The sequence below is a fragment of the Balaenoptera borealis genome (assembly GCF_965194805.1).
Source record: "Balaenoptera borealis genome assembly, chromosome: 8".
NCBI lineage: Eukaryota > Metazoa > Chordata > Mammalia > Artiodactyla > Balaenopteridae > Balaenoptera > Balaenoptera borealis.
Window position 1 is genome coordinate 10,957,245 of NC_138865.1, and position 576,716 is coordinate 11,533,960.

General features: G+C 45.7%; 11 protein-coding genes and 2 pseudogenes across 42 annotated transcripts in view; 7 read left to right on the forward strand and 6 right to left on the reverse strand.

Moving 5' to 3' along the window:
- Positions 1 to 19,368: 19,368 nt before the first annotated feature.
- PBK (PDZ binding kinase) lies at positions 19,369 to 50,229 on the forward strand. The gene is made up of 8 exons (XM_082402884.1): positions 19,369 to 19,571; positions 24,967 to 25,044; positions 29,758 to 29,851; positions 34,305 to 34,447; positions 35,133 to 35,302; positions 37,658 to 37,787; positions 48,393 to 48,569; positions 49,207 to 50,229. Exons 2-8 carry the CDS (start codon positions 24,987 to 24,989, stop codon positions 49,404 to 49,406), a joined length of 972 nt encoding a protein of 323 aa, XP_082259010.1. The 5' UTR covers positions 19,369 to 19,571; positions 24,967 to 24,986; the 3' UTR covers positions 49,407 to 50,229.
- On the reverse strand, positions 27,668 to 29,750 carry LOC309633693 (double homeobox protein A-like; annotated as a pseudogene). Its single transcript has one exon. The product of its transcript is annotated as a double homeobox protein A-like (transcript).
- A 3,604-nt stretch (positions 50,230 to 53,833) lies between the features above and the next one.
- ESCO2 (establishment of sister chromatid cohesion N-acetyltransferase 2) lies at positions 53,834 to 90,440 on the reverse strand. Its single transcript, XM_082402788.1, has 11 exons — positions 89,001 to 90,440; positions 87,789 to 87,857; positions 86,183 to 87,014; positions 82,927 to 83,020; positions 77,285 to 77,342; positions 74,412 to 74,538; positions 73,179 to 73,310; positions 72,087 to 72,176; positions 71,246 to 71,389; positions 66,758 to 66,933; positions 53,834 to 63,670 (listed from the first exon to the last, which is right to left on the reverse strand). Exons 2-11 carry the CDS (start codon positions 87,839 to 87,841, stop codon positions 63,538 to 63,540), a joined length of 1,839 nt encoding a protein of 612 aa, XP_082258914.1. The 5' UTR covers positions 87,842 to 87,857; positions 89,001 to 90,440; the 3' UTR covers positions 53,834 to 63,537.
- Positions 90,441 to 90,501: 61 nt separating this feature from the next.
- CCDC25 (coiled-coil domain containing 25) lies at positions 90,502 to 172,431 on the forward strand. Of its 10 annotated transcripts, none has more exons than XM_082402895.1 (9): positions 90,503 to 90,639; positions 93,600 to 93,647; positions 99,142 to 99,181; positions 103,889 to 103,940; positions 109,765 to 109,840; positions 113,858 to 113,961; positions 114,162 to 114,364; positions 123,323 to 123,368; positions 172,315 to 172,431. In XM_082402895.1, exons 1-9 carry the CDS (start codon positions 90,612 to 90,614, stop codon positions 172,414 to 172,416), a joined length of 699 nt encoding a protein of 232 aa, XP_082259021.1. In that variant the 5' UTR covers positions 90,503 to 90,611; the 3' UTR covers positions 172,417 to 172,431. The 10 variants fall into 10 exon arrangements, 9 of the variants coding, with proteins under 9 accessions (XP_082259026.1, XP_082259028.1, XP_082259021.1 ...); XM_082402896.1 differs by lacking the exon at positions 172,315 to 172,431 and adding an exon at positions 145,786 to 145,866; XM_082402894.1 differs by lacking the exon at positions 172,315 to 172,431 and adding an exon at positions 126,419 to 127,385.
- Positions 172,432 to 184,864: 12,433 nt separating this feature from the next.
- SCARA3 (scavenger receptor class A member 3) lies at positions 184,865 to 224,402 on the reverse strand. 5 transcript variants are annotated; one of them, XM_082402789.1, is made up of 7 exons: positions 223,977 to 224,395; positions 214,094 to 214,157; positions 205,773 to 205,874; positions 204,434 to 204,553; positions 203,016 to 203,114; positions 200,986 to 202,029; positions 184,865 to 186,563 (listed from the first exon to the last, which is right to left on the reverse strand). In XM_082402789.1, the coding sequence occupies exons 2-7, from the start codon at positions 214,110 to 214,112 to the stop codon at positions 186,112 to 186,114; spliced, it is 1,836 nt and encodes a 611-aa protein (XP_082258915.1). In that variant the 5' UTR covers positions 214,113 to 214,157; positions 223,977 to 224,395; the 3' UTR covers positions 184,865 to 186,111. The 5 variants fall into 5 exon arrangements, with proteins under 5 accessions (XP_082258915.1, XP_082258916.1, XP_082258917.1 ...); XM_082402790.1 differs by lacking the exon at positions 223,977 to 224,395 and adding an exon at positions 215,056 to 215,070; XM_082402793.1 differs by lacking the exon at positions 184,865 to 186,563 and adding an exon at positions 192,192 to 197,848 and having other exon boundaries at positions 223,977 to 224,402.
- Positions 224,403 to 240,756: 16,354 nt separating this feature from the next.
- On the forward strand, positions 240,757 to 255,647 carry CLU (clusterin). Its single transcript, XM_082402845.1, has 9 exons — positions 240,757 to 240,891; positions 244,402 to 244,518; positions 245,839 to 245,987; positions 248,074 to 248,244; positions 249,745 to 250,156; positions 251,232 to 251,336; positions 254,032 to 254,261; positions 254,980 to 255,149; positions 255,401 to 255,647. Exons 2-9 carry the CDS (start codon positions 244,440 to 244,442, stop codon positions 255,408 to 255,410), a joined length of 1,326 nt encoding a protein of 441 aa, XP_082258971.1. The 5' UTR covers positions 240,757 to 240,891; positions 244,402 to 244,439; the 3' UTR covers positions 255,411 to 255,647.
- A 6,542-nt stretch (positions 255,648 to 262,189) lies between these two features.
- On the reverse strand, positions 262,190 to 301,005 carry LOC309633671 (L-gulonolactone oxidase). Of its 3 annotated transcripts, none has more exons than XM_082402846.1 (12): positions 293,030 to 294,730; positions 292,168 to 292,269; positions 289,385 to 289,513; positions 288,035 to 288,129; positions 284,053 to 284,143; positions 280,745 to 280,930; positions 273,164 to 273,271; positions 272,245 to 272,321; positions 267,858 to 268,007; positions 266,811 to 266,975; positions 265,216 to 265,306; positions 262,190 to 264,562 (listed from the first exon to the last, which is right to left on the reverse strand). In XM_082402846.1, exons 1-12 carry the CDS (start codon positions 293,030 to 293,032, stop codon positions 264,434 to 264,436), a joined length of 1,326 nt encoding a protein of 441 aa, XP_082258972.1. In that variant the 5' UTR covers positions 293,033 to 294,730; the 3' UTR covers positions 262,190 to 264,433. The 3 variants fall into 3 exon arrangements, with proteins under 3 accessions (XP_082258972.1, XP_082258973.1, XP_082258974.1); XM_082402847.1 differs by having other exon boundaries at positions 289,385 to 289,510; positions 293,030 to 294,702; XM_082402848.1 differs by lacking the exon at positions 266,811 to 266,975 and having other exon boundaries at positions 293,030 to 301,005.
- Positions 301,006 to 301,103: 98 nt separating this feature from the next.
- Positions 301,104 to 366,646, reverse strand: EPHX2 (epoxide hydrolase 2). 7 transcript variants are annotated; one of them, XM_082402796.1, is made up of 19 exons: positions 366,384 to 366,642; positions 355,586 to 355,670; positions 352,330 to 352,489; positions 350,280 to 350,470; positions 348,507 to 348,629; positions 345,019 to 345,093; positions 341,986 to 342,081; positions 341,377 to 341,455; positions 338,689 to 338,723; positions 330,931 to 330,957; positions 328,213 to 328,298; positions 324,579 to 324,690; positions 311,494 to 311,565; positions 309,700 to 309,733; positions 308,508 to 308,610; positions 306,630 to 306,699; positions 303,843 to 303,923; positions 301,717 to 301,775; positions 301,104 to 301,574 (listed from the first exon to the last, which is right to left on the reverse strand). In XM_082402796.1, the coding sequence occupies exons 1-19, from the start codon at positions 366,482 to 366,484 to the stop codon at positions 301,496 to 301,498; spliced, it is 1,668 nt and encodes a 555-aa protein (XP_082258922.1). In that variant the 5' UTR covers positions 366,485 to 366,642; the 3' UTR covers positions 301,104 to 301,495. The 7 variants fall into 7 exon arrangements, 4 of the variants coding, with proteins under 4 accessions (XP_082258922.1, XP_082258923.1, XP_082258925.1 ...); XM_082402797.1 differs by lacking the exon at positions 328,213 to 328,298 and having other exon boundaries at positions 338,672 to 338,723; XR_014247658.1 differs by lacking the exons at positions 301,104 to 301,574; positions 301,717 to 301,775; positions 303,843 to 303,923; positions 309,700 to 309,733 and having other exon boundaries at positions 366,384 to 366,643.
- LOC309633699 (10 kDa heat shock protein, mitochondrial pseudogene) lies at positions 330,965 to 337,366 on the forward strand (annotated as a pseudogene). The gene has a single exon. The product of its transcript is annotated as a 10 kDa heat shock protein, mitochondrial pseudogene (transcript).
- A 10,311-nt stretch (positions 366,647 to 376,957) lies between the features above and the next one.
- Positions 376,958 to 388,861, forward strand: CHRNA2 (cholinergic receptor nicotinic alpha 2 subunit). Its single transcript, XM_082402931.1, has 6 exons — positions 376,958 to 377,069; positions 377,990 to 378,207; positions 378,645 to 378,689; positions 381,633 to 381,742; positions 384,787 to 385,795; positions 386,986 to 388,861. Exons 1-6 carry the CDS (start codon positions 376,997 to 376,999, stop codon positions 387,109 to 387,111), a joined length of 1,581 nt encoding a protein of 526 aa, XP_082259057.1. The 5' UTR covers positions 376,958 to 376,996; the 3' UTR covers positions 387,112 to 388,861.
- An 84-nt stretch (positions 388,862 to 388,945) lies between these two features.
- Positions 388,946 to 528,574, reverse strand: PTK2B (protein tyrosine kinase 2 beta). Of its 7 annotated transcripts, XM_082402767.1 has the most exons (33): positions 528,479 to 528,574; positions 519,223 to 519,430; positions 519,000 to 519,092; positions 451,444 to 451,684; positions 425,243 to 425,421; positions 424,622 to 424,709; positions 423,353 to 423,432; positions 414,897 to 414,959; positions 414,638 to 414,692; positions 414,052 to 414,192; positions 413,546 to 413,620; positions 412,839 to 412,940; positions 411,959 to 412,094; positions 411,391 to 411,430; positions 410,915 to 410,961; positions 409,957 to 410,007; positions 409,307 to 409,404; positions 408,477 to 408,561; positions 408,148 to 408,248; positions 407,790 to 407,905; positions 406,038 to 406,138; positions 405,769 to 405,858; positions 404,436 to 404,640; positions 401,456 to 401,564; positions 400,145 to 400,210; positions 399,381 to 399,506; positions 394,902 to 395,048; positions 394,649 to 394,684; positions 394,259 to 394,283; positions 392,734 to 392,780; positions 392,019 to 392,156; positions 391,680 to 391,760; positions 388,946 to 390,013 (listed from the first exon to the last, which is right to left on the reverse strand). In XM_082402767.1, exons 4-33 carry the CDS (start codon positions 451,645 to 451,647, stop codon positions 389,798 to 389,800), a joined length of 3,048 nt encoding a protein of 1,015 aa, XP_082258893.1. In that variant the 5' UTR covers positions 451,648 to 451,684; positions 519,000 to 519,092; positions 519,223 to 519,430; positions 528,479 to 528,574; the 3' UTR covers positions 388,946 to 389,797. The 7 variants fall into 7 exon arrangements, with proteins under 7 accessions (XP_082258893.1, XP_082258895.1, XP_082258892.1 ...); XM_082402769.1 differs by lacking the exons at positions 519,000 to 519,092; positions 519,223 to 519,430; positions 528,479 to 528,574 and adding an exon at positions 517,916 to 518,056; XM_082402766.1 differs by lacking the exons at positions 519,000 to 519,092; positions 519,223 to 519,430; positions 528,479 to 528,574 and adding an exon at positions 517,404 to 517,618.
- A 1,203-nt stretch (positions 528,575 to 529,777) lies between these two features.
- Positions 529,778 to 553,906, forward strand: TRIM35 (tripartite motif containing 35). The gene is made up of 6 exons (XM_082402809.1): positions 529,778 to 530,217; positions 542,312 to 542,407; positions 544,636 to 544,866; positions 546,410 to 546,432; positions 547,188 to 547,306; positions 548,725 to 553,906. The coding sequence occupies exons 1-6, from the start codon at positions 529,783 to 529,785 to the stop codon at positions 549,300 to 549,302; spliced, it is 1,482 nt and encodes a 493-aa protein (XP_082258935.1). The 5' UTR covers positions 529,778 to 529,782; the 3' UTR covers positions 549,303 to 553,906.
- Positions 553,907 to 576,610: 22,704 nt separating this feature from the next.
- Positions 576,611 to 576,716, forward strand: part of STMN4 (stathmin 4) — a 19,894-nt gene continuing 19,788 nt past the window's right edge. The window contains exon 1 of one of the 3 annotated variants that reach the window (XM_082402921.1): positions 576,611 to 576,716. This exon is cut by the window's right edge and continues 23 nt beyond it. The gene's annotated coding sequence lies outside the window, so the exon portion shown is untranslated. The other 2 variants (XM_082402920.1, XM_082402919.1) reach the window with 2 other exon arrangements.

The following is a 576,716-nucleotide window of genomic DNA, read 5'->3' on the forward strand; positions in this document are numbered from 1 at the left end:
CCACCTGAAGGACTCCTTTTGGTATTTCTTGAAGAGCATGTTGGCTCTCTTACTTTGTTTTATTCTTTTTTATATTTTCTTTTCTTTTATTATTGTAGTTGATTTACAATGTTGTGGTCATTCTTTTTTATATTTTCTATCTTTTTATTAACGTTTACTATTTGGTAAGACATTGTTCTCATACTCTCCTTTAGTTCTTTAAACATAGTTGCCTTTAGTTCTCTAAAAATATTTGTAATAGCTTTTAAGTTCTTTGTCCAATAATTCCAACATTTGGTATTTCTCAGGGATAGTTGCTGTTGACTGCTATTTTTTTCCTCGTGTATGCGTCATACTTTCCTGTTTCTTTGCATGTCTCACAATTTTTTGTGGACACTTGGATATTTAAATTGTGTAATACAGTGACTCTGAAAATTGGATCCCCCTCCCCTGGGCTTTTTTGCTGTTGCTGTTTGTTATTGTTATTTTTACTGTTTGTTTAGTGACTTTCCTAAATGAATTCTGTAAAGTCTATACTCAATGTGTTGCCATTGAAGTCTCTGCTAGATTAGTTTAGGGGTCATCAAATAATCAAATAAAGATTTCCTAAAATACCTTGAAGTCTCCCAGCCTCTGTCTAGAGGCTCTGTGTGTGTTGGAAAATGCCTTCAGTGCTCTGACGGGCAGTCTGTAACACTGCCTTGGCCTTCACTTCCTGCTTGCATGGAGCTTCAAGGTCAGCCAGAGGTGAAAGATTATAGCCTTCTCAGGACTTTCCTGGGAAAGTGCACAGCCCTGCCCATGTATGTGGCCTTCTAGATTCCCAGGAATGTGTCAGAGGTTTTCAAAGCCCCCTATGGATATTTTATTCCCCAGCTTTTCCTCTTATGTTTTTGGGCAGCTTCTTCGTTGCTCCAACTGTTAGTGCTGCTTTAGGCAGCTGTGATGTTAAACCATTGCCACTAATTATTTTCAACAAATGCCCCAGGGAAAAGGCTGTTGACACTGAGAAAACTCTGAGTCAGATCAGATAAAGACAAGCCCTGCAAGTGGGTGTTTCCAAGGAACTGCCAGTCAGGTCAAATAGTGACAGTTCTCTGGGGATGGGGCTTTTTAGGGGACCTCAAACATGTTTCCCCCCTGCCAATTCATGCCTACCATCGTTGTTGTTGGCTACCATGGAGCTGAGGAGGGGGAGATGGGATAGGACAAGTTAAAACACCACAAATTAATTCTTCTTGCTGAGGTTCAGTTGCTTATTCTCTCCTCCTTCTCCTCCTCCTTTTAATAAACATTCATTGGATCGTTGCAAACTTTTAATTTCCAGAGTTATAAAAATGTTGCTTTGGATAATTTTTGCTGGTGTTCTCATTGCTTTTTGGAGGAGCAGATTTTTTCTTTACTACATCATTCTAGAAGTTAGAGCCTCCAAACTTTTTTTTAAAACCATAGAACTCTTTCTTTATGCCACATCTGTTACCGTCCTGTGCTTATTAATAGTGTACCAGCTATGATTTGTTGACTGATATGAGGAGCCAGGCATATTATTTGATCTTTACAACAACCATGGTAAGCAGCTACTATTATTATTGTTACTGTTGTTGTTGTTACCAGGTTCAAATGAAGAAGGTGGAACATAGGTTAACTCATTTATTCAAAATCACCAAAGCTTGTAAATGGCATCGAAGAAGCGAACTGCCATGTTGTGGAGAGGGCCATGTGTGAGAATGGTAGGTAGCCTGTAGGAGCTGTGGACCTCAGTCCTACAATGGCAAGGACATGAATGCAGCCAACAACCAGTTAACTTAGTTGGGGATCCCAACCTCAGATATGATCACAGCCCTGCCCACCACCTTCATTGTAGCTTCGTGAGATCCTAAGCAAACTACCCAGTTAAGCCATGCCTAGACTCCTGATCCACAGAAAACGTGAGCTAATAAATGTTGGGCCAAGTAGATTTTTTCTGTTTACACTTTTATTCACATGCAATACAATTTGCCCACTTAAAGCATACAATTCGATGGTTTTTATTCTCTTCACAGCATTGTGAAACCATCACCATAATCAGTTTTATAATATTTTCAGTATTCCCAAAAGCAAGCCCATATTTTTTAGCAGTCACCCACCATTCTTCTATTCCCTCAGCCCTAGGCTACCGCTAACCTCCTTTCTGTCTCTATAAATTTGTCTGTTCTAGACAGTTCATATAAATGGAGTCATACAATATGTGGTCTCTTGTGACTGGCTTCTTTCACTTAGCACAATGTTTTCAAGGTTTATCCATGTTGTGGCATGTATGAGTATTTCACTTTTTAAAAATTGCTGAATAATATGCCATTGGGTGGATATACCACATTTGGCTGTCAATTGATGAGTGTTTTTTCTACCTCTTGGCTCTTATGAATAATGCTGCTACGAATGTTTGTGTGCAAGTTTTTTGGTAGGCATATGTTTTCATTTCTCCTGGGTATATGTACAGGAGTGGAATTGCTGGGTCATATGGTAACTCTATGATTAAACTTTTGAGGAACTGCCAAACTGTTTTCCAAGGCAGTATTTCTACCAGCCGTGTATGAGGTTTCCGATTTCTCAGCCTCCTTACCAACGCGTAGCTGGGGCTGATGAGAACTTCCAATGGCCTGCCTCTGCCAGGAAGATACCATATCCCGTAAGTGAGAGATGGGAGAAGAGGGAGCCCTGTGTTCTTGGCGTCACCTGCCTGGAATAGAGTTTTTGTCCCATTGAGCTGGGAGGAGGGAGGGAGGGGATGAGTTATGGTTCAAATGCTACAGACTCTCGCTGTTCTCACCAAGTTTTACTAGGTTTTCTTGAATAAGTATTTCTTCATTTGCTCTATACCCTAAGGATGATTTCCAGAGACTTAAAATATTAGGATTTAAGAAATAATTTTCACTAGTTATGCTTGTTTTGCTGGAGACTGCAGAGCTCTCGACACTGTCATCCTAGAGGTGGAAATCTAAATGTTTGTTGTTTAAAGCTGCTAAGATTGTGGTAATTTGTCATGCAGCATGGAAAACTGTTACACAGGGAACTAGTGCTCTTACAATATTTACTTTGAGAAGCACTGTTGTTGGCTAATCAAGCACTGGAATAAATGGAAAATTAGATTAATTTGAAAAGGATGATATTTAATGATTAATGGAAAATACATTGATGGCACCCATTTCAACAGTGGAATCTTTTTATTTTTAATTTCAAAAGGAAGAGCATATTTGTCTCCTTCCATAAATTATGCATAGCCAAAGCACTCCCAGTACCTCATGCCAGTATATATTAATTACAGGCAAATACATTTTAGAAGGTTAAGTAAACCAGCACATTCCATACTTCTGAGTTTCACTGATCAGTTAATTTCCAAAAAATATTGGGAGGCTGTTGTAGGGTTGCCCCCTTTTAATATTTGCCATATAAGGACATCTTTGAAAAACCATCTATACAAACCATCACCATTTCAGATCTGAGAGGGCATTTGAGCATCAATAAGAAAGGAGGTCATAATCTCAGGATTATGAAGGATAATCTTTGAAACTGTGCATTTAGCCTTCTAAAATGTCATTTATTCCCCCTTTTTACTCTTTTAATGGTAGTCCTGTGGAAGCTTTGTTACAGACTGATTGGAAAATTGGCATTTGGGAACCATCAAAATTTGCAAGCTAAACAAATAAAAATGGCAAACTTAGTGGGCTCCCTTGTTTTTGCAAGGCACCCCTTCCCTAGTCATACATTTTGGATAAAGCCTAGACTTAATTCCTATCAATATGTAAAAATCAAAATATACTGAGCGAATATTCACTTTACCAAAACACTTAATAAACACCTCCTAAATACATAGCTATCAGAGTATATTTACATTTTTTATATTCAAGTACTTGTCAAAGAAACTTGGAGAAGTAGAGGAATTGAAAGATAACAGTATGTACATTGACATTCAGCCATAAATGGAGATTAAGCATTCTGGAAATTACAATGTATTGAAAGGGGAAGTAAGAGTAGGTATGAGATGTGAGATTTACACAATTTTCAGGAATACAGCTGTTTTGTAAAACGAGGAACACTTATGTTCATTGTTAACATAATTTAAGGGTTAAATCCCAGGATACTTTTCTGTTAGCATAATGTATCTCTGAGAAATTCTCCTGCACTTGAAGAGCAGTACAGCTGCTCTGGGCTTCATCCAACTTAGGCTAATATCTCTATAATTCTTTATACAGCTAATAAAGTCTCTGGAACCTTCTTACTGTGATTAAACACTAGCAAAGGACTTGCCAAAGACGCTTAGCAAAGAACTGGCATTGTAGGTTTCCAGTAACTGAGTGACCAGGGGCAGTCATAGCAAAGATCAGAATTAAATTCTGCAGAAAATATGTCACATTTGAGAAAAGGAGTCAGCATTCATTTCTGGCATTGTGGATTCTGTGGTCAACGTGTCCTCTACACAGTGTTTACTGCAGGTAAATGGAACGTGTCACTGGTGCCTCCTTTTCCCATTTTAATTCCATGTTGCTTCCCCAGAGAATTATGAGAGTTTTTCTCCTCTTCCTTTTTTCCTTTTCACATGAGATATCAGATAATCCCCTCATCCCACAAATTATTTGGAAGATGAGGAATAACTCGGGCAAAGCAAAATAACTTCCAAACCAAATAATGTAAGTGTCTTTTTTTCTCTTCCTCAGAATATAAAATGTTTTGAAATAAATAATAATTCTGGCAAAAAGTCTCCTCCCTGGGCTTTCGGGTGGGGAGCAGAGCTCAACTTTCTTTAAGCCAAAGGAGCTCTGGGTTGATGACATTCCGTGTTTTATAGACGGATGAGAATGGTTCTTTCCTAAAGCTTTCTTCCTGTGTGAGCAGACCTACCTGCCTTAAAAGTCAGCATGTTCAGGTCTTCCTCAGCTAAAGGGTTTCTGTTGCAGCTAATGTTGACCAGTAGCACCACCCGGGAATCTGAGCTCCGGATTAAGCTTTGGTGACCAGTCAGTCAATAGCAAGGTTAATAAGCAAGGAGGGGCTCTAAGCATGACAGAATCAGAAAGTCCAGATCAACCAGATGTGTGTTGAAATTCAGGGGAACGCAAGTTCAGGATCTAAAACTTAAATAACGAGGCGATTGCCAGGGAATATGCAAGGCCAAGTCCGGGAATGAGGAGAAATGGAAAGTGTCTAGGAACAACTCATCCAGCATGTCCTGGACTGACCCATCGTGTCACAAAGCGAGCCCAAGAGAAGACAGTTTTCTTCCACAAATGTTTACTAAGTAGTAATGAAGGCTGTACTTGAACAACGAATACAAAGGTCAAGGAGAGTTTCAGAGCTAAAAATGAGAAAGTCCTTTCACATGTCCTTTCTTTCACTTCCTCCTAATGCCCTTATGAAATAAGAATAAAGCAACTTTGTCTATTGCAGGCATAAGCCTACAAGAATGGGTTAACAGGAGGGGAGACAAAAGCAATAACAAACTGGGAAGCTGATGGACAAGAAGTGAATGACTTAACAGACATGAAAAGGCTGAATGATAACCATGATTGGAGAAGGCTACGGAATTCCCAAAAAGCTTAGGACTCAGTGGCAGTAATGACTTTTGAAAGTGGGGGTGAATGTGTGGCTAAAGTTAGAAAATTGGTTGCAACTTTGTTTAAGAAACAGTTAGACCTAGAAACAGTGACCAAACCAAAAGTAAGATTCATCCCTAGCACCCAGATTGTGGTATTGAAATATCCCACTTTAAAAAGAAAAATATGGGGGCTTCTTGAAGAAATGGCTGATACCAAGTCTGGGGTGAGAAATGTACAAGATGGGTCTGAAACGTCTTGTCATATCAATTGAAAATGAAACTATCAAAAACTATTAAAGTCATGTAAACAAGAATCAGGAGCCAACTGGAAAAGTCTTCCACTGGCAAAAGATGTTACAGTGTGTCAGTAAGGACTATAGTTGAAATGAATTAAAATCCATCAAATCTGTTCAAATCCATGTATTTATAAAGGTATTTTTTAAAAACCGTAAGTGGTCACCTTAGAAAGATGATTGGCAACCAATTCATTATTTTGAAAACTGGTGTATAAATGGAAAGAATGAGCAGTTATATAAATAGTATAACTGATTAACGAAATAGTAGTTTGAGAAGCAACTACTAAATGAAAAAGAACTGAATTAAACTATCACCATTTTGTAAACTTCAATAAATTAATGGATCAAAGGATTAACCATCAGTAACTACTAACATCCTAAAAAGAGAGACAACCAGACATATGTGCCTCCTGATGAAAAAAAAGTGCCACCACTTATGGTTTAATACACGTGAAGCAAAAACTAACAGAACTAAAAAAAAAGAGATAGATCTACAATCATAATTCAAGATTTTAGCACTCTTCTCTAAATAATTGATAGAACAAGGAGAGAGAAAATCAATAAGAATAGACACTATATACATAGAATATATGCTGTGCTATATGTAGGACAACTCTATCAACCAACTTGATCTAATGGACATTTATAGGGTAATCCACTCCAAACCATAGAATATACCATTTCTATACATGCACATGGAAATTTCTCTAATGTATACCAAGTTATGGGTCATTAAAAACAAGTATTAATAAATTTCAAAAAAAAATCTTACAGAGTATGTTCTCTGACCAAATGGAATTAAATTATTAATCAATAATACTGAGATATATAAAAAAAACCTTGAAATGTTTGGAAATTAAAAGTCAAACTTCTAAATAACCCTGCATTAAAGAATAAATTACTAGGGAGATTAGAAAGTATTTTGAACCAAAATACAATGAAAATGCAATGTGTCAAAATCTAGGTAATGCAGCTAAAACAATGCTTAGAGGAAATGTATAACTTTAAATACATTACAGAAGAAAAAAATATTTAAAATCAATTATCTAAATCTCTACCTTAAGAAGCTAGGGGAAAAAATAAAATTAAAAAAAAAGAAAATTAAATCTAAATCAACTAGAAGGAAAGAAATAAAAAAGGTAAGAGTGGTAATTAATGAAACAAGATAGACAAACAACAGAGAAAACAAACAAAGCCAAAAGTTTATTCTTTGGAAAACATTAATAAAATTTATTATCTCTTAGCAAAACTGATCAAAAAAAAGGAGGGAAAACAAAGACTATTAAAGTCAGGAAAGAGGGACATCACTATAGAGCCTACAGATGATAAAATGATAGTAAGGAAGTATTATGAACAACTTTGTACCAATTAATTTGAGGACTTAGATGAAATAGACAAATTCCTTGAAGGATGCCCTTACCAATCTTAACTCAGAAAGAAATAGAAAATCTGAATAGCTCATATCTGTTCAAGTAGTTAAATTTTTAATTTGTAAATTAGAAATTTGATGAATTCTATCGAATATTTAAGTAAGAAATAAATACTAATCTTGAACTCTTTCAGAAAATAGAGAAGGAGGAATAGCTTCCCAGTATTTTACAAAGTCATCATAACCTGGATATCAAAACCTAACAGGGATGTTATGAGAAAAGAAAATTACAGGCTAATATTTTTCATGAATATAGATAGAAAAATCCTTAATAAAATATTGGAAAATTAAATTAAGAAAATATATATGCACGATTATGTATATTTTAAAAACCTCAAAAAATCTACTAAAACTAGTAAATAAGTTAAGTTAATAGCAGGATATAAGCTCAACATACAAAAATTGTATGTTTGTATTATTGTTTATACTAGCAACAAAAAATGGAAATTAAAGTGGAAAACAAGGTCATTTACGATAGCATCAAAAAAAATAGACTACTGCAGAATACGTTTAACAAAAGACATGCAAAACCTCTACACACAAAAACCATAAAACATTGCTAAGAAGACCTAAAAAAATGAGAGGTGCACTTTGTTCATGTACATGAACACTCAATATTACTCAGAGGTCAAATTGCTCTATGGATTCAATGCAATCCTATCAAAATATCAACAGAGTTTTTTGTCTAAACTGATAATTCTGAAATTTATGTGGAAAATCAAAGAACTTAGAAGAGTCAAAACAATAATAAAAACACAGTTGGAAGACTTCTACTACCTGATTTGAAGACTTGTGGTAATATTATGTTAATCAAGCCAAAATGATTTTGGCATAAGGACAAACAACTAGATCAAAAGAACATATTAGAAAATTCAGAAATATACCTACATATATACTATCAATTGATTTTCGACAAAGTCACTAAGGGGAAAGTCTTTCCAATAAACAGTGCTGGAAGAATGGGACATGTATGCAGGAAAAATGAACTTTGACCCCTATCTCCTGCCATACACAAAAGTTGAGATGACCATAAACCCAAATTAAAAGCGAAAACTATAGGGATTTCCCTGGCGGTCCAGTGGTTGAGACTTTGCCCTTCCACTGCAGAGGACGCAGGTTCAATCCCTGGTCAGGGAACTAAGATCCCACATGCCATACAGTGTGACCACACACAAAAAAAAGCTAAAACTATAAAGCTTCTAGAAGAAAACTTAGGAGAATATCTTTGCAAACTTGGATGAGGCAAAGTCTTCTTAGAAAGGACATAAAAAGCACTAACCATGAAAAATTGTTAAATTGGATTTCATAAAAGATTTTAAAATCTGTTCATTGAAAGATGTCTAGAAAATCAAAAGACAAGTCAAAGACTGGGAGAAAATATTTGCATTACATACAGCCAATGAAAGGTTTGTGTTCAGAGTATATAAATAACGTGTACAACTCAATAATAAAAAGACAACCAACCCAATGGAAAAATGGGCTAAACACTTCAACAGAGAGTTTAAAAAAGAAGCAATATGATCAACAGGCATGTGAAAGGATGGTCAACATTATTAGTCTTCAGGGAAATATAAATTAAAAAGCACAATAGAATACCACTTTGCACTAGAAATAAAAGCATACATTGTTAGTGGGAGTGTAAAATGGTACAATTTTGGAAAAATGGTTTGGCAGTTCCTTATAAAGTTAAATATACCCATGCCCCATGACCTAGAAATTCCACTTTTAATATTTACTCAAGACTAATGAAAACATATATCTACAAAAAGACTTGTACAATAATATTTATATCATTTATAGTCACAATAGCCCCCAATTAGAAACAGCTCTAATATCCATCAACAGAAGATGGGAGAAAGAAATTGTGAGATATCCATTCAGCTAAGAAAAAGTACATACTGTCTGACTTATTTTATATGAACTTCAAGGACAAGTAAAACTAATTAGATGATGGAAATCAGAACAATTGTTATCTACGGGTGGTAGAGATTATCAGGAAGGGGGCAAGAGAGAACTTTTTGGGTGACAGAAATAATGTATTATTTTGACTGCAGTGTTTATTACCCAGATGTATACATTTGTGTATTGTGTGTGAAATAAGTGAAATTTATCAATAGTGTACATAAAAACCTATGCATTTCACTGTATGTGAATTTTGATTCAACACACATTAAACTAAATACATTTTTCAAAGTAGTCTTTTTTTTAAAAAGGAACTTGCAGAAGATGCAAAGAAACAAATAAACAAAAACAAAACAAAAAATGTCTTCAGTCTTGATCTGGCCTGGAATTTTTAACTATATTCTATTGGATTTTTAGGCCTAAACAACAATGTGAACTCAAGGTGATGTCAGTTCAGCTTAGTGGATACCTCTGCTAGCTTCCTTTCCTCCCAGCTCCCTTCCTGTCCCCCCATCACAGAGGAGTAATTTTTCCTATGAGTTGATTCTACTCCATACACTGGCCTGATTAATTTTGTCCCTTCCAGCCCACTGCCACCAGCCGGTTTAACACTTCTTAATTTCTCATCTGGACTTTGACAACAATCTCCCATTGTCTGCCCCTCTCCAATATGTACCAAGGAGATTTCTCCATCTAACATCTGACCATATAACTCTCCTGTTTCAAATCCTTGTATGGCTCTCTAATACCTACAAAACAAAATCCTACCATCAGAAAAGCCCATGATGTGGCCTCTACCTATTTTTCCTAGTCACTTTTCCTTGCTATTTATTGCCCTAAGACTATGCATCCTTTCTTATGCCTCCACGTAGTCTGTCCTCTGCCTGGAGATCCCAGACACTCCCCTTCTGCCCACCAATCAGGATGGTCATGCAAACTTCTTATTTTTCAAGACCCACATCAGTGAAATCTTCCCACACCTTAAGTAGAGTCAGACTCCCATTATGTACTTATCACAATTCTACTGTATCTGTTTGTTCGCTAGTCTATATGCTCCCTGCGGGCAGGGTGGGTTTTTATTTTTTTTCAATTTTTTAACCTCCAGCACCTGGCTCAGGATCATTTGTTCGATGAGTAAGTGAATGAAGGAGTTGACCCACTTCTGGAATTTTTCATGAGCAGTTCTTAAAGCAAAATCCGTCTGACCACTTCCAGGGAAGAGCCTCATCAAAGTCCACTTAGTTCAAGCTTACAGTCTAAATAAATAAACAAACAAATAAGTAAGTAAATAAATAAAAGCTGGCTCCCTCCCTCCCTCCATCCTGTTCACTACAGCAGCCATTTTAATAAGCTATATACCTAGCTTAGGACTGTTCTCTGATTCAGGATTGCTGAATTTGTGCTGAGAATATTAATAGGTATACACGAAGGCCTATAGGTGTTGAGGTCTTGGGGGGCCCTTCCCTTCTGATATCCACCCAGCTCTTCACCTGAGGAGCAACCATTTTTTAAAAAATGAGTGTATCATGTTGCTGGAAAAGTGATTTCTGGTTAAGGGCAGCCCAGCTCCAGGCTTGTTTTTATGGCTCTGCTTCATGGGTTTTAATATGTGGTACGTGTGTACAGCCCGACCAGCTTCTCCATTTAACTCCATCCCCAGAGGAAAGGGCCTGAACCTATCATTTTCTTATGTCTTGAGTACATCTGGTTTATTTCTCTTCACTCAATCTGTTTAGTATATGCTGTTGCCTTACTGGCAGGATAATTTCCAACAGCATGCAGTAAGCAGAAGGACTTCCATTCCCTCTAAACTCTCTATGCATTCCAGGTAGGTATTGAGTAGTTGAAATGTAAACCACCAAAACCTCTTTCCTGTTATTCACTGTATTGATTCACCCTAAGAAGTTGAAAATCAAGAAAATGTTTTCTGGCTGAATTAGAAAGCAAAGAACATCTTAGAGCAAAAACAAAGTCAGGGTGCCGAAACTGTGGCCAGATGTCAGAACCAGCCCAGAAGTCTTACACAATCACAGAGGATGGAATACTGATCTTCGTTAGGCATTAAGTAGGCGTCTTCCCTGAGGGAAGGTTAGAATTCCCTGTTACATCTTCCCGGTTTGCTGGACCACAGTGGAGGAAGGAACTCATCAGTTATAGGCCACTCAGATCCCAGCACATTTTCCAAAGCACTTCTTGTTTTTCAAGCCCCATATTCCCAGAACAAGCAAAGTTTCATTTCTTGTTGGGCGGTAGGAAAAGTCAGAGCTGAAAGTGGAAATCTTTAGCCATTGAGGATGAGCAAAAGCTAGAGGAGTCCAGTCTTCCTAACAGGCAGCTGTGTGGAGGGCTTCCAGCTCTTTTCTCTGCTCCAAGCTTGCAGCTGCACCGCTGTCTCAGATCTCGTGTTAGGAAGATGCTCCAGACGAGCAGATTACCTTTTAAGAGTTCACCGATATTCCCATTCCTGTTTTCTCTTTTCTATCCTTAAGCGTTTCCATCTTGCCATCACCATCCATCTGAACTGACACACCCTTTTACTGTCCTTTGGGGGAAGGGAGCAGAGTATGAAGCTAAAAGTAATTAAACTATAATAAGATGTCATATTCGCCCAGTGTTTTACCACTTCCCTACTTCCACAGGTGGATTCATGAAGCAGATGACAACAATTAAACCAAAAGTGGTTTCTCCTTGAGATTAAGTGGAAAGGGAAAACGTGATAGTTAGAAACATCATCTAAGAGGCAGCCGCAGGCTTTAGCAGGTGTTCAGATCCTTGTGGAATGAAGCGTATGAGTGAGGTGACTAGGGGATCATCCGTCCTTTGCCTCTTCCAGCTTCTGGTGACTGTCGGCATTACTTGGTTCGTGGCCACAAGGCCACATCTTTAAGATCAACATCCTCAAATCTCCCTCTGCTCCATCTTCACGCTGCCTTCTCTTTTGTGTGTCTGTGTCAATCTCCTCTGCTTCCTCTTATAAGGACACATGTGATTGCATTTAGGTCCCACCAGATAATCCAGGATAATCTCCTCATGCCAACATCCTTTAACTTAATCACATCTGCAAAGACTCTATTTCCAAATGAGCTAACATTTACAGGTTCCAGAGATTAGAAACCCATGTCTTTGGGGGCCACCATTCAGCCTATTACAATGTCTTTTGCCCATTTTCAGTCTGGACTGTTTGTTTTCTCTACTGTTGAATTTTGGGAGTTCTTTATACAAGAGCTGAGATACAAATCCTTTGCAGACATGTGGTTCACAAATATTTTCTCCAATTCTGTAGCTTGTTTTTGTTTGTTTGTTTTGTTTTTGTTTTTTAGCCCTCTTCATGGGGTCTTTTGCAGAACTGAAGTTTTTCATTGTGATGAGGTTCAATTTATCAATTTTTCTTTTTATAAACCATGCCTTTAGGGTCAAGTCTATAAACTCTTCACCTAGCCCTTTGTTCTGAAATTTTTCTTCAAGTATCACCAGTGTATTTCTAAATTTTTATAATTTTATGTTTTATGCTTTTTTCTAAAAGTTTTATAGTTATATATTTTACATTTTTATGTTTTATAGTTTTGTGTTTTACAGTTTTTTCTAAAAGTTTTATAGTTTTATGTTTTGTATTTTACATTTGAGTCCATGTTTTCCCAGCTCTTTGCCATGATGGACTTTATTACACAGTTATGAAGATTTCTAGGATACTGTGGTGGACTGTATTACTGTTTGTGTTATTCACTCTCCCTCTTCCCTTTATGAGGATTATATATCTGTGCCTATTTCCAGGCAGGAAGCTGAGGCTGGGAATGTCATGTTCAAGGATATTCACCATAGCTGTGATCCAGGGGTCAAGAGACCACCACTGCCACTGCAGTTGTCTTTCAATGCCCACAGAGTAAGTGACCAGGCACTAGAACATACCTACTGAAACCCCAAGCCTCACAACTCTGCTTGCCAGGGGACATAGGTGAAAGGGCAGGAAAGGGGTTCTGGCTCACTTCTGTCTTCCAAATTGCACAGAGTACATCTCACTGGCAATTTCAAATTTACCACCAGAGCCCACTTACTATGTCCAATGTACAGCCAAACTTCCCAGGCTCATCTTCCATCATGCACTTTCTTCTCCTTTCTTTCCTTTCTTTTTTTTTTTTTAAAGCTCCTTTGTTGTAAAATATAACAAAAATACAGAAAGCACTCAAAACAAAGCATTCAGCTCAATGATTTATCAAAGCAAACCCTCCTGTAGCATCACCCAGATTGAGAGCTAGAATGTTAGCACTCCTGGAGTACTTCCTGTTCTCCTCCCAATCACTTTTCACCCCCTTCCTTCTAAGTGACAACAAACCTGATTTTTATGGTCATCACTTTGGTGGTTTAAAAAAAATTTTTTTTTGCCAGTTTAAACTTGTAAATAGTATGGTTTCATAGTGCCTGTTTTTGAGCATTCTATAAATGGAATTACAAAGTATTATATTTTTGTATCTAGCTTCTTTGCTCAACACTGTGAGGTTAATCCCAGTTGGCGCAGACAGTGACATTGCTGTATATGGTGTTCCACTGCATGAATATACTATCATTTACTTAGCCTTTCTTCTCCTGATGGACATTTAGGTGGTTTCCCAGTTTGGCTATTACAGATAATGCTGCTATACACAATTATGTACATGTCTTTGGGTGCACATGTGTGCATTTCAGTTGTATATATATCTAGGTGTGGATAATGTTGTTTTCAGTTAATTTTTTTATAAGGTGAGGTTTAGGTAATGATTCTTCTTTTTTCCTTTTCCCTTTTTTTTTTTTTTTTTGCCTATGGATGTCCAATTTCTCCAGCATCATTTTTAAAAAATGCTCCAGCCAGAGTGATCCTCCTAAACTAAAAATCAGACCATGTCATTCTCCTGTTTAAATGCTTCAATAGCTTATTCTTGCACTAAGAGGACACCTACCTCTCCAGCTTCATCCTGGGTCACTTTCACCCACCTCCCACGAGGTCCCAGCCACCCTACCTTCTTCTTGGTCCCCCAAACACTCCAATGTCTTTGCACTTGCCCTTCCCTCTGTTTGGAAGGTTCTTCCCCTGGCTCCTCATGCGACTGGCTCCTTCTGATCCCTGAAGTCTCAGTTTAAAGTCAGCTGCTCAGATAAAGCTTCTCTGACTACGCTGTGAGAGTAGACTCCTCTACATTACCACCCATCATTCTCTATCACGGCAGCCCACGTACACCCTCCACAGTCTTGACCACCATCTGCAAGTGCTTTATTCACTCATTTATTGTCTACCTTCTCCAGTAGATGGTAAGCTCTATGAAGAAAAGGGCCGAGTTGTTGATCTTGCCCAATGTTGGTTCCCCAGCGTGTAGCCCAGTGTCTGGCATACAGTAGTTGCGTCCAAAATATTGGTTAAATGTTGTCATTAAGCTAGAGTTTGTGGTGATATGCCTAGCTTTGTTCCAATATTAGGAGGAGTTTCCTGAAAGCTAGGGCTGTGTGAAAAGCAGTGGGCTGCGTGGCATGTCTGAAGTCCTCTCCCTGGAATGGGATGACACAGAGGCATTTCCACATCTTGAAAAACCCAACAAAGCAATGTCGACGGTTCCTCTCAACTCTGAGACTCTGGTGCTGGAAGTGATGGGGAGGAGAAGCAGGGTGGTTCCATTATGAACACGTTCAGATTTTAGACAAGTCCACTGAACAATGAAGGGTTTGGAATCCAATTTGGAGAGTCATCTGTTTTTAGCAATCAAAAGAGAAGCTATTGAGGGACTTCCCTGGTGGTCCAGGGGTAAAAAATCCACCTTCCAATGCAGAGGACGCGGGTTCGATCCCTGGTCAGGGAACTAAGACACCACATGCCGCGGGGGAGCTAAGGTACCACATGCTGAGGGGCAACTAGACCGGGTGCCACAACTGCTGAGCTCGTGCACCTCAACTAGAGCCTGCGTGCTGCAAACTACAGCGCCCACGCGCCCTAGAGCCTGCGTACCACAACTAGAGAGAAGCCCACGCACCACAACGAAGATCCCACCTGCCTCAACGAAGATCCTGCGTGCCACAACTAAGACCCAACGCAGCCAAAAATAAATAAATAATAAATTAAAAAATAATAATAAAAAAGAGAAGCTATTGGGAAAACTGGTAAATATAAGAATGAGAAGATACATGGGAGCAAACACTCTTCAATTTCCTTCTGATTCTTTTCTTTCCCTTCCTCTGTGCTGGAGTTAACCACTTCCAAATCTGATCAGTGTCTTAGTCTGCTCAAGCTGCCATAATAAAATATAATAGACTAGATGGCTTAAACAACAGACATCTATTTCTCACAGTTCTGGAGGCTAGAAGCCTGAGATCAGGCTGCTGACATGGTTGGGTTCTGGCAAGGGCTCTCTTCCTTGCTTGCAGACAGCCACCTTCTCACTGGGTCCTCATATGACAGAGAAAGAGAACGAGAGAGCTCTCTCTCGTGTCTCTTCTTCTTCTTTTTTTTTCTTAATAAATTTATTTATTAAATTTATTTATTTTTGGCTGCGTTGGGTCTTTGTTGCTGCATACAGGCTTTCTCTAGTTGCAGCGAGTGGGGCTACTCTTCGTTGTGGTGAGTGGGCTTCTCACTGCGTTGGCTTCTCTTGTTGCAGAGCATGGGCTCTAGGCACACGGGCTTCAGTAGTTGTGGCACATGGGCTCAGTAGTTGTGGCTCACAGGCTCTAGAGCGCAGGTTCAGCAGTTGTGGCACACGGGCTTAGTTGCTCTGCGGCATGTGGGATCTTCCTGGACCAGGGCTCAAACCCGTGTCCCCTGCACTGGCAGGCGGATTCTTAACCACTGCGCCACCAGGGAAGTCCCTGGTGTCTCTTCTTATAAGAACACTAATCCCATTGGACCAGGGCCCCACCCTCATGATCTCATCTAAACCTAATTATCTCCCAAAAGGCCCACCTCCAAATATCATCACAGTAGGGGGTTAAGGCTTCAGCATATGAATTTTAGGGGGACACAGACATTCAGTCCATAACAGTCAGCAAACATTGATTCAGGGACCATTGCTAAGACATTTAAGTTATCAGTTTGGACTGAGACAGGCTGGGACCTGGGACCTGGGACACTTTTCTGCTCTGCTTGCACCTGGACAAACGTCTCCTCAGGCAACAAAATACAAAGAAACTGTCTGGGACTAAAAATAGCTGTGTGCATGCACAGTTGGGGCAAATTATGGACAACAAGATACAAAAAGACCAAAAACCCAACTGCCACTTCTGAGGAGCTGGGAGCAAAAGCCCGGTGCCAGGAGCACAAGCTGGGTACTGAGCATGCACCCTGCACGCAACTCCACCAAAGGGGTGGTGAGACCACCTAAGCCACCTCTCCCGGCCGACCCCTGTACCTGTATCTACCCTCGTCCCACCCGAACCAGCTCGGTCCCCGCTCCAGGAGCAAGCAAGGGAATCTGTTACTTGTTTTTGCTCCCTCCTGCTGCAGCAGGAGGCCCCAGTAAAGCCTTGCCTGAATTTCCTGTCTGGCCTCTTATCAATTTCTATTGAGTAAGGAAGGTCAAGAACCCAGGTCAGTAACAGGACCAGCTTCCAGACAAACTGGCATATTCTGTGTCACTGAAGGACAGATAAATTCTATATGCACCAATGTTTATCCATCTTGTCATTCACTCATGTATTCACCAAACATTTCTGTGCACTCACCTAGGCAGGCAGGGGCGGGATATAGAACTGATACTCTAGTGGGGGAAGACAGAAGTAGAGAGAAAATTCCAATGCACTGGGTTATGTGCTGGGACAGGGAAAGTCGGAAGGCATTCTGAGAGCTTGGAGGAGGAATCACGTAGACTGGGACAGGCAGCTCCTGAGCTAAGAGCTGAAGGATGAGGAGATACTGATCCAGCCAGGAAGAGGGGAAGGGCTTTCCTGGCAGAGAGGAATTCATGGGCTTGTGCTGGAGACACGAGAAAACATGCATGTTCCGGGAACTACCTTAACTCAGTATAACTGGAGACCAGATTCAGAGCTGGAGGAACCCAGGCTAGAGACATTCAGAGCCAGATGCTAAGAGGAGTTGTTTTTCACCCTGAAGTTAATGAGGAGCCCTGAAGGATTTCCAAATCTACATTTCAGGAAGATTAACCAGGAAGCAATGTGGAAATCAACTGGAGGAAAGGAGTGACCGGACTCAGGGGGCGCAAATTAGGAGGCTGTTGGGGTCATCAGTGGAGAGAAATGAGAATTTATAGTCCAAGGCGGAGGAAGGTGGAATGGGGAGGAGGAAAGAGATTTAAGAGATGCACAAGGAAGAGTTGTCAGAACTTGGATGGGTTAAGGGAAAGGGAAGCTCTTGGCTCAGGATGTGGGGATAGATGGAGGAGCCATTCACCAAAACTGGGACCCAGAAGGGACGCACCATGGTTGGGGGGGGCCACTCAGGTGGCCTCAGCTGTGGACCCAGTGGCTTCAGGATCCCAGAGCAGCACCCTAGGCACACGTTGACTTGTTGGACAGACAGAGGTAACAAGATGAAATTTTGAAATTTTCACTTTTTTCTTCCTCTTCCCTAAACGTTCCCACCATTCTAACCAATCACCAGCATCCATATGGCCTCAAAGAGAATTGAAATGTATCAGCAGTAGAAAAGAGGGAAAAAAAGTTAATATCCTTTTTTTTTCTCCTTTAAACTAGGCTCAAAAGGGGAGGCCCTGAATGGAGCAGAAGTTGGAGTTTATGCCATAAAAAGGTGAGGATGCAGATGTTCCTTTGAGCATAACCAGCCAAGAGTCAAATACAGAGTTTGGGTCTCTTTTGCCTAAGCCAAGGAATCCAGGCTATTTACTCACTGGGAGAAATAAGCCGTTCAGGTTGGAAGCTGTTTCCCATGACAACTGACTGGTGTGCAAGATTTTGAGATTAGTGGTTGCATTTCATAGGCAATAACATTAAGCTTGTGAAGTTCAGATGTTTCTTCAGATAATCTCTGGAGGTACTTTTGTAGTTACAAGATGGAGAACAGGATGGTTATAAGCCTTTACCCAAGGGCCTTCATTCCTGTGAATATTTTCTGCCTCATCTTACACCTGTGTCAATATCCTCATCTCCCTAGAGTTACTTTGCACAGGCAGCGGTTAATTAAGAAGCTCTAAGCCTCTGGCTTTAGGCAGGACTTTATTAGCCGTAAGAATAGAAAACAGAGGGCTTGTAAAAATGTAGAACTTAATAAAAAGCATAAAAAATTATAGGTATTTTTTAAAAAAAGACGATGAGGTCTATACTATGCCTCCGCAAAAAAAAAATTAGAATGAGAATAGAGGGAAGGTGCAATGAGACCATCTCTGCTTAGGAGAGGGGGCCAAAAATGGGAAGGCCCTGGAGGTGGAGGGATGTGTATGTGTGTGTAAGACGGAAGACATTTTGAACACATTTGTTAAAGAGGAAGTCCAAGTTTAACATGGGTTCAAGTCCTGGCTCAACCATTCATTAGCTATGTGACTTTAGGCAAATTACTTAACCTCTCTGTGCCATAGTTTCCTCATTTGAAATAAAAATGTGGTTTACGATCATAGTAACCTACATCATAGTCTGTTTTGTATTGTGTTGTGTTGTGTGTGTGTTTCTTTCTTAGGGTACTTACCCACCCTTCCCCCATTCCCCCACCGCATAGATTCTAAGCTCCTCCTGAGCAGGAGGGGTTTCTGTGACTTAATCGTCTTGTGTGTCTCTTTTAGTGACTACTATAGTATATCCTCTACAGTGGGCATTCAATACACACCTGGCATATAGTAGGTGCTCTCTAAATATTTGTTGTGAAATGAATGTGATTATAAGAGTTAGCAAAATTTCTGAATATCTATTTTTCGTCTCAGCCAAAAATGATTGCTACTCGAGGCTAATCAGTTTTTAGGTACAGTGTTTAGAGGCCAAATAAATCTGTAATAAAAATGCATGTAATAACCATTACACATTCTGGGCGCAGTGTTCGTAACTGGGGAAGAAGTTCATCCTAAATACAGGCATATGTTTTCTTTTTAACTAGAGTTGTCCGTCTGAAGGGCTGACAGTGACTGTAAAAATCAGTTTGTCCTTTGCTCCGCTTCTCTTCCTTTAATTTGGCTTCAGATCATCCCAATTAGGTAGTAAAAGGGATCGCTAAGCAAAATGCAAAGAGCAAAAAAAAAAGTAACGGCGAATGCGGCTTGGTGTGTCCTTCGCGCCACCCCGTAGTTCTCGGCAGACGTAAGGGCGGTGCGCGCGCTTTTGAAAGCCGGGCGGGTTCCCATCGCAACGACAGTTGCTGACTGTTTGTGTTGGCAGGTGGGACGTGCAGGCGGTCGCGGCTTGTTGTCGGGGGCCACTCGGGACCAATTTTCAAGACAGCCTTGGCCTGGACATCTCGTCGTCCCACCGCGCGGCTCCGGTAAGGGGAGCTTTTGCGGGTCCTTTCCGCGCGTGGGCCTGGCCGGGGGTCGCCCCACCCCGAGCCGAGGCCTCTGCGTTTGCTTTCCTGACAGCTGGGGGCCTGGAAGGCAGGTGGAAGACGTTGGGAATATGGCGTTGAACTGGGAATTATCTTAGGAATCATTTTGGCGACCCGAGTGCGCATCTGCATCATGGGGTTAGGTGGGGATTTCAAGAAAGAAATTGCCCTTTTCTCGAATCAGAGCTTGACAGTTGTACTTCGTATGGAAACTCCGTAGGAAAAGACGGTGGTTAGACAGATATGGGAAGCCCTGCTCTAGCAAGCTGCCATTGTTTTACAAAGGGATACCGTGAGCCCCGGAGCGGGTGGAAGAAGGATTTTAACAGCCTGCGTCTGTAAGCTCCTGGGTCCGGTGATGAACAGTGGGTGTCTTTACCTCCGGGAATCCTGCTGAGGGTGTCAGGTGTAAAGGACCTTAGAAATAATGTGATCAGAACTTCCTCGTTCTTTTTCATTCTACTTTTTTCGTCTATTTTGTTTCTCTTTTCTCAGTTATCTTTACTTTTTCTCCCGTTCTTTATTTTTCCCCCCTCCTTTTTCTGCTGCCTAGCTATACTTTAGCTTTGCCAGTAGTATCCAGTATTTGTTTAGTCCTAGGTCCAAAAGTTACTGACATCTGATCCAGTAGACCTGTTGATTAGCTTGCTGTCCACTTTTTTTTAAATTATATATTTATTTATGTATTTATTTATGGCTGCATTGGGTCTTCGTTGCTGCACGTGGGCTTTCTCTAGTTGCGGCGAGCGGGGGCTACTCTTTGTTGTGGTGCGGGGGCTTCTCATTGGGTGGCTTCTCTTGTTGTGGATCACGGGCTCTAGGTGCGCGGGCTTCAGTAGTTGTGGCACGTGGGCTCAGTGGTTGTGGCTCGCGGCTCTAGAGCCCAGGCTCACTAGTTGTGGTGCACAGGCTTAATTGCTCAGCAGCATGTGGGATCTTCCTGGACCAGGGCTCGAACCCGTGTCCCCTGCATTGGCAGGCGGATTCTTAACCACTGCGCCACCAGGGAAGTCCCAGCTTGCTGTCCACTTTTTAGTATTGCTTCTCAAACAGTACCTGACTTTTTAAAAATACCCTAGGTGTTCGACAAACTATGAAATTCTGCTAACAGTTGTATTACTCTCATTTCTAATGTATCATCTAAAATGTTTATAATTTTATGCTTCCTAAGAACTTTTTGATTTAGATTAGTATGGTAATTTAGCAGTTAATGTATATATATATATATAATGTGTACATACAATATATACAGAATCTGAAACAGAGTTAGGGCCAGTGGCCAGAAGCCATTTATCAGTAGAGTAAGGCCTAAACTGTGTAGTAGTGAAGAAAGTTGCCTCAGACATCTGTGGAATGGATAGGATATATTTAGGTGCAAGTAGGTTGGAGTGGAAGGTGGGACTGAGTCCTAGAGTGTCCTAGAATGTAATGAAATGTTAAAAGGCTTCTGTTTAAACTTAGGTTTTTAAAATTTTTTTTAATTATTTATTTATTTTATTTTTGGCTGCGTTGGGTCTTCATTCCAGCGTGCAGGCTCTCTCTAGTTGCGGCGAGCGGGGACTACTCTTGCGGTGGCTTCGCTTGTTGCGGAGCATGGGCTCTAGGCGCACAGGCTTCAGTAGTTGCGGCACACGGGCTTCAGTAGTTGTGTCTCGCGGGCTCTAGAGCGCAGGCTCAGTAGTTGTGGCTCACGAGCTTAGTTGCTCTGCAGCATGTGGGATCTTCCCAGACCAGGGCTCGAACCCGTGTCCCCTGCCTTGGCAGGCGGATTCTTAACCACTGCACCACCAGGGAAGTCCAACTTAGGTGTTTTTAATTGAAGGGAGGTTTTATTTTTAACACTCATGCTGCTTCTAACTATTGTTACCAACTCGGGTCCTTGAACTCTTTTATCAATAGAAATTGATAAGAGGCCAGATAAGGAATTCAGACAAGGCTTTATTGGGACTCATGGTGTAGCATGAGGGAGCAAAAACAAGTAACAGGTGCCCTTGCTTGCTCCCTGAGGAGGGTGGGCTGGGTCCTTAAATAGGGTGAGGGAAGGGGTGGATTGGTGGGTCAAGCCCGAGTAGTGGCTTAGGTGGTCTGCCCACCACCTTGGCGGTGCTGTGTGCAGGGATCATGCACAGTACCCCGCTTTTGCTCTTGGCACCTCAGAAGTGGCCGTTGGTTTGTGGCCTTTTGGTATCTTATTGGTCATAATTGCCCCAGGTGCAAGTGCAAGCACTCCGGTAAAAGATCCGAGGTCCCAGTCTATCTCAATATCAAATCTGCCTTATGCTGAGGGGGGAAAGGCAATGAGACATAGAAGGCAGTAAGATTTCCAGGATACCATTCTTTTTTTTTTTTTAATTATTTTTTAACTCTTTTTTTTTTTAGAAATTCACGTTCTTTTTAATTAATTAATTAATTAATGACTGTGTTGGGTCTTCGTTTCTGTGCGAGGGCTTTCTCTAGTTGTGGCAAGCGGGGACCACTCTTCATCGCGGTGCGCGGGCCTCTCACCATCGTGGCCTCTCTTGTTGCGGAGCACAGGCTCCAGACGCGCAGGCTCAGTAATTGTGGCTCACGGGCCCAGTCGCTCCGTGGCATGTGGGATCTTCCCAGACCAGGGCTCGAACCCATGTCCCCTGCATTGGCAGGCAGATTCTCAACCACTGCGCCACCAGGGAAGCCCCTAGGATACCATTCTTGCCGGCCTTATTTGCATCCTGCTTTTCTGGCCCCTTCTCAGGCTACTTTGTTTGTTTTTCATTTCTCAAGTTGAGATTCCTCAGAGCTCTCAGTTTTCTATCTATACGTACTTCCTAGGTGATTTTATCCAGTCTCTTGGCTTTAATACCATATACATGCTGATATCCCACAAATACACATCTTCAGCTTGGATTCCAGACTGATATCCAGCTGTGTGTTTCACATTTCTACTTGGACGTCAGACTCAGGCATTCAGAATTGGTTTTCTGATCTCAGTAGTGGCACCTCTGTTCTTTCAGTTGCTCAGTCTGAAAACCTGGAGCTATCTTTGACTTTTCTCTCATTCCTAACAACAAACCAAACATTAGGAAATCCTACTGGTTCCAGATTCAGAACAGCCAGAACCCAACTGTTTCTCACCATCTCTACTGCTAACTATCGTGATCCAAGACACCATTATCTCTCCTGATTATTGAAATAGCCATCTTATTGGTCCGATTGCCTCTGCCCTTGTTCTCTTCAGTTAATAAACACAAGCCATAGTGATCCTGGTGAAACATAAGATGGAATATATCACTTCACCTCCTCTGCTCAAAACCCTCTAATAGCTTCCCGTTTCTCACTAAAAGCTGAAATCCTTATTGTGACTAAAGCTCTCTAAATAAAAGCCAGAGATGTTATGGCCACGATGCTGTACTTGATCTGCCATCCTCCATTCCCAAACTTTGACTTCATTTCCTTCTCCCTCTTGCCAGCTCTGCCCACTTAGCTTTTCCTTGAACATTTCTGCCTCAGGACCTTTGGGTTCATTACTTCCTCTGTCCGGCAGACTTCCCCTAGGTATTTGCTTGGGCTAGCTCCCTCACTTCCTTCAAATGACACCTCCTCAAAGAGACCTCCCTTGACTACCCTAACACAGATTTCAAGCCCTTTTGTCTTCCTTCACTTGGTGTATGTTTCCCCTGACTATATATCATCATCTTATATATTTATCTTACTGTTTGTTTGAGTCATGTTCTCTGCTGTGTCTCCAGTATCTAGAACAGTACCTGGTGCATGGTACATGCTACATAAGTATAAGTTGACTGAATGAATGAAGATTAGCTTCCCACAGGTAGAGAGAAGTCTTAGAAACTCATTGAGATGCTCCCTCACAACTTCCTGTGAGGAAAGATGGAGATGCAAAAAGGGGAATCAGAATCTCACGGGGGAAATTATTTCCAAGGTAGAAATACCTCCTGAACCCACTCTGTTAAAAATAGTTTATCCTTTCCCAAAGATGTGAAACTTGTTCCAGAAAAACTTGTTCCTTCCTTTTAGTTGGACGTCACTTGATTAAATTAGTATATTTGGCATGAAAAGGGGATTGTTGGTGTTCTAAATTCAGGCAAATCTGAAGACAGTGGTGATTGTAGCTACATTTTAAAAAATGAATAGGCTTCATATTAATAGACAAAGCAGGGCCTTTGTGCGATTTTTTTTTTTTATTAGCACAGAGTTTTTAAAGATGCTATCTATTAAGGGATATTAAGGGCTCTGTGCAACATTTAAGCAAATGTTCTCTCTGCCTCCCAGTTTTTTACAGACAATCCAAACAAGCTTATAGACATGTAGGAACAGTTTGCTTTATAGTAAATCTAATATGGAACCTAACTTTTTTTAAAAAGAAAAATGAATTTAAATTTTTTAATAAAAAAGATTTTTTTAAGAAATATGTTACAGAAGAAATAAAAAGCTTGGATTAACTTGCTTGTGTATGCAGTATGTACACTTTATTTTCAAAAACAATTTTAAAATAATAGCTTATTAAGATACAATTCACATATCATAAAATTCACTCTTTGAAAGTATACAGTTCAGTGGTTTTTGGAATAGAATTGAATATATTAAACCACTACCTAATTTTAGAACATTTTCGTCACCCCAAAAAAGAAAGCACACATCTACTAGCAGTCACTCCACATTCTCTCTTCCCCTCAGCCCATAGCAACTACTAATTTATCTTCTGTCTATGGAGTTGCCTTTTCTGGACATTTTGTATAACAGCAATCATATATGTGGCCTCTTGTGTCTGGCTTCTTTCACTTAGCATAATGTTTTCAAGTTTCTTTCATGTTGTAGTGTATATTAGTACTACATCCCTTTTTATGACTGAATAATATTCCATATTAGACTATGTACTCTGTTGAATAATATTCTGTTGTGTGTATTGTATACCACATTTTGTTTATCCGTTCATCATCTGATAGCTGTTTCTGTCTCCTCTTTTTGGCTATTATGAATAATGCGGCTTACATAGACAATCTCTTAAAAGGATATAAAAGACCTGTTAATAACTACCCCCGGGAAGTGTGGGAGGGTACTAGGTGATTTTTTTTTTTTAACCGTGTGCATATATTATTTTTTTAACTAAAACAAAAAACTCACTATCAGTAATAGCATGACCTTGGGTATGTAATTGTACTTCTCTGGGTTTCAGTTTTCTCATTGTAAATAAAATCAGACTAAATATTTGTCATGGTCTTTTTCAGTTCTCAAATTTTATGTAAATGAGTGATAGTATTACAGGAATTTTTTCTTCATGAATGAAAGATGTATTCTTTATAACTGCAGTGTAACTTTCTCTTTATTTTCATCATAGGACCTTGAGTGATTATTACAATGGAAGAAACCAGTAATTTCAAGACACCAAGCAGATTATCTGAAAAAAAGAAATCTGGTAAGACATAAACCTTTCTTCTTTGTTATTGCTATCAGAAATGTCTTGGTATTATTATAGTTTGATCCTTTAATTACTATCTATCACACATGAACAATTTTAGCATAAGTCGTCTTTATAATGTTGATCTTAAGAAATAAGACTTCTTTTATAGGCCAGAGTTTGGTCATCTATGAGTTAATTTTATTGACATTCTAACAGATTTGTAGGTTCTCCCTGGTGAAGAACCAACTTAACTTGGACCATTAAGGAACTACTTTACCTTTCTGCCTCTCATACATGGAAAGGTATTTTCCAAGGCAATTCAATGGACAAAGGGTAATCTTTTCAATAAATAAAAACAATTGGATATCCATATGCAAATCAACCCTTAGCTCACATCATATGCAAAAATGGCCAAAATTATAAAATTTCTAGAAGATAACATAGGAGAAAATGTTTTGTGCTCTAAGTATATAGATTTTTGTATATTGACTTTGTGTCCTGCAACCATACTAAACTCACTTATTCTATTAGCTTTTTTGTAGATTGCTTAGGATATTGTACATAGTTGTTAATGTAGATGAATAAAGGCAGTTTTACTTTTTTTTCCTGGTCTGTGTTACTTTATTTCTCTTTTCTTTCCTTAACGGCACTGGCTCCAGTATATTTTTGAATAAAGAGGTATGAGAAGACATACTTGCCTTGTTCCTAATGAAGTATCATGTTAGATGTAGGTTTCTCCCAGATGCCCTTAATCAGGTTGAGGAATTTTCCTTTTATTCCTGGTTATTATCATGAATGGGTATTGAACTTTGTCAAGTGCTTTTTCAGTATCTGTTAAGATAAAGTTTTCCTTTTTAAACTGTTCATGTGGTAAATTATGTTAATTTTTAAATCTCAAACCAACCTTTCATTCCTGAGGTAAAGCCAATTTGGCCATAATGTATTTTATGTATTGCTTGATTCAATTTGCTAATATTTTCTATGTTCATGAGAGATATTGACTGTATGGAGTGTCTGTCTAGTTTTGGTATCAGGGTATTTTATATTCATAACGTAAGATGGGAAGTGTTTCCTTCTTTTTCTTGAAGAGTATTTGTAGAAACGACAGTATTTCTTAACTGGTAGAATTTACCAGGAAAAACATGTGGGCCTGGAGTTTTCTTAGTTGAAAGATTTTAACTGTGACTTCACAGTTAATAGATGTAGGGCTATACAGGTTATCTATTTCTTCCTATGTAAGCTTTGTTAGTGTTTTTTCAAGGAGTTTGTCTATTCTAAGTTGTCAAAGTTATTGGCATTAAGTTATTTGTGATATACTCTTATTACCCTTCTAATGTTGGTAGGATTTGTAGTGCTATCTCTTTTTTCATTTCTGGTACTGGTATTTTACATTTTCTTTCTTGATCAGTCTGACTAGAGGTTTATCTATCTTGGTGAACGTTTCATGCCCTTGAAAAGATATTTTCTGCTGTTGTTGGGTGCAGTGTTCCATAAGTGTCAATTAGGTCAAGCCGGTTGACTTGTTTATGTTGTTTTGTTCAAATCTTCTGTACCCTTACTGATTTTTCTGTTTACATATTCTATTACTGAGAGAGGAGTGTCTCCAACTACAATTGTGGATTTGTCTTTTTTTCAATCCTATCAGTTGTTGCTTTACGTATTTTGAAACTTGTTATTAGGTACCATATACATTTAGGATGGTTATTGTTGTACTCTCTGTTCATAGTCCACTTTATGTGGTATCAATAGAGCCACCCAGTTTTATTTTGATTAGTGTTTTGATGGTATATGTTTTCCAACCTTTTACTTTTAACATATTTATATCTTTATATTTAAAGTGAGTTTATTATAGACAGCATGTAGTTATGTGTTGTTTTGTTTTTATCCATTCTGACAACTTCTGTCTTTAATTGGAATGTTTAGGCACTAGCAACATGTGGCAATTTAAATTTAGGTTCAAATGAAATAAAATTAAATTACAAATTTAGTTCCTCAGTTTTACTAGCCACATTTCAAGTGCTCAGTAACCACATGTGACTAGTGGCTCCCTTCCTGGACAACACAGATATAGAACATTTTCATCAAGACAGAAAGTTCTATTGGACAACACTGTTCAGACCATTTACATTTAATGTAATTCTGTATGGTTGGATTTAAACCTACTATTTTGCTCTTGTCCCATAGCTCACAGATGATTTTTAAATTTTTTTCCTAATCTTTTTCTCAGTGCTTCATTTTTGGTAGTTTCTGTTGCTTCGTCTTAAAATTTAGTTACTTTTTCTAATGCTTCTCTAAGGTGGTGTTCTTATTCATTGTATTTTTCATTCCTTGAAGTTCCATTTGGATCTTATTTTACATCTTTTTCTTTCCTTGTTATGCTCACATTTTCCTTTACATTATTGAGCATATTTTGGAGATTATATCTTAAGGTTCTTATCTGCTAATTCTACATCACTGCCATTTTGTGGTATGTTTCTATTGGTTTATTTTTCTCCTGGGATGGGCCATATTTTCTTGCTTCTTTCATGCCTGGTAATTTTTTATGGCTGCTGGACATTTAATATTGTTGAGTGCTGGATTTTGTTATTCCTTTGAGGGGTGTGTGGTTTTGTTATGGTCCAGTTAGGTTACCTGCACATTAGCTTGTTTCTTTTGAGGCTTGCTTGTAAGCTTTGTTCTAAACTTTTTCCATGGGCTAAAATGTAGCTGTACCAGTAAGTGTGACTCTTTAGAGGACTTTACTCAATACTCTGTGAGAGTTACCATGCTCTGGCTGATGGTAATTGAACTATTCCTAGACCTGTGTAATCTCTGGTAATTGTTTAACCTATTGTTTGCGTTTGGTGCTTTCCTCAGCTTTTGGGGGTTCTGTCCATTGTATGTGCAGGTAAGTACTTAGCCAAACGCTCAAAGAGAGACCTCTTTTCAGATCTCTGGAGCTTTTTCTCCCACTTTTTGGCTCCCTCTTTAGTTCTCTATTCCACAAATTCTAGCTACTTAAATCTTGTTGACCTCTAATCTCCATCTCCTCAATTTGACAAGGCCTCCGCTGTGTTTCTTTGCACTACAGCCTGGAAACTGCCTTTAAGCAGTAAGTTAGGTCAATGATAGGACTCACCTCATTTGTTTCTCTTCTCTCAGAGTTTATAGTCCTGCTCTGCCAATTGTCAAGTATCTGAAAACTATTATATCTTGTCAAACTTTCTAGTTGTTCATGGCAAGATGGCAATTCCAGGAGCAGTTAATTGTTCATTAGCAAAAGTAGGACTCCTCTATCTCATCTTTTTTAATGACTGTATAATACTCTGTAATATAGATATACTATAATTATGACTCTAATGATGAATACTTAGGCTTTTTTGTCTTTTTGCAACCACAAAAGCACATCCCGATATTCACATGTATATGCATGCATATATGATAGTAAATAGTTTAGGCTTTGTGGGCCACATAGGAACCCTGTTGTTATATTCTTCTTTTTTTTTATGATTTTTGCCTGAATCAATCATTACTATGATGGCTGAAAAATGATATTAAAAAGTTTATTTTATTGTCCTCGAAATCTGCTGAACTCTGGATCCAGGCTAAGTCAGTAGGGCTGCGTGGTGCCTTATATCTGTCGCTGCTTCCTGAAGTCCTGTTTACCGTCTCCGAAAGGCTCAGCTCCTGGAGAAGCTGGAGGTGTGTTTAGAAGGGTATGTTCCCAGGAAGAGAGAGAGATTTGGAGTCCAGACTGATGACAATCAAGTACACTGAATCTGTCTCTGTTTCCCCTGTTCTGGCTTCAGAGAAATAAGACAGTCACTAGTGAGATTGGTGCCATTCTGTGTAGTTACTTTCTATACTTTGAATTTTCTCAACTCAGAGATCTTGTCCCTGGTTTTGTCTTTGTTCTAAGGCCTCCTCAATTTCTCTTTTTTTCTGGACATGGAATCTAGATCTTCGATTTTGAAACCAGAATTGAACTCTTGACTCTAGAACCCTGGTTTCTTTAGCAAGTTGCTCTCTGGAATCAATCCCACGATAACGGTTGTCCATAAATGCCTTGATGAGGGTGTGTAATTGAGAGGAGTGTAGCTGATATGACACTGTCTGTCTTTTCTACTTTGCATCTTCTTTCAGGGTGATCTTGGTCTTGGCTTGATTCTAAGTCCTACTCAGGTTCTGATCTTTTCTGGAATCAGTTCCTAGCTCTTCGATTCTGAAACCAAATCTGTATTCTAGACTCTTCAGTGTTATTAAAGGCAAGTCTTCGTTTGGTAGCATAACCTGGATAAGTTTTTTGGTTGAAAGCATTGATGAGGATTTTCAGTTGATCTGTGAATTTGGTGCAGCTGTGTCTACACTTCGTTGCCATGGTGTTGTTTGGAGAGTTGTCTTGGGCCATGTTGGAAGAGAGTCATGAAGTCTAAGGATTTGGCCAAGAGACCTTCTTTATCTATTTTTAAACAACGCTTTTAAAATGTAAAAATCGATTCTTAGCTTGTGGGCCATACAAAAACAGGCCGTTTACTGACCGCTGCTTTAGTGTTACTGTCAGTTCAAGCTCTAAAAGTAGACTTGGTCAAAGGGTATCCATTTAGAATTAGGATAGATAGTGTCAAATTGCTTTCCAAGACTTTGCCAGTTAATACTCTTTAAGAATAATATATTGAGAATGTTAGGATGCATTTGTAGAGGTCTTTTCAAATACTAATTTTATCTTTTATTTCTCTTTCTGACGTTTAGCATCGTGTTTAACTCCATGCATAAATATTCCTGCCTCTCCGTTTATGCAGAAGCTTGGCTTTGGTACTGGGGTAAATGTCTACCTCATGAAAAGGTGAGTATAAGATTTCAGATGAATGTTTTTACATGGAACCATAGTTCCACTGTACTTGGAGACAAAAAGGAATATGAAAATTCAAATATTTAGATTTGGGGTATGTTCATAACTTTGCCAGAGCTCTGCCTGGTATACTTTTCTCCTAGCTTCCTCCTGATGGATTATTAAAGGAGAAGTAATTTACTTTGTAATTTTTCCTTGGCTTGTTTAAGAAGGGAAGAGGACAGAGGAGAGGGGTTCCTGTGTGATACCAGTGTTGGGGGATATCAGTGATTATTAATCCCTTCTATCTGGAGAGTTGCCTTGTCAAGATATTCTCTTCTAAAGAAGTAAAAGTTTTTTTATTTCTTATGTCATCATTGTTAAGTAAGAAGGACAGATATGTGATTTGAAAGTAGGAAAATCGTATTAAAAGAAAAATGAAATAAAAAAAAAAAAAAGAAAAATGAAATAGAATAAGGGCTAATAGCTAATAATATTACACATGACAACAAACACATTTTATTAAAAGTTGTTTGTTTTATTCATTACTCTGTACCTAGTTTCATGTTTAAGTGGCAAACAATTAAGCCATTATGTATTGCTTAATGTGTTCTCGGAATCAGCCTGACTAGTCCAACCCAGCACGTCATTAGCTTCTCTAGGTTTATATTGTTTCCGAATAGAAATACTGTAATAAAAAGCTAATGAATTGAGAATAGCATAGCAGTTATATATTAGTGGGTATTCTTGAAGCATTTTTGCAGTTTAAACACCCCCTTTGTGTGTTTGTATGCTATAAGTTTTGTGAACTTTCATTTTTTAATGTCTAAAACTCTTGTCTAAGTTATTTTGAAAGAAAAAATTTCTCACAGGTTCATGGCTAGTCTCATTTTTCTCCCTTTTAAAAAATATTTTAAAAAAGTGAAGTGTGTTGTTAACAAAGTTATACTGTATGTGACTTAATTAGGAAGCTTCAGGTGACTGAAAATAGCAGTTCCTGCCTGAGCCTCCGAGTCTTCAGGGTGGCCCTGTTAGCTTGGGATTTTCCTTTACCGGTAGGTAGCCTAGAGACTTCCTTTGCTTCTCTGGTGAACTGAATCCTCTGTTTTTCTGTATCTCATGTCTTAGTATTTCTTGGTTTACATCTCATTTTGGTTGAGGACATTTGGTAGCGCCCCATGAAAAGATGCACAGAAGATACGTTTTTGAGAATTTGCATTTCTAAAAACGTTCTCATTTTACCCTCATACTTGAATGGCCTTTTTTGATTTTCTGGGTTATAATTCTCATTCAGAAGTACTTTTCCTCCAGAATTTTGAGGACATTGTTCAAGTGTTGCTGTTGAGAATTCTGAAGCCCTTCTGACTACTGATTCTTTTTATGTACCTGTTCTATGTTATCTGTTCCTCCCACTGTAATTTCACAATGACATGCATGGGTGTGGGCCTCTTGGAAACTGAAAATTCCTGTTCTTAAATTTTTGAGAAATTATTTTTTTAAATTACTTTGCTGATCATTTTACCCGTTTTTCTTTTTTTTTTAATTAATTAATTAATGGCTGCATTGGGTCTTCTTTGCTGCGTGCAGGCTTTCTCTAGTTGCGGCAAGCGGGGGCTACTCTTCGTTGCGGTGCGCGGGCCTCTCATTGCGGTGGCTTCTCGTTGTGGAGCATGGGCTCTAGGCTCGCGGGCTTCAGTAGTTGTGGCATGTGGGCTCAGTATGTGGTGCGCAGGCTCAGTAGTTGTGGCTCACAGGCTCTAAAGTGCAGGCTCAGTAGTTGTGGCCACGGGATCAGTTGCTCCACAGCATGTGGGGTCTTCCCAGACCAGGGCTCGAACCTGCATCCCCTGCACCGGCAGGCGGATTCTTAACCACTGCACCACCAGGGAAGTCCCATCACCCCTGTTTTTCTGTTCTCTGTCTTGGAACTCCTATTATTTGGATGTTGGATTTACTGGACTGATCTCTGATCTACCTTTATTTTATTTATTTTTTTCGTCTGTTTTTCTATTTTCTCTTTCTCTTTTTGTTCTATTTTCTGGGAGATTTCCCCAACTTCATCTTCTGATACTTCCATTGAGTTTTTCATTTTTGTCTATCTTGTTTTTAACTAATTATCTGAAAATTTTCCTTTTTAAGATGGCATCCTTAGTCTTGTGGGGATGCTAGACATGTTGTATATCTTGATCTGGATGTTGATAACACAGGTATATACACGTGTGAAAACTCACTGAGCATTTAGGGTGCATGTGGTCGTGAATTACTCTGTTCCTGTATGGTTCACAGATTCTCAACTATGTCAGTCAACCTTAGGCTAAAGACCCTCTGCTTTTTCCCCTTTCAAAGCCAGTCTTCCATCTTCAGAAGCTGGGGGATAGAGGATGGGCAACTGCCTGCTGATACAGAATCGAGGATCATATCTAGGAATGCACCTGCTTTTAAAACAACTTTCAAGAAGTTCATTGGGCCTGTTAAGTCAGTAACTTTCAACTGCTTTTCAGGCTTCTGAGACTTTGTTGCTGTTGTCTCCTCTTCATTATTTCCATCCATTGTCAGTCGGTGTATGTCTTAAAATATTCTTTTGTTTTTATTTTAGAGGTGCCTGAGAGGGATCAAAATTATATGTTTATGTTCAGGCTATCATTTTAATTCAGAAGTCTACATTTTTTACTGTCAAATTTGCATTGCTAGATAAAACCCAACATAGTTGTGATGTATTATTATCTTTTAATAAATGGATGGATTCATTTTAGTATTTGTTTAGAATATTTGCATCTCTGATACAAGTGAAATTAGCTTGTGATTTTTCCTTTTCCTTTCCTTTTTCCTTGTGATTTTCCTTGTCCCTGTTTGATTTTTTTATTAAGGTTATATTCGACTCATAGTCCCTTTTCATTCTATTCCCTGGAACAGTTTGTATGGGATTGAATAATGTGTTCCTTTAAAATTTAGTAAACTCACCTATAAAATTATCTAGGTTTTGTGTTTCTTGAGGGAAAATTTTAAACTCTTGATTACATTTCTTCTTTTATCAATTTTCTTAGATTTTTTAAACAAATTTGTCCATTTTGTCTTTTAAATATATTGGCCTTAAAAGTTTTAGTATTTATTCACTTATATATTTTTAAATCTCTGCTGAATATGTCCCCATTTTTGTTTGCAATATTATTTGTGTCTCCTTTTGTTGTTTTCCTTGTGCAGTCTCAACAGAAATTTGCTTGTTTTATTAGTATTTTAGTGAACCAACTTTTAACTTGGCGAATTTGTATTCAGATTTTGTAAATACTTTCTTGTCATTCTGTAGGTTAGGATATGTTATGGAAAAGGTGAAGATGGACTTGCTCACTGAATTCTAAATAATTGAGAGCTATGGGGTACCCCTTGAAACTTGAAAAATATATTTTTCATATTAAAATGAGATGGAAGAGGTATCCCGAAATGCTATTGTTATCTAAAACTGGAGGTTTAAGAATAATTTAGATAAACTTATGCATGATAGATATATATGAATTAAGAAATCTAGTGATCCTTTGAATACACGTTTTTTGATTCTAAACAGAGGTCCTGCAATCATAGAGCTGTGCTCATGAGGTAGTACAGAGCTAAATGGGCTCTTGGTTCAATCTATTGTTTTACCTTCTTATGGTTGAACTTTTAATCTTTAACTTTTGACTCTTTGACTAGCTATTGTGCCCATATGCTGCATACACTTTGTCCTTTGTAATTTGCCATACTCATAAACGCCTACCTTACCAGGTGAACAAACCTTTCCCTGACTTCGTTTTACCTGTTTGTTTATTTAGGCCTCAAAACATTTATACCTTAAATATTCTTAAAACAGCTGAATCTGCCTAGAAAATAGAAATTTACATTTTTTTCTTATTTTTATGTTTATTATTATCTCCCTAAACACATGTATATGGTGAGAGGTATATAAGATGAACTGCTAAGTCTGTTAGAGGCACAATATTTGTTGGTGAAGAACAGTCTGTTATTCTTTGCACGGTTATATATGAGCCAAATGTATATCTTCTTTAGATTGTTTCTTAGACATTAGTGTTTATTACTTTAACATTCTGTAACTCATATTTAGTACATATAGTTAAATGCTTTTTGAGTAGTTGGTAGTTTGACATGCTTGAATGAAAAAATTAGAAAATACTATAGTAATTTTGAAGTTTAAAATTTATAACATTTCATCTTTTTCCTTTTAGTTTTCTCTTTTTAACCCTTCCCTTCCAGTAATAGATATCAGACTTCTCTCGTAATCAATAAATTTATCAGATATAAGTACCCAATTAAAGAGGATGTATAACAGAAGTGTTGATAGTCTAAAATATTTTAACTATTTTTTTTAAAAAAAACAACAAATTATTATTAAGTCCTTTTCAAAATTTGGAAGTTCTTATTAGTCATTTGAAAGTATTATATAATCTTTCTGTACATTTTTGATTAATTATTTTTTAAGATCTCCAAGAGGTTTGTCTCATTCTCCTTGGGCTGTGAAAAAGATTAATCCTAGATGTAATGATGATTATCAGAGTGTGTATCAAAAGAGACTAACTGATGAAGCTAAGATTTTGAAAAGCCTTAATCATCCAAACATTATAGGTAAGTTTAGATTTATTTGGTAACAGTATCTGGTATAGTATTCTGTTTATCCAGAAATGGTTTATATAATATCTTAACTGGTTTCACTAATAAAAATGAAGAGGGTAGTGATGGAGTTTGGCAAGAATCAAATTAATGTGAACATTCTAAAATAAAAATTAGTGGGAATTCCCTGGTGATCCAGTGGTTAGGACCCTGTGCTTCCACTGCAGGGGGCACCGGTTCAATCCCTGGTCGGGGAACTAAAATCCTGCAAGCCGCGCGGCTTGGCCAAAAAAAAAAAAATTAGTATGTATTTTTAGATGCTTAAGTATATATTTAAAACTTCATGGGAGTACATATAGTCATTTATGGTGCTGCTACTATGGAGAATTCAGGAATGTAATATGATATTCATTTACATAATTTCCTTATTTTCATTTTTAATGTAAGTAGGGCTGGTGAAACCATTATATTTAGGAAGGCATTGAGTATTAAAAAATACCTCAATTTGCGATACTACTGGCAAACACTGAAGGCATTTTAAATTAGATCTACTGAATGAGATGAGTTTTGTAAATAATAGCTATTTCATTTTATATTTGACAGTGTTAATCCGGATCTGTATTCGGTCACATTACTGTAAAAAACTTAAATACTGTTGTTCTTCCCTATTCCAGTAAGAAAATGTCGTGTTTTCTTTAAGGTTACCGTGCTTTCACTAAAGCTAGCGATGGTAGTCTCTGTCTTGCTATGGAATACGGAGGTGAAAAGTCTCTGAATGACTTAATAGAAGAACGAAATAGAGATAGCCGAGATCCTTTTCCAGCAGCCATAATCTTAAAAGTTGCTTTGAATATGGCAAGAGGGTTAAAGGTAACTATGCTATTATATCTATATATTTTTTTTAAGATTTATTTATTATCTATTTATTTAATTTTGGCTGCGTCGGGTCTTAGTTGTGGCACACGAAATCTTTGTTGAGGCATGTGGGATCTTTCATTGCAGCGGGTGGCCTTCTCTCTAGTTGTGGCATGCGGGTTTTCTCTTCTCTAGTTGTGGCATGTGGGCTCCAGGGCACGTGGGCTCTGTAGGTTGTGGCACGCAGGCTCTCTAGTTGAGGCGTGAGCTCAGTAGTTGTGGCGTGCTGACCTAGTTTCCCTGCAGCATGTGAGATCTTAGTTCCCTGACCAGGGATTGAACCTGCGTCCCCTGCATTGTAAGGCGGATTCTTCACCACTGGACGACCAGGGGAATCCCATGCTATTATATTTTAAATGAATTTTGTGGGACCTGAAGAAATGAAATACTTTATTTATTATTTAAAATGTTGTGTTTAATTTCTGCTGTACATCAAAGTGACTCAGTTATACTTATATATTCTTTTTCATATTCTTTTTCATTATGGTTTATCATAGGATATTGAATATAGTTCCCTGTGCTATACAGTAGAACCTTGTTATTTATCCATCCTATATATAATAGTTTGCAGCTGCTAATCCCAAACTCCCAATCCTTCCCTCCCCTACCCAGCCTGCCCCTTGGCAACCACAAGTCTGCTCTCTATATTTGTGAGTCTGTGTCTGCTTTGTAAATAAGTTCATTTGTGTAATATTTTAGATTCCACATATAAGTGATAATTGTATGGTATTTGTCTTTCTCTTTCTGACTTACCTAGTATGATAATCTCTAGGTCCATCCATGTTGCTACAAATGGCATTATTTCATTCTTTTTAATGGCTGAGTAATATTCCACTGTGTGTGTGTGTGTGTGTGTGTGTGTGTGTGTACACATCTTCTTTATCCATTCATCTGTTGATGAACAGATATTAATATACCTAATTACAAGGTGGAATGTTTTTCCCAAAGAGGGAGTTGCTTTAAGTTAAAGTCTTTATAGAATCTTTCACATTGAAGAGTGCACTGTTTATTTATTTTGATCAGCAAAATATTGTTAGAGGCCTTCACACCTTCACATAGCCTTAAATAACCCAAGTCAGGAAGTCTTGCTTATAGAGATTGCGTGTTAGATTTAGTTAAATGGACTAATATATTTAAAACAAATTTAGTCATTATTCCTGGGGGTGTACTCTAACCCTCTGTTGCTATAAACAAGCCTTTCAAAGATTTTTTTGTGGGATACTAAGTTTTGGACATGGTGAATATACATCTATAGGTCAAGTGAAAAAAGTGCTCTCAATGTTATGCAAACAAATTATTGTGCCTTTGAGTAGACATACTGTAAGAAATAAGTAAGAGATAAAAAGAATTCTGTATCCTAAATAACTTAAGTAATTATGGCTCCAGAAAATTGTTGGGTGACTCAAAAAACAGATTATGTAATGATACTGATGTCAGAGTTGTATGTTAAGAATTCAAATAAAGTTGTTTCATGAAATGTGAAACTGGAAAAAGGCAGTATTTCTAAATATATATTTTAATATGTGTATAGAAAAACTGATTTTAAATAGGTAGGATGAACTAAATTAATAATTTGAATTATTTAATAAATAATTATTTTAAATGTGCATAATGGAATTAATAAATTACATTATAAATATATTTGAGCATATTCAATTTATGGTCAGCAACATTTAAATTCAGCACAGTAAGTGTTCCAAGTTAAATACCAAGAATTGTTTCTGCATCATTTTCAGGCCCAGCTCACAGTAGATGCCCAAATGCTGATGAATGAAAAAATAACAGTTTTGCAGGACGTTTTTGATTATGGATGAATATCATCACTTGTCAATTCTAAGAAAGAGTTAATGTGTAAAACAAAATATAGTCTTAGATTACATTACTCCTTCATCTTCTGCTTGTGAATTATTTGTAGCATTATCTCAACAATTTGAGGAAACCCTGTGTCATTGTGAAGATTACAAAATTATTTCTAAAAATTACTAGCCTCAAGTAAAATTGTAGTATATTTTGAAATCTGCAGTAGCATTTTTGATGTAAAAGTATGTGAGGTGGGTTTGAAAATTAAAAGTTAGCTTATCTATAAATAGACATCAGTTTCCAAAGAATCTTTCAGATTTCTGGTCAGTATAGCAGACCAAGATAGCTTGGGATGGTCCCTTCTCTAGCTTCGAATAATTTGAAATGATGGACAGATATAAGCCTGTAGGTTAGGAAGGGCATTCAAGTTGTTATTTTTGTTTGAGAGTTATATTTTTTTAATTAGTTTGTATTTTTTGCTCAGATGTGTTAAATTTTCCACTATTTTAGTATTTGCACCAAGACAAGAAACTGCTTCATGGAGATATAAAGTCTTCAAATGTTGTTATTAAAGGTGATTTTGAAACAATTAAAATTTGTGATGTAGGAGTCTCTCTACCATTGGATGAAAATATGACCGGTAAGTAGAATTCTAATTTTTTTTTAAAATAAATTTATTTATTTATTTATTTATTATTTTTTTTAAACATCTTTATTGGAGTATAATTGCTTTACAATGGTGTGTTAGTTTCTGCTTTATAACAAAGTGAATAATTTATACATATACATATGTTCCCATATCTCTTCCCTCTTGCATCTCCCTCCCTCCCACCAACCCACCCTCCCTATCTCACCCCTCTAGGTGGTCACAAAGCACCGAGCTGATCTCCCTGTGCTATGCGGCTGCTTCCCACTAGCTATCTATTTTATTTTGGCTGCGTTCGGTCTTTGTTGCTGCATGTGGGCTTTCTCTAGTTGTGGCGAGCAGGGGCTACTCTTCGTTGCTGTGTGCAGGCTTCTCATTGCGATGGCTTCTCTTGTTGCGGAGCACAGGCTCTAGGCGCGGGGGCTTCAGTAGTTGTGGCACAGGGGCTCAGTTGCTCTGCGGCATGTGGGATCTTCCCGGAGCAGGGTTTGAACCCATGTCCCCTGTGTTGGCAGGCGGATTCCTAACCACTGCGCCACCAGGGAAGTCCCAAGAATTCTAATTTTTAAAATTGCTTTTATACAGTATTTAAATTTCTAATTTTTACATATTTAAAAAGGTAATAAGTTCACATTCTTCAAAATTCAAAAACTATGAATAAAAAGCGTACAGTAAAAAAAAAATCCCTTCTTTTATGTCTCTCTTCTACTCAGCCTCTAGCCCCCTTTCTTGCCACACACACAATATAAATTATTGGTTTCTCATTAGTATATATTTTAATTGAAGAAATGTGGGGAACTATTTCTAACCTGGATTAGGATTTTTAAGTGGTAAAAGATCTGGGAATAGAAAACAAAATTTTTATAAGGTTTTGTAAAGGAATTCATTTAGCATCAGCATAGTGACAAGATTTGGGAAACTGCTAGAAGAAACTGGAGTGGGAGTAGGAAAGAAGGGTGCTAATTAATGCCTGTCTTCTGCTTTTTGCCCCTTGGCCCACCGCACCTCATTCTTCTCTCTTTATTGTGAATACTGACCATTATCTTCTCAGGGAATTTAAGATATGTTCTTTCTTTCTTTTTTTTTAAATACCTTCTTTGAATATTGTTTTCCATTATGGTTTATCAGAGGATATTGAATATAGTTCCCTGTGCTATACAGCAGGACCTTGTTGTTTATCCATCCTCTATATAAAAGCTTACATCTGCTAACCCCAACCTCCCACTCCATCCCTCCCCCAAGCCCCTCCCCCTTGGCAACCACCAGTCTGTTCTCTATGTCCATGATTCTGTTTCATAGATAGGTTCATTTGTCTCATTTTAGATTCCACATATAAGTGATATCATATGGTATTTGTCTTTCTCTTTCTGACTTACTTAGTATGATAATCTCTAGTTGCATCCATGTTGCTGCAAATGACATTATTTCATTCTTTTTCATGGCTGAGTAGTATTCCACTGTATATATGTACCACATCTTCTTTTTCCATTCATCTGTTGATGGACATTTAGGTTGTTTCCATGTCTTGGCTATTGTGAATAGTGCTGCTCTGAACATAGGGGTGCATGTATCTTTTTGAATTATAGTTTTGTCTGGATATATGCCCAGAAGTGGGATTGCTGGATCTTAATGGTAATTCTATTTTTAGTTTCCTGAGGAACCACCATACTGTTTTCCACAGTGGCTGCACCAACTTACATTCCCACCAACAGTGTAGGAGGATTCCATTTTCTCCACACCCTCTCCAGCATTTATTTGTACACTTTTTAATGATGGCCATTCTGACCAGCGTGAGGTGGTACCTCATTGCAGTTTTGATTTGCACTTCTCTAATAATTACCAATGTTGAGCATCTTTTCATGTACCTATTGGCCATCTGTATTTCTTCTTTGGAGTAATGTCTATTTAGGTCCTCTGCCCATTTTTCTATTGAGTTGTTTGTTTTATTGTTGTTGAGTTGTATGAGCTGTTTGTATATTTTGGAATCCCTTGTCATTCACATCGTTTGCAAATATTTTCTCCCATTCTGTAGGTTGTCTTTTTGTTTTGTTTATGGTTTCCTTTGCTGTACAAAAGCTTGTACATTTGATTAGGTCCCATTTATTTTTGTTTTTATTTCTGTTGCCTTGGGAGACTGACCTAAGAAAACATTGCTACGATTTATGTCATAGAATGTCTTGCCTATGATCTCTTTTAGGAGTTTTATGGTGTCTTGTCTTATGTTTAAGTCTTTAAGCCATTTTGAGTTTATTTTTGTGAATGGTGAGCGGGTGTGACAAGGTGCAGCTGTACAGCTTCCCCAGTACCACTTGCTGAAGAGACTGTAGGGAATTTAAGATATGTTCTTGATGAGAAACAAAAACAAAAAGGCAAAAGCCTTAAAGAGAAAGCCTCTGCTTTCAACATATTATTTAATAAGTAATATTTAAATTTACCTCTTTATATAAATATAAGGTAGAGGGAAGGCTAATGATACTGTTTCGAACTTATGTACATCTTAATTTCTAGTTAAAGTCTACAAGTTGAATTGAAGGAAAAAGCCAAGATAAATAGATTGACTTTATAATGATGTCTGTAATCATTAATAAAGACAGAACTGGCATGAACCCTTAGGCTAAATAACTGGTACAAGGTTGAAACTTCAGCAAATAAAAGGAGAAATTGTCAAAAAGAATAAAAATAAGATTTTTTAGCATAATTTTCTCAATCCTTAATAGATCTAATAGACAAAACTAAGATGTAGAAGATCTGAGTAAATAATACGTTCAATCTCTATGCATTAGAATATTTATCAAAATTGACCATATACTAGTTAGGTTACAAAAGAAAATCTCAGATTACAAAAAGTAGAACTAGACTAAAGGTTAACATTCATTATCCTCAGTGCTATAAATATAGAAATTGGTAGTACAGTTGGAAACAAAAATTCAGGAATTTAATATAATTGTATATAGTTCTTGGCCAAAAGAAGTGAAATTCCAGTTACACGCTATTTAGAAAATAATGAGAATGTAAGAACGAATCAAAACCTATTTTATATGGTCAAAAATACTCAAAGGAAAACATTTTCATTATTTAACCTTTATGAAATTGAGTATTCAACTGAAATCAGAAAAAAAAATGAAGCCCTAAAAGAACGGAGAAATTAATGAATGAGAAAATCTATAAATTCTATAATATCCCAATATGATCTATGTTATTTTAGAACATTTCAAAGAGATGTAAAGTTTATCCTTGAGGATACATGTTCAAACACAGCCAGGAAAATTCTGTGAAAGAGTGTTGAGTAGGAATTTTCCTGACCAGATGTGAAGTATTATAAAGCTATAGTAATTAAAGCCGTGATACTCATGCCAAACTAGGCAGAAAATTTTAACATGAGAGTCAAGAGATAGTTCCCAAATATATAAAATTTGTTACATGATAAAGGTGACATTTTTGTATTAGTGAGAAAGAGGTAGTTGAGTCAGTAAATGATGGTGTCTGGTCATTTTAGAGAAAGTTGTTTTCTATCCTCACACTCTAATCCCTGTAGATCAAAGATAAAAAAAAAAAAAGTAGCAGAAAAAAATTGTTGGTAAATATTTCCTTAACGTTGGGCTTAAGAAGGACACCAGAGGTAGAAACCATTTTTTTTTTTTAATAATTTTTTTTTGAAATTCACGGTCTTTATTTATTTATTTGTTTGTTTGTTTATTTATTTATTTATTTATGGCTGTGTTGGGTCTTCGTTTCTGTGCGAGGGCTTTCTCTAGTTGTGGCAAGTGGGGGCCACTCTTCATCGCGGTGCGTGGGCCTTTCACCATCACGGCCTCTCTTGTTGCGGAGCACAGGCTCCAGACGCGCAGGCTCAGTAACTGTGGCTCACGGGCCCAGTTGCTCCGTGGCATGTGGGATCTTCCCAGACCAGGGCTCGAACCCGTGTCCCCTGCATTGGCAGGCAGATTCTCAACCACTGCGCCACCAGGGAAGCCCCAGAAACCATTTTTTAAAAAAAAGTCATGACTACTGAAAATTCTTTGAAAAATTTCTGTATGTTAGTATGAGCAACAGTATAGATTAATATACTCTCATACACTACATGGAAGTTGCAATTGGTGTATCATTCAGGTTAAGATAAGTTTTGCTGTGGCAACATAGACCCTCAAAAACCTCAGTGCCTTAAACCAAGGCTTATTATTCAAGCTACATGTCCATTAGGGCTGTGTTCCATGTCATTCTCACATTAGGACCTAAGCTGCTAGGACATCCACTATATGGAATACTGCCATCATTGTGTGGAAGGTAAAAAAAAACTCTAGAGCTGCAGTGTCCACTACAGTAGCCACTAGCTATGTATGGCTGTTTAAATTAATTAATATTTAAAGTTTTTAAAAATTCATTTTCTCAGCCACTTTAGGCACATTTCAAGTACTCAGTAGCTACGTGTGGTTAGTGGCTACCATATTGGATGATGCAGATACAGAACATTTTTATCATCACAGAAAGTTCTGTTGGACAGTGCCACCCTAGAAAGTCTTACACTAACAATTAAATGCTCCAGCTTAGAAATGACACAGGTCACTTCTTTCACAAGTCACTGATTAGAACTAGTCAAATGGCTTCACCCAGCCATGACAGGCCAGAAAGTGTGGTCCTTCTGTGTGTCGAGAAGGTGGTCCTTCTGTGTGTGTAGAAAGTGGAGAGAAGAACTGCTTGATGTACAGCACTAGTAACTATCACAGTGGTGTAGCCTTTTCAGATGGCAGTTGGAAATACGTATTTTTCTAAAAAACAAAACCCTTAAAAATGTTTATGCCCTTCGATCCTGTAATTTCATTTCCAAGAACACATTCCAAAGAAATAATTGGGCAGTGCAGGTATTTTTTTACAATAACCTGGTATATTAATTTCTGGAAAAGTCAAAAGCTAGAACTAGGCTTATAGAAGAAATAGAGTTGGAACAGAAGAATCAAAACCCATGCAACCTTGAAAACAAAGCAATACCCAAAACAGTAACAATCCTAGTAAAAATACTAACACCTTAGATCTTCACTGGCACCCAGTATCATTCAGTGTTGTGTAGCCACGAACCCTGGGTTTGTGCTTCCTTGAAGGTAAATATGAGGGTGTTTATTTTCAATAGATACTTTTCATTAAAATTAAAAATTTGATCTGGCTTTTTCAATAAAAAAGTATCATATCACTTACATGTGGAATCTAAACAATAAACTAGTGAATATCACAAAAGAAGAAACAGACTCACAGATATAGAGAACAAACTAGTGGTTACCAGTGGTGAGAAGGAAGGGAGGAGAGGCAAGATAAGGGTAGGGGATTAAGAGGTACAGACTACTGTGTATAAAATAAATAAGCTACAAGGATATGTTGTACACACAGGAAGTATAGCCAATATTTTATAGTAACTATAAATGGAATATAACCTTTAAATATTGTGAATCACTATGTTGTGTACCTGAAATTTATATAATATTGTACATCAACTATACCTCAATAAAAAATTATAATAATAACAAAAAAGTATTTTTAAGCTTGGGGGAAATGTCTTGGCAGCTCTTTCACCTGCACTCTCAGCTTCACCAGATAGTTTAGTGTTATAGTCAGCACAGCAGTTCTTAAAGCAGTGCTCTGAGGGAAGGCGTTTCTGCGGGCTAAGGCTTTTTCTTTGTGAGGAAGTTTACTCCTAATCACTTAAAAGATAACATTAACATACTGGGGAAAAAAAATCACATAATTAATCTTTTTTACTAGTTGTGTATGAGCTAATTTGTGTTAGAAAAGTACACATTGTACCAGAACAGATTTTGCAAGAATGTCCATCAATAAGGAAGGGATGGTGTTATTTATTGTACCACCACACAATAGAATACCATATATCCATTAAAATTATATAGGTTTACATTTGTTGACATGGAAATATATCTAAATATGTTAAGTGAGATGAACAGATGATAAAATAGCACCTAAAATATGTATTTACATACACATTAAGAGAAGTTTAAAAAATACTAAATTTTTTTAAAGTTTTGTGTTTTAGTAGGTAACATAGTCACATATTTCACAACTATAATATACACAGGGTGTTTTGTTAAAAAGCCCAAATCTTAACAGTGGTAAATTCCAGGATGATTATTTATTTAGCAAATATTTTTAATACTAAGTACAGTCAGGCATTGTGCTAGGAACTATAAATGTAGAGGAAAAAAGGATAGACACAGTCCTTGCCCTTTTAGGGCTCATAATCTAGATGGAAAGCAGTTCTTGAATAACTAATACTAAAGTATAATGACCGTTATGATGTAAGGAATTTTGTAAACATGACAGTGACACTTAACTCAGCCTAGATGTTGAGAAAGGCCTCCCTAAATAATTAATGTTTAAGCTGAGAGTTGAAGGATGAGTAGAACCTCCAGTTTCATCAGTTTTCAATTTGTGTCCATGAGAACTGAAAAAGGTAATGTCCGCTTAAACTCTCTGAAAGCAGTAAAGGGCAATAAAATATTTAAGTTGTTTCTGTGTTGACAAGAAGGAATGACTGAACCATTGACTTATGATCTCATCAAACTTTTGTCAGAAAAATTTATCTTCACAGAGAAGTAAACTTAATTAGTAACATATGTGGGGGAACCACTTCTATTATGTTTAAAGTCTAAGCACAGACTTGGAGAAATGTAGTAAGTGGACATATAGGAAGTACACTTGTGGTTGGCTAGAGTCTCCAATTGGAACTGATATATTAGACCCAGACTTCTAGAAAGCTACTCTTCAGCATGGCGGATCCCTGTAGGAATTTGACCTGTTTAGAATGGGGTATGGATCCTTCCTTATTGCCACAGAGTCACCGCCCATGGGGACCATGTCTGTAGACTCTTTACCCGGTCATGCATTCCATTAGGGCCTCTTAGATGTGAGGTGATACGGGGGAAAACTTCAAGCAGCTTATACTGGACATGACTGCCTTCCAAACTTTATCTCCTAAAGCTGGGTTAAGTAAAAAGGCTGTCACATATTTTGTTCTGGCCACCCAATGCTGGGTACTGTTCTAGTCTGGCATCATTGTTTTCACTTCATCTTCAGATAGAGCCCGCTTACTTCTTAGGCAGATTTCCTCAAAATGCTGAATGAATGAATGAGTGCTTGTTGACTGGAATCTTCAATTTCCTGACTTCTGTATCTTTATGTCTTCCTTCTTGGTCTGCCCCTTTAGTTCTCTAAATGTTAGTTTCCTTCTTCCTCCCCTTTCTTTGTAAATTTCTTGAGACCCTCAAGGCAGACTTTCCTTTAGTTCTGAAGAGAAGCTTCTTTCATTAAACAGGCTTCCTGTGTTTTTTTCCTACTTCCTGTATGAAAGTGAGTTATATTAATTCAGTTTGTTTTCACTCTAACCTTATTTGTGAGGAAATGGAGATTATAGCAATCAAGTACTGAAAAATTCCATTTTTAGTACAATATACTCTGAAGTGAATGTTCTGTTTGTAAGTATTTGAGTTTATCCTAGTCATAGCAGAAGTAAAGATTTTTAAATATGAAAAGGAACATGTATAAAATTATGGAAGAAATTATAGAGTATCTTTGTTGACTACAATGGAATTAAGTTAGAAACCAGTAACAATAAGATGTCTAGAAAAACCCCAAGTATTTGGAAATTCAAATAACCTGTGTCAAAGAAAATGACAAGGGAAATTAGAAAATATTTTGAATTGAATAAAAAGGAAAGCAGTACATATCAAAATGTGTGAGATATAGCTAAAGCAGGGCTTAGAGGGGAATTTGTAGCTGTGTACGTGATTATAGTAGAAAAAAGAAGGGATCTGAATGAATAATTTATGTTCCATCTTAAGCTAGAAAAAGAAGAGCAAAACAGGTCCAAAGTAAGTCAAAGGAAAGAAATAATAAATATATGAGCAGAAATCAATGAAATAAAAAATAAACACAAGAAAATATTAATAAAGCCAAAAGCTGGTTCTCTGAAAGATAATAAAATTGACAGATCCTTAGCTGGATTGATCAAGAAAAAACACAAATCTCCAACATCAGGAATGAAAGAAAGGTTATCACTACAGATCCTGCACACATTTAAAGATTAATAGGCCATTACAGACAACTTTATGCTAACAAATTTGACAACTTAAATGAAGAGAACAATTTCCTTGAGAAATACAATTTACCAAAATTGGTATAGGAAGTAATAGGAAGTCCAAGTAGCCCTATATCTATTAAACATTCCCCCAGAGAAAGCCCAACACCCAGATGTTTTCACTGCTGATTTCTGTCAAACATTCAAGGAAGAAATGACACTGATTTTACATAAATTTTTCAGAAAATAGAGGAGTAGGGACCACTGACCAATTTGTTCTGAGGCCAGCATAACTCTGATATCAAAACCTGACAAATACTCATGAAAAAAGAAAATCACCGACTCACAAACATAGGTGCAAAAATCCTTTACAAAATATTAGCAAATTGAATCTAACAGTATATAAAAAGGATAGTACATCTGACCAACAAGAGTTTATCCCAGGAAAGAAAAGTTATTTTAATATTCAGAAGTTTATGCTAGCCACCATATTAACAAATTTGAAAACTGTTTTGAGATTTGAAAACATCTCAATTGAAGCAGAAAAAGCATTTAACAAAATCCAACTTCCGTTCATGATAAAAATTGCTAAGTAGACATAGAAGGGAACTTAGCCTCAGAAAGGGTACCTAACAGAAAAACCTACGGGCAGCATCGTACTTACAGAACAAGGCTTATGTGCCTGCTCTCACCAGGGTTAAACACTGTCTTATAGTCCTACCGTTAAAATAAGGCAAGAAAAAAGTAAAAGCCATCAAGATTGAGGAGGAAATGAAATTGTTCATATTTTGTTTAGGTAGAAAAACTCAAGGAATCTACAGAATAACTACTACAACCAATAAATGAAGTTAGCTATTATACTTCTATATATTCAAAATAAATAATGAAAAAAAGAAAAATTTAAGATTTCTATTTACAAATAGAGCTGTCCTCCAGTATCCACAGGTTTGCTTTCCAGTTTCAGTTACCTGCAGTTCGAAAATATTAAATAGAAAATTCCAGAAATAAATAATTCATAGGTTTTAAATTGCTCGCTGTTCTGAGTAACATGATGAAATCCTGCCATCCCACCTGGGAAGTGAATCATCCCTTTGTCCGGCATATCCTGCCTGTTAGTCACTCTGTAGCCATCTCGGTTATCAGATGACTGTTGCCAGTGTGGCAGTGCTCGAGTTCAAGTGAACCTTATTTTACTTAATAATGGCCCCAAAGTGAGAGAGTAGTGATGCTGGGAATTCAGATGCGCCGAAGAGAGGCCATAAAGCGCTTCTTTTAAGTGAAAAGGTGACAGTTCTGCACTTAATAAAGAAAGAAAAAAAATCATATGCCGAGGTTGCTGAGATCTACAGTAAGGACGAATCTTCTGTCCATGTAATTGTGAAGAAGGAAAAAGAAGTTTATCCTAGTTTTGCTGTTACGCCTCAGACTGCAAAAGTTATGGCCATAGTGTGTGATAAGTGCATAGTTAAGAAGAAAAAGGCATCAAATTTGTACAATAAGATAATTTTGAGACAGAAGGAGAGACCACATTCACATAACTTTTATGACAGTTTATTGTTATAATTGTTGTATTTTATTATGTTGTTGTTAATCTCTTGTAGTGCCTAATTTATGAATTAAACTTTATCATAGGTGTGTATGTATAGGAAAAAAATAGTATAGATATGGTTCGGTACTACCCATAGTTTTCAGGCCCCCACGGGGTCTTAGAATGTATCCCCCGGGTATAAGGGGGGACTGCTATACCAAAAAGCATAAAATATTCAAGAATAAATTTAGCAAAAAGTCCAATACCTCTTTATTGAACACCATAAAGCTTCACTGAGAGAATTAAATAAGATGTTAAGTAAATGGAGAGATCATGATTGTGGATTGACAGACACAATACTGTTTAGATGTTAATTCTTCCCAAACTGATCTAGAGATTCAGTCCAATCCCAATCAAAATTCTAGTTGGCCTTTTCATTGAAACTGACAAGTTGACTCTTAACATTTAAATGGAAATGTGAGTGGACCTATGTCATTCCTGGGCAGAGAAGCTTTAAGAGCCACTATGTGATTCCACTCTCCCTTTTCCCTGATTTAGCAATCATAAAAGCAAAGAAGTGGTAATTCTCTCAGCTGAAAGACAGCATAGTTTGAAAAATAAAGAAACTGAGGCACAGAGATTGTGATCTGCTCAAGGTCACACAGCTTGCACATGTCTTTGAACCCGGGCAAGGCAGTCTGGCTCCAGAGTCTGTACTCCAGACATCCGCAATCTATGTTCCTACCCCTTTCTAAGAGAAGTGCTGTTTCTCTACACCCTTGCCAACTGACTAGCTTTTTGAATATTTAGCAATCTGAGAGGGAAAGACTCTTTTTACAAGGCTAAGTGTATTTTTCATGTTTACTGGCTATATTTATTAACCTTTAAAAACCTGTTAACTAACTTGCTCGTTGTTCTTTGGGTTGTTTGCCTTTCTTAGTGGTTTCTGGTGCTTGCCCTTATGACCATCTTGCCTGTATTTTACTTGTTTCAGTGACTGACCCTGAGGCCTGTTATATTGGCACTGAGCCCTGGAAACCTAAGGAGGCTCTGGAGGAGAATGGTATTATTACTGACAAGGCAGACATATTTGCCTTTGGCCTTACTCTGTGGGAAATGATGACTTTATCTATTCCACACATTAGTCTTCCAGATGATGATGATGATGAAGGTATAACTGCATATTTTTAACATAAATCCCAATCTCTTCAGTTTGAACTAAAGAATAGCTTATAAAATTATATTTTCTCTATTAAGTTAAAATTTAAAAGAGCTATTAGTTTGATTTAGTGGCACAAGATGTAGGTTATATTAATACTGATGATTAATTTGGTACCATCCTGGTTTAATCTCATACAAATGAGATGGAGAGTAAATGAGAATAGGGAGGTAAATTGAGAAAATCCAGAGGAGCGAAAAGCTACCTTAAAAACTCCCCTTGCCTGAGAAAATGATTGGAAAGTTACAACAGTAAGAGGGTTGGGGTCAATAACCTTTAAATCCTTGACAGGGACCTCCCTGGCGGTCCAGTGGTTAAGACTCCGCGCTTCCACTGCAGGGGGCGCAGGTTAGATTCCTGGTCGGGGAACTAAGACCCCACATGCCACGTGTGCGGCCAAAAAAAAAAAAAAATTCCCTGACAGTAGCTAATCTACACCATGGCAGGTCAATTGAAGAGACTGCCTGTGTACAATGAAAAGCACATTGGATGATGAATTCTTATTTCAGGAGAGTGAATTTGAGCAGTCGCTAAGCTTTTCCATGATTTAAAGTGATTTTGTTTCAATCTCCAACTCCTTCACGAGCAGATAGAACTTTTGATGAAAGTGACTTTGATGATGAAGCGTACTATGCAGCCTTGGGAACGAGGCCTCCTGTTAACATGGAAGAACTGGACGCGTCGTACCAGACAGCAATCGAGCTCTTCTCTGTGTGCACTCATGAAGACCCGAAAGATCGCCCTTCTGCTGCGCACGTCGTTGACGCTTTGGAAATGGATGTCCTGTGATCACCTCATGCTCATGACTGCCGGAGCTTCAAGTGTAGCTTGTGTGTATAGCTGTTCTGTTTACCATAATACATTTATATAGTTATTATGATGGCCCATAATTATTAGACTTTTCAGAAGTGGCCATTTTAGGACCGTAGATAGCACCTTTTTAACATTTGAACGACTATTTCTATTATAAAGGTATTTCGTGTATGCTTATGCTAATAAGCATTTGAGATTGTAGGTTTTCTATAAAGTTTAAGAAACTAGCTACTCAAGTATTTGAACTTGTTTATACAGATTTAAAATAAATTGCTGTAAACTCTAACATTAATTTGGATTGAGTGACTGTTACTTTTCTTAATGATCTTTCTCAGATATTCTCTATTTTAATGGATCTATTGAAATTAGCACTTTGTGTATTACAAAATAGGTCTACATTTGCTTATCTTTTAAAACATTAAACCTTTTGCTGGCCTTTCTTGGCTGATGTGCTTATTAAATAAGGTCACTGAGACCAGAGACCTGGGATATGGCTCAAAAGAGTAGCTCCTTGGATATTTCTAAACATTTTTGGTTGAGGCTTTTCTTGCTCTCTTGGCTCCAGCCATATCTTTGGGTTTTGCTTTAATTTATTAAATGTATTTTCTGTACTGATATCTTTAAAATTTTTTTTATTTACTAGTCTGTACTTAAGCATATCACAGTATTGGTGTAAAAATAATAAAACTCTAATAGAACAATATAGAGTAAAGGACACTTTAGTTACCAGAAGGTTTATTATCTTATTTGGTACTCCATTGATTTGAATGTTGTCATTAAACTTACTGAGTGAAAGTGAGGAGGCTTCTTTCTCTTTCTTGGCCTTATTTTGTTAATCTGTAAAATGAGGGTGATTTGAATCGTTAGTTTCTATCTGTGAGCCACAGCTCCCTGAGATTTTTCAGTTATTGAATTGTGCTTGTGAATCTAGGTGGTATGCGTAGACTAAAAATTACTGTCACATGGGGGATCTTAGATTAAGAACCACTGCTCTCTGAGATTTAAACAATTCTGGAATTCAATGGAGGGTTCCTTTTAGCATGAGATTGTACCAAGCAGTACTATACAGATCATTAATGGCTTATCTTCTATCAAAATAACATTAAAGTGCCAAGAAAGTAAATGGAAAACCGACTGATTTATGGAAAAATTTTACTTATGTACACTTTTGCATCCTGACATCAGTTATCCTGACTAACTTATATGTTGTGTTGCTTCTCACTAGGTCTGCCAAGCTGACAAAGGAGTTGCTCTCTCTTAGCCTGTTCTCATGAACTGCAACGTTCTTTTTAATACATAAACAAATACTTTTCCTTGAATAATTGTTTCCAGTTCCTATAGTTGGAATATCTAAATGGAAACAAACTAACATCCAAGGACTGGGGGTGCAAATCCATAGCACTTGTCTGTGGCAGACGTTACCAAGTGATCCCAGCCTGCTTTTCCCTCTGAGTCTGGATAGGGCCTTGAGACCCTCAGCACAAGGTTGCAGAGATTTTACTACCAATGGCAAGAAAACTTTTACAATTCTTGTTCTGGAACTTGCTCTTGAAGTCTCTTCTTAAGTTACCTTCTTTTTTTGGTCATTTGCTTCATTCTCAGGAAAAATTTACGTGTGACTGGGTTGAGGATATAGCAGTACTAATCTTTTTGCTGAATTAATTATAATTGGCAAATCAAAACAGACTTCTCTGAAGTAGCTTTCTCACCTCCCAGACGAAGGCCTCCAGGAACCTGTTTGTACCTCTATAAAACGGAGATAATAAGCACTTGCTTAAGAAATGTAGAGGACTGTTCTTTCATGCCTCATGGTACCTACTTAATCTACAATTTGTTGATTAAAATAAAATTAGAGCTGACTTTTAAATAACAAAAATACTATATATAAAAACTTGTGGCATGCAGCTGAAGTTGTCCTTAGAGAGATTTATAGTCTTAAATGCTATATTAGGAAAGAAAGGCTGAAAAATCAGCTAAGAATCTAGGAAAAACAAAGTAAGGCTCCCTTCCAATGGAAAGAAATGAGCAAAAATTTTAAAACAAAACCTATCATAGAAAATAGAAAACAAACATATAGTAGGATCAACAATGCCAAAAGTTGGGTCTTTGAAAATATAAATAAAATTGATAAGCCCTAGCAAGACTTATACAGAGAGCAAAAAAGACATGTCGTAAATTAAAAAGGAAACATCACTGCAGATCCTGTAGATATCCAGCCTCATTCATGAACACATGAAAATTCGCAAACAAAATATTAGTAAACCAAAACCAGTAACATAAAAAGGAAAAACTTCATCAAGACCAAGCTGGGTCTATTTCAGGAAGGCTAGGTTGATTTAACATTTAAAGAACAATGTAATCCCCATATTAACACAAGAAAAATCAAAAGATGGAATAAAAATGTTGATAGAATCCAATATCTCTTCAAGATGTTTAAAAGCATCTTAGAAAACTGGGACTAGAGAGGAACTTCCTTAATGTAAGAAAGGGTGTCCATATCTAGCAAGGAAGCTATAGTAAACATCATTTTATAGTAGCTATGGATTGAAAGTTTGTGTTCCACTGAAAGTCATATATTGAAGCCTAATCCCCACTCTGATGGTATCTGGAAGTGGGGCCTTTGGAAGGTGATTAGGCCATGAGGGTGACCCTCATGAATGGGAATCGTGCCCTTAGAGATGTGAAATAAAATTCATATTTTATGGCAAGACAAAAATTTAAACATAAAAAAATGTCCTCTGCCCTTTGGCCTCCTCTGTCCCCTCCACTGCGCACTGTGTACCTGCATTATGCATCGACCGAACCTCCCCCATCAGCAGAAATACCTGCTCAACCATAAAGAGCAATATTCTCCCAGCATCAACAAGACAACTCCTTAAAAGATAACATTCCTTCCTGATGTTGTAAGGGGCCACGAGGACACTTAGATCTGGATTTTGTAAACTGTCAATAATATTTAATGTAGAGACCTCTGTCTGAAAAAACTTTTATAACTGTGTTTTGACTTGTAACAGATGGTACAGTTCTTGGAGCTTTCTGAGATGCTGTTCCCGGGGTTATAATCCTCAATTTGGGTCCAGTAAAGTTTTCCATTTCTTTCTTAGATCGGCTGATTAACTTTGTCTTCATGCCTGGCATAGCTGGCAGGATATCAGAGATACCCATCAGAGGGCAACTGGAGTCTACCCAGTACCAGTGTTCGGTACCAGCATGGGCCCATTGAGCCCCACAGACTTCTCGGTACTCCTCAGGTGTTCCAGTGAGTTCTCCTGATATCTGCATTTTATTGTTTGAGTGAGGATCCTGAAAATTTTATTTGAGCTGTTTCACTTAAGCCTTGGGCCTTACGGGGCACCAGTGCATTTCCTAGGCAGGACACAGAGGCTCTGGGCAAGAGGCCCAGGGAAACATAGGTGGCTGGGTTTTTGTTAAATTTGACTTAAATCGAAAAAAATGAGTTGATATATGGTCTGAACAAAACTTTTGCTAGTGAAATGAGAGACTGAATTAGTCAAATCTGAAGAATAAGGAAGACCCACTACAACCATTAAATACTGCTCATCCGGGGGACGTGACAGAGGATGACAATCTAGTGCTCTGAGCACACATGGCGGTTTTAGACTGTCACAGGGAGAAACCAAGCCACATAAAAGAAGTCAAACTGACCCAAGGGTAACTCCCTGGGGTGCTAGACTCAGAAGCACAGTGTCCTCAGAAAGTTGTTCAAATTATATCTCGTATCTCATATCTGAATTAGGCTACCAAATTAATAGTGGGAATTGTGCCTCAATGGCCAAACAGGTCCCATGCAAACAGCCACCTATGGGAATACCAGCTGGGTTTATGTATGCTTGCAAGTGCTCAAATGGGAGCTAAAGGAAATTGGGCCCTGAAATGGCCAAGTTGGGGTTCTGCTGGCACTCCAAAACAATTTTGAGTGCACAGTTAAAGCCAGCAATCTTCTGGATCTGTGCCTGCAGGGTCTACTGGAAACAACAGTGGTAAGTGTTTTTCTCTTTTCTAAAATTAGATTAGCAGGGAAAAATTTGTTAGGCTAGCTCCTTGGATCTTTTGAATTGGAGAAACTTCTAAATTGTTAAAATTTTAGAGAGCTCTCATCTTAAACGATTTCAATTATTTTAAACTATTTTAATTGGTATGTGGAAGTCCCCAAAGGCTTCAAAATTCCAAAATGTCCTCATTGAAAGATTCGTTGTATAAGGCTGATGAAAGATTAATGATATAAAAGGTACCTAAGGGACTTCCCTGGTGGCGCAGTGGTTGAGAATCTGCCTGCCAATGCAGGGGACACGGGTTCGAGCCCTGGTCCGGGAAGATCCCACATGCCGCGGAGCAACTAGGCCCGTGAGCCACAACTACTGAGCCTGCACTCTAGAGCCCGTGAGACAACTACTGAGGCCCGTGTGCCACAACTCCTGAAGCCCACACGCCTAGAGCCCATGCTCTGCAACAAGAGAAGCCACCGCAATGAGAAGCCTGCGCACCGCAACGAAGAGTAGCCCCCATTCACTGCAACTAGAGAAAGCCCGCGTGCAGCAATGAAGACCCAACGCAGCCAAAACTAAATAATAAATTTATTTTTAAAAGAAGACTCCATGCTTCCACTGCAGGGGCACAGGTTCGATTCCTGGTCTGGGAACTAAGATCCCACATGCTGCGCAGTGCGGTCGGGGGGGGAAAAAAAGGTACGTAAAACTTTATTGCTCCTCTCTATCCTTCTTTGAGTACTCATTCTAGAAATCTGTCTGAATTGCCTTTCCACTCTGAAGACAGTATTAAATGGTTACCTTTAGAAATGGGACCACCTGGTAAACCCTAATGGAAAAGAATAGGAAAAAGAATGTATATGTAAAAAAAAAAAAAAATCGGACCACCTAAGGCTGTAGGCAGTCTCTTCAGATAGAAAGCTGAACTGAGGGCCATAGTTAAAGAATTTCTTAAACCCAGGGAGGATCCTCAACTGTTTGTAAATGGATTACCAAAATAGGAGGCCACAGGTCTGACTAAACTGACCATAGCTGATGTTCAGAGCCTGACAGGAATTTTATTTTGGGGGGTGCAGGTGCTTCTCCCCTAAGCTAAATGAGGGAAAGTAAAACATCCCAACATAGGTGAATGGGTATGTCAGTCCTTTGCTATCACTGAGGTGGCCACTCAGTTCTTTGAGGAATTAAAAGCAACTGTACTTGTTTTACAAATCTAGTCTTTACAGGACCAGAGGTGTGGCTCCAGAAATAATCTAAAAGTGGTAAATCTTTTTACCACTCCCCAAATCTCCCCTATTTATCTTAAGAGGCTTGTAAGTATTGAAAAAAAAATTTTTTTTTCTGGCCTTAAGGGAACAAAGTCATCCAAGGAGGAACTTGCCTTTCTCCTCCTATATCTTTGAGATGCAAATATTCTACCTGGTTTTCTCCAGGAACCCTTATGTCCGCCATCTTTTCAAAATGCAAAGTTCAGGAAAGAGGGATAGGTAACTTGGGACTTGAATAGTCAAGGACAAATAGAAATCTTGTATCGTCTCCATAAATATTAGTAAAAGTGTTTAGCCATCTAGACAGGTGACCTTGGTTTGTTCCATCAGCCAGAAACCCACCAATTTGAAACCTGCCTCTTTTGTAACTGATGGGTTTTATATTGTTGCACCTGACTCCTGGCTGAAATTTTGGAATGGCAACTATGAGGTCTGTGTGTTTGTGCATATCTGTATATGTGTGTTGTAGATGTGTGGTATTGCCAAAATTAATTTGTAAAAGAACTCTATTTAATTGGCTTAAAGGAAATTAAGCACTTATATACTCAGAAATATAAAAGAAACTGGCCAGAATGAATTTCAGGGTCACGTGATCTGGGAAATAGTACTGAATCGATATCTGGTATTGAAGCTAGCTTAAGCTTGTTGGTTTTGTTGCCCAACTCAGTTTGGCTGTTTGCGCTCAAAAACCAATACTCGAGAGACAAGGGTTGGTTGGAAAAGAAAGGTTGCTTTATTCAGGAGGCAGCAACCTGGGGAGAAGGTGGACTCCTGTCCAAAAACCAACTTCTAAGACTGCTCCACCATGAAAGTTTTTAAAGGGGGAATCATTTGGGGAAGGGGTCAGAATCTTCATTATCATCCACTGTGTGCAGACTCTTCTGATTGGTTGGTGGTGAGGTAACAGGGCAGTGTTCCAGGAATCTTGTGTTCAGCCTGAAGTTACCATCCTCTACCTGGGTGGTGCCTTAGTTCTTACAGAAGAACTCAAAGGTATATTATTACGTATATTCCTTGAGTAGAAGCCAGGACCCTGCACTATTGTTTCTTGACTGCTCCTCCTTTGTTTCTGCATTCCCTCCCTTTTCTCATAAGCAACTATTTGAATCTGCCCTTTGGAACTCAAGGAAGGTCACAGAGGCTGAATGAAGCCTATTTCCTACAAACAAGAAACAGGGGTCATGGAAAGGATTTGTACCTGGGAAGGCCCCACAGGATCCTGCTGGGTTTCAGTTTCATTAATATAGACATGTCTTTCAAGTCATCAACATTAAGTATAACACTTTTATTTGTACCTAGGTTGACTAGAAATCAAGACCGTATTCCTGTTACAAAGTTTGTCAACAAGAAAAATAACAATATGATGAATTTTTTTTAAACGTATTTATTTTATTTATTTATGTTTGGCTGCATTGGGTCTTCGCCACTGCATGTGGGCTTTCTCTAGTTGCGGCAAGCAGGGACCACTCTTCACTGCGGTGTGCGAGCTTCTCATTCTGGTGGCTTTATCTTGTTGCAGAGCACGGACTCTAGGCATGTGGGCTCGGTAGTTGTGGCTCGCGGGCTCTAGAGCGCAGGCTCAGTAATTGTGGCTCAAGGGCCCAGTTGCTCCATGGCATGTGGGATCCTCCCGGACCAGGGCTCGAACTCGTGTCCCCTGCATTGGCAGGCGGATTCTTAACCACTGCGGCCACCAGGGAAATCCCAATGATGAAATTTTTAAGTAAATAAAATAAGGTAAATGAGATAAGAGCTTTTAGGTAAACTCTTTAGGAATAATTGTGTTTTGGGAATATCTCCTTTAAGGATAAGTATATCCAGATTTTGGTTATTTGAAACTAAACTAAGTTAAACTATGAGAATTCATTCACTCTCTGGGTCATTTCAAATAGGATAAAATACTGGAACATTAACTGCTGGGCAGGTCTAAGATTACCTACTTTTGTCTTCTTATGAGAGGGAAACTAAAGATGTTTGGGTTTTTTTAACACATATCTTGCATAAGTTTTCCAATCAGGAAGTGCTGGTATGACAAACAGTTCACAATTACTTACTTCTTGGTTTTCGCTATAGATTAAGGTTTTAAGGTTACGATTTATAAGGGAAATATTTCAGTATGCAAGGAAGATGGGAAGCATGTTTTCAGTAAAAGAAGGTATGAGGAATGGAGATGCATTTTGTTAAAGGAAAAAAGGATGGTTTTGGTCCTAGAGCTGGCTGTTTCTGAATGAAAAAGAAAGTGAAGGACAGAGTAATATGGATGCAGAAAGTTATGGAAGTGAAACAGGAGGGAAGAGGGCAGGGCACAACCTTTAAAAGAATGACATAGCTTGAGGACACGACATAAACTGATTATAACCACATAGGTCCAAGATGGCAGAGTCGACTTCCACTAGACCTTGAGCCTCAGTATATGCTCATTGTAACACATCAGCAAGCTAAATGATACACCCACAGGTGCCATGACAGTTCCAAGGCTGACCATAAAGGTCAAGAAGTGAGCCGTGGTCCAATTCCTGGAAATTCCCACCCCTTCCCCCAAATAGCTGAAATACTCCTCCCACTCATTAGCCTATGAAATTACCCACCCCTATAAAAACTGACAACCCCATACCCTGGGGTTGCTCTCGCCTTCTGAGATGGCCCACACTCTGTCTGTGGAGTGTTTCTCTCTAAATAAATCCACTTCTTACCTATCACTGTGTCTCTCACTGAATTCTTTCTGCGATGAGACATCAAGAACCTGAGCTTTGGGGCTTCCCTGGTGGCGCAGTGGTTGAGAATCTGCCTGCCAATGCAGGGGACACGGGTTCGAGCCCTGGTCTGGGAGGATCCCACATGCCGCGGAGCAAATGGGCCCGTGAGCCACAATTACTGAGCCTGCGCGTCTGGAGCCTGTGCTCCGCAACAAGAGGGGCCACGATAGTGAGAGGCCCGCGCACCGCGATGAAGAGTGGCCCCCGCTTGCCACAACTAGAGAAAGTCCTCGCACAGAAACGAAGATCCAACACAGCCATAAATAAATAAATAAATAAATAAAAATTAAAAAAAAGAAAATGCGCTAAAAAAAAAAAAAAAAAAAGAACCTGAGCTTCATTAAGTCCTGAGACCAGGTGTGCGATCTCAGTTAAAAGACCGTGGGTTCAAATCCCAATCTGGGTTTTGGCTGTGAATGGGTATTGTTTTACAGTGATGTATGATCCTATTTGGCCAGGTGTTTTGAAGCTTTTTGGTATTTTTGACAAAATTCCCAAAGATAAATTCTAAATGAAGTTCGTTTGAACTCTAGCTAACTTTGAGGTTTTCCAAAGGGTCCCTGGAACACCTAAAAGTATTTTTCTCTCCATCTCAGGGAGAGGAATAAACAAATTAGGCTTATTTGGTATGTTACATTAAGTGTTGTCAAATGAGTGGTGATAAAACTTCTTAGGTTGTATTGTATGGGTAAATGTTATTAATACAGATATTCTAGAAATTAATATGGTACTCCTAAACTTCTGGTATGTCCTGGTAAGTGATATCAGTCATAATTCTAGTTATTATCTTAAATTGTTGTATGTCACAGAGGTACCCCAGTTTATTTGTCAGCTGCATTGTGATCAGGTCTTTAACCTTGACTTTTCAATGAAAGTTTTTTGTCATTTATAGACAGTTATTTTACTCCAGTGTTTTTGCAAAAATGCTTCATCTTCAAGAAGATTCATAGAAAGGACTTTTTGACAAGTACAGGTTTCTGATAACTTTCAGATCATACTGCTGAACTGGGTAAGAAATTAAAGAATTCTACTGGAAAACCTGATGGCTTCATAAAACTGTTAACAGAAGATTAAGATCAAGGAAGTCACATAGGACTGAGTGAACTTATGAGTATGGTTATAATTTTTGGTTTTTATCTGAAATATTACTGGTTTTTAATCTGTGTTTTCCAGATATACGGAAGCCTTTAAATTACACTTCTGTTGGTAGATATGGAATTTTTACCTTTTCTCTCTACCTGATCCCTTCAGAATTTGGAAACTGTTAGGTTTCCAGCAGCTTTATCTGGTAAATAAGGAAGACCACCTCCTAATGGATGCAGGAATCTCGAGAAATTTGGGGGGATCTCGAGAAGAGAGAAATTTGCTCAAATCTCTATCGCCCAAATCTATAGATCTCACAGACAGAATCTATGACACACCCTTGGTGTGGCTTTGTTGGCCTTGAGAACTTTTTTAAAAAGTTCAATCTGAGATTCCTTGTGAAAAATTTCTTATCTGGGTAGTAGTTATGAAGGTGTTTGTGATAACTCATTGAACTGTACATTTTTAAAAATAAACTTTTAAAGAAGTCTTAGACTTACAGAAAAGTTGCAAAGACAATTCCTATAAACCCCACACCTAGTTTCCCCTATTGTCAAAATCTTAACATTGGTATATTTGTCACAATTACTAAACAATATTGATACATTACTATTAACAAGTCCATACTTTATTCAGATTTATTTTTTACAAATATTGATTATAGTTCCCTGTGCTATACAGTAGGTCCTTGGTTATCTATTCTATATATAGTAGTGTGTATATGCTAATCCCAACGCCTCATTTATCCCCATCCCCACCCCTTTCCCCTTTGGTAACCGTAAGTTTGTTTTCTATGTCTGTGAGTCTATTTCTGTTTTGTAAATAAGTTCATTTGTATCATATTTTAGATTCCACATGTAAGTGATATCATATGGTACTTGTCTTCCTCTGTCTGACTTACTTGTTTTCCTCTGACTTACTTCACTTAGTACGATAATCACTAGGTCCATCCATGTTGCTGAAAATGACATTATTTCTTTCTTTTATGGCTGAGTAATATTCCATTGTATATATACACACCACATCTTTATCCATTCATCTGTCGATGGACATTAAGTTGCTTCCATCTCTTGGCTATTGTAGAGAGTGCTGCAATGAATATTGGGGTGCATGTGTCTTTTTGAATTAGTTTTCTCCGGATATATGCCCAGGAATGGGATTGCAGGATTATTTGGTACCTCTGTTTTTAGTTTTTTAAGGAACCTCCATACAGCTTTCCAGAGTGGCTGTACTAACTTACATTCCCGCCAGCAGTGTAGGAGGGTTCCCCTTTCTCCACACCCTCTCCAGCATTTATTGTTTGTACTCTTTGATGATGGCCACAGACCAGTTGGTGAGGCTTATCTAGCGGCTTGTACAGGCTTCCTGGTGGGAGGGGCCGGTGCCTGCCCGCCAGTGCCTGCAGCTGGGTGTTGTTCCCCTGGTGAGCTGGGACCTGTCTCGGGGGAGCTGCCTGCAGGAGGCTGTGTGCTCGTTAGTCTTTAGGCAGCCTGTGCGCCGACGCTGGGGCTGTGTGTCTGGGGGGGGAGCTGCCTGCGGGAGGCTGTGTGCTCGTTAGTCCTCAGGCAGCCTGTGTGCCGACGCTGGGTCTGTGACTCCCCCCAGTTAGTTTGGCCTGAGGCTCCCAGCACTGGAGCCCGCCGGCCGTTGTGCGGGGTCAGGTCTTGTTGCTAGTGAGTCAATATGGCCGCCACCACGTGTGTCCCCAAGGTTGGCTGTTCCCCCATATGTCTGCCACCAGTGTCTATGTCCCCAGCATGAGCTGCAGCCGCCTCCGCCCCCACCCAGGAGACTCTCCGAGACCAGCAGGTAGGTCCGGCCCAGGCTCCTATCAAATTACTGCTTTTACCCCGGTCCCGGTGTGCCTGAGATTTTGTTTGCACCCTTTAAGCGTGAAGCCTCTATTTCCCCCAGTCCCATAGGGCTCCTGCAGTTAAGCCCTGCTGGCCTTCAAAGCCACCTGCTCTGGAGGCTTGTCTTCCCAGTGCCGGATCCCTGGGCTGGGGAGCTTGACGTGGGGCTCAAAACTGCCACGTCTGTGGGAAGACCTTGCTATATTATTCTTCTCCATCTTGTGCGTCGCCCACCCACGGGGTATGCGGTTTGATTGTACTGTGAGTCTGCCCCTCCTACCCAACTTGTTGTGGTTCCTTCTTTATGTCTTTAGTTTTAGATCTTTTCTGGTAGGTTCCAGTTTTTTTCATTGATGGTTTCTTCACTGATGGCCAACAGGCACGTGAAAAGATGCTCAACATTGCTGATTATCAGAGAAATGCAAATCAGAACTACAATGAGATATTACCTCACCGTTCAGAGCGGCCATCATCAAAAAGTCTACGAATAATAAATGCTGGAGAGGCTGTGGAGGAAAGGGAACCCTCCTGCACTGTAGGTGGGGATGTAAATTGATACAGCCACTATGGAGAACAGTGTGGAGGTTCCTTAAAAAACTGAAAGTAGATTTACCACATGATCCAGCAGTCGCATGCCTGGGCATATATCCGGAAAAGACAAAAACTCTAATTCAAAAAGATGCATGCACCCTAATGTTCATTGCAGTACTACTTACAATAGCCAAGACATGGAAGCAACCTAAATGTCCATCAGCAGATGAATGGATAAAGAAGATGTGGTACATCTCAGCCATAAAAAAAAGAATGAAGTAATCCCATTTGCAGCAACATGGATGGACCTAGAGATTATCATACTAAGTGAAGTAAGTCAGACAATGACAAATATCATATCATTTATATGTGGAATCTAAAAAATGATACAAATGAACAAATGTTACAAAACAGAAACAGACTTACATAGAATACAAATTTATAGTTACCAAAGGGGAAAGGTGGGGGGATAAATTAGAAATGTGGGATTAACAGATACATATTCCTATATATAAAATAAACAAGGACCTAATGTATAGCACAGGGAACTATATTCAATATCTTGTAATAGTCTATAATGGAAAAAAACCTGAAAAAGAATATGTGACTGAATATATATATATATATATATGTATAAACTGAATCACTTTGCTATATACCTGAAACACTGTAAATCAACTATACTTAAGTAAAATAAATAAAATGGAAAAAAAAAGGTTTAAAAAAAAGTAATGAGAAATGGTCAACATGTAGATTATTTTAGAATTTTTTTCATATTGCAGAGACCAGCGATACTTTTGTGTGGCAAAAATAAATAGAAATTATATTTTAGAAACAGACCTCTAATCAAAATAAAATTATAAAAAAATAAAGTTGGGAGGCCAGAAGGGGGAGCTCTTGCCCTATGAAGATAGCAGAGCACAAGAGGAAGCCGACCTTTTCTTGCCTGGCTAGAGCTCAGCCAATGATAAGTGCTGGACTCTTGGTTTACTATTGCCCTCTCAACTTCCTCTTCCTCTCTGTAAAAGAGTTCCCGCCATTTTTTGTTGAGGACTTGAACATGGTCAACTTGGTTACAGACCCTGAATTGTAATTCTTTGCTAATCTCGAATAAACCCATTTTTGATGGAGAAATAACTGGCAGTCTATTTGTTTTATGTCAACAGCTGCTATAAATATCCGTGTGCAGGTTTTTGTGTGGATATAGTTTTCAATGATTGTTTTTCATAAAGAGCATGTACTATTTTTATAACCACAAACTGTAATTTAAAATGAAAATCAGTACATTCAACTGAATAAGAGAATATTGAAAAGAACTTTAATTGATTCATCATAAAGGCATTGAGCAAAATAATGTTAATAAAATTTTTTAAAATAAACTATTTAAGACAATTTTTAAACACAGCAGTGCAGAAAATAGCATTAAAATGTTTGTAAAATTACACACATTTTAACACTTCCACAGTCTTTGTGGAACCCAGGCTTTTAAATTTTTGAACCATTAAAGGCAAATAAAAGAATGTAGAGGAACAGATTCTACATAGAGTTACAACCTGGACACTACTTCCCTAGAGTCTTATTGCCAGAGAGAAGTTATGACATGAGTTTTTTAGAATAAAAAAAAAAAAAACCTGAATAATTCTTTGCTTTTCTAAGTAAGTATCCAAGAATTATACCAGAAAAATGTGTGCCTATTTAGGTGTATTTACATAATGTCATCATGTTCTGTGGCCCATCAGCCTAGATATATTTATTTACTAACCTTGGTTCTGTTAGTATACATTTAAAATGTAATCATATGAATCATCTAATCCAACTGGGTATCCATTTTGTTAGACATCAATCACCAGCAGTAAGTTCACTAAAGAAAAGTAACACAATTAGCATTTTCAAACACCAAAAATTAATGAAATGACAATAGTGCAATTACTAAGTTTAATTAAATCTGATGACAAGTGTGTTTTGATTAATGATTTTTAAAAAGATAAAAATATTAAGCTCTAGAATTCTGTTCTATACAAAAGGATATGGAAATCTTATGCTTTATCATCTTTCCCTGGTACAAATTAGAAACTCAAAATACTTTAAATATACTCAAACTGAGTTGCTACAGCCAAGTGCCTATAAAGTGAGAATTTTGTGTACGAATTCAGGAATTACCTTTTAAAAAATGGGGATGGAAATTATTTGCTTGTCTTTAAATTTTCCTCTTTGCTTCTGATCAGGCACGAGATAATTCTGGCCCCAAAGTGTGCTTTATAAATGATAAGTGGTCACATTTCTGTGGAAAACCACCTTGCTTTGTCAATGTTCTTACATAGAAGGCAAGTATTTTCCAGCTATAGCTACTAAGTTTCATAATTAAGGATTCAGAGTGCTAGTCAGTATACATCATCCAAAGACTTTTCCTTTCTTTGTATCCCTAGATAATTTTCAATGAATTTACCCCTGACTTTTCAATTCATAAGGAACAAAACTGAGGCAGGTTTCTGCATATGTGTGTGTATCTTAGTATTTTTATTTTGATATTTGTTAAATAGTTTGTATTTTATGATAATGGGCTGTCTGAACTCATCCATATAGTAACTGTTCTATAGTTGAAATTGGCTTTAAGTATTAAAATTGTATACAAGGAAATTAGGGGTGTTGCAGTACTTGGTTGCAAATAACTTGCCATCTGGTGTTGGGTCAGAAAATGCTATTTCATTCGTGCTGAGAAAACAGCCAAACATGAAGCAATTCCTAAAAAAGAGAAAAAGGTAATTTAACAATGGAAACAACTTAAAATTTTGATTAAACGTAAGCACAATTATATCAATATTTTAAAGCAATCCAATTAAAAAATTTCAATCTCTTTACGTATTCTTGATTAAAACCAACATTATTTTATTAAGTGGTAAAATGACTCCATGCCTTGTATTTTACAGGTGGAAGTCTAATGATATCATTTCACAGATGAGAACACTAAGGCCCAGAAAAAGTTCTGCTGAGGCAAAGGGAGCCACACAAACCATCCGGTTGACTCTAGGTGATCCGTGATAGTAAGCAACGAATACGAGATACTATTGCTAATTAAAAGCCACAGATAGTTATAACAACAAAAAAATAATTATTTTAACCAATAACTATATTCTTTTCAACTACATCACGCACTCAGAGCTTTAAGAAGACAAAAACTAATCTACATTTTGACTACAACTCTCCTTGATCCAGCTCAACTATGATTAAAAGAAAATGAAATAGCTGAAAGAATTCAACAAAACTGAGGGATAGTCTATGAAATAACTGGCCTGTACTCTTCAAATTCTTCAGTCATGAAATACAAAGAAAGGCTAAGAAACTGTTCCAGGTTAAGGAAGATGAATACTAAAGAGATATTATGACTAAATGCAATATGTAATCCCGAACAGGAAAAAAAATGCTATGAAGGGCATTTGAGACAAATGACAAAATTGAAATATCGACTATACATTAGATAGCATAGCATTATATTGGGATATTAAATACTCCAAATTTGATATCTGATCTGTCCTTATATAAGAGAATATCCTTGTTATTAAGAAATACATACCAGGTTATATACTGGTATTCTCCATACCAAATTTATGTATCTCAACATAAAATATAGAAAATAGAGGCATTTCACAATTCACTATGAAATAAAATCTTTACAGACACCAACTTCTCTCACTGCTCCCCTTTGTAAGGTATGCTGGGGGACTAGGATTGAGGCCTAGGGCTGCAGCCCTGCTGTGGTCTTGGTGTTCTTTCTTAAAAAGTGTATGGAACCCAAAGGCTAGAATAGTGCTACTCAAAGTGTGGTCCTTGGTTTTGTCAAAGTGGAATCATTGGTTTGTAATCTGTTATCTTAAAGACAGAAGTTGAGAGAGTAAGTGTTGTGAAACTCATCTATCTAACCTAGATTAGGTAATTAACAAGCAAGAAAGAAGCAAACTCATTTGTCCCATTATTAACTGAGTACCAACATACAGTGTTAGTACAGAGTGTGCATACTGTAGTTTTAAAATGGAGAATTCATATACCAAAGACTCACCATTTAGAAATACACAGTTCAGTGGTTTTAGTATATTCAAAAATGGCACAAAATTCAAGAACATTTCATCACCCAAAGAAACCCCGTAGCCATTAGAAGTCACTCTCCATTCACCCTTCCCTCAGTCCCTGGAAACTGCTAGTCTACTTTCTATCCATGGATCTGCCTATTCTGGATGTTTTCTATAAACAGAATCATATGATAATATGGGGTATTTTGTGGGTGGTTTTTTTTAGTTAGCATAATATTTTCAAGGTTCATCCATGTTGTAGCATGTATCAGAACTTCATTCCTTTTCGTGGCTGAATATCCTATTGTAGTATTGTGTGGATATACCACATTGTGTTTATCCATTAGTCATGAATTTGGTTGTTTACATTTTTTTTGGCTATTATGAATAATGCTGCTATGAACCTTCATGTATAAGTTTTTGCGTGGACAGATGCTTCCATTTCTCTTGAGTATACTTGTAGGAGCAGAATTGCTGGGTCATATGGTAACAGTTTAATTTCTTGACAAACTGCCAGACTAGATTCCACAGCAGCTGTAGCATTTTACATTCCTACCAGCAGCATACAAGGATTAGTTTCCTCCACATCCTCACCAACACTTGTTATTTTCCCTTTGTTTTCGTTTAGTCATCCAAGTGGCTGTGAAGTGGTATCTCATGATGGTTTTGATTTGTGATTTCCTTTATAGCTAAGGATGTTGAGCATAGCTTCACATGCTTATCAGCCATTTGTATTTCTGCTTTGGAAGAAAATAGAATACGTTGAAATCCTTTGCCTGTTTTTAAATTGGGTTGTCTTTTTGTGTGTTGTAAGGGTTCTTTTATATATGTTGGATATACTAGACTCTTATTAGATAAATGATTTGCAAATATTTTCTCTCATTCTGTGGGCTGTCTTGCTAATTTACTTTTACATTTAGTTACACTTGTGAGTTACAGCAAGTCTTTATTAATCACCTAGTCACACACGGTCAATAAACATGTACAATTTCTAAAATTCTTTTTTTAAAAAATATTTATTTTTTATGTACAATTTCTAAAATTCTTTTTTTAAAAAATATTTATTTATTTATTTATTTATTTATTTAGGCTGCCATTGGGTCTTAGTTGCAGCATGTGGGCTCTTCATTGAGGTGCGTGGGTTTTCTCTCTCTAGTTGTAGTGTGCAGGCTTTCTCTCTCTAGTTGTGGCGCGCGGGCTCCAGAGCACGCGGGCTCTCTAGTTGAGGCGCGTGAGCTCAGTAGTTGTGGTGCACAGGCTTAGTTGCCCCATGGCATGTGGGATCTTAGTTCCCTGACCAGGGATCAAACCCACGTCCCCTGCATTGGAAGGCAGATTCTTTACCACTGGACCACCAGGGAAGTCCCTAAAATTCTTTTTTTTAAACTTATGTTTTTATAGATTTATTTAAATGTAATTTTACATCTGTTGAATCTAATAAAAATTTGGGCTTCCATTTTTCCATTTGTTTGTTTCCTAGCAATTTATCTTTATTTTGTTAATGTGTTGGTCTGTAACAAAATCCAGTCTTTGACCACAGGTAGTTTGAAAAGCACTGGGCTAGAATGTTTCAGACTTGGAATGTTGTGCCCAAAACTGAGTATATCTAGTTCTTTTTTTTTTTTCAGTGCCAGCATTGCCTTAGCCTGACTTTGGTAGTATTTATATAGGAGTGTCTTACCAACATCATTCCCTTTGGCTCATGAGCCGGGAAAGGTTCTGGGAAAGCTAATCTGGGTCTAATCCATTTTATTTGATTTCTTACCTGAGAGTATCTACCAGTCGTCTTGCAATGCGCTTTCTTCTCTTCAGTCTGAAGACCCAGATTCTACTTATCCCACAGATTGCAGGTTCTGGTACATCTGAACATTGCCAAGCCCTATGACATTCTTTAGAGCTTGGGGATTCTGGACCAGTTGGTTCAGACAGGACACGGAAGGCCTGCAATGATACACGGAAGCATCTAGAGCTAACAATACAGCTGAGTTCACATTTCTTTTTAAAAACCATTCTTTAAACAAAATTTAAGTATCTAAAATTAATCTTATCCTACCTTCACAAAAATGTTAAAATTCTTTGCTCTTTCTTGAATTCTTGCCCATTTATAGTAACACAACACTTAAAAATTACTAGTGGTGTTGAGATAGTCCCACATCCTAGTGTATTATACCATTGTGAAACTTAGTGTTGATTTAAAAAAATTATAAAAGCCTCTTACTTCCAATAAAGTACATAATCTTCTCCCATTCTCTCCATCCTAAAATGTACATTTGATATTCTAAAAAACTAATAACACTAAAGAAGGTTTTTGCATATAAACTATGAAATTTGGTATTTAAATTTTTCTTTAAACTTCTTATTTTGAATAATTATAGATTCAGAGGAAGTTGACAAATAGTACAAAGAGGACATGTATCCTTCACCTAATTTCCCCCAATAGTTACATCTTCCATAACTATAGTACAACACCAAAAGCAAGAAATTAACATGGGTACAATGTGTGTGTATAGTTCCATGACAATTCAACATAACTGAACACTGATTTAACCATCACCACAATCAAAATACAGAGCTACTGCATCATCACGAAGCTCTTCCTCTTGTTACCTCCTTATAATCACACCCATTTCCCTGCCCCCCACCATCCCTAAACCCTGGCAACCACAATCTGTTCTCTATCTCTAAAACTCTGATATTCTGAGGATATCATACAAATGGACTCATACGGAATGTGACCCTTTGAGAATGGCTTTTTTTTTGAATTTTATTTATTTTTTTATACAGCAGGTTCTTATTAGTTATCTATTTTATACATATTAGTGTATATATGTCAATCCCAATCTCCCAATTCATCCTACCCGCCACTTTCCCCACTTGGTGTCCATACGTTTGTTCTCTACGTCTGTGTCTCTATTTCTGGAGAATGGCTCTTTTTCACTCAGCACAATGCCCTTGACACCTGTCCAAGTTGTTGCACATATCCACAGTTTGTTCCTTTTTATCGCTAAGTAATATTCCATTGTATGGATGTACCAGTTTCTCTAATCACTCACCTACTGAAGGACACTTTGCTTGTTTCCAGGTTTTGGCTATTACAAATAAAGCTGCTATAAACACTCAGGTGTGGGTTTTTGTGTAGACATAAGTTTTCATTTCCAGGATAAATGCCCAAGAGTATGATTGCTGGGTCATATGGTAAATGTATGATTAGTTTTTTACGAAACTGCCAACCTTTTTCCGGAGTGGCTGTAACATTTTACCTTCCCTCCAACAATGTACGAGAAATCTAGTTTCCCTGCATGCACACCAGCATTTGCTATTGTCACTATTTTCTATTGTAGCTGTTCTGATAGGTGGATATTAAGTTTTAACTCCCACTGAGAAAACTCTGCTTCTGAAATGAGAATGAATAGAAGAGTATATGTATGAGTTAGCTGGCTATACAGATCTTCCTCAACTTATGATGGGATTACATCCCGGTAAATGTAGATTGTGGGCTTCCCTGGTGGCGCAGTGGTTAAGAATCCGCCTGCCAATGCAGGGGACACGGGTTCGAGCCCTGGTCCGGGAAGATCCCACATGCTGCGGGGCAACTACGCCCGTGCGCCACAACTACTGAGCCTGCGCTCTAGAGCCCGCGAGCCACAACTACTGAAGCCTGTGCGTCTAGAGCCCGTGCTCTGCAACAAGATAAGCCAACACAATGAGAAGCCTGCACACCGCAACGAAGAGTAGTCCCCGCTCGCCGCAACCAGAGAAAAGCCCACACACAGCAATGAAGACCTAACACAGCCAAAAATAATTAAATAAATAAATTTATTTAAAAAAAAGAAAAAGATCAAAGAAAGAAAAGGCCAAGTTGATCACTTTTACAGCCCATAGTACAAACCAACTGCTCTTCTCTCTCTACTGTCTGATAAACACACAAGAGACTATATATGTATATGTGTGGGTGTGTGGGTGTGTGCATATATATATATATGAGATGAAAAGCAGAAAAAAGGAAAATAAGAAAGATGGTAGAAATGAGGGGAAAAAAGGGAAGGCATGTATAAAAAGGAGTAAGATACAAAGCTACAGTAATGAAGACAATATGGTACTGGCACAAAAACAGAAATATAGATCAATGAAACAGGATAGAAAGCCCAGAGATAAACCCACGCACCTGTGGTCAACTAATCTTTGACCAGGAGGAGAGGCAAGCATATACAGTGGAGAAAAGACAGCCTCTTCAATAAGTGGTGCTGGAAAAACTGGACAGCTACATGTAAAAGAATGAAACTAGAACACTCCCTGACACCATACACAAAAAGAAACTCAAAATGGATTAAAGACCTAAAGGTAAGGCCAGACACTATAAAACTCTTACAGGAAAACATAGGAAGAACACTCTTTGACATAAATCACAGCAAGATCTTTTTTGACCCACCTCCTAGAGTAATGGAAGTAAAAACAAAAATAAACAAATGGGGCCTAATGAAACTTCAAAGCTTTTGCACAGCAAAGGAAACCATAAACAAGATGAAAAGACAACCCTCAGAATGGGAGAAAATATTTGCAAACGAATCAACAGACAATGGATTAATCTCCAAAATATATAAACAGCTCATTCAGCTCAATATTAAAGAAACAAACAACCCAATTAAAAAATGGGCAGAAGACCTAAATAGACATTTCTCCAAAGAAGACATACAGATGGCCAAGAAGCACATGAAAAGCTGCTCAACATCACTAATTATTAGAGAAATGCAAATCAAAACTACAATGAGGTACCACCTCATACCAGTTAGAATGGGCATCATCAGAAAATGTACAAACAACAAATGCTGGAAAGGGTGTGGAGAAAAGGGAACCCTCTTGCACTGTTGGTGGGAATGTAAATTGATACAGCCACTATGGAGAACAGTATTGGACGTTCCTTAGAAAACTAAAAATAGAACTACCACATGACCCAGCAATCCCACTACTGGGCATATACCCAGAGAAAACCATAATTCAAAAAGACACATGCACCCCAATGTCCATTGCAGCACTATTTACAACAGCCAGGTCATGGAAGCAACCTAAATGCCCATCGACAGATGAATGGATAAAGAAGATGTGGTACATATATACAATGGAACATTACTCAGCCATAAAAGGGAACGAAATTGGGTCATTTGTAGAGACGTGGATGGACCTAGAGGCTGTCATACAGAGTGAAGTAACTCAGAAAGAGAAAAACAAATATCGTATATTAACGCATATATGTGAAATCTAGAAAAATGGTACAGAGGAACCGGTTTGCAAGGCAGAAATAGAGACACAGATGTAGAGAACAAATGTATGGACACCAAGGAGGGAAAGCGGGGGTGGGGGGAGGTTGGTGGTGTGATGAATTGGGAGATTGGGATTGACGTATACACACTAATATGTATAAAATAGATAACTAATAAGAACCTGCTGTATAAAAAAAATAAATAAAATTCAAATAATAAAATAAAATAAAAAGGACTAAGAGCATCGTTTCAAGATGTACTGAGACAGATAAGTATTTTTAAAAGGAAGGAGACATAAGTGTGGGACATTATAAAGTCAGGTTTAAAGAACACATTTGAACTATAAGTCTTCTTAGCTAAAGATTACCCTGTAAGCTCCTTGAAAGGCAAAAACTATATATCTCTATTGTAGAACAAGGGTTGGTAACCTTTTTCTGTATGGGTTCAAATTTTAAATACTTTAGGCTCTTTGGGCCACGTGGTCTCTTTTGCACTGACTCAACCCTGCCTTTGTAGCACAAAAGCAACCACAGATTAATATGGAAATGAATGAGCATGGTTGTGTGTCAATAAAACTTTACAAAAACAGGTGGAGGGCCACACTTGGCCCATGGGCTATTGTTTGCTCCTCTGCCAGAACACTGCCAATTAGTATCCAAAGTAGATTCTAATTAAGGCACAAGTAAGGACTATGTTGCCAAATATATTTACCTGCACTAAGCCACATGTGTTCAATAACTGAGCTTATTTAAAATACTATACTTTATAGTCCAGGTATATAAAAGACAACATGAACTTAAGACTGACTTATCCTGCTTATATAAGGCAAAATACCAGATATAATAGAAAAACATGACTTCAATTATCTATATGGTCAAGGATATTTTAGAAGGAAAAATTCATTAATGGTAGCATTCTTAAATGCTTGAGACTTCTCCCAACTACTTTATTTTGCTCACAAATTATACCAGCAATTTATTAGACATATATGATACCTGTTTGATGGGCTCTGCAATTAAACATCCAACTACTTTCTTTTCATCAGAAATAAAGAGAAAAGTTTTGGTTTTGTTTGGACATCTGGGAACAACTTGCTGGAAGCCCAATTCATAATCGACAAGTTCTTGGACATCTTCGACCTAATGATGTTAAAAACCAAAAGATGTGAATTTGTTTTAAAAAGTATAATAGAAAATATACATATTTATATACACAAAAAGTATGATTACCATGTTTTGCCTCTTTTATCTCTACTTCCTAAATTTACACAATCCCAAAATTATTTCACTATTGATGCGTGTCTCTACCACTTTGGAAACAGGGTTTTAAGAAACTATTTTAAAGATTGCTTACAGCAGACAGAAATTCAGACCCTTGGGAGGGATAAGGAGTAGGACAATTTTATTTCAGCTTTATTCATTGTTCACTGGGGCTAAACATCCAGCCCAAGAAACAAACGCAACACCAACATAAGAATTAGACTCTGGAGCCATTAATTTCTCATTATTAAAAAGTTTAGTTTCTCTCTCACAAATTGAAGATGTAGGTAAAAGATAAGCTATAGAGCCTTATCTGTCTTCTTTAATCTCTCCACCTGACGCTCCTTTGTCTTGTAACTGTAAGTTTAATTTTGTATGATGTACTATGAAAGTCTTCCTTATAACTGTACCAAAGTACAGCGGATTATCTATTAGCAAAGGTATTTTACAGTTCAACATAGGTTGATTTCTTGGTAGAGAATGGGGAGAGTAGGAGGAAAACGAAGATTGAGAAAGTAACACTATAAATCAACTACATTTCAATTAAAAAAAGAAAAGAAAAACTAATGTGCCACACCTTTCTGATAGCATAACTCGGATCATGTGACAGGACCAACACAATTTTCCCATCCCAAAATTCTGCTACGACACGTTCTTTTTTCCAGCCCTGCCAAAGGAAAAAAAAAGTCACAGTTTAATCTGAAGAGGAAAAAAAATTAAATAATATGGTCTGGAGAGAACAAAAAGATGGACAATGAATGATACAAAAAAGATAAAACCCAACTACAGGAATGTGGTAAGGGAAATAAAAGATGCCTAAAACAAAGTGTCTGCCCTCCAGGGGTTGACACCCTATCAGGAGACATGTAAACAATCTATTATAAAATAAGTTGAAGTCAAATAAGAGCCCTTCATAGGAATATAGAGAAAAAAACAATGAATTATCAGGGGTGTGAAGGTGGGGGAGGGGTGGGATAAGCAGAGGGGTTTTTTTTTGGGTCGCACCAGCAGCAAGTAGGGTCTTAGTTCCCTGACCAGGGATCGAACCTGCACCCCCTGCACTGGCAGCGCAGAGTCTTAACCGCTCGACTGCCAGGGAAGTCACCAAGCAGAGTTTTAATAAATAAGGCTAAAAATATTATGAAGGCATGAACTACAGCAATAAAAATAGGGAGAAAAGGGAGTGCATTTGAGTAGCAGGTGTAGTCATAAAGATAAGGCCAACAATAGGATGTATCTGGAGTAGGAGGGTGCTTGATGAAGAGGTGGGACCTCTCTTCTCAGTAAAGAAAAAGTCTGGAGAAGTCGTAGAAAAGCCGTTTTTCTAAGGTTATCTATAAAGAAGAAACTAAAGTGAGGAAAGGAGAAACTCCTCAAGTCTTTGAGTTTTGTATCTTGACTGCTCAGCTCTGAAAGCTAGAGGTAAGGATGCAGGGTGTTCACTCAACCTAGAACAATAGCTTCTCTTATATTAGGACAGGAGGTTTGAAGTGGCACTTTTATTAAAACTTAACTTTTAAATACCAACAGTCTCAAATATTAAGGACAACAAAATTGCAGATGATGAAATATTTTTGGACACATAGATCTTTCCATATTTGGGCAAAAGAGATGTAAAAGCAGCTTCACTCTTTAGAACAAATGGAAACGACTATATTTTTTTACTTACTGCGTATTTGATTCCCTCCAGAAATCTGTGGTGGTGCTGAACATGCTGCAGTTCATCCTCGGGGCTGGAAGCAGTGTAGATCATGCCACAGGACCTACACATGGTGGCTCCAAAATGTTTCTGACCAGCGTCCTACAATTGGAAGAGAAAAAAAAATCCTATCTAAACACATCACAGTTAGCTCTACATTTAGTTCATGTAAATTTGTCCATTCATTCAAATTTGTCCTCATTTTTTTTTTTATGCTGGCACAGGTGAAATACTAAATGAAAGTCTGGTTACTCTATCTTCTTCTCTCTCCACATAAACAAAATGGAATAAGAAGAGCCCTAAACGTGCAATAGTGATGAAAGAAGTGAAACTGCCTCTTTGGACAGTGAGAAAAAAATCAAGATTCTTTAGCTGGACCCATAGTTCTAGGAAGCAATAAGATTAAATCATAAATATTATAGCTAAGATGAACAATGGAACTTCCTTATTAAGCTCTTATACGAGAGGCCTAAAAAAGCCTCATTTCAAAGAGGTAGAGCAAAAATTTCAGGACTTATACATTCATTATATAGTATTTTTTCCTTAAGTGGTTAGGAGTCTAAAAAGTCTTTTCCCCAAGAGTTGATAAAAAATAAGTATAATACATAGTAAAAGTTCAGGAAAAGCGCAGATAAATTAGTGAATATAGAGAATTCAGGGATATTCAATGTCAAGGCTTATTAATTCCCATTCTATCTCATAAGGCATTGCTTAATGCTACCGAAAAATACCAAATTTTGAATTGTCTATATAGGCGTTTGCAAACTTTCTACCAAGGGCCAGAAAATAAACATTTTAGGCTTTGCAGGACACACATATTCTTTTTTTCCAACCCTTTAAAAATGTAAAAGCCATTTTTAGCTCACAGGCCATGGTCCAGATTTGGCCCACAGCCATAGTCTGCCAAACCCAGGTCTAATGCAATGTTGCTATTCTCATTAAGTCTTTTATAGATGAACAATAATTTTCCTTATCCAGAGGCAACTCATTCATCAGCATTCTACTAAGTTGCTAGGACTGCCCAACACCATCAGTTCAAAAATGTACTTGACTAGCTTTAAATGCTGCCACTACAGCAAAGGTAGCATTTACAAACTCAGAATATCTACAACCCCTGGTAACTATGCTTAGACAACATGTCAGACTTCAGGTTCTATATGTGAGAGCCACGTACAGGAGGAGCTTTGTTTTAAATTTACTCACAATGACGAGCTGGTCTTTTGTTTCTTTATTTGCATCTCTGGTATTAGTATTTTTCTGTATATTGATTTGTTTCAAGAAGTTAGTAGATGTGACAGATCCCACAGAAGACTGTTCTTCAACTAGAGATCTTGAAGTAGAAAGTTGGTAAGTATTATTTAATAATTTAAAAATATTTGACAAATTATAATGAAAAGAAAAGAAATGTATATAACATTTGCAGAGGACTTTGCAATTTTTAGGGCTTTCTATTGACATAACTTGATGAAGTAATAGGGCTAGAAACAATGAGAAACCTGAGGCCCACTCAGACAGGATCGGTAAACTACTCAAGGTAAAGTAACTAGTGAAGAATGGCAGAAAGACTCAAATCCCTGTCTTCTAACTCCACATCCAAGGGATTTCATCTACAGTATCAGCTGCATATATGCAGGATTTCTCTGTAAGTCGACGTCACCCTTAAAATTTAATCTTTTCTTGCTTTATCAAACCTTAGGACAATATTTACGCATGTAGGCATAAAGAAACTCCTGGAATACCACAGCAGATAAGTAGACTCTAATACTGAATCTCACAGACCCACAGGAAGTCAGTCATCAGCACATTATGATCCAACAACTTTTTACTGGGGCAGTGAGTGAGGCTAATACACTCGCTAGTCCGCATGCCTAAAGCAGCACCCTACTATTCTCAAATTCTTAGAGAAAAAAAAAAATTGGCTGGATAGATGTTGTTGAGGCAACCTTTTCACATTAGGAGAGAACGCTGGGACTGGCTTATAGAGATTGCAAACAGGAGCCCTTCGGCCAAAACCAGCTAGCAAATGTTTTGATCAACTCGCACAGAGTTTAAAACTTTGGATTAGCTACCAATATTTTAAAATCTAGAGATTCCACTTAAAAATGTGTCTTTCCAACATTGCAAAAACACTGTAAGATCATTAGACCTCTGTTTCATCGAAGAATCTACTAGTTGGAGCTACACAGCACATGCTCTTTTAGGTGGGGCATGCTTCTCCAGTTGGCTCCAGTCTCTGCCCAGCCTGGCTGGCTCTGTAGGCACTGAGTTTGTAACCCTTGCCTTATAATGAAATGACCTTTTTCCAAGGATCAAAGAAATAGAAATCTCTAGAGAGTAGAGGCAAGGGAAAAAACCAAGTACCCAAAGCAAGGGGTTCAAACAGAAACTGATACTGACAAATGAAAAAACACTGGAAAAAAACCCTGTCTAACGCTTTATGCTAACCCAAGGTGTCTTGCTAGCAACTGACTAGAAAATGGCTTTCAAACTGACTTGACAAACCTATGGTGAGAAATATATTTCACATCATGACCAATACAGATACATATATATAACTGAAAAAAAAAGGATTCACTAAATACACTTACTACGTGAGAGATGCATTATTCCATTCAAAAAAAATGCTAGATGTGATGCCCTTAAACTGATTTGATAAACTACTAATGCCTGTAACATAAAAAACACTTGTCTAGGTCGCTGACCCCCTCCACCCCTTATACAACGTTTGCTAAGTACCACAGCTCTTGCCATCTCTGCATGCGTGACCGCAATCTCTTTATTTCTATCCTAGCAATTTTAACAGTTTATTATACGTATTTGTTTAAATGCCTGTCCTCTTCTAACCATAACTTCCTTGATAGCAGGACCATGTGTTATTTACCTTCACATCTCTAAAACTCGGTGTACTTCAGTACCACATGGTACTCTATAAATGTTTGCCAAACGTGAGACTACAAATCCAAAGAATCTGTAAACTACCTAAAGTAAAACTCACAGATTAAACCACAAGAAATTGATGATATCTGATTTTTTAGGTCCTACATAATGAGCAAATTTCAAATGATTCAACCGACAGTCTCCTAATATCTCCTTATGCTAGGTTAAATTAGTTTATATGCTGTTATTAGCTAATTGTGGTAGGTTTCAATCCTCAATAAATAGTCATGAAAGAAGACGGATGAGAAAAGGGAAGGGTGAAAAAAACTAGGAATATGGCCTTTGAAGGGGAAAAGTTGCCCAACCAACCCAATCTCCAAGGCAATTTAGGGTAAGATGCCCTAAGAGTAGGAGAACTTACCTAGGAAGTACCTTGCTCAATACCTTTAGTTGTTTATCATCAAACAGGGAGAAAAGAACCAAAGCTGCTTAGCGAGATGAGACGTTCAGACTATAAGAAACTTCTTTTTCAGAGCTTTTCCACTTATGCTCACATGTACCCATGCCTCCCGCACTTCCAGTTTTAGTTTTGACCAGGATAGTGGTAGCTTCAGCTGGGATTTGTAACAGCATTAAGCTGCTGCAAGTTACTTACTCCTCTGGCCAGAGTCTCCTCATCTATAAGATGGGGTAACGATGGTATCCACACCATGAGGTTGTAAACGCCCATTAAACATGAACTATTATCCATATGTTGTCACACAGGGGAGGCAATACAGCCTAATGGGCTTTGGTTAAAATATGGATTCTAGTCCTGGCCCTGCCAACTATAATAGCTGTGCAACCGTGGCTGAATTACAAACAGTTTTCTCAGCTGAAAATGGTAATAATAGCATCAACCTTCTAGGTTGTTGTGGGGATAAGTGAAATAATGGATATAAACTACTTATTATGGGTCAGGTACTATATAAAAACGTAGCAATTATTGCTATTCAAGTCCACAAAGGTCTTTTCCTTCTCTCAACTCTTCAAGTTTTTATGAAGTTTCTATGAGAGGATCTGATTTCATCTCCAATTCTCAATATCTCTTTAATGGGGAAGAAAAACAATGTTCTCCAAATTAAATAGTGTAAGAAAGAAAAAGAGACCCAGTGGTCTCACAGTTAAACCTTGAACATTAAAATAAGAGTGACACTTACCTTTTTGTGTTGACTGAAGACACGGTGAAGATGGGATAGACAAGGGTCTCAGGAGAAACTTGTAGGCAAAAAGGTGACAATAATTTGTATCACAGAATAAACTTAAAGCTTTAAAGCATAAGAGTATAAAGGTTAATAAGACCAAAATACTCACATTACTTGATTTCAAGACTTAACAGTAATCAGGACAGTATGGTATTGACAAAGGGATAGACAAATAGATCAATGGAACAAAATAGAGAGCCCGGAAACACCCATGCAGATACAGTCAAGTGATTTTTGACAAAGAGACATAAGTTAATGCAATGGAGAAAAGACAGTCATCAAATGGTGCTGGAACAATTTGACATCTACATGCAAAAAAATGACAACACTCACATAAAAATTAACTCAAAATGGATCACAGATCTAAATGCAAAATGTAGAACTATAAAACTTCTAGAAGAAACATCCACATGAACTTGGGTTTGGTAATATTTTTTTACATACAACACCAAAAGAACAATACATGAAAGAAAAATTAAATGAGTCAGACTTTATCAAATTTAAGTGTTTTGCTCTGCAAAAACTGTTAAGAGAATAAAAAGACAAGCCACAGACTAGGGAGTAGATACTTTCAATCATATTTCTGATCAAAGATTTGTATCCAGAATATAAAAAGAAGTCTTAAAACTCAATAATAATAAGAAAAGTCCAATTAAGAATGGGCAAAAGATCTGAACAGACCCTTCTCCAAAGACATACAGATGGCAAATAAACACATGAAAAGATGTTCTGCATAATTTGTCATTAGGGAAATGCAGATTAAAAGCACAATGAGCTATTACTACACACCTATTAGAATGGCTAACATCCAAAAAACTGACAATAACAAATGCTGGAGGGAATGGGGAGTAACAGGAACTCCCATTCATTGCCGGTGGGGATGCAAAATGGCACAGTTGCTATGGAACATTTTGGCAGTTTTTTTATAATGTTTAACATAGATTTGCCACATAACCCAGCAATCATGCTTGTAGGTATTAACCCAAGTGTTATGAAATCTTATGTCCACAGAATAACATGTACACAAATGTTTATAGCAGCTTTATTCATAATTGCTTAAAACTGAAAGCAACCAAGATGTCCTTTAATGGAGGAATGGATAAAGAGACTATGTATGGTAATTCCATAGTTCAGCAGAAAAAAGGGAATGAACTATTAATATATGCAACAACACACATGAATCTTAAACGCATTTTACTAAGTGAAAGAAGTCAGACCCAAAAGTCTACGTCTACCTATTGCATGACTGCATTTGTGTGACATTTTTACCGGAAAAGGTAAAACCATGGGGACAGAAAACAGATTAACGGTTGCCAGGGGGATGAAGAAGGGTAGAATAGGTGACTACGAAGGATACACACAAGGGAAATTTTAGGATGAGAGATCTGTTGTTCTGCAGGGTACTGGAGGGGTTGATTCATGGCTCTATGCACTTGCAAAATCCATAGAATTATATATAACAGAGAGTAAAATTGAATGTATGTATAAAAAAAAAAAAATCAACCATGATGTTGAGGGACCCCAAGATGGAATGCAGACTGTGACAAATGAATCTAACTGCATTAGAACTGCACGGAGAACTGCACTGAAGGAGACCGTGGAAGAAAGGAAAGATGACCTAAGTAACTTTACAAAACAACATTTTGACTAGAAATTGGAAGGCTAAAGACAAAAGGACTGTACTTAAATGGTACACGCTGGTAAATGTGTTTCCCACAGGAGTATGAATTAATTCTGAAACTGTGTTGCAGGTATATTGGGACTGTACTTAATTACGTAGGCGCCCAGTGGCTGGGAGGAGCCAGGTTCTCACTATCTGAGAGAAGTTACAGATAAGCACAAAAGGAAGGGACGGATAAACCCTGTGGGACTGGATTAGTCGGAGACATCAAGTTTGAACTTAGTTTCTTTAGCATATGTACAGATGGAGAGATGCACAAACAATTATAGATGTGTGCATATACATGGATTAGGATACATACATATATTGATATTTTCTAGCTCTGTCTGCTGAGAGGGCCTAGGAGCCACGACACTCCAGTAGCAACAAGCACACCAAGTCCAGAACTTGGTTTCTAAATTATATTCCCCAGCAGAAGGAACTAGGGTTCCTTGGAGAAGTGGCCGAGTCTAGGACTGCGTCAAAGCAAACGCAAGGATGAGCCGGGAGCATCTTGTAGTGACAGAAAGTAAGAAGGAAGTGCTCAAAAAGCAAAAGAAGGGGACAGGTCAAAGAGAACTGACCTGAAAATATCTCCCAATGGTCAAAGCTGGAACAATATGAGCAACAGAATATATAAATAATGTAGTATTAAATTTTAACCCAAAATATAAAATATTCATGAGTGCATACTGATGAATATCCAGGAGTCCATTTATTTATTTAAAGATTGAATAAATAGGGACTCCCCTGGTAGTCCAATGGTAAAGAATCCATCTTCCAATGCAGGGGATAAGGGTTCAATCCCTGGTCAAGGAGCTAAGATCCCACATGCCACGGGGCAACTAAGCCTGCACGCCGCAACTACTGAGCCTGTGCGCCTCAACTAGAGAGCCCGCATGCCAGAAACTACAGAGCCCACACACTCTGGAGCCTGTGCGCCACAACTAGAGAGACAAAACCCACACACCACAACTAGAGAGAAGCCCGCACACCACAACAAAGAGCCCGTGCACTGCAACAAAAGATTCTACATGCCGCGATGAAGATCCCGCGTGCCATAACTAAGACCCGACGCAGACAAAAAAATAAAATAAAGACAACTCTTCTTTACAGAAGGAATCCAAATTGGGCTTCCCTGGTGGTGCAGTGGTTAAGAATCCGCCTGCCAATGCAGGGGGACACGGGTTCGAGCCCTGGTCCAGGAAGATCCCACATGCTGCAGAGCAACTAAGCCTGTGCACCACAATTACTGAGCCTGCGCACTAGAGCCCGCGAGCCACAACTACTGAGCCTGCGTGCCACAACTACTGAAGCCCACGCGCCTAGAGCCCATGCTCTGCAACAAGAGAAGCCCCGCAATGAGGAGCCCGTGCACCGCGATGAAGAGCAGCCCCTGCTCGCCGCAGCTAGAGAAAGCCCGCGCGCAGCAACGAAGACCCAATGCAGCCATAAATAAATAAATAAATAAATAAAACTAAATCTAGAAAAAAATAAAAAATAAAGGATTATTTTTAAAAATAAAATAAGGGAACATTGTTTAAAAAAAAAAAAAGAAGGAATCCAAATAATATATGAAAAATCTTCCTCTCTAGGAAATGAAACTTAATCCCCACCCCTCCCTGAAAGGGCAGGCCAGACTTAGTGACTTACTTCCAAAGAACAGAGTTTGGGAAAGGAAAAAGGGTAACTTTTACAGTGGAGAAATAGGGCAAACCTGACCTTCACCAAGTGACAGAGGTTAACATCATCTGTAATATCATGTGGACATCAGCACCCAATACGATGTGGTGAGAAGGGCAGTTCACCCCAGTGGCATTCTTCCCCCAAACCCATAACCCCAGTCTAATGATGAGGAAAACATCAGATAAACCCAGGTTCAGGAACATCCAGATAAGATATCTGGCCAGGACTCCTTAAGAATGTCAAGGTCATGAAAAACATGGAAACAAAGAAAAGACTGAGAAAATATCACAGACCAGAGGAGACTAGGGAGACATGACAGCTAAATGCAATATGATCCCCAGGGTGGATCCTAGAACAGAAAGGGGACATTAATGGAAAAATTGATCAAATCCAAATACAGTCTAGAGCTTAGTTAATAGGAACATACCAATGATCTAAGTTTCTTAGTTCTGACAAAGGTACCACAGTAATTTAAGATGCTAACAAAGGGGGAAAGAGGGTAATACAGGAACTCTCTGTATTATCTTTACAACTTTTCTGTAAATCTAAAATTACTACAAAATAAAAAGCTTATTAAAAAAAAGAAAAAAGGTGTGAGTTCCCTGGTGGTTAGGACTCGGAGCTTTCACTGACCAGGTGTAACCCCTGGTCCAGGAACTGAGATCCCACAAGTCGCATGGCATGGCCAAAAAAAAAAAAAAAAGTAAAAGAAAGAAAAAAGTTAAATAGTAGTTGATTAGAGAAAAATAGTACATTGAAAGTATGCTATTTAGTAAAAGAGCAAACTTTTAACTTTGCACTGAAAAATAATTAGAACTCATTCTCTAGAAACAAGGCCAAGACAGTTGAGAATCTGACCTGCTATGGATAAGTTGCTTAACCTTAAGTCTGTTTCCTCATCTGTAAAATGGGCATACAAACTTATTTCCTAGGGTTGTTGTAAGAATTAAATGATAAATTAGTTATTAAGTAATAAGGTTTTATCATTTGTTTACTACCTTTATGAATTTTGCCATATGCTTGTACCATCTGTTCTTTTGTTTGTTTGTTTGGTCATGCAGAGTGGCATGCAGAATCTTAGTTCCCCAACCAGAGATCGAACCTGTGCCGCCTGCAGTGGAAGCACGGAGTCTTAACCACTGGACCGCCAGGGAAGTCCCTTGTACCATCTGTATTATATTTTATTTATTAAATATTTTTCCTTAAATGGACTTAGACAGTGTACTAAAATAAATTTATTTTTAAAGAAAATTTTATAACTATTGTAAATGAAAAGCCGTTATTATTTTTCTGCTCCAGGTTCTGTCATAGCAGGGATAGCACAACCCATGGAAAACACAAAGCGTACTAAACATTTAGCACTGCCTGGTACATAGTCAGCAGCTAATAAGTACTCGTTATTAACAGTGTATCTCAGAATAACCATTATGAATCATCATTCTGTATATCCTTATGTCATTAGATCCTCTTAAGGGCTATTTTGCTTTTAGTTTTATCTTTGTTTTCTTCCTGTGAGCTACAGTTTCTCACTATAGTCTGCATATCTACTTCTAGAATTTTAATTTATTTCCAAATTTATAGATATAATGAACAAGTTAAAGTTACAAAGAATCTGGCTGGTAAGTAGAATGTTAATCAACCTCTTTATATATTCATAGTTTAGTAAATACTGTTTAAGTGAACAGTGACACCGTAAGTTAACAATAGGATTTCAGGACTAAGAGAAATTTAAAAATTAAGACTAACCCCTTACTTTAGAGATCTCTTCCCTAGATCACACAGTTAATTAGTGGCAGACCTAGACAAAACCCCAAGGTTCCTGTTGCCCAATTCAGTGCCCTTTAATGGTCTTTTAAATTCTGCTTACAACTGGGCTTTGATCATAGATATATAACAAATTGTTTTCACTCCCTCCTACTATTTGGGGTAAAAGGTAGGTAGGGTATGTATGATAAGAACACCTGGCCCTAGAGAGCTTAAGTAACTTGGCCACATCTCACAGACCAATTAATCATCAGTATTTTGTCTTAAGTTCCAGCCTAAGGTCTCTTTGTCTCCTCCATAAAATGCACTGCACTGCTTATCATAGAAAACAGTGTTACCAAGATAAACACAAAGATACAGGTCACAGCTACTGAATATTTAAAAAACCCAAAATATTACTGTATATAATTTCATATTGACACATGTAATGAAGCATTATTACAAGCAAATAAACTCATTTTGAGAAGAAAACTTTTCTCTTACTTACCAGCCTTGTTCTCACTGAAAGACTCCTCTGAAGAAAAACTCTTATTTTCATCGGTTTTACATTCCCTTGAAGAAATGACTCTATCTGATGCATCCTGAAAATAATGAATAAGTAAAATTAAGGAAACCTATAATTCTTAATCATTTTCTATTTAGTGAATGAATCCCAATAGATCTGCTTCTAAAACAGAGTATGTAGTTTATTATGAATTATATTTCATAATGACCTTAAATTCTCAATTTGCAGTCAGTTTTAAGGAAAATTCCCTTTATATCTACTAAATGTAATATTTTAAAAGACAGAGTGTGCATATTTAAGTCTATAATTTGTCATCCTGTCAAAAATGTATTATTTCCTGACAAAGATGACAGAATGAAGATTATAGAACATCCCTTCTACAAAAATGAATTGAACAACAACAAAAAAATTAGTGAAAACAGCAAAAATTTCCCCAGCAGCTGCCAAGCTGAAAAGGAACAACTTTTTGTCACACGCTTTAAAATCAGGGAGCCAAGGAAAGAAAAAGAACATTCTGGAGTAGTTGGAGAGGCTTCTAAACTCCCACTTTTTGGGCAGTAGCAGGGACTAACACTACTTGTTTGGTGAGACTCAGAATATATAGCTTGGGGGAAAAGGAAAAAACTTTTGATTAAAGAGGAACTCATTCAACATCATAACATCTCAGAAGAGGTGAGACAACCCATCAGTGTGCCACTTCTCAGGGGTCCATAAGGAGTTGGGGAAAGGTTATGCACCCTCTAATGAAAATAGGATTCACCCTCATCTAGCAGAGATGAATACTAGTAGTGGGTATTTAACAAAACTTTAGGTAGAGAACAGAGCCCAGTTCCACAAATTTAAGATGCACAAAAGCCCAGCTTCTCAAACTACTAAAAACTAGGCAGAACCCAAAACCTAACCCCTTAAAATGAAGCTCAGAAAAAAAAGTCAGAAGAGTATTGCAGAGAAATCACCATGTCACTGTAACAAGACTGTCTCTTCATTATCAAATGGATGTGGAGAATACTAATCAGGACCCCTCCCCTACACGCACTTTGCTTCATTGGATTGAGAATTAATTTTAGCTTGAGTTATGCCCTAGATTTTTAAAAACTGAGTTATATTTATATACAGTGACATGCACAGATACAAAGTAGAGTTTGATGAATTTTTCATAAACTTATGTATCATGTAACTCAAACCCAAAACCCCTATCAAGATATAGGGTTATTTTTTTTTTTTTTTGGGTCAGAAATAAGATGAAGAATTAGTAGAGTTGCTGTTATGGCTTAGGCAAGCAAGAACATGCTCCATTTAACAATATACTTGGCAATACTTGATAGAAATGCTTACAAGGGCAGCAGGTAAATGAAATTAGCAGCAAAACTGGACTGATCTAGATATGTATCCATACGTTGATTTAGTGGAAGGAAATGAAGAGCCCATACCTGTCAAATGGTAGCCTGATACTCTGTTCTGGGAGATTACTGCCATGCAGGAATGTGGGCTTAGCTTTGCCAGAGTTCAATTTTTCATGAAACACCAGAAATCTGTTACCTTACATTTAAAAAAAAATGCTGGCTCTAAACATTATGTAGGCCAAGCAAACATCCATGGGCTGGACTTGGTCCACTGGCCACCAATTATAATCTTTGCCATTGAGATCTGAAATGTAGGAGACTACAAGAGGTAGGAACTGGGGTTGAATTTGGGAGGAGGCAATGAGAACAATAAGAGGAGGTGAGGAGGGAAATGACTGCAGAGAGAGTTTGAATTGCTCAGCAGTGTATGAGCCTCAGAGTGTATGTGAAAGCCTACAGCTGCAAGGGTTGTGATGAACATAAACAAGTCACCACAGACATGGAAGTCACCAAACTGGGAGCCCTTCTTAAGGCCTGTTGCCTGAACTACTTTCTGCACTTGGCTACATGGAAAAAAACCACCTTTCTCTCCCTACTGACAAGAGGTCAACAATAGAAGGTATAGACCTGCACTGTTTATTATGGTAGCCACCAGCCACAAGCAGCTAATGAGAACTTGCTACATGGCTAGTCCCAATTGATACATGCTGCCAGTGGAAATAAACATGGATTTCAAGGACTTGGTACAAAAAAAAAGAATGTAAAATATCTCATTAATAACTTTTTATATTGATGACATAGAAATAGTAACATTTAAAATATATTGGGTTAAACTTTTTAGATACTATCTTAATGTGGCCACTATAAGATTTTAAATTACGTGTATTGGTATTCTATCAGACAGCACTAGTCTAGGCCGGCTGTGACAAATAGGAGCACAATCAAAAAAGCACAGAACGGCACCCATGAAAACATACTATGTAAAATAAACAAAAATCCAACTATACATTCACAGTGATCATCTCCAAGTAGTGGGATTACAGAAGATACATTTTTTTTAAATTAATTAATTAATTAATTTTTGGCTGTGTCGGGTCTTCGTTTCTGCACAAGGGCAATACATATTTTTTATATTCTCTGTATTCTCTAAATTTTCTAGAATAAGCTAGCACTTTAAATAACGAGCTGAAACAAACAAACAAAAATATGCTCATTCTCTGGAAATCTACTACATGAATTTTATTATTTCTACTTTCTAAAAACACTGACTACCAAGTAAAAGTTACGTTTCTCTGGACCACAGTCATGAGGGAACTTAATGAGATGTAAACCTTAATGCCAAGAAGATGTTGCTGGGCTTCCGTAAGCCAAAAAAGGGAGGAAAAGCCCATCTTTCTACCCTGTCTCTAAATTCTTTATAGTGATGATACTATTTGGCTTCATAAAAGCAGTCCTACAGACTGTAAAGAAAACAAAATTTTGGGCTTCCCTGGTGGCACAGTGGTTAAGAATCTGCCTGCCAACGCAAGCAACACGGGTTTGAGCCCTGGTCCGGGAAGACCCCACATGCCGCAGAGCAACTAAGCCCGTGCACAACTACTGTGCTCTAGAACCCGCGAGCCACAACTACTGAAGCCCACGCACCCAGAGCCCATGCTCCACAAGAGAAGCCACCGCAATGAGAAGCCCGCACACCGCAACGAAGAGTAGCCCCTGCTCGCCACAACTAGAGAAAGGCCGCGTGCAGCAAGGAAGGCCCAACGCAGCCAAAAATAAAATAAATTTATAAAAAAAAAAAAGAAAACAAATTTTGTTCAAAGTTACATATATACAATGTATACTGAAGCTCTGTTATATAACCAGCTTAGTTTTAAAAGTGATACATTTACATTTACCTTTATTAATTTCTCTTCATTTTTACTTCTTTCACTCAGCAGCTCAGTGTTCAGTTTTTTTTCTACTAATAAACACTTTGGCACTTGCCTTGTCTCAAAACTTCTTTCATTGACAGTTTCCACATCAGACTCTTCAATAACTTCTGATTTATTCTTTTGGGTGAGTCCCAGTAATGGCTTATCTTCCAGGGGCAATTTTCTCAGAGAGGGTTTTTTCCTACTAACAAAAAAAGCCGCTCCTCCCTGGAGGGTAACTTGTGGTTTGACCTTTTGGCTTAGAACGCGAGGAGCCTTCAGATTATTTTCAGCTGAGTAACAATTATTCTCTTTCTCCACAATTGGCTTATAGGCCACTCGATTTGGCTTGGAATTTTTAGAATTCTTTGACACAGGCTTGATGCACTTATATCCTGGTTGACACTTAGCAGTTAAACTCTTCTGTGGTTTTTTGTTCATCTTCTTGGAGCAGGCTGGTTTTCCCTGCATTTTTTCTGTCACACTGGGATATGATCTATCTTCATTATTAGTTTTTAGACAAATGGATCTACTCTCTTTTATCAGCTTTCTCTCCAGTGGATTGAGGTACCACTTATCTTTGTTGTAAAAGGATATAGTAGACACAGCAGATTTAAATGGTGAACCTTGATTTGCAGATGGCAATCTATTTTTAGTCGTTTTGAGTGGACTTGAAATGAAATGGCCTTGTTGAGAGCAATGAATCTTTTCTTCATTTTTATCACTGCTTTGGCAAATGTGCTTTTTATTAGGTGATGGAAATATATTTTCAGTAAAGTCCGAAATTAATTTCTTTGATGGAATTTCTGATAATAGGCTATGAAAAGAAACACAGTCCATTGATAAATATTGTTATTTTGCTTCCATTTCTATGTCAATCTACTGCTAAGCAATAAACAGCTCTACCTGTAAGGCATATTAAAAATGCATCTTCTCCACCAAACATCCATCCATATACATTAGTAGTTTAACAGCAGAATTCTCAAATTCTGTCTTTACCAAACAAAGCATTTGAATATTTTTCAAAACTAAGATTCCAATGTTTGTAAAAATAAACACTGTTTACAAAGAAGCTTTGAGATGCATGTATATGTATATGTGTGTGTGTGTGTGTTTTAAAACCTATTTCTAAGTTTTGGCCATATACCTGCTATAATTTACCTAAAATGATTAATTTTATGTAATAAACTGACCACTTAGGGCTGTTCTATAATATATATCTCTGGTACGACATACATAGAGTATAGAGCTTTATAGGATTGCTTACGGATGAGTATCTACTATATGCAAAACAGTATGTTAAATATTACATAAGAGAGCAGTAAGGAGCAAGGTAATAAAAGATCTGACCCACATTTCCAAGCCATAGGAAACAGCCCTTTCTCTGATTCCCTCCAAAGGCCTTAAAGAATTAATTATGAAAGCTTACAGTATTTCCAGACTAGAATTAGAATATAAAGTATTACTGTAGCCACAAGGAGTAGGTGAATGGAAGAATGGAAATATTTAGAGACAGAAGAGAGGAGATAAAAAATGCAAGATGGTGGATTTTTCTTTTTTTAACAGTTTCTACTCATAGGATGAGACTCACTTATCACAGTTCAAAGAATGCTGCTTCCTTTTCCTTGGAGTTAAAGTTGACATCTTCTTAACTGAACTCCTAAAAGCAACAGAACAATATAATAACCAAATTAATCCAATGTGTATAGAAATCACTAAATCAAAATTATACTTTATAGGTCTGAAAGAGTTCTCAGATGGGTGACGGTCCATAAAGATCCAAAAAGGGGGCGGTGGGTTTAAAAAGCAAATCATTTTAATAAAGGTTTAAACCATGAAGGTAAAAAAAAAAAAAAAAAAAGGAAAAGGAAAAACACTACATCACAGTAGCAACTAATTCAGCAGGGACAGTACAATTTAATTAACTAATTAAGCAGGAATAGTACATGTTTCAAGCCGGAAAATGATCCTACCAAGGAGGAAGGATTTTACCCCATTTCAGGACACACCTTCCCCTCAATTAGCCTGATGAATCCATACCAAGTTTAATCACTTTATATTCTGGGCAGCTGTCCTTGCCACTGCCCTCACCCCTACCCCTCCCGCTGTTAGGTGCTCTTGCCCTAGGCTTCCATTCCATCCTGCACCTCCTTGGTATCCGTTTAGCACATTTTCTTGTTGTTAGTTTGACTATTTTTCTCAACAGCCTGCATGTTCAAAGAAGGCAGAGACCGTCTCTAGCTTTTTCATCAGAAGCAAGAAAACGGGGAGGCATAATCCTCTCTCATTTTTCTAGTCGAGGAGCCGCTTGTTTCCTTATTTACAAAATACTCTGACCTCCTAAGGCTGCGGGTAAACACAATCACACATGTTAACTCTCGGGCACATGGTATGTTGCTCAATAAGGGTTTTCCCTTCCCCTTCCTTCGGATCAAGTATATTTAAAAAAAAAAACCACAAGCGTGACTTCAAACAAACGGAAAAACCTGGGTGTCTGGGAATTAGTGTCGAGCTGCGGCTTAAGGGAAGACCCTTCTGGGGCTGAATGAGGAAAGGTAGGAGAGAAAAGCGCCTCTGTCCCCAAACGCTGTCAGGGCAAAAAGACGAGAAAACTCTGCGTCAGAAAGATGGAAACCCGGTGACCTGAAGTGCGGACACCCGCTCGCTGGCTTCGGTCTCCAGCCGCGAACGCGCCAAGCACCGAGCACAAGCTCTTTTTCCTTGACATTCACCTCCACGTTCCACAGAACCTCCCGGTCTCCTGGCTCTTCCACCCCACGCCTCGACCCTCCGCAGGACTTACCTGCTCCTCGGACAGGCAACCTCTCCTCAGCAGAGCCACGGATCCCCACTGTATTCAAATTCTCGCGCGCCAGTCCAAGCGGAAGTAGGTGAGTTCCGATTGGCCGCTTCCCAGCGCGTCCAGGGGCTGGCTCGGTGATTGGTTGTGCACTAGCGTTTGCCCCGCCCACCCGAAAGGCGGTCTCCAAGATTCTCCCGCCCTTGCAAGGCTAAAAGCTCTCTTCTCACCGAAATCAAGTCTTCCACAATCCCTTGAGGCGCGCCGGGCTCCATTCCGCTGGCCCTATCTAAGATGCATTCTGGGAATTGTAGTTTTTGGCAGAATAAAGGCGCCCTCTGGAACTCCAGGCACATTCTAAGGTCACTTAGTGTAAGATGTTTTTGTAAAGTAGCCTAAGATTTCGAGGCTGTTATTTTTCACATTTGAAGCTTTACTGTGAGTTTACTTTTTTTTTTGACTAGTAATACGTTAGGTTTCCAGCTCATTTTTTCATTTTTCAAGTTAAATTAAAAATTCATGACAGTAACATCTATGCGCCAGGCATTCTTGCACGTTTGATGTGTTTTATTTCATTTACTCTTCACCACAGTCTATGAGATATGAATCATCATTCCCATTTTACAGAGAATAAAACTGAGGGCCTGAAAACAATGACTATTTATAAGACAGAGCTAGGTTCTTCTTTTGCAAAGTCCAAAGATTCCTAAAGCACTCACTGATTATTAGCTACTGTTGTTATCTTTGTGTACCAGCTCCTGGTACAGTCTCTGGCACTTTCTTAGCTCTAAATAAATTTAGTTAAAGTGATGCGCTTAACTTCATAGAATGAAGTCGGTCAGATGAAGTTAAGAGAAATAGGTCAAAACTAAGTGCTGTGGGAACTTTCCTTGAGTCAGATCATTCCCACTTTACATCTGGAAGATATCTGAGGTTCAGAGGTTTGCCCAGTCTCACAGGTAATAATAGATGGCAGATCTTACGCAGAGAGGCATATTGCCTCCGGGGAATATCACAATTTACTCACTATATTCTAAACATTTTATGCCCATTAACTTATTTAACCCTGGCAAAATAGCCTGTGAATTAGCAGCTCTATTCATCTTCATTTTACACCTAAGGTTAAGTCAAAATTTAATGAGCTCCTACTAAGTGCCAAGTACCGTAACTGGCTCAGTGAACGCCTAGCTGTGAAGAAGGCAAAAGGTTTCTACTCAGGCAGGCCAGATGCGGGTAAAAGGAGGCAGATAAGACCAAGAGCTAAGCCTCAAGATTTGACCGCTCACGGGGTGGAGGTTCTGAAAATAAAGTCAGTGAATGACATTTTTCTCTTAGGAAGACGGAGTTTCCCCGCAGTTTTCCAATCACCTATCATCCTGACTCCATCCTCTTTCCCCTCAACCCCCTAGTAAACTGAGCTCCCAGCGCGCCGACGGGGGGAGCCCGCCAGGATTGAAGACGGCGCCGGCAGCCGGCGTTATGACGCTGCCCGACGTCCGCCGGAAGTGCACGGAGGAGTTCCGGGGGACGCGGCCTCCGCGCTTCCGGTATCTTGAGCTTCCGGAGCTGAGTGCCGCTGCTCGGCGCTGGAGTCGCCGTGCCGCCGCCGGGATCATGGTGTTCTACTTCACCAGTAGCAGCGGTGAGTGGGCGCCGAGACCTCCCGGGTCCCTGCTCGACCGCGGGGCTCCGAAGCCGAGACCCCCAGGTCGCCGCTGAGCCTGGTCCTTGAGCGCCTCCTCGGCAGTGGGTGCCTCTTCCCGCGTTCTCATGGTCCCCCCACCGTGTCTGTCCCAGTTCCCGCCGTGCGCCCCCTCGTCAGGGCCTGCGGGCGCGTAGAGGCACCATCCCCCTTGCTGTCTTTGCCTCCGGGAGTTGTTCTTTTCCCTCAATCAGAAAGACCTGTCGCTACCTGGAATTGGACAGTTTGTGGACTTTTTCGCACCCCTATCCTAAGTCTTCCCTTCCCCACCTACCCCCGTAACCTTTAATCTTGCTAAGCCCTGGTAATTACCCGCATAGAGAAAGAAAGGAGACATCTGCCAACAACTCTGCCTTATAGGAAGTGCGCCTTAGCCTTCTAGGAAAGGGTTATAGGGCCTGGATGTTACAGAAAGCCATAAAAAGACTCTGGAATGGCGATAAAGCCACTCACTGGGCAGAGTTGATGTCCCAGATCTTGAAAAGTGACATGATAATGTTTCTGATTTGTCTTTGGCAGGCAAGGAAAGGGTGTGTTTAGTTCCCAGGAAATACTGTGTCTTCATTTCTCTGCTTATGTTGTTCCCTTTGCCTATAATCAGCCCCCCAGTTAGCTGCTTCTCCCCTGAGACAGCCCTCGCCCATCTTTTCCAGATGCCTTTCCCACCTTGTCGCCACCCCAGGATTGCTTAGATATAACTCTTCGGGGATCCCCTTAACACCCATGTATGCCTTTGGCATTGCACTTGTCATATGATATTAAACTCTGTCTGCTTGAGATAGAGTGTAAGCCCCTTGAGGGCAGGGAGGGGATCTCCTGGTTTCTCTAGTGTAGTGCCTGGCTCGTAATAGTTACTCAATAAATACTTATTGAATAAATGAATGGTATTTTTTGACTTCTAGCACACTCTATTCTGTTGCTACTGTCTCTGCCTACTTGTTAAAGGTGAGATTTAAGTGAAACTAGCTGCGCAGTTTTGTGTGGGTTTGAATAGAGTGGTACTTGCTTTTTAGAGATGAGAATGCTGAAGCCCAGGGAAGTTGTAACTCACAGACCCCCTCCCCTGCTACTCCATCATACTATCACATCTCATATTTCTCAGTAGTTTAGGCTTCCACGGTGTACCATAAGCTATTTCTCTGTCTCTATAGGCTTAGTTTAAAATTACTAGAAACAAAATTCAAACTAGCCTGAAAAATCATTATAGGCCCCTAATAGCATTTTCATCCTCCCTCTGTCCTGTCCTGCCCCTCCAGATAACTGGAGTGTCTCTTTGTAGCTTCTCATGAGAGTCCCTGACAACATAGTTACCTGTACAAGTCCAGCAATGGAATGAAAACTACAGGCAGGCCATATAGGTACTAAATGTATTTTATGCTGGCTGCTTTATTCTCCTTAAAGTGATTCTAAATTCCTTGAGCGCTAGTCATACACACGCAGGTGCCCTTAATAGAACAGAGTGCTTCAGTTGATTTGTGGATCATATTTTTCTCATTGGCTTCCATTATAACATCAGAATTGCTTCCTGTCAGAAAAACATTTGGTCTCTAAGTCTAATAAATCTGCACTTGTGCAGCTTTTAAAATTGCAAAGTTAATGGAAAAATTATAACTTCCAGTAAGATAGTAGTAAAACTTTATATATCCTAGTACAGAAAACAACTTGAACATACAGAATCTGCAGGAAATGACTTCGTATAGATAGCTAAGCTTTTCAAGCAACTGATGGTTTACTGCAAAAAAACTTTTTTAAAAAATGGGTTGAAAATCTCAATAGGAAGTTTTTGCCTTCCCTTTTAAAATTAGTATCTCTAAAATCTGCTTAGTTTTATTCTTTCATGTTCTCATAATAGAATAATGAAACATTAGCCTTGCTATATTTCCAGTGTCAAACTTAAGCCCCTCTGATTTATGGACCCACAAATTACCTGTGCATGGCTCATTAACTTCACTTGTACTTTTAGTACCTTTTACTAGCATCTGTCTCAAGATAGGTTGTTCTATAAATTATGAGATTATCACAGTGCCTCTAAAGTTGGTCTGGTTGCTACACCTGTATCAGGTATCTTCAAGATAACTAGTTCCCATACTAATCAACCTTAATATTTGGGTGAGAGTAACAAAAATACTAGAATAATTCAGTATAATGATGATCAAATGTCATTTCTAAGGTAAACCATACCTAGAATATTCTTTTTGATTTAGGGTAGTGGTTCCTAATGCTGACTTCACGTTAGAATCACTGTAAAAAGAGATCTTTTGCAAAACCCCAATCCCCAGAGATTTGGATTTGGTTGGTCTTAGGTGGAGCTGGGGCAAAATTAGGTGATTCTAATGTGTAAACAGGGTTCAGAGCCACTGATTAGAAGAAGCTTGAGAGCCAGTGTTTCCCCTGAATGTGATAGGGAGCTTCTTATAATTTGCAGCACACCTAGGACATAACTAAATCAAATTATGAAAAATAAAACTTGCCTAAGTATAGGAACCTATTTTTAAATGGTTGAGGTGAAGAGTTTCGGTCGTTGTTTTTTTAAAACTATTTTGAAGAAGGCAAAAGTATAGGACTGAACTGGAATTGCGTTGAACTAAATCCTGAGAAAGTAGGAAAGTAGCCATTTTTAATGAGGGTTGGTAAACCTTCTCCAGATGGTCAGTATTTTAGAGTTTGTAAGCCACGTACGGTCTCTCTAGCTTATTCTTCTTCATTTTGCTTTTTTCAACCCTTTAAAAATGTAAAAATCATTCTTAGCTCAAGGGCTGTCCAAAAACAGGGCTGGATTTGGCCTACCGGCCATGAATGTTTTGCCAACCCCTAATAAGCACTTGTCACTTGTTTTTCCCATCAGACAGTTGTGTCGGTGTTGAAGTTATCTAACTATTCTTATTTTTGTTTTGTCTTAGTTAACTCATCTGCTTACACTATTTACATGGGAAAGGATAAATATGAAAGTAAGTTTTCAAAAGCATTTGATTTTGAAATTTCCAGCAGGTAAGTGTTAATTGCCTTTTCTCCCAATGGTTTGTTGGATATGAGTTTTCAAGTGACTACTAACTAACCAGTTATAAGGAATTCCAAAGGATTAACTTCCTTAGAATTTCATTATATCAGATAATAGTTGAGCTAATTGGACCACCTGTGGCTGATTAGAATCTTTACAAAGAGTTTTGTGGTATCGTTTGATTTAGGGGTGACAGGAATTAGAGGTTAACTTGTGCCGGTTTTCATTAAATAAAAATAATCTGTGGCTTGGACTTTGAAAAGATCATTTTCTGTACATTTTTACCTTGTTTAAGAAACATATCTTGGTTGTTTTGAGGCAGAAGATGGTTCTTTTTGAGTTGAAATGTTAACAGTGCTTTCTTGACCACTCTCAGAATGAAACACGTTATCTCATACTGTGCACATTCCTATGACTAAATGATATAAACATTCACCTAACTAAAACAAAAATTTACCAAAAAATACCCATACTATTTTCTGTGCCCTCTATTTTCTGTTTTATCTCATTTTTAAAAAGCTAGTCTTAACCTGCTAAATTAATTTTATGACTCACTAATGAATTTGATATAAAGTTTACAAGAAAAACACTGATTTAGGGATCACCTTTTTGACTGCACGAGTGGCGGGGGGCGCCAAAAGGGAACTGTAGTTTTCTTGATCAAGAGAGCAGGGAGGAGGACTTCCCTGGTGGCACAGTGGTTAAGAATCTGCCAGCCAGTGCAGGGGACACGGGTTCGAGCCCTGGTCCAGGAAGATCCCACATGCCGCGGAGCAACTAAGCCCGTTTGCCACAACTACTGAGCCTGCGCTCTAGATCCCGCGAGCCACAACTACTGAGCTTGCACGCCTAGAGTCCATGCTCTGCAACAAGAGAAGCCACCACAATGAGAAGCCCGTGCACTGCAATGAAGAGTAGCCCCCGCTCTCTGCAACTAGAGAAAGCCTGTGCGCAGCGATGAAGACACGACACAGCCAAAAATAAAAATAAATTTATTTTAAAAAAAGAGAGAGAGAGCAGGGAGGTGACAGCACTGACCCTCACGGTGTGGGACACTGAGGTGAGGGAGGAAAGAACTGCAACAAGGGAGCTTGGAGAAAGTGACAGAATTCCTCTTCTTCAAGCTTGAAAAGCACAGCTACTCTTCTCTTGAGGGTAGCATCATGTTCTGGAAAAGACAGCTCTGAAGTCCGGCCAGTCTGGGTTAAAATCCCACCTCTTCAGCAAACTAGCCATAGTTACTTAACCCCTTTGAACCTCAGGGTTCTTAGATGTAAGAAGAGGATCCTGGGACGGTATCGGCCTTGCAGGGCTGTGAAGGTTAAATGAAAGAGTCTGGGGAGAGTGCCTGGCCCACGGTGGGTGCTCAGTAACTGATGGTTCTCTCTGGAGCTCTGGAGCTCCCCGAAGCCGCCTCCTTTCTGCCGTGGGAATACTCCAGACCTGGGTGACTCTGCCTCAGTAGTCTGAGAGCTGCCTGATTCACTTCAGTTACTTTTCTTTAACCCTCAGGTATTGCTTTTTTTTTTCCTTTTCTAGAACCATCGGTGTCTGTTCTAGGTGCAGTTTGTAACTGACAGTTTAAACTTGATCCTTTAAAAGAGACAGGTATAACATTCTTCAGTATGAGACACTTGCTTAATGAAATAAGGCCCCAGATTAAAAGATGTCAAAGAACAGTGATAAGTTATATATAACTTAGATATAACTATGTGTATAGTTTTATAAAAACATATATAGTTGTATGTATATGTATAGTTACACATGCTAAGTATATGTAGTTGGTGTATATACACATACATTACATAAAACATATATAATGTTATAAATATAATAATGTGATATAGTTATATAACTATATAACTATAAATCAGATCTATATAACAGTTTCAAACCCTGCTATAACCATAAGCAGAATCAGTATAAGCAAGACTGTCACATCCTAGCCAAGAGAAAAAACCAATAGCATAAAATAACTAATTTTTAAATGGTTTTTTCCTTATAATGAATTTATGCCATTGACTCTGGTTGTGACTTAATGGAGAAGCTGTCTGCAGTATATTAATACTTGAGTTTTATATTTCTCCTAGTAACCGGTGAATTGTCATGGATAACTTTTCTCATAGCGTCCTCCTGATGAACATAGCGGGGGAGGGGATACTGTCTCCCTATATTACATTGAACTGTAAGGCACAGTTATAGGAGTCCTAGTTATCTACAGTAGATATGGATCCAAACCTGACCAAATCTACTTTCCCTTCTACCACACGAAGGGTGTGAACCCAAGACTCAGGTTCCTGAGAGGCACCTAAAGCCGAGGTCGTGCGGGTTTTGCACTGTGCAGCCCTGGCGGGGCGGGGACGGCTTTGTGTATGTCTTACAGCGAAGGGCCGCTTTGATTCCGGTGCACACTGATGGGCTACCCGTGCCGCTGACGCAGGCAGCTGTGCCGGGGACATTCCCACCGTGTCTCTTTTCCCTTCCCTTGTAGTTTCCTGTTCTCTGGGGCTGGTCTGTGTGAGGCCATGTGCCAGCCTCTGAGTATCCAAAGAGGAAGACTGAGTCTGTGTTTTCACAGTGTTCATTTAGGTGGAGGCACATACAAAAACCAAATAGCGGTCAGTTTTGCTGTGAATATAAAACTGCTCTAAAAAATAAAGTCTATTAAACAAAAGTATGGGCAAAATGAAGTAATATTAATAGCAAACACTGTAGAAGTAGAGGGGGCAGAGAGTAAATGTGGTTAGGGAGAGCTGAGAAGCTTCGTGGAAGAGTGGGTTAGGATGGGCTAGAATGAATCCTTTAAACCTCCGTTGTAGGGATTTCTCTCTACAGATACAAATCTAGATACAGAGTTTATGTCTGCAGATGTAAATTTAGATTCTGTCTAGAGCCCACTGGAGTGGTGGTTTGCTGTCACTAAAGTATATGCAGGAAAAAAAATCTGTATGTAGAATACTTTTCCCCAGGCACTCTTAAGAGTCATCCAACTCTCTTAGTCTGCTTTGTAAGAACGGTATTACACTTTTAAGTTGCCTGTTCTCTAGCGCTCCTAGCACATCACGTTTACTTCCAATAGCCTTGATGACTTCAGGCTAAGGGCTGGATGGAACATAAATGAATTTTAAGTTGAATGAGTCCTTTCTCTAAAAAGCTTTCAGGTGTGTTCTTTTTATTAGCCAGCAGGTGTCACCAGGGAGCCAAACATTGCCCAAATGAGGAAAAGAGGTTTTTATAATTCCCTTTTTCTGATTTTTCTGATTACTTGTCGGCTATTTGCTCAGCTTCTTACTTAAGCTAGTAGAAAACCCTTCAGAAAACTCAGGGTGTCTGCAGTTGCTTAGAGTACCCTCATCCAAGAGGGTACTCTATCATCTTTTTGCTTTTCTGGAAAATAAATACCTCATTCAAGTTAGATAGATTATACTTGAGTACATTTTAAATCATCATATGTGACTCACTTTACCTTACAATTTTTAACTTTAGGTTTAATAATTTAAGTAATGCTTGTGTATTACTAATTATTAATATGGCTATTAGAGGTATATATTGAGATAACCTTTCTGTAGAGATATATATTATTAGCCTTAAAAATATACATACATAGGAGTTCCCTGGTGGTCTAGTGGTTAGGATTTGGTGCTTTCACTGCCATGGCCCAGGTTCAGTCCCTGGTCGGGGAACTGAGATCTTGCAAGCCATGTGGTGTAGCCAAAAACAAAAAAAAAAACAAAACAAAAAAACATATATATGCATATGTTTTGAATGAATACTTCACCTTTTAGAAATACACCTTAAGGAAATAATCAGGAGTATGGACATTTTTATTTAAAAAGTATTTACTGAAGCATTTATAATTAGAAGCAATCCAAATGTCAACAACAGAAAAGTTTATCCATATGATAGAATCAAGTAGTCATTTTTTCCAAAGAACTTCTAAAATTTTTATTTTTATCTAACAAATATATAGTTCAAAAGTTCAAGTAATAACAGAATGCTTATAGTAAAAAAACATCAGTTCACTACCCCATCCTTTTCAATACCCACGTTCTACCCTCAGAGACAGTTACTTTGACTTTTACCTATTTCTTCTATTTTTATTTTCATATGTGACAGAATTTTAGGTGTTTTTATTTTCTTTATATTTCTGGTGTTTGTTTTGTTCCCTAATTTTCTACAATTTTATAATTGAGAAGCTTTTTTTTTTTAAGATGTAAAATGCAGTCCACTGGTTTTAAAGTTGTAGCAAAACCATTTTAACATGTAAGTATTGTTATAGTGAATCAGTTTTCTAAGACATTATCTAACATCTCAGTTGCTCTGATTTGCCAGTGTTAGTTTTATCTTCAAATAGAAATATCTTTGAACTTTAGATTATAAGTGTTACACAAAATTATAATGATTATAATTGTCCAATTGTAAAAACTATTAAAAAAAATGTTCTGGTATTTTCAAGCATCAAAGCCTCTTTGAATTACTCTTTATTAAGGGAGAGAAAAAGTTTTGTGGAAAAGATTGGTTTTTTTTTTTCCCTTCCCAACTTACGATAAACTTTGGCATATTTCATTTAACCTTCTCTTTATTTTTTTATTTTTTATTTTTTTATCAGAAAATAATCCTACCACTCTCTGAAAAAGTTGCCATCATGTTTTTTTTTTAGCAGTTTCTTTTTTTTAATTTATTTATTTATTTTTGGCTGTGTTGGGTCTTCGTTTCTGTGCGACTGCTTTCTCTAGTTGCGGCAAGTGGGGGCCGCTCTTCATCGTGGTGCGTGGGCCTCTCACTATCGTGGCCTCTTGTTGCGGAGCACAGGCTCCAGACACGCAGGCTCAGTAATTTGTGGCTCACGGGCTTAGTTACTCCGTGGCATGTGGGATCTTCCCAGACCAGGGCTCGAACCCGTGTCCCCTGCATTGGCAGGCAGATTCTCAACCACTGCACCACCAGGGAAGCCCCTAACCTTCTCTTTAAAACATGTTTTTAGTTTTGTTTTATTTAAAAATTTAAAAATTATTTTTATTGAAGTATAGTTGATTTAAAATATTACATTAGGGAATTCCCTGGCGGTCCAGTGGTTAGGACCTAGCGCTTTCACTGCCAGGGCCCAGGTTCGATCCCTGGTCGGGGAACTAAGATCCCTCAAGCTGTGCAGCACGGCCAAAAAATAAATAAAAGAACCAAAGAATACTTTTAAAACTGACTTAAAATTTAAAAAATATATAAATAAAATATTGTATTAGTTTCAGTGTACAACATACTGATTCAGTATTTTTATAGATTGTACTGTACTCCATTTAAAGTTATTACAAAATAATGGCTGTACTTCTCTGTGCTGTACAATGTATCCTTGTTGCTTATTTATTTTATACATAGTAGTTTGTATCCCTTCAGACCTTCATTTCTCTTTTCTTTCCTTTTCTTTGTTCTCTTCTGTCTCTCTGCAGATGAAGATCTGATAAAGTATGGCTGGCCTGAAGATATTTGGTAAGTAGCAATTTTGGTTCTGCTTTTTATGGATCATTATTTACTTTCTTAGACTTGACCAACCACCTGACTCCTATGATTAAAACTAGAACTCATGCTTTGCGTTTTGTCTATGAATGTTCAGTGGTAAATAGCTGCCAGCCAGCTCCCTTCGTTTATAATTACCACGTTAACTGGGAATGAGGTCTTAGGGCTAGATCTCGGGCCTCACTGCAAAGGTCTCAGGAACATAGGCTTGCTTTTACCTCCTGTGTGTCTCCTCGTAGTAGGTTACTGAGACCACTGCACTTAACACACTCAGAGCACTCTTTTTGAGTGGATGGATGCAGGCTTCACAAGAAGCAGTGAAGAAAATAGACACAAGCTTCCATGTCGTTGGAATAGGTAGAGCATCTGACCAGATCCAGCTTTAAAGAAAACACAGACTGGCTTCCCATTGTCTTCTCAACAAAGAGTTTAACCCTGGCTTGATCCAGCCCCTATCCCTTCTTTCTAAAAGAATTTATGGAAATTTCAAAAATTATAATATATTCTTTCTTAGCCTCCTTCCAAGATAATTTTATTTTGCTGCTTGCCAAACCCATTCTAAAAAAACAACAAAACAAATGCAGAAAAAAAACCCTTCATTTTAGTTGAATTCTTTTCTTTTTCTAACTGCCTTGGGATGCCGTATGGGCTTTTCTACAACTCAAACCCAAAACCTGTGAGGAGTTCATGGATTCCTGCTACTTTCTTTTTCTTTCATGTAATGCTCTCATACTCAGTTTGCTTTCTTTTTCTAGCTGCAGCTTCCACCACTCCCTCTGACCCTTGTGATGTCTCTCTCCTGGAGCCTAATTCTACCTACTATAGAGCGGGATATGGTCTCTACAACTCCTAACACCCCCCTACCAAATGCCGTCCCTGAGGAGAAGCACTTGGATCCCGTTGGCTTTAATGATAGTAGTAATGGACATTCACCAAACACATAACTGTAGGCCAGATCCTGTGGAGTGTTTACCTCCACTAATACATTTCACTTCACTACAACCCTGTGAAGTAGTTACCAATATCATGCCCATTTTTCAGATGAGGAAACTCAGGCTAAGGGAAACTGAACAGATCCACTCGGGTCGTTGCTGGCCCCCAGCCAGCTCGAGTTCTAGATCCTTGTTTCTGTCTTCCCTCAGGCTATTTGGGCCCAGATCCTTCACTTAATTTCCTATAGTGACAGAGCTTAGGCTGCCACTTTTTAGAAGAGTTGACTGATTTTCAGTAAGATGTGCAGCATTGGGCATCTGGTAGGAAGGATATTGCCCGGAGACTAACTTAAGCTACTCCCTAGATGTAGCCATTCTCGGAACCCCCGGGCCTACCTGCAGGAGCCCACTGAAGGGCGCCTCTCTGGCTCCAGCCTACCTCATTGTGAAAGAGCCGCTTCCTGACCCCGTGGAAGTACTTCCCTGTCTGTTTACCCTCTCTGAAGTCCACACTCCAGGAACCAAGAGGCACTAGAAACCTGAGGAAGTTTAAAGGTTTTTTTTATCAGCCCCCTGTTCCAGCACAGCGGCCCATCTTCTGAACTCAAATATGTCATCAAGGTAGACACTGCTTGGTGCCCCCATACCTCAGGTGGGCAGGTTGCACTGCTCAGGGCTTCTGCACTGGGTGCTGCTTACCTTCCTAGGACCCTTGACTATAAGCTCTACTCCCCTGCCTCCCCCGCCCACCCCAGGACAGTGATCCATCGGGTTTGTTTACTACTCTGTCCAACTACCTAGCGTAGGACCTGGCACATAGTAATGTTCAATAGATGTGGACTTTCTAATTGACTAGCTCTCTGCCTGTCTGGAAATGATCTCTGCTGGACATTTCTTCACAGTAACTGCATTCTGGTCATCTCCATTTTGAGTACCTGTCACCCTTGGCTGGATTATTTCAGTTGTCCTTATGGCCCCAAAGATCTCCAGATCTGTCACACAAGAGATAAGGATGATCACACCTGTTATGCAGTTACCTGCTGTAAGGTTTGGGGCAGAAATACCTGCATAGGAAAGGTTACATACTCAGATGCACCATGAAAGTCAGTTCACTACAGCCTTTTACTTGACATTTAAAAAAAAATTAAGTGGAAGAGAAATTTCCAATTTACAACCTACACCTCATGTATTATGACTTGGGTTTTTCGTTTCGTTAAGGTAGACTTCTGGAAGGCACTTACCAGACTGGTGTCTATAGCTGCCCGATAGCCATTTCGACACTCTTTAATCTTGAGATTTAATGTCTGTTGTCGGAAGTGATTGACTTTTACTTCCAGAAGCTATTCTAGGTCAGATGTGAGCTGGCATAGCCCTAAATTTCAAGACCTGTTACAGTTAATAAACTGTCAATCCTGGAAACATTCCTGGGTGTGCAAAGAATGAGTCAGTTGATCTACATTCCAGGGCAGATTTTCAACCTGGAACTTAACCTCTGGGAATGCCAACATCTAAGTTTATACCAGGAAACCTCCTAAGGTGCTTTTAAGCAAAGAATTTTTCTAGGCTTAAATGAGAATGGAACTAAATTCATTTTAAACAAAGGAAAATACAGAGTGTGCGTTCACTGCTTCCATACCCCTAATGAGTAGTATTTCTAGAGACCCCACTTTAAGGAGTTAAACGACCCAGCTTGGGGTCCCGTGCATCTCTACATTCTCAGGTCAGGGATGCTCATGTTTCTAGTCTCTGCATTCAATAAAGAGTAATAGTGATTAAGCAGGGAGAGGAAGGTAACAAGGAAGAGAGGTAACTAGGGAACTAGTGGGCATAATTTAAACTTGGAGTGAGCATTTTGGGAGGTTTGGAAGGTTTTTTAAGGAAACTCACTCAAAATAGTTTGTTTACAGAACTGACTTTCTTGTTCGTTTTACATTTGAACCAAAGCGCCGTTGGGACATGCATTCCCTTTGCACTTTGTAGAGGTGTACCTACAAGCCTGAAGTTGGTGTAGATCAGCAGTGATATTCCTGGGTGTGTTTTAGTACTTTGACTGCCTATGTATGAACCCAGTGTTTATAGACATGGAATTACTTGTGTATGTCTTTTGATAAAATTCCACATCAGAGACCTTTAAGGAAAATCAGAATACAATCAAGCTACTATGGGTATGTAGGAAAGAGTTGTTGTAAATAGAGAACTTAAAACAAATTGGAATGGGAGAAGTTTTCTCAATTGAGCCTGCTTACTAATGGGGTATTTTCCTAAGATTCTGAAACAGAGTAGTGAGGTATAATTTCCAGATTTTCAAAAAACACATTTTCTGGCTGGAAAATGCCAAGCTGAAGATGATAATCAGTAGGAATCTCTTACGTGGGAATGCAAATAAGTAAATGAACCAGCAGAAGAAAAATAAATCAAACTAAGATGTTATATTCATTTCTGGCTATCACTAATGGTTAGGAATAAAACCTAGAGTCATCATAGACTGCCAAAAATGTGTAAAAATTTTCTTTATCCAAAGTGACTAGCAAGATGCTTGACCTTTTTAAAGAGGGCATGAGAAACAGCAAACCTTGACCTTTATATAGAATCACACTGCCTACATCTTGGACCAGGTATGAGTGTGTAACCATTTGCAGCTCTAAAAAATCCATTAATGCTAAGAAAATGTCTAAAGAAATATGTAATGGGACGTGACGTTGCCTCCTTAGGATTTTACTGAACATTCCTCAGTCTGGAAAGGAAAGGACTAAGGAAGAGATGAGTAAAGTTAACAGAAATCACAAAGTGACAGTCATGTGTTACCATTGTTTGCTAGCATTCTGGAGGCCTCTCTGGGTGTTGGAAAGAGCGGTCAACTTCATTTGGTGAATTGTAAATATGAAAAACTTAAAATCCCCAAATGTTGGACTAGGTGAAAAAAGAAGTAAGTTTTAAAAGATTTAATTAAATTGGTGAATGATAGAGCCTTAATGAAAGGTAAATTTAGGATACTGGGGTGAGAGGGTATTCTGAATATTTTTAGGACAGCGTCATAAAGGGCAATCACCATGCTTTCCCAGGAGACGCGTATTAGTGTCATTGTCAGAGGTAAGGCTGGATGAATTGTTGGTCTGACCCATTTGGTGATGTGGTCTGCTTACTGCTTCAGTCCTCACCTGACTCTTCCATCTCTGTGATTGACATTCTCTTTGGATTGTTTTGCCATCGCTTGAAACTCAGGATTTCCCAAACCAAACCTGTCATCTTTTTGCCAAACTGGCTCCCTCTCCAACTGTAAGATGTTACTGTCAGTGGTCCTGTGAGTCTCCCAGGCTTGCAACCCTGGAGTCTTGCTGACTTCTTTCATTCCCTTCTCTTCTCACCTAAAATTCCTTCCCCGTGTTTGCTCTGAGTCCCGTGGTTCAGCTTGGGACCCACCAAGTCTCAGTTCATCAATGAAGCCTTGGGTCACTGATAGCTCTTTCTCGCTTCAAAAATCACCCTTCCCTGGGCTTTTAACATTCATTGCCTCCTGTACTCATCTTGATACTTAGTCTCACACAGCTGCAGAGCTTTCCGTGTTCTTCTCACGTCTCCCAGTGGATAGTGAGCTCTCTGGAGGCGGTGACTGTTTTCTGCCCCCATAGTGCTCAGTGTGCAGTCGGCACTGAATTAATATTTTTGGATTGGAATGCTTTAAATGCAGGTGGCCTGAGGAGATGGTTATCTTGTACCTCTTGCTAAAAGTGGTTTTCATTCTTTGTAGGTTTCATGTGGACAAACTCTCTTCGGCTCATGTATACCTTCGATTACATAAGGTAACTGGATTTAAACATGGATTTGTGACTTTTTCTGTAGTGATGAGCATCCTATCTTGTCCTCTATCCTTTTTTTTTGGCAAATAAATTGTTTAGAGTAATAAATATGTACAAAAGTCTACAAATTAGCAAATGAAGAGATGTCTTCCCCCAACCCAGGAAACCACTAAGGGCAATTCTGGTGATTTTTGAGGCTTGGAAGGGGACACAGCACATATTTCCCAGATAGAAGCACTGCCTTGTCCTGCCAGCTGAGGTGTGCTGTGTGTCACCTCTCTCTCTCCCTGTCATTTCAGTTGACACTACTGGACTTTGTCTTCTTCTAGGAAGATCATGTTGTAGTTCCTTTTTCTCAGACTCATGTGATTCTCCTGCCTCACCAAGGGCATATGTTCCTAGTTATCAGGGGTTGCTTTGGGAGGTTTAAAACAGCATTATCCTAGTAAAGGGAAAAGATTTAATGTTCCCTAGTCACATAAAACCACTGTTTTTCCAATCTGTCTTTATATCCATCTATTGTATTTTGTGTAGTTGAATTATAGGGTATGGATAATTGTTATGTGTATTTTTTAAAATATTTATTTTGGAATGATTTTAGATTTACAGAAAAGTTGCAAAGGTAGTACAAGTTCCTATATACCCCATGTCCAGTTTTCCCCATTGTTAACATCTTAACATTACCATGGTAAATTTGTCTGAACTGAGAAGCCAGAACTGATGCATCACTATTAACTAACCTCTGGACTCTATTTGGATTTCTCCAGTTTTTCCATTAATGTCCTTTTTCTGTTCCAGGATCTGGTCCAGCGTCACACATTGCATTTTAGTTGTCATGTCTGCCTAGTCTCTGGTCTGTGACAGTTTGTCACTCTTTCCCTGTTTGTCATGACCTTGACAGTTTGAGAAGTACTGATCAGGTCATGACTAGACTGGAGTTACGGGTTTGGGGGAACAATAGCACAGAGGTGAAGTGCTCTTATCCCATCATGTCAGGGGTATATGCATTAATAGGACTTCGCACTGATGGTGTTAACCTTGATCTCCTGGCCAGGGTAATGTTTGTCAGGGTTTTTCACTAGAGAGTTGCTCTTCTCCCCACATACTTTATTATTTGGAAGCAAGTCACTAAGTCCAGCCTGTACTCAAGGGGGAGAGCTCCACGTCCTGGCGCGGGGAGTACCTGCATATATTGTTTGGAATTCTTCTGTAAGGAATTCATCTCTTCTCTCCCATGTATTTAATTCAGTCATTTACTTATATCAGTATGGACTCACACATTTACTTTTTACTTTGGGTTGTAATCCAGTACTGTGTCATTTTGTTGCTAAAATTGTCCCTGCTTTGACTCTTCCAGCTTGGCTCTTGTGTTCCTTTGACGTGCTCCTGTCATTTTACTTTCTGAGCACTTCCTTACTTTCTGACACTCAAGATGCTCCAGGCTCATCTTGTGTTTTCCCTGCTCCAGCTCTAGGATCAGCCGTTTCTCTGAGGAACTTTGGTTTCTTTTATTGGGAAATGGTATTTAGAAATCAAGACCTGGACTCTGGGTGTGGTCATTGCTGCTACAGTATCATTGCTTCTAGGCCCTCTCATGTGACAGAGCTAGGAAATAGGTGTATGTATACTAACCCATGTGAGTAATTCGTATGCATAATTTTTTCTGTATCTGCAGTAAGCTAAACATGACTGGTGTCTCTGATGAACCCGTTACTACAGGGGCCTTTCTCACATTCCTTCCTTGCTTAGCTATTACTTCCTTCTCAGACAGTGGGAAGCCTGGCTCCCACCATCCACCATCATTTGCTTATTTGAATCCAGTATATATGGAAGTGGTTTCAGATTTGTTAGCCTGTATCCCCATAAGAAACAACTTTATCAACTAAAGTACAGTGCAGTTACAGTTTCCATTCAAAATGCTGTTTTTCAAAGTTACTTGTCAGCTGCTCCCCGCCCTCCCCACCTCATGCCTTTCAGTGATGTCTGTCACACACTTAGGTTCTTTTGTCTCAGTCTGCATTCCACCTTGGCTTCCCCTGGTTGATTGTATTACTTTTTTTTTTTTTTAACACATTTTTATTGGAGTATAATTGCTTCACAATGCTGTGTTAGTTTCTGTTGTACAACAAAATGTATCAGCCATATGCGTACACATATCCCCATATCCCCTCATCCCCTCCCTCTTGAGCCTCCCTCCCGCCCTCCCTATCCCACCCCTCTAGGTGGTCACAAAGCACCGAGCTGATCTCCCTGTGCTATGTGGCTGCTTCCCACTAGCTATCTGTTTTACATTTGGTAGTGTATATATGTCCATGCCACTCTCTCACTTCATCCCAGCTTACCCTTCCCCCTCCCCGTATCCTCAAGTCCATTTTCTACATCTGCGTCTTTATTCCTGTCCTGCCCCTAGCTTCTTCAGAACCTTTTTTTTTTTTTTAGAGTCCATATATATGTGTTAGCATATGGTATTTGTTTTTCTCTTTCTGACTTATTTCACTCTGTATGACAGACTCTAGGTCCATCCACCTTTACTGCAAATAAGTCAATTTCGTTTCTTTTTATGGCTGAGTAATATTCCATTCTATATATGTGCCACATCTTCTTTATCCATTCATCTGTCGATGGACATTTAGGTTTCTTCCATGTCCTGGCTATTGTAAATAGTGCTGCATTTACACTGGTACATGTCTCTTTTTGAATTATGGTTTTCTCAAAATGGATTAAAGACCTAAATGTAAGACCAGACACTGTAAAACTCTTAGAGGAAAACATAGGAAAAACACTCTTTGACATAAACCACAACAAGATCTTTTTTGACCCACCTCCTAGAGTAATGAAAATAAAAACAAAAATAGACAAATGGGACCTAATTAAACTTAAAAGCTTTTGCTTTTAAGCAAAGGAAACCATAAACAAGACAAAAAGACAACCCTCAGAATGGGAGAAAATATTTGCAAATGAAACAACGGACAAAGGATTAATCTCCAAAATATATAAACAGCTCATGGAGCTCGATATCAAAAAGATTGTATTACTTTTAAAGTGACAGTTTACAGACTTTTTCACGTTACTGCATTATTTTCATATTTATTGTTTTGACTGGCTGCTTTGAGTTGATAATATGCCACAGTTAATTTGAAAGCTCCCTTGTCAGAATATAAGTTGTTTACAGTTTTCAGCATTATGAATCCCCAACAAGAAATATTTTCTTAATGAACTACTTTCTATTTTTCTTTTCTTTTCTTTTTTTTTTTTTTAGAGTAGTTCTCAGAAATGAAATTACTGGGTCAAAAGATATAAACATTTTGATAACTCCTTTTATGCCAGATTGCCCTTTGAAAATATTATGCTGGTTTAAAATGCTACCTGATATATATATATAGGTTTTCCAAAAACTTTTTGGGGTTTTATAACTTCAGAAAAATAGCAACCTTTTGACCATTTTAATAAATACAAGATACTACTTCATTATGCTTATAATATTTACTCCTTAATTTACTAACAAGGTAAAACGTTCTACCACATCTTTACTTATTCTATTTATATTTTTGAGAACTGTGTTGTAAAAAAAAAAGAAGATTGTGAACTCTTTGCTGGAACAAAATTCTGAATTTTCCTAGGCAACTTCTTGCCATTTTGGAACTATTTTAAGTCTAGAGAAAATAAAGTATGGTGTTCCCAACTTTCCTTTTGGTTCAGATTAAATTTTTTCCTTTGGGTTCTGCTGCATCAGAAAATGGAAATAACGGTGGGTAGTCCCAAGTTCACATTGCCACCAGTTAGAACTTGTTTGAACAGGAGTTTGATTTCATTTTCTTTTGGAAGCACATAATGTGCTAGATAAAAATATGTGCTCCTTGCGGAACTTTTACCTGGTTGATCTCCTGCAGTAAACGACATAGCCCTTTGTACTTAGTAGGTACCAAGTAAGTGTTGGAGATGCAGTGAGACTAAGTAAAAGTAGTTCAGAACCCAAACTCTGGAGCCAGACTGCCAGCTTTGTATCCTGACCTTGCTGCTTACCAGCTGTGCGACTTTGAGCAAGTTATTCAGCTGTGCCCGTTTCCTCATCTGTAAAAGGGAGCTAACAGCCCCTGTCTTACTGGGTTGTGAGAATTAAATGAGCTAGCATAACTGAAGCATTTAGAATAATGCTTGGCACATGCTAAGCGCTATGTGTGTTCATTCTTTCTTTGTCAAGTTCAGGTGAATTCAGCCCAAGCCTTGAAGATCATGGATATTCAACAAGTGTGTTTTCCTAGGCTTATTTGATTTTTGAAAACCTATAGAAAAATCTCACTTATCAAGAGGTCGCTTATCTCATTAACACAGATGGCACAAAGCCCACAGTCAAAATTCTGGCCTTTACATATGGGAGTACCTTACACTCTCCATGCAGAATTTGTTTACTCTGACTTTATGCATAATGCTAAGCTGAATTCTTTTATTTGGTATGCTCATATTATATTAGAAGTAGCAAAACAAGAAGAGGCTGTTGCTTCAGGAATAGCAAGAAGGGATGTTGCGACATAGCCTGATATAGCAAGGACCAAGAAGCTGTACGTTTCCACAGAAACTCCATAAGCACCACACTCTGGGGCCAGTTGTTAGAGCGTGGCTTTAGTTAGTCCTGGGTTCATCTCTCAGCTCTGTCACTTACTAGATATTGGGGAGCTTGGCCTAGTTGCTTAACCTCTCCAAGCTTCATTTTCTTCATTGGCAAAGTGAACGTAGTACTATCCATTTCATATGGCCATTTATTTAGTGTACCTAGCACTCAGAAAGCAGATATTCACAAAGTGGTAGCTATTGTTCTGTTTTTTAATTTTTTCTGTGATTTACTTAGTATAGGGTCAGTCAGCTTCTGTGTATTTTAGATGCCCCTGAAGGCATCACTATCACTATATTATAGCCTAGTGTAATGGTTGATATTCATGATGATGACATTGTGTTATCAAGATGGTAAATTCAGAATCCTCTATTTAAGTGGTCAGGGAATCTCACAGGATGAGATGTGGCGTTAAAGTAGTGACAAACTTAAATCACGTATTTTTTGGTCAAAATTTAGGTAATTGAGATTCCCATTTTGAAACATTTAAAATAAGGAAAAAAACAGAAACATAATGGAATAAACTTAATTTATCTCAAATATTTAGGTAGATAAAACATTTCATTCCCAGACAGAAGTGCTTCAGTAATCCCATGCCTAATAGCCAAGTGCTGAGTTGATTTCCACTAGCTCTTGCCTCAGATATTTTTGTTCTTTTGGAATGGCTTTGCTTATTCAGCTTTGACTTTGATACGGTATCTGTAAAGAGAATGAATCAGTATTTTTTCTCTTTTATGGTAGAAGGTTATATCTAACACACCAGGAGCTTGGTTCCTGACTAATTCTGAGGGTAGATGACCTACCAGATCATGGAGACCCAAAACTATAAGATGTCTCTTGAGAGGGAGTTTGTAGGGACCTCAGCTAAGAAGACTTCCCATTGCCAAAAATAGGCACCATTTCTCCACAAGGTTTCTAAAAGTAAGAAAGGGAAGAGGGAAAAATTACTCAGACATAAATACAGTTAATATTTTAGTGGTTTTCTTTCATACCCTGTTTTTTTCCCCACTTAATTAAGTCAGGATTTTCCATATTACTGCCTTCTCTTAAAGTAAACATTTCCACAATGGACTTCATTTTTCAGTGTTTTGAAATACAGTTGAAGAGCCCCTGCTTTTAATAAAATTGTGCCTAGTAAGGTAGCAAAGCCCTATAAAAGTGCTGCAGTATTGATCAGTAACAAGGTAGTGGACCATTTGGTTTATTCTTGTGTTTCAGGGGGAGAAAATAGAAGACATTCCAAAGGAAGTACTAATGGACTGTGCCCATCTTGTGAAGGCCAATAGCATTCAAGGTCAGTTTTCCTAGAGGTGTTTTCAGAATTAGCACTGCTTTCTCTGTGTCTGAAATGGATTACATCTTAGAGAACATATTACTGACTTTGGCTTGAGTCAAGGGAATGACATGTAATATGCCTTTCCCCTGTTTTGTTCCTTAAGGTGGCAGTTGCACTACCTGTCAGAGAACTGAAAGCCAACCTCCCTGCCCCTCTAATTTTCATGGCCCCATCTCAAGTCTTTTTTACCCTGTTTTCTTTACCTTGAATAGAAAATTGTCTAGGGCTTCCCTGGTGGCGCAGTGGTTAAGAACCCGCCTGCCAATGCAGGGAACACGGGTTTGAGCCCTGGTCTGGGAAGATCCCACATGCCGTGGAGCAACTAAGCCCGTGCGCCACAGCTACAGAGGCTGCGCTCTAGAGTCCACGTGCCACAACTACTGAAGCCCGTGCACCTAGAGCCCATGCTCCACAACAAGAGAAGCCACTGCAGTGAGAAGCCTGCGCACCGCAACTAGAGAAAGCCCGCACACAGCAACAGACCCAATGCAACCAAAAATAAATAATTTTAAAAAAGAAAAGAAAATTGTCTAGACCTGCCTACCCCTAAGGTTACTTGTAGAAAGACTTTTGGAAATTGCATTATGTTAATTGCCAAGCAAGAGATGTGTCTCATGGCTTTATTTGTAATGTTTGATGTGTTTGTTTCCATTATTTGTTACTAGAGTCTAGAACCCAAGTCTCCCAATTACTCTTTCCTACTGTTTCTTTCTTTCCTTCTCTCCTTCCATACTTTCTTCTCCCTGTAAATTGTGAAGGTATCAAGTCTGTTGATCTTGTTATCTCCCAGAGAACCTTAAATAATATGTCTAGGGTGATGCATTAGAATCAGTATTTTTACAGTGCTCTCCAGGTGATTCTAATGTGCAAAGAGTGTTGAGACAGTTGGCCTCCATGTTTTAAGTAGGACCTGTAGTATTGGCCTTGGTGCTGGTTTAGTTCTACTGTACAAGATTTAATTTGTCAAGTCAGTATAGGTCAAGAAGGACAGTTAATGGAGTGGAGGTGGCAGTTATAAAGGGGAGCTGGGTGATGGTATTCTGCTAGGAATGAGCTAGTAGACTGGATTTTAGTGGTAGGACATGGACCTAGATAAGGTAGAGGTAAGTTTGGTGTGATATAAAGTTGAGGGGTGATCCAGAGGGTTCGGAAAAAATATGGTTTGCATAGAAGATAAGCATGGGGCAGACACAGAGCTGACAGCAGGTACCGGGAGCTGGTGATTATAGGAGAAGAGCTGGGCAGTGTGCTCCCTCCCCCATCACTTAGTCCGCGTTTTCCTGCATCTCACTCGGCAGCTTTACTGAATCAGGTGCTTAGTCAAAGAAACTGGAAGTCTTGTCTTACAGAGCCATTCATTTTCAACTCCACAAATCATTAAATTGCAGTTAGTTTTAGGACGTTCCATTTTTATGAGTAGAAGAAGAACTCCTCAGATTTCCAGTTAAAATCTTTGGTTATGGAAAGAAAAATAATGAAAATTGAAACTACGTCATTATCCTCCTTCCTTGTGTGTTGCAACCTCTTTAATGTGTTTTCGTGCCCCTGGCTAGCAGATGTGAATTTATTAAAAGAGCTTTGGACTCATTATTCTTGGCCGGGCCTCTTTCTTCTTAATCCCTTTATAGTTTACCAGTTCTAAAGAAAACAGAAAAGAGGAAGAGTCATTGAATCACTGAATCACTCTTCTCTCCTCTTCAGCCTTCCACAGGGATAGCTCACTCATAAGGAGCTAAGCCCAAGCGTCTCACTCTCAGGAGTCAATAGCAGAGGATGCTGAGGAGTGAAGAAGATTGTCTTTGCTGTGAGATTTGCTAAGTACACTACATTTGCGTCACTGTGTTATTAAAATATTTCCGTCCCTGGCTGACCACCTTCAGCGCTGTTTGTCATCAGAGAATCTGGTCAGCCTCCTCTTTATTCATTTTATAATCTCTTGCCAGATTAAACTTTCTAAAAACTTAGACACTTTCTGTGACACCCTTCACCTTGTCTCTACAGTTAAACCCAAACTTCCTAAGCTGGCATTTAAGCATCTCTGATCTGAACACAGACTTTGTTTCCCTTCATGTATTTCATACTCCAGCCAAAGTAAATATTTGCTGTTTTCCTACTTTGTGCCTTTGCTTGTATTGTTCCCTCTGCCCTCAATGTTACACTCCTGCTCAGTCATCACATGTCTAGATTCGAGCTAAGGTTCAAGGGCTACGCTGTAGTTACAGTAATAGTAATAACAGCTGGCATTGAATGTTAATTACATGCCTGGCACTGTGCCAAGAACATTACAGATTGTTCATTTATCAACTCTACTGAATTAAGATATTACTTTCATTTTATAGATGAGGAGGCTGAATTTAAGAAATTAAGAATTAAGGAACTTAACCTCTCCCACGGAGCCTTTTCCTTCCTCCAGCTTTGAGTGACCACTGCCCTCTCTGAACTCCCTTAACTCTACCTGTATCTTTCCAACATCACTTGATGACTTCTAATTTTCATTGAAATTACTTATGTACTTATCTGCCTTCCTTTAATCTTCAAAGGCAGGATCCATTATCTGATCCATGTTTGTACCTCCCACAGTGCCTTGCACGTGGAGATTTTTTTTTTTTGACTTAATTTTGAAAAAAATTTCAAACCTACAGAAAAGTTGCAAGAAAATTTAGAATCAACAGTTTTTCCATATTTGTTTGCCTTCTCCCTGTAATTCACTCAATGGTTTTTTAGCTGAACCATTTGAAAGAAAATCACAGGCATCGTGACCATTCAGCATGTCCTAAGAAGTACATTGTCTTAAGTAACTGCATTACAGTGATCAAATTCAGGAAATTTCACATGGGTAGAATACTGTTATACAGAGTGCATGTGTAAGTTTTGTCAGTTGTCCCACTACCGTCACTTTATAGCATTTTTTTTTTTTTTGATCCAGGATCATACATTCTATTCACTTGTCATGTATCGCTGGTCTCCTTTAATCTGGACACTTCTTTGTCTTTCAAGACGTTGACACTTTTAGAGTGGAGACCACTTTGGGTTGGTCCGATGCTTCCTGTTCAGTAGGACCACATTACGCATTTTGCGGCAGGAATACTGCGTTAGTGCAGTCTTGTGCATTACGGTCAGGAGGCACATGCTGCCAGTTTGCCTCATTTTTGGCGATGTTAACTGATCGCTTAGGTAAGGTCGTGTTCACCAGATTTCCCCAGTGTACGTGGTCATTTAATAAACATTGAAATGTATTGCCATCTAATTTGGAAGGGCCTTTGAGAGCACTGGACCAGTGATTAGACTGTGATTCTCAGAGCCGCCTGGGGGGCTGTCAGGGGTGGAGGGGAAACGCGAAGTGGGGGTGGTGGGGGGGGAGGAGTGAGCAGGACAGCTGGCACCCCTTTCCTCCGGAGCATCTCTGCTTTGATTACTTTGTTACGTTTTCTTTGGTAAAAGAGGTTCCACGGCTAAAGAAACAAAAACCAAAAAGCTCTACTAAACTGGCCCAGTTTCCTCATGTTTCAGATGAGATGCCAGGAGCCATGGGGATTTTCCCAAAGCGACACAGCTGGTTTGTGGTAGTGCAGGGTAGAATCCGGTGTCTCGAATCACTTTATCTTGCTGCTTAACCTTTATTAGATCAAGGGCTCCTTTGAGGATCTGAGGAAACCTGTTTGGTCCTTTTCTCTTTAAAAACACATACAATAAAATTTGCATTCAATTTTAGAGAGTCTCAAAGATCCCTGAAGCTGATCTCTTGACCCTGCTTTTCATCAGAATACTTTAGCTTGAATTGTTTGTCGGCTTTCCCATTTGCCTTTGTGGGTGGCTTCTTTTTAAAAAAAAAAGTATTTTGTGGTTTGAAACACTTGGTGGCTTGTTCATTCTCAGCCTTTTCCTTTGTTGGATTATGGTGACTTCATTGTGGGTGAGGGGACGCATTGCTCAGCGTCCTCCTGCCCGCATGTTGAGGACAGTCTCTCTTGGCAGGCTGCAAGATGAACAACGTCAACGTGGTCTATACCCCGTGGTCTAACCTGAAGAAAACGGCCGACATGGATGTGGGACAGATAGGCTTTCACAGGCAGAAGGACGTAAGTGTGAGCATCACAGGGTGGCAGAGCCCTGGCGCTGAGTGGGTGTCTGTCTCTGCTGTTGAGGGCTCAGCATGATGTCTCTTTCCTAAAGGGAATCAAGCTGGGTTGCTAAGCTGCTGGAAAGCCCTGCCCTGTCCTGGGGGGGGGGGAAAAAAACATAAAGATGCAGTATTTTTTTTCCCTCCATCTCCCTCAAGGTGAAAATTGTGACAGTAGAGAAGAAAGTGAATGAGATCCTGAACCGATTGGAAAAGACCAAAATGGAGCGGTTCCCAGACCTAGAGGCAGAGAAAGAATGCAGAGACCGCGAAGAGAGGAATGAGAAGAAAGCCCAGATTCAGGAAATGAAAAGGAAAGAAAAAGAAGAGATGAAAAAGAAGAGGGAGATGGACGAACTTAGGTATGTTGGAGCTAAGGCACTGACGTTGACCTTGGAGAGTCTTCACTGCTGATTTAATTAGGGATTAACCCTTAAGAATGGTACAGTTGGCCCTGTGTATCCACGGATCCAGTCAACCATGGATCAAAAATGTTTGGGGGTGGAAGAAATTCCAGAAAGGTCCAAAAAGCAACACTTGAATTTCCCTTGTGCTGACAACTATTGACATAGCATTTACCTTTATGACTATTTACATAGCATTTACAGTGTGTCAGATAAGTAATCTACAGATGATTTAAAGTATATGGGAGGATGTGTGTAGGTTATATGCAAATACTATGCCATTTTTATAAGGACTTGAGCATCTGCAGGTTTTGGTATCTGAGGGGGGTCCTGGAACCAATCCCCCATGGATTCCGAGGGACAAGAGTATTCTGGTATTCTGGTAGATGAAGGGACATATAACAAGCTCCAAGCCTTAAATGAGTTAGAATAAGGCATTTATGCTAATGTGTTGGTCAGATGAATTGCCCTTTTATAGGGGCAGGATATGAGAGTGTAGGAAATGAAATAGCTAATTTTAATCTTAGATAAACCATTACAGGTTATCTTTAGAGTTTGCTTTGTAAACATCTTCAGGGAAAGAAGAGATACTATATTGAGTGTTTTACATTAGCTATGGTATTTGAATGAAATTGTCTCAGCTCTAAAGGCCAGTGCTAGTAACTCTTAAAAGCTGTTTTTAAAACCTCTTTTTTATAGATTTCGAAAGTTTAAAGTAATTAATGTGGAGAGGCCTGCTCCAAAACACAGCATTTTTAAACAGTAAATAGTAGTTAAAACACGTCTTGGATCCTGAAATTCTAGTGTATGAGGCCATGAAAGTACTGATTATATTAGTTTTCTATTGTTACTATAACAAATTACCACAAATTTAGTGGCTTAAAATGACATAGATTTATCATCTTACAGTTCTTCATGTTAGAAGTTCAAAATAGTTCTCACTGGGCTAGAATCAAGGTGTCTGCGGGGCTGTGTTTCTTTCTGGAGCTCTAGGAGAGAATCTGTTTACCTTCCAGCTCCTAGAGGCCGCCCACACTCCTGGGCTTGTGACTCCTTGCTCATCTTCAAGGCCAGCAACAGTGCATCTCTCTGCCCCTTCATAGTCACAGCCCCCTCTCTGACCGCAGCCTTCTCTGCTTCTAAGGACTGATGTGATGACATTGGGCCCACCCAGATACCGCGTGATAATCTCCCCATCTAAGATCTTTTTTTTTTTTAATTCTCATTTTATTTTAAAATGATAAAAATGTATTCAGTTTTGTAAATTGAACATCAAACCTCTTTTAAATTAAATTTAAATAAGTGAATCGGACACAAATGGAGAGAAATCACAGGAACTCCGTTAACAGAAAGGGAATGAATTCTGGAATCTATTGATTTTTAGAAAAATAGTGCCGAGTAGTAGCTGGACAGCATCCCGGGCACTTTCATTTCAGCATCTTCCCAGAAGTCCTTGCAAATGTCATTTGTCTCAGTGCTCGCAGGCTCACAAGAACTTCTAGAGATGAACTACTTTTCTCTTCCTGCCTGTATTACACAATGAACCATTGTACTTTCATCATCTTACCTTATCCACTCTCTTTTTCCATTCCTCATTATTATTCACCAAGTCAGATTCCATGCCTTTTCAGAGACTGCCAAGTTATCAGCTCCATTCTCACTGTGTCAAGCAGTCTTCATGACAATTTATAGTCTTCTCCTCTTTATTACAGCTCTAAATTTACATAGGGTGAAGTCTAAAGAAGATATGAGCTTTGTTTTTTGTATAGTTTTATGTTTTTTGGGTTTTTTTAACCTCTTTATTGGAGTATAATTGCTTTACAATGGTGTGTTAGTTTCTGCTGTATAACAAAGTGAATCAGCTGTACGTATACATATACCCCCATATCTCCTCCCTCTTGCGTCTCGCTCCCTCGCACCCTCCCTATCCCACCCCTCCCCATCTAAGATCTTTAATTAAAGTCCCTTCTGCCATGTGAGGGAGCATATTCGCAGGTTCTGGAGATTAGGACGTAGGCATTTGGGTAAGACCATCATTCTGCCTACTATACTGACTCTCTATAGATGCATGGTACTATACCTGAAGGGGCCTCAGCTTTTCTTCGAGAAAGAAGGAAATTAATCCTGCCACTTCCAGTCACAGAAGTCCTAGATTTTTTTCCGCTATTTTCCATAGATTTCATTTGTGATAAGTATACCAAAAAACAAAAAGTTATTGATTCCTCTGGGAAGGGTATAGGATCAATGTGAGCTGTCTTGCCCTGTCCTGACCTAGTTTCCTTGGAATACCCTGGATTATTAGAAAGATCATTGGGCCAGAATGGAGGCTTTATGATCAAGCACTGGTATTTATTTGTTATCCATATGCACGCGTCCCTGTTGGGGGTTCTGCTAAAACAGGGTGAGTGACTTCATTTACAATACAGTATTCAAATGGAGAACTCCGGAAGTGTTACCCCAAGTTATAAGCTGCCAGCATGAGACAGACTGATGCAGAGATTTAAACGTTCAATTTGATGTAGAATTGTGAGTCCATTTTGTGTTGTGAGTGAAAGACAAATTACCAACACCATTACTTTTGAGAAATGTGTGGAATTTTGAGTGATACAGGATTTAGACTAGTTTATTCTTTTTGTTTTTAGTGTGGAGTGGAGAAAAAATTGAAAACATGCCTTTTTGTGCCTCTTAAAACTCTGCCGTAATGTTGTTTAGAGACATAATATTATATGCTAGAAATATAATGTCACTTAATTTACTTACAACATGTTTTTTTAGACTTGTAGGCTCTTTATTTTTTTATTTTTATTTTTTTAATATTTATTTATTTCGCTGCGTCGGATCTTAGTTGTGGCCCTCGGGATCTTTGTTGCAGCATGTGCGCTCTTAGCTGTGGCATGCATGTGGGATCTAGTTCCCCGACCAGGGATCCAACCCAGGCCCCCTGCACTGGGAGCGCAGCATCTTACCCACTGGACCGCCAGGGAAGTCCCTTACTCATAACATTCAATAAGAAAGATTAGCTAACATTTTTGGACACTTGTCATCTGCCCAACACTGTATTGTGCTTTACTGCATTATCTCATTTAATCCTAACAATAGCCATGTGAGGCAAATGTTTTTATCATCTGCATTTTGTAGAAGAGGAAACTGAGACTGAGGAGCAGTTAAGCAACTCGCTCAAAGGCACGTAGCTCGTCTCAGTCTGATTCTCAAGCTCACTCACACTGTTACCACTCTCTTCTGCCCTCTGTCCAGTCTATTCCGCAGCTTCTGTGAAACTCCAGCAAAAAGCTCTAAGCTTCGGACTTGTTCTATAACCTGTTTTTATACATTTGCAGTGCTAGCATCACTTTAATGTCTGTCTTTGACTCTTCCACCCGAGGGATCAAATGCTATGCCTACAAAATCTTCTCATTCTGAAGTCTTTCACTTGCCTTTCTGAAAAGGAAAATACCATTAAGTTTCACCAACAGTTGATTCTTTTGTTTGGACCATCTGGTAAGGAATGTCCAATTTAATTGCTGTGATAGCTGAAGGAAATTGACTTTCGAGTCTTCAGGGGATTCTACAGATAAACTGAGAAGATAGTCTCATCCTGGACACTATCCCCGGTGCTTCCAGATGATTTCAGGGAAGAAATCCTTAACAGCCTCACACCCAGAAGATATCCAGCTTCTTTCCAATTCTAAAGCCATTATTTAGACTCTAGACTCCTTTCTTCAACTTTCTGAACAGGAATGGCAGTAAGCTTTTCATTTCTAATTTCTACCAGGAGAAAAAAAATGGATGGAATTGTCATTGTATAGTCCAGGTTCTTTGAGCTCTAGTCAGGAGTATATCCATTAGCCTCGGGATCAGAACAGAACAAAGCCCACAACACAGAAGGCACCAACTTCCTTCTCAGATGAAAAGAGCAGGAAGCAGCCCCTGGAGACAGAACTCCATCTTGTTCTTGCAAATGAGTGCTTTACCCTTGTCCTCGGTGTGCAGAAATTCCAGTGATCTGATAATGTAGATAGGTCTACATAAAGATCATCCTTTTAGGTAGTTTTTTAAAGAAATATTTAGGTTGTTTGGGAGGACGCCAAAGTGTGGAGGCTAAATGGTAGCAGTATATTAACATCTTTTATTAACCATTTTATTCATTCACACAATAATGAAAAGTTCCCCTTATTTAGGCTTCACATATTAATTCTCACTTACCCATCTTGTTCGTTAGCTCTTTAGACAGCTTTTTAGCTCACACTTGCCCTGTCAGCCTAGGATCTCATGGGATTTTAGTTTAGAGAATCTTTGTGTAGGGTTAGGTGTAGGGAGGAAGCCTCACATGGCATGTTCTTTCCGTACCTGCTACGCTGTAAGCCATACATAGAGTAAGAGGATGTAGCAGAAGAGAGTCTACATAGGTTTTGAAAGTACAGGTGCTGTGGAAGAGTGTCCGTGTCTCCCTGCAGTGTGTCGTAGTTAGTTTCATCTCGGCAGTTGGATTCATGGTTACAGCCTGCTTACCTGCTGTGTTTATTTATTTTTTTAATACATCTTTATTGGAGTAAATTTGCTTCACAATGCTGTGCTAGTTTCTGTTGTACAGCAAAGTGAATCAGCTATATGTATACATATATCCCCATATCCCCTCCCGCTTGCGCCTCCCTCCCACCCTCCCTATCCCACCCCTCTAAGTCGTTGCAGAGCACCAAGCTGATCTCCCTGTGCTATGCATCTGCTTCCCACTAGCTATCTATTTTACATTTGGTAGTGTATATATGTCACTGCTACTCTCTCACTTCCTCCCAGCTTCCCCTTCCCTCCTGCGCCCTGCCCCCATATCCTCAAGTCCATTCTCTATGTCTGCATCTTTATTCCTGCCCTGCCACTAGGTTCATCAGTACCATTTTTTTTTTTTTAGATTCCATATATATGCGCTAGCATACGGTATTTGTTTTTCTTTTTCTGACTTAATTCACTCTACATGACCGACTCTGGGTCTGTCCACCTCACTACAAATAACTCAATTTCGTTTCTTTTTATGGCTGAGTAATATTCCATTGTATATATGTGCCACATCTTTATCCATTCATCTGTCGATGGACATTTAGGTTGCTTCCATGTCCTGGCTATTGTAAATAGTGCTGCAATGAATATTGTGGTATATGTCTCTTTTCGAATTATGGTTTTCTCAGGGTATAATCTTGTATTCACTTACTTGACTTTTGTCATACTGTAACAAACATTTATTAACATCAAAATCAAGCTCACCATGTGAACGTTGAAACCGGAAGAAATAAGCAAGTCAATAACAGATCAGAAAAGACCAAGGGTAGGGCCAAAGTTTACCTGAGATGGGGATATTTAAAAGTTGGGAGTCTCAGAGATCAGAATTGGAACCTGACGTTCAGGTGATTGAAGTCAGGAAAGTACAAGACCCAGGTAAGATGGCAAGTCACAGGTACGCATGTCGTACGTCTGAGAATTGGCATGAACTTGATTTGGGGGCAGAGATTACTTTAGCAAGGAGGTTAATGTGTGAAAGGTTATAGCTGATCAGTGGCAAAGCAGGAAATTCAAACTCAAGTCTGTAATTCTGAAGTCCACACTTCTACTGTTAGCTTGCTGCCTGTGAGGCAAAGAATGCCCAGGTTGGCAAGACCTGAGTCAAGGTGATTCAAAGGCAAATAAAAGAATGAAAAATTAGGTACATTAGAGAGTGACTTAAAAGGTTTTGTTTAGTCCAGAATTTCACGCTGTAAGTGCTAAGGAACCACTGTAGGTTTCCTGGGATATTAGGAAGAAGAAAACTTGTCGGAAGGGTTTATTGGCGACGTGTCAAGGAGGTAATGGTGAGACCAGTGATTGAAAGGATGGTATGGTCAGGTGTAGAAGTGGCTGCTTTCACTGTACCTCCTGTTGTTTCTCTCTCACGCACTACTGCTGCTGCCTTCCATAAATAATGCTGTGTTGTGCCATAGGTCTTTGTTTTAATGATAAACTCCTTCAAAGAGGCACTTCTGCATTCCTGTATCTCCTTGATTGTGACCCTGTGCTTTGCACATGCAGTGAGTGACTCGTCAGTACATTATGGATGAATAAGTAACTGAGATTAGCTTCCCTTGATACAGTGATGCTTGAGCTAAGATCCAAACTATTTGCTAGTTAAAAGGGCAGGGGCGGTGGAAAGAGTACCGGAAGCAGAAGGAACTGTCTGTGCAAAGACCACATCACAGGACTAAAAGCCGACCCAAACGTCTGGAGCAGCAGGGGTGAGGGAGCCCGGGGATCAAGGGCTAGTCCAGCAGGGCCTTGTTGGTCACGTGTGTCTTCAGGCTGAGGGTTTCGTGAGGTCACTGGAGAGTGTTAAGCCAGGGGTAGTGTGAAAAGGTTTGTGTTTTGGAAAGGTCCTGTGACTGACCTGATTGGAAAGGGCGCCAGGTAGGGGTGTGGCTAGGCCAGTAGCTGTCCACATGACAGAGTTAGTCGCTTGGGCTGTGGTGGTGATGTGGAGGTGGAGAGAACTGGACCAGTGAGAAATAGTTCCCTGGATAAAATTACAGGATTTGAAAATAGATTGGATTCAGAGGAGGGGCAGGGAAAAGAATGACTGCGGGGATTCTGGCTTGTGAAATGGAATGGATAGCGATGCTGTTCTTTGAGCTAGGAAATGCTGGAAAGGAACCAAACTGTTTTTGGTTGGGGGGAAGACCACGAGTTGTGTATGGACCTAGGAATCTGAAAGTATCTTTGAGGCATCCCCCGAAAAAGTCAGACAGGCAGTTGGATTAATGGGATGGAGCTCAGAGGAGGCGTGTGGCCTAAAGAAGGGTAATTTGTGTGTTGCTTTCATATGAGTGGGAATTCGGACCCTGTGGTTCCTGAACCTGGCTCGTAGATGCCCGCAGCTGGGCGCTTGAAGATATTTTAATCTTCACAGGTGATTTTAAGATACAGCTGGAAGTGAGGTTCTCTGCTCTTAACTACTTCTTTATCAGCATGGCTTTCTCTTTCTGCTCATGCAGCTTATTGATCCTATCTGTCCATTTATACCTTATCGATGCCACTGACTCTTACAAGCATGATTGCTGTCTCTCTCTGCGTGTCTCTCAGCTCATTGTCTCTGTCTGTGACAAGTCTCCTTCCCTCTGGTCCTCATTTTCCAGTTTCTACAGTTCATATTTACTTGTTTGTCCCGCCATCGCTTCAAGTGTGACATTGTCCTAAACCAAGTACATCTTCTTTGCAACATTTTCCCATTTCTCTCAGTTGTAACATTATTTCCTTCAGATCACCCATGCTAGAAACCTTGGTGCCATTGTTGATTCCTCTCAGATTTATCCCTTCTTATCAGCACAGCCGTTAACCCCTTGCGTTCATGCCCTCGAGGTGGGATATTGCGGTGGACTGGAGCACGATGGCCTGAGTATAAGCTTGGGAGTCAGATCTGGGTTCAAAACCTCTCTCCCCACTTCTTCGCTGTGACACCTTGGACAGCTTCTGTAACTCCTGTGTGTACAGTGGGCCTGCTGCTATCCCTTGCCTTATGAGGTGGTTGTGGGGATGAGCAGTAATTTATGAAGCACATAGTACAGGTCCTAGCAAGTAAAGGGTCCTTGGTAAATGGTAAGTACCGTTGTCATTAACTGGTCTCCTTGCCTTAATTGCCCTTCTCCCTCTCTTCTCTCTGCTACAGATTACTCTATTTTTTTAAATTTATGTTTTAAAAATATATTTATTTATTTATTTGGTTGCACCGGGTCTTAGTTGTGGCAGGCAGACTACTTAGTTGCGGCAGGTGGGCTCCTTAGTTGCGGCACACGAGCTCCTTAGTTGCGGCTCACGGGCTCCTTAGTTGTGGCTCTCCGGCTCCTTAGTTGTGGCTTGCCGGCTCCTCAGTGGTAGCTCGCCGGCTCCTTAGTTGTGGCATGCAAACTCTTAGCTGCGGCATGCATGTGGGATCTAGTTCCCTGACCAGGGGTCGAACCCGGGCCCCCTGCATTGGGGGTGCGGAGTCTTAACCACTGCACCACCAGGGAAGTCCCCGGATTACACTTTTTAAAACACTGGTATTACGTGGTCTTAACTTTCCTTTGTCTCTTTATGTATTTTTACTAGAACTTTTTATGTAGCCACTACTGAATAGGTCTTATTTCCTTTCCTGATAAGCTTTTTGGGGTTAGGCTTTGTCTTATTCATCATTTTCTCGTTTCTTCCCATTCCGTTTTCTCCCCAGGCTTAGCGCAGGGTCTTATACATCATGGATATTTAATAAATACTTGTCGAGTCTCATCTCTTCACTCCACCGTGTACTGCGGCTTCCTGCTGGTCACACTGCTGTGACTCACAGGGTTAGGACAAGGTAACTTAGCCCCACACATCCGGCCTGATTTCCCACTACTTTGCTTTCAGACTCCACTTGAGTTGGTTTGAAATGTCATTGTAAGTACCATCTCTTTGCCTTTGCTCATGCCGATCTCTGCATCTGCCCTCCTCAGTCATCCTCCCTACTTGTCAGGCTCAGTTTGGGTTACACGTCACCTGAGAAGAGTACGCCGACAGTCCTTTCCATACTAATGTGTTTCTTCTTTTGAATTCCTGTAGATCTATAGTCTGAACAGTGTACTTCAGCTCTGAATCATGTCTGCTCTTGACTATAAATGAAGTTCCTCATCTGAATAATGCCACCACCTCACTGTTATTGTGGAAGTGACATGATATGAGTGAGCAAGCGTGTTTGTAAACTATAAAGTGTAGTGCACATGTTATTTATTGTAAGAGATATTTATCCTTTATATGTTGCAATCTCCTTGAGCTCAGCAGGGATTATGTTTTCTTCGAAAGGCCCTCAGCATTGCTAGATACCTGGTAAAGGTTCATGAGATACTTGGCAGCCAAATAACCTTACTTTAAATGTGTCTTTTCTTCTAGGAGCTACTCGTCACTAATGAAAGTTGAGAATATGTCTTCAAATCAGGTATGTTCAAGTTCTTTGCTCTAATGTTGTGCCTTGAAATTATTCACTAAGTTTTTAATGACTGAGTTTCTGGCCAGTGTTGGTTCACATGTCGCAGATGGCTTGACGTGGTTTGGCAACAGTCCTACACTCAGGTGGATTGTATTAGACATTGACCCACCCCCCCTTCCCTGCGGACTTTGTCTTGTGTTTGTTTTTAAGTAGGTCACCTCGTGGAAAGAGATTGTTACACCTTGTCTGTTGTGAAGTGCAGGTCTGTTAGTATTTATAGGACTTTCCGATTCCCCATTCCCCTCTTTTCCAGTTGCAGGCATGCAAAAGTGCCTTTATCTATTACTGTTCTATGTTAATGTGACCGTAGATTCTATATTGTAATTGAGCGAGGACAAAATTATCACCTTCAGTTAAATGAAACAAAAGATCTTATTTGTAGACTAAACAGCAGCATTGGTTGTCTTCATGTTCCTCAGGACCTACGGTAAAGGGGAACGGTGATCCACGTTATAGCGCGGAAAGGATCGTCTTAGCATCAGCACTTGGTTATTTGATTGGAACTGTGGCAGGGACTTAGTGTCCACAAGTGCTGTCTTTCCCAAAATTTATTTTGAAGTGTCTGGAGATAGTACAATTTAGCTATTATTAAACAGTCTTTGCGGAAAATTGAAATTAGGTGGATATATTTGCTATGTTGAATGTTTATAGTATAGTGTATGATGCTTTAGATCTGTGTTGTCCAGTGCACTGGGCACTCATTGCTTGTGGCTATTTAAATTACATTTAATTTGATTTAATTTAAAAATTCAGTTTCTCAGTCACACTAGCCATGTGTGGCTAGTGGCTATGATATTGGACAGTGTAGAAATAGAACATTTCCGTCACAGCAAAAAATACTATTAAACAAAACTGCTCTAGATGCTTGGAAATAACAGAATTTAAGGTCCCTTAAGGGTCACCTAGCCAAACCCCATATTCAGTGCATGAATTATAATTGTTAATAGGATTTTACACCTTGTTCATATCTATATGTCCTTCTAAAAATGGATAAGAACAATATTTTTACTCCTGTCTCTTTGAAAAACTAAATTTATGAGGCTCCTTTATGAGTCAGAAACGTATCTTCATAATTTATTCCTGAAAAATTCCAGAGTAGCATTATGTAATTAAATAGAACCTTGAATTTGAAGTTTAGACACTTAAATTGTCGTTTACTGATTGGATAAGACTAATAAAGTTATTTAACCTCTCAGAAGGAGTATTTATCAGCAATAAAAGGAGACATATTACTTCCTGAGGCTGTTCTGAAATTTAAACAAGGTCATGTGTGTGAAAGTTCTTCTTTGACTTAGACACTCAGTATAAACGGTCATTACTATTTCTTATCCTTCTAGTCCTTAGTTGTTATTTACACACAGAGTATCAGTGTCAAAAGAGGAGATGTATTTAATCCCTTCTGGAAACTATTCTTAGAAAACAGTTTTAACAGTTGAGCAGAAGTCTTTAACATAACCCAAATCTAATGTCTTTGTTGTGATTGTTGTTGCTATTGAAGTTTCCTGTTATTTAGAGACAACTTTTCAGCAGAAATCTGGCATGTATATTATGTTATGACCTTAGGCATTTTCATCATAGATTTTCAAATTTTGAATGTTGTTTTGGAATTAAGAAATAAACGCGCGCGCGCGCACACACACACACAAACACACACACACACACACACACACGAATATACATATGTATACAAACACCAGCATATAGCTACGGATGTTAAAAGTTCCAGGATTAGGAAGTCAGATTTGTAGACCAAAGGATTATTAACCCTTCTGCCTTTCCTCTCTCCCCCATTGCTGCAACCTCTGTTCCTGAGGCCCAGGTTGGAATCGGGTTCAAATTTCTGAGGAAGTTTTGCATTAGGTGTTTCCATTCTCTCTCACACAGTGGTAGGACTCACACAGCTTTTCCCCATACATCGAAAGAATGGGCTTTCATTCTCCTTGTAACCGTCTTCTGTTAAGGGGACGCAGACCTTTTTTTGATCCACTTTGGCAGCATGATCAGTTGATTTTCAGTCAAAGGCTGGTGTTTACATAAGATATGACTTAATTTTTAATTTAGCTTATATAAGCTCATCAGGAAAAATATTAGTCTTCCGCTCTGAGGTTGGTTTTAATTTTGAGTTTTTGCTCTCCTGTGTAGAATAATTCTCTTCAATCTATAATTTCTTTCTAATCTTTCTAAATTAGGCATCAGGAACCATCAGCAGTTACTTTTGACATTTTATTTGCTTATCACTTTTTAAGTGGATGACAAGAAACCTATTTTGCTACGCTGAAAAACATATTGGCTCTTTTTTTTTTTTAAAGATGAGTGTTTTATTTATTTTTTTTAAAATAAATAAATTTATTTATTTATTTATTTATTTATTTTTGGCTGTGTTGGGTCTTCATTTCTGTGCAAGGGCTTTCTCCAGTTGCGGCGAGCGGGGGCCATTCTTCATCACGGTGCGCGGCCTCTCACTGTCGCGGCCTCTCTTGTTGCGGAGCACAGGCTCCAGACGCACAGGCTCAGCAGTTGTGGCTCACAGGCTTAGTTGCTCCGCGGCATGTGGGATCTTCCCAGACCAGGGCTCGAACCCGTGTCCCCTGCATTGGCAGGCGGGTTCTTAACCACTGCGCCACCAGGGAAGCCCAACATATTGACTCTTAAAGGGAATCTAAAATACAAAAATTGTCCAAATCAAGTCTTGGATCACAGCTATATATTTCAAAGTTACTTTAATCCCAAAACACAGATCCCCAGACACATGGGAGCTCTGCAGATCTAACGCACAGCCTTTATAGGGAGTAATTCACTTGGATTGGCCCTGAGCCACATTATCTTAGTGAGTTTTGGGGACACAAACACCCTCAGTGTTTGGCATCTAAAGCTGACCTTCAGAGTTGCAGGCTGACTCTTTCAACATCCCTAATGCTGTTATTTCAGTTTAGAACTTGCGGGCAGTCAGAGTTCTGGTGCGTGGATAGACTACAAACATTAGTTTTCTTTTTGTACAGTTATCCAAGGCATTTTTACTGTGGCCTCAGTTTGTTGTGCTAATTGAAGAGAAGCACAGAGACGCCTGCTGAATGAAACTAGAGATCAAACCAGACTTCACAGAAATCACTGTTTTCTACCTGTTCCTCCTATTTCCCTGCCCATCTTTAATACGAGTTATTAAGGAGAAAAGCATATAGCATACCTATAAGCGTAAGTCCTCTCCCTCTCTAACAAGTCAGGTACATAAGCAGCGGGAAAGAGAGAGAAGTCAAAACAGTGTTGTGTTCAAGTTATGACATTTTCAAGCAGATGTCCCAGAACTCACATTATTAGTGAATGTTGGCATCCAGAGCAGTTTTCTTAGGATGTGCAGTAGCTCAGAAAGGAGTTTGGGGCTCTACTTTTGTACTTGATCTTCAGGACTTGTTTACACTGTATACCACCATCATGTAAGATTTTTTTCACCAAAAGCTTGGCAAGCCAGCTAACTTGATAACTAGCCTGTAGTTTCCTGGTGACTTTTTCAGTTAAAAAAAAAAAAAAGAAAAGAAGCCATCTTGTGAAGTAACAAATACGTGATAACCCTGAGGCTCAAAGTAATGGAATTTAGGTCAAAAATATTTTTGCATATTTGCAGCTTTGTTGGCATTAAAACATTGAGGCAGTATTTATTTGGTTTCATTTTATGGTATATTTGTTGAAGGAAGAGTTACACTTTCTTTCGGTCACTCTTGCTACATCCTATACTAAGTCACTGGGCCTTACTTCATAATTTGGGAATCATTGGTCTCTTATTGCTGGGCAATCCAGGCCATGTAATGACACCTTAGAGAATATAGCCGCTAATCTAGCTATTCTAAACAACTAGCAATTAAAGACAGAGAAGAAATCAGTGAATTTAATTATTTTACTTTTTACTCTGAATTCTGCAGTTCGGCATAAGGAGGCTTGTTACTTAATACTAACTGTAAATTTTTTAAATCAAGTTATTTATTTCGAAGGCTTTTATGGTTTCACTGTTTTGTTTCCTACAGGACGGCAATGATTCAGATGAATTCATGTGAATGGAGAAAAAGACCTTTTAAAGATGTGAATTTAGGGACAGTTGCAGAAGTTTTGATTTCATCTGTGTTCTGAGTCATAAACAACAACCAACCAAAATAATATTCTACAAATATTACCAACTTTGGAGTTAAAAAAAATTGTTCCCTTTTCTGCTCTCAGAAAAGGAGCAGATAAATACACACCACACACACACACACACACACACACACACACACACACACACACACACACACACACACACACAATATAGTTGGACTTGAAGACAGCATATAACTTTAGGAAAGTGAAAATGTTTTTGCCAGAGCATGTCCTGGTACCTCATGAAGGTTGGCTGCCCTTGTTCTTGGAATGTTCCCCTCACCCTTGATTTCCTGATTAGGAAAAAAAAAAAGCATGGGTTTTGAAGGTGATAGTGATATTTTCAGAAGGTTGCTGGCTTCAATGGTCATGTCCCATTGTGCCATCTGAGTCTGTTAGCAGAGCTGCCCTCAGCTCTCAGCTTGTCCAAGCTTCCATGTGCTACATCCTTCCTTTTCCCATTGAGAGCCTCCATCCAGGTACCATCAGACTTAAATAAATAGTCGGTGTTAATCAAGGTTGGGCCTTATGGCGGTTTTTACCTGAGCACCAAGTAACCCCAGCTGCGTATATTAAACTCCAGGCTCCAGAGTCATTTCTCAGCACTGAGGGGAGAAATAGGAAGGGATGCTCTGTGAATCATTTTGAAGATGTAGCATAAAGCACAAGTCTACTTGGCAGTTATGGTTTTAGAAAGAATTAAGCATTTCACTAACCAGCCAAGTAGTTTATTTACCTTGAAATAATATTTATTTTGAGTTAGAACCCCAGAGTTGAGATTTCTCAATTGTAGACTCAGTAACTTAATATGTAGCAGTCCTACCCATCTGCACCACCTACCCTCCAGGATAATTCTGAATAGAAGATATATTGTTATTACAGCCTGCAAGGCAACCCGTGTGGCAAGAGACAAGACAAGACAATGAAAGGGGAAGGCACAAAGCCTGCAGATCAGAAGGCATGCAGATGCACATTTTAACCACACGCAGAGTCTGCAGCTGTATTCTAACCCAGCAAAAATATGTCCTCCAACAGATATTCCACCTGTAACAGCACTTTGGAGTGGCGGGTAAAACCACAAGACTTCAGGGTTTCTGTTTATCCCAAGTTGGTGTATGGGGTTGAACTGGAAGATTTCCTGAGACATAACTCGGCCAAATTGTGAGAAGGGGTGTGGGAGATGACTCCAGAAATTTGTGATTGTGTGTGTATATATGTCCAGTCATTTTCAGCCTGGAGTTGTGAGTTGGAAATGTAATAATAAAGACTCATTTTTTTATTTGGGAGGACACTGATATATAAATTCTTAGAATTAGCTTGTTATTTCCTTCCCCAAACTAGTTTTGAGGGTGATCGGGCTGTGAAAACCTCATCTATTATATAGGCTTAAACTGGCAGGTTCTATGGGGTAATCTTCCCGCCTCACTGATAAATGTGTCTCTCCCCCAGATGCCCACTGGGTCAGAGTGGATGACCTTTCTCAGACACACTCTGGATTGAGTGTAAATTAGTAACCGTGCTTCTTCAATCAGGTGGCCCTCCTGCCTGGTTACTGTAGGCAAACTGCTGCGAATGTCTAAAATGGGGAGACTTTGCTTCTAACATCGCCTTTGTCACCTCAGCTCTCTGCTGCTTAAGAAGGACTCCTCTCTACCGCACATTATAACATATACAATACAGGGAGAGCTTTTGAAGAATACATCTATTTTTACTTTAGTGTGGGAGATCCTGGGGTCCACATCGTACACACGTCCTCTCAGCTGACACTGGTTTCAAATGTCAAGGCCTCTCTTCTGAATCCCCGGCGCTCAAACCTTTCTAGCCGCTCTGTGGTGGTCTCCTCCTACCTCTGCCTGTGCGATGGGTAGGTTTTTTTCCCCAGCTCCCGCGGTCCCAGAGGAAGCATCGTCCTTTTCTTTTGAGGACATTGGTTCAGTGCCAACAGGTCAAACTGTCGGCACTGAAGTCATCTCATTTCTTGCTATTGGCATGTTTCCTCAGCTTTCTGTAGGAAAATTCCAAATTGTTGGCAGTTTTATGAGCTGTGTCCTTGATCAAATCATGCATAAAGAGGATTTCTCTTTCCAGCTCTGCCTTCGGTTTCCCCACTCTGATCTGCATGCAGGTGAGGTTCACATTATCATTTAATTTACTTCACAAACTCTGTTGTATTCCTGTAGCTTGAGAATTTATTTCTTATCCACCTTTGTTGACGTAGGGTCATGATCTTTGGGCAAGGGAAGTTTGTCACAGTGCTTGTGGTGGAACAGACTAGGATGTTTACCAAAATACGGATGGTTTTGACCTTAGCAAAGTAGGCACTAAGCTGTAGTTGAACCCCTTCAGTATCTCTTTGTTGTGCTGTTTTTAACATTTTCTGAAGCCCAGATTTTGGTGAACCTTTTAACTCTTCAGTGCCAGTGGTTTCCCCCACTTGGGAAGGAAGGTATGAGCCACACATACAGCAAGATTAGAGAAGGAGAGTTCAGCTCTAGCCTCTTGTTTAAGAGCGAAGCTCCTCTTCCCACATTTGCATCCGTCAGAGACGGGAAGCTCTTGTCTTCCAAGCTGGAACAGGTTATGGGAAAAACTGAGCAGGATGGAGAAATGGAACACTTTCCAGTTTTTCCCGAGCTGTGGTATTGAAGCCGCTTTTCTCTGATTTGAAGTACAGCATTGTGAATAATGAATCCCACACTCAGAATGATCATAGTAGAGTGGGCAACCTTTGGATTTTAAAGTAGACTGTGAAAATATCCAGCTGTACTCAAAAGTGTAAAATTAGAAACTTAAATTCCAAGCTAAATGTCCGTCTTGACCCATCTGACTCCAGCAAGTATGTGACAGCTGGGAAATGAGGACAGCACGGCTGGTGCTTCAGCAGGCTCACGTTCAAGTTGGACTTCGTGAGAGCTCTTCTCTGCCAGGGGCACGTGGGCCCAGCACAGGGCAAGAGACTCGGGTGCGTTATATCATTTCACAGACGACATGGATGGTGCCAGCCACGTATTCATCATGTTCTGGATGAATGATACGTAAAGTAGAATAAAAGCGGATAGTTTGAGAGGAACCAAGTGTGTGTGTGCGATTTCACTTTTACTTTTCTCCTCCATGACACAGTCTCACTGATGGGATGTGTAGTTATTTTAGGCAAGTAGGAAGAAGGAGGTTCTTGGCTACCTGAGATGATGCCCTTCGAACAGTCAGTTTTGCCCTTTAGCAGGAAGAAGAGAGCAAATTAAAGGGAAGATGCCCCAAGAATTCCAGGAAGAGAACTGAAGAACTCGGAGCCTGAGGGCCGTGATCTTTGAGCCCTAGAATTTGATGTCTACAACTCATTCCCCGCCCCCCTAGAGTTCCTAGGGGTCTGCCTGAGACCCTGACCCTGGAATGAGGTGCAAAACATGCAGACTTGCTGGAATGGTATCACTGATGAATGTCGTATCTCTGGGCCAGTGTTCTGTTTATACAGTCACCCCTTCTGTGGCAGTGCTTATTCTAACGTTACCCAGTGTGTTGGCAGGAGGTATCAGGATAGAAGGAACCACAGAAACAGTCAGGCTTCGCTCCCAGCTATAAAAAGCATGTTTGACTTCTTAAATGTTTATTAGAGGATGCTGGGTTCTGTTTGTCACTAGTCAAGGCAATACCTGCGCCCTTTTGATTTTAACTGCCTTAGCTACTTGACTCCTGGGGTTTAAGGTTTTGAGTAAATCAACCTATCTGGGGAATGTAGGTTGAAACCAGACTTTTCATATAGAAAAATGTAGAGATCCGTGTATATTCTTGGTGGACTCAGGAGTACACTGAAAATACAAATAGCTATCTAACGCCATGTGTTAACCATGGCTTACCATTAGAATATACGTACCTTCATTTTCTCACAATTGATTGCTTTGTTTTGTCTTGCTGATTTCATGGTGTCAATTATTGGAGGAACTCCAAGCTCTCCACCTTAGTGGTTATGACTGCAGTTCTGTACTGTGCCAGATGAAATAAGAAACAGGTCTCTGTGTTGGCATGCGCCAGTGGGCTCTGACTAGGCATTTTCTGCTTCTGTTGACAGCCAAGGAACAGAGGCCAGGGGAAATGAACGCTCACCCTAGAATCCATGTAGCTTTTGCTAGTTCCCAGCCCTGGTGAGTGGGAGTCAGTGTTAAAGGCTAAAATAAAAAGGAATTCTCCAAAGTCAGTATTGTTTTTCAATCCCACATCAACCCCATCCTGTAACCACTGCATTAAAGATATAAGATTAATGGCCTGACATTTCACATCCTGCCTAGATGGAGGCTTAGCTGCCTGCGTTCTTGCTGGTATTTTGGTTTCTGCCTCAGCAGTTTGCCTTGTAGAGAGAAGGTCAACATTTGCTTATGATTTCTGGGATATGCTTATGAGAACGGGATCTTCCAGGTGTTGAGGGCTATTCTGTGGCTCTTGAACTGTTTTAGCTCTTAGTCAGATTCAGGGTCAACAGGTTAAAATTGCAGATTGAGAAATGTAAAGAGAAAAATACAGTTCGAGGCAATGGCCTTTTATCCGTCTCAGCCTTGCCAGAATTATCTTCAGTTGTGAAGCCCCTCGCTTCGTTATAATAATCCCTTCAAAACTCTGAAATTTTTGTTCTTTGGTTAATGTACTCTGCACCCAATGAGGCTTACATAACTTATTTCCAAACTAGAATTGCTTTAAGAAGAGTCTTAGGAAAAGGATGGAAGGTCTGAAATAGTCAAGGCTTAAATTTAGTCACAGGAAAAGCTGTACTGGTGCCTATGGTTGGAAAATGTTTACTTTTTCAATAAGAAGGGAGAGGGCAACCTGTGTTCCTGCCCGCCTCCCGCCCCTCGGCGATGCCCCTCGAGGTCCTGCTCCTGCCGTGGCGGAAAGCGTTCCGCTGCCATGTTTAAGTCCAGTGATCGATTAGGGCTTTATTGTCGTTAAGACCTTGGTGAACAGGACAATACACTGATTACCAGGACTTTTTTTCTCCCTCACATCTGTCCAGACAACTGCTCGTATATCAGGGATTAAAGAGGATAAAGGAAACACACAAACCTTCCCTCACTCCAGCATGTCGACTCCTCCCTCCAAGCACCAGTGAACTCCGCTGGATCTCCGGGGATTCTGAGTTGGGAAGAATGTTTAAAATATTTCCCTTTATATGATTAGAAATTCAGCGTTTAAAAGGTAGAAAAGGGCACAGGTATTTTAGGGCAGTGAAACTACTCTGGATGATACTCTGATGGTGGATACATGTCATTATACGTTTGTCCAAACTCATAGAATGTCCAACACCTAGTGAACCCAACTGCAAACTGTGGACTCTGGGTGATAATGACGCGTCATGTAGGTTCATCAGCTGTAATGGACGTACCATTCGTGAGGGATGTTGATGGTGGGGAGGCTGTGTGCATGTGAGGGGGACAGGGGGTACGTGGGAACTCTCTGTACCTTCCACTCAATTTTGCAGTGAACCTAACAGTGTTCTAAAAAATCTACTTAAAAGAAAATAGGGGTAGAGTGATAAATGTTCCCAGTTCCCCTTCTTGGAGGCTACCAGTAGTACCAGTTTTTTATTAAAGGCAGAATGTCTAGATCTGGACTCAGCTGAGCTCGGGGATTCGGCCTGCTTCTCAGCCCGGATGTACCAGCGGCTCAGCGAAGGGGGAGTATGGGGGGACTGCTCTATGCTTTTGCCTCCTGGGGCATTGAATCCAAGAGAAAATGCCCAGCCCCTTCCCAGAGTCACCCCTCGCTGGGGCTTAGGGGAAGGTCAGGAGTTCAGAAATGGAGAGGAACGAGAGGATGAGTGGTGTCTTGGTGTCCCCATCCACGAAACAACCTCTGCCTGGACACGGAGGTACAGGGCGGGTTCTCTCTCAGTAAACTCCCGAGTTCCAATTAAAATCTGAGCGCAGTGGAGAACGAACAAAGGAAAGGAAGAAAACTGCCTACTTTCATCTCAGTTTGTGCTTGGGGGTGGGGAGGGGGTGGGAGCAGGACTGGCCTCAGGCAACTCGGGATGTCAGCACCCCCGCCCCCCTTGGGTTCTATCTCCCGCCCCCAGCTTGCTACCTTAGCTACCCTGCATCCCATCGCCTCTTCTTACTATGGCGGAAAGGACGGGAGAGAAGATGCAGTGTGGGTGAGGATATGCCCGGTATCGTGAAGGAGAGGGAGCCATACACCATTTTCACCCTAGAGTTTACCTTTAGGAGTGTGCATTTTAGGATGTAACTCAGCTCCTTTACTATGTGACTTAACGACAAGTCAGTTGTCCCCTCTGGGCCTCCGGTTGCCCACTGGAGAGAGGAATAGGACTAGAGGAAGGGTTATAAATCCCAGTGCTACGGGGGGCAGGCCGGTGACGGGAATGAGGGCCGGTGAGGCGAGGTGGGCAAGCGTGTGCGCACCACGTGTGCGTAGCTCTTCTAAAGGGGGCAGCTGCCGCTGAGCTCCAGCTGCGAATTGCTCCAGGGAAATCAAGTTCCATAAGACAAGCCAATGCATAACATTCATTGAAGGAGCTGAACTTGACAGGACAGGGGAAAAAGAAGAGCGTTTTAATTTCACCTTCCACAATGGTCTGCTTTCCCTACCCTTGGATGACATCTTGGATGAATAGGTCAGATTCCATGACTTTCTGGCCGCTTCCCAGGATAGGAACAGTTACATTTTTAAATTACAGTTTCCTTTTATGTATTAAAAATTCCAGTCTTATATAGAATGGATAAACAACAAGGTCCTACTGTATAGCACAGGGAACTATGTTCGATATCCTGTGATAAACCATAATGGAAAAGAATAGGAAAAAGAAAATATGTGTGTATAACTGAGTCACTTTGCTGAACAGCAGTAATTAACACAACGTTGTAATTCAACTATATTTCAATAAAAAATAAATTAAAAAAAAATTCCAGTATCATTTAAATCCAAACTTTAACCACAAATAGGATTCCAAACTTCAACCCACCTTCTAGTTCAGGTCTGATTCTTCACTCTGCCTCTTCCAGCTCTCCCTGGGCTCCCCTTGCCCCCCAGCAGCTGGCTCCTCTAGGGGCGGGGCACAGGCTAGAAAGGTAGGTTTAAGGAGGGTTACCACTTGGTCCTCCTTTACAAGAGCCAATGGGAGGGGTCCTTTGGGATAAACACTATTGTAATCTGGCTATTGTTGTGTCTTGCAGGTAGAATGTGGATATACTCAACTACTTACTGCTCTCAGTTTTGAGACTTCACGAATATCCAATAGCAAATTACATTACAAATCTGGTTTTTAAGTCAAATTTCCAAATGTGTATATGGTAGCTCAAAATTATTCAGCGCTGCTAGATCCAATCAGACCTGTCCATGGGCTGCCTGTCACCCACGGGCTATCAGTTTGAGGGCTCTGGGTTAGAAGAGTTCTGAGGTCTCTTGCAGTCCTCATCATCTGTGAATTTATGCTTTTCCTAGATTTAGTAAGAACCACTGGAAGTCCTCCAAGCTTTTCCCCTTATAGGAAGGGTCCCTCCCCCCTAGGAATTCTGGGTGGCAGAGGCCTCCTGGAAATGTTTTATCCTGAGTAGACACCTCCAGCATTCTGAAGAAGCAGGAGATGAAGGGAAGGGCCAGAAGGTGGCAGGAGAGAACAGCATGAGTCAGCTTCCGTCCGGTTGTAGTTCCGGGTGTCCCTCTGAGCCCGTATTGCATTCTTGCAGTTGGATGGGAGGTTGACACGGGACCTCAGGGACCCCTCCAGCACCGAGAATCTTGAAGCACATCAGGAAAAGAGATGCTTCTGTTGGTGGGGGTGGGGTCTCAAAGCTCTTGGCCATTGAAATCTCAGAAATGTGGGGTAGAAGGTGCCCGGACCTTCTAAACCAATGCCATGTATCGATCTAAAAAGAAGCTGGGGGAATTCCCTGGTGGTCCAATAGTTAAGACTCCACACTTCCACTGCAGGGGACGCGGGTTCGATCCCTGTTTGAGATGCCGCGTGCCACGTGGTGCAGCCAAAAAAAAAAAAAAAAAGTTGTCAAAACATAAGGCTTATATTTGAGAACAAATCTCTCTTGTTTCAGAATCAGCCTCTCGCTTTCCTTCCCAGGCATAATGCACAAGTTGCACTGAATCATGGAATTTCATAGAACCGTAGCCTGTGGAGGTTGGAAGGGACCTGAAAGATTATTTAAACCAATCGTACTCTTCTGTGTCCTTTCCAACCACCCGTAACAGAGCTCCTCCACTCTTGGCGTGAATGCATCCAGAGACGGGAAGCTCATGAATTTTTAAAGCCATTTGACTATTAGAAAGTTACTTGATTGAGCCAAAGTCAGCCTCACAGTAACATACCCATCGTTCTGTCTTCTGCAGCTACCCTGGGCAAGTTGAATTCCTCTTCCATGTAACAGCCTTGAAAGGTTTGATGACAGCTGTCAACTGCCAACTGTGATTCCTCCTAAACTCCCATTAGCAGGAAAAGCAGGCATCTGAGGACAGATGATGGTGCCTCATATCACCTGAGTCAAGTCCCCTCCTCCCAGGGAAAGAGCAGCTCCCCAACTGTGCACGGTCTCTGGCCATGCCCCCAGTGGCTCGTACAGAGCAGGGTAAAGACCATTCTCCACGCCTAGCCTAGATCACCTGACTCTTTGACTTACATTATCAGCTAAGTCCCCTAAGTCTTTTCCACACATCATGTTGATTAGACTGTTGGAACTTTGGGGGAGTTTTTTGGACCAGAGAGCTTCAGATTTATTCCTTTCAAATTTTTTTTTTTTTTTTTTTTTTTTTTTTTACTGTAAAATGTAACAAACACTCAAAAGAATGCATGGAAAGATATATTCATTTTCAAGGATAATAATAATATAAATACTGTGTTCCATTGCCCAAGCTAAGAAATTAGAACAGTAGCCCCCCACAGACCCTTAGTTCCTGTCCCTAGTCACATCCCTTCCTTCCCTCTCAACTCTCCTGGCTTCTGTGGTTATCATTCCCTTGCTTTTCTTCGTGGCTTTTATCCCCTACACGCGTTTCCCAAAACAATACACTGTTAAGTTCTGCCTATTTTGAACTTTATATAAAGGGAATCTTATTGTGATTTTTTTCTATGACTTGCTTCTTTCACTCAATATTATGTGTTTAATTAATTTTCCCTATTAAAGATATCTTGTTAGAGTTGAGTTAATTCTGGTTTTAATGATCTCCTCTAACCCTTTATAAATATTATCTACATATTTGTAAGTATTCCTTCTATATTATCATCCAAAAAATGTTGGGCAATGTTGAATGGGTAAGTCTCAGGGTAGTACCTTCAGCAAACTTCTAGAAACATCCCTTCTGACTGAGATTAATGGATTATTTAGCACTCTTTGGGCACAGTCACCCAGTAACTAATTCTCCTAGTTTTACTTTAATTCAGACGATATTTTCCTACTTGCTCACATGATTATCAAAAAACACCTTGCTACTATATATAAAATAGATAAACAACAAGGACCTACTATATAGCACAGGGAACTATATTCTGGAAAAGACTCTGAAAAAGAATATATATATGTATAGCTGAATCACTTTGCTGTACACCTGAAACTAACACAACATTGTAAATCAACTATATTTTAATATTAAACCCCCCCACACACAAAACCTTGCTTGAAATCCAGATAAACTATATTTATGGCATTTTCCTGATCTACCTGTCCAGCAGACTTGTCAAAATGAGGCTTAGAGAACGTGTATTGGCTCCAAGTAATTGCTCTACTGTTTTTTAAAGAGCATAAAGCAGCCTTTTGGTTTCCATGATTTTGTCGGAGATTGAGGGCAAGCTCACCAAGCCTATAGTTGTGGGAAATCGCCTTCGACCTTTGAAAAATCAGACCTATGTTTTCTGACCTGTTGCTTTCCATGATTTCTCAAAGTTCTCAAACAGCATTGAGAGACCCCCCCTTCACAAGTTTTCGCTACCTGGAGTGTCCTTGATCTGGACCAGGAAGTTAGGACTTGGAGAGAATCAGAGGCAACTAATCCCCTAAGACAAGGAAGGCATTTTACTGCAGAGATGGGAAGAGGACAAAGCTCTTAAAGATTGGCTTCCAGAAAGTGGTAGGCGAAGTAATTTTAAGAAATTGGCAATAGGCGCGGTATTAAGAATTTGAGAGCAAAAGGCCAAGGTTGAGATAGTCCCTGGAGTAATGAAAAGCGTGCTATTATGGGAAAAGGGATCAGATTGCCGAAGAAGTGGCAGAGTTAGAATGATTTTGTAGTCGGTCCATTTAGCATGGAATGATAACTTTCTCCACCAGCCAACTCCCAGCCAAGGAACAGGAGAGGAGAGAGAAGACAGGACAGTCCGGGGCAGAGGGGTAAACTGAGAAGAGTTGAGGCCATTGGCAAGGGCAGCATCCAAAGGGCTGAGGGGCTCCAGCCCTCAGGGGAAGGAAATCAGATGGCATGAGAGTGGAGTGCGTGGGGGAGACGGGACAGGTGATGTGACTGGGGGTCTGCGGAGAGGTGAGTGGGTTATGGTTATGGTAGGAAAGGGAAGCCACCGAGCGTGAGGCCGGGAGGATGGACACAGAGTAGGGTGACGACGTGGCCTGGGGAAGGGGTGCTGCGTGCTGCTGAAGATGGACCCGGGGGTGATGTCAGGGTGGGAGCAGGCTCATGGGGGGCATCCCCAGGCAGGCGAGCACCACGGACCAGGTCAGGGCGCCAGGCCCATGTTAGGTGCCAGAGCCACTGGAGTTGAAGAGGAAAGTGCCAGAAACAGATGAACTTCAAAGGAGGAGCAGGGGATGGTGATGGGTTCGTGGCCTGGAGTTCTCAGCAGGGAACGAGGGAGAGCTCCCTATATGGCCACAGAGTGTGATGGCAGTGGGAGATGACCCCATGGGACAGGGGAGAGCCACTTTGGCTAAGGAGGAGGGTGAAGGAGGGAAAGGGTTTGAGAGTGAATGAAAATTCGCGGTGACAAAGCTGGAAGGTCGGGGCTTTGTGACAGCAGTTCCAGGAGTCAGCCTTTCAGGAGGGGGGTGGAGGCCGGTTGGTGAGTTGCAGGATGTAGCAGGGGAGCTAGTGAATGGTTTTTCAAAGAGAGCTCTGTGGATAATAGGGATGAAGGCACCAATAGTTGGGAGGCCTGGGACTTCCCTGGTGGTCCAGTGGTTAACACTTCGCCTTCCAATACAGGGTGTGCGTGTTCGATCCCTGGTCGGGGAGCTAAGATCCCTCATGGCCAAAAAACCAAAACATAAAACAGAAACAATATTGTAATAAATTCAATAAAGACTTTAAAAATGGTCCACATCAAAAAAAAAATCTTTAAAAAAGAGTTGGCAGGCCTCTGTGAGGGCCAGGAGTGACCTTGCTGAAGCCTCAAACTACCCCATGGGGTAGTTCATGAATACGAGCTCCCTTTTAGAGATGTGAAGCCCAGGGTAGATGTGAACAAAAACAATGGGTGCCCTGCACCCAGGGCCTGCCTGTGTCTTTATTCAATTTCACTACCAAAGAGCACCTGCCCCAATGGGAGGAGGTCATCACCAGGGCAGGTCACCCATTCAGCACAGTTCCTGCCACCTTTCCCAGGGCAGACGAAATGTCTAAGACTTTTAAAAGCATGGATGGGCTACCAAATTTAAATAGAAACCAGCACACAAATACGTGTTCAACTACTGTCTACAAATGTAATAGTAGTCTGCCATCCTTATGCTTAGATTTAGCATAGAAACATTTCATTTCAAACTTCTAAGTTAGCAATGCGCATTGATTATTGAGAAATTGTACTCACTTGTAAACTATTTGAATTAATCAAAGCCAAAGAACCGCTGACTCATCCCTGAATTAAGGTTGAGCTCCAGAGTCCTGAGTATTCCTGGCAAGACACCCAGTCTCACTGACTTTTGTCTCATCAGAGGCCACAACTAATCCCAATTGTCTTTCATCAGTCATTGCCAAAGGTCAGAACTGACCACCAAACTCCAGGGCCTTTATGAGCAATGAGCCAGCCCTATCCCCATCCTTGCTTTATTTTTTAATTTATTTTTTGCTTTTTTTTTTTTTTAATCTCTTGCTTTATTTTTCTCCACAGCACTTATCACCATCTGCCACACTATCTATTTTTTGTATCTGTTTCTTGGGCCCCAGCCCACATAGGCTCCATAAGGGCAGGGGTTTTTGTTAACTCTGTACCCCAATATCTAGAACAGTGCCTGACTCAGAGTGGGCATGCAATGCATATTTGCTGAATGAATGACACTTCCCAAAGTGAAGTTTAAAAACAGCTTCCAAATTTTACAGCAAATCCAAATATATATTTAATGGGTTTATGTTTAATTAAATACATTTTACTGCATTTAGGAAATTTCCTGGATGTCCAGTGGTTAGGGCTCTGCGCTTCCACTGCAGGGGGCATGGGTTCAATCCTTGGTTGGGGAACTAAGATCCCATAAGCCACGTGGCATGGCCAAAAAAAAAATTTATTGCATTTAATGTAAGATGGGCTGGAGCTTCCAAAAACGGTAACAGGGACTTGGATAGTTTTTAAATGGCCTTGTTCATGAAGCTGGGAAGTACCTTAGAGATCAGCCAGAACAGAGATATGCCCTGATTTGATTATCCAGGGCAGAGGCTGGACTGAATCAGGGTCCTAGGCCTGTACTCTTTCTGCAGCCCACCCCCACTCCCAAGGTGGGTGGAGCATGTGGTGAGTGTCTTAGCGGGCTTGCCATGAAACCAATGATGCTTAATGTGTAGGGTCACCTCACTTGCACAGACCCCCTTCCAAGGTCTGCGTCTAATTTTGCATTTGTAATGTTACGCACCTTTTCCTAAAGAGGGCCTCCTGGCAAATGGTATCAGCTTCAGGCTGCCCCAAACTGGGAGCTACCCAGTCGTAGGCACAAACAGAATGGCCTACCCTCACCCTCCCTGCCACCCCACACACACATCCATACATGACTGACCTGCCTCCCAGGCCCAGCAGGCCCCAAACTTGGAGAACAAGACAAGATTCCCAACCAGGGCTTAGGAAGGACCTGCAACGACCTGATTGGAGAGGTTGAAAATGGGCCTGTTTTGGGGGAGAAATCCCTCCTCTTCCCAGAATGGTGGGGGGCGGGGGGGGGGGGTGTGTGTGATGATCTTTGGCCTTGCTGGAGAGATCCAGGAAGGGGCAGAACCTGACTAGGGCTGGGATTGAGACAGGAGGGAAGTGGGCAGGGCACAACCTTTGAAAGAATGACATATGAATAAACTGTTGAGAACCGAATAGGCTCAAGGTGGCGGGAGATTCGACTTCCAGTAGACCTTGAGCCTCATTATACGCTATCGTAATACATTAGCATATGCTAAGTGACACACCCAAGGGCGCCCGTGACAATTCCAAGGCCTACCATAAAAGGCCAAAAAGTGGGCGGTGGCCCAATTCCTGGAAATTCCTATCCCTTCTTCAAGGTAGTTGGAATAATCCTCCCACTTGTTAGCCTATGAAATTACCCAGCCCATAAAAACTAACCACCCCATATTTCAGGGCCACTCTCACCTTCTAAGATGACCCACACTCTGCCTATGGAGCGTATATACCTCTCTCGATAGATCTACTTCTTATCACTTTACCTCTCCCTGAATTCCTTCTGCGACAAGACGTAAAGAACCTGAGCTTCATTAAGTCCTGAGACCAGGTGTGCAATTTCAGCTGGGAGATTGTGAGTTTGAGTCCCAATCTGGGGTGTGCAGTTTCAGGATGGTGGGGGAGAGAACAGGGTCCTGCCCAGGGTGCCTATTCCCTCCATACACACCCCAGAAAAGGGTCTGGGAAGACCTGAGCCTAAAGCTCCCATGAAGGACAAAGGGGAAACCTGGGCCCGGAGAGCGTGTGCACGGCTCTGGCTCCACCCAGCTCCTGCTACTTCTCATCCTTCAGCCTCACTGGACTCTTCTGCTGCCTTGGGCAAGGCTGGAGACTGGGCCTCCAGCATCAGGACCGTCTGGCCCTTCTTGATTCTCAATTGACAGAGAGGGTTAGGGGTCCTTCCTTACCCAGCTGAAGCTCAGCCTTTGAGCCCCAAGTGTCTCCTGTCAGCTCCATAACCTCCCCAGCTGCTGCTCTCTCCTGGGGAAGAGCCCTGTCCCCCCCCTTCCTTGACCTGGCCAACTCCTGCTTATCCTTGAGGACTTAGCTCAAATATCTCCAGGAAGCCAACTTTATGCTGAGTCACCTGCTTTTTCTCTCTATTCCCTGGTTCTTTGCAGTGACCTGTATGTTTCCACTTCTCAAAGTAAATCGTAAGTAATTACTCGTTCCCAGAGAGTAAGGACTGTGTCCTTTATCTCTTTCCTCCCAAGACGTTTTGATGGCAGAAATCCTAAATAAGTGAGGAGGGTTGGCTATTTAAAGGCAACTGGGAATGGAGACAATTAGCTTGTAATTGACTACATTTGCTTCTCCAATTGCAAAGAGAAGCTATATCACCTGCAAGAAGAAATGCACATTGTTCCATTCTGGGAGATTTTTAGGACATGGAGTTTTTGAAGACAGAAACAGGGGAATAAACAACAGACATTTACTAAGCACCTCCTATATATAGTGCCAGATGTAGTGTTGTTTAATCCTTAAGACCCCTTCGCTATTATGCACATTAAACAGATGAGGAAACTGAGACCTTCAGAAGTAAAGTGCTTTGCTCAGCATCACCCAGCCTAGGCCTCATCTCCATTCTGAGAAGTATCATCATTACCCCTCCCGTCTCTCCCTGTGTGGATAGGATCAAGCTTGCTGCTGTCTCTGTCTTCAAAAACTCCACGTCCTGAAAATCTCCCAGAATGGAACAACCTGCATTTCTTCTTGCAGGTGAAGTAGCTTTTCTTCGCATTAAGACACTTTCTAAGGTATGACATTCCAAACATAACGATCTTCTATTATCTTCTATTTATGTCCTGACACTGTTGGATGTCTGAGCTTAGCTGATTTAGAGGGAGGGAAAGTGATTATACTTTCACTTTCCAAAGAAGAACATAGGAATTTTTTTCTGTTTCTGAAGTTAGTTATAAGACTACGGACACGTTACTTCAAAGAAGGGGAGAGAAGATAAGGGCATAAGATTTTTGCTTTTATACAGTCATCTAGGTGTTTTGAAATTCTAATTAGTCCTGAAGGAGAGTAGAGAGACGTGGAGTATCCAGCCGGCACCCCCAGTCTTTCTGTCTTCAGCTGGTGAAAAGCTGAAGCTTACATATCTGGTATTGCATCTTTTGTGGCGTAAATGAATCATTCCACTGTTCTCTATACTTTTCCCAAGAAATACTCCCCCACTCCCCTGGGGGTCTAGAGTTTTACCATTGATCCAACTTAAGTTTTGAAAACAGTAGAGCTGGAATGGGAGTTCCTGAAACTTCTGGTCTCTAGGTCTCTGTTAGGAGTCACAGGACTCCCAAATTCATTTGAAATCCATTCTTTGCCCAGGAAAGGTCTTTAGTGCTGGTCTAACGTTTGGGGGAACGTTTTTCTCAGTCCAAATGAATTCAATAAATGTTCGTGGGACATCTGACCTTCCCAGGCACCGCCTAAGGATTTGGGAAGTAGATGACTTTTCCCAAAGACACTCCTGAAGTTGACAAGTGACTAGATGAAAAAGCGCCCTGAGAGCCCAGAGGAGGGGGCCATTTAGTAGCCTGGGGCAGGGAAGTTTCCACAAGAAGGCGGCATTTGATCTGGGATTCAAAGGATCGCTTCAAACATACCAGGTTGTGGAGGAGTATTCTGGGCAGAGGGTCTGCCGTAGAAACAAGGCCATAGAGGCGGAGGACCTTGCAATCAGATAATACATGAGTCAAGGGCTTGGCCCCGCATTGAGTACTTGGTGCCCATCAATGTCTGTGGTCATAATAGAACCTGAGGGAGGGTCTGGGGAGGCAGGACTGAGGGGTGTGACTGGTGAGGAGAATAACAAGGAAGACTTGAGACAGACAGACAGACAGACAGGCAGACGCAACCAAGTGCCACGATAAGGTTCAGGCAGTGGAGGGACATGGTCAGAGCTGTGTTTTATACTTCTTAAATTTGGTTTATTTCTCGAGTAGTTAATACTATCGCATGGTTTGAAATAAAAATTATGTTAAAAGATCTACACTGAAAAGTCTTATCCTCTTGCCTGACTGCATCTATTCTTTCACCCATGCCCAGCTGCCCTAGGTTACCCCTTTTATTAGTTGTTTATTTATGGGGGGGTATCATTCTAGTGTTTATCTATATATCCATCTACATCCCTATACCTGTATCTGTGTCTACATCTCTATGGAGCTCTGTAATTTTATCTTGGACCACTTTCAACCTTGCAGAAAGGTTGCAACAGTATTACGGAGAACGCACATGTATGTACCTCTTCATCTCCGTTTATTTTTTTATCTATTTATCTTCTATCTATCTATCTATCTACCTATCTATCTGTCTTTCTACCTACCTACCTACCTACCTATCTATCTATCAAACCGTGAATTCACACTGATACTTCCATTTCAATCCATACTACAGGATTTATTCTTGCATTCCGCATTTTCACATTTACACCTACTTTCTCTGTCAGTGAGAAGCCTGACTCCCATTACCATCGATTTATTTACTTATTTGCTCAATCTTATGCATATAGGCAGCCACTGGGTTTTCCCTGCCGTCTGCTCTAAATACCATTTTAGTGTGACTCACCATTACTGGCCATCTCAGCCAGTGTACACAAACACACACGTAAATATTTTTATATTTCTTTTTAAGGAATTGGCTCATACAATTGTGAGGGTTGGTTGGCCAGTTTGAAGTCTGCAGCGCAGTCTGTCAGGCTGGAGATCCAGGCAAGAGTTGAAGTTGCGATCTGGAGTCAGAAGGAGACAAGTTGGTAGAGGGGGTGGGGTGAGGGAGACGTGAGACTAACTGGCCGGATGGTGTTGCTAGGAATGTAATACGTTTCCTATTGTTTGTGAGGTTTGGGCTAATTTGGGGAGAGTGTGTGTATGGAGTGGGGGTGAGGGAGCAGGACCCTAGATTGGAATTGGTTGGGAAGCTGCTTTACTTACCATTCACCTTATCGTGCCTGTCTACTATTATCTTTTGAACCATTAGAACCAAATTATGTCATAAAGTAAATAAGACGGGCTTATCTTGTTCCCAAAGGCGGTATGGAGCTCCCCCAAATCAGGATGTCAAGAAGGACATTAAGGGGACAGAAAACAAAAAATACAAGTGACCGTTAAACATATAAAGAGCTGATCAACTTTACTCATAATAGAAGAAATGCACATTTAAGCTGCACAGAGGAATCATTTCTATTCTACAGAAAAAAAACCAGAAGTTTGACCACATTTTTAAATTCTAATAATTCTAGAAGACAAAGGGTAGAATGTACAAAAAGGCAGATCTTATCTCAACCCCTGAGTTAGATTTTGGATCCCAGGAGACTTTGCATCAAGCACACTAGAACGTGGTGGGCTGGCTGGGAGGGGAAACGCTGCTCACTTAGTGTCCTTTCTGTGCCCTGCATGGGTGTCTGTTCCTGCGTCTCTCTGTCAGTGCTACTCTTTCTCCCCCACCTTGCTACCTTATTCATTTATCAATATATTGATAAATATTTATTGATCACCTACTGTGTGCCAAGCACCATTTTAAGTGTTGGAGATACTCCAGCGACTAAAACTGAGAACGATTCCTGCCTGGCCTCGTGGAGCTTCTAGTCAAATTGATTCTTCTCTCCTCTCTCTCTCTCTTTCTCCCTCGTAAATGCTGTTTCCTCATGGTTTCTGCTTCCTCAAACTTTGGTTTATCAGGCCCCTTCACGGCCCTATGTCCTCATGAGTCTCTCAACATCCTAATGGATGTTAGTGTTATCCCTAATCTTCTACTATTGCAAATAGTGCTGCATTGAACAGCCTTGAACACGTTATCTTTTCATATTTATGCCAGTGTGTCTTTGGGATAGATCCCTAGAAATGGGGTTTGCTGAGTCAAATGTTTTTACTTATAGACTTACATGCTAACCCTACAGTAAGTGATAAATATTACAGGGTAGTAAAGTATCAAATGTATGTTGGTAGATATTGCCAAGCTCCTCTCCAAAGAGGTTATGTGGTTTTTGTGGCTTTTCAGTCCTTTTCTATGACCCTCTCCTAACTTTCTGGACCTCTCCCCTCTATCCTCCACCTGTCCTGAACTAGTCTCCTTCAGAGTGTTCTTTCTGCCAAAAATTATTACCAACTCATATCTCTTTTCTCCCTCTAGTTATCCCGAAAATACAAAAGCAAAATGAAACATAATACACAACTGCATTTTGAGTTGGAGGCTTAACCACACTGAGAGTAATTATTTTAAATGACCTAAACATAGTAATTTGACTGTACACCCTTAGTGGGGAATACCTTAGGATAAAAAGAACTCTAAAAGATCTTAAACTCTTTTCACCAATCATATTGTTCGCAATAGTGTTGGTTTTGTTAGTCTGAAACTATTAAACATATAGTAAGGTAGAGTAAATAATCATCTTGATGTGGTTAGGAATCAAGATCTTTGGCTTAAGAGAAAAAAGATAAAAATATGAAATCGAAGAAATTAAGTAAAATTATATACTCCTAAATTTGGATTGGAAATATATATACTCCAGAAGTTTTTCCTCTCTGTTAAAAACAAACAAACAAAAAAATGTAGCTATTCTTTCTTTCTCATCCTCTACCTCTTTCCTTTATTTGTCTTCTTTTCTCTTGTTCAACAATTCATCGCTAAAGCCATGAGGTGCAGCTGAGGAAGAGGTGCACGCTTGGGGGGGGTCAGGATAGGGGAGCCCTGGGGTGCAGAGGGTGTCCCTGAGGAAGGGTGGGCTGCCAGCGTGTGGTCAGAGCCAACTGGACGAGGATGGTGCCCGTGTGGAGGAGCAGCCTGACGCTGGGTGTTGGAGCGTGGGCGGATGAGGAGGGTGCCCATGGGGACAGTCAGTGGCTGCAGCCTGGAGCGGGTGTCAGAGCCCCAGTAGGGTGGGGAGAGGGCTTGTCATAGGAGAGGAAGTGGCAGCAGCTATGGGACGCTGTGGGGAATTGGCCAAATGAGTAAACATGTTATAGATAATTGGAGTGATTGCCTAACCCCCTGGAGAAAGATGTTACAAATACAGAAGGAGAGAAAGCAGAATGGACCCTGTAGTGTTGGATTGGAATTGAACTCATTACTTCCCACAAATAGATATAGATATAGAGACAAATATAGATGTGTGTGTATGTGTACAAATTTAATCTCCCCGAGCTATGTCCACTGATAGAAGTCCTGAGGATGAAGATGCCCCATAAAGCAATAAGCCCATTTAGCATCGTGATCTTGGTTTCTAAGTATTATTCTACAATAAAGGAAACTGTGTTCTTTGGAGAAATGACTTATTTCACAGCTGGGACAGGCAAAGTACAAGATGAGCCTGGAATACAATGGGTACAAGTCAGAGAGACACAGAAACTAGTCTGAAGGGGCATCTACTGGCCATATCTGGGACAATTTGTGCATCAAAGTCAACAGTGATCACAATAGATAATAACCCATGGAATAAAATAGGGAATCTAGAGTCCATATTGATATAAATATGTAAATGAAAGAATTGAAAGTTTGGCAAAGAATAGGGTATTTACATAGTTTCAAAGTACTTTTCCAAGAAATACTTAGTAATTACAAAGACGAAAAGAATTATTTTACAATGGAGAAGCCTAGCAGCTACCACCTTAATCAAGCGATCAAAATGAACATCATTTGTAATCCAACAAACTGAAATTGTGTGTCACCTAATAAGATGCAATGAGAACCCAGCCTCACTTCCATGCTGTTTTTGCTCTGGATGCACAACCTGAATCTAATCATGAGGAAACATTAGACGGACACAAACTGTAGGACATTCCACAAAACAGCTGCCCTATAATTTTCAAAAATTCCAAAGGCATGAATTTGGGGGAAAGACGGGGAACTGTTCTAGACTGAAGGAGACTAAAGAAACACGACAGCTAAATGCAATGAGTAATTCTAAACTGGATCTTTTTGTTGTAAAGGACATTACTGTAACCATGGTAAAACAACTTGAATGTTGTATGAACACGGCATGGTAGTAAAGTATCAACGTGCATTTCCTCATTTTGATGGTTGTACTGTGCATATGGAGGAAAATGTTTTTGTTGTTGGAAATACCAACAAAAAGTATTTGAGGGTTATGGGACATTCGTGGTAACAATTTACTCTCAAAAGGTTTTTGCTGGCGGGCGGGGAGTTCTTTGTACTTCACTTGCAACTTTTTCATAAGTTTGATTTGTTTTCAAAAAACTAAAACAAGATAGCACATATATAATAAATGCATATATATGTATATGTGTGTGTGTATATATATATATATATATATTTCCTAGTTCTACCCATTAAAGAGACTCAGAAGCCATGATCCACCAGTAGCAGTGAGTGCCTCCTGTGTGCAGATTATGAATTCTAAATACCATTTTCCACCAACACGAATCAGAGTTCCTAAAAGAGTGTTGGATTACAGATCCAAGACAGGAAATATACAAGATAAGCCAAGAACATTTTATCATTCCTGAAAGCAAGGAAACTATCAAAGATTACTGAAGTTGGGGCAGAAGGATTCAGGAACTAAGCTGGGGAGGCCCAAAATGGGACCATTTGAACACAAGTAAGAGTAAAAAGTGCAATAGATTGAAACACATCAAAATTGTTAAAACCCATGAGTTCATGATAATAATAGGAATAATAAAAAGAACTCACAGATCATTTTTGGGTGATATAGTGGGGGAACCAATTCATTCTGAAAACATAAAAGGAAGGGGATCAAGAATTCCATCTAGGGCTTCCCTGGTGGTGCAGTGGTTAAGAATCCGCCTGCCAATGCAGGGGACACGGGTTCGAGCCCTGGTCTGGGAAGATCCCACATGCCGCGGAGCAAGTGGGCCCATGAGCCACATTTACTGAGCCTGCGCTTCTGGAGCCTGTGCTCCGCAACAAGAGAGGCCGCGATAGTGAGAGGCCCGCGCACCGCGATGAAGAGTGGCCCCCTCTTGCCACAACTAGAGAAAGCCCTCGCACAGAAACGAAGACCCAACACAGCCATAAATAAATAAATAAATAAATAAATAAAAGTAAAAAAAAAAAAAAGAATTCCATCTGCCCTCCTTATAGGAACTATACCTCCAGGTAATCATTATTTGAGGAGAAAAAAATTCTCTCTGAAAGAATCCAGCTGGTAAGTGAAGATGCAGTATTAGAATCACCGCTCTGCAAAGCCCTCATGAGCTGATGGACCTAGATAATGCTCATCAGTGTCCGCTCACGTCACAGCAAGAGAGGCCAGGAGACATTACGTACCTCCTAACGGCACAACATCACCTCCGAAGTATTCTTGCTTAAAAATCACACCTTGCATCTATAGATCTATCGGTTTATGAGAAATAACTGGAGCAGAGGAATGATTTTTAAAAATATGACCAGCATAGCCCATAATGTGAGAAACCCTATAGGAAGAATGACCTGGCTTCTTCAACAAATAAAGTTTACAAGGAAAAAGAAGGAGAAGGAACCTATAGATTCAAGGAGACTTAGGAGACATGTCAGTCAAACGCTACAGGCACATTTGGGGGAAATTTGAACACTGACTGAATATTTGATGATATTATGGATTTGCTTCAAAACAATCCATTTGTGGGGATGAAAGAAGTGTGGCCATGAGTCAAGTTTTTTAAAAGGTCTGGATGATCAGATCTGAGTAGTAGTTCATTGCTCTCTACTTTTGTTATGCTTTAAATTTCCACTATAAATATTTCTAAATGTCACTAAAGTCCATGTACCTATTGGTTTCTGCCTAGGTTGTTCTGGCTCTGGTCCCTCCCCTAGCCTGCCTCCTACCACATCCAAGAAGAGCAGGAGGTCCTCTGTGTCAATAGTGTCTCCTTTAACAGAAAACCTTCCTCTCCCTCCGTCCAATGATAAGTGAGCAGAAACAAGAGAAGAGGTTGATGAGGTGGATAGTGTAGGGTTTTGAACTTAGAGCCTCCAATAACAAACGTAAGGGGGGGAGGGATAAATTGGTAATTTGGGATTAACAGATACATGCTACTATATATAAGATAGATAAACAACAAGGACCTACTGTATAGCACAGGAAACTATATTCAGTACCTTGTAATAACCTATAATGGAAAAGAATCTGAAAAAGAATATATATATGTAACTGAATATATATATATATATATATATATATATATATATATATATGTATAACGGAATCACTTTGCTGTATACCTGAAACACTGTAAATCAACTATACTTCAATAAAAACAATTAAAAATAAATAAATAAATAAATATAGCATTAACTGCCCCCCGCCCCCGCCAAAAAAAATGTAAAGAGTGCTTGTGAGGCTCAAATCTCTGAAAAATTACATATGAAAGAGCCTGTATGTAGAAAATGATATGCAAATGTAAGGCGAGATTGTTTTTATTTTCAATTCCTTCTCCTAAACAGAATTTTTCTTGGCCCCATGCTATAGAAATATAGGAACAGGAGGATGGGAGCATTGTTCAGGCCTAAGAGAAGGCTCTCTTCGATTTTCTGCAACCACACACCACTGAATTTGCTGACCTGGGGATCCTGGCATCTGTGTCCTAGGGTGGTGCTGCCTGGACCAGCCCATCAACCACCGGCAGGGAGAGAGACCTGGAGGGAGGAGAGGAAGGAGGGCCGGGGGGTGGGATCTTGTCCCAGTGATGAAGTACGTGAATCCGAGTTGGCTGGAGCCAGGCATCGGCGCTAGGTTGGCCGTGCCGTTGACGCAGCTGGACTGTGTGGCTCTAGCCCCGCGCCGACATCCCACCCCTCGAGGCGCACTTTGGAGGGCATCTTGGGAAGCCGAGCAGCTGCCCACCTGACAGAAGGGCTCCACTGCTCCTCTGGGTCTGGGGGAATCCGAGGGTGGGCAGGTGAGTCTGAGCTGGCCTCTGTGGGACTCGAAGCACCCCCTGCCCCAGCACTGAATCTCAGCACTGTCCAAAGAGGTACATGGTTGGAGCTTCTTGGACCCAATGGGGTACCTTGAAGAGAAAACCAGGGTGGCATGGCTGCCCAAGTGGGTGTGTGGAGGCCACAGCATGTGGGCAGGAGGCCAGGCCCTTGTCCAGTCCTGCTCCGTCCTGGCCTGGCCACCTATTCCGCTTCCCTGGGCCCCAGTCACTCTAGGTCTTGAATAGGGTCCAGAAACCTTTTGTAAAATCTTCTCAGGTGACTCTGATGATCACACAGGTTAGAAACCATGAACTCATCCAAATGGTCAATAATCTTCTGACTTTGGTTTTTGGAGTCTGTTCCTGCCTGATCTTCTGCTTTTCTCTGAACTGTGTTCATTTAATTAAAAAAAAATGTGTGTATATATATGTGTGTGTGTGTGTGTATATATATATACACACACACACACATATATATACATATATACACACACTCACATATATATATACACACACACACACACATATATATACATATATACACACATTCACAAACATATATATATACACACACACACATATATTTACATATATACATACACACATATATATACACACATTCACAAACATATATATACACACATTCACAAACATATATATATATACACACACACACATATATATATATATACACACACACACACACACACACACACACACATATATATATATATATATATATATATATATGTGGATGGATAGGAAGTGTTCATTCAAGGGGGGAAGAAAGGAAAACTGACATTTCTTGAGGAGAGAGTCTGTTCTGTGCTGGGTACTTTACCAACGTCATCTCTGTGTTGCCTGCACAGAAGACAACTGTAGACTATAGACGTACTTTCAGGCAACTTGCCTTTCTCCCTTTTCCTGACTCTGAAATGCAAGGGCTACTCTGCTAGGGATCTCCTCACAGTCTAAGAGGGGGAAATGAGAATGGGAACTAACATCTATTTTTTAGTCTTTTATTAACATTTAATTTTTTAAGCTAAAACAATGTATAAAAGGAATATCTGTATGTGTTTTTTTAAGTCCATAATGAAAAATAGTGAGAGTTTACCTCTCGCCACATTCCAAACATTGTCCGCCTACCCATCGCCCAGACAACCACTTTCACCCACTTCTTTTGGTAGTTATCCCTATAATATAAAAATTATATGCTAACACTGCATTTTTCTCAATGTATCAGTTTTAGGCATAGTGTATTTACTGACTTTTCTGTTATGATAATATGTGAAGTATTAGCTTTCTCATTACCACCTCCACCTGTTGTCTCCCCATCTTCTCCATATGGCTGAATCACTATTTTTTCTTAATTTTTAAAAATTAATTAATTAATTTTATTTTTGGCTGTGTTGGGTCTTCATTGCTGCGTGCAGGTTTCTTATTGTGGTGGCTTCTCTTGTTGTGGAGCACGGGCTCTAGGCACTCGGGCTTCAGTAGTTGTGACACACGGCTTATTTGCTCAGCGGCATGTGGGATCTTCCCAGACCAGGGCTCAAACCCGTGTCCCCTGCATTGACAGGCGGATTCTTAACCACTGCGCCACCAGGAAAGCCCTGCCATTTTAAAATTTTATATCTGTAATCAGGGTTTACATCATTAAGACTTATATAAATGTTGTTTATGACAAAAGTCAAGTGGCACACTATGAATGCATTCTCTTTCCTGTATAGTTTTTCATTTTTCCTGGAGTTATTAATTGCTCTTCTTTTTATTTGCATAATTTTCTGTACTTCTTTTGAGGAGCTTCATCATGAAATCTACAATAATATTTTTGTTATCAAGTCTATGTTTTTTCTAGAGAGCTCCTTTTAAGAGTCCTTCATTCTTCTCCTAAGTCTGCTCTAGAGTATCCTCTCAGAATTCTCACCACTTCTCTGAGTTGCAACCCCATTTCTGGGAATCTGTGACTGTTTCTATTTGAGTTTATTTTTTTGTTTTTTTGGTACCTATTCTCCCATAGTTTCCCAAGACACTGTGGATGGAACTGAATTTTCTGAATCTCTGCATGTTTGGAAAACATTTCTCTTCTGCTCTCACACTTGGCTGATCGATTAACTGGGTACAGAAACATACACTGAAAATAATTTTATGTCATAATTTTAAGATACATTTGCTCAGGAGAAGTCTAATGCTATTCTTATCCCTTTGTGTGTAATTTTTTCTTTGTTCTGTCTCTAGAAGCTTTTAAGTTCTTGGCTTTATGCTTGGTGTCCTGGAATTTTAGGATCAAAGACCTAGGTATAGGTCTTTCAGAATTCTTTGTTTTAGGCTTTTGGCAGGTTCTTTTAATCCTGTGTCATGTACTCTTTAATTATTGGAACATTTATTATATTATTTATTTGATAATTACTTCTTCATTTTCTCTCTCTTTCTGGAACTTGTTAGTCGTTGAACCTCTTGGACTGATCTCCTGATTTTCTTATCTTTTCTCTCTTATTTCTTAGTCCTGTGTTCTACTTTTTGGGAAATGTCCTCAGTCTTATCTTCTAACCCTTCAACTGTATGTTTTATTTTATCTGTTAATTTCCAAGAACTCTTTCTTGTTAAATGATTGTTCCTTTTTCATAGCACCTTGCTCTTGTTCCATGGCCTCTCATATTTCTGTGAACATATGAGATTGGTTGCCTGTTCATATTTAAGAATGAGGAACTACAAAAGTTGATTGGAAGCTCTGTGTTGCTTATCACTTTAAAGTGACTGGGATGAGACTTTGCCATTTCTTTGGAAGACCACTCCCCCTGAATATTAGTATCTGGAAGTTTTTTCCTTGGGAACTATTCAGTTTCTCTGAAGAATCCTATTTTCCTGCCTGGAGAAAAGATGTGCATCAGCAGGTAAGGCAAGAGGAAGGGGCTTCCTGCCTGCTCCATAGTCAGACTTTCGACTGATACTTCCTTTTTAGCCCTGAATCTCACCCCCACTATTTGGTGCCTGGAGCCCCCAAGTCCAGAACCTCTTCTGTTCTCTTTCTCCCAAGAATAAACCCTGCCTCCTGCCTAAGGAGTAAGAATCTGGCTGCTAGTATTCTGAAGGTAGATAGGTTTCCTACTTATGTCCTCATTTTCCTCCCATGCCTCACCCTACCCTCCTCCCTTCCTGGTGCCTTCACATTCTGAGCCTCTTCAGGGTCTACAGCATGGATTGGCTCTTTTCTCATAGATACCATTCTCAACTCGCACATTTCTCCTCCTTGGTGCTAAATAGTTACCACTCCTCCCAGCATCGAAGCCTCCTCTTCTCCTGCGAGATCCATTCAGTCTCCAAGTTCCACTGCTTCTTCCTCTCATCACCTCTCACACTCACCTGCTCTCCCTTCTCTGCCTTCACTTCACCTCCACAGTCAGACCCCTGTTGTCTCGTGCCTGGTTCATGCCAACATCCTTCATCTCACAGTCTCCTTAAGCGCTTGTGTATTTCTCTCCTTCAATCAATTCTGCATCCCGTGGCCACACAAAGCTGATCATCTCACTCCCCTCCATTAAAGTGCAGACTTAGGATAAAATCTCAACTTGAGCATGAATACTCAGCCTCCACTGCTCTCTTCAACCTCTCCCTCCCGGATCTTCTTCCCACTGCACACGCCCTCTCCAGCCATACTGAATTACTTCTGTTCCTCTGCTAAGCCATGCTCCTGCTTAATGCCAAGCCCATGCCCATGTTGCTTTTTTGCTTTCCTTTTTCTTTTCAAGAACTCCTACTTACCCTGCCAGTCTTAGCTTAGATGTCATTTCCTCTGGATAGGTTTTCCTGGCCCCAAGACTAGTAGCTGCTCCTCTACACATCCTTAGGGTAACGCCACTTGTCTTCATTAAGCTATCAGCTCCTCCTCCTGAGCAGGGACCATAGTTTGATGACTATTGCTTCCCCAGTGCCTAGCACAGTGCCTGACACATAGTAGATACTCAATAAATATTTGTCAAACAAATGAATATATGAATAAATGATTGGATTCCCACGTTCAGATGCAGAAAGTGAGGTGGGAGAGGCCAAACGAATTATTCAAGATCATCCAGCAGGGATCTGCACAGAGGTCCCTCTCACTTCAAAGCCTATTGAATGATGGGCACCTCGTCTTTCAAGTGCACTTGCTTTCCTAGTCCCAGGCCTCTGACTCAGAGATGTCAGCCTTGGCGCCCCTGGGGATTAAATTTCCAGGGCCCCCTGGGGTGGTTTACCGTCGGCACTGATCTCCAGCATCTCCTGCCTGGGTCTACCAAGGTCCTGCAGAGGTCCCTGCCAGCCAAGTGCCTGTGATAAAAGACAGCAGCCCCAGAGGGAGGCAGGTGGGGACCTCCGATTCAGTTCCAGGCTTCTTAGACCCACCCCTCTTCCCCCTCCCCTCCTCATCCCCCTCAACGCTCATTTTCTCCGGCCCCGGTACCTGGAGAAACTCAGACTGTGAGGATTTTCATGGGGGATACAGTGGCGCCCTCACAAACTGCTCCCTTAACGAGCAGAGGAATGAGTTCCATTTTGGCCCAATTCAGAGGACACTGCCCTCTGGGGACCAGTCTGGGCTGAAAGTTCAGATTATTTTGCAGCTTTTGAAGCAAACATCCACTCCAAAAACATGATGTCACCAAAGAAGGCTTGATTACCCTGTGGGGTGCTGGCAGCAAAGACACCCCTCTCCCATCTCCAGCACGTCCTCCCTCAGGGGAGAGACAAGAACACTCATTTCAAAGCAGGAATGGTGCTTCTGAGGGGAGTTGGCCAGGTGTCTTTGTGTGTGTGTGTGTGTGTGTGTGTGTGTGTGTGTGTGTGTGTGTGTGAGAGAGAGAGAGAGAGAGAGAGAGAGAGACAGAGAGAGAGAGAGAGACCCAGAAACCAGAGATGGGAAACAAAGCCTATGCAGGAGTTCTGAAAGGCTTTGATGAGCTATCTCTGCAGCTCTAGGCACAGCTAGTTCAGGAAGCTTCCCTCTAGCCCAGCTCAGCCTAGGGTCTTTACTATTGACCTGGAAAGTGAAGGGGGCTCCGGCTAATATTTATTCTGCTCCCCTAATGCCTTCCTCTTTGAGAGGCCAGCACTGAGCCCCGGGAATCTGCAAGGTGAACATGAACCCCTCATGTCCACACGTTTTCCCTTCCTCCCTTCCTTCGTTCACTCCTTTTCTTTTTGCTTCTATTCTTTCCTCATTCTGCATGTTCCTCTTTTTCCTTTTTCCTTTCCTCTGCTTCCTCTTCTCATCTCCTTTTCACGTTAAGCTAATAACATCTAACCTTTATTTATCCATGATGAGAGGCCAGCCCCTCATTTATCTAAACACCTTATGGGTAGTGTGTCATTTCATAAAAATTTTTTCCTTGAAGTGTTTTACAAGAGTAATCTTGCTTGTTGTAAAAAGAAAAAAAAAATTAGAAAGTACAGGTGAGCTGAAACCAAACAAAAAACAACAACAAAAAGTTAAAGTCCCCCCATAATCACATCTTTGACATTGTGATGTACGTTCTCCGAGATTTCGCTCTAAGAATGGACCCTTCCAAATCTACTAGGAGATTCTTTAGAAGTCAGGAGTCCTGGGTCTGCAGTTGAAGCTCGGCCTTGAGCAAATCACAGCCCCTCGACCTCCCGTCTGGGGCTCGGTGTCCCCGGGCTGCACCTGCATCGCAGGAAGAGGCCTGCCCCTGCCAGCTGGTAGCACGCCCAGGTCAAGAGACCAGATTTTTTTGCTCTCAAGAAAGCCCCAGCCCGTTGCCTTTTGCCACCATCCCGAGAATCAGACCCCGATTCCGGGCATGGCTACACACCTCCTCACATCCCCTTGGGCCCACCCTGCCTTCTCAGCTTTCACGGTTTCTGCCAATGCGTTGGAAACGGCGGGGCTCCTGTGTTCCCTCCACCTGCACTGACAGAGGGAAAGTGCTGCCCCAGCACTCCTTCCATGTCCTCAGCATCCTCTGCCGGGCCCAGGTGCCCCACGGATGCGGGTGCCCCCGGGAGGCTCCTCTCCTGGATGGCTTGGGGCTGTTTCTTCCCTGGAGCGTCATGGCCAAGTTTCCATGGCCCTGCATGCGGGGACCCTGGGCCAGGGCTGTGGGTGTGGGCAGCTTTGGGTTCCATGTGGGTTCTGAACAGGAAGGGCTTTCATGTGGGTGCCAGCTGGACTCCTGGGCCTGGCCCCGGCCCTGGCAGTGCCCAACGAGGGGGAGCTGCAGTGAGAAAAACACTTTGTGTTTGGGAGCCTGTTGGTGGGACGGGAGGACGGCAGGGCAAAGCGTTCGTGCAGGCTGAGAGGACAGAGACCAGTGTGACCCTGTGGAAATGAGACGAGAAAGCCTCTTCCACCTAAGAAGCGGCCTCGGCAGAGACACAGGGAACAAAAGTCCGTCGGGTGGTGATGGAAAACAGTTTTTCGAGCCTGCCTTTGCTCTCTCCCTCGCCACAGCCTCCCTGAACCTAATCAGGTCAAGCGTCCAGCTCCCGCTGCCAGACGTGGTGGCATTGTTTCAATCCCCGGCACCCCCCCCCACCCCCGCCATCCCCTTCCCCCCTGAGAACCGAGTTCTGACAAAGGAGGCCCTGAGGGACGGGCCTGGGAGGACAGAGGCCAAGGGCTGGGGAGGCAGGGTCACTCCTCCTCTACTCCCTCCCACTGGTTATTTTTCTCCCTGGGACTTGAGGGAGAAAACAAGGCTGCCTCTGGAAGACCTGAAGGCTGTTTTTGTTTACATAAAGGCACTTTCTGAGCAAACTGCTCCCTGAAAGGTCAGCACTCATCCCAGGCAGCGCTGGGACCCAGGGCGGGTTTGGGAGATGTGGGGAGAAAGGAAACCGCAGGCCACTTGAGGTCAGATGACTTCACCGGAGAGGGGAGGGGAGCTTCCTGGAGATGGGGCCCTGGGAGACTCTTGCTGCTCCATAGAACTTGAATAGGGCTTGTTTATCCGTCGTCCAGAGCACCCCGCAGCGTGGCAGAGAGGCCAGGGCCACGGGCAGGACACAAGGGAGCTTGGCATCTGGGCCCGTATCCCACAGCCTCTGACTTCACCTCCCTAGGCCTGAGTTTGCATGAGGGCCCCAAGTAGAAGAACCTTGAGAACCCCCCAGCCCATATATTCTAGGTGTTCAGCAAACATTTTCTGAGCATACACCCTGCACCTGGTATGATACTAAACCCAGGGGCCCAGGTAAGGTGACCGATAGCCCTGGTTTGCCTGGGATTCTCCCAGTTTTAGTACTGAACACCTGGATGTTTGGTCAGGCCAGCCCCAGACCTCAAGCAGCTCAGGATCTGGAAGCAATGGCAGATGTATAATAGCATGTGATGAGGGGCCTAATAGAGGTTATACAAAGGCATGGAACTTGAGAGACGCAGAGACTAGCTCTTGGGAGGAGAGCTGGGAAATTTCACTACGGTGACACCTGTTAGCAATGAGGAGCTATGTATGGGTGGATTTCTTTTTTTAATCAACTGTATTGAGGTATAATTTATTTTTATTTCTATTTTTTTAACTTAAAAAAATTTTATGTATTTATTTATTTTTGGCTGCATTGGGTCTTCATTGCTGCACGCGGGCTTTCTCTAGTTACAGTGAGCAGGGCTACACTTCGTTGGCGGTGCACGGGCTTCTAATCACGGTGGCTTCTCTTGTTGCGGAGCACGGGCTCTAGCGCATGGGCTTCAGTAGTTGTGGCACGTGGGCTCAGTGGTTGTGGCTCGCAGGCTCTAGAGCGCAGGCTCAGTAGTTGTGGTGCAAGGGCTTAGGTGCTCAGCGGCATGTGGGATCTTCCCCGACCAGGGCTCGAACCCAGGTCCCCTGCTTTAGCAGGTGGATTCTTTTTTTTTTTTTTTTTTTTAGAAATTCACGTTCTTTTTAATTTATTTATGACTGTGTTGCGTCTTCGTTTCTGTGCGAGGGCTTTCTCTAGTTGTGGCAAGTGGGGACCACTCTTCATCGCGGTGCGCAGGCCTCTCACCATCGCGGCCTCTCTTGTTGCGGAGCACAGGCTCCAGACGTGCAGGCTCAGTAATTGTGGCTCACGGGCCCAGTCGCTCCGTGGCATGTGGGATCTTCCCAGACCAGGGCTCGAACCCATGTCCCCTGCATTGGCAGGCAGATTCTCAACCACTGCACCACCAGGGAAGCCCGGCAGGTGGATTCTTAACCACTGCACCACCAGGGGAAGTCCCTAGAGTAAGTCTTGAAATCAAGTAATATAAGCCCTCCAACTTCACTCTTCTTCAAAATTCTGTTGGCTTTTTAGGTCCTTTGCATTTGAACACACATTCTTGTCATCAGTTTATCAATTTCTACCAAAACAGTCCTCTGGAATTGTGTTGGGAATGTATAGAATCTACAGATAAATATAAGGAGAATGGACATCTTAATAATATTGTCTTCTTCTACATGAAAATAATATATATTTCCATTTGTAAAGATTCTATAAAATTTCTCTCAGCAATGTTTTGTAGTTTTTCAGCATAGAGGTCATGCACATCTTTTATACATTTCTTCCTATGTATTCTATGTTTTTATACTATTACTGGATATTTTTTATTATTTTTAATTCTGCTATTAATTTTATTTTTAAATTTTTTTAATAGATCTTTATTGGAGTATAATTGCTTCACAATACTGTGTTAGTGTCTGTTGTACAACAAAGTGAATCAGCCACATGCATACATATATCTCCATATCCCCTCCCTTTTAAGCCTCCCTCCTACCCTCCCTATCCCACCCCTCTAGGTCATAGCAAAGCACCGAGCTGATCTCCCTGTGCTATGCTGCTGCTTCCCACTAGCTAACTATTTTACATTCGGTACTGTATATATGTCAATGCTACTCTCTCACTTCGTCCCAGCTTACCCTCCCCCTCCCCATGTCCTCAAGTCCATTCTCTACGTCTGCGTCTTTATTCCTGTCCTGCTCCTACGTTCGTCAGAACCATTTTTTTTTTTTTTTTAGATTCCATATATATGTGTTAGCATACGGTATTTGTTTTTCTCTTTCTGACTTACTTCACTCTGTATGACAGGTTCTAGCTCCATCCACCTCACTACAAATAACTCAATTTCATTTCTTTTTATGGCTGAGTAATATTCCATTGTATATGTGTGCCACATCTTCTTTATCCATTCATCTGTCGATGGACACTTAGGTTGGTTCCATGTCCTAGCTATTGTAAATAGTGCTGCAATGAACATTGTGGTACATGTCTCTTTTTGAATTATGGTTTTCTCAGGGTATATGCCCAGTAGTGGGATTGCTGGGTCATACGGTAGTTCTATTTTTAGTTTTTTAAGGAACCTCCATACTGTTTTCCATAGTGGTTGTATCGATTTACATTCCCACAAACAGTGTAGGAGGGTTCACTTTTCACCACACCCTTTCCAGCATTTATTATTTCTAGATTTTTTGATAATGGCCATTCTGACTGGCATGAGGTGATACCTCATTGTAGTTTTGATTTGCATTTCTTTAATGATTAGTGATGTTGAGCAGCTTTTCATGTGCCTCTTGGCCATCTGTATGTCTTCCTTGGTGAAATACCTATTTAGGTCTTCTGCCATTTTTGGATTGGGTTCTATGTTTTTTTGATATTGATCTGCATGAGCTGTTTGTATATTTTGGAGATTAATCCTTTGTCTGTTGTTTCTCCCATTCTGAGGGTTGCCTTTTTTTCTTGTTTATGGTTTCCTCTGTTGTGCAAAAACTTTTAAGTTTAATTAAGTCCCATTTGTTTATTTTTGTTTTTATTTCCATTTCTCTAGGAGGTGGGTCAAGAAAGATCTTGCTGTGATTTATGTCAAAGAGTGTTCTTCCTAAGTTTTCCTCTAAGAGTTTTATAGTGTTTGGTCTTACATTTAGGTCTTTAATCCATTTGGAGTTTATTTTGGTGTGTGGTGTTAGAGAATGTTCTAATTTCATTCTTTTACATGTAGCTGTCCAGTTTTCCCAGCACCACTTATTGAAAAGGATGTCTTTTCTCCATTGTATGTTCTTGCCTCCTTTATCAAAAATAAGGTGACCATATGTGCGTGGGTTTATCTCTGGGCATAAAAATTATTTTTCCAATTACTTTGCTCCTAGTATACCGAAATGCAATGGCTTTTTGTATATTGGCCTTACGTATTTTGACATTGATAAATTCACTTATTAATAATAACTGTTTCCTTGTGATTCCTTAGGATTTTCTGCATAAACAGTCATGCTGTTTATGCATAAAGACAACTTTGCATTTTTGTTTCCAATATTTATTTCTTTATTTGCCTTACTTCACTAGGGAGGACGTCCAGTAAAATGTTGAATAGAGGGTGAGAGATGAGATCTTTGCTTCGGTCCTGATTTTAGAGAAAGCATTTAATCTTTCACATTAAATATACAATTAGCTGTAGGTTTTTCTTATAAATGCCCTTTATTGAGTTGAAGAAATTCCTTTCTATTTATAATTTGCTGGGAGTTACTTTTTTAAATCATGAAAGGATGTTGAATATTGTCAAATTATTTTTCTGCATCTACTGAAATGGCTATATAATTTTCCTCCTTTGTTCTGTTAATGTGGTAAATTACATGGATTGGTTTTCAAATGTTAAAACAATTTTGCATTCCTGGGATAAATCCCGCTTGGTCATGGTACATTATCTTTTTTTATCTATTGTTGGATTTTATTTGTTAATATTGTTCATTCTATTTGTTAAGAATTTGTTAGTATTGTAAATTGTACTTGTTAAGAATTTCACGAAGGTTATTTGTGTGTAATTTTCTTTTTTAATGTTCTTGTCCGGTTTTGTTATCAGATTTATGCTGGCTGTCTTGGTCCATTCAGGTTGCTAAAACAAAATAATAGAGACTGCGTGACTAATAAACAACAGAAATTTGCTTCTCACAGTTCTGAAGTCTAGGAAGTCCAAGATCAAGGCACCAGCAGATTCAGTATCTGGTGAAGGCCCACCTTCTGGTTCATGGATAGTCTTCTTTTGGCTGTGTTCTCACATGGTGGAAGGGGTGAGGGATGTCCCTGGGATCTCTTTATAAGGGCACTAATCCCATTCATGAAGGCTCTTCCCTCATGACCTAGTCAACCTTCCAAAGGCCCCACCTCCTATTACCATTACAAACTAGGATGTTAGCATTTCAACATATGAATTTGGGAGGGTCATAATTATTCAGTTCATTACACTAGTCTCATAAAATGAGTTGAGATTTCCTTCCTTCTCTATATTCTGAAAGAGTTTGCATAAAAATATTATATGGTCCTTAAATATTTTTATAGGATTCACCTGTAAAACCACCAGAGACTAGTGTTCTCTTTGTGAGAACTTTCCTTTAATTAAAAATTCAATTTCTGTAACACATATAGGACTATTAAGATTTTTTATTTCTTCTTGAGTTAATTTTTATGAGTTGTGCTATTCAAGGAATATGTCCATTTCATCTAAGCTAAAATCTAAAATCAAGTACATTGGCATAAAATTGTACTTAATATTCCCTTGTGGTCCTTTTCTTTTTTTTTGGCTGTGCGCCACATGACTTGTGAGATCTCAGTTCCCCAGTCAGGGGTAGAACCCAGGCTGGCAGTGAAAGTGCCGAGTGCCAACCACTGGACTGCCAGGCAATTCCCTCCTTTGTGGTCCTTTTAATGTCTGTATGATCTAGAGTGATAGCCTTTTTTATTCATGATATTGGGATCTATGTTTTCCCTTGTGTTCATTATTAATCTTTCTAGGGGTTTATCAATTTTATTAATTTTTCAAATAACTATTTTTGGCTTTGTTAACTTTCTCTATTTTTTGTATGGTTTCTGTTTTATTGATTCTTTTTCTTACATTTTCCCCCCTTCTACTTGCTTTGGGTTTAATTTGCTCTTCTATATCTAGCTTCTTAAGGTTAACGTTAACCTTTCTTTTATCTAATATAGACATTTAAGGCTATAAATTTCCCTCTAAAAACTGCTTACCTGCATCCTACAAATTTATATATGTTGCATTTTTACTATCATTCATTCTACATATTTTCTAATATCCCTTATGATATCTTTTTTGTCCCAGGTGTTGTTTGGTAGTTTGGTAGTTAATTTTCAAGTATTTGAGGATTTTCTAGCTATCTTATTTTCACTGATTTCTAATTTAATTCCATTGTAATCAGAGAACATATTACATGAGATTCAAATCTATTTAAATGTATTGAAACTTAACTTATGTTCTATTTTGATGGTCTATATTTTCTTGAAAACAAGTTTATTATGCTGTTATTTGGCATAATGTTCTATAGTTACCCATTAGTTCAAGTTGCTTAAGATTTTCTATACACTCACTGATTTTTTGGCTACTTGTTTTGTCAGTTACTGAAAGAGGGGTGTTCAAATACCCAACTATGATTGTGAGTTTGTCTATTTCTTTTTTTATTTCTGTCATTTTTGCCTCATGACTTTTGAAGCTCTTTTTTTACGTTTACAGATATGTAACACTGTTATGTCTTTCTGGTGAATTATCTCTTCTATCATTCAGACATATCCCTTTTTCTCTCTTGTAATGTCTTGAAGTCTGCCTTGTCTGTTATTAATATAACCATACCAGCTTTCTTATGTGTACTGTTGATTGACTTGGTATGTCTTTTGCCATCCTATTATTTTAAATTAATTTTTTTAAATATAAAGTTCTTCTTATGCAGACAGCAGCTAGTTGGGTCTTTTTAAAAAACCTGAATTTTAATTAGAGTGTTTAGTCTTTCAACATTTCATGTAATCATTGTTATGGTAGGGTGTAAGTCTACTATATTGTATTTCTTTTCCGTTTGTTCTTTCTCTCTTCTACTCTTTTGTTGTTCCTTTCCTGCCTTCTCATGGCTGATTAAATAATTTTTAGTATTCCATTTTATTTTTTCTATTGGCTTCTTAGCTATTCATCGTACTATTATATTTTAGTGCTTGCTCTAGGATTAATAATATCCATTTAACCTATAAAAATCTATTCATAGTCAATATTGTACCCTTTCACACTTTATAATTCACAATTTCCACTTCACATTTCCTATTTTTCACTTCACACCTGACACTTCTACTCCACGCATCCCACTTCACTAATGTAGTAACATTGCAACAGCATGATTTTATTTACATGTTTCCCATTGTCCAACATGCTATTTTTAAATGTCTTCTTAATATACTACAAACACATATGTTATAAATGCCCTGCAATCTTATTATTTTCCTTAATTGTTTTTTAAGAAAACCCAGAGAAGATAAAAACCTCATAAATTTTAATATTTATTCACTCATTTACCAGTTCTGCTGCTCTTCATTTTTTCTGTAGATTCAAGTTTCTATCTGATATTTCCTGTTAGCATGAGGAATATCCTTTAGCAATTCTTATAACGCAGCTATGCCAGCTCTGAGCTGTTTAAGCTTTCATTTTTCTGAAAATATCTTTGTTTTCCCTTCATTTTTGAAGGACATTTTTAACGAATACAAAATTCTATGCTGACAGTGTTTTCTTTTATAACTTCAAAGATTTTATTCCCTTTTTTGGGTTTCTTTTGCTTCTGATTAGAAGTCAGTGGTACTTCATATCAATGTTTCTCAGTATGTAATGTGTCCTTTGTTTTCAGATTGTTTTCTAGTTCTTCTCTTTATTTTTGTTTTTTAACAGTTTTATTAGTAAGTAAGTGCATAGGTATGGTTTCCTTTGTATTTATCCTCAATTTTTTCCCCGATTCTCCAATTTCATGTATGTTGGCCCATTTGATATTTTTCCATATGCCTGTGAGATTCTGACCATTTTTCTGCTGTATATTTTTTTCTCTTTATTCTTTAGTTTGGATAATTTCTATTGATTTGTCATCAGGCTTACTGACTTTTTCTTTTTTCATAGCTAATGTGCTGTTAATTCCATCCAGTGAATACTTTATTTCAGTTATTGAAATTTTCAGTTTTAAAATTTCCATTTGTTCTTTTCTTTATAACTTCCGCTTCTCTGTTGAGATTCTCTATGTTGTCATTCATCGTGACCATATTTTCCTTTAGTTATCTGAGCATATTTATTATCATATTTTTAGTCTTGGTCTGCTAACGTTTGGGTAACCTCTGAGTCAGTTTCTATTGCCTAATTTTTTTCTTGACAATTGTCACATTTTTCTGGGTTTTGCTTGGCTTTTTTTTTTTTTTTTTTTTTTGCAGGGGTGGGACACATCTAATCATTTTAAATTGTTGATAACATATTTTAGAGACTATGGAATCTGTTATTTTCCTTAGAAGAGTGTTGAGAGAGTGGATTTTTGTTCTAGCAAACAGTTTGATCACTGGTTGATACCCTTAAACTTGGCTTGACTTGATTTTATGCTTTGTTATGGTAAGTCTGTAATGAGCCCAAGTTATTTTCTAAGCCCTCTAACTTCATAGGACTCAACCTCCAAACTCTGTCTCTTAGACATTTTTCAGAGTTTGGCTTTAGTTTTTTTAGGGTGGACCTATGAGAGGCCTTCCCCTAGGGTGTAGTCCTTACTCCTAAAACACAGATTTTCTTATATCTCAGCCTGATGTCCAAGATGTTAACAAGGTGTTAATGACATCTTTCCACTCTGGCTGGTATGGATTTCTAATACCTCTAAGACTTTTTGACCTCTTCTATTTCTGTTCTATTCTTAAGCCCTTATCAGCCTCACAGGTAATTCTTTGTAGTCTTGATCTGTGCAGGTACAGTCCTCATCCAAGGACTCATGGGTGACCCAAGCACAATTTTAGGGTCTCTTATATGCACATGTCTCTCTTATTCAATGCCCTGCTCTGCAGATTCCAGTTGCTTTAGCTGCTGCAAACTCTGAACCCTGACTCCTCAGCTCCGCAAAACTGCTATGCTTAGATTAGTCTTTAGCCCTCTGCCTTCAGTTACAAAACTGACTCCAGGGTGATCATGGTGTTAACCTTGTGGGTTTTCTTTCTCTCAGAAACCATAGTCTTAGATTTCCTGTTATCCACTATCTGAAAACAGTTGTGTCATATATTTTTTCTAGTTTTATGGTTGTTTATAATGGAAAGACTATACCAGTTATCCTGTGATATCCAGAAGTGGAAGTCACCCAGTGGATTTCAGACAGGGAAATCTCAAAATCACTTCAATTTGTATCATATGGTAAGGTGTTGAGGGAGACCACTTAGGAAACTCTACCACATTTTCTACTCCCCTTACATTCCTTCCTTTTTCTGTATCCTTTTTTCCAGTTATAGCCCTGCCCTCTGATGATTTGATCCTGCTGGGACCTGAAGTGATAAACAGATATGTTTAATTCCTTTGGGTCAGTGTTATGTCCTGGTAGTTCATAAATCAGCACAAACCTCTCTCTTTTGTGGATAGCTTGCATTCCTCCTCCATGTCATGTTCACAAATTAGATCATGAATAACCTGTACTGACCAAACTATCAGGGAGGTAAGTTTCTTATTGATCAGAGCCCCATTTACTTCTTGCCACACATCCCTCCCCTTCTCCTTCTGAGAGGATCATTTCCTCAATTATCTCCTCATTCCTTTCTTATTCTATATGTGTTTTTCCTCTCTCTACTTTATTTCTTATTAAAAATTTTTTTTCTGGGGTCATATGAATATGTATATATCTTTGTATAAATTGATTTATATGTATTTATACATATAAATTCATATACATATATATGATTTACACAACCTGATGGGGGATGTTCATGCATATGTTAGTGAGAATGTGTGTGGCATAATTTCTGTGGAATGAAGTTGGCAAAGTGAGGTTGGAGAACATCCAGAGGGAGAGAACTATTTATTTACTAAGCATTGGCTCTGAGTCAAGGCACTAAAATATACCCTTTACACACAAACTTCATTTAATCTTCATTACTACTCTATGAAGTAAGGATTCTTATACTTATTTTTCAAAAGGAAAGCTGGGGCTCAATGAGGTAAATGTAACTTGCCTCAGACACAGCTGGTAAACAACAGAGCAAGGAGTTAAATCAGTGTTTCTCTGGCTCATATCTGGGCTCTTTTCACTATACAATACTTTCTCCCTAGAAAGATGTCTGTTAGGAAAAGTGATCAAAGAGCATGTAGTTCCCTGACTTGTGAGGGTGGAATGAAGGGAAGAAGATGTATGGGGAAGTAGACCTATGGTCCAGTATTGCCTTGATGGAAATGGTCAGATCTTAGGGATCCTCTCTAATAATCTCCCACCTGGAATCTGAGTGATCTGCGAGGATTTGTGAACAGGCACTGGAGAATGAAGAGGGTGGGAGAACTTAGCCGAGGGGATCAGAGATTTAAGTAATTGAAAACTGCAGAAAAGGAATCATAGGATTCACAAGGAAATGGGTCCAAAATCTAGGAGGAGAAGGGATTGAGGATGAGTTCAGAAGGAGAACAGAACCCTCAGGTGACAAAAAGGTCATTCGGCGCTGAAACTTACAGGAATCCACGGGGGCGGGATTAATGAAGCAGACAGACAGCCTTCCCAGAAGTCACTCACACATGAAGAGACAGGAACTGGGTGAGTGTAACCAGCCTCCCCTGGTCTCAGCAAGGGGTGCCAACATCATTTATTAGATAATCAGGATGAAATGAGTGGTCTAGTTAGAAACTTTAGCATGTTATGAAAGTATATTGAAATGGAGCATAATGTCATGACAAGTGCAAGAAGAAGGGAAGGAGTCAGAGAGTTTGAAAAAGAGAAGAAAGTAAAGGAATGTAAGGATCGCTCAGAGATTCTGCCACCCTGGCCAAGGGAGACAGACTGAACTGGGGGGGGGGGGGGGTTCAAAAATGGGGTGGTTAGAAAGCTGTGCTCTGATGAATCCTGATGATTTGCTAAGTTCTCCCCAGTCTCAATTAAATGTAAACACTCCTTGCTTTGGAAAGGCAGTGTGACATCTTTACTTTTTCATATTTTAAAATAAAAATAATTGATTAACACATTCACAAAATCCAAAAGGTGCAAAAGAATATACAGGGAAATGTAGGTCTCCCCCCACCTCTGTCACCCACTTCCCCAGCCCTCCTTTCCAGAGGAACTCCTATTATCAGGCTTACATGGTTCCTTCCAAAGAGATCTGCAGCATTTAAAAACAGCTATGAATATATTGATAGCTTTCACAAAATGACAGTACACTGTACATGTTCTTTTGCACTTTGCTTTTTATAAATTTTAACTTTTTGAGTATTTTTTGGAAATTATTCCTTATCAGTACCTAGACAACTGCCTTATTACTTTTTAAGAGCCACATACTTTTCCATCATAGAGCTGTATCATAATCTAACTAGTTTCCTACTGATGGGAATTCAGGTTAGCTTCCAATCTTTCACTATTACATACTGCATACTAGGCAATAAACATCCTTGAACATACATCACTCTGTGTGTGTGTGTGTGTGTGTGTGTGTGTGTGTGTGTGTGTGGTATGAGGGAGCAGGGAAGACCTAGGAGTGGAGGTGCAGGGTCAAAGGATATGTGCATTTTGAACTATGGAGAATGGTTGTCTCCCTTTTTTAAATGCGTGCTGGCTGCTCATTTGTGAAGCCATCTGCCTGATGGGAGGAAATCGATCAGATATACCAGTACATACGCTCTTTGTTTCAGTTCTTCCAAAAATGCTGTGAGGTACAGAGGCAAGTCATTCCTATATTTTGTCCAAGAAAGCCAAGCTCAGCAAGGTGCTGGCAATCCCAATGTAACCCGGCAACTTCCGATCAGTCTCTTGGGTACGCTAACACTGGGAAAGGTTGCAACTCTCTGGATAAAGGATAGAGATGCTAGGTCTCTAGAACTATGCGTCCTTCATGATAAATAACCAAAATCAGCTTTCTGGTCCAAACCAGTCTTAGCTGTGGGCCTGGGGTCTTCTGCTGCGTCCAGCTCAGCTTGAGCAGAGCTAAGAAAGCACAACTGGGCCTGCTCTCATCCCACCAGGTTCTATGATGTCTTGGGGTCCTGAGACAACGTGGCCAGGCCACCCCCAGACACAGGATTCCCCAGATCCTAGAGCATTTAGATGTCGTTTTAGTGTCCGCATACCCACCTCCAAACACAAGAGGACTTTTGTTCTGAAATGGGGCCTTGGGGAGCCCGCCCTAGCCACCCGAACCCCTCCTCTGCGACATGGGAAGATGATGAGCTACAAACAAGATGCGGCTCAGTGCGTTACTAGCATCGCTTTGGGTCACTTGCTTTAGCTTGGAACCACCACGGAATAATCACGCTTTTGATGGGCAGTCCCGTTTCACTTCCTTGTTCCCAGGGCGTTTCTACCCCCAGCCTGGGCTATAGCCCTTTCCCTCTTAGCTTTCCAGGTTTTGAGGAAACAAAAGCTGTTCGCAGTGTCCCCCCAAGTCCACCCCTTGGTTGGAACTGGGGTGTCTACAAGAACCCCCACCCCGCCAAGCCCAGAGAATGTCTCCCCTGGGCACTGCCGGAACTGGTTTATGAAATTTCTCTCTCAGACCTTCTGAGTTGCCCGGGCACACTCTCCTCTTAGATGCTGTTTCTGATTTCAGGTCTTTTCTGACTGACTGGTTTGGTCCTAACATTTTCATAGTATTTCCCAAGGAATTCCAAGTTCTAAGGAAGGGCCTTGGGGCTGCTTAGGAAAGCCTCTTTAACTAAAGAGTTCCCCACCCCCTTTTAAAACATTGTGAACTATATCATACATTCAGAAAAGTACAAAAACATATGTGTACAGTTTAAAAATAAAATGAAAGCCAACACCCATGGAACCATCACCAGGTATAGACATAGAATATTGCCAGTACTCTAGAAGCCCCCTTTGTGCCCCTCCCTAACCTATTTGACATGTTGAAATTCAGGTGAGAGTTCTCCACCTAAGCAAGTCTGAAAAACAATGGGTCACTGTCCTGGAATGTCCCCCCAGCTATCCTCACAGCGTCCATCACACGTGGTGCTGTCCTCTCCCGGGCCTATGAAGCTCTGGAACTTCTCTCACACCCAGCCCTGCCTCCCAGCCCACCAATGGGTTAGGAAGAAATATTAGTAGGTAAAAAACTTCACAAATGAATTGTATTCGTGAGGGAGAAGTGGCTTTTTACGGTCAATCTTCCTTTGCCTTTTCTTTTTTTTGAAAGTCTTTTTGGTAGGTTGGTTTGTTTTAGGCCACTATCAAAGACTTTGGTGGTTCTTTCCCCTTTACCCTGTGTCTTTTCTATCGCTTTCCTTCCTTCCTTCCTCATCATAAGTCATCACTGACCATCAGTCATCGTGGGCACAACAAAACATTCCGTCTTGTAGATGGAAATAATTTTAGAGTACAAACCACGCGTAGGTCACAAATTACAGGTACAATGACTGGTCACAGAATCAAGTTCTGTCCATCATTTTTAGTTAGAATCCCTGAAGGACAGGAATTCAATAAATATTTTTAAACCAATGAAAGTTTCCTGGGTTGCTGTATCATTCGGGATCCACTCAGAAGCAGAAATCACACCAGTTATTCAGATAGAGAGTATTTAATACAAAGAAGTGTGGACTGGGGTAAAGTGGTCCATCAGAGAAAAGGCAAGGAGGGAACCCTAAGGGATCACGGAGGCAGGAAGCAGTCACCACCCCCAGGGCTGGTAGAACAAAGGGTCAAGACTGAGTTATTGAAACTCAGAAACTTGGAAGAGGGCCCATAAGGCTGAAACTCAGATGTCTGAGGAGGGGGCTCGGCTCAGCTGACCCTGGTATCTCCGAGCTCGGAGAGGGGCATCAAGCCCTGTGATGAGGGGCATCAGCCATCTGGTATCAGAGTTTCCAACAGGGGAAGGGAGGGGCGTGCAATCAGGCTGCTTCTGTGTTTGACAAACTTCGAACTGGATCCAGCTGCTGTTATAGGTGAAGAAGGGAGGTTGGGGTGATACTCACAAGAAACAAAAGCCCACAGGAAGCAGATGGGAAGGAGTGAGTCTCCTCTCCTCCTCCAGGCTTCGATCTCTGTCTATTAACCCTGCTGGGCAGAGCATAACCGGAAACCAGGTGAGTGAGGGAGTCCTGGCATCACGAAGCAGTCATTGAGCAGAGTGCAGAGTTTGGGACAGAGAGACAGTAGCTTAATAACTGACCCAGTAGGTCTGACAGGGAACCCAGGACTGGCTCCCCTGAGACCACTAGCCGGGGGCTGTATTTAGTCCCTTTCTGCTCACAGGGATGGAGCGCTCGATTCTGGAGAAACAAAGATGAACGTATGAAACACAGTGCCTGCCATCAGGAACTCACAGTCTGGTGGGAGAGCACGTATGCCTACAGGTTATTACAAGGTGAACAGTATGTGTGAAATGCTCCCTATTTACAGTTCCCCCACCATCATCCTATTTATTTCACCTCCTATTTGGAGAGAGATGATCAGGGAAGGCCCCCCTGGGGAGGTGACATTTGAGTGGAGTTCTGAAGGATGAGGCAGCAGCCATATGTAGGTCATGGGGAAGAGAGTTCCAGGCGGTGAGATCTATGGTGTTCATACCCTGAGGCTGGCACCTGTCTGTTCTGTTTGAGGAAGATCAAGGCCACCTTGTCTGGAGGCAGGTGGGGGGCAGAGGGACAGTTAGAGGAGCCAGCAGGGAGCACAGCAGGGGAGCCTCCTGAGCCTTGTTAAAGAGTTTGGGTTTTATTCTAAGTGCGGTGGGAAACTATTGGAAGGATTTTAGGCAGGGAATAGATGAGATCTGATTTATGCTGAAACAAAACGAAAAACTCTGGTTTCTTTAAGGAGAACAGCATCAAGGATGGAAGCAATCTACAGATTCGGGGCAATCCCTATGGAAACACCAATGGCATTTTTCACAGAACTAGAACAAATAGTTCTAAAAGTTGTGTGGCAAGTGAAGTAAGTCAGAGAAAGACAAATTTCTGTGCCTCACTTTATTGAAATTTACAGGATCACCAATTCCTTGTTGAATACAAGTAATGACAGCAGTATCATCTCTCGTTCTTGATCCTAAAGAGAATGCATGCACTCTCTCGCCCTCTCCCCACCCCCTTCTCTCTCCTCTCTCTTTCTCCCCCACTTCCCAGCAAAAGGGTATCTGGTTCATTAATGCGCAGGAGGAGCGCAGGGGGTGGGGGAGGGACTGCTTTGACGGCAGGGAGTGTGGCTCTGCTCAGGGATTATGACGCTGTCGCCAGGCTCTGAGTCTCTGCTGACTTATGGTGGCTTCTTTCCCAGGTGGGGTCTTCTCTCAGTGTCAGGCAAAGGCCCAGCCACTCCAGGCGTTTCAGTCTTCTGACCTTGCGACCCCATAAGGAGGAAGTGCCTCTTTTCTCATATTTCCAGCCCAAGTCTGGGCGCTGATGCTCTTTGGTGAAGAGTCCCACCTGGGTAATGCGTCCATTCCGGCAGAGGGTGTGGCCAGAGCAGGGGTATTCTCACCAGTCACCCCTGCGTCACTGGTCCACTCTGGGGGGAACGTGGGTGGTGAGGTCAACACTATTTGAGCCGCATGAAGTGATTAAAGAGGTTTATGCAAAGGAGCATAAGGGTGTTGTTACCCAAAGAAGAGACAGTGATTGCTGGGGAAACTAACACAGCAGCTATCGCTGTAGGCAGCAGGGGTGCTGAGTTTGCAGGACTGAAGCCGACAGAGACCAGCAGGAAGGGAATTCTGGGAGAAAGAAACGGTACAAGAATCAGCCGTGGAGGTGGGCTGGAGACAGCTTATCTAGCAGCCTGGGCCCCCGGGAGGTCCCATGATCGCCAAGGAGGAGACGGACCTCTGGCCCTCTGTTTTCTTTTTAAACTAACAGTTTTCATCATCATCATCATCATCATTATTTGTCTTTTAAGTTTTGATTATCGAAGATTTCCTATTACTCAGCCATAAAAAAGAAGGAAATAATGCCATTTGCAGCAACATGGGTGGACCTAGAGATTATCATGCTAAGTAAAGTAAGTCAGACAGAAAAAGACAAATATTGTCTGATATCACTTGTATGTGGAATCTAAAAAAATGATACAAATGAACTTATTTACAAAACACAAATAGACTCACAGACGTAGAAAACAAACTTATGGTTATCAAGGAGTTTGGATAAATTAGGAGTTTGGGATTAAAATATACACACTACTGTATTTAAAATAGATAACCAACAAGGACCTACTGTATAGCACAGGGAACTCTAGTCAATGTCTTGTAATAACCTACAATGGAAAAGAATCTAAAAAAGATTCTATATATAACTGAATCACTTTGCTGTACACCTGAAACTAACAGAACATTGGAAATCAATTTTTCAAGAAATTTTTTTTAAAATTAAAGAAAAGAGAAAATTTCCAACATGCACAACGTTAAAGTGACTGGATAAAGAACCCCATGTCCCCATCATCCAGTTTTACAATGATCAATGTTTTGCCAATTGTGTTTGATTTGTCATATCCCATGGAGTACTTTAAAGCAAATCCCAGACATCAAATCATTTCCCCTCTAAACATTTCAGGTGTGTATCTCTAACATATAGAGGCTTTCAAAAAACCATAATCACAATACATTGTCACACTTAATTTCTTAAATGGTCTAATCATAAATCTGTGTTCAAGTTTCTAAGATTTTCTCAAAAATGTCTTTATAAGTTGGTTAGTTTGAATTAAAGTCCAAAGTTCACACATTGCATTTGGTTGATATGTCTCTTGAGTTTCTCTCTTCAATACACTTTGACTTGAAGATGAATTTTAAGTCTCTTTTAATCTATAGCATTCCCTCTTCTCTTTGCTTTTCCCATGCTATTTATTTGCTGAAGAAACTGAGTCATTCTGGGTTTGACCGGCCGACACCTCAAGCTCATGCAGATGGTATTAACATGTTTCTTTGGAGCTATTGTATGTACACTAGAAGACAGATCTAGAGGCTGGATTACAATCAGGGTCAATCTTCTTTTCTTTGTTTGTTTGTTTGTTTCTTTTTTTTTTTTTTGGCAAGTTTACTTACTAGGTGGAACTGTGTACTTTCTATTGCCTCATATCAGGAGGTATGTAATGTCTGGTTCTCTTAAAGGAAATAATTTCTCTTTTTTTAATTTTTATTGGAGTACAGTTGATTTACAATGTTATGTTAGTTTCAGGTGTACAGCAAAGTGAATCAATTGTACATATACTAAAGGGAATAATTTCAATTCACCTCAATGAAAGATTTTGCTGTGGACTTTTTGGGTAGATAATATATTTCAGGTTTAAAAGTTCCCTTTTATTCCTAGTTGGAAAAGATTTCTTAAGAGTCATGAATGGATGCTTCATTTACTAAATACTTTTTCTGCATCTGTTTATGTATTTTCTTTTCTGGTTTAGGTAACAAGATTTTCTCTCACAGGATAAGTTGGGGAATGCTCCCTATTTTTTTCTGTTCTCTGGAAGAGTTTGTGTTGGATTAGAATTGCTGTCCTTTGAACGTTTTCGTAGAATTTGCCTTTAAGTCTTTCTGCATGGGCCTGGTGTTTTCCTTGTGGGGGTATTTTTAACCACTGATTTAATTTCTTTAATGGTTTCTAAATATTCAGGTTTTAGACTTCTTGAGTCAGTTTTGGTGAGTTGCACTTTCCTATGAATTTGTTTGTTCCATCTAAGTTTTCAAATTTATTGGCATCAAATGTTCATATTATTTCCTCTTAATGTCAACTTTTTCATTCCTAATGTTCTTTATTTATGCCTTCTTTCATTTTTTTTTTTGATCAATATTGCCTAAAGTTTATCAGTTTTATTAGGCTTTTAAAAGAACCAACTTCTGGCTTTTTTGATCCTCTCTATTCAAAACGTTCTTTTTCCCACTTCATTAATTTTTGCCTTTTATTATTTACTTCTTCCATTTTCTTTATATGTATTCCTGTTCACTTCCTCAAACTTTTTAAGTTGGACACTTACCTCATGAATTGTAGCCTTTCTTTTTTTCTAATTAATATGAGTGTTTAAGGTTATTAATTTTCTCTCCAAGTATGCCTCAGCTACACTGCTCAACTTCTGAGACTTAGTCTTTTCATTATAAGATAATTTAAAAATATTTTCTATGTCTATTTCAGCCTAATTTTTATTATAATTTCTTTTTTGACTTACAAGTTTTGGGAAGTGAATTTCTACTTTTTTATGAGTTTTTAAAAATTGAGTGTTAGTTTATATTCAGTGAAATGCCCAGATCATGTGTATAGTTTGTTGAGTTTTACCAAATGCATAACTCTGTATAAATCACACATCTGTCAACATGTAGACCATTTCCACGACAGCAGATAGTTGCATTATGCTCTTCCCATCAACCCCTACTCTTCTTCTGCACAGTCTAAGGCAGCAACTATTCTGGTCCTGAGCATCACAGAGTAACTTTTGCCTCTTCTAAAATTTACTCTAAATGGAATCATACTATATGTATTCGTTTGTGTCTAGCTTTTTTCTCCAGTATAGCGGTTTTCAGTGTTGTTGCCTGTATCTTTTGTTTTTCTCTTTCTTCCTCCCCTTCTTCATCCTCCTCCCACTCCTTCTCCCCCCTCCCTCTTTTGAGTAGTTCATATTCCATTGCACGAAAATACCACAATTTATTTATCCAGTCCCCTGTTGATGGATAGTTGGGCTCCTTCCAGTTTTCAGCGATTATGATGAAAGCGGCTGTGAATGTTTTTGTGTAAGTCTTTTTGTGGAATATGTTTTTATTTCTCTTGGGTAAATACCTAGGAGTGGAGGTGCTGAGTCATAGGGTGAGTGCTTATTTACCTTTACAAGAAACTGCCAGAGCGTCTCCCAAAGACGTTCTACCATGTTCACACTCCCACCAGGAACATCCTCACTAACACTGGACGTTTTAAGTCTTGTTTTTTTTAAGTCTTTTTAATTTTAATTATTTTAGTGAGTAAGCTGTGGTATCCTAGTTATTTTTTAAAAGCAATTTTACTGATGTATGATTTACATTCAATAAAATGCACACATTTTAAGTATATAATTTGGTGGGTTTTGACAAATGTCTTCAACTGTATCACCACCAACCCTAATCAAGATATAGAACGTTTCCATCACCTCACAAAATTCCCTCATGCTCCTTCCCAGCAAATTACACCCTACTTCTGCCCCAGGTAACCATTAAACTTATTCCTACCACTTTTGATTTGTTTTGCCTATTCTAGAATTTCATATAAATGGACTCATACATGAGATACTTTTTTTTTTTGGTATGGCTTCTTTCACTCAGCATAATGATTTTCTTTATTATTGCTGAATGGCATTCCATTGGATGGATGTACCACAACTTGTTTATCCAGTCTCCTGAGGGTGGATATTTGATTTGTTTTTACTTTTTGGCTATTATGAATAAATCTTCTATGAATATTCTTGTACAAATCTTTTTTGAATATATGTTTTTATTTTTCTTGGATAAATTCCTAGGAGTGGAATGGCTGAACCAGATGACAGGTGTGTGCTTAAATTTTTAAGAAACTACCAACCTGTTTTCCAAAGAGGTTGTATCATTTTACATTTCCACCAGTGGTGTAATTGAGTTTCAGTTGCTTCTCATCCTAACACTTGGCATGGTCTGTCTTTTTTTTTTTAATAAATTTATTTATTCATTTATTTATTTTTGGCTGCGATGGGTCTTCATTGCTGCATGCGGGCTTTCTCTAGTTGCGTCGAGCAGGGGCTACTCTTCGTTGTGGTGCGCAGACTTCTCATTGCAGTGGCTTCTCTTGTTGCAGAGCATGGGCTCTAGGCGCCCAGGCTTCAGTGGTTGTGGCACGTGGGCTCAGTAGCTGTGGCTCGCGGGCTCTAGAGCGCAGGCTCAGTAGTTGTGGCTCACGGGCTTAGTTGCTCAGCAGCATGTGGGATTTTCCCGGACCAGGGCTCGAACCCATGTCCCCTGCATTGGCAGGCGGATTCTTAACCACTGCACCACCAGGGAAGTCCTGGTCTGTCTTTTTAATTTTAGCTATTCTAACAGGTGTGTAGTGGTATCTCATGGTGGTTTTAATTTGTCTTTTCCTAATCACTAATGATGTTGATCATCTTTTCATGCGCTAGTATCTTTTGTGAAGTGTCTGTTCAAGCATTTCACCTATTTTTATGTGTTGTTTATCTTCTTGTTACTGAGTTGCAAGAGATATTTATATATTCTATTTATAAATTATTTGTCAAATGTTTTCTCCCAATATGTAACATGTCTTATCATTTACTAAACTGGCTCTCTTAATGTGCAGATTTTAATTTTATGAAATCTACTTTATTATATTTTTCTTTTATGGTTAATGCTATTCTTGTTTCAGCTGAGAAATCTTTGCCACTCCAGGATCATGGAGGTATTTTTCTGCATTTTATTCAGAAGCTCTATAATTTTAGTTTTTAAGTTTAGGTCTTGATCCATCTCGAATTGACTTTTGTGTATAGTATGAAGTAGGGGTCAAGATATATATTTTTTCCTGTTTAGATATTCAATTGTTCCAGTACCATTTTTAAAGAGTCTTTCTTTTTCTCATTGATTTCTTTTGATGCCTTTGTGAAAAAAAATCAGTTGACCATTTAGTATTGAACTTTTTTCTGACTCTGCTCTGTTCCATTTGTCTATCTTTGTGCCAATACCATACTGTCTTGATTACTATATCTTCATATTAACCACTGAAATCAGGCAGTTTAAGTCCTCCAAATTCGTTCTTTTTTCCAATAATTTTTTTCTTTTCTTTTTTGCTATTCTATGTCATTTATATTTCCATGTATCTTTTAGCATCAGCTTCTCCATTTCTACAAAAAAACATGCAGGAACTTTGTTTGGGGCTGCACTGACTATATATCAGTTTGGGGAGAATACATGATTTTGAGTCTTCCAATCCATGAACATGTGTATCTCTCCATTTATTCTGGTCTTTCAAAATTTCTCTGAGCAGCATTTTATAATTTTATATGTAGAGATTTTATACAAATTTTGTTAAATTTATTCCCAAATATTTTATGTTCTTTGATTTAAAAAGCTTTCTTCTTTTTTAATATAGTCGTTTAAAGCTCTATACTTCCTTCTAAGAACTGCTTTATCTGCATCCAGCAAATGTTGGTATGTCGTGCTTACAATATCAGTTTAGAATGAATATTCAACTGTTGCTGGGTGCAGTGTTCTCACATCGTTAGGTCAAATCGGTTGATGGTATTGTTCAAATTTCTATATCCTCATGGCTTTTCTGCTTACTTATTCTGTTTCAAATACTGAGAGAGGGGTGTTGTTTTTAGGCCTTGTTGCTGTTGGTCTAGAATTATTTCAGAGTCAGCTCACAGGCCTGCACAGATTCTTGCCCTGTTTATTTCAGCCAACCACTCAGGGGAGCTCTATGCAGATTTCTGGGGATCTGCCTCTGCACAGCTCCCTCCTGCCCAGTACCCTGTCTGGTACCCAATTCCAGCTGCCTTGGCAGCCCTAAACTCTGACCTCTATTCCTTCCAACGCGTGGGACTAATGATCTCTGAGTGAACAAAGTCAGTGGGGTGCCCACACTGCCTATTCAGTTTTTAAATGTTTCTATGTCCAGAAGAAGGTTGTTTTGTGAAGCTGAAGTAAGAACAACGATGGATAATGGGGAGCCAGCAAGTTCCAAATTATAAACTTGTGGGTCAGGCTTGTTGGAGGCATTTAGAGGTTTTGGGAGTTCAGAAAAAGAAGCAACAACCATCAGGTTATAAATCTGGTTAAAATCATCAAGTGGAGATTCTTTCTTCCTTTCATATGGGGGAACTCTGCTTTATCACAAGGGACAATGTCAGAAGAAACAGAGTTGGCTTAGGGCAGTGGTGTTCAAATGTTTTGATCACAACCCCCATTAATAAAAAAAATTGGGAGATTATTTCTTTGATCTCCTAATATATGTAAATTTATTTATGAATTATTTTCGATGTTTCTATTATTGGTTAATGTCTCAAAGCAAAATTACACTTAGAATGATGTTGATCATGAAGGGTAATAAATATAAATCTATTTTCAAGTCATATTTTTGATCAGTCCACACTTTTTTGGCTGACTTCATGTCAGATCTGATTATGTGAAAACAAAGTGTGACCTTGAAGGAATAAAACACAACAAGAAGATGTTTTAATATTGAAAAGTTGGTTCCTCCCCGCTGGAGGGTTTGGCTGGGCACCCGTTTTGGAGGCCTTGGGTCTGGGGAGAAGGAGGTAGGGAGGTTAGCAGCCTGGTTAAAGGTCGGCATCTGGCTTCCTTGTGGAAGCCTCCAGCTTTCACAGCAGGAAGCGCACTCCTGTCTCCAAGTCCGGCACAGTTCTCACTAGTCCATCGTCATGTTTAGTGATGAGGCAGCCAGGATGGGGAAGCCTGGTAGCCCTGAGACTTGGGGCCTTGTCACAACTTTGTCACTAGCTTGCTTTGGGACTTTGAGCAAGTCTGTTTCTGTGGATCTCGGCTTTCTCAGGCCCCATTGAATTCCCAATCCCACCGTTCTAGAAGAAGTAGCTCTGAGACAGGCTGGGACCTGGGGCCCTTTGCTACAATGCTTACACCTGGACAAACATCTCCTTGAGCAACAAAATACAAAGAAGCTATAAGGGACTAAAAATAATTGCGTGTACGTGCGCAGTTGGGGCAAATTCTGGACAAAAAGATACAAAAGGACCAAAAAAACCCCAACTGCCACTTCTGAAGAGCTGGGAGCAAAAGCAGGGTACTGTGCATGCCCCCTTCATCCAGCACCACCTAAGGGGTGGGCAAAACACCTAAGCCACCCCTCCGGCCTGACCCCTGGACACATCCCTACCCTCACCCCATATAAGGAACCAGCTCGTGCCCCAGCTTGGGGAGCAGGGGCCCTAATAAAGCCTTGTCTGAATTTCTTGTCTGGCCTCTTATCAATTTCTATTGACTGGGGAAGACCAAGAACCCTGGTCGGCATTAGCTCGGCATAGCTGGCTTCCATTAATCCTGGGTTCAAATCCACATAATATCTCTGTGGCCTTGAGCAACTTACTGTTTTGAGCCTTGTTTTCTGACCTATAAAATGTAAATACATTTAGTGCATGAGGATTAAATGAGATACTATACATAAATCGGAAAAAAAATTTTCCCTTCTCTATCTCTTATGCCTGTGGTTCTCAGATTTTACATGGGGCGTTGGAATTCCCTGCGGAATTCTCCCCCTCACTCCTCCTGTCCCACCCCACCTCTGTGGTCCTGAAGCAGTGGGTCTGGGGTGCAGGCCCGCAGTCTGAATTTTTGCGGGTTCCTGGGTGGTTGCCCCGCTGAGGGCACTGCACCAGCCTTTGCACCTCTCCCATTACATCAGACACAGAGCTTTGCCCTTTGAAGCATTCGAAAGAAAACAAAAGGACTGGACAGGTGAAGGCAAGGAAAACAAATCCCCAGGGAGGTTGCTCAGTGCGCCGCCAGCCTATGTGTCCAGGCAAGCTCCTTGTCAGCCCGGCCCGCCCTATTGGAAGTACGGCGTGGTCAGAATGTATTTGTCAGTTCTTCACTCTCCTCTCCTGCGGCTCTGTTTTGACAGGTGTGTCCGGGGCTGGCATGGCAGACGTTGCCAGCTCAGCCCTGGCTGGGGAAGAGGAGCAGGAGGAAGGCCTGGAGGTTCTGCCCAGCCCACTGTCCTGCCCCAGCTGGCAGGGCACTGAGGCTGCCGGGGAGGAAGGGTGGGCAGGTTGGGGGTCTTTAGAGGTGCTCAAGGACGTGCCCCAGGCCTGTGACCTGCAGGAAGCCCCTTGCTCTGCTTAGAAGAAGGCTCAGGAGCTCCTCAAGGTTTTGCACATCTGGTGGAGAGGAAAACAACCCAATAGCAAAGGCCATGATCCTAAGCCACTGACTGCATCCCGCTGCTGTCACCTCTCAGTCTGGATTCAGACTTTCCTGCCTTGGCCCTGGCAAATTCCAGGAAAGCAACCAAGCAGGGCAGGAGGAAGAGCACTTGGTTAGAATTGTAGGACAGAGGGGTCGGGCACATCCGATGACTCCCAGATGGAGGCGAGACCAGGCCACTCTCTTTGTTTCCTGATGAAGAAAGTGAAGGTTAGAGAGGGCGGTGCTGGGCCGACTTTCCCCCGATAAATGGAGGACCCAGCAGGGAGCAAGCACGACCCATCCCTATTCCATGTCCACCGAGGGTCTCTATCGTGAAGCCCACCCGATCTCCCCACTGGATGCGGGTTGGATCCATTTCCCAAAGCTTATGCACAGAACAAGATACTGATTCACAGAGTTTGCTGCAGACTTTACAATTCTGACTGCTGGCCCTGCTAACCCCTGTGGTCAGCTCTTAGGATTTTCGGCAATACCTACAATGGTCCAGATGCCCTGAAGGGCCGTGTTAGTACCAGGACTGTTTGATGACATGAGACAGAGAGAGGGATTGCAGGGGGAGTACTTTCTGGGGAATGTGCAGCGGTTGGTGCCCATTGGTCCTAACCAATAGCAAACTGAAACTGCGGCAAAACCAGAGGCATGAGAAATTGCTTTGCCCAGTAACCAAGACACCAGAGTTCTGGTCCCGGTTGGGCAATGAGCCCTTCAGCTCCTCTCAGCCTTTGGTTTCTTACCTGAAAAGTAAAGAGGTTGAGCTGGGTGAGTCACAGCTTGTTCCTGGCTCTAACCATGCAGGGAATGTGGGTGGGAGTGTGCAGGACCTGGAGTTCTGGCCACTCATCTACAGAGGAAAGTGGTGAGTAATATTGCCATCCAGGAAGCCTGAGTCTGTAGGATAAACACCAACATGATGATGCCTGATGTTTACGGGATGGTAACCCTTGCCAGGCACCAGACACTGGATTGTGTCCCCAGAAAATCCATATGTTGAGGCCCTAACCCTCAATGTGACTGTATCTCAAGATAGGGTCTTACGAAGTAATGAAGGTTAAATGAGGTCATAAGGGTGGGGCCCTGATCTGATAGGACTGTGGCCTTCCAAGAAGAGGAGGAGAGCCTTCCCTCTGCCTCTCTCTCTGTCTCTCTCTCCCCTTCCCCCACACTTCCTCTCCCCCTACCATGTGAGGGCAGAGCCAGAAGGCAGCCATCTGTATGCCAGGAAGAGCTGGTGCGTTGATCTTGGACTTCCAGCCTCCAGAACTCTGAGAAAATAAGTTTCTGTTGTCTGAGCCATCCATCTGTGGTATTTTGTTATGGCGGCCTGGGCTGACTAAGACACTGGGAAACTGGCCAAGAGCATCATCTTACTTAATCCCCTCAGCAACCTCATGGGGTAGGTCCAGTTGTAATCCCTATTTTACAGGGGAGGAAACAGAAGCACAGAGAAGCTAAATCACCCAAGATTGAGGTTCAATAGAGAAACGTCTAAAAACTCATTATCGGACTTCCCTGGCGGTCCAGCGGTTAAGATGCTGCACTCCCAATGCAGGAGGCGTGGGTTCAATCCCTGGTCAGGGAAGATCCTGCATGCTGCACGGCATGGCCCAAAAAAACAGAAAAAAGAAAAGTGGAATTGTATAAATAAATAAATAAATAAAGTGTCCCAGATTTGACCAGTGGGAACCCCTTTAGGCTGGCTCCTGTGTCCTTTAAAAAGAAAGAAAGAAACAAAAAGACATAAAAACAGCAACAAAAAAAACTTCACTATCTATGTGACTTTGGGAAGTTAATTAATCTCTTCAAGCCTTAGTTTCCCCATCTGTATAGTGGGAATAATAATAATATATGTAGATACAATATATAGAGAGATTATAGATTTATAGACATTATAGCTGCATTACAAATTGTAGTGAGGATTAAATGAATAAATATATGAAAAGTGCTTAGAATGGTATTCTGTTGCACAGTAGCTCTCCCATTGGTGTTTGCTATTATTATTACTGTTGAGGTTATTCCCCTGTTCCTCTGTTGCCAAACACAGATTTTGTGGCCAGCTTTGCTCATGGTCACTCTTGCTCTTGTGCCTCTAATTTTTTACCACGTGATCCCTCTCCCTCCGCCTCTTCCTCTGTGGTCACAGCCCACTGGATCAAGGTAGACCCCTGACCCACAGGGTGAGCGATCAGATTGCTCTCCTAGGGCTGGGAACTAGAGATTGTAGGAGCGGGTCCTTTGGTGGTCAGCCGTCGCCCTCTTATGCTGGGCCTCGTGCAAACAGAAGATGCTGGTCAACAGAAAGGGGACAAAGAGGAGCAGGAAGGGGAGGTCAGGGGCCACTGAGAGAAGAGAGATAGGAGACTGGTTGGTTCTCTGGAGTGAAGACGGATGCTTGAGACGCTGGCAGCTTTCCACGTCTAGTCACCCTGAGATGGAGTTGTACTTCAAGTTTCCATAGCCTTGATTTTACCCGCTGCAGCCTTGTCATGACTGCCCCCTCCTGATTTCCTTGCTAGAGCTTGAGAGGGCTTCTGTGACCAGGGAAACCAGAGGTGGTGGTGACTGCCTGGATGGACTCCAAGGGCCCGTCTCCACCCTGTGCCTGCAAATCAAGCTGATCCCCCAAAACCACACGGTCAGGGACGTGTTGGTGGCCATTGTCCAGGACCCATGAGTTTTTCTTATGTTTTTTTGCTTATGTTCTGAAATCAACTCAGTTTTTCATCCTTGCAGCCTTGTGTCTCATTCTGGCCCCCAACTCATCCCTTGGAATTCATCCCAGACCTAACTTTTCTGGATTTGGACTCTGGGACGTTGGCTTGCTCCGATGCCTGGGTTTTCCTGCTCCCGTTTCCCTGGCCCAGCTCTCTGGGTACCTGCACCCATGCCGGCCCCTCCCACCCAGGGGTACCCCTGCCAGGCCCGTCATCCACCCCACCCGGGACAATGAGTAGTGAGAGTTTCCTGGAGGTTTTCCTGGGGACCCAGACTGAAATGACACCACTGGGTGGTCCTCACTGCCTCCCCCAAGGCCCATTACCTCTGTGCCACGACCCCTTGTTCTCCAGCCCCCAGCCTGCCCTGCATGAGGCGGAGAGGTATCTTTCACTACTGCTCCCTTCCCTATGAGAGGCGAGCCCCCAGGGCAAGGCCGCTTCAGCCCTGTAACCCCGCAGTACCTAACTCACTGCCCAGCACATCTCAGTTGTTGACGGGGGCAGGCGGGGCAGGGACCCTGAGCCACCATGGGGAGTAAGGAAGTGGTGGGTGCCTCGTGCCATGGTCCCTGGGGCCCCATCCCCATCATTCCACCTCTCTGCTCGCTTCCTCTACCAAACACCCCATGAGGCTTAGTTTCAAGTGCTGACTTGACCGGGCCATGGGATGCTCAGATGTCGGATTAAACATTATTTCTAGGTGTATTGGTGAAAGTGTTTCCGGAAGAGATGAGAATTCGAATTAGGTGAGCATTTGAATGGGTGCACTGAGTAGAGAAGATGGCCCTTCACTAAAGCAGATGGGCAGCCTTTCAGTCTGTTGAGGGCCTGAATAGGACAAAAAGGTGGAGGAAGGGAGAATTCTCTCTGCCTGACTGTGTGAGCTGGGACATCTGTCTTCTGCCCTAGGGCTGGAACCATACCATTGGCTCTCCTGGGCCTCCAGCTTGGGGATGGCAGATCATGGCATGTCTCAGCCTTTCTTTCTCTGGAGAATTCTGACTAAGACGTTCCCCCCAACCCCTGCCCCCCCCCCAAAAAAAAGTAAAAAAGCAAAACAAGGCACAGGGCTTTCACTAGGCCATGTTTTACTGACGAATGAGGTTACTATGCTACCATAGTCTGAATGTTTGTGTCCAGCCCCCCAAATTTCTATGTTGAAATCTAACCCCCAGTGTGATGGGCTCAGGAGGGGGGGCCTTTGGGAGGGGATTAGGTCACGAGGGTGGATGAGCCTCATCATTTATGCTGCTTCTGCTGTTTAGAAGTCACCCAGTCTGTGGTGTTCCGTTACAGCAGCCTGAACGGACTAAGACATATGCCTTAAAAGCCAGCCGAGGGCACAACCCCTTCACGCACCCCTGATTCCTGGAACAGGTCTGGCTGATTCACAGAGGACCCAGCTGTCCTTTGTTTCCCGTGGACCCTGGAGGGCCAGGTCCTTTGGGGCAGGTCTGGTCTCCTCCCCCTTTTCTGTTTTATCTCCTTGTCTTAGGGACAAGACGGGGGAGCCGGGGGTATCACTCAGGTGTCCTGTCTTATTTTCCAATCTCGCTCTAGCCCAAGAGCTCTAGGGCCCTGCTGCGAGATTAGTAGGTCACCTTGCTTCCACGGGGTTCCTGCTCGCTGTGGGTAATCCCTCAGCCACCCTTGGTCCCTGGCCCCTGCAGGACCACTGGGAACTCCCAGCAGAACGCAGTGTTTCCAGAGTGAAGGGCCAGGGGGTCAGACCTGGACTCCACAGTGGGACCGAATATCTAAGGGACCCCTTGTGCACTGGTTCCCCTTCAAAGGCCAGGTGAGGTGCAGCCCCTGAAGGCATCACGGTCCCGGTCAGGCAGAAAGGACCAGAAGACACCTCCCTCCTGGAAACAGCTCTTTACTGAGTCGGTGATACTACGTGGCATGATATCATATGTAGACAGAACTACACAGCAGTGAGGGCAGCGGGAGTGCAAGCCAGTTGCACACCTGTTACAAGAAGGGGGGAAGGCTTCTGGAATGGGGAGGGGCCGGCCTCTGGGTCAGGCTGGGGAGGGGACAGCTGCAAGCCCCGATCCCAGGGGTGGTCGTTTTCTGTTAGAACACAAAGGAGGGGCCGCTTCACCGCGAGTTTGCCCTTCTGGGGATGTCCCAGTCCTCCGTGCTGCTGGCTGCGCAGGAGGATGGAGGTGGGTGAGCGGTGACATCAAAGGGAGCTGTGGCCCCTCCCTCTCATCTGGTCGAGCTGCCCGTGCAGAGAGGCCTTGGGGCCACTCTGGGTCACGGTGGGGTGAGGTCAGGAGGAGAGCAGGCGGGGGAAGGGAGAGCGGCCCAGCGGTCAGCCCTCCCCCAGTTGCCACAAAGCGGTCACCCCCCGGATCGGAATGGGCCTTCTACTTTGGCAGAACATTCCAGGGCCTGGAGAGTGTCCCGGTGCAGATGAAACTCCTGCTTGGATTCCTTCTGGGATGCTCCTGAGAGGCGGACGCAAGGATGAAGCGAGGAATTTTCTGGAGATGTGGGAAAAAATGCTGCACTCCTGGGGGCACAGCGCTCAGGGCCCAGGTGGAGCTGCTCTGTCCTGTGTGAGCTCCCGGGCCTCTGCTCCCATGGTTACAGGGAAGGTCTTGTGGTTGCCAAATCCACCTCGTCCCTAGAGTTTGAACCATAATCCCCTGCAAAGCTTTTCCTGGGTCTTTTCAACCCCTGGGAGCCTCAGGGAACTGCCAGCCAGCTAGGATGGGTGTGAAGGTGCTAGAAAGACTAGCGCTGGTCACCAATGAAGAGCCAGAGTTAAGACCGTTCCCCCGAGGTAGCCACCTCCCTGGCAGGCTCAGTCACAGGAGAGGGGGCTTCTCCTGCCCTCTCCTCCCGCCCAGCCAGGGAAACCCGGTCAGCCCCCCTGGCCAGCAGGGAAATGTGCGTGTGCGTGTGCGTGTGTGTATAAGGGGCTGCTTTCTACGGTTCAGTCACTACTGGGAAGCCCGGAGGTGCAGGGGCAGGCCTGGGGGAACGCTCTTCGGGACCAAAGGACCACAATGTCTGCAGGTGCGGCTTTTCGGGGGTCTCTTTTCACCCGAGCACGCTTCCCCACCTTCTGCGTGCAGTGTCCGGGACTGGGCCGCCCCTCAATAGCGGCTCTGGCTTCCTGGTGGGCCTGGGGGCCCAGGGAGGCCCGGGGGACCCTCAATTCCTGGTTCGCCCTTTGGCCCCATGGGCCCCCGCTGGCCTGGTGACCCTATCTTCCCAGCGATCCCCGGTTTTCCCTGAGGCCCCTCTGGCCCTGGAGACCCTGGGGGCCCCACTGGCCCTGGGGGCCCCACGTCCCCTTTGGGGCCTGGCTGTCCACTTGCGCCTCCAGTTCCAAAGCTGCCCTTCGAGCCTTTGAGGCCTGGGAAACCTCGCAGGCCAACCGGCCCCGTTTCTCCTACAGGCCCGGTGTCCCCTGGCTGCCCTTGAGGACCCTGAGGTCCTGGGGGGCCCAAGCTGCCGGGGTCTCCTTTTGGTCCTCTGCTGCCAACAGGCCCTTTCACGCCCACATCTCCCTTGAGTCCTCTCGGTCCTGGAGGGCCTGGGGCACCTAGGGTCAGAGAGAAGAGGGGAGAGGTCAGTCCAGGAGGGCAGGTGTCCCAAGGCTGTCCCGTGATGTGGACGCCTGGCAGTGGGCACTGTGACACCCGAGGGTCCAAAGCCACAGGGCCCAGGTCTGCCGACTGACTTGACCCTCTAAGTCGGCTTGGCCACCGGTGAAGTGGGGCTGAGAATCTCACCTGCAGGCTGTGAGCCCATCCCGAGCTGACATGCGTTGGCATTTGGCATGAGGCCTGCGCCTGGAGGGCACTCATTGTTTTGACTTCAGGGCTTGGCCGTAGTTCCACACGTGCACTCAGGTTGGGGGCTGAGAGAGCTCTGGGCAAAGGCCACAACCATCCAGGATCGTGTGTCCTAATCTGGAGACTGGCCTGGATGCCTACACTCATTATGGACTTTGACTGGGGTCCTGACCTCCTGCCCCAAGCCCATCCCAACCCCAGGATTTGCCCGTGACCTTTAGGCACCTGGGACCAGGAATGGAGTCAGGTGACATGGAGGAGAAAGCCAAGAAAGTGAAGCCTGAGAAGTGGATCCCTCCCAGTGTGAGTGAGTGAGTGGGAACAGCAACAACCCAGAGAAAGGGCAGCTCCTCCAGGAAGTCCACCCTGACTACTCCAGCATCTTCTCTGAGCTCTTGGAGCTACTACTTTCTGAATCTTTTAGTTAACACATATAAAGAGAAGTCACAATATAGTGAAAGCAAATCCTTGGTACCTCTCTGGTGGACCCCGCTAGACTGTAGGGCCCCAGGAAGATGGGGGGGGCACGGCTCCCATCCCCTGCCCTGGGCTCGGAGCCCCGGCACACGGCAGGGAAAGCTCAGTATACACTTGAAGAGCGTGATTCACCAAACAGCTGTGGACCCCCTGCTCCTGCTCAGCTCTGGCCTAGGGCATGGGAGAGACGCCAGGATGAACACACTCTTCTTTTCCTTAAAGAGCCCAGTCTAGCGCTCAAGCCAGGGGTCAGATGACCTTAATGCCCTTCCCGCCTGCCACGTAGGTCAGAGTCACCACCTCTCAGAGCTGTACCAGCCCTGAGGACACAGAGCGGAGTGTGGCCGTCACTCTGGCCAAGGCACGTCGGATGCCCCGGGGTCGGAAGAAAAGAACCCTCTGGCCTAATGAGAACAGGAATTGTGGAGAACAGCTTTAGCCCCCGCGGGGTCAAGGCACCGCAGAAGCCTGGCTTTCTTCAGTGGTCTCGGCACCGGCTCACGGGCTGCCCCCCAGGCCTGGCCTGGGAGGTGAATTCTCACACCCGTACTCGGCTCTCCCTGAGAACTCTGCTGTTACACCATCCCCCTTTGTAACAGAATCCTGGAGTTTTTGAGCTCGGTGGGAGCTGGTCCAACTCCTCCCTGTCAGAGAGGAGGCATCTAAAGCTCAGAGAGGTGACGTGATAGCCCCAGGGGTCCCTGAGCGGAAACCAGAAGCCGGGTGGGCCTCTCAGAGAGACGGGATCTTCTACGTGGGAGCTGGGAGCCCTCCCAGTGGCCGTGACCCAGTTCTGCGGCCTCGGGGCCCCCTCCCTGCTCCCTCCCTGCTAATGCAGACACCACTGTTGTTCATCCTGGCTGGGGCTACCTGCTGCCCGCCCCCAGCCTCCCCCTACACTCCCCCACCTCGGTGCCCCCTCTCATCTCCCTCCCGGAGTGTTTCTAAGTGGAGCGGAGAGTCAGTGAACCCCATCCTCCAATGACGATCTAAACTGGGGCCCAGACAGACTCAGCCCCAGCAGGGCCAATAAAAACCTTCCAGCCAGTCCCTGCCACCTCCTGCCCATGCCCGCCTCCCACACACAGCGGGGCTGTGGCCTGCGTGGGCTCGGCTCACGCGGCCTGCCAGCGGCACCGGCTGGGACGCCGTCATGGGCTGGCTGGGGTCTGGGAGCGGCTTGACCTGCCCTTGTGTCCGCAGCACGGCAGCCAGAACAACACGGCCCAACGAGGGCACAGGCTGATGCCGGGCAGGGACCACCTCCCCGAGCCCGGCAGGCATGGCCGGGAACCGGCAAAGCCACTGCGCCTGTCCTCACCCCAGCTCTGCCCTTGGTGCCTGGGCCAGTGTGGGCTGGAAAAGCAGAGCCATTCGGAGGTGGAGAGGCCCCCGTAGGCTGTGCAAGTGGAAGGGAATCAGAGGGCGTGGAGTGACGCTGGGCAAGTCGCTGCCCATCTGCGCTCAGACCATCTATAACATTGAGGTTGCACTTGACAGTCCCCCAGGGCCCTGTGGCTCCACGAGGACCCCTCCTCCTGCCTCTGTCCCTCCTGCTCTAAGAACATGACCCCCAGGGCTTGCCCCAGCTCCCTGGTTCTCCTCTCTTTTTCTATAACCACGGCTGTGGCTTCCACTCTTGTCCCCTGGATGGATGGTCCCCATCCCCAGCCTGGACTCAGGAAAAGCCTGAGAAATCTCATCTGGACAAGGACGCCCACGGATCCAGCGGGAGCCCCTCCCTCCTTCCGTGGGACCCCCATCCTTCCTGAGCCACCATCTTCGGCGCTCGTCCTCTGCTCCCTGGCCCCTAAGGGCACGGCGGCTGCAAGGATTTCTCACGGTTTCTACGCCAACAGCGGGGGAGAAAAGGCAGAGAGTAAAGGCCTCTCTTTTGCTCCTCCCCTCCAGCCCCCTCGGGCTCCTCTTTCTGGGAAAGCTCTGGGTACCTTTCCCTGGCTGGGGAAGGCTGGGTGCCCACGGGCCCAGGGTGTCGGTTTGAGCAGAAGCCTGGGTCGCACTGTCCTCTTCACTCCCCAGGAGCTGCAGCCCCTAGAGCAAGTGGAAGGAGGCCTGGCAGGAAAGGGGTCACCTCCCTCTCCACTGCCGCTGCTGACCCCGTCTCTGAGAACCCACGCAGGTCTCCCAGTCAGTGCCCTTGAGGACATCCGGTGGGGTGGCTCCACCTGGGGCAGGACCTGTGTTGCAGGCATTGGCCTCTCTCACTGCCCTGTCTCGGTGTCGGTGCGCCCACGATGGCCCCAGCTCACCCTAACTTCTCTGTGACCTGCCTTCTCTTGGGTCACGGCCACTGGGAGGGCTCCCGGCTCCCACATAGAAGATCCCATCTCTCTGAGCAGTGAACGTTTGCCTGCCTAGTCTCTCCTACGTCCCCAGCACCGTACATTGAGATCATCGCCCCATTTTACAGATGAGAAATCGCGGTGCAGAGAGTGGCGACTTGCCCACCATCACCAAGCAGGAAGCGTGGAGACAGGATGCAAACCCAGGCCTGAGAGGCTCCTAGTCTGGTCCCCAGACCCCCTCCCACTGCCAGGACCTCCTGCCCTCGTGCCACTCGGAGGAGGGGGAGGGTCCCCACAGAGCTGGGAAGGGGTCACCTGAAGGACTGTCTTCCTCTGGTGAGCCGAGCCTCTGCCTGTCCCTGCAGAGCCAGCCATGAGTCATGCAGTCAGAGAGGGGAGAGCTGGCAGGACCTGGGTCTGGCCGGGGAGGAAGTCAATAAGCAAACTTTAGCGGTTAGCATGGGGGGAAGGGATGCAGGCAGAGGCTGACCAGGGGCTCTCCACAACAGGAGGCCCTTCACCCAGCCTGTAACAAGATCTGGGTATCGGAAGGGCTAAAGGGCAAAGTGGGGGGCAGGGAGCTAAATGCTTCTCTGAGCAGCGGGGGCACATTTGAGACAAAGGAGGAAACGTGAGCAGCAGTGGCCGAGGTGGGGAGATGGGGGAGAGGAACAGAGCGCTATGGAGTCCCAAGAAGGCCCATAATTACTCAGGAAGCCCTGAGCTCTAATTAGGCCATCCCAGCCCGTCAGCGCAGAGGCACAACTGACTGCATGTCTGGGACAAGTAGGTGGGCTGCTCCTGGTCTGCACTGGGAGTGGGGAGAGGGTGGGGGGACGAGCAGAAGCACCAAGCCCTCGGGGTACCAACGCTGTCCACCCATGGGTGGGGGAGTGCACGGGCGGGGAGGGGTGGGTGCAGGCCATCTCATAATCCAAAGCAACGTGCCAGCTTGCAAAGGGAGAGGAACCGGAAACGGAAGGGGAGGCTCTCGGGAGAGTGGCCTGGTGCCATGCAAGGCACACTAGCCTGCACTTCAGAGGACCCGAGTCTGAGTCCCAGCTCCCATATTAACAAACTGGGTGGCTGGGTAAGTCATTTGGCCCTCTTTGGACTGCAGGCTCCTCTTTGTTCAAGGAGAATATCAGCCTGGGTCAGGGACTCTCAATCCTGGTTGTTGTTACCTGAGGAGCACTGAAAAAATGCCAGTGGATTTCCATGTCTGCCTATGATGGATTAATCTGTACAGACTCAACCTCCCACTGAGAACAACCAGAATCATTTGACAGAATGCCAAGACATCCTTCTGAAAGATCTGGAGAGCGATCAAGGGCCAGAATCCCAGGGAGAAGGGAGACTCATTGAAGAAAGCCAGACCTTCTTTGCCTCTTTTTCCTCTCAAGGCATTTGCTGACTAGTAACTGGTTTGGGCAGAGAGGCTGAGAAGCTGAGTAGGGTTTCCAGCAGCTTCACTGGGGCTGGGGCTCAGGGCTGCCAAGGTCCAGGGCTGAGATGCAGGAGAAAAGGAAGAAAGGAAACTGTGTGGGCATTTGCGGTAAGGACCAGGGGGTGGAGAAGCTGAGCAGAGAATTAGGCTTCATTCCTTCAGTCCTGTGGGGCTGGGGAAACAATAACCGGAGTTCAAGGCCAATAGGTAGTAGTGCCCTATAAACACTCCTCAAGGACTATGCCCTGGAAGTAAGAATGTATCAGAAATAGGCCGGGTGTCATGGTAAGCTCTCTCGCAGGCACCAACAGAAGCTGGTATAATTCTCCTTTTCATTAATCCCCCTTGCTTCTCAATAACAAGCGAACCTACTAATCCTCCAAGCAGGCATGTTCCTCCCCGCCTCCCCTCCAAGTAGCTCCTCCGCCCTAAACCACGGGATAATTCAAAGTTCTCCTCACAACATGTAAACTCCTGGACACTGTCTGTGGGAGGAGGAAGGAGGTTAGGGCTTAGGGAGCGAATTGGTAAGTGTAATCCCCCGTCCTCAGCTTCTGCCCTGTGGTCATGCTTTCATTGATGCACTCAACGAGCAAATGTTTCCTGAGAACTTTCCAAAGGTCAGGCACTGTGCTGGGCACTGATGAGCAAGACAAGGAGCCCACCATCAAGTGAATTAGGTTCAGAATCATCCCTTCATTAGGACACCCTTTTATATTTCACCAAAAACTGTTCACACCCATTGTTAACATTGTTACTCACAACTACCCATGGGATATAGGCAGGGCAGATATTATATTTCTACTTGCAGATGAAGAAGCTGAATTGAAAGTAGCCAAGAGGGCTTCCCTGGTGGCGCAGTGGTTAAGAACCCGCCTGCCAATGCAGGGGACACGGGTTCGAGCCCTGGTCCGGGAAGATCCCTCATGCCGCGGAGCAACTAAGCCCGTGCACCACAACTACTGAGCCTGCGTTCTAGAGCCTGTGAGCCACAACTACTGAAGCCCATGCACTTAGAGCCCGTGCTCCACAACAAGAGAAGCCACCACAATGAGAAGCCAGCACACCGCAACGAAGAGTAGCCCCTACTGGCCGCAACTAGAGAAAGCCTGCGCGCAGCAACGAAGACCCAAAGCAGCCAAAAATAAATAAATAAAATAAATAAATTTATTAAAAAGAAAGAAAGTAGCCAAGAGCCTTGTCCAAGGCCACTCAGCAAATAAGCAATGATGCTTTCTTGGCTCCAATTCCCAAGCGATAGTCTTAGGGTAAGCACTGTCTAGCACACACACAGAAATCCTCCTATAGAATAGGAAGAAACATTCTATGAGAGGCACAAACACTATAGAAGTACCACAGGCTTTCTGTTTGGCAAATGGAGACTCAGAATTAATCACAGAGCTGGAAGAAGTCTCAGAGAACAGCTGGTCTTATCCATTGATTTACATATGAAACAAAACAAAACAAAAAACCCCCAAAAAACCAGAGGCCCTGAAAGATTAAGTGATTCTGCCTAAAGACCCACAGCAAATTAGAATCCAGGCTCCTTCCCCAGACGGTTTAAGAGCCCCAGAGCTTCAGTCAGCACTTGGCACCTTCCACACTGGCTGTGGCCATTGCTGTCCCTCTTCCTTTATTCTGGAGAGCAGCTCGGCTTCAGCCAGAGGGAGACCTCATTGCCAGCCCCACCGTGAGAGCCTATCAGCACCTGTCTATGAATGAATGAATGAATGAATGAATGACATGTTCCTGTAGGAAGGGATGTTCGTTTTGTCCCTGAGATTTTCTTTCAGATGTGAGAGACTTTATATGTGGTGATTTAACAACCAAGAGAAATGTTGCCCAAAGACACAATTTAAACAAATATGCAGAGGTTGAACTGAGAGTCAAATGTAGCTCAAAGAGATGTCCCACCTTGCTCTCCAGTTAGGATGAGGTTCTTTGATGAGAACTCTGCCGTCATTAGAACAGGAGCAAATACAAAGTCCCATGACTATTGTTGGGTTATACTTAGAGTGAGGTCCTCAGATTGTTCCCTTACTAACACTCTTGGTACCATTTCCTTCTTTTCCAGTCTGTCCCACACGTGACACCTAAGCAGGGCCTGAGTGGAAATGCCTTTCTGGTATCTGCAAGCTCATGCTCTCAGTGTCTCCTCTTCTGGCTGGGCACTAGACGTGTGCGTCTCAGAGCCATGGCAAGGGGTCAGGATCTTAATCATAGGGCGACCTTGAGTTATCCCTTAACCTTTCTCAGTCTCAGGTCACCTTTCTGTAAAGTAAAGACACCAACACCTGCAACACGTCTTGTCCACAAAGGTTGTCAGGCTAGGGGAGGGACAGATTGGGAGTTTGGGACTGACATGTACACACTGCAATATTTAAAATAGATAACCAACAAGGACCTACTGTATAGTACAGGGAACTCTGCTCGTCATTCTATAATAACCTAAATGGGAAACGAATTTGAAAAAGAATAGATACATGTATACGTATAACTGAATCACTTTGCTGTACACCTGAAACGTACACAACATTGTTAATCAACTATACTCCGATATAAAATAAAAATTAAAAAAAAATGTTGTGAGGCTAAAATAAAACAAAGTGGGTGAATGGGCTTCGTCATGATTGAATGCAACCTAAGAACAACAAGATTACCAGAGGATGAACCATGAGAACAATCTGCTAATGCCTTCTCTGGAACATTGCATCCTAGAAGTCACACAGATACGTATTTTAGATGAAATACTGTGGGACTGTTTCAGTTACTAAGGAAATACTCAGTACCTGGCTTTGTTGCCAGAATATGACAACAGGCAAACAAGATCTTACCTCACCTCCATCCCCTGCAACACCGCCAATCTAGAGTAAAGAAAATATTAGCAGAAATGCTCACTGATGTAAAATGAAGGTAACACAGGTTTGAAACCAAATGGTTAAAGAGAACCAGAGAATCAGAGAGGTTGGCTCCAAGTCTGAGCTCTGTGAAGACAACAGCGCTGTCTGGGGTCATGGGGCCCTCCTTCCTGTCTCCTGGAGCTCCCGGAATGATCAGGCCCAGACTTCTGGCCCCCCCAAATGTGACTATACATTCTAGAACCTCCAGATCTCAGTGGCTACTTATTCTATTCTCTAGAGCCAAGAGCTGCTATATTTTCAGCTTGAACATTCTTCCCACAAAGACACACACTTCCTGGGAAGGGTCCAGGAAATTGAGTATAGCCATACAAATTCCTGTATGGAATCCCAATTAGGAGTCTTCTGGGCCATTTTCCAGGAGAAAAACTGTTGGAAATATTGCTGTGAAGGACTAAAACGGAAAGGTAACGGTGTTTGTTATGGGCTGAATTGTGTTCCCTCAAAATTCACATGCTGAAATCCTAATCCACTCTGAATATGACCTCACGTGGAGACAGGGTCTTGACAGAGATAATCAGGTTGAAATGTTGTCATCAGGGTGGCCCCTAATCCAATATGACTGGTGTCCTTAAAAAAAGGGGAAGCTGGGACACAGAGACAGACACACACAGGGAAGATGTTATAAGGAGACACAGGGAGAAGATGGCCGTCTACAAGCCAATGCCTGGAATAGATCCTGCTCTCATAACCCTCAGAAGGAACCAACACTGCCAGCACCTTGACTTTAAACTTCCAGCCTCCAGAGCTGTGAGATAAGAGATTTCAGTTCTAAGCATCCCCAGTCTGTGGTGCTTTGTTACAGCAGCCCGGGCTGACTAACATAGGGTTTATTTCAGAATGAAGTACTCATAAGCAGAAGCCATAGAGCATTTCAAGTCAATTAAAAGAGTGGGCCAGGTAACCAACTTTTGATGTGGGATCTAAGGGGAAACTGAGGGCAGAGCTGTCCTAAGGGGAGCAAGAGGTCAGTCCCTTTTGGGGAAATGGACGGACGGTAGACAGGAATAGAGCGCAGAAACTCCACCAGGAAGCCCGTGCTGTCAGCAAGGAGCATCTGTCGTTTGCTCAGGTGCTTTTAGAGGAATGCGGGTCTTAGGTGACTTTGGAGGAGAAGGCCACTCAAGGCAGCTCGCACAACACTGGATCTGAACCACCTTGCATCTGAATCCCATTTCCCTTCCTTGCGAGCTGCGTAAGCTTGACTAGACCTCACCCGGCAGCCGGTTCTTCGGTTTCAGGGACCATGGGAATTAAAGGCGATGACGCATGTGCCCAGGGTCTCTGCATGTTTGCTCCTCCACCTGGAGCTCCTCTGCTCATCCTTGCCAACCCTGCTCTACCTGACTTTCTCCCCTGTTCTCAGGCCTCATTTCTGATGTCACCTCTGGTGGTCTATTTCTTGTGTCGATCGGACTGGGCCGGGGGAGCCCTGATAGTTGGTGTGGACAAAGAATGTCGCCTGCCATATCAGTAAACAAAGGATGTTGCGGCCATCAAGCCATCAGTCACTTGCAGCCACCCTTGACAGTGCACCCTGAGAGGATTCAGGATGGAAAAAACCAGGATATTGGCCCAAGATAGTGAAGGTGCCTATCAAAGGAATAATTTCATTAAGCCCAGACTCTTGCATCTTCCCATACATAGAAGAGTGCTGAATTCATTAACTTGAGATGTCTGGTTTTCTTTAATTAGGAGTAATCTTCTGATGTTCAACTACCTGGATTTTTTGGCAAAAACTCCTATATATGCTGGCCCTTCCCTTAACTCTTCGGAACAGTCCCTTAGAGCTATCTGAGAGACTGTCTCCTGGGCTTAAGTCCTCGGTATAGCTGCTGAATAAAACATCATTCTCAACGTTAAGATTGTGCATTTTTTTCAGCCGACATGGGTGCAACATCATTCTGGGTGTGTCTGTGAGGGGGTTTTGGACAAGATTAGCATTTGAGTTGGTGGACCAAGTAAAGCAAGTTGCTTTCCCCAGTGTGGGTGGGCCTCATCCAATCAGTTGAGGGCCTGAATAGAACAAAAAGGCTGAGTAAGAGGGAGCTCCTCCCGCCTGATTGCTTCAAACTGGGACACCAGCTTCCTCTTGCCTTTGGATTCGAACTAAAGCATCAGCTCTTCCTGGGTCTTGAGACTGCTGGCCTTCAGTCTGCAACTACACCACCAGCTCTCTGGGTCTCAGACCTTTGGACTCAGGCAGGAATTAAAGCATCCTCTCTCCTGGGCCTTCTGCTTGCTGACTCACCCTGCAGATCCTGGGACTTGCTGGCTTTTACACCTATGTGAGCCAATACCTTCAATTCTTTATAATACATCAATCTCTCTCTCCAGAGAGCCTACTGGACACAGCATAAATATACATCTTGTTGGCTGGTTTTGTTTCTCTGGAGAATACTAATACAGATTTTGGTACCAAGAATGATTCCAGGTGAACAGAATTTTAAAGGTGAGTTTTCTGATTTGGTCTGGGGTTTCTGGAACTGGCTCTCTAATATGATTAGATTTAAAGATGCTCAGGACTCTCTATCCAGTAGTAAAAGCAGCCTAAGAATCCCTGGCAATAGAGATACCCAAAATAATGGAGACGCCTAAGCAAGGATCTAGGCAACCATGTATATTATACCTTTGAACATTTTGGTCAAAATAACAAGTATGATGAGATTGGCTGGTTGTTTCTAATGTTACTGGACAAAGTGGGGAAAGAGAAGGATGAGCTCAGGGATTTGAATTCCTAGCTCAAAGGCCCCATAAATGACCTGAAACCTTCTATGTCTGCCCTGAAGGAGACCCTTACCCCCTGTAGCCACAGGGCTGAGAGTGCTGAAAATCAGACCCACCATCTCCCCCTGTGACTGGCTGAATTACAATGCGAGTTGAACTCCCAGCCTCCCAGGGTGTCTCCTGCTAAAGCGAGGACACGGACTGGGAAGGAATGGGATCCTGTAAGTTGGAATGGGGGGTGTGTGGGAAGACCCTGATGGAGCTGCGGACCTTGAACCCTAAATTCTGATGCCTCTCCACCCCCATCCCAGGGTATTAACCCTGCGTTACCTGAGGAAAGGGTAATGACCGCCCCTGAGGCAGCTGACAAGCAAGACACTGCTGGTTCTCCTCAGGGTCAACCCCACCACCCCTCTTGGCTTCTAGACCTATGAGCAGACTCAAGTCCCAGCAGCCCCTACAGGTGAGGTACAAAGTGTGACCCGTGGGGAGGTGCACTACACTCTGCGTTTTCTAACTCCTGCAGATAGAAACCCGGGCCGCACGTGTGGGGATGGGTATTAAGGCTGTGGGATAAATCGTGGAAGGAACGTAAAGTTGGATCAGGCGGCATTTACTGCCACGGGCTCACTAAGCAGGGATTCTGCATCTAACTTTGCATCTTGGGGAGGAAGAAAGGGCTCTAACAGTTTGCTTCGTTGCTTGGCTGAAATATGGCCAAAAGGAGACCCACAGTGAGTGAATTAGAATTGCCAGACCTGCTTTGGTTTAATGTAGAGAAAGGGATTCCATGACTTAGGGAGACTGGAATGTTAGAGTGAGTTTGTCATGTGAAACCTACTCACTCACCCACCCTGGGAAGGTCCAGAAGACATGCCTTTCACCACGACTGTGAGAGAGGAACTTGAGAGGGAAGCCCGGGCATCCCTGGCTCTTCCCTGCGGGCCGGACTTCACAGAGGGCACTGCAGTCACGGAATTGGGAAACATAGCCACGGTGAGAGTGATTGGATCCGTGGTGGCAGGGACCAGTGGCGGCACTCAAGCCCCGAAGGCAAGGAGGGCGTGGTCCCTGTGATGGACAGCAGGGTCAATGCCGCAATCAGAATGCCCTGAGTCCTGCAGACCGATGGCATTGGCTAGCTCATCATGGGGTTCCTAGAAGTGAAATAGACAGGAAGCCTACTAATTCTTACTTGTTCTGTGTAAGCAGAAAATAGGTCAAGTGAAAAGAGTCTAACTTGAATCATTAAAACAGACTGTCATAACCCCCAACCAGTTCTCAGACTTGAGCCACTTTAGGGACTGGGAAGGAATGGGATCCTTTAAGTTGGAATGGGGGGTGTGTGGGAAGACCCTGAACCCCTTGAATGAAGAGGCCAGGTCCCCTCGAGGAAGGACCCTCGTACACTACCGACAATATTTACTACTAATCATTTTTCCAGCCTTCCCCAAAGGGCCCTATGGTCTTTTGCCAGGGTAACTGTGCATTGAGCAAGAGGAAATAATCAGAACTTTCAGGCACCACTGGACACAAGCTCTGATCTGACACTGATTCCAGGAGACCCAACCATCACTGTGACGCACCAGTCAGAGCAGGGACTTATGGCGGTCAGGGGATCAATGGAGCTTTAGCTGAGGTCCATCTCATGGCGTCCTATGTGAATGCTCACCAAAGGCGATATCAGCAGGGGAGGAGTTTAATCATCCAGTGAAGGGGAGGACTTGTGTTATGGTTTCCACTCAGGCTTCTTCTCCAGCCACCCCTGTCATCAACCAATGGGCTCATGAACAAAATGGCCAGGACGGAGCTTATGCATGGCTTCAGCAACACGGATGGACTTCCAGTCCCCAAGGCTGACCTGGCTACAGCCACAGCTGAGCACCCCATCTGCCAACAGCAGGGACCAGCAATGAATCCCCAACATGGCACCATTCCCCAGGGTGGTCAGACAGCTACCTGGTGGCAGGTTGATTGCATTGGACCACTTCCATCATGCAGTGTTTTGTTCTTACTGGTTCAGACACTTATTCTGGATATAGAAGTGCCTTCCCTGCATGTAATGCTTCACCAAAAATACCAGCCGTGTACTTGCAGAATGCATTATACATGGTATTCCACACAGCATTGTTTCTGATCAAGGAACTCATTTCACAGCAAATGAAGTGCAGCAATGGGCCCATGATCATAAGATTCACTGGCGTTACCATGTCCCCCACCGTCTTGAAGCAGCTGCCTGGATAGAAGGGTGAAATGGCCTTTTGAAGACTCAGTTACAGTGCCCGTTCTGTGGTTAATACCTTGCAGGGCTGTATATGCTCTGAATCAGCAACAAAAACATGGTGCTGTTTCTCTTACAGCCAGGACTCATGGGTCCAAGGATCAAGAAGGGGAAATGGGAAGCCACCACTCACTATTAACCCTAGTGCCCCACTAGCAAATTTTTTGCTTCTTGTTCCCAGAAACTTATGCCCTGCTGGCTTAGTGATCTTAGTTCCAAAGGGAAATATTTCTGCCAGGAGATACGATTCCATTGAACTGGAAGTTAAGACTGTTGCCTGCTCACTTTGGGCTCCTCATGCCTCTGAAATAACAGGCAAAGAAGTTACTGTGCTGACTGGGATGATTGACCCTGACTGACAAGGAGAAATCAGACTACTTCTCCACAATGGAGGTAAGAAAGAGCATGTCTGGAATCTAGGAGATCACTTAGGGCGTCTCTCAGTATTACCATGTCCTGGGATTAAGGTCAATGGAGAATTACAACAACCCAATCCAGGCAGGGCTACTAATGGCCCTTCAGGAATGAAGGTTTGGGTCACCCTACCAGGTAAAGAAGCACAACCAGCTGAGGTGCTTGCTGAAGGCAAAGGGAATACGGAATGGGTAGTGGAAGAAGTCACTAGCTGTGACCGTCTGACCAATTTCATGAGCGAGGACTGTAATTGTCAAGAGTATTTCCTCATTGTGTTATGGTTATATGTTGACATATATGTATATATATCTTTGTTTTATTCCCTCTCTTATCCCCTTACCATGTAACAAAAAATACAAAATGTATTGACTTTATATCACAGTATTTAAATATTGTTAACTTTATATCATAATATTTAAGTTATGGGATATTAAGAAGAGTAAACATCACTCAAGGACTTTACCTCCTCTTCCGGGGAAGGGGTTAGTGCATTTTGGGTTATTCTCAGGATCGTTATATCATGTATATTAGGCAGAATTATGACCTTGTTACTTTCTTCATTTGGAGATTAAGTATGATTTAAGGAGATGTGCATGCATGTCAGGTTGATGAGGGACGCACTTGTGACAGTTCATTTTTATGTGTCAACTTGACTGGGCCACGGGGTACCCAGATATTTGGCCAAACGTTATTCTGGGTGTGTCTCCATTGTGTTTATGGATGAAATCAACATTTAAATCAGTACTGAGTAGGAACTCTGCTCAACATTATGTAACAACCTAAATGGGGAAAGAATTTGAAAAAGAATAGATACATGTATATGTATAACTGAATCACTTTGCTGTACACCTGAAGCTAACACAAAATTGTTAATCAACTCTACTCCAATAAAAAATAAAAAGTTAAAAAAAAAATCGGTACTGAGTAAAGCAGATTGCCCTCCTCAATGTGGGTGGGCCTCACTTAATCAGTTGAAGGCTGAATAGAACCAAAGGCTGACCCTCCCCTAAGTAACAAAGCATCCTCCAGCCTGACAGCCTTCAACTGGCACACTGCCTCTTCCTGGTTCTACAGCAGCTTCCAGCCTTCTGAGTTGAACTAGGACATCAGCTGTGCAGATTTTGGACTTGCCAGCCTCCAAAATCACATGAGCCAATTCCTTATAATCTCTCTCTCTCTCCTATATCTCTGAAGAACTCTGCCTAAGACAGGGGTGAGAAGGGAGGAGAAGAGGGCATCAGAGTGACAGGCATCTGAAGGGCAGATGGTTGAGAGCACCAATAAGGGGGTGGGAAGGGAGAAAACAAAAGGAGACAGAGTTTCCGAAAGATGAGCTCTACCTATATCTCTCTGTGGGCCCAATTAAACAGATCCACACATAAAAATCCAAATTTGTATGTCGGGCAAAGTGAGGAGCCATACACTTTTCCAAAAGAGGTTGGCAAGGACGTAAAAGCTGCCAGTCACCCCAGGAATTTGCTGCAGGATTGTATCAACCCACTGAGATTTTTTGCCCCAAACCAGGTCCTTCTGTGCTTCCCAAGGTCACCGAGGCCCTCTGGGGGCTCCCCGGCAGCCCGGCCCAGATCTGGCTCTCACCTCGTAGGATGGTGACGTTGCGCAGGATCTCCCCGTGCTGTGTGTCCACGGCCTTCATCTCCTCCATGACCATGGACAGGTTGCGGACGCTGAAGTCCAGGCGGGCGCTGAGCAGGCCGAAGCGCTCCCGGAGCAGGTCGGTGGTGGCCAGCATGAGGGAGACGGTCTTGTTCAGGTAGTAGAGCTCCTCGGCCTGGGTGTGAAAGCCCAGCGTGCAGGAGAGCCGCACGTCATCCAGGTACTTGAGCATGCTGTACACGTGGCTGTCAGTGGCGTTGATGTTGGTGAAGATGGTGCCGATCTCGATCTCATGGGAAGCCATGCGTCCTTCCAGCGTCTCGAACCTCTCCACCGTGCGGTTCTGGGCGTAGTGGGTGTGGTACTGCAGGTCGTGCATGTTCTCCTCGTGGTCATCCAGGAAGGACGAGATGTTATCCAGCTGCAGCTGCAAGCCCATGACCTGCAGCACCAGGTCGTGCATACTCTCAGAATTCTGGCTGATGCGCTGGGAGGAGGCCCCCAGGTTGGCCTGGAGGCTCTTGACCGCTTCTGCCGTCTTGGCCGAGGTGGTGCGCAGGCTGCTGAAGAGCCGCGAGTAGTTCTGCCAGTCGGTGATCATCTTCTGGAGGGTCAGGGTCTCCTCATCTGTCTTCCGCCGGATCCCGTGGATCCACTCAGAAGTCTGCCCCACGGTGAAGTTGATCTGGTGCATCGCAGCCTTGACGTTGTAGCACTCCTGGGTGAGGTCCTTCAGAGAGAGGTCCAGGCCGGCTGTGGTGGCCTGCCAGCCTCTCACCTGGGCCAGGAAGAGCCCCAGAGACTGGTTGATCTGGTGGATAGAGAAGGAGCAATTGCCCATCTCCTGGGAGATCTGACCGCTGGTGGTGGAGAGCAGTTCGTGGGTCTGGGAGGTCTGGTCCAGCTGGACCTCCTGAGCCAGAAGCATCTTCTGAATTCCCTCCAGCTCCGCCTGCAGCTTTCTGATCTCTTGCCCCAGCTGCCCAGCCTCATGGCAGAAAGAGCAGTTGTTCGGGGCTTTCAGCTCTTCAGGAGAAAAGGACAACATTTTGAGTTGCTGAAGGATCACAGGACAAAGGTTGCTTCTTTAATATTTCAGAGCATAATGAATTGGCAAGTGGCTTTCCTAACCCTCTTCCTTTCCTAAGACCTGCTATGAAATCCTTTTTGGAAAAGTCTTGCCACCTCTATGCAATCTTATTTCTACCAAATGACTTTACTCTGACCTGAAATGTAGGCTTTAGGATATTTTCTCCATCTCACCACCAAATTCTTGAGAGTATGTATCTTCATAACTTCTCTGAGGTTGCCAAGAACCTCCCATTTACATTTTATTTTTAAAATGTCTCCCCACATTTTAATATTTGTGCTTATTTGAGCCTGTCACAAGCTCGTGGAGAAGAGGGTACAGGGATAGTTTCCCGCCGCGACTGATGAGAAACGAGTCTCAGAAAAGTGACTTGCCAAATGTCACTCAGCTAATTAGTGGCAGAATAGGACGTTCTCTTCCCACCAAGCAGACCCCCTCTAAACCCTTCTCTTATGGCTCCTTCTGTCTCATTCTCAGAACGAGAACGTCCCTTGTGAAAGCAAGAGATAAAGAGATAGTAAATTGTGCAAACTTTAAGGCAGTGATGAGGAAAGGGCCGACTTGTCAAGAGCATAGGGAAGATCTTAAAAATAATTTCAGATACGTGAAGATACTTGGCGAGTGGACTGCCTTCGGCTTGCTTCTCTACCTGGAGGCTCTGGCTAGATCCATGCCACTCACAGAACCCCCAGCCCCATTCCTGGGTGCATCCCAGGGTAGCAGCCCTCGTTGGCTGGATGCTCTCCAGCTGGACAGGGAGGCCGGGAGCCATGGCTGTCTTTCCCTCGTGCCTTGAAGCTTGGTGAAGGCTGCCCTGCTCCGGGGCACCATGGCATGGGGGGAACCCTGCCCCCCCACCTCCCGTCAAGTAATATCGGCCTTCTGTCACGGTCATTAGCACATCTGGACACTGGACACTCACCCAGCCCTTGGAGATTTTCCTGCATGGACACAAGCTTCTTGTCATAAAGAGCCTGGGCCAGGGAGATGTCTTCTGAGAGAGAGTCCACTTTCCTGAAAACTGCAGGGGAAACAGAGATAGATGAGAAAAGGGTCTTAGAGAAACAGCAGTCGTTTGTTGAGAAGACATTTTTATCAGCCCCTCTGCGGCCAAAACCATTCACTCTTCTGTGGGGCTTCCCAATGGCCAGAGTCTGTCACACATCTCTTAAAAATATATACTTGTGTATCTGTATATCTATAGACATAGATAGATATAATCTTTTTATATATCTCCCTTAAGTGTATATATGTGTTTATACGTATGTGGGTATATATGTACATATTAGAATATATAATAGTACCTAAATTATACATATACATAGCTAATTTCCACCCCCCTCAGATTTTAGAACTAGGACCTGACCACAGGGTAGAATGGGGACAAATAAGAAAGAAATATAAAAATAAAAATGATTCTTAATCCTATCCATCTCCGTGCCTCCTTTGCCTCACCTGAGTCCCAGCTTTGTCTTTAATATCTAGTCCATTGGAGCAAACAAACCTACAGGCTTCCCTTTGTAAAAAAGCTTTTTTTTTTTAACTCTGAAGCTAAGAATGGAATGAGATTGCAGTAAGAAACTTTCAAATTTGTTTTCACTTTTTAACCATAAATTGTGTTAGTATCCAGAAGGCAGAAGTTACCTGAAACTGGCAGCACGCCATCACCTGGGTCAGCCACCACAGTCATACAAACTGCTGAGGGTATGAGAACCACCTAACTTCAGATCCCTGCGCCTCGCCAGCAGGACCCTGACTTAGTAGGTCTGAGGGAGACCCAGGAATTTGCATCTTAACAAATCCTGGGGGCAACCCTGACGCGGGTACACATCCAGCCTCACTTTGAGAAACACAAAGGCCATGGAAAGGGCTTAGACATTGTCCGATCTGGTGATTTCAACCCTGGATGTACACCAGAATCATCTGAAGAGCTTAACTACTGAATTAATTCCATTATCCGAGTTGGGGGGGTGCCCAGGCATCCACATTTTTTTTACAGCTCCCAGATGATTCTAATATGGGGCTGAAACTGAGAACTACTGTCTAGTCCTAGCCTCTCATTTACCAGCAGGAAAACAGAGGTCCTGAGAGGGGAAGTGCCTTGCTCAAGGCCACACAGCTAATTATTGACCAGAAGTTACGAGCTAATCTTTGCAGTTTGAATCAGGCACTAAGAGCCCCTAGTCAGGAAGATGCTGGTTCTGGTCCGTGAGCCACAGAGATCTGTGTTTGTCTTTGTAGGGGGTTTTGGCACTGAAAGGAGCCCTGATGAGAAACTCCCCCGCAGCCCGGGGTGGAGAGCCCCGGACTAGCGGGTTGCTGCTGCCAGCCTGCGCTCACCCAGAGAGGCCAGCACGGCCACAGTCACCAGGAGGAGGGCCAGGAAGAGGTAAAGGATCCGCACCGATGTGTGCAAAGACAGGTTCTTCTGGCAGCGGCTGCAGCGGGGCCCCGGCCGGCCTGTGGAGAGGGGGGGACAAAAAAGAGGCCGGTGGCAGAGGCCGCGGCCAAAGGGTCAGTTCTCCTGCTCTGGCCTGTCTCACCCCATTTTGAACCAGCCTCCGAAAGGGAGCTGTCCTGGATCCTCACCTCTACCCACTTCACTGCCTTTTCTGGAGGTCCTAGAGCTTTTGCGAATAGGCAAGACCACAGTCAGGATCTTCAAAGTACACGGCCATCACACCATCATTCTGTCTCCGTGGCATCGTCATTCAGCCCATGGTGCAGGAAAGCACCTCTTCCCGAAACATCAGCCGTCTCCCAGGGCAGCCAGCCTCGTCTCACCGTTGGGTGACCAACTCCTCCCAGTTTGCCTAGGACTTTCCTGGACTTTAGCACTGAGAGTCTTCTGTTCTGGGAACTCCTTGGTATTGGGCAAACCAGGATGGTTTGCCAAGACTGTCTCAGTTTTAAAGCTGTAAGTCACACATCTTGGGAAACCCCTCAGTCCCAGGCCAACCAGAAGGTTGGTCCCCAAACTTTGCAGGTAACCAGAAGTTCTCCTGGAAGCCAAACGGATGATTCCAGTGTATCAGTTGGTCCTTGTTATAGAGGAAGGTTGGAAGAAGGTGTTCCTGGCGGCTCTGGGAGGTGGCCAGTGGCCAGCGGGAAAGCTGTGATGCTCCCAGCTGTGAAAGTTCTAAGACGGATTCAACTTCAGCTGCACATGATGAGTACCAGGAATGTTTAAATACCCTGATACCCGTCCACGCTCCAGACCGAAAGAGATCAGAATTTCTAAGGGTCGGTCTCAGGCATCCCTGGGTGGTTACAATGCACAACCAAGATTGAGAACAGCTGCTCTAACCTATACTGAAACCCACCAAGAAGCCCTACTGCAAGTAACAGTTCAGAGGGCGTTGGTGTCTCAGATCAGCCACATGCCAAGCCGGTCCTGTGGGCCTGAGAAGGACGGGCCACTTGATGGGCATGGGATACAAGGAAGGGGACAGTTCTGGGCCAGCTGGAAGAGAGGCCCTGGGGGACATGGTCCCGGACAGGCCTGAGGAGGAGCCCAGGAGACAGATGTCACGTGTGTCAAACTCCGACGTCATCTGTACCGCGTAACCCGGGCCCACGCGATGTTTCCGGGGAGCAGCGGGCAAGGGACAGCCAGGACTTGGAAGCCATGCGGACAGACAAGTCTCTCCCCAGCCTGGGATCAGCCCGGAGCCCTTACCCTCCTGCGTGCACGGGAAGGACGGCATGTCCGCGTCGTCGTCAGCTGCCAGCTCCTCCTCCGTGACACACAGCGCATCTCCGTCGCCGGCGGCCGACCTCACTGTGATGGAGCCAGAGCTGTCAGACCCAGGCTGGGGAGTCACATCCACCCCTCTCCAGCTGCCCCATTCTTTTACTGTCCCCACACCCCGCGCCCACCCCCGCCCCTGGGTCCAAGTCAGCCCACCTGAGCTCCAGGTGACCTGACAGCAAGCAGAGCAAAGAAGGATGGAGGTCAGAAACAAGTGGCTGAGGAACTGGGAAGTCCCAACACCTCTGGGGGAGGAGAGTTCATGATCTCTGGCAAACTGGTAAAGACACACAGGCCAGCCCAGGTGCCTTCTCTATCTGTGCCTTGCTCAGACCCCTGGGGTGGAGTAAGAAGAGCTTGCTTGATCTGGCTCAGCACCCTTCCATTCCCTGACAGGTTCTAACGGAAGCAGGATTCTGCTTCTGCAGGGACAAGGGCGAATCTGGCCCCAGCACAGTCCCCACCAAGACTCTGCGTCCAGCCCAGCTGGGGGGCTTCGGAGAGGAGGAGCTGGCGGTGTGAGGACACGGGATGGGCACAGCCTCTGCCTCACACATTGCCTTGTGCAGGACGTGCCAGTGGGTGGGAGGGACCGTGGCAGGAACAGATCTCATGCGGGAAGGCTGATTCCATGCTCGTTCCCTGGGACCTAAGTGATGTATTCCCTCATTCCGAAGATTGCTCCCATTCCCCTAGACACTGCATATCCCTTCCTCCTTACAAGATCTGGTCTTTTTATGAATGACCAGAAGAAAGATGTCCAATATTGGCAGAATGAGCCGGACCTCCAAGTGGGTGTTTGAGAAATGAGGTGGTCTGCATCGAGCTGACCAGGGCTTTTGTGCTGGGAAGTCGGGGTGCAAGTTTATGATGACAACTAAATTGCTTGGGAGATAGTTGGTGGGGGGATTTTTTAAGCTACGTCTGAACATCCAGAGGCAATAAAAGAAAAGATTAGTACATTTGACTACATGCTAGTAAAACAACACTTTTACATGGCCGTAAAAGCAAATGACAAACAGGGAGAAAATATCCACAACATACATCACAGATGAAGAGCTAATATACCAAATTTATAAAGAGCTTTTAAAAACTGAGGGAATAAAGGACCAAAAATCCTACAGAAAAATGAACAAAAGACCCGAACAGGCAATTACAAAAAGAGATATAAAAATGGCCCCTGAATAATTTAAAAGATGATCAACTTTACTCATAAGATAAATGCAGCTTAAAACTACACTGTGATAACATTTATCACCCATCTGATTGACAAAGATGCAGAGGCCAACACATGTTGTTGGCCTAGGTGGTGGGGGGAGTCGGGGTCTGAATGCAAAATGGCCCCAAGCTCGTGGAGAGGGGGCTTAGCAGATGCATTTACCCTTCAACACAGCAATCACACTTTTATGAATTTGTCCAGAATATAGACCTCCAACAATCTGAAAATATATGTGACAAGGTTATTCATTACAGGATTACTTGTAATTACAAAATTTGGGAACTATCTAAACGTACAATATAGGAGATTGGTTAACATACGATGGTATGTATACACGCAATGGGGCTCAGTGCAACTACGCAAATGAATAAGGAAATCTCTATTAACCGATGTGGAGTCATTTCCAGGAGATATTAAATGAAAACAGCAAAGGAGCACATATGGTATGTCACTTTTTTGTAAGAAAGAAGGGAAAATAAGAAAACACGCATATATCTGCTTATCGTTTAAAGAAGATAAACAGGAAGAGTAAACCGAAAAACAATGAAGTTGTTTTCTACAAGGGAAGGGGTGGGGGAAAGGGATATACGAAGGAGTCACAGTTCTCTGAATATAGTTTTTTGTATAGTTTGACTGCTGAAAACATGTTAATATTTTACATATTCAAAAAATTCAATTTTATTAATAAAAAATACTTGGAACCAAATAAGCCTTGCTTGCTTGAATGAATACAATAAACGTACTAAGTGGGGAAAAAAAGGAAAGAGGAACTAATCTAAGTAAATTATGACACAGTTTGGACTCTGTAATCTCAGTCTAGGATGTCATAATGTAGGATTGGGGAAGAAGTGCAAACAAATCTTGAACTTTTAAAGCAATTTTATTTCTTGGTGTAGCATGGGTAAAGCAATTCTGAACTTATTTTACATTAATTCAAGATTCAGCAAATAGAGTAAATGCATTGATGTGGTTTGGACCCAGGGTTCTCACTGTGAGAAAAGGGATACAGAAATATACAATGGGAGAGACAAATAAGAACCCCTTGGAGCTGGACTGAAATTTGAAGGTATCAGTGGGAATCAGTAATTTCTAAAATATGTTTATGTGTGTACATATTTGTTTATGTTCATATATATGTATAGATGCATCTATATTTGTAGCTATGTGTATGCATATAACTTTGTTTGTTGAAAGGTCCAGGAAGCAAAGACACCAAAATAGCACTGAACACCCCTAGCAATCCAGATGTTGGTCTCTAATACCATTTCCCACTAAAAAGAACCCGGGCTTCTTAAAGAAATGGCTGATTCTACGGTTGGGGCAGAGGGTAGGTAGAAGATGAATCTAGAACATCTTGCTATTTCAGAAATTAAGGGAATGCTCAAAAAAAAAATGATAAGGACATATCAAAAAGAAATAGAAACCAGCCTGAAGATGCCCCCACTGGCCAAATCTGGAACAATTTGAGCACTAAAATAATTAAGTATAATAATGAAATTACAAGTCATTGAAAAAACAGGAATCCATACCAATGATAGACAGACAGACAGGTAGGGAGAAGGGAGGGCTCTTCTTACTGCTGGAGTTGGGAGATCAGCACTCTGCAGTCATCACGGTAAAGACCAGATCAGGCAAGAACCATCAGTGGATGCCACCTCTTGGGAGAATTTTGATGAAGAACAGCATATATGTATGCTTACGTGTAAGCCTTTACCCATGGCCTTAAACTGTCTGCTTACAGACTACTTATTAGTTGCAGGGGAGGAAAAAACCCAGTAATTATATAGTGGGGAAATCAGGCAACGCTGACCAGCGCACACCATCATTTACGTAACTTGCTGGCCAAGAGTGCATAACCACGATCGAATCATGAGGAAACATGAGAAAAACACAATGTAAGCATTGTATTTTAAAAAGTTGGGGGGGGGCTGTATTTTTCAAAAATATTAGAGTCAAAAAAGACAGTGAAAGGTGAAGAGACATGACAACCAAATGCAATCCTTAATGTTAAGCTAGAGCCTGTGCTAGAGGGAAAAGAAAATCCATCGAGGTTATTATTTGATCAACGAACATCGGAATACATATGGTACATTAGATAAAGAATTGAAGCACATTCATGAAGTTCATAATTGTACCCTGATCATATTCCTGTTCTTAGGAAATACACACTGAAATATTCAGAAGTAAAGAACCATGATGTATGTAACTTACCCTCAAGAGCTTCAGAAAAAAATTATGTGTTTGTGTGCATATGCAATAAGTGTGTGTATGAATAATACTGCAGTGAAAATCCTTATACGTAAAATGTTACGCACATATAGGACTTTCTTTAGACAGTTTTCTAAAAGTGAATTGACTGGATCAGATTGTAAGAACATTTTAATGTTCTGGAAACAAATGAACAGACTGACACCTAGAAAGGGCATACAAATTACACTTCCACCCACATAGCATATGAATATATACTGATATACTAGTCCCTCCCACAATGAGTCTCATAAAAAATAAATGTCTTTATGAGTTTAACTCAAAGAATCTCCGTATTTTATTTTGCACATTTAAGAATTATTAGTGAAATGGAACATTTTCAAGTGCTTACTAACCATGCCTTTCCATGAATTAACTATATGTAGCCTTTGCCCATTTTTCTGTTGAACTGTTGATTTTTCTTTTCACAGAAGGTTTTGATGAGAACATAACCTATCATCATGTGTCTTGCAGATGTTTCGATATATTTATTTCCGAAAATTGTTAAAGCTTGTGTGTGCACAGTTTTGGGGCCACCATAATGCACTCCAGGGGGAGGGAGAGGGTGGGGAGGTGTGGAAGGGCATTCATATTGTAGCCCCTGATTAAACAGTGGATCCTGAGGGGTCTGTGTTCAAGACTCTTTCTTCCAGAGGGCATTTCCTAGACTTTTGCCAGGTGCCAGGGGAGCTACCGATCTGGGACCACTGCGGTTTGATTCCTTAGATTGGATCACCCAAGTGTGCACATAGAATATATACTAGATCCCCAGACCAGTGGAGGGCAAGCCTGTGTTAACCCAGCACCGCCGCTTTCCCCTCACGCGGACTGTCTGGAGATATCCCATTTCCTTGTCAGCTCTCTAGCAGGTAGATTTCGCATCTAGCCTCTTTCCCTTCCCCTCCCCCCTTTTCAAGGAGCAGACTGGCTGGGGTGAGACTCAAGATCGTTAACCACAGGTTTGGGCGCTGACCAAACAGTAGGAAGACCGTGGCCCATCAGAAAACACTGGGGCCAAAAAAACTAAATAACCTCAACCAGAATGGCTGTCCCAGGGTGACAGCACCTGGAAGCAGCATCTTCTAGGGTTGGATTTTTATGCTGGGAGGTCTTTGGTTCAGCAAAGGTCCACAGGTGCCCCTTGGGCCTCTCACAGCCTTGTCTCCTCCTGCACCCAAGACTAGAGATTCCTAACATCCAGCTCCTGCATTTGTGGACTCGTTTGGTTTCAGTTCCTAATTTTAAGGGTTTTTTTTTTGGCTTGGTCCCTAGGGATTTCCCCTGTTTTCTTTCAGCTCTAGCTATGCATTTAGCAGTTTGCTTGTAGTTTATCAGGCACTTAAACTTTATAACCCAGGAATATTTTAAGTTGGTAATGCTCGAAGTAGAAGCTCCAATTTTTGTTTTTCTTTGTTCCCTTTTTTAAAGTGATGAAGGGTTGGATCTTGCCTTCGGGCAATCTTCACAACGATGCTATAAACTTTAGAGTCGAAAGTACCACTCTCATAGGCAAAAAGACTGAGGTTCAGAGAAGTTACAGTGTTGCTTAACAGCACCCAGGATATGTGGTGAAGCTGAGACCTGAACTCAGAAGTCTTCTCTACCGCACCCACTCCCCCGTCAGAGTAACAAGCCAAGGTCCTACAAATGCTAAGAATCCTTGCTCCTGTGACTATGAGGTGAGCGGGTAGAAATGAAGGGGGCTGGGCCCAGGGCTGGGCATGGTTCTCAGGCTCTCTGACAATGACCCGGAAGCAGCCTCATTTCCCAAGTGCTGTGCTGTCGTGACCACTGTGACCTACCCGGGAGCCAAGAGGCAGAGTGGGCAAGGAGTGCCCGATAAGTGAGGGCAGCCCTGAACGGGCTCAGTCGGGGAGGGACTGTGGGCAGCCCCAAATTAAAGATGCCACCATCACTGCCATGAATGCCCTCTGCTTGTCCTCCAGGTCATGACTACATGTCACCTCCTAGCAGTCTTCCTCGAGCTCCCAGACTGGAGGAAGTCTCTTGTTTGTTACATATTCTCCCACGTGGTCTGTATTTGCCCTTTGTGGAATGCGGTATACCTGTTATTATTTATCCAACAGCTCTCTTCCTCAGTGTTTAAGATCTGAGCGTGGGGACTGTGTCTGTCTTTTTCTCTGCTTTACCCAAAGCCCCTAGCACAGGGATTGGCACAGAGAAGTGCTCAACAAACACAATTTCGCATGGGACTATGAATGGTTTTGTGTTACCCTTCCTGGAGGGGGGTCTATGCCTGCATGTGTAATCACGGAGAAGCCTGGTGCAAAAACCAAGGTCAGCCCCCCACCCTCAGAGATTCTGAGTTAATGCGGGGGGAAGGCAGAGACCTGGGTTCATACCCTTTATCCCCACAACTAGCCTGACAGAGAGAGACAGGGTAAGAAGTTATTCTCCCAGTTTTACAGATGGGGAAGCTGAGTTACGGGGAGGAGGGTTAACTTTGAATGCCTGGCTAAAGCCACAGGGACAGCTAGTGATGAGACAGGCTGGGACCTGGGACCTGGGACCCTTTGCTGCAGGGCTTGCACCTGGACAAAAACGTCTCCTCGAGCAATAACATACAAAGAAACTATAAGGGCCTAAAAATAACTGCGTGCATGCACAGTTGTTGCAAATTATGGACAAAAAGATACCGAAGACCAAAAAAAAACCCCAACTGCCACTTCTGAAGAGCCGGAAGCAAAAACAGGGTGTCGGGAGCAAAAGCAGGGTACTGTGCATGCCCCCTGCACGCAACACCAACCTAAGGGGTGGGCAAAACTCCTAAGCCGCCCCTCCGGCCAGACCCCTGGACACACCCCTACCCTCACCCCATCTAAGGGACCAGCTCACACCCCTTCCCCGTCGCGGAGCAAGCAAGGAAACCTTTTGTTTCAGGGGCCCCAGTAAAGCCTTGCCTGAATTTCTTGTCTGGCCTCTGATCAATTTCTATTGACTGGGGAAGGCCAAGACCCCTGATCTGTAAGAGTGGCAAAGCCTCCTGAATTTTATGCTTGAGTTTCCTCTCCACAGTAACAAACTGCAGGTAGCTTCTGTCTGATACAGTTAGTGTGTTCTCGTGTGTGTGTGTGTGTGTGTGTGTGTGTGTGTGTGCACGCTTTGGAGGAGGGTGGGTACAGTAGCAGAAGGAAGGCTGACATGACTGGTACCCTTTATACGTATCCTAAGAAATCAACCCCTTGAGCCCCGCTTTGTGTCTCAGGCTGCTACCCTATCATCAGTCTGCCGACAGTTTAAGAGGATAACATTGCCTGGGACGTTACCAGGACTGCCATCGCTTCCCCTTCCTCAGGCGAGGCGGTGCCTTCTGTGCTGTGTCAGACCAAACCCTCACCCTAACTAGCGGCACCCTCTCACCCCCGGATGATTTCAGCCAGAACCACGCTGTGGGCTGTCGGATTTACAGCAGCCCCGGGGGCCCCTCGGGGAGGTATTCCTTCCACTCATTGGAGCAGAGACACCTCCTAGGCCTTCGTGCCTGTGTTTCTCGTCTCTCTCCACCCTTGGTGGTGCTTCCGTGCCCGCCCCTGTGACTAGGCCTCCTCCCTCTTCTGGCTCCAGGGTCAATTTCATCACTTTGCTGTTTACAGCCTTTGCAGGGAATCTGGGAAGACTTAAATCAAGCAAGATGGACGGACACCAACCTTCAGCAAACACCCCCTAGGAGAGCACACAGCTCTGTCATAACTCTGGTCTCCCACTGAGAGCCCCTAGATTGGCAGTCATTAGCAAGTGGGAATTCACCGAGACCCGTCTGATACTTTGCAGAGCCGCCAGCGGGAAGGGGAATGGTGGCCAGCACGATCTCAGCTCTCTTTAGATGAGGGGCTTCGCAAATGTTTGGCCCTATTCCCTTTTTCCCTTTGCTGACATCACAGCTCCATAACTCACAGCCCCACCTCTCCCCGCCGCCCCTGCTCCCCGGGTCCCATCCCCAAAGAGATCTTCTCTTTCTAATCCTTCCAACTTCCTGTTTACTAGCGCTGAGCCACGGACCCTGGGGACCCCTAATTTACCTATGTCTGGAACGCTATAGCAACTGTTCCACTTCAGCCTTGTTCATCTGAATGAGGACATAATCCAAAGCTTTGTGAGGCTCTTAGAAGCCAAACCCTGTGCAAGCATGGACTCATTATACTCACATTACACCAAGACTGAGCCAGTCAGAGGAAGGATGAGGAAACAGACATAAAGAATTGAGAAGAGCTGGGCCTGAGGACACAGAGGCTATGACTGATTAGAGGCTGATTGATGAGACAGGATCTGTACTCTCCCCTTGCACTGGACCAAGTGGGGTCAGCGGAGACAGGAAAAGAATTTTCCACCCCCCTCCGCATCTCCCATGCTGCCTGTTCCCATGCCTTCTGGGGCCATGGGACTTAGTGTTGGGTGCCCCAGCTTTCCAGAGCTTTCAGAGAGAAGAAGTGGGAAGGGAACTTACAAGTCACAGAGCCCACCTGTCATGTTACAAAGGCTGGCAGAGGTTAAGTGATCCGTCAGCTAGTTAGAGGTTCTGAAATGCCCAGGGATCTGAAGCAAGATGCAAATACACATACAGAGTGCTTGCAGAGTTACACACACCCAGCGCAGACAGGCCACAGAGCCCGGAAAGGCCTCTTCCATCCAGGCTCAGCATCTGTTTACACATCTGGCCTGCCAGTGGTTTGTCATCCCCATGAGGTCAGGAAATCTCCCCTCAGCCTCTTTCAGCACAGGGCTGACCTCATAGTGGGTGTTCAAAAAAGATGGGTTTACTGACCTTTTGAGAAGGTCTGCATCCTTAGTTGTTAACTTCTGCCCTTTTAATTAAGAGCTCAGTTTTACTAAAAAAAAAAAAAAAAAAAGAAGATTAATGATTTAAAATATGGGTTAAATATGGTTTATTCTTAGAGTTCTCCATGGCTAGGGAGTGTTGGGGAGTTCTGATGCATTGAGGATATGCAAAGGCTTAAAGCAGCAGAAACTTAAAATGAATACACAGGGAGGGGCCTAATGTTTGGATTGAAAAGGAATGAAAGGGTAGGTTGGGGGCAGTGCAGCAAAATTTAGAATCTTCTTCCCCTGCCTTTCTCAGAGCTGGAACAAGGGATATGATTTTCCTCTCCTAAAGCTAAAAGGCCTCCCTTTTTTGGGGGGGTGGGTGGTGGTTAATTTTTTCCATCAGTGTCCAGTTAATCACTTGAGAATACCACCAGCATTTTTATGGCCCTCTCAGATCAGGCTGTGGTTCTTTCCTGCATCATAAATAAACCATCCATGAAACTGAGCACCTCCTGACATGCTGAAAACTGAGAAGCACCTGCGTGTCAGTGTGAGCTGCCAGGTGCCCGGAATGGTTGAAGATGTTGCCACAGTTGTCTGAAAAGAGGCCACCTTTCCAGGAAGGCAGAAGTAGCCTCTGTTGCCTTCTCTCTGTCTCTCTGTTTGTACTCTTCTTTTTTTTCATTTTGCTGATTCCAGGAGAAAGGCCACTGGGACAGGAGGGGGTGGGCTTGGGAAAGGGCACCGGCAAAGCTAGGCTAATGCCTGGAACCTTAAGTATTCAGGAAAACCCCTCTCTTGAGACAAGCTTGGGACAGCCAGCTACTCTGGGTAGCAAACATCGAAGACTCTGTGAGCCAGTTTCAGCCTCCCCTGTCCCAGAGGCCCCAAGGGATTGGAGCTGTCGTGAGGGAGTGTCTTATCCGTGTCATGAAGAAGCCCAGCCCATGAATGACCTACCAAAGGCACAGCTGGACCCCACTCTTCAGCTAGCAATCTCTACCCAAATTCCAGGCAGTGAATTAAAAAAAAAAAAAAAAAAATTAGCCTTCAAAGACAGCGCTGCAAGCCCAGACTCATAAAGTAGTGGCAGCCACTGAAGACTTGAAAGAACCTCTGTTTCTCCCATACCTACGGTCATATTCTCCAACTCAAATATCAGAAAGGCAGCCACAAGGGAACTCCCTTGTTTTTTTCAAGCCTCAGCTGCCACAGAGCCACGTTGTAGAGAGTTTGATTTGAAGGTGCCAGAGTCGGCACATGGCTGGGCATGACTTCTGGCTCTGCTGGGGCTGAGCCGGGTTCACTTGTCCCTCTGGAGGTGGAAAATAGCCCCGACCTGTTAACCAACTGCTAACTCAACTGTGGTCGCAGAATTCAGCTTTTGGTTGACTGAAAATGTGGTGCTGATTCACTCTTTAGCCTTTCAGGGACTGCAATCTTCCATCAGCGTCAGCAAGGGGGAGAGATTCGAGGAACTGAATAAAAGGTCTTTCTTTGGGAACTTCAAGGAACATATTTTGATGATTATATTCTATGGAGTTCACAGAGTGGGTTTTCAAAACAGCCAATTGGGTCAGTAAAAATAAAGATTTCGGAGTCTTCTCAGGAGCCAATGCTATATTTAAAGTTGCAGAATAATTGTAGTTCATGGTCGGAGAATGCTATAATTAAGGTGGTAAAATTGTTTTCATTGGAACCCTTCTGCCATGACCCCCTCCCCACAGGCTTCCGCTGCGGGTACGTTTATGTTCGGATGGGAATCAGTCTGTCCCTCTCTGCTCTGATGATCTGGTCCTTCCCTTTCAGATTCTCCTGCTCGGCAAGGTGTCATGATTTGCTCCCCTGTGACAGTCACTTCTTTTCTGATCCTTCATTCCTAAAATCCACATTCGATGCTCTTGGGACAGGCATTTCCTCTCCTTGCTGCCACCTCTGCCTGCATCCTCAGGGCCAGCCCGCAGCCCCCAGCATCTGCTGCCTTCCACAGTTCCTGTAACCACAGAGGTTGTGGGCAATCTCCCTCTTTATCCTAAATGACTTTCCTCCCCTTTCTTGCCCTCAGTATTCTAACTGGGGCACTCTTGGCATTTGAGTGGCACAGGTCTCCATTAGACAGGATTTACCCACGCCGAGCAGACATCTGGCGTTCTGACCCACTGAATGCCAGTAGCAATCCCTGGTTATCTGCGGTAACTCCAAATGCCAACCCGTACTCGTGGGTTCCACATCCGCGGATTCAACCAACCGCGGTTAGAAAATATTCGGAAAAAAATTTCCAGAAAGTTCCAAAAAGCAAAACTTGAACTTGCTGAGTGACCAGCAACTATTTACATAGCATTTACAGTGTATTTACAACTATTTACATTTACACTGGCATTTACAGTGTATTAGGTGTAATAACTAATCTAGAGATGATTTAAAGTATATGGGAAGATGTGTGTGGGTTATATGCAAATACAATGCCACTTTATATAAGGGACTTGAGTATCCTTGGATTTTGGTATCCATGGGGGACCCTGGAACCAATCCCCCGCAGATACAGAGGGATGACTGTACCCCTTCAAGGGGTTGTATAGCCTCTATTTGAGAAGAGAACCCCAGCTATTCACTCAGTACAACAGACCTTAACCCTCCCCCATCACATACACAATGGTCTCCTCTGTGGAGACAGGAGCTCCTCCATCGCTCCTGAACCCCACAAACCCAGTAGGGTGGGAGGGGTGGGACTCATGAGTTTCTTGATCTTGATTGTTACCTCTGGGCCTTCAAACCCCTCACTCTCTGCTTTTCACCACTTCCAGTCATGCGTTCCCTAGCAGGGGGATTCCCCTTCCCCTCTCTGGGCTCCGTGTGCAAAATAGTGAGAACACCATCTACTGCACAGGGCTGCTGCGAAAATGAGACAACATACAAAAAGTACCTGGTACATAGTAAATACTTGATAAATGGTAGCAACAGCCATTTTTATTAGGATTGTTTTTCTATCCCGCTTGAATTGCTGCTGTCATTTATCTCTCTTTCCTAATGCCTGTCACTCTCAGGACCAATTTCCAACTTTCAAGAAGTTCAGTTCTCAAAAACACGTCCTACAGAGCACTAGTTCAAAATATTCTTTGTGAAAAGGGGTTCTTTGATCAAGTAAATCTGGAAAATGCTGCATTTTCCATCACCATCTCGAGACTCACATTAACATAGTACAAATTTTGAAAAGTTCTGCAAAAAAGAAAAAAAGTCCACCTGAATCTGTGTTTAATTCTGTGTTTCACAAACTTATTTCACCATAGAATTTCTTGCCATTCTTGAAAACAATGATCTATTAAATCCAATGGAACTGGTAGTCAGAGGTGCACCCACTTTGGGGAATACTGTTCTGGATAAGTACATCACCTGGATTTGATGATTTCTTCATCCTGTCTCCCGCCACCAGCTTTAATGGAGGGAACATGTTGAAAGCCCACTGGGTCTCTAGACCACAGGGCTCCTTGACCTGGAATCTGTAGGTCTCATCTCCACGTTGGCCACAGCTCAGCCTGCACACCCTCTGGGGTAAACCTCACTGCTGTTCTGTCTGCATGATCGCAAGCTCCCTTCTTGCTCCCTCTCCCGCTGTTTTTCCTAATCCCCTGCACTAAGTCTTTATACTCCTGCTTCTCCCAGGCAATCAGTCTGGCCCCCAGGATCACCTGCGGCTCCCGGGAGCCTTTAGCTTTCTCTCCTGGCCCTGGTGCCTTTCACTCCCCAGCCCTTTCTCTCTGCACTGCACTGGGGACCCAGCTCCGTGGGGGCATGTCAGACACTGGTGTGGCTCTGTCCCCGGTCAAATCTTCCCATCTGCATCCTCATCCACTATTCCTCTTCTTCTCAGCCCACCTCATTCTCCAAAGATGAGCTCACTACCTCCCTTTCTGAAAAGATCAAACCCATTAGGTTTAAGCTCTTCGTCTTGCCCTAACTTCCTCCAGGTGCCTACCCCTTAAACTCAGTGTAGATGAGGATGTGTGGAGATGGGCCCTCGTGCCCTGGGAGCATAGTGTGGACTCTATTTCCAAACTTCGTTTTTTTTCAATTGAAGTACAGTTGATGCACAATATTATATAAGTTACAGGTGTACAGCATAGTGACTCACAACCTTTGAAGATTATATTCCATTTATAGTTACTATAAAACACTGACTATATTCCCTGTGCTGTACAATATATCTTTGTAGCTTGTTTTATACAAGTAGTTTGTACCTCTTCATCTCCTACTCCTGTCTTGCCCCTCCCCCCTTCCCTCTCCCCACTGGTAACCACTAGCTTGTTCTCTATATCTGTGAGTCTGTTTCTTTTTTGTTATAGTCACTAGTTTGTTGTATTTTTTAGATTCCACATATAAGTGATATCATACAGTATTTGTCTTTCTCTGACTTATTTCACTCAGCATAATACCCTCCCAGTCCATCCATGTTGTTGCAAATGGCAAAGTTTCATTCTTTTTTATGGCTGAGTAATATTCCATTGTGTATATATGTGTGTGTATGTATATATATATATGTACCACATCTTCTTTATCCATTCATCTGTTGACAGACGCCTAGGTTGTTTCTTTATCTTGGCTATTGTAAATAATGCTGTTATGAACTTTGGGGTGCATATATCTTTTTGAATTAGTGGGGTTTTTTTGGATATATACCAGGAGTGGAATTTCTGGATCATATGGTAGCTCTATTTTTAGTTTTTTGAGGAACCTCCATACTGTTTTCCATAGTGGCTGCACCAATTTACATTCCTGTCAAGAGTGCACAAGGGCTCCCTTTTCTCCATGTACTCACCAACATTTGTTATTTGTGTTCTTTTTGATGATAGCCAAACTTCAAATGAGCGTGCCTTTTCACTCAGCAACCCTCTTCTAGGAATTTTTTTCTAAGGGGATACATATACCACTAGGCAAAGATGGAGATGTAAAGATTATCACTGCATGCTATGATAAACCTGAGGATAAATGTATATACCTTAAATGCCCATTGATAAGGGATTGGTTAAATAAATTATTGTAAAGCCATACTATGGAATATTATGCAGCCAATAAAAAAGAATGCAGATCTATACTTACTGCCTAGGGAAGATATCTAGGTTCTATTCCTGAATTTTATAAATACATACACAGAATAAGCCATGTTATTAGTAGTATAATCTTACTTATGTGAAAAAAATCCATGTGAAAATATACACTGAAGGATTTCTGGAAGAACTCTCTTCCAAATCTTGTCAATTATCTCTGAGGGGTAGGAGTTCAGGTGAGTGCGATTTTGTTTTTTCCTTTTCTGAATTTTTCAAAATTTTTATAATGGGGATATATGGTAAAAAGATTAAATGCAACTAGGAATGCAAAGAGCCTATGTCTACATCCTTCCTGGGGCCCCCATAAAGACAGCTTTTCTTCCTTTTAAAAAAATATTTATTTATTTATTTAGGGTGCTCTGGGACTTAGTTGCTGCACGTGGGATCTAGTTCCCTGACCAGGGATCGAACCCGGGCCCCCTGCACTGGGAGCGCGGAGTCTTACCCACTGGACCACCAGGGAAGTCCTAGCCTTTCTTCCTTCTACAGCAAAGCTCAGCCACTCCTATCTCCTTCATCCCCGGGCCCCCATCTCCCCTTCCTTTCTCTCCCTCCACCTTCCAATGGGCAGGCCAGCACCACCTCGAAAAACCATTCACACCTGGCCCTGCTTCTTACTTCAACTCCTTAGCTCCCTTTTCCTGAAACTTCTCTAACACAAGGTCTTCCTGTGCCTTTGTTTCAAATACACCCACTCCCCTCTAGGTCTCTGCAGCCTACTTTTTTCAGAATCAAATAACCCTTAGCTAAGCCTGTCCATCAACAGTCACACTGTTGACCATTTTCTCCTTCTTGGAACTTTCTCCTCTCGGTTTCCATTACATTACATCCTCCTTCTCCCCTGGTGTCCCCAACCGCTCCTCTTGGCTCTGTTACAGGCTCATTTTCTTCTTCCCTCATTGCTTTCTCTAAAAGTAGAGATTTCCCAACATGGGGGAAGGTCATTAGAGAAGTAGCAACCGGCCATCTCCTGACAAACCCTTCTAGGGCCTCTCCAAAGTCAACAGGAGTCAACAGGACACAGCTGGAGTCCTTGGCGTGGCACTCACGGCCTCCTGGTCCTGTGGCTCCCTGCATTTCTCTGCCAACCCTCAGTCTCCAGGCAAATCTCTCTTCCCATCACCGGTGAACACACCCAGTGACAGTGCCCAGCTTTCACCAACATGCTTCCTGCTCCCCCTGTCTCTTGGATGACCCCATCCAAACCTTGCTCACCCTCTACTCCTCCCTAAAGCCTTCCCGACCTGCCCCAACTTGAAAGGCTCTTTCTTTCTGGGGATTCCTACGCAATCCACTGTATATACCACTCCCTGGTTCTTTCGCATCATCCCCCTTGCTCACTTGGTTCTCTTCTTAAGTGTGTATGCTTCGTTTCCCCCGGAGGGCATCCTTGCTCCCCTTTAGACTAGCCGCTTCCTCCCCCAAAGCGGGTATTGATACATGTTTGCCGACTGAAAGGTGTGGGGCAACATCCCAGAATAACCGTTATTTAACCTGGGTTCAGTTGGATGTGAAGGCTTCCCATCTGCACCTTAAAGGAGTGTCTGCAGGTCTCCAGCTAGACGTTTAGGACACTGCCGGGTAAGGGTCTGGGGCTCAGAGGATTAAATCCGGTATCACCAGCCTGTCCCGTGTATCACATCCTTGAGACTAGGTGGGACTGTTCAAGGAATGGGAGTCCACGGCTGAGACCACAGACTCTTCCAGAGGAGGAGCAGCAAAGGAGGAGAGACGGGAAAAGGACCAATAACACCCAAACTCTCTCCTTGGGACCTCTCGTGCGTCAGAGCAAGATGGGCCTCCGGGACCACCCAGCAGGGGAACGAGGCCCAGAGAGGGAAACACTGACCAGAGCCTCACGCGGGGCCAGGACTAGAGCCTCTGTCCTTGACTCTCAAATCAGTCATCTTCGCAGGAAACCAGGCCGCTTCTGGAGGGGTGACACATGTCTGGGAGGGGATCTCACGACAGGACCCCTCTCGCTGGAGATGTGGGAGCAATTCCGCAGGTGGCTGTCAATGGCTCAGACAAGCCAGCGGGCAGCTCCAAGGTGGGCCCATCACCAGGGGCTGGTGGCAGCTGTGTGCCCCTCAGGTGCGAGAGGGGCTGGACCCGGAGCTGGGGCGGCTTGCATCAAAAGATGCGGCTGCCTGGGAGGCCCGGCCGCCAGCCAGTGGGCGGGTGGGCGGGAGGCGCCTCGGGGTGGAAACAGCTTGGCTGGCAGAGCGGGCCCTGGCGCCTGGCCACGGGTGGCAGCGCGCATCAGCAGACCTGTTTTCTTGTTCAAGTACCGTCCCCGCCAACCTCCACAAAACATAACATCACCATGTTTTGCTTTGAGCGGGGATAGTGAATCTTTGCCAGCAGATGTACTTCTCAGATTGGTGCGGCCCTCGGAGGACAGTCTGAAGCCAGCTTCCCCCCCGGGGAAGGGCCATCCTGGAAGGGGCCGCCTGCTCTTCTGGGCACTTTGTTTTTTTCCACGTGTGTAAAAAAAAATCCTGATTCTTCACACTCCACAGATGCCCCCAAGGCCAAATACTGACAGACTGCCCTGGCTTTTCCATCTCAGGTAGAGGGGGTGGCTCTTCCTGGCCCCCGGGGAGGATGAGGGGAGACCCTGCAGGGAGGTGGGCTGGGAATCAACCCCGCCTTCCCCGCAGCTCTGTGGCCCGGGCCCTGGGAGGTTATGGACGATCGTAGACGGTTTCCCGAAACTGGGGGAAACCACACAAGAGGTGCCTGAAGGCCTCAGCGGACAGGAATCGGGCCCCAGGGGGTGGTGAGGCTGCAGCCTGAGGGAAAAGGAGTGAGAGGGGCAGGACTTGGGTTTCTTGCTCAGAGCCCACAGCCTCCCAGTCAGCAGGCCAGGAAGACGCTGGGACCCGACGACCTGCTTCAGCCGGCCCTCCTCACAGACCTCCTCTAAATACCTGTTCACACCAGCTCTTTCCTCCGCCGCTTAGAGGAGTGGCATCGCCTCACTGAGTTTCCGAAGGGCGGGCCGTGTGTTCCCGACTCCCTTCCTGGGAGCTGGGTGTCTCCTCCGTTTCAGGGGATTTCGGTCCTGGCTTTCCCCCCAGTCTGTTTCCCCCCAAAGAGCTCTTCTGGAATGTTGGTGGAGCCAAACCACCGTGAGAATGTGCAGCGTTGTACCATCACCATCAAGGTCCAGAGCAGCGTGGGCCCCAAGCCTGTGGCGAGATGTGGCCTCAGACCTTTCCAGAAGCTTCTGGTAATGCCCTGCCCCGGGACCGCTGACTGGGCACAGGACACTGCGCAGATGCGGTACCTGAGAGCAGGAACCCGGTGGGTGAGGCTCCTGTCTGCTGCTAAGGCAACTCCCTGGGGCTGATGAGAACTTGCTTGCCTCGTCCCAGATAGATCAAGACGTGGTGAGGCCACCGGGAAGCCCAGACAGAGGGACCAGAGGCCGGAGGGAAGGAAGAGGGATGTATGCGTTAGCAAGCACACTGGCCCGGAAGTCAGGAGCCCTGGGCCGGTCCCCCTGACGAGCTGTGATTCTTAAGCAAGTCCCTTCTCTCATCCACAGGCCCAGCAACGTAATTTGCGGGGCCCAGTGCAAAATAAAACTGCTGGGCTCCCTTGTTAAAAAATTATTAATAATCTCCAGACAGCGACAGCAGAGCACTGAACCTCATGTGGCGCCCTGGGCCCCTGGGGGACTGCACAGGTGACACACCCACGAGGCTGGTCCTACCTGCTCGGGCCTCAGTTTCCGCAACTATACAACATGGAGGCTGTGATCCATCAGAGGTTTACCCATGGAGACTTTCCTTCACAGGAACCCTCAAACCCTTCTATGCAAATGAAGCGGCTTCGCCAACACCACCTGACGGCACAGTGGAAAGCCCTGCGGATGACCCCGGAAGCCCTTTGGCGTTTCCACATTCAGGAAGTGGAAGAGGCGCTAGGAGCACAAGCGCCTGCCCCAGTGCTATTTGAAGGATTATCGTAAAGCAGGTAAGGGAGCATCAAAACCCCGAAGTTCCCTGTCCCGCGGTAGGACTCCAAAGCCTGCTTCTCCCTTAGCCTGAGAACGACCGTGAAGACCGGGGGTGCACTCTCCCGGGCCTCAAGTAAACCAGGCCCAGGGATGAGCAGCAGGGACCAAGTTTGGTTCTTGTTTCCATCCCAAGAACTGGCTGCAAGGACCACTGTGGTGATGCCCACCGGCCTGGGGAAGAGCTCAGGCCTGCACCGCTGATCTCCCCCTGCTGCTCTGCGCCCAGGAGGTCAGAGGACGGTCAGCCAGGGTTCAGAGGTCAGGAAGGGCTGGGCCTGGGCTGAGGAACCCAGACAGGGCAGGTCTCTCCTGGGGAAAGGGTGGAAGTTCCCGGAGGAGAATCCTGGGCCTGGCGTGGGCAGAAGGCTAGGTGAGGGCCGCAGCAGCCTCTGAGACGGGTCCTCCGGAGGGGGTGACACCGGGAGAAGGTTGGGCGGGTAACATCGTTCTGTGCTGACAGGTTAACGGGATCAGATACTCCTCTGGATTTACAACGGCTTTTCGGGAGAGAGCCATGGCCGGTGAGCACATTGCATCCTGCCTCTTCTCTCCCTTGCCGCTGGACTTCAGGGCTCCAGCCTGTCCTCCCAATACCTTTCTCCGGAGGAGACGAAAGAGGAGCCCACGCACTTCTTACCGGGGGCGTCCTCCCGTCCTCGCCCGCCCGCAGAGAGAGGTGCCCACCGCGCCCGGGCAGGGTGAGGGGTCCCGCAGGGGCTCGCCTCGGAGCTCCCGCGCGCGGGCGGGCTTACCTTTCATGGTCCCCGCTCCGGGGCCTCGGGAGGGCTCCGCCGGAGGCGGCTCGGCGGCCGTGCGACCCGGGCTGAAGCCGGCGGGTCCCGGGAGGGCACGGATCGATCGCCGCCCTATGCGACGCCGGCGGGAGTGGGGCCCGGTGCCGGAGTCACGCCGGAGCCCCGGCTGCGGAGGCGGTGCGCCGAGAGGAGGGTCCGCGGGGTCTCAGGCTGGGGGCGCCGCGCCCCGCCGCCCATGCCGCCGCCGCGCTTCCCGTGGAGGCCGGCGAGGCGAGGGCTGCGGCCGCCCCCGGCCCCGCGCGCCCGCCCTCCCTCCCTCCTCGTCACTCCTTGGGCCCCGGCCCAGATCAACTTCCTCGCTCTTTTCAAAAGTGCCGCGGCCGGGCCTCTTTGTGCCGCCGCGGGCCCCAGCGCCCCGCCCGGCCCCCTCGGAGTCCCCTCGCGCGGGGAAGGCCCCGAGCCCCGCCCGCCGACCGCCCCCGGGCGCCGCGGCGCTGGGGATTGGGGGCGCAAGGAAGGCTCTTCCAGAGCAATCGTTCGCGCGGTGGGGGCCGCCTGGTGGCTGGGGGCTCTCGATTTTCGCCCTGGACCTTTTCCTCATCCATCTGCGGGGTAGAGGGACTGGAAAAGTTAGGATCCCCGGGTCCCGGCCCCAGCCCCTCCCGTCCTCCGATTGCCTGGGACTGTCCCCGTTTCAGCACTGAAAGTCGCACATCCCTCGGGGCAGACCCAGACGGTTGGTCAGGCCGGCCGGCTCTGCCACTCTGGGGGAGTGACTTTGGGCGGCCACTCCATGTCTCCAAGCCTCGGTTTTCTGCAAGAGAAAACTGGGCCCTGAGCGCTCCCAACTTCTGTGACTTTGTTCCTGGAGAGGCCTCTGGTATAAACAGTGACATCTGAGGGAAACGGGCCTCAGGCAAAGGAGTGGTGACTCTCTCATCCAAGGCCCTCCTCCGGGAGCCTCACATGACATGTTCACTGATGGGACACTTAGTGAGAACCAGCCATGAGCCAGGTCCTGCCCCAAACTCTGGGAGTGTGGGGAACATTCCACACTGTCCCGGACTCCCTGAGGTTGCATCCTGTGAGGAAAGACAACAATTTAACAAGTAATGGTGCTGAGGCGTGATGGCCATGGTGGCAGGATGGGGCAGGGGGAGACGGACCACACAGTGGGGACCACCTGGCCTGGCCTCTTTCCATTGCTACATCAGCCCCTTTCCCACATCTCCACACCTCCATGCCCACCCCCATTTGGCCCTTAGAGTAAAGTAGGTGAGGCCAAAGGGGCAGAGGAACTTTCTCCTAAGCCTGGGAGCTGAGAAGGGGCCAAGGACAGCCACCCCCGGCCCCCGCCCCATTCACAAATCCCAGCCAGTCAGAGGGGGGAATGCTCAGCTCTCTCTAATCTCCTCCCCTTCCCAATGGCAAGTTTCAGTTCAGGAAGTGCATTCTTTCTGTGGTCTCAGCAGAACCTCACCATGACCTTGAGAGAGGCAGCCAGGAACCTACTGCCCATTTTACAGGTGAAGAGACTGAGGTTCGGAGAGGATTTTGCCTACCCGGTAGTAGTCACAAGGCACTCCTGGGGCTTTGAATCTGGATTCCAAGTCTGCCACATGAGCCTCAGTCTCCCAGACTGTGGCATGGATGAGGAGAGCTGTTTTGTAAACACCAGGGAGCTAGCCACCCGCAAAGCATCCTTTAGGCAGTTTACCTATGTATTAATTAATTTAATCGCCTTAGCAGCCCTATGAGATAAGCACCATTATAGTCCTAATTTTTCAGAAGATAGATATTGCGCTTAGTGTCTCGTAGCTAGTAAGTGGAGATCTTGGGATTTGAACCCAGGGAGGCCGAATCCAGCCCCTTTGTCCTTAGCCACGGTGCACCACCCTGCCTCTCACAGAAGCTGCTCAAATATTTGTCAAAGAGAGAACAGACAAATGACCCTTGGTTTTCTCCATGCTTTCTTTAGTTGACTAGATCCAAGATGTCTGGTGAGAAAAAGGTCCTAACCTTGTATGTGGGAGGATCCTCTCCCACCACCTCGCCCCCTTGGGATTGGAGGATGTATGTATGTGTTGCTATGGTAATGCAGATGCATCAGCAGAGAAATGAAATATACTGGTGTCTGGCTGTAGATGGACCCTGGGTGAGCAGAGCTGGACCCAGCCCTGAAGAGGTTCAGAGGATGAACTCCTGCTCCAAAAGGACTGTGGGATCAAAATCAAGATCACAGATCACAGATGAAGAAGGGAGGAGACCGGATTTCCTAGAAATACACCAGCCTTTGGGTGAGAGTTTTCAGCTGTAATTTCAGGCAATTTCTATCAACAGTCAGAGGGGTGAATCCAGGGTCAACTGGGATGACTCCCCCTGAGAGACCAGATTATGGAACTGTTAGGATGTGGCTCAACTGGGCCTTGAGTGCAGAGGCATGGACAGCACCAGACAGGGTAGGCAGGGTGGGATGGGTGGGATACAGAAGGTTGCTTAATATTGTTTTTAACTTGAGTTTGGGTGGGGAAGGTGTGGGGACAGTTGATTGTGGCACATACGCCGTACTTATGTTGAAAGTCAAAGGAAATCGCTGAAGAGCAGTGGTCATTTAGAGGAAAAAAAATGGAATCACTAGTGGTGGAAACTTCATGTATTAATGAAGGTACAAAGTCCCAACTCAGTCCTTTTTTTAAATTGAAGTATTGCTGATTTATAATATTGTGTTAGTTTCAGGTGTACAGCAAAGTGATTCAGTTACATATATATATATATGTGTGTGTGTGTATTAATATATATATTTCAGATTATTTTCCATTACAGGTTATTACAAGAGATTGGATATAGTTCCCTGAGCTATACAGTAAATCCTGGTTGCTTACCTATTTTATGTATAGTAGTTTGTATCTGTTAATCCCATACTCCTAATTTATCCCGCCCCCCTTTCCCCTTTGGTAACCATAAGTTTGTTTTCTATGTCTGTGAGTCTGTTTCTGTTTTGTATATAGATTCATTTGTCTTATTTTTTAGATTCCACATGTAAGTGATATCATATAATATTTGTCTTGCTCTGTCTGATTTACTTCACTAAGTATATTATTCTCTAGGTTCATCCATGTTGCCGCACGTGGCAGTACTTCATTCTTTTTTATGGCTGAATAATATGACATATATATATGACATCTTCTTAAGCCAGTTGTCTGTTGATGGGCACTTGGGTTGTTCCACTTCGGTTCTTGAGCACTGTTGTGATTTACTCAGAACAAAGTCTCCCAGGGAGCTCCCCAGACTTTCCTTTCTATTTTCTACTTCAGGCAAAAAACCCCCCAAAAGCTCTCTTTCTCCTAAAACTCAATTCCTCCACCAATGCCCTTGATCCCTTCCCTCCCCCCCACCCCACCCATGCTCCTCTCCAGCATTAGGACCTTGCTTCCACTTTTCCTTCTTAGAATGTGGCTTCCCCCCTCAATGCTCACTGAAATTGCTCCCTTCCTCCTAGTTGCCAAATATAATAGCCTTTTCAAAATCTGTATCCTCTTCAACCATTTTGTAGCTTTAACACTGTATTAGTCAGGGATCTCCAGAGAAATAGAACCAATAGCCAGCAGGCTGGAGACCCAGGAAAGAGTTAATGTTGCAGCTCAAGTCCAAAGGCAGTCTGCTGGCAGAATTCCCCCTTTCATGGGAAAAGTCAGACTATTTCCCCTTGAGGTCTTCAACTGATTAGAGAAGGCCCACCACACAATGGAGGGTATTCTGCTTGACTCAAGTCTACTAATTAAAATGATGTCATCTAAAATACATTTTCACATCTAGAAGCATCTAGAATAATGACTGACCAAATATCTGGGTACCATAGCCTAGCCAAGTTGACACATAAAATTAACCATCACAAACCATTGGCAGCTCCTTCTTGAATCTCTCTTTTCCCCTAGTTTATCTTATCCTACTTACTTCCGGTTCTCCTTCTGAACTTCTTTGACTTCTTTTTTTACTAATGGCCTTCCCTATTTGGTATATTTTCTGAATGTAGACATTCCTTACCCTTATATTAGTTAGTTGGTGTGAGTAAAATTCACTGCTGTGGCAACAACGCACTCTCTTAATAAGACAAAAGTTTATTTCTCACATGACAATCCAGTGTGGGTTGGGCAGTTCTCTTCCAGATGGTGACTCAGGGACCCAGGGACCTTCCATCTTGTATTACCACTGTCTTCAACAAATGGCTTTAAGGTTGCTGCAAAACAGAAGAGAGAATGGAGGATCAGGCATAGGAGAATTTTAAGGGCTGGGCTAGTATACAGCACTTCTACCCATATTCCATTGGCCAGAGCCCCTCATAGTGAGAGGGCTTGAAAATAGACTTCGCTGTGTGCCCTGGATAGAGGGAGAAGCACAGATCGGGGAGCACGGGCATTCTCTGTTCAGGCCACCTTCGTGGTCACCAAATACCTGTTTGCTCCTTTCCTCTTGTACATAAAACATGTTCATTCCTCCCCAGGAAGGCAACTCAAAGTATGCCCACCACTGAGCTCTAAGTTCAGGCTCTCCCTGTGAGTGTGTCTTTTCCTTCAGGTCTGGGAGTGGCTCCAGTCCAAATGGAAGAGCCTGGATCAGATAATCACAATAAAAACACACATTCAGAAAAGGGAAGAATGAAAGACACAGAGTAGCTACGGGTCTGTGGAAATTTCAAGACCCCACAGGTGCTCTAAAGGCCCCTAATCCTGGGGTGGGGGAAGTTCTTTGCTTAGGCCCTCATTCAACTCTGGAGGAAATCTCTTGTCCATTATGTTCTGGGCTATGCCCTCTAGAAGGTTCTTCTTGCTTACCACCCTCCTGGGACACATCTGAAGTGGATGCGGCGGGTGGGAGGCGGTGAGCCTTTCCTGAGAGCTGCTTAATTCTCACAGCCCATTACCTCCTGGAGCAAGGTTGTTTTTCATCTCCAACTGTCCAGATGACAGGTAAAGGTCTAGGCATGTGAGGTTTTGTTTGTTTCCCAAGAAAGTCCCTCAAAATTTTAGCAAAGTCTCATCTATTTGCTTCGAGTCAGTGTCGTGGGCCAGTGACCACACCCAGAGTTTTTTCCTAGAAATAGTTCTCATACTGGCTTTATTTCTTTGTTTCCCCTCCCCTGTGCCTCTCTCTGTTTCTCAAAGGGCAGTTTACTACCTTGCTGCTACAAGACTTGACTGGGAAAGTCATCCTTAATCTGACCTTTTCACCAAGTCTAGGTCTAAATGGGTCTTTGCTGCTAGAAAGCTTTCCAATCTTATTTTCTGCCATTTGGGATCTAGAAGCAGTCGATGTTTTCCTCTTTCAGGCTCAAATTTTGTACTCTCCCCATTCCCTCTTATTTCTCTTTGCAAACCATCCACTTCTCCAGAGCTCATCTCTGCCTTGTATTGCTTTGCCAAGTACAGCCAGTAGCAGAGAACATACACTATCACTTTGTTTCTTTTCTAACCAGTGCCCCCTGGACATGCCTACTTAGTAAGCATGTGGTCTGCTATCCCAGATAACATAGGCACAGTTTACCCAATGTTTTGCCACTGCATAATAAAGAATTTCATCTTTTCAGCTTCTGGTACCAGGCTCCTCACGTCGGGCTACCCAATGCTAAGTTAATGCTACATATTGATGTTTTTATTACAATGGCATCCCGTTTTAAGATAGCGATTTCCATAGCAGTGAGAGCAAGGGACACTGGCTCTAATAAATAACTGCAAGATTTTAATGACAGTACAGTAATAGTTTATTTCTCATTCGTATCACAATCCATTGCAGGTCGGGGAGTTCTCTTACAAATGTTGACTTAGGGATGCAGGCTTCTTCCATCCTGTGATGCTGCCACCTTTCAGTAAGCGGCCTCCGAGGTTGCTGTAGAAGGGGAAGAGAGACTGGAGGGTTGTGGGTTGAGATGATCATGGGACAGGACTTGACGAGGCATACAGTCACTACGGGCCACATTCCATTGGCTAGAACTCAGTCACATGGCCCCAACCAAAGGCAAGGGGGCTGGGAAATATCCCTTAGCTGGCTTACGGCAAGGAAAGGAGGAAACGCGGATACTGGTGAGTCCTACCGTTCATTTACAATCCTCTCCCCAACCCAGACCTTTCAAAGTTTTTTGCCCTTTCTTCTTCAATAGCATGGATTCCAACTCCGTGCAGTGTTACTGCCTTGTGAATGCCAAGGTTTCACCCAAATCATGAATCCTTTGGAAGCTAAAGAGTAAAATATTTTTTGGAAGGCTGCTATACTCACCACGGTACCACCAATACTGCACAGGAGTACAATATGTTTGAAAGGACGAGAGGGCCAGTCCAGGGTAATTCATAGCAGTACTCCAGCGACGTTGGTCATAAAGGAAAATCTAAATCCCATTTTCCTATTGGCTTCAATTTAAAATAAGAAATAGAATTCCCTGGGGGGTGGATCTATCAACATTCTCAATTGAAGACTTATCCAGAGAAAAATTAAGTTGGCCTCTTTTTGCCCCATTCTCTGAACTATGTGATCCTTTCATGATTTTTAAGTTTCCTATATTTTATTGCTTCCTCCCAGAAATTTCCCTAAGATTCATCCTGTGTTTGGGATTCTTGCCTCACTTTACACTTACCAATTCTGGCATTTTTTAAAAATTATTTTTAAATTTTTTGGCTGCGTTGGGTCTTCGTTGCTGCGTGCGGGCTTTCTCTAGCTGTGGCGAGCAGGGGCTCCTCTTTGTTGCAGTGTGCAGGCTTCTCATTGAGGTGGCTTCTCTTGTTGTGGAGCACGGGCTCTAGGCGCGAAGGCTTCAGTACTTGCAGCACACAGGCTCAGTAGTTGTGGCTCATGGGCCCTAGAGCGCAGTCTCAGTAGTTGCGGAGCACAGGCTTTGTTGCTCTACAGCATGTGGGATCTTCCCGGACCAGGGCTCGAACCCATGCCCCCCGCATTGGCAGGCAGATTCTTAACCACTGTACCACCAGGGAAGTCCCAATTCTGGCATTTTTGAGCATACAGCGGCCAAGAGGTGCCTTGCAATACCACTCTTTACCGGTGGGAGATGCCATATAATATGAACTCTTCTAGCCTGAGAAATCCTTAAAGGGGGCTTCATATCATCAAATTAATACCTTATTTTATGAATTCTGTAAGGGTGAAGTTCTGAGAACAGCAGTTTAATTACAAAGGATGCTTCAGAGCTTGTACAAATCTTCTAGATTAATATGATAAAGTCTTAGCAAAGACAGACTACTTAGATTATTCATCTGAATCAATTATAAGTTCAGGAAGAAAGTGGCTGACTTCACTTGGAGCTGGATGTAGATGAAAACAGAAGGATCCCTGATGGTCTGTAAGAAGGAGTAGCCTCTTTTAGCCGGACCATCCACTGGACAGTGGAAAGGGATCCCTGCAGGAATCCACAATTTAGACTACTGCAAATAGGACTGGAAAAATCCCTGTCTCCAGCTGGCCAGGAACCTTACACACTAAAATGGGAAGATCAGAGCTGCAGGGGCATGACTGCTTTTGAGGAAGATATTCTCCAAATTTGGTCCATAAGAATTTCTTTATAGCAGAGGTTGGGCTTTTTTTTTTTTTTTTTTAACATTCATCGGCTTTTATCTATCTATTTATTTATTTTTAAATTAATTAATTTATTTTGGCTGAGTTAGGTCTATGTTGCTGCGTGCGGGCTTCCTCTAGTTGTGACGAGTGTGGGCTACTCTTCGTTGAGGCGCGTGGGCTTCTCACTGCGGTGGCTTCTCTTGATGCAGAGCACGGGCTCTAGGTGCGCGGGCTTCAGTAGTTGTGGCTCGTGGGCTCTAGAGCACAGGTTCAGTAGTTGTGGCGCACGGGCTTTGTTGCTCCGTGGCATGTGGCATCTTTCCGGACCAGGGCTCAAACCCGTGTCTGCTGCATTGGCAGGCGGATTCCTAACCACTGCGTCAACAGGGAAACCCCAAGAGGTTGGGTTTTTGGGGTAAAAAGGGTCCTAATGGACATTTCCAGCTATACTCTGGATACAGACCTAGAAGATTATTTCTTTGTTTCTCATTCAAAACTGGAAGAACAAAATTTAGAACAATCTTGACAGATGCCTACAAGTGCACGTATGAAAGAAAATTCAAGAGAAATAAATTGAAACCCTACATTTAGATTCACCCTCAGTTGCACTAGCAATGAATGAAGCTTAGTAATTCAGAGAAAAATATCTAGGTGATGGGAATTCCCTGGCGGTCCAGTGGTTAGGACTCGGCGGTTTCACTGCTGTGGCCCAGCGTTCAATCCTTGGTTGGAGAACTAAGATCCCACGAGCTGCACAGTGCGGCCAAAATAAAGAAATAAATAAATGAAAAAATCTAGGTGATATTTGGCCATGCATGGTTTTCATTTATTTCTTAAACATATATTTTGAATACACAGCCAAGGACCGTGCTAGTATCAGGGATATGTTCCCTATCCTCATGGATGTTACAGTTTTGATACAAATCAAAAACAGGGTGAGGACTTCCCTGGTGGTTCAGTGGTTAAGAATCCTCCTGCCAATGCAGGGGACATGGGTTCGATCCCTGGTCCGGGAAGATCCCACATGCCACAGAGCAACTAAGCCCATGCACCACAACTACTGAGCCTGTGCTCTAGAGCCCGCGAGCCACAACTACTGAGCTCGCATGCCACAACTACTGAAGCCTGCATGCCTAGAGCCCGTGCTCCGCAATAAGAGAAGCCACCACGATGAGAAGCCTGTGCACCACAACGAAGAGTACCCCCCGCTCGCCACAACTAGAGAAAGCCCGCATGCAGCAACGAAGACCCAACACAGCCAAAAATAAATAAAATTTTAAAAAATAATAAAATGACATTAAAAAAAAGCAAAACTAGGGTGGACTGCTAAAAAATAAATGGAATCTTAGATGGCACTAATTGAAAAATTAATTCAGGTAATTTAACAAGTCTTTATTAAATACATACTGCATGCTGGGCTATGTCTTAGAGAATGGGAGCACAAAGCTGAATGAAAGAGGGGAAACGTTTGAACTATCATCTGATCAATTTCAGTACAATATGCTTAGTCAGGATTTTTCAAACTTTTCCACTGCCATAATGATAGAAGTAGCAAAAATATCTTTGAAATCTTTCCTTTTATTTAAAAAATGATATAAAAGTTGCATGCCATAGCACGATGAAACAATGTTTGTTTTAATATAAAAATAATGGTTTTCCTGGATTGGGAGTGGGTTGGTGGCAGGCTGGAGAAATGGTGAGGAACGTGGCAGAGGACTCTGCATTAGTACTTTTGTACTATTTGATATTTTTTAATTATATACATACAAGACTTTGATTAAAAAATTCATTTAGAAATAAAAATAATAGTTTAAATGACTTCTAGAATATGTTATGCTTCTAAATAGGAAGAAAGAATATAAAAATGTGAATTCTTCCAAAACTATTATGTACTTTTAGTGAAATTATAATTACAATATCATTTTTTTTCAACTGGGCAGAATTAAATTAACATTTATAGAAAAGAATTAATGTCCAAGAACAGCCAAGAAAATTTGTAAAGGAAGAGTGAGGGAGATTACCTTCTCAACATTAAATATTGTTTTAAAGTCATGTGATAAAAACAATATATTACACATGAACAAAGAAATAAATCAGAGGAATAAACTAGAAAGTCCTAAAACAGATCCAAGTGTATTTGGGAAACTTTGTAGATGACAGACTGGCATTTCAACTGAGTATGAATAGGGTGGTTTATTTGCTAAATCGTGTTGACATAATTGGGTATACATCTGGAAGAAAAACAAGTTAGATCCCTGCCTCACCTCCCTCCTCCACAAACACATCACACACACGCATACACTCCCCTCACACACGTTTCATTTGAATTTAAAAATCTGAATATAAAAATTAACACAGTAGAAAGCTAGAAGAAAATTAGAATAACTGTCTATATTTTATTTTCACCTTATTTCTTTTACTGTTCTTTTTCTCAGTGTTACCCAGTATCGCTCTCTTTTTACAGCCATACGAAAGCTGACAGCCCCTGGGATCTTTTCCCAAATAAATACTGATTACTTAATGGGCTATAAACTACAATTAATCTCACTTTTGTGCTGAGTGTATTCATAATTTAATTTTTCTTTGACAACCCAGGAGTTGTATTAGGAATTTGCAGGGCCTTACACTTGCTCTCACGTCTGTCTTTTGTGATGTATTAGATGCACTTCAGTCTAGGTTAAAATTTTTAGGGACTTCCCTGGCTGTCCAGTGGTTAAGACTTCACCTTCCATTGCAGGGGGTGCAGGTTCGATCCTTGGTCAGGGAGCTAAGATCCCACATGCCTTGCAGTAAAAAAAAAAAACCCAAAACATAAAACAGAAGCAATATTGTAACAAATTCAATAAAGAGTTTAAAAATTCTCCACATCAAAAAAACTTTAAAAAAATTTTAAAGTGTCTTTTGAAAGAATGCTAATGAAAGTATCACTCCCTAATATTATTCTATAGCTTTTAATATTTCCATTGCTGTTATATTTTTGCTTTTCCGAGGATAAGGCCCTATCTATCTATCATCTATCTATCTATCTATTTCTGTTTATCATCTATCTATCATCTACTATTTATTCTATCTATCATCTATTATATCTATCAACTATCCATACCTATTCATCTCTAACTCTATCATCTATCTATCTTCTGTTTATGTATCATCTATCATCTATTGTATCTATCATTTCTATTATCTATCTATCTCTAACTCTACATCGAACTATCTGTCTCTCCAGCTATGTGACATCTATCTATCTATCTATACCTAACTATACCCAATCTACACTATGCAGTATTTGGGCATGTATTACATAATAGACATCTACCTAATAATTTTTTAATTTTAATTTGTTTGTATTGAAGTATAGTTGATTTACAATACCATATTAGCTTCAGGCATATAGCATAGTGATATAGTATTTTTAACGGTCTATATTTTAGTGAGAGGAAGACATTCTTAAACAAGATAGGAGACCTAGAAACTATAAAGGAAAAGATAAATTTCACTACATAAAAAATTTTAAGACCTTCCATAATCAAAGGTAAAAGACACACGACAGCTTGGTAAAAACATTTGCAACACACATAGGATTACTTCATTTATTTAAAGAGCTCCTATACACTGGTAGAAAAAAAAAGGATGCATTGTAGATCAACTATACTTGGATTTGAAAAAACGACGGATAACCCAATAGAATGAGCAAACAATATGAATATGCAAGTCACGGAAACAGAAACTTTATTTTAAAATGAATAGTTGAAAACCATAAACAGGCAAAGAGATTAAGGGAGCAAAATGTCATTTTCTCCCACTGGAGTGGCAAAAATTCAAAAGGACAATATCCAGCCTTATGGTTACATAGGAAATGGGTTTTCTCAGAGACAGTGGGAGTAGCAGCTACTTTTTGGGAAAATCATCAGCCAGTATGTATTAACATTAAGACGACACATTCTCTTTTACCCTACAGTCCCAATTTGAGAATCTCTTATGCCAATAAAGGCACCAACATATTAGGATATATGCAGAAGTCTGTTTATTGTGGCACAGCTTATAGTGACAGAAAAAGTTGGCATAGGAGAATGGCTGAATAAAATATGTACAGTAGTTACTGAAAAGATCTATCTAAGCATTTAACTTGGAGGGCTAGCCATAATATTTTATTAAGTGGAAAAGAGCATGTTGCAAAGCAGCATATATAATCTGATTTTATTTTAAAGAGAAAAGAAAAAAGAAAAATCCCTTACACATTTATATATGTAGTATATATTATGCATATATATTATGCATACACACACATTCTAAATACAAATGTAAATAGACATCCATTGCTTTAGAAGCACGAGATTTAGAGGGGAACTGAAAAAAGACAGGGAGAAAGAAAGAGAGAGAGAGAAGGAAGACTGATTACTCACTAAATATTAACTTTTCTCTCTAAGTCTTTGAGTAAAACTAGAGCCACTTGCTTCTGTGTCTTTGTGTACAGCCGGCATACCATAGCCTGCCCCGGGGGGCCAGTGTAAACCAATATGAGGAGCACAGTTTGTTAAAACATAATGTAAAAGTTAGCGGAGAGGGCCTTGGGGGTTCCGGGAACTTCATATCAAATCACGTGTAGTGATAGTCTTGCTTGCTGCCCCCTCAGCTGGCCAACCAAAGCTGGTGTCTTCCGTTTGTTCCTAAAGCCACGCTAGAGAGACGATGGCAGGGACATCGTTCCCCTAGGAACACCCTAGGGGCAGGGACAAGCAGAGCGAGGGTCTGGTGACCTCACTCTATGAAAAGGAAGTACATTTGAGATAGAATATTTGTTTTCAAATACTTAGAGGGCCGTCTTGCAGAGGACAGAGAAAAGACGCAAGGAAGCAGATTTCAACTCAGTGCTAACTGAGATTCCTTTGACCTCCAGTTTTCTCTTCTATAAAGTGAGACTAATACCACACACTCTAGCAATGACATAGAGATGCAGTAGGGATCAGATGGGGCAAAGTGTAAGCTAGGAATTCATAAACTGGAAAGCAGTGGTCCTCAACGTTGGCTGTGCATTAAAATGACTTGGAGGGTTTAGGAAATCCTGTTGCAATCTCAGGCTGCACCCAGATCACTTCAATCATGACTTCTGGAGGTGGGATTCAGGCATGGTTAATTTTTAAAGTTCCCAGGTAATTATATTGTACAGTTCCATTGAGAATCACTGATCTAAAATAATTATCCGTTGGATTCCAGGTGGTTGTGGAAAAAGTAGATTTGACCTGAGGCAGATCCGGGGGCCAATTTTAAAAAACGCCCATTAGTCTAAGAATTGGAGCTAAAGGTTAGTGTTGACCAGCGCTGGAGTGAGATGCAGTTGGCCCTCTGTATCTGCAGATTCCAAATCCGTGAATTCAACCAACCATGGATTGAAAATATAAAACAAAAAAAATTCCAGAAAGTTTCAAAGAGCAAAGCTTGAATTTACTGAGATTCTGATAACTATTTACATAGCATTTACATTGTACTTACAAGTATTTACACATCATTACAGTGTATACATATTATAAGCAATCTAGAGATGATTGCTTATAATATGTATAAGCAAGAAGTATATGGATGTAGGTAGATTATATGCAATCACTATGCCATTTTTGTAAGAGACTTGAGCATCCTTGGATTTTGGTCAATAGCATGATGAACAGTGAAGATAGTTTAAGTAATATTTGTCTACTTATAGGTCCATGATAAGCAACTCAGGAGAGACTAGCCCCAGATCTTTTCCCAAAGAGATCTTATTTGGGAAGATAAGGGAAACACATCTGATGGAGTGAATGTTTCTGGACTTTAGGTAGGCCCTGAAAAAGCAGTCAGGATGCCTCCGCATCAGCTGTGGGCTAATTTTATCTCATCTGATTTTATTATCCATGATTTTTTGTGAGCCCATGATTGACTGAATACACCCGAATAATAATTAGAGCCTGGAGAGTGATTCTTAATTACAGGGTACTTACTGCTGTTGTCCATTTCCAACCTGTTCCACTTCTATCAGCAGGGGTTAAGCTGCCGCCCTGTCGGTGGTGCAGAGCTGGACCGCTGTGGCAGAGGTGGGGTGCATAACAAAGACATCGCAGAGCAAGGGAGAGAGGGTGGGCAAAGCATTAAGAGATGAACAGATAAATGTAGAGCTCTTTATTTTCCCCCAGCCCCCTCCCCGATGGTCCCCCACTCCAAGAAAAAAATCAAGCCCAAAACCCCAAACCCGACCGCCTAAGTCCATGATGGGAGAAAAATGATTAAACAGCAGCCTCTGCCAAAATGATGATGAATTCTATATGAATCAGCCAAGTGACTCAGCAGCTAAATAAAAGCTTATCTCGAGTGTCTGGGCAAGGGAGCAGGTAGTCCCGCTCTGCTCTGTGGTCAGTCCTCACTGGTATTGGCAGGCCCAGGGTTCGAGAGAGGCAAGGTCCGGAAGGCCAAAGGGCTGGGGAAGAATCTTGCACTCAATGACAAAGCAGGCAGCGACAAGCCCGGGGCACCACTGGGAGAAGTGACTAGCTGCCTTCAAATATCTAAAGGGCTAGCAGCCGGGAGATGGATTGGATTTTCTCTGTGTGGTTCCAGGGGACAGAGCTGGGCTTGGGGTTGTCCCTTGCAGGAGCCAGACTTTGACTCAACAAAGTCTACACACAGCTAACTCTGTAGACAGTTTTACGAGACAATTGCTCCCATGGAGGTAGTGAGCTCCCTGTTGCCAGGGGCATTCAAACAGAGGCAGGATAACCACCTGATGGGAATGTGGCAGCGGTGGCATCAAGTAGTTAAGAATGGGCAGTTAAGAATCAAATAGTGGAATCTAAAAAAAGGGTACAAATGAACTTACCTACAAAACAGAAATAGAGTTGCAGATGGAGAAAACAAACTTATGGTTACCAGGGGGAAAGTGGGGAAGGGGTAAATTGGGAGATTGGGATTGACATATACACACAACTATATATAAAATAGATAACTAATAAGGACCTACTGTAGAGCACAGGGAACCCTATTCAATACTCTGTAATGGCCTATGTGGGAGAAGAATCTAAAAAAGAGTGGATATATGTATATGTATAACTAACTGGTTCACTTTGCTGTACACCTGAGACTAACACAACATTGTAAATCAACTATATGCCAAAAGAAAAAATAAATAAATAAAACCAGAATCAAGTATTGGGTGAGGGCTGTACCAACTGGCATCTGTGATCTACTTAGACTACTTAAAATCCAGTGATGCATTTATGGTGAACTCTTTTCCTTAAAGTTTAATCTTCTGAGCCTTGTGTGCTTAGCAGTGAGCTAGAGTCATCAAGTGATCTTTCCCAGAGGACCGCAGTCATGGCTGTGAATCATGTTATTTTCTCCCAATCCCTTCTTCCTCTCCTCCCTTCCCCTACTTCAGCTGACTAAGGCAGATCTCCTTGCCTTGTCCTCCAAAGTCCGATTTTTAAAAATATAATTATTACAGATATGTGCCTCCTGTGCCGGATGCTGGGGGAGCTGCAGAATAGAAAAGTTACAAGGAGCGTGCTCAGAGAGACTTCTTCAGGCCTCGGGCACTGATATGATGCCAAGGAAGAGGCAGTTGCCATAGAAAATGTAGCTGTTACTGATAATTTGACTTTTTCAGGAAGATAAAGTGAAGCCTCAGGGGAGAAATATTGTTCCCAATTGTCGATTGTTTTTTTTTCCTTCTGAGCTGATGATCTCCTCACACTTGGCATTGCCTTGGGTTAGGGTGAAGGGGACCTCAGAGATGATACCTTCCAGATTCCTCATTGTACAGAAGGAAGAAACTGAGAACTGAGGAGTGGGGGTTAAAGTCTTTGGTCCAACCAAGGTCACCCAGAGCCTCGGGACAGAGCTGAGACTGTGGTCAGAATTCCATGCACCCAGCTCAGGTCCTTCCCCCATCCCCTGTTTTTCACAGGCCTAGAAGCTCCCTCTGTGCTCCTTCCTGAAAAGGGTGGGGTCCTAGTTGCCCCTGGACCTTGGGCGACCAGGGACTGGGCCTTAGGCTGTATCTCAAAAGTTGTGAGCAGGACAACTCAGCCCCTGGCCATAGAGCTCTCCTCTGAGCCCTTCATCTTGCTGGTTTTCAGTCGGCCAGCAAACCAAGCTGCCTATACCTGCCCTGCCCACCCATCTCCCCCAGCCAGTATAAGAACCACCCTCCAGCCCCTGGACCTTTCTCCTGGGGCTCAAACATCCTAGGGTCAGAGTGTGTGGCTCTGTTTCTTCCCCAAGAAGTAGCTACGCCTGAGGGGCTTCTCAGTTAGTCCCCTCCCTGCCAGGGCGTGGTGTGACCGCTCCTATCCCTCTGCCACATCAAAGCCCCCTGCCAAAAAGTCCTTTGGCAAGATTCCTCCTGAGCCAGCAGAGGAAACTTGGTGCTGGTGGAGATCAGTGAGTCCCTTGTAAGCAGGACCAGCAGCATAATTTGGGCGGCCCCGTGCACAATGAAAACGCAGGGCCCCTTGTTCAAAAACTCTTAAGAATTTCAAGACGTGGGCAGTAGCTCCTCAAACCAAGTGTGGGCGGCAGGGTCCCGTGCTCATGAAGCCCGCCCTGCTTGGCTGGGTCCCAAGTGGATGGGGAAGATACTTGCTTAACGTCCAGGAGTCAAGGAGCCTGGGAGGCCTTCTAGTTCCCCATATGGATGCTCTGTTCACCCCTAAAAACACATTTCTGTTTCCTCCCGGCCAGCAGGTCTGCCAAGGGACCACCAGGTCAGGTGGTGGTTCGGGAAGCCGGCATTTTGTACTTCCTGTGTTTTAGCACGACATCCCTCTCCATCACACCCACGTTATTTCTGACGCCGTTCTACTTCAATGGAGCCAGAGGAGTGGCGCGTGTTGAATGCGAAAGATTAACGTTCAATTGGGCAGCGGAACAGTGACGTTCTATTGGGGACGAGGCACCAGCCAGGGGCGCAGAGCATCCCTCCATCTCTGCGGAGCTGGGCGCCAGCTGTGCACGTTAATTCAGGCTCTGCCCTCCTGGGGGCGCCGTGCGCCAGCTCTGAGCCCCCGGGGACGGGGAGCCGGCAGCGGTGCGCGCCCGCACCCCAGGGTCTGTCTCCGCCGGAGCCTTTCGCGGTGCTGATACGCGCCCCCGCGCCCCCTGCCGGGTGGTGCACCGGACATCCACCCGCCCGCACCTCCGAACCCCCTCCCGCACCGGCTTCCAGAAAGCTCCCGGTGCTTTCTACCGCATTCTTGGGGCGTGAGTCATGCAGGTTTGCAGCCAGCCCCAAAGTGGGTGTGTACGCAGCAGAGCGCTATAAATACGAGCGCCTCACCGTGCTGTGCACGCGGCGTCGCCAGGAGGAGCGCGCGGGCACCGCTGACCGGTGAGATGTCCCCACCTTTCCTGCCCCTGCGCAGAGCCTGGCCGGGACTGATGAGCGGGCGGGGGGCGGGGGGCGGGGGGCGGCACCCAGGCGAGGAGACGACGACCACTGGGAGTCACAGGGCTGTCAGAGGGGCGCTTTAGATGGAGTCGCGGATCCAGGGAAGGGAGGTGGTCGGAGCCCCATCACCAGACAGCCGAGCCGGGACGGAATTGCCGGCAGACAGGCAAGGGACTCAAGAGGCCCTTTGTTCATCAGCTCCAACCACAATTCTGTGGAGTAAACGGGATAGGTGTAAGGATCCTCCTTTTGTAAAGATGTGGAAATGGACACTTGGAGGACGGAGGCTGTTGCCCGAGGCCAGGCTAGTGAGTGGCAGAGCTGGCCTGCACTTGCAGCCTTCCCGCGGCATCTTCCTTGGAAAGGTACTGAGCTCCAGGGGTGGTTGTCCGCTTGCGCGCATGAGTCATCTTGTTTGCTCCCGAATTCTCTAGTTCTCTGGATTGTGTGTTTATAAGTAACGATGTTTTGATTTAAGTATATGTTGCAACCACTGAAATCCTACTCTTTCTGCTTCCTAATGCACCAGGGTACATCAGAGAAACATCACACAACCTCCATCAGACTTCAGACATCTGATTCAACTGTCTCATTTTATAGATGATAATCTGAAACCTGGAGAGGTTTAGGACCATCTCCAAAGATAGACAGCAAATAGGTATCAGAATTGGGATTAGAACCCAAGCCTTGACCTTCCAGAATTTCTGGACCTAATGAAAAAAAGAAACTGATTATTATTATTTTTTTAAGAGTGAAGTTTAGAATTTAAGAGTAAGCACAGATACTATAAAAGGATGCGCGCGAGAGTGTTCACGGTAATAATAGTTGGAAATTACAGACAATTTAAATGCCCGGCTTGTGGGATGGCAAATAAAGTACATCAGAAAAAAGGACTATATTATACGGCCACAAAAGTGTGCTTTTAGAGAGTATTTGAAGATAGTGGATGTAAAGGATCTGATTGTATGCAAATGCATAGAAAAGAGGAAATATACCACGGTGCTAATGTTTGCCTCTCGATGGTGTGAATTACAGGTGAATTATTTTCTCATTTTTCTTTTTGGTTGAGTTTTCTGCATTTGGGGAGGCAGTAGGAGAGGAGCTTGGGCTTTGGGCTTTAAACCCTGCAGCTTACTAGCTGCGTGACCATGTCCTCCCCACGGCTTCCTCTGGGGAAAGGAGGGCCTTGGAGTGGCTTGTTCAATCAGAGCAGTTGGCAACCAGGCGCCCTGGCCAGGAGATGGGTGGGGAGGTGAGTCAGTGCAAAGGGAGGGCAGTGTGGCCGCGCAGCCGCTGTTCTCGTACCGTCCTTGGACTAGTATCAATATCGCCTGCAAGCTTATTAGAAAAGCAGTCTCTGAATCAGAATCAGCATTATAACAAGACTCCCGGGTAATTCGTAGGAGCTGATCACATCACTAAGGCAAAGCCCGCAGTCGGGGAGGGACCACAGGTGACCTTTGTGTACCTGCTTCAGTTCCTCTGTCCCTCTCCCAACACGCCACCTCCTCCCACTTCCCCGATAGATACTGCCAATGCCCATGATTGATCCTACGTCAATTTTGAAGGAGTCGGAATTTCCTATGATTACATAAGACCCTTGTGTTTACAGAACACATTTCCATCTGTAAGGTCTCTATTAGGTCCATTTTACAGGTGAGGAAACTGAGGCTCAGAGATTTAAGTGACTTGGTGTCAAGGAAAGAACACTGAACTGGGGTTTGGGAGGGCTGAGTTCTCATCCTGGGGTTGTCACCAGCTTGCTGCAGGCCTTGGGGAGCCCCATCCTGTCTCTGGGTTCGGCCTCCCCTCTGAGGTGGAGGGATTGGGCAGGAGACAGGTCTCTCTCCCAGCTCGGAACTTGATGGCTCCCATGGCCCCCAGGCTCTTGGTGGGAGATCCTGTACTGACCACTGGGTTTCCAGACTTCTTATCCAGAGCTCTTGCCTTTGGCTGCCCTGTCTCTCTTTTCGTCAGGGCCCAATGCCCCGTCTTCTGGTCCCAACCTATTTCAGAGGCTCATGTCTGGATTTCTCAGAAGTCTTTGCTATCGGGGGCCTCTGCTGGAAGGGTGCTTCTCGCCGGCTTTCTCTCTCTGGCATGACAAAGGTTCTGTCCCTGTTTGAGGCATTTCAGGCTTCAGTGAGCAGCTAGGGCAGAGCCTCACAGACCTGGAATAGCACCCTGGCTCAGCTGCCCACTCACCATCTCTGGGGAGGGCGGTGACCCGCTCTCTTCTCCCACGCTGCTCGGGAACCACAGCCTGGCTGCCTTACTAATTATGTCTCAGGAGAGACTTGCCTTATCAATATTCTCCCAAGGGTCCCGATGGGCCTGCTGAGCGGAGAGCAGCTTCTGGATGTACATCCTTTCAGGAAGGGGAGACCCCCTTCCCATTCTCTTAGGGGAAACGGGTGAGTTCGGATGAGCATTGGGGTGGAGGGCAGTGCCGGGGGAGGGGTTTCTGTTTTGCAACAACTTCAGCTTCTGGGAAAGGGTCCATTGTGTAAGACCAGCTTGGTCCAGGGCTCAGGGCAGCTAGCCGAGTGGTGGCGGGAGGACCTTGGCAGACACCCTGCTGTGGGCTTAGAGGGACTGGCTGCGTGAAAGGGACCTGGCAGAGCAGAGTGGTACGTCCTCCCACAGGGACTTTTCCTGGGGAGGTTCCTTGCCCTGCCCCCCCCCTCCGCCGTTAATCCTTTGGCTTTGCCCCCCCCCCTCTATCCCCTGAAGACAACTGTCCTCCACGCCTTGCTCTACTCTCTTCCACGCTAGGGATGACAAATGGATTTATTTCCCTGTAGCAACCCAGAGGCTGTCACTGCCTCAGACCCTTGAAAATCAATTTCAGGAGGTGTCCAGCCTTGGTGGGGACAGCGCTGTGATTGATTGGTGATGCCTGCTGTGGGCAGGATGGGTGATGCAGACAGCAGGGGGCTGTCTGTGCTCTGGGCTGCAGTCCCCACTTTAGGGGGACGGCAGAGGCCAGATGAGTGACCCAAGAGAGGTGTTTTCAGGGTTTGTTTGATGTGAGCAGGTATCATCAGATAGATGCCCTTTCTGGATACAGAAAGCACATGTGCCTTTTTTAGGCATAGTCAGCTCTTATGGGGGGCGAGGAGGAGGAGGAGGAGGAGGAGGAGGGCGGCTGGCTTGGACCAGAGCCCAGTGGCTCTGACTCTGGAGTTCTCGTTTCTTCTATATTAGGCTGCTGTCCTGTGGTTCCTCCCCATACCCACTTCCTCCACTTTCTTTTGAAGGGGCCCAGTGGCAAGTCTGATACTTTCTTGTCACTTCCTTGGGATAAAAAGTTGGTGATGCCAGCTGAGGGGAGAGTGGAGGGCAAGGCCTCGGCAGGGTTCCTGGGAAGCCACACAGGCAGCAGGCTGGGCCTGTAACCAGCAGGCTGTCTAGCTGTTGCCATGACAGTCCCCTGTTCTCTGCAAACAGAGGCGTGCTAGGATTCCAGAATTGGAGAAGGAGGCGAGATGAAGACTCTACTGCTGCTGGTGGGCCTGCTGCTGAGCTGGGAGAATGGCAGGGCAGTCTCGGACAAAGAGCTCCAGGGTAAGTGACCAGGAGTGCCCTCCTGGCATGCTTCCCTCTGTCAGGGCCCCAAGGGTTAAGACCATCTTTGTCCTGTGCATCGGATCGGGTTTGCTCTGCCCAGGCCCCTCTCTGAGCCCTCTCTCGCCGGCCTAGGCTCTTTGTGGTCAGGTGGGCTTCCAGGCAGTGTCAGGTAGACCCCAAGTCCTTTCTGGCTGCTGCAGCTCGTTTGGCTGTTCCCCTCCCCATCTGCTCGGTCCAGTGTCCACACCTCTTCCACGAAGCTTCATGAAGCCTGGACCATTGGAGCCTCTGTGGATTTCCCCTTGAGTTTCCATAGCACTTACTACCTGTATCCACCACCTTTCCACCTAGAAAACCAATGCTCCGGATTCAGGAAAGGCAGAATATCATTCACTACGAGGGCTTGTCATCCTTCAGAGCCCAGTTGGTGGTTCCCCTCTTCTGCCAGGCCTTTCCTGAAACCTGTCTTCCCTCTGCCCCACTCTTGTCCTATGAGCTGACTGACTCTATGGGGTAATAGTTAAAAACCCAAGCGTTGAGCCCAGAGCTGGGTGGGAATCTGGCTCCGCCCTCCCCAGCTGTAGAACCCTGGGTAAGTATCTTGATCTCACTGCGATTCTTTATCCTTGATTGTGCAAAGGGGTGAAGATGGTGTCAAGAGTATTAAATAAAATGCACGTGAAGTGTCCAGCTCAGCATTTGGCCCAAGATAAGAACCAGAGAAGCATTGGCTGTTACTTTCGGTACTTTGGTGACATTGTCTCATTGCATTTGTCACACGGTGTGGTGTCTGATCCCAGTCTCCTTGAAGGATGGTGCTATTAAGTCACCTCCGTGGCCCTGTCACCTGACACTGTGCATCAGAACAGCGAAGTTCCGATGTTCGCTTAAACTGCATTGCAGAAAGACTTGTATCCACAATATCACTATTTTATATTTTGATGCTTAAACAGTTACGCTTCCAGGATCTTTTGTTTTTCCTTGAAAATTTTCTTCTGCAGCTGGGTAGGCTGCTTCTCCAGAGCTCCAGGGGCGGACTGGGGTGTCCCTCCTCTGGGGCGTGTCCGCTCCCTGATGGTTTGCATTTCTGAGCAGCTGGGTGTAGTCGATTCTCTGGCCCTGGGTCTACAGTGAGCCCTGGGATGGAACCTGTGTCAGGGCAAAGCTGGGGCCCGAAGGCTGCCTGCCAGGGGGATCCCAGCCATGGCAGCCCCTAGGTCCACTGGCCTTTCTCACCGTTACAGCTGGTTCCAGGGTTATATCCCCAGCACCATCCCTTCCTCTGGGCTCATCTACCTCCCTGCTCTTTTCTTGCAGAAATGTCCACCGAGGGGAGTAAGTACATTAATAAAGAAATTAAAAATGCTCTCAAGGAGGTGAAACAGATAAAGACCCTAATAGAACAAACCAATGAAGAGCGCAAGTCATTGCTTGGCTCCTTAGAGGAGGCCAAGAAGAAGAAAGAGGTAAGGAAGAGCCCGGTGACCCACGCCTCGATCCACTGTGCTGGAGGGAGGGAGGGGCCATTGCTCTTCCGAGTGCCCTGCCAGGTTACTATGGTGACCCGCAGGCCTTCTCCGGTTGTGTCAGCTGATACTGGGGCTGTGGTTAACAAATAGGGAAGGTTTATTTGCTTTTGAAAGCTTCAAGCAGCGAGATCTTGGATCTGGTTTTGTTACAAGCCTGGCCCAGGGCCTGCCACCCAGATTCACTTCAGTAGATTTTTCTAAACCCAGACTATGTGCAAGCTCCAAGGCAGGCTTTGGGTAGGGTCTGTCACTGTCACAGGTTAGGAGAGGGATGGCACCCTACCTTCAGGAAGCTTATCTAGTAGGGGCAATACCTTTGGGGGTACAGCAGGCACATGCTGTATCGCCCAAGTCTCTATAGAGTTCTGGACTACTTCGTAAAGAGACACCTAGGTCCAATGGTGAACATACAAAAGTAAAACACTATAATTCAATAAACAGCCTATTTAAAAAGTCAACAGTGTCCTTCAGGGTCTCCTCAAAGCCTATGCCCATTGCCACCCTACCCCTAATGACAGAGATGCTGAGATGGGGCCCCCTGCCACCTTCATGATCCCTAATGCATAGAGTAAAAGCATTATAAAGACTCAGAGAAGTTGTGCGGTAAAGGAAGCACGTGTAACTTCATTTAATCCAAGTGTTTTCCAAATCGAATTGACCATGGAATCCATTTATTTTTTTCCTGATAGCTTGTAGCACAATTCCATGGAAACCACTTAAGGAAATGTTGGCCTGGGTGCAGCTCTAACTTTCTTTGAAACTTAGTGCCTTTCTTGGCATCAGTATTAGTTCTAGTCACACTATGAGAAACCTAGAGCCCATGTAGAAGTGGCAAGTCTTGTTCTTGAATTTTTGCACTTCTCATTGGAGTTTGATACTTGACAATCCAGGTTCTATGATAAAGTATATCAAGTTCTGAAAAAGACTACATGACTTCTTAGTTGAGGAATATGCGAACTGGAAGGAAAGGAATGGAATTGGACAGCAGAGTTGATGCCTGTGAATTGGCCCAGTTGGAGGCGTGGTGGCCTTCCCCATCTCAGATGAGGAGACAGGGGACACAGAGCAGGAGAAGATCTCACATTTTCAGATATTCATAGTGTAGCTTTGCTTTGCGGTATGGATGGTCTACTTAATTCTTTGAAGAGTAATACACTCATTTATCAAGATTTTAATATAGAAAAGCAGAAGTTTTTCCATAACCCTTTTACCTAAGGACGATTCACTTAACATTTGATCTATTTCTTACTACATTTTCTCCTCTATACTTTTTGGACAGTGGCTATACTCAAACTCATGAATTTTTAACATGAAAAATGCTTATTATAATATTTAAAACTTATTACAAACATCCCTTGTAATGCTGTCCTATCTACCTTTTGTAAGTACCGCAGAGTCCTTAACTTGTCCCCTAGTTTTGAGCTTTGGGGTTGATTCCAGTATTTTTTTTGCCACACATGAATATTGTAACAGATGTCTTCAAGCATATGGATTTTTCCTTTATTGCAGGAATTCCTCGGGATAAGTTCTTGTAGAATTACTGGATCAAATGTCATGGTCGTCTTGCAGAGTTTTGGTAGTAGCGGTGGCTTTAATTTCGGAAGCTTACCTATTCCCCTGGCATGCCGTGGACCGTGGCTGCAATAGAGAAATAAGATTCAGGGAAGCTTTGAAAGATGACATTTAAATTCCAGAAGTTGAGACTAGAAAGTGGGGTATTAGCGAGAGGGAAGTCCTGGGGTAAAGACTTTAAGTGCAGCGTCAGAGAAAGGAGCTGTCCAGAGGGGCTCTAATGGCTGGAAAGGACTAAGGAGCAGTTGGATCTTGAAGACGAGAGGACGTGTAGAGCCAGATGGGGAGGGAATTCCAGGTGGGCAGATGCGGGAACACGTGAGCCAGAGCAGGGGTGGAAATAAGCACCCCACGTGGCCAGGTTGGGCCGGGGGGCCCAGCACCACGGTGCCTGCTTGGGGAAGGGGAAGCTGTGGTTTCTGTGGCTAACCCAGCCTGGGTCCTCCTGTAGGATGCCCTGAACGACACCAAGGATTCTGAAACAAAGCTGAAGGCGTCCCAGGGGGTGTGCAATGAGACCATGACGGCCCTCTGGGAGGAGTGTAAGCCTTGCCTGAAACAGACCTGCATGAAGTTCTACGCGCGCGTCTGCAGAAGCGGCTCCGGACTGGTTGGCCAACAGGTGACGAGGGGCCCCGCTTCTTCAGCACAGCCTGGGCTCTGGGTGGGCAGTGAGGAGAACTGAATATGCTTGTTTGATTCTGCACCCAATTCCAAGTGTGGGGATTTCCCCATCAAGCATTTCTCCCGCACTGGCTGGGTGTCCTGCAGTTGAACTCAGCTCTGACCCTGTCTACCCAGAGACAGCGTCCGACCCCACAGGCTCAGGGCTCAGTCCCACAGGACGCGTCCCCATCCCCACCCCCAACTTCAGCTGCCGATCACAAGTCCAGGTGGTCACCTGTGTTTCTGACTGACTGGCGGTAGATTAGAGGTTCCCATGACTGCCTCCTTGGGTTCAATTAATTTGCTAGAGGAGCTCATAGAACTCGGAGAAACATTTTACATACTAGATTATTGGTGTGTTATAAAAGGATATAACTCAGAAACAGCCAGATGGAAGAGATGCCCAGGGGGAGGGATGGGGAAAGGGTGGGGAACTTCCACACCCTCTTCGTGTTCAACAGTCTCCTGCATCTCATTGGCAAATGTGTTCATCAACCCAGAAGCTCCCCAAGCCCATCCTTTTGGGTTTAATGGAGGCATCATTACATAGGTATGACTGATTAAATCATTGACCATTGGTCATTGATTCAAGGTCCAGCCCCTCTCCCCTCCTTGGAAATCAGGGCGTGGGGCTGAAAGTTCCAACCCTCTAATCTAGGGTTGGCTCCCCTGGCGACCAGCCCCCATCCCTAGGTGCTTTCCCAAAAGTCACCTCACTAACATAACAAAAGACACCTTTATTGCTCTTATCACAGGAAATTCCAAGGGCTTTAGGACCTCTTTGTCAAGGACCAGACCAAATATATATTTCTTATTATAAATCACAATATCACAGCTTCATTTCACATGCCGGATGCAATTAATTAGTTCTGGCTGCATTTGGGCCTCTGTGATCAATTGGTAATGTCTGCTATGAGTGCAGTAAAGTGGAGTCATGAAAAGCACCTGTGCCAGGTATTTGCCATCTTTGAAGACTCTCATTCAGCAATTATTAGCTGCCTAACGTAACAAATGGCTCCACGGTATGGCAGAGCCCTGCGTCCACTTAAACAGAAGGAATTAAGAAATTTTAGTACGCTATTATTGATCCTCCCTCCCCGTGGGCCTTGCTCAACTAGGGCTCATGAATTTTGCCCTTTCCAGGAGTCCCATCAGTTGGCCCTTGGCTGAGCGGGCTTGGGGATCACCAGTGGCCAAAGAGGACAGCAGACTAGTCTCATGTGATGGGCCTTGTGACTCTCTCGGCCTCGCAGGTCTTCCTAAACTCTTCCCCTCGGGGTTGGTAGAATGGAAGGGCACTGACCTGGACAGTTCAGAGATGGGGAGCCAGTCCCAGCCTGGCCTTCTGTCGCCTGCTGTGACTCTGAGTTGCCCCGGGTGCAGCCAGGAGGGGCCGGGCCTGGCCCGTCTTGACAAGGGGGAAGCACCCCTGACTGTCCCCTGTCTCCTGTCGCAGCTCGAGGAGTTCCTGAACCAGAGCTCCCCCTTCTACTTGTGGATCAACGGTGACCGCATCGACTCCCTACTGGAGAACGACCGGCAGCAGGGCCACGTGATGGACGTCATGGAGGACAGCTTCAACCGTGCATCCAACATCATGGACGAGCTCTTCCAGGACCGGTTCTTTCCCCGGAAGTTCCAGGACACTCAGTACTACTCGCCCTTCAGCTCGTTCCCAAGGGGATCGCTCTTCTTCAATCCCAAGTCCCGCTTCGCCCGGAATGTCATGCCTTTCCCCGTGTTGGAACCCCTGAACTTCCATGACATGTTTCAGCCCTTCTTTGACATGATCCACCAGGCCCAGCAGGCCATGGATGCCCACATGCATAGAATTCCCTACCACTTCCCGATGGCGGAATTCCCAGGAGGTTAGGAGGATGGGATGGGAACTCACAGTTCATTGAGATGTTAACCCGTTAGATGCTCAGAACGGTGGCCGGGGCTTGGCATATGTCATCTGAATTCCGCCCCCAGAAACCTGGGGAGGGTGCTCTCATCCTGGTTTGATGGGGAGAAAACTATGGCAGGATGGTAAAGGAGCATGTGCAAGGGTTCACAGCTGACAAAGTGGGAGCCGGTCAAATCTAGCCCTGCAGGATTTGGAATCTGTGTTCTTTTGAGTGTACCAAGCTCCTTCCAGCAACTGGAGGGCATGACATTGACTATTTCCTCTAGAGAACTTAGACCCCTTTGTCTTGGGAACTCAGATGGCTTTATGTGGACGCCATGCATATATTGGCGACAAATTATATAATCAGCTCACGGTACAGTTAAGAAAGCTGTTTAAAAAAAAAAAGAAAAAAAAGAAAGCTGTTTGTGGCTGTAACCTTAGGGTCTGGTAGAGAATGGGCACACAATGAATATATTTTGAATGAAGGAACTCTAACATGGATACGAGAAGCCAAAACTTTCAGAAGTGATTTCCTTCATTGAACCAATAGACACTCGTTGGCCAACCCCATCTCCTAAACGCTACAGTTTGACCGGCACTGGGGTGTGGCTTGAAACGGATTGGAAACACAGGAGGGTATTGAACTGAACAAGGAGTTTACTGCATATCCATAATGGGGGGCTCCCTGTGTTATAAGGAGGTTCTAAGGTGGATCCTATTCCTGCCTTCAAGGCGCTTGCTGTCTGGCCCGGGGAGAGAAATGAGCCAGATAGAGTGCAGAGCAGAACGGGTTATGATGCCAAAGAGAAGTACAAGCAGGCAGGAGACGTGTCAGCAGGTGGGGATGGTGGGGGAGGGGGCCGAACCACCTCCTGGTCCCGCTGCAGGGAGCCCCGATCCGAGCCTGTGTCTGCAGGCAAACAACCAGAGTCCAACCTGCTCTGCCCGCAGAACCATGTCAAAGGGCCAGACAGTAGTGTGGAAGGGCTCTGGGAGATCGGGGTGGTCCATCTCTGTGTCGCTCTGTATGACTTTCCCTCATGTGTCTCCAGAAAACAGCAGTGACCGCACCGTGTGCAAGGAAATCCGCCACAACTCCACGGGATGCCTGAAGATGAAGGACCAGTGTGAAAAGTGCCAGGAGATCTTGTCCATGGGTGAGTCGGGGGGCCCCGTGGTCTCCTGTGTCCTCGGGTCTCCACCACCTCACTGGGGCTGCCTTTATGGGCTCAGACGGACGGGAGTTCAAATGCCAGCTCTGCTGCCTTCCAGCTGTGACTCTGGGTGGGGGAGTCCTTTGCCCAGCTCTGCTTGGGTCCCCATTTGGGGTCGCGGGTTAAGATGAGGGGCTGTCCCTGAAGTCGGGAGACAGAATACAAGGTGCTTACCACATCATCCAGCTCACGGTCAACAGGCCGACGGTGGGAGGAGCTGCCGTGCTTTTCTAAAGAGCTGTCATCCTTTGACTTCCCCCAGTTGGTCTGTTCCCAAGGGCCAAACCTGGTAGACGTCCTCATGTTTTGCTGCAGACAATGAGAGTTTAGGCAGTGTGGAGTCTGTTAAACAAACTCTTCGCATGTGTTTGTTACTAAACACTCTTGTAAACACTTTACAAACATTTACTCTTTTCCCTGGAATAACCGGGTGGCTACACTTACCATCCCTGTCTCACAGAGGAGGAAACTCAGTCAGAGAAGGTTTGGTGACCCGCCCAAGATTACATGACGCCCTGGGGGCGCTTGTGATGTGTTCCCAACCAGTGCTGCTGTGTTCTCTACCCTGAACACGTGGGTCTCTCCTAGTGGTACCCTAGCTTCCCGGTAACTTTACCTTTGGTAGGTTGGTCCCTGAGGCAGAGGAAATACCTTCCTTCCACTGTTTCCTTCGGTTTTATCAGGCAGACTAAATTCTTCTTACTTGGAAGTAACAGCTATAAAAGCGGCGAAACACTTCCTGGCCCACAACAGTCTATGCTCAGAAAAAGTTAATTGTTTCCCTTGTACCAGGCGGATCGATCTTGCGGCTTTGCTCTTACTTAATACTTTTTGGGTTTGCCCGGGCAGGCCTTCAGAGTCTAGTTAAATATTCCTAGTCTCATTGCTGTGATTTTAGAAGCTACTGCAAAAGAAATACAAGTGCTGTAAGAGGCTGATCTATGAAGAAGCGAGAGGTGAGTACACAACCTCCTGGGTTTATCCCATAAAATACCATGATTAGAAGAGTGTAAATCACACCATGAGAAAGTCACGTTAGGGCCAGAAAAAGAGACCTACAGATCCCCAAGCTCAGATTGGCGCCCCTGGCGCTGACCTTAACGTTCACTGATCACAGCTTCCTGAAACGGTGGTTTTCTTTTCTACATCGAGGAAGACCTATGACCTCTTATCTAAGGTGCTTGCAGCCATTTGACATGTGCTGCCCGGGACCTCCAGACTGGAATTTCGCAACTTCGGTACTACTGGCATTTTGGACCAGATCCTTCTTTGTGGCGGGCTGTCCTGTGCCCTTTGGGATGTTTAGCGGCATCTACCCACTGGATGCCAGCAGCCTCCCTCCCTCACCCCAGTTGTGACACCAAAAAGGTTTTCAGACCTTGTCAAATATCCCTGGGGACAGCACCGCCCCAGGTGAGAGCCACTGCTCTAGACTGCTACCCAGCTCTCAATGACTGTCCTTATTTTCAATGATTCCCTGGTAAGAAGAGTTAAGTTTCACCATTATATATCTTTTTCAACCCAGTTTATTGTTAATAATCCTATGTCTTGCCCCACCTGACGTTTTATTTTATTTTAGAAATGATTACAGCCACCATGGTGAAGTGTGCAAAGAACTCCTCCTTCCCCCTGACTTGCTTGGGTTTGATGAGCTCTTTGGAGGATATTTTTCAAAAATCAAGGGAGAGAAAAACAGTAGTTTTTAGAGAGCGAGAGAGTGGGTAGTTTCCAGCTCTTATCCACCTGACAACCTGCAGTGGGCACCTGGTGACCAAAAGCAATGAACTTCCCTGCTCTCTGGTGAGCTTGGCGACCAGCCATGGTGGGCAGGTGGGCAAGCCCAGATGCCCAGCCCCAGGCTACTATGCTCTGTGGCCCGAGGGTCCTGACCGGCTCTTCTGCTACCCAGGCTCTTGGGGCCAGAATTTCCAACTCTATAGATATAGGCAAGCTTGGAGAATCTTCCAGAGCCACAGACTCAGAGTAGGAAGAGCCCAAGTTTAGGAGTGAAAGCCCGGGGTTCAACATCCTGCCCTCGCCAATCGTTCACCCTATGACTTTAGGCAAATGATTTACCGCTCTGGTCCTCAGTTTCATTCTTGATAAGACTTAACGTCAGAATACACCTGACTATTAGAGATCACGGCTATCCCGAGCACTTGGTGGTGCCTGGTACATAGAAGGTACCACGCAAACGGCAGCTGCAAGTAACATCACCGTTTCCTGAAATGACTAATGGAGGGAGGAGGGCAGGGAGGTCTGAGCACATGCAGCCCTGAGGTCCGTGCTTCTTGAGGTGTGGGCAGTGCCCCTCACTGCTGGTCCCCAAGGAGACAGGGTCTTGCACCCAAAGAGAAATCAGTGATGTCCCTGAGACACTTTAGTTCAGCTGACGTTGTCTCCCAGAGCAAGACTTTCTCAATGAAGGATGCGCGTGCCGATCTACATTCGGGGCGAGCCGTCTGTTTTGTCTTGGGCTGCTAGCGAACGCTGGGCAGACTGGAGCTTGGAGTAGCTCTGCCTTAGGTCCTGGCTGCGTGAACTGGTTGCCATTTGTTTTCATCCCTTTTTAGCTCTCCCTTCACGTTTCTGTCGTTTGTCTTTTTTTTTTTTTTTTTTTTTTCTTATCTCCGGGCAGACTGTTCAGCCAACGACTCCTCTCAGATGCAGCTGCGCCAGCAGCTGAACATGTCCCTGCAGCTGGCGGAGAAGTTCAGCAAACTGTACGACCAGCTGCTCCAGTCCTACCAGCAGAAGATGCTGAACACGTCCTCCCTGCTGAAGCAGCTGAACGAGCAGTTCACCTGGGTGTCCCAGCTGGCCAACCTCACGCACAGCGACAGCCAGCACTATCTCCACGTCTCCACGGTGAGTCTGTCCTGGCCACACACTGAAGCTGGGCTCAAGGTGTTGTCTGGAGCTCATGGGATCCTGCCCCAGGGCTGAAACGGGGTGAAGATGCTCAAGACGGCATGTCTGCTTTTCACTGAGCATTTGTCATATGGCAGGAAACAAAAACCTCAGGTCCAGTGGTGCATGGAAACCTCATCACTCAGTGACGTGGAATGTCATGAACCCATTTTACAGATGAGGAAACTGAGAGGTTCAACAGCTTACCCAGGGTCTCCTATCTGCAGGGTGATCTCCTGGGTGTTTGTTTGAACCTGTCTGCCCGGCTGCAGAGCTAGTGCTCTTTCCGGGGAGCTGCCTTGCTGCCCTGTCCCGCCTAGGATGGCTCATGAATCGGCCCATCGTTCTCCTCCAGTGATAAGAAGCTTTCCTCTAGCGCTGGGAACCTTTTCTTTTTCTTCCTCTGATTCCTCTTCTACCACCGCGTGGCCAGTGGCTGCTCAAAGGAAACATGTTTTACTCGGTGGGGCTCCCCCGGGTTGGTCCTTCGTGAATGACATTTACACCCACAAGTGAGGGTCTCTGAATTAGGGCATTTCTGTTCACCAAGTTGTATAGATGTCGAGGTCAGTAAAAAGCAAAGGGGTCAACTGATCTGAATTAAGCCTGACTTCAGGTGCCAGATGAGTCCGTGTTGACCGCTGTTTCCGCCCTCTCGTGACTTTTCTCCTTTTAGGTGAATTCCCACAGTTCCGACCCCAGCGTTCCCTCTGGCCTCACTAAGGTGGTTGTGAAGCTCTTTGATTCCTACCCCTTCACTGTGACGGTCCCACAAGAAGTCTCCAGTCCTAAGTTTATGGAGACTGTGGCAGAGAAAGCGCTGCAACAATACCGCCAGAAGAGCCGGTGAGTGTGCGGGCCTCACCTGCGGTCCCTCTGGGCCCGTCAGGTCCCTGGGGACTGAGAAAAGGGCAGAGGACCTGGCCTGGGAATCGCTGCTCCTGCAGCTACAGCGCAGGCAGGAAGCCACAAAGTTACTGGGAATTTTCTCCTTCCTTTGGAGGATGTTTTCTCTGCGTTGATAAGAATTGGAGTGTTGGTTGCTGCCTCTCGGTGAATATCAGGCCTCACCTTCCCCTCCGCGCCTTCTTTTTCAGGGAGGAGTGAGACGTGAACGTTGCTCTTCCAAGTGCGGGGGTGTCTGCGTCCAGCTGTCCCCGCGATGAGGCACAGTCCCCTCTAGAGAGCTCTGCACGTCACCAGCTGACCAGGCCCTGGGCTCGAGGCCCTCCTGACCGCACCCAGCTTCTCCCTCTGGATTTGCACTGTAATGCCTGCATTTGCTGATCACGGGAAGAACTTCCCCGCATGCCACTAACTCAATAAACCGCCTTGTAATCTGAATGCTCTGCTGTGTCCTCTTTATGCTATTTTTGTTTTGTTTTGTTTTTTTTTAATCTCCCACACACCTTCATTTGGGTGTGGAAGAAAAAAGGAGAAGAGAAAAAGCAATGGCTAAAATGGTATATTCTCATATAGTTGAGAATAAAAGGAGTGGGACAGTGAAGTTGACCCAGTTCAAAGATTTCTTGCTTTCAGGAAGAGAGATGTTCCCTATAGCCAGCTAAAATATGTTTCTGAAAAATGAATCTTTTCCATTCCATTATAAAGCAGATACATATTCTGATGGGGGGGTGATACCCTGAAGGAATACATTGAAAATTAGGGTGCAGAAGGGGTAAAATTAAGGCATACCAGTTATTTCCATACATAATTGATATTTTCCTTATGGAAAAAGTAGTCTCCCCAAAAACAAAACAAGGTAATTTTCTTTTAGTTGTAAGAGCCTAGAATCCCTGTGGCACCTTCTTGACTGTGGCATTGATTGGCCACTGTCTGTCTATACAACCTTTATATCTTTCCCTCAACCCCAGGAATTTCTCCTCTGCCTGGGTTTCTCGTGATGACTATTCACCCCTCACTCTGAAACATAGCTGGCCTGCAGGACCCTACATTGCCAGCAGGTGGCAGTGACTAACCGCGGTACTTCACATTAAGAAGTCTTTCCATTTATGAATCTTCTCTACAGAAGTCTGTTCATCAAATACACTTCAAATGGAAATAAACGCCATCTGGATGCATCCCAGGTTTGTAGCAAAGTCCACATGTAAATTAAAAGCTTAAAGTATTCTTAGTTTACCATTCCTTGTTTCTCCTTTCTAAGTTATCAACAACCCTGCCACACAAGCAACAAACACTATGGCTTAGTATATGTCCACAGAAGCTAGTACTTTAGTATCGCTATCAAGAAAATTCAGAGTAAAGTTAGGGTGACTCACTTAAAGATATACCATAACCTTAGTCAGGGTTATGGTTCAGAAGGCATTTGCTAAAATGACCATAATTGTAAACTATATATTACATAATTGTCACAGCTTATGTTTCAAAAATTATTTTCTGTTTTCCATTATGTTGCTGGATGCTGGCAGTCACTACACCAAGCTGTTGCTTCTTTTTATGCAACCTCCTTTAAACTCTCCTAGACCTGCCCCTTAAAATTCAGAGGCTAAAGCTGACTCAGTTTCACTGGGACCCCTTTTCCCCACACTCTTCCTTCTTTGCACAGTGGCCTGGTTTGAGGGTCCGTGGACGTCCCTCCATCCCTAATAGAAGTTCCAGCCTGAGGCCCTAGAAAGTCCGAGGCAGGAAATGAGATGTTGGTTTCTGGCTTCTAGGATCCTTGCAGCAGAATGGGATCAGGGCTTGATGCTCTGAGAAGAGAGGGCTTGTCCTCTGCCTGGCAAGGGGGGCGGCACAAATCCACTGTCAGCCTCTGTGTTGACACTTGACAGCCTTCTGCCAGAAAATTGCAATTAGATCTCATCTCTGATGAGGTGCAACGACCCGAGTTGTGCCGTGTGCAGCTTGGGCAACTGTAACCAGCAGCCCTGGGCCTAGCACAGTGCTCTAAGCCCTGGGCCAATTGCTTTGTGTAATCCCATCGGGTCCTCACAATTACCCTCAGGGCAGGGGTTATTTCCCCCCTGCACAGCACAAAGGCTTCCAGGAGTAGCCTTCATTAGAGAAGTGCCCTGTGACGGGAGGGCCTAGAGGGGAGAACATCCCACCCCAGTTCCTTGTGGTCCACAGAGGCTATAGGCGGGGACCCCGAGTTGCAGCCCTGCACCGTGAAGGAGTGGGGAATAGGGGAGCCGTGGGAGCCCGGAAGCCCCGCCAGAGTGCGCCGAGCAGAGCTCGCCACCTAGTGGTGAGGGTGGGCTTGACAGGGGCCACTTGGTTCAGGCTTCCCTTCCTCCAAAGGCCTCCAATTAGGCTCCTTTAGGCATCACCTCCCCCGGGGTTACAACGTCACAGAGTCACAGTGACGGGATTGGAGGAAAATACTCACCACGGAACAGAAACTTTGTCCCACCCCAAGGGCGCTGGAGGCTTAGACTGCTGGCAGGGGCCTAAGGAGGACACAAGCACCAGGTTCAAGGCCGGCCCAAGGACACGGTCCACTTGTCTAGGAGGAGAGGAGACCACTTGGTGGTAGCAGCCCGGGTCAACAGGCCAAGCAAGACCCCGCCTCGCCTCAGAGGAGCTTGCCCAGGAGCGAGGAGGACGAGGGGGCCCAGCGTGGGACCACGCCCCCTCCCTACTCTGCCCAGACCAGGAGGAGGGCAGCCTGTGTGCCCCTCACCTCCTCCACCCGTCCTCCTCTGATGGGGGAGGGGGAGAGTTTTGCTTTGGATGGGAGGGTGACGTTCCATAGTAAACTTTGGATCCTTTTAGTAACTGTGACCTTCTCAGGGAGAAAAAACCCAATCTGCGTGAGCTGTTACGTGATGGGAACAGTGGTCAGAGTGAATCAAATTGTTTCATGTTTGTGCCGCCAAAGGAATCGAAACTCCACCATAAACAGATTCCTGGAGTCACATCCACAGTTGAGCATGAGGTTCAGACAGGAAGTGGATCGGGGAGAGGTAGTTGGGAGTGCGGGTGTAGACATAATAAGGACCATTTATTTGCAGTCATGCAGAATTGGGATCAAACCCAGGTCTGATTCTGGGGTCCATGGGGCCCTCGCTGCCCAGGCTCCCACCTTAGTATCCTCTCTAGACCCAGCATTTGCCCAGGGTTTTCTCGGTGTGACAGGATAGCTTGGCAAACCCAGGAAGTATGAAATGGATCTAAAGACAGCTCGAGAGGGACTCGGGTCTGAAGAATTTATTAATAGAACTGATGATTACCAAATCAGTCAATATGATAGCAAGTGAATGCCAGGCCAAGTGGAACAAATTTACGAGGTTAATAATGAACTCTCTGTTTGCCTCTGGGATATCTCCACCTCTCGGTCAGAATCCTCCTGGAGGTTGACACTGCGCAGGGTGGGGCGGGGTGACGGCCGTTGGTCCAGCGCCTCCTGCCCTGCGCCCACCACTCTGAGGCCTCGCTCACTAACGGTCAACAGTTGCCTTCGGCCAGGTCAAGTCCACTCCCAGGTTGGGGAAGGGGACTCACTCAGGCTAGGAGAGGGAATGGAGACAGGTCAGCACTTTACTTGCCCTCACGTGTTTGTTGCCTCCAGCACCAAAGGAGTAAAGATATCGACCTTCAGCTGGGACCAGACGTTCTCCTACAACCTCCCCTTGATATCCAGACTGTTTGGTGCCCAATTCAATAAAAACGAGCACCTGACCCAGGCTGACCGCCACACAGGCACATCACGGCGGTGTGGGTGATGGGTGGACCACATACTCCAGCCTCACATCCATAAAGAGGCTTTCGCCCTCTTTGGGAAGGGCTTTGTGCACAGGTATAAAATCACAGAGATGCACTCACAGCACCGAAGGAAGGTGTTCATTCCCCATATTCGAGCCTGCGACCCCTCCCCAGCCCACCTGCCCAGAGTGCACAAGGTATCATTCCTTTTTTTTTTAATTTAAATTTTTTTTTTTTTTTGTCCGTGCCCCGCGTCATGGGGGTATCTTAGTTCCCTGACCAAGGATGGAACCCATGCCCCCTGCAGTGGCATCTCGGAGTCTTAACCCCTGGACCCACCGCCAGGGAAGTCCCAGGGTATCATTTTTTTAAATAGCAATTATCTGGAGCCTAGTGTAACATTCTCTCACTCTGTGTGTGTAAAAACATCCATTTGTGGATGTCAAAAATGAAAACAAACCAAAATTTTGATAACTCTTTTTGGGAGCTTTCTGGAAGTGTCTGGGCCGCTCTTGACCCTGCCACATGGGGAAAGAAACTCAGGATGGAAACTAAGATAAGCCAGGCTTGGGTATTCAGTGCAGCTTCACTCAGACACTGCCTTGTATTTTTTCCCCCTTAGTTCACGGGTTCCTCACGGAACTATTTTTCGTAGTTATTTTTCGTAGCTATTTTTCCAGCTCCCACTGCCCCATCCTTGGAATAACTCCTGCTTTGGCCTCATTTTAGTGACTGGAGACCTACAGGTAAGATCTTCCTAGTAGCGGACCCAGAGACACCTCTTCTAACTGTGAAACCTACCTTTGTGGAGAGATCTCGTCCCTCTCGGCACTGCCCCTCCTGCAGGGCGTCCCTCGGGGTTTGCTCCCTTCTCTGAGGCTTTCCTGGTCGCTTTAGAGTTTGAGACTAGCCAGCCTCACGCCTGTAGGTCAGAGGGGGAGGCTTTGCTCCTCTTGCGCCCGCACCTCGAAGGATCCCGACAGCTGCCACCAGGGGGCGGCATGAATCCCTGTTCCGGGGCTGACAGCGGATGCGGACCTTGAGAGAAGGACCAGAGTTGCGCTCTGGCTCCGCCGATGGCTGGGCTTCGCTGCCCTCTCTCCCTCCAGTCAGGGGACCCACCCACCTCCGCGTATCTGTCCTCTGGGCCCAGCCCCTGCAGGTGGCCAAGTTGACTCTGCAGATTTGGGGTTATCCCCATGCAGAGACACCTACAATTGAAGTGAGGGGGCATCTGGCTTGGCTTTTAAATGTCCCACCTCTTTGCATTTGGGGAGGCTTTCTGAGCGGTGGTGCATCCTTCTGGGACCCTCAGAGCTCACCCGGAGCCCTCCCGTTCTCAGCTGTAAATTTGTGGGGTGCTGGGGCCAGGCGGCCGCCCTGAGGGCAAGAGCTGCCCAGAGTTCACTCACTCTGCTTGATGAGATTTATACGGTTCCTTCTGGCCGGTGACCACTCACCTTAAATTCAACTTTGAGAGCCGCTCACGGCCCAGCAGCTCTGATGCTGTACTATGATTTAGTTTCACACTGGCCCAGGGGGACCCCCTTCCTCATCCTTCCAGCCGATTCCTTAGCTGACGCCGGCAATCACTGTTCGCTGTTAGAAGTACAGGCTCTGAGCCTCAGCACCCACGAGTTTTCGAGTCCCCTGAGATGAGGACAGTGTGTGCCTCTAGGGCTCACGCTACCTGAGGCTTGGACCTGAGGGCAGTGCTGGGAGAGACGAGAAGCCAGTCAGTGGGAACCTGGACCAGCAGTGGCCAGGAGGAGGCGAGGGAGGAGAGAAAAGGGGATCTGGATTAGCAATGACTTCAGGAGCCCAATTTAAGGCTTCAGTACACAGTTGGTATCAAAAGAACTCTGCAAGGAGAATTTTCTGGGGGGAAGGATGACCTTCAGGCATCAAAAGATCTCAAATCAAAGGAAGAGTAAATTATATTCATCAAAAGCCTGATCCAGAAAGGGGACCCGGGTTCTCTGGTAATTAGAAAGTCTATTTCCAGAACATTCTTTTGCCTCAGCATTCCAGGAATTGAAGTTTTACTGAACCTCAGGGTTTGGGACTTAAGCCATTGCACTGTGTGTTCCTTAATGTCTGTACTTCTCCCCCTGGGGTAGATGTGAGGTGCCATAAAAGCACACAACAAACATGGCACTCCTGCCTTGAGCGAAAATGTCGTTTAAAGAGTTGGAAAATAGAACATTACTCAAAAGTTTAAAACACAATCATGATACAACAGAATGCAAAATTCATAGATTTAAAAAATTAAATTCCAGCTATTGAAAATACAGGGCTTCAAGATGTACTTTGGTTTACTGGCACAGTCTTTCCTAACTTGCTGTGTGACATTGGACAAGCATCCTCACCTCTCTGAGCCTCTGTTTCCTCATCTGTAGAACATGGGAGTGACTCGGACTCCGCCATTTCCCAAGCCTCAGGATTTAGCCTGCCAGCTTGTCTTTGTATTAACTTCACCAATCCATCTCTTTCCTTATGTATCAGTCAGGGTCCTCCAGAGAAATAGAACCAATGTATATGTTTATGTCAGACTGATTTCAAGGAGTTGGCTCAAGCCTGAGATCTGTAGGGCAGCCCCACAGGCTGGAAACTCAGCCAGGAGCTCTTGAGACAGAACTTATTCTCCCAGAAACCTCAAGTTTTTGTTTGTAAGGCCTTTCAATTGATTGCATGAGGCCCACGTACATTTTTGAGGGTAATTTCCTTTTGTTATAGTCAACTCATGGTAGATGTTAAGTGCCTCCACAAAATACCTCTTTCAGAACAACATCTAAGTCGGTGTTTGCTGAAACAATTCAGACTGTAGCCCAGTAAGTTGACACATAACTACTGTCCACACCTGGTGGCGGTGAGTGGGGCTGGTTTCATGGGTGCTTGGCCTGTGCAGAGCTCAGAAGGACCCCATGCTTGTTTTAATGCTCTGCTGTCACCCTCTTGAAATTTTTTTTTTTTTTTTAGTTGAAGTATAGTTGCCCTCGTGAAATTCTTAATCGTTTTGGGCTGGGCCCTGTGAATTACACAGCTGGTCCTGCTGAAGGGGTAGTTCTTGCCCTCGAGGTCGTGGACTTAGGTCTTGAGCCAGCCTCTCTGGGGAAGTTGAGTCCAAGTGGACCGGCCAGGTCTCTGTGGCTGTACCATCTCCCGGACACTTAATTACACACTCCCTGGTATTGCTATTTAACGTCCTATGCACGTTAGTCTTGTTTTCCTGAATTTGAATATAAATTTCTTTACTTTTATTGGGGTAAAAATATATATAACATAAAATGTACCATTTGAACCATTTTTCAGTGTACAGTTCAGTGGCATTAAGTACATTCACTTTATTGTGAAACCATCACTACCATCCGTCCCCAGAATTTTTCATCTTCCCCAACTGAAACCCTGTACCAGTTAAACACTATCTCCTCTTCTCCCTTCCTCCCAGCCCCTGGCACCCACTGTTCTACCTTCTGTCTCTGCGAATCTGACTACTGTAGGTACCTCATGTAATTGGAATTGTACAGCATTTGTCTTTTCGTGACTGTCTTATTTCACATAGCAGAATATTCTCAAGGCTCATTGATTGTAGCATATATCAAAGTTTCCTTCCTTCTTAAGGCTGAGCAATAGTCCATTGTATGTATATTCCACAATTTATTTATGCAGTCATCCAAAAGTAGACATTTGGGTTGCTTCTACGTTTTGGCAACTGTGAATAATGCTGTTATGAACATGGGTGTGCAAATATCTGTTTTGAGTCCCTGCTTTCAGTTCGTCTGGGTATATGCCCAGAAGTGGAATTGCTGGATCATGCGGTAATTCTATGTTTAGTTTTCTGGGGAACTTCCATACCATTTTCCACGGCAGCTGCACCATTTCATTACATTTCCACCAGCAATGCACAAGGATTCCAGTTTCTCCATGTCGTCGACAACACTTGTTATTTTCTGTTGTTATTATTGTTTTGATAATAGTGATCCTAATGGGTGTAAAGTGCTATCTCATGGTGATTTCATTTTCATTTCCCTAGTGATTAGTGATGTGGCGCATCTTTTCATGTGCTTACTGATCATTTGTGTATCTTCTTTGGAGAAATGTGTATTCAAGGCCTTTGTCCATTTTTGATCAGTTGTTTGTTTTTGTGTTGTTGAGGAGTTCTTATATAGTCTGCGTATTAACCTCTTATGAAACATATGATTAAAATATACATTTCTGGATGCCAGGAACCTGTCTTAAGGTTCTTTTTTTTAAAAATAAATTTATTTATTTAATTTTTGGCTGCATTGGGTCCTTGTTGCTGCGCATGGGCTTTCTTTTTGTTGCAGTGAGTGGGGGCTACTATTTGTTGCGGTGCGTGGGCTTCTCACTGCGGTGGCTTCTCTTGCTGTGAGCACGGGCTCTAGGCGCGTGGGCTTCAGTAATTGTGGCACTCGGGCTCAGTAGTTGTGGCTCATGGGCTCAGTTGCTCCGTGGCATGTGGGATCTTCCTGAACCAGGGCTCGAACCTGTGTCCCCTGCATTGGCAGGCGGATTCTTAACCACTGCGCCACCAGGGAAGCCCCTTAAGGTCCTTTTAATTCCCCCAAAGCACTTGGCACCTTGTAGATGTTCAACAAAAGCTTGGTGAAAGAATAGCCACAAAGTGTGGTAGGTCAGAGGCAGCTTGAAACTAAGTTTGCAAAAGGAATAGGAAGAGCATTTTCCAGGCAAGTCCAAGACCCATTACCTCTGGAGGGCAGCCGGGGAATCAGGGAGCTTCCTGCTCCCAAAGGATTACCTTGGAGATGAAGAGGAGGGAGCAGAGAGTGAATGAACTCTTGGCCTTTATTAAAAAGGAGGCAAGGAGAGTCCCACTCCCCAAACATCCGCTGGAATAGACACACTGCAGGTCAGGCTATGGGAGGTCAGACGGACAGGTGGACCTTTTGGAAGAGGGCAGTCCCAGGGCAGGGGGCACACACCTGAGCATCTGAAAGACCCTCGAGAGTGAAAGAAAGCAGAGCACAGCACACACGACCTCTGTGCCCAAACACATGCCAGGGGGACCCCTCCCTGCAAGGGTGGGCGGGGGATCCCTGGAGCTCCGGACACCCAACCAGCGGGTGGAACCTGTGAAACGCTGAATCCTGACCTCTTAGACACAGAACGTTTGGGGGCTTCTCTGTCTTCTGGGAAACAGGATATGGTGATTGCAGGCTTGGGCTAAGAGGATGAGGCTGGAGAGGTAAATGGGGATTTGGTGCTCTTCCTTACACGGGGTTCCTGTGAGGATGAGGGAAGTGGGAGCTGCCCAGATCCAGGCTCCTCACTCTGGGTCAGGGCAGCTGTGGGCACCGTGGCAGAGGGCCTGGGGGAAGAGGTCTGTTCCCCACCAGGCCGGAGGGACACGGAGCCTTCAACCTCATGCGAAGTGGGCCTGGGGGACGGGATGGGGTGGGCTCGACTTGTTTTCTGTTTGTGCTTCAGTAGAACACCTTCTCCAGATACGCATTCAGGAACATCCCCGAGGGGTCCAGCTTTTCTCGGATGGCACAGAACTTCGGAAAGGCCGGATACATTTTCTCAAAGTCCTTCCGGGTGCAGTTGTGGGCCTGAGGAAGCAACCAGATACGACAGGCCTCGTTCCCTGGAAGCGGCATTTCAGGGGGGCTGCAAACAGGCACCCACGTCTGGATGCCTGCATGTGTGACGCTCCTATGCCCAGGCACACACAAGCGCATACACGCGCGCATTCATTCACACGCACCTATAGTGTAGAGACCCAAAGAGGAGGGAGGAGTTTCTTGGAAAGTAAAGAAGGAAGGTGTTAAAATGCAACATTAAACTTCCCGTTCCCTGTGCCACCCGGCAGTGTGTCAGTGGAGAGGCTCTGGCCCCAATTCAACTGCTAATTAGTAAGTAAGTCCCGTCACCTCTGACAGACCCCTAGTTTCCTGTCTGTTAAATGGACCCACTGCCTTATCCTGCTCGTAGGGTTTCTATGAGAATTAAATAAAATGAAAGGTGAGGAAGTTTTCTGAAAACTCTGAGAGAATTACAGTCACTGGGCTGTTGGAACATGAATGCAGAGGGAAGACGGGTCTGGTTAGGGTCGTGGAGGCCCTCCTTCCTGTCACTTGCTCAGCCCAAGTTTCCCCACATCTGAGCCTTGGGCGGGCAGGGCAACCGGGAAGAGAAGCGCCCTCTGGTGGAAGCCCCGGCTCACAGCAGCTGCCCAGCTGACACCCGGCATGAAGCATCCTACCTTGGCCCAGTGGGGCCTGCCCCCCACCTTCTTCATGATGGTCTCGTAGGCCAGCCAGTAGTCCAGCCGCGGCACGTCCTTGCCGTAGGGCCTGGCGAGGGGGCAGAAGGAGGTGAGGCCCTGTCCCTGCTTTGCATGGTCCCACCCACTGTTATCAGGCGCCTGGCCTGTGCCGGGCCCAGCACTTGGCTCTGCCCTCAGGACATGGACAGCAGTGACCCAGCGCCTTGAGGGCTTCTGCTCAGAAGGATTTGGAAAAGGTTTACATCCTCTTGCATATTTTTTAACTGGCCACTGAAAGCTGTCATGAGTTTAAATAATTTTAAAGATTTGTGTGTGTGTATGTATATATATATATATATATATATATATATATATATATACACACATACACACATATATATGTATGCATATTTGTATACTCATGCAGCTTGAAGATTTCAATTTTAAATCTAAGTATTTAAAAATGTAAATTAAAAAATTTTTAATGTAAAGATTACTTTAAGGATATATATATATACACACACAAATCTTAAAAATAAATATTTATATCAGAATCCCCTCATTGATGTATGGAAAGCTTGGCCATATAACCTAGTTGGTCAGTCCAGGGGAGTCAGATTTACTGATAGAAAAAATCGAAGTCAGAGCTTTAAAAAATTCAAATGTTATGATGCAGCCCCACGGCAACTTTCTCACTTCTGAATTTGCATGCACAGGTAAGGATAAAATAGACAGACAGACAGACAGGTGTGGATGAGCCTGGCTGCAAGTTTGTCCCTACATGAAATAAGCCGCCTCTCATTCAGTACGTGTTTCAGAAACTCTTTTCTGGCTTCGGGGACTCCCGCCAGGACAGCGCCTTCTTGAATTGTCCCTTGGGATCCCTTGAGTTTGGGGGTTTTTACATGCTGGAGAAATACAGCATAGCAAGATTCAGGCTGGGAGAGAGTATATTTGTCTTTTGCAAAGTCAGAGAAGGGCTATTATCAATGGGGGATGGGAAGGAAGGAAGACATGTCTTAAGCAGGAAGTTTCAGAAAAGAGGAGCTTCTTAAACCGTGCATGTCTGTAAGCCTCATACAAGAGATTACTGTGCAACTAATCAGGAAAAAGATAACGCAGTCGTGAGCTTAAGGTATCAGCACAGGACCTGGTGGAGCCGGTTAAGATGGGCAAGTGCATCCAGGCCTGATTCTCTTTTTGGCTGAACTGAAACCTGGCCTCAGAATCCTTCTCGACACAGAGTTCCAGGCTCTCGGAATCACTGACTAGGGCAGGCACATGAGAGCATAGACTTGTCATTCCGTAATATCAGCTTCACAAGTAGTAGCTATGCATATTAACATTAATATTACACATTCATTAATATTAATGACTGCATTAACATAACATAGGCTAGAAAGGGTGGTTGTAGGAACTCAAAGGAGCGAAAGACGATTTTCTGCGGCCAGGATCAGGGAAGTCTCCTGGGAGAAGGTGGCATTTGAACTGGCCTTGAACGCTGGGGAAGGAGAGGGGGTCCCTTCGAAGCAGGGCGGCAGGGTGGGGGTAGGGAGCCCAGCCCCACCCCGCCCCCTCCGCGAGCTGGTCACCTGTACATGATGATGTTCATGTAGCAGCTGTCGCGCTGGAAGCAGGGGCTCAGCAGGATGTCGTCCCCCCGGGTGAAGCGCACCTCCACGGGGTAGTGGGCCACCACCTTGGGGTGCGCCTCCAGCATGGCCTTCAGCTCCAGCAGGGCCTCCTTGGTCTTCTCTCTGCACTCGGCCCAAGCGGATGGAACCCAGACCTCAGGAAGGGGCCTCCTGAGCTCCCATGAGGCTCTGCACGGTTTCCCAGCCTTGGGGGCCTCGGGGATCCCGGTCCCCAGGAGGCCCCTTCCTCATGGCTGCTCTCAAAGTCCTCCTCACAGAAGAGGAGACCTACCTACTGCTCCCAGCTCAGATCCCAGGGCCCCCGCCCAATCGGGGGCTCCCCTTGGGTCTCTGGCCACAGCTGTCCCATGCCCCGGCCTCCTCTTCTTCAGACAGAGTCAGGTCACTCTGATTCCAAGATTTCTACTTTTTCTAATAGTCCTGCCCCAAGAGTGTGGTGGTCTCAGCCCCTGAACATGGTAACAGAGGCACCCCTTAAGCCCTGGGCACCAACACCGCACCCCCACCCTTTTCTTGGAGAGGGACAAAGAGGGGCAATTCAGAGAGAAAGCTGCAGTGATCTGGGCTACAGACCTAGCCTCAGTCCCGAGGGGGCGTGTCCCTCAGGACCGAGATGCAGAGTACCGGCCCCCAGCCTGCTCCATGGACTCTGCCGACCGAGGGACAACGCAGGGGACAGTCTTCCAGAAAAAGCAGATGCTGGCCAGGAAGCACTATGCTTCAAGCCCAAGCCTGCTGTTGCCCGGCCTCATGGCTGGAGAGGAGCTGATGGGGAGAGCAGAAGGGATCCCCTGGCTGGTTTCCCTGAGAGGCACAATGGTGCAAGGGCACCGGATGGGGATTCGGAGCCTCCAGTTTGCCCCCCGCTAATAACAGGTAGAACGGGGAGCCTGGTTGGCAGTGTACGTGCTAGGGCTGTGGGGAGGACCCGAGGGGGTCTGTTTGTTGCTGACCCACCCGCAGGCTGGCCCACACAGCCCCTACCTGGGGATGGCCCAGTCCTGCACGTGTTGCTTGAAGCGGCACTCGTAGGTGAAGATCTTGTGGCTGCGGTTGCAGTTTTCCTTTTTCCCATTGAACAGGAGCCAGAAGAAAAAGCGGTTGATCCAGCCCACGAGGCCTGGCAGGAAGGTGCTGGGGGGGCAGGGCAGAGGGGCCTGTGATCATCGTATTATCCAGCAGCGAGTGAGTGCCGGCTGTTTGCTGGGCGCCGGGCTGAGTCCTTTACAAACCAGGACTTCATTCTCCACATACTCTGCCATGTACGCTTACCTACAGCCTGGAAATCCCTGCAGGGAACGTGAATATCGCCCTCCATCCCTCTCTCCACGGCTGCCCCGTGACCCAGTTATGGATTTTATCTCACATTTTATCCCTCTCTTGCCCTTTAGTGACTAGGTTATCTTCAGGGTTTGGGTTTGGTGAAAAACCCAAACTGTGATTAAAAAAAAAAAAACAACACGTAACATAAAATTTACCATCTTAACCATTGTTTAAGTGTACAGTTCAGTAGTGTTAAGTATATTCACATCGCTGTGTGGTGCACCTCCAGAATCTTGCAAAACTGAAGCTCTGTCCCCACTAAACAACAGCTCCCCATTGCGCCCTCCCTCCAGCCCCTGGCAACCCCCATTCTACTTCCTGTCTCGATGAATTTGACTACTCTGGATGCCTCATATAAGTGGAATCACACAGTATTCGTCCTTTTAATGTGTCTGGCTTATTTCACTTAGCATAATGTTTCAAGATTCATTCACATTGTAGCCGGTGTCAGGATTTCCTCCCTTTTTAAGGCTGGATAGTATTCCACTGTATGGACATACCCCATTTTGTTTATCCAGTCATCCATCGGATACTTGGGTTGCTTCCACTTTTTGGCTGTTGTAAATAATGCTGCTGTGAACACAAGTGTGCAAATATCTCTTTGAAATCGTGCTTTCAATTCTTTCTGATATATACTCAGAAGTGGAATTGCTGGGTCATATGGAAATTCTATTTTTAACTTTTTGAGAAACCTCCATACTGTTTTCCCTAGCGGTTGCACCATTTTACATTCCCACCAACAGCGCACAAGGGTCCAATTTCTCCACATCCTCGCCAAAACCTGTCATTTTCGGTGTAGTACCACCACATGCCACACCATAACAAACGTCTTTGTACTTATATCCTTACCAGATTGTTGGGGCAAAGGGCAGGCAGAGTTTTAATTTCAGCAGGTTGCTGCCAGTTTAATTTACATAAGGACTGTAGTAGTTCACCCTCCTTCCACACCTGGCCATCCTGGGAGGACTTGATTGTTGTAAGTGGCCAGTGGGGGCCAGTGGCCTAGCATGGGGGCTGGGCTTATGGATTCTTGTGTTTGGAAATGAGCTGCCCAAGGAATTGCAAAGGGAAGGCTCTGCGCTTCTTGGGCCACGAAGGAGCTGTCACCTGGCTTTCTGCTCTGGGAAACTCATTCACCAAGTCACATTCTTCCAAATGTATACTTACACACACACACAGATTAAAGTTCATTTTTTTGTCTTTATAAAAGAAATAAATTTTCACTGTAGATGTGTTGGGAAGCCAAGAAAGCAAAATCAACCTCCTCCTTGCTTCTCCTTCTCCTGCAGGGGTTGGGAGGGTGAAGGGTACACGCTGCAGGGGTGGGGTCGGGGCATGAGGAAGGGTAAAAGCTGCAGGGGGTGGGGAGGAAGGGTATGTGCTGCAGGGGTTGGAAGGGGAGGAAGGGTACATGCTGCAGGGGTTGGAAGGCGAAAAGAACGCTGTCTCTCTCAAGGCAGATGCTCTCTGGTGTCCCAGGCCAGCATGGCCGTGGGGAGGCTCCCACCGGCCCCAGGGCACAGGGCTGTTCTCAGCACAGGAGCTGAGCTTGGCCCTGGTCCTGGCTGACCCTCCAGGGATCTGTTCCCGAGAGAGCCTGTCTCTCTGTCCTGGTCAGCCAGGGCCAACACCATCATCCCTACGGTTGACCGCTACTGAACACCTCAAGGACAGGGACCGGGGCTTCCCTGGTGGCGCAGTGGTTGAGAATCTGCCTGCCAATGCAGGGGACACGGGTTCGAGCCCTGGTCTGGGAAGATCCCACATGCCGCGGAGCAACTGGGCCCGTGAGCCACAACTACTGAGCCTGCGCGTCTGGAGCCTGTGCCCCGCAACGGGAGGGGCCACGATAGTGAGAGGCCCGGGCACCGCGATGAAGAGTGGCCCCCGCACCACGATGAAGAGTGGCCCCCACTTGCCGCAACTAGAGAAAGCCCTCGCACGAAACGAAGACCCAACACAGCTAAAAATAAATAAATAAATAAATAAATAAATAAATAAATAAATAAATAAGCTATTAATTAAAAAAAAAAAAAAAAAATCTCAGACTAGCACACTGTTGTTAGCCTTGAACACATACTCAATAATTTAAAAAAAAAAAAAAAAAAAAAAGGACAGGGACCGAGCTTTTCATTAGCATTTCCTACACAAATACTATGAGCCTCCTCTAGGTGCCAGGCGTTGTTTGGGGCTCTGAGGATTGACAGTGACGGGACAGACGGCATCCCTGCCCTCATGGGGCTACAGTGAGTCTGATCGCAAAGCAGCCATTAAGTCACCAGGTACCCAATCCATTATGTTAGTTTTCATTCCCGCATCCTTGGGCACATAGTTCAGCGAGAGGCCCAGAGCTGCAGGGATGAGGCTGGGTGGATGCAGTTTCCAGAAGACACAAAAAGGGGGGCCACATGGGCTGGGCTCAGAGGTCATGGAGCTCCCTCGGAGCGTCCGCCCTGGCTGGGATGTGTCAACTGTGATTTAGAGCCCAATTTATTTGGATGCTCCCTGGGCCCGGACTCCATAGACACAAGCACATAAAGCTGCCAGGCTGCTGTGATGGAAGGGGAGAGAAGCTGGCTGGGCATTTTCCACTCTCACTCCCGATCCGTCATCTGATGGAGCGATGGCCTCTAGGCTGGGCTCACCGTCTTTAAAAAGACACCAAAGTCCTCCAGATAAAAGACTAGATGGCTACATTTGATAAAATTAAATACATCTACACATCATAAAACACCATGAAAGTGAAAGATAAGACACCAACAGGGAGAAGGTGATGCAAGACACATAAGCAGCAAAGGACTGGTGTTCAAAATACATGTAAATAAAGCTGTACAAAACACTAAGGAAAAACAACCCAACTTTTTAAAAGAACAAAATACGTAAATGGGCACCTCACAGAAGAGAAATCTGAAGGATCAATAAACTGAAAAGCTGGGCAACCTTATTAATAATCAGGGAAATAAGAATTAAAAACCATAATGAGGTACCATTTAACACATAGCACACAAAAATTTAAAAGCCTGACAGGTCCAATTTTGTCCAGCTTATGGAGGACAGAGAATCTTACAGTGCTTGGCAGTTAACTTGGTATTACTACTTAGGAGAACAACTTGATCTTATAAAACTAAAGATGCTTATACTTGGTGACCCAGGAATTCGACTCATGATTATATACTCAAGACATCAGAAGCAATTTTCCAGAATGCTCACAGGAATGTTGTTTGTAATGGACAAAAAAATTCCTGGAGACAACCCAAATATCCATCAACAAGAGCATGGACAAAAAAATTCCTGGAAACAACCTAAATATCCATCAACAAGAGCATGGATATATACATTGTGGTAAATGCATACAGTGAAAAATGAGTAATTACAGCTATTCATATCAACATGGAAAAATATCACTATCAAAGCTGAATTACCAATTTTTTATTTCAGGATTCAGAAAACTACAGTATCAATAAAAGCAAGAGAGTGATAAGCATAAAGTTTGGGGTGGTGGTTTACCTTTTCGGGGAGATACTGTGATCTGGGAGTTCCACCAAGAGGACTCCAATTTTACTAGTGTTGTCTCACTTCTTAATATGGTAGCAACAACAAGATGTGGGTGCTTACTATATTATTCTTTATATTTTAAATTTGTGCTGCCTATATTATTTACATGTGTGAAACATTTCAAAAATCTTTATCTGATGCCATTCCATGTCTTGGCTGGATACAGAGTCACCACTCAAGGCCCCATAAAACCTTCCCCATCACTCATAGTTACATGTTTGGTGGCAGACATGGGGCCTGAGCCTGAGCACAGACTTCAGGCTGTGAAGGAGGTAAGAAACAGGACAATATGAAGCTTCACATCACCTGTGAACCAGGGAATGAGACTTGGGCACTGGTATTTTTTAAAAATTTCCCCAGGGTTGAAAACCCCTGCTCTGGACCCAGGAGACAGACACAGTTTGCACAGCTAGGTAGGATGTTGTTCTTCTGATGGACCACATCTGCAACAGTATATGGCAGGTGCTGGGAAAAGAGACACTTGCATTCCTACCTGATCCAGAGCAGGAACTCCAGTAAATAGAATCCAACAGCATAGTCCCAAAACCAGTTGGCTGAAGAGGAGGGAGGCTGGGAAGCAGAATTTGTGGTCAGTTTGGGGCCAGAGCTGAGTGTCTCCTTAGAGGGAGATGTGTCCCAGGAGAGACTGTGTGTGTGTCATGGGGGAAGGGTGACCCACCTGCCAGGACGATTGAAAGCCTCACTTCTTACTGCTGATTCCCATGCCCTATCCCCTCTGTTTCGTGCTTTTTTATATGTTCATATATTCATGTATTTTGCACAAGACAAAAATGTGCATCTGTCCCTCCTCTTCAGAGCCCACGAGCCGGTGTCCAGCAATCATCCTTTATGAACCCTACGCCAGCCCCTTACACACAGTAGGTGTCCTGGCTTTTGCCTGACTTGTTCAATCAACATCATCCTAAGTGATGGTTTTGTTTTCTTCTGCTGAGAAGCAGCTTGTTTGCTAAGATCACAGTGGGGAGACAAAACCAAGGGTTTCTTCACCTGTACGGTTGGGGGTGGGAAAGATAGGGGTGCTGGAGGGAAGGTGGGATGTATTAGCTGGCTTCTGAGGTCTAGCCCAGCTTCCTAGGACTCAGCCTATCCTGTCCTGCCCACACCTCTGTCCCCTGTTCCCCTGCCCCACATCTAGATTGTCCCTTGACCTCACCTCTACGCATCCCTCCCCGCAGACACATGGACCCTTACTGGGTCCACCTTCCTGCTTCCTTCCACCCTCTGGCCTTTCGTGCTTCTCTCCTCAGGCTCAGTGGTGCTCACCCTTGCTTTTCCTCTCACCTCTCACAGCTCATCAGCACGATAACAGGTGTCAGGCGCCCTGGGAGCTGGGGGTGGGGCCGTGTGGGAATGGTGGGCTGTGCGTGAGGAGGGGAAGACGCCTCGGCTACCTTGTTGGTGTGGTCCTGGTAGATGGCGCTGACGTTCTCGCTGTGCGGGAACCAGAGGAAGCGGAAGTATTCGGATTTTTTCAGGTGGCTGTCCAGGTTGTCAAGAACCTGTCCGAGGCAGGAGGAAGGAGCAGAGATTGTACTGGTCACAGGATGATGGTGGGGCTGCTGGAAGTCAGAGCCCACCATCAAAAGAAAATACCTGAAATTGTCCTAACATTGTCAAATAGCACAGAATGTGTCTTATAAGATGCTGGACATTAAAATGGTCCACTTACAGGTTGACTTCCTTTAGTAACTTAGAGGACAAAAATGACTTCTCATGTGTTCTGGCTTGAATAATTACTATCTATGTAAGTTTGGGCAAGTGCCTCAGTTTCCTTATCTGTAAAATGGGATTAATAACAGTACCTATGTCAGGCTTGTGATGAAGAGTAAATGCACTAATGCTTAGAAAGTGCTTAAGGTGGTGTCACAAGCTTGGTGAGCCCTGTACAGGTGCAGGGTGCTGCTGCTACAATTACTCTTACATTGTACTTGTCATCCCCTCTTATCCCCACAAGGCCTGACATGTCGAGGGCCCTCAGTAAAATGGGCAGGAGAGCCTTGCTCGGGTATGGCTCATTATCTGCACACGCGGAAATAACATCGCACAGCAAATCATGTCTCCTTGACGTCCATCAGGCTGATACAGGACAAGTTCTGAGCCAAAGCAGAGACAGATTTGGGGTTTGATAGGCAGCCGGGAGGTAGGGGAGGAGCACCGATCTTGGAGTAAGTTCTGGATTCAAGTCCTGGCTCTGCAGCTGCACGACCTTGCACGAACCACGTCCTCTGAGCCTTGGTTTTCCCACCAATAACATGCGGGCACTTGTGCAGATGAAATGAGATAACCTACGCTGACGCTTCCGAGTCGAGTGCCTGCCACGTGGCATGTGCCCAGTGGAGAGTCTTGTCTCTGAATGTGAGCAATACTGGCACACATTTAGGGCCCCGGTCCTACTCCCCAGCCCCCGAGTTCTCAGCTGTGAGTCTCAAGAAGCCCTCTGAGGCCTCTGGGCAGCGTGTCTTCATCTGTAGAACCAAGACATTAATAGTTTTCCTCCTTTCCTTCCTTCCTTCCTTCCTTCCTTCCTTCCTTCCTTTCTTCCTTCCTTCCTTCTAGGACTGTTGTGAGGACCAAGGGAGTTGATGGATGTGAAAGCAGTTTATAAGCTGTTAAACACAACTTGTGATTTCCACATCTGACCAGGAAGGGAAGTGAAGCCAAGATGAAGCACTGAGGTGAGCCCACCTAGAACTTCAGTTTGGAGCATCTGGGAGCAGTGGGGGAACTTTAGAATTCTGGATCCTTGTCATCACTTCAGGGAGGACCCCTAACTTGTTAACCGATGCTTGATGGGGCCTGGGGGATACAGGAATGGGTTGCCTTCCAGTGACCTGGCTGCCATGCTAAACCTCCCCCGCCCATGCCAGGCCCAGGCTGTCGGTCACCCTATTGCATCCCCGCACGTGTCTCTCCAGTCTTCCCTATAATCCGCTCCTGCTGCCAAGGAAGGTGGCTGACTTAGCTGCCTTCTTTGCTCTCACCTGCCCTCTTGCACTAGCCTCATAATTTGCTCCATTTTTCATCTCTCCAGACAACATCACAGGGAAGCACCCCAAGACACAGCTCAAAAATCCCCAGCAGCGCTCCATTTCCTACGGAATCGAGCCCAAACAGTTCAGCGCTAAGAAGCCTCCTTCTACAGACACTGTCCGGTACCTTCACCACTGGCCACGAGTGACAATGGAGCACCTGGAAAGTGTGGGATCTGAACTGAGATGTATTGTAATTTTAAAGCTCAATGTAAATCCCCCCCCACCGCCCCAAAGCTCTCTCCTTCCATTCTAAGCAGTTTCTATTTATATCACATCCATCCCAGAAGTACATTACAGGTATTGAAGCATACATCTCTCTCTGAAATTCATCAAGGGTCTCCTATAGGTCAGTGACTATTTCATTCATATTTAGTTTCTCCCCGAGGGCAGAGATCAGCAAATTTTTTTTCTGTAAAGGGCCAGATAGTAAATATTTTAGGCTTTACCGTCTCTGTTGCAACTACACAACTCTACCATGGTAGCGTGAAAGCAGACACAGAGGATACATTAACAAGGAGCGTGGCTGTGTGCCAATAAAACTTTATTTACAAAAGCAGGCAGTAAGCCAGCTCTTCCCTGTGGGCCGTAGTTTCCCAACCCCTTGCCCTAGAGCTGCTGGCCTAGCTCCTTGGACACAATAAATGCGGGAGGGCCCTATGATTCCTTATTTGAAGAGGAGGGCCTTTTCTCCTGGGCTATAGACCTGGGAAAAGTTCAGGAAGAAACTCCAGAACCCTGTTACTATCACTTCCCTCCTGACTGGGTGGTGGACCCATGACCCATCACCTCCGGGCAGAGCTGATTTTCTCCTGGGAGAGCAGGGAACACAGTCTGGGGCTTGGATGGAGGATGGGGCTAGGACATGAGAGAGCAGAAAATCCCCCATTTCCTCGTGTCCCAGCATCCAAGGCCATCCTATATCACCCAGAATCTTATCAGTAAATGTAATGGCACCCCTTTCTCAGCTCTGGTGACTGAGAGATGCGTGCCCAGATTTCCACCCCGAATGGAGTGATGAGAGCCACTCTCACATCACATTTTGTGCCTCTCTCCTGACATCTGTCATTTCTTTTCCTCCCTGAATTAGAGGGACAAGGCATATCCTTTTCCCCAACACTAAACTCTAAGCTCCTGGAGGCATGCCCCATGCACGCTCCGGCTCTGTACCCTCTGTGGTCCCTAACTTAGCACAGAGTGGTGGCTGAAGGATGGAGCCGCCCCAAGCCCCATCCCATTGTGAGCTTAACCCTCTCCCTTCAGGGCCTACAAACAATCCCATCTGGAGGAGGAGGGTCCCTAGGATCATGGATTTCCTCGGTCTGACTTGTGGTTCCTGGGAGCACCATCAAAGGGGTTTGGGCCCCAGAGGAGTGTCTTCCTTCGCATGTTATTGGCATGAAGGGTTCTAGAGGATTCATTCCCCCTAAATTAGTGCCACTACTGAGTTGGTTCTTGGGACGTGGTTACCAGGCTCAAGAGCAGAAGCTGAGAGCTCCATGTCCCATGGCTGGGGGTTACCCAGTCACCAGCGAACGACCACCCAAGATAGTGGCAGGCATTGGGACGCTGCTGACAAGGCCGGTGTGTCCCTGGGACCGAACCTGCTTCCCAGAGCGTAGCGGGAGCAGGTGATGCAGGCAGCCAGCTGTACTCCTCACATCTCATTATGGTTTGCATGGCATAAAGGGCAAAAGGTTGACAGCAATTTCCAAAATCCTCATGTCTTCTCACTGGCTGTGATTTCATACCAATCAGACTGAAAAAGAGTCAGAAATGCTGAGACTGTCATAAAAAGCCATGAAACCTGCCCTTTTCTTGGCCTCACTGCCCAGAAGCCCTGATTCTGAACTCCCCCTTCCCCTCATACGGCTTTGAGCAACCTTCAGAAACCGTGTTGAGATGTAGTTAAGAACATCAGTCATGGGAAGCACGGAATTGCATCTGAGATGGCCCACACACAGCATGGGTGGGAGGAGATGCGGAAAATCCCAGAAAGGGATGGATTTTCAATACATTCTTGACCAACTGACCTTGAGTTACCTGGTATTGAGGTCTGTATTTTGTGGACCCTGGGGAGGTAAAAAGACCTCAGATAACATCCTTGCTCTCCAGAAACTGACCACCGAGCAGGAAGGAGGAGGGAAAAAAAATGTTAAGAGGCTCATGAGCAAATTAGGGCAACCAGCATGTGTGGCCTGGAAAGTGCAGTGTAGATTCAGAGTCTAGAATCTACCCACAGAGCAGGTACCAGTAGGTAGTATTCTCTTCGAATAAAGCCAGAGAGAGGATGGACTGAGGGTCCCTCTCTCGGAGGCTATAAAGGGCCGAGGACTCAAGTGCTGTGTGTCCTTGAGTCCTGACAGCAGCCCCGTGGGGGCAGTGGTGCTCTTATCCCCACAGTATCGGTGAGGAATCCAAGCCGGGGCTGGGGGAGGGAGGAACTGTTCAAAGTCACAGCGGGTCAGTGGAGAGGGCGGTCTGACTCAGAGAGGTGTCACAGGCTCTACACTGCACCCTCGTGGTGGCTTTCCTGGGACTCTTCCAGAATTCAGGCTGGAAGCCCCAAGATAGCTACACGTGCTGGATGGGAGGAAGGGAATAGGAAAGGAAAGGAAAGACATACAAGGGAAGGAAAAATGGCCGAGAAGCTGAATCTTCAAACCCGACTTTACATGCAGGAAGCCATCGTCATAGTCCTTTGTCCTGGCTTCTGTCCTCTCCTCCAATGCCCTCCTGTGGCTCACGACCAGCCCACCTGGAGGGCTTGGCCATCAGGGAGCCCACCCTCGTCTAGAGGGGACATGAGGCTGGGGGGCTGTGTGCGTCTCGGAGCAGCTGCTACTTAGAGGCAAACGCTCGGGGCAGCATGGTCTGCAGCCCCAGGGGAGGTGGGACAGCTTCCTAGACACCTGAATGGCAAGAAACTGGGAGCCGATATCAACGTATGAACCCACGAAGGTTTACTGCCTTCCTATCGGTTCTCAGGAAACTGCGTGCTCCTGGAAGTGAGGTCCCATTATTTTCCCTTATGGATTAGAAGGAAAACCTCCAGGCAACTCAAGAGTGAGGAGAATCTGCTCTAGTGATGGTTGTCCAATTGGTCCTCTTTCCTTCCTCTATGGGCTGTTTCCTCCTAGGGAAGCAGCTTGGGTCTCGGGTCCTACCTCCATCTTACTCTTCTTCCCAAGCATTCCCAACCCCTTGAAGGGGCCCCTTAAAGGCTGCTCTGAGTGGAGAGAGGGCAAAAGTGAATTGAATGTGGGGCGATTGACTGTACATACTGCTGGGAGTAAATGCCAGGGTTGTAAATGCCACCCACCCTCTGCGCAGTCCTTATCTGTGGCCGGCGACTGGGGGCAGGGAAGGCTGTCCGTGGGTGTCATGGATGCTGATGACGGGCCCGACAGAGCCCTAAGCTGGGTGTATGACGCGGGGCGGAATAGCATCAGGAGCCGCTAGTGGGGAAGGAGAGAATCCACGGAGGACCTGCTGACTCATGGAAGAGGGGGAGAAGCAGGATCTAGCCCCTTGAGGCCTTGCAGGATGCGCTGGGGTCACAGGGGAAGGACGGGGGCCTTCCCACCAGGGTTCATGCCCCTCCTTGGGGATAAGGGCCGAGAACGTCACCAGATGCTCCAGGGGAAAGAAAGAATAACGTAAGAGAGGACCCTCTGTCTCCAGGGTTGGGCGATGAGGTGCGGGCACAGTTTTGTATCGAAGTGTTGCACTGGTTTACAGAACGTCCGCACTGAAAAGGACCTCAGGGTTCACCTAATCGGACCCCACTTTTAAAAGACAAAGAAACCGGGGCTCCAGAAGTTTGAAGGACTTGGTCAAGGTCACACAGAGTGAGCTGCACAGTCAGGCTTGGGGCCCTGCCTGCTTCCCCAGAGCCCTTACAATATACTTGTTGAGTGTTACTGCTGTGTAATTGTGTGTGTGTGTGTGCGTGTGTGTGTGTGTGTGTGCGTGCGCGCCCGGGGGCCAGTCCTACTTGCAAAAAAGAAGCAATCTCTTTATCTCTGGGTCAAAGTATTCAGCTTCGAAATGAACAGGTTCTGACCTAAGTGAGAGGCAGGAAAATAGATTCAACAACTAAGCACGTTACAGCCCCTTTCCGGTTGAAGGTGGTCTCTGCCCAGCTCCCTTCTTTGCCTGAGATGCCCACCCACCCTTTAACCTGTCCATTGCTCCACTGAGACCATTCTCACCGAGGTCAGCGACGGCTTCCTGATGACCAGACCCTCGTGTCGATCCCGGATTCCCCACAGCGTTGGACTCTTGGCTGCTCTCTCCTGGGCACTAAGCAGTAAGGCTCCCTTCTCTCCTCACCCAGACCCTCTCTCCGTGGGTGACCTCATCCACTGCCATGGTCAATTGCCCAGGGGGCTGTTGATCTCTGCTTTGGGCTGAAATGCATCTACCCCAAATTCATATATTGAAGCCCTCATCCTCAGAATGTGACTATATTTGAAGCTAGGACCTGCTTGGAGTGAAAAAGAGGCCTAGATCTGCCCTTTAACGCCGGTCTGGGGAGGCAGACTGGAGGTGGCCCCAGAGAGCTCAGAGTCTGGGGTGGTTCCAGGCAGTCGTATGGACCAGCCCCGCCCTCATGGGGCTCCCCGGCTTAGCCATGCACTGTCACTGCCAAACAACTCCTTACTGGGCCAAAGCATCAGGCAGCTCATTTGCCAAGACTGGTCCGTGCAGGCTCAGCATTGGTACCCTAGGGATCAGTGCCGCGTCCCCTACGGCATCCCCGGAATCACTTTCTCAGCCACCAACTGGGATTAAAGTTTCACCAAACACCATGCCTCTGAGTAAAGGGCCTTCTGGATCTAAATCCTTTGCCTTGAGGTTTTAATGCATTAGAAATTCCAATGGTAGGGATTTTTAGACCAGATTCTAGGTAACAATATTTTCCATTTGTCACTGACTAGGTACCATGGGGAACATGTTTTAATACTGAACTAGACACTTTGCAGGTGTTATCTGATTTAATCCTCAGATTCAATACTTTAAGGTAGACATGATTTACTTTGCTTTTAGATGAGGAAACTGAGGCTCAGCAAGGTTAAATGGCTGGCTCAGGGTCACAGCTTGGAAGTGGTACTGCCAGCATTCAAGGCCAGATCAATTTGATCCCCAATCCCACCATAACCGTGTGGGGCCAGTAGTGCTTGCATCACTGCCGACTCCACCTGCACAGAGGGTCTACCTGTATTGAATGGTGAGGTGACCATGGAGGAACTCAAAGGCCAAGGAACTTGGAACCATAGATTTGAGTCCTGTAGCTTAGTGATTACCAGGGAGAGATCCATCCTTGCCAGGCATTTCAGGCCTATTCCATGCTACCCATCCATCCATCCAGTCATCCATCTCATTCATCCATCCATCCATCATCCATCCATCCATCCATAATCCATTCATCCATCCATTCATTCATGTATCCATCCATCCATCATCCATCCATCATCCATCCATGTATCCATTCATCCATCCATTCATTCATGCATCCATCCATCCATCCATCATCCATCCATGTATCCATTCATCCATCCATCCATCCATAATCCATTCATCCATTCATTCATTCATGTATCCATCCAATCATCCATCCATCATCCATCCATGTATCTATTCATCCATCCATCCATCCATCCAGCTAACCAACATAGGTTTTCATTCATTCAAAAAAACACTGCTATTAATCAGAAGCTATCCTTTCTGCCCCCCATCATCCAGTTCCTCTGAGCTCCCCTGACCTGCTCACAAAGGGATACTGCTACAGTAACCTAGGGCCAGCGAAGGTCTGGTGAGGTCAGCCCACTGTCCCATTCAGGGGGCCTACAGAGCCGTGGGGGCTCTCAGTGGAGCATGACTTATTAATGCCCTCCATTTATTTTCTGAGGCTGAGCGGTGACGAAGGAGAGACAGTACCTCTGTCAAGGTCGAGGGGAAGGAAGTCTCCTGCAAGTAGAACTGGGGCACGCACTGCAGGGTGATGGTGAGGAGGACTCCGAGGCAGCCCAGGTGCACCCGCGCCGCCTGGAACACCTCCGCGTTGCTGGACTCGGAGCACTCGAGAATGGTCCCGTCGGCCGTCAGGAGGGTCAGCGCCACCACCTAGCAGTGGGAGACGAGCCACGTTTCAGAACCCCTAGACTTTGCGTGAAGCCCTCACTTCCTTGTTTGTCCTTGGAAGTGAGGTCAGGTATCTCTATTCCCAGAAGACCACCATCATCTGGTCACAGGCAACTTTCCCAGCTGGGTCTCCAGTCACAGCCTGAGGGAGCCTCAGTCTTGGGGGAGGGAGAAAGGGGAAATGGGGAGAAGGAGGCTGTATCTGGGTGGCATCAGCCCTCAGCAGGGAGGGGGCCCATATATCACATGTGGTTCCGTGGGACTCCAGTGGCTTGTCCTCCCACCGCTGCCTTGATCATTCTGTGGACTTCACACTCAGGATGCAGTGAGCTTGTCCTCTGCCCGGAAGAAGTCTAAGACGAGACAGGCTCCAAAGAGCCCCGAGGCCCTGGGTGGAGGTGGCTTGTGAAGGCAAAGGGAGGATGTGTGTGCATCTGGGGGAGAGCCGGCCCTCTGTCCCAACACGCAGCCCGGGGACCAGGGTCCCCTGCAGGCTCTCTCTGCTTGTCGCCCCCCTGGGCACCAACTCAAGTCCATCTTCTCATTCGGGGACCTCTCACTTGCCTCAGGAACTAGATTCCCCTACGTGGCCACACACAACTGGAAACCTCTGGTCTCTGCAAAGAGTGGGCTGCCCAGTTGAAGACAGGTGGTTAACGTCAGTATCCTTGCCCTTGGCCCCCATTTCCAGAGGAATCCTCTTTCATCGCCTGTGGAAGTACTTTCCCACACTCTGCTACCTGCTCGTTTGGATGGAAATTGCTTTCGACGTGTGCAGTTGGCGGCTGGGTGCTCAGGGTGAGAGAACAGATAAAGCTGAACTAATTCTAATCAACAGCAACCAAGACCAAAGAGGAGAAATTGGCAGAAATGGGGCATGGTGGCCCTCTGTGGGAGTGAGGGCGTCAGAATGATTTTTATAAAAACCAGACTTTGTCTGAGATCCAGGGCAGAGCCTGAGAGCTGCCAGTGAAACACTGCAGCAGGGTCCAGTGACAATAAATGTGGACAACGATTCACCAGCTGTGTGACCTTGAGCAGGTGACTTAACCTCTCTGTTTCCTCATCTGTGAAATGAGGATAATAACCAACTCTGAGAGAGTATGTGAAGCACCCAGCTAACTGCCTGGGGTACAGTGGATATTAAAGATGCCAGTCCCCTCCCGTCTACTGCGTGCAGGGCCCCATCCTGCTCAGCTGAGCCTCCTCAGGGAAGTGGCCAATATATCTCACGTGCATTTTGATTTCTGACCACTCAGAATTCTTTTCCATACTCTGCTGATCACTTTGTAGAAACTGAGGCAACCAGCTTGACCTCACCACTGGAGAGTAGACTAGGACTGTAGCCAGATCTTGGGAGGGGTGGTTTATTACCCTTCACCCCCAGTTACCACTGGGCTCTCCTGGACAGTGAACCCCGCCCTGAGCGGGTAACGACAAGTCTACGGAGGGCTCTGAGTGCCTGGGAATCAGGTCGCACAAAACCTACCTTGCTTTGCTTCGTGGTCGAATGCCCTGGGCCTTTCCCCTTCCCTGGCTCCCGGCATCCCCTCAGAATGCCTCTCCCTTGCCTGGTGAGTCTCTGGGGCTTTTGTGCTTGAAAGAGGGGGGAGGAAAAGGACAAGGGCCACCGGTGTGCGTGCATAAGGCTGATGAGAAAGCAAAGTGCGGATTTAAGGAACAGTAACTGAAGTGGCTCCCCCTCGTGGTAAGAAAACAAAGTGAATCCTTGGAAAGTGCTGTTGGCCATTTTCTTTCCAGCCAGTGCAGCTCCGGACTGGAGCACGTGGGACCAGCTCCCAGAAGCCACAGTCAGACAGCACCTGCCGGCGTGTCCGTCTTCCTTAGAACAGGGGAGCCGTGCTCCTGGCTGGTTGACTGGGGCACACGTAAGTCATCAGTGCGGTCAGTGCCGCCACGAAGCTGAAATTTCTTTCACAGCGTAGAGTGTGGGCTCTGGAAAGGGCCTTGTCCTACATACAAGCCCATCACAGACACGTACTGAGCACTAACTGTGTGCACTCAGCTAAGCACCCTGCACGCACTGCTGGCGTGATCATCCCCATTCTCCAGGGGCGCAAACTGAGGCGGCCAGAGGTGAAGAGACCTGTCCCCTCCCCGGTCACACAGACAAGAGTCAAAGGGCTGGGAGGCAAAAGCCAAAGCCCAGCACTTAGCAGTGATGCTCCGATGGCCAGAGGCCACGTGGCCCAGAGTGCAGGTGGACTTCCGCAGGGAAGCACGCGGTGAGCTACGGCCAGCACGAGGGTCTCTCTCTCTCCCCTGAGGGTGAGCGGCCAGCCTCCACGGGTGCCCCCCAGCGGCCTGCTTCATGGAGCCGTAGCCTGGCCTGTTAGAAGCTCCTCCTAATAGTGAAAGTTAAAGGAGTTTGCCCCCCAAAGGGGTGGTTCCTGACGCAGGCGTCGTGAACTGTCATCCAGCCCCCGGCACTGACACACGCTGTCCCATTGACCACCCTCCCTGGGTTGAGGAGTATTCTCCCCAGGTGACAGCTGAAAACATGGATGTCCAGATGAGTTAAATAACCTGCCCACATGCCGCACACAGAGCACATCGGACTTAGGTCTGGGGCCCAGGTCTGAGTCCTAAACTTGTGCCCCAAACTGGGCTCTCGTGAAGTTTAAGAAATGCTTTTTGGTGAAGGTCAGGTGCGGATCCCAGGCCTGCCTGTGCTGGGCTCCTTCCTGGCTCCTCCCCGACTTGCTAATCTGGAAAGGCCCCTTGCCTTGCCTGGCTCCTGCCTCAGACCGTTCAGTGGGGATGGAACCCTTTGCTCTGCTTGCCCTTTTCCCCAGGGTGGCCAGGAGGCTCCTGAGAGGCAGGGCTGCGTCAACATGCACGAGGGCGCCTTCGTCACTTGTGTCTGCTGGGAACGGATGAGGGTTAGGGGAGACGATGTTTCTGAAGGACCCCTGCCGAGTCTCCGTCAGAGGCGAGACCCGGAGGGGCTTGAGGCCCTTGTGGAGCTGCCGACACTGCCCTGGAGTACCTGCTTGTCCAGCAGCCACGGTGCAAAGGGTGAAAGGGGCTCCGTCCCGTCCTCCCCTCTCCCTGGCAGTCAGTGGCGAAGCAGATAGACTCACCTGGGTGGCCAGGATGCCGTGCTTGATCCCCGTGTTGTGCGTTCCGGACCCGATGACGCCAGCTGCGGTCACGTCCGACACGGCTCCCAGGCTGGAGAGAGGGGGAGGGACGGAGGGACCAGTGAGGCTTCCTGTGACCATGCCCCCTGGGGTTTCGGTGTGAGGCCCCTCAGAGCAGAATAGTTGATCCATCTCCTGCCTGGGAATCTCGTCCCCAACTTACCACAGCTTAGATCGTCTGACTCAAGCCAGCCCTTGTCTGTGAGCTGCGTGGCCCGTCAGATGAGCTGGTGGGGATACGGCTCCGCTCCGAGGGGAGGCCTGCCTGCCTGCCTCGGGCTTCCTGCAGCCTAGAACACCCCTTTCCTCCGACCTCCTTCTGCCAGCAATATCTTCTCCGCCAACCACAGGCCAAACGCTCCTACTAAGACTTCTCCAGACCCAGCCTATCGAGGCCTGTAGAGTCCCCGTGTCAGAATTGCACACACAGCCGTCCCAGGATGGTAGGAGGATGCAGGAGAAGGAGACCATGTCACGCCCTGCTCAGAAACCTCCAGGGTCCCCCGGGGCCTCCAGGATCAAGCCCGCACGCCTCAGCCTGGTGTTCCAGGCCCTGGAACAAATAATAAGAGGATGCCGTGTGCACGAGGACCAGATCCCTAAAGGGGAGTAAGACGCCTCCACCGGCGTGGGCTCTGAGGACGGGAATTAGAAAGATGTGCTCAGACCTCAGGGTCCAGGAGAGAGAGTGGGTCAGGAGTTTTTAAGAAATCTTACTTCTCAGGAGCTTTCTCTGAGACATCCCAGCCCCGGCTGAAAGGAGAAAGGAACTAGTGTTTACAGAAGGCCCACTGGGGACCAAGGAGATCGGAGCTTTGCACGCTACACGACAGCTTCACGATAGCCCAGTTGCCTTGGTTCACACTTGAGAAATGGGCCCAGCCGGGAGGGCGGGGATCTGACCCAACCTGGCCCTCAGCGCAGACCCAGGGCCCCTGAGGCAGGAGGGCCCTGGCTTCCAAAGAGGCAGGTTGACAATGATGAGAAAATCTAGCCTCATACCCTCCTGCAATGGGACCTGGGGCGGCCCTGGTGAAACAGGAAGAGGATGAAAGAAACCGAAGCCTCTTCCCTCCTCTGCCCTCACCCTTGTGTCACTCTTGCCTTTTTGTCCACATTAGTGGGGTGACTTGGTGATATCACCCCTTGTGAAAATACCAGAATGTTAAAAGAAGACCACAGAAATCCTGTCTCAGGGAATGCCCCAGCATGTGGGAAGGCAGATGCACGAAGACGTTCATCACGGCATCATGAACGATAGTGAAGAACTGAGGACAGCCATGTGCCTGTGACAGGGGAGGGGAAGTTTCACCAATCTGCAATAAGTCTACCCTTGTCCACGAAGCCCACGGAGACTACAGAGCAACACGAAAGTGGGCTTGGGACCATGTTAGAAGAAAGAGCTGATCTAAGTGTCCATTGACAGATGAATGGATAAGGATGTGGTACGTATATACAATGGAATATTACTCAGCCATAAAAAAGAATGAAATAATGCCATTTGCAACAACATGGATGGACCTCGAGATTATCATACTAAGTGAAGTAAGTCAGACAGAGAAAGACTAATACCATATGCTATCACTTATATGTGGAATCTAAAATACAACACAAATGAACTTATTTACAAACCAGAAGTGGACGCACAGACATAGAAAACAAACTTAACGGTTACCAAAGGGGAAAGAGAGGGATAAATTAGGAGTTTGGGATTAACAGATACACACTACTATATATAAGATAGATAACCAACAAGGACCTACTGTATAGCACAGGAAACTATATTCAATATCTTGGAATAACCTATAATGGAAAAGAATCTGAAAAAGAATACACACACACACATATATGAAACTGAATCACTTTCCTGTATACCTGAAATTAACACAACACTGTAAATCAACTATGTTTCAATAAAAATAAATAAATAAGTAAAAGAAATAATCTGGATAAACGTGAGGCCCTCAGGGAGGAAGACCTAGGAAGGAAGGATTAGACTTCGTCCCCCGAGGGGTGGAGAGAACAAGCCAAGGGGAGGGGTCACTTCCGGAGTCTGTGCAGCGAGACACAGCCAGCAAAATGAAGGGGGAACCGACACTTACTTAGTCCTTACTATGTGGGGCACCTTTGACTCACGCAGGCCTCTGAGCGCCCCTATTTCACAGACCCATTTTCTAGATGAGAACTCTGAGGCCCAGAAGGGTCAAGGAACTTGAGTGACAGCTGGTACGAGGTAGAAGCAGGATTCGCACCCAGGCCTGCTTCTGGAGCTGGGGTCTTCACCAAGCTGCTGTCCTCCCTCTTAGGAACAGCGCCTGCGGCCTGCTCCCTCTGGCTCACCACACAGTGGGAGCTCCAGAGCTTTCCACCTGCGTGGCTTTGAGAAGCACCTTTGCCTCAAGACCCTGCTTTCTGCATCCTTAAAAGGGGGTTCCAGTCCTTCCTCCCAGGGATGATGATATGATGAGAGAGGGCATGAAGCCACCGGCATGCGGCCTGACACAGCTCTGTGCTTCCCCCCAAGCCCCCAGCCACTCCCGAGGTCCCCACAGCATCCTTGGAGCTGCAGACCTAGGTGGCCCCTGGGATACACAGGACAGGACATCCAAACTCCCTTTGAGAGGCAGATGAGCCCCGTGCAGGCAGGTACTTGAGGAGGACTGGGTCCCCAGGGAGGACAGAGATACATCATGAGCAGGGCACAGAGACGCTCCAGGGCCCAGAAGCTAAAGCCTGTGATTAACGGAACATATCTCCTGTCGTCGCTGGTCACGGAGATGTGTCCGTTAGCTGCATACAGACCCCTGCACACTCCCACACCTTCCCTCTCCTGGGCTTTCACTCACGCTGCTCTCTCTGCCTGAAGCCCTTCTCTCCTCTCTTTTTTCTGGTTCACACCAGGTCATCCTTTAGGGCTCCACCAAGGGGCCCCTCCTGCAGGAAGCCTGCCCTGATTCCCATCCATTCACACATTCCCCGGCCTGCCAAGGCTGAACATGGGCCCCCAAGAACCCCACGGTGCCCTGAACACTCCTCTGGCATTGAGCCTCTTGCTTTGTGTCATGATTGTCACTTCGTGGGTCTGTCTCCCCCCTTGCAGGAAGCTCCTTGTGAGTGGGTCTGGGTTTTATTCATCCTGGCCTCTTCTGGGCCTGAACAAAGCCTGCACATGGTAGACACTCCATAAATGTTTGAGTTGCCATGACCCTTGGAGAGGCAGAAACAGAATGGTTTTCAGAGTGATAAAGTATAGTGATGCCTCAGGGCCTGCAATGAGAAAGCTAGGTGAATGGACCACCCACACTTGAAGACCAGCTACAGGCTTCTATGGTTGCAATTTCCAGCTGTGACGAGATTGCTACCCCAATATCCAAAATAATTCTGTCACTTGTTTCTAGTGGTTGAAACCCCACAGTTAGACATTCACTCCTTTGGCTGCATTCAGCCAAATTCATTTCCTATTTCAGTGGAAGCCTCCTGATATTAAACTTGAGCATTCACTGATACCATGTTTGGAAGGAGAAACAAGTGAAGCCACATATAGGTATACCAGGAAGCCCTGTGTCTCAATCAGCATGCTCTTCTGCTTCTCTGAGTGCTTATTTTGTATATCCTTCTGTTTGGGTTCATATAGTTTTATTGCAAGTTTTAAGAAAGACTTAATGCATGGTTTTCCCATCCCTGTACTAGACTTTTTTTTAATGCTGGCCTATTTCTTTCTATTCTCACACAATAGCCCCTGAACACAGGGGATGGGGAGATGGGTCCTCTGTGGGGGAGGAACAGGGGTCCAGAGAAACAGGTGCATCCTAAGAAGCGCTTCTCTCTGGCTCCTGACAGATGCCTGAGTGTCCAGCCAAGGCCAGGGCAGGGAGCAGGGGCCATCACTGGCCCACCTGGGAATCCGGGAGGCGGCTCTTACTTGGACAAGGCCAGGCCGTGCTTGTCCAGCTGTGGGTGCAGATCAGCCAGGAGGATGCCGGCCTCCACGGTCACCTGCTTTTTCTCCGTGTCCACCTGCAAGAGACCAGCGGAGATTGGGATGAGCTAGGCCGTCGCTCAGTCCTTGTCCTGCAGCCCCGCAGGGCTGTGAGTACAAGCATGTCTCCCGCTGCAGGCAGCCAAAGGGGTGCAGGCAGAGCCCTAGCGTGCTGGGGCTTTGGGACTATTCTGCATAACCCTTCTTTTCACAGGGGAAAGAAATAAGAAGCAGGGAAGAGAAGGGATTTGCCCAAGTCACTGCAGGACTAGGGGAACTGTGCTGTGTCCTGAGACCCACCGCCCCCAACCATGGCTGCCCCGGGGGTCGGGGGAGGTGCAGGCTCTCTCCATTTCACAGCGAGGAGACTGAAGTTCAGGGACTTGAAGTCACTTGCCCAAGGTCACACAAACATCCGTGGCGGAACCGAGATGAGACTCCCATCTGTGTGACTCCAAAACACACATTCCGTTGACCCCGAGCCCAGAGCCTGGCAAAATCAATTACTGGAGCCCAGGCCTCACTAATTAGCGATCAGAGTTGATTTCTGCCATGACTGATGTCTTGACTGGAACATTTTCTACGGGGTGGTGACCATCAGCCTGAGCAAATCAGGAAATAAATAGTAGAGAGAAACCCAGAACCTCTGCTAGCAGGGCTGGAGGGGAGGGTACCTGGCAAAAATTACAGCTCAGGGGAGCTGGCCCCGTCAGGTCAGGTGGGAACAGGAGCCTTCCTAAGGGGCGGCACGCCTGCCAGTACTCTCACTCCCAGGCAGGCACCTGAGGGGGTGGTGGTGGGGCCTGAATTCATGGCTGAATTGCATGAACAGTATCCCAGCACAGGGCTGATGTCAGGCCCCTGAGTCTGCGGCCCGCTCTGCTGCTGATCGGCTGTGTGACCTTAGGCAAATCACTCTCCCTCTCTGATCTTCAGTTTCCCCATACGTAAAACAAGTTAATTGCAAAGCCTTCTGGATTTGTCATTGTGAGTCCACCTTTGGGGGCCTGACTTGCCATTGTTGTTCTAGAGAAGTGGAGAGGAGGCTCTGGCCGGAGGGGAGGAAGGACATCCTCTCCGTGGCCACAAGGGGGCGCACAGACCAGACGAGAGGCCTGAGCAAGCCCAGGCAGGAGGACCAGGAATTGGGGGGGTCACTTTGGGACTCAGAGGTGGGGAGGGGATAAGGCCCAAGGGAAAAGGCTAAGGAGTCTCCGCCTGGACTCTGAGACGGAGACCGTAGCTGCCCAGCATGGGGCCCAGCAGAGGTGGGGAGCCCAGGGCTCCGAGTACCTTGAGGACGCGGTTCATCTTGCCCATGTGGATCATGAAGCCGTCGGTGCAGGCGATGTCTGACGGTGAGTGGCCGCCGCCCACCACCTTCACCCGCTTGTTCTGCTGCCTGGCCAGGGCCAGCACCTGCTGAGGCAACGCCTGCATCAGCCCCGGTCCAGGCCCTTCTCCGTGAGGCCGCCGGGCCGCCCAGGCTCTGGGCCCCCAGCCCCGCAAGGCCCTGCCTGGCTGGAGGCCGCTGTGCAGGCCACTCCGGGAAAGAGCCAGAGAGCCGGGCCGGGAAGCGAGCGGGAGGGAGAACCAAGGAAGCACCCTAAAGTGGGGCTCCTGGACGTGCCTCCCGAGGCAGCTGGCAAACCTGATCACATTCTTCTCCTGGGCAAAACCCTTCAAAGGCACCCGGCACCTTCAGAAGAAGGCCCTTCTCCTCGTGTTGGCCCACATGGGCCTCAGCTGCCTCCCAGGGTGGGATGAAGGCTCCCGGGGGCAGGGGCGGTGGCTTAATTTGACACTGTAGCCCCGTGTCTACCCCGGGCCTGACGGGAATAGGCCGTCTCTAGTGATCTTGAATGAATAAAGAAATGAATGCGTGGTGTCACTCAAAGGAATCCATACTCTTTCACCCTTGTGTCTGGGCGTGGAACACCAGTCTCCGGATTCATACCTCGAGGGGTTCCAGGGTCAAGGAAGATTGGGAAATGCTCCATCGCCCTTGTCTTCCACGCCCACCCCCATGCGTGAAGCACGTGTAAGGCTGCAGGTTCTACTGAATGTCAGTACAATGAAGACATCTGTTTAACAGCATCTCCCTCGCACTCCCTTGACCGCACAACTATTTTTATTCCGCCCCCCGCCCCCTGACCCTACCAGCTCTCCAGGGAAACACGGGCCTGCAGTAGCCTCCTCCTATTTGTAATTCACAGTCGTGCAGGCTAGCACGGCTAGAAACGGCCTTCACACACAGGACATCAGCACCCCTCCACCCTCTCCCCTCAGCTCAGAATGAAGCATGTTGCCTCGGCATTCAAGGCCCTCAGATCTGTTCAAAGCCACTCTGCCTCCCAGCCTTCCTCTTCTGCCCTCCCCTTCCCCCATGCACCCTCCGGCAGCCACGTCTGACGACTCTCCAGGTGTCCTCCTCACCTTCCTTCACCTCACACTGCCCTTGCCCAGCTCCCTGTTGAGCTCCTATGCATCCTCCAGGGCCCGGCTCAGTGACCACTTTCCTTCATTCTCATGCATGAGAAGTTGGGGGTTTTGAATCCTGGTTTGGATCCTGGCTCTGACACTTACTAATATGGGAAAATTACAAAGCTTCTCTGAGCCTCAGTTTGCTCATCTGGAAAATGGGGATAATAATCACTACCTCACAGGGGGTTGTGGGGATGGATGAGACCACAGATATGAAGCAGTGGTGCTGATCACTTAGTGGTGACAGTGTCGTTCCCACCGCTCTCCTCCAAGTGCCCTCACACACACCTGTGCACAGACTCACACCCATGCACACACACGCAGCATGAATTTCTCCCTTCTCTGTGCTCTGCTGGTGCTAGTGAAACGTCTGCATCCTCTGGGGTTAGTCACATGCAGCCTGTCTTAGGGGCAAGCCTTTTAAGGGCAGAAGTCGGGTCATGTCCGTTCATTCATTCATTCACTCACTCATTCAACAAATATTCATTAAGTGCTTCCTGTGTACAGGTCACAGGGCTGGGTGCTGAGGATAAAATGGAAAACAAGAAAAGCATGGTCTTAAATCCTTATGAGGGAGAGAGACAAAAGCATGCAAACGTTCATGTCAACGAAATAACCACAGGTTTTGAACATGCAATGAAAGAAATAAGCAAGGAGCTGAGATACAGAAGATGGGGAAATACTCAGATAAGATGGTCTGGGAAGGCTCTGAGGAGGTGATTTACTTTGAGACCTAAAGGATGAAAAGGAGTCAGTCCCATTAAAAGCGATGGCACAGGCATCCCAGGTGGTGGGAATAGCAAGTACTAAGGTACGGAGGTAGCGAGCCAGGGAGAGAGGGACCTTAGGGAGGCCGGAGAGACAGGCCCAGAGGATGCATGGCCTTGGGGTCAGGAGTTGGGGTTTTATTCCACAAACAATGAAAGCCTCTGAAGGGCAAGGAAGTAGCCCAATTCAACTTACATTTTAAGAAAATTACTTTTGCTGATTGTGGAAAGTGCATTTGAGGGAGGTAAGAACTGAAGCAAGCTGGGAGATCAGGGGTGAGGCCATCACAGGCCACGGCATGTGAGGAAGGGATGGTGGCCTGGGCTTAGTGACAAAAGTGCCGGAGAGAAGGAGGTGGGTTCTAGAAACTTCTGAGGCAGGACTTGCTGAGGTCCGATAAGGGACAGTGACCTACTTCCTGGCTTCTAGTTTGAGCAATCCCGTGGTTGGTACAGAGTCAGGGAAGACTACACTAGGACAGGTTGAAAGCAAACAAACATCAAAAACATCGTTTGGGGCATATAAGTTTGTGATGTCTTCGATGAAAGAAGTCAAAAGCAAATCTGAAGTTCAGAGAAGAGACCTGAGCCAGAAATAAAAATCTGGCAGTCACTGGCAGACACCACAAGTGGTCACGCAGCAGCAGAGTTCAGCTGGAGCCGACCACATGGAGCTGTCACCCCACCGGCAGTTCTGGGGTGGGGATGAGGGTCTTAGCTGGGAAGTCCACCTCCTCCCTGGGGCTGGCCTGGTCCACAGGGCCCAGATGGAGCTGGAGGTCCGGCGGCTGGACCACTGGGCCCTGTGCTGAGGTGGGCACTCACCTCTCTGATCTCCTCCACGGACGTGGGCTGGTAGTACATCTCCGGGTAACAGCCATAGGTCCTCGCCCAGTTTTGGAATTTGACTCCTTTGTACCCATGGACCTGTGATAGGACAAACCCCGGGTCACCACCAGTAAGTGGTCTAGGGCTGCCCTGACCCCCGTCCCACTGTCCCAACACTGTAGAGATGGGAGGCTGGGGCTACGGCGCTGAGCCACTGGGAAGCTCAAACACACAGTGGAAGCCCTAAAGCCGTGCAGCCACGTGCGGTCTTCCTGCTACGATCTCCCTTGACCCCCATGGTCAGGGGAGCAGATCACGCAGAAAACTCCGCCCCCCCCCCTTAGGAGAAGGGGGCTACATGAGATCAGGGGTGCAGCCCTGGGAGACAGCACAGCGGCCTTTCCTGGCCTGGAGGCCACAGCAGAGAGCCTTGGGGAAAAGACTCCCGTTTGTGGGATCCCCGCTGTGTGCCGGGCACTGTTCTGGGGTCCTCCACATGTCATATCTCTCCACATGTCATACCTTATTTAGGCCTTACAATAAAGCCATGAAATAGGTAATATTACTCTCATTTTCAGGAGCAGAAACTGAGGCTCAGAGAGGTAGAGTAACCTCCCCGAGCTCACAGAGCAACCAAGGAAAGACACAGGAGTCCAACCCCGGCCTTCCTCTTCCATCCCTTCCCCAGCACCCCAGCGGCTCCCCAGAGCCACGAGCCTAATTCAAGAGCTTCCCCGTGGCCTCCCCGTGGCCTCCCAGTAGCCCCACACCCGCCCTCGTTTTGCCCTCCCAAGCCGGGTTCACAGGCCCAGCCTGGATGCAGACGGGCAGGGCCGAGCGGCTGGCCACGTGGCCCTACCATGGCTCCAGCGGTGGGTCCGTGGCCTTGGCTGACTCTGGCCTCCTCGTGGAGCAGAGCACGGGGCAGCGGGGTGCGGAGGCCAGGCGGAGCGGGGGGCTGGAACCAGCAGCGCGGTGACGGTGACCGCAGGAGCTCAGGGCCGACTCTGCAGCTGCAGCACACAGAGGGGCTTGGGGCCCCGGCAGAGGTGGATAAACAGTGTGACAACAGGCTCCACCCAGACAAACAGCAGTTTGGCCTGGCCCCCTGCCCCGGGGCTCCTCTCAGGCCGCAGGCTGGACACGCAGCATTTATAAGGCGGCTGCTCTCTTCCCGAAAGCTGCTGAGCTCTGACACCAAGTAGAGGCGTTCTGGAGCCGAGGGACCCCCGGCCTCAAAACTGGGTCCTTAATGCCACAGGTCAGGGGAGGCTGTGACATGGGGGCCCGTGTGTTAGTTCATTTGTCAGAGCTGGGGGAGGGATACACCAGGCTGCCCATCGCTATCGGGAGACAGAACAGGATGCTGGTGGCTGTAGGACGGGGGCGCGGGGGACGGGGGACGTGGGGGGGCCGACGAGTGACACTCAGACCAGGCAGAGTCTTCTAGCTGAGGTCTTCCTTCCCCAGGCCTTAAGGCAGGCAGACCTGGGTTCCTCTTCCATGCTTTGCCGGTTAACCTCTGTGAAGCTCAGTTTTCTCTCCAATAAAGTGGTGGCATTTTTGCCTAATCCTCTGGGTGGACATAAAGGTTAGAGCAGACGTCTGAGAAGCACCAGGACACCATCAGAGCTTGCGAAGGTATCAAGCTCTTGCATCTGCCCCCAGCGCTGAGCTTTCGGTGGCAGGCTCCTTGGGACGTTCCTGTCCACGTCACCACCGCTTGGCTCAGTGCCTGGCACCGCACCAGCCTCTGAGGCACGTTTGTGCAATGAACAGATTAATCAGTCACTGAGCATCTTGGCACTCGATCTCTCCAAGCCAAGAGCTGGGGTCTAGCGGGAAGCGTGAGCAACAGCTCTAGGGTTTTGGAGGCGAGGCCGGGCTGGAGGATCGGAGCTTGGGGTCAGATATACACAGAAGTTCTGGAATGGGGGTAGGGGGACACCTGTGTCCCCTCAAACCAGGATCTCCTCCAGCTGCTGGGTGCATATGTGTGTGCGTGTGCATGTGTGTGTGTGTGCGATCACACTCCCCAACTGCAAAGTTGTGTGCTGAGGGGGTGTGGTAGCCACGTGTTCCCCACAGGGGGATCCCAACTAGTGGAGATGCTGTTTATGATCGCTTAGCAGCAGCTCAACAGCAGAGAGGAAAGTCCCAGGTACGCAGAGCTCAGGACCACAGAACCAAGCCGATCTGGCACAAGAGCTGGGACCTGTGTCATGGGCTGAATCATGTTCCCCCCACCAAGTTCCTAGGGTGAAGCCTTAACCCCCGGGACCTCAGAATGTGACTGTATTTGGAGATAGGATTTTTAGAGGTAATTAAGTTAAAATGAGGTCATTGGAATGGGCCCTGATCCAATATGACTGTGTCTAGATAAGAGGAGATTAGGACACAGACACAGACGGAAGGCCAGGTGAGGACACAGGGAGAAGACGGCTGTCTACACGCCAAGGAGAGAGGCCTCAGGAGAAACCAACCCTGCCGACCACTTGGCCTTAGACTTCCAGCCTCCAGAGCTGTGAGACCATGAGCGCCCGTTGTTGGAGCCACTCGGTCTGTGGTTCTTCGCTCTGGCTGTCTGCAAGCCTCTGTGCTAGGGTCTCCACCAAGGACTTTGTGTGGGAGGAGAGCAAGGCCTCTTGCCTCTGCGCTGTCTCCCTCGGGCTGTCCCTGGTGGAAGGCAGGGCCAGGGCGCTCCAAGGCGGCCAGCTCCATCACCCGAGGGCACCTCCCCATAGACTCCCTGCCTGGGAGAGGCAGGCCTTGGTAGGGGTGCAGTGGGGACGCCCAAGGGCTGAGGGGTGGAGAACGCACCTATCAGGTTGGCTACTGTCCCCCCTCCGAGTTGGAAGGGGGTCCAGGGGCTGCGGCCACCAGATGGGGTGGGGTGAGCATCATGCCAGGAGGGCAAAGAGGCCCGTGGCGAGGAGGGGAGGGGACAGCCCGACGCCACCCCAAATAAATAGCTTGCTTCCCGCTCACCCTCAAGCCCTGTCTCACAGCTTCAGGCGAAATGTACCCTGTGCCCACCCGCAAATGTTCCTCTGCAACTACAGTGGAAGCCAGGTTTTCTCCTTTGGGTGAATGCATTCTGAGGCAGGACATTCCAGAAGCTGGATGCCATGGGTGTCGGTGGGCCTGGACTGTGCCCCCAGACTGCCTGCAGGCTCACTTCCCTCCTCTGCTGAGATTTCCTGAAGCCTGGAGTCACCCACCAGGCTTGCTTTCTTCACCCTGTGCTACTGCCCTTGCGTGGAACGCTTCCTCCCTCACTCCCAAACCAGTTGCATCACTTTTATGAATCGCCTTTACTGAAAAAAAAAAATACAATGACATGAAAAGAAATATAAAGATCAGCAAAAATGGTGTCTATCAGTTAATTCAATCTGCCTCGCCACCATCTCGTGGTTGAGGTCGATGGTATATTGCTCATTTCTTCTTGTCTGAAGGACTCAGCTTGTTCTATACTTGCTGAGTCTTAACTTTTCCAAACATTTGTTGGCAAGGGAAATTAATGTTACCATCCCGATGGCCACTGAAGGCTTTTTTTAAAAATCTTTTCCCCTCCTGTGCTTATTAATCAGTGAAAACAAGTCCTTAATATACAATTTGTACATGGTAACTTAACACATTTCTTTGAAACACTGTGAACATTTGGAAGAGTGTTTAATGATTTCTGATCGTAGGTATTACTTCCTAGTCCCACTCAGCCAGCTCGTTCTCTTTAAAAAGGCTGCTGTACCGAAGGTAAAATAGTTGGCTGGTGGGAAGCAGCAGCACAGCACAGGGAGATCTACTTGGTGCTTTGCGATGACCTAGAGGGGTGGGATAGGGAGGCTGGGAGGGAGGGAGGCTCAAGAGGGAAGGGATATGGGGACATGTGTATGCATATGGCTGATTCGCTCTGTCGTGCAACAGAAACTAACACAGTATTGTGAAGCAATTATACTCCAATAAAGATCTATTAAAAATAAATAAATAAAAAGTCTGCTGTAAGGCATAAAGTTCATTCAACAAATGACAAAGCTGGATGGCAAGGTTTAAAGTATCCCCCGCTTCTTAGGGTTCTTTTCCATCTCAGTCCAGGATAACTGATGGAGACAGTGACCAAATAATACATCTCCTCAATCTATTCCAATGGCAACAAAGACCACTGTTTGGGGCTTTCTCTGGATTTTTCTTACCTTGATTTGCATAAACAAAGAATTGTTTTTGTCTTCCAAATTCTGACATAAGCCAAATAGTCACACAAGCTCCCCAGTGCTGAGGTGTTCTGCCCATCCATCTTGGCAGTAACTTTATGGAAAACAGTGAGGAACTACATACAAAACAGAGGTTAGGTCCTAACCCAGGTCCTTTTAAAATTGGAAGTAAATTTTTACTTGATTAAAAAGTGAGTTTATGACCTGCAGAATGGGAGAAAATATTTGCAAATCATATAATGGATTAATATCCAGAATATATAAAGAACTCCTACAACTCAACAACCAAAACCCAACCCTGATTTAAAAATGGGCAAAGAATGCACATTTCTCCAAAGAAGATATACAAATGGTGAATAGCACAGGAAAAGACGCTCTTCACTTAGTAGTAGGGAAATGCAAATCAAAACCACAAAGAGATGCCACTTCAAACCCATTAGGATGGCTATTACCCAAAGCTCAGAAAACAACAAGTGATGATGATGATGTGGAGAAATTGAAGCCCTTTGCATTGCTGATGGGAATGTAAAATGATTCAGTCGGTGTGGAAAACAGTACAGTGGAGAGAATTATCGTATGATCCAGCAATCCCACCTCTGGGTACGTACACAGAAGAACTGAAAGCAGGGGCTTTAAGAGATACTTGTACACCCAAGTGTCAACTGATGTATGATTGGATAAACAAAATGTGGAACATACATACAACGGAATATTATTCAGCCTTAAAAAGGAAGGAAATTCTGACACAGGCCACAACATAGATGAGCCTTGAGGATTTTAGGGGCTCAGAACGAGCCTCCGCAAAATGTGTTACTTTTGCACGAGGAGCTAAAGGCAATAGAGCCCCTGTGGGTTCAAGAGAAACTACTGCTCCTCCCTCAACTACCTACAAGAATTTAAATTGGGGATTTTTCCCAGAAAAGAGTTATTACCGGAGATAAATTTTGTCTGAGTGGCACCATGTATATGGCAGGGCAAATACCTAAGTACCCAGCATCTGCTCTTCCTTTTATCATCCTGTGAATGACCCTCCTGTACTTGGAAGCCCCAGGCTCCTATCCCATTCCTTAGCTCAGGGTGGCATATATACCTCATTTTACCTTTCTCCCTCTGACCCTCTCATGTATGTAGGGTTCCCGTTATGTGCAAAATTAAATTTGATCTTTCCTGTTAATCTATCTCATGTCAATTTAATTCTTAGACCAGCCAGAAGAACATAGAAGGGTAGAGGAAAGTTTTCTTCCTCCCTGACAGGATCTTATACTAAGTGAAATAAGCCAGTTACGAAAAGACAAATACAGTATGAATCCACTTATATGAAGTAGCTAGAGTAGCCAAATTTATAGAGACGGAAACTAGAATGGGGGTTTCCAGGAACTGGGGGACGGAGAAAAGGGAGTTAGTGTTTAATGGGGACAGGGTTGTTTGGGAAGATGAAAAGGTTGTGGAGATGGATGGTGGTGATGGTTACACAGCAATGTGCATGTACTTAATGCCACTGAACTGTGCACTGAAAAATGGTAAATTTTATGTTATGCAAGTTTGACCACAATTTTAAAAAAGTGAATTTACAGGAATAGGGGTATCACTGGTATTCTTTCTAAAGCAGGTGCCGGCCTCAAAATCCAGGAAATATGTATGGAAATAAGACAAAATGTATTTAGGTAAACTGCCAAAATGACTACCCATGCCTTATAAATATGAAAGCTGTAAAAACCTACAGTATCTTCAAATACTTCAACTGTGTTATTAAAATAATTATCACATTTGTTTCATGAAGCAGAAGCTCAGTGACATACCCTCGTGGTTTATCCAATGGATCCTAGGGAAGATGTGTAGATGTCTAGAATCTGGATATCTTCTCCTGAATTTAGTGCTATCGGCACACATGCCAACAGTAAGAGATCTACCAAGGCTTGGGACAGTGAAAATACTCAGACAATTGGTCGTCCATCTCATGAAGCAGGACATCAAAAGTCAAGCATTTGAAACTTAACTCATTTACCCATTCAAAACACCAGGCATGCGCTGGGCTAGGATCAAGGATGAATCACCTAGACAGTCAGGCTCCAATCCCAAGAACCTGACAGTCTGGCAGAAGAAACAATTAACAATTGGGTGCAGCAGCCAACACTGGGGAGAAACTTCCGCAACTGCCAAGAAAGTATTTTATTTGTTGCCAGATGGATTCCCTTGAACTGCGAGGCATGATATTTCCCACCCAATTCTTGTTGCCAAAACCTTTGAGCTTCTGACCTACATATTTTAACCATTGTTTAGTTTTAATTTGTGCTCATGGTAATGTCAGTGTGAACAGTGGGCCTTAGAGTCACTTCCAGGCCTAAAACCATGGGTTCATTATACCCCAAGAGATACAGGAATAGCTTTTTGTCGCATGTTCTAAATAGATGCATTTTTAGAAGCTATTTCTCCTGGAAACCTTGGACCCTGCTAGTTGACAGCCATCGAGTGTGAGGACAGAACCTGTGAGTGATCTCAGCTCCCTGGAGGGAGCTCTATGATCTCACCGATATGTGGGTGGGGTTTTCCATGCCTCTTTTAAAAAGCTATTTCCCTCTGCAGAGGTAAATACACTTGTTATTTACGCCCTTTGTAGTCTGAAATAAAAGTAACATTTTAAAATCAAATCAATTTGAACATACTTCAAACAACTTGTACTTAACAAGGCATCTGAAAAGTATTTTTGGGAATGACCTAAAGACCTTTTCCAATGGAGCGTTTTTTTTATGACCCTCAATCTTGTGTGACTGGTGATATTTGTGTCTCAATGCTATGAACTAGATTCGTCCGGCCCTTATTTGCCGAAAGAGTAGAATTTCTGAACATTTTGAATGGTTTACAGAGATTACTGGGGAGAATACTGGAAACGGAGACAGGCCGAATAGGCTTGCCTACTTGTGCTTCTTCAGATGAGAGATGTTCTAAGATTCTTGTTTCCTCCAACCAATCCCGGACAAATAAGCCTGGACACACGCAGTTAGTGAAATATTGTTAGCTGGCTTCTGTAGTCATTCCCCCAGAGCACACATTTGCTTTTTAAATGAGTCCTTTAATTCTCTGATCCAAAAGGGAGGAGGTGGTGGTGGGCTGGCTGGAAGTTTAAAGCCCTCAGAAGCCTCATCCTGGGATAAACCGGAAATTTTATGGCTAATACTTCAGTAGCACTTCCTCTGTGCCAGGCACCGTTCTAGGGCCCTGTATGTATTCACTCATTTAATACTCACGATCACTTATGAGTTTGGTGCTATTAATGTCCTTTTCTAATAGAGGAAACTGAGACACAGTGACCTCTTTCTCGAGGTCACTCTGTGGTCAGTGGCCGAGCAGGGATTTGATCTGGGTAGTCTCACCCCAGATTTAGAAATGAAAAGAGCTTTTGGTAGAAGGAGCTCAACCTGCAGAACCAGAGAGCATGCATCTGAATCTAGGCTCTGCCCCACACTAGCCAAGCGACCTTGGGCAAATTATCTGAACCTCAGTTTTCCCATCTGTTAAATGGGAAGGATAAGAGTTGGTCAGTGTAGGGCTCCAGGCACACAGGGGTATTTAAGAATGATAGCTGTTAACATTTCTAATCTGCCCCTTGCTTTCTGCACACACCTGGACATACATACCCTTTTCCGCCTGGTTAATTTACATTCATCCTAATTCAGAATTCAGCCTGGAGACACCACCTTGTCCACAGGCTTGCCCTGCAGAAAGAGCAGCGAGGGAGGTGAACATAGATTGGTGAGCACACCATGCCAACGGAGCAGGGAGACAGGGCACATGGCTACGCGTGGCTGGTGGCCACTCTATCTGGTAGCACAGAACCGACCATTTCAATCGTGTCAGAAAGTTCCATGGGAATATAAATTGGTGCAGCCACTATGAAAACAGTATGGAGGTTCCCCAAAAAGCTAAAAATAGAGTTGCCATCTGAGCCTGTTATCCCACTTCTGGGCATAAATCTGGAGAAAACTATAGTTTGAAAAGATACATGCACCCTTTGTTTGTTCCAACACTATTTACAATAGCCAAGACATGGAAGCAACCTAAGTGTCCATAAACAGATGAATGGGTAAAGAAGATGTGGTACATATATACACTGGAATATTAGCCATAAAAAATAATGAAATACTGCCATTTGCAGCAACATGGGTGGACCTAGAGCTTGCCATACTAAGTGAAGTGAGTCAGAAAGAGAAAGACAAAAACCATATGATATCACTTACATGTGGAATCTGAAATATGATACAAATGAACTTATTTAAAAAACAGAAACAGACTCGCAGACATAGAGAACAGACTTGTGGTTGCCAAGGAGGCGGGGGGGCCGGAGAGGGATGGATTAGTAGTTTGGGATTAGCAGATGCGAACTACTACATATAGAATGTATAAACAACAAGGTCTTACTGTATAGCACAGAGAACTATATTCAATATCCGTGATAAAACATAATGGAAGAGAATATGAAAAAGGATGGATACACATATGTACCCGAATCACTTTGCTCTACAGCAGAAATTAACACGACATTGTAAGTCAACTATACTTCAATAAAATAAATTAATAAAGAAAGAAAGTTCCACCAGACAGCACTGTCCCAGATCACGCAGAGACTCGTAGAGAGACTCAGAGCGGAGGGAACGGTGTTCACCCAAACGCGACACTTTCTTAGAACAATCAATCACTCTGCTCTCCTCCCAAGAACACAAGGAGCACTATGGCAGCTGTCTTCATTTTATTGAATAAAGGAGTTCCCACCTCTGCTGAAAAGCTTCTCAACTGCTGATTTTGCATCATCAAAACGTTGACTTGATTAGCCAAAGAGAAATCACCCCCTGGCCATCCCATTCTGTCCCCCACAGAATCCTTAGACATAAAGGGATACGTTTATACCCAGAGAATTAATCACACGTGATTTTTCCTGTATCTAAAATTATGTCAAATCTGACTCATTTCATTTAGAGAAAATCACTCTTTGCTGCAAACCCTTTCAGAACAACGCTGCTGGTTTTGAGAGATGCGGGTAAGGCCCCATCCGGGTACCAGAGAAGCACCCCCAGTAGATGAAGCGGTTGGAGTGCCTGCTGGCGGCTGACACAAGTCACACCCTAAAGCTTCGAGACCTCCGGTGGGTCGCTGGCGTCAGTCTTCAGCCACTCAATGAGGATCTGATTCAACTCTGCGGGCCTGGAAAGGGAACAGAAGGCAATTCGCATCTGTCTGGACGCACTCCCTCACTCAGGTGAAGGCAGAGGTGGTAAACAAGCGGCTTATTGGAGGCGAACAGGGAGCCCTGACGTCCCCCACCCAGGGACCCCCATCTCCTTACTTCTCCATCTGTGTCCAGTGTCCACAATCCTTAATGTGACCCCTTTTCAGGCGGGGGATCTGGAAGAAAACCCCACCCGGAAAAGTAAATGGCAGAAGGCAAGTTCTCTGCTCCCTGTGGGCCACCCCCCTGAAAACCCCGCATGATTTAGGAAAGTAATGCCCACTGATCAAGCTCCTACTATGTGCTAGGTGCTGCACATGCACTGCCTTATTTATCTTTTTCTTTTTTTTTTTAATTTTTTTTTTAAATTTTAATTTATTTTTTAAATTTATTTATTTATTTATTTTTGGCTGTGTTGGTTCTTCGTTTCTGTGCGAGGGCCTTCTCCAGTTGTGGCGAGCGGGGGCCACTCTTCATCGCGGTGTGCGGGCCTCTCACTGTCGCGGCCTCTCTTTGCGGAGCACGGCTCCGGACGCGCAGGCTCAGTAGTTGTGGCGCACGGGCTTAGTTGCTCCGCGGCATGTGGGATCTTCCCGGACCAGGGCTTGAACCCGTGTCCCCTGCATCGGCAGGCAGACTCTCAACCACTGCACCACCAGGGAAGCCCTATCTTTTTTTTTAAATAAATTTATTTATTTTATTTATTTATTTTTGGCTGTGTTGGGTCTTCACTGCTGCGTGCGTGCTCTCTCTAGTTGTGTCGAGCGGGGGCTCCTCTTCGTTGCGGTGCGCGGGCTTCTCATTGTGGTGGCTTCTCTTGTTGCGGAGCACAGGCTCTAGGTGCACGGGCTTCAGTAGTTGTGGCACGCGGGCTCAGTAGTTGTGGTGCACGGTCTTCGTTGCTCTGCGGCATGTGGGATCTTCCCGGACCAGGGCTCTAACCCATGTCCCCTGCACTGGCAGGCGGATTCTTACCCACTGCGCCACCAGGGAAGCCCTGCCTTATTTATCTTTGACCATGATCCTTTGGGTAATATGAAGGCTCAGAGAGGTTAGGTAACTGGCCCAAGGCCACACAGAGAGTGGCTGAGCTAAGATTCAAATTCAGGCTGACCCATACTCATCACAACAGACTGTCTCCCTCCAGAACCATTAGGACTTGGCCCGTTCACTGCCTGGAAAATGCCGGGTCGAGCTTGGCTCTTGCCCTATAGCCATGACTGCGTCCCCTTCCCATGTCACCTCCCTCCTCCCTGGTGGTCTGCACGCAGGGCTGTTCAGTCTCCCTTTTGGCACCTGAATCCCCAAAGTGGGTCACAGCCCTCCCTTAACTGGCTCCACCATCCACAAAGGGCGTCCTTGGCAACATCCCTTGAAACACACTCTGTCCACCGCACTGGATGACGCTAACAAAGCCACGGCCAAGTGCAGGCGAATGCTCTCCGCATCCAGCAGGATACACGAGCAGTCACGGTGACCCCGCTTGCAGGTCTCCCAATCCCTACCAACCTCCACGCTGTCAGCAGAGTGTGCTTCCAAACCACAGGTTTGATACCCATCTCTCCACTTCAACAGTCCCCTCACCCATAGGTCCACACAGCTCAGCCTGGCCCAGTGGGCTCAGGATAACCTCCCAGCCCCACCCTCTGACCTCTCTCATCCATCCTCACCTCTCAACACCCTGTCTCCTCTCCCGTTCTCTCTCTGCCGGGCAAGGCTTAGGAGTTCCTCAAGGCCAGAGGCAGTGGTCAGCACCTCTGTGCAGCCCTCGCTCCCAGCTGTGCCCTCGTCCGCACAAGCCTCCTGCATGTGGGGTTAACTGCTGGGCATGACCTCCTGCGGGGTGGGGGCTGCACCTCATTCTTTACCTCCCTGGTACCTAGCACTGTCCCAGCTCATCTAAGTGCCCAGGAAAAGCCCGGGAAATGAAAGAATGAGTGAGTGATGAGAGCCTGCATCAGTGAAGGGGAAAGGAAGCAGCAGTTTTTTTTTTTCTTTTGGCCACACCGCGTGGCATGCGGGATCTTAGTTCCCTGAAGCGTGGAGTCTTAACCCCTGGACCACCAGGGAAGCCCAGGATGCAGCAGTCTTAATCGCTGCTCCCAAAAGGCGACAGTGATGCTGCCGAGAGGAAGCCCTCGTCAAGCGCGTGGTTCCCCCGAACATCCCGCTCTGCAGCCTCTGGGACGCCCGTGCCCTCCTCCAAGAAGCCCCGACGGCCCCGAGCAGGACCATTGCCTCACCCAGTCCTCCATATGCTTGGACATCTCAGGAACGAGCACGAAGTCCTTCTCCGCGGTGACCATCAGGGCCGGGATCAGGATCTGGGGAGGGATAACGAAGGAGAAGCAGCCTGCGTCCTCAGGCCCCCCCCACCCGGGCAAGGAGGCGGTATTTTCACACCGCGGGGCCTCCTCCACTATTAACTCCCCCGCGGAAGACCCCTCACAGCACCACCGTGGTCTGGCTTTGTTTCCACCACGTGCTTTGCGTGAAGGAGGCACCAGTATTACTAGAGATCTGAAATGATGGTGTGCGAGATTAGAAAACGTACATCTTCCTCTCTGCCCCTGGTTCCCGGCACAGAGCCCCTGAGACCCTTGTAAGTTCCTAAGAGATAAGAGCACTTGGAGCGTCTTTTGTTCCAGTGAGGTGACTCTGGCTGGGCTCCTGGATGGGGGCTGGTCACCAGGGAGACAAAGCCATGATTAGATACTTGGGATTTTCAGCTACCTCCTCCTGCCCCACGTCTGGAAGGGGAGAGGGATGAGGGGCTGGAAATGGAGTTAATAATTGATCGCATCTACGTGAGGAAGTCTCCATCCCAGTAGCATGGAGTTCGGAGAGCTTCTAGGTTGGTGAAATCCGCACCAAAAGGATAACACACTTCAGATCCACAGGGACAGAGGTTCCTGGGCGTGGGACCCTCCCAGACCTCACCCTGTGGATTCCTTCGTCTGGCGGTTCATCTGTGTCCTTTATCAAATCCTTTAATAAACTAGTAAACGTAAGTAAGTGTTTCCCAGAGTTCTGTGAGCCACTCTAGAAAATTAATAGACCCAAGGAGGAGGTCCTGGGAGCCTCCAATTTATAGCCAATGAGTTGGAAGCGCAGGTAACAACCTGGACTTGGGGTTGGCATCTGAAGTGGGGAGCAGACTTGTGGGACTGAGCCCTTAACCTGTGGGACTGAGCCCTTAACCTGTGGGCTCTGACGCCGTCTCCGGTAGACAGTGCCAGAACTGAGTTAAATTGTAAGCCACCCAGCTGGTGTTGCAGAGAACTGCTTGGTGGTGTGTGGAAAAACCTCCACACATTTGGTGATAAGAAGTGTCAGCAAGAAAGTGATTTGTGTGAAAGTAAAGGAGACACACAGGAGGAAAAAACTGGGTTTTTCTCATATGGATGGATTCAGCCACGTACTGACCACACAGGCTCTGTGTGCGTGTGTATAAGTAAGAACATGCGTGTGGTCCGCTCTGTGTGACTGATATTCCTGACACCAAACAGATGGCACTGGGAAGGAGGAAAGATGCCCTTAGACGGAGATCAATATTCCTTTTCTATGAATTGAACGGACGCTTCACAAGGGCAGCCAGAGTGTGACTGGGCCAGCCACGCTGGGGCCAGTGTGACATTACAGGCAGCAAAGGGACTTCACTTTTTGTCTACTGATACATGGGGTACCGCAAGGTCAAGAGAACCTCCTTTTACTCTGTGTTCTCACGCTACCATGACAATTTCCAAACGGCGTTCACTGTCCCTGCGTAAGGAATGCGCACTGTTTTTTACCTATAACGCAGAACTGTGCGCTTCTCACTGTTCCCCGTTCACCCGGGGATGAAGACCCAGGGGCGGTTTTGTGGCTGAAACGAATCCTGAGGCTGCTGTGGGGGTGGGATGGACACTCTAGAATGTTCCAGGTGAAAACGTAAAGTGGTGGTAGAGGCAATGGGAGGAGGTGGGAGAGGAGGAAGATCTGGAAGGAAACTGCAGAAGAGGGGGTCCCCAAACCTACTGCCATCGGGGTTCACCTCCCCGAGGACCTCCTCCTCGTCCCTCATGCTTTGAGAGAGTCTGCCAATCAAACTGCAGTTTTGTCATTTTTGTCCATCACAGATTAGAGTGATGATAGGCTAAAGAGCATTAATTAAACCACTACTACGTACTAGGCACTGTTCTAACTCAGCATTTGATGTGCGTCAACTCACATGATTCTTACACAGCTCCTGCTTGAGGTAGGCACCGTTCTTGTCACTTCCATATTGGCGGCCACGGACAACAGAGTGTTTAAGTGCCTTGCCCAAGGTCACACAGGGATTACCTCCTAGGCCGACTCTCTGCCCAGCCTGTTCTGAACCACAGTTTTTATGCTCTGCTGCCTCAAGACCTAACCCCGTGAGGTCAGGACCCCGCCTGTGTTATTTGCACCATTCCTGGCATATAGAGGGCCGTTCATTTGTGACTGAATCAAGAAGATGGCCAGGGCTACCGAGTGAGCTGAGGAACGTGAAAATGCAATTTCCCTTAGGTTTTTAATGTTTTGAATGTAAACCAGGGTCCCCATTACTCCCTTTGCAGACCCAGGGGTTGGAAACGTGGCTTCTGCTTGACAAACAAGGAAACTGAGACTTGGACTGACTCGGTCGAGGTGGCGCAGCCAGAGGTTAAAGCCCCGTCTCTCTGAGAGCACGTAATGTTCCTCTGTGAGCCAGGAGATTCATCCTTGTTACCTCTGGGAGTTAACTGGACCACCTGCGCCCTGAGCCGGGGCACCGCCGGGAGACCTAGGCCGTCCAGACCGCTGCTGCAGTCACCTGGCAGACCCCTGTCCCCACCCTCTCCCCACTCTCTGCCCTTCCAGGAGAAGCAGCAGCAAAAGAGGCCCTAAGAGGAAATCCTGCAGTGGAGGCACCTCCAAAAGCAGCCGGCCGGTCTGCCCACCCCGGGCTCTTACCCAGCAGCCTATCAGTTGGGTCCATGGATGCCCGAAGGGTGACTCGTCGGGGAGGAGAACAGCGCCGAACTCACCTTCCTTCCCAAGCCTTTGCAGCCCCACTGCCAGTTCCTTTCCATGTTTCGGTACCAGTTTAGAGGCCCCCTGGGAGGGGCGGACGAGGGAATAAAAAGAGGAAAGCTTTTAGTAGATGCTTGTGCTACAGACCCCACCAGCAACCCGCTCAGCATAGAGCCAGTCTTCCCAGGAAGAGCAAAGGCTCCTGCAGGGGGAAGAGGACAGAGCCCAGGATTCACAGCCCGGTGCCCTGCGTGCCTGCTGGGCTTTATCGAGCACGGCCTGGTGCAGGCACAGCGCGGGGCTGAGGGCTGGTGTTCTCTGAAGTGGGCATCCGGGGACACATAGAAGTCAGCCCTACAGGACTCTCCATTTTCTCCCGGGACTGTCTTGGAAGAGGTGGGGGAGCTTGATTTAGTGCCCTTACCATCCAGGGCCACTCCCCTGTCCCAGGGAGCCCACAGAAAAGGGCCACCGGGAGGTGCTTCCTCCTAATGTGACATCAGGAAGCGATGCCGCGGTGTCTCCTCCGGACAGGTAGGGTGGCTCCAGGACTGTACCTGGAGCATTCTCCCAATCCTCAGGTATGGAATGGGCTGGTGCTGTCCGGCCCTTGAGGCTTCCGGTGAAAGGGAGGGCCCGGAAAGACCTTGGACAAGCCACGTGCTCTTTGGGGACTTCTAATTTTCCCTCCTGTGCAAGGAGGGGTCAGATCGGATTGCCTATACGTTCCCTTCCAGAGAACCTCTGTCCCCCAGTCTGAGACTCTTAAATTGTCACCCACTTCAGGTGGGGGTGGGGGGAAGAAAGGAGATGCTTAGGGAAGGGTTGAATTTGTGATACTGGAGACACTGGGGTCTAAAGGCCACCACGGGTGTTCACGGCCAAGGTCGCCACACTGTGAACTTGTGGGCTGGGCTGACGAAGGCGGTCCTGCTGTTGGGCTCCTTCTGCGCCCCTGGGTCTGAGTGAAGGATGGGGGCATGAGGAGAGAGGAGGAGGATGGAAACGCGGTGACCTGCAGCGCCCTTGAAGGACTCACGAGCTTTGAAGATTTGCAATATGCAAATACTTGAAAGGACAAGCAGAAAAGGGGCTGTTAAGAGGGATTCTCAGTGATTTCAGGGCAGGGCCCTGAACCGCAGCATAAAAACAGACCTGAGGAAAAGGAACGAAGTCTGGCAGAGACCACAACATGGGCGAACCAGAGTGAAAGGAGCCACACACGAAGGACCACACAGCGTACGACTCCGTTTACGTGAAACGTCTGGAATAGGCAGCTCCAGGGGGACGGAGAGCAGACGGGGGAGTGACCAGAACCGGGAGCCCAGGGGAAGTGGGGGTGACCGTGAAAGGGAACAGAGCTGCTTTTTGGGAGATGAAAACACTCTAAAATGGATCGTGGCGCGATCCATAAAACGTATCGTGACGGCGCAGCTCCATGAAATGACTAAAAACCATTGAACTGTACCCTCTCAGAGGGTGAATTCTATGGTGTGTGAGTTAGAGCTCAGTAAAGCTGAGCCTATAACCACCGCCCCCACCACCGAGCATGTATGCAGTTTTTGAGGTTACGTGGGGTTCTGTGTTTTCCTGAAGTAAGAACTCAGAGCTGTCATCTGTTCCTCACAGAGGTCATCAATGAAAAAAAAGTTAAAAACATCTGCTCTGAAGGGGGCCCTAAGCATAAGGGAGAACAGCTGAACTCTCCAAACTCGAGCAGGCTGAGCGTCGTCAGATAATGAGTCTCCCGGCACTGGGGGCATTCAAGCAGAGGTTGGCCAGGCTTTCACTGGGACTGCGCTGGCCCTGGGCCTCACCCAGCACTGCAAGAGCAGAAGAGCCCCTGTCTGCCCACCTTCTCTCTCCTGTGTTCGGGGTGCTGTTCTCTTTACCTGAAACCAGACTTCTTGAACTGCTGAACATAGAACTGGATGTCCTCCTCGGTGACCATCTTGCTGAGGCTGGGCTCCTCTGGGGTATTCACAAAGAGTCCTCCTACAAAAAGCCACTTGTTTCCTCTCCCACCCTCTGGGTCAGGTGTCCAAGTTCCAACACCTCTGAGACCCTTCACCACCTCTCCTTCTTTCATTACTGCTCTCTGTCTCCCCAAGAGACTTGGGCTCCCGGAGGGCAATGGCTCTGACTCGTGCGTTTGGATACCTGCCCCTGCCTCACACCAAGTGTGTGCTCAAAACTTTTGAGGAATGAAGGACTGAACGATTGATTACATGAATAAGTAAAGAGGTGGAAGGAGGGAAGGGAGAGGTGCTCCTGACCAGTGAGAGGAGTATGGTCTTTAGGCTTGGAGGAGTTTAACCCCAGCCTGGCCACTCTGGGCAAATTTTGTAACTCTTCTGAGACCCATTTTCCTCATCTGTAGAATAGAGATAATAGAGTTTTTACGGATGTCACGAGAAATATAAACAATAATACTAAAGGGGGCTAGCTCAGTGTCTGATGCACACAGTAGGTGCTCAAATAAGTGACAGCAATCATTATTATTAATAAAAATACAAGGTAATGATGGCAAAGTCACAGGCTTGGGGTCAAACAAGGTTCTGTGGGAACAGTGCCGGGTCCAGGAGTCAAGGGGATGAGCGCCAGTCTGCTCCCGGCTCTGGCTCCTCACTTATATCCACACTGGGAGGGAGAACAGGGGCTGTCCTCACGGGATGGAACTGAGCCTGATGGAGGGGAGGCCAGGGCACTAAGACAGAGGAGACCTGGCTGGGGGTCTGGCCTGATTTCCGCTCTGCCTGCACCAGGTGACCCTGCAGAGGTCAGTTCCTATCCTGGGTCTCTGTCCTAATCAGTAGAGGGTGGATCTGCCCTGAAGAGCTCTGAGAGTCCTCCAAGCTCTTACTGTTTAAGATCTTGAATCCAAAACTTCATGGGGGAGAGGAAGCCAAGGCTGTGTGGTCAGCCCAGGGTTAGGGTGAGTGCGATTCACCAGCAGGGATCTATGTTAAGCAAGTCTGGGCTTAACTAGTTCAGGGCTGGCAGATGGAGAAACGCTCATTTAACGTTTGGCTGGTTCCCATCATGGCCCTCCTGTCTCCATTCCCTCCTGAGAATGTCTCTTACCCATTTCACAGACTCTGTTCGTGGTGAGAAAAGTCTGGAGGGAGAAAAGTTAGAAAGGATGTCATGGGTCAAGCAAAGGAAATATGTAGGAACGGGGCATCTAAAAACCCTACAAGTGCCAGCAGACTGTACAAACATGCTAAATGCCCAAGAGAGCTAGGCGGGTCCTGAGTGGTCAGAGCAGAGGCAGCTCACAACCAAGCTCCAAGGCCAAGACTGCTCCTGGGTGCTTGCGGGTCTTGGGAATGCAAGGACTTGGGTGTATCAACCAGTGGGAGCAAGAGATGAGACCTTAGGTCACATGCGAAGGTAAAAATGAGATCCTCCCCACTCCTCCACGGTGAATCCAGTCAATCTGGGGTCCTCAGTTAAAGGGTGAACTAGAAAAAACCCACTCACCATGACAGAGAGATGTCAAAGGAGTTGGACCATTCAGTTTGGTACTAAGAGGAAACCAAAAAAAGCTCCCCTAGGAATTCATAGCCATAAGCCTGCCTTCACACGTGTTTCGGTTTGAATCCACACTACGAGATCTGGAAACCCCAGCTAAGTGAAGTAAACAACAACAGCAAAAGTGAGCTTGGGCTGGTAATGCCACCAGAAGGCCTGGCAGGAGAAGCAAATGCTAAACCACCCAGGAGGGCCATTTCCTCCATTTCAGCTGAAGCAGGTTGGAGGAGAGTTAAGTGCTGCTGAAGATGAGCTCACAAACCCAAATTACAGAGCTCTCTCACTACCCTGCCCCACACCCTGCACATATACACTAAAGCCCCATTGCAGGAGACAGCAAACATAGCAAACAGTAAAACAAGACTCTCCAAGAATACCAAATAATAGAACTTGCACAGAGTGAGAATGAAAAATGAGTATGCTTAAAATGATTAAAGACAAAAGAAGGAACTGAACAACAAGAATAGAACAAAACTCTATTGAAAGAGATCAGAATGCTTTGAAAAAGAACCAAATGCAACTTTCAAAAATAAAGATGGGCTAAACTGCAGATCAGACATGACTAAAAGACAAATAATACACCAGAAGGTAGACCTGAGACCAATTTCTTACAAGCAATGACAGAAGCTTCTAGAAGAAAATAATTGTCAACCTAGAACGCTATACTCAGATAAACTGTTCTTTGGGATTGAAAGCAAAATAAAGATATTTTCAGGCCAAAAAATTATGAGTTTACTGCTAACAGACTCTTACTGAGAAAACTACAAAAGAAGGTACTTCAGGAAGAAAGAAATTTGAACTCAGTATAAAAGAGTGAGGTGCCAGAAGTGGTCAGCAAAGAAACTGGCAAAAATCAGGCCATCTAAGTAGGCACGGACCAGATAAAGCAACAGCAACAGTGACTCCTAACACGTAAGACAGGAGGGTGTTAGACAGGGGTTACTGCGTTAAAGCATTCTAGGCTCCTGTGGTTGTTCAAGAAAAGGGTTAGAAGCATCAATTCATTCTGCACTTTGATAAGCAATTATCCATATGAAAATGGTAATGGTAATAACAGCAGAATTTCTAAACTGTCACCATTATAATCCTTCTTTGATCTGGGTTTCAAAGCCCTACTGGTGTGTGACAGTGAGGACAGGACCTTTCCCCATTAATGAAGCGACCAGTGGAGTGACGACCCTAACTGCCCTAACTACAGAAGTCAAAGAAAAGAAGGCAAGGTGCTTATTCCCAGACCCTGACATCCCCTATCCCCCCATCCTCCCAGGGAAGCCATCTGGGGACCTGCACCCCTGCAGCTCCCCCTTCCTGCTCACCCCCCACCCTGCCCCCCACACCCCTCACCTCATCACTTGCTCTGAAGAAGCTTCTGAAAGTCCGATTCAGGTTTTGTTCCAGTTCAACCTCCGCCACTCCCTAGAACAACCAAGAAAGTAAAATGAAGGACTCAGCAGAGATCTTGGAAACTGATCTGACCCAAAGCCAGAAGCCCCCAGCCTCTGTCCCATCCAGCCCAAGTCTCATTAGAAATGCATGAATTTGGGCTTCCCCGGTGGCGCAGTGGTTGAGAATCTGCCTGCCAATGCAGGGGACACGGGTTCGAGCCCTGGTCTGGGAGGATCCCACATGCCGCGGAGCAACTAGGCCTGTGAGCCACAACTACTGAGCCTGTGCATCTGGAGCCTGTGCTCCGCAACGGGAGAGGCCGCGACAGTGAGAGGCCCGCGCACCGCGATGAAGGGTGGCCCCCGCTTGCCGCAACTGGAGAGAGCCCTTGTGCAGAAACGAAGACCCAACACAGCCATAAATAAATAAATTTAAAAATAAAAAATAAGAAAATAAAGGCAGGAAAAAAAATTAAAAAAAAGAAATGCATGAATTTGAATTTTCATATTGAAACACGTTTTTTTTTTTATTTTAAAAAAAGGTTTGAATAAAATATGAGATGCTCACAGTGGTCCCCTCCACCCTGCCCCGCACTGGGGAGGTGGGTTTATGGCTGCTGCTTTCTTTTCTGTTTATCTAAATCCCTACAGTGGGAATGTATTACTTATAATAATCACTTTATATTATAGGCTGGGGAGCCTATAATAGTAAGAGTATGGAAGTGTATGGTGGTCCATTCTGGCTGCTATAACACAATACCATAGATCGGGTGGCTTATAAACTCAGACGTTTATTTCTCACAGTTCTGTGGGCTGGGCAGTCCAAGATCAAGGCATCAGCAGATTCAGGATCTAGTGACAGTTTGTTTCTTGGTTCATAGATGGTCATCTTCTCACTGTGTCCTCACATGGAGGAAAGCACAAGAGAGCTCTCTGGAGTTTCTTCTAAAGGGCACTAATCCCATTCATGAGGGCTCTACCCTCAAGACCTAATCATCTCCTTGAGGGCCCACCTCCTAATACCATCACATCAGGGTTAGGATTTCAACACACGAATTTGGGGGGCTCACAAACACTCAGTCTAGAGCACAGTGCCGGCCTACTTTCTTCTCCTCCTTTCCAACTGCTCACCTGAACCAGCTAAACTGAGTTGCAGGATGTTTTCTGAATGGGTGCACCCCTCACAGAGCCTTTCATGTCCTCTCCATGGTCCACCCTGAGAGCAGGCAAGCTCCTACTCATCTTCTTCCCCAGGGCATCTGTGACTGGTCCCGGATGGAGCAGAGGCTGAATGTATGTTTGTTCCTTTCCTCCAAGTAATGTTCCCGCAGAGAAGGGTCCGGTAAGCCAGGTCAGCAAAGCGTTCTGGTGGCCAGCGGCCCTCAGACCCTGCACACTTTAAGAGGTCCTGCTACCCTGCACTCATTTGTTCTGCATATTGCACGTCATGAGAGCTCTGGATCTACGAGACAGCAGCACTGCAGGCAAGGAAACATTTATCATCAAGCAGTGCTGGATCTGCAGTTCGAGATTTTCTGAAGAAAGCAATGCCGGCATGTTAATTACAATCCCCTCACATGTGTAAGATTCCATTATGACGGAGAATCAATCGTGGCCTTCAGTTATGTGATGAATGTCGAGGCGAGAAACAGCCATGGAAGGCAGTACATTTTACGCGCTCAATAAACGCCCTGCATGTTGCCACGGGTCATCATTCTTATTTACTGAGAGCAGTCCCTAGCTGCTGTTCATGAGCTTGTGATGTGTCTCAGTGTGTGGAGGAATCTCCACGAGTCCAGAGGTCTGGACTGGCTGCAGAGCTCAAATAGTATTTAGAAGAGCAAATGAATGTCAAAAGGGTCAATAAAAAATCAAAGAGAGCCCAAAGGTAAATAAGTCTCTCCACCCACGTGAAAGCGTGTCAGGTCAACAGGGATGAAGAGGACAAAGGTGAGGGCCAGAAAGGGGAGAAGATAAGAGCATTTGTACTCTGGTTGTGTGCCCTGCTGATACCATCGGACGCTGTGTAATTCATAAAAGGTGATACCCTATTTTTAAGTCCCACAGACCAATGACAAGCTTCCCACCAGTCCAGCTGGATAGGGCTCCTCCCTTTGTGCTCCTGATCACAGGAATTAAAGGATGAACTTCGGAATCCAACAAACAAGCTTCCAAGCTCCACTACTACTACTTATTAACTGGGCAACTTAATCTTCCAGAGCCTCAGTTTCCTCATCTATAAAATGGGAGTTTTGTAAGGATGATAGGCAATCATGCCTGTTTCTGACCATGCCTGGTAGATACATAGGAGGGAGGCCAATAAATGGTGACTGTTGTTATTATTATTATCTCCATCGTTAAAGTTATCTAGTTGCATGAGAATTGTCTATTTTTGGATCTGGTCCCCTCACAAGCCTGTGAATTTCTTAGGGACACACACTGTATCTTACTCATATTTTTATTCCCACTGTGATAGCATGGTCATAGCAGGTACCCAACACAGGCTAGAAGGTTGGGAAGAAGAGAGGGGGAAAAAAAGGAAAGAATGTGAGATAAAGACTGTGGTGGGGGTGACTTCTAAATGATCACGTGGATTGTGGCTTTTATTTTCTTGCCCTCCATTGCAAGCTCACATTCGTCAAAGAGGGTGTGAAATAAAATCCAAATTTTATGGCAGGACAAGAAAAATTTAAACAAAAATTTTTTTCTCTGCCCTTTAGCCTCCTTTCTCCCCTCTCCTGTGCACTGTGTATCTACATTATGCATCAACCAAGCCTCCCGCATCAGTAGAAATACCTGCTCAACCATGAAGAGCAATACTCTCCCAGCATCAACAAGACAACTCCTTAAAAGATAACATTCCTTCCTGATGTTGTAAGGGGCCACGATGGGCCATGACCCACTACTTGCTAGATTGTGTAAACTGTCAATAATACATCATTTAACACACAGCCCTCTGTCTCAAAACATGTAACTGCGGGGTTTTTTTTTTTTTTTTGGTTTTTTTTAAAATGTACCTTTCTAATTATGTTTGGGTTACCTAGTATTTTTATAAATTTATTTATTTATTTATTTGTGGCTGTGTTGGGTCTTCGTTTCTGTGCAAGGGCTTTCTCCAGTTGCAGCAAGCGGGGGCCACTCTTCATCGCGGTGTGCGGGCCTCTCACTATCGCGGCCTCTCTTGTTGCGGAGCACAGGCTCCAGACGCGCAGGCTCAGTAGCTGTGGCTCACGGGCCTAGTTGCTCCGCGGCATGTGGGATCTTCCCAGACCAGGGCTCGAACCCGTGTCCCCTGCGTTGGCAGGCAGATTCTCAACCACTGCGACACCAGGGAAGCCCCTTTGACTGCGTTTTGACCTCGAACAGGCAGAACTTTCTGAGCGGCTGTCCCTGGGTTATAGTCCTCAGTTCGGCTTGAACAAAATTTTCCGTTTCTGTCTTAGATCGATGGATTAATTTTTTTCGTCGCAAAGGTAATTCACCTCCAGCTTGAGGTGGCGGGGAGCAGTAAACCTACAGAACTCTGCTCAATGTTATGTGGCAGCCTGGATGGGAGGGGAGTCTGGGGGAGAATGGATACACGTACATGTGTGGCGGAGTCGCTTTGCTGTGCACCTGAAACTATCGCAACACTGTTAATTGGCTATACTCCAATATAAAGTAAAAAGTTAAAAAAAAATTAATGAGTCTGCTCTACTATTACCCCAAAGCTGTCACCTGGGCAGGCAACTGAAGACAGCTCTAGGTTCTAAGGAAAAACTCCTAGAACAAAGCCTTTGGAATTCCATGAATCCTGGAGCTTTGTCTCAGAAGACTCTGGGGCTGTTTAAGGAGAAAGACTTCCTAAGAGTCAACGTAGAGCTCATGAAGGACTTGAAGTATAAGAAACCAACCTTGGGGCTTCCCTGGTGGTGCAGTGGTTAAGAATCCGCCTGCCAATGCAGGGGACACGGGTTTGAGCCCTGGTCTGGGAAGATCCCACATGCCACGGAGCAACTGGGCCCGTGAGCCACAACTACTGAGCCTGTGCTCTAGAGCCCGCGAGCCACAACTACTGAGCCCGTGCACCACAACTACTGAAGCCCGTGCGCCTAGAACCCGTGCTCCACAACAAGAGAAGCCACCACAATGAGAAGCCTGTGCACTGCAACGAAGACCCAATGCAGCCAAAAATAAATAAATAAATAAAAAAGAAATCGACCTTGGAGAATTCGTCAGAATCTCTTGGCCTCGTTTACTAAAACCAGCCACCTCTTCTCTACTCCTCTATTTTAAACTTGAAATCACAGAAACTTATAGCTAGGAGGAAACTTCTAACTCTCTTCTCCTGTGTTTCCAAGGCTTCCAGATCAATCTCTATAGCTTCGTCCTGACTCCAACTCCAATATTTCCAAGTGTCTGATAAACATGTCCATGTGGATATCTTATCGCATTCCTCAATGTGATCATTAAAATTCACTTTAAAAATTAATAAAGGAAATGCAGTGTTTGATGAATCATGTTTTTTCATTCAGACTCCAAAGTCACACCCCACCACAGTGGGTTGAACAATGGACCCCCAAGAAGATACGTCCAAGACTGAACGCCCAGTACCTGTGAATGTGACCTTATTTGAAAATAGGGTCCTTGTGATGTAATTGAGTTCGGCTCTCCAGATGAGGAATGAACCTACAAATCAAGGAGGGTCAAGGGTTTCCGGCAACCACCAAAGCTAGGAGAGATGCATGGAGTGGGGTGGGCGCCTCCCTCTGAGCCCCTGGAAGGAACCAAACCGGCTAACACCCTGATTTCAGATTTTTTTAAATGTCTGTTGTTTTAAGAGTTTGCATCTGTTACAGCAGCCCTAGGAAAATAACCCACCCCCTCAAGAAGTCTCTTGATTTGAGCGGTGGGTGAGGAGGGAAAGGGATAAGGGTCTACATAACCTCCGGGTTCAGTGCGGTCAGGCACCCACCTAGCAGCCGGGTGACAGGTGTGCCGACACAGGTGGGGGATCCGGAGGTTCCCAGGATCCAAAAAACCCGGACTTCTCTTCACCCCCCACCTCAGTTTACTCTCCATGTCCATCCTCAGCTCAGTGTCAGAGGAGCCCCAGAAAGAACTTGGAAGAAGACTAAGTTCTGCCCAGACTTTTTACCCAGAGCGCTGGCGGGGGTGGCATTCTCAGTTAGTCACCTCATCTGCCGGGGAGGTGCCCGCAGCTGACACTTCTGTTCTTGCCAAGATGTAGAACAGGTGTGCTGCAGAAGGGGCACTTCATTGGGTCTATTGTTTCATGGCAAAGACAGTGGGGACAGCCACTTAAATAACAGCTTAGCATAGCTCGGGCAGCATCCGGCCCTTGATGGTTCACAGCACGAGACGCTTCTCCGAGGGAAGACAGAGCATCCCTTTAATCAGTGGGCTGGGGACAGCTACTCCATTTCCTAATCTGTCTACCTTGATAACACTTACTTGAATTCCTCTGATACTCTGGGGCAGAGTTCTCTCAAAATAGGCCAGAAAACATGGCTGGGGTGGTTATCCCTAGGGTGAAAGATGCCAGTGGATGGAGTCATCTAAAATCTGGGCAAAAAGAGAAAACTGTTTACTACTCTGCAGTTTGGCCAGGCAGATGAGAGGGCCTCGGAGGGGCTAGGTGAAGCCACCTTCCCTGTGTGGACTCTTTTGTTCTTCACAACAGCTCTGAGTTGGAAGGTCATCTCATGGACCAAGAGCCTCAGGTAGACACGTGACCTCGCTCCAAGCCAGAGGGAGTAGAAACGGCCAAGCTGGAAACGAGAGCTCCGGACTTTAAAGCCCTCACTATCTGGTTCTTTTCACTATAACAGAATACTACCCACTTGAGAAAACAAAAATAAAATGCCAAGAGTTTCTTCCACGGAAGGCACACAAACTAAAACCGTGATAGTTAAAGACTGGTGAATAAGGTAGCACGTGGTGACAGTTTCTTTTAAAATGTATTATTCAGCTGTGAAAAACAATCAAAATGATGTCCCTCAACAGAGGATTGGGTAAATAAATCATGGTCCATCCGTATTATGAGGCACCAAGCAGCCGTTAAAAAGAATGAGGTAAATCTATATGTACTGACGGGAAAATCTGTCCAAGGTCTAGTAAATGAAAAAGAATACGATTCCACTTGTATTAAAAAAAAAAAAAATACACACACACACACACACACACACACACACACTCATGTACAGACACACTTAAAAGCATATTTTTAAAACGTCTGGGAAATACTCATCAAACTACTCCTAGTAGCTAGTTCTACAGGAGTGAAGGGGGGATTTGACTTTTTATTTTACACAACTCAGTGTGGTTTTTTTTAAGTAGCAAGTATGAATTACCTAAAAAATAAATGATGTTAAGAAACCACCAGCTGTCTCTGTAGCTGGAGGAGTTACTGTGTTCTAGGGATTAAGGAAGACTCAACACCGTGAGGGAAAAGAAAATGATTTGTGGATGTCGAGGTAGCTCCCACCTCAAAACCACCTCTCTTAACTGCTACCTGTAATTTCCTTTCCCCACATTTTCTCTCTATCCCCTCGTTTCTCAGCTGGCTAAATACTTAAAAGTGAGTTTTGGTGCTTGAAATCTGCCTATAGTTACAGTTACACACACACACACACACACACACACACACACACACACACCCATGTGCACCATACAATCTTTCCCAAAGAAATAAAAATACAAATACACTGCTACAGAAAAATAAAGAGGAACCAGTGTCAGGGTTGGGAGAGGGCAGGGTTAATAGGATACACTAGACATGCGCCGATTTGGGGGGCAAAGGGGCTCTGAGATGTCCCCAGGCGAAGCAAGGACGTTAAGAATCCTAAGATTTAAAAAATGGAGCAGGTGGTGCTGAAATTATCCAGCTGATTCTATTTGTCTTTGTTGCCCAGAGCTGCCTCCTCTTCCCTTTCTTACTACACAGATGCAAAGGCCATGATCCCTTCTCTGAGAAGAAAATCACAGCTTTTGATCTGAGTTTCCACCAGACTCGGCAAATTCACAGGACAGGACAGTAAACGTTGGCCAAGCGTTCAAAGAGCTCAAGGAGCTGGATCTTAGCCTGGCGTTTGTCTAAGCCGCGCCTTGAGGCGCTCAGCAAACTTGAGCAAGAGGTGGAAGGGCTGGGGGCAGGAGTCTGGACCCCTGAGGGCTGCTCCTGGACACGGCCTCCAGGCTGGAGAGCGGTGGGGATGATGGGGTGGGGTGGGAGGAGGGACGGGAAGGAGGGGCTCCCAGTGCCCACCCCTGAATCAAAGAGTTGCTCTATGTTATGTTTTATTCATTGGCTTGAATTCAGCTTATGTTTAAAGCTATCATCTATGTGAAAACCATCCAACTACACCATCCTTTTTCTGATGAGGAAACTGAGTGCCATAGATAGGAAGGGACTTGGCCAGTCCGTTTCCTCACCAACAGGGAGCAGACAGGCTGGTGGGACCGCCCCCCCCCCCTCCCACCATGGTTTCTCCTTAAGACCCAGCTTGGTGCCCATCCGGACCAGCCCCAGTTGCTGGATTCACCCAACCGCTTCCTGGGAGCCTTTTAGTGGACAGATCACTAATTTGAATATCGAACATTTCCCTGCCAAGAGGTTTTATTCTAAGAACAAAACCATCCGCCAACAGCTACCACAGACCAATAAAGGTACCGATTTTTCCACAAAGACTGTAACAACCCCTGAAATGAAAATCCTTGCTCTACTAGGGCTGCAATTAAGTAAGCGTCTTTCCCCTGAGGTCCCTCCTTCCATCAAGACCTTGAGCTCATCCTGGTTTGCTCCTCCCCTCTCTGCTTCGATGCACAGAGCACACAAAGAAAGTCCAAACTCCCTCCAAAGTGTGGCTTAAGAGGAGGTGTGTGGGCTTGGAAGTCAAACAAGGCGAGGTCAACATCCTGACCCAGTCACGCACCTGATCTCAGGCTAGCGAGTGAGGCCCCCAGGGCCTCGGCTTGCTCAGCTGGAAAGATGGGAAAGAACGCCACATACTGTTGCGAACAGAACCACCTGGCCCAACAGGCACCCAAAAAGCAGTAGTTGCAACCCAAATGTCCATCAAGGGGGAGAACGGATGAACTAAACACTCACACAATGGGATATTATTCAGCCTTAAAAAAAAAAAAAAAAGGAAATTGATACATGATCCAACATGGATGAATCTGAGGACATCCTGCTAAGTGAAATAAGCCAGACACAAAAGAACAAATACTATATGATTCCACTTCTATGAGGTGCCTGCAGTAGTCAGATTCATAGAAACAGAAAGTAGGTGGGTGGTTGCCAGGGGCTGAGGGAGGGGAGGATGGGGAGTTAGTGTTTAATGAATAGAGTTTCAGCTCTGCAGGATGAAAAGAGTTCTAGAGATGGATGGGGTGATGGCTATACAGTAATGTGAATGCACTTAATGCCACTGAGCTGTACACTTAAACATGGTTAAGATGGGGCTTCCCAGGTGGCGCAGTGGTTGAGAATCTGCCTGCCAATGCAGGGGACACGGGTTCGAGCCCTGATCCGGGAGGATCCCACATGCCGCGGAGCAACTGGGCCCGTGAGGTACAACTACTGAGCCTGCGCGTCTGGAGCCCGTGCTCCGCAACAAGAGAGGCCGCGATAGTGAGAGGCCCGCGCACCGCGATGAAGGGTGGCCCCCGCTTGCCGCAACTGGAGAGAGCCCTTGTGCAGAAACGAAGACCCAACACAGCCAAAAATAAATATAAAAATAAATAAATTAATTAAAAAAAAAAAGACCTAAGGAAGAAATACATGGCGAATATCTTCTCTTTAAAAAAAAATGGTTAAGATGGTACGTTTTGTGTTATGTGTATTTTACCATAATTTAAAAAATAATAAAGAAAAATAATTTTTAATGAGCTGAATTCTGTTGATAAATACCCTAAATGTAGTTTGATCAAAGATAATACATAGTGAAACTAATACTTCCCTTTTTCTATCTCCTATAACTAATATAGCCTAAAAAAAATAAAAAGCAGTAATTCTCAAAGTATATAGTCTGGAGACCTTTGGGGAGCCCTAAGGTCCTTTCAGAGAATGCATGACAAAAAACTTTCATAACAATACTAACATGTTATATATCCTCTTTATTCTCATAAGCGTACAGTGGAGTTTTCCAGAGGCTCCAATAACATGTGACATCCCAACAGACTGAATGCAGAAGCAGATAGGAGAATCCATCTGTCTCTATTAAGCCAGACATAAAAGAGGTTCGAAAAATGTACAACAATGCTATAATTCTCACTAAATCTTTAAGGAAAATAAAGATTTTTAAAAAAATAAAAAGATGTTATTTATATCAACATGGGCACATTATCCTTTTTTAACGAATTGACAGTTTTAAATTTCAATATCTAGTATGGTAAATACCAGCAGATATAACCCACATGAACTAAAGCTCTTTGAGGCCCCTAATAATCTGTAAGAGTGCAGAGGGGGCCTGGGATCAGAAAATCAGAGAATCACTGTGATAAAGGGAACCCTACGAGATAGTCAATGCCCTGCGCGGTCCCCTCCAGCCACTCTTGACTGGAGCCAGCTGCCCAGAGGTCTCCAATTCACTGAGAAGGACGGCTGCCCGCCCATCACTACCTGGGAAGTGGCTGGATTACCCCTCTCCTTGGGGCTACGGTCATGTTTCTCAAGGTGTGGCTCCAGGACCTCACCAAAGAAATGTGAATCCTTTGGCCCCAACAAAAACCTACTGAATCTAAACTCTGGAGGTGGTGTCCAGGGATCTATGTCATAACTAGCCTTCCAGGTGATTCTGAAGCACACTGACATTTGAGGATCATCGGACTAGAGAGTCACAGAAATTGATTGAGAATCACAGAAGACAGTTGTCAGAGCTGGGAGGTTATGTGCACGGGGGTCACCTGGGGGACCTGGTTAAAATGCATATTCTCATTGGGCAGATCACAAAGGGGGTCGGTGAGTTTGCATTTCTAGCAAATTCCCAGGTGACACTGATGCTGCTGGCCGCCCCCTCCCCGACTCCGCACCTCACCTGAAAGCCCAGGGCCATCCAGTTCAGCACCTCTTAGCCTTTATCGAACTGCTAAGGTTCTGATGAAAGTTAGGGACTCTTCTTGGAAAAATGCATGCACCTATTAAACTCTGGGGGCAGTTTCCAGATGTTCCAGACCTTCTAAAGTTCACCTAAAGGATCACTGACTATTTTGTTACCCTCTCTTTCTCATCTCATGACATTTATCCCTGAGTTAAGGGGTTTCATAAGCATCTTCAGTCACTCGTCCCCTCAGGCTGGCAGCCCCTTCTCTCTCAGATCCCCCCACCCAAATCCTACTCACCTCCCTGGGTCCAGTTCAAATGCTCCTTCCTTTGCTAAAAGTTAACTGTGTTTTCTTGTGGGCTCCCAGAGTAAGCTGGACCTCCATTACAGTCCTTTCTGCTGCCTTATTCCCTCGGTGTCTGTTATGTGCCTGTCTCCCCAAGAATCGTTTAAGCCCTCAAAGGTCGTCACTCATCTCTAGATGTCCCCCGAAACCGGCACACAATAGATGGTGCATAGCTACTTGCTGGATGAACCAGTTCTTTACAATTGACACTAGTCAAAACATTTCTGACATTTCAACAGATTTGTCAGGCTCCAGCCCTCCCCCAAATTACGGGCCACCTCTGTTTTGCAGCAGATAGGAGTCTTCTTACGAATGTCCAATTCAAAAGGATGAGAAAGAAAATGGAAAAAAGAAGTGGAAGAGAGAGAAGCGGGCACACAACCCCACGCCCTCCCTCTCCCTCTGGATGCTCCACGTGCGGCACCACAGCAGCGGGAGCCAGAGTGTCAAGAGCCCGTCGTAACCTATCCACGGGGCCTGGGGGCTGGGCCGGGGCAGAAGGCAGGCAGGTGAGAGCAGCTCTGATGCACGGGGCACTCGAGGTGATGGCAGAGCCGGGCGGGGTGGCGTCCTCTGGGCACACAGAGGGCAGTGGGAGGGGGTTGGGTTTTGGGGGGTGGGGACCGAGCAGAGCCAGAGATTGAGAAAGGGTCAGATAAGAGGTGAGAGGGACCCAAACACCAGCTTCACAGTTTTATGTGGGGCTGTTTCCTTCCCAATCCCTAAAGGCTGAGGCAGCTGCCACTCAAGAACCTAGAAGCAGCACTTCGTTTCTCTCCCACCACCAGATGCTTCTCACCAGTCTGAGATGCACTTGAGTGATGCAAACACCTGGGAAAGGGTGACCGGCAGTGCATCACACCTTGGTCTGGGATGCTGACTTCTAGTTCAGCCGAAAGAATTAGATGGGGGCCACCTACGATAAGCGTTAAACCTACAACAACTCTCTACTAATTCCGACATCGACTACAAACCTGGGGCTGCTTTCCAGGCCTTGCACAAGGACACGCCCTCCTTCCTGTCCCATGAGCCCGGGTCTCAGTCCAAATAAGTCAGTTTCTCACGGTCCCCACCCTTCACCCTCATGGTCCCCCATCTGTTACAAGCTGAATTGTGTCTCCCCCAAATTCCTACGAAGTCCTAACTCCTAGTACCTCAGAAGGTGACTGTATTTGGAGATAAGGTCTTTAAAGAGGTAATTAAAGTAAAATGAGGTAATTAGGGTGGGCCTGATCCAATGTGACTGGTGTCCTTATAAGAAGAGGAAATCTGGACAGGGACACACACATACAGAGGAAATGCCATGGTGAAGACACAGCAAGAAGAGGGCCAGGTACAGACCAAGGAGAACAGCTTTAGAAGAAACCAACTGTGTGGACACCTTGATCTCGGACGTCTGGCCCCTAGAACAGTGAGATAATAAATTTTGTTGTTTAAGCCCCCCAGGCTGTGGCACTTTGTTATGGCAGCCCTAGCTGACTAATATACCATCTAAATCATCTTTATCTCTCAAGATCAAACTAACTCAAGACCCTGTGATTCAATTCAAGCCAAAGGAAGCTCATTAGCTGTCCACACTCTGGGCTGTGGCAGTGGGGCTCTGGCCTCAGTGGAGGGTGTGATACTCAAGCATCTTGTCATGACGTTGCTGGAGGCTCCTGGTGTCTTACTGAATCAGTCAGATTATTGCTTGAATCAAGAAGTTCCTCTTCCAAGGCACCATCTTATTAATTAAAATCATTCTTAGAGAAGAGTTACTCGCCAAATCAGAACTGGGATGGTTGTGACCCTCGCTGGCAATGGTACCTCCTATGAGTAGCAGACGGGCTAGGGCTGGATGAGAGATGTGGTGAGATGCTCTCGTGCTCGTTATCAATTAATTCGATCTATTCTTCTCTCTTTGGAGTGTTAGGAAACATCTTTTATCCTCCTTGGAATTACCCAGACATAGCTGGGCATCGGGGTCCAGAGCCCACAAACAGAGGAGCAGGTACCCTCCACAGATGAGGGCAGCTATGGGGGGTGCAGCCAGGCCTGACGATGCTGCTTTCAGTGAATCCAGTGAAAGGTGGCAGCCACACCCATCACATATCATCCAAGCCCCAGTGGGCATCTTTGAAAGGCATCCTGAGCTTGTGGCACATGGGTGACACCTAGAAACCTTGCACCATCTCTCAAAGGACACTTGGGGCCTGATGCAGGGCTTTTAGGCTCTGGCACTCTCTGTAATCACAAATGTCACTCCTCAGCAGAGATATCAAATCCCTGGCAGGAGGCCAGGAGCTGTCACCAATAAGAGGTGGGTTTCACCAGCCTCTCGGCCAGAGAATTAAGAAGAAGCGGCTCCAAAATAGAGTTCAGCCCCCATTTCCCAATTTCAGAGAAGCAGGGGAACCCCATGCACAATCCCCCCCTCCTGCTCCCCTCATCATCCCAAATACACACACAGAGAAATGCACCATCAGCCGGGAAGGACCAGCCCTGCTCTGGTGCCAGCTTCACCTGAACCCATCTGTGAACTCATTTCTCATTAAAGCCACAGATAATTCAAGGGGACAGAGATAAATCAGATCAACGGGAAGAAGGAGCGAGGAAGGCAAAAGAAGAACAAAAACCTTGCTGGGATCATTGCTCACAGGGCCCCAAACTTACTGGTTCCTGGAAGTAGAGCTGGTAGTCAAAGACAGGATTGGCTTTGATTATCTCCACTGGGGACACTTTGGGATTTGCTGGTATGAAGGGAGTATTCAAGCTGGCCACTGCCCTGTGGAAAGAAGAGGTGTCAAGACACAGACCCCGTAAGAAGACAGTCTGTAAGGACCAGAAAGGACCTTATGTGTCAAAACCCAAGCTCAGAGCGGGAGAGTGCTACACACAAGCTCTCACACCAGCAGTGCAGGGAGAACAGGACCTGAAACCACACTGCTCGACTCTCCAGCCCAGTGCGGTTTTTTTTTGTTTTTTTGTTTTTTGCCACTAAACTGCAGTATTTCTCACCTACTTGCCTTCGACAAAGACACACATGCATACGCGCACGCACACATACACACACGTTACATGCAGTATATCCACCTTGATTAGAATATGTGAACAGTACAATCTTTCTCTAGTTTGTAAAAACACAGTCATTTCTTCCTTCCTTCACTCACTGCTTCCTCTGTGTTGAGTGTAATTCCATGCCACATACTAGGGGAGAGAAAATATAAAACCAATACTCCAAGAGCTTATTATAGTCTAATAAGGAAGGCTAGTCAAATACACCCATGACTATATTATGAGATAGACTGCAACATGAGCCATAGGAATTCCTACAAAATACCACAGGAATACAAGGAGATAAAGGATTTCTAGGTTTGGGCATCATGGAAGACCTTATGGAAGAGACAGCATTTGAACTTGACTTTTACAGGTGGGAGAGAGGTGGGGAGGGGAACCGATACCTGCAAGGGAAACATCATGAGGTCGCCTGAGCCAGTTCTAGAAGGAGGCAAAGCTTGGGGTTGAGTTTGATGGAGCAAGGAGTCTACAGGGCCAGAGGCCAAGTGGTTAATGGGGCATCTTGGGAAATGAAGCCAGAAAGGCTCGTGGGACCCGGAACATGAAGGGCCCTGAGTCTAGACTTGAAGCTGCAGAAAACAAAGAAAGCCATGAGGGTTTCTGGGAAGAGGTGAGAGTGGATGGAAGCTGCAGTCAGGAAGTGATGTATCAAGCAGCGATCCATCACATGGATGCAGAGATGGGGAGAAGCCAGCAGACTACTGCATTAGTCATCCCGAGGGGAAGAGGATGGCAGCAAAAGGAATACAAGAGAGGGTGAATTTGAGAGACCACACAAAGGCAGAATTGATAGAAGTTAGCCAGGACTACATTTAGCCTAGCTGGTCGGCAAAGAATTCCGTATCCTACGCTTACCCTGTGGAAACATTTTCCCAGAAAAGAAACAGATATATAAAATAGGAAATATGGGATAATTAGGGCAAATAAAACAATCAGTGGAAGGACTGGTGAGGCTTATCCAGCACCAACCAATAGAAATATAATGCAAATATATATATATATATATATATATATATATACACAATGCAAGCCATATATATAATTAAAATTTTTCCAGTAGCCAAATTAAAACCAGTAAAAAGGAACATGTGAGATTAATTTTAAATATTATTTAACTTAATATTAATTTTAAATTTAATGTTAAATGTTAATTTAATATTTAATCCAATATATCTAAAGTATTAATAATTTCAACATGTAATCAGTATTAAGAATTATTAATAAGATATTTTACATTCTTTTTTTCATACTAAGTCTTTGGAATCTGGAAGGTATTTTCTACTTACAGGAATCTCAATTCAAACTGGCCACATTTCAAAAGTTCAATAGCCACGATTAGACAGTGCAGGTTAGGGTATAAAATAAGTTATATTGATGCCTATAAGTTCCTAATGCTACCATAGTGAACCTATTTTAAGCATCACTTAAATCACAAGTCAAGAAATTCTAGCTTTTACTAAATATTCTGAACAGAATGGGGTTATCTTTTTAATCGCTTTGACAGATCATTTATTCCATATATAAAAATATCATCACTAAACGAGATGATAATATATAAATGCTGCTGCCAACTGCATTAAGATTAAGAAAAAGCTGAACCACAGCCTCCTTCTGGCAGCAGCGTCTCCAGGTGATTGTTAAAGAAAGGATATAAAACAAACAAGTGAGTAGACCCTTATTTTAAATAGGTTCCCAAAGCTTATTTCAGTAGAAAGGCAAAACCAAGGATTCAAAGAAATATTCCACATTAAATGTGGGCTTTTTTTTTTCTTTCTTTCATTCATTGTCTGGCTAGAAAAGGCAGAGATTAGTGCTGTTAACAATACCCTTAAATAACAGATGCTTCCAGACCCAGAGATGCGGGGTCCAATCCTGGACAGCCCTGCGAGAGGGTCTCGGCTCCCTCCCGCCCTCCCAGGAAGGAGGTAACAGGGCTGCTTTGATGAGAGCAGACGTAGAATGAGCGACTACTCCAGAATCAACAGCAGGCACGGTGGAAACAGCACAGGAGAAGAGGAACGGGAAACCAGAGCACGCCTGCATCTCAGATCTGATGTTACTCTGCACAAAACCTCACTTGGCTCACGTTAAATCTTTTAAAATTCTCACAGGAGAGAGAACTAGATTAAGTTTAATAAAACAACAAGGTGGAGACCATATGTTGTTGCTCTATTTCTTTTTTGTTCCTTTCAAGGAGCATCTAACACAGCCTGCAGGGTAACTTTTTGGTGAATTTGATTCTTAAGAGCTTTCTTATCTCACTTTTGAATGACAGAGAGGACAGAGAGAGAAGCTAAAGAGATCAGAACAGGGTGCAAAAACTTTAAAAATACTTTAGGAAATGTTTGATTCTTTCTGGTCTTTGAGATCATCCAACCATATGAGCTGGGGTTGAGCTGAACAAAGTTTCTCCAGTGTTTCCATTCCTATAAACTCAGCCAAATAAAAAGTAACTGGATTAGCTAGGGAAACACAGATGGCTGCTAAGGATGTTGTTTTAATTAATTTGCTAAGATCCGAGGCTGAAATGGGAGGTCAGACAGGCTTTAACTGCAGTTACCAGCTCAAATGGGGTGTGGCCACAAAGACCACCTGACTCTCCAGATTCAAAATCCACCATCTGAAAGCTCCCACTAGTGTCCTGAAATGTCATTCTGAGAATGATTATGAGTGATGTGATGGTAATCATGAAACAAGGTGGAGACCATATGTTGGAGACCATTCCAACCTGACATCTGTTTTACTGTATTTTGCAGGTTGAGTAGTCGGGTAGGAGTGACCATTACCACTTTGTGGTTGAAGATACCAGGCCCTAACGGGTGAAGTGATTTGTCCCGTAGCCAGTTCAGGGTAAAAGTGAAAGCCACATTTTCTGACTCTGACCAGGGCTAAAGTGTCTCCTGGCACTCAGTTCTATGAATCGGACATCCCTTGATGCCTCACTCCCTCCCCTCAAAGTCCACCCTCATTCTCCTGCATTCCCACTGGCTACTCAGGCCCTGAATTATGCATTGCATTACTGGTGATTGGGACAGGCCTTGTGCCCAAGACATTAGCTCATTAAACCCTCCTTACTTATACACCAATGAGCTAAGGAGCTATGGTGTCACCTTCCCAGATAATAACCTATTGTTTTCAAGAAGTTTTCTGGAATTCAAGACCTAAGGAAGGATTCTAGGGAATTTAAGTCCAGTGTGACCCAAATTCTTGATGCCCGAGGCCTAATTACCTCACTCTCTTGGGGTAGAAAAGAGCCATATTCCACACCAGCACGCCACCCCAGTCGTGGCCAATGAACACGGCTTGAGAGATCCCCTAGGAGGACAAAGAAGGGGGCTGAGTGTGAGTAGGTTTCTGGGACAGGGGATGGGTGCTGAGAGCCGGAGGCCTGGGGCTCCCCTTAGGCCTAACCGCAGCGGCGACTCCCAACAGCCGCCCTCTTGAAGCCTCTGGTCCCATGTACAGGCCCCACCGACCCTGCACACAAATGGCTGGCCTTTTAAATCTTCTCAGAAGACTGAGGCCATTGGCCATGAATTCCCTCTCTACCTTCCCACAAATCAAACTTTGTTTCACCTTCTTTCCTCCCTTTTGTCTTCACGTTAGAATGCCACCTCCCCTCCCCTCCGTGCTCATCTTTCATTGAGTGGTTATTATTCTGTTCCCCATTCTTTCGGATCTTTTCTACAAGCCTCAAAAGCATCCTTTACCTCCCAATTTCTCCCTGCACCTTCCTCTCCTCTGCTGCTGTAACCACAAATGACAGCTCCCTTCATGGAGGACCTTCTGCGTCACAGGCCCTTTATCTGGAATCCTCCCAGTACCCTTCGAACTCACATTTTACAAATGAAAAGATGGCTCACAGGGGTCGGGTGACTTGCCCAGCCTGCACGTAAATGGTAAATGATGGAACCGCCATTCAGACCCAGGTCCCCTAACCTAAAATCGGGCTCCCTCCTCTATGCCACCCGCTGACCGCTTTAGGGCCCTCCATCCTCCCCAGCCTCAACACCAGCTGGAAAGGTGGTTCCTTGCCTCAGCTCTCTGCCACACTCTGTCTCCTGTGTTCTCCCACTTCTCACAGTGGTTTATATCAGATGCCCCTCTAATGACCTTCCTAAGTCCCTCCAGCGGCTTCTTCCCTGCCACGCCCAAGTCCACTGAAACTTCTCTCTTAAAGGCTACTAATCACTAATAATTTTTTTTCCCCTCTTGGTTCTCATTCTTCCGATTGTTCTGCAGTGTGAGTGAAAAAAAACGCTGCCTGGCGTATCAGTAAACAAAGGATGTTGCAGCCATCAAGTCACTGCAGTCACCCCGATGGTGAACCCTGAGGGAACTCAGGATGGAGACAAACAGGCTGCCCACTGCCAAGGCCTCAGTCACAGCAGCCACCCTCAGTGGGGCACCCGGAGGGGATTCAGGATGGAGAAAAGCAGGATACCGGCCCCCAGCTAGCAGAGGTGCATGTCGAAGGAATGATTTCTATGAGCCCAGACTCTTGCACCTTCCAATACAGAGAAAAATGTTAAATTCTTTAACGTGAGATGTCTGGTTTCCTTTAATTAACAGTAATCTTTTGATGTTCCGACTACCTAGTCTTTGTTGCAGAAACTACTATATATCCTGGCTCCTCTCTTACCTCTCAGGAAGCGGTCTCAGAGCTAGCTATCTGAGATGCTGTATCCGGGCTTAAGTCCTCTGTTTGTCCACCAAATAAAACACAATTCTCAACCTTTAGGTTGTGCTTTCTTTTTTAGTCAACAGCAGCATGAGGCATTTCCTTTGAAACATTCTTCCCTGGGCTTCTGTGACACTGTGCTTTCCAGACTCTTCTTACTTCCCCGAGTCTACTACTCCCTCTCTACCTCTCACCTGGGACTATTCCACGGCTCAGCCTTCAGGCCTGTCGTTGGGGAGCTCACCTCCTCCAAAGGCTTCAGGCACCACCTCCAGGTGGCAAATGACCACCTCATCTGGTCACCCAGGTCGTCCAGGTTGGCCCAGTCTCCTTCCCACATATCCTAGCCATGACTGGGCCGGGGATGGACACCTGACCCAGCTGGCCAGCAACCACAGAGACTCCCTCTCAACCATCAGAATAAGAGACGTTCCCAGCCAGGTGGAAATCTTCTAGAAAAAGTCAGGAGTGGGGCGGCCACACTGGGCCTTAGCTATCCCCATCACACTCAAAAGTTCCAAAAAGCCAGTTCCACAGGACTGAGAATCTGCAGAGGATGGGACGTGACATTGTTACCGCACGTCCTACACCAGGCCCTGCTGTAGATCTGGAACTCCTTCGTCATCTCAATTGCTTCTTTCAACGCACACCCAGTGAACAGGAGAAAGATCCCACTGCTCTGAGGTTCTCTCTTAGCCCCCCCGCACTGCCACTGTCCTGGCTGGGCTCTCTGCCCCCTCAGCCATGCTGCGGTGTCTCCCTTCTGCCACGTGACCTGACTGAGGATGGCAGAGGAGGTACCTGAGTCTCAGAACAGTGTGTGTGCCCTACAGCAGCGTATTCTCAGATGACCACTGTTGATCGTTTTCATTGAGTTTGACGTTCCAAACCACGTTAAACGAAGACATTCGATTTTAAATATTTCAAAAGGGATGGAAGTTTTAAGAAGTTGGGAAATATTAGCCTATTGGATGTTTCCCAAACTTCTTCAGCTGGCACTAAGGCTCTTCATCTGGCTTAAAGCCAACAGAGACAGTTCATTCCCTGGAAGATGCTTTTCATGAAACAAGAACCAAAACAATCTCACCTCTATATTCTCCAAACCTGTCTTTATAATCCCTTCCGACCCACCATCCCACCTTCCCGCTCCCATACCGCTCCCTCGAGGGCTCTAACGGCTGACACCTTCAAAGGTTACATCTTTTCTTTAATTGCCCAGTTCCAAACAGAATTCTCCAAAGAGATCAGTTCAACATAATTACTTACCAAATTATCCAGGAAGGTGACCATGTCCTAAGAAAGAAAACACACACAAAAAATCAGAACTGTATCCATCACCTCAGCGGCTTTGAGGTTAGAATTACTATGTTTGCCTTGGTTACAGTCTGAATTGTGTCCCCCACCTTCCCCCCCGTGAAATTCATATGCTGAAGCCCAAACCCTAACCTCTGGTACTTCAGAATGTGACTCTATTTGGAGATAGGGTCTTAAATAAAGATGTGATTAAGTTAAATGGGGTCATTAGGGGGGGTCCTGATCCAATATAAGACAGAAGATTTGGACACAGACACATACAGAGGAAAGACCATGTGAAGACAAAAGCAGCAGATGGTCATCTATTGATACAAGCCTCACATGAAACCCTGCTGATACCCTGAACTTCCAGCCTCCAGAATGGTGAGAGGTAAATTCCTGTTGTTTAAGCCACTCGGTCTATACTGCTTTCCCATGGCAGCCCCAGCAAACTAACACCACGTTCAATCACTTCACACTAGCTTTTTAGTTATCTCCCTTCCCCTTCCAGCATCCTTTCATAACCACACAGACTCCCAACAGACCCAGTGAATTATTCAGGGTAGGTCAGCACACATCCCTAACTGAAATGGACCATTCTCAATATAAGACAGAAATCATGGCTTCTTCCCTGGAAGGAGAAAGGGGAAGAAAACTGCCCTGGAGAGGTCTGGCTGCTTGCCTCGCCCCAGGACGGTCAGCTCCTTCTCCCCATCCCCCAACAGACGTGGACACCTGGCCACATGGCCGGCAACCACGGAGACTGAAAAAGATGTATGAGATGCTGAGGAAGTGTCTCCACATGCAGTTATGTTCTGAGATTCTGGGCATGGGAGGAAGGGTCACCTAGAATCAGGGCCGGCACGGTTGTATGGGCCACGTGCGAATGAGCAGGTAGGGGAAACCTGCTGGGGACATAGTGGAGGGAGGACAGGGCAGACATGTGGAGGGAATGAAGTGGAGACCAGATGGGCCGCCCAGCCCTGCAGAAAGCAACTGTGGCTTCCTGTTTCCCAGCCCTGCTCCTCTGAAAAACTCCCAGATAACTTGTCAACACCACCCGTTCACCTGAGCCAATGCGAGGGGCCTCTGCTCGCTACAATAAGTCGACAGAGCTGCGTTTATGGAGCCCTTGCTCAGCACCATCGTTTCCTCTCCCCTCAAGCGGAGCTGCAGGGAGCGGGTGTGTCTTCACTTTACAGATGAGGAAACCGAGGCTCAGACGGGTTAAATGATGCAGCCGAGACCACACAGCTAGTAGTGGCAGGACTGGGACTGATCCCAGGTCTATTTGATTTCACAACCTCAAAATCAAAACTTTCAAAGGCATCCTTTTTTATTACGTAGACCAACGACTTTATTTTAAATATTTTCCAGCCCCGGAATCCTCCCCTCTTTCTACCATTTGGGAAGTAATCTTAATTTGTCTTTGATTCTCCAGATAAATGTCCTCGTTGGGAGCTATAGAGATTGCACAGGCAAGAGTTTGAAGAGTTGGAAAATAGATGCAATTGTATTTCCATCATCTACTATTCTAGGTGCTTCCAAAATAAAGGGTGATTTTTCTTCCTCCTCTGGGCTGGGTCTATTTTTTCTTCTAAATTAAGCAAGGAGATGGAAATTTCAGGACAGCAGGAGACAGAGACAAGACAAAAGCCCACAGCCCACAGCTGTGGGTATCTCTTCCCACAGCCCTCGTATCTCTGCCCCAAGAGCATCAGAGAGTGTTCAGATATTCCCCACCCTGGTCTCAGTCCTCTGCTGGGGAACCTTCCAAGATGGACACCCCCTTTTAGGGAAGGAGAAGATGCGATGCAGAGTTCTGTCTACACCAGTGACTGCTTCCAAGGGAAAAGCTGTTAACAGATGTCTGATTCCTTTTGAGGCCCCTGCCCCCAAGCCTGCCCTGTAAACCCAGGGCCATGATGCCAACTTCACGTGGTGGGGAGACAATGGGCAAGCCTCTCATTGGCCCCTGAAAGCAATATTAAAAAGCAACAACAGGGCTTCCCTGGTGGTGCAGTGGTTAAGAATCCACCTGCCAATGCAGGGGACACTGGAGCCCTGGTCCAGGAAGATCCCACATGCCGTGGAACAACTAAGCCCGCGAGCCACAACTACTGAGCCCACGCGCCTAGAGCCCGTGCTCCGCAACAAGAGAAGCCACCACAATAAGAAGCCCGTGCACCGCAATGAAGAGTAGCCCCTGCTCGCCGCAACTAGAGAAAGCCCGCACGCAGCAACAAAGACCCAACTCAGCCAAAAATAAATAAATAAATAAACAAACAAATTAATTAATTTATTTTTAAAAAAAAGCAACAACAGACACGTCCAGAGGGCCAGACTGCACGCCCCTCCTGGCAGCGGTAGCATGAGAGCAGAGTACGAACTACAGTGGCTGGAGTCATGGCAGGACAGGCATTTAGAAAGTTTCTTCCCCTCTTTGGCCAAGTATTAGTTGAAAGAAGTGCAGCCAAACCTGTATCCAAAGGAGGCATTATGCTTCCAGAAAAAACTCAAGGAAAAGTATTGCAAGCAACAGTAGTCGCTGTTGGATCGGGCTCTAAAGGAAAGGTTGGAGAGATTCAACTAGTTAGCATGAAAGTTGGAGATGAAGTCCTCTTCCCAGAATATGGACGCACCAAAGTAGTTCTAGACGACAAGGATTACTTCTTATTTAGAGATGGTGACATTCTTGGAAAATATGTAGACTGAAATAAGTCACTATTGAAATGGCATCACTGAGGCTGCCCATTCTACTCAAGTTCTGAAATCTTTTCATCATGTAAATAATTTCCATGTTTCTCTTTTATAATAAACTAAGGATAAAAAAAAAAAGCAAGCACAGATGACAGGTTCCACTGGTGAAATTACACACGTTTTTTTTTAGAAGGAGGCTCACAGTATTGGTGTAATTCACTTCAATCATTTATTTTCATCTTCCCCCCCAAAGAGAGGGGAACAATTATTGAATGGTGTCAGGAGGTCTTTTGAACCCTCTATTATATGGACTGAATGTCTGTGTCCCCTCAAAATTCCTATGTTTGAAGCCCTAATCCCCAGTGTGACTGTATTTGAAGACAGGGTCTTTACAGAAGTAATTACAGTTACATGAGGTCATGAGGGTGCGGCCCTGACCTGATAAGATTAGCGTTCTTATAAGAAGAGTCCCAGAGAGCCGGCTCTCTCTCGCTGCCATGTGAAGACAGCGAGAAGGTGGTCACCCACAGGCCAGGAGAGGGTGCTCGCCAGAACCTGACCCTGCTGACACCCAGATCTCAGAACTGTGAGAAATACATTTCTGTTGTTTAAACCACCTGGTCGGGCTTCCCTGGTGGCACAGTGGTTGAGAATCTGCCTGCCAATGCAGGGGACACGGGTTCGAGCCCTGGTCTGGGAAGATCCCACATGCCGCAGAGCAACTAGGCCCGTGAGCCACAATTACTGAGCCTGCACGTCTGGAGCCTGTGCTCCACAACAAGAGAGGCCACGATAGCGAGAGGTCCGTGCACCACGATGAAGAATGGCCCCCACTTGCCGCAACTAGAGAAAAGCCCTTGCACAGAAACGAAGACCCAACACAGCCATAAATAAAAATAAATAAATAAATAAAATTTAAAAAATAAAATAAAATAATAAGAAAGATATATTATAAATAAATTAAAAGCAACAACAACAACAACAACAAAAAACCCACCTGGTCTGTGGTGTTACGTCAGCTTGTTATGTCAGCCCAAGCCGACTAACGTACACACTAATGAGGAATTTAGCTGAGGGTTTCCCAGAAATCCTATAACATGCAAAGTGCCAGCACCCATGAGGTTCCTGATAAGGAACAAACAGACTGATGTAAGAGTGTCTCTAAAGGATGAAGGGTGCAGAATTGTGGTCCAGCTACAGTGGTTGAGGTGAGCTGGGACCCCCATCAGCGAGAGAAGCGATTAAGGAAGAATGGGGGAAATTAAATAGGTGCAGGTACGCCTTTACCTTCTCCTTCTAGGACCCCCAGCTGATGTTGTCCAAACCACTCCCTCAGCACTACAGTTTTATTCATAGCATCTCTCTGCTTTCTTCTTTCTTTATTATTCCTTTAACTTTGGGGTTCTCAGACTGGCTCCTCAGACTTGCCCGAGCACGGGCTGCTGTTTGCTGAGTCCACGCCTCTGCTGTGGAAGCAACTCAGAGTGTGGGCTTTGCTTCTCAGCAACTTGCAGAGGCTGTTCACAGGCCAAAGTGGAATCAAGGTCACTAATTCCAGGGCAGCCAGAATCTTGTGCTATTCCCGGGACCATTTCATTTCTAATAAGAAACTGCCTCATTCTCAGAGCTTCCTAAAAGATCCCTGGTCCTGGTGAAATTGTTTCCAGAAGGAAGGCCCTGGATCCACACACATTCTCAGGGGCCTACCCTGGTAACTATCTATTGGAAAACTCACTTAGTGTACTTTGCCATTCGGACAGGTAGGATTATACCTGGACATGCCGGGTCCCCTCATCCTGCTGATAAGAAGCATCTGCAATTCCATCCCTTCCCTCCCAAACCTCCATCACCAACACACAACCCAGTAAGCTCCCTGCTTAACAACATCTATCCTCACAGTTAAAACTCACTCAGCGCCTGCTATGGGCCAGATACTACTTAAGTGCTGGGGATGCAGCAATGAACCAAACAGACCAAACCCATGATGTCAGGGGAACTTTAATTTAAAAACAGAGAGGACAATCGACAGATGAATGGATAAAGAAGATGTGACACATATATACAATGGAATATTACTCGGCTATAAAAAGAAATGAAATTGAGTTATTTGCAGTGAGGTGGATGGACCTAGAGTCTGTCATACAGAGTGAAGTAAGTCAGAAAGAGAAAAACAAATACCATATGCTAACACATATATATGGAATCTAAAAAAAAAAAAAAGTTTATGAAGAACCTAGGGGCAGGACAGGAATAAAGACGCAGGCGTAGAGAATGGACTTGTGGACACGGGGAGGGGGAAGGGTAAGCTGGGACAAAGTGAGAGAGTGGCATGGACATATATACACTACCAAATGTAAAGTAGATAGCTAGTGGGAAGCAGCCGCATAGCACAGGTAGATCAGCTCAGTGCTCTGTGACCACCTAGAGGGGTGGGATAGGGAGGGTGGGAGGGAGACGCAAGAGGGAGGAGATATGGGGATGTATGTATATGCATAGCTGATTCACTTTGTTATAAAGCAGAAACTAACGCACCATTGTAAAGCAATTATACTCCAATAAGGATGTTAAAAAAAAAAAAAGAGAGACAGAATATGTCGTGATCCCCCTACCCCTTTCCCCCAACTACAGTGGTTCCTCTGTCTCCTTAGACCTCTTCAAGGATCTGATGGCAACTGTGGGTCTTCTCCCAGGAAAATACTCATGGGCACCTTTGCCTCAACCTCTGCACACACTACCAGGGGTTCATGGACTCCCGAGGGTCTGCACACCATAGATGAAGCATCCCTCATCCCTGCTGGACTGCCTGCAGGCCACTATTTTTTCACTTTCCAATTAACAGAGAAGCTGGAGATTAGTTCAGCGTTATTTCCACAGCCCACAAACTGAGAATCACGCTCAGGTCTCGAGGGGCCTTGGAGAGCATGAAGCCCACCCATTCACTGTATTTTACACCTGACAGCATGATCTGGAAAGGTTAAATGACTTACCCAAGGTCACACTCAATGAAAGGGACAACTGGGTGGAGATAAACCTCCCAACATTAATGAACTTTAGAAGATAGTGGGGTAATGTTATAAGTCATAATTCTAGCTATTACTTTAAAATGTATATCTCAGAAATAACTAGATTTCCTTGTCAATTGCATTATTATGAACTTTCATCAAATCTTTAACCGTGGTCATTTTTAAGTCTTTTGTCATTTACAGACAGTTCTGGGTGTACTCTGATGCTTTTGCAAAAATGTTCCTATAAAAGGGTTTCATCTTCAAGGAATTCATGGAAAAGACTCTGACAAGTACAGGTTTCTGGTAACTGACTATACTGCTGAACTGAATAAATAAGCATTTTCAGAACTCTAATGGAAAACTGATGAATTCATAAAAGTGCTAACAAAAGATCAAGATGAAAAAAAAATTAATTACATGGGACTGAGTGAACTGATGAGGATGATTATAATTTTTGTGACTTTCTGTTTGAATAAAAAAAAAAAAATCCCACAAGGACTCAGAGGCAAAAAATATACAAATCAATTTTCACTGCAAAGTAAAGGAGCTGTTGCAGTGGAGGATTACTGGACTGAATGTCAATATCATGACATAGTATGAGTGTGTTTCATGTTTGGTAATTGCAATCATTGTTGCTTTTGTTGTGGTAATCCATGTACAATGCTTGGTGTCAGTGTATTTATCTCTTGTAAAAATAAAATACAGCGTGTGTGTGTGTGAAAAAAAAAAAGATAGTGGGTTTTTTTGTTTGTTTGTTTTTTAATATATTTTGGCTGCGCTGCGTAGCATGTGGGATCTTAGTTCCCGGACCAGGGATCGAACCTGCCCCTCCTGCAGTAGAAGCGCAGAGTCTTAACCACTGGACCCCCAGGGAAGTCCCGTTAATGAACTTTAGAAGACAGTGTTATTGCTGTGTCGCATCCCAATATTCCTAATTGGGAATCCTAGGACTACAAACGTACAGAGAATAGGTTTATGGTCCCTTAAAGGTACCCATTCTAAAACAAATAACAGTTGTTTGATGAACTGGCACACAAATTTGTAGTTAAGAAGAAAGGGTTTTCAATACTTTTGAGGGGGAAGGTAGTTGAGAAAAAAATTTTAGGGGCACTTAAGGGTAATCACCATTAAGGATCTTCATTATGTTTTCTATAACCCTGTATTTTAAAGATGATAGAGGCTGGTGAGATCTTGGCAGGATCAAGGGGTAGATCCGAGCAAGAAGTGGCAGAGTGAAAGAGGCAAAGATTCAGAAACTGAGGAAGGAAGGACACCCTAACTGGAAACTAAGTTTTTTCCCATGCTCCCCTGATGAGACATCAAGCCTACATGTGGGGCCTGATGGGGTGCTCCAGGCAGAGATGTGACCCTCCTAGATGAAGGCTTTCTGTAATTTTAGCATAATCACAGGCATAGCCAGTTTTCTGGCCAAGCAGGAGGCTGTTTCTTCCTCTCGGTCCCTCCAGCCTTTGCTTTTGCTCCAGGGCTGATGGAGGTTTGGGTGGCAGTCTCTCCTCACCTCAGCCTTGGCCTTCCCCTGCAAGCTCTAAGATGAGGGTCCCTCTTCCCGATGGTGCGTATATGCCTGTCTTAGAACAGGAATGCCTCTGCAGTCCCCAGTCCACACACTAACTCCCTAGATCTGGCCAACAATGTGTTTACCACAATAAAGTGATTTTTTAAATTCTCAGAATGGAAAGGTGATATGGTGGAGTAGCTAAAAGCAGGAGCATGGGAGCTACTGCAGGGTTTAAACCTGGCTCTACAAGCTGTTGACCTCAGGCTGTTACTTAACCTCCCCATGACTCAGTTTCCTCTTCCATCAAATGCTTAGAAAAGTACTTGATATACAGTCAACGTTGGCTATTATTTCAAAATACTTCGACTTTCAGAAAGAATTTGTACCCAAATGTTGTGAAATGCTGCTTTCCTAGGATTTAAATGAACACCCACACTTCTGTCTTATATCAATGAAAACCCAAGGATGGAGAATAAGTTACAGATGTTACCCAAAGATCCTTCTTACATTGCATAACACTTCCACGGAATATTCTTCTATTTCTGCAATTAAAAATAAAAGAAATACACTTAATTTGCATGTTTAAAAATTACCAGCAAACTAAAAGAGCCCCTTTGGCAAAAAAAAAATATATATCATATTAAATTCTTAGGTTGATATAGTCTGCTTGCTTATTTTTGTTGTTGCCTGTGCTTTTGGTGTCATATCCATGAAACCATTGCCAATACCAACATCATGAAGCTTTTCCACTATGTTTTCATTTAGCAATTTTAGTGTCAGGTCTTCAGTTTAAGCCTTTAATCCATTTTGAGTTGGTTTTTGTAGATGGTGTAAGATAAGGGTCCAATTTCATTATTTTGCATATGGATATTCAGTTTTTCCAACACTATTTGTTGAAGAGACTGTCCTTTCCCCATTGTGTGGCCTTGGCGGCCTTGTTGAAGGTCATCTGACCAGATACACAAGGGTTCATTTCTGGACTCTCTATTCCATTGGTCTAAATGTCTGTCTTTATACCAATACCATACTGTATTAGTGTAGCCTTGTAATATATTTTGAAATCAAGAAGTATGAGTCCTCCAGCTTTGTTCTTTCTTAAGATTGATTTGACTATTTGTAGTCTTTTGTGGATCCATATGAATTGTAGAACTGTTTTTTCTATTTTTGTAAAAAATGTCATTGGGATTTTGATAGGGATTGCATTGACTCTGTAGATTGCTTTGGGCAGTATGGACATTTTACCAATAATAGCAATTCCAGAAAAGAAAAAGAAAGAAAAACAGAGAAAACAGAAGAAAAAATTTATCAAAGAAATAATTCAAGAAAATTTCCAAGAACTGAAAGTTAAGTGTACCCAGCAAAGTAGATGAAAAAAGACCCATATCATAGCACAATACCATAACATTTTAGAACACAACAGATAAAGATCCTAAAAGTCTCAAGGGTAAGGAAAAAAGGTAACATGGCACTGGAATGCTGTATAGCAACAAGGGAAGCTAGAAAACACTAGGACAAAGGTTTCATAATTTTAAGGGAAAATAATTTGTTACTTAAAATCTACTGCCAAATGATCTGAAATTTATACACAAATGATCTGAAATGTACGTATATGCACCTGGCTTTAGAATCATTGCACTTGGCTTTAGAATTAATGTTATGTATGATCTTTGACAACAGTTAACATGTAAATTATGTTTTTCTTTAAAAAAAAAGAGTCATAATTAGGGTATGACCATAAGTCCCAGTTTGTCCAGGACAGTTTTAGTTTATGTGTTATTATTAATAGTTTCTCTTTTAATAGTGTTGTAGTTTGAACGATAAATTATATTACTAAGTAATGCCCACGGGATTCAGGGAAGATTGCAGTATAGATAAATAAAAATAAACATTTAAATAATGAAGTAAAAAAAAAAAAAAGATGTCTTTCCTGAATATTTGGACTGAAGTCCTTCCTTTTGTCTAAAATGCTTCTGCATTGTTCAAGAGGCAGTAAGCAGAAGCTGAGTCGACACCATGACATTTAGGGAACAACCATGGAAGCACATCTCTGTCACGACAGGCTGAGTGGCCTGGTGGTGGCCTCCTGAGTGACTGAGAGCCCCAGCCCATGTCAGCGGGCTTCAAACTCAACACAACAGGCCTGACGTGCACGCAGCCAAAGCAGCTCAGAAAAGGGGTGGTGAGCTGCTGCTTGGCTTGCTAAACTGCTAAGAGCATCACTGACCATGGAAGGACCAGCCACTCTCCTGCACACCTGGCCGCTTCCCATTCCTGCCTCCACCCGGGGTTCTTAAAGGTTTGGGGCTGAAGATCCCTCTGAAACTGATAAAAACAATGGACTCCCCCCTCCCCAAGGAAAATGCTCATAGACCCACACATGTTCTCAAGGGTCCACAGGTCCCTGACACCCATCCTTGGAAAGATTCCCACTGGGATCCATAGACGCTGGGTTAAGAATCTGACCTATGAATTACCATATGATCTAGCAGTTCCACTTCTGGGTATATACCCCAAAGAATTGACAGGAGGGACTCAAAGAGATCTTTGTACACCCATGTTCATAGCAGCAGTATTCACAGTAGCAACCCAAGTGTCCATCGATGGATGAATGGATAAACAAACCGTGGTCTATACATACAACAGAATATTATTCATCCTTAAAAAGGAAGGAACTTGTGACACATGCTATAACATGGATGAACCTTGAAGACATTATGCTAAGTGAAGTAAGTCAGTCACAAAAGGATAAATACTGTATGATCCACTTAGATGAGATACCTAGACTAGTCAAATTTATAGAGTGAGAGAGCAGAAGTGCGCTTGCTGGGGGCTGAGGGGAGGGAGAATGGGGAGTTACTGTTTAATGGGTACAGAGTTTCAGTTCTGCAAGATGAAAATAGTTCTGGAGCTGGATGGTACCTCTTACGTCCTATATCCTCAATGGCTAGAAGGAGAGTCCCTTGGGGCACAGGCCATTGGGTTTCTTGTATTCATTCAGAGTATGAGGAGGAGAGACATCTGGGGCCTAAAGTGCACAGACACGGACACTGCAGGAGCTGGGAAGGGAGGGGGAAGTCAGACCCCCTTGAAGGGCTGCCTGCTCTGACCTGGGACCAGGGGAAGACAGTGCAGTTGGAGAGCTCAGACAGTCAGAAGGCATGACCAACACCGACAGCCGTAAAACAGCTAACCCACCAGGAGGAGCAGATGACTCGCCATAGCCTTTCATGTCCACAGCTAGTACCCGGAAGCCCGCCTGGGCCAGAGCAGGGATCTAGAAAAGAAACAATTCAGACCCTCTCCAGTGTGGGCTCACCAGTGTTTTGCTGACACCACCTCTTTGCTTCCTTCTATCTCCCTGTTATTGTAAATGGCTCAATTCAAAGTGCCACATGACATGACCTGGTGTCCTCATCATGGGGCTGGAATGAGCCCACCCGGCTGCCATGGATGGTGGTAGGGTTTGTGCACTGCACCTAATGCCACACCTGACAGAGCACCTTTCCTAGCAAAGACCTTGCAGATTTCTATGTTCATTACAGAGATTTCCCAGCAGGTGGCATAAAGCATCTTGAGGAAGTATGCTTGTTTTTAATCTGCAAAGGTGGCCTATAGGCTAGCACAGCTCTGAGCTCTGGAGCAATCTCCGGCCCCAACATTTCATAGATATCGTGGTCATACTTGGGCGATGATGTTCCACGGTAAGGTGTCAGCTTCTTAATGATATTCCAGGCTGCCTCACACCATCTAGACTCTTCTCTCCCCTCACCCTGACTGGGGCGCACTTCCCCCAGTTTCCCTTACCTGATACCTCCAAGAGAACCAGCTCTCCGGAAATCCATGGCAGAGGCACACGGCAGGGCCGGAGCCCAGCTCCACAAAATGCAGACACATCCCAGGCTGTAGAAGACAGAGGTGAGCAGGGAGTGACCTCAGCGCAGGCCGGGGGTAACCAGGCACCTCTTCCGTAGATTGCCCCGGGCCATTTCAATACATTGCCAGATCGCGCCTGACCCAGCTTTCTCAGCCAAAAACCCACCAATGTTAGAAGAAAATGTCTGAGAAGAGACAAGTGATCAAACTGTGCAATAAAAACAGGCAGTTTCACTGGAACAAGAAGAGCCTGAAAAGAAGATCATAATGTCGGAAAACAAAACACCTTGGCCTTCCTCCCTAAAAGGCCCTCATCCTGTCAGAGTTTCTGCTGTCATTTGACATGTTTTCCGTATTTTAAACTGGGGGCTGATTTTGTACAGGGCATGGTATTCACATGAAGGTGCAGAATACCATGATTATTTCATTAAAAGCCATTTATCTCTTGAATATGAAAATTTTTTCCAGCTTTGCTATACTTCCAGTCCTTTGTGGGCTACATGGGTATGGCCAAGACTGCTGGGGCCTAATATCCACCTTCTTCCCTTCTTCTTGGCTCCTGTTGGTATTTTCCAGGCCTCCCCCAACCTTCCTGCAGTGGGTGTGGCCGTGTGACTGGCCAGTGGCATATGAGCAGAAGAAACGTGTGCTCCATCTGGGCCGTAAACCTCCCGCGCACCTGGTTCTCCCTCTCTTTTCCTATCTGCACCTGAATGGACTGGGCCTTAAGGAAGGAAGAACCTGCAGAAAGAAGGCGCCTTGGTGCTTGAATGACTGCGAGGAGAGAGCCCACTCCCAACCCACACAGGATTGTGCTGCAAGCCAGAAACAAACTTGGAGTCAAGCCACTGAAAGTGTGGGACTGTTTGTTACAGCACTGAGCCTGCTCTGACTATTACAGGGGGGTGTAAGCAAAAGAACTAAAGCAATATATAGTCAAAGTACCCTATTTTTCCCCCAAAGTACCTTATCTCTAACTTTCTAGTGGAAACAAATGAGAGAAATAAGCTTCACTTTATAGAAATCCACTTGGAACAACTCTATTTCGCTGCATCTCACACTACTCCAAGCTGGCGTTCCAAACCGGAAGTTTCATTCACAATTCCCAACAAGCTATTTTGCTCTAGAAAACGTCGGGCTGACATTTTACAAACCCTTTCTTGGACTACAGTCTTTTTTTTATCAGAATATGTTCTCTAGTCTTCCCTTTAGTACTTGGCAAAAGGAGGGAATTGAACTTTAAATTCTATGCTCCTTTATACTGAAAAATATTATAGTTCTGATGTCCAATCAAATGATCGTAATCCGCCTCTGTCCTCAATGGATCTTAACTAGAAGGCTCGCTCTTGCTGCTACATATTTGATTCAGCTGAGTAGCTCAGCAAATGCATGCACTTTCCCATCTTTTGAACAGTGTGTTCTATAATTGCCCTTAAGCCAGAAAACGGAAAAGATCTATTATCAACGCACTTTGAGTTGCATTAGCATCAAGGCAATAGCACTCCCAGAGCCTGGGCTCCCCAGAGGCCACTGCCCCAGCTCTTTAGTTTTGGGGTGAGGGCAGAGGAAGTGGTTAGGCAGCTCTGATCACACTCCTTCAAGGTCAAATGGGGAATCTACTGAAACTGGCTGGATACGCAAGCATCAGGAGGATTATGAGAGTAACCCTGTCTGTAGGGTTGGAGATGCAGGGTCACAGCCCAGATAGACCCCAGCCCCAGGCAAAGAGCCCCTTACTCAGCATCAATATTAGAGACGAGGTCTGAAGGGAGCTTATGAAACCTTATGAAACCGGTCCAGGAGCACCCAGGGTTATAAGAGCAGCTACATTGACCAGAAAAGCCCTTTCTCGCTATCCAAATCCCACTCATCCTCTGATGCTCACTTCACCACTGAATCTCATCCCCCGCAATTACAGTCACTTTCTCCACCCCCTACAGAGCCCATTCTGAGTGCTTGAGCCACTGCTGTTAGGGCCGCATCCTGTGATGTAACTGCAGGGAATGTTACCTCGGCAGAATGCAGACCATACAATCCTTGAGGTCACAGAAGACCTCCATTCATCTAGGTATTTCTCTCTGTGCCTTGCAAATAGCAAATGCTCACCGAACACCCATGGGGCTCTCCTCCAGGGCAGCAGGTCCTCCCCAGGTCCCAGACCTGCACAGCTCAGGACACCAGCTCTCTTCTTTATGGAGCACAAGGTACTAACACCCCATGATCAACATGGGGTATTTCAACTAATCCTTACAAGAACACTGAGGGGAGGTATTATCGCCATCTCATTATAAAGCTGTGTACACTGGGGTCCAGAATGATAAGAAATGTGCCCACATTTGCCAACTTAGTAAGTGCCAAAGCCAGGATTCAAACTGGTTCCATCTGGCTCCAAAGCAACTGTTGAGTTTTGTTTTGCTTGTGAGCTAACCTGTAGCTTTAGGTCCTTAGTTAAATGGCCACAGTGACAAATGAAGAAAGATCGCAAAGTGAACCTGAGAAGATGTTCTAAAGCCCTGCTCTGTATCCCGGCTGGGTCAGGAGTCAGGGCCCCTCTGCACGTGGCCTTGGTCTTGCTGCAGCCCTGACCCCTGGGCTAATGACTGCCCATTTCCCTCTCTGTATCTGGTGCAGGTCTGGTGCCTCCCAGCATCCCTCCTATCTGGTCCGTGCCTGACACAAAGGAAGGGCCGATAATACCCACTGGAGGAAATAATGAAATAAAGTGCCAGACACGCAGGCTGTGGGGACAGAGCAAGGCCACACGTGGTCTGTTGTTCCATGGGAGTCTGACCACATTGGTCCACGTCTGCTATTGATTTTTGAGGAATCATACTTGTGGGAAATACCATTTCCGTATACATGATGGATGTGTAGCTACCCTTGAGATTTCACAAATGTCTCACAAGTCGTTTTAGGGGGGCTGGTTAGAGAGACTCAGCTGCTGGTGAGAGAGCACTGACTCACCTTTATGGGCACGTACCCATGGCTCACGGTGCTTGGATCGCAGGGGATTGGTCGGGGGGTTGCAGTTTGGAGAAGCTGAAAGTAAGAGAGACACAGTGAGGCGGACGGCTCTGCTTCCTTCCACGAGAAGGCCTCAGAGTGAGTTCATAGAACTCCATAAGACAGCCCCTGGGTCACCTTTGCCATGGCCTCCTGAGTCCTATGGGTGACTGACCAACCCAGCCCCCTCTCCTCTAGGGTCATTGGAGTCCGGTGACTGAGTTCTGGCCAACAGGATGCAGACAAAGAGCATGGCCTATGCAACTAGAGATGATCACACTAAGTGAAGTAAGTCAGAAAGAGAAAGACAAATACCATATGATATCACTTACATGTGGAATCTAAAATATGACACAAATGAACTTATCTACAAAACAGAAACAGACTCACAGACATAGAGAACAACCTTGTGGTTGCCAAGGCGGAGGGAGGGAGGGAGAGCAATGGATTGGGAATTGGGGGTTAGTGGATGCAAGCTATTACATTTAGAATGGATAAACAAAAAAGTCCTATTGTATGGCACAGGGAATGATATTCAATACCCTGTGATAAACCATAATGGAAAAGAATATTAAAAATGCATTAAAATAAAATAAAAAAAGAAGAGCATGGCCTGGCCGCCAGAGCTGTGGTAATCCCTATGTGATTCTCGATATTCTTTTCCCCCTTTACATCTGGTGTTCAGTGTGACCTAGGAAACCACCAGTAGAAGACGGGGGTTCTCCATCAACCTGGGTCCTAGAATGGCTGTGAGGCAAGCCCCTGGTCACCACCCACTGAATTTCGCATCTGCGAGGAATAAACACCACTTGCTCCCAAACACTGAGATTTTGGACTTTAATGAATATAATTCTTCTCTAGGGCAGTTCCTCAAGTGGTCAGCCAGGCTCATGCTGGACACAGCCAGGAATGCCAAGTTCACAGAGCAGTCATCCCATCATCACATGACTCTGTTGAAGGGTTTCTTCTTCAAGTCGGCCAAAATCGAACTCTCCGGGCCTTGTACGGGTCAGCTCGGGCGGCCACAACGCTGTGCCGCAGACTGGGGGGCTTAAACAACAGACATTTATTTTCTCACAGTTCTGGAAGCCGGAAGTCCAAGAAGGTGTTGGCAGGGTTGGTTCTTCCTGAGGCCTCTCTCCTTGACCTGTAGACGGCCGTCTTCTCCCTGTATCCTCACATGGCCTTCCCTCTGTGTGTGTGTGTCTTAATCTCCTCTTCTTATAGGGACACCAGTCTTAATGGATTAGGGCCCACCCTTATGACCTCATTTTACCTTAAATACCTCTTTAAAGATCCAATCTCCAAATACAGTCACATTGTGAGGTCCTGGGGGTTAGGGCTTCAGCATATGAATTTGGTGAGGGGGGGGACGCAATTCAGCTGATGAAAGCCTTCTGCCTGTCAGCCCCAGTTCTGTCCTCTGGAGCCCCAGGGGGGTCAGGTTACCCACCTTTGCCCATCTCGGTAAACAGGAAAATTCCTGAGCAAAGGATCCTTAAGAAGCTTCTGTAATGTATTGGTGTCGGTTTCCCTGAGACAGAAATGACAAAGGACAGGACGCTGAGCACATGTAAGTGGGCCTTCTGTGAACAGCATCATGTTGGTGACTCCCACTGTTTGACTTCTCATCTTTAGTCCTAAAGGTGAGACCTAAGGAAGAAGCCGTTCTCCTCCACTACCCAGTTTTCTGCCCTCTAAAATGGGGGGGAGTAGACTATGGAATTCACCTACTTTGAAACACGGCAGAGTCTGCCTGGGCAACCTCAGAGGTTGAGATAGGTGGGCGCCCACCTCTGTGGCGTCTGGAGAGGACCCAGGGTGTGGCCCGTGGGGATGGGCAGCTGGGTGTCTCTGACAGCAGTGAAGGAGCCCAGACACCCACCAGGGCCAGCGTCCCCTGGGGTCCTTTATCTGATGTGTCCCCGACTTCCTAGGTCACACACCAGGGGATGTCTCATTGGTTCCAGGGGTGGGGAGGGTGCGGGTTTCCTACTGTAATGATTCTGCCATGTGTTTGTCCAGTTTATAAAGCCCATTCATGACTGATTCCCACAGCCTTCCTGAGAGACAAGAGGCGCTTCTCTTCTGTTTAAAAAGAAATGATTCTCATTTTCCCTTATACCTTCCCCATACTCCTGAGGAAAACGTAGGTGGGACAATGGCTCACTTTCCCAATTTTACAGGACAGGTGTCTGTGGCTCAGGTGTAATGAGGGGAGGAACCTGGTAAGTGGGACCAGCAAGAGGATGCTCCGATTCCAAGTCAGGATGATTTCGTCTCCGCTGCACGAGACCTCCAGGCTTGCAGAAGGACACATCAAGCTTGGGTGAGATGCTCTAAGGTTGTAGAGTCATTAGATATACGTTTTAATTTATTTGTTAAAGACGAAAAGTCAGCTGTTCCTGTTATGGGGGCAAAACTGTGTGCCCTCCAAATGCATCTGCTGAAGTCCTAACCCCCAGGACCTCAGAATGTGACTAATATTTGGAGATAAGGTCTTTAAAGAGGTGATGAACCTTAAATGAGGCCCCTGCAGTGGGCCCACTGGAGGCAGAATCCGATCTGACTGGTGTGTTTACAAGAAGAGACACATACAGGGGAAGACCGTGTGAAGACACAGCGAGAGGGCTTCGGAAGAAACCAACCCTTCACGACTTGCTCTTGGACTTCTAGACTCCTAGTGAGATTGCTGTCTCAGCCACCAAGTCTGTGCTACTTTCTGGCAGCCGTAGGAAGCTAATACAGTTCCCTTTGCAAAAACAGTGTGACGCCTTTTATGTCAATCAAGTGTATGGGCTCCCGCACTTCCTTTCCCGTCACACTGACACGAGCAAATCATGGCCTGCAAAAGCCTACGAAACTGTCACTCCCAGACTCAGTGGGACCAGTGATCTTAGGTGAAATTACAAGAACAAAAGGTGCCTCAGCTCTGGCAGAGCAGGCTAATCCCATCAGCCCCCGGGGGCGTTATTACGGGCGTCCCAGCCTCCCGGGCTCGGGACAGGTTGACTTAGGAGCCTTCCCTCTGACTGCCAAGAGGGCGTGACCCAGGTGGAACTAAACCACTACACCTGAGCACGAGCAGCACGACCAGGCAGAGCAGAGGAGGACTGGGGGCCCCTCCACACCCCAGGGGCAAACCCAGCAGCTGCATTCTCAGTATTTACTCTGAATGGGTGGCTTTGAAGGCCCCACTCTAGTCTTGGGCCCCTGAGTCTGACCAGTATAGATTCTTGTCCTTTCCCTGTTCACTGACTGCAGAGAAGGAAAGAGGAAGTTCTTCAGGGACATCACGCTGATTGCACGAAGGGTCATGGTCTCCCACCGAGGAGCTCCCTACTGGGAACCACACCGGGAGCAGGGAACGCCCTCACTTGTTTTGTCGCGTGCGTACCTAAACACAGACGAGCGACGGGAAATCCGACTCAGCGCAGACAGAAAGTTACCTGCACCCCGGTTACTTTCTCCAGCTCCCTCAGGGCAGTGTCAGTGTCACGGACGAGGATGGTGACCATCCCCAGGTCACGGGCCGGCTTCAGATTAACCCCGGAGTCATCCAAGAAAACCACCTGAATGCAGAGCATGGACACTAGCATCACTTCGACCGAAGCAAAACTCATGCACAAGGGCCACCGGCCAGGAACACGTTAAAGTGAGAACCGTGGTTGAGATTAAGAATTAATAATCCCATAATAAGATTGATGATTAGAGATTAAGAATTATTTTTTCTCTCCATGTAATTGTTTACTCTTAAAATTAAAAACATTTAATTACCTAAGCATAAACATAAACACACAGATAGATACACATGTTCCCTGAATTCTGAAACTGTAAAAAGATTAAAGAAGAATATAAACTTATCAGGATGACATTAAAATTCGTCTAGGAAAATCAACATGTATGAATAGAGCCCCCCAAAAATGTCTGGAAAAGAACTATAATAAAGTCAGATAATAAAACAAATTATGAAGCTACTTGTTCTTCCCTGGTGGTCCAGTGGTTAAGACTCCGAGCTTCCAATGCAGGGGGCCAGGGTTCGATCCCTGGTCGGGAAAGATCCCGCAGGCTGCGTAGTGCAGCCAAAAAGAAAAAAAGAAAAAAAAAGAAAAACTATGAAGCTACAAAAGATAAAAAGAAAAAGTTCGGTACTAGAAAAGAAATAAACATATTAATGAAATAGAAGAGAGTTGAGGAATAGACTCATATACAAATGAAAATTTAGTTTCTAATAAAAGTGTCATGCCCAATTGGTGAGGAAAAAGATTATTTAAAAGATTATTTAATTATTTCAACTGTTTGGGGAAAAAAGTGGGTCCTTCCTTCACTTATTCCCCAAATAAGTTCTGAATAGATCAAAGATTTAAATGTCAAAAGAAATGATCCTTAAAGAAAAAAGAAAATCCTTAAAGTTGTAGAAGAAAGCGTGGGGCAGTTATTAATAATCTTGGATTAGGGCAGGCCTGGATATCTAAGCAGCTCCTCCAACCTAAAAGCCATCAATGAAAAGACTTTTATTTATATGCATACTAAAATTTACAGCGCAGTTATAATGCTTAATCTGGGGGCTGAGAAGAGCAGAAGCAAAGTTTGAGAGGAGAGGGAAGAGTTCTGGGATTGAACAGGTAAGGATTTCCCTCTGATCAGCGTGTGGGTGAAGCAGGGTTAACAAGAAAGGGTCAGAAATGCCAGAGAAAGGAATTTCATCTTGGTCCAAAGGCCTTTTTGGAGATTAGAGTAGGGAAACACAACAAAAACAGCATTTTAGACTAGATAATCTAGAGACGGCATGAAGACAGAATTTAGGGGTGCGGGGATACCCTACAAGGAGACTCCTGCAGTATTGGAGCCCATTCCCACCCAGCCTTTGGTGGGGTGACCCTGACCAGCCTGTGTCTTGGGAAAGTCTCCCAGGGTCAACCTTTCTTTTAGGTAAACTGAGGCAGCTGGTCTGGCAACTTTTGACAATACCTGTTTTAACCAAGGTCCTGTAAGAGCCACGGAGAGGAGCCAGATGCCCACCTCCGGTAGAACTTTCTAGGCTGAAGGGGTGGATAAAAGCCCTTTAGAAGTCCTGGCCTGGGAGAAGTGGCACCTGCCACTGGACATAGGACCACCCTGCCAGGCCCCAGGTGTCTCCCACCTGTTCACGCCTCCTCAAGTTTTCTTGATTGCAATATCTATAGAACATTCTTTTCCACTGAAAGGCAGTGTGTAGGTACCTCATTGGGGCTGGCCTTCAAGACGTCCAGCACGAACTTGTAGATCTGAGGGTCAGGCTTGGCCATTCCGATCCTGCATGACTCAATCAGGAAATCGAAGTGCGGCCTCAGTTCACACATCATCTGGGCCAGGCTGCCTCTCTGGGTGCTGTCATCCAGCCAGATGTTGGTGAGGATGCAGGTTGTAAATCCTGAGTGAGAAGGTGCCAGTGAATAGACCAGCTATAGAACTTTGCTCTGAGAAGCTCCGGGTATCCCACAGGGGGCCCCAAGACGGGGCCAGGCGGGGTTCTGCTCACTTACATCAATCTCCTGATGCCTGGCTTCTAAACTGACAAGTTAGAAAAGCACCATCGTTACCCATAAGCCCCTCCCGGTGCAGGCGCTAGAGCCAGCTAACGGTGTGCACCAAGGGCTTTCAGATGGAAACACTACATCCCTTCATTTCTTGCAATCGTAGAGCAAGAAGTTGTGATATTCGTCAGCTCATTTGATCAGTGTTTTGACATTCATCAGCCCACTCAATCCTCACACCTTTGGGGCAGGCAGGGCAGATCTTACCATCCCACTCTTACCAACGGGAAAATGGAGGCTCAGACAAATTATAAGCTGCCCAGAGCCGCAGACTGCAGGCAGAGCTGAGGCGGGCCCAGAATCCCACCTTTGGACTGCCACTCCAGCCCTCCTCCCAGTCTACATTACTGCAAACTCTGCCGGACCACGCTTCGAAACACCTGCCTTGGCAGAGATGGTGTTCCCATTTCAAAACTAGAGAAATGTAAACAGAGACAGCATTATCCCCTGCCTAACCAGACAGGACAAGAACCAGGAGATGCTGGAAACAAGACAAGGATAAGTCAATGCACAGACCCTTTCCATGTAATATGAGTGGGAAATATGGACCAGGGATGTCTCAGCCACAACCAGGTAAGGCTCCTGGTAAGTGGGTAGGATGACCTCAAATATGCCTGTGACGAAGAGCTGGGCTCTGTCACTAAATAAATGCCTATTCGAGGAAAATCAACCGAAGGAATTACTAACACATATGAGTATAAATGTGCCTGTCATTGAATAATGTGAGCCGACTCCTTGGCAGATTCCAACACTATTTTTGAACCTGAAAAAAAAATGTTTCAGCTTTTATCACATGCAGGTTTTATTTTATGGATTTCATGGTAAGGAGTGACTAACTTTTTCGTAACGGGTTGGCTTTGACTTAAAATAACTTTTCTTATAAGAATATCATAGGAACATTAAAGGGTATTTTCAAAAGAAAAAAAAAGAAATTGCTTATCATCCTATCAATACAACACCTTGCCTTTTCCTTCTCTACATCCAACTGCATTTTTACATATCTGTGATCTTAGTGTTCTGACCGTTTTGCATTCTGCTTTTATTATTTAACCTCATGTCTAAAGCATTTTTCCATATTTTGAAATCATCTTTGTAATTAACAATTAAATTTTCTGTGCAATAAATAAATAAATAAATTCCTATGGACTGAACACGACCTCGTGTCCTAGCCTATTTCACACTGCCTGAATCCGTGTCAGCCAGCTCACAGCTCAGCTACTCTGACATCAGAGGTTAAGAAAATCATGGTTGCTTGAAAGGCTCTGTTTTGGGGACTTCCCTGGCGGTCCAGTGGTTAAGACTGTGCACTTCCTCTGCAGGGGGCACGGGTTCAATCCCTGGTCGGGGAACTAAGATTCCGCATGCTTAGGGGGAAAAAAAAAAAAAAGGCCTTGTTTTCTAATAAATGTGACAAGAGGTTGGGTCATTCGGGTCATTACTAGTACATTGGTAGGGAGAGAATTTTGCTCATGAGGCATAAATCGCTTTATTAAACAAAATTCGTTCATTTTTCCAGCTGACAGGGCTGATTTTGGCCATTCGCTGAAACTTACTTTGAGGCTATGTTTGAAGAAGAGCTTTTCATCAAGGCCCAGAAGATTCGTGATCTCAGTGCACATTTAGATGTATTCTGACCTGACCCACCCAAGGGTTCTGGTGTGGTTGGGTCAGAGAACGGCCAGTATCAGATCCTTACCCTTCTTTTTGAGAGTGAGAGCTGCCTGAAGCATGGGGTGGTTGACCTTTCTTGCTGCAAGCGCCTTGCCAAAGATCTGATTTATAGAGAAATTCTCAGGGAGGCAGATTCCAGAGTCCTCAGAACATTTCCTGCAGTTTTCTTCCATGAATGGCATCCACTGTGAAAGTGAATTGATGAGGGATTGTCAATTGGTGAAAGCACTTGGAAAAGCTTTGGGCAGCATTTACTAAATCTGAACACATGCATTCCCTGTGATCCAGTAATTCCACTCCTGGACACATACCCAGTGGAAATGTCTACATATGTTCACCAAAAGACACGTACAAAAATGTCCATAGCAGCACTTTTCCTAAGAACTGCAAACTAGAAACTACTCAAATCCCCCTGTTAGAGCTGCATTGGGTCCCCAACAAATTCATGTTGAAGTCCTAACCCCCAGGACCTCAGAATGTGACTGTCCTTTGGAGAGAGGGTCTTTAAAGAGATCATTAAGGTAAAATTGTGGTGCTCCAAGGACAATGGTGCTTCAAGGACAAAGGACGACCCTGCCTGTAAAAGTTTCAGCGTTACACCCCCTACAGGACACTTACTCGCTCTCCCCACCGTGTTGCGATGGTTATGAAATTCCTGAGCCCACCTGGGTAACGCCCACCTGGGCAACGGGACCTGTCCCAAATAAGGAAAGGAATCTTGCCTGTCCCACTCCGCCCTATAGAAGGAAGGTATATGTGCCTCGACCAATCTGTAAATGAAATTTTCACCTCGGACCATTCCTTTGTTTTCTGGCTATAAAAACTGATCAATAGCACATATTCGGGCTTGACTCTCCCAGACTACTAGGAAGTCAGCCGGCCCACTGTTCAGGCAGCCACCCCTCCCTCTAATAAATTCTATCTTCTTTACATTCTGCCTTGTGTCTGGAAATTCTTTTCCAACCTGCGTTCAGACCACGACAAAAGTGAGGTCGGCGGGGGGGGGCCCTAATCCAATCTGACTGGTGTCCTTATAAGAACAGGCGATTAGGACACAGACACACACTGAAGAAAGAATGTGAGGACACAGGGAGAAGTCGGCCACCTACAAGCCAAGGAGAGAGGCCTCAGAAGAAACCAACCCTGCCAACACCTTGGTCTTGGGCTTCTAGCCTCCAGAGCTATGAGAAAATAAATTTTGTTGTTTAAGCCACCCAGTCTGTGGTATTTTGTTATGGTAGCCCTAGCAAACAAATACACCCATTAATAGCAGAATGGACTGTGGTATATTTATACACTATCATAGTAGCACTCTTGTCTCGTATATAAATAGTCCCGAACTAAAAATTACCCAACTACCCATCAATAGCAGAATGATAGACAGCCCAGAAAAAAAACCCATGTGTCAATTAATTTATGACAAAGGAGCCAAGAATACACGATGAGGAAAGAACAGTATCTTCAATCAATGGTGTTGGGAAAACTGTATAGTCACGTGTAAATGAATGAAATTCATACCACTTCTCCCTTTCCTTACCTTCCAACAATATTACTGCAGCTTTTTTTTTGATTCAAGCTTCAGTAATGTTTATCCCCAATGGTATCATTACAGTTTTCATTCACAAGTTGCCAAAATATGTGTGTGTGTATGTGTGTGTGTGTGTGCATGTGTGTGTGTATGTGAAAGAGAGAGAGTTTTAAAGTGACCACAACTCACTACACTCCCCACGCTAAGACCACACTTGTCTTCACTGGAAAGGTGGGCTTTGCTTTCTATTAGGATGGGCCCCAAGTTCCCTGTTACGACTGATAGGTGGCTGTAATTCATAAATTAAAAAAAAAAGCAACAGACTGTTTTATCTGTGTGCTCATAGAGTAGATTCTCAATAGCCTTTCTTCTCCGAGGCACTAATTGAGAATTGAAGTGGTTTTAGATGCTGATTACTTTATTTAAAAATAATCTACAACTACACTTCAATTTAAAAAAACCGAGGCTGTAGTAACAACAATAACTACTGCTCGTTGAGCACTGATTACGTGTCAGGCATTGTGCTAAGCGCTTCTCAAGCTTCATAACAACCTAGGAGACGGAGCGTGTTATCGATCGCATTTTACAGGTGGCAAAACTGAGACTTTGAGAGGTTCTGTGACTTGCTGTGCTCACACGTCTGTAAGTGGGAGCTATGATCCAAATCCCGACATCAGATTCCAAAGTCCACCCATCTTATAGTTATTAATGAACAAAACTTCCCCTGACCCAGTGGCCCTTGTCTGAAAATAACTAAGGATGACTACTATCAAGAAAACAGAAAATAATAGGTTGGCAAGGATGTGGAAACGCTGGAAACCTTGTGCACTGTTTGGAGGAAAATGTAAAATGGTGCAGCCACTATGGAAAACACTACGGTGGCTCCTCAAAAAACTAAAAATGGAAAACTACCCTATGATCCAGCAATCCCACTTCTGGATATATATCCAGAAAAACTGAAAGCAAGATTTCAAACTGATATTTGTACACCCATGTTCCTAGCAGCATTAGACATGATGACCAAAAGGAGGAAGTAACCTAAATGTCCATCGATAGACGAATGGATAAACAGAATGTAGTCTATCCATACAGTGGAATATCATTCATCCTTAAAAAAGAAGGAAATTGTGACACATGCTACAACATGGATGAACCTTGAAGACATCATGCTAAGCAAAATAAGCCAGTCACTAGAGGACAAATATTGCATGATTCCAGTTATATAAGATATGTATAGTAGCTAAATAGAGGCAGAAAGTTCAATAGTGGTTGCCAGGGGTTGGGGAAAGGAGGAATGGGGAGTTGTTGTTTAATGGGTATAGAGTTTCAGTTTTGCAAGATGAAAAGAGTTCTGGAGATGGACGGTGGTGTTGGTTACCCAGCGTGAATATACTTAACACTACCGAATTGTATACTTAAAAATGATCAAGGTGGTAAATTTTATGTGATGTGTATTTAACCACAGCTTAAGGGGGTTAAAAAAAAAAAGTTACTCTGGCTGCTGTAATTCCCTGGCATAGAAATTCAAGGGCTTGGAAATTTCCTAATCACTGGGGTGTGGCCCTCTGCTTGGATCAAAGAGACAATAAACAATCTTAAATGTCTCCAGCCCAGCCTTGTGAGTTAAGTGTTATAAGGGGTAAACGGGTGAGGCGGACATGGCCCTGCCCTCACGGAGCTTACGGTCAGCGGGGGAGATGCGTGTGTAGTTACAGAACACCTTCTCAAGGGGGTCTATGAGGTGTCGCCACACCTGGGAAAATGTGATCTCTCCCTTCATCATGCGGGCACTGGAACCATCTGGGCCTCCTTTCATGAAAGCTCCATTCAGAAAGCCTCTGCAAGACACAAAGAAACATCAGGAACGTTCAAATGACTTCATCACAATGGCAGGTAGGGGACAGACGCCTTGATTTTGGACTTCTAGCCTCTGGAGCTGTTGTTGAAGCCACCCAGTCTGTGGTCCTTCGTTAGGGTAACCCTAGGTGATTAATACACCTCAATGCATATTCATCTCTTATATGTGGTCCTGAGGAGTAGCAGACACAGAGAGAGACCAGCTCATTACCCTCTCACTTCCCTACATTACAGAACATAAGGTCCCATTCCACTTTCTTGATCATTTCCCACACCCAGTAGTGGCTGAGCTACCCCAGCATGGCTGGCTGGGTGACACCAGCCAGATAATGGATGGCACGTACCTGGCATGCCCGCACAACTCTGCTCCCTCGAATCCCTGGCCGATTTTAATGACCCATCACCACATCCTATACCACTGCACCCACACACTGATTTATGATCCCTCTTAGGACAGTGTTCCAGGCAAATATTTACAATGGACTGGAATTGGCAACCCAGTTAGAAGTATTTACCATTCCTGTGTTAAGAGAACAAATATCTGGGAGTTTCATATCTGATAACAGTCAACAACCTTTTACCTGACTCACCCTCTTGCAGGTAACAATAACCAACTTTAGACAAAACATAAAAAAAAAATATCCCGACTATTTGTAGCCTTGCTCAATTTTCCAGCATCCGCAGTGGCTCTGGCACATCTTTGCCATTGGTTGTCTTTTTAAAAAACAGCATTGTTAAATTATACTTACATAACACCCAATTCACATGTTTTCAGTGTACGATTCAATGACTCGTAGTAATTTTATAGAGGTGTGCAAATATCACCACGTTGCGGTTTTAGAGCATTTCCATCACCTCGAAAAGATCCCTCATGCCCTTCCCCAGCTGCCATCCAATTTCAAGGAGCAATATACAGTTCAGGGCTTCCCTGGTGGCACAGTGGTTGAGAACCTGCCTGCCGATGCAGGGGACACGGGTTCGAGCCCTGGTCTGGGAAGATCCCACATGCCACGGAGCAACTAGGCCCGTGAGCCACAGCTACTGAGCCTGCGCGTCTGGAGCCTGTGCTCCGCAACAAGAGAGGCCACGACAGTGACAGGCCCGCGCACCGCGATGAAGAGTGGCCCCTCTTGCCACAACTGGAGAAAGCCCTCGCACAGAAACGAAGACCCAACACAGCCAAGAATGAATAAATAAATAAATAATAATTAAAAAAAAAAAAAAAAAGTGCGTTGTCCGAGGTGGACCTTTTAAAAAAAAAATATATATATATATATATATACAGTTCAACTCAACAATCTTGCACTGAGGACCGAAGGCATCAAGGCATTGTGCCAGATGCCGTGATATAAAAATGGAGAAATTTGGATCTATTCTTAGGGAGCTCACAGGAGAACAAGGGAGGCAACGTATAAACAAACAACTATTACACAGTGGATGAGTGAGATGGAAAAGCAAAGGGAAAATTGTTTTTTCTGCCTGAAGATTAGGGGCTGATAAAAGAAGAGGAACTGAAGGAAGAATACAGCTATAGAGGAAGGAGATGTCAGTGACTCTATGGGACAAAAGCAGGCAGTATTTTTTAAAAAAGAAGCAATTTGAGATAAGTTGTTGGCATTGGAAAGCATGACTTTCAAATTTTAAGGTTAATAAAAGCAGTGAACAGTGAAATGGCTATTACAGAAAATGAAATTAGTGAATCAAAAGACCCAACAAATTTTCCAAGAACAAAGAGTAAAATGATGAAGCAATTAAATTTAATGTGCAAAAAGATAAGACCTATGGAGGCCAAATTCCTTCAATAAAGAAGAAAAATCACAGAAGGAAAGATCAGAGAAGCAATAGTCAAAGGAATAATGGGAGAAGATGTCTCTGGGCTGAAGAAAAATCTGAGCTATTAAATCAAAAGTGTTCGCCAAACACCAGGCAAAATTAATGAAAAAAGAACCACAGCAGGCATAGGGTAGGGAAACGTTTTAATTCCTGGGATAAGAAAGTATAACAGACAACCTTCTGTGTAGAAAAACAGATTATACACAAAAGAAAAACAGTTCAGACTGATAACAGCCCTCTATTCTGCAACTTTAAATGTGAGAAGATTGTGGAGTAATACTCATGAGACACTGAGATAAAAAGATAACTAGAAACAATACCCCCCAAATCTATCTGCAGACAACTTACTTTATGTCCAGTGAGGCTCCTTTGTTTTAGAGATCTTGGTTGATTTCAATAACTGACCAGTTGGGTCATTTGGTTTTTCCTCTTCCCATGCTTTAAATTCCTGCTCTTGTTTTAAATTCACCGATAAAGAGTGAGCCCACAAAACCACGGCGGCCCCCACCATGATCCCCCGTAAAAGCAGAATTCGGGCCGATGTACTCGCTCTCTTTCTCCTCACGTTCTCACTGTGTGGCCCTAGCAGTGCTGTGTAATTTCCAGGGCTTGTAAGTAACAAACCTTTACTTTTTTCTCTGATGACTACTCCTGAAGGGCGTCTTGCAGTCACAGTAGAACCACAAGGACTGGTCCAACCAAAACATTGATTATTGATAAGCTGAGAAGCACACAAACCAGTTTCAGACAGGTAAAACTAATACAGCAGTTTGCTATCACGCCTTTCCTGGAAAAAAAATTCAAGAAAGACATCTAGTCAACTTAAAGACAGAGCAAAATAAAAATCTTGAGGACAGGAAAGAGATGGTTTAAAAGAAATGATAACAAACAACTGGAAATGAAATTTTTAAAAAATGTCATTTACCTTAGCATTAAAAAAAACACAAAAATAAATCTAATGAAAGAGGTTTAAGACCTCTACACTAAAAACTACAAAATTAAGAGAAATTAAAACACTTGAAAGAGATTAGCGGGGGACCTTCAAGATGGTGGAGGAGTAAGACGTGGAGATCACCTTCCTCCCCACAAATACATCAGAAATACATCTACATGTGGAACAGCTCCTACAGAACACCTACTGAATGCTGGCAGAAGACCTCAGACCTCCCAAAAGGCAAGAAACTCCCTACGTACCTGAGTAGGGTAAAAGAAAAAAGAAATAACAGAGACAAAAGAATAGGGACGGGACCTGCACCAGTGGGAGGGAGCCGTGAAGGAGGAAAGGTTTCCACACACTAGGAAGCCCCTTCGCGGGCGGAGACTGCGGGTGGCAGAGGGGGGAAGCTTTGGAGCCACGGAGGAGAGCGCAGCCACAGGGGTGCGGAGGGCAAAGCGGAAAGATTCCCGCACAGAGGCTCGGCGCCGACCAGCACTCACCAGCCCGAGAGGCTTGTCTGCTCAGCCGCCGGGGCGGGCGGGGCTGGGAGCTGAGGCTCCGGCTTCGGTGCTAGCCGGGAGGGAGTCCGGGAAAAAGTCTGCAGCTGCCGAAGAGGCAAGAGACTGTTGTTTCGGGGTGCGCGAGGAGAGGGGATTCAGAGCGCCGCCTAAACGAGCTCCAGAGACTGGCGCGAGCCGCGGCTATCAGCGTGGACCCCAGAGACGGGCGTGAGATGCTAAGGCTGCTGCTGCCGCCACCAAGAAGCCTGTGTGCGAGCACAGGTCACTCTCCACACCGCCCCTCCCGGGAGCCTGTGCAGCCGCCACTGCCAGGGTCCCGTGATCCAGGGACAACTTCTCCGGGAGAACGCATGGTGCGCCTCAGGCTGGTGCAACGTCACAACGCCTCTGCCGCCGCAGGCTCGCCCCGCCTCCTCTGTACCCCTCCCTCCCCCCGGCCTGAGTGAGCCAGAGCCCCCGAAGCAGCTGCTCCTTTAACCCCGTCCTGTCTGAGCAAAGAACAGACGCCCTCAGGCAACCTACACGCAGAGACAGGTCCAGATCCAAAGCTGAACCCCGGGAGCTGTGCGAACAAAGAAGAGAAAGGGAAATCTCTCCATGCAGCATCAGGAGCAGCGGGTTAAATCTCCACAATCAACTTGATGTGCCTGCATCTGTGGAATACCTGAATAGACAACGAATCATCCCAAAATTGAGGCAGTGGACTTTGGGAGCAACTGTAGACTTGGGGTTTGCTTTCTGCATCTAATTTGTTTCTGGTTTTATGCTTATCTTAGTTTAGTATTTAGAGCTTATCATCATTGGTAGATTTGTTTATTGATTTGGTTGCTCTCTTCTTTTTTTAAAATTTTATAAATATATATATTTTCCTCCTTTTTCTCTTTTTGTGAGTATGTATGGGTATGCTTCTTTGTGTGATTTTGTCTGTATAGCTTTGCTTTTACCATTTGTCCTAGGGTTCTGTCTGTCCATTTTTTTGTGTGTGTGTAGTTTTTAGCACTTGTTATCACTGGTGGATTTGTTTTTTTGGTTTGGTTGCTCTCTTCTTTCTTTTTTTTTTTTTTTTTTTACTACTTTTTTCTTTTTAATAACTTTTATTTTTTATTTTAATAACTTTATTTATTTTATTTTATTTTTCTTTCTGTCTGTCTATCTTTTTTTTTTTTCCTCCCTTTTCTTCTGAGCCATGTGGATGACAGGATCTTGGTGCTCCAGCTGGGTGTCAGGCCTGAGCCTCTGAGGTGGGAGAGCCTAGTTCAGGACATTGCTCCACCAGAGACCTCCTGGCCCATGTAATAACAAACGGTGAAAGCTCTCCCAGAGATCTCCATCTCAACACTAAGACCCAGCTCCTCTCAATGACCAGCAAGCTACAGTGCTGGACACCCTAGGCCACACAACTAGCAAGACAGGAACACAACCCCATCCATTAGCAGATAGGCTGCCTAAAATCATAATAAGGCCACAGACACCCCAAAACACACCCCAAAACACACCTGGACATGGTCCTGCTCACCAGAAAGACAAGATCCAGCCTCATCCACCAGAACACAGGCACCAGGCCCCTCCACCAGGAAGCCTACACAACCCACTGAATCAACCTCACCCAATGCGGGCAGACACCAAAAACAACGGGAACTACAAACCTGCAGCCTGTGAAAAGGAGACCCCAAACACAGTAAGTTAAGCAAAATGAGAAGACAGAGAAACACACAGCAGATGAAGGAGCAAGGTAAAAACCCACAAGACCAAACAAATGAAGAGGAAATAGGCAGTCTACCTGAAAAAGAATTCAGAGTAATGATAGTAAAGATGATCCAACATCTTGATAATAGAATGGAGAAAATACAAGAAACGTTTAACAAGGACCTAGAAGAACTAAAGAGCAAACAATGATGAACGACACAATAAATGAAATTAAAAATACTCTAGAAGGGATCAATAGCAGAATAACTGAGGCAGAAGAACAGATAAGTGACCTGGAGGATGAAATTATGGAAATAACTACTGCAGAGCAGAATAAAGAAAAAAGAATGAAAAGAATTGAGGACAGTCTCAGAGACCTCTGGGACAACATTAAACGCAACAACATTCGAATTATAGGGGTCTCAGAAAAAGACGAGAAAAAAAAAAGGGACTGAGAAAATATTTGAAGAGATTATAGTTGAAAACTTCCCTAATATGGGAAAGGAAATAGTCAACCAAGTCCAGGAAGTGCAGAGAGTCCCATACAGGATAAATCCAAGGAGAAACACGCCAAGACACATATTAATCAAACTATCAAAAATTAAATACAAAGAAAAAATATTAAAAGCAGCAAGGGAAAAGCAACAAATAACATACAAGGGAATCCCCATAAGGTTAACAGCTGATCTTTCAGCAGAAACTCTGCAAGCCAGAAGGGAGTGGCAGGACATATTTAAAGTGATAAAAGGGAAAAACCTACAACCAAAATTACTCTACCCAGCAAGGATCTCATTCAGATTCAACAGAGAAATTTAAAGCTTTACAGACAAGCAAAAGCTAAGAGAATTCAGCACCACCAAACCAGCTTTACAACAAATGCTAAAGGAACTTCTCTAGGCAAGAAACACAAGAGAAGGAAAACACCTACAATAACAAACCCAAAACAATTAAGAAAATGGTAATCGGAACATACATGTTGATAACTACCTTAAATGTAAATGGTTTAAATGTTCCAACCAAAGGACACAGACTGGCTGAATGGACACAAAATCAAGACCCATATATGTGCTGTCTACAAGAGACCCACTTTAGACCTAGGGACACATATAGACTGAAAGTGAGGGGATGGAAAAAGATATTCTATGCAAATGGAAATCAAAAGAAAGCTGGAGTAGCAATTCTCATATCAGACAAAATAGACTTTAAAATAAAGACTATTACAAGAGACAAAGAAGGACACTACATAATGATCAAGGGATCAATCCTAGAAGAAGATATAACAATTGCAAATATTTATGCACCCAACATAGGAGCACCTCAATACATAAGGCAAATGCTAACAGCCATAAAAGGGGAAATCAACAGTAACATAATCATACTGGGGGACTTTAACACCCCACTTTCACCAATGGACAGATCATCCAAAATGAAAATAAATAAGGAAACTCAAGCTTTAACCGATACATTAAACAATATGGACCTAAAACTGACTGTTTTAACCACTTTTAAGTGTACAGATCAGTGCCATTAAGTACATTGTTGTGCAACCATCACCACTATCCATCTCCAGAACTTTTTCATCTTCCTATCTTTACAACCTAAAATTTTGTACCCATTAAACAATACTCCTTTTTCTCCCTCCCAGCCATCATTTTAAATCAGATTATATTGCATACATTTTGTATGCCTGTGCACCGCAATGAAGAATAGCCCCCGCTCGCCGCAACTAGAGAAAGCCTGTGCGCAGCAATGAAGACCCAACACAGCCAAAAATAAATAAAGAAATAAACTTATTTTTAAAAAAAAGGTTTAAGAGGATCATCTCCTCTGCAGGGAGGATCTGGGCTGGCCTTCTCATGCAATGTTGGGACAGGTACAGCATTTTTTGAACAGCTTGGCAGGATCTGTCAATATTTTAAATGTAAATACATACACTTTTACTTGGCAACTCCACTTTTATAAAATTACCCTACAGAAATATTACAGTGATATTATTTGTAACAGTGACAACTAACAAATAAATAAATGTCCACCAACAGGGAAAAATGGTTAAATAAATTATGGCACTTCCATATTGTGGAATACTAAGGAGTGGTTAAAAAGAGCAAGGTAGATCTATGTAAACGGACACAGAAGATATCCAACTGTCGAATGAAATAAAATAGTTAAAATTCCGTAAAAATATTAAAACCTAGAACAATATATGTTCTATGTTTCTACTGTGTTTTTTTTAACCTACCTGTCTACCAATCTACCTACCTACCAATCTATGCATAAATGTGTCTGCAAATTCATATAAATAAGTGACAGGCTGACGATCCCTTATTTGAAACCTCAGAACTAGATGAGTTTCAAAAGTCAGAATTTTTCCGATTGTAAAGGTAAAATGGGGGATATACCACATATTAAGTAACATCTCCAGGAGAGCCTGCAGCAGCCTTCATAATCAAGCTCATTAATATGTTTACAGTGAGATGTGTGATTATTTACAGTAGTAGGATAGATAATGGTAATAAATAGCCTCATGCTTATTCAGATCAGACTTGCTACCAAATGAAGACAGGTCGGATTTTACTGCCAAAAAATTATGAAAACAAACAAACTAAACCCTTGGTTTTGGATAGATGAACTATGTATCAACTAAGATGATATCTGGGATGGGGAGAGGAACAAGGAAAGGTGAAGAGGCACTTACATTTCCTGTTCTACATTATTCTGTTCATTTGAATATTTTCATAATAAGAATGCATTTATGTTATCAGTTGTCAAATTAAAACCCATATGTAAAATTAAAAATAAGGAAAAATGCTTCAGAGAGTACAGAAAAGCCCAGAGGTGGAAAAAGCAACCCCAAATCTGGGAACTGCCCCAGAAGCTCTTGGAAACATTCAATAAATATTTCCTGAAATAGCACACAGGATATGAGTAGAAGTCCTGGTTCTCAAATACTCTTTCTGTATTTGCTGGTCACTTGTTTCCCTTGCTCAGAAAATGTTCACTGAGCATTGCATATGACAAGCACCTCAAGTTCTAGGGTAAACATTTTTGAAAGAAATTGACACTTTAATCATTCCAAGGGTTCAGTCAGTCCAGTGGTGCCAGGCAGGCCCTCCACGAGGCTGGGTGAGAAGGTATTAAATGAAGCACACGATGACTGTCTACATGTCAGATCTGGATCTCAAGGAACCATCCTGGCTCCTCCAGATCATGTCAGCCTCAGTTGCCAAGGTACCACCATCTCCAGCAATCACACCCTCAGCGGCCTCTGGTCTGGAGGACCACAGATGAGATTGGAGCTCCCTCTCCCTCCTTCCCCTGTATGATGCTGGAGGAATCTGCATCTCTCTGTTTCACCCCAGGTATTCAACAATCTCTCCACTTCTGGAGTTCAGCACAGCCACTGGCCCCCGCATCACGTTGTCCTCAGGCAGGTATTTACAGATGTCTGGGCCCTCACCCCCTAATGCACTCTCAGCTTCAACACCAGCCTCACAGGCTTCCTTTGTCCTCCGCTGGGCCCTGGAGCCTGGATTCTTCATCTTCATCTTCGTCTTCCGTGCCAATGACCCTGCAAACTCCTAGCTCAAGAAGGTCTCGTTTGCTTCCGTTCCAGTCTCCACCGGGCTTCACCATCTCTCCACACTGCTCCCCCTCCAGCTGCCAAACTCTCAAATCTTAAACTGGGAGCGGTGGCCTCTTTCCTCTCGCCGATGTACTTGATCCATCACCACAGCTGATGGTGAGCAACAATTATTTTACTACATCTCCACCCCAACTCAACTCAGAGTCAACTGCTATCAAATTAGGTACATGCTCAGCCTGACTTTCGCGTGGTACTACAGTGCAGGCCCAGCCAACTTCCCCACTTCCCTCTCATGCCTTCCCTCCTGTCTGGCTAGGCTGGAATGTTCAGTGTTTTGTGAATTCTCCTTGTTTTCCACCTCCCAGCCTTTGCTCATGCTGTTCCCTCACCTGGAAAGTCCTCCCTTCACATCTCTCCTCATCAGCAGCCTATCAGCCTTCTCAGGGTCTGCCTGATTCCCCCTGATCAGACCTAATCTCTCCCGCCTTTGAAGCAACTAAGAACTCTGTACCTCTCGTGGCACTGCCTTCATTTTGAACTATGGCATCTGTGGATGTCTGAGTTTTTATACCAGATAGCAAGCAAGTTGGAAATGCCTAGTGCAAGGTAGGCCCTTGAGGCTCACTGTCTGAATTCACACCTTCATGGTTAGTTCACAGACTCCATAGGCTAATAAGGTCAAAGTCATGGACTCTGACCTCCTGGGGTCAGCTAGGTTTGCTATAACCTGTTTATGGCTTCTGGGAACAATCGTGACCGTGGTTACAGGGAGAATGTGTGAGTCAGTGTCACACTAGATGAACGAAATATGCCCAATAATCACTCTGAATGTGCATGAGACTTTAATAAATAAAAAAATGTATCAGGAACACAGCTACCCACCCACCTTACATGTCATCTAATCTAACTAGCACAAAAATTTCTGGGGGAGGTGTTTTCTTATTTTAAGACTAAGACTAAGGTCTCAGTTAAGTTGACTAAGACTAAGTCAGGTTAAGCAAGGTCACCCAACGCTAAGTGTTAGGATTGAGATTTTAACCTGGGTCTGACTCAGAGACCAGTGCTCTTTGAAATTCCCCACATCTGTAAACTTGTACACTTGTGACCTGTGTACTCACAAATATACTCTCAAGTATATTCACTGGTATACTCACAAGTATACTTGTGACTTGTATATTCACAAGTCATGTTCACTCCCACATAGACGAGGTCACAGGTGCAAACATATCTCATATTGTAGCTTACTCCCTTTTTATGTCTTTTTAAAAAATAAAATAAAATTTATGGGCCAAAAAAAAAAAAAAAGTGAAACAACACCGTGGTTAAAAGAGCTTCCAGGAAATGCAATCAAAACCATAGTGAGATATCACTTCATATCTGTTAGAATGGCTATTATCAAAAAGACAAGCAATAATGTGTGTTGGCAAGGATGTGGAGAAGGAAACCTTTGTGCAGTGCCGACTGGAATGTAAATTGGTGCAGCCAGAGGGATATTATGGTATATTTCTTCCAGGCATATTCAACATGTAGCTTTTTTCCATAGTTGAAAAATAGTTTTTCCATAGTTTCCATGTTGTATAAATAGTCGTACGCTCTGGTGGGTTAGTTTTTTTGCACTTATTATGACAGATATTTTCTGATGTCACTGAAATCTCTTCCTGAACGTCACGTTTACTGGAGATGCTTCCTTGTTTACCATTTTCCAGTGCTTAGGCTTTGGGACCGTTTCCGGTTTGCTGTTATAATGTGCAGGGCACAGGACTTTTTTCTCTAGAAACCTCAGCTTAGGTCTTTAAGATCCATTCCATTACAGAGAAGAAGTAAGCGGGCAGCAGACAGCTCGGGGAGCAATTTCTCTTACTTTAAGAAAAGCTTTCAATATAAAGGTCAATTTTGGAGTCCTTAGAGAGATTTAAATAACCAGCATTTAGAAAGACAGTGGATCTAGTTACACACACTGGTACTTTAGGGTCGAGTAATTGTTTTAACCTTTCACCTAGCGCTCTCGCCCAACAGCAATCTGAAACCAGGGCTGGGAGTCCCGAAAGGCAACTTCTCCAAGGGGTCGCGCCCCTGCCGCCCGGACCCACCCGCGCAGGCTTCTGAGTGCGGGCAGCGGCCCGGGTCCCCTTACCTGGGCAGCGCCAGCTCCTCCTCAGCACGGTCCCAGGAGCTGGCGAGCGAGGGCAGCGCCAGGACCCCGTCCAGGTCGAACACGGCAGCACGCAGCGCCATGACTGCCCGCACCTCAGGACGAAGGCCGGGGCGGGGGACCAGAGCGGCGAGCCGACGGCGCCTCCCAAGTCGAGCTGGGCCCCGTCCCAACCCCCTGTCCTGGCCCCGGCTCCGCCCCTGCCCCGGCCTCCGCCTCGCCCCCTGTCCCGGACTTGACCACGCCCCACACCCACGTCGCTCCCTGTCCTGGCCCCGGGCCCCCGCCCCTTGCCCTGGCCTCCGCCTCGCCCCCTGTCCCGGACTTGACCACGCCCCACACCCGCCCCGCCCCCTGTTCTGGCCCCGGTCGCCCCGCCCTTGCCCTGGCCTCCGCCTCGCCCCCTGTCCCGGACTTGACCACGCCCCACCTCCGCCCCAACCCCTTGTCCTGATCCAGCCGGCGTTGCGTCCCACAGGGCCTCCCTTGATGTACCCGCACCCACGGCGGCCCGGGGCTCCATCTCCACCGCCTCCCGGCGCCTGGACCCGGGGCTAGAATCTCACTTCTGGATGAATCGCCTTCCGTCGCCTAGCCTTAAGTAACCCCGCGCCCCGGCAGTGGCTGCTTGAAGAGGTGGACCCAGCCCTGGGAGAGGCTGACCGCTAAGAGAGAACCTGCCAGACTTTCCAGTCTGGGCAGGCCCGGAGAGAAGGGGGGCCCTGAGAAAGAGCCAGAGGCCACAGACCCTTGAGAGAGAGAGAGATGCCAAAAGTTTCTTCATTAAATATTTGGATCCTCTATATTTGTTTTGGTTGTCATATCTAGTAAAGTAATAGCTTTGTTGCCCTTCTTTTCTAGATTCTGTACGTATAGTTACAGGTCTGTCACTATCCTGACCATGAGCCTCTAGTCACGCTCTTCTTTGTCAAAGCAAAATGTATTTCTAGAATAAAATATCATGCTCCAGGTATTGTATGCCAACCCAGAATACGTCCATCCCAGTCTTTTGTGAAATGAAGTTTAGAAGGAATAAATGTGAACTATGATTACCCCTTTGTACAGTCTTCTTATACTAATGCTGCCTAAAAATGTTTGAGCTTTGTTTTAAACCACACTCTTAGCTCATTTGTGTTTCTGGAAAACCTAAGCCTTAGGAGTGTCCGAGCTGTGCTTGCAAACGGGTTGTTGGACTCTCTGTGCCTTTGTAGTCAGCTCCACGAATTAAAACATACTCCTGGCCTGATGTTCCAACTTGCCATGAGCACGGCTCAAGGACATAGGTGCCGAAGACCTCCCTCTTGACCTCCCTCCCTCCTTCACAGTGTCATCTGTGAATTTACCCAAGATATTTTCCCCTTTAGCTAGAAGAATGTTGTAAGAGATAGATACCCCGCTGAAATCAAGAAATACTTGATCTACCAACCATCAATCTGATCGACAAGAGAAATGAGTCTGCCTTGGGGTGTCTTGTTCTAGTGAACCAGGATCACGCTTGCTTCTCTTGCCTCATAACCTCTTCTGGGATTGTGCCTGAGACAGTGTTTTCTGAGATCCACTCCTGAGAAGCAGGAAGTAATTAACAACCCCAAATGTTGTAGAAATAACTGGAAAAAAAAATTCGATATTGCACTTGGATGACACTGGGTGACCTGTTCCAGAACACTTTCAGTGGAGTTTTTGGAGATAGACGCTAGATTACCCTAGGTTTGAACACTGAGTCAGAGTTAAAGTGAGTACATACAGTAGTCGCTCAAGAAGTTGGTGATCTCAAAAGTAAAATTGAGTTAAAAAAAAGAAAGCAAATGGCAGCATGCTTATGTAGTATGAAACCACTTAAATTGAAATCTCCGGTTTAGACTTCCATTTACCTCCACACTTGCATATGCAGTTTCTTATTCAGCACCTCCTCATGAATGTCTCATAGGGTATCTCCAATTTCTCATGACTAAAACAGAACTCTGGCTGCATTCCCACCTCCCAAGCCTGCTCCTGGTCTTACTAAAGGGCATTCCCTTTCAGTTGCTCAATTCAAAGAACTTGGAGCTGCTTCCAGACCCCTGGTTCCCAGCTAAGCCCTGTGTCCTTGAACTCATTCCCAGTGGTGGCCAGCTGATTGGGGCAGAGGTGACAGCTTCCACATCAGTGGTGGTGTTTTTCTGGGAGACTTTCTTAAAGGCCCAGTCTGGAGCTCACTCCGCCATTCTTTTCAAAGATTTTGCAGGTTCCTAATTTCCTGTATTCAATCTCTGCCTATTTAAATTAACTAGAGTGATTTCTGTTGCCTGACTGGTGCAGTACTGTTTAGGAATACATGCATGTGTTTGTAAAATGTAGCAAAGTGAAGAGAAAGGTCACACTGACCGAACTGGATTTTATAAATCCGCCCTTAAAGAAAAAATAAGAAACTTAGAATATGAGACTCCACTTTAGCTGGAAATCGTCTTTGGTGAAGAGGAAGTCATGGAGCTGTCTTATGGACCTTTGTTTATTCCAGGGCTGTAAACTAGAACACCTGGTGAGTTCCAGAGCTTCCTGGATGAATTGCTTAGGCAAGGATTAGCGGTCTCGATGGCATTTTATTGTGCTCTGCTCCTTCTCATGGGCCATTGTCCTGCTATGCTTTCTGTCACCCAAGGTACAGGAAGATGAGAGCTCACTCAGCTGGGCTATGGAAATGGGATATCTTTTTGAAATGTACATCCTAACCCTTATGTCTGCTAATTTGAATATTTATCAAATTTGTTTTAGGTGATAGCACGGATTCATAAAACACGGCTAATGTAGTAGTGAAAATTCAGAAGTTACACCTGCTGTCAGTCGCTAAATTTGTATTGAACTCATTACACTGAACTCATTAGATTTCATGTTGGATTTCCTGCCCCTGCTACCCCTTTCCCACCTCCTGCTAGACCTTGGTTTTCCAACGCTACTTTAACACTCCGTTTAATTCCTAGTGGTTGAGAGAGAGGTTCACACTGCTGCTTCTCCTGCTGTAGGTGTTTGAATCAAGCTTAAAGTTGTCTCAAGCTGTTTTCTAAACCCACATTCCACCTGAAGCTTTGTCTTTCTTTTGTGCAGCAAATGAATTTCTTTTATTCATTCAACAAATATGTATGGAGCACCTGCTATGTGCCACGTGCTTTCTTGGCAATTGGGATTCATTGGTAAATAAAACAGACAAAAAATAGAGATGACCAAGAAGTTTCCATTTTAGTGGAATGATGAATTCAAGGAGTTGCCACTTGTTCGTGGGACTATGAGAAAAATGAGACAGGGAATATTGATGGTGGCTACTCGTCGTGTTTCTTCTTTGTCATTGTTTTGGCTGCCAACACCTATAACCTCTTGCTACATTTGGAAAATTCTGCCCCGTAGTGGACATCTGTCATTCAGAGATGCACAATGCCCTTCAAACATCGCTCTAATTTAATATCTCACATTTTGAGTTTTACCTTCTTAAGGTAGCCTCCACAAACACCACCTTAGCTGGGCTCCCTTAACACTGATCACGTGACGTGGGCTCTGCCAGTCACGTGAGAGTTGGGTATGGGAATGAGCAAACTGAAGCAACAGCTGTGTGAGCTAGAACTTTCCTCCAGCCACAGCAGTAGCAGAAGCATCTAGTTTTGATCTCAGAGAGACAGCAGGGGCTAGAGGTCATAGGCAAAGTGGCCCTGACTCTTTTCCCCGTTTGAAAGCTAGAATGTTTCAAGGAGGCAAAAACTGTAAAAACAGGTACAAAGTTTATTGTTAGAGACACAGCATAACATGTGGGAGAGCACACAGAGAAACAATTCGTTTATTAAAGACAGAAGCAAGGCAGAAATACACACCCAGAGAACAGTGCGGGAGTCCAGAATGGGGAGTGCAGGAAAGAGATGATTTAAATCACTTATATAGGACGGTCCTTCCAGGTCTTTGTTTACACTTGGACAATTATCTTGTTTCTTTTTCCACACTTGACTGGTCCCAGGACACTCCCCAACACGCATGCGCAACTTTTCGTTAAGGTGGATCCCACCGCAGAGGCCTGTGGGCGCGTGTCCACACTTACTATATGCAGTGGCGCCCCCTCCCTTTTTGACCCTCAAGGAGCCTTCCTGCGCATGTGCAGTCAGGGAAGTTTTCCTGACCTCAGGAGTGGCCATCTTATCTCTTTATTTCAGTGGAGCTCAGCTTCTGCCACTAGCTTTGTCCTTGGAGTATCTGGGTGAGAACAAAGCTTCAATTTTACTGCCCTTGACAAACACCAGCTGTCCAGCCCAGGGGACCATCTATCTCCTGTCTCAGATTCTCTGGGGAGGCTGAGACGGAGCTTCTCCAGTCTAGCTCTGGGTGTGCATGGTGCCCATGGGGTGACACAGTGATGGCTTTGTTAAAATTGTACCTGGTGTGGTTTGCTGTCACTGCATTGTTCTTGGCTGTGTGGTTTCCACACCTGCTTCTCTTGTCCTCCCTGAGATTCTGTGAGTTATCAGTATCCTATAATAAGACCCTTTCTGCTTATAAGACTGAGAGAAATGTCTGTGGTTGCAAATAAGAACCCTGTAAGACGTAGCCACCTTATGAATCTTAGAAGGAAGAGCCACTCTGACCGTAGAATCCAAAAATGCTAAGTGCTCACGTTCTCAGGTGAAGGCCTGTGAGCTTAGCTCAGCAAATCAGATGTACCCAGTCCAGACTTTACAGCAGGAGCTGGTGAGGTGAGCAGGGCAAGAGGAGAAAGGTTTTGGTTGGCAGTTTCGGGGCGGCAGCAGCAGCTGGTGTCCCCAGCTGGCAGGGATGGCGCAGGCCCTGTGACCCTCTGCTTTCGGCAGCAGTAGTTTCAGCATTATAGTTGACACTCACAGTGTGAGCACTTCAGCAATAGGGTCCAACTCTAACCTTTTACAATGATGAAGGCTGTGCCTGCCTTCTTTTCTTCCTTACTTTGTTAATCTATTTTATTTTCTGCCCACTCCATTACTTTATATGCAGTATGCTTTTGATGGACTTTATGGTTTATTCCATACGAAACAGAATTTCAAGATGACATTGTGTCAGGATTAGAGCAAGAAAGCGCATTGTCTAGAGAGGCAAGACTTGGAGCTAACTGGAGTAACTGACGAGACATAAGACTTCATCCCTTTGGGGTTGCGATGAGCTCTTTTGTGTCTGTGAGGAATGGCTGTCTTGTGTTAGTGCTCTAACTATGTTTTCTTAGATTCACTATTGGTCGGTTTGGCATCCATTACAAACAAGACAACTAATGGCCAAAGTTGTTTACATCTTCCCAGTGATCCAGCCTTCATGGGAGTACAGACATCATATTACAAACCCTCCAGCCAATCTCAAGTCCACACCCCCAGCCATCTCCTTTACCTCTCTCTCACACCAGGCCAATATTTCCCTTGCACTGAATCCCCCCAGGGCCAGGTACTGCACCACCGGAGACCACCCCTATACCCACAGCCCACCAAAATTATTCAAACTATCCAGTCCTAGGCTGCTTACCCTGTCCTGCCTTACCTTCCCTACAGAAGCTCCAATACATACTCTGGGCCATGCTTTCTCCTTTGCCCTTCCTGCCCTCTGTCTGGCCCATGTGCTTCCCCATGTGGCCCTACGTGACATGCCATGATTCCTGCTTCTGGGGATCTGTGAGTATAAACTTCTTCCTCTGTGACAATCATTCCCGTGTCTGCATGTCTTAACCATACCTGATTAAAACAAATTCTGGGTACACATTTTAGAACAGAATGGGTAGGTGTAAGCATTTGTTTCAAAGTGTAGTTATGGAAAGTTGGGTGTGCATTGGTGGGAGGAGCCAAAGAGCAAGATTTGCGGGAGTTTCCCAGCATTTAGACTCCTTTCAAATGTTCTGGGAAAGTTCCCACCTTGAATGTGGCAGAAGCCACCCTTCACATAGGAGCTCAAAACACCAGATTCCCGCTTCCTCAGCCTTCCATGCGTTTAGTTCACGAGCACATGATTAATCAGATGCGTTTATCCTGACCTTTGTATTGAGAGCTAGTGACACAATGAGGTAGGAATAGAGGAGAATTAATTCTGGCAGCAGCAGGAGTGGCTGGTTTCCAGGGACAGCAGTGACAGCAGTACCAGTGACAGACGGTGCAAGGTTCCGCATCCATTTCTGCAGCAGCAGGGCCCACTATGCCGGTAATGGCTTGTGACTTGTGCTTTAGTCCGGCTGGTGTTTCCCTTGCTCTCACCTGTGCTCCAAGGGGGTTCTCCAGCTTTGTAAGTACACCTGTGAACTTCCCGTTGCCCTTTAATAAAATCATTTTCTGCTTAAATTAATCAATAGATTTTTATTGCTCAAACCAAAGACCCTGACTGATACAATCTATTATTTTCCCTTTTGCTTCCCTGTTTCCTTCCTTCCTTCCTTCCTCCTATCTTTCTCTCTGTATGCATTTAATACTTGCATAACTTTATATACACACAGATATACATATATATCAATATGAAAGTACATATGGTAAAATATTAACGTTTGTTAATTCTGGATAGTGGGAATGTTGGCGGTTACTTTTATGTGTTTTAATATTCTCAAAAGATAATACTAGCAATCATATACACATGAGTAAATATATGCACATATATATCATATTTATATATATCACACATATATATCGGGTTGGCCAAAAAGTTCGTTTGGGTTTTCTAAAGAGCTTACAAAAACCCGAACGATCTTTTTGGCCAACCAATATTTACATACGTACACATATGTATCACGTATTATTTCAGTTTTCTAAGCCCTTTATTTATACTAACTCATTTACTCCTCATTACAAGCTTATGAAGTGGAGCCAGTATTCATATCCTCCTTTTACATATGAGGAAACTGAGGCACAGAAATCTCTAGAGACCTGTCCAAAACCACACAACTTTAAAGGAGCAGAACCAGAAGTTAAACCCTGGCAGTCATGTCCTGCGTCCTTGGCTATTAACAATATGTGGGAGATGAGATAGCAAGGTGCAGACCCCAGAGTGTTTTTAGGATGGAGGATGAGCTTCCTTATGGGCTGAGGGGAAGGAACAAGCGAGAGGGAGAGGAAGATACGAGAGAGCCGGGCGACATTTGATAGATGGGGCCACCGTCAGGATCACAGGGCCACACTTCGCCACGCACAGCAGGAGGAAGAGGACTCCTGATTTGATGCGGGCGACAAGGAGGCAAAGGGTCAATTTATGGTTTGAAAGAAGGTGAACTTCCTTATCTGGGAAATTGAAGGCAAGGTCACCCAGCAAGGAGGTCGAGGAGGAAACAGGCAAGCTGCAGCCAAACCAGGCGGCAGCACGAGGGAGCCGGGGTCCTGCGGGAGGCTGGCTGCAGGGAGCAGGGGCTCCTCCAGGGGAGAAGGGGAAGAAGAGAACTGCAGGCTGCGGACTGGCGGCTCTGTCCTTGGTCCTATTTTACTCAAAACTATACTGCTCTGTCGACAGACAGACCCAGGAGATTCCCCATCTATGGGTGAGGTTGGGGGACCCAGGAAGTGATCCTGGAGCGCAGGATCCTTCAGAGCAAAGAACGAAGCATCTTTGTAACCAGACAGAGGGCAAGCAGTCTGCTGTCGGTCCCCGCTGGGCAAGGACTAGATAGTCACAGGCTCCTTCTCCTTCCCTCCAGCGAGGGTGTGAGTGTGTGTGTGTGTGTGTGTGTGTGTGTGAGAGAGAGAGAGAGAGAGAGAGAGAGAGAGAGAGAGAGAGAGAGGGAATATGAGCGTCCGTCTGTGTGCCTGCCAAGCTGGCGGTCCCTCCCGTGGACCCGCCTGCCTCTTACCTGCAGAAGCATCCGTGCCAGGCTCTCCGTGCTGTCCTCCTCAGCAGGACCTGCATGCAGCTTCTCCGGTCACCAGAGCTGGGAGCCTGGGCACAGCAGCCTGTCTTCAGAACTTGTCCAGCCCTCCCCAGGAAGCCAACCTGACTCTCAGTGTCAGGTCTTCCTCATCCGCCAAGGCATGTCCTGTCCCAGCATCTGTTTGACCAGGAAATGAAGACACCCAGCTGGGCTCTGCACCTGCCTTTCCATTCTGGGGCGACTTTGGTCAGCTGACCAGGACCTCCAAGCCAGGCTGGTACTCTGTTCTTTGAATGGCTTGTCTTCTGTGGTCACAGGTAAGAAAGGCGCCCCCGAGCTTGTGTTGGGGACGTTGTGAGGGCGGTTCCAAGTGATATGAGCAGATTAGCAGCTTCTGGGTACTTAGGAGGGAGGTATGTCAGAATGCTGGGAGTTGCCTGCTTCTAGAAAAATGTTAGTCTTTTGGTTGTCCCCGCTGGGGCTGCTCTGATCCCAGTGACAGTCACCCCCCTCCCACTGGTGAGGGTGGCTCCATCTCAGGAGTTATTGGCTTTACTTTATTGAATCTGCTTCTATGTCTTTATTACCACTCTTCCTCTTTTGTCATTTATTTATTCACTCAGTAAATACTCTACATGCTTTAACAAAGGCTAACAGACATCAGTGTTATTCACTGACTTGGAAGATAGCAAGTTCTTCATTGCTGGGTTTTTTCTGAGGCTGGAATGTGTGGGGGAAAATGATCAGCTGGTGTGGTAATCCAAATGACCTTTAAGATTCCACCCAACCTTGAGATGGCAAGCTTCTGCGATTAATTGATGTATTGAGCAGATCAAATATAAAAGCTAGAAATAGGCTCTCTCTCCCCTAAGCATCTCTGATGAAATGATTTGGAAGAAAAGACACTGTCATTTCCTCAGTTAAGAGACTTTCTTTGGGGTGTTGACAGTTATGGGAGAGTAATGACTCCCAGGCTTGGGATTGTGCCAGATGGCAGAGAAGTGTGGGGTGAAATCGAAGCAGGTTTTATGGAGAAGGTGGGACTTGTGAAAAGAATAGAATGGGGGTGAGAAGTTGAAAACCAGCTGCAGTAGGAAGATGGGCAAAGAAGTCAGCCCACATCACCTTGACTTCAATGGAACCAGGATTCAGGATGTGGGCAAAAGAGGCTGACTTGAGTTGGGGTATGGGGCGCGGGATGGTCTGGACACACTGGTACATTGCAGCGATGCAAGCACAGTGAGGATGTTGGCGTCTGAGCCCTTTACATAAGCAATATTTTTTGTACAGGTTTCCCTGAGAGCTCCATTCATCCAGACCCACTTTACAAACAGAGACATCAGCCCGCAGACACCACCGCCCCCCGCCCCCGAACCTGCCAATCCAGCCACTTAGAGGATCAAAGGGTCCAGGACTCTTCCTCTTCCAATAGCCTTCTAACAAGAGGTGGAAGTTTAATCACTGTCAAATACCTGGAAGAATTTCTCCTTTGGTTTCCGGTGACAAATTAATGAAATTATCATAGTGGGCTAATTACAAGGGATGCAAATTTGAGGCATCTTGCAGGAATTTGTCCGCTGGAGTCAATTCAGTCTCATTTGCACATTCTTCCAGAGGGTCCAGGATGTCTCTGGTTGGATCTTTATACGATGCAAGTTCAGCATGCCTGGACTTCTATTTCTTTTCCCCCTGTTCTCACTAATGGGGAAAAAAAAACCATGCTTTTATTTAGTGCCCTTGAGTGAAAGGTGAAACAGATTATAGCCTTGGGATTTGTGCACGTGATGTCAGTTGGAAGGAGAGGTGAGTGAAGCTGCACACAGAGGAACCTCTTAGAACCTTGGATCCAGGTGAGCCTGGATTCGGGGTAGGGCACCTGTACCTTGTCACCACCTGTCTGCCACAGACCTCAGTCGTGATCATGGCTGAGCAATGACAGTCACGGTGCTAAGATCTATAAAACACAGGCGAGGGCTTCCCTGGTGGCGCAGTGGTTGAGAACCTGCCTGCCAATGCAGGGGACACGGGTTCGAGCCCTGGTCTGGGAAGATCCCACATGCCGCGGAGCAACTGGGCCCATGAGCCACAATTGCTGAGCCTGCGCGTCTGGAGCCTGTGCTCCGCAACAAGAGAGGCCGCGATAGTGAGAGGCCCGCGCACCGCGATGAAGAGTGGCCCCCGCTTGCCACAACTAGAAGAAAACCCTCGCACAGAAACGAAGACCCAACACAGCCATAAATAAATAAATAAATAAATAAATAAATAAATAAATAAATAAATAAATAAATATTTAAAAAAACACAGGCGAGTACAGGCTGAGTTGCCCATACAAAATTATCCTTCTGGTTGGCACCACTGAGTAGCACTTGAACATGTTATAGTTTAGAAGCTGAAGATGTGAGCTTGAATCTCGACTTCATAGCTTTTTAACTATGTGGCTTGGGCAAATCAGTCAACTTTTCTGAACATCAGCATTTTTTAAATTTAAATAAAAGAGGTAATAATAACCCTTCCCCATACCTTCCTAGGGGTGATGGGAGGCCCAAATGAGGTCAAAGGTGTGAGGCACGAAGGTTCACTTGTGTCAAAGATGCATCATCCTAAGAACCCTTTCCTGGGTTCACTCAGGCTTGGCAGTCAGAGGGAGCCACGTGGAATCCCCAGGGAGCTCCGCCGTGCCAGCTACCCAGGCCCTGCTGGGGAAGCGGTCCGAGGTTCAACCCACAGCCAAGGCCCGGCCTGCCCTCCTTCTGATGTCCAGCGGCAGCCAGACCCCTCCTCTGAAGCCATGGGCCCCGCCCGCCCTGCACTCCTGTCCACGACAAAGCTCGGGCTGTGGTGGCTTTTTCTGATCCCGGCAGGTGAGTGGGGATGGTCCCTAGGGCATCCTGTCACACCTGTGAGCTCACACATGCCTCAGGGAGGAAACTCCTGCAGGTGGGCTGGTGGCAACCGCCAGAGCCGCAGGGGAAGTAGCTGTTCCACCACGGGAAGGTGGGGGGGGGCCGATCGCTGCGTCACCTGAACCCCCCCGAGTCGCAGTGCTCCCCATGTGCAAAATGCCAACTACACTGTGACCCTCCCAGGGCTATTGTGTGGTGACCTGGAATGAGAGCCTGTGACTAGCGCCTGGGATACCATAGCACACAGCAGCTGTTCTTATCGATGTTCTGAATTTTAGAGCAGTAGTTCTCGACCTGCTCAGGCAGGAGAACCCTGAAGAGGTGAAGCTGTTTGCAGAACACGGTGAAATCAGACACAGATGATTCCATCAGACAACTGGGGACACTTTGCCCAGCTGATGAGAAGGAGCAAATGCCTGTGGTTTGAGGATAAACAGGCGAGATGCTCCAAACGGAAGAGAATTTCATGGTTAGCATTAGTGGTTCATTACAAGAGGATGGGAGTGAAAGTTCCCGGGGCCAGGTTCACGATGACACGTGAAGCCCTTACCCCTGCAGCTCACCCCACACAATCGGGCGTCTCCCCCACATTGCTGTCCTTTGGGGCTCCCCAGTTCCAGGCTGGATTTCATCCCCTGTCTGACTTCTTCCCACTGCTCTGCACCCCTCTCAGCACTTGTTTTCACCCCTTATCCATCAGTCACAGAGTAACTGACATTTCTTGAGCACCAACCATGTGCTGGTTGCTTTGTAAGCTCTAACAGACATGATTATATTTCCTCCTCGACAGTGTTTTGAAATAGATTCTGGATTAGTGTGCCCATTTTGCAGATGAGGAAACTGAGGCTCAGTGAGGTTAAGTGGCTCTGATTGGACAGGAGAGGGAGCCAAGCGTCCAGCACCAAGGACTCCCGGAGACCCCTCTCTCCCCTCCTGTCCCACAGCATCCGTGCAACAGGCCTCCCCCACCCAAGCCGAGGACGACCTCTTCCAACACCTCTTTAGGGGTTACAACCGCTGGGCGAGGCCGGTGCCCAACACCTCGGACGTGGTGATCGTGCACTTCGGGCTGTCCATCGCCCAGCTCATCGATGTGGTGCGTCTGTCCTACCATCCTTTGCCCCCTTGGAATCAGCCCCAGGCATGGGCCCCTTTCTGGGGCTCCTCGTCCCTCCCCAGCCCCAACCCTCCCAGCCCACCTCAGTCAGAGGATCCCCCCTCGGAGCCTGGGGATACTCCATCTCCCTCCTGCTCTCAGCCCTGAAACCCCTCCTGGGAGGGCATTGACCGGCAGCAGTGGGTTTTCTAAATGCCCTGCCCTGCTTGTTCCACCTGACATAAGCCCAGAGGACCCAGTGGAGATAACCTGACTGAGGGTGGCAGTGTCAGGAGGGGTGGTGGGTTGGCTGGGCTTGCGGTGTCACCTAAGAGGTTCTCTGGTGAGTGGGGGGCCTGAATAAGCCCCTCCTACTCTACCTTGTTTTCTGGGGCTCGTTCATCACTCTAATTGCTTTCTTTCCCGCTACCGGCCAGGATGAGAAGAACCAAATGATGACCACCAAAGTCTGGCTAAAGCAGGTGAGGGCCCCTCCCCCGGGCAAGACAGGAGCGGGGTGGGAACCCACAGACAGACCCCAGCCCCTCCCAGGACTCTTCCACTAGAAGCATGATTCTGAATTTACCTTTTGCCTGAGTTGCCACTCAGGATGTTCCCAAGGCCAGCCAACTGCAGACTGCTTCTCGTGAGGGGCTGTGCTCTTGTGCGGCCAGGCTCTGTCCAGCACCTGAGAATGTCACCTACAAGAGCCACGTGGCCCCCTTTCTGGGAGTGGGCATTGCCTATGTCCCTGCTACCGTTTGCAGATCAGCTCGCCGAGTCATCACCGAAAACCATGCGAGGTTTAATTCTGCCCGTTTTACAGCTGAGGAAAACAGAAGCAGAGGGCAGCTGGTCTAGACAAGGGTGGCCCAGGTGTGCCCCACTCAGAACCCCAGGCTCCTTCTGCAGGAGAACGCTGAGTGTTCTGTGTCTACACTGCCTAACAAGCTACCCCCAAACTCACTGGCTTAAAGCAATTGACAGTTTATTACATCTTTAGTTTTTATGGCTAGGAGTTTTAGTGGTTTCTTCTGCTTTGCACGGGGACTCCTGGGGTTACTTGGTGGCATTTGGCTGGTGGCTGGTCTGCTCTGGAGGGTCCAAGATGGTTTCACTCACAGGTTCATCCCTCAGCAGAGATGTCTGGAAGTCTCTGGAAGGTTCTGGAAGCCAGGCCCAGCTGGGCTCTTCTCCTCCAGGCACTTTCAGGGTCTCTCTGCCTGTTCTCTCCAGTAGGAGAGTTCGGACTCCTCACCTGACGGCCCAGGGACCCCAGAGCGAGGGTCCAAAGAGATAGGAAATGAAGTTGTTGTCTCTTAACCAGAAACTGGCTCAGCACCAATCCTGGCCAATGGATGGGTAGCCCTCTTTGATGTGCCATTCTTGGGGCAGAACTTGGGGGCACAGGCTTTATAACAGCCTGAATATATTCTCTCCTCTTTACAGATGAGGTGCAGAGCCATGAAGGGACTTGGGAAGCCATAGCAGTGCAAGGGTCAGACCTAGAACCTGGGTGGCCATAATTGTCCCCATAGGCCAGTTACCTAGGCTTCAGGGACTGGAGTAGGGAGGAGAGGAAGGAGCACTGGAGCAGGAGTCAGGCCAGCCAGCACCACCTCTGATTAGCCTGTGATACCATGCAAGTTAGTCTCAGAGCCTCACTTTGCTCATCTGTAAAATGGGGACAATATAATCTATTGCCGATTAATATAACACAACTTGGTGTAGATGCCCCCCAAATGTTGGTTGAACCTGAAAACTTAACAGACAATGGACTGGGGGAAGGGGGTACATTTATGAAGACCAATCCCTTTCAAAATTATTCCTCGGGCTTCCCTGGTGGTGCAGTGGTTGAGAATCTGCCTGCCAATGCAGGCGACATGGGTTCGAGCCCTGGTCTGGGAGGATCCCACATGCCGCGGAGCAACTAAGCCCGTGAGCCACAATTACTGAGCCTGCGCGCCTGGAGCCTGTGCTCCGCAACAAGAGAGGCCGCGATAATGAGAGGCCCGTGCACGGTGATGAAGAGTGGCCCCCACTTGCCACAACTAGAGAAAGCCCTCTCACAGAAAAAAAAAAAAAAAAAAAATTATTCCTCAATGTCCTGAGAAATCCTGACAATTTTAGCAACATTTTTATCTTTCCTACTTTGCAAGTCTGGCCCCTCTCTCTGCCTAAGCCTTCCCCTACAGAAAATCAATCAGCACCACTGCTGGGCCAGCATCTTCCCAGGTGTGGTTTCGGTACCAACGGCAGTTTTGTGAGATGATTTTAGTTGGGTCGCAATCCTTTTTTTAAAATAGTCATATATTTCTATTTTAGTGGATGGTTTCAAGCGCTGTGGGTTTTCCAGTTATTTCAGTGATGTAAAATTCAAAAATGTATGTAGGTTTAAAAATAATGAACTAATTTAAAGGAAAATACTAAGTAAATGCTAATATAGGCAGTGCAAATATATTGGCAAAAATTATGAAGCTGGGACTTGAGTGCTTGAAGTTTGTGAACCATTGGGCTGGATCAGTGCTTTTCCTCTCATGTGCCTGCTTCCTGCAAACACTCCTGTTTCCCTTACTTCTTCCTGGATCCCTAGCCAGTTGATGTGTTTGTGTAAATGTTACACGACTATCCTTAGAGGGGAAAAGGCACCACGCATGGAGACTTTTCAAGGACACATCACTGCCCTATTTTAGTGCAAATGCACAAAAGCAAAATGGCCCCTAGAATTAGGGCAAGTTTGGAGACAGGGAAGGCTGGGTTCAAGCCCCAGTGCTGCCACTTATTGACAGAGTACCCTCTAAGCCTCACTTGAGAAAACAGATTCGCTTGGACCAGCCGGTGGAAACAGGGCTCCTAGGGGGCGCTCTAGAGCACAGTTGGAAATCCACCGCGTGACTCCCCTTTCTCAGCTGTGTAACTCTGATAAAGGGGTTGTTTTACCCCTCTTGTCCTCAGTTTCCTTATCTGTTAGATGGGGAAATACTTCCACCTGCTCTGCACTCTTTGCCCGGCTGTCCCATTGAGGGTCTTCCTAGACAGGGGGTGTGAAAAACCTTTGTAAACGGCGATACAGTAAAAAATGTTACTACGAATGAGTGAGGCTGCTTGCCGGGGTCGTCCAGCTAAGGAGTGACAGAACAGAGGCGGGACTAGGGTGACCCGTCCTCCAGATGTGCCCGGGACTTTGAGTACAAGAATGGGGGCAAAGCGAGGGCTAGATTATTTTAGACGGGACTCCCCGTTCCCATCTCGGGGCCCTTTCCGGGCATCGCGGCCCTTTCTATTCTGTGGGGCTAGGTGAGGAGCTCCGGGCGCTCCGGGCGCTCCAGAATCCGGCTGCTGGGCGTCCCCAGGCTGCCCTAGGTTTGCCCCGAGGCTCCCTCCCCCGGCAGGGCTGCTGACCTGACTCCCCTCCCCACGCACAGGAGTGGAACGACTACAAGCTGCGCTGGAACCCGGCCGATTTCGGCAACATCACATCCCTCCGGGTCCCTTCGGAAATGATCTGGATCCCCGACATCGTCCTCTACAACAAGTAGGAAACGGCTGGGGTTGTGGAGGCCCCCTGGGACCCCTGAGACAGGGGGTTCCCTGCGAGGGGCGGGTAACGTGAGGCTAGGCTGGGTTGGACTTGGGAAGTGCGCCCCCTTGTGTCCAAGCTGCGTGGCCTTCCTTTTAACTCCTGCTTTGCTCATCCTCGCCGCACCACCTTTTCTCTTGATTCCCTTATTTCTTTCATCTTGTTCTCTCACTCATACACCCAAAATTTATTGAGCACCTACTGCATATCAGTGCCTGCGCTGTGCTACTGGGACACAGCTGTGCCAACACTGAGCATTATTTGAAAAATATGATTGGTGCAGGCTGTGAAAACAATGCCTAAGTGTTAGAGTTTTGCAGGATGGCATTATTGTTGGAACAGGTAAGCAGCATCCCAGGGTAACAACTTTGAAGGGATCAAGCATGGGTATTTTAAAAAATATTATTTATAGTTGCCCTGTATTCAAAACCGAAGAGGACCAATCTTTGAACATAATGACTAAAAGTTAGTAAAAGGCAGGGGAGTCTAAAGAGAGCCCCAGAGGACCAAGTCGGTTTTTTTTAAAATAGAAGATATAAAGAGCTATAATTTCATTCATGTTTGGCATCAGGTAATTCTTCATTTAGAAATGAAGAACTTAGATGTTTGGCATGATGTTTGTCTAAAAATATTTTCTGAAATGGGGCTCTAGGGAGCACTAGTTCCTGGAGATATGAATAGGTATGAAAAATAGTTCTGTGGTCAAATAATTTTAGATAACATTGTATGTCGTTAAAACCCTTTCTGCACCCCAGCCCCAGTCCTTTGGAAAATGTCATTTTAAATGTTGTTAGAACTTGTACAGACAAGAAACCCCTTTAGCCCAGCATTTCCCAATTCATTTGACCCACATTTAGAATAGCTATTTTAAAACAATAGAATAAAGGGAAACAGATCCACTTCTGAAGTTAGGTGTCTCCAGATAGGTCAGAGGGCGGTGACAGTGATCCCTTTACACTGCCCAGTCCTGGTCAGGCCCAAAGCCCTGTCATCTGAGCCATCTCTGTAAACACACATTCAGCATGAATTACCTGCAAGGTCTAACATTGCCACTGGACTCATGGACCCCTCACCCCATATCTGCACCCAGGATCTCTCTAGTTTCTGTTTCCTGTGCACCTGGCAGAGGGCAGGAGCAAAGTCCTAGCATCAGATAGGACCCAGAGTTTTAGGATTGCCAATAAGGCTTTGGCCAGTGTTACTTGATTATAACAGGAAATTCTTTTGATGGGACAAAAGTTCAAACCAAATTCTTGCAGACATTTAAAGAAGGGTATCTCCTCCACCCACTCCACTTCAGGTTAAGAAGACCAGGGGAATTGCGTCTTTCCTTCCTCAAAATGGGGGCACATGTTGCCATCTAGTGGTGCTTCTGTATGATGACAAAAATGCCTTAAAAATTTTTTTTTTAAACTTTTGCCTTGATCTGTTTGTAACTCCCTTTCAAAGTTCCGGTTTCCAACCTGCCTAACTCTCTATCCTGGAACTACTTCAAGGGAAAGAAGTCTCTCTTCCTGTGTATTCTTTTTTTTTTTAATTTTATTTATTTTTGGCTGCGTTGGGTCTTCGTTGCTGCGTGCGGGCCTTCTCTAGTTGCAGCGAGCGGGGGCTTCTCATTGCGGTGGTTTCTCTTGTTGAGGAGCACGGGGTCCAGGCACACAGGCTTCAGTAGTCGTGGCACGTGAGCTCAGTAGTTGTGGCTCACAGTCTTAGTTGTTCCCTGGCATGTGGGATCTTCCCGGACCAGGGCTTGAACCCGTGACCGCTGCATTGGCAGGCGGATTCTTAACCACGGTGCCACCAGGGAAGTCCCTCTTCTTGTGTATTCTTCTGGTTCCCCTGTCTTTAGGATTGACCGTGGGAACTGGAGAGGGAGGGAAGGCGGGGGCTGAGAGCTCACTGCGCCACCTCGCAGGGGGAAATCAGACTCAGGCCCGACTGGTCACCGCTGTTCCAGTGTCCCCTGCGTCCTCATGGGCCCTTAGATGCCTTAAGGGCCCTCACGACGCCCACTCGGGCCCCGCCCTCTCTCACGCCCCGCCCCCAACTCGGCCCAGCAGCTCCTCCAGCCCAAACACACACTGTGAGTTTTATCCTTTCCCTCCTCTGTTCCTTGTTCTGCGGATGCTCTGCTGGTCCGCTCTCCACCCCCAGCTTTCTGCCAAATCCTACCATCCATCAAGGCTTGGCTAAAATGGCAGTGTGCACGGTGACCCTGCTCACCGGAAGCGGGTTCCCCCCAGTAGTTATAATGCTGTTGCCAAACCGCCTGCCTGGCGTTGTACGTGTTCAGGCCTGCTTCTCATTTCCTCGTGGTTCCCTAAGGGCAGGCATGAGTCTCCCCTCCACCAACAGCTCCTGCAGAGGCCCCAGTGGGTGCGGCTGGCTCAGAAATGCATGTTGAAGGAAGACGGACGGCGTCTTCCTTCACCAGCAAAGATGTCAGGTGTCTTCTGAGCAGGGAAGTAAAAATCTCAGGTATAAATGACATGACCCCCAGCAGAGGGGCTTACTCACCATCTGCAGGGGTGGCGGGGTGGAGGAGAGAAAAAATACTCATATAAACAATCACTCTAAAATGTTAAATGAATACAGACAGGCCATCAAACTACATGTATACCACATGATCACAAAAACGTAAAAATGCTGTATGTGTTATCCAGATGAAAATCAAATATATATGAGATATAGATATATCTCATATATGTATAGATATAGATCTATAACATCAAAACGTTAATAGTGGTTATTTTTAAAATTCTTGGTACTTTCCTATATTCTTAAAAATTCCTACTTTTGTAGTTAAAAAGATGGTGTTTGAAAGACAACTCAGGTAGCTCTAGGTGTCTGTGTGCTGGGGAGTCTTACTTGCACAAATCCCAACAACCTGGCCCGGTCCTGCTGTGTTATTGGGGTCCCCCTGCTGAGGGTTATCTGGAGCAGTCTGGCTTGGGTGCCTGGGGTGCGCAGGGTCCCCCCAACGCCTCTCCTCTCTGCAGTGCAGATGGGGAGTTCGTGGTGACCCACATGACCAAGGCCCACCTCTTCTCCTCGGGCACCGTGCACTGGGTACCGCCCGCCATCTACAAGAGCTCCTGCAGCATTGACGTCACCTTCTTCCCCTTCGACCAGCAGAACTGCAAGATGAAGTTCGGCTCCTGGTCGTATGACAAGGCCAAGATCGACCTGGTGCAGATGGAGCAGACGGTAGACCTCAAGGACTACTGGGAGAGCGGCGAGTGGGCCATCGTCAACGCCACGGGCACCTACAACACCAAGAAGTACGACTGCTGCGCCGAGATCTACCCTGACGTCACCTACTACTTCGTCATCCGTCGCCTGCCGCTCTTCTACACCATCAACCTCATCATCCCCTGCCTGCTCATCTCCTGCCTCACGGTGCTCGTCTTCTACCTGCCCTCCGACTGCGGCGAGAAGATCACGCTCTGCATCTCCGTGCTGCTCTCGCTCACCGTCTTCCTGCTGCTCATCACCGAGATCATCCCGTCCACCTCGCTGGTCATCCCGCTCATCAGCGAGTACCTGCTCTTCACCATGATCTTCGTCACCCTCTCCATCGTCATCACCGTCTTCGTCCTCAACGTGCACCACCGCTCCGCCAGCACCCACAACATGCCCCACTGGGTGCGGGTGGTCTTTCTGGGCTGCGTGTCCCGGTGGCTTCTGATAAGCCGGCCCCTGCCACCCTTGGAGCTCCGCGACCCCCCAGATCAGAAGCTCTGCCCCTCCTACCGCTGGCTGGAGACCAACGTGGATGCGGAGGAGAAGGAGGAGGAGGAGGAAGGCAGATGGGCGTGTGCGGGTCATTCGTCCCCCTTCACAGGTGTCCCTTACAGCCATGGTGGTCGGCACCCAGGGGCCTCGGGTCCCAAGGCGGAGGCCCAGTTGCCGGAGGGTGGGCTCCTGCTGTCACCCCGCATACAGAAAGCACTGGAGGGCGTGCGCTATATTGCCGACCACCTGCGGGCCGAGGATGCTGACTCCTCAGTGAGTGGGGGCTGGGTGAGGGGCCCGTCCCCCGGGGGACTCCACCAGCCTAGTCGGGAGCCATCCCTCCAGGGTGTCAGCTTGGGTCAACCCAGGCTCCTCCATGAGGACCCATCTCCCTTAGTCACGGCCTTGGAGTCTGGAATGAATTGTGATGGAGAATGTCTAGCTGGCAGCTCTGAAAACATTTATTGGGTGGGTGGCAGAATAGCAGTGAGAATGTCCTTGCTCGGCCTAACTGGGAGACACAGGACAGAGATGGAGGGGGTCTCCCCACGCCATCCTCACGCAGGCCATTTCCCACCATTGCCCATAGGTGGGGGGGAGGGGGAGGAGTGGGGGGAGGGGGAGGGAACTCATCAGGAGACCCCAAACAATCCAGCCTCCCCCTTTGTCCTGACGGGCTCCTCTTCCTTCCTGTTCTGGGCTCTGGGCATTTTGTGAACGTCACTATTCACTCACAAACACTGAGGAAGCTTGGGTGGGCCTGGTGGGCTCCCCTCCCCCGCCCCCTGCTGTGTCCTGCATTATTAGGTAAGCAAGCCACTGCCCAGGGTCACAGAATCCTTCTTATCAACTTAGGGAAGGATGAAAGGCCAGGAGGTTATTACTGGGTGGCCTTGCTGAGTAGATAAGACAAATTAATTGTTATCTAATCCGGGAGCAGCTAGGAGTCCAGATCCACTTGCCTGGGCTGTAGGCCCCAATTCCACAAAGCCCCTACCCCACTGCAGACACCACCCTGCCCTTCCCTGGGCCACACCTACCCTCACCTACCCCCCCAGCGAGTGGGTGAGTGGGTCGGGAGGCAACATGGGGGCCCAAAGTCTTCACCATTTTGTAACTTCTGAGTGTTGCATTTAAATCACTGCAGGCCCCCTGGGAGGGTCCATGCCCCTGGGTGATTCTAGAACCTTCTGTGTCCCTCCAGCCTCCCTTACCTGGAACTTGAGAGCCTATGGAAAGGCTCTGGGCTATTGTCATAGGGGTGGTATAGGACGGGAATCTCTAGAAGACGGTTGTTTGAGTCTTGAGACATCCCTGTTTACCGCCACCCCCCCCTTAGCTCCCAAGGTCTCAGTGGCGTCACCGCTATCCCCAGTGCCATTCTTACAGGGGCTGCGCATGCGCGGGACACCTCCCCTTTCCCAAGGCCTCGGTCGGTCACTGTGCACCCATCTCCCCTGCAGGTGAAGGAAGACTGGAGGTATGTGGCCATGGTCATCGACAGGATATTCCTCTGGTTGTTTATCCTCGTTTGCTTCCTGGGGACCATCGGACTCTTTCTCCCTCCGTTCCTCGCTGGAATGATCTGATGCCACATCGCCTGCTTTGGCCCAGACGTGGCACAGCTGACCGTCTTTAACGGCTGCCGCCTCTGGAGTATGCCTTTGGGATCAACACCATCCAACTACAGGTGCCTTTCCATGGCGTCCGGACATGGAAGGCTTCTTGGAATGATTCACTTGACATTATTGTAGTTTGTGCTGAGAATCTGCTGGGCACGGAGCCCTGTTCGGATGCTGAAGAGCTGGGCCAAAAGGAACTTGCTCTGCAGAAGGTTACGACGTAGTGATGACAACGTGAAGACGTATAAGCTGCTCCTGGGATGCAGACTCTGAGGGATGCGGGTGGGGGGAACCCAGGGGTTGGGGAAGGGCCATGTGAGGAGGCTCAGACCTCAAAGGAGGGGTGTGTAGGGAGAGAGTGCCTCGGGGGGGTGGAAGGGCTGTGAACAACATTTGGGATTCAGGAACGAGCCCCCAAAGGCAGGGGGACAGCCAGGCTGAGGTGGGCTTGAGGCTGGGGAACAGAGGGAGGAGCTTGGAAGGGGAAGAGGAGGAGGAGGGCCACAAGTGGGGCAGATGCAGGTAGCTGGGCCGTCCCACCCACCTGGAAGCTCTTGTGACAGCCCAGACTTCCCCCTACCTTTAGCACCCCCCGCTTCCCCGTTGCAGACCGGCTCAGCACCAGCCGGCCCTCCGAGAGGTGTGGCCGCACTGAGACTCCCCACCTGCAGGGGCGCTATCTGTCCTTCAAAGCGCACGGACAAACCAGAAGGACACCTCCAGCCATTCCTGACCCAACTCAAGCCCGCGGTGCGCTCCCTCCCTCCCGCACGGGGTGAGTGGTGGTCCACCCCCAGGCATCCAGGACTTCTGCTCTGAGGAACTGAGAGGAATGAGCTGGATGGCTTTGGACCCCGAGACGTTGCAGGAACCCTTCCCTTCCCAGCCTGCCCGCCCTTCTTACCCGGAGCCCCGCGATGTCTTCTGACCGGCTCTGTGCAGCCTGTCCTGCCCCTTGGAATCCCGCAGTCCCTCGCCCTGAACTGAGAGGAGCTGCCGGCGGGATCGGGCCTCACCCCAGCGCCGTCCAGCCCGAGGGCAGAACCTCAGCCCTAACAGATGTGGCACTGGGTCCTCCGGACAGGGTGGGGACCCTGGGTGAGCAGCCGAGCAGGGCAAGCATCTAGTTCTCTTTGACCTTCGGAGTCCCCTCCTTCTGAGCCCCACTTGCTCTCCCTGACAGACCCCGGGGGACCCTGCCACAGCGGGCCCAGTCCTCCTGCCTCAGTTCTCTGCGAGACCCCCACTCAGAGGCCATGCTGGTTTCTGGTGTCTTCTGCTCTGCGGACGCAGCTGCAACCTCCCCCGTCCTCCCCGCTGGCTCTCCTGGAGCAGTGGTGCTCCCAGACTGGACCTCCTGGTGCAGCGATGTTCCCTCTGGTTATTCCGTTTCCCACCCAACTGGCAAGTGAGTAAAGAGATCAAATAAAGCTGCAGGGCTGCCCAGTCAGCGGTGGGACCCCTCCGCAGCACCCCAGGGACCACCCCAGCCCCTCAGAGCCCTGGCTATTTGATGGCAGCTGGGAGAGTGCCATTGGCATCCCTGTGTGGCCCTGGAGGGGCTGCCTCGGACCCCACTGGAAAGTCGCCCTTGGCTCAGGTGCGGGGGGCAAAGGCCTGGGGCAAGCGCCTGACCCCGCCGCCCTGGCATCACCGCGTGCCCCGGGGAGGGGGGCTGAGCCCTGGCTTCAGCCTTTGATCTTTGCCCAAAGTAAGCACAATCGATTCCTTCCAGGGCCGCGGTCGGAGGTCATCGTTACCCGCCCCGAAGGTCAAACAAACAAAACAATCAAACCACAAAGCAAATGGTACAATTTTAATTCATCCACAAGTCAAATAGAAAGAAGGTAAAAGAGTGTTCTGCACAAACACAAGAACGGGAGGGAGGGAGTGGATGAGAAAGCGGGAGAGAAGACAAGTAAGAAAAGAGAAGGAAGGGGCCAGGGAGGGAAGAAGGGAAAGGGGGCGAGGAATGCGGGTCGCGCCCCAGTCCAGTTTGGCCTCGTCTCTCCCCTTCTCCCCTCTTGGCGCGTGGACAGCACAGCCGCCTGTGTCCCGACTCCCAGTAGCTTGTCCCTGGACTGTCCCAGGTCTCCCCTCAGGGGGACACACGGCTGCCAGTCCAGACCAAACGCACATTAAATAAATTCCACTATACACTGTACAAGAAAGCCAGCTCCATCCCTCACGGCACCAGCCGCCCGCCTCCCCAGCGAGAGCCCCTCCCGGCCCCTCCCTCTGTGCACGGCGTGGGGCGGGGCTCCGTGGGCGCGGGAGGAAGGAGAAGGAAGAGCTTGGTTCCCCGCTGCCCTTTACACGATGCGTAAAGCCGGCGTGGCCGCAAGGGGCCCCCGCGTGACCCCCTCAGGCCAGGCAGCAGCGGCTGGCGGACAGCGGCCACGCTCCCTCTGAGCCCTCTGTCACCCCCTGCCGTCTGCGGCCCCGAGTCACCTCTGTCCAGCTGCGGCCTGAGCAGCACAGTCTGAGGGCGGGGTGGGGAGAGGGGACGTGCAAAATGGCAGGGGAAGAAGGACTCTCCTCGCCTGCCCCCCCGCCCCGGGGGGACCCACAGGACCGAAGGTCAGGCAGGGGTCGGGGCAGGGAGGGACACGGCGGGCGGGGGCGGAGACGCAGGCGGGGGGCGTTGCCCTCTTCACTCTGCCGGCGGCTGGGCCAGGTTGGCCAGAACCTTGGCCTGGTCCACGGCGTCCAGCAGGTTCTTGGCATCCACAGCCAGCGTGTGGGAGGCGGTGAGCATCTGCCGTTTGCACTCCTCACTCAGGGAGGTCACGGCGTTTTGCTGCGCCAGTCGCATCTTATTGATGAGCTCCGCCAGGTCCTTGTTGAGCAGTTTCTGGGTCCCCTCGATCTGTAGGAAGAGCACACGGGAGGGGCTGGGACCATGAGGGGCTGCGACGTGCAGGCCGGGAGGATGGGGAAGCCACACGGGAGTCCACCTGGCGCTGGCCCAGGAAGTCGGACGTTCTCTGGGGGGCGGGTCTGACCCAGGCTTGGGCTGAATCCAAGGCCAGTGCCTGCTGGGGGCCAGGTCGGCAAGGACAGACACTGCGGGCACCCCAGGCCCCAGCCCGCCTACGCCAGCCCCCTCCGATCCAGCCCCAGAGACCCTCCCTTTGTGCCATCATGCCCTCGTGCTGGCCCGACGTGGAGTGAATGGTCAGGGGTCAAGTGCATTCACTCATTTGTTAACTGTCTGCCATCAAATCAAGAGATCAGGGACAGCGCTTTGGGCTGTAGGGTTTTATTTACCGCCATATCCCCATGCCTAGTGCACTGCTGAACATATACTTGGCGCTCAAGAGATATTTATCAAGTGAAATGAATGACTGGCGCTCTCAAGCCGGACAGGACAGCCTGGGCAGGGGCCACCCAGAGGGAGCCCGGGAAATGCCCAGACCCTCCTGCCCTATGCGTGGTCACAGTGGGGACAGTGGTGGGATGCAGTGTCCACCTGTGTCACATTGCTGACCACTGGGAGATGGTGGCTCAAGCTACAGCCTGGCAGGGGGTGTGGTGTTCTGCTGGAGCCTGTGGCTGGTTTCCAGACAGAAAACCAACACATGTTCAGAGGCACAGCCTCAGTTTCCAGTTCTGCAGTAACAAATTACCACAAACGCCGTGGCTTAAAACAACGCACGTTTATTCTCTTACAGTTCTGGAGGTCAGAAGTCTGGAATGGGTCCCATGGGGCTAATGTCAAGGTGACAGCTGGGCTGCGTTCCTTCTGCAGGCTCGAGGGGAGAATCTGTTCCCTGCCTTTTGCAGCTTTGAAAGGCTGCTGCCTTCCTTGGCTTGCAGATCCTTCCAGCAGTGGCGTCATTCCAACCTCTGCTTCTATCATCACATCTCCTTCTCTGACTCATAAGACCTCTGCTTCCACCTCCCTCTTACAAGGACCCTTGTGACTACATTGGACCCACTTGGATAATCTCAAGATCCTTCACTTAATCCCATCTGCAAAGTCCCTTTTGTCATGTAAGGTCACATAGTCACAGGTTCTGAGGATGTAGACATCTTAGGGGGCATCACTCTGCCTACCACTGGGACCATCTCAAGTTAGAGCACCAACACTCCCATTTTGGTTTTCAGTGATTGTTTCTCACTTAAATAAAGAAAATCGATTAAATGATCAATTGAAGAAACCTTAACGGCTATTTCCATGATGCACTCACCTTGACCTTAGTATGGTGGGTACTAGACAAAGAATCACAGGGGGCGATAAAAAGGAGGGTGTGTCATCCTTTGCATGTCCTCACGCAATAAGAAGTCACCACAACCATCTGAGACCTAAACTAGGAAATTCGCCCTAGGAAGCCGGCCGGGTCCCTGGGTGCCAACTCCGCCCCCTTGTGGTGCCTTCCCAGATACGCCGTGCAGAGCCATCCGCTGGCGGCTCCCAGCACAGATGAGGCTGCCCCAGGCGGCCCTTCTGAGTCTCCTGTGCGAAACACAGCTGGCGCAGGTGAAGGGGGCAAGTGACAGCTGATGGCACCGACTGGCACGGGGACACTCACCTCTGTCCGCGAAGACGACGGCAAGGAGGGCAGGAGGTCGTCCACACTCCCGATGAGCTTCCGCAGCGTCAGGCCCACGTTCTGGGAGAGAAAGGGGCGGGGCGACCGTCAGCTTTGCTTCTTTTGAGAAAGCCACGTCTCCCTTGGGAAGAGCCCTGCTGGGATGGTGCCTGCCTTCCGAGGCTACCTGGGACTAGATTCCCTTTGACCCCCTGGCTCTAATGGGGGTCTTCCTGGGAGAGGCACCTACCCGGCAGCCTGGGATGCTCGGCCCCTCCCCCTCCCTTCCGGGGCTGAGCAGCCCGCCTCCCCCGGCCACGGCTCCGCCCTGCCTCTCACCTTCACCACCACCACGTAGCCCTCGGGGGGCAGCTGGCAGAGCTCATTCTTGAGATCCAGCACAGCCCGCACCAGCTGCATGACGTTGAGGTACACCAGGTCGTCGGTCCGGTCCAGGTTGGCTGTGGGCTGGATGGACTGTGCGGTCGGGGGAAGAGAAGCAGAGGGCCCGAGGGGAGGGTGGCGAGTCAGGCGGACACACACATTCTTTCCTGGGCAGGCACTACCCGGTGCCAACTCAGCCACCAGCCCAACTGGTGAAGACTCTTCTCCGAAATAGCAGCGCCCTGTCCTGGGGGTGCCTCCCTCCCTTCTGCTTCCAGGGCAGTGGTTCTCACATTAGAGTCTGCCTGGGAGTCTTAAAAAAATACTGGTGGCCGGCCTCACACCAGACCAGCTGAACCATCACCTGGGCCTGGGGGCCACGCGGTTTCAAAGCTTGTCAGAGGATTCTAATGCGTAACCAAGGCTGAGAACTGCTGTTCCAGAGTGAAGCAACCAGCATCGGCCCCAGAACCACGTGGGTGCCGGGAGCCAAAGCGCAGCTCGAGAAAGGGAGGCGGGCCACACCTCCTGCTCCTCCGGCTGGACCAGTGAGCTTTCCTCCAGGTCAGGGAGGGGGCACGGGAGACAGGGCACTGGTCTTCCCTTTGCTTTTTTATGAATTAGCTGTGTGGCCTTAGACAAGGCCAGCTTCAGCAGACCCAGCACGTACCTGCGCGCCCAGCCTCGGTGGCTTCTCTGGGGGGCCCGTGAACTCCGCTGCAAGGGGGGAGGGGGCACAGTGAGCGCAGGGTGTTCTCAGCACCCCGACCCCTCCCTTAGTACCTGCTGAGAACCCAGCAAAGCCCCTCTCCACTACTACCAGGAGACCCGGGGAAATGAAACCCGAATCCCAGGACGATGGCGGGGAAAATAACCTCTGGCCTCCCTGGTCCTCTGTAGTCAGGGACAAGCACTATTGTCCATTTCAAAGACAGAAAAAGCCAAAGTCACGCAGAGATGGAGTGACGGCAGGGGGTGTTCCAGCCTCGGGGCTGCTGCACCCTGGGCCCTGACACCCTGACCCTGACAGTCATGAGGGAGAAGCCCACTCTGCAGGCAGCAGGCGTCCGTGAAGCCCCACCCAGGTGCAACAGCCGCTGTGCAGTAGATTTGTGAGGCTTCCCTCTTGTCTGCTTTGACCATTTGGGGGGTCAAGGAAGTGAACTTGTAGAAGCAGCATGCTATTTTCTCCCCACTCTGATGAGCAAAGGCACACACAAGCCCTGTGGAGCTGCCTGGGGTAGACGTCAGAAGACCTGGGTCCACTCTCACCTCTGCCACCAGGGAGCTGGGTGACCTGGGGCAGCTTACTGACAGTCCCAGGCCCTTAACTGTCTTCTGTCAAATGGGAGGGTTCGCTCAGAAGGGACCCTGCAGGAGCCAGACTGCCTGGGCTCAAATCTCAGCAGATCTGAGCTCTGCTAATCACTAATCATTAGCTCTGCTAATCACTAATCATTAGCTCTGCTAATCACTAATCATTAGCTCTGCTAATCACTGTGGGTAAGTCACTTGACCTTCCTGTGCCTGTTTCATGTCCGTTGTAAAATGGGCATCGTAATAAATTGTGCCTGTCATATAGGAAGGCCTGCTGTGGGATTAAACGAGTTGGCATTTTTCAGCACCTTGGGCCAGTGCTTGTCATTGTCATTGGTCGCTGCCATCGTCACCATCACCATCACCATCGTCATCAGTCCCCCCCCCCCACCCCGAAGCATGGTGATGAAGAGCCTGGCTCACTGCCGGCTCCACCCGGCCAGCCTTCAGCAGAGGGTCTTTAGGCTCCAGGAAAGACCCTGTGGGCTCAGTGGGCCCCGCCCTCTTTCTCTCTTCTGTCCCTGGGGCCTGGGGAGGAGCATCGCCTGGGAGAGATGGGTGGAGCTACTTTAGAGCCTCCAACGGAGTGGGTGGGAGAAAGGAAGGATCACCAAGTCCTCCAAATAAATGCAGCCACCCAGAGAGGTGGGAACAGGGGCGGCAGACGCAGGGGGATCGGGGTGGGGTGGAGGGTGGGAGGTGGTGGATATCAACTCCCAAACTGCGCTTCTCTGCACGCTCTGAACTCAAACAGGGCAGACATTTCTTCCAACTACAAACACGCTCCCTTTGCCGCTCTCTGCCCTGGGCAGGGATGGCGGCTGCTCCCAAGGTGTGAAGAGGAAACTCCCGCCAAGAGGAAGGGTGCTCACACTTACTGTAGCCGACCTCCTTCTCTGGGGTCTGGAAGGAAGGAAAGAGAACAGGTCACTGATGCGGCTCTGGGACCACCCACGTCCCTCCTTGGCCTGTTCCCCACCCCCAGGTGTCCATTTAGAGCTTTAGAGATCATAGCTGCAGGAGGACCTGGGGACCTCCTGACCGGAAGCGACCTGGGGGCCCTGTGGCCGAGGAAGGCGGCGCTAAGGGTGCAGCTCAAGTGTGAGCTCAGGGAAGGGGCCTGTGGAGACCAGAGTGAAGGGGAAAGACGCGCTCCTGAGGTGACAGGCAGAAAGGGAGAGATGGGCAGGCCTGGAGCCGGGGTCCCGCTGACTGCCAGGCCCTCCCCGGCCTTCCCCCTAAGGCAGAGACCTCTCCCGGTGACTTACCAACGGGGACGTGTCATTCATGTAAACCATGGGGTCCTGCAGAGGAGGAAACCAAAGCAGGGGACTTAGGATTCTAGAACTAAAGCCCCCAAGGATGCACGGAGAGCGCTCGCTCTAGCCAGCTGGGGAGGCGACAGGGGACACAAAGTGACACGGCGGCCTGCACATCTCTCCCAGGGGAGCGCGGTTATTAGAACGGTCCAGCGGCACCGCGGGAAATGCGCCCCTTCCCCCGGGCGCAGCGGCCGCTCACCAGGGATCTCTCCTCCTGCCTCAGCCACTGGTAGTCCTCCACCATCTGCCTCTGCTGCTTGGCTAGGAGCTGCCGCATCTTCACCCTCTCGGCCTCCCACAGCTGCTGGGCCTCCTCTCGGCTGCTGGGTCGGACGAAGTCCTCCTCCTGGGAGGACAGCGGGGAGACAGGAGAGGACACGGTCAGTCCAGTCCCCACACCCAGGAGGGACAACCCTCCGAACAGCCTTGTGGGAGCCACACGCCTTGGCCTCACCGGCTGCCTTTTGCTTGTAAAGCGGTCCTTAAATCTGCAGCCATCTACGCAGACAGTCATTTGTGGGTCCGTCAGCCGCGAACACACGCCTGTGTGTCAGTGAAATGCCGAACCCAAGCGCACATAGTTTAACAGGCATTGTTTTCAAACGATCACATGATCTGTCACTACCATTTTATTTTCAAATAGCTGTCCTAATAGTATTTTCTCAGTTGGCATTTGTCATGGCTGCTGTCACTTAGTACAGTTGGAAGTGCAAAGCCAGACCTCTGGGAAGCCTTGGGCGCTTGTCGCCACCTGAGACCGCGGTGGCAGGTCTGGAGGCTTTGAGGAGCAGTGGTGTGATTTCCCCAGAGCTGTCCACAGTGGGGTGGCAGCTGAGAGGAGGTGGAAGCACAGAGCGCACCCACGATCATGCCTCTTTATTAGAACAGACTCTTGATTAAGAAAGTAGCTTGGGTTATTTAACCAAAGGTTAAAACAGATGCATGAGCTAAGAGATAAAGTGAAGAGCAAAATTTAAAGAAATAAGGATCTATAGATACGCAATAAATGCTTCCTCTCCCTAGCTTTATGAATCTAACCCTGTTTTAACTCATGTGTGGGGCTTTGGATCTATTCATAGTTCTACCTGCTATTTCTTAAAGGTTTTGCATGTTTTCCTATTAATTCTCTTCCCTCAATCTTCCCCAGGGTTCATTTATATAAATATCTGCTCAGTCCCTTTAAACTGGCTTGCTTTTTTTCTGCTGCACAAGATTACTTGGGTCTCCTGGACATAGGAGTGTTATTGGCATTCTTTTGATTGCATAAATCCTGAGGCAGCCTTTGCCAGGGGCATGTGGCCTTTCCATGACATTCAGGTTGGCAAGCCACTCAGATTCTTTCCTTTGAACTGGCCAGTTTACATACAAGTCACTTACATAAAATGCTAAAAATTACTCTCAGTCTACTTTAGCAAGGCATAGTCTCTGCCAAGCCTCTAAAAAAGATTATCCCACCAAAGTCTCTAAAACACACTTGAATATAACACACAGTTTGAAAATAGTTACATTGGTATGTTTCTCCTAGGCTTGTTCAGCTACAATTACTGCTCTCAGTTTCTAACAATACTTCTCCTCATAAGTTTATTTTCTTGCTGAAATATTCTTTGTTCGTTACTCTATTCAATAACTGTTTATTAAGCAGCTACTATGTGGCAGGGATGGAGCTGGGTGCTGGGAGGGCAGTGATGGTTAAATATGCAGTGTCCCTGTTCTCATGGGTCCAAGTAACCAATAGTAGACTGGGGTTTCTCAACCTCAGCACAATTAACATTGGGGCCAGATAATTCACTATTGGGGGGAAGATTTCCTGTACCCTGTAGGATGCTTACAGCAACTCCACCCTCTAGACGCCTACAGCACCTCCCCAGTTGTTTAACAAAAATGTCTCCAGATGTCACCAAATGTCCCCTTGGAGTTGAGAGCTACTGAGTTAGATCTTACTTTAGTAAAGCAAATTTCAGAACGTAAGAGTATTTCATAATCATAGAATTGATAAAAATAAATAAGATTTACTTCACAACAGCTGATGCCCCCAAATGAGGGGATTTTAAGGCTGTAAATATCCTCAGTTAAATGCCAACACCTGCAAACACAATGGCATGTCTACCGTAGGCTATTGACAAATAGTGACAAATAGAAACTAAGTGTCAGACATTCTGAAGATAGAGTTAGGAATCTCCAGGTATAAGAAAAATGTACGGACTGAGGAAGACTAGAGTAAATACCGGCAGAAGGAGTTGCCAGACTCAAGAAAACACTATGTAGTTTTGTAATTGCCAAAAGAAGATTCCTACCGCTCAAATGTCTAGTATGTGCCAGGCCTGATCACCACCTTACCAAATATTTTAACATGTATTGGTAGATGTGTTCTTATGTCTTCCAATTGTCTCATAAAACTCAAGGAGCGAATGATTTTTTTTTTTTTTTTTTTTTAAATTGGACCTCTTCAGGGCTTACTTGTCTGAAGTATATACCTCAGGTGTTCTTATGTGGCAATGAATGCTTACATTGCTGGTCATTTTTTAAGAGAAATCAGGTCCTTGTGGTGTTTTAAAAAGACTCTGATAAGCTTTGACACCTTTTATAAGTTGGCTACCCCCCATGCCGCCAGTCTTATTTCTACCTCCACACGCACCTCCCTTGTTCTAGACAAACAGCTCCTGCACTCATCCTATGGTTTCCCATCACCCAGTCTTGGCTCCAACTGATGCTTCTGCCTCCTTCATCCCCGGCATCCCAGTGTTTTCCCCTCCAAATCTTCCCCATCTACTTAGGCCCAGCTTCAAAAAAAAGAAGCTGGAAAGGGTTGTTTTTCCCTCTGAACTCTCGCTGCACTTTCGCTGTACCTCTGTGTGCCGCTCACGGCTTTCTGGTTTGCATTTCAGGCACGTATGCATCTGCCCTGTTCCTTCTGGCTGATGGTAAGCTCACTGAAGGCAGTTCTCCCTTCAGAACCTAGGACAGAGCCCAGCGAAGTGTCCCTTAAAAAAGGTGCTGTTTATTGAATTCTATTATTATTTTAAGCCTCAATTGTGAGGTCTTCAAGAGGGAGATTGCTGCCATCCTGACTCTGGTAGGGAATCCCACAGATTCTCAGATGAGTCAAGCAATAGACTTAGTCAATAGAAAAATTGTTTTTGTGGGAACAAAAATCTCTGATTTTTGTTAAATGCTTTCAAATGCTTTGCAGGGAGCCTATTATACCTTTTCAGCATTCTACCTGGAAGAGGCTTTCTCGATGTTTCTGACGTATGCCATAAAATGGAATTTATGTTTTTAACTTTTTTTTTTTTTTTTTTTTGCTTATTTTAAGAAATGCTCATTATGTTCTTTTAGGCAGACTTTCCTTATGGCAAGTACTTCTAAACCCCTGACAGAAAAGGTCTTCTTTTCCTGCCACACAGTCTGTCTTTACGGAACTGAACAAAGTCCTTATGGTGAATCATGGATTAGAAAAAGGCAGTGCCGTCCCTCAAATGTGCAAAATACCTTCTTACTGAAAGGACACATTTTAAAGCCAATCTCACTAAAACTCAATTAATTATGAATAAAGAGTCAAGGGCAGGAGAGTGGAGGAATTGAACACTGCCTAAATGATAGTGCATGCTTAAAAATGCAGTTTTATTATCGTTAAGTATATGCTAAGATATAAATTGGTTACATTAATGTAAAAGAGAAAAATGAGCTAGGTCAGGGGAATATTGATTCCACTAAGATCTCACTGCCTAGAATTCGAAGTTATCTTAATCATTTCAAAGTTTTACTAAATTAAGAATAACGGCACAGGATATCTCAACATACTTTCCTACATTTTGTAAATGTATTATAATAGAAATGTAGCTTCCCCTCAATTTTTAGAGTCTTATATACTGAGTGTGAAATATCATGCATGGTAATGGAGTTAGAGCTAAAATAAGAAGGGTTTTAGTCTGTTATGTCACATATCAAGACTCCGTTTGGTAAAATATATCAAGTGCTCATGGCAACTGACCACAGGGACCATTTGTATTGAAGGAGAAGATGGGTGAGGACAAGTTACAAGTGGACAGGCAAAGGTGATTTTTTTTTTTTTTTTTAACAAGACTTGACAATTAGAAGCTAGTCCACAAAATACTCAGGGCCTCATTGGCAGCTGAAAATTAAGAGGTGACTGGGGAGGGTGTGGCTTAGCCCCACACTAGCCCCCGAGCTCCTTCTCGTACAGCAGCAACTTTTACAAAGCAGCAGGAGTGGCAGCCATAAGGAAGCCTTTCCTTTGACCGAGGAGAGATTGAGCAACCACAACAATCAGACAGGAAGGGCAGAGCGGGGCGGAACCTCCAGGATCTTTTACTTTTCTGGCACCATCAGGCTTGATTGCCCTCTTCCCATTAGCGAGCTTTCACACAATCGCCAGGGCTGAAGGAAGGGGGGAGATTTTACATCCTTCGCCACAGTACCAGAGTAGGGATGGGGCAGGTCTGGGTCCAGCTGGTGTCCTCAAGAGCAGCACCTGGCTTGGCCCCTTAACTCTGATGTGCTTGCAGAGGAGAGGGAGTCACAGAGCCCCTCAGTGGCCTGACTGGTACATGGACGGCACCTCCTGAGCCCGAGGACGTGGGGTTCCCGGTATCCCAGGTACCTCCCTCTATCAGTCTCTTCGGTCCTGGCTGGGACCCAGCATGCAGAGCCCTCTTACCCGCATGCTGTGGCGCTTGAAGACATTGTGCCGGTGGAGAGGTGGGGTGTGCAGAGAGTTTACGGGAGATGGATACTCCATAGGGCTGGTGAGCGTGGGTGAGCTGGCACACAGACCCTCAGGGACCTATTCAGGAGAAGCAAAGAAGCACCAGGCACAGGGACAAGGCAAGAAGGTGGACAATTAGCTGCTACAAACACGAGCACAAAGAAACGATACAAGAGATCCATGGGAGAAACAGGACTTGCTCTCCAGGAGCTAATAAAGAACAAGTTGTGGGCATTTCATTGGCCCCGTTTGGGAGACACGGCGGAGCGACATACACGGCTCTTGGCTAGAAGTCAGCACAGACACGGTGGTCTCTCTTCCATCCAACAGCCCGCCCTGTGACGTGGTGCATACCATGGGTCCATGTGTGTTACTGACCTACTGAGTACGTCTCCTCCTTCAGGACTCTTCAGAAAAGAGTTATATTCCATCATCATGTTACAAATTTGACAGATATGATTAACCCACAGGTATATGTATATATAATACACACCTTAAAAAAAACCCCACTATTTTAAACATCACAAAATGGTATGTTTAAACATCATAAAGGGTATGTTAATTCTTTTCTGGGTACCCAAGAAGAGCCAATGCAGGCCATCTCCATTGCCCGAGCAGGTGACTACTGCTCCTCTAAGGCACGAGGATGGAATTCCGGGAAGGACCGAGATGAGGAATGGCCCTGAACTTCCCCAGCCCTCTGGTTACATGTTTACCTGGAATTGCAGCTTGGGTGCCAGAAGGTTGGTTTGTGGAGGGGGTCTGTACTTGGGCCGGCTGGGCTGGAGACAGAACACAGAGAGGAGTCAGTCCCTGTCTCTCTCCTTGAGTGAGCACAGCTCACCAAGGGGAAGATCAGGTAGGAAACAGGTCGGGCTCGTTCAGAATGAAGAAGATGGGGAACAAAGTTATCACTAAAATCATCTGCGTCCACTAACTGTGCATCTGTTCCTGCTGAGTGATGGGAAGGTACAAAGCGGCCAGCCTCCCTGCCCTCCTGGGGGCTACCGCTAATTGGAGGGGTTACTGATCTCTGTGTGTAGCCTCTATGGATGTGGGAGCGCCTGCCAAATTAGCACTCAAGCGCCACAGACATCCAGAGGTGGGTCATGGAAGGCACAGGCACCCACAGCAGCTTCACGGAGGGGACGAAAACTGAGCTGGGCCTGACTGAGGGAAGGTGCAGGGCACAGCAGTCAAGGGGGACAGTGAAAAAGGCCCTGCACCCATAGGGATTTGTTATGGACTGAGTGTCGCCCCCCCCCCCCAACTCATATGTTGAAGTCCTAACCCCCAGTGTGAAGGTATTTGGAGGTGGGGCCTTTGGGAGGTAATTAGGATCAGATGAGGTAACAAGGGTAGGGCCCCTATGATGGGATTAGTGTCCTAATAATAACAACAACAACAGTAATAATAATAATAGACACCAGAGCTCGCTCTCCTCACTGTGTGAGGACATGCGAGAAGGTGGCTATCTGCCAGCCAGGAAGAGAGTCCTCACCAGACGGGAACCTGCCAGCACCTTGGTCTTGGACTTCCCAGCCTCCACGCTGTCTGTTATTTAAGCCGCCCAGTCTGTGGTGCTTTGTATGGCACCCCGAGCTGACTACTACAGGCATGGTCCCTCGCAACCCACCCACCTAATAGCGGGGCAGCGGGGCACTGGCTCCTGTGCCCAGAGATGCCATGGACATCGGAGGCCAGACCTCAGGGGCCCAAGGATGCTCCCCATCATGTACTCTCAAGGGTAAAAACACCAAAAGGAAAAGTGCTCCAGTTTCTCGAGGGAAACATTTCCAGGGTGATCCCCTGCTCCAGCCGTCCCACAAGGTGCCTGCTCTCTTGCTGTCTCAGATTCCATCTGCCGACGTGCTGATGGATGGTTGGGTCGAAGGGCAGAGAGGACCATAGGGGCGCGATCCTACCTACGCTGTGAGGGGAGTTAGGCAGCCAGGCCTGGGAGGGGCCGCACAGGGGCCCAGCTCTGCTGTGATTCACGGGGCCAGTGAGGCCAGGGCTTGGCTCACCTTGGGTGGGGGTTCCTGGAAGGCCATGGGCTCCAAGATTTTGGGAGGTCGGTAGCGAGCGTTCCTCTCCTGCTCTATGGTGACGTCCTTCTCCATCTGATAAATGTCACTGCCGGAGAGTCAGGTCAGATAAGGAGAGAGAAACAGGGTCAAAAATGCTACTGGGGGCTCCTCTCTGTGCTCCACCACGGTCCGGATCCCATTCCCATGTCCTCCGCAGAATGCACTGGGGAGACCCCTCGGAGACAGGCTGCAGTACGGACGCTGCGGCCCCCCTCACCGAGGCTGGGAGGATCACGGAATGGGTCCAGGGTGGGGAAAAGTCCTCGGAGAACGAGTCCTAGCCCCACCGGACAGTGCGAGTGTGTCTCCTGCCCACGTCGCCATGCCTCTTGCCCTCCCGTCCCTCCTATTGGCACTGAGCACCTGTGTAGATTTCTGATGTCCCAGACAACCTCGTGACAGAGGCCCGTGCTCTACATCTCCTGTTTTTCATTAAACCTCCCACCCGTGCATTCCTGGTGTGTGCTAATGGGAAAGGGTTGTGGATTCCCTCCCAGATTAGCTAAGTGCATGCTTCTTGCCTTTTTAACCCAATCCAGTGGTTCCCAACCTGGGAATCACAGACCTCAGAGGACTCGAATAATTACAGGGGGTCCATGAATCCACATGTTCACATGAGTACCAAGCACTGTCTGTAGACAAGTATTATGTACTGTTGAAATAAATGTCTAAGCCCAAGAGGGAGCTGCTCCTGCCCAAGGGGGTCACATCAGCAAGCCAAAATGCAGATAACTTTCGTGTCCCTCTAAATGCTCTGCTTGACCAGAAACAAAGTACCATCCAGTTGGCCAACCCCAATGCCAAACCAGCTCTGGGCTTTATACTTACTTCCTGTTCTTTATTCATTCTCTATTTTTCTCTTCCTTGTTCCTTATTCTTTATCCTATAAAAGTGTCCTGACTTCCACCCCATTTTGCACTCTGGCCCTTGGGAACGGAGACTGCCACTTCATGGAGTGTTAAATAAAGTTTGTCTGTATCACTTAAATTGTCTTCTTTAATAATTTTTAACAGTACTACTAAATATATAATATTTGGTATTGTGTTTTCAGATGTATATGCATTATATTGTGTGCAATAAAAAATTCATTATACGGCTTACTGCATTCTGTCAATCAGTGGATTCTAAAAGTGTATGTTACATGGAAGAGTTCTCAAAATTCAACATTAAGAGGGTTCTTCCTACCCCCAAAGATTGGAAGACCTCATGAAATCCTTTCTTAGCTCCAGTGGAGGATCGTCAGGCTTGGGCCTGAGGGAGGTATCCTGGGGTCATCAGGGTCATATGAGAGAGTCTCCCCATGTGTCTCAAAGCCTCCAGAATGAATGAAGACCCCGTGACCCCAGAGCTTCTGCCCCCCTCAAGTTACGTCTTTCAAACACTTTTCTCCCGGAACCCTTTGGCTTCTCAAATCTCCCTTATAAGGGGCCAACAGATGAGTCTAGAATTAATCAGGAGTGTCAATGAGGGGAGAGTCAGGAACAGAGAGGCCTTCTAAGCTGGAGGTCTTGCAGACTGTGTTGGAGCCCTGCCCGCAAACAAATGCAGTGTATTTCCCATTGCCTGGACCTGGGGTTCCCAGCCTCCCCCTGGGGCTCCTCCCCACAAGGCAGTTTCTGAGGGCTATTTTCTTTCTCCGAAAAAAATGCCCATATGTTGACAGCAGTGTTTAAAGTTGCAGTATTTAACATTAATTAAACACTAGGTTCCCTAATGTAGGATCCAGCAAACTAGGCCCACAAGGCCAAATATGGTCCCCTGCCTATTTTTGTGTAGCTTTAAACTAAGTATGGTTTTCACATGTTTGAACGACTGAAAAAAATTAAAAGAAGAAAAATATTTTAGGACATGTCAAAATTACATGAAATTCCAATTTCAGTGTCCACAAATAACGTGTCACTGAAACCCAGCTACACTCATTCATTTCATGTATCGTCTTCGGCTGCTTCCGAGCTACGGCAGAGTTGAGTAGTTTCAACAGAGACTGTATAGCCTGCAAAACCACAAATATTTATTGTCTGACCTTTCGTAGAAAAAGTTTGCTGACCCTGGCCCTAAAGGATGCCAAAAGAAGTCAGACCACCCAAGGGGGCACTGGTGGCAGGCGGGCCACCAAGGAAAGAGGAGTACCCTCTAAAAGGCTCTCCAACAGCAACCTTCACCAAGGACCTCCCAGCACCCGGGGGTAATGGCTCTTGGGCAGCTGAGAAGGATCAGACCCTCAGGCCACCAGTGTCTCATTCAGAAGGGAGAGGGGACGCCTTGTCACTGTCTTCACAGCCAAAAATCACTCCTTTCCCTGCTGTCTGGGGGGAACAATCAGAGGCAGAGGAAAGGCACAGGGGTGCTGCCAGGGAAGCAGGTCCCGTGACCAGGCTGGGTGCCTGTAAGATGCACCCCAAACCTCAGCAAAGAGCACAGGCACTGCAGTGAAAGTCTGATGCAGCCTTTGGGCTCAGACCTAAAATATATTCTCTGGGCACATGCTAGGAGCAACGCCCTGTGCTCGCGGTTAAGAGATGCAGAGATGGTGCGGCTGACCCCAGCTCTGCGTCTCTGAGTTCATGTCTGACAGTGAACTCGGGTTCAGCCTCCTGCCTTTGACACAGCACTGAGCCTCTGTAAGGCCTCCTCCGCTGGGAGGATGGGCTAACTCCGCTTGGACACAAGGCGCTGTGCTGGCCAGGGGGCGGGATGAGGGGGGGGGGGCGGTCCCGGGGCAAGTCCCAGCCCCACCTACCATGCCTTGGGCACTGAGTCACCAGCTGAGCCTGAATTCCCTCCTCCCTCGGAGGGGACCAGGACGCCGGCTGCATCTTGTTTAAGGAAGGATGTTGTAAACCTGTAAGCGCTACTGAAGAGGAGACTTGCTCTTCAGGGGCCCTGGGCCTGCACCCCCTCCGGCCTCCTTGCTCACCTGAGGCTGCACACGAGCTCAGTGAAGCGGGGCCGCTCACTGGGGTCGTAGTCCCAGCAGCGGGTCATGAGGGTGTAGAGAACAGGTGGGCAGAGGTCAGGCTTGGGCAGCCGGTCCCCCTTCTCGAGCACCCCGATGACATCCTTGTTCTCCAGCCAGAAGAAGGGCTGCTTCCCAAAGCTCAGGATTTCCCACATGCACACGGCTGAGGGCGGGAGGAGAGGTCTCAGGGCCCCTGCTGGGGGGGACTCTTGCCTAGAGAGGCGGCCCACCCTCCCCAGGAACAAGCGGGCAGTCCGCACTTGGCGCCTGCCGGGAACCGCCCTGCGTTCCCCCGCTCGCCCTATAGCATCCCTGGGATCTTGCTCACTGTGGCGGTCCACCAAGGGACCAATCAGCTGCATCCATAAGCGAACTAATTCCCCCACCCCCCCGGCCCCTTCCACACGGAGCTGTTAGGGTCTGTGGGATGAGGAGGGGACCATCAAAGGCACGTCATTGGGACCACTAGTGCCTCCTCTTAGGAGAGGGTGGAACCTCCAATAGAAAGCTGGTATATATGTCAGTTGGGATGTATATACACTACTATGTATAAAATAGATAACTAATGAGAACCTACTGTATAGCACAGGGAATGCTACTCAGGGCTCTGTGGTGACCTAAATGGGAAGGGAAACTAAAAAAGAGTGAATATATGTAGATGTATAACTGATTCACTTTGCTGTACAGCAGAAACTAACACAACATTGTAAAGCAATTATACTCCAGTAGAAATTAATTTTAAAAAAAAAAGAAGAAAGAAAGCTGGTGTTCAAAGCCTAGCACCAATTCTTGCTGCCTATGTGATCACGGGCAAGCCCCTGACTCGCCTGAGCCTCAGTTTCCTCATCTGGAAAATGGGAAGAATAATAATGAGATTTTACTGGGCTGGTTTTGGGGACCTGAGAGGGAGAATCTACACGGCTGTGTGCTCTGTAAGCAGCTGTCCATCCGTCACCTGGTTTGGCTTTCACCTCACCCTGCACCTCGTTCTCGGAGAAAACCTCAGCTTTGCCTTTGAGGATCCCCTCCAGGGTGGCCCACCTTAGTCCCGGGGCTGGTTGGTGGAGCACATGCTCATCTCAATAGCCTTTTCTGGGAAGATGAACCCAGGCTGGCCCTTAGCCCATGTCACCCCCGACCCACCACTGGCCTCCCCACTTCTGGGACTTCTCAGTGGCTGGAGCAAAACAGGACCTGGGGGTCCAGACCCCTGCTTCCTGTGCCCCCTCTTAACCTGGCCACAGAGGTGAGAATCGAATGCTTTTCCACGCCCTCCAGAAAGTCCACTCACCAAACATCCAGACGTCACTGGCCGTCGTGAAGCGGCGGAAGTTAATGGACTCGGGGGACATCCATTTGATGGGGAGACGCGTCACAGAAGCTTTGGGTGGACAAAGGGTTTACAGTAGTTATTAGAGAAGGAGATCCAGATTTATCCAGAAGTGCAGCCTATTCTCCAGAGACTGTTGGCCTGGGCATGCCTAACAGTCACCTTTTGGGGGGATTTTGGCTTCAGCGACCCCTCCAGGGGACAAGGCCGTAACACCACCTGCACCTCACCTTTGTAATACTCCTCATCCTCGATGTACCGGGAAAGGCCAAAGTCCCCCAGCTTCACACACTCAGGGGAGGCCACCAGGACGTTCCGGACAGCGATGTCCCTGGAAGGAAGAGGCAAAGACACGGGTGAGTCGGTTCAGAATGCTTCAGGGGGACAGACAGACAGACAGATGGACAGAGAAGCAAAGGAGAAGAGAGCCTCAGGGCCCCGGCCTCCGGAGCAGAATCGGGCAGCTTCTGTCGGTCAGTCCTTCCTGGCCCCACGAGCCGTCTGGCTGGAGCCCAGCTCAGGCGGGAGGCTCGGCTGGCCCACCGCCCCTGCCACACACATGCCGGTCGTCTCCCTCCATCTCGTTGCTGAGCCCGGTGCCCATCACCCCTTCTCCCGCGTCTCCGCCTCCAAGCCTGTCTCGGTTCCCCAGACTTGCTCCAGTCACCGCCCTGCAGCCTGTATTGTCCCCTCGGCCGGGGATGCCGTCACCCTGCTGACTCTTCAGGGAAGAAGCCCAACCACTCTCCTGGTCACAATTGACCTCTTCTTGTTCTGTGATGCCAGCAGCCGCTCACAGCTCACTTCCAGGGAGCACGGGGCTAGCCAGGACCCTCCAAAGACTACACACACCCGAGCCGTGACACAGAGACCCTCAGAACCCGGGACAGAGGAGGAGACCGGGGCAGAGAGCTGGTGCAACGTGCCCAGCAGCTGGCCGGTGGGGAAAAGCATCAGCCCAGGGCTGAGCTCTCACCCCCCGGGAGCCCGCGCGGACTCAGTTACCTCACGCTCCCGGCATCACTTCTAGCCCCAGACTGGCTCCGTCTCTTGCTGCTCCCGGACAGGCTGCACACCCTACCGTTTTTCTTTATTATTGAAAAGATGACTTCAAAGCACGACAGCTTCACACAAAGCTGCAAATCTAGTGTCTCACCACCTTTGCCCCATGACTATTCACTCTAGAAGATGCTAGAAGATGAGCTTCACAAGGAAAGGGATTTTTGTCTGTTTTGATTATGACTTCATCCCGGAGCCTAGGACAGTGGCTGGAGGCCCATGGTAGGAGTTCAATAATATTAGTTTCATGAGTGAGTGAATGAATGAATGAATGTTCATATCCCCCGACATAGCTTTGTGTAGTGTCACCCCTACGGCCACATATCTGAAGTTGATGGGCTTGGATTGAAGAAATCACCCGCTCACCCCAGGGCTCTGAGAGCACCCCGTCTGTCTCCTCCAGGGGATCATGTTCCCCATGGTGGGGACCTCCTTTCAGGGAATGGGGACAAAGCCGAGTGGAGAAGGGGCCAGCTCCATAGCCAGATGGAGGATTGGTCTTGGCAGCCTGGAGGTGCCGGGGACCAGGGCAGTGCCAGCCACTTGGGCTGGCAGGGCCCCGACCCCAAGATCATACCAGCGCTGCCAGGACCCAGTCTCTCCTGCCTGGCCAGGTGCCACCAAATGGAACTGCTGGAGGAGAGCAAGCAAGGAGCAAGCAGGGAATTGATTTCCTGGACCCCCAGGGAGGCGGCCTAGACAGCACTGAGTTACAGGCAGGCACCTCGGACTTCGGATTTCCTCTTAATAGCCATCCTGGGAGGAACATATTGCTGTTCTACTCTTCAGAGGAGGAGATAGGTTCCGAGAAGGTGATCACAGTGTCACACAGGCAGGACCAAAGCCAGGCCTGCACCCCTGTTCTGTGCGGCTACAAAGTCCTGCTTGACCCCAACCTCTCCAGGCTCCCCCCCGAGCCCCACCTGTGGACGCAGTTGATGCTCTCCAGGTAGGCCATGGCCTTGCAGATCTGCAGCGAGTACAGGACAAGAGTGAGCACCTTCAGGCAGTTCTTGTTTCGCTCCAGGTAGTGGCCCAGCTGCGCGAAGGGGAAGACGCCCTGAGATCCTGCCCGGCCGGGGCATGGAGCTGGGGGGAGGGGGAGGGCACGCCCAGGCTGGCAGGACTGTCTAGCAACTTCCTCTCCAAACGGCCTCTGGGCTCTTTCAGCGGGGAGCTAAGGGCCCCCTGGCTCTGAGCGCGTCCCCCGCCCCCCGAGGCCCTGCTCCTCTGCAGCCCAGCTGTCGTGGCAAGGGTCCTCCTCGGCCCCCTCCAGCTCACCTCCCCGTAGGGGTACAGTTCCATGATGATCCAGGTGGGCTCCTCTTCAATTATGCCGACCAGCTTCACGATGTGGGGGTGCTCCAGGTTCCTCATGATCACTGCAAGTGGCGGCGAGAGAGACGGGCCCGAGCCCTTCTGAGGTCCAAGGTGAGAATCGGGCTTGGCTGGTCCAACCTGGAGACACCGGCGCAACCCTCCTCCCCTGTGGGCGCCAGCGCCGTCCATGGCCTCCCGGCCCACGCTCCGGGCCCTCCCTGTCTCCGGGTCTGCACAGTCTCAGGGCCTTTTCCAGCTCCTGGTCTGGGGGCCTCCTCGGGGACGCCTACCTGCCTCACTTACGAACTTCTCCTTGCTGTCCTGAGTGCAGTCTTTCTTGCAGGTCTTTACAGCCACGTTGATTTTCTCCCCTTTCTGCAACGAGCGTGTGTCCAGGGCCCCTCAGTCCCGGCCAGCACTTCCCTCCCCGGTGTTCCCACGGTCTTCCCACAGGGAAACAGGTGATGTCTGGGCGTCTGGGTCTCTATAAAGCCTGCTCTTCCTCTGTCTCTTCCCCTCCTCCCCTCCCCACCCCCTTCTTCCTGATCAGGACTGGAAGAACTTTCGAGATCAGATCCCTCGCACCCTGGGCTGTCCAGATGAAGACATGGAGCCTGAGGGGCCATGTGATCTGCCCAAAGTCAGCGGGCTTGTTTGGGGCACGTGCAAGGTCATTGTCAGACATGGCGTCCTGGTCTCTTTCTCTTTATCATTGGTTTTTACATTTTTGCTGCCCCTTTCCTCTGCTCTGGCTTTCCCCCCAGGCCTGGTAGAAGCACAGCCACAAAGGCAAACCTTGTCCCGCCCCACCGGCGGCCTCAGATCCCACCCTTCCTTTTCTCACAACTGCATTACATGGCGCCTCCCCATTGTGCTCTCCCACCAAGAGTCAGTCACCCCCCGGCAGGTGCTGCCTCTCTTTGGATCCCTGCTGTTGCTGCCTTTCTTGGAAATGACTCTTGTTTTCATCACTCCCTGTGTATTTCATAAATACTGCAAAGACCAAGTTGGGGAAGATCCACACACCACGGCAGCCTCCTCCAACTCTAGAGTATTCGAGCTCCTTTCTCATTCTACAGAAGAGCAGAGGAGGAGTGTCAGGGAAGAGTCTGGAACTCACGTGACTCGTGTAGACACCTTCGTAGACCTCCCCAAAAAAGCCTTCACCAAGAATACGATTCAGGACCACATCTTCCCGGGCAATGCCATACTGTGGGCCTGCACAGGTGGAGAAAGCAAGACAGTCCTGGAGTGCAGAAACCGGCTGGCACCCCTGGGAATCCGAGTATCTGCATCCTCGGGAACCTGAGCACCTGCATCCCTGGGCAGCTGGGCATCTGCAGGCTCTAACACCAGGCTCCGCCCCCTCCTGCCCAGGCGTTACCAGACCCCCCCCCAGCCCCCGCCAACCCCTCAGCCAGGATCCAGGGGCTGGGCTGGGAAAGGGGATCTAGAAGGTTTCATTGTCTCAGACAGGGGAAGAGTTGTTCCCTCTGAAGGCTGGGTCCCATATCCACAGGCTTAGGTTCCTTCCGCCCCCCTCCCCAGGGCACACAAAAGTTCGATGGTGTGGGGATATAAACAATATTCTCCGCTTTCAAAATCAAAGATGCCTCACTCAGCTTTGTCCTTGTCTGAGGCACACGTGGGAGAGGACAAAGGAAGGAAAGAAAGTCCCCCTTTGGTGTCACATGTGTCCCCAAATGTCACTTGCCAGGGCCCTGGCTGTGGTTGACGTTCAGGGGTGGGGTGGGGCGGTCAGGGATCTACCTCCTGGTCTTCGCAGGGTCTCGTCGGGAATCTCTGCATAGATGTCTGATTCTGGAATGACAGAAGGAGGACACCCCATGGGCAAGATGCTTCAGGGGGCACCACCAGGAACCAGGTGTGGGGCTCCCCCGTGCAGGTCAGTGGAACCAAGCTGACATCACCGGGAGGGGCGTGGGGAGGAGCCAGACAAGAACTGGGCTCCTGTCCTGCATTTCAGAGTGGCCACAGGGCCCAGGGACCTCGGCCTGAGTCCTTGCTCACTGCTGCTCGCGGCTGTTATTTGGGGCAAGTTGGTTCGTCTCCTTTAATCTGTTTCCCTTTCTGTGAAATGAATGTTTCTGGGGAATGCAAAGATTAAATAAAATCATACCTATTATGTATTTAATGCTGTCATGAACTGAATGTTGTGTCCCCCCCCCCCACCAAATGCTTATGTTGAAGCTCTGATCCCCAGTGTGATGGTATTTGGAGCTGGGGCCTTTGGGGGGTGATTAGGTTTAGATGAGGTCATGAGGGTGGAGCCCCCATGATGGCATTAGTGTCCTTAGAAGAAGAGGAAGAGAGACCAGATCTCTCCATCTCTCCACCATGTGAGGACACACAGAAGGTGGCTGTCTGCAAGCCAGGAAGAGAGCCCTCACCAGGACCCAGCCATGCTGGCACCTTGACCTTAGACTTCCAGCCTCCAGAGCTGCGAGAAATCAGTATCTGTTGTTTAAGCTCCTGGGCCAGTGGTTTTTGTTTTGGAGACTGAGCTGACCAAGACAAACATGGTGCCCCGTACTAGCTGCCCAACATAGGTTAACTGTTATGATTAATGATATTTTAAGCCATCATTGAGCAGTCATGGGGGAAGTTCATTTTTCTGCAACTTTGAGGGAATACTTGATGATGTCACAGGAGCAGGCAGAAGAGAGGCTCTGGGCGCAGGCAGAGGACACCAGATGGGCAGGCTTACCTATGCTGCAGCTTTCTGAGAGATGGGGTCGCCGAGCCTCCAGGTTTCTATAGGGGAAGATGGGAGGGCAGGGGCCAAGTGAGCTCAGAGCCTGGCAATGCTCCCCCAGGGCAGCCTCAGCCCCCTCTCTCCCACCCACCCTGCCTGGAGAAGCAGCCTGTCCTTATGGCAATAACCTGGGAGCACGGCCCAGGCAGCCAGGGGGCAGGAGAGAGGGAACAGCAACAATACCACCCCCTCCCCCCACTAAAGATGATGCCAAGTGGCATTAGGACACAGGGATATCCCTGCATGAATTTTCTGGGAGAAATTTACTGGTGAAAAATCACCACTTGTGAAATGCTGGGGTTCCAGCATTTTCTCCTGGGGCCCAGAAACCAGAAACCATGGCGGGGAGGCTCCCTGTTTGTTCTGCCTTTCCTGGGAGGACACAGGCTGAGTGCGGGGCCAGTTCCCCACCTTCCAGGTGTACTCACAGTGTGGGGATCTGGGGCAGGCTGTTCCGCTTCTCACCATCTGGGAAGAGGGGAGGAGGAGAGGGAGCTGGAGTCAGGGACACAGGGTCCTGAGTGCACTGCTCCTAGGGGCCAACACAAGGGACACCCCTCCCGCCTTTCTGTGGCCCCTGAAAGTCGGAGTGGAAGCTGGGTAGGCATCTGGCCTGAATTGGAATCTTTTTAGTAGAAGAAACTGTCAGGCTTCCTCTGCCACTGTCGAGTGTTCCAGCCTGACCCCTGCTTTCTGACTCCATCCCCAAAAAGGAGGGACCAGCCATGTTCCGGCAATAGCTTTGATCTTCCCGGGGCTACAAATCCTCTCCTCTAGAAGCCAGCCCCCATGCCGTCCTTGGCCAGCGGGGCCAGGGCTGTAGCCAAGGACCCAGGATGGGACCACGGGGAGCAACCAACAGGGCTGGGTGAGCCCCAATCCCACACCTCCAAAGCCTCTTCATTCACATATTAGTCAATGGTTTAGCTTCTCCCGCTCTGCCTCTGGTGGGGCTTGGCTCAGGTGTGCCGTCATCTGCCCGTTGGTCCAATTTACCTTCAAGTGGAAACACACCTTTCTTGGCTCGAATGATGAGAGAGCCTTTGTGCTCCCCCTGCAGCCGGCAGTAACCGTCTACGAGGTCAGCCATGTTCTCGGCCTCTGCCAGAGAGGAGGTTTTGATGGACAAGGACTGCAGGGAAGAGACCAGCCAAGGATGAGACCCCAGAGCCTTGGCTAGAGTCTACCCCAAGGGACTGGAGAAGAAACTGCAGGACTCTGTTGCCCACCCCCGGCCTCGACGCCATCAGCCCCTCTCCTGGGGCTCAGCTTGCATTTCCCACCGCCGCCAGAGGGCGCTCTCATCACCTCTCCCAACTGACCACCCTACACTCTAGGAAGGCAGTTCCAGGTTGGCTTATTCTGGTCCTTCAGGGCATAGCACATGCCTTGTACCTAGGAGGCGCTCAGTATGCAAGAGCAGAAACTGAGAGAAGGGAAGAGGGAAGGAGTGGGGCAGGGGACAGACGGATGAAAGGAGAGATAGACAAACTGTTCACAGCCTGAGGTCTCTCTGATTCTCCCACCCACAGAAAGCCCTGGGGCCCCAAGGCCTTGATTCTGAGTCATTGTCACTTGTTCAAAGTTAGACCTCTGACCCATACCTTGATTTCTGATCACTTTACCCCCGCTCCCCGCTCCCCCCCCCCCCAATCTCCTACAACTTCTTTCTTGACATTTTTAACAATAACGTTGCTTCCTGAGATAGTTTCTTTAATTTATCATCATCCTGCTACCTCGTCTAAGAACTAGGTGCCATTCTCTTAACAAGATCTCAGCAGTCAGGGAAGCCCCGGCCAGGCTGGCCTGAGCAGGAGCTCCCAGCCTGCAGCCGTTCCCAATGTTTCCAAGCTTCTGGGTGCCCAGAGATGCTCACCTGGGGGGCGCCTTCAATGCCTAGCTGCAGTACCGCCTGGCCCTCCTCCAGCGGGAGGCACCTGATGGACTTGATCTGCTTGAACTCGGCCAGGCAGGTGGGCTGTGGGAAAGGAGGAGGTCCTTCAGACCATCCCATTCCTGGGATCAGGCCATGCAGATTGGTCATTATGGTGTGGGGATGGGGCCCAAGAAAGAACTGAGAACTGGAGTCTCTCAGAGGGATGAAGAGGGAATCAACGATGATTAAGGAGGATCATCTAGCCCAAGCCCCTTGCAGAAGAAAACAATTAGCCTGGAGAGAGCCAGGGCTTGCCCAAGGTCATACGCCAAGTTGGTGGTAGAGCCAGGGCTGGACCCAGGCCTTCTGACTCCCGGGGGCATGATTACCCCATTTTGCCATTGAAAGAGCAACTCTTTCATCTGAGCCAGAAGAACAATAGTAGTGTCCTTCCCTCTTCCCCTCCCCCCTAAACCACCCCTGCCCCCCTCCTCTGTGCAGGGGACAGTCACAGGGATGTAAAGAACCATCTGCCCCATGCTGTTATCCCAAACACCCTCTCCACAGCTACTGATAACCAAGGGCCTCTGTGCTCTCAGCAATGGGGGAGGAAGAACCGATGGGGCAGGCCAGGGTACAAGGCAGCAGAAAGGGGAAGACGGCTCTGCCTGGGGCTGGGTGGGGCCTGCCCCCCCACCTGTCTCTACCTTTGCATCTTGACTTGTCAGCTGGCGGATGCCTTTAGGACCAATGACCAGGTCCACAGTAATGTTCCATCCTTGCTGGAATCAAAGGAGAGATGGGCTGTTGCCCCAGCTCTGCCCGCCCATATTTCAGAAATCTGAAAACAGCTCACTAAGCTAGACACGCGCCATTGTCTCCCGGGCCCTCCAGCTCCTTCCATCCTAACCGCACCCCGCCATACAGATTACCCGCCTCCCAGCACCCTGCCAGCACTGCCCACCTCCCAGAGCTGGAGCCAAGATTTCAGTTCCCTTCGTCAGGCAAGTGGCTTAGCGTTAGTTGCATTTTCGGATACATTAGGGAGGCCCTGATGCTACAGAACTTACAAGCAAGCAAAGCCTCTTCTCGGCACGTCCTGTGCCCCCCTCCCCCCTCCCCCCACCCCCCCCACCGAGTTGCCCTCATGGCCCCCTAGCCTGAGAGGCCTGGAATTCAGGTCAGGGAGAGAATAAAGAGAGGGTGGCATTACAATGAGTTCACAGCGATAGGTCTCCTGGTCGATGCTGGCAAAGCCTGCAAGGGTGTTGAAGAACTTCATGACGCACTCCTCCTCCCGGAGCGAGGCATACTGCTGGAACGTCTGCTGGATCATCTTTCGGAATTGCTTGGGCTGGGGGAGAGGGCCAGGGGTGAGCGGGGCCTGATTCCTTCCCTTACGATCTCATCACAAGCCTGCCTGCTGCTGTAGGATGGTCCCCAGGCCTCTGCCACGAGGGCAGTGGTAATGTCTTACCTAAAGTGCACATCTGTTGTCTCAAGGGAGCTCACCATGGCCCGGCCCTGGGAGGGAGGCAGGGGAGATGGCATCCCCAGTGCTCAGGACACGAAGCTAATTGGCCTCTGATGTGGAACTAGAGCCAGGTTTCTTGATTCCCAGCCACAGAAAGGGCCCGCTGGGTGCATGGAGCGGTCCTATGTCCAGATGGCCCAAGGCAGTGCAGACCCCTGGCTTCCCTGACTACCTCCAGCCCCATCCCTTTAGCTCTAGTCCTAGGGGGACACAAAGGAGACACACAGGGAGCCTTTCTGAGCTCCTCACCCACTGGTTTCCTCACCTTTAAGTTCTCCTGCATCTGCTTTGGGAAAAACAGGTCCAGCCCCACTTCTTTCCTGAAAGAAGGGGGAGGAAAGCAGCATTTGATTCCCCTTCATCCCCAACCCAGGACTTCTGGGCAATCAGGGAAAGGCGAGAGGACCAGGGAGACAGGTCCTTCCTGGCTGTGGTCTGGGGATGAGGGGGCGTATGGGGTGGCAGGAAGAGCAGGGCAGGAGGAAAGGAAGGGAGGAGAGGCTGGGGCCGGTCCCAGGACTTACTCCAGGAGCTCGAAGTTGGATTTTTTGTCCAGTGCGTTGTGGGGCATGTCCTTGAAGAACCGCCTGGAGAGAGAGAAGCCAGGGAGAGGCTGATGGCTGGGGAACGGGGCCATCAGAGCCGGGTCACCCAATGCCCACACGTTGGCCTAGAAGCCCCCTCCCCTGCCCAATGTGGGAACCACTGGGAGGGAAAAGTTAGGAGAGTCGAAAAATTCGATATTTAGAAAACCATGAAGAAAAGGAAAACCCACAAATTTCCTTCCTAGAAAAGACTCCAGCTGTGCTCTGGGGGGCCCAGATCTGGGACTACACAGTTGTTGGGCAGAGGAAGAAGATGGTGCTTCTACCAGTGGCCTCTAAAAATAAATGACCCAAGGCTGCCAACACTTGACCTATCAGCTAAGGAACACCTACCTCCACCTTTAGGCTTTGGGTTCCCTTTGTGATTTCCTTTTCCCTCATTTGCTATCTCTGTATATGTGTGTATGTAAATAATTGTTAAATGTATTAATAGTACACAGGAAAACTTTAGAATTTATGGAACAGAAGATGAAAATAAAAATAATCCATAATCCTGCCACCAGGGGTGACATCTATTAGTTTGTTATACATATTCTTTAAGTCCCATTTTCTCTTAAAAATGTATGTCTTGATGAAGATTTTTTTATGTATTATGTATTTATAACAATTAAGTGGAGATCAAATAGCCAATGTCCCCATTTGTGTTATCCTCCCTTCCCTGCTTGGATCACTGTGTCTAGTAATTTCTTCAACCGTTGCAGACATTGTCCCACTCTTGATTGTACATTAGAGTAACTCAGTGTTACTTTAACCCGGGTGTCCTTGTGCACATCTGGGAATAGTTTTAAGCTACAGATACCATAAGCAGAGAGGGGCAAGCAACTTATGATTCAAAAGCAATAAATTTACATAATTCACAGTGTTTAGAAACGAGTAAGGTTAGATCCTCACCTCGTACTTTATTCTAAATATTTATTCTAGATGGATTAAAGGGGGAAATGTTAATAATGAAACTATTTTAAAACTAGAAGAAAAGCTAGGGAAATATTCCCAAATCATGGGATTGAGAAGAATATCTAAAGCATGAAATCACAGAAGAGAGCTCCAATAAAAACTTAAAACATGTAGTGCTATGTCCTTAACAATATTTAATAAATGGTATTTTTGAATATATTGTCAATCAAGATAAGTAGTTATCTTTTAATAATTATGGTCTCAATTTTAGAGAAAAAAATGCATTGGAAAAAACCTGACTGGATCTACCCTGCTAATGGAGGTTATCTCTGGTTAATGAAATTTCAAATGATTTTAGTCATTTTTTCCCCCCTTTCTACATGTCCCAAGTACTCCACATTGAACAGGTATTACCCTTTTTACCTGAAAAAAATGTAAGGCAGTGAGATTAGTCAAACCATCGTAATGCACGAGTTTTCTGGGTTCACTCCCTGCTGAGATGGCATCCTCTACACGTTTCCCCTATGTAGAAAGTTCTTCTTTCCTTTCCCGTCCTCTCACTAGGACCCTGGAGCTACGGAGACTAACTTTAATCCTTTCTTAGATGCCATATATTTGAAGGCAATTCTTTTATCATCACTTCGCTCTTCATTATGGTCCGCTCTCTTCTTACAGCCCCCAACACACACAGACGCACGCGCACACATACACACATGCACACACGTGCGTGCACGCACGCACACACTCACACACCAAGGCATTGTCTTCAATTACTTCAACCGCTTCACTCAGATGACAAAAAGTGATGCAAAGTAAAAATGAGAAAGAAAAATTGGCTCTGTGGTGAGAGGGGCACAGGAAGACAAGTGGTTCTTTCCAGTTGGGGCAGGGCCAATTATTTCAAATGCCAGCAGTTGGAATGGAGGGAAAGCAAAAGATAAAAAGTTTCATATAAAATTTCTCTTATAGAATCAAAGATGAGTACATTAAAATGAGTTTCAAGGAGTAATAATATTTAATGACAGCTCAGTAAATATTATTGAATTATATTTCACAATATTGAAATGTATTTCTAGTCTATCTCCTTCTAAGAAAAGATGCAAGGATACAGTTTTTTTTTTTTTTTTCTTTTTTTGTTGCTGTTGTTCTTTTTGGGGTTTTTTTGGCTGTGTTGTGCGGCATGCAGCATCTCAGTTCCCCGACCAGGGATGGAACCCGTGCCCCCTGCATTGGGAGCCCAGAGTCTTAACCACTGGACCACCAGGGAAGTCCCTAAGATACAGTTTTAAAACATATTTAAACAAAATAGAGTTAGAAAGAAATCAGGCAATGAGGTAAATGAGATAAAAAAATGTGCCAACCTGTGGCTTGGGGTGGCTGTCCTGGCAGCCAGGGTAGTGGACAGAAAACCCCACCAAGTGCTTAGTTCATCAGGAGATAATATTAATCATAAAACAAGGACTGCATTTCGTAAATTAAAAAGTTCGAAAAACCACTGATTGAAAGAAAACTAATAGACGTAACATTCATTTTACCAAAAAAATGTGAAGCCAATTTCATGGTTTTTTCCCTCCTGCTGCAATTTTGGTAAATACCAGTCATATAACATTAAAGCACAATTCAGTAAATGTGAGAGTAGGAGGGCCTGACTAAATGTGGTCTGAGTGTATGACCTTCCAATGGTCTAATTCAGTGGTTTTCAACCAGAGGCAATTTTGCTCCCTCTCCCCAGCCTGGAAACATTTGTCAATGTCTGGAGATCTTTTTTCAGTCACAGCTGGTTGGGATGAGGGGTGGTCCTACCAGCATCTAGTGTGTAAAAGCCAGGGATGCAGCTAAATATACTACAATGCATAGGATGGCCCCTACAACAAGGAATTATCCAGCCCCAAATGTCCTTCTTGCTGAGGCTGGGAACCCCTGGGAACCTGATCCAAGGGGAGAACTTGGGAAACTAGAAAGAGTGGCTCTTCCCTAACCCCACTTCTTGCTACCGGGTGCCTGACAGAGCGGGACTGCAGATGCTGGAGGTGTGTTCTAGCTGAGTAAGGGCAGATCTGCACTCTGGAAATCAGACAGCAGGTGAGCAGGGATGACATTCAGTTATAGGGCATGAGGAACTTATCCAGGGTTCTCCCCTGGATGGAAGATCATTTTCCTCCTACTTCCACCTGAAGGCACTTGCAGTTAAGATCCAAAATTTCCAGTCAATCACGGCAGCTTTACAAAGTTTTCTGAGCCAGTGTTCCCTGCGGCTCTCCGCATTCATAGGAAAGCTCAGAGCACGCCTGTGCGGCTTCCACGACAGGCAGCACAGACACCCGCATTTCCTCCTGGGGTGAGTGAGCTGCAAAATGTACTCCCAGGTAACTGAACGAATTGGCTTGCTGCACGCAATTATGTAACTCTAACAGAATAAATGTTAGCACGTGTCCACCAGAGAAGAGGAATTGAGATCTTTCAGGGTTATCCATTCATTCAAATACATACTGTGCTCTCATCGTGTGCCAGGTGAAGGCGGCACCAACCCTGAGTTCCAAGGTTTGATAGATTTCAGACTAGCGGATGTGAACCACTCGGTGCCTGCCGCATAAGTATGGCAGATCCCTGCAGGGTAGGATGGGTGGGGAGGGCATAGGGAAGGGGAAGGTTTCGAGGTGGAGAGACCCTTGAGGTGGCTCTGCAGGAAGAGCCCAGGGCCACATTGCTTATTGCCAACATTTCACAGGTGTGCTCTGAGGTTTTCTATGAATGTAGAGGGCAAGTGGGCAACCCTGGCTCAGTGCATTTTCTAAAGCTGCCAGAACAAGGAATAGTTTATCAGGCTGAAAAGGGGTACCAGGCGAGTATTCCAGACAGAGGGGATGCACTACCCACGGAGGGGGTGACATCTGCTTCCCAGTCCCAGGTGACAGTGGTCTGTTAATATCACTCCTGGTTTACAATAACGAATGAATGAATGAATGAGTTTTGAGACTAGGGATGGATGAAAGAATTCTGAGGACTGGGGTATTTAAATAAGTCTTAGTAAAAAAAAAAAAATTGGGGTTGGCTAAATGGAAAGGTGAACAAATTTGGAAATGAACACCAAGGAATTAAAAAGCATGAAAAATAATAGCAATTTTAGAATGATTAAGGAGGTGGTGAGTGGAAAAATTTTTTATTAGGAAAAAGGAAGATAACACATCTACACCATCCCAATCTCTAGAAATCCAGCTTACTGCCTATATCACTGATGGCCCTTCTCTCATGCACTAAAGATCATTTATTGTGTAACTTTGGACAAAGGTGCCCAGTCACTCAAGTGTGCTGTGATCTGTGTCCCTAATGTTTGGATCATTTGAACATCACTGGGATGTCCGGGAGAAGCAGTCACCACCCCTCATCAGATGTACCCTCTCGCCTGAGACTGATCTTCCCAATCCTCTGTGCTGAGCCCCGTCTCAGCTGCTGTCAGCGATCCCCAACCCGCCCTGACTGCCATCCTTGAATGAGGCTGCACCTGCTAGGAGTACCCTCTAGTGCCTGGCTGGTTCTCCGCAGCCTGGGCCGCCACTGTGACTGGCAAACACCAGGTGGGCAGCAGGGCCTCTGGGCTGGCACAGGTCCCTGACTGATACTCAGGTAAGGACAGCAGAAAGTAAAGAAAAGCAACAGAAATATTAACTCACCCCCAACATTTATAAATCAACTATGAGATAAAATGCCTTTTGAAACAAGCTGAGTGTTCTTTCTCTAATCTTTACTTATTATCCGTTACTACCTAACTACTGTTGGGTTACACATTCACTCTGAGTTTTTAGGTCAGAGTGTTCTGGGGCTCTGCTGGGAGTGGACAATAGTCCTGGATGTCTCTGGTGAGGGGGAGGCTATTTGGTTCCTCAAACTGGGAGGGTACTCTAGCATGTGGGCCATGAATTTCACACTTTAATTCATAGGGGGATATTTAGAGAAAATATTTGGCATTTATAAAGCACTTCCAGTAAATCAACAAAAAAAATTAATTAAGTATGATTCCAACTATATGACATTCTGGAAAAGGCCAAATATAACGACAGTAAAAGTGGTTTTCAGGGGTTGGGAGGGGAGGGAGGGAGGAATAGGGAGCACAGGGGATTTTTAGGGCAGTGAAACTGTTCTTTAAGATACCGTAATGGTAGATACATTGTCACTGTACACTTGTCAAAACTCACAGAATGTACAATACCAAGAGTGAACCCTAGGGTAAACTATGGGCTTCGAGTAATCATCATGTGTAAATGTAGGTTCATCAGTTGTAACGAATGAACCATGCTGGTGGCGGATGTTGATGGGGACAGGGGTTTATGGGAACTCTCTGTACTCTCCACTCAATTTTGCTGTGAACCTAAAACTGTTCTAAAAAATAAAGTCAACTAAAGTAAATAAACAACAAAATAAAGGTAAAGAGAAAAAATTAATTAGTACAAATGATGAATAGCTAGTGAATACTTCTGTCTCTATCACTGTTCTAACTACTTTAAGTATGTTAACTCATTTATTCCTCATAACAACCCTGTAGGGTTGCTACCATTATCATCCTTCCCATTTTACAGATGAAGGAACTGAGGCTCAGAGAGATGAAGTAACTTGCCCAGCAAGTGGAAGACCCAGGATGCAAATTCAGGCAGCCCAGCTTCAGACCCTTTGCTCTTCATCATTATGCCCAATGGCTCCTCGCTACGAATTGAGTCCATTGAGGATTCATCTTGGTAATCTCATATCTTGTGCATATACCATACTTCTTGTTTAAGCTAGGAAAGAATACATTTTTTTTTTCTGGAGACACTATATTATCAGTAGGCAGGTGACACAACAATGTTAATAGGACTTTTGCCCATGATCTGTAGGTAGACTGCACTCTGGAACCTTTTCAGGAAAAAAAATCACAGCCTTGGAAAATTCTGCATTATGGCCTGATTTTCAGAAGTGTATCTGTCTCTCTTGGTGAGAAATAGTCATAACTTGACTTTAAAATAGTCCTTGATAACGGATAGCTTTGTATTCAACTTTAAAAATTATAGGCTTGAAAATCTATGAAGTTTACAAAATAGGTGTTTTCCATATCCTTTCCCGAATATATAAGTTGTATCTCAAAGGTCAGCCCATAAGAATAGGAACATTTATCTGACTCTGCTCATCAGGCTAGGGGAGATGTGAAATAATACATCCCTGTCGTAAAACAAGCATGCGTTTTGGAATAATCCTGAGTTGATAAGATAGCCAACACCAAGAGACTATCCATTCCTTGTAAGACTATAAATGGAGCTACGTCAGTTGTCGCGCTTTGTCCTCCAGTGTATTTAGCCCAGTGCCTGGTGCTAAATAATAATAGTCATTATTATTACAACCAATAATAGTTTGGGAGTGATTCGAGGAAAGAAGAACATGAACTAGAATGCTCACGGGTCTTCTCTACGCTGCTATTTTACTACTAAGTGATGATATTTTGATAGTGACTTCAGTGATCAGAGTCTCAAAGTGACACTGGAGTTCTGGGTATGAGATCCACAAACAAAAAGGTAAAGGTGGGCTTTTCTGAGTTGTCTAATTTCAGAGGAGAAGATAGGCGTGTGTAAGTTGCAATGCTGTGATGGTCTTGGAAGGCATAAATGGCACACGTAATAAGGTAAACTTTGCGGAGAGCCCCCGAACCAGCAGCACGCAACTCCCAGGACCACTGCCAACTGCGGCGAGGTGGTCTGTCTTCCAGCTGGCATCAGGGGTGCAGACTTCCTCTGTGCAGGGGACCCTTTGCTCCCTGGCTTGCTGAGACAGCCACCAAGCAGGAAAGCAAGGAGGAGCCCTCTGAGGCTGTCCTTGACCTATTCTGTCACAGATGCCAACAGTTTCAGAAGCCCCCCTTCCCATCCTACGGCTCTCCCTGGGGGACACCTCAGCACTCTCTCTGATACCCAGGATGGGAGCCAGAATTCCTCGATGCCCCCCAACTTAGCAGAAGCAGCAGCAGAGTCCTATTCTCTACAGCTTTAAGGTCACAGATAGGGCAAGACTCACCCTGGAACCGTCACCTCATACGAGGCTGTCTCTAAATCATCCGGAGGACTTGTCAAAAACGCATGTCCTGGGACTTCCCTGGTGGCGCAGTGGTTAAGAATCTGCCTGCCAACGCAGGGGACACGGGTTCGAGCCCTGGTCCGGGAAGATCCCACATGCTGAGGAGCAACTAAGCCCGTGCGCCACAACTACTGAGCCTGTGCTCTAGAACCCGCGAGCCACAACTACTGAGCCCGCATGCCACAACTACTGAAGCCCGCATGCTTAGAGCCTGCGCTCCGCAACAAGAGAAGCCACCACAATGAAAAGCCCGCGCGCAGCAACGAAGACCCAACGCAGCCAAATAAATAAATAAATGAATGAATGAATGAATAAATAAATAAATTAAATAAATTAAATTTTTTAAAAAAGCACATCTACTAAACCAGAGTTTCCAAGGGTGGGGTTAGGGAATCTCTAATTTAATGAGCTCCCAGATGATTATGATCTGCAACCAGATTTCAGAACCACTGTTCTAGGACAGACAAGGAGTACAGAAAAGGTGATGAGAGGGCAGAATGGGTCATGGATACTGGTGGATGGTGAAAGTGAATGGTGCTGCTTTGGTTGAGAAAGTGCTAGAGCACGGTCTTAACATCCTCCCCCTCTGCCCCCAGTGCTCCCAACAGTTAAGAATAAGGTTTATTTCTTAGACTGTCATTCAAAGTCTTCCACCATCGACCCCAACTCACCTCCCTAAGTTCATCTCCCACGGTCCTCCAGTCTGCTCTTTTCCTGCCACTGGTCCCTGAGCCCAGAATGCACCCTCCCCCACCTCCCAGTTCCCCCCAGTATCTACCGATGGAAATCGTTCTCTTGCTTCCTGGACCAGTTCACATCCCCTCTTCCTGATGTCCTCGGGCAGGATTACTGGCTCCTATATGTATGTCTATTTGGTGCTTATTTCATTCTGCTGTATTATGATCAATTGTAGACACACTTGTCACCTCCCAAACACTGTAAGTTTACGGGCCTCCCCGGATGATTTACTAACTTTGTCCATATCTATTAGCACCTACTGGAGCTGGGGGTACAGCAGTGAATGATACAGATGGAATCCCAGCATTCGAATATCTCCCAGAAACTTGCCTAGTGCTCAAAGAAACGTTTACTGGATCACTTGGATGGCAGGTACACTGAAGCAGCAGGCAAACTGGAGGCAAGAGCAGTGGCAGCCAAAGGAAGATAAGGGACACCGACCGCAGAGGGAGCTGGCACCTCTCTCCCAACGACCAGACGCTGAGCACCTCGGGGCCTTACCCTCTGTCGGCCACAACTCATCCCTTTCCAGCTCTCACATACCCACTCTTGCTTCCCACACTGGAGGAAAGTCCAAGCTGGCCAAGAGCCCAGTACAGGAGGGGAGGTGCAGGCACGCACTCTGGAGAGGCCTTGAGGCCACATACCTGAGCTCCAGACAGCCCAGCTGCAGGGCCATGCCCTCGCTGACCTTGCTGGCATAGTGTTGCATGTAGTCATTGCGGAGCTGGCAGGGAGAAAGGCCAAAGTTCAGACTCCCGCCCTTGTTCCCTGCTGCCCTGAGATGAGCAGGGCCCCAGGAGATGGTGGGTGCTTTGAACACCATCCTGCCGCCCTGAGCTACCTCTCACCCCCTCCCCCAGCTATGCACAAATGCGTAGCAGGAGATAAATAGCAGGAAGGGGAGACTCAGGAAGAGCCCTGGGCAGTGGTGATCCCCCACAGGCTGAGGCCCTCGAGTTTCTGAAGCACTTTCACGGCACATTCTTTCATGGATCCACGAGGCAGGAAGTTCAGGCTCCCCTCCCCCACTCCTCATTTTGGAGATAAGGATGCTGGGGATTTGGGGAGGACTCAGTAATTTATCCAAAGCCTTGTTGGTAAGTGGTGACAGATGTCATCCACTGTAGAAGAAAAGTCTGGCTTGGTCTCTAGGGAACCAGGAGGGAGGTGTAGGAGGGGGCTAAGGCCAGGCAGAAAACAACGAGGGCAACTCCCTGTACCCGGCACTCACTCCCTGCCGGGTCCCGTTCTGGGCACGTCACGTGCATCATAGCCAGGGGTGTGGTGAGCAGCTCTAAACAGCTCATGGAAGCCAGTTATTAAGTTTTCCAAAATCTCGCAAGCTGGTTGAAATATTGGTAGTTTGAAATAGACCACGATGGGAGTATTTACACCATGGAAATTGGCAAGTGCTACAAATCAGAGAGCTGGTTTACCAGCACACTGCTAATGCTATCATTAGGCCTTCACATGAGCCCTGTAAAGTAGGTATTCTTACTATCATCCCAATTTTACAGAAGAAGAAACAGCCTCGTGCAGGTAAATTAAGTCCCGAGGGATACCGGGTTAGGAAGCGGTACAGCTGGGTAGATACCAGGTGTGTCAGACGGCCGAGCCTGTGTGCTAAGACTATTGCCTCCTCTTTGGACCTGCTCTGCCTGCTTCCCCAGCCAGGTCTCCTGGGCACTAGGAAAAGCCACTAGGAAAGCCCAAGAGAGGCTGTGCCTACGGGGTGGGGTTAGCCAACCCTTAGCTGTGAGGGAAGCAGGGTTGGACAGCTGACCAGGGACCAAGGAATGTCCCCGAGAGAAGTTTCCTGGAATGGGACCTCCAAAATCTAAGCTTTGTCTTTCCATCTCCCCAGGAGAAGATGGTCATATGACCATGGGGACCACAAGATAAAATACTTTTACCTGTTGGTAAAAATAAAGCAGTGTGGTCCTGTCTTCTTTCAGGCTCTCCATGAAGTCCTCTGGCAGGTAGCGGATTTGAAGGTCATACCTGGGACAGGAAATTCAGACTCTCTGGTTGACATAGGCAAGCTGGTCATACCAGGGGCTGCCCGTGGAGCTCCTGGCCTCCCATTCAGGACTTGCTCCTCTTTCCTTCCTCTGTGTTTGGTTGGAGGACCATGAAGGACAGAGGGGTGGCTGGCCAGCGCATGGTGGTCAGTGCTGGTCCTGACTCTCCATCTTCTCCCTCTGATGGCAGCTGTTTACCTTAGGTTCACAGACCAGCCCTTGGCCTGGCTCTCCCTCTTCCCTGCACTTCTGTTCTTCCTTCTCCATAGTGCCAATGGCATCCTGTTTAGGGCTGTGCCTAGATATCTGTCTTGGGATGTTCTGTGAGCCCATATTAGCTCTTAGCAAACACATGCATTGGACGCTGCAGAAGGACCAACTTAAAATGCCACTGCGATGTTCTAGAATATTCTCAGAGGTTGGGAAGTGCTCCAAGAAAGGACCTCCCAGGGTCTCCCCACTCCTCACTTACCGCCCCCCCCCCCATTTAGGAGCACAGGGCTCCTCTCCTACCTCCACTCAGCTTCCATGTGTAGACACTCGTACTTGTCCTGCACCTCGCCCACCGTCATCTGCGGGTGCAGCCAGTGGATCTCATCCGACTTCATGTGCTTCAGCCTCAGCCCGTAGCAGTCCGCCAGCTGGATGTTGGGCCCGATCCGCCCGCTCAGCAGGATGGAGGTGATGACCTCCTACAGAGGAGAAGAGAGGGGGCATGACTCAGGGGTGCCCCTGCTAGGCCCCCACAGTCCTCATGCAGGCCCTGGAGGTGTGATTCTCTAGGGTGGGATTCCGACTTAACGTTTTATTCATCACTGATTCGCTAGCACTTAGTGCAAGGCGTGGTACACAGTAGGCTCTACGTGATGAATGGGCAAGTTGGCAAAATGACACAGAGATGGAGGAACTGAGAGGAGACAGGAGAAGCCAAGGGGAAAATGCAGTGAGGCAAAGAACATGGATTCTGTGCTTCTGTATTTCATTCCAACCAAACCAATCAAACCAAGCATCCGCTGTGTAAGAAGGACCCTCTGAATGGTTCCCAATTCAGCCAGCATTACTGAGCGTCTGCAGTAGGCACTTCTGGGCACCGTGCATGCATTGTTTCATTGAATCTGTGCAACACAGGGGAGCAGGTGTCACATCCCCATTCGGCGGATGAGGAAACTGAGGGAGGTCACACAGCTCATGGAATTAAGCTGGGATCTTGAACCCTGAGCCACTGGACTCTGAGGACTTGTACTAGACCAAGCTGCTTAATGGGAAGGTGGGCTGGGCAAGATAGAAGGACAGGACTTGCATTAAAGATTAAATGGCACAATTCCCACACAAGAAGCATGGCCACTGGAAATAGAGTGTTGACAAGAAATTAGGTGCTCTCCCTATTCCTGCTTTCTTGACCAGAAGCCAACCTGCCCCACAACCTGATGCCATAGCTTCCTGGCCTAGAGCCAGAGCTGGATTAAGAGGGGATCCACTGGCAGCTGCCTGGAAACCCATCATCTATAAGGTCCCGTCTAGTTCTGAAATCACATTGGTTTCACTTTAACTCAGGTTTCTCATGTGGTTCCATGCGTAACTGGTGAATCAAGCCCACTCCTGATGGAGCAAAAAGTACCCTCAAAGGCAAATTTAAAAACTCACAAGCACTGTCTAATCTCTGTTGAGTACCTTTGCAACGCATGCCACCTAGCCTATATACAACCAGCCCGAAGGCAGAACAATGCAGGGTGGGTTGCTGTCTGATCAGGAAGAACAGTGACCCCAGATTATTTAAATTTTATGTTTTTGTTACATCTCCCAAGAAGTTGTCTAATGTAGTAAATCAAATATAATCAATTCCTTAATTGGAACAAAAAGAAAGGTATACCATTTTTCTTAGAAGAAAATCAGTTTCTTCTTATTTTCACTAATAAAATGTCCAACTAATATTTAAAAAATACTGTTTTGAAAGAACACCAAATTCTTCTTCAGCCTGTGCACCCACATGTCTTAGTCCAGTTCTGCCTCCTGTCAGCCCTCTTTAACTCCATGGAGTTGTGAAGCTAAAAGACTCTAAGCTTGAAAAATCCCTTCCCCATTAGGAAAGCAAATGCCCATCAGAGCAGTCAAGTATTGCTCTGAGATGGAAACTGAGGCACAAAATGCAGATGTTAACTGTGGTAACAAATCAGCACAGGAATCAGAACTTCGGTCCTGGAATGAGGAAGAAGGCTGTGATCAATGGTACCTACAGTGAGAGGGACACAGACAAGAGGAAGAGTTCAAGACTGTGAAGTTGACCACTTTGTCATTATTTCCACCCATTTCTCTTGCCACTCACCCTCTGTACTTCTCTGTCCACTTGGCCATCCAGAGCCCCCATGTCAGTTCCATACAGACTCCCAAAGTGGAGTCCCAGGCTCTGGTGTTTTTAAACTTAGAGACTTCCCTACCCAAGTTAAAACTTATATAACTAAAGTCTGATTTCCCCAGAACTGGGACCCCTGTGATTATTGAAAATTTCAAATATACACGAAGAAAACAGAAGTCAGTAGAATAGTATAATAAACCCCCATGTACACATCGCCCAGCTTCAACAATTACTAACATTCAGCCATTCTTGCTTCTTCTACAACACCATCTACTCCCTAACCATCACTCAACTATTATCAATTTTTACAGTTCTTCTTTTACAGTGAAATTTATATTAATTTAAACACGCAAATTTTAGCTATACAATTTGACACATGAATACACCTGTGCAACCCACATACCAATTAAGAGATTTCCAGATCCCCAGAAAGTTCCCTCATATCCCTTTTCAGTCAAACTTCATGCACATTCCCACCTCCAATTCTAGGCAATGATTTTTTTCCTCCCACTTTTACTTAGTTTCGCCTGTTGTAGAACTTCATATAAATGGAATCACTTAGCATATATTATTCATTCCCCTGTTGCTAAATACCTGGGCTATTTCTCATTTTTGGCTATTGTAAATAAAATTACTATGAACATTAATGTACAAGTCTTTTTGTGTATGTATGCTGTCATTTCCTTTGGACAAATACCTAGGAGAGGAATGACTAAGTCAAAGGTAGATAAATGTTTAACTTTATAAGAAATTGCCAAGATTATTCTATTTTATATTTCCACTGTGATATATGAGATTTCCATTACACCACCTCCTTACCAACATTTGGTGTTATATAAGTATTTTTAATATTAGTCATTTTAGTGAGTATGCATAGAATCTCATTGAGCTTTTAATTTGCATTTTCCTGGTGACTAACAATATTGAGCACTTTTTCATCTGCTTATTGACCATTAATATGTCTTCCTTTGTGAAGTACTTGTTTAAATTCTTTGCCCACTTTGTTTCGGTGTGAGTGTGTGTGTGTGTGTGTTTATTGAAGTAGGAGATCCTTATACATTCTAGCTAAAAGTACTTTGTATATGTTTTATGAATATCTTCTCTAGGTCTGTACTGTGCCTGTTATTTATTTCCTTAACAGCATCTTTTGATAAAGTCTCATTTATCAAAATGTTCTTTTATGATTAGTGCTTTTTGCATCCTGTCTAAGAAATTTTTGCCTGCCTCCAAATCATGAAGATATTCTCTTTTCTTTTATAAGCTTCATAGTTTTAACTTTCACCTTTAGCTCTGTGATTGATATTGAATTAACTTTTGTGTATGGTGTGAGGTAGGGGTCAAAATACATTTTTTTCTCTCATAAAGATCTATGGTTATTCAACATTGGTTGTTGACCTTCATTTCCCAACTGAATTATTTTGCTGTCTTTGTCAAAATCAATTGGCCATATAAGTTTAGGTCTATTTCTGGACTCTCAGTTCTGTTCTATTGATCTGTGTCTACACTATGCCAGCACCACGCTGTCTGCATTACTGTAGCTTTCGAGGAGATCTTGAAGTCAAACAGCGTAAGCCTTCCACCATTTCCTCCCCAAGATTATTGTGCTATTCTGGGTCTCTGCATTTCCATATACATTTTGGAATCAGTTTGTCACTTTCTATTTAAAATGTTTGCTGAATTATGATTGAGACTGTGTTACATCTACAGCTTAGCGAGGGAGAATTGGCATCTTAACAGCACTGAGTCTTCCAATCCTCACACATGGTATATCTTTCCACTTATTTTGCTTGTCTTTAATGTTTGCCAGCAATGATTTGTAGTTCCTAGTATATACGTTGTACAGGTCTTTTGTTAAATTTATTCCTAATTTATTCTTTTGTTAAATTTATTTGATACTTCTGTAAATTAAAAAAAAATTAAATTAAAATTTCTATTTTGGTATTCACCCTCTCTGTGGCTCCCTGTTTTCCAGGACTTTCCTCAATCTTCTGGCTACGCTGCCAGCCCCAAGTTCTATCCTCTGACACCTCAAACCTGTAAGGCTGCTGCTTTCTGCCCCTCTAGCCCCTCCCAGATTGGAAAGTGCCATTAGGCAAAAGCCACAAATTTGCAGATTTCGTTCTTTGCAGTTCAGCTCTCAAGAGCAGATTTTCCTTCTGCTTTGCTGTGGTCTCTCTCCAGAATCTTCAAGAGAATTTGATTTTTTATTTTGTCCAGATTTTATCATTATTCTATGTGGGAAGATTAGTCCAGCCAAGCGACACCATTTTTGAAATCTATGTAGTATGTTAATGAACAAATCTGTCTTCTCTGCAGATGGGAAAGGGTTGGGGAGCAGAGAGCTCTCTTCAAGTCACAGGCAGCCATCATGCAACACAGCAATAGCCAGAAGTACAAGCCCTGGTGTCAAACTTCTACAAGTGCTCCATCCACCCACCACCACGTAGCTAGTTTTCCTTGGACAACATATTTAAGCTCTTTGCATTCAGTGTTCTCATCCGTGACATGGAGAAAATAGCAGTATCTATTTTTAATGGTCTTACGAGGATTAAATTAGATAAAACCCCTTAAGACAGAACTTGGCACAAGGTAAACACTCAAAAAACCTTAGCATTATTTTAACACAGCAATCTCTTATAGATTCTGGTGCTTTTGTAAAAACAAAGAAAGATTGGAAATACAAAACAAAACTCTGCTTTCCTCTTCTGCTACCTTTTTATCTCCTTTTCTTTCTTCTTTCCCTTGGAGGTGGTGGTTTGCCCAGGGGTCAAAGTAGTGAGGCTGAGGGGTTGGCAGTGGCTGCAGAGCCAGGAGCGGATCAAAGGAGGAGGTGGGGCCAGGGGTGGAGAGGTCTGGAGTGGTTAGGAAATTGGTTACATACAGGTGGATTGAGCAAAGGAGTCAATATATTGAGGATAATGGGAAATAGGTTTCTTACTGTTGGAGAAAGTATTTGAAATATAGAGAAAGGAAGAATAGAGAGGAACCTTAGGTGAGGAACTGGAATTAAAAGCATTGGTGAGAGAGAGAGAGAGAGAGAGGTTTGTTTACTGAGAAAGCCTAGGACCAATGACACCCTGATAGTCAAGTGCATACCAAGCACCCAGTCTTACTTTCCAAATACCCTTCTCCACTAAATGGATCTAGGGTTCCTTGGAGAAATGGCTGATTCCAGGGCTGGGGCAAAGAAGGTACAAGATGAGCCTGGAATATCTTTTTGTGCTAGAAAAAAGGAAGTGTTTAGAGAATGTTGGGGACATATAACAAGGAAGCAGTATCAGCTTAAAGGGGCTGGCACGGGCCAAGTCTGGGAGAACCTAAGCATTGAAGTCTATAATGGTAGGAATGGATTGCATCCACTGAATAAAATAGAATCTAGGACAGATAGATAAATAAATGGGGGAGAAGAGGATGCTCTTCTTTCCAGGAGATTGCTAACTAGTAAATGTAGAAGGAAGGATGGAAATAGAAAACCACCATTTGGCAACAAACTCAGTGTCGGTTGGTTCATCAATGGATGATAAAGCTGGAGGGTGGAGGTCTGATGATGAATAGGACATTGACACGGTCTTAGTGTATCTCCTTTCAGACACTAATCAAATACAAAGGAAACCCTGGCAGACACAAATGACCAGGTCATCAAAGTTAACATCACCAGCGTTAGAACAAGGTAAACAGGACATGCCTCCCACCTTGATACACTGAGAAGGGTATAGCATCATTTCTGAGATATCCCTGCTAAGAGTTCATGATGAGTCTAGTCATGAGACCTGGGTGAGGGGTCTCCTCAGAGATTGATAGAATAAAAGGCCTGTACTCTTTCAGACTGAGAAACTCTTCCAGATTGGAGGAGACCAAAGAGATATGACAACGCAATGTAATGTGTGTTCCTGGACCAAACAGGAAAAAGAGACATTGTAGGTACAGTTGGTAAAATCTGAATGGGCTCTGTGTTTCGGAGGGTAGAGCTGTTTGCAGCAATGGCGATTTCCTGATCTAGATGGTCGCAGTATAGCTCTGTAGGAGAGTGTCCTTGTGTGGGGAAATAAACACTGGAGTCTTTTCAGTGATGGAGCAGTATTGCTGCAACTTGCTTTCAAATAATTCAGAAAGAGAATAATGATAGTGGGCATATTGTATGTGTGTTTACCAAGAGATAGAGCTACTACATATGGCAAATGATACATCTGAACAATTGGGGAATCTGGGTGAAGGTGATATGGGAGTTCTTTGGACTGTTTTTTCAACTTTTTTTTATAAGTTTGAAATAATTTCAAAATGAAGAGACACTCTGGTGAGGGAGACTCCCAGCCATATGAGAAGTAAAGGCACCATATCAAATGGACAAATAAAATTTTTGCCAGGCTAGATGGGGCTTTTCAGCTTCTCTTCCACTCAGAGCCTCTGAGAGGGGCCTGACTGAATCCAGCTCTTGGCTCTGTGGTTTGTGAAACTCTCCAGGGCATAATTTATGCAAAATTTTTTCTAGTTTTCCTGCTAAAAAGCAACCAATTTCTGTTGTAGGGATGTTGGGATAAGGTTAACTCTAGATCCTTGGGGTGGAAATTCATTAAGAGACTCTTCATCCAACAGATTTTCAAAGGAAGACTGATTTCAGTTTCAGGTAAGGAAGAATCTGGGGATTTTCTAAACATGAAATGCATTCTTGGGAGGCTGCCTGGTACTGAACGGACTTTTTATTGGGTTGCAGGGGAGCTTCTTCCTGGAGGAGAAAACCTGAAGTTCCTGGGGAGATGGAGCTTTACCAAATGGCTACTCCATCCACCATCACCGTCACCCTGCTGGTTACTGATGACAGGATGTTGTATAGGAAAGAACTTGGCTGGTCTTTGTCCTTGCTTCTGGGAAGGGAGCTTCTGAATGCTTGGAATTTCCTAAGTGATGAGTGTCTTTATTGTTCCTGATGGGTACCTTGGACCAAACCTCACCACCAAGGTTTATGGTGATGAGGTAACTCATGGTGGGCCCTTAGGAAGTCTCATGGTGAGGGCTGGCCTTGTTGGAAAGATCAACCATGTGATTAGAGGTTTGGAGCTTTGAGTCACATGATATCAGCCTGGCATCCAGGGAGACGAGGAGGGCTGGAGATTGAGTCAAATTACATGGCCAATGACCCAATCAACCAACAGTCAATCAATCAATCAAGTATGTCTACATCATTAAACCCCAATAAAAACTTTAGACACTAAAGCTGGGGGGAGCTGCCTGGTTGGTAATGCTAGCTGGAGGGTGACATGTTCTAAGAACACAGAAACTTCATGTTTAGGACCCTCCTAGAACTCACCCTATGTGTCTCTTCATTTGGCTGGTTCCTATTTGTATCCTTTATAATAAAATTTTAATTGGCCTGAGTTTTGTGAGTCATTCTAGTAAATTATTGAAACTGAGGTAGTGGGAGCCCCTAAATTTTTAGCCAGTTGGTCAGAAGTGTGGGTAGCCTGGGAACTCTGAGGAAGGGTGTCTTGTGGAGGACTGTGTCCTCAACCTGTGAAGTCTGTGCTAGCTCCCCAATTGCACTGGGTCAGAACTTCACTGCAAAGTGTGTCCATCCTCCAGGCATACCTGGGGAGAGGCAAAGTTGACAACCACAGGTGACATACAAAGAGCACTAACTTTGGAGTCACCCAAGCCCAGGCTGTGAACCCCGTTCTGACATGTACTTCTAGTAGGATGACAAGCTCCCCGAGCCACAGCCTCCTTCCTGCTGTTCCCTGCCCTTGTCCTGTGAAGCTGCAGACGGTTCCTTCATTCCAACCATCAGCAACTATCTATGACGTATGCATTCTGCAAAGTGTAGCAGGAGCCCTAGAGCTCACGCAGAGCCCTCTCCTCAAGAAGCTTCTATTCAGGGGGTGAGAGGAGGAAAGCAGCTTAAGTGGCGGGTGCCCCAGAGTGGGCTGGGAAATCAGTTTAAAAGAAAAAACTTTAAGGTTTGACATGATCTCCCCGTGGAGGCTTCTGCATCAGCCCTGGCTTTCCCTCACACTTCATTGCCTCTTCTCTCATATTTACAAAGCTTCTCACGCAAATGGTGGGAGCAGCAAAACAAGCCCTCCACCCACGGCTCACAATTTGTCATTAATGAGTTCCATATTTCTTTCTCTATGAATAAATCGCTTTTAAAAACAACAGTATAAGATATTTACCTACTCACAAAATTGCCATATGTAACATGACAGAAAAGAAAAAAAAAAGCTGTCTTCATTTTATCAATTGTTATTTAGCTAAGCCCAGGATTCTATTTTGCTACAGGAAAAACCTTTCCTTCCACCCACGTTGAGGGCTACTGAAAAGCAGGCCCCCGGACAGCCCATGGCTCACAGCTTCTGAGGCTTTCTTGCAAACAGTGGGATTTCTATGGCTTTTCTTCCTGCTTGGCTGACGTTGATTTATTGGCTTTATCAAATAGCGTGAAGACCCCAAACTGCCTTCACCTCTCTCCCTATTCTCTGGTACTTCCTCTTGCCCATCAGAAACAAAGAAGGAACAGGACTAGATGCTTGTCCCCAGGCCCAGAACAATTTATTTCCAAAGAGAAAAAGGTCACCCAAGCAATTAATTACTCAATCCACTTTCTCACTCATTTGTTGGAGCTGAGTCACATTTTTTTAATCTGAATTTGATTTTTGTATATAGCGTGAGGTATGGCTGAACATGAATTTGATTTCACCAAGATATCTAATATTCAGGGCCTATATGTGTGGGGCCGTTTCTTGTCTCTTTCTCTGTTGCTTTGATCTAATAGTCCTTGTACCTCGGTCACATTTTATAACTTCTGTAGTAATCCCTGTATTCTCGTGATTTTCTCAGGTTCACCTAATTTTCTTTTTATAAAACACCTAAGCTTTTTGGTTTTTCTCCCTTGAGCTTATGAAACATATTTTATGTTAGTGGCTGGGTTTTTAGAAACAGCCTGACAGCTGCATTCCCCACTCTCTCTCCCAGAAGTGCCTGCACCTTGCCTGAGGTCACACCCCTTACTGGGGGCAGCCTGCAGCCACTGACTGGTTACCCTGGGGGTTTAAAGGCCCTGTCCTTTCATCCTAATTTGGAACAGCTCTGCTGGGCCATCCCAGCTCCAGCGCTCCCTGTGGTGTGGCCGTGTCACAGCCCAACTTTTCTCTCTGCCCATTCCTGCTCTGTCATTCCCTGCAGGTGAGGTTCACGGGGGCTTTACTGATGCTTCCTGCCTGCAAAGGGCACCTCAGGGTCTGCTTCCCGGGAAACCATCTGAGGATCTGGCCTTCATTTGTTTTCCAGGCTTGATTTGACTCACCCTCTCTACTCTTTGGCTTATGAAGACAAAATGCTCCTCTTTTTAAAAACGATGGAACTTAAAATTTTAATAACTTGAAGCCTTAGTTTGATAAAGTCCTGCTTAAATTCTCTTTAAAAAGATATCCCTTTGAGATGGAAGGCAAATTTAAACAGGTGACTTTTGTCACTGGGTCCTCATTTTCTATGTGATAACATCCAGACTCTTTAGCGTGAGGCATAAAAGGCCCTATGGAATTTTCCTCTGTACGTTTTTTCCAGCCACATCTCCCACGCTCACCCATGATGCACCCTAAGTGCCCGCCTCCCAGGACTACTGTCTTTCTTCTCCAAGCCCAGCATGCTCTTCGCACCTGGAGGACACCTGGCCCCCTCCCCTCCTGTCCTCCCCCTCGCTGAGCTGCAAGTTATCCTTTTTAAGGCCCATTAGCACTGTGAGGTCCCCTGGCAAGCCCTCCCTGACTTGCCTAGACAGGGTTTGTTTCCGCCCCTGGGTTCCCAAAGAAGTTTGCACACACATCTTACAAGATGCTGTTACGGGTTGAATTTTGTCTCCCCCAAAAGGTAGGTTGAAATCCTAACCGCCAGTACCTTAGAATGTGACCTTATTTGGAAACAGGGTCTTTACAGACTAATCAAGTTAAAATGAGGTAGGTAAGGTGGGCCCTAATCCAACGTGACTGATGTCTTTATAAAAAAGGGAAATTTGGACACAGAGGGAGACATGTACACAGGGAGAATGCCATGTAAAGATGGGGGATTTGAGTTATACCTCTATGAGCCCAGGAACACTAATGATTGCCAGCAACCCACCGGACACTAGGAAGACGCAAGGAAAGACTGTTCTCCTACAGGTTTCAGAGGGACCATGGCCCTGCCGACACCTTGATCTTGGACTTCTAGCCTCCAGGTCTGTGATACAATGAATTTTTGTTGTTCGGAGTCACCCCATTTGTGATACTTTGTTATAGCAGCCCTAAGAAATGAATACAGACATTTACCAATTAGAACTAAGATAATTACTGATGTTTGCCTTTTTAACCTTTCAAATGCAAGGTCAAAAGGCAAACCTTAGATGCAGTATTGTCCTCTACAAGCCCAGAGCTTGGCCCAAAGTAGATCCTCAAATACCTGAGGAATGAATGAATGATTAAATGAATAGGAGCCAGCTCTCTGGATAACAAGTTGGGGTTATGAGGCACAGTGACCCACATTCAAAAATGTTCAAGAGATCAGGAGTGTGGTGATTAATGACATCACCAAGGCTTTGGTGTCTACTGGATCTGGCCAAGACTGTGTGGTCGTGGCTGTGTCACTTAATCTCCATTTCCTCATCTGTAAAATGGGGAGCATATCTCTTCCATCATGAGATTTTTGGGTGGGATTAGATAAGATAACATGTGATATGAATAAAAGGAGCAGATATAAAATTATAAACATGTGACACTGCCTGCCCCCCCCCATCATCTAAGGAGGTTTCCATGTACCACTCAACTCTTGAACTTTTGTCATGTGAACTTGGTAATGGGGGAGCGTGAAGCAGAGAGGTTCCAATCCAGTTGAATTTGACTTACACACTGGAAGAAGCAAAAAGTGACTGAGGGAAAAAAAAGAATGGATTTTGCCATGAGCAATAGAGGGGAGAAAGATAAGAGCCTTCGTGGACTGGATTTCAGGAATTTTTAAAAATGCAAGTAAAGATATTTTTGGACAGGAGCCAACCCTATTGGATATTAAGAAATGGTGATAAAAATTTTCAGAAATTTTGCTATTTATCTTGAAAGTGATCCCTCAATGATATTTTTCCCCAAAGAGATTTCAGTAAAGATTTAAATTGATTTCCAATTATTTTTACATGACAGACTAATAGTTTTTTGGAATGTGATACTACTGAGACTGGCTTCGAGGGAAAAGCAAGCTGGCCAGCTTTATGTGGGTTCCAGACACGTAAAGAGCTTAGCCTAATGGTAGCACACAGTAGGTGCTAAATAAATGCTGGCCATGGTCATGATGGGCGGACAAAGAAGAAGGGATAAGCATGGCTCAAGCTCAAGCCATCCTGGGGAGTAATTAGCTCAAGAAGTCTATAACCGAGACATGTATTTGAGAGCCTGAAATGGAGTCTAAGGGTCTCTGGGCAGAGAGGCTCCTCAGACTCTCCCAGCCTGAGTGGGAGCTGGTGCCCTGGGAACGGGATCCACTCCCGTGGAGTAACTGGCTGAGCAGTGGCCAAGGAGGGAGCCATGGTTGCTGGTAACTTCCAACAGCCCTTCAGGTCCACAGAAGAGGTGCAGGTGGGGGAGGAAAGCCATCTCTGGAAAAGGGATCTGAGACCGTTTCCAAGCTTAAGCTGGTAGTGGCAGCAGCAGGAGGCTGACGCGTGATGAATGAGCCTTGGAGGATGTCAGGTCGTGGCCATGGAGAAGAAAAAATGCAGAGAAAAGTGACTTCCTTCTGCCTGGAGCAAGAAAGCCACGAAGGGCTTTATGTTCCTAGGGCGAAGCTCACGATAGCAGGCTCCTTCCTTTCCCCTTCTGCTACACGTGCAGACAGGAAGTGAGGGTCTGAGAAAGTGCAAAAACAGGTGGAAAAGGCAACAAGAGGCCTTCTTTTTAAATGACTTGAACCGAACATAAGAGGCGGCTCCGAAAAATATTCTGTTAAAAATAACACTATTATGTCAAATGTTTGGATTTACTAATAACCCACAAGGAAAGGCTCTGGATGCCAAGCTGAGATTTAGAAGGGATGAAGAATGTGATAGGTCCATTAGGACAGAACCGGGAGGACTTCATGAACTTCTTTGAAAAAGTCTTCCTACCAAAATATCTCTTAAAGTAATGACTGTGATTTGTTTGTGTGGCGTGTAGTGTCTGCCTCAGAGTGAGTCACTTCAGCATGACTAGTGAGGTTTTATTCTCACACAGGGTGATGGGTTTGGGGTGTTCATTTCACCATAATGCTCCATAACTCACATTAGTGAGTCCCAACGGGCGCCGTTGGCATTTGGGGCCAGATGATTCTTTGTTGTGTGGTGCCATTCAGCACTCACAAATGCCTTGCCCCTGGTCCTGGTCATCCTGACAATGATGACAACGTGACAAGCAAAATAAAGAAGGCTCGTACACGTTTCCAAACACCACTTTCCAGGAGATGTGGAACAGCCCCCAGGGAGAACCGCCGACTCGTCTATTTGGTACCTATTTTCTTCTGCATATACCAAGAATTACACAAGAAAACCTCTCAGTGATTCTTACCTATGCATTCAACAATTACATACTGGGCACTTTCCCCGTATCAGGCCCCCTTCTAGGTGCTATGGATACGGCAGAGAGTGAGACAAAGTCCCAGCCCCGGACAGCTCCCATCCTACTGCAAGGACAGATACCAAAGGAGTATATGTTTGTGTCACGAACCTGAAATGTGTTTATATCTTGGCCTTAGTTCTACGCCTGGAAGCATGTTGTGGACTGAATGTTGGTGTCACCCCCAAATTCATATGCTGAAGCCCTAATACTCAATGTGATGGTGTCTAGAAGTGAAGCCTTTGAGAGGTACTTAGGTCATAAGAGTGGAGCCCTCATGAATAAGATTAGTGCCCTTATAAGAAGAGACACAAGAGTGATGAGCTCTCTCTCTCTGCCACGTGAGGACAGCAAGAAATGGCCATCTGCAAGCCAGGAAGAGGGCTCTCACCAGAACCCAGCCATCCTGGCACCCTGATCTTGGACTTCCAGCCTCCATAACTGGGAGAAATAAATTTCTCTTGTTTAAGCCCCCAGGCCCGTGGCATTCTGTTATGGCAGCCAAAGCATAAATTGAAGAAACGATTTAAAATACAGAAATATTCTGTATACAAAGAAACTCACTGTAGCAATTTTAAAAACAGCAAAAGCCCCACAGTAAGCAACAAATCCAAATAGTTTGAAAAGGACCATGAAAATGATGGGAGGACCACACAGGGTTTATGTGCTAGTTTGTAAAATTGTATAAAGAGCTTGTTAACTCCCTGTTACGATAGTGGGAGTTATAGTATATAAAATCATATACAAAGCATGATAGGGATAGAAGTATAAATAAACAAATCCAGAATGAAACATATCACAATGTTAACAGTGTTGTCTTGCAGGGGTGCAATTATACACAGATGTGTTTATTCTTCTGGGTTTCCTGTGTTTGAACTTCTGTATATATTGTAGTGGTTCAGAGAATGGCCTCAAGAGTCAGAGTCTCTGATTTGCTTCCTGACTTTGGGCAAATTAACTTCTCTGCTTTGGTTTCCTCATTTGTATAATGTAAAAATTTTCCTGTTTCATAGGGTTCTTGTGAGGGTTTAACGAAATGATACAAGTAAAGAGGTCAGCAAAATGCCTTGTCCATAACAGTGCTAAATAAAATGCTATTATTATTATTATTATTGTTATTGAGTGAACATGTATTCATTCTACATATTGTTGGATTCAATTTTCTAATATTTTGTTGAGGATTTTTGCATATACATTCATGAGAGATGATTTATAGTTTTCCTCTCATGTTTGTCTTCCATGTATTTATTTTATACTTGTAAAAAAATCTCTTCAAAAATAAATGTCTAAGTTTAGCTATTGTATTGGGCTTGGTTTAGCAGATTAGGCATAAAAAATCCACAGTTAAATGACAGGAGAAGACATCAGCTTCCAACTTGAGACAAATGCCATAGCTTATGCCCACGAGCTTGGTTCACGTGCTACCCAGTGGAGACCTCCTCCCCTGCTTATAGGCTCAGCTTTTAAGAGATGAATAAACTCCTTGTAAAATATAAAACTCTAAAATTAAAATGCTGGGAATTCCCTGGCAGTCCAATGGTTAGGACGCCGCCCTTCCACTGCAGGCGGCAAGGGTTCGATCCCTGGTTGGGGAACTAAGATCCCAAGTGCTGCACGGTGCGGCCAATAAATAAATAAGTAAATAAAATAAAAATTCTGCTAGACAGTAAATGTCACAGGGCTAGAGAGAAAAACAATGGCCAAAATTCACTCAGGTCTTGATGAAAGTTAAGCTGAATGGCTATTTTGCCTTCTAGACCCTAGAAGCTCATATGTGAAAGCAAACCTCACTGATGCGGCCATAAGAATAAAATCTACAACTCCACAGATATTCAACTATTCAGACTTTAATAAGCTCATAAAACTTGGACCAGAATTTTAGAGCCTTAAGTAAGTTTAGAGATCACTTAATTTGATTCTGATTTTAAATGAAGACACTGAGACCCAGGGAGGTCAAGTGACTTGCCCAGGAGTATACAGGAAATTCTATCTGAAACCAGCTGAGATTCTATTAACCCTCCTACACTTTATCATTTATGAAGGCCAAACTTCCTTCCAGTCAACTTCCTATTTGGTCTTTATATCAAGCGATGTAGGAGATTCCTAGTCTCATTTGTGCTCTGTAGGCTCAGCTCATTCACTTGTTCATTCATTCATTATACAGACATCTACTGAGTGCCTACTTTGTGTTAGGCTCTAAGTAGGCACTGGGGAGATAATGATGAGCAAGATATAATCCCTGCTTTCCAGGAGGCCACCTTTGTTTAGAGACTGACAAGAGGCAATTACGATACAACCTGTCAAGTGCTTGGATGAGGGAAACGGGAGCAAAATGTGCCACCTCCAAGCACCTGATGCCCACCTACACACCTTGTCTTCAATTCTGCCCCATCAAGCCTGCTCCTGTCATCCTTTCACAGACCCTCCAAGACTCTGAGTATCTTGTGAGTTCTCAGATCCTCTACCATGACTTCTTGCCCTGGGGCTCCGCCCCACCTGGGGGATGGTTGATAACCCTTCCCCAGGGCATGTGAGCCAGGTAGGCATCCTGCAGGAAGAAGTGGATACTTCAGGGCAGTGGCCAGTCCCAGCACCCCTGAGCTTCTGATTCAGTGAATTTGGATGTGACTTGCACAACTGATATTTTTCAATGCCCCTGGTGACTTCAGATAGCTTGCCTCATCTGGGAAGACTGTAGCAGTGGTTATATGAAACCCTCTGCCCACACCCCATTCACAGCACCTCTTGGCATTTAATGCCACTGACCCCAGACACCGCCCCCTGTACACACCAGGTCAGCCTGAAGCTCCCTCTCCCTTACTGGAATCTAGAGTTGAGACATGGAATTCTAACCAGTCTCTGTGGGCTTTATAACTGGAATCCATCCATCCATCCATCCATCCATCATTAAATAACTACTCATTAATTAATTCAGCAAACTGGGGAAACAAAACATCTCTCTCTCATGAAGCTTATTTTCTATTGGGGGTTAACAATAAACAAATAAGCATAATAATATCTCAGGTTCTGATAAGTGTTAGGAAGACAAACAAAGCAGGTAAGGGCACAAGAATGATGCCGGGGGAGGGGTTGGGTGGGGGTGCTATTTTACATGGAGTGGCCAGCAAAGTCCTCTCTGATACGGGGGCATTTGAATGGATCCCTGAAGGAAGTCAGGGAGAAAGGGGTGGCCTCGTGGGGGAAGACCCTTCCAGGCAAAGGGACCAGATTGCACAGAGACCCCGAGGTGGGCATCTACGAGGCCCTGTGTGCTTGGCACATCTGGGTGACTGTGAAGAGGCCAGTGGGGAGGGAACGGAGGAAAGTGATGTGGGAAAAGGTCAGAAGGGCCAGGCCAGGGCTCGGCAAACTTTTTCTACAAATGGTCAGGTAGTAAATATTTTAGGCTTTGTGGGCCAGACGGTCTCTGTTGCAACTACTCAACTCTGCCCTTGTAGCTCAAAAGCACCATAAACAATAGTAAACAACTGAGTGGGGTTTTGTCCCAATAAAGCTTTATTTACAAAAATGGGTGGTGGGCCGTATTTGGCCTGCAGGCCTTGCTTGCTGACCCCTGTTGCAGGCCAGGGTAAGGACTTTGGATCTTATTTTGAGCGAGGAAGGTAGTCATCAGAGGTTAAAGTAGAGCAGTGATATGCTCGAAGCTATACCTTAAATATATCCCTCCAACTGACCTGTGTTTTAAAAATTCACCATGGCCGCTACCTGTGGAATGGATCACAGGGGGATAAGGGCAGAGGCAGTTCGGAGGTGAATGCGTCATTCCAGGTAAGAGATGCTGACAGCCTGGACCAGGGAAGAGGCAACGGAAGTGGCCAGAAGGAAATGGTCAGAATCCGGATATGTTTTGCTGGTAGAGCAGACAGGATTTCCTGATGGATGAAGTACAGAGTGTGAGAGGAAGAAAGAATTCAAGGAAGACTCCTAGGTCGAAAGCTGAGACACAATAACTGAAAGAACTTAGCTGCAGTTAGTGGAGCCGGACAGACTGGAGGAGAAGCAGAGTTTCAGGAGAGAATTCTGAGCTGATTCTTCGCATGGAGGCTGGGTGGCCAGCGGAGATGGCAGGCAGGCAGGTGGACATGTGGCCTGGAGTTATGGGAGGAGGCTGGAGCCAGCGTTTCAGATTTGGGCACCACTGGGTAAAATGAGAATTTCAAGCTATGTGACTGGCTGAGATCACCTGAGGAGTGACAAGGGACCAGCCTGTGGTGACATACAGGCTGTCAGTGTCACGGGAATCAGGCCAGGGAGGGGACAACCCACAGCCGGCCGGCAACTGAGAATCCCAGAAAAGGGCAAGGAAAAGTGACAGGCTTTCATCAGCCTGTGGTCACTTTCCGACACTCAGCCTTGCGTCACTGTGGGTGTGCATACGTGTGCAAAATGCTCATACTCCCCTGTGTGCTGTGTACGTGTGTCTGTGTGCCCCTGAATGGGGGTGCCAGCAACTGCCATTGTGATCCCAACTAATGGCTGTCGTGGCTTGAGTGGTGGCCCCCAGAAGATGAGTCCATTCCCTGGAACCTGTGAATTGACCTCATTTGGAAAAAGAGTCTTTGCAGATGTCATTAAGTTCAGGACCTCAAGATGAGATCATTCTGGACTATCTAGGGGGGGCTCTTAAATCCAATGAAAAGTGTCCTTATAAAAGACACACAGAGGAGAGACGGCACAGAAGGAAGAGAAAGGAAGAGAAAGGAATGCGAAGATGAAGGCTGAGATTGGTGTGATGCAGCCATAAGCCAAGGAAGCCTGGAGCCACCAAAAGCTGAAGGAAGCAAGGACGGATTCCACCCTAGAGCCTCGGAGGGAGCCCAGTGCTGCGACCCCTTGAAACAGTCCGGCCTTTGGAACTGCGAGAGAACACACTTCTGTTGTTTTAGGCCATGAGGATCATGGTAGTTTGTTACAGCAGCCCTAGGAAACAAATAACAACAGCAATACGAGTTCTGAGTTCTTCACACACCTAAGGGATAAATTTTTTAAAATTATATATACACTAATATGTATACAATGGATAACAAATAAGAGCCTGCTGTATAAAAAAATAAATAAAACAGAACTCAAAAACTCAAAAAAAAAATGATTGAAGAGCAAAATAATAAAAGTTAACATAACTTACTGTGAAAGCTTTCATTTGGATGTGCTAAAAGCCTGTACCTAACAAGGACATTCAGCAATGCGACTGCTGTTTAAAAATAGAAACGTAAGCGCAGGCACCTGGCTGCTGATTTGTGGACGGCATGAATCTGGGCGCACAGTGAATAAAGGGGCCCAGAATGCTGCACGTCTGCCTCGAGCTTGCCTCTGCAGGTGTCAGGGCTGGGTGGGCTGGCCTGCCGCGCACATACAGGAACTGGGGACGGGGTGCGGAAAGGAGGGGGTCCTTGTGAATGTGCCTCTTTTTATAGCACTGTGAGTGTCTCTGTGGTGTTGGTCCGTGGTTTCCTGGATGAACCCCTTGTCTCAGGTTTCCCAGGGCTGTTCTCATGCATGGGGGGCTGGCCTTGTGTGGCTCCGTTATTCTCTTTAGGGTAACCTTTCTTTTAGCGACAGCAGCTTCCCGGGACAAGGAGTCACGAATTCCCTTCCTCTTGCACCTCAACCTCATGGTCTTGCCCGCGGAGACGTGTGAAGAGGGCAGAGGGGATTGTTCTGGAAACAAAGGACGTGGGCCCACGAACTGTGGCCTGGAGACTCTCCTCTGACCACACGGAGCTGCTGCCCCTGTGTCTGCTCGGGCTGCTACAACAGATGACCACAGACTGGGTGGCTTACATGACAACATTTATTCCTCAGTGTTCTAGAGGCTGAGAAGTCCAAGATCAAGGGGCCAGGAGACTGGGTTCATGGTGGGTGCTCTCTTCCTGGTTTGCAGACAGCCGCCCTCTGGCTGTGCCCTCACACGGCAGGGGAGAGAGCTCTGGTCTCTTCACCTTCTTCTCAGGACACTAAGCCATCGTGGGAGCCCAACTGTCATGACCTCAAGCCGACCTCCTAATACCATTACATTGGGGGTTAGGGCTTCAACATATGGATTTGAGGGGGAGGATCGGGGGGAACACACATTCAATCCATAATATCCTGTGTCTGGTTAAGTGATAGGTTTAAACTTGAAAGTACCTGGGATGAATGTCTGATGAGTCTAGTGCAGGGCCAGTGGGTCGCAGTATCTGAAATCTGCTTCTCTGGGAATATTCTGGAATGTACTGTATGACCGCTGAGTCTACAGGGAGGGCAGTTAGTCCAAGCATGTGTACAGCAGGCTGCCTTTGGGACTGGACTGTGCTCTCCTCACACGCCAGGCGAGCGGCACCTGCTGGCCACCCCGCAGCCTGGAATCCCTGCTGTCGAGGGGAGGGGACACCACTGGACCAGCGGGAAGGGTACAGGATGGCTCCGTCTCTAACCCTCCCAGGGATGTAAATGTGGATGCTAAGTGGGGTGACGCTTCGGGACAAAACAAGGCTGGGTCTTGATCGTGGCTTTTCAGCACGATAGAGGCTGGCCGAGGGAGAGGGCTTTTGAATGTGGGTGCTGTGCTGGCATCCTTGGAAGCACACCATATCACACACAACTGCCTCATTTTCTGCTTAAGGCCCTCCTGTGTGAGACACAGATGGTCCACTGATGGATAGAGATGGGCCCATGCAGGGAGTGGGTCAGCTGGGGTCAGCAGGGGAGGGAAAAACACCACGAGTCAGCAAGTCAGTGTGCCAGGCAGAGAGGAGTGAGAACGGCAATTAGCAGTAGGTGACCATTTATCCTCCGATTCATGATGCTCTTGAGATTGGCAGGGGCACTGTTCATAGTCACCCTTGGACAGTGTGTGTAAACTAGGACTGTCTGATTGGCCGGAACATATGGTCAACCTACCCCGAAGATAGTAAGAATGGAGATGGGAAAAGGAGCAGGGAGAGGGAGAGAGAGAGAGAGAAATAAAGGAGAGGCTGTAAGAGTCAAAGAGAGACGTTCTGTGTGGGCACGTCTGGGTGGCATTCTGCTGGTTGTTTACAAAGTGTTATCTTAACCTCTTTCCCAGACAAGCAAATTAGCATGTTAGAAAAATACATAATGATAGAAGACTCCACTTGCTCCAGAGCTCCAGAGCTCCCAAACAAACACAATTTCCTATGAATATCAATCAAAAGGGAAATGGAAAATCAAGAAGAACAAAATCCATTTCTCATTCGGCACGTTGCTCCCTTCCCTCCAACACCTGTCTAATTTCTGTTGGGTCCTAAGCACAAGGGCCAGAGCTTATTTACATAGCTTTTAACAACCCAGAGAAAGCATCTGAGGATATTACATTTGTATAGAAAGAAGCTGAGAATAAAAAGGAAAACATGAAATCAGCAAGTATGCATGGAGTAACCATGTTTTGAAAATGTTTTACCACATGGACTGTGCCAGGGCGATTCTGCATTGCTTCTATTTGATCAGACACAGCTGTACGGAGGTGTCAGAATTTTAGGAGTGTTCTTATGGAAGGACAAGTGCTTGGCAAGCTTGAAAGGGCTGGTAGTACTTTGACACATAGAAGATGGTGAAAGAAGATAGAGAGCTGGAAGTAGAAAAATCCATTAGAGGATGCAGCCCAGCTAGGCAAGGAGACTGCAAGAAATGCTCTGTGGAAGCAGTGGGTGGGAGGGGCCGGTCCAGGAGATTCTCAGGCAGGGAAGCTGGTCTGGACCTACACGACTGGACACAGCATCTACAAACAGGCCCAGAATAGCAAAGCAGTTCCTTGACGTCTGGACCAAGCTCTTTTGTCTTCTGTGCTCTCACAGAATCTCTGTCTTCTTGTCAGAGCTCTTGCCTCCATTTGTAAAGGTTTATTCATTAGTGGGGGTCAATGTCATTCATTAGTGTGAGTCCTTGGCCTCAAAACCCATTGAAAGCAGGGAGTGCCTCTGGGTTTTGGGATTTGATGATACTTCCAGGTCATAACCAGCCTGGTGTCAGGTACTTTTTCCCATGGTATACATGTAACTCCAAGATCCACATCCCAGAATTGTTTGTATTCTGTTTCTACAGCTTTGTTTAAAGCCCAAGCCATCTTAATGACCTTGGACTCAATTTTATATGACACGGAACTAAGTTTCTGAGGAGCCCAAAATGCATCTTGTCAATGAACCATGCAGACATAAGCACAGCTTCTGGGAGGAATCATATTAATGGATTCAATCTGTCCAAACTCTTCAAACAGGTGGGTAAATCTTGCTGCGTTGCTGTCTTGTCTACCCACAGAGTAGTACTACATACACTTAATGTTTTAGATCTAATTGGAGGCAATCCCTTCTTCTGTTGTTCTTTCTCCCTTTCTCTAGCTCTTCTTTCACTTGAGTATGAGCGTGATGATTTCCTTTTTCTTTCTCCAGAGCGTTCTTTCTCCCTTTCAACGCATACTTGTGAAATGGATGATGAAATTATTCAGGATTCCTTCATTAATGAACTTACCCATAGCCATGGCTTTAACCACCACCCAGAGGCTGATAAGGTTCAAATGTCTCTCTCCAGCCCAGTTCTTTCCTCCAGAATCACATATCAAAAAGCCTACTTAACATTTTCACATATTTAATGTAACGTGAAAATGTTACAGCATCCCAGCTGCACTTGACAGGTCCAAAACTGAACCTGTGAGTTCCCCACTCCCCAACCAGTTTCTCCTAAGTCTTCTTCATCTTGGGGAGTGGGACTTTCTCCACCTGAACTAGGGCTGCTGTTCTTTCTTCCTTTTTATTTTTTTTTTTGGGCCATGCCGTGTGGCTTGCGGTATCTTAGTTCCCCGACCACGGATCAAACCCGGGCCCTCGGCAGTGAAAGCGTGCAGTCCTAACCACTGGACTGCCAGGGAATTCCCAGGGCTGTTGTTCTTGACACCTCCCTCTTCTTTATTCCTGCATCTCTGGTCCATCAGCAAAACCTTTCATTTTCATCTCTTAAATTTTCTGGATTACAATCACTTCTCTCCATAGACCATGGTGGTTAAGAGTGCAGGCTCTGGAGGTGGATTGCCTGGGTTTGAAAACAGTCTCCACCACTTACTAGCAATTTGCTTAACTCTTCTGAACCTTGTTTCCTTATATATAAAATGGAGATAATAATAGTATGTGCTTCATAGGATTCTTCTGAGAAGTCGATGAGATAATGCATATGATGTGCTTTCAAAAGGGTAGCTGCTATTATCACCACCACCACCACCATAAGCAGCACCAATATCAACATCGTCACTACCACCATCATCATCACCATCATCATCACGATCTCCACCATCATCATCATTGCTACCATCACCATCATCACCACCACCAACACCATCAACATTATCATCATCAATCCTTACCATCACCACTACCATCATCATCATCATCACCATCACCATAAACATCACCATCATCATCACTACCATCACTATAAACACCATACCACCACCACCACCATCATCAACAGCATCAACATTATCATCACCATCATCATCATCACCATGAACATCATCATTATCATCATCACTACCATCACCATAACACCATCACCATCACCACCACCATCATCATCACCATCACCACCATCAACATTATCATCACCATCATGATCATCATCATCATCTCTGTGGCTACAATCCTAATCTAAGCTATCAACATCTCTTATCTGGATCACTCCAATAGCCACCTAACATCTCCTCACATCCATTCTTGCCTTTTCCAGTCTATTTTCCACTATGTAACCCAAGTGACCTTTTAAAAATGCAATCTCGTATCACTCACATATTTAAACTATATCAGTGGCTTCCCACGGAAGATGGGGTAAAATCCAAAATCATTAACATGGTCTAACTAGTCAACCTTGGACATCCTTTAGCCTCAAACCTGACATGTGTGTTGGTCACTTCAGGATCTTAGCATATGCTATTTCCTCTGCCAGTAACACTGTTCCTCCTTCCTTCCCTTCATGAGCAAAACCTCTCTGAAATGGTAACATTCACTGTCTCCACTCTCCAACTGACTGCACAATGGCTTCTGCCCCCATCTCTTCACTGAAACTGCCCAGTAAAAGATCATCATAGCACCTGTTGCTGAAGTCAATGAACCAATTTTTAGCCTTATCTGATTTGACCTTTCTGAGTGTCTGACACTGCTAACCACTCTTTCCTCAAAGTTTCCTCTGCTTCTGTCTCCTTCCTGTTCTCTTGGTTCTTTTCACCTTTCTCCGGATGATTCTTCTTTTTCCCTTCATTTGTCCCTCTTTATCAGCCACTTAGAGGTTGGTTTCCCAAGGTTTCCTAATTGGAACTCCTTCTCTTGCTCTGCTCATTCTCCATGGGTGATTCTACCTATTCGCATGGTATCCACTGCAGAATGACTCCCAAATCCTCACCTCTAGGTCCTTTCTCCCTCTTCAGCTCCAAGCCCACGTTCCTCTACGAGTGTGTTTCACAAACACTTCAAACACAGCACATGTAAAGCTGAAATCTCAGAACACCCTTCCTTTCTCTGATGGTATCTCAGTGAATGGCATCAACACCCATTCAGCTGCCCAAGCAAAAGCTTGAGTCATCCTTGTCTCCTTCCTTTCTCTTCCTCCCTACGTCTAGTTAATCATCAAGTTCTGTTGACTCTGCTTATTTAGATGCACTTAGATCTGTTGACTTGTCTTTGTTCCCAATGCCGCTCCCCTAGTTCATCATTTCCCACCCACACTATGGTCACAGCTTCCTAATCCATCTCCCTTTCACCAGCGTTTCCTCTCTCTTACCCTTTCTGTACTTTGGTCAGAGTTTAGGAAAAACGGATCCCTAAATGATTTCCTAGAGAACTGGTTGTCCAACTTTTAAGAGAAGGGTTTCTTAGGCAAATAAGAAATGGCTGACTTAAGAAAACATCACCTCTGTGGCTCTTTCTTGGTGACCCACCATGCATGACAGCATATTTAAGATTCTGAGAAGTCCTGTCACAAAGGAATTGGTTCAGAATTGTTTAACCAAGCATTTCCCAAACTTCTTCGACCATAAAAACCCTTCTCCAGCATGCACGTCCTAACATCTTGCAGGACACTACATACTGTTTCAAAATACAAATCTGATCATCTTACTTTATTTGAAAATATGACAGATAAGTGGATAAACACTAAAAGAAGATGATTTGAACTTTATTCTGTGGGTGATTAGAAACCCTTGGAGATTCTTGAGCAGGGTAATGACCCACACAGTCAATAGCTTCCAATGATTGAGCTCCTGCTATATGCTGGATGCTTCTCATCTATCATCTCTGATCCTTACAACAAGGTTACAGTGGGCATAATCCCCAAGTGAAGGGACTGAGCCAGGTTAGTTAAGTGTTGTGTCTAAGGCCATAAAACCAATAAGAGTAGAGCAGTATTGGGCTCAAAGTCTAGGTGATTCGAAAGCCATGGCTGTTTGCAATAAGCAGGTGACATGTTGCCTATAGGACACATTGGAAACAGGCAAAATCAGAAGGCTGGGACATAAACGCCTAGAAGGCTATCACTTCTTTCTCTGTTCTTTTTCCACCTCTGTTCTCACACCCCTCCAGGTAATGCCTCAAGAGCTAGCCATTCTTCTTAAGCTTGGGTCTCACTGCCCTTCCTGTAGGCTGTTGTATTTTTTCCCCTTAGACACCTAGCAAGACATCAGACAGCTCCAGGAAAGCTTCTCCCCTGCTTAAAAGCTGTGTGTTTCTAATGCCTGTCCAAATACAAATTCCTTAGCTTGATATTCTAGGCCCTCCCTTATTGGCCATCAAATTTCCTTTCTGATCTTGACTTTAGATACTTTTCTTTTTTTTTTTTAATTAATTAATTAATTAATTTATTTATTTATTTATTTATGGCTGTGTTGGGTCTTCGTTTCTGTGCGAGGGCTTTCTCCAGTTGCGGCAAGCGGGGGCCACTCTTCATCGCGGTGCGCGGGCCTCTCACTATCGCGGCCTCTCCTGTTGGGGAGCACAGGCTCCAGACGCGCAGGCTCAGTAATTGTGGCTCACGGGCCCAACTGCTCTGCGGCATGTGGGATCTTCCCAGACCAGGGCTCGAACCCATGTCCCCTGCATTGGCAGGCAGATTCTCAACCACTGCGCCACCAGGGAAGCCCCGATACTTTTCTAAATATAACCCACACTCCAGCCTCCCTGGAGGCTTCCATGAGCAGCCTCTCTGCCTTTGTTCTTGCTGCCCCCTCCTTTTGGAAAGCCCCCTGCTCTCCTCAGCGCTGCCTCTTCAAATCTACCAATCCTTTAGGGTCCCTTTTCACCATAATGCCACAGAACATGTCCTAATCTGGTCTAAGCAGATGCTCTTTGGGTTTCAGCACAAAAAGGCAGGGAGGTGCTCCGAACATGGGAATCAGGCTGCCTTCTGAAAATTCAACTCGTAAACCCCACAGTGGATGGCATCAGCTATCTGCGAAGATGATACACCCAAAGGAAGACTCAAGAAGTAGATAGTTAAGGAGACATGAAAACGTCCTCCTGGATGAAGGTGCCCAGGGCTTGCTCTCGGGACACAAGTGTACCTACGGATCTGGAACCATAAGATGCAAACAAGGCCCTAATCAAATCAGTTATAGGAAACAGAGGGAAGAACCAAACCATAATCAGTTGTGACAACTGGCTAAGACAGTGACCTAATCAATTACATTCTGCTCGGGTGTACTGAAGTACAGCGTGTGCTGTTACAGACAGAAGGCAGCCAGAGGGACAGACGTGGAGAGGTTGCTGCCAGCACCGACCAGGAAAGACGCTGACTGAGTTTGGGGGATGCTGACTTCCAGGGCAGGGAAGGATTAGTGATGAGAGGATTGGAGATGGTTCATCCAGCTTTCTCAGACCTGGGTGGTTTTCCCAAGGTTCCCCTGCTTCCTTTGTTCAAATTACAGACCCACTAAGCAACCTCTGGAGAATCGATTTGGCTTTCTTTTGCATCATCAGAAAGGAATATTCTGAGCAGTGGAAAGGGATATCCTCATTGTATCCACCTCATGGCGTTGTGGGGAGGATTCAATGAGATAATGTAAAGGGATTGATTCAGGCATGTATATAGTAATTATTCAATAAATGTAGGCATTTAAAATCAATCAGTGTATTGTGAATCTGCTTCTGACGACAAGTTCTTACACGTTTGGCTAAAGAGAACTGGCTTCCTGGTGTCTAGGTGCCCTGATGACTGTGGGTACCTGGATTTGCAAAACAGATTCCGAGGCCCTGGGTGAAAGTGAGCCAGCTGAAGTACTGCCTCAGAAAGGGCCTGGCAACCATGCCCCTGGTCGAGGGCATCTCTAGTTCATTAGCATCCTCTAAACATCTCACAGCTCCCTTCTGTAAGCACCCAGCACATGCCCTAAACCACTTTTGTTCTATTTTCAATGCAATCGCTTGTGTATTCCAATTCCATGAGAGTGTAAACCCCCTGAAGGGGGGGGGGCACTTACATCCCTTGCAGAGCCTCAAATGTCATAAATATTGAATGAGTTGAAATGAGATAAATCAAAGCTTGAGCAAATGATCTGGGGTTCAAACAAAGGCTACACAATCTGTGCCTCAGGCTGCAGAGCCCTGGAGAGGAGGCCTGGAGCCACAGGCTGAGAACATCCCTCCAGGGCCCCCAGCCCAGGTGGCGGATACAGGAGAGCCTGCTAGGCTGAAGGAGGGATGCTCAGCTGCCCAGGAAGGTGAGGGAGAGACAGACAAACGGACGGAGCAGGCAGCACCCACCACACTCACCCGGATCTCGGTCTGCACGGTGCATTTAACTAGTTTGAAGTTCTTCCCGGGGTTGAAGCTGTTGCTATAGAAGCAGACCTTGAGGATCCTCACGTCTTCCTTTTCCACGTCTACTGGCACTGCCACCATGGGCTCTGGGGGACCTTCAGGCCGACGTAACGTGCCCACCTTCACTCGGCTCAGGGCCTCAGAAACCCCGGACATCCTCTCAGACGGCAGCTAGGACCGGCACATCGCAGTCCTGCGGAGACAGCAGAGGGACAGCCCTGAAATGAGTGGTGTGGGCCCACACGCGTCATCCCCCAGGGACAGCACCCAACAAGCTCTGAGATCTCTGCAAAGCACACATCCTCCCACTCCCGAAAACCCCCCTTAAAGGCATCCGGCTTCACGGATGGGGAAGCGGAAGCACAGGGGAGCAGTTTGCGTAAGCGTCCAGGTATCGACCTGGACCCGGAGCTTGCAGGCTGTGAGCTCTCTGCTAGAAGCCCCCTCTCGCCATCGCTTTTCTCCTCCCACGCTGGCTCCCAGGCAAGGGGCCCACACTCTGCAAACGCAGCTCTGAGAGGAGGCAGCCCCAGCCTGGTTCCAAGGCACAGCTGAGCAGAAAAAGCGAAGAGTGAGACAGTAGAAAATAGCAGGAGAGAAACAGGGACAAGGGGAGAGAAGCCGAGAAGGAATCCAAGTGGAGAACAGGTGGCCTGCAGGGCACTGGAATGGGAAAGACAGGCAAGGGCCCAGGTTGGGGGGCCAGCCTAGCAGCTGAGGGCTTCGCCCACCCCCACCTGCAGCCGCCAACCTGGGCTTTCAGGGCTCGAAGCCTCAGTCCCACAGGAAGTCATCTCCCAGAGCATCATGCACCGCATGCAGAGGGACAGCACCCCGGCAGCCCAATGTGCGAGGTCTTTCTGCTGGGGGGAGAGGGGGTGGGGCTGGGCCTCCATACCCAGCCCAGTTCTGATGACAGTTTGGTTGATATCTACATAGACTGTAAGAGCCCTAGGAGTCTTTAGATCACCCCAAATCTCAGCCAGATTGGTCCTGGCCTCTTGATCCAACAACAAACAGCTCTGTAGGGTTTATTCCCACTGGTCTAAAGCAGAAATACCCAAAGGAAGCAATAGAAGTTCTATCTCCAGACTGGAGGTGTCGATCTTGGCTCCACATTAGGAGCCCCTGGGAAGCTGTCAAGAAAGTCTAAATGCAGACCCTGTGCCCAGAGATTGTCACTGAGGTGGTCCATGGGAGGCCTGGCATTGGTATTTTTAAATTTCTAAGGATGTTTCTAACATTCAGGCTGGGTTGGGAACCTCTTCTAGACTAAGCTTAGCTCTCATTTGGAACCCATTCTTACAGAAGCATCTCTCCCTTCTAACAGGAGACTGTGATTTTAGGGGAACATTCCTCAGACTAGGAGTTGGGGGCTGAAGGACGGAGTTGGCAAAGTTAAAACACAAATGTGACAAACGAACTTATTTACAAAACAGAAGTAGAGTCACAGATATAGAAAACAAACTTACAGTTACCAAGAGGGAAGAGGGGGGGAGGGATAAATTGGGAGATTGGGATTGACACATACACACTACTATATATAAAACAGATAACTATTAAGGACCTACCGTATAGCACAGGGAACTCTACTCAATACTCTGTAATGACCTATATGGGAAAAGAATCTAAAAAAGACTGGATATATATGTATATATATAACATACATTTTGCTGTACAGCAGAAACTAACACAACATTGTAAATCAACTAGACTCCAATAAAAATTAATTAAAAAAGTACAAATGTGGAGTCAAATATTTTAGATGTGGAAGCAAAGTCTATGTTCATTCAATCACACTGCTGGGCACTAGAAGAGAAACGTAGACAGTCACTAGCTGCAAGGAGTCATTCCTTTAAAAAGCCAGCGTGTATTATGAAGACATGAAAGAGATGCTATGAGGACAAGGAAAGAAGCAGGACGTGTCCCTTCCACCGGGGCAGGCAGACAAGGAGCAGAGCGCCAGCCTGAGCTCACCTGGGCAGGCAGAATTTGGGACAAGACAGATGGAGAAAAGATTATCCAGTCTGCTTTATTTTAGAGACCAGTATGTGTATTCTAGAAGCATCCATGCCTTCTTTCAATGTCTACTGGACCTGTCCCGTGTGCCAATCCTCTGCTACGTACTGGGTGTGTGTCTTGGTTTCCCCAGACCTTCAATAAGGAAACCGAGGAAGTAGCTTGAGAGGCAACCCCAGGAAACCTACTAGGGAGTGGGACGTGCGGGACAGAGAAAGGAAGGCGTCCTGTTATCAATGGAGCGATCGCTTGGACAACTGCAGAGGAACCCTGCTGGGAGCCCTGGGAGCGAGGACAGAACCCAGCTGCAGAGCCACTCCAGCCAGGGAGGGAGGGAGCCACGCCACTGCTTAACCGTCATTGTCCCAGCGTTTCCAGCCAGTTCTGCACAAGCAGAGTGGACTCAGAGCCAGAGGAAGTCCCCAGGCAAAAGGACGCAGATGCTGGCAGGGAAAAGTAAGCCGAATACCGAAATGGCGAGGCCCAAGGGGACATCAGAAGGGACCATGACAAACCTGCTATAGGATGTGAAGATGAGGGAAGGATGTCTTGCCCCTGAAGAGCATACACTCTAGTCATAGAGACAAACCGCATATATATATGTAACCATCAATAACACACACATATCTGGTCCTAGTCCTAGATTCAGGATCTCCTGTGTCTACTGAGCCAGGGGCCCCATAACCCCAGGGCATCTGTTTGTATAAACTAATTTCTAGGCAGGGGTCTCATGACACAGTTTTGTGGAACAGGCATCTGGGTAGGAAGGAAATGGAGCAGTATATGGTGTCTGTCCCCAGGGACTAGATCATGTCAATGGAAGCCAAAAGGCCTACACCCCAAAGACCATTTGGAAAATAGGGGTGCAAGCAGTGTCATCATGTTGACCAGTGGGAACGAGGACTCACAGCTGGAAGGAGGTCGTTATACCCACAACTGCAGGTCACACCACGTGGCTTCTGGACATCCACAGTGAAGGGGATGGGGTGCCATTCAGAAGATACCCCCCAGCCCAGGCAGCATTCCCACCCAAAGGGTACTGGTGCTGGTGAGCACACAGAGACACCCTGGGGACTCCCCGAAACACTAGGGGAGAGTTTAAAAGAGAACAGTTAAGTAGGAATAATATGTCAGTAAAATTCAAGAGATCTGGCTGTTACGATCTTGGAAGCTCCACTTTCACATGTGATGTGTGTCATTGGCTGAAGAGAAGAGTGAAGGAGAGAAGCCCTCTCTGAAAGGCAGAGCCCAGTATCAGAGGTAGAGCAAGTCAGAAAGCTTCGCCAGGAGAGAGGTCAGGGCAGAGTCTGCAGTGGGGAGGGGTTAGACCCCCACGGTGCTTTTAACCTTGCAGTTGCAGCCAGTGGTGCAATGAGATGCGGTACTTTTAAACTTGAGGAGCCAAGAGGATGTAAACATGTAACGAGGATGTGGAGCAACAGGAATGCTCATTTATCGCTGGTGCAAACTTCGGAAGACAGTTGTATGGTTTCTTACAAAACTGAACAGACTCTTATACGATTTATCAGTCATGCTCCTTGGTATTTACCCAAAGGAGCTGAAAACTTATGTCCACACAAAAACCTGCACATGGATGTTTATAGCAACTTTATTCATAATTACCAAAACTTAGAAGCAATCAAGATGTCCTTCAGTAGGTGAACAGATAAATAAGCTGTGGTACATCCAGACAATGGAATATTTTTTTGTTTGTTTAATAAACTTTTTATTTTAAACTAGTTTTAGATTTACAGGAAAGTTGCAAAGATAATACAGAGAGTGCTCATATACCCCTCACTCAGTTTCCCCTATTCTTAACATCTTACCTTACTATGGTACACCCAGACGATGGAATATGATTCGATGCCCAAAAGATATGCTCTATCAAGCCATGAAAAGGCATGGAGGAGCCTTAAATGCATATTACTAAGTGAACGAAGCCAATCTGAAAAGGCTACAGACTGTATGGTTTCAACTATATGACATTCTGGAAAAGGCAAAACTACAGCGACAGTTAAAAGATCAGTGGTTGCCAGGAGTTGGGGGAAAGGAGAGATGAGTCGGAGGAGCATGGAGGATTTTGAGGGCAGTGAAAATACTCTCCATGATATCATAGCGACGGCTACGTGTCATCATGCATTTGTCGGAACTCATGGAATGCACAACCCGACACTGAACCCTGATGCAAACTATGGACTTTGGGTGATAGTAATGCATCACTGTAGGTTCATAAATTGGAAAAAATGTACCACTCTGGTGGGGAATGTTGTGCTTGTTTGAGTGCAAGTGGTAGGTGGCAGATCTCTGGACCTTCCGCTCAATTTTGCTGTGAACCTAAAACTGCTCTGAAAAATAAAGTGTATTAAGGGGGAAAAAAATGTGATGATGAGAAACCACAGCCCGATAGTTGACTCCCCTTTCCCAGCCTGACTGGGCGGTGCCTGGCCCACGCAGGAGCCAGCCCGCACCAGACCCTGATCAGAGAGAAGTATTCATGTTCTACATCCAACCTAGACTGATACGTTGGCCATCACCAACACACTCGGATGACACTGGTTTCTTATCGTCATCAGTTTTTTCCTGGCCTTTCGTTCAGGAGCCATCATTCATAGTAGTCAACCTGGCTCCCACTGAAATATTTTAGCAAAGTCATTTCAGTCACCCGGGATCTATCTTTGCCTTCAGACCGATGCTGGTCCCTCAGGTCTGCCTTCAGTCCTTTGTAGTGGTAACCTTGGGCTATCCATTCCAAAAACAATTACAATTTAAAAACTTTAAAAGAAACATATGTGTTTTGCACAACAACCCTGGGAGATGTTCACAGATGATTATGACCATTTTACAAATGAGAAAACATACTCAAGAAACTTTAAGCCATCTGGTCAAGGATCGTGCTTGTTGAGTAGCAAACTCAGATCCCAAAGCAGATTTGAATCCAAGTTCAAAGTTTTTCCCACCTTCCCATGTGCCTTTGAAGAAAGTAGTATCTCTTGATACCACAGACGTGGGCACAAACTCCATGCGAGAAGAAATGTGTCAACCCAGCATGGAACACCCCAGTCTGTGAAGAATCCAGAGTCCTCCTGGCTTAGAGAGCATCACCCCTCCCCAAGCTAGGGCTTGGTCATGAGAGGTCTTGGAGGTGTTTGGCCAAAAGACCTCAGCCCAGAAAGGTGGTGCCCACATCTCTGCTGACACGTGGCAACTCCTTCAAGGGCATCCAAAACTCCCAACTGTCAGTACAGATCTGCAGTAAACTGCCAAGGGGTCCCCCAAAACTCTCTGAAGCAGAGTAACTGAAAGGTGTTATATACGGAAAGCCTCAGTCACCTGCCTTGGGGGTCTTGGAGAACACAGCCCTCAACGTCACGCACGGTCTTCCCTCCAGGCCCACGACGGCTGATTTCAAGCTACCAACATACGGCACTGGGCGTAGTTAGGAAGACATGAGAACGACCTGCTGACTCTAGCTTCTGTTTCTGGACCACAGAACTTGCCTGTTCCTCCAGACTTTGCCTGATTACTTGAATTTCTCATCAGTAGCTTGTCTCTGGATTTTGTTGATCACAAAGTCCTCTGACTCTAAGTGTGTGAGCCAAAACCCCTGCTCCTTCCTGCAGGCCGGACCTGGACCCCAGCCTGGCGATCCTTCCTCCCTACATGCTGGCTTGCCCTAGACCCTATGAGCACTGTCACGAGGAGAGACCGTCCGTCCCACGGCACTGGAGAAAACCCTGGCTCACAGCCACCGTGGGCTCCGGCTGTCTCCCAACCCCCAGATCTGCCCAAGGCAAAGCCAAAGAATAACAAACACAAGGAAATGGGCTCAAATTAAAACAGGAAAAGTTTTGATTGGCTATAAGAACGTCTTGGCCAAGACCTGCCAAGGGCACTGAGGGAAGCTGTACAATCTCTGAGTCCCTGAAGTCTTCAGGAAGAAAATAAATGACACTCTTCCTGCACGGCAAGACATTCACCTGCCTGAAGGGGGAGGGGAGACTGAAGCAGCACTGAAGTCCCTTCAGATACTCTGGGTTGTCACCGTCCCCAGGGCTGTGCTCCTGCTATGGGGAAGATGTCAGGGTTACAGGGGTCAACATCACAGAAAAATACACTCTTGATCTTGAAGACACTGCAAGGTAATGTTACATCTTATTGAACACCTACTGTGTGCTAGGGAGTTTATGTAAGTAACCTCTAATTCTCTAGGAGGATTCTGCAGGATAGCTAATGTTAGAGAGGTCTAGCGAGGTGACTGTCCAGAGCATACAACTGGTAAGCGGCAGAGAATTAAGGCCACCATGTTGCCAATGGCGAGAGGGCTGCTGGTGTCACGTCCTGCCACCATGCTTAGGACTTAGTGTCCGGCTCTGCCACCAACTGGCTCTGATGCCTTGAGACGTCACGCTGGGATGGGACAGAGTTCCCAAACAGCAGTTGGCAGCTGGATGATGGCCTTTGGTGATGTTTTGCCGTGTCCATGGCAAAATGAGAAAAATAAGAACACTGTAAAGAATCCATCATAAAGCTGAATGTATTCCATTTGAGAGGCAGTCTTTTATTTTAACTTTGTCTTTCCACCTTTTTTTTTTTTTTTTTGGTTTTTCAATGTTAATTCATTTATGAGATGACAACGATAGCCTTTACCAATTGGCCTCGAAGCTTGGCCTCTTCGGGAACCAGACTTGAGAGTGACGCTGGGAGTTCCAAGGGTAAAAGGCAATGTCTTGAGGATTGAAAGTTCTGCCCATGATTTCAGGGAGCACAGAAAGGGCACCATTCGTCAGGAAGGTGGCACGATGTCAGGGAGAAGGCGCACACATCTGACTCATTTGAACCTGGGTTTAAAACTCATGTCCTCGGGGCTGCCATGCTGCAGAAGTCTAGGCCGTTATTCACGAAGGATTTCAGAGCTAGGCAACGTGGTGGCCTTAAGTGTCTGCCACTTACCAGTTGTGTGATCTGGACAAGGTCACCTCTCTAGACCTCAGTTTCCTCTCTTGGAATAGGAGGCTAACATTCCCTATCCTGCAGAACTTTCTGGAAAATCAGAGATTACTTCTGTAAACTCCCTGGCACATGTATTTTTAAAACGCCTGTGACTTGGCAGAAGAAAGAACAAGAAACCCAATACCAGCGCCCACTTAAAAATATTAAACTGGCCCAGTAAGTCGAGGCTCAGGGGGTGGAGGCAGCCCCTCCTGTCTCCAGGGCTCTGAGGCTGCCTTTCCTCCAAGACCCACCTTCTCCACCTGCCGGGGCACCTGAAAAGAACACCTCTACCTCCTACTCTCTGCTCACATGGAGGGCCGTCGTCTGTCCTGAGAACCCACAGAAGCGTGGACCGAGGCCACACAGGACACAGTTGAAACACCAGCCCTTTGGATCTAGCAGAAGCCAGAATGTCATGAGACACACATTTTATTTCCACTCTGTCTCTGAGTCACTTCCTCTTGCCGTTTCCCCATCAACAAAATGGGGAACACATGCCTTTCCTCTGCAAAGGCCTGCTGAGAACAGCCACTTCACCAACTGGCAATGACCTTGCCGTTGGGGAGCCAGGCCTGTGTGTCTGGGAAGCTGGGCCCTACTGGCTCCACGCAGCGCTCCCTCCCCAGCCCCAAGCCCTTTCAAACCCCAGGTCCCATGAGGGCCGGGCACTCTGCCCGCCCCAGGGCCACCCAATCCATCACTTGGTTAATCCCCTCCCCTCCTCTCCGAGCGTCCCTCCCCATTACCTTGCAAAGGAAGGAGCCAGGAAGGTTGTGATTAGCACCAGCTATAATTCAATGTAATTCAAAAAACCTTTATTGAGAGTCTCCCACATTTTCAGCTCGCCACCCCCGCGCACACGACCCACTCAAGACCATTCTGTTGCCAGCACTTTGCGACCCAGAGGTCACCTGACTCGTAGCTGGCTCTCAGGGCACTGGGAGGGGGGCGACAGAGACGCATTACCTGTCCTTCCTTGTTAACAGAACCTCTGTTCTCTCACTGGTTCAAGGACTTTGATCCCTGCAGCAGGGCAGAGTTTTCTTACCTCCTGTGTGACTTCTGGGCGCCGCTAGCTCCCCAACCCTTCAAGAAATCCCATTCACCTTGCTCCTAGCCGGCCAGCTCATGAGTGATTCGGACTGGACTGTTTTTCTCCCCCCCCCCACCCCCCGCCGCCTTTCTTCTTTTTCCTCTTCGCCCCTTTCCCTCCTCCCCCACCCCTCCACTTCTCTCTCTCTCTCTCTGCCTTGCTTTCAGGAGACACACCAGACTCCGGAGGTATGAAGATAAACAAAAGTGGGAAGAGGGTCCCCGTCCAGCAGAGACTCACAATACCGTAAAAAGGACAAAGATTAGAGCAAAGCGGCCACCATATGATATGGGATCTAATAGGGGTCTCTGCTGGGTATTAGATGATCACAGGAGAGGACTTGCCTCTGGGGCCCCTGGATCTCAGGAAAAGGTGACACAGCAAGCTCAGGAAATCACATGCTATGATATAGGGCTGGTCAGGAGGGTGTTGAAGGGTTGCTGGGAAATGAGAGGAGATGGTGACAATATAAGACCCCATGGAGAAGCAGATTTTCACTTAAAAAATATAATTTTGGCCATAGGATGAAGCCAGGCATGAGCTAGGAGGCAGAAGAGTGGCTCACATAAGGCCTTGGCATGAATTTCACCAGTAATCCAGGGCAAAGATGGCCAGATCTGCAGCATTTGCCAATTTCTCTTGTGTAGATACTTCCATCATTGCTGATTTCAAGCTACCAACATGATCTCACTGACGGCAGACTTGGGGAGAAACGGGTGTTATGAGAGCTGATTGCAGCACCACACGGCCTGAACAGTGAGTGACCCAGGAGTAGGATGGGGGCAGATTCTATAGTCACTTGCTTCAAGCCTGCCTCTGTCCCTTGATGTTGTCTGGTCCCGGCAGTGGTATCGCCACCCAACACTTCAAGATAGCAATCTACAAGGTGCACGGCAGCACAGAATTTTAAGATGTGCTTCTTCCTCCAAGGAGCTCCTGTTACTTTCCAATTTCCTAAAAAGTTGTAATTTTCAAAGCCACACTCTGTCCTCGTTAACCTCAAACTAAATTCTTCTCCACTTCAAGTCCCAATCTCAGCCTCTTCCTTCTCTCCCAGCCTGCAGCTCCAGCAAATCCCATTTCCCTCTCTGCGTGCAATACAGAGTTGGTTGTTGGGCTGGGAAATTTGGTACCATAATGAGTCAGTGCTACAGTTGAGTATTTTGAGTTCTTCCCCATTTTCTTGAGAGGAAAATGAGGAGGCCAAGTGACAAGGAGGTGAATTCATAACTGGCCAAATGGTTTTTCCCAACAACTGCTGGTCAAGTGTCTGTATTAACCTGAGGACCTATGGCTTTTTGAATGGGTTCTTGTTCACGCCTCTTAATTTGGCATTAAGGAGTTTGTGGTTATCAGACAAAAAGCACCATGTTGAGCACAGGATTAGGGGAGACTGTGACTCTGGTTGAAGACCACAAAGGGCCCCTGACATCTGCACAGGCAGGCAAGACACGCCAAGGGGAACAGAATGCAAGCCAGTGAAATGGGATAAATGTGAAGTTCTTCACGTAGACTTTAAAAAAAAAAAAAAAAAAAATCTTCCCCAGTCTGGGATGAGGAAGATGTGGTTTAGCAACAGCATGGATTTAAAAAATGGGGTTTAAGCTGTGAACTCACTGTTAGTCACTATGAAATAGCTGCCAAAAAAGTTAACGTGGTTTTGGGGTTACTAGAAAATCCCTAAAATAAGGACAGTGATATTTCCCCCGGGGCGTGGAAACAACTGCATCTACAGAAGTGGTGGCCCACAGCCCCGAGGTTTGAGAGACTGTGTTCTGTGGTGAACGTCCCAGGACTTTCAGAGCATGGGGAGCCTGGGAGGCAGACCCTTAGGCTAAAGGGAGATGGGAGTCCTGGGCAGTGAGGACAGGATTGCTGGTTTCAAATGGCTGCAGGGCTGCCACTCAAGAGATGGACCCCACTCCTCCATCCAAGTCAAGGTTTTTAAAAAGCACAACAGGCTTGTTTGCAAAACTACAATAAGATATCACCTCACACCAGTCAAAATGGCTATCATCGAAAAATCCGCAAACAATAAATGCTGGCGAGGGTGTGGAGAGAAGGGGACCCTCCTACACTGTTGGTGGGAATGTAAACTGGTGCAACCACTATGGAGAACAGTATGGAAGTTCCTTTAAAAACTAAAAATAGAGCTACCAGATGACCCTGCAATCCCACTCCTGGGCATATATCCAGAGAAAGCTATGGTTTGAAAGGATACATGCACCCTAATGTTCACTGCAGCGCTGGTTACAATAGCCAAGACATGGAAGCAACCTAAATGTCCATTGACAGAGGAATGGATAAAGAAGATGTGGTACATATATACAATGGAATATTACTCAGACATTAAAAAGAATGAAATAATGCCAGTTGCAGCAACATGGAAGGACCTAGAGATTGTCATACTGAGTGAAGTACGTCAGACAGAGAAAGAGAAATATCGTATGATATCCCTTATATGTGGAATCTAAAAAGAAATGATACACATCAACTTATTTACAAAACAGAAACAGACTCACAGACTTAGAGAACGAACTTATGGTTACCGGGGGGAAGGGTGGAAGGAAGGGATGGTCAGGGAGTTTGGGATCGACACGTACACACTGCTATATTTAAAACGGATAACCAGGGACCTTCTTGGTGGCGCAGTGGTTAAGAATCTGCCTGCCAATGCAGGGGACACAGGTTCGAGCCCTTGTCCAGGAAGATCCCACATGTCACGGAGCAACTAAGCCCGTGCGCCACAACTACTGGGCCTGCACTCTAGAGCCCGTGAGCCACAACTACTGAGCCCACGTGCCACAACTACTGAGCCCATGCGCCACAACTACTGAGCCCACACGCCACAACTACTGAAGCCTGTGCGCCTAGAGCCCGTGCTCCGCAACAAGAGAAGCCACCGCAATGAGAAGCCTGTGCACCGCAACAAAGACTAGCCTCCGCTCGCCGCAACTAGAGAAAGCCCACGTGCAGCAACAAAGACCCAACGTAGCCAATAAATAAAATTAAATAAATAAATAAATAAATAAAATGGATAACCAACAAGGACCTACTGTATAGCACGGGGAACTCTGCTCAATGTTATACGGCAGCCTGGATGGGAGGGGAGTCTGGGTGAATGAATACATGTATATGTATGACTGAGTCGCTTTGTTGTGTGCCTGAAACTATCACAACATTGTTAATTGGCTATGCTCCAATATAAAATAAAAAGTTTAAAAAAACGATACAAAAAAAGAGCGGTGGTCTTTACATGCACAGAACACCCACCGTGCACCCCTTTCTAGAGTGTTTGCACCCTCGCTATCTTGCTCCTATCTCCCAAGGCAGACGCCACTCCCATTTGGAGGATGGGGAAAAGTGACCAAGCACTTTGCCTGGGGTCACTTTTCTTAAGTGGCAGCGGCAGGACCAGCCCTCAGATTTCCCATTTTAGCCCAGCAAACACAGCCCACAGCCCAAGTCCCACCACTAGGGGCTTTGTCTCCGCACAGCAAGGTGGTTCCAGATGAACACTGCTTTTCTGATATGGCCCCAGAATTCTGCTCACACAAAAACTTACACATAAACATCAGTTTCCAGCCCTGCAGCGCTAAAAGGAATACTGGCCTTTTATATATTAATATGTGTAATAATCATGGGGACGTAGAATTTTGTTATCTTTGACAATACATTTAATAAACAGAAAAAAAATTGACAGTGAAAAGAAAACTCAAGTACTTTTTTTTTTTTCAACCAGAAAGTACAAAGCCAGGTCTGACAGTAGAGGTATAGTTGCCTCATCCAGTACCACCTTAAACACAACCAAACATCTTCCTGAACAAGCTTCTCCACCTACCAACCCCAATCTGCTACTCTTTGCAACTCCAGTAGACACTGCAAATTTGCTTTCTGTAAACAGATATTCAAACCATTAAATAGGACGGTGCCCCCAATCTGTACACTGCAGTGATCAGCTTTCACTTTAGTGGGAATTTAGATGCTCCGTCCAGCAAACAGGATGCCACCTGTGTGTGAAAAGACTCGGGAAAATTAAAAATAGATGGGAAAATCCTCAGCAGTTAAAAATGCTAATAAAAACCACTTTGAGGTATCACTACAAACCTTTTAAACAGCCAAGATACCCGGAGAAAAATAATAAAATCTTATGTTTATGGGCTTGAAATGAAACTGGTACAATTGCCTGTTGATTCAGAACCGGCTTCCTGAAGAGCAAGCTAGTTGAATAGAAAACGACTCACGTGGGGCAGAAGACCTAGACAGACATTTCTCCAAAGAAGACATACGGATGGCCAACAGGCACATGAAAAGATGCTCAACATCACTAATAGAGAAATGCAAATCAAAACTACAATGAGGTATCACCTCACACCGGTCAGAATGGCTATCATCAAAAAATCTACAAACAATAATTGCTGGAGAGGATGCGGAGAAAAGGGAACCCTCCTACACTGTTGGTGGGAATGTAAATTGGTACAGCCACTATGGAGAACAGTAGGGAGGTTCCTTAAAAAACTAAAAATAGAGTTACCATATGATCCAGCCATCCCACTCCCTGGCATATATCCAGAAAAGACAAAAACTCTAATTCGAAAAAACACATGCACCCCAATGTTCATAGCAACACTATTTACAATAGCCAAGACGTGGAAGCAACCTAAGTGTCCATCAACAGATAAATGGATAAAGATGTGGTATATATATATATATATATATATATATATATATATATATATACACACACACACACACACACACACACACACACACACACACACACAATGGAATACTACTCAGCCATAAAAAAGAATGAAATAATGCCATCTGCAACAACCTGCAGGACCTAGAGATTATCGTACTAAGTGAAGTAAGTCAGACAGAGAAAGGCAAATATCATATGATATCACTTATATGTGCAATCTAAAAAACAGTGCAAACGAATTTATCTACAAAACAGAAACAGACTCACAGACATAGAAAACAAACTTATGGGTACCAAAGGGGAAAGGGGAGGGATAAATTAGGAGTTTGGGATTAAGAGATACACACTGCTATATATAAAACAGATAAACAACAAGGATTTACTGTATAGCACAGGGAACTATATTCAATATCCTGTAATAACTTATAATGGAAAAGAATCTGAAAAAAAATTCACACACACACACACATGTGTATAACTGAATTACTTTGCTGTACACCAGAAACAAATACAACACTGTAAATCAACTACACTTCAATAAAAAACAAACAACTCACATGTATTGGCTTGGCCACCCAACTGTGGGAATTGCACACCCCACATATCTAAAGAGGAAGCAAGGATCACATGCACGAAGATGTTCATAGCCGTACTATTTATAATAGAGAGAAAGTGAAATCAGAACAAAATGTTCAGGGAAATGCTGAGGGGGGAAATTCTAAGCAATATCAATCATGATATACTCCATTAAAAAACATGAACAGTGGTGATTCATGAAAATATTTATATTAAAAATGTTAAGTGACAGGGAATGAAGTTCACATACTGATTATAACTATAACTACGTAAAAATGCATGTACGTTTAGAATTACATACAGTTAATAGACCTGAAGTTTTGCTGTTATGTTGGTTAAATATATATAAACATTAAGTGGCTTCCACGAGGCCAGATGCTGGCCCTCTTTCTCCTTTCAACCTCTAGCTCCTCCTCTGACAGCCTGACTTTCTTACTTTCTGTACTCTCCACGTAGCCCAGAGTGGCCAATCCTCTTACCCCAGAGTTAGGCTAGAGAGCAAATAGGCCCCAAATCTAGATGTCAGGACTTCCCTGGCGGTCCAGTGGTTAAGACTCCACGCTTCCACTGCAGGGGGCGCAGGTTCGATCCCTGGTCAGGGAACTAAGATCCCGCAGGCCACCGGGCCAAACAGGAAAAAAAAAAAAAAAAAAAAGGAATTGGGGTGAATAAGGCAGAGAGAAAGCTCAATAAAATCTGTCAAGAGAAACTGGGACTACAGAAAGTTATCCTTAACCCTAGACAGTCCTCCAAGAGACCAGAGCACCTGCCAAGGCCTGGGGGGGTCCTCGCCACACTGTGACCTTGATTCTGTCCCCAGCCCTGAGCCCCTGAGCCCGTGTCCCCTTCCTTCTCCTCCCCTGCACGCCTGCAGCAGGCTCACCTCTGAGAACTGACAGCGGTTAACCCAGAGCCCGTTCAATCCTAAGAAGAAATTGAAAAGGTAGGTACTGTTAATCACCCATCTCAAGGATGGGGCAGCTGAGGCTGAGCGAAATGACTTCCTGAAGATCACAGGGCAGGTAGAGACCAGACTGGAATTCCCATGTTGTCCCGAGGGCTCCGGGTGTGGGCTCTTTACTGCCACACCCTGCAGTAATGGGTCTGGGACTGCCGGAGAAGGAGGCCTCCGCCCACAGACAACCCCAGGGCTCTGGATTCTAATGGTGAGAACAGTGGACTATTTGACCTGACACATCACCCCTAACAGCACTTGGACCCGGCCTTCCTCACCTGGCTGTGGGCACATGTGTTAATACACGTCTAGACAAAGATTCTCTCCACGACCAAACTTCAGTCAGGCTCCTCTGAACCCTCTGCTCTAGTAGGCCTGGACGTCGGCTTCCATCTCTGTCTTTGCAGAGTCCGGCTTTAGCAAGAATCCCACTAAGTGGGTTTAGCCAGAATTCCCCACCTTCTATAGCTGCCCATCCCCACCCCCCAGGTAACGTCTGGTCACTGGAGCCTGTCTTCAGTAAGAGTCCTGTTAGGTCAACTTAGAAAAGGAATACCCTGCCCCCTCACCCTGTCCATCCACTGGCCACCCCACCAGCACCGCCACCCTGGTCCTTGGCGATCGTTTCCACTTTTCCTTGTTTTATTTCAATTTCTTTCCCCTACGGCAAAACTCCACTGTAGTAGTTTCCCTGAATAAAGTCTGCCTTACCATTCTTTAGCAAGTATCTGAATAATTTTGCTTTAACAATATATATGTATGTATACGTATATATATATATATCCCAAGTCTCAGTCCTGTCTTCCTCTCCATGAATGGAGACCTCTGGGCTGAGGCCCAGCCATCTGTATTTTTAAATCACAACCCAGGTGATTCTGATACATACCAGTGAGGGTGCAGAACAGCTGGTTTGGCCCTTGTCTTGCTGGTGAGCATGGAGTTTCAGAGAGACTAAAATGCAAGGCCTCTCGGCTGGAACCCAGGTCTCCCCATTCCCAGGCTGCAGGCTCCCACTGGCAGGGTGGGGTCTGACAAACACTTGGTGCCGTGACAGACCTCAGTGAATTACGATTCTTAAGTGTGGGACCTTCCTGGCTGTCTCTGAGACGGAGTCCAGAGCACAGTGGTGGTTTCTGTTTTAGTTTCTTACTGTTACCCAAGCCTATTATTGAGAAATGGGCAGAAAGAGCAGAAACAGGTGGCTTCAGTTATTCGGAGCTCAGAAAAATCAAAAAATTGGGGGGAACTCTGGCCTTTTCGAACTCTGGCCACAGTAGTTCCAAGGGAGGGAAACCCTGAGTACGGTGGCAAGAAATCCCCCGGCTTGTAGCTCTTCTCTCACAATGTTCTCAACCACTTCTCAAAGTGTGGTAGGAATTTTTTCTCGCCTGGTTAGAAAAACAAAATAAAATACAAAGGGAAATCCCAAGCCAAAATTTTCTGAGCCCGAATGGTAGCAAAATTGCTGTTATCCTTTTAGAGAGCTATGGAAGAAAAAGCTCTCATGGACCCAAAGGCAGGCATACAAACTTGGAGCCAGGTGGCTAGGCTAGGCTGGGGAAGAAATGACCCTTAGGGACCCAACTGTGGGTCACAATTTGAGTAGGAGGCCCTGAGAATGGGGGTTTATGGGCAGGTAGCTCACAATGTGCCATCAGAAAAAAAAAAAGAGAAGGAAGGAAAGAAGGGAGGGAGGGAGGGAGGAAGAAAGAAAAAGAGCGAGCCTCACGTTTCCCCATAGTTCTGTCTTTCTCACCCAGGTACAGAGCTTCACTCATAAATCAATTCCTGCCGTGTTCTAAAAGGTACTTGTAAAGAGACTACTTAGGCATACACAATTAAAGTAAAATAAAAAAACTCCAAAGATTCTATGCATATTTGCTACACAAATACGCGCCCACGGTTATAGCAAGGTGTATGCAGAAAAGAGAAATTAAAACAGTTGTGGTAGAGAGGTAATTAAGCGTTCCACTTTAATGGGTTTGGTTTCAGTGATAAATGCTTCTCAAGAGTCACTTAGGCTACCTCCCAAGGTACAGTTGATCCAAACCTGAAAATATCCAGGACCCCCCTACCTACTTCCAGCCCCAAGCGTTTGTGCTCCCTAGAAGACAGGTAGGAAATGGGGGGGGGGGCAGTCAGAATCCTGGGCTCTCTTTCTACAGGAATCATGAATCTAGCCCCCCCCCAAGGTCGGATGTAAGTCTATGTTTGGCATAACGGTCCTCAGCCCTTTCTTCCTTTAGCTGTTCTTTCACTGAGGTTTCCGAAGCACACAGGAAGTCAGAAAAAAGAACAGCCAACCCACTTGTCCACAGCTTCACCGCAGACCTGGAGGGACAAGGCACAGCAGAACCCAGAAAGGGCCCCGCGTCAGAGGAGGGGCTGGGGGAGCCAAGAGCCGTCGGTGGGCCCTCCTCACACCACAGGGCAGGGGTGGGAGCCGGCAGAGATGGGAGGGAGGGCGGTGAGGGTTATGTTCACAGCCGGGCCTTCCAGAGTCCCCAGAGGAAACCAGTTCTAGTACTTCTCTCCTGTTGACTGAGAATTTTCTCTTTTTCTAATTAATTTTTATCAGAGTATAGTTGCTTCCCAATGTTGTGTGAGCTTCTGCTGTGTAGCAAAGTGAATCAGCTGTACGTATTCGTATACCCCCTCTTTTTTGGATTTCCTTCCCATTTAGGTCACCACAGAGCACTGAGTAGAGTTCCCTGTGCTATACAGTAGGTTCTCATTAGTTTTCTATTTTATACATAGTAGTGTATATATGTCAATCCCGATCTCCCAATTCATCCCACCCCACCCCCCTTGCCCCCTTGATATCCGTACGTTTGTTCTCTACGCAGAAATAGAGACACAGACGCTGAGAATTTTCCGGTTACCTCACGTACACCCACAAAAGCTACAGCATTTAAAATCTTTTGAATCACAGCTAACCTAAATGCCAGAAAGATACTTAGATAACTCAGTCAAGTCACCTCACCTCCTGGGACCTCAATTTTCTCATCTGAAAAGTGAGGGGATTGAGTGAGAAGAATGTTTTTTCCAACAAAGTCTTGAGCACAAATGTTTCAAACTCTACCAGTGGCTCCTGGGGTGGCTTAATTCATTGTTTGGCTGAAATGCTTCCATGTTTATAAACCCCTCCAAAACACCTTTCAGTGGCCCTGAATTCCAGGCTAAAGCCGCTGGACCAGATTAGATGCTTCCCAAAATGCCCTCTTGGATATAAAAGTCTTGGAGCTAAGATCATTAGCCCCAAGGAGAGACCCTGGGTCATTGAAACAGGAGCAGGGAGGGGTAAGTCATTAGGACAAAAAGAAAAGGAACAATCTGGGATATTGATGAGGGAGAAAACATAACAACTCTGATTATAAATTCATTGGTGGTGAGAACCAGAGCTGAAGGGACTCATAAATGATGTATTTTTACCTCCTTTGTCTTACGGGTGAGGAAACTGAGGTCAGAGATGTCAAGGGACCTTCCCAAAGACACAGAGCTGAAATCTTGATGTGGGGAGCAGAGCAGGGACCCTTTGATGCATCAACCACAGGACTGGAGGACCTGAGTTTTTGTCAGGAGGTCCATCTCACCCAAACGAAATCCCCTGTGGGTGCTAGAGTCCTGGTGACCCCATATGGACTGACTACTCAGGTGATGCCAGCCGGGCACAGAGTTAAACAGAGGAGGCCTCTGCCTTCTAGAACTTTCTGCATCTGGTTCCAACACTTCGGTGGTCTTTACCTCGCCCTGCCCATGGTGGACTGCCCTCTTGGGAGAGGTTTCTTCCTGCCCAGAAAGGGAGTCTACATTTTAATGGCGGCCTAAGGTAGAAGTCCTCTCCCTTCACACATGTAGTAGCAAGCGACAGTCCACAGACCACCTGTCCTTCTCCTTTCTCCTCTCTCTGGAGGTGGTACAGGCCCCTTTACAAGGGAGGGGACACTGGCTCAGAAAGGGTAAGGCCCACGCTCAGCAGGAGGCAGAAGCGGGGCCAGAACTGAGGCCTCCCAACCAGCAGCCAAAGGAGGCCTTCCGGGAGAGGAAAGTTTCATATCATACTGGGCACAGAAGAAGCATGTATTTGGAGGTCTGCCCCCGCCCAGGCAATTCAGCTGGGACAAATCCTGTCACCTCCCTGAAGCTCACTGTTCTCACCCACAGGAGCTGGGTATGTTAATACTATCTTCCCTGAACTGTTGTGAAGATGAATGAAAACAATGAATATAAAAACACTTGGTAAACTCCAAATCCTCAACATCAAGCATCGGTCATAATCACACCTCATCCGTGATCCTCTGGTTCCTTCAAGTGTTTACGCAAACGTTTCCATGACAGAGACTCATTCCTGTCAAAGAAACTCATTTGTCCCATTTTGGGGCCGTTTTCAGTACTGGAGAGGTCTCTCCTATGCTGTGTTAAAGGAGTTTTTCTGCAGCTTCGACCAGTAGGTGCTAGATCTGCCTCAGGAGCTGCCAGGCATGAGCCCTGCCCCCTCACCCCTGCTTCGCACAGCCAGTCCTGGTTCTAAACACAAGGCTGCAGAGAAACATGCGGGTTTGGGGGACTCACAGATCATTCTACACCAGGACCACCCGCTGCACATACACACTTTAATGCCAACCTCAAGAAGCCCGTAGAAATCGTTTGGATGAGCTATGCCAACACCAGTGATGGGAACCGGCTGCCTGCAGAGGCCACTCAACCTCCAGCGGTCAAGGCCCCCAGGGCCTGCCCAGACGTGCCTGGCTTGAGCCTGCCCCAGCTCCCAGCTGTCTGGGTCTAGACTTAGGTTCTTAGGATTTTAGAGCTGCATATGGGCTTTGAAGACCATACACGCCCAGCCCTTCTCCCACGGCCTTGCAGTCACCGATGGGGCTCCTGGGAACACTCAGTCCACTGTGAACACTGGTCCCTGCTCATCCTCGAGCTGAGGTGACAACCACACCCCCCTTCATCCCCACAGCACTGGCTGAGCAAACAACCTCCCACTCGCGGGTTCTATTCTCGGTTGTCAACATCGCCATCACCATCCCCATTGTCTGCCAAGTGTCTAATTGCACGTGGCTGTGTGCCAGGTGAGGGGAATAAAGGACCCAGAACATGGGCTGCCCTGTGTGCTGCTGCAGCCCACGGCCCTTCTGAGAGCAAACAGGTTGTAAGGGCAGAATGCTGCACCAGACGTGGATGGACACGGTGCACTTGTTACATACTCTGGGCTCACCAAAAGTGGGGAGCAGGGCTAAGTGCATAACTGGGGGTGGGGAACGGGGTGGGGAGAGGCTCACTGTGGGCGAGACATGTGGGGGAGAGGAAAGAACTCAGCCCCAGGAGGCAGGGCCATGCGCTTCCTATGCTGAAACCCTAGCTGACACCCAGGACCTCAGAATGTGACTGCATTTGGATTTAGGGCCTTTAAAGAAGAAATGAAGGTAAAATGAAGCCATTAAGGTAGGCCCTAATCCAATCTGATTGGTGTCCTTATGAAAAGAGGAAATTTGGGCATGCAAAGAGACACCAGCTGCATGCAGAGAAACAAGCCTGTGAGAGAAGACAGCCGTCTGCAAGCCAAACAAGAGGCCTCAGAAGAAACCAACACTGCTGATACCTTGAATCTTGGACTTCCAGCCTCCAGAGCTCTGAGGAATAAATGTAAGCCCCCCAGTCCGTGGTATCTATTTCTGGCAGCTCGAGCAGACTAACACAGGCAGGAGATGTGAGTTCTGATTCTCACCCCTTCCCTCCCCACGTGGACCAGCCTGGACAGACCAGAACACTGTGGAATTTAGCATCCGAGACGGTCTCTAAGATTCCCCAGTCTGGATGCTCCTCAGGGGCAGACTGTCACGAATACAGGCGGCTCACTCTAGATCTATCGGGTAGAATGAGTGGGTGGGGCAGAGGAAGAGGAACCTCTATTTTAACAGGAAGGATGACATACAGCAGGTTGGGAATGACTGGATCACAGTTGATAAGCCTGATACCAGGGAGGGAGAAAAGCTGCCCAAGTCAGACCCTCAGAGCAGGGCCAACAAAGCTGGGACCTGCGTAGGGGCTCCCCGTCGCAGGCTGCACCTGCTCTAAGATCCCGGTCCTAGGTCTTCCTTGTGCATCCAGGGCAGAGGAGGGGGAGTCAGGAGCTTTGCTGTGCTGGCAGGAGCTGCGCTTCTGACCTGCCCTGGGGACCCCGGGTGCCGCAGGCTACAGGCGTTTCCTAGTCCATGTTCTCCTATCGTGGACTCCCACGGATGAGGATTCTCTGCCTTCTCCCTCCAGCCCCTTCCAACCGCAGAGAGCGGCCCGAAGAGCACCGGGTTCCGGGCCCTGCTCTGCAGTGAACCTGAGACTTTGACTAAGTCCATTCACCTCTTTGGGTCCAGGGTCCCCCTCTGAACAAAGAGAGACTAAGGCTGGACTCTTGGGTCACTTCTCGCTCGGAGGTGCTGTCTGATAGACAGCACCTCTGGGCTGGAAGGAAACAGGCAACACCTCGTCTGGCACTCCCCTCCTGGTGCACCTGGAGGAACCCATCTCCTCAGCCCTCGGGCCCATGGGCAGAGCCTTGTTAATAACCGTGTTTCCAGGTTTCTGTATTTGGTGCTCTGAGCCCTGGGGCCTTGCTGACTCTGGAGGGACTGCTCCTCGCTCTGTCAGCAAATTCTTGAGTAGGTGCCTTTCCTGTACAAACCAACCAATCCAGAGCCCCTAATCACCCCGGAATCACCTCATTTACTGGGCTCTCACGCTCTGGTCACTAACCCCCTGCCCTAATCACCCCAGGGCCAGGTACCAGACAACCAGGGACACTCCCCATGTCCCAGGGCCTGCTGAAATTATTCAAAATAGCTAATCCTAAACTTGCTTACCCGGTTTTACTTGTTCCTTTCCAGGGAAATCACATGGAAGGATTTTTTTAAGATTTTTTTTGGATGTGGACCATTTTTAAAGTCTTTATTGAATTTGTCACAATATTGCTTCTGTTTTATGTTTTGGTTTTTTGGTCGCAAGGCATGTGGAATCTTAGCTCCCAGACCAGGGATTGAACCTGCACCCCCTGCATTGGAAGGCGAAGTCTTAACCACTGGACCTCCAGGGAAGTCCGTCACATGGAAGGCTTTTGCCCACGTTTTTCCCTCACTCCCTCTGCCTCCTGACGCTCCCTGGTGCTTCCCTATGTGAACCCCCAACGTGGCATTCTCTGCCTCTTATTTTAGGGACCCGTGAGTGTCAACTTCTTCCTGCAGGACAGTCATCTCCGTGTCTGCATGCCTTTCCAGACCTGCCTAAAATTAATCCCTGGTCTCCTCAAAACTGCCATGGCCTGGAACTCTAGGCCTGTATGCAACCCCTTTTGGGGTTAAAATCCCCACTAGTTAACCTCCCACGTGTCCTACAAATATTTTCACCGTCTACATGTACCACCCACGAAGGAGGTTTGGGACCACTGATCCAGTCAACCTTCAGTCTAACCATCAAATCCCCTCTGTAGCCTCCACTGCCCCCTCAGCCATGGGGCCTTACTGCCTTACGCACTAGGCCTTTCTACTTCTAAGGAGCCCTCCTTGCTAGAAAAGTCTGCATTATGCTCACCACAAACCTGCCTTCTCATGGCTGTTGGTCCCTGGTTGGATTCCTGCCCTCGGGATGTACAGAGTTGGTGCAATCCTGCTTCCGATGACATCCCTTCAGCTTCTTAAAAGCAGCTCTTGGTTCCCCTAGAGGCATTTCTTCTTCCAGCTAAATACCCCCGGTTCCTTCATTGTGCCTCATCAGTGGAAAGTCATGTTTTTCATGATTCTTTGACTCTAGAAGATTCCATCCTAGGGCCCAACTCTGAGCATCAAGCTTGAAGGAGAAGAAAAGACACCCTGACCTTAAAGATGCCCGACTTCCATGTGACCACTTCTTCTAGTTTTTCACAAGATTTTGAATGTGAAGTCTAATTTTTAAATGTTGATACAAACTTATAAAACATGGCAGCAGCATGGAGCTGCTGGTCCTCTCCCAGCCACTCGCTCAAGGCCAATTCCCTCTGGATGGCTTGGCTACTCCCTGGTTGGAGGGGATCTTAAGTTTTCCCACTGCCACCTAAGGCCCTTGTCAGTCAAACAGCTATGGAAGGTCTGTGGTCACAACGACACTTTGGAGAGAAGCTTGTGAGGGAACCGAGGCAAGATCTCGGGTGTGTACTTTGCCTCCCCCTCTGCTCTCACAAGGAGATGACATATCATGCTGTTGGCATGGGCTCTCTGCTGGGGGCAGCGGGGGAGCCCTGATGTTCAGGTCGGGTGTCTTTTCTCCTACAGCAGGAGTGGTAGTAACAGATATGAGTGCAGTGGGTCAGATGTGGGTGGTGGAGGCTAAGCCAGCAGGCTGGGGTTACCCAGGCTGGGGGGCAGCCCTGGCTCAGTTGTCTAACCTCTACGCGACCACTTCTATTTTTTCATGAGAAGCTAGAAATTCAGACTTTTAATGTGAACTCTTTAAAATATTGGCAAAAACTTACAAAACACAGTGTAAACTATCAATAACACATCTTCACAGAGCCCCAGGAAAACTAGTTTGCATCCTGTCCTGATCTCAGCCAGGGTTACCTTCCCCTTCAGGGCTGGGTGGTCGCTCAGTGATTCTCCGAGGGCTTTCTCAGCTACAACATCCTCCAGCCACGGGTCCCTTTGCTGGCTGATTTTATGTGCCAACTTGACTGGGCCACAGGGTGCCTAGATATTTTGTCAAAGATTATTCTGGGTATTTCTGTAAGGGTGTTTTAGATTGAGGTTAATTTGAATTGGTAAACTGAGTAAAGCAGATTGCCCTCCCTAATGTGGGTGGGCCTCATCCAATCAGGTGAAGTCCTAATGTTTAAAAAAATAAAAAATAAAAAATAAAAATAAGGGCTTCCCTGGTGGTGCAGTGGTTGAGAGTCTGCCTGCCAATGCAGGGGACACGGGTTCGAGCCCTGGTCTGGGAAGATCCCACATGCCGTGGAGCAACTGGGCCTGTGAGCCACAAGTACTGAGCCTGCGCGTCTGGAGCCTGTGCTCCGCAGCAAGAGAGGCCGCGATAGTGAGAGGCCCGCGCACCGCGATGAAGAGTGGCCCCCGCTTGCCGCAACTAGAGAAAGCCCTCGCACAGAAACGAAGACCCAACACAGCCATAAATTAATTAATTAATTAATTAAAAAAAAAAAAAAGGCTGAATTTCCCCTGAATAAGACAGAATTCATCCTGCCTGATGGCCTTTGAAGTAGGACATCGGATTTTTCCTGTCTTTCGAACTTGAACTGAAGCACTGGCTCTTCCTGAGTCTTGAGGCTGCTGGCTGCAACTACACCATTGTCTCTTCTGGGTTTCCAGGCTGCCTACTGCAGATCTTGAGACTTGTCAACCTCCATAATCACATAAGCCAATTCCTTACAACAAAGCTCTTTATACATTTACATATACATATACACGCACACACATATATATATGCATCATATATATGAGAGATATATATATCCATCTCCTATTGGTTCTGTTTCTCTGGGAAACTCTGACTAATACACTCTCTCCTTAACCAAAGAGATCTATAAATCTGAAAAAGCTAAACATTTTATGGAATGAAAACACCCTGTCTGGTCTCTGCCTGACCATTTTTACCATATTTTTAGTGTTAAGTATAATAACAGTGGGACTTCCCTGGTGGCGCAGTAGTTAAGAATCCGCCTGACAATGCAGGGGACACGGGTTCGAGCCCTGGTCCGGGAAGATCCCACATGCCGCGGAGCAACTAAGCCCGTGCGCCACAACTACTGAGCCTGTGCTCTAGAGCCCGTGAGCCACAACTACTGAAGCCCGCGCACCTAAAGCCCATCCTCTGCAACAAAGAGAAGCCACCGCAGTGAGAAGCCCGTGCACCACAACAAGAGTAGCCCCCACTCGCCACAACTAGAGAAACACCATGCTCAGCAACGAAGACCCAACGCAGCCAAAAATAAATTAATTAAAAAAAATATATATATATATATAATAACGGTAACAACCACCACTTATCAAGCACTTTTTGTGCATCAGGAATGGTGTTAGGTAACATACACACACATATATATGCATACGTACATATACATATACCTTATTATTTAATCTGAACACCACCTGTTCCCCTTATCGGAACATATGAGCATCATGAGGACAGGAGCCGTATCAGTCCTTCCCACCACTGATGCTCACGCCTGGCAAGCACCTGGCAAGGAGGAGGTGCTCAATACATTATGCGTTGATTTAAATGTTTTTTAAAATACATACGATTAATATCCTCATATTACAGATGAGGAAATGGAATCTCAGGGACACTAAATAGCTAAGGTCACAAGACTAAGGAATGGTGGAGCTGAGACACAACCCCGAGTTGACTTGAGTTAGGGTCCCACATTCCTGAGCCTCTGCCCCCTCCCGGTGCACATGGAAGAGTCAGGCCCCTCTCCAGTGCCAGACCTTGACACTCATGCCTACAACCCTCCCGGCTAAGGGGGATGCCCAGAGTGAGCGCCTTCACAGCTCAGCGCCCCTCACCTACCCCCAAATAGACGGTTCTGTTACCAAGCCGTCCACTGAGGTTTCTAAAGACTAATTTGAGAGTCTAACCACAGTTTCATCTTTAAAAATAAGACGAAAGCAAGAGAGAAAACTCGCCACAGAGGTCTTGGGTGAGAAAAGGGCTCACCCCCTTTTCTCAGAGCTGCCTCAGGGAACAGAGGAGATGGAGCAGGCAGACGCCCAGGCTCAGAGGCCAGACCATAGAGCGACTGAGGAGAGGCTGGCCACTCTTGGCCCTGGGTAGGAAGAAGGTTTTGAGGAAATTGTGCACAATTTCTAGAAACTACCACCTCCTTACTTTCTGCCTCTGTGACCCCATGTGGGTCAAGCCACACAGCAGGCCAGCAGCTAAAGAGCAGATGATGAGTGGAGTTAGGTAAAGCTCATGAAAGGGAAAACACAGCAAGCACAGGAAAGAGGCAGGAGAGGGAAGTGAAGGAGGGGCTCCAGATGGACCACAAGGAGGTGGGAAGTCTGCACAATCATGGGTACGCTGTCGGACCCACTTGGAGTAGAAGGCACAGCAAAGGGTGATTAATAACTTGATCTCGAATGTGGCCACATACATAGGTCTCTTCATTTGCTCCTTAATGACCAGCCCCTCCCACCCCCTTGTATCTGGAAAGCATCCCTGATTGCCTTGATCCCTCAGGAAAGCCATTTCAGTCCACAAATACACTGGGTACCCCACATCTGTTTTGTCTAGAACAAACAATGGTCTGATTTCTCTTTTTGTCCCGGAAGCATCATGTTCCATTTCAATGATTTCCGTACAACACGGCCATTCTGATAACGACACAGGAAGGTCTGAGGACAATTGCAGGTCAGGGTGTTACAGCTCCTACCTTAACTCCTGGGAGCACTGAGGCCCTGCGCATAGCACATCCCCAGCGGGACCTTGGTTGCTTCATCTAAGCAGGAGAGGCTGGGCCAGCTCTAACATTCTTTGGCTTCAGTCCTTATTATATGAACTCTTGTGTCACTTGACTGAGTTCTTTGCAGGCCCTGGAGCCTCCAAGCCTAGCACAGGCTGGCTATATAGCAGGGGCCCATACGTGTCTGGGAGGGGATTCTGTGATTATCAGATGGTTGAAGGAGAGCTACAGGGCAGGGAGGGAGGTGGAAGGGGTTTAGGGGAAGGCCTTTAAAAAGAGGAAAGTGGAGTTTGGAAAACATTGGGAGGAGAGAGGGCATAAAGAGGAGATGATATTCCTTTCTTCTTTTATCCCAATATCACAGCTCTATTTATTCTAAGAAGCAACCAGCTGCAGTTCCAAAATAGATATGCCGAGAAACGCCTCTAATGACAGAATGCTTCTGAGGGAAGCAAGGTTAGAACAGCTCTTTTCAAGCAGAAGAGCCTAGAAGGGGACACTCCTGGGTGCCCTGACGGCTCCCTCCTCCTCCCTCTGGTCCAAGGCAGTAGTGGTTCTTTCCAGAATCTCCAGGGCATGGAGCTGAGCATGGCTCTGCCTCTGCTTGCAGGCCCTGGTGACAGTGATCAACTCTTCCCTGACAGGGGTCCCATGGCCAGGTGTGACAGATGGCTTTCCTCTCCCCAGACCTGAATATCCTTTCCCAGCAGCTTTTTGGAGCTCAGGACAGATAATGAGACAATGCAACAGAACCAGAGAGTTTGTTAAGAGTTTGTGTGGATACACATACAGGCACAAAGGAAAACTGCACCAGAGGGAGTTCAGCAGGCAAGGAGGACTTTATTCGAGACCATTGCAACAGGGGAGAGAGACTGAGCTCATCTCCAGATACAACAGGGGCAGCTGGGAGTTTACAGCAAACAGGCAGTCGAGGGAATCAGAGGATGGAAAAGTACTAACAGGAACTTGATTAGGTATCAAGGGTGGCAGTATTCCTGATGAACTGAGCTTGTCAGGCCCAGGATGGGGCCTAGTTGAGAAGAGGGCTCCTGACTAAAGTTTGGTCAAGAAGAGGGTCCTTGCCAGCAGAAGGGAAGCAGAGAGATGAGTAGTTTGAGGGGAGACCCATTGCCTCCCCTCTTGGAAAGCAATGGCTTCCTCAGAAACAACCCAATATGAGCATCAGCTCTGATAAGGGCCACCAGACGGTCACCCACTCACCCCACGGCAGAGTGAAAGGATGGCCCTCGGCTACCTGGAATTGGTCACACAGGCAGTGTGGGTTTGGACCCACAGAAAGACCATCCTCCCTGAAAGAGCAGGCCCGGTCTAGGCCTGACCCCACCACGTTCTGATCCAGGGAGCCCTCTTTGTCCCCCGGCTCTGGATGAGGCGTCAAAGGGGCCTGACAGGAGTTTCCCATTGACGCCTACTACCCTCGCAGAGGATGGATATGAGGGGGAGAGGAGAATTTCTTGGTTCCCCCCAAGCAGCCCACGGTCTGCTTCCCTGCCTAGCTGGACACTTGGCTGAGAATGGACAGGTCCAGACACTCGCATGCCTGGCGTGTTCAGCCCCTCACCACCTCCAGCAGGACCAGGTGCAACCAGGTCTCTTCCAGGACACACGTTCTGGACTTTTTATTTAACCGCCCAGAATGCCAAGACCTCCATCTTCCTCCCGAAGCCCCCAAGAGGGTCTCTCAGGAAGGGCTGGGCTGCCCCAAAGCCTAAGAGGGCCGCTGGCTCAGGCTTCACAGGACAAAGGGCCTCTGACATTATTGCTAAGTGAGTCCCTTCGTAAAGTCACCATGTATCTGTGTGTGTGTGTGTTTAAAACTACTGGTTGGTGAAAGTAAACATTTAAAATACATCGTGATATTTGTTGTCCTCTTTTGATATTTCTTCTTCTTTTTTAATACAGAGAGTCTCCAAAAATGGAAGAGGTTCAGATCTCTCTAGAACCTGAGAGACCCCAATTTCAGGGAGCTTCTACTTCTTCAAATCGCAGATTCAAATACTAGGTAGGCAGAGTACAGCCTCTAGCTCTCTCCCTTCCCCCTCTCCTCCCCTCCTCACCCCCACTCCACCCGGTGCTGTTTCCTAGGCTGCTGCGCCCCACTCCCCTCTGCCCAGCGCCCACCCCACCCCCGCCCTGCAGCACCCTCTCCTCCCCCCACACACAGACCCACAAACACAAACACCCCTGACAAACTTGAGCTGGAGCCCCTGAGCTGTCCTCTCCCAGCTTCTGCTCTACAGGCTCAGAAGTTTCTAACGGGGCTTCCTGCCCCCCTTGGAGATACAGGCTCCTTCACAAGCAATTTGCATATTGTGCAGTCCGACCAACACAGGAACCCTGCTCGGGGCACTGCCTCCCGCCCTGGAGGGGGAGCTTAGGAAGTAAGGGGGACAAGGAGGAGGCCAGAGGCCTCTGCCATCCCCAGATGCCACTCTGATCTTGGCCTGGGACAGTCTCTGCAGGATTTTGGGCAGATGCTGACCGGGCAGCTGAAAGACCTCCTGAACGGAGCGAGGCGAAGGCTGCCCACCTCCACGAGACCCTGGGCACCCTCATCTAGAAGCTGGTTTTGCTTGGACAGACTGTGCCATTTAAATAGGAAACAAACTGGGTTACTGGAAAACCTATGGCGTGGGAAGGGGGGAGGAGACTAACTTTGGAGTTAGTCCGAAGCCCTGAAATAAGTCCACAGCCTCCTGGGTCGGGGGAGGGTGACTGTGTACTAGCAGAACCCCTGAGGTGCTATCTTTGCCTGTTAGGGCTGCTATCACAGGATACCACAGGCTGGGTGACTTATACATGACAGACATTTATTTCTCACAGTTCTGGAGGCTGGGAGTCTGAGATCAGGGTGCCACTGTCCTCTTCTGGTTGGGGTGACAGATTTCTCATTGTGTCCGCATATGGTGGAAGAGGCTAAGGAATTCTGAGGGGTCTCATTTATAAGGGCACTAATCCCATTCATGAGGGCTCCACCCTCAAGACCTAATCACCTCCCAAAGGCCCCAGCTCCTGATACCATCACCTGGGGTGGGGGTAGATTTCAACACATGAATTTGTGTGGGTGGCGGGGGTGGGTGGGAGGGACACACCTTCAGATCCCAGCAGATGGAGAGATTGAGGAGGTGGGAGTGCTCAGGGGGCACCTGTCCTCAGGGAGGTTGAATTGATTCTGGGGTCGGGGATGGGATAGCACCCCCTGAGATTTTCTAGAATGTGCTTGGTCACCCTGAGACTTAAGTTCCTAGCCATGATTGGCCTGTTTGCGTTTCAGATTTCCTGTTGAGCACAAGAAGTGGAATATCAAGTAGGTTATTGTCCTATTTGAAAAAGAAGCTGAGCAAAGAAGAGACGATAGGGTGTTGCTGGGGCTGACAGCCAGAGGTCTCTCATTTCTGGGGTAGCGTCAACGGGGAACACTGTGAAAACGTAATGTCTGAGTGGAGTTGTTCGGAATCCTTCTCTCAGGACTGCTCAGTCTGCAGTCCCTCATCACCTCATTGCACGTCTGAACCCTCCGAGGGTCTGTTTTGTGGCCTTTGGCAGGAAGGTACACTTCCAACAACCACCCCCAGCAGTCCCCATCACTTGGGGCCCCTCACAGCTCCCTAGTTTTCAGATGTGCTCGTCTTGCCTGCTAGGAGGAGGCCAGGTTATTAGCAACATATTATTATTATATGATTTTGGTTACAGTATAACTATGATTATAAAGTTAGTATAATAACCTTAAAATAATGACGTATATTGGGTATTTTTAATGTATATTTTGCCAGTTACAAATATTAACTTAATTCTCAAAAACAAAGCAAAGATGTTGGTACTGTTATTCTCCTGCCATGTTACACGTGAGGTATAGAGAGGTCAAATGAACTTTCCCAGAGTCACGGAGCTTGGAAATGGCAGATCAGGCTCCTATTTCCTTCACCAGTACATCACACGTCTCTTAAGGAAACATCTAGGACTTTGTTCACATTGTGGAGGAAAACAACCAGGGCTTTGGCAGGTCCCTGTTCTTGCTAAATTGTTTCTTTTTCCACAGAAAGCCTGCGATGCGCTGGGTCAAGGTTAAGTCCTGTGTGCAGCCGCTTTCCCAGGGTCTCCGTCTGCACCCCCTCAGCCTGGGGCCGGACCGCAGGAGCTGTGATTACAATCAACTCCGTAAACATCACTGAGCAGCGGACAGGACAGGGACGACAAAGGCAAGCAAAGCGTGATGTGGGAACGTACAGCCAAGTTGGGCAGACGGATGTGTCCACAAATTAACTTCACGTGGCAAAGTGTGGTATGTGCTACCAGAGAGGCATAAATCAAATCATACCCGGGAGCAAGGAAAGAGAAGGCGTTAACTTCACCTGATGGGGCATGGTAGCATGTGGGGTGGGGTGAGAGGGGACTTCAAAGAAGGACAGGTTTGTAAACAAAGGAGGTGGGTGGGGAAGGCCATCAGCAAAGGTTAGAACGAATGTGGGCGAGACGGCAGGAAAGGGAAGGCTTGCTGAGGATTCGGTCCAAGGGCCAAGGTTTAGAAAGATGACTCTACTCACAGCTATGCATAAGGAAAGACCCTGGGGGCAGCAACTTGGTGCCTGATGCATTGATTTAGGCAAGAAGCATGAGAGTTTGCCCCAGGCTGGGAGGTAGCAGTAAGGGATAGATAGAGGGAGATGTCCACGGTAGAAGCCACAGGAATTGGGAGTGGATTGGAGGAGGAGGTGATGTCGCCCACAAGCTTCTCCAGTTGCTGGGAGCCTGGTGAGGCTCTTCATCACGTCAGAGGATGAGAAGCTTTGGTTGGACAGTTCTCTTGGGGGCTGGAGCCACCCACGGGTGGGTAGAGAAAATGGGAGGGTCAGTTACGCTTGCTTGACAACAGCTCAAGACTTCACGGGCCCAATTCGGTTACCTAAGGCTCCTGTTCGCAAAGGCCATTTCAAGCTCCATCTCTGTTACGAAGCTTTCCCTCCTGTTCTTCAATGAGTTGACCTCTTGTGCCCGATGCGGGATACCTGGCTTATTGTGAACACGCTATGTTCACTCTTTGGGACCACAGGTTTCTCATAAGTTGGGAATAGGACCTTGTACACTTTCCCCCCATTATATTTAGCACAGGATATGGAGTAGGTCATATCCCCCCGGAGCATGGAATTGAACGGCTCTGGCCCAGTCCCCTGGGGTACATGCAGGCAGCTGCACGGAGCTCCCTCCTGCACGTCCATGGGATGCCCCTCACAGCTCCTGGTGGAGGTGCCAGTAGCACAGCTCTGTCCCTTCCTAGTTGTGTCCCAGACACAGTCCCAACTATTCTGAGCCTTGGTTTCCTCCTCTGTACAATGGGATGATAACACAGCTGTTTCAGCGTTGCCTTAAGGCTGTGTGTAGGATGTGCATGGGGCACACAGCCACTCCCCGAACGGTGTCAGGAACAGCAGGGCAGGCTCCGGGCCTAATCTTAGCCCTGCAGTGGCCTGGGTATTTCCTTACTTCCTCATCTGCCTCCCGAGGGAGAGTAATCTTGACCTACAGGACTGGGGGCGGGTAAGATGAGCAGTAAGAATTCACAGAAACGCGTCACAGAAACGTTCGGTGACCGGACCAGCTCAGCACACGGCAGACTTTTCTGGGGCCTCGGCCAAGAGCCATCGCACGGCCCACCCCAGGCGCAGGCACAGGCCAGCCCGAGCTTCAGGCCTGTGCAGGAGTTCCACCTTGGCCAACTTCTGCTGGAATTCTTCTAGTGATAAGAAACTCACTATCTCAAAATGCTAGCGGCCTGTTCCATTGTTCAGAGCTCTCATTAGAGGCAAGCCGCCATCTCTATGCAGCCTGAACACGCTTTTCTGTAACCTTCAGAGCCTGTGTCCTGGACCTGCACGTAACAAAGCACATCTCACTTTCCCCAAACAGCCTCTCAACAGCAGGAAACAGCTCCCCTGCTCCTCCAGATTGCCTCCGGGCCTTCAAACAGTTCTCGCGAGACAAGACCTTCCGAGCCTTCGTCTCCCTAGATCCTTCCAGCAAGCTCTTTACCGCTAGCTCAAGAGGGGGCCCTCAGAACTGGGTCCAAGACCACAGAAGTACCATGGCCTTCTAGACTGAGCTGGCCCTGTCCTGGTCCCTCCGCCAACAGGGAGACTTGCCCGGGGTCAGTGGGAACCATGCGCTTTTCCCCATGTCCCACCGTGAGCGGCAGGATGGCTGCTCTCCTTGGAAGACCTGACTCGGGAGCCCATATCACAAGGATTCCCAGCTGACTCTAGCTGTGTGGGCATCACACATGTCTGTGTCCCTTGTCACAAAGCACTGGGACAGTGCCTACAGAGCAGCGACATGCCCGCGTTCCTGAACCTCATTTCCACCTAGCGGTTCTAGGTTTCACACTGGAATGGCTCTTTGCCTGCTCGCTGGTCTCTCTCTCCCCGGTCCGATAGAGGAGCGCTAACCGGGGACGGCCGGGGATGGACTTGTGAGGCTGGACCCCTCCTTCCCAATCACAGGGCTCAGCGCCACCCCACTGGCCTCCCCAGTGAACAGCAGGCTGCTGTACAGGGGGTTGCGAGCAAGCCCAAAGGACGCATTGCTGGGGGGAAGGTGAGGGGAAAGCAGAACAGTTCCGGGGCCTGGCTGGGGATGGAGGGGCGGCTGGCAGAGAACAGGATGAAGCTGTCCCAGGCCCCTGCGTCCCCCAAACACCTCCCAGTGAAAAATACAGCCTCCCACAGGTGATAGGTAAATTCACTCCAACGATAAATCCCTACCAGGATGCTGCCCTGGGCTTGAGGGTCCAACCCTTTCAGCCCTATTCAATCAGATTGGAGGAGTCACGGGGGCGGGGAAGGGGGGGACACACTCGAAGCCTGGGTCTCACCAGCGTAAGGAAATGACGCAGAGCTGCCATGCTGAGAGGGAACCACCGGGTGAATCACGCCCAGGAAGTGGAACGGGGAGCGCAGAGTGGGGGAAAGGGGAGGGGAATGAGGCCCAGGGAAGCTCGGGCTCCTGCCCTGCCTCAGGCTCTAACTTTTCAGCTCGGCCCTGCCTCCAGGTTATAAACTGGGTCAGCAACAGAAAGGAGGCTCGGGGCCAGCCCTGGATTAGCACAGGCCTGCGAGGGATTGGTCAGCAAGCTGTGTCCATAAAAGGAAGCTTCCGAAGGGAGGCCCGGCTCTCGCTTCCCACCACCTGACCCAGGCAGGTTAATAAACACAGAGGAGACGCACACTCACACTCTTGCGGCAGAGATTGCATTTCCATGGCACAACGGGGCGGAGCTGGCCGCCAAGATGGATTTGAGGACAGAAAAATTCCTGAGGGAGGGTGCTGGATCACGGGGCTATCGGTGACAAGAAGTGGGGGGCCGTGGAGGTGAGCAGGGAGGCTGCTCCACGGCCCCGTGAATATGGGTACAGAGGCCCCAGGGGTCACAGCTCACTGGGGACCGTGGGGATGCGGGGCAGCTGGGCCTCACCAGCAACCCCCTGGGGAGGCATCTTGAATAGCCGAGGTAGAAGGGTCCTTCCAGCCCCAGGGCAGCCTCCTCACCTTACAGGGAAGGGGCCTGGGTGCAGGTGCCCCTGACCGGCGGTCCCACCAGGAAATCAGAGGCAGAGCTGGGCTGTGGTTCTCCCAGGGCCCTTTCTTTAAAAAGCCAGATCCCCCCCATCCTTCCTTCATCACTCCACGGGCTACTTGAATGACCAACAAGTTTTACTTAGAGGATAACCAAGGACCCTTTTTTTTCTGGTCATCATCTGGAAGGAGAAAAGATCCCCAACTCTAGACCCAGAGGACAAAAGAAATACAGTTCTGGCTTTTCTTTCTCCATCCTGCTAGTCAAAATATACCAGGTGCAACGTTCCACAGACAAGTCTTTCACATCCCTTTTTCTTCTCGTTCACAGCATGCACGGCCTCATATGTGGGGGTATTTCACAGCATTTCAGGGCATCGTGCCACGGGAATCCTGCCCCTGCCACCCACCCTCACATCTGTAGGGTTTCCTCACCCAGGGAGCCTGCTACCTGGTGGGGAGAAAGTTAGCTCCCAGGACAGCCGAGCTCACACAGTGAAGGGGGAGGGAGGGCATGACGGGGGGCCCCGGGGACAACTCCGCCACCTTAGGCTGTCCTCTGGCCTTTGTGACATCTGGGCTGCTTCTTTCCTGACCGCTGGCTGAGTCAGGCCCCACTTGGAACGTCCACGGCCTCCGAGTAACGTGCCTTTCCTTAGCTAGGGCTGCAAGTTTACATTTATTCCTCAGGCTACCTGATTCAAGGCTGTCTCCCTCTTTGGGTGTCACCTTCTGGGAGGGCAGGGCAGGTGGAGTCTCTTCACTCCGCACTGTAGCCCTCGGATCTAGTTGACTCAGTGACGTTTGCTCACTGAAAAAAATGAAAGTGAGCTTCCACCAATGTAAGAAGATGAGGTCGGATGATTTACAATCATCCTGAGAGACTGACCTAGTGTAGAAGAGGCCCGCCCCCTTCAAATACGTAGAAATGCTGGACAAAACATAACAACAGAAAAATCTTATCACAGCCAAGCTGGAAAGAGAAAATTCTCAGGTATCAGAAACAGAGGGACTCACAGCAGAGCAGTGGGTGGGGGCTGACGCTGTGGAGACCCCAGGGGCTGGGGGCTAATGTTCACGCAGCGGGGTGTCATCCGGGTTCAGATCCTTGCGAGGCGGGGACGGAGCACAGAGAATAAACACTGCTCACCAGCCCACAGAGGTGAGGAAGCTTGACCTCAGCCTGGGGGAAAGAAAGAGAGAGAGAGAGGAAGGAAGGAAGGAAGAAGGGAGGGAGGGAGGGAGGGAGGAAGGAAGAAGGAAAGAAAGAAAGAAAGAGAGAGAGAGAGGAAAGAAGGAAGGAAGAAGGGAGGGAGGGAGGAAGGGAGGGAGGGGAGAGAGAGAGAGAGAAAGAAAGAAAGAAAGGAAAAAAGAAAGAAAGAAAGAAAAAGAAAGGAAGAAAGAGAGGGAGAGAGGAAGGAAGGAAGGAAGGAAGGAAGAAAGAATTTAGAAACCAAAGCCTGTGCAATTCTACACGTGTGCACCTGAATCCTAATCCAAGTAATTAAAATAAAAACAAATCCAGGGACTTCCCTGGCGGTCCAGTGGTTAGGACTCCGAGCTTTCACTGCAGGGGGGCGGGTTCGATCACTGGTCAGGGGAATTAAGATCTCACATGCCACTGTGGCGCAGCAATCAATCAATCAATAAATCAATATCCAGAAATGGTGACAACTGATTCAGGCAGAGGAAAAAGCAAAACTCGGGGGGCCAGTTCCACAATCGGAAATGAAATGGGAATCCCCAGCCCTCACATACACAAACACACAATTCAAAATTACAAACCATGCTGACTAACAACCCACCGTGAAGAAGGCTCAGCAGACAAAAATCATCGATTAGAAAATCAAGACCTGGAGTTAATAGAATAATTCCAGGACCATAAAGAGTCTTTTGAAATATTTAAATAGAGGGGAAAAGAAAGGCATGAGAAATCCAAGATGATAATCCTAATGGCTAAATTTGGGAGGGAGAATTTTAAAAACAAGGTAACGTTAAAATGCTTGTCTGTAATAGCTTGGAAGATGGGAGGCCAAAGATTGGAGTTGAAGTTCTGTATCCTTCCACTTTGGGGAGGAGGATGACATTGACTAATGTTAGACTTTCAAGTCAAGTAATGTGTTAAAGATGAGCAAAGCCATTAAAATATGAGAACTGTAATATATAACTTCTAAACCAGGAGGGTGAAAAAGGAAGAAATTAAAGAAACATAATCAATCCAATAAAAGGCAATAAGCAGGAGAAAGGCAAAGGGAAAGCTGCATTTGCAAGTATAAAATAATATATTGATAGTAGAAACGTACTGAATATGCTAGAAATCTTAATAAATTTTTTTAAAAGCTTAATTCCCTGTTAAAAGACAAAGACCTTTAGATTCAATCTTTTAAAAATCCAGCTGTATGCAGTTTACAAGAAAGAAACCTATAACATTAAGACATTAGAAAAGTTCAAAATAAGGGGAAAACTATAAATCAGACCATTACTTAATGAAAGAAAGTTGATACAGATATATAAAATAAACTAGCTCGATTTGAAGAAAAAATTAAAAATATGATTATGAGGAAGAGTGATTTTGGAAAGAAAAAATTTACCAAGAAGATACAATAATGAACACATCCAAACACAAAGAATTAAAAATATAAAGCAAAAAGTAACAGAAATACATAAAGAAATTTCTCCTTCTGAACTTCATTTGGCCTGAGCTCTACAGAACTGTGCAGATGCCCTGCATTCAATCCAACAGAACCTCCAATACTGAGCTCTGCCTACAGCCCTGTGCTCCCCCGATGTAACTCAGATGATTATAAGCAATCTCTACAGAAGGGGAGCCAAGAGAGAGGACAATGAGAACTAAGGGAAAAAGTGGAACACCTACTACATTTAAGAGATTGTGCTAAGCACTTATGTACCACCTGATGCAACCTCACGGAAATCTAGTGAGGTTGGATTAGTAACCTCAATTTACAGTGAAGAAACTGAAATTCAAGGATATTAAGTAACTTTCCAGAAGTCACAAGACTGGTGAGCAATACAGCTTGAGTTCAGACTATTCAATATAATCTCTATGAGGCCAGGGACCGTTTTTACCCTGTATCCCCAGGGCAGAAAACTATGCCTAACACAGATTAGGCACTTGATAAATACCTGTTGCTCTAGACTAAATGTCTGTATGCCCCCCAAATGCGTATGTTAAATCCTAACTCCCAAGGTGATGCTATTAGAAGCTGAGTCCTCTGGGAGGTGATTAGGTCATGAAGGTGGAGCCCCCAGTAATGGGATTAGTGACCTTATAAAAGAGACCTTGGAGGAATTCCTTGCTCCTTCACCATGTGCGGACACAGCGAGAAGACAGCTGTGAACCACATAGCAGGCTCTAACCAGACACCGAATCTGCCAACGCCTTGATCTCAAGACTTCCCAACCTCCACAGCTGTGAGAAATAAATGTTTGTTGTTTAAGCCACCCAGTGTATGGTACTTTTGTTACAGCAGCCTGAACAGACAAGGACGCCTGCTGAATAAATGAATGAATTCAGATAATACTCCAAACCCGTGCTTTTTCTATTGAGCCAGAGCACCTATTGTATCTCTTTTAATCTTAGTTTTCTGTCTCTTCACTTCACCCCATATCTTCCCCCCAACAAAGGCTTCTCCTCTCTCCAGTCTGTTTACTGGCCATTTCCCCTCCCTCATTCAGACTTGGCAAAGGAAAGAGAAGAAAGCCAGGCTCTTATATGTCCAGGGTGTCTCACAAACACAGCCAATCTCCTTACAGGCTGGTGGTCAGGAAACGATGCTCCTGATGGTTGCTGACAGACAGGGCAGGCACGGGGTGGTCCAGTGCACTGGAAGTTTGGGAGGAAGTGAGTTTTCCATTCTCCTCTGCTGTCAGTTGCTAACATCATCTCCCCACCCTATTTGGCCCTGAGCGGACGTCCAGAAATGATGGGGGAAACGTGAGGTGTTTAAACACCAGTTAAAATGGATCTGGAACTATTTAAGTGGTGAGAAAGTTCTTGGGGACAGAAGAAATATTATCATCAGACAGATGAATTTTAGTCTGTAGCTGTTTTTAAACGTGTTATTTTGAAATAATTATAGACTCATAGGAAGTTGCACAAGTAGTACAGAGTTCCGTGTACCCTTGATCCATCTTCCCCTAATGCTGACATCTTGTCGTATAATATCATGTTCCATCATCAAGAAAGAACTTCCTTGTGTTACCCTCCAACTCTGCAACTACTACTTTGTTCTCCAGCTCTATAGTTTTGTCTTTTTAAGAATGTTACCTATTGGGATCATACATGAAACCTTTTGGCACTGACTTTTTTTTTCCACTATGTATAATGCCCTTGAGATCCATCCAGGTTGTTGTGCGTATCGATAGTCCATTCCTTTTTATTGCTGAGTAGTATTTTATTGTGTGGATATACCAGTCACCCATGGAAGGACATCTGGGTCATGTCCAGTTTGGGGCTATTGATTGCATCTCTTTGACCGAAGGGTGGCTAGGGCTGCCTCAGGCTGCAGAGCCTTCGGAATTCCTGATGAGCAGCCAGGATCTCTCTTCACTTTCAGTTACTATGCACCCACGGAATGGGGACAGGATTGCATGCCATGAACTGGCTTTTCAGCTGAGGCTCATTCCTAGTGATCCCTCAGGTTTTAAGTGGCACATCGCCTTTTCCGAGAAGTCTTTGTGTTAATGACCATCTCCCTGGCTGGGCTCCTGCAGCTCCCCAGAATCTATGTGTCCTCTGCCTCTGTACCCCTGGCTCTGGCACAGGACCCCACATGCTCAACAAGCATTTGTTGAATCACAAGACTGACAGCAATGCTACCACAAGGCCATCCCCACCCGTGATCACGACACGTTCACGAAGCAACATCATAGAGAAGGATGGCCATCACCCCATGGGTCATGTTTTCTTACTTGTCAAGTTGTAACTGTGATAAAGACAACCAGCAGGGCCCTCAGAAGGTTTTGTTATTATACATAATACCATAATGAACATCTTAGTATATAAGAAGTACATTTCTGCATATCTGACTGTTTCATTAGGAGAGAGTCCTAGAGGTAGAATGACTGAGTCAGAAGGCCTACACTCTTTCGTATCTCTTAGAACTTGTTGCCAAGCTGCTTTCCAGAGAGGTAGTTGTATTAGTTTTCTACTGTAACAAATCACCACACACTTTGTGGCTTAAAGCAACACAAATTTATCATATGGTTCAGGAAGTCAGAAGTCCTAAAATTAAGGTGCCAGCAGGGCTGCATTCTTTCTGGAAGCTCTAGGGAGAAGTCTTCTCCTTGTCTTTTCCAGCTTCTAGAAACTGTTTGCATTTGCTGGCTCACTGGTGCCTTCCTTCATCTTCAAAGCCAGCAGAACTGCGTCTTCAACTCTCTCTCCCTGTGACTTGTGCTTCTGTTGTCACATTTCTTTCTGTCGTCACGTCACCTTCTCTGACTCGGATCCCCCTATCCCCCTCTTAAAAGGCCCCTTGTGATGTGTACCCAGGTAACCCAGGATAATCCCCCCATCACAAGGTCCTTAATCTAATCACATCTGTGGTGTCTCCTTTGCTGTGTACATTAACTTATTCACAGGTTTTCAGATTAGGACCTGGCCATCTTTGGGAGGTCCTGATTATACCTCAGTTGCAGAATATTAAAACATTAAGACTCCTTTTGAACAAGAGTGAAGTATAATCTGGAGACGGAAGGGGCAGAATCAAAAATAGTCATTTACTCTAAGAATGCCTTTCACTCGAGACTGAAGGGCACACTGGTTTTTCAATTTCAGTCATAGGCAGTACAATAAAAACATCATTCTTGAAAATCAGGGATGATTATGTGGGAGGACCGTCACTAATACTGACATTGCGTTCAAGCCCAGGAAAGAAAGACCAGCCAGTGAGCACGTGACTTGGTCTGTTAAATCCTACAAGTAGGGCGACATGACCAGGAAGTCAAACACAGTTATTTCTTTCATGTAACAACTATTGTCAAACAGTTCAGCAGTATGTAAATGATTTACTGACGTATAATTTATGACCCTGCCATCCATCCTTTCTGCAAAGTTGTATTTAGTTCTTAGCTATAACATAATTCTGCATTGCCAATTCCCAAGCACTTTCAATGTCACCGTTTCCTTCCATTTCTCAAGTTGAATGGTCCTCCCAACAGACATACCTGCCAGCAGATGTGAATTTGCTACAGGACCAAAGCTTGCAAATTTACTGCAGGGGACCTTGATTTTGTCTGCCTGCCTTGCCTCCTTCCCATTCTTCAGAGAATTTCTCTCACTTTCTTTGTGGGGAGCTAGTCCTCCTTCCATGGCAATCAGGTAGTTCTAGTGGAGGCTTCCTGTCATGGGAGACCATCGCTTCTATCTCCTCCCCCTGTCTGGACCACAGGATGGGATGCATTACCCAAGCTGGGGCAAACGTGGCACCCACCTTCCCGGCCAGGGGATCTGGTCCAGAAACGGACACATGATCTTAAGCAAACCAGAGTTCTTCTTTGGCATTTTTCAAACTTTGGCTTAGGGAAAGAGGTTTTCCACTGTGGGTGAGAAGGCTGTAGATGAGAGCATGGACTCAATTAGCAATGATGCCCCCTGCCTTCTGCAGAAATTGTTCTGAAAGAATGAAGCCAACATGCAATGAGAGCCAGAGAGGCAGAAGGGCAGACCCTGGGGCCCCTGGCTGTGTCTAAGTGCCTGGTTCTAGTCATCCCTGAGTTCAGCTGCTTCCCGAATCTTCCCTTAGTTTGGGTATGCAGCGAATCCCATCTTGGGGGTTTGTGTCATCTGCATCTACAAGGCTATTGACTGTGACAATGACAGGTGTGTGATGCCTTCCTTTTCTTGCCTTATCCTCAATAGTAGGTTCTTTTCTGTGGATGAGTTTATTTTTCCTACTCTTGGGAAACTTATTCCAAAGCCACCCTTGGTGAGGTCTAAGTGACTGATAAGGTTTAATGAGTTGGCACTCCCAGACTATTCATCCTCAAGCAGATGAACAGTGGGAGATCACATCCCCAAAGCAGCATTGCCTTAGAATAATCCTATCGCCAAAGTGCCTCATTTATTTAAGCATTGGTCTTGGTCTGCACTGCCATTACAGGGTACATATGGGGATTGTGTTGTGGAAACCAAAGCATGACTCTGTGTGTGTGTGTGTGTGTGTGTGTGTGAGAGAGAGAGAGAGAGAGAGAGAGAGAGAGAGAGAGAGAGTAAGAGAGTGTGTGTTAATGTGTGAATGAATGCATTAGGGACTTTGCTTACTCATACTCATAGGTCAACATGTACAAGTAGGCCAGGCTGGGCCCTTCCTATCCCGTGAGAAGAGAGAATAAGGAGGGAGAAAATCTCAACAGCGGATTAGCAAGCAACGGGCACTGCCTCAGAGTTGTCCGGGCAAACAACAGCACTTTCTTGGACAGGCAGGCCATCCCCCAGACTAAGGGTGACCCACTGGCTCGGCCTGGTGGCTCTCCATCTACCCCACTGCCTTTACCTTGAGCATCTGACAGAACAAGCCTCCAACATTACCAGCTCCACCCATGTGTAGCTCACTGCGAACTTGTACTCTAAACTTTCTGGGCCTCTTTTGGAGTGGGTGCTAACTCAATATGTTTGGAATGAATCCCCTTCAATCCTGAGACTAGACAGGCAGTCCCATGAGCATGTAGTTCTCTGCCTCTCTGTACCCTTGAGGGGGCTGTGGCCTCAGCTGGCTTAGGGGAAGGAGACATGCTTCTCATTCCATGCTTTCTGCTGTTCTTGGGATAGAAAATGCAGGGACACGGTACCATCCCCTTGGGTTCAAAATCACGTGCCTCCCAATTAATTAAAGTTCCTCTTTGGACTTATGTAGTCAAAACAAGTTCACAAGTGTGGGCTGGCCCAGATGACATGTCCCCTCTACACAGTGAGGATAGAATGTTCTTTTGCTCTAACAAGCGTTTACAAGAGGTGAGCTGGTGAGGAGGCTTTTCCTGTCTTTTGTTTTCGTTGTTCACAGGAACCCATTTTGACCTTTACTTGGCCTTCTGGGTATCAGGCATATGCTGGAGAATACAAATTCTGTGGATGAGTAGGTGGGTGAGAAAAAGCACCTTGGCAGTTTGTCAAGGTACGTGCACAGCGCTTTTTTTTTTTTTTTTTTTTAAATGGGGTGGTGGGGCGACACCATTTGTATTCATTGGTGAGCGCTTTGGAAGCTGGAGAGGGTGGGGATCTCGGCGCTCAGAGGAGCAGAAGGGAGCTTGGTCAGCAGGGGTGAGGGGAGGCCAGGGCCGGGGGTGGGAGGGAGCGCACCCCCTGAGTTACGCACGAGCCCCCTGAGTTACGCACGACGGGCCCGGCACAGCACGTGCTGCAGTCAGCTCCCTGCCCAGGGGAAGTGGGGCCCGAACAGCAGACTGAGTCATACTTGTTGAAGAGACCATGGGAACAAAAGCTGTAGTCAGGAGGCTGTGTGGGGGCCAGCATTCACACTGCTTTCACCACCCATTCGCAGCGGTTCTCTTTCCTCAAGTGCATGGGCGACGTGGGATGTGCGTTAAGAACATCAAACACAGGTTCCATTTTGCACATCACCCTTCAGCGGGCAGGTTTAACCCTGTAGAGCCAGGTGTGTTTGTGAAGTAAGTCAGAAAGAGAAAAGCAGATGTCGTACATTAACGCGTGTATGTGGAATCTAGAAAGACGGTACAGGTGATCCTATATCCAGGGCAGGAATAGAGACGCAGACCTAGAGAACAAACATATGGACACGAAGAGGGAAAGAGGGGGGACGGTGGGGGGAATTGGGAGATTGGGACTGACATATATACGCTATTGATACTATGGATAAAATAGATAACTAATGAGAACCTACTGTATAGCACAGGGAACTCTACTCGGTGCTCTGTGGTGACCTAAATGGGAGGGAAATCCAAAAAAGAGGGGATCTATGTATACGTATAGCTGATTCACTTTGCTGTACAGCAGAAACGGACACAACATTGTAAAGCAACTATACTCTAATAAAAACAAAAAGAAAACCAGGTGTGTTTTGAGAGATTTGCTTGAAACTGACATGTTACTTTTAACATTCCCCCTACAGTAAGGCCCCGTTGTAGTCAAAAGAAAATGTTTATGAGATTGACCTGGAAATTGGAAAATGCTGGTAATTTAAAGTTAAGTTTTAAACTGTGAAGACTCATTGGCAGCACGATTCCACTCTTACCGTAAAAGATCTTTTTTGCAAACCCAGGTCTAGACCCAGATGGAATCCCCCAGGGACAAGCAGAGGAACAAAAGTCAACAGATTTGGGGGCTCGGCAGCTTCTGTCCCTACACTGCTACGGGGCCTTAGGCAAGTCACTTTCCTGTTTTCTCATTTTAAAATTTTTATTTGAAAAGTAAAAAACTAGAAAATGGCAGTCACCCACATTTCCACATTTCCAAATTAAGCACTGTTTACACGTTGGAGACTCTTGTCTCGTTTATTAACAAAAGGGTTGCACTGGGTGATGGCCAAGGTCCCTTCCAGCTTAACATTCTCTGATTCTATGACTAATTATTCCATGCGTCCAGTCATAACAAAGATTAAATGTCCCCCTGAAACTCCCCCACCAAATACCTATGTTTTTGAAAAGTTAGTGGTAATGTGGTTAACCATTGACACTTGTACTGTATCCGACCCCTTGCAACTTTATTACGAAGCAGGAGTTCCCAACTTTTTAATGTATTTATTCATCTCTCCCCTGAAGCCATGGGATTGGAGGATGGGTAGCAGTAAAGGCCCTGAGTGAAGGGCTTGGAAATAGATCTTCCGAGCAAAGCCAGAGCTTTGAGGGCTGCCCACAGTGTCCATATTTCCTGTTGGGATCCTCCTTATATGGAGTCCCTGCACCTGCCTGGGGGAAGTCTCACGGAAGAGAATACAAATGTTCTGGAATGTTCGTTCATCCTAGGCAAGCTTCAAGATTTCAATAACATCCAAATTCTATCGGTTGGTCACACTTTTATTTATTTAACTTACTGTAAACTACTGATATTAAACTACTTGACTATCTCTGGCTTCAGGTATACTCCATTTGCAAATTCCACTTTTTCAGTCCACTATTAAACACAGAACCACCACAGAAGTCTCCATGACATCCGTCCAAACACCTCCACCAGTGATCACTTCCCCAGTGATCAGGCAATGTTCTGACTCATTTGTTTTCCTGATTGAAAGGACAGAGCTCTATACACTTCCAAAGCAGAACTAGAAAAAGCCTCTAGTACTAGATAATAACCAGCCATCTTGGTCATGGGGCCCAGGGATGAGGGAGTGGAATCTATTCTTTGGGCCACAAGACAAACACGCTCTCTGAAGAAGGATTCGGTTCTCTCCACGGAGGCCTTTGGAGAGCAAGTGACTGTCATCTCTCAGTTTGCCACAATTTTCGCACTTAAGGGGGCTTTAGACATTTTTGAATCTAACTCTTTCATTCTACAGGGAGGGAAATGGGACCAAGGTTGTCCAAGATAATTCTTATCTCTAAAATTTGTAAAAGACTTTGAAATGTGTGGAGGATATTGACACATATTATTTCCTTGAGCTTTACAGCAGCTCTGTGCATTCGACAACATAGATGTTCCCAGCTCCATTTTGCAAGTGAACAGAAGGAACCTCAGGGCTGTCTAGTGTGAGAGCCAAGATCAGAGGAACTGCCTGGGAGACCTGGAGTTGGTCCTTTCCCTCCCAGTCCTGTGTCCTTGTCGTTGCATAGCACCACCTCTTGAGAATCCAACCAGAAAACTGGTTTTCACTTGAGGAAGAGCAGCTTCCGAAAGATGAATAAAGAGGTAGAGATGGAAGGAGAGGAAGGAAATAGTCAGAGTTCTCCAACTGTATGCGATGTATCTTGCTGCGCTCTTTCTATGTTGCTTCTCATGACTGTCATCATAGCCCAGTGAGGCAAAGATTCCAATCCCCTTAGAAAACAAAGGCTTAGAGTGGTTAAAGAAACTTGACCTAAATCGTAGAATCAAGGGGGAAAAAAGGAATCTGGAATTGGAATATACGTCTTCAGACTCCAGACTCTCTTGCCTTCTCTACTCTTTCATGCTACACGACACCTGGGAATTCCAAGTCACAACGATCCGGTTTCTGATCAGGACACCAGTAGAGGGCAGGAGGTGGACCTCAGTCCACTGTGTGGTGTCTGGCCCAGTGGCCTGAGGCTGGGATGTAAAGAACATCAGGAAGGGGAGGGGCGTGGCTGACCTGAGGACCTGGGGGCTGTGCAGCCACAAGGAGGAGCATCCGAGAGGCAGAGGGACCAGGGGCTAGAAGAACAAGAGGGCTGCAGGGGGGTGGGGTGGGGACAGGGCAGTGCCAGAACATTGAAGAACAACCTCCAAATGGAAGAGAGTGAGGGGAACGCAGAGGCTGGGGGCGGGAGGACGCGGGCTTGGTGCAGGGCAGGGTTGCGTGGGAACAGAGAGGATTCTGCAAGCTGCCCTAACTGCATCACAGGCATCCTGAGAACAAGTGCAAGCAGAGAGATCCGGCCCTGCAAGAACCACCTACCCAGCCGCCCCCACAGAGACATTACCCAATGCCAAGTAAGAGCGAAGCAGCAACCAATTTGGGCCCCCGGGGGATGAGCCAATATCTCTGGAGCATGATGCTGGCCACCCCTGACAGCTACCTTCCTCTAGTTGCAGAGAGAAACCAGGGAACTGTTCGTATTGTCTGCAGTGCTCCGTGGACAGTGCTGGGAGGTGTGATCATACTTCCCCTACTGGTTGCTAAGCAACAGCATTAAGACGATGTGCAAGGCTGAAGCTCTAGGAGGTGTGTGTTGGAGGGTGTACATGGTGGGGAAGAGCTGCAGAGTGGAGTGGAAAGAGGAGCAGGCTCTGTGGGTTTTGCTTTGACTGAGGCGTCTTGGCAGGTGAAGTTTGGGAGAGCCCTGTCTTGCAGAGGGAACATGGGAGAGTCTGCAAGATTCTGAATTGTGGGGAACGAATTAAGAGACTTGAGTACTCACCATATAGGAAGAGGAACGAATTCTGTTTAAGTCTTACCTCAAGGACAGTATCTCAGAGTAGACAGCTCTCAGGCATCTAGTCTCAATAGTTTCCAACTCCTGAAATATTTCAGACTTTTTCCCCATATGCTACTCAGTTCTCATTGTATCTAGAGACAATTTATTCATTTGGAGATCATTTTATCTGAATTGGAAGGAAAAGCACCTTCCATTTGTGAAGCTTGAGGCCTTTCTAGGTTCACGTTGCTAGTGTGGAAAGCTGTTGAAGCAAGCAGAATGGGCTGGCTCAGAGAAGAAAGGGAATTCTCCATCTCTGGGAGCGTCTACACAGACTGAACAACCACTTGGCATGAGAGCTTCTTGGAAAAGTGGCCTTGAAAGAGAAGCAGGGGAGGCAGGGCAAGAGGCAGTAGGAACAAAGGCAGGAGAGATGAAAATAAAGGATATGTTCTGAGAAGACTGGGTCAAACCAGCTTAACTAGAAAACAGTAAGATGGAATGTTATGGGCTGAATTGTGTCCCCCCCCAAATTCACATGTTACTGTCCTAACCACCAGTACTTCAGAATGTGACTGTATTTGGAGCTAGGACCTTTAAAGAGGTAATTAAGGTAAAATGAGGTCATCAGGGTGGGCCCTCATCAATATGACTGGTGTCCCTATAAGAAGAGAAAATTAGGACAAGGACATGAACAGAGGGAGGACCATGTGAGGATACAGGAGAAGGTGGTCATCTATAGGTCAAGGAGGGAGGCCTCAGAAACCAATCTTGCCAACACTTGATCTTAGACTTTCAGCCTCCAGAACTGTGAGAGAGTACCCAGTCAGTGGTATTTGTTACAGCAGCTGAGCTGACTAATACAAGGATGATGAGAAGCAAGGCTGTGAGAGTGGACCAGAGGCAAACTGAGAGGAGTTCTGGGAAAGCCAGGCCGAGAAATTCAAACTTAATGGGACTGTAGATAGGTTTTACTTAATAACTTTAATTAGGATACTTCAAAACAGAAGGCCCATTTGGAGAGGGGAAGGACAGCAGCCCACTGTGATGAAGAGGCTAGAAGCAGCTAAAAGGTCTTGTTTCTTGTGGAGTGTTAGGGTCTACTGCTGGCCTCGACGTTTCAGGATGGCAACAAAATCAGTTATGCAGAAGTGGAGAGCCAGAAAGGCAGGGGACGAGAGGAAGAGGGGAAACAGTTCTTTATGTGAAGCCTAGATCAGAGAATCATGGGATGGGTGGCCCCTATCTTTCAGGGCTGTCATATGGAAAAACAGTCATTATTTGCGGCTGTTGCAGAGAGCAGTTCTAGCACTGGTGGGGGTGAGTTTCAGAGAGAGTTCAGCTCAATGAAAGGAAGAACCTTCTAGCAATAAGAGTTTTCCAACAATGATGAGTTCTCTGGGTGAGGCATTTCCCACAGGTGCTCAAGAGAGAAGAGCTTTCTCCACGAGTTGGGCTGACAAGACTTCAGCAGTCTACCCGCTCCTTCCCGAAATAATGCTCTGTTCAGTGGGGCCATCTCTGGTCCTTCAGATGCTCCACTTTTCTGTCACTTTCCCCATTACTCATAGCAACATGGTGATCGGAAAGCAAGCAGTTCTGTAAGAGTAGAGTAAAAATAAGGAGCCACAGAACCTCCTTCTTGAGCTCTTTCTTCCCCATCCATGAATGGGAAATGGAAACTCCAAGAGGGCAAACTACCTGTGATACAAACTGTGGTCTTGAGTGACCAGACTTGCAGCTGAAGCAGGTCCTCCTGAATTTCAGAATCGCACTGAATGGATTTCTAAAAGATATGTGGAGAACTTACTGTGTTCCAGACACTTGAAGCCACTAGAGAGGGCAGAGAGTGGATTTGAAAACAGGTGAGACTGCTTTACAGGGCTCGCTGAAAGTCGGAAGGAAGGGGTTGACCATTGTCACCCAAGGCCGTGAGCCGGGAGGCCAGCGAGAACAGGGCCGCTCACTCTGACTACAGGTAAGAGGAAATCAGGAAGGCCCCTCGGGGTTGGTGGTGTAGAAAGCTGAGGAGGATTTTAAAGGGCAAATAAGAAGAGTGATGAGGCAAGACTTCCCTGGTGGTCCAGTGGTAAAGAATCTGCCTTACAATGCAGGGGACACGGGTTCGATCCCTGGTCAGGGAACTGAGATCCACATGCCGCAGGGCAATTGAGCCTGCAGGAGCCTCAACTAGAGAGCCCGCTTGCTGCAAACTACAGAGCCCACATGCCCTGGAGCCCACACGCCACAACTAGAGAGAAGCCCAAGCGCCACGACAAAAGGCCCACGCCGCAACAAAAAGATCCTGCATGCCCCAACTAAGACCCAACGCAGCCAATAAAATAACTAAATTAAATAAATAAATTTTTTTTTAAAACCTAAAAATTAAATAAATAAAATAAATATGCCATTAAAAAAGAAGAAGAAGAAGAAGGGTGATGAGGCAAGAGGGGGTGAGGAGCTTCTGGGTAGATGAAACAGCCCTTCTGGCAAAGGTGTGAGAAGCAAATAGCACTTTAGGGGACTAGGAGTTTGGACTCCCCACCCCGGCAGGGTGAGGGGGACAGGCTCAGTCCTTCGGGAGCCAGTGGTTTGAGCTTCTTCTGCTTCTCAAACTTCCGCACCACAGCCCAGAGCCCTTGCTGAGGTCTCCAGGGTCATGAGCTCCTGGACCCTCCATGATAGCTGTTTGTACACTTTCATTTGACTCACCTGCCCATGGATGCATCAACCCTGTCTTAGGTTTTGTTTGTTTTTCATGTCTGACTCAACCATATGTAATAGAGTTTATCTCTCATCAGCTTGTTTGATCAGGAAGTCATGTGGTGGTTAACAAGTCCCATCACCAGAACATCGGGTCTGCAGTCTGAGGAAAGCAGCTGCTTCCATTCACGAGCAGTAAAAACCCCAACCTGGCTCAGTTTGCCTTCACAGGGGCAAACTGTTCCCACAACCTCTGCTCTCCAGCCGCTTTGCTCCCAGTCGTGGGCAGCTGCCCCCGCTTGGCCTTGTTCACCATTCGGGCTCCCCAGATGTCAACTTGGGCGGTCCTGCCCCCAGGATGTAGCAGCATCTTTGTTTAAACACGTGTACAGAATGATGAGATCTCTACTTCCTTAGGAGAGGGTAACAGAATTCCTCCAGGAATAAAACTGTAGTTATTTAGAAAGATGCCTGCTATGGTCTGAATGTTTGTGTCCTCCCAAATTCATATGTTGAAATCCTAACACCCAAGATGATGGTATTAGGAGGAGGTGGGAGGTGATTAGCTTATGAAGGTGGGGCCTTCATGAATGGGGTTAGTGCCCTCATAAAAAAACCCCAGAGAGATCCCTTGCCCCTTCCACCATGTGAGGACACAGGGAGAAGTTTGTTTATGAACCAGAAAGCAGGTCCTCACGAGACACAGAATCTGCTGGTGCCTTGATCTTGGACTTCCAGCCAACAGAACTGTGAGAAATAAATTTCTGCTGTTGATAAGCCAATCTATGGTATTTTGTTACAGCAGCCCAAATGGACGAATGTAACACTCCACTAAATCACAGCAGCTAGGAGATGAGGCTCAAGGAAACTGGACAGGTACAATTTGTTCATTGTCCTGGGAAAGGAGGGGGAAAAGGAAAGCAAGGGGTGGGGGTGGGGGTAGACCAGAGAATGAACAGAATGTTGTAGGATCTGTGTGCAGGGAATTGGGGAAGGGGCTGAGTTCTGTGCCTTGGGGTGATGTGACAGAACGAGATCTGACAGCACAGATGTGACCAGAAGCACAAGGAAGTGAGTCTAGAACTGGCAGAGGTCACAGGGCAGAGCCTCTGGCTGCCGTAAGCTGTGGAGCTGGGATTTCTGCCAAGCGTGACCACACAGATGAGGGGCAGGGGCCCCGGGCGACACTTCAGTCACACATACTTCTGTCTTCTAATAATAGATGCCATTGATAAGAGTAACTGCTGAATGAATCGAGTACTTATTTTGTGCACTGCACCCACGCTAAGTGCTTTACATACATAGACATTCTCTTTAATCTCTGCAGTATCTCTTTAAGGAAAGCACTACCATTATCACTGTCTGGCTGGTAGGAAAGCTGAGGATTACAGGGTTGAGAAAGTGCTTGAGGTCACGTGGCTGGGGAACAAGGAGCCACACCTTGGGCGCAGGATCCTAAGCACTGCTTCTCCCCGTTGGCCGTGCTGCCGGCTGATGGACTGTCATTGTTTGTGTGCGAGCTGGCTGTACCGCTGCCTCCTCTGCGAGACTCGATTGCTCCATATTTAAGGAGCAATAATGTCAGGCCCGAGCTTGAACTGGGGAGGGGAGGGCTGGGGGGAGGGGAGGATGTGGAATCGGGGGGCGGGGGGCGGGATGGCACACAAACAAGGCAGCTGATGTGCTTGCCATTTTCCTGAGAAGTGAAAGGCTGTCGAGAACAGAGTCCGGGAGCCCATTCTCCAACCTTAGGCCATTTTCCCTTAGTCACGGCACTCAGAGGAACAAAAACAAAAAAAAGAGGAGAGGAGGCCAGAAGGCAGGGGACGAGGTTAATGAAAATTGAGCTTGGGAAGGGGTTACCGAGAGCGCCTCCTGCAAACTGTGGTCTCCTCCTGCTCACCTTGTCATCAGACAGTTGTAAATAAACAGCGAAGGGCAGTGGTCATCAGAGATGTATCTGGGTCACCTGGGGCTTCTGTGATTCTCGTGGGGTCCTCAGGTCAGGGAGACCATCAGCCTGGGGAACCTCAGTGGCCTCATTTGAGAGGAATGAGTTCTCTGAGCAAGAACTGCAAGACAGTGTTGGGGGAAAGCAACTACGTTTGGAAGTTTTTTGAGTGTTGAGAGGGCAGAGTGAGGGTTGGCTATATGTCAAGTGAGAGATCTGGAGGAAGTATAGGAAAGAGCCAAAAAAAAAAAGAGAGAGAGAGGAGAAGAAGAAGAAGAAGGATCAATCATAAAATGAAATTCCTGAGGCTGACTTGGATGCCAAAGACGGCACATTTTTTGCCCGAGGAAAACATTCTTAATACAGCTCTGGGGATGGTAGTTCCCTGAGTGACACAGATTAGTAACCAAATTATTTTTGAGGCTGATAAGCCCATCGACAACGCTGGCACTCGGCCCCATCATCTCACGGACAGGGTTCAGCAAATGCCTTCTCTTCTCCATCGCCTCAGCCTTTGTGGCTACATTTCAAGAATCGGGGGCCAGCGAGGGCCAAAGTAAACAGGTCTTGGTTTGTTTTGGTTTCTTTCAGACACTCATTGTGATTCAGCAGACATGGATTGAACTGGTCCTCCACAGACCCATTGAAGGGGACATGGGCACCATGCCTGTGACCTCCAAGGTTTATAGTCTAATTGGGAAAGATGATGTTACGGTCTCAATGTTTTTGTGCCCCCCCCCCATCCATATGTGGAAGCCTTAATCACTAATGGGACTGTACGTGGAAATAAGGCGTTTAAGGAAGTAATTAAGGTTAAATGAGGTCATAAGTGTGGGCCCTGATTGGATAGAGTTAACGTCCTTATAAGAAGAGGAAGAGAAACCAGGGCGTGCTCCCTCTCTCCCTCTCCCCACCCCCCCTTCTCCCTCTCTCTCTCTCTCTCTCTCTCTCTCTCGTACACACACCCACCCACCAAAGAAAAGGCGTGAGAGGACACGGTAAGAAGGTGACCATCTTCAAACCAGGAAGAGAGCCCTCACCAGAAACTGACCGTGCTGGCAGCCTGACTTCAGACTCCCAGCCTCCAGACCTGTGAGAAAATAAATGACTGCTGTTTAAGCCACCCGGTCAACTTTGTTATGGCAGCCTGTGCTGACTCAGACAGAGGGCACACACATAATAAATGACAAAATAAGGCAGGAGGAAAGTGCTATCAGGGTCAGGAAGACGGCTTTGGGGACAGAGAGGATGGTGAGATGAAGCCAGCCTGAGGGTGTGGAGGAGAAGGGCTCCATGTCGAAGTCCATGGAGACACGGTGGGTATTTCAACCAGGGTGGGCATCAGAACCGTTCTGGGAGCATTAAGGACAAAACAGAGCAAAGCCAGAAAAGGAAGAGATGCCTGCCTGGGTCTGACTGCAGACAGACACAGGAGCTCCCAGGGTCTCTAATACACACCCCAAGTAATGGAATCCGTGCTACACAAAGTGTGGTCCTTGGACCGCCAGCATTACCATCATCTGTAAACCTGTCAGAAATGCAAAGGAAGTTGGAGCCCAGTAATCTGTGCTTTCGAAAGCTCTCCAGCTGATTCTGAAGGCACTGACAGTGGAGAAGCACCACTGTCAGCTATGCCGGAGGATCTAGATTGCTTCTGCCCTGAAAGTTCTCCAAAGTGCATGCGTCCTGGGGTCAGGAAGTCCTCTGCCCACTCGTCTCTTTCAGCAGCTGATGAGATTTTTGTATCTCGTTTTATTTGAATCCTTCCGGTGCCCCTCATTTTCACAGGCATTGGAGACCATCTCTAAATTAGCACTTTTTCCTCAGCTCTTTTCCCCAAAACCTCCTCCATCCGAAGAAATGTCTCCTGAGCACAAGTTTCATATCCTGACATTTGCTGGAATAGGATCGGGAGACATAGGGGCATGAAACAAGGTCCCCGCCTTACCCCATTCCATTGAGCAAGGCATGTACTTGTGAAAAATAAATTTATCTCAGGATAACATGTGCCTGGCAGAAGTGGATGGTACAGCCAAGAGCTCTGGGAGGAGGGGGCCTCGGGGAAGGCGGGGTGTGAGCTGCTGTCCTGTACCAAGTCCCTTTCCCTCCACCAGAGTCTTCTGGTCCTGAATGTCCTGTACATCCCGTAATATCTGTGGGATACCCTATCCCAACTGGTGGGGCAAGAAAGGATGCCTGGCTGGCCCCCTGCTTTGCAGCAGGCGTCCTCTCCCTAGATTCTCCGTTCCTGTAGTTTGAACGCTGTCTCCCCCACCGTACTTCCCCACTGAAGGCAGGTCGGTTCTCGTTGCCCTGGCCAACCCCCTCTCTGTGCTCTCTGCCCCCTCCTCACTGCACGTGGATGTCCAGGGGAAGGAAACAGGAAGTAGGCTGTTCCTCGGGGCCAGCCCTCGCCACACCCCTCTCTGGCCAGCCAGCAGTGTGGGTAGCTGCGACACCCAAGCTGACGACAGGAACTCCGGGCCTTTGGCATGACACTGCTGGCAGCCCTTGGCCACACCCCAGAAACGCCTGTCTACGGGTCTCCGAGCCAAACCCTTCTCTGTGTTTGGCACAAAAGCTGCTCTGACCCAGGGCCAGAGTTCTCTTTTCCAAAACAAAAATCTGACTCTCTTCCCTGCTTAAATACTCCTATAGCTACACATCCTATAGATATGCTCTCTTATCTATCCTGTCACTTCCTGTTGCTAGAGAACAAAGTCCAGGACCAAGCGACCATGATAAAGGGTCTCTCTGCATCCTTCCAGCTTTATTCCCACAACCGTGCTGCCAGATCCAGCCTCCCTGAGCTGTTCACAGCTTCCCAAACAGGCCACACTCTTTGATGCCTTATCTTTAAATATGCTGTGCTCTGTGCCTGGTAGGGCACCTCCCTGCCCTTTCTCTGCATAGCACACTCCTATCCATTCTTCAAAACCCTTCCCAGCATCACCTCATCAGTAAAGCCTTGTCAGCCTCCCCCTGGTAACGTTGGTAGCTCTGGGCTTTGTGCCTGTACGGTGTTTGGCCATCCTCTCACAGCCCATCTGGTGTTACTGTGGCTCTTTCATCTTGAGGATGGTCTCTTATTCACCTTAGTATCCCCAGCACCTCGCCCAGCACCTGGGAGGTGCTAAGTGATGCAGAGCTGGACTTCAGATTCACCACGTCACAGCCACTGCACCCACATCCTTAAAGAAGGAAACAGCACTTCAAGGAAGAAGAATACAGACTCTCTTTCCTTGCAGAGGTTTAATACCAAGAGAAACATTCGCATGAGTGGTGGTGGGGACAGCTTAGACTCAGTGCCGTCATGGCACAGGAGGAAGGGCTAGCTGTTACCATCACTGGAGAATGCTGGGACCCCGTCTAGGAACACACTCAAGTGGTGGGAAGGGACTCAGACTTTGCCTGATATACCAGACGTGTCCCCTTACTTCCCTTACGGACCACCACCCATGAAGGAAGGGGTCCAGCCCCCACCAAGGCTTCCCTCCACCGTCCCTCGCTCTCCGACCCCCAACTCCAAACATACACGCTCCGGCGGAACCGTGATGATCGTGCTGGATCCAGCCTCCCTGAGCTGTTCACAGCTTCCCAAACAGGCCACCGTGTGGCTCCCCGCTCTGTGACTGCGGTGAAGGTCTTTCTAAAGAGGAGTCTCATCCGTCACTTATTCCCCCTCCAGGGTCTGGGCCTCTAAAAGCCGCCTCTCGAGCTTTTGTCCATGTCTGTCACTTCCTCACACGTCTGGCCACAGCTTCCACTCTGGTCCTCTTGCCCGCCAATCTTCATCTTCCCTTTCCTCACTCTTACCCCAAACTCAGGAGTGCTGTTCTCCAGCTCACATGTGTGTGTCTTCTTAAGAGAAGACTGGAGGGGAAGTATGGAAGGGGCAGTCTCTCTCGGAGGAATTTACTGGTGAATCACTAGGGAGTGTGGTTTCTGAGATGGTCAGACTGTCCCACTCCCGAGAAGGGAGGGGGAAAGGCCTCCAGCGCCAGATACCCCGAGTCCTCACGCTAGTGGGAAGGGTAGCAGTGGACTTGAGGCCTGAATGGGGCAAACCCAAGAAAAGCCTTGTACCACGTCATATCCCTAAGGGTCCTGCTCCAGCAATTTATAACCCTCAACCGTGCAGTCATGTTACGTGGTCTTTGGGTTTCTCAACCACTTCCAGAAACTGGGCAGACTCTGGTTCTCCCATTTTAAAGAAGATAATAAAGACTGTCCAGACAACAGAAAATATAGTATCTTGTTTCCAACTTGTAACTACAAGTCTGTTTTTTAAATAATTTACATATGGTTCTACAGAGTCTAAATGAAAGACCAGTGCTGGTTTTCTCCATGGGAATAAAGAGGAAATAAAAAGGGACAGATCGGCGTGGCTGCTTGATTGGCTGTCTCACCAGCTTGCACTCCTTCCTTTGTTCATTCACTCATTCATTTATTCCTAAAGTTATTCGTCCATCCATCCGTCTATTTTCAATATCATATGTGCTCTTCCCCTCCCCAAATTATCTGTCACAAAACAGGAAGTTTATATTCTAGCCCTTTTAGAATCTTTCATTTTATGGGCTGCTCTCACGATCAGCCTATTTTGAACAAAAATATATGGCCTGGGAAAAAATATTAGCCCGACATCACTACAATAAATGCTAGTTTGGGCTGCTTACAAAGGTCACCTGATAGAATTGCTTTTTTAAGAAAGGAAGCACGGTACTATAATAAAGATTCAGTAACTTTGCTTGGGGGCATAGCCTCACAATTACAAGTGCTGAATTTTGTAAAAGGTCATTTTTCAAAAAGCAATGCACTAAGTAGTTATACTGTAGACATCAAAAGGAAATACCTTCTAAAGGATTTGGTTAAACATTTTTCCAAAGTGACATATGAATGGCCAATAAGTACATGAAAAGATGCTCAATATCATCAGCCATTAGGGAAATACAAGTGAAAACCACGACAAGGTACCACTTCATGGCCACTAGGATGGCTAAAATCAAAATTACAGACAATAACGTGTTAACAAGAATGGGAACGATCACACATCGCTGACGGGAGTGTAAAATGGTGCAGCTGCTATGGAAAGCAGTTTGGCCATTACTCAAAAGGTAAACATAGTTATCACATGAGCCAGCAATTCTACTGCTAGGTATGTAACTAAGAGAAATGAAAACATATGCCTGTGCAAAAACTTGTACATGAATGTTCCTAGCAGCATTACTCATAATGGTCAAAAAGTAGAAACAACTCAAGTGTTCATCAGCTAATGAATGGTTAAACAAAATGTGGAATATACATACAATGGAATATTAATTGGCAATAAAGGAATGAAGGGCCAACCAATACATGCTACAACATGGATAAACTTTAAAAACATTGCGTTAAGAAGTCAGTCACAGGGCTTCCCTGGTGGCGCAGTGGTTGAGAATCTGCCTGCCAATGCAGGGGACACAGGTTCGAGCCCTGGTCTGGGAAGATCCCACATGCCGCGGAGCGACTACGCCCGTGAGCCACAACTACTGAGCCTGCGCGTCTGGAGCCTGTGCTCTGCAACAAGAGAGGCCGCGATAGTGAGAGGCCCGCGCATCGCGATGAAGAGTGGCCCCCACTTGCCGCAACTAGAGGAAGCCCTCGCACAGAAACGAAGACCCAACACAGCCATAAATAAATAAATAAATAAAATTTAAAAACAAACAAACAAACAAACAAAAAAAACAAGGGTTCATTTAAAAAAAAAAAAAAAAGTCAGTCACAAAAAGACCCACAATGTTGCGTGATTCCATTTATATGAAATGTCCAGAATAAACAAATCCAAAAACCAGAAGGTAGATTAGTGGTTGCCAGGGACTGGCGGGAGGGGAGAATGAGGAGTGACGGCTAATGGGCCGAGGGTTCTTACGGAGTGATTAAAAATAAAATCCTGCAATTAGATAGTGGTGATGGTTGCACAACTCTGTGAAGATACCAAAATTCACAGGACTGCACATTTTAAAAGGATGAATTTTATGGTATGTGAATTCTATCTCCAAAAAGCTGTTATTAAAAAATATAAATCAACACTTGCTGGGTTAATAAGAAATAGCAAACTCTCTCTAGACTGTAGGGACGATGATATAAGCCAGAACACAGATGATTCAAAGAGGGGTGCTAGCGGTGAGAGGGACGCTGATGTCCAGACGTGAGCCAGGTGTCGGCTGTTTCATAAACAGGGAGAGTTGGGGAGAAGCCATATTTTAAATGTAATGTATTATTTTACATAGTATGTGATTTAAAACGTGCGTCGCTAAAATCATATTAAATATTTTGAAATGTTTACAAATTTACATTAGCTGTTTTTTACACAATCCTCCTTATCAGGAGGCACACGTGTATGTATATATCAGATGTCGACTGTCAGGCACCATCTGTCCCTCTGACTCTCAGTATAGACACGGTTCTGACCTCAACAGAGCTTACAGCCTAGTTCAACCGAGTTAAAACGGAGCTTAAGTTTGAGGTCATTTCTATGAAAAGTTTGTAAAATTGATTACGAAACCTGTGGGTCATTCTTAATATTTGGTGGGGTCGTAAGTTCCTTGGAGCTCAGATGAAAGCTTTGGACTTTCTTCCCGTAAACATGTGCATTTGCTCAGAGGTGAAAATTATGCATCTTCTCCCAGGGCGCTCATGTATGCAATCCCCCCTCACCCCTTGCACATATACACGTCATGCCCCAGGTTGTATTCCTTACTTTGAGATCATTCTTCACTGAATCCACTTGCATCTAGACCCATTCTCCAGTGTATGTGTGTTTAGACACATAAACAATGAGGACTTCAAGAATTGGAGGCCTGGAGAGGATCCCAGATGATCTGGTCTCCCCGTGAGGCAGGAGGGCCCAGGGGTCACTGTGGAAAGGGCAGAGGGCCTGGCAGGCACCTGCCCTCCTCGCTTCAACCCTGGCAAGATCTACTTTACCCTGGTTTACACACTGGGCTTTAACCTAAGATCCATGTTGAAGAAAGTTCTCCTCTAGTTAAGAAGTCCCAAACCCCATTACTGTAAGTACAAATGGAAACACTGAGGCTTGAACTGGCCCACCCAGGTGACTCACCCAAGGTTACATGGCAGGGAGGTGACAGAGCAGTGACTTCCTGGTCTGCTCTCTAGGTAGCGCTCTCTCTGTCACCACACCTCTCCCTGGGAGTGAACACAGGTTTGCAGCTAAGCGTTTAGCGAACAGGTACAGGAAGGGTTTTACTAGACAGAGAATCAGGTAAAGAAAGAGGGAGAAGGTTCAGAGGCCACTCTGGGGACAACGGAGGGCCACCCTCTGGACAGCTCAGAGTGCAGCCACCACGGCAAGCCCCAGGACTGTGCACAGGTGGGTGGAAGTCCAGGTCACTAAAAACTGCCAACCTCTGCCTTGCAAATCTCTCTCCTGTATCCCCAAAGCGACTTCACCCTCTACCAAGGCTCCCTGCCTTTTTTCCTACTCCCTGTTTTTCTCCTGTCATTCAGCCTGGCCAGAACGGGTTCCATAAGCAGGAGGATGAGGGGGGAAAAGAAGGCAAGGATCCAATGGGTTAGACACTGGAGTAGCTCAGCAAAGGGATTATCAAGCTCCTGCTCTAAATCACCCACTCCCTCTCTCTGGGCTCTAAGAAACCTCCACATGCCCCGAGAGGCCAGGATAGCATCCTGACCCTGGGGGAGAATGCGCTCCTGCTCTGTTGCAACGGGCTGCTGTGAAGCCCAGCTCAGGGAATGAGGAAGATCGCCTCTGGCCCTGGGGAGCCAGGGACGAGCATGTAAAGAAGGAGGCACGTGGAATCCCCAGTCCTTGGAATTTGAGGGAGTTTGGAAGAAGAACAAAAGAATGGGAGGGGCTTGATCTGAGCCTGGGGGAGGAGTCTGATTGAAGAAGGTGGAAGGGGCTAGGTGGTCCAGGCAGGACAGAGGACTTGGGCAGAGGTTTGATGAAGACCAGCGGGCAGACCAGGCTAGCTGGGAGGAAGGGCTTAGTTTGGAAAGTATGGGGAAGTAAGAAGAGAAGGTAAATGAAGGTCAGATTACGGAGGGCGTTAAACAGTAAATGCAAGGGATCTGGATTTGCCTAGAGGCACAGGAGCTTCTGAGGGAACCAGAAATAAGGAGAGGCTCTTAGGTAACATCAGGTGATATTGGGTAATATGGGTCAGACTAGGGTAGGGGCATGGAAAAGGGAGGGAAGGAATGAGAGGCATGAAGAAAGAATTTGCAGGATTAGTGATGGGTAAGATAAGAGCAGAGCAGAAAGGGAAGATAATTCCAAGGTTTTTGACCTGAGTGTCTAGGAGAACTACAACTTCATGAACAGGAGGGATGCCAGAAGGAGACAGTTTGGTGTAAGAAAACGATGAGTTTAGTTTTCAACTTGTAACATTGAAGGTGAGTTACTCAGGTGGAAACTCTTAGAGTTATTCTTACAGATTCTTGGAAGTCGAGAGCTGAAGCAAGGGAGGAGGGTCAGACAGGAGGGGGAGACCAGGAGTTGTCTGAACTGATGACGGTGGATAAGGGGGCGGCAGACTGAAGTGCATGACTCTCCAGGAGGCTGCCATACAGAGGCTGCCATTAGACCTCTAGACAGGCTGACACTTAGTGCATCGCTACCAAAGATGAGGTCCATGGGAAAGGGCTTACACATGAACTGAGAACACAGAGGAAGGAGAAGATTAAGGGGAATGACAAATTACTTACATAACCTAAACAATTTGATGCTCCCATAAACCTTACATCTTTTAAATCCATGTAAGGACCAATTTCAACTCAGAGAACATAGAAGCCTCTGATCGACCAGCAGATATTCTCCAGGACCCACAGATCATCCCAGATTACAGAATTTATCCAGACTCTTGAGGCTCCCACATGCCCCGCCTTTGAGGTCAAGCTCTTTACTCTCTGATGCACTTTATACACTGCTGCCCAAATCTGATCATGCCCCCTTCACCCAAGTTCATATCTCAAGAGCTCTCTGCAGCCTTTAGAATAAAGTCCAGTGGCTCCCTGCAGCCTTCAAATGATGTCCAAACCCTTCAGCCACCATGTTTGAGCCTTATGTAAGTTTCCACCCTTAACTTAATTGCCCTTTGATACTCTTGGCTCCAGCCAAAATGAGTCATTCAAATCACGCCTCGCCACCTCCCTTTTATTTACAGTCTTTGACCAAAAAAACTGTTCCAAGTTTCCGTGGCCATACACTAGACATCCTTTGAGAGCTTTTCCAAATGCCCCTTCCTCCAAGAAGCATTCCCAGACAACCCAGACAGAAGAATTCTCTCCGTTCTCTGACCTCATATAGCACTTTATTGGTGCCTCTTTTATGGCACCAAAAGTCCCCATCTTGTCTTACAGTTATTTATCTTTATGTATTACAACCCCAAGCAGACTGTAAACTCGTTGAGGACAGATACAGTCCCTCAGACGCAGGGAAAGATTATATACTCTGAGTGACGAGGGGGCTGAAGGAGGGGAGAAATATTGAACAAATGCCAAGAATGAGCACAGGTGAGAAAACTCAGGCTCCGAGGGGTTACATAACTAGGCAATGTCAACCAAGGAGAAAGTGACAGATCAAGACTCAACCCACGTCTTTCTGACCCAAACTCTTCATCTTTCCAGGGATCCTGCCCTGCGGTGTTTTATGAAGCATTTTCACATAAGCCAAGTGTTTCTCTCAACGACGCTATCAGGGATGTGGTACTAGTTCTTCATTTTCAAATGAGAAAAGTGAAGCGACTTACCCAAAGTCACACAGCTAGCAACTGGAAGAATCTAGACCGAAGCCGTGTCTCCTGACCCCTGACCGTCTGTCCACTCACCCAGGCTGACAATCTGCCAGCATTGAGCTGGGGGCTTGAGAACTTCAGCTCGGGACAGCCACTCACAACTGCCTAAATGGACATGGGCATGTTTCCGTGCCCAGCATCTGTGTATATAGCAGACCAAAGGTAAACCGATGCCGGTAAGAGCATCTTCGAAGGTGCTGGAGTATCAGATCTCTGGTAACCTGCCTGGAGCTGGAACTGGGGGTGGGGAGAATGTACACCTGAGCCAGGGAGAGGAGCTGGGTTCTCACCCCCAAAGCTCCGGAAGAACAAAGAGAGTGCTTGAGGCTAGGTGCGGGGGAGGACGAGACAGTTGACATTTATTTAGAAACCAGAAAAACACGTGATGCTCCAAGTGGCAGGGATCCGAGGAAGGACGGTTCCCTCACCGGTGGGAAATGGTACCCCTCCCCCAGAAGAGCAAAACCCGAACTCAGGGCAGAATTCCCAATGGGCCCACAGGTGTCCCAGTGGGACTGCAACAACCGGGGAGTCTGAGAGGCAGCTGGAAGACCCTTAGAGAAGGAAAGGGCATGAAACACGGGGACTGCGGTCCTGGGGCCCTCAAAGTTGTTGGGAGAATTGGCCTATTGAAAGGGAGACTAGTCCACGAGTCAAGAACTAAACCCAGCAGCAAGCTCTAAACTCTGGGCAAGTACATTCCTTTGAGCTCCTGTCTAGTGAGCAATGGTGCCAGGTTCTGCGTGGGTGGATTTCAGGACGTAAAAGGGAAGAAGGTGACGGGAGAGGAGGAAAATGTTAGTGAGCTGTCACCAGGATAGAAAAGGGGAAGGCTCCCCTTCCACGGCCTTGGTGGTGGCTGATCTTAGTTCTAATCACGTTGACCAGCTGCCTTTAGTGCTGAGCAAGGTAAGCGCTGGGTGGGGTCTGCAGCCCATCCGCAGCCCACCTAGAGGGTCACTTGGAGACAAAATCCTGCACTCCCATCAACCCACCCCTCGTGTCTAGGTAAAAAGTGCATCGGAATACACAGTCTCCAGCCTGCTCTCTTAATCAAACCGTCATCGTGAGTAATAATTATACCTTGGGAAACGGCAGAGTGACTCAAAAGAGCTGCGCCCTGCCCCACCGCCGCCCCCTCGCATGGCTCAGAGCTTCGTGCTGGGTGCCTAGAACCCCGGAAGCCGAAGCCACCGTTTTCCCCTGCCGGTCAGCCCTCGGAGCGCCTTCAGTGGCCGTGCGGACTCCAGTGTCCGGTGGGCAGCAGTAGAAAGTCTCTTTGCTGGCTACAGAGCTAATCAGGCCAGGCTGTCACAGACACAGTGCACTGGGGGCGGGGTGTGGGGATGCAGGTTGGGGGCAAGGAGCAAATTCTGTCTTGTACATGATGCACAGGAGAAGCCCACTTCTGCCCCTCAGAACATGGCCTTTTTCCCCGGTGGGGGGGGGGCAGGAAATGGCCCTTCCCCATCAGCTCGGATCAACTCAAAGTATGAAATAGAATGACAAGGAGAGCTACATTCATTGTGTGCCTGAAAAAGGACTGAATGTCCTATGTACAGCCAAGGTTATTAAGCTGGTGCATAAGGCCATCTGGGACATTAAAATACTGGACTAGTCCATCCAAGCTTGTAAATGTCCACCCCAGGGCCCTGACTGCCTGCCTCGTCCACCTCCCAGGTTCCCTGTGACCACGGGCACAGCAGGCTCAGTTCTGTTAGATCCTTGCCCACGCCTTAGTGGCTGTTGATATTTGGCATATTACTCCCGGTATACCCTCACAAAAAGCCCTGTCATTATCTCAGAGACGAGGAAGAGAGGGCTACACGACTTAGCCAAGGTCACACAATGAGTCCCAGAGCCAGAGCTGGAACCCAGGCTGACTGACCAAGTCCGGGCACTGGACCACTGGACCACCAACCACGCTAGTGTTTCGGGGACTCTCACCGCTCTCCCTGCTCCTCCCCCTTTACCCTAGAACTGGCCCAGAGTCTAAGAGAAATTCTTGATCGGGGAGCCAGCAAGAACTTCTGTTAATTACCACCCTTTCTGCCCAAGGACCTCTTTATTCCAGCCCCCTCAGAGATCCATTCATCTGGGAGGCCAGGGCCACAGAGTCCCGAGCCTATGAGCCTTCTGGGCAGGGAGAAAAGTAGGAATAGGACAGCTACCGCTCGGGGTTCACCCAGAGGACGCTTCCTCCCCTCCCCTGCCTCAACTGTACTTTCCTTAACAATATTAAGAACATATGGAATGACTGCCATACCCTGGAGGGCTACATGCTGAGAGACATACTTTTCCAGGGTCCTCCGAACAATGGGCAATGGGTGTGAACTGTGGTAGGAAGATTTAGGCTGACACAAGTGTGGGTTTGTGTCTGTGAGGGATGAGTGATGCTGGGACAGGGGCTTTGGTCCCTGAAGATCTTCTGTAAATTGGACACTACTAAGTCCAGGCTAGAGTTATGGGATGAATAATGTCTGCAGAAAGATCTGCTTGGTTCCAGAACTGCACCTACATCAACAGTCAGTAGGAGTGGAGTGCTATTCCCACTGAGATGGTAGTAGGTGTCCCCCAAACCCACTACAAGGGGTCTATAGTCAAATTTAGGGGATGCTAGTAAGTCCAGCGATACAGGCGTCTTTTCTGAGGAACTGACCATAGCCTTGATCATATAAATACGCAGGACAAATCTCCGAGAGTGGGCTCACTGGAACGTTTCACCAGTGCAACACCTGTAACTATCTCATGGCAGAGAGTTTCTCTGAACACTGTTTGGCAAATGCTGCTCTAAAGAATTGGGGACAAAATGCTTACCACTGGGCAGGGGGATGGGGAGATTTAGCCACTGGAAAGAGAGACCATTTGTAACCCAGTGGTTCCCACAAGGGAAACACACTTTCCATTTCCTCTTTCTCTTAACAAATTCTTAACTCCCTCCAGGTTCCCTTCTAGGAGGCCCCCTAATTCGCTCTTATAAATGCCCCCATTAAAGTCAAAACAAGGCATCCTTACTTCTTCTACCCCTGAGCTCTATTTTTCTAATAAGGTACTCCTTTTAAAAATGGGAATATTGACAGCTAAGTTTTATGGCACATTTGTCTGTGTCAGTTGTGCTTGGTGTGTTACCTGGATTCTCCCTTCTAATTCATTCACATTTCCTTTCAGTTAATTCAACTTTGAGTTACCGCCCAGCCCCCCTCCCCAGGGTCTTCCAGGGCATCTGGGAAGCAAGTCAATGACAAAGCTGAAAAACTGACCCAAGCTCTCCCTTTCTGCTCAGGAGCTAACCCACTCTCTCACTAGGAGAAGGACCTCCACCATGTACTTCCCCTGCGGCCTCTGAGTGCTCAATAAATATAAACAGAAATAAACAAGCCTCAAGTACTTCAGGGATGCTACTTTGGTTACCCCTGTGAAAGTGCTATGAAGATTAGTATCTACCACTTTTTCTTCAGCACTCCCTGGGCAATTTACATACATTACCACGGATCCACTCCACAACCTGAACGAACAGATACTCTTATCCTCATTTCTGAAAAGAGATTCTGGGGTTACAAGGAGTTAAGTGGTTTACATAAGGCCTCATAGCAGGCAAGTGGCCAAGTTGGCATTTGAATTCAGGTTCTTTGGGCTCCAAAGACCAAGGAATTGCCTTTCTTTTGTTTTTAAGAAATAACAGGCTCAATCAGTGAAGGAGCCCCAAAGTGGAATCTAGGAGGATTGGTTACAAGATAATATGTCCTGGGCAGCGGGGGTGGGATGAAGTGGGAGATTGGGATTCACATATATACACTATTGATACTATGTATAAAATAGATAACTAATGAGAACCTACTGTATAGCACAGGGAACTCTACTCAGTGCTCTGCGGTCACCTAAATGGGGAGGAAATCCAAAAAAGAGGGGATATAAGTATATGTATAGCTGATTCATTTTGCTGTACAGCAGAAACTAACACAACATTGTAAAGCAGCTATACTCCAATAAAAATTAATTAAAAATTAATAAATTTTAAAAAATAAAAAAAATAAAAAAAAATAAAGATAATATGTCCTGAGACTGTTCCCGTGGTGCCTGGGCACTACGCTACCCTTCAGTTCCCAGCACTGTAGCATCCTCAGCTTTCCCCCAGAGGACAGGTGCCAGATAAAATACCAGATGTCCAGTTAACTTTGAATTTCAGATAAACAGTGAATAATGTCTTAGTATAAGTATGCCCCAAAGATTGCATGGGACATAGTTATACTTGACAAATATTCATTGCTTATCTGAAATTCAAATGAGTGTCCTGTATTTTCATTTGCTAAATCTGGCAGCCCCGCACCCTTGAGTCAAGTCGGAGGCTGCTGGCTCTGGGGCCCAAGTGACAGGAGTTGCCATGGCAACCAGAGCAGGCCCTTCTGGAGCTGTCTCTCCCACCTCTCCAGCTTCAACTCGCCCCGCGCTCTCCACGTGCCGAACACCCCGAGCTAGAGCGAGCTACTTTCAGTTTCCGGGGTGCGTCCCGCTGCTTCTGGCCTCAGGTCTCAGCACTTGCTGTGCGCTATGCCGTTCATCCCCCTTTATCCCTCCCGGGCTAATTCTACCAATCCTTCAGGTCTCCACTTAGAGTCACTTCTGCCAGGAAGCCTTCCGGGACACGCTGACCGGCTCCACCCACAGCCCCCAGCACTGGGCTGGTCAGCACCTGTTCCTTCCCTGCCCACGGCACTGCTCGGGGCGCAGGGCTGGGTCCCACGCACCCTGGTCTCCCATGCCCAGCGCCAGCACCTGGCCTCAGGTAGGAAGTCGGCCAACGCTTATTGAATGAAGGAATGAGGGCAGAGTGTCGTGCCAGAGCTGGTCTCTCCCTGTGACTGCCTCCCCCCTGCGTCCATCTTCACGCACTTTTTCGTCTCTGCCCCCGCTTCGCCCTCCCCCAGGAGCTGCGAAAGGCTGGGGCTAGGTCCGCGCCGCACTCCTTGCCCTCAACGGACGGGCCTCCTTGTGCCCCTTCCCTGGTCTCTTCGAACCAACTGCCCCGAGGGCTCACGTCCAGCTGTGGGTCGGGGAAAGCTCTTCCTCTTCTGGTTTCTGAGCGCCCCTGGCGAACGCCCCCTGTGTGTCCAAAATTCGGCTCTCCTTCTCCCCCGCCCCGACCCCTTGGAGGAGCGTAATTGGACTGAGCTCCAAGCTGGCGTGTGGGGAGACGCCAGTGTCAGACGGCTGAGGTTTAGGGCAGGTGGTGGGGCTCGGTGGGCTCACAACAGCACCCATATGTTGCCTGTTCACCCACCCAAGGCTTTGCCCACGCACAGCCTGACAGGAGGAGAAGGCGGCACAGAACTTAACCCTTTAGGGGCATTCCGAAGTAATGTCACAAAGACCCGGGGTGGCAGCGAGCGTTAACTTTAGTCCCCACAACGCACAGGCACACACACATACACACGCGCACACACGCACGCGCACACACGCACACACGCACGCGCACACACGCACACACGCACGCGCACACACGCACGCACAGAGTTCTGCTTCTACCCCCCTGCAGAGCCCTGCTTGCTTCCAGTCGGCGCTAGATTCAGAAGATGCCCTCTGGGGGGCGGGGAGCGCAGTGGGTTGTGCGTGGGAATGTGAGCAGGGTGGGCGAGCTGAAGGGCACGGCAGGGGGCACAGCAGGAAGCGGCAGAGGCTCTAAGGCAGGAGTTGAAGAAGTTGGATTCTGAAAGCTCTCTGGCCTGACCTTTAGAGGCAGGCGGCCTTTCTGTGCCCTCCCATCACCCCCCCATCCTCCCCTGTCTGATAAGAGAACTAAGAGGGAAAAACACCCTTTCGTCTCAAATAAACTCCAAAAATAGAATCCCTCTCCCTCCGCGGAGGGCTCGCCGGCCCCGGGAGCGCCCCACGCCGCAGCGCCCACTTTTGGGCCCGCGGCTCCCGGTCCCGTCTGGGTCCCCGCAACCCCGGAGTCACCCCGACCCTCCCGCCTCGTCCAGCCTCCACCTTCTGGCTGGGCGCTCAGCCCCGATTGCGATCGCGGGAGGGGACTCACACGGAGCGAAGCGCCGACCCCGGCGGCGGCTCCTCGGCTCGGCCAGGCGCGGCGGGGCGGCGGCAGGTGAGAGGTTCTTCTTAAGGGGTGCGTGGCGGCTCCGGGGGCCTCCGCTGAGAAACAGCGCTGACAGGTTTGTGTTTTCCCCTCTCCTCCTCCGACTTAACCACACCCCTGCTGCTCTCCTCCCCACTTCCTTAAGGGGTGGGGTGTGTTGTCTGCGGTGCCGAGCATGTGCTGCTCCAGCCTCTTACCATAAACTCTGAAATAGACGCCGCCGCCGGTTTCCGGAGCTGCACGTGCCCAGAGATGGGGGGCCACCTCTGCCACGCCCCGACCCTAGGTGGGGTCTTCTGCTGTTCTGTCTGCCCCCCCCCCCATGAGCAGTTGAGCCCCCCATTCCTACCACCCCTTCCTTTTTCTTCCTGTCTACTTGGAAACTTTGGGAGGCCACACTTAGAGGTTGGCGTTTCCTCTTAGCCCCCAGGTATGTTTCAGAGCTGGAGACTCACCTGCCTGCCACGCTCTCAGCATCAGTGTCCCTCCCGGTCTCTTCAAGTCCTAAAGTGCCCAGGCCCTTTTGGGGGCACCAGAAATCAGGTGAATATCGCCAGGAGCTTTGGCAGAACTGGTCGAGGGGCCTGAATGCCATGGACCAGGTCCCTGCGCTGTAACAGCCAGGACCAGAGGCACAAGAATAGTCATAGAAACTGGGCAGCCTTTCTCACCCCATCTCTACATCAGCCCACTTGGTTTGTTGCCTAAACCAAGAGGCTGGTTTACCTCTTCACTCAGGCCAGCAGGGCAGTGAGAGTCAAGGCACTTAGCAACCCCTTTCCCTATCACTAGAAAGATTCCAGACTTTCTCCTGAGTAGGAGGAGGTGAACCGGTCTTAGCATAAGGTCAAAAAGCTGGTGTGTCACAGTGTTGCCCCACACCCTCAGAGCTCCTCTCCAGAGCCCTCACCCCAAACTTCTTCATTCTGTATCCTGTGAAGGGCTGGGATCTCCCACAGTTCTAGAGGATGCTATTCACAAAGACGTCTCTGAGGATGGTGCCCCCTGGCGTTGTGCAGCCACATGTGACAGCCCTGCATACACTATACTCACCCCCAGACTCTCTCACCCCCCACCCCAAACTCAGCAGACGGGTCACCCCAGGAGAAAAGCCAGCATTTGGTGAGCATGTCTAAATGCCAACCACTGTGCTAAGGAAGCACTCAGTTTACATTTCATCTATGTTTACGTTTCCTTTAATTCTTCCCATTTTCTGAAAAGAAAACTGAGATTAAAAGATTAACATGTCCAAGGCCACAAAATCAGAAAATCAGTGTTCCTCCAAGTATGATCAGTGGACTGCCTGTAGCTTTTAAAATGCAGATACCTGGGACTTCCCTGGCAGTCCAGTGGTTAAGACTCTGAGCTTCCAATACAGAGGACACAGGTTCGATCCCTGGTCAGGGAACTAAAATCCCACATGCAACGCGGCCAAAAAAAAAAAAAAAGCAGATACTTGGATGCCACTCCAGGTCTACTAAAAATCAGAATCTCTGTGCCTGGGGCCCGCTCACTCACTCAGGGTAACTTACAACCCACCTGACGGAGCTCACGAACACGACTGCTGGAGCTCTGCCTTGTTCATCCCGTCCATCGATCAGCCATGTTCTCAGCACCAGGTAATGCCAGGGTCTGCAAAGCAGCGAGAAGTCATACAAGTAGGTATCGAGGGAGACCTTGGCTAGGGCTTGGGCGACAAGGCAAGTCAGATGGGGTAAACTGGAGTTAGCAGGGGACATATGGGGGAAGACGAGGCACTAACCGACCACTCTGTGAGGAAGATTGTCAGAGGGTGTCAGCAAGCAGGTGGCCCATCCGTCTTCCTGTGCACGGGAATGAGGTGATGAAGATGCCAGGTGATGACAGTGGGAACTCAAGAGCAAGGCGACTGCAGACCGGTTTAAGAAAAGGTGAGTTTGTGTATGCTGCCTTCCTGTGGCCAAATCCATGAACTACATTCTCACTGGGTCCTAATTCAGGGAAAGAAAAGTTTTCAGATATTCAAAATTTTGAGGTTGTTGAAGTCTTCAGCAATCTTTTTGAAGCTCCAATATCTAGCTCTTAGAATCGTAGCATCATAGGTTTTATTTATGAAAGAGACCCTGAGAAACTCCCTGCAGTGGATGACTCCGTCTTCAGGTCTTATGCTCTGTCCAGTGTTGCCCGTGAAAGGCTAAGGTGACAGGGTCAAACATCTCTGCCTGTTACTTGCCTCTAAAAAATACCTATCAGAAACACTTTCAGGAGCCTAGAACTCTATATAAAGGCTCTTAAAAATTCTACCCATGGCTCTTTGTGGGTTGGGATAGTGACCTATGCCAGTGAAGACGAAAAAAATTTCCCTTCTATCTACTTCTGTCTGTCTCAAGCCGAGACAGTGCTATTGTGGGAAGCCCTGGTTGGAGGTGGGGGGAGAAATGTGGGGCTGGTTCAGCAGGAGAAGGAAACTATAAGAAAAAAACACTTTGAATTTTCCATTTAAATGTTCCACCCTCACCCCAGGTTCAAGTCTTCAACCCTCCATCACTTGGCTCCGGCAACACAGTCCTTTCCAGTCTTCCCCATGAGTGTCAGTAACATTATCCCAGGAACCAAGTGTTAAGTCCCGAATCACCTTTGACTCTCCTTTATTACCCCATAGCCATTCTATCTCTAGGTCCTGGGAATTCTTCCAAGCATTTTTCCTATTCATCATTTTCTTTCTAGTCCTATTGCCCCTACCATGGTTCATGGTCTGTTTGTCTTATGCCCAGACTTGTGAAAAGGGTTCTCCTAACCTGTCCCCCCTCCCATCCCAAAAGGAGTTGGGACTGGAGCTCGGTAAAGTGGTCTGAGCTGGTGATGAGCTTCTGGTTGGCATCTGAAACCGCAGGAATGGATGAGATGGTCTGGGGCGGAGTAAGAGGGAGCAGAGACCTTAAGGTCAGGCTCTTGCCAGGAGCAAACTTAATGAAGAGGCAAAAGTTGGATGGGGTGGGCTGATGAGTCAATTGGAAGTGAAGTCATGGAGGCAGCATGTCTTGGCTGAAGGAGGACTTGAGAGAGGCGGGTGATTGAGGGGGCTGTGGGTTGAAAGAGGGCTGTTTAATCATTTGTTTAAGATGCAGGTTTAAATGCACATGGGAAGGATCCAGTCTAGAGGGAATACGTGACCTTGGGCAGGTGAATCCATCTCTCTGAGCTCATATCTCCTAATCTAGAATAGAAGACTAAGGACTATGCGCTCTGCCTATTTCACAAGGTTTTGTGATGCCCAAATTAATAAGTATGAAGATGCTATAAAATGCTATAGTTATTATTTTTAGAAGTGATTGGAATTAAATAGGATAGGATTAGTGGGGAGATAGTACATATGTATCTGTTAGATAGGTAGTTTGTCAAGTGTTCACTGTGACCAGAACTTTCATCCATCATCTAATCTTCACAACAGTTGAGGTTAATAATAATATTCTTATTTTGTAGAAAGGAAAAGGAGGCTTGGAGAAGGTAAATAAAAAATTTGTCCACCACCCAGGTGGTAAAGAGCGAAGCTGAATCCAAACTCATTAATAGCAGGGCCGTGATGGTATGTAATTAGAGTCTCTCCATTATGGACAATGGAATTAAATCACATAATATAAATTTACTATTTCAATAAATTTCATTTTAGAAGGATAGTGTGGTTATAAGTGTTCAGAACAAAAAAAAAAAGATTAACAGAGAAAAAACTCATGGGCACAAGGACTAAATAATTGAAGTTGCTCACAACCAAAGGACATCTATCTCTAATTTAACCAGGCACCACTAGGTGTACTAAATGGACCACAGTTGAGGCCAAAATGGAGGACTCAAAGCCACACCCTTGACTTCTAAAGAACCCTTTATTCCATCCATGAAAGCATTCCTGGTTGTCCCCCTTTCTTCACTTATAGAGAATCCCTGAATTTTAGTTGGCCAGAGGCTGCCCAAAATAAAGACTACCTTTCCCAGTCTCCCTTGCAGGTGTGACTGTGATTAAATTCTGGGCAGTGGCTGGTGAGTAGACGTTATGTGTGCAGCTTCAGGACCAAGTCCTTCAAGGGAATGGGTATGCCCTCCGCTAGTCCCTTTTCCACTTCCACCTGATGATGGGACCTGGAACAGTCATCTTGGTCTGTGGCGTTGAGAATAGCAGAGCTACGTGAGAGATGAAGCCTGGGTCCCTAATGAACACCATCAAGCCACCATGCTAGCCCCAGACATGGTCTGGACCTGGGAGAACTTTTATGCAAGAGAGAAAGAAACACTTCAATTGTTCACGTTACCGAACTTGAGGCTTTTCTGTTGAAAACCAAAGCCTAAACTGAATTCTAACTAATATACCATCATTTAGCCCATTTTCTTTTACATACAAATTAAGGCAGAACCTCAACATCCCCATCTATAAAATGGGAATAATTGACAGGGTTTGGGGAAGACTAGAGATAATACATGTAAGTTTTCTTGCTAGTGCTGTGCTTCACAGTGGACAATAATATAATACAACAATATTATAACCTGTTGTAACTTTAAAAGATGCATTCCTGAAATAAAAATCATGGTTGCTTTAAAATATTCCACACACGCCACCCCCCAATAGTGTAGGGGAGAGGAGGAACAAAAACAGCAAAATTGAGAACTGATGTAAGATGAAAGATGAGTACATGCGGGTTAATTACACTGTTCTCTCTAATACTGTGTTTGAAAATATTCATAGTGAAAAAGTTAAAATAAATAAGATCATTCCACAGAGGAAAAAAAAAGGAATTCCTGGACATAATCCAAAGTGCCTCCTTGGGAAAAATGAAACCATATTAAATGCAGTGAGAAATTAATGTGGGTACCCAAGAGGGAGGGCAGACGGATCAGGCCGAAGAGTGTTTTTATTTTCAGCAGTTTCCACAGCCCGGGGCACTGCTGCCAGCCCTTCTGTAGCTCCCCAAGGTGGCCGCAGGACAGTGGGCTGTGGGATGCTCTCGGAAAGTGCCTGCATGGAAGCGGATGGAGCCCGCCCCGCCCACTCCGGGTCAGCTCCATGACTCCTGTGACTTTGACCTTCTTGGTTTCCAGTCCTTTACCCCACCTGTGAGTGAGCTCACCAGGTCCCCCACTGCCTATGGAAAACCTCTGAAGCAACAGAGTGACTGCATGACTCTTGCCATTGTTGATGCCAGCGATTCTAACACACGTGGCTATCAGGTCCCAGCCCACACTATGCTAGAAGCATCAACTAGGAAGGGAGAGCAGGTTGCTGCAGGCAGATTCATTGTTAGTAGCAAGAAGAACCTCTAAGCAAGAAAGAACAAATGCCTAGCCAATGCAAGAACCCACAAATCACAGGCATCTGTGGCCATTTAAGGGACAAAGAACCCCACACACTTCATTAACTCCTGAGGGCACCCCGTTATTACCCAGCCCAGCCCAGTAATTATTGTCTATTTTGGTAAGTCGTGAAGAAAAGCTTAAATTCTGTTCTGCATCCTCTATTTTAGAGAGAAAAAAGCACACGATGTATTTCAGAAATTTTTCTGTTAAAAATGTTTGCCATAAAATAATTGGGGGCTTAAAGATAAATTTCAGGAACATGGAACATCAGTTTAGATTTCATTTTGTCAAGTGGTCAAGTTGCCAGTCTGTACCAGAGTATTTTACCACACTCAATCCTTCACAATGAGTAGCAGCAGTGTGCAGGCTTCACTGGGGACCTCCAAACAAGGGGTCAAAACCCCAAATGCTGACAGAGACAGGGTAGGGAGTGTGAGGGAAGCTGGCTGGATAGGGACCGTGGCAAACAGGAACAAATGTCCCCCCTACAAGAAGCAGCTGCTATTCAGCTCAAGTCTCTTGCCATGCCGGAGAGGGAGCTTAATGTAGCAATGTAGGCAGATCTTTCTTTCTTTAAAAGCAAAGGCAGACAGCGACTTCTATGGCAGTCCAGTGGTTGGGACTTCGCCTTCCAATGCAGAGGGTGCGGGTTTGATCCCTGGTCAGGGAGCTAAGATCCCACATGCCTCGGGGCCAAAAAACCAAAACATAAAAGAGAAGCAATGTTGTAACAATTTCAATAAAGACTTTAAAAATTGTCCACATCAAAAGAAAAAAAAATCTTTAAAAAAAAAAAGCAAAGGCGGACGGTGACTATCCGAACAGGAAATTAAGAAAATATTTCCATTTACAATAGTATCAAAAAGAATAAAATGGAGGCGAAAGACTTGTACACTGAAAACTGTAAAACATTGCTGAAAGAGATCATAGGACACAAATAAATGGAAAGCTATCCTGCATTCATGGATTGGAAGACAGTATTGTTAAGATGGCAGTACTACCCCATTAAATCTGCAGATTTAATGCAATCCCTATGAAAATTCGAGCCATCTACAGATTTAATGCAATCCCTATGAAAATCCAAACACCAATTAATGCAGAAATAGAAAAAAAATCCATCCTAAAATTCATATGGAATCTCAACAAATCCCAACGGTCAAAATCATCTTTCAAAAGAAAAACAGAGTTGAAGGTCTCACACTTCCAGATTTCAAAACTTATTACAAAGCTGCAGTAATCAAAACAGTGTGGTACTGGCATAAAGACAGACATATAGAGCAACGCAATAGAGCGTCCAGAAATGAACTCTTGTCATTTGATCTTCAACAAGGGTGCCAAGACCACTCAATGGGGAAAGGACAGTCTCTTCAACAAATGGTGGTGGGAAAACTGGATATCCACATGCAAAAGGATGAAGTTGGATCCTTCCATTACACCATATATAAAAATTAATTCAAAATAGATTGAAGACCTACATATATGACCTAAAACCATGACACTGGCAATAACTTCTTGGATATGACATCAAAACACAGGCAACAAAAGTAAAAAGAGAGAAGGACTACATTAAAATTAAAAAAAATTTTGTGCAGCAAAATGAAAATGCAACCTACAGAATGGGAGAAAATATTTGCAAATTATATATCTGGTAAGGGGCTAATATCCAGAATATATAAAGAACTCATACAACTCAACAACAACAACAAATAACCCGATTAAAAAAGGGGCAAAGGACTTAAACAGACATTTCTCTAAAGATGATATGCAGATGGCCAAAAAGCATGAGAAGATATTCAACATCACTAATCATTAGGGAAATGCAGATCAAAACCACATGGAGATATCACCTCATATCCATTAGGATGCCTACTATTAAAGAAAAGAAAGAAAATAACGAATGTTGGTCAGGATGTGAAGAAATTGGAATCCTTGTGCACTGTTGGTGGGAATGTAAGATGGTGAATCTGTTGTAGAAAACAGTATGCCAGTTCCTCAAAAAAGTAAAAATAAATCAAGAGATTCCACTTTTAGGCATATATTCAATACTCAAAAGAATTGAAAGCAGGGTCCCGAAGAGATATCTGTATACTCATGTTCACAGCAGCATCAATCACAATAGCCATGGGGTGGGAGCAATCCAAATGTCCATCAGTGGATGAATGGGTAAACAAAAATGTGGTATACACATACAATGGAATACTACTCAGCTTTAAAAAAAGGAAGGAAACTCTAAAATATGCTACAACATGGATGAACTTTGAGGACATTATGCTTAGTGAAATAAGCCAGTCACAAACAAGTGATTCCACTTATTTGTGGTACCTAGCATAGTCAAATTCTTAGAGACATAAAGTAGACGGGTGGTTGCCAGGGGCTGGGGAAAGGAGGAAGAGGGCATTTGTTTAAAGGTTCAGAGTTTCAGTTCTACAAGATGAAAAGTTCTGCATATTTGTTGCACAATAATGGGAATATGCTCAATACTACTGAACTGTACACTTAAATATGCCTAGGATGGTTAGTTTTATGCTTCTTTTAGCACAGTTGATTTTTTTTTTTAAACAAAAAAGCAGAGGTAAAAAAAAATTTTTTTATGGGAAATCTCCCCATCTGCATATGTTGGCAACTGTTTTGATCCTGTAGTTGCCTATCTTATGGCGATTTCTCCATCTTTCATAACAACTAGCTGAGCCCCAAAGGTATCTCAGTGACCAACCCTCCAGCACATGACTCAGGTAAAGCCTAACTGGTTTAAGTGAATCATAGCAGTCTCATCCTCCTTGCTGGTGATGGATATAGAGGTGGGCATGTGACCCAGTTCTGACCGATAAGGTGTGAGGGGAAATCTGGAGGTTTGTAGGAAAGGTTTCGTGGCTCTGAAAATGAAACATACTAGGGAGAAATGGTCCTATTCCATTTCTGGACATTGATTTATAACAGCATAAGATATCTGGAGCAGCTGCAGTAATTTTCTAACCCAAAGGCAGCCCCAGGCAGACCAGAAAGATGGAAAGAATCTGGGGTCTCAGTGTCACAGGGCTGGACACAGCCTTCTTGCCTCCAGACTTTCTGTTATGTGAGATCTTCCATGCCCTTATTGTTTAATCATTGTGAGTTGCAATTTATAGTTGCAGCTTAGAAGATCATAAGTGATACAGAGGAAAAAAAGCATATGGATCAAATAAAAGAAGTCTGCAACTGAATCTGATCCAGAGGCAGGCGATTTACTACTACCCCAGGTGTTTCCCTAATCACTTGCATTAAGCACTACTTCTTATGGGAGTTCCCCCTGCATGTCAAACTCAGAGACCCTACCCTCCTTTTCTCCATGGCAGAGACCTCAGAGAAGGCCTAAGCCATCACTATGTCCAACATCAAGCATCAGACTACAGTGATTTCCTCTAAGATGTCCTTGGTAACGTTGCTGAACAAGTTCAAGTACATCTGCATCTCTGGTTGCCCGTTTCTGAAAATGGCTCTTGCTACTGCCAGCCCTGTAACTGTCAAATACAGCAGTCATCCTCCTTATCCCTATAATATTCTTTGATATTGAATCTGCTTTGTCTGATATTAATAGGGCCACACCAACTTTCTTTGATTCGTGTTAGCATGGTATATCTTTTTCTATCCTTTTACTTTTAACTTACTTGTAGGCTTATATTTAAGTGGGTTCCTTTTAGGTAGCATATAGTTGGGTCTTGCTTTTTTATCTAATCTAACAATCTCTGCTTTTTATTTGCAGTAGTCACTTTCTAGTCATCTGCTTTAAAAAGGAAAAAAAAAAAAAGCCATTCTTCTTTCTGCACCTAGGAATATTTTTTTTCCTAACACGACATTTAAGAAAGAGTTGTCATTCCTTACATAAATGTACATGGTGATAGCAGGGGGGTTGGAAATGTGGCAGTGCCTGGCAAAGATGCCTGGGGATGGGATGGGATGGGGCAAGTTATAGTAGTGAGAACTGCCAGTTGAGTTTTGCAATAGTTTAGCTGGTATACAGAGGACCTGAACTTCAGGGCCTCTGAAGAAGGTCCTTTCTACTGGAAGAAGAAACAGGAGCTGGTGACACATTAGTTACAATCACCAAGACTTCTCTTTCCTGGTCTCTGTATCTTAATCACCCTCTTTCCTGAAATTATGTAAAGAATAAAAAAAGTTCAGAGTGTCTGAGCTGGTAAGAATTTGGAGCAATTAGTCCAATCTTTCCTTTTACAGTTGAGAAAAAGGTAGTAAGGAAAGTGAAATATTATGCCGCAGGTCTTGCCCCTGGCTAATGGTGGTGCTTGGAATAGGACCAAGTCCTTCACAGATTTCCAGAAAGACTGGAGGACCTTATTGCTTTAATGTTAACCTTTGTATTCTCCTTAAAGGAAAAAAAAGATCCATTTGTTAATTTCTACTCTTTACCCTTGTTTTGATTTGCGGCCCTACTCAGAGACTTGAGAAAAAAACCAACAACAAAACAAACAAGGGACATCATAAGAACAGAATGAAACACACATACAGCAAAACAGATTCGCAGAGCAACAGGGACACGTAGATAAAACAGTGAAAGAAAGTGAGACTAGAAGAGCTTCCCTGGTGGCGCAGTGGTTGAGAATCTGCCTGCCAATGCAGGGGACACGGGTTCGAGCCCTGATCTGAGAAGATCCCACATGCCGCGGAGCAACTAGGCTCGTGAGCCACAACTACTGAGCCTGCGCATCTGGAGCCTGTGCTCCGCAACAAGAGAGACCGCGATAGTGAAAGGCCCGCACACCGCGATGAAGAGTGGCCCCCGCTCGCCGCAACTAGAGAAAGCCCTTGCACAGAAACGAAGACCCAACACGGCCAAAAATAAAAATAAATAAATAAATTAAATTAAAAAATAAAAAAGAAAGTGAGACTAGAAGAGACAAGATTTTCCAGGGAGGTGCCTGGCATGTAGGGTTATTAGCCCCATCTTGTGGCCTTTTCGGATATTGTCTCGAAGGTTAATTTTTGAACCAGCAAGCCTAACTGGAGACCTACTTGCTGGGTGAGTAGATCTAGCACAATGGGCCTCAAACTTTAGTGTACCTGAGAATCACCTGGAGAGCGTGTGAAAAACGCAGATTCCTGGGCCTTTCCCCCCAAAGAGGCAAGTAGATCAAAGAATCTGGACTCAAGAATCTGTGCTTTTATTTAGAAAGCTCCCCAGGTAACTGCAGGAGGACCACTGATCATGTATAGGAAACACTCCAGAAAGCAATAACACTTAGTGGCATCCATCAGCTTGGCATTGTGGGGAAAGGCCTATTCTGAGCAAAAGTTTGAAAGGAAATTGTCTAGATTTTAGCCTACTTGCAAGCTAACAAGTATCAATGGAAAAAATGCTGCCTGCCATATCAGTAAACAAAGGATGCTGCAGCCATCAAGCCATCACATTAACGCTACCCCGACCTAGCAGTCAACTGCTGCAGCCACTGCCCCCCTGCCCCCAATGATACACCCCGAAGAGACTCAGGATGAGAAAGCACAGGATACTGGCCTCAGATAGCTGAGATGCATATCAAAGAAATGATTTTAGTGAGCCCAGACTCTTGCATCTTCCCATACATAGAAAAGTGCTAAATTCCCTAACTTGAGATATCTGGTTTTCTTTAATTAACAGTAATCTTTTCAAGTTCCGACTACCTGGTCTTTGTTGCAAAAACTATATATCCTGGATCCTTGCCTACCTCTTTGGAGCAAGCAGTCCCTCAGAGCTTAAGTCCTCTGTTTTGTCCGCCAAATAAGACGTAATTCTCAGCTTTTAAGTTGTGCTTTTTTTTTTTTTCTTTCTAGTCAACACAAGTTAGCATGCCACAGTTTCAGGAATGCTGGTAGATGAACTCTTGAGTCAAAGGACAGTTTATTACTAACAGCAATGGCAATAGTCAGATTATAGTCATTTGGGCCAGTTTCCTGAGTCTTAATTCCCAAAAGCCTACATGATGTGGGCCACAGGAGGAAGCTTAGGGAACCCAAATCTTTTATAATGAAGAGTAAGATGGCCAGATCTTTGCCTGGAGGGAGACATTATCTCTGCCTTCCGAGGCTGTTCATCATAGAAACGTCCTTGAAAAGACAGTCCAAAAAAGGCAGTGTCTCTGGGTGGCATACAGAAACACAAGACCTGTGGAGACTTGTCTTCCAACGGAAACCGGAAATGAAAGTGTTCCAGGGGAAAGGAATCCCACATCTGAACGTTGTAAAGTGATCAACGTGACACAGGTTGGAGAGACTCAGGCCTGCTGTACCTGGCAGGAATTTAGCCTGGATTCCAGTTCCCATAGCTAACTTTGCAGACGTCCTTGATCTCTGTTTCACTCACGAGGAAATAGATTTTGGAAAGATGGTGACTTGCCTGCCTATTCAACCACGGGACAAGAATCGGAGCTTCTCAGAGGTCTTCCACTGCCCCCTTCTCTCATTTGTTCCCGCCTTACCCCAGGGGGCAGGCACAAGACTGCCCAAAATAAGTAAGCAACTAATGCGAGCGGGCACAGATCTTTGAAAGGGCACTGCAAACTCTTTTAAGCGGTGAAAAACCTAACGACGCCGTTAAGATCAGACTTCACTTCAGAACCACGAAGTAAGGAGCTCTGGCTTCTCCCACCTCACGGGCCTGAAATTTCCGGGAACCGCTTAAGGAAGGGGCTCCTAGACTTCATTTCCCATTTGAAATCGGAAGTAGGTTGCAGCGACACGGAGGCCCTGGAACACTGCTTGAGAGCTTCTTCCCGGCTAACCTGGCTCGCCTAGGACTGACCGGGACTGCGAAGCATACCGTACCCACCCAGCTCTTCCGGGGTTTCCCGAGCCGACCGGAACTGGGGCGGAGCCTCCCGAGCGCGCCCAGCGCGATTGGTCGGCACCGCAGTCGCTCAGTGCTCCGAGTGGAAGGGGCTGAGCGCCGGCCTCCGCAGGGTCGCGGGAGCCGCGCGGCGGATGGGAGGGGCCGAAGCGAAAGTTGCGGGCGCGGGATCCGGGAACCGGGACAATGGAGCCGGGCCCCGCCTTGTCACCCGGGCCTTCCCGCTCCTTCAAGGAGGAGCTGCTCTGCGCCGTCTGCTACGACCCCTTCCGTGACGCCGTGACTCTGCGCTGCGGCCACAACTTCTGCCGCGGGTGCGTGACCCGCTGCTGGGAGGTGCAGGTGGCACCCACCTGCCCGGTGTGCAAGGACCGCGCGGCCCCCGCCGACCTGCGCACCAACCACACCCTCAATAACCTCGTGGAGAAGCTGCTGCGCGAGGAGGCCGAGGGCGCGCGCTGGACCGGCCACCGCTCTCCGCGCCTCTGCCGCCTGCACCGCGGCCAGTTCAACCTCTTCTGTCTCGACGACAAAGAGCTGCTGTGCTGCTCGTGCCAGGCCGACCCCCGGCACCAGGGGCACCGCGTGCAGCCGGTGAAGGACACTGCCCACGACTTTCGGGTAAGCGCGGCCGCGAGCCGGAGGTGGCCGAGCGCGCACGTGGGCTGGAACGCAGCACCCTGACCCCGCTGCTCCTGCACTCCAGCCTGCCAGAGCTGGCTGTGCCCGGTCCCGCCCCTCTTCCCCCTGCCAGCTTGCTGGTGCCTCCTCGGGACCCCCACTCCCTGCCGCTGGTAGCATACAGAGGCTGCCTTCTTCATCAAGGCCGGCCCAGGGGCCTGAGATGGGAGGAGAGAGAATGTCAACAGGAAGTGTGAGAACTGGGGTTACAGGATGTTCTCAAGACACCTCCCCACCCCGCCCCACCTCTGAAGGGCTGAGGCCGTGCACCCTTTCTACCACAGGTGTGTGGCCCATGCCCCTTTTAGAAGCACAGGTGTGGGTAAGCCCGCAACCCTGGAACTTGGCACACTCAAGGTGGAGGTGCAGGACCCCAAGACCTGGCCAAAGATGTGGAGCCTTTTAGATCTCCCCACATCTCTCCCCTCCTTCCCGGGCTGGAGCCCTGTATTGTGTAGCTGTGGGGAGGCCTCTGGCCCTGGCCCTGGCCAACTGGTCTCTACTGGATCACTCTCTCAGCATGCCCCTAGAGTTCCAGTGGCTATGAATAAGGTAAGGAGCAATTTTAGGGCAAACTAACATGGAGAAGTTTTTGGCAGAGGAAGGAAGAATGATCAGAAAATAAGGATTAGCCATCTCAGGGGTTTTCAGATTTTTTGACCTCAGCTAGCACATGGTAAGACATGTTTTTTCCATTGTGACCCAGACCTGCCACATGCATGTATGGTGTCTCTATCAGCTGAAGCAAAAGTTCTGTGAAAATGTCTATTGTACTCAGGTATTTTCTGTCGTTTTATTTTAAAAACTGCACAGGGTGTAAAACATTAATTTATTTCATCACCTACTAAAATCTACTAATACATAGGTCAGACCCAGAGTTTGGAGAACCCAGCTTTGCTGGTCTGAAGCTGAGTGTATTGAAAAGGAGGCACTATAAGAATGCCTGTGTCCAGACACTGTTTTAGTTTGTTTACTTTAATGCTTTTCTTAAGAAATATCAAAAGTTGACAGTTCCATACACATTTTGACAAAGTTCAAGTGAAGGGGAATGTCATCAATATGCTTGTTTGAACCCTCCACTAGCTCGGCAACGGGATAAGCCTGTAACTGCTGTCACAGTGGTCCACAGCAGTGCTTTTTCTCATTCATTTCCCTTGGTAGAAGTGCCAGGTCCTGATTTGGGACAGCTGAAGTAAGTACTGGGCATTCTGGGGGCTGGGGTTGAGGTAGGGGGCCACCATGGATCAAGTCATGACGAATCACCATGGGACTGCCAGAAGTGTATAGATCAGGAAGATGGGCAGGGGTCAAGGCCAAGAGCACTAAGGCAGAACCCAGGTCTGAGCTAAGCCAGGATTCAAGATCAGTGAGCCAGGGGCTTCCCTGGTGGCGCAGTGGTTGAGAGTCTGCCTGCCAATGCAGGGGACACGGGTTCGAGCCCTGGTCTGGGAAGATCCCACATGCCGCGGAGCAACTAGGCCCGTGAGCCACAACTACTGAGCCTGCGCGTCTGGAGCTTGTGCTCCACAACAAGAGAGGCCACGAGAGTGAGAGGCCCACGCACCGCGATGAAGAGTGGCCCCTGCTCACCGCAACTAGAGAAAGCCCTTGCACGGAAACGAAGACCCAACACAGCCAAAAATAAATAAATTTAAAAAAAAAAAAAAAAGATCAGTGAGCTAGGTGCCCCGAAGTGCATATGGTCTAATGACATCTTTCTGTTTATTCAGCAGATGCCTTGTACTGCTAGGCCCTGGGGATACTGCAGGACACGAGCTAAACAGTAATTCATACCTTCAAGGAGCTTCAAGCAGAGACTGAGGGGTTAGGAAGTGTTAGCCAGGTGAAGGGGGGTCAGGGAGGGTATTTCAGGCAGAGGCAGCAGCATGTGTAAGGGTCCAGAAGCAGTGACTTTCCAGGCACTGAGAGAAGGAGGATGGAGATGCAGAAGGAGCCAGGAGGCCCCAGTCCTGGCCTTTGTCCTGAAGGCTGTAGGGAGCAGTTTTAAACTGGAGGGTTTTAAACAGAGGAATGATGCTGACAGACCAGTGGGCACTCAGGGCGATGTCTGAGGGGGTGGGGAGTCCAGTCCCGAAAGATCTAAGGAGTGTGCTCAGCCTGGTGCTGGGTGGCCTCACTCGTGTGTTACACAGCTGTGCACCAGGACCTATCCTGGGTGCTGAGGCTGCAGAGGTCAGTAAGCCAGAGCCCCTGCCCCACGGAGCTCGCACTGTAGTGTGGGGACGTCAGCCAGCAGATAGACAAGTTGTCGTTCTGGATGGGTGGATAGGTGGTGGTGGTGGGGACAGTGTGGGAAGGCTGGACAGGTGAGAAGGGGCTGATGGGGAGCCCTGAAAGCTCTTCCATAGGGGCTTTGCGGTGAGATGTGTACATTCGAAAGATTACTGTGGCAACCATAGGAAGAACTCCAGCAAAAATCATCATACCAGCCAACACTTTTTGACCACTTAACTAGGTACCATGTGCTCTTAAGTGTTTACTTGTCAACACACTTAATCCTCACAAAAACCCTGTGAGGTTGTGTATTAGTTTCCTCTTGCTGTTGTAATAAATTGCCACAAACTTTGTGGTTTAACACAGCACAGATTTATTAGCTTACAGTTCTGGAGGTCAGAAGTCTCAACATCAAGGGTTGGCTCCATGCCTTTTGGAGGCTAGGAGAGGATTTACTTCATTGCCTTGTCCAGCTTTCGGAGACCCCTTCCTTCATCTCTGAAGTGCATCATTCCAACTTCTGCTTCTGTTGTCCCATTGTCTTCTCTAACCCCCCTGCCACCCAATCGTAAGGAGCCTTGTGATTACAGGGGGCCCCTGGAGACAATCCAGGATAATCTCCCCATCTTAAAATCCATATTTTAATCACATCTACGAAATCCCTTTTGCCATGTAAGGTAACACATTCCCAGGTTCTAGGGATTAGGACATGGACATCTTTGGAGGGGCTGTTATTCAGCTTGCTATAGGTGGGTACTGTTCTCCCCATTTTACAGGCAATGACACTGAGTCTCACAGAGGTTAAGCAACTTGTCCAGAGTTAGAGCAGTTACTGTAGAGTTCACCTGGGGCCTTGCTCTGCTCTTACTCTGGTCATGGACTTTGATAGAAGCTTCTCTGGTCCCAGGGTAAGACCATCCCTGCTGGCCCTCTGTTCCGGAGCCGTGAGGGCAGCTGCCTCTGTGTGTGGGTTCTTAGAGGCTTGTGTGGATGAGGACCATCGTCGGTGGGCCGACAGGTGTGGACTGAGTGCCTGCTCTGTACCAGGCACAGTGTGTGCAGGAAAGGGCAGGGTGGTCCAAGCCCCTGCCTTCTTGGAGTCAGGTGGGCGTGATCGAATACTAATCACGCCAATGGTCAGTCACGGGGAGTGAAAGCGGTACATCTAGGATTAGAACGCAGGTCTCCTGACTCCCAGTCTGACGTTTGGCCCGGCTTGCATCTTCAGAGCAAACCAGCCCTGAACCTCCACCAGGTCCCAGGCCTCAGCACTGCCTTGTCTAGCCCCTTGCTTCTCCATCTCACCGGACTGATATGACGGCCATTCTCTGCCCTCCAGCTTCTTCCTGCCCCAGACCCAGCCTCTTCCACTTCTGGGGTTACCTTCTTAGAATCAGTCTAGCCAAGCCTAATCGAGGTTTATTCCAGGCACCTCTTAAGTCTTCCCCCTTCCAATTCTTTCCCTTTTTCCCAACTGCTCAGCCTCATCCTGGATCTCTCCTTATGGGCCAGGCCTTCCCAGATCCAAGTTGTACTGGAGGATGTTTAATTGCCTCCTGGCAAGGCCTGTGACCAGGGGCAGGATGGGGTCTTACTGAGCACCGCGCATTGAGGCTCCTGAGTTAGGGGGCCTAGCGCTAGTTGCCATGGTAGACACCTGCTTCTTAAGGAGGACTGACCACCAAGGGGAAAGGAAGAATGGGAGCCTGGATTGGAGTTGGAGAAGAAGGGCATCTGAATGAGATCAAGTCCCAGATGCATCTCTGCGGTCCATTTAAGAAACCTGGAAAATAAACCAGGAGGAGAGTTAAGTTACCCGGGACCAAGTGACACTCAATGGTAACGAGCTAACACATGCCTGGTGCACTCTTTTTTTTTTTTTTTTTTAATTTATTTATTTATTTATTTATTTATGGCTGTGCTGGGTCTTCGTTTCTGTGCGAGGGCTTGCTCTAGTTGCGGCAAGCGGGGGCCACTCTTCATCGCGGTGCGCGGGCCTCTCACTATCGCGGCCTCTGTTGTTGCGGAGCACAGGCTCCAGACGCGCAGGCTCAGTAATTGTGGCTCACGGGCCCAGCTGCTCTGTGGCATGTGGGATCTTCCCAGACCAGGGCTCGAACCCGTGTCCCCTGCATTGGCAGGCAGATTCTCAACCACTGCGCCACCAGGGAAGCCCCTGGTGCACTCTTACAAGCACTGAACGTGGATCCTCACAGCCGTCCTCTGAGCTAGGTAGTGTTCTCATCCCTCTTATCCAGATGAGGAAACTGAGGGGCCGAGAAGTTAAGGAACTTGCTCAGTATCACCTGCTACTAAGTGGAGGAGCTGGGATTTGAACCTGGGTGGCCAAGTGCCAGAGCTCTTAGTTGCTATTTCAGTCTGCCTGAAAAACAAATGTTTGAAATACGTAGGAAAAATGACACTACCTGGAGACAGATGCCAGGAAATCCTGGTGATGGGCTAGGTGAGCATGTACAGAGAAAACTGCATTCTTCATTTTTACGGTGGCATTTGAGAGACCATGGGCACTTTCTTGCCTTTATCTTTCAGGGTTGGAGCCTGACTGCCCAAGAAAGAGCTTTTGCCAAAGTTCTCACCAGTGGTCAGTGAAAAGGATAAGGTACAGATCAGGCCTCCGAGCTCTCGATCCAGGAGGCCATGAGGTGTAGTGGAGAGAACGTCAACACCCAGTGTATTTGTCAACTGGGCAAGTGGTTAGTTGAGCATCTAGTTTGTGCTGAGACCTGGAGATGTGCAGTGGTTGAAACGGTCTCTACCTTGTCAGAGCAAGCCTTCATTCCGTCTGCAGTTTATGGAGCACGACTGTGCTCGGTGAGAGGCCCAGGCAGGAGCACCTGCCCCCAGGAAGCCTGCAGCCTTTCCAGGAAAGTGAGGCGGTGATGCTGGGTACGAAGTTCAGTGGCAGAGGTGTCCGCAGAGAGGCAACTAAACTCTACTGGGGAGGCCAAGGCGGCTTTCTGGAGGAAATGAAGAGGGCCTGAGCTTAGTTTTCAAGGCCACTTTGGGATAGTTGGGTGAAGCAGGTAGGAATCAGTCAGAAGCAGCAGTATATGTAGGGCCTCAGAGGACAGAGAACCTGGCTTGTGCTGGACAACCCTGGCTGCACACATAGCTCTAGCACTTTGATAAGTACTTGAAAGGGTGCTGTGACAGGAAATAATATTCTCTTACTGGCACCCTTCCCCTTTTCTATTATATCACATAGCACCTGTGTTAATGGATATTTTGGGTAAAACAATATTGTAAAATCCTTACGGTATTAAATATGCTATTGAAATTTGCTGCTTAAGGTATCAAATTGTAATTTTTAAAAACACTTTGTAGACTATATAATCACATTCTGAATTCTTTAGTGTAAATAAAAACTTCCTATTTTGTGTGCATTTATAATTTAAGTCATGTTGAATGTTATAATTGAAGCCAAAATCAGCGCTCTTGCTGGGCTTGGGCCCTGGGTGATGTTCCAGATGTGTCATGGGCCACTTAGCTCCACCCAGGGCAGTGATGACCCTTATTGGTCCTGACCAGCCTTTGCACCAGAGCCCCCACTAGTCTCTGTCATTTCAGGCACTCCTTGGACTACATGCAGGTCCCTGACTGGTGGGTCCAATTGTGATCCAAGGGTGTTTAGTGTTAAAATCAGAATATCAGAAGCAAACATGAAAAGTGTATTGTTTAGATTCATTTGAAATCGCGCTTTCTACCTGTAGTATTTTGTAGGTTAACCACTAAATGTATATAGGGGAAAAAAGTGGAATAAAAATTCTACAATCTAAAAAAAGACAAGGAAGAGAAGAAAAAGACGTATTGAGCAAGCAGGACAGATAGCACAGAACGGGAAGGTGGACTTAAATGCAATTATATTGGTAATTATGTTAAGTACTCCAGTTAAATGACAAAAGCTGTCTGACTGGATAAGAAAACAAAATCCAATTCTGAGCCACTTAAATTTGATGAAGTCATTAAATGAAAAAATTGCATTTGCTTAAATTCAGTATCCTTTTGTGATTGAAAAAAAATTAGCAAACTAGGAATAGAAGGAACTTCATTAAACTGCTTAAGAATACCAAAAAACTTATAGCAAATATCATATTTAATTGTGAAACACTTACAGTTTTCTTACTGAGAGCAAGAAAAAGGCAGGAATGCCTGTTATGACCAATTTTATTCAAGTTTGTATTGGAGAGCCTAGCAAATAAAGTCAGTCAGGAATAAAGGCATAAGGTTTGGAAAGAGGGAAACAACAATGGCATTATATGCAGATAATATGATTGCATCTGCATAGTTTAGACAGAATGCTGGTTTGCAAAATAAAGATTAAAAGTTGTATTTATATCAGTAGCAAATAGAAAATTTAAAAAACCATTTACAATAGTATTTAAAAAATCAGATATCTGGGAATAAATGTAACGAGAAGTGTGCAGGCAGGGAAAAATAGAAAACTTTGTTGAGGGACATCAAAGAAGGCTAAGTGGGAAGATATACCATATTCATAGATTAGAAGACAGTATTTTAAAGATGTCAGTTATCCTCAAACTGACCTGTAGAGTCAATTCTATCCCAATCAAAATCCCAACATGATTATTTTGTGGAATTTGACAAGCTGATTTTAAAATTTACATGCAAGCTCAAAGGGCCAAGAATTGCCAAAGTATTCTTAGGAAATATTTATTAGATGTCAGTTTATGTTGTAGCTGTAGAAGTAAAGATTGTGATACTGGCACAAGGATAAACAGATGGCCAGGGAAACAGACTGGGGAACCTAGAAACAGATCTGTGTGTGATGTATAACAAAGGTGGCCTTCAGACCAGTAGGGGAGTGGTAGTATTCATTTTAAATTTTAAAAAAAAAATTTCATTGAAATATAGTTGATTTACAATGTTGTATTAGTTTCCAGTTTGTTCTTAAATAATGCTTTTGGAGCAAACAAGCTACTGGGTCACACCATTCACAAAATAAACTTCAGATATCCACATTAGACCCAAATGTGAAAGGAAAGCTATAACTTTAAATAATATAGGAGATTATCTTTATGACCTCAGAGTAGGGAGGTATTTCTTAAAACCAACAAGCACTAATTCCAGAGGAAAACACTGATAACATTGGACCACACTGAAATTAAAAAATATAAGTGATACAATAGAAGATACTCGTTATGCATTTAACCCATAAAAGACATACATTGTGTATTTATAATAAATTCTTACATACCAGTAGGAAAATGGCAGGCAACTCAATAGAAAAAGGGTCAAAGATTTTAATAACAGGTATTTAAAAATAAAGATCCAAATGGTTAATAAACATTTTTCATTAACATTGCTCATGTGGTATAAATTGGTACACCTGCTTTGGAAAAACGTTTGGCATTTATCTACCAAAGTTGAAGATACATGTACCTGTACAGGCCCAGCAGTTCTACCCCCAGGAATATTTTGTAGAAGAACCAGTGTACCTGTGCACTAGGAGACCTATACAAAAATGTTCATCCTATTTGTATTACTCGAAGTTGTAAATGACCCAGCTATCCATTGATAATGGAATGGATACCTGATTGTGGTGTATTCATAAAATAGATTACAATGCAACGATGAACGGGTAAACTTACATACAATTATGTATTTGAATCCTACAAACTTTATGTTACATAGAGGAAGCAAGACACAAAAGAATATATGTAGTTTTATTCCTTTAATATAAAGCTCAAAACCAGGCAAAACTAAAGTGTATTATTTAGGTTAGGGATCATACATAGCAGATATAACTATAAAGAAAAGCAAGGAAGTACCATAGAAATTAGGAGTTTCCTCTGACAGAAAAAAGGGATTAAGATTCAGAAGGGACATGTCCTGGGTGGTGGTTACAGGGGTGTTCAGTTTATAATTATTTAAGAGATGGCACGTTTATGTCTTATGCAAAGAAAATAAATTGGTGACAACAAAGGAGATTGAAAGGTACAAAGTAACTCATTAAATTGGAGGGAAAAGGGAATTAATTCCCTGGCGGTCCAGGGGTTAGGACTCGGCGCTTTCACTGCCGTAGGTCAGGGTTCCATCCCTGGTAGGGGAACTAAGATCCCGCAAGCTGCGCAGCAGGGCCAAAAAAAAAAAAAAAATTGGAGTGAAAAGGAAAGAATTTCCTCTCATTAAGGGAGGAAAGCTCTTGGTAAGTTATAAGAAAAGGTTAAAACTTCTAAAGTTTTCATTTTATAGGCTTTTAAAAATTTGAGGTATAACTTATATACAGTTAGATGCATAGATCTTAAATGTTCAGTTGGATGAGTTCTATTACACACACCCTATACCTGCCACTCCAAACGAAGTAGAGAACATCTCCATCACCCTGGAGGGGTCCCTACTTCTTCCCAGTCAGTCTTCCACCAAGAGGCAACCACTTTCTGATTTATCACCTTGGATTAGTGTTGCCTGATCTTGAACTTCACATTAATGGAATGATACTGTATGTACTCTCCTCCAGAGTAGTATATACATATACTTTTTGATTCACCTGTTATATGTATCAGTAGTTTGCTCCTTTTTTTACTGCTAAGTAGCTTTCCATTGTATGAATATACCATAATTTACTCACCCATCTCTTGCTGATGGACATTTGGGTCATTTCCAGTTTTTGATTTTCCATAAGTTTTTAAGATGCGTTGTTTAATTTGACATTTATGGGAGGAAAATTTCATTCACATGCTAGGTTGTTTAAGGAATTGGGCAAAGTATGGCCAGAACTATAAGCTTTTATTCTCCAGAAGTAAAGAAATTGACATGTTTGATGTCAACAAATTTGGAAATAAGATGACACATTTAGAAACACAAAAGACAACTAGACAACATAGTAGTAGCTTCCTTAATGAAATTGGGTGGGTAGTCTTGTGGTTAAGACTGTGGCCTTTATTCTTGGACAGTTCTGCAGACAGATCATGGTTCTGCTGCTAACTATAATTTTGGCAAGTTACTTAACTCTTCTGGGCCTTCTTTTCTCTTCTATATATTAGCAGTATAGCGCCTACCTTGCAGAAATGTAAGAATTCGATAGAATGATGTTTGTAAAGTACCTAATTTAGTGCCTTGTGCATAGTACATGCTTAATAATAACTGCTTGCTGGTGGTAATATAATCATTGGTGGGTCTCACCAGCTAGCATCTCAGAGAAGGGCACATTTTATTTAGGGTTGGGATTTGCTGAATTAAAGCAGAACTCTCCAAGTGATTGAAAAGTTTGGGAAGGACAAGGGACTGTCACCCCCTTTCCATCTTCATTACCCCGTAAATCCCGGACTGAAGGTTGAAGGGCAGAGGGTTGGGCTGTGTTGTTTGGGGCCAGCATGCCCCTGGGTAATGTGACTTGCTTCACTCCTGTCATTCACACTTATTTGGCAAATCGTGGAATTGTCTTTGGGGACCCTATTACATAACTTTGCAACAAAACATCTCGTCCCACAAAATAACACATTGGGATGATATTTCAGTGGTTTTGTGGGACGCTCATGCTAATGTTATTTTGCTGTTGAGGAGACACACCTTAGAGATGATAATACAGAGAACAGTATTTTTTAAAAATCTGTTAAATATTGTCAGGAAGAACATAAACGTGACTAGAATGAATAGAAAACAAAAGCTGCAGAGAAAGAAATCATTGTTTATTTTCTGTAGAAGAGTGGTTAAAAGAATGGACTGTGGAACAGGACAGATGGACTAGTTATCTAGTGCTGTGTAACAAATTACCCCAATCATAGTGGCTTAAAACAAAAATGTCTATTATGTCATGGTTTCTGTAGGTCAGGAATCTGGCATGACCTGGCTGGGTGTTTCTGCCTCAGGGTCTCATGATGCTGCAGTGTTGGTTGGGGCTACAGTCTCATCTGAAGGCCCAAGTAAGCCAGGATCCCCACTCAGGCTCACTTGTGTGGTTGGTGGCAGGATTTGGGTCCTTGGGGCTGTTGGTTGGATACCCTCAGTTCCTAGCCCCATGGGCTGCTCCAGAGGGTGGATCACTTCCATCCAAGGGAGCAAGCACGGGAGGGCAAGAAAGGGTGTGTGCAGGCTTTTTGTCACCTCAATTCATGTCCCATCACTTTTGCCATATTCTGTTGGTTAGAAGCAAGTCACTAGATCCAGCCCACAGGGAGGGGATTCCACCAGGGCATGAGTACTGGGAGGTGGGATCATTGGGGCCATTTTAGAGGCTGTCTCCTTCAATCTGTGCTCTGGCCCCAATGATGGATGTCCCTCCCACATGCAGAGTATGTTCACCCCCTCCCAAGATTCCCAAGCATCTTGTCCCATTACAGCATCAGCTTGAAGTCCAGAATCTCGCCATCTAAATCAGGCCCAGGTAGGGATGAGGCTTTTGAGGACAAATCTGTATTTATCACTCATAACAAATTACCCCCAAATTTGGCAGCTTAAAACAACAAACTTTCTTATCCCACAGGAGGGAGGGATCACTGGGAACCATCTTAGAGGCTGCCTGCCACCACTGTTTAGGTTCTCATCCTTGCTCTGCCATGAACTAGCTGTGTGCCCTTGGGCTAGTCACTTCCCCCTTCTGTGCTTCAGTTTTTTCATCTGTAAAAGGGGGCTGATAAAATTGCTAATAGGAATAATGTGATGATTAAGTGACGTAATGTGTAAAGTAATTAGCAAAGTCCTTGGCACATAGTAAATGCTCAGTAAATGGTAGTCATTTATAATTAATGTTGTTAGAATTGTTATTTTTCCAAAGAGAAAACTTGCGAGGCTTTTTCAGAATGTAGAGGGAAAAGGATAAAGATGGAGAGAAAATGCTAGGCCTAGGATACAAAAGGTCAGAATCCAACCTAAAACCAGCAGTGGTTCCTCTAGGAGCCCAGGGAGATCAGAGCAGAGGTTAAATTTATAAAACAAAAACTAAGCAAGAAGTATTTGAATCTGCTGATTAAAGTCTTTCACACGATCCAAGCACTATTAGAATATCAGGATAAGGCAGGGATGCGGGGAGACGTGTACAGTAGCCCCTCTGTAGTTACAGGTTCCACATCTGTGGATTCAACCAATGGGAGATCAAAGATACTCGGGGGGGAAAATCCAGAAAGTTCCAAAAAACACAACTTGAATTTGCCACTCTGGCAACTATTTACATAGCATTTACATTGTACTTACAACTACTTACATAGCATTTTATACAAATACAACACCATTTTTATATAGGGACTTGAACATCCTTGGATTTCAGTATCCATGAGGATCCTGGAACCAATCCCCTATGGATACCAAGGGAAGACTGCAGTTTAGATAAGGCCCTGTGGGAAGAACTGGGTAAACGCCACTATCAGGCCTATTCTTTCGTGACTGCAGACCAGTCCAGTTCAGAAAGTCACCAGGGGAGACTGTGAGCACATTGTTTTAACGTCGGGCCCACAGCTCGGGCTCATGGCCCAGCGTGCACCAGCTTTAGGCCAAGCGGGGTGCCTTCTGTGCTGTCCCATGACCAGCGTGGGAGGGAACAGGTCCCTTTACCTCCTCACCCTGTCTCTCCATCTGTATCAGGTATAAACGAAGGGGCCGGGTTAGAGGGTATCTGAGGCCCTTTATGCCGTACCCCATCCAGTTCAAGGTCAGGGCTGTGCTTTTCCAGCTGTGTCCCACAGCACGTGGCCGGACCGGGTTCAATAAATGTGGTTGAGTGGTACCCACGGTGAAGTGCAACTCCCGCCGTGATGTGGCGTGCCGCATCCCTGCCCGACCTCCGCCCTAACCTGCCTCCTTGCCTCCTTCTCGCCCCTCACGGCAGGCCAAGTGCAGGAACATGGAACACGCGCTGCGGGAGAAAGCCAAGGCCTTCTGGGCCATGCGGCGCTCCTACGAGGCCATCGCCAAGCACAATCAGGTGAGTGACGCTGGGGCTGAACGGGGCGATGGGGACACCCGGGGTTGCTGGGGGGAGAGGTGCAGGTGGGCTGGCCCTGGCCATGCTGCTGCCCACAGGGTCGGCCTTCGCCAGCCCTGATGGCCTCGCACAGCCTTGCCCTCGGACGCCGGTTGCGGCTGCGTGGCCTCTTTAAACACCATGCCAGCAGCCACGGAGCAGCTTCAACAGCCCCCTGCGCCACCTGCCCTGTGGTTTCAGGCTGACAGCACGTGCCACGCTGCACCACTTGCCCGGCCGCTGAAGCCAGCGGCACCCTCATTCTCACTCCCCACGTCCGTGGTCTCCAGAATGCATCCCGTCCGTTGACACTCCCGCTCCACTGCCACCATCCTGGTCCAGGTCCCCGCCTCCTACCTGGGCCCTGTACTTCCACTCTTGTCCTGCAGTCCACGCTCCTTGGAGTGGGCTGATCTTTTAGAAAAATAGATGGATTGTGTCACTCCTCTGCTTAAAACTGTCCAGTGGTTTCCATGGCACCCACGGCACAGTCCAGACTCCTCACCATCCAAGGCCCTCAACCAGCCTCCGTGTGCCCCTCAGCTTCATCTCCTCCCGAGCTTGGCCCGTGCCGTCTGCCTGGCTGGCCTGGTGCAGGATGCGGTGGGGGCACCTAGGGAGTGTCCATGTGTCCAAGTGACAGCCGCTGTCTGTCCATCCCAGGCACTGTGGAATTCTCAGGTGGTCAGGTGTGAAGAGTCCAGGATTCCGGCTTCATTAATGCTTTTCCTCTAAAGCCAGTCAATCCAGGTGGATGAAAAGTGAAAGTTTTGTGTTTACCTCTTTATTGAGGGGCTGCCATTGCCAGCATGAGAGTGGCTGGAGCTGAATTTACACTGGCTAGTTTTTCCTGCCTACTCTGTTTTTTATCTTCTGGTGTGATAAGAATCATCCCAGATTTCACTCTCTCCCTCTATACGTTATCAATCTTTTTACCTGATATTTCAACAGTGCCATCTCTCCTCATGTGCATTTCTTTGTTTATTAATAAGTGTGTACATCCTTTCACAAGTACAACAGCCATTTGCATTTCTTCTGTGAAGTTCACATTCTTTTTCTTGGAATGTTTGTCTTTTCTCCTTGCACATTCATAAGAACACTATTATGAAGAATAATAATCTACCATATAGGTTGGAAGTATTTTTCCTAGTTCGTCCTTTTTCAAAAAATCATTTCCCCCCTTTTTTGGTCATTTTCCCTTTTTCAGTGAATCATTTTGTCATCGTATTATCAGAGCCATAAACTTATATTGAATTTTCAGTTCAAAGGTGTGGGTTACTAACCTGCCATTGCTAGAGCACACAATTCGAGTTGTTTTTCCAAAAGTTGTCATGGAATTGTACTTATGTATTTAAACTTATTAGTAGTCTCTTGCCATATAAAACTTCTTATTTTTACATGTATCCAATTATCTCATTCTTTCCTTGAGGCTTCTCAATTTTATATCATGATAAGAAAAGTCTTTCTCATTCCAAGATGAGAAATAGGTCTCTGCTTTTTCTTTGAGTGTATTTATGGTTTTGTTTTAACTGTTATTTTAAATGCTTTTCGTAATTATGATTAGGAGTGTGCATATTACTAATGATTCAGTTTTAAAATAAATACTTCCTACTATTTTTTTGGTAAGCCTCTCTATCAAATTTGAAGTCCTGATATTGGAAGGCAAATAATTTGTTTTAAACGATTAGACATTGGATTTCATTCTATTTATTTACTTATTTTGGCCATGTGGCGCTGCAGGCAGGATCTTAGTTCCGTGACCAGGGATTGAACCCCTGCCCCCTGCAGTGGAAGTGCGGAGTCTTAACCACTGGACATCCAGGGAACTCTCTGGAAGGCAAATAATTTTTTAAAATCTTTGCTGTTTGCCACAGTTCACTTCTGTGATTCAGGGCTTCCCTCACTATTGCACAACCTATACAGGTACAGAGTATTGCTGAGGAATTTATAGGACTACAGTTGTCATCTATAAGCAGTGATTTGATTTGATTTTTCATGTATCAAAACAACCTCATTAGGCTGTTTGACTTATTTTAAACTTATAAATTCGTGCTAAGAAAGCTGCATGTATATTTTGTCTTTCGAGGTTTTGCATGTGATTTCTCCTGAAAAATGGAGTTCCTTTGCTAAACATCTGGGAGCCACCGGGCTCGGTGATGGCTGAGGCCCCCTCCCACCCTCTGCTGCAGGTGGAGGCTGCCTGGCTGGAAGGGCGAATCCGGCAGGAGTTTGACAAGCTTCGAGAGTTCTTGAGAGTGGAGGAGCAGGCCATCCTGGATGCCATGGCCGAGGAGGCCAGGCAGAAGCAGCTTCTGGCCGAGGAGAAGATGAAGCGGCTGGCGGAAGACACGGAGGCCCTGGCCCATGAGATTGAGCGGCTGCAGATGGAGATGAAGGAGGATGACGTCTCCTTTCTCATGGTGAGGAGCTCAATGTCCAGAGTCAGTGACGGGCCAGACGTTCAGGGGCCAGCGGGGAGCCTGAGGCCAGCGGCCGTGGCCGACCCAGCCTTCCCGTAGCTTCCGGACCCCAGGTTGGAGGAGCTTACAGATGCGGTGCTTGGCTTGTGTCAGGAGGCGGAGGAGCTTTTAATCAAGACCTTGAGGGCCTCTCCACTCCTCTCTGCCTCTCTCCTTCCCTCCTCCTCCCTCTCCCTTCCTCTCTTGCACTTATTCTTTCTCTCTCTTTTTTTTGTTTCTTCTCTCTTGACTCCTTCTTGATACAGTGGAGTACTTTTTAAATAATTTTTTACGTGGGGCTTCTTCTAGATTTATGGAAAGTTGCCATTCTGTAGGTTATCTTTTCACTTTCTTCATGACATCCTTTGAAGCACAAAAGTTTTCCATTTTGCTGAAGTCCTATTTATCTGTTTTCTTTTGCTGTTTGTGCTTTTGGTGTCATATCTAAGAAACCATAGCCTGATCCAAGGTCATGAGTTTTATAGTCTTATCTCTACATTTAAGTCTTTGATCCATTTTGAGTTAATTTTTGTATATGGTACAAGGTGGGAATCCAGCCTTTTGCATGTGGATACCCAATTGTCCCAGCACCATTTGTTAAAGACCTTTCTTTTCCCATTGAATGGTCTTGGCACCCTTGTTGATAACCAGTTGACAGTAAATATGAGGGTTTATTTCTAGACTTTCAGTGTCCATTGATCTGTATGTCCTTATGTTAGTACCACACTGTCTTGTTTAGTGTTGCTTTTAATGAGGTTTTTTTTTTTAAATTGAGGTATAGTTGATTTAGAATATTATATTAGTTTCAGGTGTTCAGCATAGTGATTCAAAATTTTTATAGATTTATATTCCATTTAAAGTTATTATAAAATATTGGCTATATTCCCTGTGCTGTAAATATATCCTTGTAGCCTGTTTATTTTGTACATAGTAGTATGTGTCTCTTCATCCCCTCTCCTTATCTTGCCCCTCCCCTCTTCCCCTTCCCTACTGATAACCACTAGCTTGTTCTCTATATCTGTGAGTCTGTTTCTGTTTTATTATATTCATTTGTTTGTTTAATTTATTTTTTTAGATTCCACATATAAGTGGTAACATACAGTATTTGTCTTTCCCTGACTTATTTCACTTAGCATAATATAGTTGTTGCAAATGCCAAAATTTTATTCTTTTTTTATGGCCGAGTAGTAACTTTTAATAAGTTTTGAAACCAGAAAGTGTGAGCCAACAACTTTGTCCTTCTTTTCCAAGATTGTTTTGGCTATTCTGAGTCCCTTGAATTTCATATCAATTTTAGTATCAGCTTATCAGTTTCTGCAAAGAAGCCAGCTGTTATTTTGCTAGGAATTGCATTGAATCTGTAGATCAGTTTGGGGGCGGTATTGCCATCTTAACAATATTAAGTCTTCTGATCCATGAACATGGGATGTATGGCTCCTTCTGAGGTCAGAAACTCATGTTTTCTCTGTGTCTCTGTTTGTGTCTCTGTTTTTTTCTTTTTCAGAAACACAAGAGCCGTAAACGCCGGTAAGTTGCCAAGACTGGTAGAGGGGAGGGGAGGAGTCGGCAGAAATACCAGGGGTGCAAACTCCCATGGCTCCAGGGCCAGGCATGTAATGAAGCTGGCTGGGTGCAATACAGAGGGAACAGGGGGACTGACCAGGTGGAGAGCCCTCTTTCAAGGTACCCACTTCCGATTTGCACTGGTGCAGTGTTGTTTTCCTGAGTATGGAACGTGACCATTCCCTGTGTGGGGAGAGAGTGCCATCGTGCACAGGGCTTGTAGTTCTCTCCCCCTGCCTCTGAGAGCCTCAGGACATGCTGGTTTGTGTTGATGGTTGTAGAGTTCACAGGGATGAATACAGAAGAACTGTGTCCCCGTCAGAGCTGTACAAAGATGGAAGAAAGTGCTTTGGACAGTAGTGAGTTCCCTGTCACTGGAAGTGTTGAAGCAAAGGCCAGTGACATCTTCAGAATGTGGGACTAGGGGACCCTTAAGGTGCCTTCCAACTCATATACCCTGTGAACTGATGTGTACATGTGATTTCTGCCCACATGCATGTCTGAGAACCTCCTATTTATATTTATCCCAGTTGGGGCAGGATGGGCTCAAGTACTGAGTCCTGAAGGGGCGTGAGCTGCCCAGTTGGGTCCTGTTGTCTTGAGTAAGATGGCCAGGGAGTCTAGGCCTGAGGCAAGGGATCCTGTTTCCAGCTGACCCAGTTAGGCCACAGGATGCATGGCCCTGGCCCAGCGCACCAGGCCCAATCCTCCTTTCCCAGCCTCTTCTGCACGATGGAGCCGGAGCCTGTCCAGCCTGGTATGCTCATCGACGTTTGCAAGTACCTGGACTCCCTGCAGTACCGAGTCTGGAGGAAGATGCTCATGTGTGTCGAATCTGGTGAGAGGGGCCCAGGCAGGTGTAAGAGGGGGGAGGTCATGCAAGGCAGAGAGCCAGCTGAACTCACTCCTTCCAGCTTCCCACCCCTCCTCCTCCTCCCCCGACTGGTCCCTTCTCCAGCCTCTTTCATTCAAGCCCCCGTGCCCTGCTCCCCTTCTTGCCCCACTGCTCAGACCCCTCCTGGCCGAACCCTTCCTTTTTGGGTCCTGACTCTTGGCCACCTCTTCAGAAAGAGCAACTGACTTCCCTTTCTATTCTGAAACGTATTGTATATATATAATGAAAGAGTTCCTCAATTCAGGGGCGCCTCTCCAAGGTGATTCCAGCCCACATGAGTCACTATATCATGTGCTGTGGACTGAACGTTTATATGTCCCCCCGCCCTCCAAATTCATATGTTGAAGCCCTAACCTCCATGTGATGGAACTTGGCAAACAGGGCCTTTGGGAGGTGATTAGGGTTAGAAGAGGTCATGAGGATGGGGCCCTATGATGGGATTAGTGCTCTTTTAAGAAGAGACACAAGAGAGCTGGCTTCCTCTCTCTCTCTCCCTCCCCCGTGTGAGGACACAGCAAGAAGGTAGCCATCTGTAAACCAAAGAGGGCCCTCACCAGCAGCTGAGCATGCTGGTACCCCGGTCTCTGAATTCCAGCCTCCAGAACCGTGAGAAATACAGTTCTGTTGTTTAAGCCACCCAGTCTCTTGATACTTCTGGAGTAGCAGTCCGAACATGATTTTACAGGGAGAAATGTCAGTGACCCAGGGGCATGTTACATGCTTTTGTTAGATGTCACAGGCATTGTGTCAGGGTCAGGATCCCTGCCTGCATTGGCTTCCTGTGGCTGTCCGAACAAGGGACAAAGACTGGATGCTTTCAAATGGCAGAAATTTATTCTTCTGGAGGCTAGAAGTCCAAAACCAAGGTGTCAGCAGGGCTGTGCTCCCTCTGAAACCTGTAGGGGAGGATCCTTCTCTGCCTCTTCCTACCTTGTGGTATTTGCTGTCAGACCTTGGCTGGTGGCTGCAGCATTTTGACCTGTGCCTCCAGTATCACAGGGCTTTTCCCCGTTATGTGTCTATGTCTCTTCTCTTTTATAAGGACAACAGTCATATTGGATTAAGGGCCCCCTCTACTCCAGTCTGATCTCATCTTAAATACTTACATCTGCAACAACCCCATTCTCAAATAAGGTCACCTCCTGAGATACTGGGGGTTAAGACTTGAACATAGCTTTTTTTGCAGGGCACATTTCAACCCATAACACCACCCCTCAGCCCAGGGCAGCCCCCTCCATGCACTGGGCCCGGTGGGACACAGTCTGTCAGTTTAGGGGGACTGAGGCATCAGGCTGGCCTGACAGCAGGGCGGGCTCTCAGGTTTGCTGATTTCACCCACGCTCTTCCCACTGCCCACCCAGTGCCTTTCAGCTTTGATCCCAACACTGCGGCTGGCTGGCTCTCCGTGTCAGACGACCTCACCAGTGTCACCAACCACGGCTACCGGGTCCAGGTAGAGAATCCGGAGCGCTTCTCGTCGGCGCCCTGCCTGCTGGGCTCCTGCGTCTTGTCGCAGGGCTCGCATGCCTGGGAGGTGGACCTGGGTGCACTGCCGAGCTGGCGCGTGGGCGTGGTGCGGACGCGTCAGGACGCGGGCGCCGAGGGCCACTCGCACAGCTGCTACCACGACACGCGCTCGGGCTTCTGGTACGTGTGCCGCACGCAGGGCGTGGACGGCGACCACTGCGTGACCTCGGACCCCGCCACATCGCCCCTGGTCCCGGCCATCCCGCGCCGCCTGCGCGTGGAGTTGGAGTGCGAGGAGGGTGAGCTGTCCTTCTACGACGCGGAGCGCCACTGCCACCTGTACACCTTCCACGCCCGCTTCGGGGAGGTGCGGCCCTACTTCTACCTGGGCGGCTCGCGGGGGGACGGGCCCCCCGAGCCGCTGCGCATCTGCCCCCTGCGCATCACCGTCAAGGAGGAGCTGGATGGCTGAAGCCCGCCCTGCCGGATGCCGCCGGGTCTCGCGCCCCGGTCCCGTTTTCTTTCTGTCTCTTCCCAAAGGCACACTCGCCTTGGTACCTCTCTGCCTCCCGCCTTCTTGCCAGGATCTTCCTACGGGCCATCCTTGTCCTTTAATGTGGCTCCAGGCCACGTGCCTCCTCCCTCATTTTTGGTCCCTTCTCTACCCACCTTTGAAAGTCATCCAGGAGACACCTCCCTGATTAGGCTTTTTCCAAAGTTGTGGCATCCTCTGGATGTGAATTTTCTGATTCACATTCTAAGATTGCAGGGGATAATGTTTGCTTCTAGAATGGGTCTGTTTAAAAATGTAAGTTTCATCATTTTCCAAGAGTGGTGAGGCCAGCAGACTGGAAGAGGACTGCTTTTGACAAGAGTTTGTTACTCACTGTCCCCAGGAGGAGGGGCCCTGCCATGGGGGGGTGGGGGGTGGGGTTTGGGCAGCACCAGGGTCTTTAGGAGGCAGGGGGCGTGAGGGGAAAGCGTGGGTGGGAGACTTATTGTACTTTTCAAGGGAAGGAACAGGCCAGGCAGGGTAAGTGGGTTTATGATTGGCAAGTTGGAATGCTTTTGACCGGCTCTAGGGTACAGGGATTGCCCCTAGTTGTCTGATACCTGGCCCTGGGATGATTAGGAGAGGGGGATATTGGCCTGGAGTGGAGGAGCCCTGTGAGAGCCTGATACAGGAGGTGGTTGGGGGGTATAGCTCTGCGTGTAGAAGGTTGGCTGCATTTGAAAGGCGTGCTCATAGGGGAGTTGTTTGCTGTATCCAGGAATTTGCTAGCCAGAGAAGCCCCAGATGCCAAAGTGTCAAGATTACAGAAAAGAAGAAAATATAGTTAATACAGGACCATTGCCATGGCTTTGGGGAGGACCCATGGCCAGGCTTGTCTGTCACTTTATACCAGTACTTAAAACTGCTCCAGGGGCCTCCCTGGGGCCCTTCAGGGTGGGGTTGGGGGCAAGGCTGCCCCTCAGCTCGGCTCTGATGTATTGATTTACACTTCTGGGATGACTTCCTGTGAACAGAGGTTCCAGAGCACTTCAAAACACACAGTTTAAAAACCATGGTTTAGACTTGTCCCCTCTGTGGGCCTCACTTTCCTCATCTGCAAATGAGATTGTAGGCCTGGAAGGCGGTGCCCTTCTGTAATTGTGTGGAGCATCTTCCTCTGATTCTTCTCACAAAGGTACAGAAGGGAGGGAAAGAGGGGCCCTTTCAGTTAGGAAGGAAGGAAGGGGACGCGGTCCAGGGGAAGTACAAGGAGGGAGGGAGCTCCAGGGCTCCTGTCTTTGCTGACCTCAGCTTGCTCGTTCTTGTTCTCCTGGCTTTTGCGTTCTCATCCTGATTGCTTCTCCCTCTGCCATGCCTACAGACTCCTACCTCCACCTTTTCTTCCTCATACCTGCCTGCAGAGAGTTGTTAATTGTCAACTCACCGTGTCCTGGGACAGTACTGTAAAAGGAAATGTTTTCCCACTGGAGCAGTGTTCTAATGGGGGCGCTTTCCTGACCGAGGACTCACAAACTTTCTCCTGCTTGTGTCCCCTGGTTCACAGAAATGGACATTTTAAGCAGAAATGATGATTCAAAACTAAAAATTGGCTATAAATAGGATGTGTACATCATTGGCAGCCATGGGGAGCGACGTGGTAGGATATGCCACTGAGTGAAGGAGAGCAGGCGTGGGCGAGGGGGTGAGGATGTTGGCAAACAGGTGTGAGCTGAGCAGGGCCCCGCTGAAGGTTCTCAGACTCAGCAACGCTCAAGGCACTTTTCAGCCAACACATCTGAGTCCCGTGTGCACTTTCTACCATAAAGTATTTATCTAGCCCATCAAATATAATTTCTACATCATAATCTTGACCTGAAATTATTTTGTTAGTTGTAATAAACTTCTAAAAAATGTTTTTCCTTTCCACCTTAGGTGCTGGAAGAGGTTTTCTTAGAGGATAATTTGCATAGCCTAGGCCCCTTTTTACCAAAATGAAAAATGATATTTGAGCTAAAGCCCACTTCGTCTTTTGACATTTTCCTTTCAGTGTTGTTGTAAACAAAAGTTCATTCACCTTGTAGCATGTATGCCACTTTTTTTGTTTTTATTATTGGGTAATCTATTGTATGGATATTCTACATTTTATTTATTCTTCAGTTGGTGGAAACATTTCGATTGTTTCCACTTTTTGCCGTTAGGAATAATGCTGCTGTAAACACTTGAGTACAAGATTTTGTGTGGACATACGTTTTTCGTTCTCTTGGGTATGTATCTAGGTGTAGACTTGCTGGATCATGTGGTAACTCTGTTTAACCTTCTGAGGGACTGCCAGGGACTTCCAGTGTGGCTGCACCATTTTATAGTCTTACCGGCAGGGTATGGGGGTTCCAGTTGCTCCATATCCTCATCAGCACTTGTTATTGTCTGTATTTTAACTTAGCCATCCTAGTGGGTGTGAAGTGGTATCTCATTGTAGTTTTGACTTGGATTTCCCTGATGCTTAATGGTATCAAGCCTCTTTTCATGTGCTTATTCTCCATTTGTTTATCTTCTTAGGAGAACTGACTTCAGATCCTTTGCCCATTTTTAACTGAGTTTTTTGTCTCTTTACTATTGAGTTGCAAGACTTTTTTATATACATTCTAGATACAAGTCCCTTATCACATACGTGATTTGCAAAAATTTTCTGCCACTCTGTGGGTTGTCTTTTCACTTGCTGGAAGATGTCCTTTGAAACACAAAAGTTTTAATTTTGATGATGTCCAGTTTATTTTTCCTTTCGTTGCTTGTGTATCCTAGATCTCTTACCTTTGACACTGCCCTTAAGCTCAGAGATTCCAAATTCTGGATTTTGGCTCCGGCTTGGGTATTTGTCCTGCTGACAAGGAGCCCTAGTCCAAGAGCCCGTTCCTTCTCCCCTTGAGCCCTCTTACCACCGCCTCCCTCTCTCACTAGCCCCCATTTCACTCACCTGCTCAATGTGACATCCAAGCTGGAGGTTGACTTAATGATTCATGAGCTACCTGAGCCTTTTGAGCCTCTGCTCCCTCATCTAAATGAGGATTAAGATACCTACCTCAGGCTGTTGTGGGGATTTTGGTGTACAAATGCCATGTGGTATATCCTAAACATAGTATAGATGTAATACCTGTTGGCTAATTCTTCAGAAAGTGGGAGGTTTTGAATGTTGACCTTACGAATCATGTTAATGAAAAATCCCAAAGGAACCTGAGAAATGTAAGTTATCCAATATTGGGAGCACTCAGATTTCTTGCGACTTTTAACAAGAATGTATACACAAAACTTATGTTTATGACAAATTTCAGTAACATGGGAAAATGGTTATGTTGTGATGACCGAGAAGACTAGGATTTATATGTATAGACATGCAACACACACAGAAAGACAATATGTCTCTACTTTGTGTGTGTTGTTTGATTAGATCATCCATTTATGTGCCTGTAAATTCCAAAGGTACAAAAGGTTCTAGAACAGTCTCCCACTTCTGCCCAAACACTCAGCTCCCTTCCTTGTGGGCAATCATTACCATTAAAAAATCCAGAGAGATCTTATGTACAGCAATACTCTTGTTTTATGGGTATATTCTGGTTCCCCCAATACACTGTAATTTAAAAGCAGATACTCTAGATCTGTATCTCTAAGCAACCCAACAAGAGGAGAAAACTCAAAATAAAGGATGTTATTCAAATAATTTCCTCCCCTCCAGGGGGAGGTTTGTCATGGATGTTTTCATGCAGTCAGTTCACTGGCGGATTCAGCTTTTCATTGTTTATTTCACCCTGGGGTTTTAAAACAGGGAAAAAACAAAGTGGAATTTAGTTGCTCCTGACATTGGAAGACAAACCTTACACTTGAGACCTCAACATATGTTTTAAAAATCTCAATCCTCACCAAGGTGTCTAGTGACCTACATAGCTAGCGGTTAAGAGGCTGGGATATGGGATGGACAACCTGGATTCAAACTCTGCCTCAGCCACTGTGTCACCTTGGGAGAGTTATTTAACTTCTCAGTGCCTTAGTTTCATCATGTGAAAGAATGGAGATAATATCTTAAGATTAATGGAGATAATAACCTACTTCATAAGGTGGTTATGAGATTAAGTGAGCAAATGTGTAAAGCACTTAGGACAGGGTCTGGCATATACTTTGCCGTTGAGAGTTTACTATTGTTTCCCCTGGCTCTGCTACTCCATAGCTCTGTGACTTCAGATAAAGCCATTCGACTTCTCTTCTGTAAACGGGGAAATGAAGACGCGGGCATGATTTTTTCAAGGTCTTTTCCAGTTCTAATGTCCTGTGATTCATAATTTGTGTCCCTAGCGAAGGCTGGGATCCTGCACGCAGTAGGGGCTGCTGATTTAGGGTGCTGCTGTTGACCAGTATCCAAGACCCTGCATGTGGTACCAGAAGGCTTGCCTCATGTTTGAGTCTGGAGAAAAAGAAAACGAATGAGTCGTAATGTGTGAAGGATAGAAAAGTTATTCCAGAGAGCAGCAGGTCTTGAAACTTTGTTCCTAAGATTAGTAATCAATCACGCACAATAAAATTGTACTGTCATGTTCCACAGATGGCTCTTGTGCTTGTTTGCGGGAGGTTAAAGATGATGTCAGTGGACTTCCCTGGCGGTCCAGTGGTTAAGACTCTACGCTTCCAATGCAGGGGGCACAGGTTGGATCCCTGGTTGGGGAACTAAGATCCCACATGCTGTGCAGCCAAAAGTAATAAAATAAGATGATGTCAAATACTGACTCGCATGCACCGTGAATATGATCTCTGTGGCGGCAGAGCACAGAGATCGGGCAGAAGATGGGCAGAAGATTGGGATTGGGTAGAAGATGACTGATTGTTGATTGTTCATGGTGGGGACTGTAGCAGGTCACTTCAATTTTCAAAAAGAAAATGCATCTTCTCACACGTGCCTGTGTCACCCATTCCTTCCCCAGCCATGACTGGTGGACTGAGCGAGATGGATCACTGGCTGTGAAAGCCTGATACCTCAGCGCAGGGGAAGTGCTCCTCTGGGCGCTGTCTGTCCTCGTTTGTGGCTGTCTCTTGGGTGGGTTTCTTTCACTGTGGAACAGGCCGAGGAAGATGGGAGATTTTGGTTTCTATGGATACTGGGCTAGCTGGGATTTGCATAGTGTATTTCAGAGACAGATAGGCTGGGGACACTGTGGGCCCAGGAGGAACGTAGAGGCACATGGAAACGAGTTGGAGGGTCTGGGTAGTCAGGCTCCATTTCAGCCCTCCTCTGGAGACGCGGGTCTGGGATCCTCCCCTACCTTCTGGAAAGGTGGCAACTTGGAGCCCCAAGGATCCAAGGATGTGGTGCGTGAACGGCGCCCCCTACAGGTCGTGGCAAGTACTGGGGGCTCAACAAATATTCCCGCTCTTTTGCTGCCCCTTTTATCTCACCTATTGACTAAAGGGGATCCATCAATAAATAGGTTTAGCGTGTGAATCCTCCCTTGTTTATTTTTAAAGCATTCCACCATGCCCCTCGTTTTTCCCTTCTCCGTTATCGTATTTTTTATTTTTATTGTGGTAAAAATACACATAACATAAAAATTACCATCGCCTGGGACAACATTAAACACAACAACATTCGAATTATAGGGGTCCCAGAAGAAGAAGGGAAAAAGAAAGGGACTAGGAAATATTTGAAGAGATTACAGTTGAAAACTTCCCTAATATGGGAAAGGAAATAGTCAATCAAGTCCAGGAAGCACAGAGAGTCCCATACAGGATAAATCCATGGAAAAAAACGCCAAGACACATATTAAACTATCAAAAATTAAATACAAAGAAAAAATATTAAAAGCAGCAAAGGAAAAACAACAAATAACATACAAGGGAATCCCCATAAGCTTAACAGCTGATCTTTCAGAGAAACTCTGCAAGCGAGAAGAGAGTGGCAGGACATATTTAAAGTGATGAAAGAGAAAAACCTACAACCACGATTACTCTACCCAGCAGGGATCTCATTCAGATTCGAAGGAGAAATTAAAACCTTTACAGACAAGCTAAAGCTAAGAGAATTCAGCACCACCAAACCAGCTTTACAACAAATGCTAAAGGAACTCCTCTAGGCAGGAAACACAAGAGAAGGAAAAGACCTACAATAACAAACCCAAAACAATTAAGAAAATGGTAATAGGAACATACATATCAATAACTACCTTAAATGTAAATGGATTAAATACTCCAACCAGGGCTTCCCTGGTGGCGCAGTGGTTGAGAATCTGCCTGCCAATGCAGGGCACACGGGTTCGAGCCCTGGTCTGGGAAGATCCCACATGCCACGGAGCAACTAGGCCCGTGAGCCACAATTACTGAGCCTGCGCGTCTGGAGCCTGTGCCCCGCAGCGGGAGGGGCCGCGGTGGTGAGAGGCCCGCGCACCGCGATGAAGAGTGGCCCCCGCTTGCCACAACTAGAGAAAGCCCTCGCAGAGAAACGAGGACCCAACACAGCCAAAAATAAATAAATAAACAAAGTAAACAATGCCTTAAAAAAAAAAAAATTCTTAAATACTCCAACCAAAAGACACAGACTGGCTGAATGGATACAAAAACAAGGCCCATATATATGCTGTCTACAAGAGACCCACTTCAGACCTAGGGACACACACAGACTGAAAGTAAGGGGATGGAAAAAGATATTCCATGCAAATGGAAATCAAAAGAAAGCTGGAGTAGCAATTCTCATATCAGACAAAATAGACTTTAAAATAAAGACTATTACAAGAGACAAAGAAGGACACTACATAATGATCAAGGGATCAATCCAAGAAAGATATAACAATTGTAAATATTTATGCACCCAACATAGGAGCACCTCAATATATAAGGCAAATGCTAACAGCCATAAAAGGGGAAATTGACAGTAACACAATCATAGTAGGGGACTTTTAACACCCCACTTTCACCAATGGATAGATCATCCAAAATGAAAATAAATAAGGAAACACAAGCTTTAAATGATACATTAAACAAGATAGACTTAATTGATATCTATAGGACATTCCATCCAAAAACAAAAGAATACACTTTCTTCTCAAGTGCTCATGGAACATTCTCCAGGATAGATCACATCCTGGGTCACAAATTAAGCCTTGGTAAATTTAAGAAAATTGAAATCGTATCAAGTATATTTTCCGACCACAACACTACGAGACTAGATATCAATTACAGGAAAAAATCTGTTAAAAATACAAACACATGGAGGCTAAATAATATATTACTAAATAACGAAGAGATCACTGTAGAAATCAAAAAATACCTAGAAACAAATGACAATGAAAACACGATGACCCAAAACCTATGGGATGCAGCAAAAGCAGTTCTAAGAGGGAAGTTTATAGCAATACAATCCTACCTCAAGAAACAAGAAACTTCTCAAATAAACAACCTAACCTTACACCTAAAGCAATTAGAGAAAGAAGAACAAAAAAACCCCTAAGTTAGCAGAAGAAATCATAAAGATCAGATCAGAAATAAATGAAAAAGAAATGAAGGCAACGATAGCAAAGATCAATAAAACTAAAAGCTGGTTCTTTGAGAAGATAAACAAAATTGATAAACCATTAGCCAGACTCATCAAGAAAAAAAGGGAGAAGACTCAAATCAATAGAATTAGAAATGAAAAAGGAGAAGTAACAACTGACACTGCAGAAATACAAAGGATCATGAGAGATTAGTACAAGCAACTCTATGCCAATAAAATGGACAACCTGGAAGAAATGGACAAATTCTTAGAAAAGCACAGTCTTCCGAGACTGAATCTGGAAGAAATAGAAAATATAAACAGACGAATCACAAGCACTGAAATTGAAACTGTGGTTTAAAGTCTTCCAACATACAAAAGCCCAGGACCAGATGGCTTCACAGGTGAATTCTATCAAACATTTAGAGAAGAGCTAACACCTATCCTTATAAAACTCTTCCAAAATATAGCAGAGGGAGGAACACTCCCAAACTCATTCTATGAGGCCACCATCACCCTGATACCAAAACCAGACAAGAATGTAACAAAGAAAGAAAACTACAGGGCAATATCACTGATAAACATAGATGCAAAAATCCTCAACAACTAGCAAACAGAATCTTACAGCACATTAAAAGGATCATACACCATGATCAAGTGGGGTTCATCCCAGGAATGCAAGCATTCTTAAATATACGCAAATCAATCTATGTGATAAACCATATTAACAAATTGAAGGATAAAAACCATATGATAATCTCAATAGATGCAGAAGAAGCTTTCAACAAAATTCAACACCATTTATGATAAAAACCCTCCAGAAAGTAGGCATAGAGGGAACTTACCTCAACATAATAAAGGCCATATATGACAAACCCACAGCCAACACTGTTCTCAGTGGTGAAAAACTGAAAGCATTTCCTCTAAGATCAGGAACAAGACAAGGTTGTCCACTCTCACCACTATTATTCAACATAGTTTTGGAAGTTTTAGCCACAGCAATCAGAGAAGAAAAAGAAATAAAAGGAATCCAAATCGGAAAAGAAGAAGTAAAGCTGTCACTGTTTGCAGATGACATGATACTATACATAGAGAATCTCAAAGATGTTACCAGAAAACTACTAGAGCTAATCAATGAATTTGGTAAAGTAGCAGGATACAAAATTAATGAACAGAAATCTCTTGCATTCCTATACACTAATGATGAAAAGTCTGAAAGAGAAATTAAGGAAACACTCCCATTTACCACTGCAACAAAAAGAATAAAATACCTAGGAATAAACCTACCTAAGGAGACAAAAGACCTGTATGCAGAAAACTATAAGACACTGATGAAAGAAATTAAATATGATACCAACAGATGGAGAGATATACCATGTTCTTGGATTGGAAGAATCAACATTGTGAAAACGCCTATACTACCCAAAGCAATCTACAGATCGAATGCAATCCCTATCAAACTACCAATGGCATTTTCCACAGAACTAGAACAAAAAATTTCACAATTTGTATGGAAACACAAAAGACCCCGAATAGCCAAAGCAATCTTGAGAAAGAAAAACGTAGCTGGAGGAATCAGGCTTCTGGACTTCAGACTATACTACAAAGCTACAGTAATCAAGACAATATGGTACTGGCACAAAAACAGAAATATAGATCAATGGACCAAGATAGAAAGCCCAGAGATAAACCCACGCACATATGGTCACCTTATTTTTGATAAAGGAGGCAATAATATACAATGGAGAAAAGAGCCTCTTCAATAAGTGGTGCTGGGGAAACTGGACAGCTACATGTAAAAGAATGAAATTAGAACACTCCCTAACACTATACACAAAAATAAACTCAAAATGGATTAAAGACCTAAATATAAGATCAGACACTATAAAACTCTTGGAGGAAAATATAGGCAGAACACTCTGTGGCATTAATCACAGCAAGATCCTTTTTGACCCACATCCTAGGCAAATGGAAATAAAAACAAAATCAAACAAATGGGACCTAATGAAACCTAAAAGCTTTTGCACAGCAAAGGAAAACATAAACAAGACGAAACGACAACCCTTTGAATGGGAGAAAATATTTGCAAATGAAGCAACTGACACAGGATTAATCTCCAAAATTTATAAGCAGCTCATGCAGCTCAATATCAAAAAAAAAACAAACCAATGCAAAAATGGGCAGAAGACCTAAATAGACTTTTCTCCAAAGAAGATATACAGATTGCCAACAAACACATGAAAGGATGCTCAGCATCACTAATCATTAGAGAAATGCAAGTCAAAACTACAATGAGGTATCACCTCACACTAGTCCGAATGGCTATCATCAAAAAATCTACAAATAACAAATGCTGGAGAGGGTGTTGAGAAAAGGGAACCCTCTTGCACTGTTGGATGGGAATGTAAATTGATACAGCCACAATGGAGAACAGTATGGAGGTTCCTTGAAAAACTAAAAACAGAACTACCACATGACCCAGCAATCCCACTGCTGGGCATATACCATGAGAAAACCATAATTCAAAAAGAGTCATGTACCACAATGTTCATTACAGCTCTATTTACAATAGCCAGGACATGGAAGCAACCTAAGTGTCCATCGACAGATGAATGGATAAAGAAGATGTGGCACATATATACAATGGAATACTACTCAGCCATAAAAAGAAACGAAATTGAGTTATTTGTAGTGAGGTGGATGGACCTAGAGTCTGTCATACAGAGTGAAGTAAGTCAGAAAGAGAAAAACAAATACCGTATGCTAGCACATATATATGGAACCTAAAAAAAAAAAAAGGTTCTGAAGAAACTAGGGGCAGGACAGGAATAAAGATGCAGACGTAGAGAATGGACTTGAGGACACGGGGAGTGGGAAGGGTAAGCTGGGACGAAGTGAGAGAGTAGCATGGACATATATACACTACCAAATGTAAAATAGATAGCTAGTGGGAAACAGCCGCATAGCACAGGGAGATCAGCTCGGTGCTTTGTGACCACCTAGAGGGGTGGGATAGGGAGGGTGGGAGGGAGACGCAAGAGGGAGGAGATACGGGGATATAGGTATATGTATAGCTGATTCACTTTGTTATAAAGCACAAACTAACACACCATTGTAAAGCAATTATACTCCAATAAAGATGTAAAAAAAAAAAAATTACCATCTCACTTACTTTTAAGTGTATGGTTCGATAGTGTTAAGTGTATTCACATTGTTGTGTTTTCTTCCTTATCTTAACCTCAGTGTTAATCGCAGTTATATTCTTCTATGTCTTTTCAGAAAATTATATTGTGCCCTCTCATTTTAATCCCCACTCTCATTTGCCCACCCTGTGAGATAGATTCACCAAGTCAGGAGACTTGGCCAATGGTCATGTGACTAATCTGTAGCAGAGCCAGACCTCAATCCCAGGTCCCCTGGAGTTACCATCCCCAAATCCCAAAACATCTCCTGGAGTTCACAGCATCAAATGTGGCATAACTGAGGCAGTTCATTTTGTGAGGCCTGAACGAAGGGATGGGGAGTGAGAATAAAGAGAAATGGGCATTAGATATACCAAAGGAGGTAAGATGGTCAGGGAGTGTCCTGGAGGAATGTCCCAGGTGAGGAAAATCAGGAGTCTTACGGCTGCCGGGTTCCTGGCTCGAGTGATGTGCTGGTCACTGAGCTGCGAACCACAGGCGAGCAGGTGGCTTCAGTGTTGTGTGTGGGGCACTGAGTGGAAGTATAGAGAAGGCTGCTGATACAGCTCTGTAGCCCAGGATCTGGATGGGATGGGAAATACAGAGTCAGGAGTCGTCGGCAGAGTTGTCTCATTGGAGCTATTGGAGTCTGAGCTCTCGCGTGGAGAGTGTCTGGAATAAAAGGAGGCAGGGACAGAGTCCTGGGGGCACTGACACACGTTAGAGGTGGGCCGAGGATTCCAGGTTCGAGACACGAGGGAATAGAGAAGCAGAAGCAGAACCAGGGCAAGGTAGTGTGGCAGAAGCAAATACAACATGTTAAAGGTAGAAGGGAGGGAGCAACGGCGTCAAAAGGCCCAGAAAGTCAGGTAAAATGAAGACGGAAAATAATTCACTGACTCTAGTTTACTCATGGGCCCTGGCACAGCTTCTCCCAATACGAGTGAAGACAAAAGAAAAGATGAAAACGCACATCATCCACAAGAAGTGATGGGTGCCCAACCTGTTGGCAGACAGTAGGAGGAACGCCCCCCCAGGGGAGCTGCAGTTTTAGCACCCACTCAGACTTTGCCTCTTGAAATGCCCACCCAGGAGACATCAAAAGCTACTTTGTCTTCCCCCATCTCTCCTCTATCTGTATTGTGTGGACCAGATGCTACAGAGGTTCTGCTGTTGGTCCTTTGGGCTCTAATGAGGTAGAAAGCACAAAGTGGAATTTAAAGGGATATTTCATACTGACAAAAGCATCAAAAATTATAAGGCAAGTTGTTGGACATACTCTGCAAGGTGGCTGCTGTAGTATTTGCCTACAAACCCAAGAAAATCAACTGAAAACAGAACTAATAAGAGATTTGGTAAAGTGAATCCAAATGACATTAGTTTATAAAAATCAACATTTTTATGTCAGCAATATCCAGCTAGAAAATATGATAGAAATAAGATTCCATTCACAAAATAAACTAAAATATAAAACTACCTTGAATTAAATTCTGAAAATGAACTAGAAAATTTTACCGAAATTAAAAAAAAAATTCACTAGACTAAGCAGCCATAGATCAAAATAACTAAGGTTTGATTCTGAAATTAGACAAAGTGATTTAAATTTAATTTGGGATAACAAGAAAGGAAGATTAATCAAAATATTTGGGGGTAAAAAGTCTTTAAGATAATCCTATCACTAAGATTGCATCTGAAATCTTCAGATATTGGGACTAGAAATTATGTACAAAGGCTCCTGTTCATCACAGATTTAAAATAGGGAATAGTTGGAAATCATCTAAATATATAAGAATAGGGGTATAGTAACATTATTCCGTATGCTGCAAAACTATGAAGCCACTAAAAAAACAAAGCAAAACAAAACCACTAAGAATATTTAAAGACATGAGGAAATGCTCACATGAGAAAAGCCAAAGGGGAGGGGGGCATGAACAAACTATAATCAGTGCATTTCCAAATTTGCAAATGTATCATATTTTTGAAGTGAACATCTGATATTGTTAACCACGGATATCTTTGGATGATGCTTACACATGACTTGTTTTCTTCCTCCTCCTCCTCCCTCATTCCTCTTCCTCCTTTGTTTTCTAAAAAGAGAAAGCATTACACTGAAAAATCAGAAAAAAGTAACTTTAAGAAAATGAGAGTCTGTTAGATGCGGCTATTAGGTGGTTACTGGTGCCAGTAACGCCGGGTTTTATTTCCAGAACTATGAGGCTAGGAGAGGGACGCCTGAACAAACAAGGGAGAGGGGCATCAACGCTGAACTGGGTCCTCACAGAGAAGATGAATGGCAATATGCGGACAAACTGAAGCAGTCGCATTGACTCGTGAATCTTCTATTGTTTTCAGCCGTCTGCTGAAAAAGCAAGCAGCTGAGGTGTCCGGGAAAAAAGTAGTGAAGCTCTGGACAGAGGGGCTGGGAGAGGAAGCCAGAGCCCTTCAAAGAGCTGCCGTGCAAGGGCCAGCACTGCGGACTCGGAGGAGACCCTAGGCTGGCGTGTGCCTGCAGAAAAAGCCCCGTCCGGGCACTAGGTGGGGGGAACGGGGGGCGGGGTGTTCCAGATCCGCAGGTCGAGTCCACAGTGCTCAGCGGGCCACGTCTAGAGTGGAAACGGCCAGCCACCAAGTGGGTCCAGACGCCTCTTTAAAGCATCCGGGTCTTAAGGACACTTCCTAAGCAGGGACGCTGCTGTTGGTTCCTGCTCCTGGCATGATGTCACCATCAGCCAATCTGAAGTCAGCAGCTCCTCCCAGGAGAAGGAGTTAATTAGGAATTAATTAACTCTTCCTAAACCATAGGGGCAGGCAAAAACAGTGCACGTCATCTTTTTTGGCTTCTCTTTGCCAGGAGACTGAGCAGGTGGAGTTGGAAATAAACAGAAGACCAGATAGTGCCAGGATTTGCAGATATAGGTATAGCTATGATTTTTTAACGTATAAAAGTAATGTATGTTCATTCAGAAAACTGTAAAAAGAATCACTCGTATTCCACCACCTAGAGTTAATAATATTAAACATTTCAATGCAGTTTCTTCCTACATTTTTAAACTCAAAAGAGAGAGATTTTTACTGAAATTAATACACACTATGATTTTTGTAGCATTTTTTATCCATTTACTGCGAATAATTAATAGTCTTCAAATGCAGTAGTACTTAATGGCTGCAAAACTTTTCAGCTAAATGGGCATTCCGTAAGTGCCCCATTTTCCAGTATGTAAATCAATGCTATCATTTTTACTGCCTGCAAGGAATTGTATTGTATGGATATACCATAATTTATTTTTAAAGTGCCCTGATAACGATTGAAAATAATACTGCAACGAACACCGTTATATATACATTGTATATTTTGATATATACATTGTCCAATTAATTCCTTAGGATAAATTCCTGGAAGTGAAATTCCTGTGTCAAAGATTAAAATACATGTTCCCAAAGTGCTCTCCAGACAAGGTGCCAACAGTCCATGAGAGTGTTCAATTCTCAACATCCTAAACAAACATGGGTGTTTTCAATCTTTTACATCACTGATAATCCAGTACAGAATGATAGGTAGCTCATGAATCTTTTTCAAAATTCATTTTCTCATTACTGGTGATGTTGACCATGTTTCCATGTATTCAATGGCCTCATATTTCTTTTCTGAGTTCTGTGTCTTCTTTGCCCATTTTTATATCAGGATGTTTGTTTTTTTTTTCTAATCTATTTGCAAGACCTTTAATCCAACTTGACACTGTTTTCTTGACTCCTATTTATTTATTTACTTATTGGCTGAGCCACATGGCATGCAGGATCTTAGTTACTTGACCAGGGATTAAACCTGCATCCTCTGCAGTGGAAGTATGGAATTTTAACCCCTGGACTGCGAGGGAAGCCCCTTGACTCTTTTTTAATAGATACATAAGTGGGTGTATGGTTTTCTTTTAATATGCTATTTTTTGTCGAGCTTTTGTTTCAGTGTTCAGTTACTTTTGTAGTGTAATTGGACAGCTTTTCTATTTTTTTTCTGTGCCATGGAATAGTTTATGTGGTATGTTCCTGGAAAGTTTAAAGAACCAGAGTCATTATTGGAGGTAATTCTTTGACCACTTTTAAAATATTTTACATAATTATTAGTCAATTCAATTCAATTAATCTATGCTTTACTAAGTATTAAAATTTTTAATTATTTTTAGTTCAAAAAGTTAAAGCTTCAATTAAAACTTTATTACAATATCTTTACTAATTTTAAAATTATGCTGTATAAAAAATAAATAAAATAAAATTCAAATATTAAAAAAAATTGTTTTTAATTAATAATATTCACTTGGGAACAAATGTAACTTCAAAAGGAAGACATTACAAGTTAAATTTCTCTATCTTCTCTGCCCCCAACCATCTACTTCCTCTTCCCATAAGCAACCATTATTACTGGTTTATTATGGATCTTTCCATAGATATACTAACAATAAGTACATTGCTTTATTTTTTTTAACCACAGAATAGTCACAGACTGTAAATATCTTTACCTTGCTTTTTAAAAACATAATATACTTTGAAGATTATATCTTATATGTACACATAGAGGTACTCCATTCTTTTTAAAAGCTGTGTAGTCTCATTGTATGAAACTTATAATTTACTTAGCCACCTCAGTTTTGAGAGAAATTAAGGTTATCACTAATATTTGCTATTACAAATAATGCTACAATGACTGTCCTTACCCATAACTATCAAATCTGTGAGTATTTTCCTTTTGTTAAGCAAGGTTAGCTCATTTGTAATAATTAGTGTGACAGATAAGCTTAACTTAATCCTGTCATCAAATTAATATTATGAATTCTGTTTTTACATTCTGAATTTCTTTTTTAATACAGCAGGTTCTTATTAGTCATCAATTATATACACATCAGTGTATACATGTCAATCCCAATCGCCCAATTCAGCACACCACCGTCCCCAACCCCCCCGTGGCTTTCCCCCCTTGGTGTCCATAAGTTTGTTCTCTACATCTGTGTCTCAACTTCTGCCCTGCAAACTGTTCATCTGTACCATTTTTCTAGGTTCCACATACATGCGTTAATATACAATATTTGTTTTTCTCTTTCTGACTTACTTCACTCTGTATGACAGTCTCTAGATCCATCCACGTCTCAACAAATGACTCACCTTCATTCCTTTTTATGACTGAGTAATATTCCATTGTATATATGTACCACATCTTCTTTATCCATTCATCTGTTGATGGGCATTTAGGTTGCTTCCATGACCTGGCTATTGTAAATAGTGCTGCAATGAACATTGGGGTGCAAGTATCTTTTTGAATTATGGTTTTCTCTGGCTATATGTCCAGTAGTGGGATTGCTGGATCATATGGTAATTCTATTTTTAGTTTTGTAAGGAACCTCCATACTGTTCTCCATAGTGGCTGTATCAATTTACATTCCCACCAACAGTGCAAGTGGGTTCCCTTTTCTCCACACCCTCTCCAGCATTTGTTGTTTGTAGATTCTCTGATGATGCCCATTCTAACTGGTGTGAGGTGATACCTCATTGTAGTTTTGATTTGCATTTCTCTAATAATTAGTGATGTTGAGCAGCTTTTCATGTGCATCTTCGCCATCTGTATGTCTTCTTTGGAGAAATGTCTATTTAGGTCTTCTGCCCATTTTTGGATTGGGTTGTTTGTTTTTTTCAATATTGAGCTGAAAGAGCTGTTTATATATTTTGGAGATTAATCCTTTGTCCGTTGATTCATTTGCAAATATTTTCTCCCATTCTGAGGGTTGTCTTTTCGTCTTGTTTATGGTTCCCTTTGCTGTGCAAAAGCTTTGAAGTTTCATTAGGTCCCATTTGTTTATTTTTGTTTTTATTTCCATTACTCTAGGAGGTGGATCAAAAAAGATCTTGCTGTGATTTATGTCAAAGAGTGTTCTTCCTATGTTTTCCTCTAAGAGTTTTATAGTGTCCGGTCTTACATTTAGGTCTCTAATATATTTTTTTGTTTCTCTCTGGACTCCTTAAAAGCTGCAGTGATAGCCCTGGGAAGGTGCCTTAGATATGACCCAGCTCAACCCTCTCATCTTAACAGGCTGGGAGCTTGAATCTCCACTTCCCTTTTCCATCCCAAAGAACACCTAGGACCCACTTGCATCAAGTTCTGTGACCAAATTCTTGTTCAAAGATTGAGATTTCCAAGGCCAGTTCATTCCGTGTCATTTGTTTGATCATGGCTTTCTCATGCTTCCTTAATTCAACAGTTTTTGAGACTCTGCCAGGTACTGAGATCCATGCCGAGGATAACAGGCAGATAAGTCCTTGCCCTCAAGAAGCTCACAGTCTAAGGGAGATACAGGTAAATAAAATATATTGTGCATGCTTAGTGTCAACATTCTGCTGGAGGCCAGAGAGGAGTTGGGGTGGGATGCAGAAGGCAGGGGGTTTCCTACAAGGAGGAAGGAAGGATGAGCAGGAGAGGGTGGGACCTGGAGGGAGATTGGGGTCACCCCTGCACTATTTGGATTGTATGTTCCTTGAAGGCTTTGGGATACATGGATTTTGTTTCCCTAATATCAACCTACATAGAGTTATTTACTCCTAGGACCAGTGCAGCATAGAGTATTGGAGGCAGAAAACCTGGGTTCAACATCTGGCTCCATTACATAGAAACGTGACCTTGGCCAAGTCAGTTAACTTCCCTGAGACTCAGTTTCCTCATCTGTAAAATGGTAATAGTCATTCCCAACGTATAGGTTCATTATGAAAATTCAGTGAGATAATCTATGTCAAGAACCTAGCAGAGGGACTTCCCTGGTGGCGCAGTGGTTAAGAATCCGCCTGCCCAGGCAGGGGACACGGGTTCGAGCCCTGGTCCGGGAAGATCCCACATGACACAGCTACTGAGCCTGTGCTCTAGAGCCCGCGAGCCACAACTACTGAGCCCGCATGCCACACCTACTGAGCCCGCTTGCCTAGAGCCCGTGCTCCACAACAAGAGAAGCCACCGCAATGAGAAGTCTGCGCACCGCAACGAAGAGTAGCCCCTACTCGTCACAACTAGAGAAAGCTCGCGTGCAGCAATAAAGGCCCAACGCAGCCAAAATAAATAAATAAATAAAATAATAATAATAATAATAATAATTTTTAAAAAAAGAACCTAGCAGAGTAGCTGACCCATGTAGGAATCGGCATGTAGCAGCTGTTGCTGGTATTGTTTCAGGCTGAGATTCCAAGAAAATAGGGCCATCCATCCCACCCCTCACATTCTAAAATGAGAGGAGGGACCCCAATGCAGGGTGTGTCAAGGGAACTGACAGCCGGTGTTGCAAACCTCAGCTCACCACCCTCTTCAACCGGTAAGAGAAGTTGGGAAACCAAAGAGCAGGGCTGGGATTAGAGGGAGAACTTGTCTGAGGAGCATTGTTGGCGTTCTGTGGGTCCCATCTTTCCTCCCGATCCCTTTAGCCCTCACCTGTACTTCCACAACCACGGGGGATGAAAGACACGCTTTTTTCTTCCCCCAAGACTGAGAACAGGGATTTCACTGGGACCACCTGGAGTACTTCCTACGTGACCTCTGGAGCTCAGAGGTCACAGTGCGCTGGCGTCTGACCGATGCTTGAAGCATCAGGTTGGGAGGGTCTGCCCTTGGCTGATGGCAGGGGAGAGAGAGGCGGCTGCATCAGCGACAGCCCGGCCTCACAAGGTTTGTCAGAACAAAGTCTGTGTGAATCTCCCGGACCTGAGGTGGTCTGTGTAAGGAACTGCCTGGAGTTGTCTTAGATTCTGCCCCAGGGGGCCAACCAAGAGGAGAGAGGGATCCCGACTACCTCCACTGCCCAGGGGCTGCTAGAGCCCCGAGCAATCAGCTAGACAGGCACCCACCCACCATAAGGGAACTGCAAATCAGAAAGCCAGAAATAGGGGCTGAGAGACACCTGGAAGAACCTTGCAATATGTTCCATGGCAAAAAGTCAGCTCTGAACACCTGCGAGGCCCAGAGAGCACCCAGTTCACCATCGTGACCGGGGCAACCTCAGAAGACCCTTCTTTCCCCCACTCTCCTATTCCACCACCCCTTCATCCCCATTCTGGCAGGAGGGGGAGAAAGCAAGGCAGAGGGGTGGGGAAGGAGCTGACCCCAGCCCCAGACGCCCTCAGGCCAGAGGGGGGAGGAAGTGGAAGGAAATAGCCTTTAGATGGATGCAGATGTGGACATGAGTGACCACGTGATGATGTGGGAGGGAAGCACATCCACATCCAGAAAGAACGAGAGAGGCTGGGAGAGAGGGAAAGAGGGGGAGAGGGAGAGAGAAATCCGCTGCTCAGATTCTGCTGGTTTCCTAGTTCCTAGTTCCAGCCCAGCTGTTCTTTTGTGTTAGCTTCTATATGATAGCCCGGTAAACTTGAATGTACTTCCTGTTTTTGCCTACGGTAATTTGGAGTAGTTTCCTGTTAATTTGAAGCCAAAACACTCTGAATAAGATGCAACCTGGTATCAGGAAATGAAGCTGCACATAACCACAGAACTGGCCCATTTCAGGGCTTGGGAACGGTAAGGATTCCTCCATCCAGGGACACGGAGGAATGTTAGTGGAACAGAGACTAAAGCAGCCAGTGGAATTAGTGTCAGTTGTTCCAGGGACTTCAATAATTTCCCTTTTGAGGCTGAGACTTTAGGAGGCTCCAAAGGCCACCTTGAAGGATGTCTGACTGTGCTGGCGACTCCTTAGGACTTCAGTATGGTGCACGGGAGACATGCACCAGTCTGAGGCTGCCTGGCTTAAAATGGATGGGGGAAAACAGGTCAGTTATGCAACTCTGCTCCTGGAAGTCCTTTCTGCTTATAGTATAGGAGCTGAGACCACTTTTGGTCCATTTTCAAAATTCATCGTAGGACTTACTGAGCTGCAATACTTCCACTCTGTGGGGCAACCTACATTGAGAGCTAAACGTGGTGAATCAGTTATGAAACAGTGATGTCCTAGCGCTTGGAAAGAGGACATCTGGGATGTGCCAAGGGTGTTGGGGAGTCCTGATCTTTCAACACTTTTTCCAAGTCTGTCTGCTGCACCCTCTTGCAGGACAGAGGTGCTGACACCTGCCACTGTGAAGCACTCCTTAGGACAGGTTTTGGATGCTCTATTGAGCTAAAGAGGTGAAACAGGCTCTCCGCTGCCCTCTTGCACCCTAAGGTGAAACCCATTAAGCAGAGAACTGGGCACAGCCCTTCTAAGAAACTGAAGCCCGCCATGCATGGCCCACCTCTGACTGCCCAGCTGAACAATATGTCTAGAAAAGGCATCCTGCAAGTTGAATCTCTCTAACTTAACGGGCTGCCAGTTAAGGTCTTACAGGCATTACACTGCCAGGAAACCTCAAGCTTGGAGAACAGGGTCTTTGGAGGGACACAAATCCACGCCACAGGGCTTTTTGATCCCTCAGGCAAACCCAGGCTCAAGCTCAGCGGCTGCCGGCTCCATTCGGAAGGTGTCACACGCCCCACAGCTAACTCCTTCCCAGTCTCCTTCCAGGGGCGGCCCTGGAGGACCCAGGGCAAGGGCCAAGTCCTCGGGGAAGGAACCTGGAGTGGCTCTACTGGAGAGCCAAGGAGCTCCTCCTGCAGGATTCTACAGGTGATGGCCACGCACTTCATCAGATAACCAGCGACCAACTTGGGGCTGCTGTCTTGGAGGCCCCCTCCATCTTCATTTTTAAGTGGAGGCTTTGTGCTTATTGTCTGGTCTCTCTCCCTGCATTCTGTATCAGATGGGGTATAGATGGCAGGTTTTTGTCATGTCCTCTACAGACTGAACAGGCTTGGGACTGACTTGGAGAAGGAGGCGTGGTCTGAGAATAAGGCCTCAATGGGAGAGGTGAAGGTGTTGACATTGGCAGGCACATAAGTTGTGTGTGACCCCCTGCCATGGGGTGAGGCAGGACTCCAGGCCCAGACAGGCCTGGTTCATTTTGTTTTCCTGGAAATTTTGAATTGAATCAAAGAGAGCTAATGGATTTCTCTGTGTGGCCCAACTACAAAGTATACCAGCAAGGCCAGAAGGCAACGGGGTCCCTCATGGCCGTGAAGCAGACACACGCACAGAGCAGCAGAGACGGTAGTCTACGAAGATAGAAGGAAGCAACTTTGCAAAGAGGGGAGAGAGACAGAGACAGAGATAAAGATAGAGAGATACAGAAAGAGAGAGACAGGGAGAGAGACTGATTCATGATTGCTTTCCTGCTGTTTGTTTCCTGGGGGGAGGTGTTGCACCCTGCTTTGGGCTCCATCCCTGATACTCCCTCCGCCTTAAAAACAAACTTTTAGTTGTGAAATAATTATAGATCCAGAGGAAGTTGCAAGACAGGACAGGGAGGTCCCATGTGTCCATCAGTGTTTCGCCCACGGTTACAATTTACATAACTGTAATATAATATCAAAGCAGGAAATTGACATCAGTATAATGTGTGCTATTTTATCACATGTGTGGATTTGTGTAACCACCACTGCAGTCAAGATACAGAACTATGCATCCCATAAAGATCTTACTGCTACCTCGATATAGTCACCCCTCCTCCCACCATTCCTAATCCCCAGCAACTACCGATCTGTTTTTTGTCTCTATAATTTCATTATTTTGAGAATATTCTACGAGTGGAATCACAGTTTGTGACTTTCTGAGACTGGCTTCTTTTCCTCAGCATAATTCCCTTGAGATCCGTCCAAGTTAGGGTGTGTATCACTAGTCCGCTCACGTTACTGATGGCTAGTAGCCCATGGCACGGATGGACCAGGGTTGTTTTTAACCGTTCACCCAGGGAGGGACATTTTGGTTGTCTCCAGTTTGGGGCTATTATAAATAAAGCTGCTGTGAGCATTTGTGTACAGGTTTTCGTGTGAACTTGTATTCATTTCTCTGGGAATAATGCCAGGAGTGCAATTACGGTGAGCGTACGTTTTGTTTTTTTAAGAAACTGGCTCTTTTCTGGAGTGACTGACCATTTTATGTTCACACCAGCTATGCTCGGGAGTTCCAATTTCTCTGCATCCTTGCCAGCATTTGGTATTGTCATTTTTTATTTTATCTGCTCTAATAGGTGTAGAGTGATATCTCCTGGTGGTCTTAAATTTCATTTCCTTTATTGCTAGTAATGTTGAACATTTTTTCACAGGTATGTTTGTTGTCTGCATGCTCTAATTGATGAAATGTCTCTTCATATCTTTTGCCCATTTTCTTTTTTTAAAATTTATTTATTTTATTTATTTATTTTTGGCTGCGTTGGGTCTTCGTTGCTGTGCGCGGGCTTTCTCTAGTTGTGGCGAGCAGGGGCTACTCTTTGTTGTGGTGCACGGGCTTCTCATTGCAGTGGCTTCTCTTGTTGTGGAGCATGGGCTCTAGGTGCGCGGGCTTCAGTAGTTGTGGCACATGGGCTCAGTAGTTGTGGCTCGTGGGCTCTAGAGCGCAGGCTCAGTAGTTGTGGCGCACGGGCTTAGTTGCTCTGCAGCACGTGGGATCTTCCCGGACCGGGGATTGAACCCGTGACCCCCACATTGGCAGGCGGATTCTTAACCACTGCGCCACCAGGGAAGCCCTGCCCATTTCTAACTGAGGTGTGTGTGTGTTTACTATCAAGTTTTTTTGTTTGTTTGTTTGTTTTGGATGAGGATGCATCTCCTCCAACATCTTTTTTTTTTTTAGTATTTTATCATTGAATTTATTTATTTGTTTATTTTATTATTGGGGTACAGTTGTTTTACAATGTTGTGTTAGTTCCTACTGTACAGTGAAGTGGAGTTCCCTGTGCTATATAGCAGGTCCTTACTAGTTATCTATTTTACACATATTAGTGTATATATGTCAATCCCAGTACTATCAAGTTTTGATAGAAATTATCTTGTTTTGTTAACAAGTTTGAAATGGGCTGTTGTTATCTGCAAACTTATAGGTAGTCTACTTTGTATTTAGTGACAATCATAATAACATCTAATGTTTATTGAGCACACACTGTGTCAGGCACTGTCCTAAGTGACTCCCAGGTTTTAGCTCACTGGATATTCATTGTTTACAAACATCATATATTGTTGTTCTAAACATTACCCGCTGTTACAATTTAGTTTACAAATAACTGTCAGCATAAACAAACAGCTCTGGCATTGCCTAAATTCAAATTGGCTGAGTTTATTTGTGTTCCAGTTGATTGAAAAAATTCTAAGCCACTGATACACAAGTCAGGATAGCTGCTCTTCAAGTGAAATAAGTGTTCACAGTTAAAACATATCACATAGTACACACCTTTGTATTTGTTTTAAGTAAATATCTGACCATGTTCAGTTCAACACATTCTACAAAAAAACAATCCCCCAAACTTTAGTCTCCTCCTAAAACAAGGGCAGAAAATAAATGCCCATTTACATTACATAGGTTTTTAAAAATGTTTTATTTTTATTTTTTTAACATCTTTATTGAATTATAATTGCTTTACAATGTTGTGTTAGTTTCTACTGTACCACAAAGTGAATCAGCTATATGTAGACCTATATCCCCTCCCTCTTGAGACTCCCTCCTACCCTCCCCCATTACATAGTTTTTAAAAACCCGCATTGGTGTGAGTGAAGCAGATACACATGCAGTGATCAGATATTCTGAGTTCCTGGATGAGGTTGGGACCATATTTCCTGAGGTTTGGAAGGAGGTGGGAGTTTGTTCAGGGTCCACAAGGCGACTGCACAGTTGGCCTTACAGTAGAACCAGCCCGTAACGGGCAGGGCCCCTTTGGGGACTGGATGCGCTCCTCTGTGCCCCGGGGCTGTCAGTGGGAGTTACTGGTGAGTCATTGAGCAGGACTGCCCTTGGGCACCTGGCTTCTGGCTGATCAATCATCTGTGCCGCTGCTTCTTTCCACACTTCCAATCAACAGGAGGATGCAGAGCCCATTCCCACATGTTAGACAGTCACGTTTCCACCCTTGGAAGAGGCAAATGAATGGGGTCCCCATGCTGCAGCCGGGCAGCACATGGGATTCAGGGAGTGGCCACACATGCCCATCCTGGTCCCAGCGCCATTGCCACAGTGGAGGGTGGTGTCAGCAGAGTGAAGCTGCAGATCTGCACATCGTGGACCCAAGTCACTTTGACCAATATCCAGCTGCTGCGTTTCGATGGATTGATCACAATCAGCTGTCCCAACCCCCAGCAGACCCAGCAGGTCCAGGAACATCCTCTGCCCTGCCCGTCTTTCTCAGCGAAGTTCACGGCAGCTTTGGACACTGAGGTGTGAGGAGCACACAGCCCACCCACCCTCGCCTCCATCTGTTCCCTGGGCACGCCCCACCCCCAGCCCTCTGAGCCTCCCAGCTTTGACCTTGCTCTTTTCTCTCCACACCCTTTATCCTTTGGACTTGATGCTTGGTCCATTTTCTTACAAACCGTGTTTCTTTCTTTGTTCCGTCACCGTGTTGCCTTACGCCACCTCAGGGGAGCAGCCCTGGGACTCTCCCTTCCAGTAAGGTTCCAGGGGTGGTGGTTCTACCCACTCTCCCTCTTCCCAATGTTCTTTTCTCTCCCCCTCCCCCCAGTTCAACTCCAGGCCTCACCACTTACCAGCTAGGCTGTTTGCAAGTTACCTTTCCTATCTGACTCTGTTTCTTTTATAAATGGGGTCCTTTTTTGTGAGTCCCTTTCTCACAAGGCTGTTGTGAGCTTTATGGATTATGTTACACCAGGGGTTGTGAGGAGAGGGAAAGGGGAATTCTTGTTTAATGGGCACAAATGTTCAGTTTGAGAAGATGAAACGTTCTGGAGATGGATGGCAGCACATCATTGTAAATATATTTATATATCCCATCACATCTTAGTACTCAGATCGTAATTAGATAATTCTAGAAATGGGCAGCCCTCCCCCTTCCCCTCCCCCATCTTGGTCTCTGCTCGCAGGTCGTGATGACCTGTCCCCCACCCCTTGTCCCAGCCCCACCCTCTTATCAGTCAGTCAGGGGGACTTACAGAGCTTCCCCAGCAGCGGAGGACCGCTCACTGGCTGCCATCACCATGGCAACTCACTGCCTCCTCCCCCCTCCCCTCACTTTCCAGAGCCGACAGATTTGTGGAGTTCCAGACTTCTCAGGGCTGGGAGGGAAGAAGAAAGAGACTGGGGGAGGGGAGAGAAGCTCGCTTGACTGCAGAGGCAGCCACCGGGTTCAGGTTGGCTTGGATCCCCGATCCCAGCCGGGTATGCAGTGTGGCCTCTGTTGTCTCCGCCTGTTGAGGAAACCTTTTAGGTATCCCTAGGCACTCCTGATTCCCTCTGAGATGGGCCAGCGTGGGGCCCGAGGGTGATGGGCTAGTGGCGTATGGCATGCACGGTAGGTAAGCGTGATGTTCAAACAGAAGATCGGTCTCTTCTGCTGCTCTTGCAGCACTGCTGGTTCTATCTATGATTACATGATAGAACCAGTGGCGATGAGCTTTGCAAATGCCAAAGGCTGTCGGGGGACCGTTCGTCATTCTGGCCCCTCCCAGTGTGGTTGGCCAGAGCGAAGCAGCCTAATGAAAGGTCTTCCCTCCTGAAGTGAAGTGGGGGGTTTGGAGATACATGTCCACATGGGACCTCCTGGAGGACAACACAGGGGCAGTGGGCATGAGATGCCAACCAGTGAGTCCCAGCTGTGGGGTGCAGTCTGGGGGGTCAGCGCCAGATCTTGAGAACCTACTTTTCCCCAGCTCACCTGCAGAATCAACACACCCACGTCTTATACATGCAGGACCTGCGACATGCAGATAAATGCTCATTGGTGCTCTTATAGTTAGAAAAATTAATTTCAAAGCATGGGCTGAATTCGAGGTAACTTTTTGTCATGATGTGCATTCTCAGTCAGCAGGGCTGTGGTGGTAGAAGGTAAGGGTCCATGAAATTGATGGCGGTTGAACAAACCCTCCTTTAAAAGGGTGAGGGCATGGAATTCGGACCCAGGCTACAAAGTGGATGAACCTTGAGGACATTCTGCTGAGTGAAGTAAGCCAGACACAGAAGGACAACTACCGTATGATTCCACCTACATGAGTTAATACATGAGGTAATGAGTTTGCTGGAATAGGCAGATTCATTGAGACAAAAAATAGATTAGAGCTTACTGGAGGTTGTGAGGAGAGGGAAAGGGGAGTTAGTATTTAATGGAGACAGAGTTTCAGTTCGGGAAGATGAAAAAATTCCTAAGACGGGGGACAGGGTGATGGTAGCACAACATTGTGAATGTACTTAATGCCACTGAACGGCACACTTAAAAATGTGAAACAGGACTTCCCTGGTGGCGCAGCAGTTGAGAGTCCGCCTGCCAATGCAGGGGAAACAGGTTCGAGCCCTGGTCCAGGAAGATCCCACATGCCGCGGAGCAACTAAGCCCGTGTGCCACAACTACTGAGCCTGCGCTCTAGAGCCAGTGAGCCACAACTACTGAAGCCCTCATGCTTAGAGCCCATGCTCTGCAACAAGAGAAGCCACCGCGATGAGAAGCCCGCGCACCGCAACGAAGAGTAGCCCTCGCTCGCCACAACTAGGGAAAGCCTGCGTGCAGCAACGAAGACCCAGCACAGCCATAAATAAATTTATTTTTAAAAATGGTCGAAATGGTAAATTTTATGTTTAGTGTATTTTACCACAATAACAGAAATCACTCCCCACAAAAAATGGGGGGAGGCGAGGCTGGTGGGTGGCCAGGTGGCTGGCTGTCCCTGCCGTGGAGGTGTGGGGACGCAGGGCTTCCTCCAGAAGGCTTTGATGGGGAGCAGCGTTCTGCAGGGCTCCACACACCTCCGCGCCCCTAACTGCCTCACTCTGTCACCTCCAGCCAATTGGCTGAGCGTGGGCAGGCTGAGAGGTCTGTGTCCCGGGCTCCCTGCCCCCGTTTGCTGAAGCCACCACGGATGGCCCGTCACCTCCCTGTAGGGTTCCATCTCATTTAGGAATCACCAGGGTGGTGATGACCCTCAGCTTCAGTCATGGTCTCCCTTCCTCTGGAAGGTGCAGGTGGGCGAGGTGGGCTGTGAGGACCCACCAGTGCTGGCCAAGTGGCCACAACAAATGTGTGGCCCATGTGCCAGCCAGGTGACGAGAAGGAAGCCTTGTTCTCCTGGGACCCCCGTGCCATGCCACACCAGCTCCAGGGCCCGGGGTGCCTGCAGCCCCTCCTTGTCTTCTGATTCACTGTTCAAACCCACCAGCCCTTCTGACAGAGCTGGAAGCAGACACCAAGCCCTCCAGGGAGCTATTTTTAGGGTTCATCTGTTCTTTCTGATTTCTCCTCTAGATTCCATATTCTCCCACCCCCAGATCCGAAAAAGCTAAAGAATCTGGAAATCATGCATTATTCCCTCTGTCTAGGTGCTCTTTCTTCACTGGGCAGCTCGGTTTGCAAGCTGGGCCCTCACCCTCACCTCCCCGTACCACTCCCTCTTTCTTTCTTCATCCCCACCCTCACCCTCTGGTTCACCAGCTCCAGAGGCAGCACAGAAAGCAAGCTATTTGTCTGACATCATCTTCTACTCCCCGGCCTGCTAAGAGTTACTCACTCAGGCAATCCCTGCTCCGCCAGAGGAGACTGTCCAATTGCCAAGCAACCCACTGTTGGCCAATCACGGAGCTTGGAGGTGATGTCATGGCAAGAGCTGAGCAGTGGTGCTGATGTGGAGAGAAGCCCAGGGTACCACTAATTGAGGGAGTGAAGAAGGGAGCA

Coding starts and splice junctions, on each gene's coding strand:
- EPHX2 (XM_082402796.1), bottom strand. CDS start 366,484: ATGGCGCTGCGTGCTGCCGTGTTCGACCTGGACGGGGTCCTGGCGCTG. Junction 355,671..366,383: donor GAGGAGCTGGCGCTGCCCAG/GTAAGGGGACCC, acceptor TGTGTCTTGCAG/AGGCTTTCTGAATGGAGCTT. Junction 330,958..338,688: donor CCGTGGAAGTGTTATGCAAT/GTAAGAAGGATC, acceptor TTTCTTTCTTAG/GACATGGTCACCTTCCTGGA.
- CHRNA2 (XM_082402931.1), top strand. CDS start 376,997: ATGGGCCCCGCCCGCCCTGCACTCCTGTCCACGACAAAGCTCGGGCTG. Junction 377,070..377,989: donor GCTTTTTCTGATCCCGGCAG/GTGAGTGGGGAT, acceptor CTGATTGGACAG/GAGAGGGAGCCAAGCGTCCA. Junction 378,690..381,632: donor CCAAAGTCTGGCTAAAGCAG/GTGAGGGCCCCT, acceptor CCCCACGCACAG/GAGTGGAACGACTACAAGCT.
- PTK2B (XM_082402767.1), bottom strand. CDS start 451,647: ATGTCCGGGGTTTCTGAGGCCCTGAGCCGAGTGAAGGTGGGCACGTTA. Junction 412,941..413,545: donor TGACAAGTCAAGATGCAAAG/GTAGAGACAGGT, acceptor CCTTTCCCACAG/CCCACCTGCCTGGCCGAGTT. Junction 411,431..411,958: donor AGGTGTGTTTCCACTTGAAG/GTAAATTGGACC, acceptor CCCTCTTCCCAG/ATGGTGAGAAGCGGAACAGC.
- SCARA3 (XM_082402789.1), bottom strand. Junction 202,030..203,015: donor GGAAAATCTCCAAGGGCTGG/GTGAGTGTCCAG, acceptor TTTCTCCTGAAG/AGCTGAAAGCCCCGAACAAC. Junction 186,564..200,985: donor CAACGTCACCATCCTACGAG/GTGAGAGCCAGA, acceptor CTCTGACCCTAG/GTGCCCCAGGCCCTCCAGGA.
- PBK (XM_082402884.1), top strand. CDS start 24,987: ATGGAAGAAACCAGTAATTTCAAGACACCAAGCAGATTATCTGAAAAA. Junction 25,045..29,757: donor ATCTGAAAAAAAGAAATCTG/GTAAGACATAAA, acceptor TCTGACGTTTAG/CATCGTGTTTAACTCCATGC. Junction 35,303..37,657: donor ATATGGCAAGAGGGTTAAAG/GTAACTATGCTA, acceptor CCACTATTTTAG/TATTTGCACCAAGACAAGAA.
- CLU (XM_082402845.1), top strand. CDS start 244,440: ATGAAGACTCTACTGCTGCTGGTGGGCCTGCTGCTGAGCTGGGAGAAT. Junction 244,519..245,838: donor CTCGGACAAAGAGCTCCAGG/GTAAGTGACCAG, acceptor CTTTTCTTGCAG/AAATGTCCACCGAGGGGAGT. Junction 245,988..248,073: donor AGGCCAAGAAGAAGAAAGAG/GTAAGGAAGAGC, acceptor GTCCTCCTGTAG/GATGCCCTGAACGACACCAA.
- CCDC25 (XM_082402895.1), top strand. CDS start 90,612: ATGGTGTTCTACTTCACCAGTAGCAGCG. Junction 90,640..93,599: donor CTACTTCACCAGTAGCAGCG/GTGAGTGGGCGC, acceptor GTTTTGTCTTAG/TTAACTCATCTGCTTACACT. Junction 99,182..103,888: donor GGCTGGCCTGAAGATATTTG/GTAAGTAGCAAT, acceptor CATTCTTTGTAG/GTTTCATGTGGACAAACTCT.
- TRIM35 (XM_082402809.1), top strand. CDS start 529,783: ATGGAGCCGGGCCCCGCCTTGTCACCCGGGCCTTCCCGCTCCTTCAAG. Junction 530,218..542,311: donor ACACTGCCCACGACTTTCGG/GTAAGCGCGGCC, acceptor CCCTCACGGCAG/GCCAAGTGCAGGAACATGGA. Junction 546,433..547,187: donor CACAAGAGCCGTAAACGCCG/GTAAGTTGCCAA, acceptor CTCCTTTCCCAG/CCTCTTCTGCACGATGGAGC.
- LOC309633671 (XM_082402846.1), bottom strand. Junction 273,272..280,744: donor TCCCCTCGACCTTGACAGAG/GTACTGTCTCTC, acceptor TGCCTCGGACAG/GTTCTTGACAACCTGGACAG. Junction 266,976..267,857: donor CAGGACTGGGCCATCCCCAG/GTAGGGGCTGTG, acceptor GGCCGAGTGCAG/AGAGAAGACCAAGGAGGCCC.
- ESCO2 (XM_082402788.1), bottom strand. CDS start 87,841: ATGTCAACTTTAACTCCAAGGAAAAGGAAGCAGCATTCTTTGAACTGT. Junction 77,343..82,926: donor TTTCAGTGAGAACAAGGCTG/GTAAGTAAGAGA, acceptor TTTGCCTACAAG/TTTCTCCTGAGACCCTTGTC. Junction 63,671..66,757: donor CGACTGGTAGATACTCTCAG/GTAAGAAATCAA, acceptor TCTCTTTTTTAG/GAATTGCTTCATGTTTGGCT.